Genomic DNA, 480,231 nt, shown 5'->3' with positions numbered 1-480,231 from the left:
GATCTACACAAACATCCAGATCTCAAACATCCAAATCGCCACTTGTTGGCAAGGAAGAGTTAGTATTTTCTGAAGTTGTTGGCATTTTTGCAGCCCAAGTTAGCACCTGCAGCAGCCTAAGAAAGGCTGTATAAACTACATCTGCAATTTTTATGTCCTATGCAGCTGCCAGATAAGCTTCCTCTTTTGCCCTTATGACATGCATGGCTGTCTATTACAAAATGATTTTTGTACAATGGAAAATTTTACCCGAAAAAAATTAATGCAGAGAAGCCTGGTGTTAGGAAACTTGTGATCATGTCTGGAATTTTGAAAATATATTATGAATATTCATTCATTCTGCTGTGACATGGGGAAAAGGCAAGAGGATTCAAATAGCTAATACAAGAGGCACAGCTGGGGTCATTGCCCCTTAACAAGCTGAGAGCCCCTTTCCCCAGTCCCTGGATAATGGCCCCCTCCTCTTCATATTTTCTAAGAATTTTCTAGGCTATTTAGCGATAGCATTTAGACTTATATATCACTTTACAGTCCTCTCTAAGCAGTTTACAGAATCAGCTTATTGCCCCAACAATCTGGGTCTTTATTTTACCCATCTCAGAAGACTGGAAGGCTGGGTCAACCTTGAGCCTGGTGGGATTTGAACTGTTAAATTGCAGGCAGCCAGCAGTCAACAGAAGTAGCCAGCAGTACTGTACTTTAACCACTGCACCACCGAGGCTCTATGTTCTATAAAAGTAAAATAACTCATTATTCTTTTTAAAGGTAAAGTAAGAAGAGACCTAGAATATGGAAAACTCCAGATCCATGTCTATTCCAAAACATGAGAGTAGGGTTCTCCAAAGTGGTCAATATCAAAAACCCCAAAGTCAATGAGAGTACCTATTAGTAATCTCATTTACTATAATAAACACTTGAGGGTTGCTGAATAAAGGATTTGGGGACCCCTGTTCTAAATGTTCAAGCTTTAGGGAAGCCATGTTCTTAAACTTGTATCTTAGTAAAATAGATCTCTCAAAGGACTAGAAATAAAAATAAATTTTAAGACATCTTTAATAAAGGAACATAATATTCTGTAATCATTAAATCTTCTTAATGAGGTATTTTAAGGACATTAATGAAGAAAAAAGGGAGTTGGGATTTTAATTTGGTGTCAGATCTCCAGAGTTAGTCAAACTCTTTTAAATTAGCAAAATTGCTGCACTAGCACTGAAAGAACATTTATATTCCCATTTAACCACTTCCAGAATACTTCCAGGATTAAACAAAAATATCAAAGGCAAATGGCAATAGAGGATTCTTTGTACAGGGTTGATGACTGGAAAAACATCATCATATTATTTATTTACCAGAACATAAAATACTGAATTTATCTCTTATAAGCTGGTTAGAGAGATAAATGACTACCTGACTAAACAAAAGGAGGACACTGTGAGGTAAAAGTACAACATGTGATGTGGAAAGAGTAAAAATAAAGGTTTTGCAAGAACAAAGATCTGAACAATGTGACAAACATAAAAAAAAAGCAACGTGTTTGTCTTTCTTGACCCCGGTCACTTGACTGAAGAGGCCACAGAGAGACTGTTATCTGTTACACATCTGATAGCTCCTAGAACACATACTACCTAGGGTGAATTAGTAGTCAAAAGTTATTTTTTCTAATGGATATAATTTAGCTTTCATCATCGGTTTTGTAAATGTATTTGTGCAACTAATTATAGAAAGACCTCAACTTACAGCAGTTCATTTAGTGGCCCTTCAAAGTTACAACGGCACCGAAGAAAGTGACTTACGACCTTTTTCACACTTACAGCCGATGCAGCAACCCCATGGTCACATGCTCAAAATTCAGAAGCTTGGCAACTGGTTCATATTTATGACGGTCGCAGTGTTCTGGGGTCTCATGGTCCTCTTTTGCGACCTTCCGACAAGCAAAGTCAACAAGGAAGCCAGATTCGCTTAACAACCATGCTACCAGCTTAACAAATGCAATGATTCACTTAACAACTGCAGCAAGAAAAGTTGTAAAATGGGACAAAACTCACGTAACTAATGTTTTTAATAGATACAGATAGAATTCTTTATTGGCCAAGTGTGATTGAACACACAAGGAATTTGTCTTTGATGCATATATTCTCAGTGTACATAAAAAGAAAAGATACATTTGTCAAGAATCATAAGGTACAACACTTAATGACAGTCATAGGGTACAAATAAGCAATCAAATTGTACTAGGAAATAATCAATATAAATAGTAAGGATACAAGTAACAAAGTTACAGTCATACAGTCATACCTAGGAGGATATGGGTGACAGTAACAATGAGAAGATTAATAGTAATGCAGATTTAATGAATAGTTTGACAGTGTTGAGGGAATTATTTGTTTAGCAGAGTGATGGCATTCGGGGGGAAAGCTTTGATTTACTTAACAAATGAGTCAAGAAAAGTTGTAAAATGGGACAAAACTCACTTAACAAATGTTTCACTTAGTAACATAAATTTTGGGCTCAATTGTGGTCGTAACTTGAGGACTACCTGTACTGTACTTTATGGCTGTCCAGCAATCCAAATTTGGAGGTCACTGATTTGAAGTGGTATGTGCATTCACATGTGCTCCAAATCACTTTTTCTTTTTGAGTCTGGTTTACAAAAGAGGACAAATCCCTTTACTTCTAAGCAGACTCTAAAGAACATCCCTTTACCCACCCATCCCAAAAACCTGGAGCATTCAATTACATCACTCCGTTGTTTTGCTGCTTGTCCAAACATGTGACCGGAATAGTTGGTGATATCCAGTGGTGTATTAACTATTAAGCAGACTAAGCACATGCTTAGGGCACCAGGCCCAAGGGGGCACTACAAAGTTGAGAAAGAAAAAAAACAATGAAGATTTGTACAGGAGGGGAGCATTAAGATTTGTCAGTGCTTATGGCATCAGTGAGCCTTAATCCACCACTGGTCATAGAAAAGAGAAAGCTTTTCAGACATACTGGAATGTCTTTTCTCATATGAAGGACAACTTCTACAAGATAAAGTATTTTTGTTTTAAAAAACAGTTAAATTTCAACATGTGCAGCAATGTTACTTTATCCAATAATTCAATTGTAAAAGCTATGTTCCCATTTGACAAAGTTAGCTGCCTCCTTCTATTCACCATTAACTCTAATCACAAGTGGTGAATTTCTGCAGAAAAGGGCATTTATAATTTGCAGTTTTTAATGCAGGTACCTACTCGTTATGATGAAAAAATAACTTATCGGGTAAAGCAAAATTTAACATAGAGCAGGAGTCCAAATTTCAGCAATTTGGCAGATCTCAAATATCAATCAAGAATTTCACATTTTTAATTATTATCACTATTATTCATTAGAAATACCAAAGTAAAATTGAACTGTTAATATACATTTTTCAAAGCAGACATTTTCAAATGTCAGGAGATGAATATGATAAACTGAAGTCAAATTTCAGAAAAGATAATTAAGGAAGAGAATACATTTTTGTCTAAATCTCTTGGTCTTTTTACCACAGTTAAAATTAAGGCCATTCTTTAATAAACAAAATACAAGCTCAAGTAGACATACAATCTGATATTTCAGAGATAATGCTTAGGATCATTTTAAAGTTTTCCTTTCACGCCAAGCTTAACTTCTTAGCTTGTTCCCTCTGCATTTGTCAAAAATCCATTACTCGTTCTGCTCTATTTACAGTATCACTACCTGTTGTTTTATAAAACAACATAGGTTTGCTTTTTAGGACAAAGACTTCCTAGAAAAATAGTAATAGTCAATCTAACCTTAGATGTTATTGCACACACTGTTCTGTTTCTTCATTGAGGACGGTATCAGTATCACTACCAAGATCTAATTTCTTAGGGATCTCTTAGGAATTCAAGTTGCTGACCAAAGCTTTAGAAAGTCTCTTCAATAGCAAACGTGCAATTATTTTTTTCAGGGTGTCCAACAAATGAAAATAATAAAATAAATGAATGAAAGTTCAATCGACCAGGCCAAAAAAATATTTTTAAAGGTTAAACCATGGCAAATGGTCCAAAGTTTAAAAATAAATGAATTTTTCCTGTCCTACCATCAGCCAGTGGGAGTTAACTTCTTGGCTGCTCTTTGATCTGTTTGATTATATTTTGGAGAGGGGACACTAACTGAGAAATGAAAAATAAAATGAAATGATGAGATCACAGCTGAGAAACAACAAACCACTGTAAGGTTGCCAAAAAAAAAAGCTTCATCGGAAGAAATGTTCATCTGGGTTCAGTTCCAAGTGGAGAGTAAAACACTGGAAATATGGAGACTGCTTGGAAAGATAGGATCACTTAGCTTGGGGTCCTGGGCAAAAAGAGAAGAGATGTTGAGAGTGCCTGGTTTTATGCCCTCTCTGGGCTTTTGAATTTGAGCTTGTATTCTGATTGGTTGTCAGACTCCCATGAGGCCATGTAGGGGTAACTTCGTAGGTTGTGTTTTGAGTCCCAAGCTTGGTTGAGCCTTGCTGGGTAATGTAATCTTCCCAGATGCCATGTGGTTAGTTCTATTGCTAGATGGGTGGAGGGCTAATCCTACCTTTGTTGGATCTTGGGTGAGGGCATTAGCTTATGAATAGATCTAGCTATCTCTTTATCTCTTAAGTGCGGACAACTGCTGTGAGCGATTGAGTAGGATGGGGGCTATTAAGAGTGAGTTTGCTTTCTGCCTAAAAAAACATGTTTCTCCATTTCTCATCCAGGGAAATATAATATTCTGACTTTTTAATATTTCATAGAATATTTCATTCTTCTAGGAGAGGGGTGGGTGCTAACTTCCTACAATGGCTGGCACTGTCAAGCTCAACGTGAACAGGAACCATGTACAGAGGATGGCAGACATAAAGCTATGACAGACATCATAGAAGGAACATCTGTGTGTGTCTTTTTCCTGTAAACCACCCATTCTGCTTTATATTTGTTTTGTGCTAAGATAGAGAATTAAAGATTGTTCAAACTGACGCGTGATTCCCTAGGGACTTCAAAATAAGCATTTAAAGTGCAATCCGATTGACATTTGAAGATAAGCCTCATAGAAATCAGTGGATATCCTCTTGAGTCAATAGAAAAAGGACAGCTCCTCATTAGTGACAGAAAACTCCGTTAGCATGAAAATGACATGTGTTCTGATCCACTGCACATGATTTTGTATGTGATAAGAAAATGATTGGTTCTTCCATTTTTGTTAACTTCCTTGTTGTTCACACCAGGCAATGGGAAAATTTCCCTCACTCAGATCCTGGTGTGCCTATAGCAGTGATGGCGAACCTTTTTGGCACCAAGTGCCCAGACCTGAATGCATGTGCATGTGTGTGCGCCGGAGTGCCAGAAACCTGAAGGCTGTTGCATATTCAATATGCAAATACCAGCTGCGACCTGATTGGTTGGTCGTTTTGACAGTTGGTCTGAGTGCTAGTATAAATACCCTGGCAGTTGCAGGGAACGTTTGAATCGCTTGTCACCTGTGTTATAATAAAGATCTGTCTTGCACATGGCTCCTGCGTGTCAATTCCCTAACAACAACAACCCACACGTTTACAACAAAGGCAAACTAGCCAGTGTGTACATTTGTGTTTTTGGGCCATTTGGAAGGCATTTTAGGCCATTTTCAGGTTGTTTTTCAGGTGTTTTGGGGGCCATTTTCAGGCTGTTTTTTCGGCCAATTTCAAGCTGTTTTTTAGGCCTTTTTCAGGCCTTTTGGGGCTATTTTCAGGCTGTTTTTCAGGACATTTTCAGGCTTTTTCAGGCCTTTTGGGACATTTTCAGGACATTTTTCAGGCTGTTTTTCAGGACATTTTCAGAACATTTTTCAGGCTTTTGGGGCCATTTTCAGGCTGTTTTTCAGGACATTTTTCAGGCCTTTTGGGGCCATTTTCAGGCTGTGTTTCAGGCTGTTTTTCAGTACGTATTTCAGGCCTTTTGGGGCCATTTTCAGGCCATTTTTCAGGCTGTTTTTCAGGACATTTTCCAGGCCTTTTGGAGCCATTTTCAGGCCATTATTCAGGCTGTATTTCAGGACATTTTCAGGCTGGAAAAACAGCCTGAAAATAGTTCAAAAAACAGCCCCCAAAGTCCCCCAAAATGGCCTATTTTTTTAAACCAGAAGAGCAGTTGGTGGCAGCACGCATGCCCACAGAGAGGGCTCTGTATGCCACCTCTAGCATGTGTGCCATAGGTTCGCCATCACGGGTCTATAGGGAATCTCACAACAGATGTAAAAATTGGGCAGAGTTTCAATTTCATGGCTGTGGCTGCCATTTTATTTCCACCACCATCCCCCCCAGATCCCCCAGCCTGCTCAGATCTGTGTTTTCTACCGCAATTTCTTTAATGGATGCCAACAGATATAGTGGGTTCAGTTATACCTGTTCATGGTTGGATCCAAACCACAGGACATTTGAAATTAGATACAGTAAAACATCAACAACCCTTCTGCCTCTTTTATCACAATTGCTTTCCACATATTGATTCTATTTTGAAATAGAAAGCCGCTGCCTATAGAGGATTGCTGGACAGCATTGCACCTTGTATACACATAACAATAATGACCAATGGAACAGACTCAGAATTCTTGTTTTAATGTTATCACATCATTGGTTCATTACTCTCTGTGTTGAGGACTCAGAAAGTCCTCGAATTACAAACTCAGGACCCTTCCTAAGGATATTTTTCCAATCTGGTACTCTTTATTTTTTTACAAGATTAAAATCCCAGAATTCCAAGTCTTGCACTATCCTTCAGGGAATTGTACTCCCAGAATGCTTATAGGGTGACAAAATAACAGAAATGATTTTGTTATGTCACGAAGCTTGAAAAGCAAAGACTCCTTTCAGTAAAAGTCAATTTTTGGTGACTTCACAGACATTCTGGGAATTTAGTCCAAATAGTATTATATTTATAATACGCATCCAACAAGATGCAGTTCATTAGTGTGAATAGTAAATTCTTGTACATAGGAAGGTGGAAAAAACAGATGCACAGATATAGGATAGGCAGCACCTGGCCCAACAAATCTAGGTGTCCTGATGGAGTCAGCCGTGTGTAGCAGCTGCCAAAAAAACCAACACAGTCCTAGCCTGCATCAAAAGAGGGACAGCAACAAGATCCCAGGAAGTGGTAGTATCACTTTGTACTATACTGGTGTGATCCCATTTGGAACATTGAGCCCAGTTCTGATCACAATAGGAAAAAGAGGTTGAGGCCCTGGAAAGTGTACAGAGAAGAGCAACAAGGGATCTGAAAACTAAATCATATGAAGAACAGCCAAAGGAACTAGGTGTGTTTAGCTTAATAAAGTGAAGAATGAGGGAACACATGATAGCAGTTTCAGAATATATGAAGGGCTGCCACAAGGAAGAGGGAGTCGATTTATTCTCCGTAGCACCTGAGGCTAGGAAAAGAAGCAATGGTTAGAAACTCAACAGAAGAAAGTCTAATCTGGAAATAAGGTGGAATGTCCTGATAGTAAGAACAATTGAGCAATGAAACAGCTTGCCTCCCAGAGTTGTGGATGCTCCATTGCTGAAGGTTTAAAAGAAAAAAAAAATGGATGACATTCATCTGAAATGGGTATGAGGATTTCTACCTTAGGCAGGAGATTAGGCTAGAAGACCACCAAGCCTTATGATTCTATTATTTGAACATTATAGGAAGTTAAAACCCACCCCTCTCCTAGAAAAATGAAATAGCCTAGGAAATATTGAAAATGCGGAATATTATATTTCCCTGGATAAGAAATGGAGAAACATGTTTTTAGGCAGGAAACAGACTCACTTTTAATAGCCCTCACCTTTGTCAATGGGCCATTAGAAGTCTAAGTCAGTCTGTTCTACATAACAAAGATCTCCCCCCTTCATCTCCAGGGTGATGGTATTAAGGCATGATAATATTAGCCCTTTACCCAGCTCACTACAGGGCACCTGGGAAGAAGCAACGCTCAACCAAACTTGGACTCAAAACACAGCCCATAGAATTGCCCCTGTATGGCCCATCTTACCAATCAGAATATAAGCTCAGGTTCAAAGCCTAGAGAGGTTATAAAACCAGGAGCTTTCAGCATTTCTGTCTCTTTTCTTCTTCACCCAACATCTTGAAGCATGTGAACCCCCTTTTCTGTTCAGGAGCTCAAGCCATATGATCCTGTCCACCATTAAACCATCTTTCCAAGCAGCCTTCATGTTTCCAGTGCCCTTTTCCCCACTTGGAATTTAACCCAGAAGGACATTTCTTCCAACATCATCTGGCTGGAAAATCTTAAAAAAATAATCTAAGCAGGTTCAGACCTGGTTTTACTTAGAATATCTAAATAAAATCTAAGAATTATAAGAAATAACAATAAAAGAACCCTTGAAAATGGTGAAGATCATCCAGAAGAACATTAGAAAACTAGTTGGTTATGTTCACATCTTCACTAGTTTTTAAGCTCAAGTAATATTTTATCTTTTAATGGCAATTGCTTTTCCTTCGCTTCTAGTTACTCAGCAATTTATTGTCTTATCAGCTGGCTACAGTAAAAATACAAAGTCAGATATAAGCTTGTATGATTAGAGAGTATGTGCCTTTTTCTTCACCGCCTATATTCTGAATTTTGTTTTGTGTTGTACATATCTTGAATGAGGAGAGTCCATATGAAAACAAACACAGGAACAAATGAATCATGAACCAATCTCCTGTGGCATTTTCATTGTTATTGGAAAAGTACCAAGCAGGACATTTTGAATTGTTATTATAATCCTTAGGAATGAGTATGTGTACACTTATGACCAAACCATGGTGCTAATTCCTCCATCCTTTCAGTCTGAAGCTCAGAGGCATCAAATCCCTTTCTGCAATTTTTACAGTCATCTTGACTTTGTTAGAAATTGGCATTATGGTTTCACATTGCTCTGAATAGAAAGATAATTAAAACTATAATGTAACAAATTAAACTAGCCTTGACTACTGTATGTATTCCTGTATAAAGAGAATTGTTTCTACTCACTTTGCATAATGCACTCACTGCAGCTTTTGGACATCTACAAAATGTCAATCAATGCTCCTAATCACCACCAGGTGTCCTTTTGGAATTTCAAAACAATGAGACTGGGAATTGTTTTTTATTATCTTTACATTAAAATGTGGCCAAGTAAAATGGATGAAGCTTGTGACTATCACTTCAGTAATATAATCAATGCAGTGTAAAATGCTTAATGCATCTCATTGCTAGAAGTCCCTGCTGCTTAGAACTACCAGTTAATACTGCAAAGAAATCACTTCAGAATATGCTAGGCACATTTAGTTGAAAGTAATTTCAATTTAATGCCAATGGATCTGTTCACATGCAGCCCAATTCGACGCTGGGTTCTTAGGAAAGAAACTACATTCTGGATAGAAGCAAATCACTATGGGGTTTTGTGTGTTTTTTTTTTTTTTGGTAATTCTACCAAACGATGCAAAAAATAATTTATACAAGGTAAAAACAAGAAACTGACTTCTATTTCTGAATAATATGGAGGGGAGAGGGGAATCCAATTTAAGGATTTTTTTTTAAAAAAACCTGATATATACTAAAACCAACTTTTAAGTAGGAGGGCAGAAAGTCTTAGTCAAAGCATATATTTGCCTATATTAGGTATTATGAGCTGTTTTCTCCATGAAAATAAATATGTCTTTAGCACTCCTATAGAAATACATAGACAAATATCCTTTTCAAAGAATCTTTGATTCTAGGTGCAAATAATATTCAAATTGTTAAAGAGTTGAATAGTATCAGTTCCTAAACTACAGAGCTATCTGTAAAAAAAGATTACCAATTCTTTTAACAATTACCTATTCTTTAACTTAAAAAAAGATTTGTATTTAATCTCTTTAAACTAATTTATACCTGGCAAATTCAATCATCCCTAAAATCAGCTAAAACTCTCACATGATTTCTTGGATTAGGTGATTATGAACAACTCATTGATTTAACACTGACAAATTTAAGAGTACAACTAATTTACCTTATAATCTTTGTTAACCTGAAATTGAAAGCATTACAGAATAAATTATTATTTATTTAATGGACTGCTATTCAATGGATAGAAAAACAGAAATTTGTTTTGCAATTGAACTCATAACGTCTCCATTAAATGAAGCATTTAAACCACCAAATAAAGGATGCAATTATCCAATAGAAATCCCTACATTGATTAGTAGGATAGACAGTTTAAAACATTATACAATCCTCAAATTTTAATCTACCAGGGGCATTTATATTCCATGTGTTTTATAATTTATTGGTTTTATTTATGGCCCATCTTTTCTCCAAAAAGCACAAGATGACCTAAATTATTCTTCCTCTACCATTTTATCCTTACAACAGCCCAGTGAAGTATAGGTAGTCCTCTACCTTCAACCACAATTGAGCCCAAAATTTGTTGCTAAATGAGACATTTGTTAAGTGAATTTTGCTCCATTTTATGACTTTTCTCACCACAGTTGTCAAGTGAATCACTGCAGTTGTTAAGTTAGTAACACGGTTGTTAAGTGAATCTGGCTTCTGTATTGACTTTGCTTAAAGTTCGCAAAAGTAGATCACATGGCCATGGGACACTGCAACCGTCATAAATACAAGTCAGTTATGATCATGTGACCATGGGGATGTTGCAATGGTTGTAAGTGTGAAAAATGGTCATAAGTTACTTTTTTCAGTGCCATCGTAACTTTGAATGGTCACTAACTGAACTGTTGTAAATCAAGGACTATGTGTAGGCTAGACTGAAAAAATGATTGCTTGCTTTTTCACCCAGCAAACTTTACAACTGGCTTGAACCCTAAGCTTCCAGTCATTCTGACCATTACATCAGACAGGCTAATGTGAATGTTGTCAGACTGGTTTTAACATGAAGACTCCAGTTTAAAAACAAGTAATGTGCAGATATTCCATTCCCATTTTCAGTGCCATTTAAAGAACATTGTTTAAAAAAAACACTTAAATTTCAAAGCACTGATATAATGGAAAATGCTTGCTAGTCTTTCATGCTTCTACGCACAGCTGGGCTCTGTGACATGGGGTACTCAAAGCCAAAAAGTAGTAAAGTATTAATACATAAATATATATTCAAAGAATGAAACACAGGTAAAAAAAACAGATTGAAAAATATAACGAGGAAAAGGGAATGTAAAATGGCAAATATAAAGTCAGACCCGGGTTTCCTGGAATACCATCCCGAAAATAGACCAGATGGAAGAGGAAAATAGGCAACCACAACAATAGAAGAAGAGGAGAGGAGAAGAGAGGGGAGGGAAAGAAGAAAGAGGAAAGGAGAGGAAGATTGGTAGGGATAGGATAGGAAGAGGAAGAAAGTGGGTATGAAGGGGAAGAGGTAGAGAGGAGTAGGGAAGAGAAAGGGGAAGAAAGGGAAAGGAGAGGAGGAAAGAAGAAAGTAGAGAAGGGAGGGAGGGAGAAAAGGAAAAGAAAGAAAAGAAGGGTGAAGGTAAAATAAAATAGGTATATGGGATGGTAAGCAAAGCAATCCCAATCATATATTTTAATTTTTATATGGAAAAATGAATGTTTGTAAGTGTGAAAATGTGATAAGAATAATAACTATGAGAATGTATACTTGTAAATGTGTGTATGAGACAAAAAATAAAAACTTTTTTTAAAAAACCAAAAATTTAAATATCAAATTGGACTGCAGAATTACAGCACAATGTCTACTCAGGAGTAGGTTTGATATTGTAATCTTACAGTCATCAATTTGAGAATGGGTGGTTTTACATAGTTTGCATGAAGTACAATTTGAAGGGTTTGCAGAACTCTGGAGCCTCAAACTAAACATCACATCAAAGTTTAGCATAATATGCAAATCCAGGCTTATCTTGGAAAAAAGCATAATCCTGATTTTAATCTCAGGTAGCAAAATGTGTTACTTGCTTTAGAAGATTAACCACATTTTGTTCCTGCATATTTGGTCATTTATAAAATGTATAACCATCTTTCAAATTGCAGTTTTAAAAAAGACAGTAAAAAATGTACCATGGGGGGGGGGGAGCTGCTTTTAAAAAAACCAGAGAACATTACACAAAGGAACTATCATTCCATGTAATCCAAGGTCTAGGAACAGAACCAGGTTTTAATGGCTCATCACAATGGGTCCAGGGTGGGTGATAAGGTGGACCCTTTCTGGGTCCCAAAAGGTAACATTTAAGGGATCCAGAGCCTGCAAACTGTCAGAACATGTGAAGTAGCTTTTGGGGGGGGGGGGACGACACACACAACAACCCAGCACTTTTCTTCTCTCCCTTATGAATGACCCGCATGCATTTACTCCATTTTATTTTTTTAAAAAACCCTCTGCATTATGTAATTTAACACCAGAGGTTGCCACTGGCATCAGAGCCAGCTGGGGAATTCTGGGAGTTGAAGTCCACAAGTCTTAAAGTTCCCAAGTTTGGATACCCCTGAACTAAGAGGAAACAAGCCCGGTTTGTAAAGAGATGATCTGAACATAAAGACGATGTAGAACCTTACGGGCCGGTAAAAATTTCGTTAGGACTCCCAAGCCCCCTCCTCCCCAGCCTAGGAAACCAAGGGGTTGAGAAGGGAGCTCCTCATTTTCTAGCATCTCGGGAAGGAAATGGTCTCAATTTTACAGTGGGGGAGGGTGAGCCACTCAGATGTTTTCCACCAATTGCTCTGCAAGGTCAGCTTGCATCATTTTGTTTCCAAGAGGGAGCGCTGAGATTCAGCTGTTCAGTTGGGGACGCCGCCTCTCCAGCAGATTTTTCCCTCTCCAGAGCTTCCACCTTCCCCCCACCTCACCCCCGTCACGTCCCAGCATCTCCCCCTTCCCCCCCCCCAATCCCCAACAGGTCCGAGTACATCTGGGCATCACGGGATCGGGAGTCACGCTTTTTCGCGGATTAGTCCTGGCTCCGCCCTCGGGCCTTGGTAGCCAATCCGCGGTCCAGAAGGGGGCCGGGCCGCTCCAGGCTGAGGAGACTTAGAGCGAAGACCCCGGCCCGGAGACAGTCAGAGAGGGCGAAGAGGGGATCTTGGTCGCTGTTACAGGTAAGGCCGGTGCCTGTAGGGGTTTCCAACCTTTCTGGGGAAAGGGAAGAGAGCGAGAGAGCTCCGTCTCCAGCAGCGCTTCTGAATTCTTTGGTCCTGACCGCGGAATTGGGGTATGCCAGAGAGCGTCTCGGTCTCCTTTCTTTTACACCGGTTTCATCTCTCGGCCTTTTCTGGCGCCGGGAATCTTTTAAGCATCAAAGCCGGCTGGGTGACTTGGGGTCATTTTTTCTCTCTCTGCCTAACTCACGGAATGGAGATTTAGGGTGGGGGTGGGGGGATCGAAGTGGGATTTATAAATGACTCGCCTCCTTGAATCGTTTATAAAAAGAAGAAAGGGGGGAAAGGACGATCGATCTAAGATCTATCCATCGCTTAGAAGCGGGAAGTTCCGCATCGATTCCAGCGAAGCAAACGTTTGGGGGAGCCTGGTGGGTCTTCGATTAGGTAAAGCGCTCTCTCTGCTTTGGAGACCCCCCCCCCTCCACGATCGCAGAAGAAAAACAAAAAGCTGCCGGTCGGCTGTTCTTGCCATAGGAAGCGGGGAGGACCATCGTACAAAAAAAACCTCCTTTGCTTTGGCTGCCGGGACCGGTTCGAACGCGATTTGTTTTCTCGCCCTTCCGAGCCGAGGGCAACGAGGGCGCGCCTGTTTTTGGGTCGCTGTTTACGAAAGCTAAGAGACTGGCGCGAGTCCCGGGCGTGGAGGAATGTGCCGGTCCTGCGTCGTCCTCGCTCTTTTTTCGCGACTCTCTTCCTCCCTCTCCCCTGTTTGCCTTTTACCCTCGATCAGGACTTGGTTCCCGACTTTCCTCAGGAAAGCTCCCCGTCGGCTTGAAACAGTTGCCCCCACACCTTCCCACTTCCGAAACTCGTGTATCTTGCATACCCCGGGCCTTTCTCTCGCCTTGCCCGGCGGCGCCTGGAGAGGGAGGGCTCGGGTATCTGTTTACTGGAGACAGGTCACGTGCCCGCAAGCGCCCCCTCCTCCCCAGTCCCAGGAGGAGGCCCCGCATCTCCGCCCCCGGCTGGGAATCAGTACAGCGGAAGTGATTCCTGGAATATGGCAAGATGAGTCATTTAATGCCCTTAAGGAGGGCTTCTCACTCTCGCCCTTTACAAAAAGGGTTTGCGCATCGTATCGGCGATGTGGGAAATTTGCTACAAGGTTTCCTCTCTTTCCCGCTGGTAGCAAGAACGGAGGGAGGGATCCATCTGATGAAAAGGGTGGATGGAGCAAAAAGGCTGGACAAATAGTCTAGTTAGTACTGGTATACAGGTTGTCCTGACTTACAACAGTTCATTTAGTGGCCGTTCAAAGGGACCATTTTTCATGGCCACAACCTTTGCAGCATTCTCATAATCATGTGATCAAAATTCAGATGCTTGGCAACTGGGTCACACTTATGACCATTTGCAACATCCCAGGGTCATGGGATCCCTTTTTGTGACCTTCTGACAAGTCAACAGCGAAGCCGTATTTGCTTAACAACCGCCTTACTATCTTATCAGCTGCGGGGATTCACTTAGCAACTGTGGCAAGAAATGTTGTAAAATGGGGCAAAACTCAGTTAACAAATTTTCACTTAGCAACATAAATTTTGGGCTAATTGCAGTCATAAGTCAAGGGTACCTATAATTGGGTAATCGGATTCTGAATTGATTGGTTTTGCTACATCTGTCAAATTGACAGGTATCTATTAAGGATGTCTATTAGCACTAGTTGAATTCTCCAATTGACTGAAGTGGTGAAAGAAAGGGAAATGGGGGATAAATGAAAAGCAGTGATAGCAGTATACGATCTGTGGTCACCTTAGTTCCAAGTCTCAGAATGTTAGAATTAGTTCTCCTTTTCTATCTCCATCTCTTTCCAATGTTAAGGACTGTAGTATTACACCTCTTGCAACTAAGGAGGGAGAGGAAGCAGGTTAATAATATTGTTAGCCCTGTTATTTAAATTTGGGGAGAGTGTAACAAAATATGTTTTCCCTCTGTCCATTTAGCTATATTGCTACACACACTCAACCTAGGTTTCAAAGCCAAGACATAGCTCTAAAGATACACTTTTCTTATTGTACAGAAAGTATAGTAGCCCACTCCATGTTAGTTCAAGGGAAAGGGTATTGTAATCTTTAACTACATTTGGAGTTGTTATTCTGAAAAGAGCAAGATTTTGCTACTAAAATATCCCTGTTCTTCAGTGGATCATTACCTATCTTGAAGAGCTAAGCAGAATTGAATCTGGTTAATACTTGGAGGGGAGACTGTTGACTAGGAAGTAGAAAACAAATAGAACATCCCCCTGAGGTAAACCAGGCTGGAGAGAATCATGCTTGACTTTATGAAAATCCCTCCAGAACTGGTTGTGCAGATCTGAGGACCTCAGGGAAGTGGTGAATGAGTGAGGTGGTTCCATGGTTATTAACATTTCCTCACCCATTGTTTCTTTTTTTTAAGCTTTGTTTTTATAGTTTCAGTACTTTCTAATAATTGTTATTTATATTAATTATTGTTTTTTTTAGCTTTGTTGAACACCACTGAGAGTCATTTGTTTTGTGACATGGGCGGTTATATGAATTTGATAAAAATAAACCATGAGAGATTAGGGGCAAATCACTTCTATTTTGTTGGCAAAACACCTCCATGTGGATATGTCCCTGTAGGCCACAGGAATCAAGTCACACCTGAAAGAGATTTTATCTTTACTTTTTGGCAATGGAATTGCAATTATGAGGAATTTAAGGTGGATCACTTCCCTGATCCACTTTTATTCCACAAATAAACAATTTAACTATGATTTAAAAGTGTCATTTGACGCTTCCTCACTTTGAGCTCCCTGTGAGCCAGTGATCTTCCACAGTAACTTTCTTATAAAGTGGCTGCAAGGATAAAATTTGGACCCCTCCCCTCAGAACCTACCTTTGAGCACTTTGAGAAAAGATAATACAATTACAATAATTATATCATTTCGACTAGATATGCATTAATGGTGCTTCAGCTAAACGTGATTCATTGTTGGGGTTTTTTTTAATGTAGTTTTCTTGTTTGTTTATTATTGCCACTCAACTCATAGCAATGATGATAGGTATTGTACAAGAATTAAAACCAGTCAATAAACAAGTTGCTTTATGTATTGCTGCTCTTAATTATTTGTTGTTGTCATTGTCAAATTGTAAAGTACCTACATAAAATCAAATTAGTGGTATGGGATAGGAGCCAGCAGCATTTCAACTAAATTTTCATAGTCATTGTTTGGTTCCACATTCATGAGTGCAGGCAGTAGCTCCTTTGTGGCTGTGTTCACAAACTATACTAAGCTATTCTGCTTTGGCACAAATTTAATGCCTGCCTGGTTTGTCTCTATCAGGATGATGGAAGAGAGCTTGTATGTTTATTCCCATCTCATGTAATCTGGGGGAGATCTTTGTTTTCTAATTGGACAATTTTTTTCACACTCTTTTTAGACATTTCATAATGAAGATCTATCTGTGCATTTTGGCCCTGTGCAGTTTGGGGGTCTCCTTTGCTGCTCCAGGTTTAGATCCTGCTTTAGACAATCACTGGTTGAACTGGAAAACATGGCACAGCAAGAAGTATCATGAGGTGAGCCTCTCCTAGGACTCAAGAGCATGATTGCTTTGGTAATTGATAAGATATAAAACATGTCTTTCTTGCAAAAAGAGTCAGGCATTAGAAATAGTTAATTAGGCACCGTTACACATACATTTTTAAAAATATGGTGATTTGGTGTCTGGGCTAAATTATCAAAATGTGGTTGAGGTAATTATAGTTTTGGAGCAAAGTTTCTGCAATAATTTAAATTGATAAATGGTAATTGATTGATAAATGATATTCTACTTTTGGAGGTAGAATAGAATATTAGAGATATAAAAGTAAAAAGAACAGCAGCTTGATTTGATGTAATTTCCAAGTTAAATTAATACACTTACTAGAAAATCCTAGCAATAAAATTCTGTGCATTTCCTCATTCCTAGAAGGAAGAAGGCTGGAGGAGGATGATCTGGGAGAAGAATCTGAAAATGATTCAGTTGCACAACCTGGATCACAGTCTTGGCAAACACAGTTACAGACTAGGAATGAATCATTTCGGAGACATGGTATGGATGGTCAAAATTGCAAGGCTGTTTTTCTTTCTTGAATAAATTGTTTGCATGTCACCCTGATGAATCTCCTCTTTCTACAGACTAATGAAGAATTTAGGCAAGTGATGAATGGCTTTAAACAATCTCGATCTCAAAAGAAATATAAAGGATCACAATTTCTTGAGCCAAACTACTTGGAGGTTCCAAAATCGGTTGACTGGAGGGAGAAGGGTTACGTAACACCAGTAAAGGATCAGGTAGGTGCCTTCCTTATTTTAATTGCCTTAATATCATTAGAATAAAATTTATGATAGCCCTTGAAATATTATTCTGAACAGATGTTCTACAACTAGAAGAGTAAGGAGAAAAAAAATAATTCAAATGAGGAACTGGACCAGTTCTACAAGAGACTATATAGCAATAAGTGCATTACATCACAAATGTTTAATTTAAAAAAAATTAAATGCGTGTTCCATTTCACCTCAGGGTCAGTGTGGATCATGCTGGGCATTCAGTACAACTGGTTCTCTTGAAGGACAGCACTTCCGCAAAACTGGCAAGCTGGTTTCTTTGAGTGAACAAAATCTGGTCGACTGTTCTCGGCCAGAAGGAAACCAGGGCTGTAATGGAGGACTCATGGACCAGGCTTTCCAGTACATCAAGGATAACAATGGCATTGACTCCGAGGAATCGTATCCTTACATTGGAAAGGTAAAAAGTCACATTGAATCAAGTCATCTCCCTTTGTTTAGGCCATTGATCAGGAAAACAAAGCTTTCAAAACCAGAATTATGTCTGTTCATCTTGACTTGTGAATTCCACTTGGGTTTTTTTTTTTTAGTCAAATTCACTTGTCAGATTTATTTGACCTGAGAACATAATTCCAAATTAATGACATAAGATCCTTTCATTCAAGGAATGCCATTTTAGAGAACCGTCTTAATTATTGTCCCCCATTTCTGAGGTCAGTACTCTAGCTGTCTAGCAGATAGGAATAGGACTTAGACTTATACCGCCTCATAGTGCTTTACATGCCCCTCTAAGCAGTTTACATAATCAACATATTGCCCCCAATTTCTGGCTCCTCATTTTATCAACCTCAGAAGAATGAAAGGCTGAGTCAACTTTAGATGATCAGAATTGAACTGATGGCAGTGAGCAGAGTTAGCCTACAATGCTGCATTCTACCACTGCACCACCACAGCATTTGAAATAATCCCACCTTTGCCATGATAGCTGGCTGGGTGAATTTAGGGCCGTCATTCATTGTCAGCTCACCTCACAGTGTAGTTGTGGGGGAAATAGAAGAAATTTCCATGTTACATTACTTACAAAGTAATAAACTTGGGATAAAGAAAATCTAAATTACATAAGTAATTTTTTTTACAGAATATTTAAATTATCAAAGGAAGATTTTTTAAAAGATTTGTATAATAATGATTATCATGATTTTAGAGACTGCTAAACTCCCACAATTTCTTAACGGATTTACACATAAGTCAGCAATAGCAGCAATAGCAATAGCAGTAGACTTATATACCGCTTCATAGGGCTTTCAGCCCTCTCTAAGCGGTTTACAGAGAGTCAGCATATTGCCCCCAACAATCTGGGTCCTCATTTTACCCACCTCGGAAGGATGGAAGGCTGAGTCAACCCTGAGCCGGTGAGATTTGAACCGCTGAACTGCTGATCTAGCAGTAGCCTGCAGTGCTGCATTTAACCACTGCGCCACCATCACATAACTGTTGGTAGAACCTGTTGATTATTTTGTAGTCATCCACACAAAGGCAGATTAGAAACAACTATCAAATCAGAATGATTGAAATGGTTGATAAATACAATAATAACTCCTTTAGGTTGGACATAGAACTTGTTTTTCTATTTGGTTTGGAAAATAGAACATTTGGTAAACTGGATTGTTCCAGGAAGTTTATGTTGTGGTACAATCAGTTCATCTTACTCGAGCAAAGAAAATAACTACCGCAAAATCTTTTTGGCTATTTCAAATTCACAATGGAAAATTAAGACAGGGCTATATTTAGAGATGATTGGTTTGGTTTGGTTTTATTTGTATTTGTAGGCCGCCCTTTTCCCTGAGGGGACTCAGGGCGGCTCACAGAAAACCAAGGGAGGGGGGAATACAACATTGAGATTACAACACATAATAAAATAGCAAACAACATGCATACTACATTCGGGCGGGGTAACAGTCCTTATCCCCAGGCCTGACGGGCGATGAGCTAATTTATATGTATATTTCCCGTAGTCTTTTCTTAGTTTTACTGCATTTTGTGTTTATATTGCATGCAGTATGAGAATGACCAGAAAGAAACAAGACTCCCTAGCATCGTTTGATAATAAGATATTAATATCTGCAGATGAAGTAAGATAGTAGTTCTATGGTGTTTTAGGCCGCATTGCCTTTTCTTATGTATGCAGTCCAGAGATCGGTAGCTTCATATGGCTTAATATGAATCATGGTAGCCAAAAGACATAAGGCATGTCCTAAAGCAAGCCATATTCAGCCATAATTGCTAACCGTCTTCCAGCTGCTATCTCCTTTCTGTTCTTTACATGTTTAAAAAAATGGCTGGCCAAATTGGAATCCTTGCATTCAGGGTAAGAAAAGCCAGAATCTTCTTTAGCCCTTTGAAACTTTTGATTCACTCTCTCACAACCATTCATGAGGGGAAGTGGGAGCATCTCATTTTTTACAATTATTTCATGTTGAGCCAAAAGCAAAAATTGATCCTTGGTTAGCTTTCAATCTGGATGCTGTTTCAGGCCTTGCTTGAGTAGATCAGAGCCTGAATTGCGATTAATGTGTAGGCTTTGATTACAGATTAGGCTTCGGCCTAGATTCAGATTGCTACATGACTTTGGATATTCAAATATTTCATATGAGCAGTTCGGAAATTGAATAAATACATACTTTTCTTCTAAATGGGCTGGGTATAAAAACACTTGATTTTAAACCGTTTCAAATTCAAAAGACCTTTTTTACATTTGGGAAAAAAACTTGTTTAAATCATTCTGGTTCAAGTAGTTCCTTTTGAGTGTGAAATAACTGCTTTAAACACAAAATGGGCATTTGTAATACAAATTTTGCATCCATTTGTTATACCCCTAATCTATTGTATTCTTATCTTCTATAAGTGAAATAGCTTGAAAAATTGCAATGTTGCTGCAATTTTTATAACTTTTTTTTCTTCTGGGTGTATGAAATAGACATTTTGTGTGCATCCGTTTTGTTTGTTTTATAGCAGAACTAGTTAACAGCTTGAAAAATGGAGCTTAGCTCTTAACTTCTGCACTGATTTTTTTTCTTTTAAGGATGATGAAGATTGTTTGTATAAGCCTGAATACAACTCTGCTAATGATACTGGCTTTGTGGACATCCCCGAAGGACGGGAAAGAGCTTTGATGAAGGCAGTGGCTGCAGTAGGACCAGTCTCTGTGGCTATTGATGCAAGCCACTCCTCTTTCCAGTTCTATGAATCTGGTAAGGATGTGTGAAAACATAGGATTTGAATGAATTTATTCTACTGTCCCCAAGATGCACTGGTTAAAATTCCCATCCATATCAACTATCATTGTCACTATTACTTGGAGTTGCGGTCCTGCAGTTCAGGAAGGCTCAGGTTTGGGAAACTATGGAATAAAGTATTGGAGGTATGCATGAAATGGGAAATAATTTAGAAGGTTCCAGAGTCTTTTACTAGTCCCAATTCATTTGATATGGGAGCAAAATACACACACACAAACACACGCACACACACACACACGCCATGTATGCCTCAATTCAGGCTTGAATTATCTAAAAGTAGCCATTCTTTGTACAGAATGGTTCATGCACAACTGTACAGAGTATTGTGTGTCCCTTGTAACTACTGTGAAGAATTGCTAATTATGTCAGGAGTAACACCACCGTATCCATAGAGTTCAGAACATTTCCTGTTTGCTTTTTTTCTTAATGAAAAAACATCACCACACCCCATAATTTGCTTGACAGTAACTATTGAGGAATCCATTCAACTTGGTGTAGATTTCTTACTAACTGTTACCCAAAGCTTTACAGTAGACAAGCAATCAGGAAAGGGCCTCTTCTGCCATGCAAAGAATAGGAAGGTGGACCACCACTGTGCTTCTTGATTTTCTCCAAACTCCAGAAAGAGCTAACAGTCCCTTATCCAGAAAGATCTGCATATGTTAGAGGAGCTTTGATTACAGCGGATCCAAAGCTTGCTTAATTTTGTGCTGAACTTTTTTGCAAAATGCATTTTGTGATGGTTCTGCCTTCGATAAATATACCTAAAAATAAAATTCCCTCCTCTAATTTTTTGTGTTAGGTGAAAGGAGATTGTACTTTGAGATGGTATATGGATTTTGAAGTTTTGTTCCTATTTCTTCCTCTGGCACTATTTAGTTTGGGCATTATTATTTTCAGCAAATGTTGGACACCATATAAATTGGAAAAAGCATAGCTCACTAGAAGAAACACTTATCTAAACTCTAAACTTGCTAGCCTTTATTATTGAATATATCATTTGGGGTTGGACTGAAAGATAGCCTACTAGGACATATATCTTATCAACCTTGGTCCAGACACTTCATGGGAGTAGATATGTCAATCTAAGTCAAAGTTGAAGGTCCATAATGGCTTAGTATGAACCCAGTTTCTAGAGACGTTATTGGTTTTTGGAAGCTAACCAACTGTTATAATTCTAGGTGTTTACTATGAACCAGAGTGCAATAGTGAAGAACTGGATCATGGTGTTCTTGTTGTTGGCTATGGTCATGAAGGTACAGATGACGATAACAGGAAGAAGTATTGGATAGTTAAAAACAGGTATGATTAAAATATTTAGGAGGGGGTTTTTCCGCAAATTTTCTCTGCATTCCCTCTTTCAAATGCAGGGTTTCCTAACAGTAAGGTATACGAAATATTAAACATAGGTAGTCCTCAGTTAACTGTATTGGGGAAATCTGTTGCTAAGTGATATGGCCATAAAAGTGACATGACTACATTGATTTAGAATAACAGTTGTGGTCATTGCAGGTAGTTGTTAAGCACAACATCACATGACCATGACTTCCTGCCAGCTTCCCAATTGGCTTTGCTTGTTGGAAGCCAGCAGTGAAGGTTACAATGGGTGATCATGGAACTATGGAATGCTGTGACCATTGTAAGTTATGTGCATTCAGTGTAATTGTAACTTCAAAAGGCTGCTGAACAATTGGTCACCAAACAAGGACTGCCTTTCCCTTCATTCCAACCAATTGTAGAATCCTGAAAAAGTTAAATCTGAAGCTGAATTTCAAGTTGGTGCCCTCCAGCTGTCCCATTATGGGTCTTGCTTGTTAGATCTGATGGAAATTGTAGGTCCATTCATGTATTAATGTAAATAGTTGTAAAATTCTGGTAATTAACAATCTAAACAATAACATTAGCTTTAAAAAAAATCTCAACAGACTAATGACTGCTTTTCAATGATGATGTCACACACTGAAAATATAGTTTATTTGTATTGTTCAGCCAATTAGTTTCATAACCATTTTATGTGTGAACTAAACCAACTGATTTATGGGTGAATGCAGTCGACTGAGCTACAAACTGCATTCAATTTTTATTGTTGATCATCTTTTTAAATAACTAAAATCCATAAAGAGATGTAGTATGGTAGTTATGGTGCTGAGCTGGCACTGGGGAGAGCTGGGCTTTCAATTCATGGGAATGTTATGTATGCTTCCTTGAACTTCTGATGGAGAGGCACGAGATATACACGTTAGCAAAACAATGAAAAGAAAGTGAGTGTATAGATTGGTCAGGAAATATTACTAACCTTTGAAAGGGTGGTATATTGGATGTATAGGTCACAATACTGCGCGATAACTTTTGTGTGTTACATGCACTTACTGCATTACAAAAAAAAATCTTGGCAGAGTGGAAAGAATTCCTAACACCCTCTTACCTTGTTCTTTTCAGCTGGAGTGAAAAATGGGGAAACCAAGGCTATATATACATGGCTAAAGACCGAAACAACCACTGTGGAATAGCTACAGCAGCTAGTTACCCCTTGGTATAATGGTGCAAAAAAGGGGTCACCTGGGACAACCAGAGTCATCTTAGGTTGACAGAAAGATTGAACCACTGGAATAAGGACTCCAGCTTGTTGATCTCTCTTGGCACATTCTGGAGCCACCAAAGTATTTTGGCATCGAAAGGATTTTGAACTGACAATTGCACATGTTTTCTAATATATTAGATTGTATCAATTTCTTCTGAGAACCAAGTTGTGATTTTAATTTTTTTTTTACCTTGAAACTATCTGATGTTTACTTGATGGCAAGAGCCTTCTTTTTTTAAAAAAAAAACTTTCAATGTAAATGTTGCTTATGAGCCCAAGCTTGTAATATTGATAGCTTGCAGCCAGCTATTTTATTTTTTAAAACTGCAACTTGCACAAAGTGTTATAGCACCCGGAAATAAATACGAAACATTTCAATATCTTTGTATGAGCTTTGAGTTTTATTTGTTCATTAAACTTCCTTTTTTCATTTTGGGTCAGTTGAGACAGTCATTTTCTGGAGTGGTTAAATTTGTTTATTATTGGATGTTATTTTCCAAGCAAAGTGGTTTTCTGAAAGGAAGGCAAAAGAGAATGTTCCTCCTTTCTCTCTTATCTCAGTAAATTCTCTCTTTTATTTGGCTCATGTTTTATACAACCACCAATATCCTTTTGGGGAAAACATGAACAAAATACAAATAGTAATATTTAGCTGTATTGGAGTTTCTTTGCTCAAGTGTAGAAAAGCACTTATCAAGAATTGCCTGTTGGTGATATGGGTGATTTCAAAAGTAGATTGGCAGGGACGAAAACAGGCAATATGGGTGTAATTATAATGCCACCCTTTGCCATCCCTAAGAGAGCCAGTTTGGTGTTGTGGTTTAAAACACAGCACCAGGGGCTAGGAGACGCTGAGAACTATTCCTGTTTAGACACAAATACAGCTGGGTGATTTGGGGCCAGTCCCTTTCACTTAAGCCATGGCACAATCTCTTACCAAATGTTGCCAAGAAAACATTACTGGTCTGTGCAGGTAGTCCTCAAGCGTCAAGATTGACGTGAAGGATCAGAACGAACTAATTCCAATGGCAACAGTTTTCAGGACAAATGAAAGTGTGTTCAGGAGTTCAGGGCGTTTCAAGATTTGACAATGCAATCTTATACATGTCTATTTGGAAGAAAATAGCAAGTCAATAAAGGCTTCTCTAAAAGAGATTTAGTTGAATGGGTTGCTGAGAGTAGTGGGAGAACCATATGTTTGTTCTGACCTTTTTAGGCTTCCCCAAAAAGCATGAAGCAGATTCCTGGTTCCGACAATACCCCTTCTATTAAATGAATTTGCATTCCTCATTCACATTCAGCAAAGGCCTGGTAAACAGTCTTTCAAAGGTAAAGTTATGATCACAGACCTTATCTAGCTTGGAAAGCTGCCATATAAATATTTTCCAAATGCAGTCCTGTGCAAAGAAAGACTTGGCACAGAGTCTCTCTGAGATTCATGGACAGATCTTCACACTCTTGAAACAAACAAACAAATTGCTTCCTGCAAAAGGCCACTCCCCTTTCACTCTTTTTATTTCCTATGGGAGGGGCCAATCACCATCCACCTGTGGCTTTACTCCCAAGTTGACCCTGATTTCTTAGCTGTTCTTTTCTTCTGGCAAATCTCTGCATGCGCACACTGGGAACAGGCTCCAGCCGCTCCTCTGCCTCACTGCTGTCTAGCTCCAAAGGCAGCTGAGAACTGCCAGAGAGCCTTGGCCCCCAACTCTGCCTCCAATGCAGAGCCCTTTCCCACCCTCCAGGATTGGCCCATGTTCCTCTCCAACCTCCTCACTGTCCGACTCTGCTGCCAGCTCTGCTGGCCGCTGGCAGGCCACAACAATGTTCAACTTTTTTAAAGGGAATTGGTACATCAGTGTATATTCATTGTCTACTGTATATATAATGGGTACACAAACAATTGGAATTCTGAGAAAGTATGAAGAACTGATCTATGACAATTTAGTAGATATGACTCAAATGGCCCTGCAAACTCTTTTTCTGTAGATTTCTTAGATTAGGTCTGGACTTAATCCTTGTGCCCCTTAAAAGCTTATCTTTGTTTTTGCTAGTGGCTTGGTAAACAAAGTTTTCCACTGTCCTGACTGGTGATAAATAAGTTGATCATTATGTTCTTGTGAAGTAAGCCAACCTGATCCCTAACTTGTTGACTCAGAAATTGGTCACACTTACCTGAGCAGGACTTCCTTTCCAGGCTGGAAAACTGCAGCCTAAATTGTGTACAACGTTGAGTTACTGTAATATTAACCTCGATTTCTTGTATCCTTTTTCAAGCCATTTGTTGAGATCGCCAAAACTGTCTCAAAAACATCCCACATGAATGTCAGTGACAGGAAAGCATATTGTTTTCTGTAAAAAGATTTGAAGCTTCAAAGGTTTGACTGCAACAGGAAATGGAACACTTCTGAAGTCTGGCAACTTTGAAATGGGAGAGGATGAGGTTAAATGTGCTGAGAATGCATTCCAAAATGAAGTATCCTGGCCCTCGCCCCATGTTTTGTTTTCAAACACAATAGCATATGATTGGGAATAGGATATCTTGGCACCTTTCCCTTCTTGCTAGACTTCTGATGGAAGCTAAACAGTAATTGGCAGAGAAGTGGTTCAGGGCGATCTCTTTACAGGTACATCCACTGGGCAAGAAATTTTGCTGCTATAATTGCCTCCCCCTTGGATATTGGCAGGCTGGTTTTAATAATGTATCTTATTCAAATCATATTGCTTGTAACTGGGTGGCTAACAACTTTAAAAACAGCAAATAAAAAACCCTCCCTTTTTAGGTAAGGTAAAGGTTCCCCTCGCACAAATGTGCTAGTCGTTCCCGACTCTAGGGGGCAGTGCTCATCTCCATTTCAAAGCCAAAGAGCCAGTGCTGTCCAAAGAGATCTCCGTGGTCATATGGCCGGCATAACTAAACACCGAAGGCGCCCAGAACGCTGTTACATTCCCACCTATTTTTCTACTTGCTTTTGAAATGCTAGGTTGGCAGAAGCTGGGACAAGTAACAGGAGCTCACTCTGTTACATGGCGCTAGGGATTCAAACCACCGAACTGCAGACCTTTCTCATCGACAAGCTCAGCATATTAGCTACTGAGCCACTGCATCCCTCCTCCCTTTTTATGACCCCATAATCCCTTAATTCTGGGTAAGGGTGACTGGGTAAGAGCTGAATGTTTACAGACTGGATGTTCTTTCTGACACCACATGGAATTCCCAGCAGATATTTTTCCTTCACGCCCTATGAGATAAATATCTGCCACTACCTAGAGTTGAACTCTCCACCTTCCAAGTGGGAGGCAAGTGTCTTCACCATAGGCCAGAATTCCCAACCTTTCTGGCTTTGCAGATTGGTGGGGAGGGGGAGGGGGATGTTTTTGTTTGAGTGACAGGCAAGCTTGCATGCCGCTCCATTTGCGCAAGCAGCAGGCATGTGTGCTACTCACGCAAATGGAACACTTCCATGCCTCAGTTCTCAACGGCTCATGGCCCGGTTAGTGGACCACGATCTGAGGGTAGGGGACAGGGGTGAAATTCAGCAGGTTCTGACAGGTCCTGGGAACTGGTAGCGGAAATTTTGAGTAGTTCAGAGAACCAGCAAATACCACCTCTGGCTAGCCCCAGAATGGGGTGGGAATGGAGATTTTGCAATATTCTTCCAGAGGCGGATTCCTACCGGTTCGGCTGAAGAGGTAGTAACTTAGTGGCCTCAGTCGCTAGAACTGGCAGTGAACCAGGACTGCCATGCCCCCGAACTGGTTGTCTCGGTGGCATCATGGGCACCACCATCTTTGTTTTTGGCTTCTGCGCATGTGCATTTTTTAGTACTGTGCATGCATGCATAGCATACATCAAGCGCACCTAGCATGCATCAAGTGCACACATATGCAAAGCGCACACACATGTGCAGCACATCCCTGAGTGAACCAGCAGTAGCAGCAGCCAGAACCCACCCTGTTTCCTTCCCCCAGGATTGGGGAGGGAATAGGGATTTTGCAGTATGCTTCCCCTGCAATGGGATGGGAATAGAGATTTTATTAGCAATAGCAATAGCAATAGCAGTAGACTTATATACCGCTTCATAGGCCTTTCAGGCCTCTCTAAGCGGTTTACAGAGAGTCAGCATATTGCCCCCAACAATCTGGGTCCTCATTTTACCCACCTCGGAAGGATGGAAGGCTGAGTCAACCCTGAGCCGGTGAGATTTGAACTGCTGACCTGCTGATCTAGCAGTAGCCTGCAGTGCTGCATTTTAACCACTGCGCCACCTTGGCTCTATATTTTGCAGTATCCTTCCTCTGCCACACCCACCAAGCCATGCCCACAGAACCGGTAGTAAAAAAAATTTGAATTTCACCACTGGTAGGGGACCCCTGCCACAGGCCACCGTGCCACCCTTTAAAAAGAGCAAATAAATACATATAAAAAGCTTGGGAAAAACAAAAGAGCACACACATATAGACATGCACAAATATATACCTGCACACATACAGACCAGTAGCCTATGGGTCAAAATTAGCTCTGCAAATATCAATACAGAATGGTTAATATATATATAACCAAGCACAGCTGGTTAAGGGTCTTTTTAAAGGCGAGCAGAGTCAGAGCTATCAACATTGTTCTGCAGGCCAGGCATTGAGTTGCATGAATATAATCCATAAAATATGTATTATGGCAAATTCTGTTGTGCCTCCGTTGTTCGGATTGGATATGTAGGGCATACTGATTTGGAATTCTAGATACTGTAATCTAAACACATCAAGCATTCGGACTGGGGAAATTAGATAATGAGATCTTTTAAAAATTAAGAAATATGGAAGATCAAAATGGAATAGAGTCTCCCTTTGGCCCACAAATGAAATAAATTGCTAAGGCTGTAGTGAAGAAGATTTCTAGTTACAGTACATGCATAATCATATTAGCTGTCCTGAAATTTTTATTTACTTGCCTGGAAGATATTGGGGAGGGGGGAATCAGACTATCTGAAGTAATTAGAGGCTATTTTTCAAACTAAGCAAATCAAGTCAACTGTAATAAAATTGAATGACATCATTGTCAACTTCTCCTAAATCCCTCTTTCTAGATCCTCTGTCTTGTACAAATTGCATTTCTTCTAGCAAAACTTGTTCTGGCAAGACTCAAGCTATCTACAATAGCTTGGCACAGCAGACTCAGGCTTCAGGCAACCTACAGTCAGCTGATTACTAGTCACAGACAATTTTGCTGATATAACGAGAATAGTCAGTGCAAAACAGACTTGTGTATAAGGACTCTGCTGCAATTTTAAGATTCCACAGTTTTGCTCCAGGAGAGTCTTCAAAATAAATGTTCCTCTTTGTTTCTCCGGAAGAAAGGAGGTTTGATTACAGAAGAACTAGACAAAACATAGATTTACTTAGTCCTCTTCCTTTAAAAAAAAACATGTACCAAGGGCAGTAAACCTTGAACATTGAGTTCCTCACAGAAAACAAATATTTTGATCTCAATTAGCCCCTCATGTTCACATAAAGACTGAATACAGTAATAAATAGGAATCAAAACAAATATGCTCTTAATTAGAAACCTGTTATTAAGCTGTTAAATACACAGAATTGGGAGAATAATCTGCTATCTTTTTTTTTAGTACTGCACTACTGAGAAAACAAGGATATTATGGAACAGAGGCATGGGACTAGATGCTAGTTTCTCTTTGTGCTGCTTTTCTAGCTATTACTCATTCAGTATTTTTGAAACTGTCACACACAAATCCTGGGATTCATCTAAGACAAGGTCATTACTATTTATTATTTCTTCTGTATGCTTTGTTTCAGGAAGATCAGTGGGAATTTTCTGTTGTTATGCTTGCTACTGCTTGTACTAGGCTGTTGATTTCAATTATTTCAATAAACTCGTAATTTAAATCTTGTAAACAATTGTGTATATGTGGTTGGAAAAATTGTGAAAAATGATCAGATTAAAATGAAAAGGAACCTAGCAGTGATTGAAAAATTGAACATATCTTACAGAAGTTATCATTTTAAGCACAATAATAATCACCAATCAAGAATTTTAACAAAATTTGAAGAACAGTATTTAATATCATTTGAAATTAGAGGGATATCTTCAGAGAGAATCAGGTAGCAATATGGCTTTCAACTAGGATAAGTATGGATTTCTACTTTCAGCAGGTTGGTAGAATGGTCTAGTCCAGGAGTGTCAAACTCATGTTGTCATGGCGGCATCACATGATGTATCAGGACTTTCTCCCCCTTCGCTAAACTGGGCATGGGTGTGGCTAGTGTGTGATGCATCCGGCCTGTGGGCTGGGAGTTTGACAGCCCTGGTCTAGGCAAAGAATATCCACCTTGGCCACTTTAAGATTTGTGGAGTTCAACTCCCTGAATTCCTCAGCTAATAATTATGGGAAGTCTACAAGTCTTAAAGTTGCCAAGGTTGTCCACCCCTAGTCGAGTCATTCTGTCATTCAGTTCAGGAGCATTGGAATGAAAAATACAGTACACAGAAAACAGTGCCAAGGAAGCCAACTTTTGCTCATGAAGCAAAAGCAGGATAACACACCCGTCCACACAAATAGCTTTTATATAAAATACAAGCTGTTCTCTACACTTTAAAAGAACATTAAGAAGAGGATTTGGGATTTCAACTTGATGAGACAGCTTGAAATTCTTTATCCAACAGTGATATCACAGGTGTGGTAAGTAGGGATCCGCAAAGATTAATTACTAAGAAGTCAGGCCAATTTTGTGAGATGCAGAAAGTGTTGGTCTCAGTTGTCAAAAATACTGAGAATAGCACTTTTCTAATTGTAAAAAAATATAGGCACTGATGCTCTTTTATTCTATATCGCTATTTTTTGGGGGGGGGAGCCTACTGTTGCACGTGTATATACTGTAGATGTACATAAAATAAGAACAACATGAATCATTTGGAAACCTTCCATGGAATAAGATAGTTGTTCTAGATATGGTTACATGATTCTCCAGCAATAGGGTCATATCCAAGGATCAAAACAAAGCTATTCACTTTCTATTCCAAGCTGAATAGAAACAGTAAACTTTAATTAAGTACTGGACTCTTGCTCTGGAACTCTCTAAAATTTTGCACGGTACCAGAATCATGTCGCCATATAGGCACAACAATCAATTCTTTATATGGGGGGGGGGGACAAATCTGGGGAGCTTTAAAGGTATATAAGTTATTTGTGTTAGTTGGCTGAAGGCAAAATCAACTTTTAAAAGTTAGGTATGCAAGATATATGTAAAAAACAAAAGAAGAAACAAATCATGAAAAACCATTTTAATCTATACAGATTAAAGGCCAGTCTGGCAATATAAAATTGCCAACAGTGTGGACGTAACATTTTGGGGGAAAAGAACATTTTTAGTGTTTATGATCAAGTCTAAATGGAAAGATTAAAGCCATTGCCTCACTGGTCACAAGACTGGACAACGTGTGATTTTATTATTTAGCTGACTTTATGCTAGACATGAGGAGTGAATTTCCCATGCAAAACTTGTCTGAGAAAATGAGGTATTCAAAAAGATCCTTGTTGTTTCTTTTTAAAAAATGATCAACTTGATATTTTTATTTAAATGAAGATTTTCTTTTTTTTTAAAAGGGAGGAGAGAACAATGCCTTTCTTATTATGATAATCAGATTGGACATTTCTTTGACTTTGTGGCTTCATATTTTTCCAGAGCATAGAGCAAAAGCAAATAGATGCGGCACTTTAGAGGGCCATTAGCTGCTTTTCTGGTGTTTCTGTACAAATGCAAGATATTCTTGAACATCTTCAGGAGAACCAACAACAAAAGGGACTCTCTGATGAATAGACTCTGGCTTTATATCCAGCACTGCCTCTTTGCCTGTGGTAGCTATTCCTCCAGCCTGTTCAATGATAAAAGCCATGGGGTTGCATTCGTACAAGAGCCGCAGCTAGAATATAAGAGGGAAAACCCATTATTCTCACTTTAATCTCTTTTGTTGAAACTATTTAAGAAGCAATTGAAGAATTTATATGTAATCACAACATTTTGCCAATTATAAACACTCGTACATATACAGTATCATCTGACAGCTTTGAAATCCCTGCATTGCTATTTAAAAAAAAAACAAACCACAACACTAATAAATGCAGGGTGTCCAATAGGAACACAAATTGCATTTTCCCCGACAAAGAGCAAGCATGATCAGGAAGAACAATATTTTTGCAACAGTTCTACATGCAGACAGTAGAACCTTACTTTCCCCAGTAATAAATTCTACCTAAGGTTTTGAAGAGTCCTGCTACCCTCCAGGCAGGAAAATGCTGAGGTAGATGAACATAGAGTTTTAAGCCACACTTCATTTGAAGCTACAATGTGGTCTTGTGTTTTTGCTTTAGCATGACATGTCAATCATGCATTACTGCTTGGCATTACAGGGGAACATGGCCACATCTGGACTAGTTGAACTGTAATCTTTTCATCTATCCATTTCCAATCAATATAGAGAGCATTTTGGAAACTGAATTTCAAACAATCATAAGCCAAAATGTGATGTTTTTATAAGCATATATGACTCCAACTATGTCTTGGTTTATTGAAAAGTAATTTATGATTTACAACAACAAGATTCCAGTCAATGTGCTTTGACAACAAACTATATTTAATAAATCATGACTTAGCATATTATAATAAGTCAATTTAAAGTAAACACATACCTTTCCTTTGGGACTTTTCTGATTAGCTGGATATAAAAATATCCCGCCATACACCAAGGTACGATGAACATCAGCCACCATGGAGCCTACGTATCTGGCTCCATAAGGAGATGTACCTTCCTGTAAAACAGAAACACAGATTATATCAGAATGGAATTGTTTGTACTCATAACCTAGTGCAAACCTGAACCTAATCTGAGGCATAATTCAGAAGGAAGAAAAATAATAAAATACCTAGTCTACAATTTCCAACAATTACCGTATGTTTCCATGGAATTCTGGCCAAGAAGCTCCATGTCAATCAATTTTTTGGTTGGCAGAAATCCAAATGTGCCAGAATATCACATCCTAATCTCTCTGCTCCAGTGCAATATTATATCCCTGGCAAAACAAACTATAATATTAAATGTGTTCAAGCCTTGAAAAAGCATTAAATTATTGCATATATGGAGCTTGCAGATTTATTTAAAATAAAGTTTTAAAGTTTCCTGAAAATAAGACCTCCCTGGGTAGCCCAATTGGACTTTTGAGCGCATGTGCTAAAATAAGCCCTCCCCCAAGAATAAGGCCTCCCCAAAAATATTGCAACACAGCAGCAGCCATAAGGTGATCATGCTCACCACCTCTTGCACCTCAAAAATAATAAGACCTCCCCGAAAGTAAGGCCAAGTGCTTATTTTGGAGGTCAAAAGAAAATAAGACCCTGTCTTATTTTCAGGGAAACACTGTAGAATGTGACAGAGCATAAGATAACAAATGGAGAAGTACCGGCCTATTGCCTTTCTGAATTTCCACTGCAACCCCCTGTTCTAATTTTGTTATATCCAAAGACACTTTCACTGTTCCAAGTGAACAACTCATAGATTTTCCTTTCAGATGACAAAAGAAACTGACTGATGATTTGGAATGATTCATTTTTCCTTTCTGGAAATAGCTAATGGTACGCCACTTGGACACTTGGGAAGATAGAATTCTGCCATTTGATTGTCCAAGTGCTCTCAAACAAAAGTCACAGCTGATGGAGTTCTGAGTAAGCCTATTGGTTTCATTCCACTCTGCTCATTTTTAAAGGGTAACTTCTCATCATGCAGACATTTCAGAGTGTTTATATTAATTGTCAGGCTTGGAAGTCATCTTTGTATAGGGCCTCACGCCTGCCACATATTCAGATATATTCTACTGTGGGAAACTGGGAGGGGGGATTTTATGGAGCATGGAAGATATGTAGCCAAAATAACATTCCTTCTCAGAAAGTCACAGCCGCCTGGTCTCTGCACCTGGACGGATATGGATGGGAGGAATCTTCCTTCGTGGCAATGACTGATTGGGCCATGTGATAGACTTGTGGATGTTGGGGCAAGGTTTTGAACTTTCAGCTGGGTGGGAAAACCTGGACGCTTTCAGATTCAGGTTTTCCCAAGTGTGCCAAGATGACATCTCTAATAAAATGGAACTTTGAGGAAACTCAAGCCTCAGAGTCTTCTTTCGTTAGGGGTGTTACTTGGAACCCTGACATTAATGTTCATTTATGTCTTGCGGTCGTGAAACTGTATTCAAGGAAGTTCCCACCACATCACTCAAAAAGATGATTCTACAATGAGCAGATAAACAGAGATATATTTCATTTCCTTTTCCATCTTCACATACATATCCAAACAAATTTTAAAGCTCATTCTATGCCCAAAGAAGCAACATAACAACAATCAATCTCATATAACATAATACAGGGAGTCCTCAACTTACAACAATTTATTGACCATTCAAAGTTACAATGGCACTGGAAAAAAAAGTGACGTATGACCATTTTTCACACAAACGTTTCAACATCCCTGTGGTCACATGATCAAAATTCAGCTGTTTAGCAACTGACTCATATTTATGACGATTGCAGTGTCCTGAGATCATATGATTACCTTTTGCAACTTTCTGACAAGCAAAGTCAATGAGGAAGCCAGATTCGCTTAACAACTGTGTCATTAAGTTAATAACTGGAGGGATTCACTTAACAACTGTGGCAAGAAAGGTCATAAAATGGGGGAAAACTCATTTAACAAATGTTTCATTTTGCAGCAGAAATTTTGGGCTCAATTGTGGTCATACGTCAAGGACTACATGTATTAGCAACACTCAATCTCATATAACACAATATCATTCAAGGCACCTGTTGAAAATGGCCCTAGTTTTTGGGATGAGAACTAGGATCTATTGGGAAAAAAACTCAATTCCTTCTATAATATCAACAAAAATTCATTTTTATGGCTCGCAGTTTCTTTCAGCAACTGGAATAAAAGGGATATCTATTTTTTTCCCCAAAGGTATGCTTTGAAAATCAATTTGTCAGCTTTCAAGTTATTTCTTGATTCAACTATATTTCTTTGAAACAACTTGATGGCTTTGATTTCAGAGCAGTGGCTTTAAGCTTAAGTGTCTTTTTCCTTGAAACAATTTCACACAGGAAGGATGCAGTAAGCAACCCCTGGGGCAATTTACATGGGGTGGAACTTTCAAAAATTCCAACCATCTAATATCTAGAGCTGGCTCAGGAATTCTGGGATTTGAATTCCACAGGTTGTAAAGTTGTCATAATTGCCTGAGTCTGATCTAGGAGAAGATTTCAGTTCACCCGTCCTAAGAACTTAATAGCAATGTGTATCTGGTCATTTCCGTTGTCAGTGATGTAATAAGTACAGTTAAGTCAAAAATTATAGAGTAAATAAGATTATAATCTCATTTCCTACAATCTTTTACAATAGTATTTACAACAGAGCAATGAGAAGATCTACCTACATGCTTTTTATCCAATGCACAGTGAGTTTTCTGGAGAGATAACACTGTAATTCTTAATTCCCTACAGAGCAAGTGCTGTGGTTATAGTGGTTTTTAACATATATAGAAGATTTCAAGCCTTAGAAACTCCTACTATGCCCATTGTTTTCTATCCTAGTTAGCTAATTGCATGATCAGAGAAGAAAAATACAGCATATTCTTACACAAAATCAGCCTTGTCTGATCTGATTCTCTCTGCATTCCACACCTCAAAAATTCTTATCAATGCCCATGATGACTGAAATTTTAGGTGTAACAATGGGTGCAAAAGCTGAGAAAGAATGAACTAAGGAAGTCTGATGCCAGCCATAGCAGATCATGTAAGTACCTATTCAATAAATCCAGTGAAACAAACCACAACTAACTGCAATACGCTGTTTAATCATCAATATAATTAGGATCACAGCCACCTTTGCTGTGGCTATCTAGATTTACAGATTTACCTCTTCAAATTTTGTTTAAAAAAAATTAAAATAATTGTAGAGTTGTGTAAAAGAAAGTAAGTAAACCAGATGACTCAGTCTAAATTGGATTCGCTGAGCAAAAGGCACAATAAGGTTAAATCCCTTTCTGTTTCTATTTCCCCATTTTCCTGGCTTCAGCCGAACATATGTGTTTGTGGAAATGCGAAATAATGCCATCTTAAACTACAGTAAGTTGGTAAAGTCACATCTGCTGATTTCATGGAATTCCTGCAATGAACGGCACTAAATGGTGATTATGAAACAGGTATAAACAAAGGTAAAGTCACCCAAATCCAGATTCTATATAATATAGTGAAGTCATTTCCTGGTTTTTGTTTCTGATTCTTTTGTGATAACTTTGACAAACAGTATCATTGCAAAATTCGAGTTCATAGGTCAAGTTCTGGATCAGACATATATTCCTCAGCAACTAAAGCAACAGAAGGCTTTTTGTTTGGCTGAAAATTTAATCATGAGGTGAGTTGCTGGATTTTGAATAGGAAATATCAAAAGACAGGTTCATATGTAAATAAATCATTTTACATAACACCACATTTGTGTTCTTCCTGCAACGCAGGTTAGAAGGACCTCATGCCCCAGGGCACATGCATTCCTTAAACTCTTTTTTTGTGTTTGTTGCCTTAGTATGCATTTCTAATTACCTAGCAGAACTATTTTCTGATATTTTGAAATGGGAAATAGGTACCTATTGTGTAAGTCATAAAAATGAGACTAAATTAATTTATGAAACATTTGGTCTATTAGGGGGAAAGGGCAGACATCTATGATTCCTGGTTGATAGATCCAGTTTGGATCTATTATAACTCTTCTCCCCAAATAGTAATTGTAGCCCCAACTGAGTTTTAGAGCTTGTGAGGTGTAAGAAGTTAGCATCACCCCTCCTAGAAAAATGAAATATTATAGGAATTATTAAAAAGGCAGAATATTATATTTCCCTGGATGAGTAATGGAGAAACATTTTTTTACACAGGAAACAGACACATTCTTAATAGCACCCACCCTCCTCAATAGCCCACAGCAATTGTCCACACTTAAGAGATAAAGAGATAGCTAGGTCTATTCATAGGCAAATGCTCTCACCCAAGATCCAACAAAGGTAGGATTAGTCCTCTACTAATCTCACCACATGGCACCTGGAAACATTACACCACCCAGCAAGGCTCAACCAAACCTAGGACTCAGGACAACCTACAGAGTTGCCCCTGCATGGCCCCATGGGAGTCTGACAACCAATCAGAATACAAACTCAAATTCAAAAGCTCAGAGGGTATAAAACTCAGGCACTCTCAGCATCTCTGCCCATTTTTTTCTTCTTCACCCACATCTTTAAGGCATGTGATCCTGTCCACCATTAAAACCATCTTTCCAAACAGCCTCCATGTTTCTAATGTCTTTATCCCCACTTGGAACTGAACCCAGATGGACATTTCTTCTAACAGAGCGAAAGAGAGCAAGATTGCCTCTCTCCTCTCAGTTTTAAATTAATCCAAGTTATTGATTGCACCTGCTTTTGCTACAGTTTTCTGGATTCGATACAGCAGGGAGCTCTGCTCATTTATCTTAAAAGCAGAAACTTCTGATATCTTCCTCTGTCACATGAAAAAGGAGGAGGCTTGCAAGCCCAAGTTGTTTAATGTGTGTGAGAAGATTGCACCTGCCTGACAATTAGAAGCAACTGTGAGTGCAAAAATTATGGGCGGTATACTGAGTGCCTGAAACGGTGCTTGGAAAATTTTGCTTGAAAGGTTACAAGAGGTGAGCAGGAGCAATCTGAAGGTGGAGTATGGCTTTTGGCCAAGTAGGGGATGTTAAAAAGCAGATTTCTGTTTTTAGCCTATGATTAAGAAATGCTGGTCCTTGAGAAAGGGCATTAATATAAGATTATTTAGAGAGACTGTATTCCTGCATTATGGAATGTTTGTGCAAGTATTGAATTGAAGGTAAAGTATACTAAAGAACAGGTAGTCCTCAGTTTATGACTACAACTCAGCCCGGCATTTCTGTTCCTAAGTGAGACATTTGTTGTCAATTTTGCCCCATTTTAGGCCTTTCTTACAGCAGTTGTTAAGTTAGGAACATGGTTGTTAAGTGAAACTGGCTTCCCCATTGAGACTGTTTGTCAGAAGACAGGAAAATGTGACCCCGGGACACTGCAACCCTCATAAATATGAGCCACTTACTAACATCTGAATTTGATCACGTGACCATGAGGATGCATGCATGATATGGTCAAAAGTCACTTTTTTCAGTATCGTGGTAACTTTGAAAGGTCACTAAACGAATTGTTGTAAGTCTACGTCTGCCTGTATAAGTACACCATAAAAGTATGAAGGCAAAGAAATAGATTGCTTAGTAAAAACGAGCAGAGAGCAAGACACGGTGTATGATGTCCCGTTGATTGTTTAATACTGTATACTTTTGAGGAAATGTTTAAGGAATGTTTGTGGAGTTGTTGGAAATGAATTGGGTAAGGAAATGGATGGGTGCTGCATGTTCTTTGACCTGCAGATGGTCTTTGTGGTTAGCTGAGAATCCAAATAATTTTCAAGGAACATTAGATAGACATTTGGTATAGCAAGGAGGTATCTGGAAATAAATGTAGCAAAGGCCAAAATGGAATTGACATGGGAAAAGCACAACTTTAACAACTACAATTATAAATAGTGGAAACTTAGATCCAGTGAATTTGTACTCCTTCATAAAATATTCATGAAAAAAAATGGGAAAATCAAAGAAATGCAAAGGTTGGCAGTAATGTTTGTTAAAAAATAAAAAAAGTAAAAATGCCCTATATACTGACGTGTTTCTACCATTTTGTTATACAGAACTAAGAAAATTAGGGATAGTAGAACAAATAAGCTCCTGAAAAAAAGAGAAGCAAGTTTAAAAGAACAAAATGAAATGAAGCAATAAATGGCAATGATAGAAGCAAAAATGGATTACTGGCATAGAAATGTATAAAGATGCATGGTGAATAATGTTAGTGTAAATTAGTTTTAAGAGAATCAGTCTGGTATAGTAGTTAGAGCACTGGGCTGAGATTGGGACAGAGGTGGGTTCTTATCATTTCAGACCAGTTCAACCGAATAGGTAGTAAATTGGCCGGTCATGTGCCTGAACCAGTTCTATCGCAGCGCCATGGGCACCACCATCTTGTTTTTTGCTTCTGCACATGTGCAGAAGCAAGTTTGTTACTTCTGTGCATGCACGCATAGCGCGCATCAAACGTGCACACACACAAAGCATGCACACACCCGAAGCGCATCTCTGAGCGAACCAGCAGTAATGGAAGCCAGAACCACCCCTGGATTGGGAGATTATAACTACTCTCCTGCCGTAAGCACAAACCTTGGAACAGTCACTTTCTATCAGCCCTAGGAAAGAGGCAATGGCCAATCATTTCTTAAATTTTGCCAAGAAAGTTCCAGCAACTTGTCCTTGTAATTGCCAGGCATGAGGAAAAAAAAACAGTTTTATCAAAGCATTATTTTCTTCAAAATTCTCATCTGCTTAATTCCTTTGGTTCACTATTCCTTATTCCTAGCTCATTTTCTGTGCTTTATACTGTACAAAGTTTCTTACCCCCCAAAAGAATAGCAGATGGATATGAATCTATTTAGTATGTTATAGGTGTTCTTACAAAATGGCTGCCATGAAAACGCTCCATCATAGTTGAAACAATGAGCATAGCCAATCACCCATAACCCAGACCAGAGGTATCAAACACAAGGCCTGTGGGCCGAATACAGCCTGTGGGGTGCTTAGATCTGACCCGCATGGCTACCCTGGAAAAAGGGAAGGACCAGCATGTGGTGCCTCTGCCAGCGAAGATGGAATTCCATTTTCACTGGCAAAGTCCTGCAGGAGGCCATCACACCTGAAAATGGAGCTCATGCACCTGGCAGAGCACCCAGGTCATCACGGGCGCTCCTGACACAAGTGATGTCAAGCTGTCCATGCCCCCTCCAAGGTCAAACACAACCCTGATCCAGGCCTCAATCAAATCGAGTTTGAGCTAGAGGGAGCATTCTAGTAAATTTATCCTTGTCAGCCCTAAGCTTCCAAGATATTTCAACCACTTCAACCATAACCTCATTTCATTTTGAAGAATGTTTGTGATATTATGTAAATTCAGAAGCCAACCTGGAAATAAACATTAAGATGACACTTTCTTTGATTTTAGGCTGGATTCCTTTTAAAAATGTTAACATACTTTGTAAAAAAAAATATAAATGGGTATGAGCTCAGTCTTTAGATGGTCTCAAAGAAATAAGTCCCATTGTCCTGAAAAAATGTATCCGTGTAAGACTGCAACTACACTATCAACAAACAGTTCAATGTATTGTGGCAATTTGAACCATGGAATTTACCCAGTGCCCCAATATTTTTCATTATTTTTTGCTATATATTTCACAAATTCTATACTGGATATACTTGGAAGGCTACCTTCTTATATTTTGTTCTTGAGCTAAAGCAATGTAAACGCCTACATTTTTGCTAAATAGTATGAGTTGCTGGGGACTTACTTAAGATTTAGATTTTCCAGTACTTTTGGACAACAAATTTTCTCCTTCAATGCATTAATTCAACTGTAATCAAAATTCTCTGTGGGAGCTATGGAACTAAACTATATTAAATACTACTAGTAATTAATGGCAGCCAAATGGTAAATTACCTCAGGAAATTTCTTCTTCTGTAAATATTCAGTCACAGCAGGATCAAAATACTTTGCATAACCTTCATTAAGACTATAGATTTTTCCTTTCTTCTTAATCTTCACATCTTTTTCCACCAAAATGAATTCACCAAGACCCTACAAACAGAAAAAATAAATAAAGGAGCTTAGTCATATACTATTAATTCGCATGCCATCTTAATGGTTTATTACTGTAAATATTTCCCATTCCTTCAAGGAATCAGGTAAAACTCAATTTAATCCACTTTTAAAGGAATAAAAAGAATTGAAGTTACTGATAACCAATTGTAAAAAAAAACACTGCAGTTTTAAGTGTCTTTGTAAAGAGTCATAAGCATCTTAGATATTTTGTGAAAATATTTCAGGTCTGCACCATCTACTTTGTTCTGTAGTAGAAGAGCCTATAGTCCATCAGCTGGAACCCAGGATTCAATATTAGATGGACATTAAACTAAGAATTATGGAAAAGGATATCCATAGGCACATTCATTTAAAAACCTAATGCTGGAGTTCTTCTCCTCCAAGCATTATTTTTCAATTAGATAATAATTAGAAGGCTTTTGAAATATTGATAGTTCTGGGATTTAGAAACCTTTACAAATCTTCTGCAGGCCTTGCAGAAGCTGACCAATAGATCTCCACCTATGTATGTTTGTTTGTTTGTTTGTTTGATTTAGTTTGTCAAACATGTACAAGATAACATGTTGCCGGTAACATGTTGTCGTGGCTACCGATAACGGTAGGCACGCTAGTGCGTTTATACACGCCCACTTTACGGACCTCTTAGGAATGGAATGAGGTCCACGGTAGACAGTTGAAGGTTGAAGCTGTGGGGGTTTGAGGATGTAACAACAGAGTCAGGTAGAGCATTCCAGGCGTTGACCACTCTGTTGCTGATGTCATATTTTCTGCAATTGAGTTTGGAGCAGTTTACCTTGAGTCTGTATCTATTGCTTGCCTGTGTATTATTGAAGTTGACATCTCCTGAGAACATTCAAATAATGATGTCCACATAGAGAGATCACCATTAGAAATGAAAGTGACTAAAGCAATACAGACTCAAGCTAAAGTACAGGTAGTCCTCAACGTACAACCACAATTGTAAGCCTAAAGTTTACGTTGGTAAATAAGAAATTTGTTAAGTGAGTTTTGCTCTATTTTACAACTTTTCTTGCCACTGTTGTTAAGTGAATCTGGTTTTCCCATTGACTTTGTTTGTCAAAAGGTTGTAAAAAGTGATCACATGAGCCCCTCCCCCGACACCACAACCATCATAAATGTGAGCCAGTTGTCAAGCATCTGAATGTAAATCACGTGACCATGGGAATGCTGCAATGGTCATAAGTGTAAAAATGCTCATAAGTCACTTTTTTCAATTCTGTTTGACTTTGAACGGTCATTAAGTGAACTGTTGTAAGTCAAGGACTACCTATAGTCAATAAAGCTTTTTAAAGTTAAGTTAAACTAATGTGCTTCCAGTTTAGCATCAGCAGGAAGCACTATAGTAGCGAGAAGTCTGGGGTTTTTTCCTAGCAAAATTGTGAGCAATATAGAGACACAATCTGGTTAACAGTTAAAATCTGGCCATGTTTTTAATGCATGGATAAAACAGGTTTCACATCCTAAATCTCCAGTTCTGTTTTCCCTTGCTTGTTGAAATATCGGCTTTATCGGCTGCTATTTTGACCCAATGTTTTCCAAACTCTTTTAATGTCAGCTACAAAATAGTATTGTTCATTTGTTTGATGAAACTTCTCTTGGTTTCACTGCTTTAAACACTAAAGTAGCTTGCAGTCACTCTACTGTTCTGACTTTGGAGGGGTTTGGAAAAGCCACATTAGCTATTATGTAGTTTTGAGGACCAGATCTAGAAAAGCATTTCATGCCTCAACCAAATTATTTGTACAAGCCAATTCATAAGCAATCATTTTGCCACCATAGCATTACAATGGTGTTACATAGCCAAATACCAGCCCAGGAAGCATTGCTCTCATTTTGACTGCCCTCTATATCTCCCCAGCACCACCACAGTTCCTGGAAAGGGAGATGGTTTTCAGATAGAATATGAAACAGCCACCAAAACAGAACTACGCTTAGTATTGGACTCATACAGGATCCAACATAAAGCAGTCCACTCCTTGGCCCGTTGAAAGGGCGACCAGCGTTGCGCTGCCATACAGAGCGTAGCCTGCAGCCACAATGTTGCGTCCAGGTTGTAAGGCGTCCTTTTCAGAAGGCTCATCTTCAGTGGTCTAAAAGAAAACATTATTGCATTATAAGCAAATATGATGTGATATGATATGATATGATATTACAACATAACACAACATAAAACACACACACATTTATATATGTGTGTGTGTTTTATGTTATGTTGTGTTGTGTATACACACACACACAGACATTCTCTTAATCATGGAACTACAGTGTGTCTGATATACTGAGAGGCTTTTCTATAAAAGAATATTAAATATAACTGAACTGCAGATACTGCCAAATTACAAATAAGAACTTTAACAGTAAAAATGTACCAGCTGCAGGTCAAGTCATAAACTGAAATAACTTGTCTGTGTTAATAATCAATCTTCAACAGCAAGATTCATCAATTGAAACACTGAGTACTTCAACATTGTCCCTTTACTTGTTTCAAATGTCACTGTGAGACTCAACTCCTGTGTTAAGTCTATTTGCAAATGGCTAATAATTACTATTAGTTCATCATTCTTAGGTAGTAATAGCTAGCCATCAAGAAAATGGCATGTGAAACTAATCTCCAAAGGTGCACAGCCTGGGAATTAGAGTGTTATGCAGCCTACCAAAATGGGGATACACTAGAGTTATCCCTAGCATTTTAAGATTGGTATCATAATAAAGTGTAGATAATCATATGCACAGATAATTCATATTCCACATTCATTCTGGAACAATTTCAGGCATTCAAAACAACCTGAAGAATACAACTGCAAAAGATTAAAGAATAAGTGATCCTGGATGGTTATTTAATTATTATTCCAGAGAAATAGTTCAAAAGGCTTAACAAATCAGGACTCCATCCTAAAATGATCAGATAACATTTAGGTGTGATCCAGTGGTGGGTTTCCATTTTTTTTTTTATTACCAGTTCGTTCGCATGCATGTGCAACGCTTCAGATCGAACTAGCAGAAATCCACCTCTGGGTGACCTGATCATTTATTAGAAATGTTGGGCTACATCTTTCCTCCAAAAGATTAGTATGTATTTCTGGGATTTAAGATTAAACCATATAATATGTAAAATATTACTGTATATAATATGGATGGATAAAGAAAGAGTAATCTGGATTTAATATAAACAGTTGGAGCACCCCCAAGTTTTCCATTCCAGAATCTGTTTCCCAAATTAACATTGCTTATTTCAATACCAATCAATCATCTATAGCCGGGATGGCAAACCTATGGCATGCGTGCCACAGGTGGCACGTGGAGCCATGTCAGGGCATGTGAGGTGTTTCCCTGTCAGCTGGCCAGCGCGCATGGGCGCGCTGGCCAGCTAAGTTCAGCCTTTTTTAAAGCCACAGGCTCCTTAAAGCCCCAGAGGCTTTACAGGAGCCTGGGGAGGGCGAAAAGATCCTCCCCATCTCTCCACCCCCCCAGAGGCCGTCCGGAGGTTTCAGGAGCTTCAGGAACTGACTTCTGGTTTGTTCGTAGGCTTTGGGAACGGACTTCTGGTTTGCTTGTAGGGTTGGTTTAAGTCCTCCAGAGGCTTCAGGGACCTTCAGGAGGCTTCCTTGAAGCCTCCAGAGGACTAAAAATAACCCTATGAGCTCGTGAAGCCTCCGGGAGGGGGGAGGTTGTTTTTGCTGTCCCCAGGCTCCTATAAAGTGTCTGAAGCCTGGGGAGGGTGAAAAAAGCATGCAAAAAAGGGGGAGCGCCTCTCATGCGTGCATGCACACTGGAGGGGTGTCGCACATTGCATTATGGGCATGGCACGCCCACGCACGACCCCCCTGCACTCCCCCGCCTTATGGCACGCGAGCCAAAAAGGGTTTGCTATTGCTGATCTATAGCCAGGCAATATGTGTAGGAAATTAGCGCCAACCGCTCCTCTAGGAAAATGAAATATTCTAGGAAATATTAAAATGGCAGAATATTAAATTTTCTCTAAAGGAGAAAGTCCTTTATAGATTACTGCCTTGTTGTGGCGAAGGGGTTTGCATAGCTCAATGAAGCTATGAGCTATGCCGTGCAGGGCCACCCAAGACAGATAGGTCATAGCAGAGGGTTCTGACAAAACGTGATCCACTGGAGAAGGAGATGGCAACCCACTCCAGTATCTTTGCCATGCCAATGTTGTCCATGGGATCGTGATGGGTTGGACATGACTTCATAACTAATAACAACAACAAAGGAGAAACATGTTTCTAAAAGACATAAACTCAGAGCCTCAGCTCCCTGTTTCCCCAGCAGATATTTTGATGCCAACCTATCTACAAGACAAAGGCTGGACCAACATATCTACAAAACAAAAGACATGGCCCTCAGGACATGATAGGATTAGCCTTCACTCAAGATCCAAACTAGGAAAAAGCCATTAAGCCATAATAGGAATTGCCCAAAGCCCCTTCATTACATCATCACCCAGCAAGATCCAGCCAGGCCTGGGACTCAAGACAACCTACAAAGTTACCCCTGCATGGCCCCATGGGAGTCTGACAACCAATCAGAGTACATTTCTTTCACAGGAACAGGAAACTCCAAGGCAGGGCCCAAGAGAGGGTATAAATCTCTCTCTCACTCTCATGTGCTCTTTTTTTGCCCAGGACCTCAAACCATGTGGTCCTGTCCATTATTAAACCATCATTCCAAGCAGTCTCCATGTTTCCAGTGTCTTTATTCCCACTTGGAACTGAACCCAGATGGACATTTCTTCCAACATACACTATACTGTTATTTCATTTATTCTGACCACTCAGCTCAATTGACTGATTGAATATCTGATGGCAGTAAGCAGACTGACCATCTTTCCAAAAACTTCCACATACAAATCAAGTTCCAGGAAGGATTACAACAAAAATCACCACTGTTTGTCATTTAAAGTTCAACACACTCAAATCAATTATTAATAAACAGCAGCCCATACTGGTCACATCAGGATACACAATAAAGACAAAACAATATCAGAGCAAATTGGCTCTAGTGGTTAACACATCAGACTAGTAGAGACCAGGAGTTCTAGCCAGCTAGATGACTGAGCCAATCATTGAGCCAATGAGTCACTGAACTCAAACATTGAGTTCATTGATCCAATCATTGTCAGCCTTAGGAAACAGGCAATAACAAACTACTTCTTAAATCTTGCCAAGAAAACTCTGGGGACATGTCCAGGCAATAATGACAAACCAATACTAACTCGGAGGTGTGCCCATACACACATATACGCACACAATCAGAACAATTCAACATCCTAAGACATTCCATTAAATATCTCAAACAGATATTTGGAAAGGGAAACTTGACTAGTACAATTAAGTAGGAGGCTCCTAAAGTTATGTACATCAAAATATTTGAGGCGATTTCAGAATGTCCCAAGCAAAAATGGATTTTTACTTGCACTACTTTTAATTGATGAGGTACGTATAATCTCTTTCACATGTAACTTGCATCTATATGACTACCCTAAAAAAGTGACTCCTTTTGCAGATACTATTAAAAGCATGAAAGCATGGAAGACCCTGACTGTCATTTCCAGTGTGCTATTATAGCTGATTCAAGGTCATAGTATATTTAAGGTCAACTGAGTACAATGTAACTCAATGATGAGAATATAGGACATCTACTATGTAGAAGGTAAGAAGATCAACCAGAGCCAAGGTGGCGCAGTGGTTAAATGCAGCACTGCAGGCTACTGCTAGATCAGCAGGTCAGCGGTTCAAATCTCACCGGCTCAGGGTTGACTCAGCCTTCCATCCTTCCGAGGTGGGTAAAATGAGGACCCAGATTGTTGGGGGCAATATGCTGACTCTCTGTAAACCGCTTAGAGAGGCCTGAAAGGCCTATGAAGCGGTATATAAGTCTACTGCTATTGCTATTGCTATCAACCATCATACTTCCAGTTCACCTCTCTAAGAATGTGAAAATCTAATGCCTGGTACATTAGATTTTATAGAGTTGATTGAACATATATTTAGATCTGACCCAGAGTTATTCCCTAGGCCTGTTGCTTCACTAAATATTTCTTCAACCTGGTATTGACACCAAAATTCAATAACTTTGATAACTATCAACCTGAGGAGAAATTCCATAAAGTGAATGCTATTTTTGGAAATCTATAAATGACATTGATAAAATGAGATGTTGCAAGGTATTTGTTCTGCATTTTTGGATAGTACTATTAACTATTCCACTTTTCTTTTCAACGGCTTACCTTCTTGTAAATTGCAAATATTGTTCCTATTGAGGCTAAACAATCTATGTTGGAAGAGCCATCTAGTGGATCAAAGCACACCACATATTTACCCTGAAAAAAAGAAACAAAAGCAGCCTTAAAATGGATATTAGCAGGTACAATATTCATTCACGGTTTAGCAAAAACTAATTTAGAAAGTTAGCTGTCATAAAGATACATTTTTATATTAGAGGGATGATGAAAAGTAGACTATTATATGGTACAATACCAACTGCCTAAAACTGGGTATTGTACTATATAATACTCTACATTTATATACTACAACTTTTACTGTATTTCCTCCCAAACACATGAAAATGTTATGATATGGAAGTTCTTGTCTGGCTCAGCAGTGGGATTCACTTACCTTCCCTACCGGTTCGCAAATGTGAGTGCACGTGTTGCTTCTGCGCATGCGCACCGCCTTCTGCCAATGGTGGGTTGCCAATTTTGTTACTACTGGGTGTGCTCCCACAACACTTCTGTGCAGAAGCATCCAGGCAGGTGGGCGGAGCCTCCCGCCACCGCTACTACTGGTTTGGCCGATCCAGGCCAAACCGGCAGCAACCCACCTCTGCCTTCGGCGCATGCGTACCGCCTTCTGCGCATGCACAGTGCTCGCACATTACCTCGGGGTGGGTGGGCAGAAACTCCCGCGGCCGCTGCTACCGGTTCACCAGAACCGGAGAGGATGGGCTGAATACCACCTCTGGTCTGGCTGCTTTTGGTAAATTGCAAGTCTGCTAAAGCTATCTTTTTTCCCTGCAGTTCTTTAACTGTTATCAAATATTATTTCAAGAAGCTTGGCAGCTTCCTGATCCCTTTTTTTCAGACAAACTGGGAACAGTAATGGGGTATCAATGAAATCAGGTACCTGGCTTTCCTCAGTGAGATTATGTAAGTACTGGTAATGCCAAGCCACCCTTGAATACAAGGTAATGAATTTACTTCTCTCCATGATTCATTTTGGAAATTAAGTCAGGTCTCTTTTAAGGCTGAACTAATGTCTCTGGGAAAAGATTCTATATTTTCATTTATATTTATTGAGAACTTTCATATAAGATAAGTGAAAATACAAACAAAAAGAAACAACCTCTCCAAAACCAGAAAAGTACAAGAAAAGGAAACTAAAATTAAGAAACACAAATTACCTCTGACCTAATTTTGAACACAATTATATTCTTATTCACCTCCACATTTAATCCACACCTTTTTAAATCCTTAACTCGTAAATCAATTCATTTTTCTCCTTTCAACAAAAAGTCTGAGATTTCATATTTTCAAATCTCCTGCTCCTCCTCCAAGCAAATTGTGCACAAAATATGTGCAAAAGTAAATGTAACTGTCAGATGGTTAGCCTATCCTGCAAGAGAGGTGGTTTCAACCAGTCCTCATTCAATTGATCAAACCTTATTTTATTTCTCAACATCTTTCCAAGTAAAATAATAGTTCACTGCATACTCGTTGGTAAAATATGGTGTTCATTTAATTGTAGGGTGGCCCAGTGCAAATATCCTGCCTATCATAGTACAGTAAGTCCCAGAATAAGGCTCAGGCATTTCCTGACAGGAACCTAAATCCAGCAATCTTTGTTATTCTGTCCTCACAATGCCATTTTCCCTAGTTAACAATAGAGGCAGCCTCCAGTTATTCTTAGCTGGTCTGTTTTTAAAAGGAGTGTTTTTCCTCTTTGGTGCTGTCACCAAGAAGAATATTCTCCAAGCACCTGAGGACAAGACAAGAAGAAACTGTGTGGAAGATCATTAAAGAGAGAGAACAATCAGTGGAACGCCTTGCCTCCGGAAGTTGTGGGTGCTTTAGCACTGGAGGTTTTCCAGAAGAGATTGGACAGCCATGTGCCTGAAATAGTATAGGATCTCCTGCTTGACCAGGTGGCTGGGCTAGAAGACCTCCAAGGTTCCTTCCAACCCTATTATGTTCTATGTTCTTACTTGACATGGTTTTTGTCACAGATTCAATCTGGAGTGCTTCTCTGACCATCCAGTTGCTGACATGGTCAGGTGACTCCAAGAGGTTGGGATCAGCTCACTTTAGCTTTGTGTTAGCATCCCTGCTCCCCCTGATGTTTGGAAGCTGTCCTCCATTCTGGTTTCTCTTCAGATCATATAAATCTTTCGCCTTTTACTAAAGATTTCTGTGGAGAGGAACATTTATACCCTTACCACCCTCCCGGCCTTCCGTAAAGCGACCAAGACCTGGCTGTTCCAGCAGGCCTAGGGCTGTTGATTAAAATCCAGCCCCACGTGATTGAATGGATGATATTTTATTTTAAATAATTGTATTTTTGATATTTTTATGTTTTTACTTTTGTTGTGAGCCGCCCAGAGTCCCTAGGGAGTGGGCGGCATACAAATCTTATTAAAGTTGCAAAGTTGCATTCTATTTCAATGAGAAAGTTTTTCTTGCTGACTAAGTTCTCCCTCAGATTAAGCAGTTCAGTCTTAATTCAATGTTGGAACCTTGGGGGCAGTATGATTTGTTGCATGTGGAAGCAACATTCAGTTCTGGAATGGTGGGTTGTCTCTGCCCTCAGGTATTTCAACTATAGAGTTTGCAGTTTCCTTTGGAACCCCTTGGAAAAATCTTTCTTCTCCTTCTGCAACTCAATTGCGCCCTCTGCTGCTAAATAACGGACCACTCTCTTCCCACTTAATTAGACCGCATACTGACCCTCTTTTCTTTTGGAGTGATTATTGCTTCTTTATTCTCTTCAGAGACCAGGACGCAAGTGCTGTAGGAGGATTGGAGCATGTTGATAACCAGAGAATTGGATAACACATCCAGTTTTTTCTGCTCATCCCCAGTCACATTCACGCTTCCTGCAATTCCATACCTATGGAGGGAGAAAAGCCCACGAGGTTATTATTAACATGAAAAAAAGAGTTAAGTCAGGGAAAAGCAAATAGATGCACTTCATATTTTTGGACTGAACCTCTCACAGTCTTTTGCCATTGACCATGTTGAAGGACTGTTTGGAAGGCCTTTTGGAAACACTGAGGGCCTGGGTGTGCTCCCGGGCATCTCCAGAGGTTAATTGGAGACCATATTCAGTTTATTGAATCTTTTTACCCCAGCAATCATGAAATAATGAATATAAGAGGAATGTGCTTTAAAGTGTTGTAAACTGCTTCGTTAATAAATGAGTCTGCCTTTGTATCCTCCATAGTTTTTTTAACATAATCTTATTGACATCTTCAGTGTCCATCATTGTAATGCTGTGATAGGGTCTGTTTCCCGGCCCTATGGAACGATCTACCCCCTGAGATCCGGACCCTCCCTACTCTCTCGGCCTTCCAAAAGTCTGTTAAGACCTGGCTGTTCCGGCAGGCCTGGGGCTGCTGATCTCTGATTGAGCTCCAGCCCCAGTAACATCGAGTGTATGTTGTGTCCTTTTTTAATCCGCTGTTTTGTATTTTAACTTTTTTAGCATTTGTTTTTAAACTGTTTTTATGTAAGCCACCTGGAGTCCTTCGGGATTGGGCAGCATACAAATCTATTAAAGCTTCAAACTTCCATGGTCATCTCTGCTAGAAGTCAGCTATTCAAGGCACTAAATGGACCCAAGATGAAATGGGCGAGAATTTTGATCAGCTCTGGAAGGTCCTTTATATTTCAGCCAACCTTCTTCTCTACCACATCATTCTGCCAGCTGGTTTATTTTTTTCCACACAAGTTTATCAATCTTCTGGAAGACTGACAGACCTGAATTCGGAAATAGCGTAGTGGGAAGGATGGAGCCTCTGTGCACTGACAACTTGTCACCTGGGTAACTTGAAATGTGATTAAGGTGTCTAATCTAAGCACCATTTATTCTTGTCAGGTCTCTCACCCCACCATACGTTAAAGAGGGGAAATGAAGCCAGGGCGCTCCATCAATTGCTGCCCTTAAATTGTCACAGGAAATTGTAGTGACACTACAAGGCTCAGTAATAAGACAGAATAAAGTTTCACAGTCCTAATAGCAGAATTTAGTGAGTTATTTAACCAATGCTTAGACTGCTCCAATCATACATCTCCAGATGATTCACAATAATCTCAAGATGCAATATCAGTAGAATACTAAATATAATAAAAGAACAATTAATGTCATATTTCTAGTGACTCAATGCACAGTAATGAGGTTATGAGGAGGAGCGTTCTCTCTCTTTCGCTCTTTCATTCTCTCCACTTAATTCCATCCCTTTGCGAGCAATGAAAGGATAAATGGCTGTTCCTTTCAAACAGGAAATGACAGAGGGATGGAAAGGCTTAAGATCTTCAGAACCAAATACAGCCCTTCCCCATGACCAATCCTACTCCTTTTCTATTTTTTGCACAGCATTTCTGCCATTTGAAATCATCCTTCAAGGCGAAAGCCGCCTTTGTAATCTTGAAATAAAAAATTCAAGAAAATATTAATACATTAATTAATTCTACAAATGGCAAGAGGTATAAGACTGCACTATTACTGGAAAGATACAGGTTGATGCAATGAAAATGTATAAGCTAAATTTAGTTCACTAGTAGTATGTAGAAAATGAAGTGACAATAGCTATAGTTAAATAATGATTAATAATGCTAACAATACATATAGATATATTAGTTTGATAATATGAAATTTTATATAAACAACACATGGAGAATATGAAAAGAGGTTTAAAAGCCTTATCTAGAATATGTTATAAAGATGTATTGCGATTGGATGATTTTAGGATGTTTTAATAGAATGTTATCATATAACCCTATTCTAGATTTTGAATATTATATATAAAAGGATGTAAAACAATTATAGTCAAATTAAGGTTGAGATATAATAATTGTGACATACATGAATATAGGTGAATTTAAAATATGTGATTTGATATGAAAAGCAGGTGATGACTATGGAAGAGATGCATGGAATACTGTAACCAACTGACACACTTTCTACAATTTGTAATGGAAGATGTTTTTTTTAATGTTTGTCTTTGTTCAAAAATAAATAAAAATTGTATTATTAAAAATAAAATAAAGAAAATCTGTTGCCCTGAGACATTGTGCTAGAAAATAGAAGATTACACCTTGGCAATTTAGTCCCTGATTAACTCATTCATGTCCATATGAAATTATAAAAATAGGCCATTGGGTTTTGGGAAGACAATCAAGACTTGGCCCTGACATCAAACCTGTTAATGAAGACAAGGCAATTTGCCACTTGCACAATTCTGAATGCAACCCCTATTACATTAGAAACAAGTTAGCTGGCCTGATCTTTATGCTGATATGCTTATGGATCACTCAGTCACAGAAATAGCATAGAGGTAAATCAGATTATTCTTGGGTTAATAGTACTGCTTTGTTTTAAATGCATGCATATTACATGCTTGTATACTATCTGTCTACAATTGAAATCCTGTTGTTAAATTTTGCTATATTCTGAAAACTTTTGTTCTCTCCTTGAAATTATTATGTTAATGGAGTATAGATATCAGATTTGGTTGGTACCTTCTTTCTGATCAAATTCTGTTTATATCAAACCAAAATCAATAATGATTTTAGAGAGGTTTCTATAACTCAGCATACACGTTAGCTATTATAGGTGCTTTTCTTTCATTGCAGCCACGTGGAACTCTTATCTCAATAATTTTGTTCAATGTATTATAAGAAATAGGCCTCCTTCCCCAGATCTCATACAAGACATTCTAATATAGATCCACTTCTCCCTTTTTCTATGCTACTTACATATGAGCAAGACCTGCCTTGCGGACTGCTGATGAGATGGCCTTGATGGCAGTGAGTGTTGAGTTCAAAAGCTGGGTCAGTTCTCCCGTTGCCCCTTTCACCCGCCGTCCTTTCTCCATGACATATCGGTTCAGGGTTATCATATCTGTTTCAAAGGGGCTTTGATCCGACATGTTGGCTGGAAAGCAGGACCAGTTTTCTTAGGTAAAATGTAGTAGTTCTTCTCTTCTCTTCACCTCCTGATCCCTGCTGTTTGCCAGTAGTTTTATTTTAAGGAGAAGCAGCTGGTGGCACACCAAGAATGGATTAGTAAAGATTCCTGATCCCATGTGACTTGAATGCTCTAAATAGACCTGCAGCACAATTCCTCTGGATCTTCAAAGTAGCAAGAGTGCAACTTCTACTCGGCTGAACAAATTACCCTTTTGGAGTAAACGCACAATTAACTACAGGTATCTACTGTGATTGAATCACTGCTGAATATGACATGAAGAAAGAATTAATGAATGGCTCTGAATCCCGTCAATTGTAGATCAAATAATCTCATAGAAGTCAATGATGTGAGCAAAGCAGTCAATGCAGCAAACTCTCAAGGCATTTACTGCTAAACTTGGCAATTGCATCCATCTTTGATGGAATGTGGGTTTGATTCAGGGAAGTAGAGGAAGGCAATGTTGAGCCTCTACAGAAAAGATGTCTGAGTCCTGAGAAAGAAGAAAGCATGAGGAAGAAACTCAAAACAAGTCCATCTTGACTGGATTAGATATAAATTGAAGTAGGGAGAGGCTTTAATGGACTTTGAAGAGTTTGTTACCATGCCCTGAGCCTAAGCGCCTTCAAGAACATTCCAGGGCTTCTGGTGACTCCTACTTTGTGACCTTGCATACCTTGAAGGGATGACTGTCCCTGACCTATATTATCTGCTTTACTAGAGGTTGGCAACTTCTTTGGTCCGAGCGCCACACTTTTAAATATAGAAGAAAGAAAGGGATACTGTAGTTATCCTGCCCAATTCCAGGCAGAAGCTTGAGTATGGCCAGGATGACATTTTGAGCAGCTGCCCCTTGTTCATCAAATATCAAATGGGGAACTTTCTCAGAGTTTGGCTCAAAGGAGCTTCAGATTTAGCTCCAAGAAACACTGTGAAGATATGGTCCTGCCAAAAACAGCTAAAGAGCTTTATCAAGCCATGGTGTTACATAGAGAACATGTCGTCCTCCAGATGTTGTACCACTTTCACTGTAGACACCATTTTAGACAGTTTCGCTAATGCTGAAGGATGATGATGGGGGTTGTAGTCCAGGGAGTTAAGCCAAATATTCAAAGCCCAATTTAGCATGGTCTCAAATAGCATTGTAATTATGAAGGGGAATCCAATTCCTGGGATGGTTCCAATTTGGGGTTATTTTGGAATGCCTAACTTCTACTCTAACACAGGACTTCCTCTTTTCTAAATCTACCCAATTTTTGTTTATCAACATACCTATAACAGGGCTGGCCTTGCTTAGTCAGACAAGAGGTGTTAGATTCCACAAAAGCACCGCAAATTGTTATTTAGTTTCTTACTATTGTATTTCTAATGGCAGGTATAGAGCACCATTTTGATTCTACCACCTCTTGTTCTCAAATCACTTGGTTTACTTTGAGAAACACCTGATCTGAGGGGGGTGGGCAGGGGCAGATCATCTGCTGTTCTGTCCCAGATCAAAATGTCACAGGCCAGTTTTGGCCTGGAAATCTTCAAATCTTGCATATTGTATGATGAATCTGAATTTTAAAACAGGATTGTTTAGCAGGTCAAATGGCAGATAAAGATGTTTACTTTCTTCCTATTTTGCTGCATAGAATTTTGCACTTTATTTTCTTTTTATATATATATAAGGGTGTTTGCAAAGATGTCAAGAAATCCAATATGCTGAAGCCGAGGTGGCGCAGTGGTTAGAGTGCAGTACTGCAGGCCACTTCAGCTGACTGCTATCTGCAGTTCGGCGGTTCAAATCTCACCGGCTCAAGGTTGACTCAGCCTTCCATCCTTCCGAGGTGGGTGAAATGAGGACCCAGAATGTGGGGGCAATATGCTAACTCTGTAAACCGCTTATAGGGGGCTGAAAGCCCTATGAAGCGGTATATAAGTCTAACTGCTATTGCTACTGCTATTGGTCAGGGCTATATTGTCAAAATCTCATCCTGCATCAAACATACACCTATTGTAAATAAAAAAAGTGGATGGGCTTCACCGTCATAACTACCATCTTTATTTTTTCTATCCTATCCCTGTGGTCCCCTAAAGATATAGCTGTGACTCCTACTTACTCTTCTTCATGGTTATGATTTGAGGTTTACAAATTAATGTGGATCCAAGCTTTCTATCTTCAAAAAATTCATTACACAACAACCTTCTAGGATGTAATATAGCTACGGGACAAATATAGCTTATTTTGCTCCACCAAGAATGATGGAGATGCATTAATAAATTTTTGGGTTTCTCAAATTGAAGTAGATAAGACATAACATTTACTCTGCCTAAAGAGAACTGCCTGGCTAGAGACCTGAAGCACAAGGAGAGGCTGCAAGATTTGGGCCACAAATATCCAGATGGCAACAATGGGATCTCAGCTGTAGCCACTGCTTCCTTATAGTCAGGGGTAAGATGGACTCATAGGTTTCTTTAAATTTTTATTGTGAGCAAGGTTGAATTTGATGCTGCTTGAATGTTTCTCACAGTAGTATGTCATTGAGGTTTTATCAATGTGAAAAAGCCCTGGAGCCATGGTACAAAAAAAATGCATGGTTTCATCTAGAGCAGGGATGTCCAAACTTGGGAACTTTAAGATTTGTGGACTTCAATTCCCAGAATTCCCCAGCCAGCCATGCTGACTGGGGAATTCTAGGAATTGAAGTCCACAAGTCTTAAAGTTCCCAAGTTTGGACACCCCTATCTAGAGCAACCAGATCTTGGCAGCAAAAATTGATGACTACTAGATGGAAGTACCAAGTGTCTCTCTGCTCAATGCTTAGCCATAAGACATAGGCTAGGCCAGATGCATCATTGGTCCACTGTCCAGAATAGTATGTTTACCATCCATCTATGATATATCAAGATTTCATCCAAATGCAAGAATTATAGATTTCCCCTCCAGTTATTGTTACCATGTATGTTGAAATTTGTTCATGCTTAACCCTTCTGGTTTACGCCACTCAAAAATGCTGCTGCATGAAATGCTGCTAGCAAGAAGAGGAGGAGATTGCAATGAATGTATTTGCACTAATCAGTATTCATGGTTAAACTTGAAATCTGAGTCCAGCGAATGACTGGACTCACATATCATAGAAGAGCCGTGGTAGCATAGTGATTAGAATGCAGCATTGCAGGCTGACTCTGCTCACTGCCAGAAGTTCAATCCTGACAAGCTGAAGTTTGACTAGCCTTTTATCCTTCCAAGGATCCAGACTGTTGGGGGAATATGCTGTATACTAATGTAAGTGCTGTAGCAATAGCAATAGCACTTAGACTTATATACTGCTTCACAATGCTTTACAGCCCTCTCTAAGCGATTTACAGAGTCAGCATATTGCCCACAACAATCTGGGTCCTCATTTTACTGACCTTGGAAGGATAGAAGGCCGAGTCAACCTTGAGCCAGTGAGATTCGAACTGCCGAACTGCTGGCAATTGGCAGTCAGCATAATTAGCCTGCAATACTGCATTCTAACCACTGCGCCACCACAATTCTATAAAGCACTATGAAGTGCTTAGATAAATCTAAGTGCTAAGTAGTATATCTTTCTATTTGGTGAATAGATTTAATTGAATAAATCACAATTAGCATATTTTAGTATATTTACATAAGAGACCAATCCACAATTGAATTTGGTCTCAGATTTGCTGAAAAATTGTCCTTCATAATGTAACATATATTTGATAACTCTCTGTTAGAAGTCGCCCCTCTGTGTGCAATCATCTGGATTTCAGTCAGGCTGATGGTATTAAAGAAGAAAGTAATTCTCTGAGCATCATAATTAATGTTTTACAATGACAGGAGTATGAAATATGAGTGAGCTATTTCCATTACCCAATGTCCAAAGCAGTCTATATAAAACGATGCTTTTTTCCAACTGCATTTAAATGTTAGTAGTTTAAGTTACCAAACCATCTGTAACTTAAGCCGTTGTCCTTTCACCAAATGCCAAAGTTATTTAGCTGCTTGCTGGAACTCTTACCACATGGTAAATACTGTACTGTTCTAAAGAGGTATTTGTCAAACTTATCAAGTTTAAGATGTCTGGACTTTAACTTCCCAAATTCAACATAATGTTGTATATATAATGAACCAGGAGGTATAGAAAATTTACTGGATATCATAATCATATGTTCTCAAAATGATTTACAGTACAGATTTCTGACTGACCCTGTTGATATTTCATTAATTGGGGATGCATGATTCAAGATTGTAGTTATACAAGGGGATTGAGCAAATAAAATTTTTAATATCATTTGAAAAAATCACATTGTATTAATTTTGGGGGCATTCCAAAGCTGCAGCACACCACACAAGGGCTTGGTCCAGTGGCAAGATGTTTCTCTTGGGATCTTGGCAGTCTCCTGTTCCTTATTTAGCTGAATGTTTCTTGACCAAGGCTAAGTATTCCTCCACATCCTCTGAAGAGCCCAGCACAATTGGCACACGCTCGTGAATGTTTTCAGGCATAATGTCCAAGATCGCCTCCTTGCCTGTGGTTGCCATCCCTCCAGCTTTTTCGATGATGAAAGCCATGGGGTTGCACTCATACAGCAATCTCAGCTGCAGTTGAAGATATGAAAAATAAGGGCAGAGGTCCATTGTCAGCATTCCGTTTACACAGCAAACAAGCATTTTACAGTTCTATGGGGATATCCTGCTGTTTGTGTACTTATTACAGGACTCACCTATCTGTATTTACCAAGAATCAAACTCCACTCTAAATAGTGTATTTTGGACTACAAATTAAAAGTTTGGACTAGATTTTCATATTTGTGCATGTGTATGAGTATACACACATTCTCACACTGTAATTTTTTTAAAGCCAAGTTCAGTGATTAATTTAAGTTCAGGGTAGAAATCCAGCAGTTTGGTTAGTCTAATCTACGCTGTCTTCTCTTTTTATGTGATTGGATATCATTCCAATCAGCATGATTAAAATCCTTTCACTGTTTGATGATTGCTGACTGAGTTCACACATGGCAGGAATCCCAAACGCTGATCAAATTATGGCTTCGTATAATGTGGGATGCTATGTCAACTAACCCATCTGGAAGGCAGCGGGAAAAACTGGTCTACTACATCCAGTAATGAAAGAACTATGTCATTTTAATATGAATATCTCCAACATGTTAATAGTTCAGAAAAAGCTGGTTCAATCCCATTGTGTGCCAGCTTCCTAACTGCAGTTTTTGTGTTTATAGTGTTTCTCAACTTTGGCAACTTTAAGACATGCGGATTTCAACTCCTAGTAAAACAGCATTGGATGACTCTTTGATAGAGTCATTGTCTCACAGCCCACCTCTGCTCATGGTGAGAAGGGAGAGATAGTTTCACAAATGAAGGTGAATATACGAGTCTCAGGATAATGTTGTAGGATCCAATCTGGGTCAGTAGGATCCAATCTAGGTCAGTCACTAGGACCAGGAGTTTTGCCTTCCAAGCTTTCAGACTTGAGGTGGAGGTGAAGATGAGCTGGAGCCCATCTTCAGGGAACTTCACTCTAACTTCTCTAATGCCACAGAGATGTTCCCTAAGATGGGTTCCAACATGAGTCTGAAAGCTCAGAATGCAACACCTCTGATCCCAGATTGACCAACCCAGATTGGATCCTGCAGATATATTTTCCATGTATCTACTTGAATTGCTTATTTAAAAAGACATAACTAAAAGTGTGTACAAAAGGGGGAACCCCGTGATTAATGGGCATGAATGTTTTGTTGACACAGGGTGCATGAATGAATAACCATCTCTTATCTATAAGCCAAAGCAAACAAAATTTTAGAATTCTCAGAGATTAAAGTTCTCTGTTGAGTAAATATGGACTCTTCCCCAGTTCAACTAGAGTTGGGAAAGAACTGGCTAAGAGATTCTTGATTACTTCTCAATTTCCAAAGACTGATATTATGCTCAAATGGCATTTGAAAGTCTCAATAAGAAGAAATGGGTTCTGTTTTTTTTAACAAAATAAAAAAATGTAGCAACTGTTTAGCAAAGAGGAACATATTTTACTTCCTTAAAAGAATTCCAGCTAACAAAGCAGGGATGCCACAAACACAGTTTAATTATTTTTTATCTTAGTCATGTCTGACTTAAGTGACCTTTCCCTGATACTTTCGAAATCTGTGCCATTTTTTTAATATGACCATGTCCAGCATCTTAACAGTTCAGGAAAAGTTTGATCCATCCCATTCTGTGCCAGCTTTCTAACTGCATGGTTTGTTTTTATAGAGCAGTGTTTCTTAACCTTAAGAGACCACTTTAAGATGTGTGGACTTCAATTCCCAGAATTCAATTCCCAGCAAAGTTCGCTAGGGAATTCTGGAAATTGGGAGTCCACACATCTTAAAGTCACCAAGGTTGAGAAACACTGGTGTAGAAGAATTTTTTAAAATGTCAGTCTCCCCAGGAGTCCAAATCATTTCCATCTATTCAAGAGTTTTAGAACGACAGCTGCCATATGTGCTGCATGTCCAAATGAGCATGTGACATGAAAAGAGAAATCAGAATGTGGCAGCGTCACATCTACTACTACTCTCTCTCCTCATATTTTGATACCCTTTCCTGGCATATTCAAGCACCTCCCTTCACTCTTCAGCTGTCCCCAGTCATCTCCCACCTGTATTTTCTGACCAGGTGAACATGGCAGATGCAAATTCTAGTGTAGGCATGTATGATAACGTCCCACAGCTATCAGTATGAAGCCTTGAACAGAGGTCAGCATACTCAGGACTCCCTGTGTATTTTCCAAGGAAATAAAGGGATTGGGGGGAAAAACCAATGATCCTTGTGTAGTCAGTTATGCTACTGCTGCCTTTTTAAATTATTATTTCAATACTGCAAAATATTACCAAGATTGCAAGTTTGCAAGTTTAATAACATTTATATGCCGCCAAATCCCATAGGTCTCCGGGCGGCTTACAGTACAGAAATAAATCAAAAAAATAAAATACAGGGAAAGAAAAGATAGATTTAAAAACAGCACACCATGCACTCCATTCTAAATGGGGCTGGACCATATTTTGGGGTCAACAGCCCCAGGCCTGCTGGAACAGCCAGGTTTTAATGGCTTTCCAGAAGGCCGAGAGAGTGGGAAGGGTCCGGATCTTTACGGGTAGATCATTCCACAGGGCCGGGGCAGCTACAGAGAAAGCTCTCCCCCGAGTAGTCGCTAACCGGCATTGCCCGGTCAATGGTACCTGAAGGAGGCCCAGCCTGTGAGATATTATGGGTCGTTGGGAGGTATGTGCAGGAGGCGGTCCCGCAGATATCCAGGTCCCAAGCCATGTAGGGCTTTAAAGGTAACGACCAGCATCTTGAAGCGCGTTCAGAGACTGATGGGAAGCCAGTGCAGCTCGTGGAGGATAGGTGTAACATGGGTGTACCTAGGTACACCTGATATCACTCGCAGATCATTCCCAGTATGTTACAGAGGGTCTTGTACATGCCACATTCAATCTTTTTTTTTTTACAATGTGATATATCTGCAGCCTAGTATACATCTGCACTCAACTCAGATACTTAAAAAGTCTATTTGTTCTTATATGTGATCTATATATATATTTGGAATGAAAGGCCAAATTAGAAGTATCCTCTCTGATGTCTTGTTAATGAATTTAAAAAGTCATAGGGTAATGGGAGATAGGAATAAGATCATCTTGAATTATTTAGAAAAAATAATATACGTAAGGATACTAAAATCTAAAGGAAAAAAATCACAGGACATCTTATTCATTACATCAAATATTAACATTAAATTCCTAGAACAGGTAGTTCTCAATCTATCTCAACAGAGCCCAAAATTTCCATTGTTAAGCAAAACAATGAAGTGAATTTTGCCCCATTTCATGCCAAGCATCTGAATTTTGATCGCATGACCATGAGGATGCTGCAATGGTGTGAAAAATGGTCATAAATAATTTTTCAGTCCTGTTGTAACTTGAAACGGTCACTAAATGAACTGTTGTAAATGAGGACTACCTATACTAAAAAATTCCTCAGTGGACTACAGCCTTGATTTCTCAAAAATCATATCTAAAAGTATTAAACATTCTGAGCAAGGGAAAGTAAAATTTACCTGGTGATAGAGGAATTAACTGCATACTATACTCCATACAATTCACAGAAAGGGGTTAAATACAGTTTAACACCTTATTTTGCAACCGTAAGTATAAGCATCCTGCGTATGGGCTACCTGCTTAATCATACTTTTATTTTGTCATAGCTCACTTTCTAGGAAGCCCTGCATTTTGGTAAAGAATAAAGTCCATCACCAAAGATGGTGCCAGAGAGCTCCATTTTGCACTCTGAAAAAGCCAAGTTTCAAAATGTACCAGGCAAAGCTTAGTGAAAGTGAGAAAAGAGATCACTCATATTGGTTCTGGTTCTATAATTATAGAACCAGAACCAGGGGTGGGTTCTGGCAGCCGCTACTGCCGGTTCGCTCAGGGACGCATCAGCGCATGTGCGCACACAACAAAAATTGCTCTGTGCATGCGCAGAAGCAAAAAACAAGATGGCGGTGCCTAAAGCACTGCCGGGAGAACAAGTTCGGGGAGTGGCAGGCTTGGGTCGCTGCCGGTTCCAACAACCCAAGTTGCCAAAATACTACCGGTTTGTCCAAACCGGTCCAAACCGGTAGGAACCCACCACTGACCAGAACCAATATACACTATATTGCCAAAAGTATTCGCTCACCCATCTACATAATCAGACTCAGTTGTGAACGAATACTTTTGGCAATATAGAGTAGTTTCTTCTATGATTTGTCAATGTTCTTGCACAAGGAGGGGCACCTGGGTTTATTTCTTAAAATGGGTTCTGCTCTAAACTATCAGGAAAATACAATGTATTATAATATACAAATAGGTACATATACAAATGTACTAAAATGTAATATTACCTTTCCCTTAGGGCTCTTTGAATTGGCTGGGTATAAAAAGATTCCTCCATACACCAAAGTGCGATGCACATCAGCCACCATAGAACCTATATACCTGCTGCCATAGGGAGAGCTCCCATCCTAGAAAGTAAAATGAAATGGTAGATTAGAATAAGCTTTGGTTTGCAGATAACCCCATTCAATGTGTCTACCATGCATCCAAACACAGCTTCCTTATGCCTCTGCTCCTCTGGATCTAATGCATAGGTTCCGTATTGCAGGAGGATCCTTAAATCTAATACCTAATTACAAAAAACATGGGTGGTGTGAACTGCTGAATTCATTCAATTTGAGTTTTTCAATAGCATCATAAAGATGAATCAATCCGATTTTGAAAATCAATCCAGGTCTGAAAAACAGACTGTTCTTCTGCATCCTGTGAACGCACAATCTGTAGAGTGATTAAGAAGGAATCATTTTATTTGACAGTTCAAATCGTATCTGGAAAAGAAGTTTATTTGATTTGGAGATTAGATCAAAGTGCCTTTGAAATGATTATTTGAATTGCAGAACCCAAATATATTCACTTAAAAGATTGCCTGTATAAGTTTGACTCTTACAAATATGAAAACCTACTTGGGGAAATTTCTTCTTCTCAAGATATTCCTTGACTGCAGGATCAAAGTATGCTGCATATCCCTCATTTAGACTGTAGATATTTCCCTTTTTCTTTATTTTTACATCCTTATTGACCAAAATGAATTCACCAATTGCCTAGCAAATAAAACAGAAAGCATGTAATATTTCATCTTGAATTGAATATATAATTTTTAAAAATTATTTTGTAAAGTATTACAAGGTAAAGTATTGCTGGATAACTTATTTCAAGCGCCTATGTATTAGAACCAGTCAAAAGCTATATCATTATCTTTCCAATTTTTTTCAGAAATTTACTTTAATAAAACTATATATATATATCTAAAAACAAACTACTAATTTTGCACACGCACATGCACACACACATGCGCACGCACACGCGCGCACACACACACGTAACTATTGGTAAATAGAATAATTCTACAAAATACTTTTCTGCATCATACAATAATAAATCATAAAAAGTTTGAAAATTGTTCATTCCCAAGTGATGGCTATAATTTCATGATTATTTATGAAAAAACACAAATATATACATTAGAAGTCAAAAGAAATAAAATGAAAATGCAGGTTAGGTTCAGCTACTAGAATGATCCACAATGGATTATGAAAAATTCTAGAAATGTAAAGTATCTAACTCCAGTGTCTTAGATATGAACCAGTGAGATCAAATTCAACACGGCCATCCATTTTTACATTCTTTTACATTCTAGAAAACAATTCTAATGTAAATTGCATGACATGAACTAGGCAGGGACATGCAAAAAAGATCCTTTATGAAAATCCTCTAGGATGTACACGGTGCCTCACAAACACACACACACTAGCATGCCACTTACTCTTTAAGACATCAAGGTGTATCTGAAAGCGTACAAGAATATGTGTTAACATACTTTTGAGATAATAAAAGGCAGTCCTATTTGGAAGGAGCTTCACCCTATATATGAATGGTTGAAATGCTAGGATTGTTTTTTAAAAAAACCCATGCATTCTGCTCATGGACACAGAGGGAATATATACCTATCTTTTAGAAGGTTAGTGAATTTCTGTAACTCTTGTAACCATTTTTAAAAAAAACTACACTATCATTTCATTGTTAACAGCATTTACTTTACTTTCTTTCATGTACTTTGCCTTCTAACTCTAAATCAGTTCCAATGCTGTGTTAAGGCACTGTCTGGCCAGTTCAACTTCCCTGCCACTCTTACTTCTGCCCTGGTTTTCATTCACAATTGTCACTTTTGTTTGATAAACAGCCTACCATATGTTTCTGTTGATCTTCATCATTTAATTTTAAAATGCTGCCTGTGCACATTTCAAAGCTCCCACTGCTTTCCTGCTTCCTTTCCTAAATGTTAAATTCTACATTACATTTAACAAGACATGTGCAATTTCATTTGCTCTTTTCTTATTTCAAAGCAGCAATGAAGATCTGGTCCAAATTGGGATGCTAGTATTGATTAGGATGATAGCAGCATGGATATAATCCTCGCTATGATCCAAACCTAGATGAAGGTTTCCCCCATGCCAAATGCAGACATAAAGCCCCTTGAAATAGTAAAAAGGAACTGGGATCCCTGCATGCCAGATATGAAAAATATCATCTGAAGAACCAAAAAGAACCCTCAAAAACTATTTTGTTGGAAATAGTTTTCCAGTAAAAAGCAATGGCTACATGTTTCAGGCATAATATGCAAACTCCAGTGTAGTATTTATCTTATTGATGGTTGTTTCATTTCTCAAATTAAAAACTGAGGCTGAAAAGGCAGAATTGCAAGACTGCAAGCAAACAATAATCGATCTTAGGATTCCCAGGGTGCCCCTTACCGGATCAAGCATAAAGCAATTGACACCAGATTCCAGGGCCAAGACAAGCATGGTAGCACTTCCATAGAGGGCATAACCAGCTGCTACTAGATTACGACCGGGCTGCAGAGCATCCTTTTCACAAGGAGCACCAGGAGAAACCTTGAATAACAAGTAAAAGAAGTTTAGTACCTGGAAATTTCAATAATTTTATGCAACTGATCAGAAGTGTTTCATTGCTAAACGGTGATTCTTTCAGTTCACTGGTAGCAGGACAGCAAATAATCTGAAATATGATGTGATATTAATAAAAACTACCACTTTGCCAACAAATATCTTGATCACTGATAAATATGATTCCTTCAGTTTTAGCACCATTATCAGATGGTTCCCAATATTAAAAAAAAATAGCTTCAAACGCTGACTTAATCCTTATGCTGTTGATACTTCCTTCTGGCCATAATACTACAGTATGTAAAAAGGTAGAGTCCTTGCAGATTTGACTCCAGTAGTCATTGCCAATTATAGGGGGCAGTGCTCATCTCTGTTTCAAGTCCATTGAACCAGCACTGTCTGAAGACATTTCCATAGTCATATGGCTAGCATCAAATCACAAAGTACTGTTACCTTCCCACTGAAGTGGTACCTATTTATCTACTCACATTTGCATGTTTTCGAACAGCTAGGTTGGCAGGACGGGAGCTTATCCGTTGCATGATTCTCAGATCTTGAGTCTGGGCTACCAGCTTCCCATCCAACAAGCCCAGAGTCTTACATCATTGAGCCACTGTACCACCCCTCATAATACTATGGTTTCTTCCTTATAACTTCCAGATGTTACTGAATCACATCTTCCAGCATTTTAATGGCCACATTGTTGGAGCTGCTAGAAATTACAGTTTAAGGATATCTGACAATTATTATTCCTAAATAAAAATAATAGTTTTGAGATCCAAGGATATCAAATAATTACTTTCTTCTTTACACCCAAAGCTGGATGGAATCAATTTTTCCAATAACATCATACTCCGCTCACTCACTATAGAGTGTGTACAATTCTTCAGTGTGAGAATTAGTGTTCCTCCCTATCTTAATTCCACCCCACCCCACAATCTCTTAATTCCTGTATTTGGACAAAGAAATTTTGCTATTTATTTTAAATACAAGGTAAAAGAGAATATAAAAGAAGAAGAAAATAAACATTCCATCCCCTTATGGGAAAATCCCCAATAAGTCTTCCCACCTTGCACTCCACAAGTAGATAGAAGGAAAAAAGTAGCTAGCTATTAGCTGTGTTTTCAACCCAAAGTTCTTATTATGAACCTGTTTTTTCTACTTTCAATATTTTTAATCCTTGTGTATAATCTGCAAGTTAATGAATAATTAAAACAAATAGCAGAGTGTTGCATCTAAAGACTATCAATGTACACTATATATTTAAATACATGCTCATCTAGAATTTCAAGTTCCTTCAATCAGGCCACTTGCCTATCAAATGGTATGCACTCTTAACATACTTATTGTTTCACTATGCAAATCAGATGCCTACAGGAATTAACCAAACCTACTGGTCTAGCTACTTGGAAGTTTACACTGTGACTTTGCTCCCAACGTGCAAGATCACTTCCCCCATCTGAAAAGGCTGCCTATACCATTATATCCTACAGGCCTGACTCATGAAAACAAATAGCTGCAAATCACAATGACTAAAGAAAAACTGTATCCGCTCAAACACAGGTGGAGTTTATTTACTACACAGCAGCATAATTGACATAGTTCGATTTTCAATTAACATATTTTGTAACACAGGCACTGTGGTTTACACACCATGGCAAAACAACCCAGCTATGGTCTTCCTATCAGATACGGATTTTTTTAAATATAGTAGCAATGGCGAAACCTGTTTTCACTTGAAATGGTGAAGTGCTAGAATCAGTAAACACAGGCTCTTCACTTTGGATTGGAGGTGAAAAGTTATTACACATTCTTCTGGAATATCCAGCTACACAGGACTCCCCCTCACTGTTTCTAAACATCTCTGGATTCATGTTGTTGCTGTTTCCCAGGGTTGGCCCTAATTCATGTTCATTGCATTGATGACGCTATCTAACCTTCTCATCCTCTACTGTCCCCTTCTTCTTTTGCCTTCAATCTTTCCTAACATAAGGGTCTTTTCCAATGAATCCTCTCTCCTTATTAGATGGCCAAAGTCTTTGAGCTTTAGCTCTCTGGATTTCTGAGTCTCTTTGAGAGTGGGCGGCATACAAATTAAACAAACAAACAAACAAATAAATAAATATTGAGCTAAGTGATAATATGGTTTGTTTGGTTTCGACTAAATACAATGGGTGAATCCAATCAACTGTTGTTTAATTAATAAAACGTGGTTAAACAAAGTGTAAACTCTGTCATAATATTTATGGCCCCAGTTAAAACTTACCATTGTTACTTGTGGATTTGAGAAGCTTTAACAGGAACATAATCAGAAATGTGGTCACAAAATAGACTAATATAAATGTGTCTTCATTCTCTTTGATATTTAGCAACTATTCAATATATCCTACCTTTTTATAGATAGCAAAAATAGTTCCAATAGAAACAAGGCAATCAATATTAGAAGAGCCATCAAGTGGATCAATGCAGACGACATATTTACCCTGTAAGAAAAGAATATTCATATAACTTTTCAAAGAACAAAAATGCATTCTTAGTTTATTGTTAAATATTTTGATAAAATAGTACCTTTGGGAAGAAAGTAGGCAACTTTTCCCATTTTCCTATCTAAAATGAAAGGTTTGAACTATTAATTGATCTCAGGTTGATGGACTCCAAACTATAAACGAGGAAGAAACATCATAATCCTGAAATGATCAGGCCATACATTTCTTAAAAGAGAAATTGTTGTTTGATTTGGGTTTGTGTTTAATTAAATGTATTGGATTTGCTATAGCAAGCCACCTCAGAAGATTCTGAATAAGCTTAACAAGATCTTCAAAAAGAAGCTTATTTCAGCCACAAAATTTGAAGAATGTTCTGTAAGATGTTATATCACAATCTACATCTCAGGTCTTGCATTACCTCCAATGCTGCAGACAAAACTAGCTGATGAATGTTTTAGACATGCAGGATAAGGAAGAACAATTAAAAAGTCCTGATCATAATACAGCTCTCCAATCAAGTAGAAGTCACAATCCAGAAAAAACTACTAGACCAACATTTAGAAAAAGATCAGACTGAGAAAACCTTGTATAAAACTGTCTTTAAAAGGGTTCAAAAAAGGCAGGATGGAGATTGTATGGAGGGACTCTTTTCCCAATGCATCATTGTGGCAAGATCATGAGGTGTTTTTTTTTTTTAAATTTCTCAGTGAACATCCCTCTCTCGGTTAAATTCAGATGACTGTCATTTGCTTGCCACCTGAAACAGTTGAATGGCAAAGCAGCATAGGGAAAAATATCTAACTTAGTTTAACTGAGCTCTGTTGCTCTAAATCTGTGAAGGTACTGAATGTACAGCAGTGCATGCACAGCAGTGCATAAGCACTAGGAGTTGAAAGGGATTTTTAATATAACCCCCATAATACATCAATTCTTCCAAACAAATCTTTTGTAAAATTCACTTCCAGACTTGATACAATTAAAAGGTTCAAGTAAAGGTCCACCTGTGATTTTAGGGGCTTTCAGTGTCTCAAAACTCATGCGCTCAACCCTGCAGAAAAGTAGCAAATTTCAATGAAATTTTTTTTTCTAATCCTGAAACACACACACACCAAAAAAACAACAATCCCAAATTGATAAAAATGTTGATTGCCATAATGAGACCCGTAATGGCTGAAAATAATAACAGGAAAAAAAGTGCAACTACGGCTTCCCATGTCTGGATTAAAATAAAACCTTGAGACATTTTCAAGTGATTGATCATACAGCATTCTGCTCTTTGATCAATTATTTTTACTCTTGGATTAGCATTATGAAGGAACCATAAGGCTGCCCTGTAAAATTTAACCTAGTGTCCTCCAGATACTGACCATTAGGTTTGAGTATTAGACTATTTGTAGTCAATATGTGACTTAAGCTTAGTGAAGGGCTGGTTTAGGCAATGGCCTATTGACTCTAATTTTTTTTTGTCTTCAGAGGGTACTGTTCTTTGGCCTTTGAAGTCAGCAGGTTGGGTTAAACTTTATCCATTTAAAAAACTAGTTGTTGCTCAATGCTGCCTTGAAAGCAAGCACTGGGGAATTTATGAGCGATACTGACCTGTCTGTCTTCTTCCACTATAACTGCTTCTTTGTTTTCTTCTGACACAATGACACAAGCGGAGAACGATGATTTGAGCATGTTGATCACCATGTCATTGGAAAGAACGTCTAACTTCTTTACTTGGTCCCCTGTCACATTGGTAGAACCAGCAATTCCATAACTGAAAGACAGAAAAAAAGATCATCAGAAAATGTGTGTGTGTGTGTGTGTGTGTGTGTGTGTGTGTGTGTGTGTGTGTGTGTGTGTGTGTGTGTGAGAAATGAAACCCTCAGGCAGTTTAGAATTAATTATGATTCTAATATCTTACATAGATCTTCACAAACTTTAGTCCCTCTTCCCCTGAATTAGGGTTATGTTCGACATGGGCAGGTAATACATATATACATATGACATTGATTCTAGTTTATCTTGAACAGAAATTGCATAATAAATGCCTTCTAGATATATCAAGGCAACTGATAGCTTATGATACCCCCAAAAAATAATAATGCCCAGCATTGCACAGGTGAGCATTCTAAAAGTTGTGATCATCTGGTGCCACATTATCTACAACTTTCCCTAACCACCAATATTGCTCATTTACATCTTTTATATCAGAAACTGGTGAAAATTGCAAGAGCCATAAGCCACATGTTTCACTATAATTAGCTGGGAATAGCTATAAAATGTAAAATAGATTCCTTTTTTGCCCATAAAAGAATCCCATGGTGTAACTGAGAATTCAGGCAATTAATTGTATGCCCCAAAATGTGGAGGGCACAAGGGCAGTAAAGGCTAAGATGGACATATATTTGGTGGTCTCCAGCCCAACATCGTTGAACAAGTAGTTTTGGCTGTCATTCACCTTTTTTTTTAAAATGTACCCAAGTTTTGCTTTCTGATGAAAATCAATGGGACAGAGTAATTATTATTAGCTGCCAAATAATTGAAGTCTTTCAAACATTGGCTGAATCTGTTGGTTGGTTGTTTGGTTCTTTCAGAACATCATAGTACTACATTTAATGGGAAACCTAGCTGTATGGCTGCAGCAAGCACAATGATGCTGTATGATACAGGTAGTCCTCGATTTATGACCACAATTGAGCCCAAATTTTCAACTGATAAACTGTTGAATGAACTTTGCTCCATTTTACAATATTTCTTGCCAGAGTAAAGTGAATCGTTGAAGTTGTTAAGGTAGTATGCGGTTGCTAAGTGAATCTGGCTTCCTCATTGATTTTATTTGTCAGAAGGTCGCAAAAGGTGATCACAAGACCCTGGGACATTGCAATTGTCATAAACATATGCCAGTTGCCAAGTGTCTGAATTTTGATTACCTAACCATGAGGATGTTGCAATGGCTGTGTGAAAAACAGTCATAAACAGGGGTAGGTACTTGCCAGTTCTAACCTCTTCTATAGAAGAGGTTCCACAAATCTACAGTGCCATTTAGAACCGGTTCCAGCTCCCTCCTTCCGCCTGTCCGCACATCATCAAGATGAAGAGCAAGAAGAGGAATTCTGGGAGTTGAAGTCCACAAGTCTTAAAGCTGTCAAGTTTGAACACCCCTGGGTTTTTTTCCCTAAAGGGTTAGGGGTGCAAGGGTTTTGTAACTTGACAGCTTTAAGACTTGCTTGCTTCAAATGCCAGAGTTTCTGAGCCAACATTTTGGTTGCTAAGCAAGAGCGTTGTTAAGTGAGTTTCACCACAATTTACAAGTTGGCCACGCCTACCTGGTCACATGACTACCAAGCCACTCCCACTTTGTCACATGGCCAGCAAGCCACTCCCACCTGGTTACATGCCCGGCCAGCCACTCCCACAAAGCAGGCCACACCTACAGAAGAGGTTCTAAAAATATATAAAAACCCACCACTGGTCATATATCACTTTTTTCAGTGCCATTACAACAATGAACATTCACTAAATGAATGGTTGTAAGTTGAGAACTACTTATATACCTGCAACTCTTGCTCCAAAGCAGCATTGCTGTATAAATGAGCTAACAAGTCCTTGTTAGTTTTTCTTTTATAGAAAATTCTGCCTTGCTTGATATGTGAATTCAGCTGCTTTTTATAAACACTTGAGTTATCGAACCTAAGATTTAGAATATTTAAAATTCACACAGGAATTCATAACCAAATAAGATCATGCTGTCCACTGTCCAGATACACATGCAGATATGGGAGTGTTCTCCAAGAGTTCAGAGTAACAAAATCTAACAAGATGTTATCTGAATCAGATATTAACTTTACCCAAATTCAAGAGGCTCTCCCAATAGCCAATTATTCTCTGATGGCTCAACTTTGCTTATTTGCCAATTGCACTAAAAGAAGAGCAAACATAAGCAAAGTCCATTAAGAAATACAAGGTATGTCGACATAGATGCGTACACCAAGCAGGCAACATCTGTCTTTTCAGTTTGCCACTTCCTGTGGGAAGAGGCCTTAAATGGCTGCACTTTCATCATAACTTGCTCCCAAGGCAATGAATACAATTGCAGGGCATTTACACACACTTCAAAGTTACTGTTCTTGAGCTACCTTTTGTCCCCAAAGAAAGTTGGGTGGTTGGGATTCTACCTTCCACCTTCTACTGATCAAAATCTTCCGAGTGCTTTTTTTTCTAATGTTCTGGTGTAATATTACACAATTTCTATCAAACTGAACTTATTTTTGTAATTACCAAATGATGTTAGACTAAAAGGAGGGAAGAACAAGACCAAAACTGCAATTGTACATCTATTTACCTGGTAAGCAACCCTAATTTAAATGAATAGGACTTACTGCGGTGAAGTACCTGAATAAATGATACCAGTTAAATATATAAGAAACTGATTTTCTAATGTCATATATATCTAACATTGAATACAGATTCATTCACAGGAAGTCACTTTTAACAGTTTGATTTTTGTACCCAAAAGGCTTAGGCACAGTTATAAAATAAGTAGGGAATCCTTTTTTCTTCCAGTCTCTTCAATGAAAATGCAGACTGAGTAGTTAGGTGAGAAAGGGCTGCCTGTAGTTGGCTGAGATCTTGTACTACAATGCTTGTCATTCCCAGCACATCTTCAAATTATAGGACGGGCAAAATAGATTAGCTGATATTCCAGGAAACTTAATAAGTATAAAAATTAGATTGATGAATTACAGAGTTTTGGCAAAATAAAAGAAGAAAGGTTGGAGTCCAATGCTAAAAAGTAAACTACAGCAAATCAGAGGACAACATAGACATTAGAAAGGCCCAGCTGAAGAATGGGTTCCAAACTCTGAAGAGTCATTCGGAAAAGTTGCACTAGTTTCCATTTTGATGGATCCTGGTTAGCTACAGAATACAGGAGTGGAACTTCAAGAAGGGAAGTTCCGACATTGGACTCTAGAATAGATTCTAGAGCCATGATGGTGAACCTATGGCACATGTGCCAGACATGGCACGCAGAGCCCTCTCTGTGGGTACACGTGCCATCGCCAGCTGCTCTTCTGGTTTCCAGTCTGAAAATGCCCCCAAACCGGCCTGAAAATGGCTTGAAAAACAGCCTGAAAATGGCTCAAAAATGCCCAAAAAACAGGCATGTGTGCACCGGTCAGCTGATCTTCAGGTTTTTAATGCTCCGGCACACGCGACATGCGCACATGTGCATGATGGCAACCCAAACACCAGCTGGCGGGCAGGCACAGGTATGCGCACCAGCCAGCTGGTCTTTGGGTTTTGGATGCTCCAGCATGCGTGCACACACACACCCATGCATGGCATGCACACATGTTCCAGTTTGAGCACTTGGTGCCAAAAAGGTTTCCCATCACTATTCTAGAGTCATATTTTGGGGTACCATACCTATATTCTCCATCCCTTGGTCAGCCAAAACTTGATGGCAAATGAGAGGGGACAAGTAATAATGGATCACATGCAGACACTCCTCCCTGAAAAGCATGCAGGAAGACAGGGGCATCCTAGGAAGGAAAACAAGCTGAACACTTGTTCTCTCTTGGCAGTGGATATGGAGGACAAGATTAGGAGGATATAGCTGAATGTTGTGGCCATGAAATCCATCAAGTTTAATCCAGAGACAGAAGCAGGTTGAGCAATTAAAGACAAGATTCACTCTGAAACCGTGAAAGAAGATAGCTGCTCCCTGAAAAATGCATATATCGTACTAACTAAGGCATAGTTATTTAATAATTTGTTGAATAAATCATGACTGCCTACTTACATATGTAACAGCAAGCTCCAATTTACAAATCATAGCTGCTGAATTCGCACATCAAGCTGAGGCAGAATCTAATCATCCACAGTATTGCATGCCACAAAGTGTGTAGGAAGGACCAGGCCAATGATGTGCTTGCATATTCCATTTCTCAAAAGCTGTTTCCTTTTGGGCCCTCTGCAAGAGAACTTTCTAGTTTAGTTACTTTTCCCTTTCAGGGTGGCTTCCTATGGAAGAGTAATGGGGCTTGATGGGGCTAATTCTTGGTTGTCCAAGAGAAGAATGTAGGTGGACCTTGGAAGGGACCACCAACACAACTTTCCCACTACTAACCAGAGCATACAAAACATTTGCTAGACCAATTCTCGAATGCAGCTCATCTGTCTGGAACCCACACTGCATATCGGACATTAATACGATTGAGTGAGTCCATAGATATTTCACAAGCAGAGTCCTCCATTCCACTACTTGCAACAGAATACCTTATGCCACCTGACTTGAAATTTTGGGCTTAGACAACTTAGAACTATGCCACCTTCGGTCTGACCTAAACATAGTACATAAAATTATCTACTGCAATGTTCTACCTGTCAATGACTACTTCAGTTTCAACCACAACAACACATGAGCACACAATAGATGCAAACTTAAGGTAAAGTATCACTCCAGACTTGATTGCAGAAAATACGACTTCAGCAACAATAGCAGTAGACTTATATACCGCTTCATAGGCCTTTCAGGCCTCTCTAAGCGGTTTACAAAGAGTCAGCATATTGCCCCCAACAATCTGGGTCCTCATTTTACCCACCTCGGAAGGATGGAAGGCTGAGTCAACCCTGAGCCGGTGAGATTTGAACCGCTGACCTGCTGATCTAGCAGTAGCCTGCAGTGCTGCATTTAACCACTGCGCCACCTCAGAGTGGTGAATGCCTGGAATGTGTTACCTGACTCTGTGGCTTCTTCCCCAAACCCCCAGAACTTTAACCTTAGACTGTCTATTGTTGATCTCACCCCATTCATAAGAAATCTGTAAGGGGCGTACATAAGCACACCAACGTGCCTACCGTCCCTGTCCTAACAACCCCATTTATTCATATCCATTTCATGTATTCTTGTATGTAACTATATTATCTTATACATGCTTGACAAAACAAATAAATAAAATAAAAATAAGAAGAGAAAGACCAGGAAGGATGGGACACACAGAGCAAAGGAAAGTGAACATGAGGCAATTCCAGCAGCTCTTTTGGGGGCTCCACGCACTCCATCTCAAGAGTGTGCAGAATGAAATTGAGCAACAGAGAAAGAAAAGGGAACAGCTCGGGTGCCCTGTCATTTTTCCAGGCAGAGAAATAAAGTAGATCATCTTCCTTCTGAGTAATCTAGCAGACTCCAGGCTCCTTCTGACACCTGGCAGAGTCAGCTAGTCAAAACACCTGTCCTGTCCTGAATGGGGAGAAGACGATCCCTGCTGCATTTCATGAGACACCTACAACCACCACGGGACCTTTTCGAAGCTCCCCATTTTCGAGTCTCTCCAGCAATGCTGAAGGACCACCCTGTCACCCTCATTTAAGCAGCACCCTAGTCTCAAGAGAAACCCCGGAGAAAATGCGGGGGTGGAGGGTTTCCATCGCTGTTGGGTTTGCCAGCCAGAGACCTCGGGCAAACTTACAGGTTGGCAATGCCCGCCTTGCGCACGGCGGTGGAGATGGCTTTGACGGCCGTGCAGAGCGAGTTGAGCAGTTGGGTGAGCTCTCCGGTGCCCCGCGCTTTCCTGCCTCCCTCCATCACGAACCGGGTCACAGTGGTCACATTGGTGTCGAAGGTGGACCGGTCTGTCATGATGGCAAACGGCTGTGGTGTTGAAGCTTGGACGGGGAGGAGGAGGAGGAAGAAGAAGAGGAGGAAGCGGTGGCCGAGCCGAATCCTTTTGAGAGGGGACGGGCGCGATTGGCAACGGCGGAGGCCGTGCCGTCGCTTCCCAGGTCCACCTCCTTTACTACGCCCGCCCAACTCCGCAAAGGGGGAGAAGGAGAGGAGGGCCGTCTCCTCCCCCCAGCCGCCCAATCCTGAGGAAGGGGTGGGGAAGCCCCATTCCGAGTTGGGAGGGCAACGGGGTTTCGTGGCTTTCGCGGAATAATGCCTGGGTTGCTTTTGATCTTCGGGACTAGGACTAGGAAAGACGTGGGGAAACCGGCCGAGCGAAACAGGACCGATAAGAAAGTGAGGGAAGGGAAGGAGCCAGGGGGCGCGCCACCGATTACGAAGTTTGAATTTAAGACACGGCTGTTGCTCTAAAGCCAACCACACACATCGCTTTATGGCGTAATATCGCGTGCGAATCAGCCCCTCGCCTCCTTTCTGCCCTTTAGAGAAGAGGTGTCCAACCTTGGCAACTTTAAGACTGTGGACTTCATCTCCCAGAATTCCCCAACCAGCCATGTTGATTCATTTGCTGGCTGGGGAAATTCTAGGAGTTGAAGTCCACAAAAGTCTTTAAAAGTTACTAAGGTTGGACAGCCCTGCCTTGCAGGTTTCCGAATACAATAGCAACTTAGATCTAACTTGATCGGGGACTCGTTGCTTTAAAAAAAATCTTAAGAAAAGATATTAACCAATGAGAAATAGGCAATGTGCAGAAACTCCGCCTTGAATATATTCTTCAGACATAAATATCCGTTCCCCTTTCTGTTTGTATAGTAGTGTGCATCTTTGTATCTACTACCCCAAGTGGGGAAAACTGCATACAACATACTTGCTTCTTCAATGAACCTATTTTTCTGAGTTCACAAACTACATTAAATTCAAAAAGAGCCGCGAACAGTAACCAAGATTAGTATTACAAAGTTTGACATGTTGTGCAGCCTCCTGGATCAGATTAAAGCCAATCACCTCCTCTGTGTAGCTACTGTATCAGACCTGAGCTACAAAAGTCAGACAAGAACAAGAAAAAGATACAGAATATTGATAGCTGCTACCTAGTGCCCTTTTTTGTTTTAGTTTTACAGTTGTGATCTTATGGTTTTATTTTTATGGCAGTACTTTACTGTATTACTTAACTGGGATACCTGCATCAATCAAAATTTGGCAGTAAATATGAAAAAAACAGTTCATTTAAAAAACCTAATATCTATGTAGAGATCATAATAATGTATAGCATTTTTTTAAAGGATGCTCGATAGGCCAAGGAAATGGAACTCAGTAAGCCTATTCTTTTAAAAGATTGGACCAGCAGTGTGAAGGAGATGAAGCAGTGGGCTCTGAGTAGCAATGACACCAAGTAATACGTAATGGGCATTATCAGGCCCTTGTGTATCTGGAGAACATGGCCATTGCAGGATTGTCCCATAAGTGGCCACATGAAAGGCCCTATTTGATGTTGCTCTGGAAGGGAAAACTTTGGGTGATGCTCAATGTATTATCCTCCCAGTTACATGGCTGCATTTCTCACTGAGCTGCTTGGTCTCATTGCAGAAGTGGTTATAGACAGGGTGAAATCAACTTACCTTTGCTATCGGTTTGTAAATGTGAGCATGCACGTATGTGCAGAGCATCAAAAATGGTGCCTCCCACTACCACCACTACCCAAACTGGGTAGAACCGGCTGAATTGCACCACTGGTTATAGATTATCCCAGGGTCTTCCAGTACTTGGAAATGTTAACTTATTCTCTCTTAGCAGCATCAAGTTTCTGAGTGTGCAGCTAATGAGTAGACTAGATTGGTTACTTAACAGCGAGACACTGGTGAAATGGGCACAGCAGTGCTTCTATTTTCTGTGTTGCATGAGAAAATAACATCTTCCTCCCCCTTTCCTTATCACTTTCTATAGATGGACGATCAAGAGCATCCTGTCATATTGCATGACAGCCTGGTTTGGAAGAATTACTGCTTCAGACAGGAACATGGTGCAGAGAGTGGTGAGGATGGCAGAAAAGATCATTGCGAGTTCTCTTCCTTCTATACAGGACATAGCATATAAGCGATGCTTGAACACGGTTCGCAGGATTGTCTGGGATGCTACACATCCTCTTCATGACCCGTTTTCCTTGTTACCTTCTGGGAGGAGGCTTCGTGGTACCTGAAGCAAAACATCCAGATTCAGCTACAGTTTTGTTCCATGCAGTATCAACCTTGTGAACTCTCAAGTTTCCTCTTTCTGCTATGTATTCAAAATGGGCAGTGATTAATATTTATATGTATGGGTGTGTGTATGTATGTATAGTATGGGTGTGTGTGTGGGGGGGGCATGTCAATAGGTGTGGTGGTGTGTATGTATATGGGTAGTATATACTTTCTTTGAGAGCAGACAACAGAATTTCATTTTTGACCATAATGGTTTATCTTTAGCTCAGAGCAGATGAAACATGATCTGACATTTCTATCAGTCCTTTATCATGAAAAGATCAATTCCTCATGAAGATTGTTTCCCAACATCAAGGTCTTTTCCAATGAGTCCTCTCTTCTCATTAGGTGGTCAATATATTTGAGCTTCAGTAATCTGTCCTTCCAAAGAACAGTCAGGGCCGATTTCCTTTTTAGTCATTTACAAAATGCTTTCAACAGTATTGAAAGCATTATAGAAAATGGCAACCATATTTATGTTCATGTAAGCTTGGCTTTTTTCTTGAAATAAATCTTGGTCAATAATTCAAAATGTGTTAATTCATTACATACATTTGTACTGAACTAGTAGTTTTGTGCTGGTCAAAAATGAGTGATTTGAAATGAGGTTTCTGGAATAAATCCAGCTGAGATAATAGTTTAATATATTCAAGATCTTAAAACTAAAGCAGAGTGGAATAAAGACATTAGAAATAATTGTAAAACATCCTGGACCCTTAGCATTTTCACCTCAGACTAAAACTGAATTGCTTCCTCCCTCCCTTCCGTCCTTCCTATAATTTAGGAATGCTTGATCTCTCCAATTTGTTTACAAATGTCATGAAATATCTCTCTCTGTAGTTCAGCCACATGATCGTCTCTTTAACTCTAAACAGCAGTCTTAAATACAATTTCAGTACTGAAATGTCAGAGTGAATTAGAACTTTTCGATAGGTGTGATACTTCTTCAATGTATCCCAGTTCTATGGGTTATACGCAATCTAAGGAAATTAACTGATTTCTCAACAAATGAGGGGGTATACACTTAATACTTGTTTTCTTGAACTTTGTTGTTATCACTTTGGTATAAATTATAAATTCCAAATAAAGATTAGCAATGCAATATTTTGCAATTCACAGATGGGCAGGAAAGGAATGGGAAAAAGCAAATAATGTTGTAGCCATTGCTCCCTTTAATTTATCATTTATTTACTAATAAAATAAGCAAAGTTTCCATCATTGCAACATGCTATGCTGTAAATATATGTGCAAGGAAAATCTTTGCACATTTTAAAAACAGTAATATGCTGTAACTCAGCATTTCATGGGAGCAAAATACTATTACCATGAGAGTCTTACTCAAGGCCTACAATATATTTTGTGCAACAAGCCCAAGCACACGCAACAAACACAAAGGCAATTATATAATGACATAATAGGTTTTTCATATATATGGTGGAATGAACAACCTGTGCAATCAGTATTATCTTTATTAGGAATCATCAAACATAGATGCCAGATGTTACACTATTATTAAATAGATGCACAGGATGAGCATTAGCAATGTGGGAGAAATTATGCTATCCCTACAGCAGAGGGCAGTATCTAGCAACATTAGCTCATCAAAAAAGCTAAGAAGTTTTAATCTGGGAGATCATCAGAAAATCCCAGCACTTTCAGTTCCAATGGGAAGTTGAAAAATCATCACAGAAGGTAATAGCTAACCACTTCCATACTTTTGCCATACACATGTGCATACACACACACATAAATGAATGAATGGATGGCATAAAATATATGGTAGAATGAATGACCTATGCAATCAGTATTATCCTTATTAGGAATCATCAGACAAAGATAGCCAGATATTACATTGCGGGCTACAAACTCTCTCCTGAGACTTGAACTCATGGACTTTGTACTTTTGATAACAAAATACATTGCATTTATTTTTGGAGCTATCCAGGTTCTGGCATTCAAGAGCTGTGGGAAGAGATTTATAGAATTTATCAGAACGATATATACAGCCCACTTTCCTAGATATTATCAGAGCAGATACATTGAATTCATGTTGTATTCCTATGTGCGGACATAAGTGATGTCATTCTCCCTTAAAGTTCTGGCAACTTCAATCCCCACTATCACTTCTTCTCTGTTAATACTATAAGAATTAGCTGCAGTATAGCTGTCCCTCTAGTTCCTTCCTCTACCTTTGGGATGACAAAGTTGTCAGCTAGGTTGGTCTGGAATCTATTTGATCTCCCATGTTGCAGAGTTTGTCTCTGTTTTAGGGCCTTCCATTTTGTTATTCTGTTATTCTATAATTTTTTAACTAATAATTTAATAATCTATAGCCTTAGATACTTTGCTTCCTCCTCCATTTATGGATCAAATTAATTTGGAATCTGATCAAAAATTCCACATGTACTTTTCGTCCTTCTCTGAAATAAAAACGCAGCAATAATTAAATAATTAAAAATAGGCTAGCATTTTATGATATTCCCAATCAGTTGTTTCACTTTGACTAATGATAAGACCAGCTCTTGTGTTTAAGGATTATAGATAAAGGTTCCTTTCGCACATATGTGCTAGTCATTCCTGACTCTAGGTGGCGGTGCTCATCTCTGTTTCAAAGCTGAAGAGTCAGGGCTGTCCAAAGATATCTCTGTGGTCATGTGATCAGCATGACTAAATGCTGAAGGCGCGTGGAACACTGTTATCTTCCCACCAAGGTGGTCCCTATTTTTCTATTTGCATTTTTTACATGCTTTAGAACTGCTAGGTTGGCAGAAGCTAGGACAAGTAATGGGAGCTCACTCCGTTACGCAGCACTAGGAATTTGAACCACTGAACTGCCAACCTTTCTGATTGACAAGCTCAACATCTTAACCACTGAGCCACCATGTTCCTATTTAGGCATTATAACAATGCTATAATGATTTGCTAGGCTATTAGGCCATAGGTAACATGGCAGGGTATTTTGGGAGGGCAGGTTGTGCTATAATAATGTTATTTTGGTGTCTTTTGAAATATATGTTAACTTTTTAAATCAGAAATAGCATATAAGCTTCTTCAGAGCTTGTCACATTATTAAATAGGCCATATATTTATGTTCAGGAACAATTAAAAAAAAGTTACTGTGAACACTGCTTACTTTATTGTAAACTTCAAGGAGAAAGAAAATAAAACTTTTCCAATCAAGTCTTAAAATACAAAATGTATTGAACATATATGATATAAATCTGACTATTATAAGGATATAACAACTCTGGCATATACCTCAGTCTCTGATATGATGTTTCCTTTAACAAACCCTTTCAAGTTCCTTAAGGCCTAAATGTCTACTTGGTATGCACCTGGAAGCTATCTAAACAATCTGGGAATCAAAATATTTACATCAAATACTAAGCAACCAGTTACTCATTCATTTCCCCTTCTCATAACTTGAAAAGAAATCTTGGTTTGTGTTCATATGATTGATGGGAACATGTAAATGTTCAGTTTATATACTCATAACACTAGAGATTTCTGTGTGGTACTAATTTATAGATCCTTGTGTTTAGGTTAACACAGAAAGTGGAAGTATTTTATTCTTCCTTATTTATGGAGAGGGTTATGAATGTACGTATTGTTTGAGGGAAAGCAAAGGCAGTGACTGATGTGTGAATCAAGTCTTAAAATTTGCTAGAAAAGTTGTAGCAGAATAGGATTAATAGGAGAGATTACCAAGTGATTTTTTTAAAATTACAAATATAAGATTGAGCAAATATTATGACATTCAGCTGTAATTGTGAAATTGTAGGAATTGTGCAAAACTTGTATTTGTCAATTCTTTTAAAAATATTATAATAGTTACATTCCAGTCTCACATAATCAGTGAAGGATTGTGCTTGTATCTAACTAACAATACCCAAATATTTAAAGATGCTGTAGAAATTGAGTGGACGTTAAAAATCAGGTGAATGAGGTTGAAAAATGAAGGAATAAGATCTCTGTTTGAAGGTATGAAATGCAAGGTTAACAATGAATAGAAGTATACTTTCTGGGGGAAAATAATGCTAATGTTAACTGAATATATATTGTAGAATGAAAATGAGGCCTTTAGTTATATTAGATGAAATATCTGAGACGGTAAATATTATTTGAGGATGCAGATGTTAAAACAACTGTAACCAAACGACATGCTGCATGTGATGATGGTTTCCCCCCCCCTTCTTTTTTGGACTTTTTTGTCTTTTTTGTCCTTTTTGGCTTCCCCCTCCTCCCCCCCCTTTTTTTAAAAAAACCCTAGCTTATTGTGGTGTTTATTAAATATACAATAGAGAGATATGGGATGTATAAACTTAGTAGGGATGCACCTGTGATCAAATGACATATTGTATGTGATGATGGGGTTTCCCCCACCCCTTTTTTTCTTCTTCTCCTTTTCCCATTGTTGTCTATGTAATAAAAAAAAATCAGGTGAATGAGTGATAAGCCAAGAGATATGCTGCTTGAACAGCAAGATCTAAAGTCTAAGGTCATAGGAAATGTCTGGCTGGAAAATTCTGGGAGGTGAAATTCACATGTCTTAAAGTTGCCAGGGTTGGACATCCCTGGTTTAAATAATGTGTTTGGTTGTCGATAAAGAAACTCTTTGGATCCTGGAAGATTTAAAATACCTTTTAGAGCCCATGTTCTATATATCAAATAAATTTATTCAATGCTCTGTGGCTTTGTAGAAAGGCGATCATCGTAGAATAATACTTGAAGACCGTTACGTATTGCTCCTTGGTTTTCTTTTCCTAAGTGGCAGCCAGTTATTAATATCAGCCAATAAAATAAAGTAGTGTTGAAAACCTTTGACACAAGGCAGAGAATAGGGGGGTAGGGAAAAACAGAAATTCGTATAGTATATTCCATGACAGACAGACTCTAATATGCCTGGTTGATCACATTCATATTTAATTTTTCAGCAGAAGTTGAAAAATAAAATGTAAGAGAAAACATAATTAGGTAAAACCTGTTGTCTCTGATGCTGATTCAGTTTTTCTACCATTATGTTAGCAAAAGGTCAGGATATGAAATGCCAAGAACATCCCTAGCTGATCTGTGTTAATCCTGGGAATGCATCAACAGTCATAAAATTTTAAACAGTTACGGTAAATCTCTTTGCAAATATTGCCTTCATTTTTACAGTAAAGCCTCTGATGAAATAGAGAAGGCTTGTTTGTTATTTGGGGGCAGTTAACCCTTAATATAGGACGTTATATTTTATCTTCCTGAGCTGGTTTGCGGTTTTATGACAGCTTGTTCGTAAGAGAAAGCAGCATGGGAAGAGTTAAGATGAGATCACAAGCCATTAGCCAAATTTAGTTCCCATCACTGTAGGATGAGTAATTGAATTGTTGTCTGGTCAAAACATTTATCTGCAGCTCTTTGCTTGCAGCTGTCTAAAATGCCAGTTTGACATTGTTCAGAGTGGTCTTTTTAAGAGTCTAGCTCCATTCAGGCCGGGGTTGATCAAAAATTATAACCGTATAGCAAGCAGGAAACATAGTTTTCCTAAGTAATGAACCCAAATAAATGGAAGTTGAAAGATACTGATTCATCATCGCTGTGTCTTTGTTTCCCTTACAAATAGCAGGCAGAGACTGTTCCTTTAGGCTATGTCTCTCATTCTCATCTATGGGAAAAGACTATCAAGAAGGGGGCAAGGCCCTTCAGATGTCATGTTTTGCTTAGACAGGACCCAAGGCAACTCAGAAATAGAGTAATGGCCAAAATGATCTTGAATAACAATAAAAGAAGCAATAATTTTTATGCATAGTCATTTTTAGCCAGTTCGAAGGGAGTTGGCTAAGATTTTAAAACATTGGAGAAAGGTCCAATGATGAAACACAAGTGAATCTCAGAGTTTTTAATATTTACCTTAAAAAACACCCAGACTCTAGGATTGCCTGGAAATGATACTGTCCTTATATAGTGGGCTATATAGTGGGCATGGCATGCTAAAGTTTTGATAGATTCACTTGACTTTGGTTCCTTTCCCTCCCATCAAAGATCATAAACTGGTAGGAATCATCTGTCAGACATTCTTAATGAAGGATGGCAAAGTGGAAAGTTTTGACAAAAGCCATCTGGCAAAACTCTTCTATCTTTCTGCAAATATTTTGTGGGACCCTCCTATACAGATGATTAGTGGAGAGGGTACTGTGTCATGCTCCATAGCATTTTATTTTTTCCTTTCTTTAAACTACGGTTTTATTTTGTTGAGATCTTCACCAAACTCTGCAATGTCTGCAGTTATATTCAGTGTACCCCAACAGTTCTAGTTGTATTCCTGTCTTAATTAGCTACCGGTAGTAAACTCTCTTCAAGCCCACTCTGTCTTTGGGTTTTCTTTAGTGGCCTCTATCTAACCCTGGAACAAGCCATTACAGAAACGTCATAGCTGTTTAACTTGGCTAGTTTAAAATCAGAATCCGTCCTTTTTAAAATTTGAGAATGGAATTAAATTGTATTATCATTTCTTGTAGATGATTGGTCTACATATGGAAAAGGAGTTGTAAATTCTGATGTACTGCAGCTGTACAAGCAAGAATGGAAGTTTTTAATGGGGGACTGAAGTTTTTTTTTCAGTCTAGTTGAGTGCTAGATTGTATAATAAAGGGCAAACTTATCCTAGAATTTAATTATTTGTATATATTATTTTAAAATAGATTTGGTTTCTAATTAATTTCAGGTCTCAATCTGTACACAGACTAGGAAACTTAAATACGATTGTCTTCCTTCTTTGTTCCCAGTGTGAATGGGATTGGAAGTTTTTAAATAGAAGTATGGTCTAATTTATACTGAACACTGAAACAAGCCTTTTAATCCTGATTTGTTAAGCAGCCAATAGTGCCCAAGTTCACACATAATATAAACTATAATTGGTGGGTAAATCTAGACAAGCCTTTAAAAAACCCTTTATGGCTTGTAGGTATAGGTTAATTAGACAGAAAATATTACATTTAAATTCAGCAAACTGTTGTTTACTTAAATAATTATTTCATGATGACCAGAGTACTGGACAACAAAGTACTTTGTCAAGTACTTTGCTCCATTCTTACTATTCTATTTTCACTCCTTTTATAGAGATGCAATAATTATTTTTTCATTGAGCATTTATTTGTATCCCATTTTTATTTTTACAAATAACTGAAGATGGCAAATATATCCAATGCATCTTTCTCTTCCTCGTGACATCTTACCACCCTCCCAAGAGGTTGTAAGAGAGTGCCAAAGTCTGTCTGTCAAAGCTAGGTCTCCCTTCTATCTGCTGCTACTTCTGCTATGGACATTGAATTGTATGGACTATAGAAGGACTGGTAGCCAAAAACTGAATTTGCATTAGTAAAACAAAAACCACGACACTGATATGTCACGTCTGAAAATTCATACATTGTTAAAGACACAAAGTACTGCATGTAGATTTTTTTTTAAAGATTATGATCCACAAAATTTATGCGGTTGTGTTTCTCCTGAACGTAGAATTCCCATCTTCTCGGGTTTAATAGCCAGCTGCGAGTAGAATTTCCCGAACAAAAAGCAGTTTCTAACACAGCACAACAATCTGGGTCTTTGCTTCGTTAACTTTCAGTTGTCGAAATTGAAGAAATTACAACCGCGCTGGGAAAAACAAGCAAAGCAAAGCCGCCCCATTGAGTTACAACCGGGAGGGCGGGGCTTGGTCCTTGACGTCATCAAGCGCAGCCTTCGCCTCTGACACCCGAGGCGAGCGGGGTGAAAAACACAACCAAAAGTCGCTGGTGGTGCGCCAGGTAAAGAGCGGCACGCGCTGAGGATGGTTGTAGCGCGGGGTGCGGGGTCTTGTTGTGACAGGGCGGCCTCCGGCCGGTTCCATCACTATAAAGGAGAGGGGGGAGCGGCGGGAAGAGTCGGGAAATATTGCTGGACACAGACCCCCTTTATTCCAATCTGGCCATAATTTCCTTTCCCCATTTCACTGTGAAGAACCCCTTGTCGCCTTCTCCCTCGCCCAACCTTCCTGAACTGGCCTGTCCGGAGTGGAGCCCCCATTTCTCTCCCTCTCTCCCAACTCAAATCCTTTGAGCTTGTCGATTTAAAAGACGGACTGGGTGGGACGTGCGCAGAACCTTCTGAGCCGGGCGCCGGACAGGGGCATCGGTGGAAAGAGTGTGTTCGTTTCCCGACCCGGTTCTGTCACGCCAAGAGCTCCCACTTAACTGTCTGCCTGAATTCGCGGTGGGGATTTTGGTTGAACCAGCCGGAGAGGGGCCGGGAAGGAAGGAGCAGCAGCAGCTCCTGACAGATGCTTTCCTACAGACACAGGATCCTTACCTTTTGTGCATCTCCTCCTGTGATTCTCTGGGCAATGAATTGGATGGACGGGGGCTAACGGGGGCTCTGCAGAGGGAGCAGAGCAGGGGGTGAAGAACTGGTGATATGCTCTCCACCTGCCCATTCATTCTTGTTTTCTTTCCCCTCTCTTCCCCTCTTTCTCCCTCCCTCTTTCTCTTGCTTTCCCTCTCCCCCTCCTGCTCCTTTCCCCCCTCTCCCCTCTATCTTTTGGTTATGTTTTCCCCACTCATGAACCCACAAAGCAATCAGTTTCTTATTTAGCTCATGTGTTATGTAAAGCCTAGCATGTGTTGTTCCTTTAGGTGTCGCTTTGGACAATCAGTTCCTTGAGTCAGCAGTGGTTGTTCATTATGTGGGGTGAGCTCAACTTTCCAGTGATGTGTAGAAGAAAGGGAGAGTAAAATGTTCTGGTGCTTACTCTTTAGGGGAGCATTTGCCATCTTTGTGTGATCACTTGAGTAGAATGGTGTCACATTAAATCCCCTCCATGGCAGATCTTGCAAAAAGGACAGGAATAAGGGGATGAAATTGCATTGCCCAGGAAGAAATGTGGGCAAGCAACAAGAAGGAAGTAGAAGCAGACCCTTCATATATTTCATATATAACTGGGAAGTGAAAAGGACTCTGGAAGAGTCCGAAGACTTCTGGGCTGGTACTTCATCCTGTTCTTTCCCAACTGTTAAGAAGAGAAAAAGTGTTTACTATCAGTGATTAGAGGGCAGCAAAGAGCTAGTGTTTTCTGCAAATCTCTTCTGTCACCTAGGGGTTGTCTAGATTTTTACATCCTGATATCATGGTCCTAAGACTTAATGTATTGATTGTAATAAAAAGTATAGACATTTTTGGTGAAACTGATGCTTTCTCAGGCTTCTCCATGAAGTTTCTGCTTGCACTTGAGTGTCATTCCAGTCGTTTCAACCACTTTCACATGGAGTACTTTTTAATTTCCCAATCACTTTTTGGAAGGAATTCACTTTCCCTTCAATGCAATTTTTTAATGTCTCTCTAATTAAGTATCACAAAGGCATTGCAGAATAGCTTACCTACAAATATTAAAAAGGAAACTGCTTTTACCCACAAACTTATGATCTAAATATCAAGATAGTTCAGCCTCCAATATCTATAAAACTAACATCAGGGTTGGTAGATAATAATGTCAGTAGTAAAAGTAGAATAAATACCTAATTCAGATTGCCATTCCAGGAAGTAGTTTGATCCTTTTTTAAAAAAAAATAGTATACCTCTATATTTATCTCTGCCTGCCTGCCTGCCTTTCTGTCTGTCTATATGCTTTCAAACTGCAATTTGAAAGCATGCAAATGCGAGTAGATAAATAGGTACCACTTTGCTGGAAAGGTAACAGAATTCTGTGTGTCATGCTGGCCACATGACAATGGAAATGTCTTTGAACAGCACTGGATCAATGGCCTTGAAATGAAGATGGATACCACCCCCTATAGTCAGCAACACAGGGACTCTTTTACATTTACATGTACAAATATGTGTGTGTGTATAGAGCTGCATATGTGTAACACACACACACACACACACACACACGGTATATCCCCGATTTTAAGGTGTAATATATTATTTATTGACCACGAACAATTCGGGTGCCAACCCAAAAATCCGCTAAATGTTTCACTCACATCACGAACACATTCTTGGGTGCCGAATAAACCCAGCTGCAGCAATTTTTCCTGCTGCAGTGATTTCCCCTTCCACGCCTTTTTTGTGTGCCCGCACATGTGCAGTCAGTCTTGTTTTTGGTCACAACCAAATCGTGTGACAACCAAAGTCCTGGAAAGGATTGTGGTCGGCACCTGAAGTCCCACTGTAAATAAAAACTCCAAAAACCAATAAAATATAGAAAACCATTTGGTTAATAAAACCAAATCATATCCTAGCTAAGATGGAATCAAGGGCCAGATGCATTCGGGAATGTTTTGAGCAGCTTTTAAAAGGCAATCAAAATGGAAGCTCTCCTGATACCTGGCTGGGTATCTGTTGGGTATCTGTTCCATAGGACCACTGCAGCCATAAAAACCAGTCCCACTATGCCTCATCCTCCCTCACTTCCATAAAATGGGCATCACTTGCTTTTCTCCCTTGTAGATGGAACACATTGAGTTGATGCCAATGAGGGAATATTCTGTAGCTAACTAGGTACCAACCCATGTTTTTCTACAACAAAGTAGTGTCAATTTTAAAATAAATGACATGATTCATATGGTGCAACAAGTAATGGTTTGCTTAATAATTACAATTGTTGGACATTTGTTTTATTTGTTATAACTTGCTTGAATCCTAATGGACTTTGGGTTTAGTACAACAAAATCAAATGGAAAACAAAAAATTTCAGCAATAGTTAAAGCAATAGTTATTAAAAGTCATCAATACACATCATAGGGACCTTTAAAACTTCACTAATCTAAGTGTCAAATGAATGTTGAAACAAAGCTATTTTAGCTTCCTTATGGAAAAGGGATATTTACCTAAGTTTACCCAAGGTGCTAAATCATAAACTGCAGCTTACAAAATTATAAAAAAATATCATTTAAAAATCTAAGCCAAAACATACCCTTTGGGCATCAATCTTCTACATTGATATTCTCGAGGAAGTGCAGCAAAAATAGGTTAAGGTTTACCATAGCTATGCCAAGGGAATAGGAGGTAATGAATTAGCTGATCACACATCCTGTGCTTCCTATTAACTTAGATTCTCATATTGTATTGTGTTCTCATAAGCACTGAGCTAAACATGCTATCCCCATTTTAACCTAGCCCATGTGTGAATCTAGCCCTTGTATAGTTCAAAGTGTACAAACTCAAAAAGATGAATTAAATGAACACACACTGGTAAATGTATGAATGCAGCCGTTGTTTGAATGATAATTTAATTATCTTTGACTAAGCATATTGTCTGAATGCAGCTGATGTGGTTTGTAAATAAGAGTTTGTAATTCCAACCTGTGTGAAATCTTACAGGAGTTTATTCCATAATAAAGTACAGCTAAGCAAAGCATGTTGTCTGAACCTAATTTTACAGTACTAAATTAAACAGCTAAAGGGAAAAAAGGTCAAATGGAATTTGGCTTTCAGCAGAATGGCTCTGATTCCTAATTCTTTCTCTTTCTATGCTGCAGCTTGATGGAATATGTCTTTTTGACAGTCTTTGTCCATATAATTATATAACATAAACTCTCAAAGCTTTAATCTCAAACTGTCTGCCGTCTGACCTCACCCCATTCTTAAGAGGTCCATAAAGGGGGCGTGCATAAGAACACCAGCGTGACTACTGTCCCTGTCTTACTGTCCTCGGTTATCTGTATTTACTTTCTTTGTTCATGTTTATGTTCAAACTTATACTTGTTATCTTGTACATATTTGACAAATAAATAGGCAAGCCTTGGCCTTCTATCTTCAAACCCCGTTCAGTCTTTTCTCCTCAATTTCTGTTTCCAATCTCTTGCCCTTAGCTTGTGTCAAGCTAAGCCCAAGAACAATATGGAATATATTCAGCCAAGGCTCACTTCTTTATTTGTTTACAGTTACACACAACAGATAGAATCATGCCAGACTAAACCTTACTACCATCAGCCTAATGAATATACCCTGGGAGACTCCAAGGTTTAGCTATTTAAACTCTTTTCTCCTATCTATCTCTGAGTTGTGCTGTGCTGCCTCTTGTCTCCCTCTCCTCATTTCTAGAATGTGCTCCTTCCTTCCTAGGAAATTGCAGCTCAGTATAGCCCTTCACACCAGCTCCCCCCACTTCTGCTTCCTGAATATGGTTAATATCTGCTATAATGACAATACATATGAATATATTCCCTAACATTGGTAGCTGTGAATGAAGTAGTAAGTGAGGATGGTATAGAATTACTGTGGTTTATTTCTTGCTTTTAGATCAATTTAACAAGACCTAGTTGTCTTAAAATTAAATGCCAGTAAATTTTGTTGTCATCAAATGAATAATATAAAACTGCTTAGAGAAGGCTGTAAAAGCACCATGAAGCAGTATATAAGTCCAAGTGCTATTGCTGTAATGCAATTCTAACTACAGAGAGTATGGTTTTGCAGCATTCTTTCACAGTAGACAATATTATTAGAAAACTAAACTAATTGCACTAAAACTATCCAGGCACATAGATCATAGCTTTGGAAAACAGACACTAAAGTTCTCCAAGTCTGAGGATTTTTGTAATATATATTTCTGTATGTTTATGTATGTATATTTCAAAATATTTTTAGGTCATATCCACATGGCTTTAATTTAAAGGATTGGCTAGAGTGTTTCAGTTCTTGAATGAGCACAGATGTTTTTAGTGTATTTTAGCCCACTCTGGTTTCCATGGCCAGTAAAACTAGTGTGGTCACCGTGGCCCGCATGCTTGGCTCCTTGTTTGGAACACAGGGGATCAACGGCTGCTGGCATTCTTTATATATTTTCCAGGCTTGTTAAAGTATAAAAAAACTGGAAGGAAAGTTTACATGTCATATCTTTATATGATCACTAAATATTACCATATATGCATTTCTGTGGTTTTGGATTAGTGTGTGAACTCAGCCATTGCCATTTATAAATAGCAGTATATGGCTTGTATTAACTGTGTATCCAGCCTTTTATCCTTTACTCAGAGAACTGTGGCTAAGAACACAAAGGTTTATTTCTGATTTAAAGTAGTGAGGCTTTGCAGGAAAAAGTCTTTAGGCAACTAACTTAGAGAGATCTCACCCTTCCTGAACAAAACAATGATAGACAGAAATATATACTTTTGTGTGATGTGCAAATTCTTTAGCAAAAGTCTTTTTATTCAGTAGGAATGCATATGAAGTGTAGTATATTTTCCAAATTGTGAAAACAGGTTTGTGCTGCTACTATGAAAGCTACCCTCAATGGTTTGCTTTCAAAACCATTTTATTTTGTAATGTTCTGAAGCACCTCTTTCTGAAGGATTTCCATCGTTTTTGGTAACTAATCAACTCTCTGCTGGGTAGATCTGCAATGGAGTCCCTTTTGTATCTGATGCTGTTGATGGGGATGGGGGGTTTCCTATAAGTAATTGCTGCTTCTGTGAGCAGCGTGAAATCTCTCATGTATATAATACATAGTGTTATAATTGCAGCATAGAAATGTGAAGTATCACGTGCTTCTTAGATACACATTGAAAATTACATTTAAAAATGGCCGAAAGAAATGAAAGAGGAGAAATGAACCAAGAATCTTCTTTTCACAAATGAATTTCAGTTACTCAACTTGTCTGTACTTCACTCCCACACATTTAATTTATAAAACGGAACACATGCAATTTAGTAGTGATTTGAAAATAAAGTCACCAACCATTACAAAAGAAATCATATGGTTTGCTTTTTGTTCAATTTAACCACATGTAAGTTGGAACATAATGTGTTAGTAATGCATGACCTGGATGATTGAGATATAGACTTACAATATACTGGTTTCTAAAAGTACATTTTTGCCTGCTTAAGTACTAAACGAGTCCTGATATCAACTCAGTGACAGAAAATTATATATATTGTTTGGATTTGAGAAAAGGAAATTAAAAACCGAATTCCAGATCTTTATTTGGAATGGCAAAACATAGGAATATTCAAAACCTAAGTCATGCCAGGACAGTGTTTCTTAACCTAGTGTTCTGCAGATGTGTTGGACTTAAATATTTATAACTCCAGAAAGCATAACCAGAACTAATTAAGGATTATAGGGGATTCAGTTCCAGATAATTTAAAGAATATAAATTCTCATGTAGCATTAATTTTGCTAGATTCTGCCATCCCTCCCCTTCTCTTTTGAAAAAAAGGACAAAAAAAATCATTAAAAGTAGTTTTCAACTTACCATCATTCCTTAGCAACTGTTCAAAATTACAATGGCATCGAAAAAAGTACAAACAGCTGTCACAGATACGATTGTCTCATCATCCTCACTGTCACACAATCAAAATTTGGATTCTTGTCAGCCAGATGTATTTGTGAGGGTTGCAGCATCCAGGGTATATGTGTCACATGATTGTCATTTGTAGCCTTCCCAACCAGATTCTAACAAGCAAAGTCAATGGGCAAAGCTGGATTCACTTAGCAACCGCATGAGTCACTTAAAAACTGCAGTGATTTGCTTAACCATGTCAAAAACCAATCCATAAAATCATTGTGAGTCACTTAACAGCTACTTTGCTTAGCCGCAGAAATTCTGGTCCTCGTCATAAGCTGAGAAGTACCTGCACCAATTAACAACTAATGGATGACAATTTCATCAACAGTTCTTCTCCTTTTAGATAGGTAAATATTGACATTGAATGAAAAGGCCTTTCTTTTTTTTTTCTTGTGAAATATTTCTAATCTGGATGAAAATGGGATAGTCACAGTGGTGGGTTTCAAATTTTTTTAGAACCTCTTCTGTAGGTATAGCCTGTTTTGTGGGAGTGGCTTGCTGACCATGTGACCAGGTGGGAGTAGCTTGCCAGCCATGTGACCGGGTGGGAGTGGCGTGCCAGCCATGCGACTGGGTAGCCATGGCTAACTTGTAAAATGTGGTGAAACTCACTTAACAACGCTCTTGCTTAGCAACCAAAATGTTGGCTCAGAAACTCTGGCATTTGAAGCACGCAAGTCTTAAAGCTGTCAAGTTACAAGACTCTTGCACCCCTAACCCTTTAGTAAAGAAAATCCAGGGTGTTCAAACTTGACAGATTTAAGACTTGTGGACTTCAACTCACAGAATTCCTCCTCTTGCTCTTCATCTTGATGATGTGCAGACGGGTGGGGGGAGGGAGCTGGAACCGGATCTAAACGGCACTGTAGATTTGTGGAACCTCTTCTATAGAAGTGGTTAGAACTGGCAGGAAACCACCCCTGGATTGTCACTATAGGTAGTCCTCGATTTGCGACCACAATTGAGCCCAAAATTTCTGCTCTGAAGTGAGACATTTGTTAAATGAGTTTTTCCCCATTTTCTGACCTTTGCTGCCACAGTTGTTAAGTGAACCATGGCAGTCGATAAGTTAGTAACATGGTTATTAAGTGAATCTGGATCCTCTATTGATTTTGGTTATCAGAAGTCGCAAAAGGTGATCCATGACCTTGGGTCACAGCAACGGTCATAAGTATCAACCAGTTGCCAAGCATCTGAATTTTGATCACATGATCATGGGGATGCTACAAAGGTCATAAGTGTGAAAAATGGTCACTTTAGTGTTGTAACTTTGAATGATCACTAAATGAGCTGTTGTAAGTTGAGGACTATCTATATTATAAGGAATGGGACAGTTAGCTATAAATTTCAGAAGTCTTCAAGTACAATCTCAAAAAAGTGTTTATAGTTTCTTAGTCTTCCAAGTCTCTTTTTCTTGCAATTTAATAATAGGGAAATAATATGGGAACATAACCATAATGTAAAACTACATTACAGTAATCATTCAAGATATGTAATGTATAGTCAGTGATTGTTCTAGTATAGGAAATAGTAAAGGCCATTTAGCTTTCAGTCATGCTTGTTATTTACATTCAAAGAACAAAAGTAAAAAGGCAGTAACAAACCACATCTGAAACTGTTGTCAAGAAACTGCATAAACCTGTTTATGTAGTTGCAGAGTCAAATCTTACTGAAAAGCATACACCACACACACACACACACACACACACACACACACACACACACACACAGCAGGTTCTGACCAGTTCTGGAGAACCGGTAGTGGACATTTGAGTAATTAGAGAACTGGTAATATTACCTCTGACTATCCCCATCCCCATCTATTCTCTGCCTCCTGAGTCCCAGCTGATCAGGAGGAAATGGGGATTTTGCAGGATCCTTCCCCTGCCATGCCCACCAGGCCACATCACACCCACCAAGCCACGCCCACAGAACTGGTAGTAAAAAAAATTGAACACACACACATACACACAAAAAATCACACTTTTAAAAATGACAGATAAGATAACCTCTTGAAAATTATAAAATTAGAAAAGCGATCATATCAACTGAATTGCAATAAATTCATGTGGGTTCTTCTATATTTCAGAAGATATTTTTAATTGATAACATTATACAGAAGGGCAGTACTGATTCATTGATTTTGTTTTCTGGTGGTTATGTAAATGACATTTGTATTGTTTGCAAAGTTAATTTCTCTGCACTTACCTTGCTGTTATGAATAACAAAAAAATTAATATTGATATTGTTTTTCTCATATTAAAAAGATTTATTTATCATTAAAGTACATTCCAGTGTACATTGCTCCCTTTCGTAGCCCTAATTTAAATCAACACTTCACTTTTTCTTGTCATGCGGGCCATATGTATTATTGTACATAACAGGTTTTTATAAAAGTGAAAAGCATGGCATAGTGACTATTTTTTTCTGCTGCAGAGCCTGAATAGGAAACAGCAAGATTGAGTCAGATTCCTTTGCATGGAAGACATAGACAAATGGAGCTAGATATCACCACAGATGATCTGCCATTGATGGCCAACACTAACCACATGTTGGTAAAACATTATGTTTTAGACCTGGATGTGGATTTTAGAAACCACATTGTAGAAGGCACCATAGTTATTTTCCTTGAGCCTGTCAGAACACATGGAAAAGGAGAGAGTGAGCAGATGGAAGGAGCCAGTCCTTCTTGGTCTGAGGAAGCTTGCCGCGTGTCGACATCCGAAGCCTGCTCGGTCGGCGTGCCAGATGCAAGTGCTCGCACAACTAAAAGTGGATGTAATGATTTTGCTGTCTGTGGTAAAGGTGAAAACGATACTTCTGATAAAAACGGTAGTCATGGCAACAGGGAACAGGCTTCTGGGATTTCTAGTTCAAAGAACTGCTGTGACATTGAGATTCATGGGAGTGAAGATTTCTTGCTGGTCCTGGACTGCTGTGATTTATGTGTGTTAAAGGTCGAGGAGGTGGATGTTGCTGTTGTTCCAGGCATCAAGACATGTACAAGCTCTGCCAAGTTAATGGATGCTGCTAAGGACCCTAGAAATCTTCGGAATCAAATTGTGCACGAACTTGTGACATTACCAACAAATAATTGGAGAGAGCAGCTTCAGCGATACAATCATTGCAGCCAGGCACCTGCTTGTGGTGAGCTTCTGTTTACGACAGACACTTGGAGCTTGGAAATCAGGAAAGCAGGGATCAAACTGCCAAAGGACTTCCCTCGTGCTATAAGATTATGGTATAAAACAAAGCCAGAAGGACAATCACTTAGCTGGACTACAGATCAAAGTGACAGGTAAGCAGCAGTCCTGAGTGCATCTGGTACCTTTTGGTGTTACGTTCCAGATGGGACACAGTTGAATTATGAATGATGATCTCATTCATAATGAATTTAAATGCATGAATAGCACAGCCGATAAACTTCAGAGCTTGTGATAGCTTTGAGGATTTTATCATTGTGAGTCCCAACCAATATATTGCATAAGCCAAAATATTCAAGATAATAATTGTTGGTATAGTTTAGATAAAGGACACAAACATTTCCTAAAGCAGTTTCCCTTTGCTTTTAAACAGTCAAAATGTTTAGGAATATTAGAACTTGCATTAAAAATGCTGTAAATGCAAAATGTATGGAACGTTTGAAGGATCAGGATGTAATTGTATTGTTTAATGAGATAGCAATTTTATATGTTTTAATTTTTTTAATGACACCTTGTTTTTCAATGCCTAATATAATTTTGTAGCATATTAGCCTGTCTGAATAGTAACCTTAGTTGGGTTGGAGTTCCATCACCTCTAGGCTCTGAGTCAACAAAGGCCAGTATATCTTATGAACTGTATAGGTGCCACACATCTTACTTACAAGACTTCATTAATGTCAACTTGCTTCTTTTAATTGCACACAGGCTATTTATTTATCAGCTCTTGACTTGATTTCTATTCTTGCTGTGTAATACAGATTATAAAATATTTTGTCAGGAATAAATTCATGTTGCAGTCTTTTAATTGCTTAATACCTGTACTTTTAGATATTTGAATAGCTTCCTTTTTAATAAATGCAACTATACAAGATTGTAGGGATACCTGACCTCATGCTCATAAAGGGTCAAAGCTATGCTCAGGAATAATGCATAGATCAGGGGTAGTCAACCTTTTTATAACTACCACCCACTTTTGTATCTCTGTTAGTAGTAAAATTTTCTAACCGTCCACAGGTTCCACAGTTATGGTGATTTATAAAGTAGGGAAGTCACTTTACTTTATTAAATGTATAAAGCAGAGTTACAGGGAACCCCTACCGCCCACCATGAAAGCTGGAACGCCCACTAGTGGGCGGTAGGGACCAGATTGACTACCACTGGCCTGGATGATCCCTCTGCACACGTTTGTTCTATAACAATGTAAATCTATATGGGATTCCCTCCTATTTGCTTTATGGGCAAATAACAACTCCAAGATGAGATAAGTAAATTCAGAGTGAGAAAATAGTATCAAAAGAGGAACATTTAACAACCTGTAGATGTCTTAGGAGGAGGAAAGGGATGAAGCATGCATTGTAACATCGTGACGCAAACCCTACGCCTTGTGTACTTGTGTCGCATATTGATATGCCTGTAAGGGTGGGCTTTGCATCATGAAGTCATTGTGTGTGTTCCAGCATTTTTCTCTCATTGTGGCTAGCTGGGATGCCTGTTCCCCAGTTCTGAAATAATTTTTTCTTCAATGATGTTTACCCTTTTGAAAAAAAAAATCAAAATAGGATTATAAATACGCTATTATAGTTTCTCATTTGGCCTTAAGTATATATAATAATTGTATTGAATTATAATTGGCATATTTTAATCGTTACTTAAGTTTCTGAGGGAGAAGACTTTTTTTTTTCATTCTTCAAATTAACATTTATCCCCCTCCTCCACCATATTTAGCTCAAGTTAGGATTATCTTGGCCTTCCAAATGCTTGTAAGTCTCTGCTTTGACATGCTAATTTGTTCTAGATTGCCTTTATGCTCAGATTGGCCAGTGTATTTTCAAAATGGCTAGATGAAAATCCCTATGCTTGTACTAGTTAATTGTATTTAGCAAGTGATGTCCTGTATATTGGCCTTTTAATTTTTTTCATCAACGTCTGAACCTCAATGTAATTTTATTTGCGGAAGTTAAACTTTTATACACTTCATGTGTGGGCTGATACAATCTTCCCATTGCCTTCTTTTTGGCTTCTTCTATGTTAGTGGAGATTTAAAAACTCAGCCCTTGTCACAAATGCTAAGTGGCCCAAGCTACTGTGGAAGACAAAAGTATAAGTTTGGTCCATTGACACTCTTACTTTGAGGAACCTTGGTAAGATATATGGAGCTGATGCCTTCAGTGTCAGCATTGCATTTTGACTTAGAACTTAGACTTTAGAATAACTTCATTATCAGTTGAAATGTACACTAATTGGCATACATTAAATGCATACAGCTCTCAAAGGGTCATCATTGCCAATATACACCACATAAACATGATAAACAAAAATATATGCATATATTATTATAAGACCCAGAGAAACAACAAAGTCTAGTTCGGATGTATACATGTACATGGCAACAAAAATGAATCTCGCGAGTGTACCAGACGGATGGCATAAGGAATAAAACTGTTAACAGAATCTGGAAGTCCTGCTAGAAATACTATGAAACCTCCCAGAGGGGAGCAAGAGAAACAGATCATTTCTAATTTGCCTGCTGTTTTCCCATATATAAGTTGTGCGCTCTAAGTAGTTGCTATAATTGTTGGAAAGTGTAAGAAAGTGAAACTCTATATTCCTATTGTAGGGATATGAAATCATAGAGGACTGTTCAGTACTTTTGTGTTCTATTCTAGTACATTGATATGCTGTTAAATGAAAGTATAAATGTCTATACCAGTGGTTCTCAACCTTCCCAATGCCGTACCCTTCATGTTGTGGTGACCCCCACCCATAAAATTGGTGTCTCGGTTCCTAAGACCATTGAAAATATGTGTTTTCCGATGGTCTTAGGCGACCCTTGTGAAAGGGTCATTTGATCCCGAGAGGAGTCCCGACCCACATGTTGAGAACCACTGGTCTATACTAATGTTCTTGTATGCTGTATTATTATATTTTGCACTGAAGTTCTTGTTTTGAAATACAAGTAATGTAATATGGCTCCCATTGCTTTAGATTGCTTTGGGCACTTAAAGTGGCAAATAAATAAAAGGCATGCCTAAAACCAAAAGTGAATTAGTTTTTTACTTAGAACAGAACAGCCTGCCTGAATCATTGCTTTGGAACTTTTTAAGTTAGGTATGTTCCAACGAAACAAAGGGCTCTAGGTTTCGCTCAAATAAAAGTCAAAGCAATTATTATTATTATTACCACTATTTATTAAATTTATGTGTTGTTGTTTCCCACAAGACTCGTGGTAGTTTCAACAAATGGTAGCTTCAACAAATTATGTATTGTAATGAACCATCCACAACAGAGGTGTCAAACTCAATTTTATTGAGGGCCGCATCAGGGTTGTATTTGAGCTCGGGGGAGGGGGAGAGGGCGTGTGGCCAGGGTGGGTGTGGCCAGCTTGACATAATTCATGCTGGGGGGGGGAGCCTATGGTGGCCCGAACCCTCTGCCAGTGAAAACAACCTCCCAAGCTATGTTTTCAGCCAGGACAGTCTTCTGCAGCCCTTTGCCAGTGGAAATGGAGTTCGGGGGGGGGGGGGCTGCGTGTGGCCCTCCCAAGCTCCATTTTCTCTGGCAGAGGCACTGTGAGCAAGTCCTTTGCTGTTTCCAGGGTGGCCCTGTGGGCCAGATCTAACCACCTTGTGGACTGGGTGCAGCCCGCAGACCTTGAGTTTGACACCCCTGATTCACAGCATAAAAATCCCTTATACACAGAAATTAGCAATAATGTATCAATATCAATGCTTATAACTAAATAAATATAACATACAAAACCAAGAGCAATGTCAGTTTCAAACAATCATTGCCCAAAGATTCTCTGAAAAATTCAGTTTTCCCCACTGTCCAAAAGATCATTACTGAGTCTACAGGAGGAGACTGTTCCAGATCATAGGTGCCTGGGAGCAGAGTCAAGAGAGGAATTAGCCTGGAATCATTACATTCCCACAAGTTCAACCCATCTTGAGTTCTATTAACTGTTAACTAGTGCCAACTTAGTGTTGACCGTTATCTGACTAGATTCTTGTATATAGGCAATAATTTTGTGTATGAGCAATAAATCTTAACTGGAAATTAATGTGGGGTCCTGATTCTTCATGCCTTACACATGATAGAGAATCTGTGTGTTATGGCCATAAGAAACATTGAGCAAGTCTTTTTCTCCCTTATTTTTCACCCAGGATCCTCAAATATGGGTAGAGTGGTAGTGTATATTAGCTGTTAACAGCCACCCAACTTGTGTAATAATGTATCAGATGATTTCTTTCCTCCAAAACAAACGAACAGTAATTGAAACTGACACCTGTTTCATAGGAGAAATATCTATTTGCCATCAGCATTATGCATTTAGTAGTTAAACAGCACCTGCATTTTCTCCTTCATATTCTTAGCTTGATAGGTAATACACCAGACATTAATTGTAGTTCTATTGTTATGCTACCGTGAGGTTTATTTAAACATTTCCAAACATTGAAGAGGAATAACTGTGCTGACTGAAAATACTTCATAAATATTTACGAAAGCAAAAACAAAGCAATCAACACCATCCTCCCCCACTACCATTATTTTGTCAGGTTTGAGTGACATTTAAAATGCATCAGCAAAACACAGTGCTTTATGTAGAACAAGCAACCAACTCATACATTATTTTTGAGTTCTTATATAAATAGACTAGTATATTCCATATGTTTTATCCTAAAATTTGTGAGAGGAGCTTGGAAAAAGGAGCCTGTCAATTGCTTCCATGATCTTAAATATTCTCTGGCATTCTGGTGATTATTTTTAGTTCTACTGTCAAACTCTCTGTGTGGGAGTGGATAATGGCATGTGTCAGGTAACAGGTGGGCTGCCTCTGCTTCCTCTTCTTCAGTAAACATCATAATAAAAAGAAGAGATACCCTGCTGGGGTATCGCAATAAAAATCTTTAGAAGATAGAAAGGAAAGGTCATCAAGCTGTGCATCTTTGTAAATATTTGATGTCATATTTTGTTTTAATGGTTGAAAGCACTGATTGAGGATTTAAAGAGTCTCCGTAGAGAGGGATACTACCAAAAGTCAATTAAATCAAGGAGCTTTGGCTGACTTATGTACAGGAACCAGTTGTTGGTCTCGGCCTCTTGTAGTCATTTTTGGGGATAGCCATCCTGAACTGGGTGCCTTCCAAATGTGTTGATACTACATTCTCAGAAGAACTCAATTGGGTTCTGCCACAATTAAGGACACAGTAGAAAGGACGGGATGGAAGAAAAATCTATCTGCTACACTAACCTTGCGAAGGGAAGAGGGAGCTCTAGCCAAATTCTAGTTTAGTTCTTGAATACAACCCTTTTTTTGGTTAACCATAGAAGTAAATAGCATCCATTTGCTACTGTGCTAAGCGTAGAAGATTTGCGATTTAACTTACCCTTATCTCTAAAAACACACCCCGTGTACACATAGGATTGGTTTGTACACAGTTGTTAACCTTATATTTAAAGAAGGAAGCCTTGGTTTATCCACAACCCCCTTTTCCTTTCTGTGCTATTCAGTGTTGCTGGTTTTAATCTTTCTAAACTAAAGTCTAACCAACCATAGTTAGGATTTATCATTATTTAAATATAAAAGTATATGTTCTCCTTCAATGGAAATGGAAGCTTCTGGTTTCCCCATTGCTGTGCCAGAAGAGACAAATAGAGGTCACAAATAGGCCTGAGGATTGCTAAAGTCTAATGGATTACCATTAATGCTTATCCAGACATGCATCCATTTGTAAATCCGCATATTCATATACCACTTGGTAGGTTATTCTTGGTAATGGTAAATTTGTGGTCAATTCAGAAATATTTTTTTCCAAAACTAGTCTATTGCAATATTTGGAGCAGAATAACCTCATATAAGTTCAAAAGCAATATATTACTATCTTCTCTGGTCTCCAGAGATGTCAAGGAGCAAGTCAGAATGTATACAAATTTCACTTAAGGTTGAAGAAATTATTATCTTCTGGTATGATTATCCTTTCTTTTCAGACCTGGTGTATTTAGTGGTATTAATAGTTTGAATTTCTGTTCCTGTTAGCAACTTTGTTTTTCTTATAATGAGTTGTATAGTACACACTACTTCCTTATCTTTTTCTGTTCCCTACAGACCATGTGTTTATACAGTGGGATCTCCAATAAACAACAGGGCCCTTTTTCCATGCCAAGAACCGCCTGTTGCCATGTCAACATGGCAAGCTACAGTCCGAGCAGATGCATGCTTTGTTGTTCTAATGAGTGGTGAGAATGTAGCGGAACCAGCAAAATCTGAAAAAGGTACAAAATGTATTGCTATATTAATATTTCATATTCATTTGGAAAATGCTTTAGTATCAGTGCAGTATTTTTTCTATATAGTCCAATGAGATTCAAGCTCCATCTCTATCTGGAACCATTACCTTCCTATTCCTTCTTTTAATTTTTTTCTTCCTTACTTTCTTATCAATTTTTTTTTCTCACCAGTCCTTGATTTTCAGGAACTAGTAATATGCATTTTGTAGATGGATTAATTCTAAAACAAAGTTATCATAGAAATCTGTTTCTGTGATACCATAACAATTTATAATAACCTGAAAACTTTCTTTAATTTTTTTTGCAAAAATGTGATTGTTGGTTGCGGTAAATTACATTTTTGCAGTAAGAGTGGATCAGGTTAGAATTTTGCTTAGTATGTTGAGTTAGGATTAAGTGGTTGAGATATCCTTCAGTGGCCTAAAATATTTTTTTTTCTTTGATAGAAGAAACCTGAGAAATCAAGTTGAATGTCATGGTATGCATGCTTACTAAAAATAAAAGTAACAACAATAATAATAACAATAACAATTTTGATTTAGAATATACCTTCTTTTTGGTGAGTTTGGTGAGTTTGGATTAGCTTTGATACTGAGGACCATTTCAAGTTGACAATTTGAACTTTCGTACAGCTATTTGTTGTTGATTATGTTACTTAACCTTATTTCTGTTGGTTGAATTATCATATTAAAATCTGCTTCACAATAGAAATGTACTTTTGTTTAAAGTTAAAAATACACACAACAAAATGCCAACACATAGCGATTGACATAATTACTGAAGAATAGAGGCATTTCAAAAACTTTTTTAAAATAGTCTTTAATGTAGCTCTTCGTATCATTAGCGCTTCTTGGTTTTCTCAATTAATTCTGCTGTATTTCCACTGATTTATTCTCATAAGTACGTCTTTCAGAAGTAAATCTTACTGATTTTTTGACATTGCCAATATCATAAGAATATAATCGTAAAATTTCTTACAATTTTTTTTTTATAATTTCATTACACTATTAAAAGCAAATGCAAACTAAACTTATAGAAAGAAAGAGAAATAGAAAGAATAAAAAGTGCAAAGAAAAAGAAAAGAAATAGAATATATGAAGTAGTGACTTCCAATCTTCACCCCAAGTATAGGCAAATTTGATAATTCTTCACTCCCTACAAGGTTACAAACACATCTCTCTTCTTCCTATAACCTGTCCCTTATTTATATGTAAATCTATAAATCATTAATATTTCAGTCCTGATGTCGGCAAAAAGTCCATAAAGGGATACCAGAACTTTATAAAACCTATTTTAATCTTGGTCAAACAAACCAATTTTATATTCGGTTTTTTTAACTTGTAACAATATCATTCATTCAGATGTTATAGAATTTGGTCTTTCTTCAGTTTCTCTTTTTCCTATCCCCAAAGCTTCTTTGAGGCTTTAGAAAACCTTTCTAAATCGAACAAAAAGTAGTTATCATTCTCTTGATTTAGCATTTGTAAATTCACTTTGATTTTCAGAGTTTTAATCTTCTTTTGTAACCAGTAAAAAGTCTTTATTAGGATCATTCCCTTGACTTGCAATTTGTTTTTCTACTTTAGCTGACTTCTCTATCTTCTAATTAAGTTTGATTGATGTCCAATATTTCTGATTTTACTATTTTTGTATCGGATAAAAATTGTTTCACATCTGTCATTCCTTCATTAGCACATTTTATGCATAGTTTGTTAATGAAAACAGACATCATAGTTGACATTGCTAATATTATAGTAACTAATTTCTGAGCCCATTTTTTGAAAATTTCCTGGGGATTTCAAATGTTTTATATCATTTTGTAAATTCCAGTAGTAATCAAAAACCAAAGACACGTTTACACTTTTCCCCCTTTTTTCTGCCTGTAATCTTTCATCCCCTCTAGTGTCCAATTTCTAAAACCATAAAGTCTTGGATTTCTATTATGGCTTAAGGTAGACAAAACAATTTGGTTTCTATGAAACACTATTTTATTTGTTTCCAAAGTCTTAAAGTAAAAGTTTCAATATTCCAAATGTGTTTGTATTCTTAATGATTTATATCTTTCTTAGATCAGTATTGCATTTATTTCTAATTCTTAAAATTCTTATGGTTAATTTTTATTTTGCTCAAAAAAGATGATAAACTTACCAGGAAGCTTTTCAAACCTGTTGTAATGACCTTAAGCTAATTAAAAAAAGCAATTTTCTGAAAATAATTAGAAAGAAAGGTAGCAAACTCAGTGTCCTTTAAAAGTCTCTGCTGCACTTATGAGCATGGCACCCCCCCCCACTTGGTCTCTCGTTGCTGAAATCTACAGGTGACTACTGCCCTGCAATCTCCCTGTAAGGAGCATTTACCGTACCTAGACTATATGTGAGTAATCTCCTGTCTTCTCCTTATCCAGAGAGATTCTGAAGAACCAGTCTCTTCATTGTTTTTTGGTCTTTGTCAGAGTCATCATCTCAGTTCTTTTAAAGACATGTTTAGTTTATACCATGCTTCCTCAGAAGTTTCTTACAAAATTTTTAATAAAGCAATGAGATAATGTTTGGGAAGTTTCCCATAGCAAATTATTTAAATTAAATGCTATTATGTTGTGTAGTTTAGTAAACTGTGATAGATTTTTGCTGAGGATTCAGTTATGTGAATGAATTTATATACAAAGTGTAGATTTCTTGGTGCCATATAATAATTTTTTTTAGAAAGTGGGAAAGGAACTAAATTTGCTCTAAATTTAGGAAGCTTAATTATTAAGTGTGAAAGCCTAGAGCTCTTAATTATTAGATAACAAATGATATCACTCTGTCATTGTTTTAAAATATTAATTATAGTCAGGTTTAGTAATCCAGACTATACTTTTGGGTATTGCAAATAACACAAAAAACATTACTATAATTTTATTTAGGATTTACAAAAAATTACTTTTCTTTATTATAACTGTCATCCACTTTAAGCATCTACCCCCTCCCTCCATCCCTCAAATCCCCATTAGTTGCATCAGTTTTGCATTGTGTTTTTCTGTTTGACGTCTACTGTTAGATAACTACATCTCACCCTGTAATGAGATGAACAGCCAATAAATTTAATAATAAATAAAATAACATTAAAATTGTTTATTGCTTCATAGAGTAATTTTTAAAGTAATAATTGAAAGTAATTGTTTCTCTTTGCTGCAGATTCTTAACTTTATACAGAATGGGTGCTTTCATTTTAAGCAAATCAGATCAGCAAATTAGGCAGCATTCAAATATGTCTCTGAACCAGTGGTCCAAACTCAAATGCTCATGAGAGCCCTCGAGGACTAGTTTCTTAGCACAAGAGCCAGAAATGTTTGAATATTATGAAAAGTACCATGGGTACTTTTAAACATTAAACATTTATTTATTTATTACAAGATTCTGCAAATCAGGTTGTTTTTTTTTACCATTATAGTTTGACCACCTATATAGCAGCATTTTTTCTAAAGCAGAACATCAATATTTGTTTTGGTTGTTGCTGAATAAATACAAAATCCTTAAATCTAATAATCTGAAGCTTGGCAGGATTTGTCTGCTCAGAAGAGGCAACTGTGACTGAACAGTATTTTCAGTTCTGCCAAGTAATAAAAATTATTTTGGCAGTTTTCTTGTTTAAAAAAAACATGTTTTGTCTTCTATTTTTTGAAAATTTAGCTCAAATTCAGATTATATTTAATAAAAGCCGAGCTAAAAACCATGTATTATTTGACACAGAAAAAAGCAATTGGCATTTTATACTTAATGGGGAAATATTGACTCTGGCTTAAGATTTGAGCATAAGCCTCATCTAATTGATCATGGATCCATTGATTGGTGGGAAGTGGCCAGAAACTGGCCAGAAATTGAGATCCTTCTATCTGAGATACACAGCAGGTAGATCACTTACTAGGAAGAACAGTTGGCCAAAGCTGTGCTCAGACTACTCTACCCCCAAAACTGATACAGCTTCTCACCAATGAGCATGGAAAAGCTTAGAAGAGAGTACACAGTTTCTTCCCCAGGACCACAGTCAGTAGAGCTTGGCTGGTGGAGGGCATATCGGGAGCACATCCTCATTTGGGTAGGGACAGTGTTCCTCTCTTCTTTTCAATGAGGCACACACTCCCCTCCAGTGACGTGCAATGAGATTTATGGCTGGTGAGGCACTGACACAATTTTTTTTGACTTGTGGACTTCAACTCCCAGAATTCCACAGCCAGGCATGCTCAGTTTCGATTTAAAGCGACAGCATTTGTTTTTCTTCTTTGCGAAATAAGTTTCCTTCTTTCTTTTTCTTCTCCCTTCCCCTCCTTCCTCCCCCCCCAATACACATACACACACAAGTTGGACCACACCAGGAGGATGAAGTTTGAATTCCTACCCCTCCCTCCAACCCACAAGTACATTTTCTAGCTGTTTTAGAGAGGATTTCAACTCTGCTCTTGCCTGTCATCATGAAAAGTTAAAAAAAAATGTAAAAGGAAAAAGGCGAGAGCTGAGGTCAGGCTGAGCTAGTTGCTGCCTCACCGTGCATGACTCTGCTTAACTGTTTAGAAAAGCCTCTAAAAAGCGCCCTCTACAGGAGGAGGCAGGAGAACAATGTGCCTCACCTACGTCAGGAATTTTTAGGTTTTTAACTCTTGCTTAACTCTGCTCGAGTAATCATAAAACACCTAAAGTCAGACTAGATGAGGCACGTTGTACTCCTGCCTCCTCCTGTAGAGGGCACTTTTTAAGAGGCTTTTTTAAACAGTTAAACACTAAGCAGAGTCATCCATGGTGACTCTGGCAGCAACTAGCTCAGCCTGCCTCAGCGCTCGCATTTTTCTTTTTACATTTTCTTTTCCTTTCATGATGACAGTGGTGAGGCTCTGCCTCCCCTGCCTCCCCTGATTGCATGTCATTGCTCCCCTCCTAGCCAAGATCATTGGAGTTTCCTGAGTTACACCACTATCTGTCTCTCCTCCTTCTTTCCTCAGAGAACACGTAGGTACTGTGCAATGCTGGCCTCACCTTTCTTGCCTTTTGCTCCCCCCAACTCTTTGTTCAGATAGATTGAGGGAAGTTGCCAAATGGGAGTTTAAAGGAAAATTGAAAGTGGGGATATCTGTTCCTCCTGTTACTGCCATGCTACAGACCCTTATTAGCCACAGGAAGTTGACTGGCCCCTATCCAAGAAGTGACAACAGTTCAGGACAGGATTAAACGCCCACCACCCTCCTTTAACTGGCTGGAGTGACAAATATTTTCTTCCTAGAGAAGATATATAACTCCTACCTTACTTCTCTGTGTCAGTGAAGCTCAGGCTATACCTACTTCAAAAACTCCTGCTCTCAACAGTAATTTAGTGTTGTGAGAATGGATATTTGTGAGTCTAAGGTTTGGATAGTTTTCCCTGCCTGCTTTTTCTAGAAGATTTAGCTTCTGTTTCTGTTAACTGCAACTGTGCATGACATCTGAAACCCACGGAAGTCATTTTTCATAAAGTTATGCCTTCTTCTGTGTGACAGTTTCTTATTCCTTCCACATTTTGTATAACATTGCTTATCCTGCAAGGCAATAATGTGATGGGTATGAATTGTGTTTTTAAGATTTGGGAAAGATTACATTTCTATAAGCATAAAATACGTGAAGTGGAAGAAATCCCAGAGATAATTTTAATATAATCCCTTGCTCCATGCAGAAATCCATTAATTCATGCCTCGCAGGTAGCCTTCCAGACTCCATTTGTAAACCTGTAGAGCTTGGGAATCGATAAATACTGTTCAAATGTTGAACTGCTCTTACCATCAAGAACTTTCATAGTTTAGCGGAGATGGCTAAATTGACTGTTTTGATAAAAGAAAAAAAAACTACTTTTGTTTCTACTTGGAAACCACTTCTGGACTTTATGCTTCAGGTGGGGAAAAAGTGAAATTTTGAGTTTGAATTTTACCGATCAAATTATTGATATAGAAATGGCTAGTTTATTTTATAATGTAAAAGTAAAAAGTCAAGGTTTGATGTTCATATTTATGACCGTGGCAGTGTCCCAGGGTCATGTGATCCCCTTTTGCAATGTTTTGATAAGCAGAGTCAATGGGGAAGTCAGATTCACTTAACAACCGGTTAGTAACTTATCAACTGCAATAATTCACTTAACAACTGTGGCAAGAAAGGTCATTTTCCCTACTTTTCTACACTCTTCCTTTCCCTCTTCTCTCCCCTATTTTTCCTATTGTTGGTTTTTGCATTTTTGTATTTTATACTACAAACTAATAAAAAAGTTTCATAGTTAAAAAAAGTTAATAAAAAAGAACTAACAGTTTTAATTTTAATTTAACTTCTGTGTACCTCATTCCATATTTAAGAGATCCCTAAGGGCGCATGTGTAAGTACATTGGCGTGCCTATTATCCCAGTCACAATTTGATTTTCTAATTTTCTTTGTTTGAATTTGTATTTTTTGTTTGGCAAAATGAAAAAAAGAAAGAAATTCCTCTTAACATTCAATATGAATTTCCTTTAGTTTCTATCAGTGGTGGGTTGCTAACGGGTTTACCACCAGTTTGTGTTTGTGCACGCGACGCGCTTGTGCAGAAGCTTCCTCCCGCCTCTGCCACTACCGGTTCAGCCAAACCAGGCCAAACCAGGAGCAACCCACCCTTTGTTTCCATCCTTTGTTGTGTCCTCACTTCAGAGGTGGTATTCAGCAGGTTCTGACCAGTTCTGGAGAACTGGTAGTGGAAATTTTGAATAGTTTGGAGAACCGGTAAATACCATCTCTGACTGGCCCCGCCTCCATCTATTCTCTGCCTCCCAGCTGATAGGGAGGGAATTGGGATTTTGCAGTAACCTTTTCCTGGAGTGGGGAGGGAATAGAGATTTTACAGTATCCTTCCCCTGCCACACCACCAAGCCATGTCCACTAAGCCTAACCATGCTCACCAAGCCACGTCCACATAAATGGTAGTAAAAAAAATTGAATCCTACTGGCTGGGAATTTCAGGGGTGAATTGGAAGTTCCAGAAACAAATGTTAATTTTGGAGGAGTTTTCACTAAAGTGTTTTCCACTGATGTTATCAGTTCATTTTCAACTCTATCCAGCTTTTTACGCAGCCATAAACTTTCAGTCCAGTAATATTTTTTCCAGAAACAAGTTATTGTCACAATTTCAAAAATCTCTTCCTCCTTCAGATATGGGGAAGAGTGTGCTGCATTTGCAGTTTTTAGAGCATCTGTTGTTTTTCTCCAGTTTCATATTAATCGACATTAAAAAAAATTATATCGAAATATCTGTTGGAAAACTGCTGAATAGTTCTAGGCAAATCATCAAGAGATATTTGCTCCTTCAAAATGTAAAAATATTTCACTTCAAATTATGTTGCTGGGTTCAAGAAAAAGCCTCTTAACAGATTTAATAAATAGGAGTTAAAATAACTATCGCTTCTTTTTCAGTCTTTAGGCTTTTTAGATATTTGGGTTTTAATCTTGACTAAATTAATTGCAATGCAGTAGAAATGATAAAAAGCTGGATTTCTCTTATATTACATATGACAATATATTATTAAAATATATTAAATGTCTTTTAAAAGTCACTTTATGCCCTTCTCAGTGTATCCATTCACAAGGCAGATAATAAGAAGTAAATTGAAATATAATTGAGATACTTAAAAAAATATTCTAGTAAGAGGGGTAAAAGGGAAAAAAAATAAATGGAGCACCCCAATAATACTATCAAAAACTGGGTGAATTTTCAATGAGAGAACTTGAAATACAAATGATTCCTGCATTATTAATTCGGTTAACATTTTAAATTTATAGATACAGTATTGAAAATTATCTGACATAATTTGTGTAGTTTGTAAATAAATGGGATTTTTTCCCGTTATTTATATGTAAATTTTCATATAGAAATGATGTTGAGAACTGATTGCTACAAAAATTATTAATACAGCATATTCATGGGAAGCAATTCACTTCTAATTTTTAACAAATATGTTGCACATCGATATTTTATGGATTTCTGTGTTTCTGTTGTATTACATGAAATTCTTTTTCTTTCTTTCATAAATATGTATGTGTATGTGTATGTGTATGTGTATGTGTATATGTATATGTATATGTATATGTATATGTATATGTATATGTATATGTATATGTATATGTATATGTATATGTATATGTATATGTATATGTATATGTATATGTATATGTATATGTATATGTATATGTATATGTATATGTATATGTTCTACCCTAGGTGGTGCTATATCCAAGGGAGCCTCACAGGGTCCCAATAGATATATGTAGTAAAATAGTGGATTAACACTCTGGACAGAAAGGTAAAGAGGAAGAAAAGAGGAAAACATAAAGTTAAAGAAAATAATTTTAGTTTAGTTTGTTTCTTGCACTTTTTTTTGGAAACAGTGTAGTTAGAGATAAAGAGAAATGAAGAGAAGAATTATCAAATACTTCTGTTTTATATAATTTTGGGGGAAAGTTGCACACGATTTAAAATGCTACATGGGAAAGTAGGCTGAAACTTTCTATTACCGATGAGCATCATAGTTACAGTACAGTAGCTAAACAACGGTTAAGTAGAAATGAATCTAAAGTAATCATTAACATTTAGATAGTCCTTTAGCTTTGTAAAGGTCTGAAACTTTTCAGTCCCAAAGATACACTTGACAGATTTTCCTTTTTAATCACCTAACTTGCATTTGACCACAAAATTGCTGATGTGGGGCTCCTGTAGCTTTTTCTTTCCTCTCTGTGTTTTTATTGCCAGAATAAGAGACCACAGGAATGGGTCTGAAATGTCCTGAACAGCGTATCTGGCCATTAATTTAGATTTTTTTGGAGCGGAGAAGCCAACCAATTGCCAATAATTAAAGTACCCTATTTTTAGTAAAAGAGAAGTCCTTTCCTTCCCCAGTAAAATATCTTTCCTTCCTCCCTCCCTTCTCCTCTCTCCCATATTCTTTTATATGTATTCACAGACAGTGGCATTTAGACTGCTACTCTCAGATTACAGTACTAGTTTTAGAGTGTTCAGAACTGTTCATACACAATACATAGACAGAGTTCCTTCTAATAACACTATAAGATAGGTGATTATGAATTATGATGACATAGTGGGTCCACTGCAAAAGTGCATTAATCTGGGTAGTGCATTTTATAAATCCTGGAATTTCAAATACATGGTGAATTTCTTTTACATCACTGCAAAATACATTTATTGGGGAAAATGGAGCCTAATTTGCAACTTTTGTAGAAAACAAACATATAATGGTATAGAAGAACGCTCTTGAATAATTACATTAGATGAAATTGATGCATGTTAAGCAAAATGAAGGAATGTTACAGAACATTTGTTTATTGCAGTATTTTTATTTACTTAATTTATTATATCATGTTTTCCCAAAAATATGACATGTCCTGAAAATAAGGCCATGGGCAAAAATATAAGCCCCCCCCAAAATAAGCCCCTTGGACAACAGCATATGCATTTATCCTCTCCCACTACATTCAACATTCCCCCCTCCCCCAACTTAGGAATTAGGAATTCCAAAAACTGTATGGAGCAAGGAAAAATCAATTTCATCCATTCCTGAAACATTGCATTGCACTCAGTAGTTTCACTAACATCTTACACATCAGATAAATTAGGCAAGAAATCTCACCATTTAAAAAGTCTGTGAAATTTCATATCACAACATAGAAATCCACTACTAAATCCACTATAAGACTTTCTCGTGATCTTCTACCATGTTATCACCCTTTATGCATCTAAATTCTGATCTAGATCCCAGGGTACTCTAGAGCAGATCTTCAGCATCTGCATAGCAATTGGAAATTTCAGGGGGGTCCCGCACTGCATTCCATTTTAGGTAATATTTTCTCTTTGTAAAACTTAATTGTATAGTGCCACTATTCAATTAAAACATTAAAATAAAACATTAAAACCAAAACACATCTATATTTCAGGCTTTACTTGAACCATGTTAGATGTTTTTAGATTTAACGAACGGTGAGCAAACGTGACGGATAACATAATCTACATGTTTTTTTCCTTAGGTGTGTTAAGCTGGTTTTATTATGTGACAATGCCAATGCCAGCATCCACCTTTGCTATTGCTGTTGGATGTTGGGCAGAAGTTAAAAGAAAAAGTTATGAAACTGATGTTCTGAAGAATGATGGGCTGTCTTCAAAAGGGGATGTCAGGTTGGTGATTACAGCTGAAAAATATGTACTTTACAGAGCATTCAGTTTTTTTTCTATTATAAAAGAAATGAGTCATCCTAGTCAAGGAACAATAGTGGAACATGTTTAATCAAAGCAGAAGAAATTGTAGAGGAGAAACAATCCCCCGAAAGAGGATGGGCAAGGGTGTGTTGCTTTTACAGAAAGGAAGGGTTCTTTGAAAAAGAGCATGGCTATTTATGTGGTTTACTTCAGCTCCATAGTGCGCAAGTTGAACACTTAAACTTTATAGCTCTTATACGTTTTTTCAGTTACAATGTGGTTACTTTTAAATAATTCAAACCATGTTAGTTTCTAACACTGAGGTTAACAAGTACATGATTGCAGTTGTCACTACAAAGGCTTTAAAAGCAAAGACAAATGGATTGCTTAATAGGTGAATTTTCATTGAGGCCTACTAAAACAAGGTTTTTAAGCATCCATTTTTATTTCTTCTTTTAAATTTCAGATTGCTTATTATTTTGCACGGTAAAAAATGTCGTCTATTTTATAGCCTTGCTTGATGAAGCTTATTGTTATTCCTATATCATATTTTTGTCATCCCTTCTTCATATTTTAGCAGGCTATCTCTTAAAATCCCATTCATGTTTCCATCTTTTCACTCTTGGTTTGAAAAATTACATTTCTAATCTTTCTAATCTAATCTTTCTAATCGTTCATATATTTGTAGAATGATAGTACCCCCTAAAAGCATGTTGCAGAATGCAGATCTGATATAACCACTGCTTCTGGATTATTAGTTTCATATCAAAAGTTTATTCAAAGAAATTTGATACAAAAATGTTAATATGTTGTGACTGTACACCCTTCTGGCTTGGAAACATAAATTACGCTATCTGCATATCAATAATTTATTGACCTATATGCAGATGATAAACAAAAGTGTACCTGTAAAAGAAACCATAACTGCAGTTTTTATAGCCATTTTTTAAAATCAGGAAATGTGTTAAGGGGTTAAAATAGTTAATTAACTATACCAAATCAAAGACATTGTGGTACTAATCCATTTTTCTCCTCCAAATACCCCCCCCCTTTTTTTTAATGACAAAACACGATAGGGTTATAAATGGAAGAAAGAATTTACTTCCTGTAAAATTCTATGAATAGGACAGGATGACTGCATGATAGAATCTCATTGTTAGGTTTTTTCCAGAAGCAGGAAAAATTACTTAGTCAAGCTTACAAGAACTTCACCAAAGTAATATTTATTTCAAAAATGTTAGAGGCCGTAAGCAAAAAAATTAAGCAACTACTATGATTCAACAAGTCATGTATATAGAAACAGTTCAACCCTTCTTATGTTTTATACCTTTCTTTTCTGTGCCCTGGCTTGCTTCAATCTGTCCTTTGTTTTTATAATTATCAGATTTGTTATCATGGTGGTTTTCATTGACTGTAGAAGAACTAACTTTCATATTCTTCTGGAAAAACTTTATAAAGATGAAAATTTCTTTCAACAGATAACTCTAAGAGCATCCTAACTTGAGGTGTTCATGATTATTTAGGTAGTTTAGGGCATTAAGATTATTTCACTGCCTAAATTTGCAGAGGTGAAGGGCAAGTGATGGCGAGACAAAAGATAACAATATTTGAAATCCCTGCAGAGCTACTAGCAATAATTTTGAGCAACTTACTCAACCACATTTTTCATGCCTTGATGAGATTCTGAATTGGATGTATAGCAGATGAATAAAAAGATTATCAAATGAAAGAGATTGTTCTCTGATCCAAATGTTTCCCTTTAACGTTGAATGAACAAATAACACAAAATTCTTGGCTACTTTTTGCTGAACTTTCTTCAAATGCTCATAACATTTTTTTTTTCAAAAAAATCAACATTCAGTGACTTCTTTGTCTCTGCCAGGTTATTAGAAAAGGCTTGTGGTCATACACCATATCCTTGTCGCTTCCAAGATCCGATCACCTCTGCTCAGGTTATTATTCCTCATCGCATCTTTGCTCCTTTGTGCCTTAAGGACTCCTGCAAAAAAAAATTACTCCACCTGCTTCCTCAGTGTCTCTCTGCGGCGTATGATCTGCTGGGTACACATCCCTTCTCCCGGCTTGATGTTTTGATAGTTCCATTGAACTTTTCCAGTCTTGGAATGGCAAGGTATGGATATTTTTCTCATTTTCTGTGTGGTTTAATTTGCCTACCAGTGGTTTATTGAATCTGGTATCATCCTTTGTTGTTGTCTGGACACTATAAAGGATGACACTAGAATGACCCTGGTGGATCTGAAGAAGGTTGTGTGAGACAGAGGGGCATGGAAAGTGTTGATCGATAGAGTGACCAACTGAATACCTGACAATTATGGTTTATTGAATAAATTGCAATCAAATGCAGAATATGCTGTGTTGTAAAAAATGATAACAAACCACAGTGACTTGATTCATACCAGAGGTGGTATTCAGCCAGTTCTGACAAGTTCTGAAAAACCGGTAGTGGTTGAATAGTTTGGAGAACCAGCAGATAGGCTGGCCCTGCCCCCGCTGCCTCCCAGCTTTCCAGCTGATCTTCTTTTGTTGCCTGAACAGGAGAACGGAACTGGAAAGCAGGTTAGTGGAGTGGGGAGGGAATGGGGATTTTGCAGTATCCTTCCCCTGCCACGCCCACCAAGCCATGCCATGCCCACAGAACTGGTAGTGAAAAATTTTGAATCCCACCAACTGATTTGGGGTCATGGCAGGCCTGGGTCGCTGCCGGTTCCAGGGACACAGGCCTCCAATACCAGTACTGGTTTAGCCAAACCGGTCCAAACTTGTAGGAACGCACCTCTAATACAAACTGTACATGAGGTGATAATCTCACACTGAGGAAAGAACTTTGGGACATAGAAATAGATGTTTTCTCAAATACATACAGTCTCTGACGGATGTGGGGCGTCGAAATGGGCTAAGGAGCTGGTAGAGTGTTAACCTGGCTGGAACTGGTTGAGAGGAGAAAGACAAAAATGGCTGAGCAAAGATGAAATTAGGCAGTGTTGGATTGCTAAAGGGAAGCATGTTCCAGATCAAGAGGAGAATGACACAGTGAAAGATCTGATGAATTAAAGATACAGGAAAGATTAGGTTTGAACTAGATGTACAAGTTGCCAACTAAGTTTTAATTAAACACTTGATTACTTTTTTTTCGGAATTTAATCATAGTCACACATATAAATAACATCTTAGGATAACCTAACCTGTTATATTAGCAGCAGCAAACATCTGAAAGTTGAGAGACACTTAATATCTGAATGGTAGAACAATTAGGGTTTAAAGCAATTTATTACATTGCTTTGAATGCAGAAGCCCAAAAAAGTGGGGAATGATCAAATCTAAAGAAAAGCAGTATATACATGAATGCTGTTTTAAAACACCTAAATTGGAATTTAAATTCTTCATTTCTTATTTAAAAGGGGTAAATGAATAAAAAAGCATAGTACCATAAGGATATAATTAGGTACATGTACATTTTGACGTAATGTTAAAAAGTATAATAATTACAGTGATGTAGGGACCTTTCTGTTAGATCCTATACATTATTTTCTCTTTACTGTAACTGGATGTTTTCCAGAGCTTCTTATTACTTTATGTATTATCTTGATACAGGAAGAGTACTGTGCTGCGTGTGCATTTAATCAACTACTTGATCCGCAGTTGTATAAATATAACATAATACAGTAGGCAAGAACAAAAGAGCTGCTGTTCTGAAAATCTTCTTTGCATTTGTCTGCTACTAAAGGAAATAACTATACGTTTTCGGTCATTACGTTTAAATTTGCAATTTCTCTCTTTCCATTTCTCTTATTTTTTACATATAACATAGGTCCATGTACTTGGCTAAGTCTGTCCTCATTAGTGTGGAAGCTACATTTTTAATGTACAATACCAAAGGACTTTTTTTTAAGGTTACCCCATATTTCAAAGTAGGAAGAAACGGGGGGTTCTTGTGCAGAAAAGCTTAATTAGAGGTTTGAGATCTGTGTTTTCCAGCAACTGCCAATGCAGATTCAGCATTATTTTATTTTAAGACTTGCCAATGCTTTTTTGATGGAAAAAAAAATCTTCTGTGAAATAATTGTCATATGCTTTGTGTAGGTTGTCACTTGATGTATTTAATCTGCTGTAGATTATATATAGAAAAGTAATTTTAATGGAAGTTGCTTCTGGATATTCAACAGAATCTGAAGGAGGTGTTTGATTCAGGTAATGCTTAGAGCAGTGATGGCGAACCTATGACACGCGTGTCAGTGCTGACACGCATAGCCATTTCGGGTGACACGCACATGCTCCCCAAACTTGTTTCAGCGGCAGCTCTCAGCCTGGGCGGCAGCGTCACGCAGGCTGTGGAAGGAGGAGGAGGAGGAGGAGGAGGAGGGAACCAACCAAAGAGAGGCTTTTACCGGGTCTGCGCCCCACAGCCAGGATCGTCCTTGCGCCTCAAGCCGCGTTTCTTCCTGCAAAGCCCTTCGGGCAACCCGAGAGTTCCGCTTGACGCCAGAAGGGCTTTGCAGGAAGAAACGCGGCTTGAGGCGCCAGGACGGTCCTGGCTGTGGGGCGCAGACTCGGTAAAAGCTCTCTTTGGTTCCCTCCTCCTCCCCCTCCTTCCACAGCCTGCGTGACGCTGCCGCCCAGGCTGAGAGCTGCCGCTGCCGCTGCTGCACAACTGAGGGAGGGAGAGGGAAAGCAGAGGTAGCCTCAAATTCCACCGTTGGGACAGGGGAAAGGGCTTGTCCCTCAAGAGTGGGGGGGGATAGAGGTGGGAAGAAGGGGCCCGGCCTGTCCCCAGTGCCCCCCACAGACGGATTACGGATCGAACACTTCTCTCTCTGCAGCCTTTTTCTGCAAGTCCCAGCTACTCAGCGGGGCGTCATCATTTCCGGGGGGTTGCAGTTTTCCAGCTCAGATATCAGGATCCACCGGGATTAAGTGGGAGAAAACGCCGCTGGCCGAGCGGAACAAACACATCCAAAGGTTAATCTTATTTTACGAAAACACAACTTCCAAAAGTCGATCGTGGCCTCCGTCAAGAAGCTCTTCCCCCACCCCCCACCCATTCTGGGGTCTTGGTGTCCCTCGGCTAAGATCCACCCCGGAAAGCAGAACGGGGGCAGCCCTCCTGTAATTCTGGCTGGGTTAAAGAGCAGGGATGGAGGAGCCATATCACACCTTCATTCAAAGGGTGGGGAGGGGGAGGCCCGATAAAGTCCCTCCCTTGGGGTGTCTGAAGTCCCAGCTGAAGCAGCCGAAGGAAAAAGGATAAGCATCCGTCGCTGCCCAATGGCGCTTGGGGTAACCCCGCTGGGCAGAGCCAGTCGAGGCTCATCCTGCAAATGAGGGTTTCCTTTGGGGAGGGCCATGTGGTTTCAAGCACCCCAAACAGCCAATCTCTCTCTCTCCGTCCCCCTTCCTTTGCTCCTGGGGCTGCAGAACTTTCCATGGGCTCAACAGTAATTGAGTAAAATTCTAAGCCACTGCAGTAGCTGCTTTTTGGTTTTATTTTTTTTAATATTTATCAGTCTCTCTTTTAGTTGAAGAGTTGAAGTCCACAAGGCTTAAAGCTGTCAGGTTTGAAGACCCCTGGGGTTTTTTTCCTAAAGGGTTAGGGGTGCAAGGTTCTTGTAACTTGACAGCTTTAAGACTTGCACGCTTCAATGCCAGAGTTTCTGAGCCAACATTTTGGTTGCTAAGCAGGACCGTTGGTAAGTGATACTGATAATAATATCAAGGGCAACATACGAAATCGACTGATGAACAAAGAAGTTACTAAGCAGCTATGTTAAATAATTTGTTTTTGGTTTATTAAATACAATTATATTGCAATTATATATTTTTGTAGTTTAAACTATAAATTGCGCAAAATTATGTTTTTGTCGAAGTGACACACAATGCGAGTTATGCTCGATTTTTTGCCGATTTTTGACACACCACGCCAAAAAGGTTGCCCATCACTGGCTTAGAGTAATGCAGCCACTTTTGTAGTGATTTGTACAGTCCTTACAACAACACTGAAAAATGTGACTTGGGACCATTTTTCACTCAAATGTTGCAGCGTCCCCATGTCACATGGACACAATTCAGACCCTTGGCAACTGACTCACATTTATGACAGTTGCAGGGTCCTGGGATCATGTGATCATCTTTTGCGACCTTCTGACAAGCAAAGTCAGTGGGTAAACAAGATTCACTTAACAAACATATAACTAACTTAACAACTATTGTGATTCACTTAACAACTATGGCAAGAAAGGTTGTGAAATGGGGCAAAACTCTTAACAAATGTCTCTCTTCACAACATAAATTTTGGGCTCAACTATGGTCATAAGTTGAGAACTATTTGTAATTGTTTTCTACTAAATGTTGTAGTTTAGCTTAGTGTTGTGCTTCCTTTTTTTGGTGTTATTCAACATTTGGAAGCTTTGGAAACTTCTCATGTGTCATCCTTATCAATAAATTATTATAGTCTTCTGAATATAATTGGACCTTGTCCCTAAATGGAGTAGACAAAACAAATAACTCCACAGACAAAAATGGCAGTTGGATAGGAATGTGGAGATGTACTGTAAATAGAGAAACAAAAGGGAATGAATATAAAGCAAGAAGAAAACAGGGGGAGTGGAAAGGAACACAGAGAAACAGAGAAAAACTTAAATCTTCAGGATAAGCTTAGAAAGTACCCATGTTTTTTAACAAGGAAGTCTATAATATTGACCCTTCTGTTGTTTTCACAGTATTTATGGTATATCTATCTTAAATAGGTTTAACTCTGCATATTATACACTCTGTGTACAGATCAATTTAAAATTGGCATTTTATCAACCATTAAGCACTATCTATTGTAAACTTGATAGGCTCATTTCTTCCAAAGGCAGGCTATTTAGTCTAAAATTGGCCTAACTTATTTTGCCTTCAGGAAAAACAGCTTATGGCTTGTATTTATAGAGTTGAGTCCGATGTCGAATTAGCTGAATTTAATTCATGCTGTTCTATTTTCCCCTTTCATCCTTCTTCTTATAGCGGAAGAGTTAATTGCATATTCATATGTTCCTCATACTCCCGTTGTATACATATAAAAATAAACTCTACTGAATTTAACTGAGAAGTGAGATTTATTCCCAGCAGGTTTGCATAGGATTGCAACTTTCAACTATAAAAAATAATACTGTTTCAGGTTTTTTATTTGTTTATATGACTAGCAATGAATTGTTCTAGAACTTGAACAAATGTTGGATACTTTTTGATGAGATTACTATGTCTTATGTACCTTTCTCTAAAAATATTTCTAAATATGTCATTTGTGAGTAAAAAAAAGGATCAAGGCTTTTCTGTACATGTGAGTCACAAAGAAAACAATATTTATTGCTCTATTTCATTTATTCCATCAACTTATTCTACTTCTCTACTTTTAAATATGTTTTGAATAAGAAAGACATATGGCAATTTCCTTTCTAGACTCTTTATAGTTAGGACCCCTTTTTAAAATTTTCTGCTTTGCAAATAAATATTGTGAGTCCCACACATTTTGAATGATATAAATTTATAGTACCCAAGTAAATTCTTGGCTAACGTTTACTTGTCAGATGCTATTATTTTATCACAATCATTATAATCTGCCATTATCATTTTACTCAGGCTATGGCCCAGTATTGGGCCGCGTATGCAGCAAGCAAGCATGTGCGTGTATGCAGTTCCACTTGTACAAATGGTCTCTGCCCATTGCTCCCACAGAACTCTCCCCCCTCCCAGTTCGCAAATCCGGAAAGGTTGGGAAAGTCTGTTTTAAAAGATTGTATGCACATTGCATTTGCCTCAAGGAGGTTATGGTCAGGCAGGAACATTGATTTAGCAATGGTTGGAGATATGGTGGTTGGGCTACTCTTTAGAAATACAGACCCAATACTTGTGCTAATGCTATTTTGCAGCATTGTTGCACCCAGCCTCAATGGCTACTTCTACTGAATGCAGAGGTCAGTTTATAATGAGGGCTTCCTCACACGTGATTCATTAATGATTGAGAAGGCTGATCTGTTGTTCTTTACGGAAACCTGGCTGAAGGGGGTGCTCTCATAAATGTGAGGAGCCCATGCTGGGTGCCTTCCATTAAGAAATTTCAATTGAGAATACCCTAGAAGACCTTTCTTCTTTTGGGGGTGTTTATATATTGTGTACAAACACATTAATTATTCATGATTCTTCTTCATAATAAAACTGTTTCTACTTCATAGTAAATCTGCATTATTTTGATAATGGTTCTCAACTCAGTTCTCAACAGAGGATTAAAACAGTACTTGGAACACATCAAGCAGATGAGATTTCCTTACACGTTAAACCACTTAGTTCATAAACACGTAACAGATGTGTATTGAGCAGAGCTCTGTTATAGCATTTTTCAGTAAAACTGAGACTCATAGGAATGAACTCAATCTTTGCAGTGGTTCTCTAAATGAATTTAAAGTGGTTGTCCAAATATTTCTAGGATGTCATCTTTAAAAAAAACATTTCAACTGAGATAAAGTATATATATTGAAATTTTAGTAGGAGATAATGGACAAAACATATTATGCTTTTCTATGTACATCAGAGCTTCCCATAATTTTCTCGTGCCCTAACCCACTTTGAATGGAGAGCATCCATCTAGTGACAGATGCCAAATCAGAAATTACAAGTCCTATGGAATCAACTTTATGCTTTATTAAATCTCTGAAATCCATCAACTATGGTGAAGTGGAGAATATACTAACATGCATATAAAATGTTGAGTAGGTTACTTAAAAACATTTGCAATTTGTGCCAAGATTAAACTCGTAAGTGATTTTCCTCCAAGTATTATATTTCAACATATTTTTGGGAATAGGGTAAAGCAGTGATAGCTAATCTTTTCATCACTGAGTGCCAAAACTGGACTGCATGTGCGCATGCACATGCATGCTAGAACCCAGAAGGGAACAGCTGGCCGGTACACATGCATGCAGTGGTCAGCTGCTATTCCGGGTTCCACTGCCTGCATGCACAGGCTGATCCAGCGTGCATGAGTACTAGCTAGCTGCTCTCTTTTGGGTTCCGGTGCATGCCAGAACCCCGAAGAGCAGATGGCAATGATGTGCATGCCCACAGAGAGGGCTCTGAGCAGGAGTGAAATTCAACAGGTTCTGACAGGTTCTGGAGAACCAGTAGCGGAAATTTTGAGTAGTTTGGAGAACCGGCAAATACCACCTCTGGCTGGCCCCAGAGGGGGGTGGGAATGGAGATTTTGCAATATTCCTCCCCCAGGAGTGCGGTGGGAATGGAGATTTTGCAGTATCCTTCCCCTGTTGTGCTCACCAAGCCACGCCCACAGAACTGGTAGTAAAAAGAATTGCATTTCACCATTGGTTGTGAGTGCCACCTCTGGCACCCGTGCCATAGGTTTGCCATCACAGGAGTAGGGTAAGTTTTATTGTTATGCTACTGTTAAATAACTCTAAATTAGTAACCTTACGGATTTATTTAAAAAGACTATCCAATTACCAACTGATAATCATAATTTACTTTCTGCCCATCAATGAAATATTTGAATATGAGAATAAAATAAAAAGTTTGGTATTTGCTGACACACACAGACACACACACCAAACAAAGACACCAAGACCTTCTTATTGAAATTAAGTTGTCTTTGATTCCTATCATAATTACCAAGTTATACCATACAGTATACAAAATATACCGTACTTTGTACAAAATATCTAAATCCGCCAGCTTTCTTATCTTCTTTCTTTGTAGCAATATAATAAAATTATGCTTGGAGCTGATAGAGAAAGAAGTATTAATTACATCTGTCTCCTGGGATTCTGACTATGGAACTGATGACCATATGATTTGATTGATAAATACTTGAATAGCTAAAATGGGTAAATATAGGTCTTCTTTCTTTTAGGACTAAGCTAGAATGTAGCTAACTGGTAGCATCTGGACCAGATCTTATCTTATTTAAGCAAGGTTGGCCCTGTTTGTATTTCTTGGATGAAAGACATCTAGGCTTTTCCAAGATTGGAGAAAGAAGGAAAGGAAGGCAGAAAGGAAGGAAAGAAGGAAGTAGGAAGGAATGTAGGAAGGATAATGTGTTTATGTGTGCTTGTGTGTCCAGGTAATCATCAGGGAGTGATTTCAATTCTAGAGACACTTTACTCTATATAATCTTTAATCTAGAAAAACTACTTCAGGCACAAGGGAAAATGTAACATTTATTTCTTGGAACAATTTAAAAATATCAGGCAAAACCTGGTTTTGGAGACTGGCTAAAAATAGCAAGGACTGCAAAGACTTTTAATGTTCTTTTATGTTGCGGATTTTTGTTCTTTTTTATTCTTTTTAAAACTCTTTTTTTAAAATTGGGCTTCTAGTTGCATATGGAATTTATACCCTTCAAACTGTTTTATTCATATTTGTATACCCTGTCAAAGGTTTTTTTTATGGGGTCAGAATAACCCTGGAGTTAAATGTATTAACACTTGAATATGAATGAATACATCAGCCTGAAATGATATTTTTAAGTCTTCCTGCAGCTCTTTGTTTAGTAGACTTCAAAGCTTTTATGAACCAGTATTTTATCATTTAATTTTTGAAGCAGATTCTCAGTTATTAGTATCACTGGATAATGGGGAGCTCTCCAGATGTTTTTGATCTGTAATTTTCAGCATCTTTCACCATTGTTTATACTAGTTAGGACCTCTAGGATGAAGTTCAACAAGATCTGGATTGTTGAACAAACAACCCCATTCCAGAAGACAATAAAAATGAACAGAAATTATAATTGTAAGCAGATCCATTTTTGTTTTCATGAGTCAAAATAATTGTAATTTTCTACAGATGATCACTTCTGTTGCAACTATATAACTTCTGTTGTAACTGTGTCTTTTCTTTTATGTATACTGAGAGCATATGCATCAAGACAAATTCCTTGTATGTCCAATCACACTTGGCTATTCTGTTCTATTCATAAGGTGAATATTGTATCTTTACAGGGTCCAGATCAGTCCTGTGATAATCTGAATGTCTTGCCTCAAGAAGCATATCTAAGGGCAATCATATAAGAATGTCCTCACTGACATCTATGCAAACAACTACATGAGAGCAGGCATACCCTTCCTGGTGTGTAATCAGAGGTTAGGTTCTAGGTTCTCTAGCCTATTATTACATCCTGCTCTCCATGGGGAATATTGCAGTTCCTGGTTGTACTATAATCAGCTAGGTGTTTCAGAAACATTGGAACCCTGCTGCTCCTTTAGATGTGACACAACGTAAACACAAGAATGTTGAGTATCTACTCAGCTGGAAAACATGATAGGACAACAGGCTGAAATTATTTGAGGAAAGGCCTTGTATTTTTCCTTAAGTCTCTTGTATAGATTTTTGCAGGATATCTTTACTATTATTTGAACATTTGATACATACTGCTTATGATTGTAGTATTTGTTTAATATTAATTCTTTCAATATAGCAATTATTACAAAATGTTAAGTACCATATCCTTTATTTCAGTTGTATATGGTACCTTTCAGTCTCTTTTGGAAAACTGTAACAGGTTGACACACTGAATACAAAATACAATATGTTGTTATTACAGAGATTTGAACTCTTGCACTTGTTTTTCGTCTTCTGTGAATTGTGCTACTTTTCAGCTTATTTCACTTGACACTTCTCATTGTGGCAGGGTAAAAGCTGTCCAAGCACAGGTAGAACAGTTGGAAATGTTTTGGAGATTATAAAGAAGAAAATCAGGAGATTGGCAATTTTTTTAAAAAAAACCCTACATCTCAACCCTATAAGATGTATTGGACTATAGCTCCCAGAAACCCAGTTAGCATAACAGTGGTTATGTTGTTAAGGGTTGATGAGTGTTGTAGTTTACCGTGACAGAATGCTTCTGTGAGTAATAATACTTCACAGAATGTTCTCAGTATTATCTTACAGTAGCAAATAATTACTTTGAATTAACATTGATCTTACTGTAATGCTTTTAAAACTGCATTATTAGAGCAAATAATTTCCCCCCTCAACTCTGCAAGTTAATTGTAAATATTTGATGGGATATCTTGTAAAATTAGTATAAGGAAGTACATTATAGAAGTTTAAAATTGGTTAAATGCTTGTTTTGATACTCAGATGTGAAGTTGCTGATACTCAGATGTGAAATTGCTAGCCTATCCACTGACTGGTTTGCAATTATGTGGTGACGTTCTTCAATAGCAGAAATTAACAGCTAAACAACTTGATTGTATAACAATGTTGCTGTTTTAGTATTTGGCATGCACAAGGGGTTTTGTTTGGGATGCTGCTGTTACCTCTATTAAGGTAAACTTCTTCACAGTGACTTGTTTAAAATATTTTGGGAACAAAACTCTTTATTGCTAGCCTGCATGGTTAGTAGATGGAAAATCTTTTTGTCATAGTTTCAACCTAAAATATCTTGTGGAAGGTTGGAATAATCCAGTAAAAATGAGATCCTTTGCTGAAATAGCTATAATTTGCTATTTCATGTTTAATGTACACTAGATTTTTGTATCACATGTGTGATCTTCCAGATGTGTTAAAATAGGATTCCTCTCTTCTTAGCAGCATGACTACGCTAAATAATCAGAGTTGAAACAACATCTGAAGGGTCATACAATTTTCATCTCAATGTAGACAGTTTAAATTTCTCAATGGCCTACTGCAGGACTACCCAACTTTGGCAATTTTAATACCTGTGGACTTCAACTCCCAGAATTCCCTAGCCACCATGGCTGGCTAGGGAATTCTGGGAATTGAAGTTCACATGTCTTAAAATTGCCACTCTGGTTGGACACTCCTGGCCTACTATATGATATTTCAGTGACCTTGTTTTACTTTAGATTTACGATTGTGTAGCACAACATCTTATGTTAGGACCCAGTAATCTAACTCTTTAAGGAGAATACAAATGCCGCCTCCTTCTGTCTTTTTACTGCTGCCTGGAATACTTTCCTTATTAAATGTAGTGGATTTTTTACATTTGTTTAGAATCTAGGTTTAGATTATGTAAATTGACTTGTGACAAAACAGGAAAAACATAATTACAAATAGTTAAAATTCTACTTGTGTTCATATTTACTCCTATCTCCGAAATCCACAGTATGGGCACACATATACACTGAACTGAGTTAAATTAAAGTAAAGCAAATGTTGGACTTAGGTCAGTGGCATCCCTTGATTTATATCTGTAGGAAATGGAAAGGGAATGTTGCCAAAAGAATTCTTAACTAGGAAGTTAACATATAGGATTTGTTTAGATTGGATGATTTTAAGTTTTAAAAATGTTTATATAGCAGTGTATGTTTACATTCATTAAAGCAATTTCATTCAATCATGGATCTCAGCACACACAAACTTAATGCATATTTTCAGGAACAAGTAAACATTTGATACCCATTAAAATGATGGCTAGGTTTGTAATAGCATATCTTTATTGAGAAACAATTTACATAGGAAACCCTGATGTGTTAATTTTGTGAATTAGATAAGAATGGGGATAATTTATATAAGTACATTCTGTTTTCTTAAAGCAACCCTTTATAAATGTATTTTTGTTTCTTTATGTAATTGCTGTTTCAATTTTAGAATGTTTGACTTCTGTTTCTTTCATGGCTACTTCTTTCTAATGCTGCTCTTGGCATACTGGATTGTATTTATTCTGGAAATAAATGGCCTATCCTGGCCTAATAATCCCAGATAGTTTAGAATCACTAAGTAACAGCCCAGCACCAATGATTACTCAACTACTAATCCCTAATCTGCAGGGTTCTTAGTCCCCTTCCTCCTTTATGCCTGCTGTTTGCAAAAAATGGAAAAATATCTACATATGAGGGAGTATGGCAGTTTTTTCATCTTTTGTTTTTCCAGCCTAGCATTCCCCAACTATTTTTTTTACAAATATGCATAGAATTAAGGCTACAAATAGACCTGGATTTAATTGAGCTTGGAATTATAGTCATAAATTGTTGCTGTCATTAGGCAGGTTACCACCTAATTGGACTTTATGACAGCCGTGGTAATGCAACGGTTAGAATGCAGTACTGCAGGCTACTTCTGCTAACTGCTTATTGCCACCAGTTCAGCAGTTCAAATCTCACCAGGCTGAAGGTTGACTTAGCCTTCCATCCTTCTGAGGTTGGTAAAATGAAGACACAGATAGTTGGGAGCAATATGTTAACAATGTAAACCGCTTAGAGAGGGCTGCAAAGCACTGTGAAGTGGTGTATAAGTCTAAGTGATATTGCTATTTGTTGCATGAAGCAAATAACTTTCACGCTAAGCAAATTCATTATGCCAAATGGGTGGAGGTGTTTTTGCTGATAAACGGAAGTAACCTAGCTCCTGGACTCTGCAAATGGCTGTAAAAGTATGCCTGTTGTCCAACTTCCAAAGTTAAATCGTGTGATGGGGATGCAGTAGTCATACCTTTTGGGTCAAAAGTGTCAACTTACAAAGTTTCCTGATCTGCCCCCTAGTTTCCATAGTGGGATGGGAAATCGCACCTTGCAGCTGCACTGAGGAGTTCACACCTTAGTCAAAACAAAACACATCCTAGCCATCCGTAGTCAAGCCCATCTCCATGGAGACCCACAATGGCCGGAGGGAATGGCTACTACCATCCACTAAATTGCTTCGTTGGGGAATGTGATTGGTGACACACCTTGGGGGGAGTGGGCAACAGGTTCAGTGGCAAAGGGTGAACTGGGTGAAATTGGCTTCACTTAGTTCATGCCAACATGCTGCTCCTATTAAACAATTGGATTTTTCTTGTTAAATGGCTTGGGGCTCCTGTTTTTATTAGGGCATTGGTCAGAACCCTGACAATAAGTACCTTTGAGGAGGAGTCTATCAAAACTTTGAATGGTTCCTACACTACTGTCCATAAGTCGACTACTCAAAATCAACTAAATACTAATCAGGACTATATAGCTTTAGGTCAAATAGAATGATTATATATTATCTGGTATATTTGTTTGTAATTGTGTAAACTTATTTTAAAAGTGTTGTATATCTTTAAATTCTAATGAAATGGATAGCTTGAGCTAAGCCTTCCAGGTAATTAGATACAGGTTTTCTGCAGAAATAATAATTAATAATCTGGCCTGTGTAGTTTTAGGTCTAGATGTCCAACTTTGGCAATTATAAGATGTGTGGCCTTCACCTCCCAGAACTCCCCAACTCCCACTTCCCAGTTCTGGGAATTGAAGTCCACAAGTCTTAAAATTGCCAAGATTGGACATCCCTGGTCTAGATAGAACAGTAGTCAAGGACAATTCTGGTGGCTCTTCTTTTATCCGTTTCCCTAATATCTTGTGTAGCTCCCACAGAAACCAAGATAAATTTAGCAAAGAATTATATTGTGTTCCAAAACATGGTAGCATGTGAGATATTACAGTAGAGTTGACATTTTCTGAGTTAGCAAGAATTCTAGTTCACAATGTCTCCTTAGTCAAATCTTACGCTCTTTTGCAATGCTGCCCACTTAAAAGAGAATACTTGTGTTTCTTCTTATCTCTAACTCTTAAAATGTCTGTTGATGACAGATGATTGTTGACATTCACAGCATTCCTACCTTCCCATTAAGATAAGTTCACCAACCTGGGCTAGAATTTCTAACCACTAACCGATCTAGGTTTTTGCAGGAAATTATAATCATTATCATTGTGTAGAGTTATAATAAAACATGGGTTTTCAGTGGTTGAAATTACAGACAAAGACAGGTGGATGGGTGACATTTCAGTAGGATAAATCAATACATGAAATAATTACAAAACATTATTTACATATGGTAGATATGTTAAATGAGCTATTTCTGAAATCTTTTAGTTAGTCAAAGTGACCTACACAGTACAGATAATCTTTGATTTATGATTGTAATTTGAACTGGAACTTCTGTTGCCAACCACATAGACATTGAGTGTGTTGCACCTGATTTTACAGTGTTTTTACTATGGCAGTTAAATCCTGTTTACCCAATTGAATTTGCTCATTGGAAGCTCTCTAGGAAAGTTGCAAAAACTATCACCTGACCCTAGGATACTACAGCCATTGTAAAATACATGCAGGTTGCAGTGGTGAAATTCAATTTTTTTACCACCGGTTCTGTGGGTAGTGGCTTAGTGGGCGTGGCAGGGGAAGGATACTGCAAAATCTCCATTTTCACCCCACTCTGGAGCCAGCCAGGGATGGTATTTGCTAGTTCTTCGAACTACTCAAAATTTCTGCTACCGGTTATCCAGAACCTGTTGAATTTCACCCCTGGCTGGTTGTCACATGCACAAATTTTGTTCATGTCATTGTGGTGATGCTGCAATGATTTTCAGTTTCCTGTGATATATGACTTTTTTCAGCAATATTGTAATTTCAAATAGGGATTAAATGAATGATTGTAAGTTGAGGACGACCTGTTCGGGTCGGGTCATTCAGGATGAATGAAAAAAAGATCCATTCCCCTTGGAAAAGTTGCTACTGCTGCTATCTCTTATTTAGTTATTTCATGTACGTCCCAGTTTTTCTTTGGGGGGCTCCAGGTGCTATGCATGGGGCTACTTCTCATTTTATCTACAATACAGGTGAGAGTAGGTTGGGCTCAAAGATTGGTCCCAAGTCACCCTGTAATCTCTGTGACCAAATGGGGATTTCAACTTGGATGTCTCTTATCCAAATCCATCATTATATCTTGTAATAGTTCAATGTGAACTCAGCTACAATTATGCTACCCAAGCAGAGTGTGGTGATTGCGTGCTGGGATAAAATTAATCCCTTCCTCCCTTCCTCCCTCTCTCCCTCCCTCAAACAATTATTTCATTTATTTAATCTAAAAGTGGTATACCTAGTGGGAAAGGAGGCAGGATGCTCTTGACATAATTTACAGATAAAGTTTAAATTTTTTTAGGCATTATATATTAACTTGGGATCCAGAAAGACATAATATATAGCAGGGGGCCCCAGCTCCAGGGCTGTGACCCAGTACTAGACCATGACCCATGTGGAAGTGGGCCGCGGAAGCAATAGGCAAGCGCTCATCCACACAGCTCTACTTCCACAAGCAATTAGTGCACAGACTCTCTTGCCACTTGTGTGGAACCATTCCCTCTCCCCCCCCTGTCAGTCCACAAAGCCACAAAGGCTAGGGAACATTGATACGTAGTATATAACATAATATTAGTAGTTTCATCCTATTTTCTATTTAAAATGCATTCCAATTTGCTGAATGAATGAACTTTAGTTTACCTTGATTAAATTCTAAACAAGAAGATCGGTAATAAATATTCTACAGAGTTCAGCTGTGTACCATAAAACCTCATAAATTAATGTAAAAGGGTTATGTTGTCTTACAGGTTTATAATCCGTAAGTCTCTTATGACCACAAAATCTCTGAATGCTACTTCTACAATAATGGAAGTGTTCAGTGTGCCTCAAACACTTCATTTACATGATTGCAAGCCACAGGTGGTCTAGAATAATTGTAGATCACAGTACTTATTTTCAGTTGTATAAACGTTTCTGAATATGTCCTTGTTCTACACTTAGAAAAAGCTTGTACAGCCCCAGTAAAGTGTACCTTGTAGGATAATTTATTGAAAGGAGAAATTATTTGCTTTTCTCTGAAACGTATCCATTACTATCATTTTGAAAATGTGATTTCTTGACATGGTGACATTTATTTCTCTTTCAAAATTTCTTTGTAATGTGAGACTGTTCTATAGTTTAATAGTGAACCCATTTCCAGAATACCAAGCTTTGTGTCGCCGAAATAGCTCAAAATTTGAATGGTTTCAAATAACTTGTTGGGGGGAGCTTTAGGAAGAGACTTAAAAAAACCTTTTTCCAGTGTTATGGAAAAATATGAAAGCTGTTCAAATGAGATGGAATGGAGAGTGGAAGAAAACAGGAAAAAAGAATATGATGTTTTCTTATAGACATTGGAATAAGATGTAAACAAGAACCTCCATTTGGTAATTCCAAGGAATGAAGGCCAAACTGTGGAGATATATATATATGAAAGACCCAACTTATGGCAATGGCATAAGTTGTGATTCCCATTAAATAAGTTTTAGCACCTAATTGATTTGATCAATCTAAGAGAAGTGAGCAGGATCAGACTTGTTTAGTACTTGTATGAATGCTAAAGGTTAGAAATATAAGGTAATTTATAGACTTATCTTAGATATATATAGATTTACCACCCAGAATCACTGGCTGTGATATATTATTATTATTATTATTATTATTATTATTATTATTATTATTATTATTATTATTATTATTATTCGCAACAACAGAATTGTATCACAGCGGCCAGTTGTTTCGCCGGATTTGGCATTGATTACTAGTCGGGCCCCACCCAGGGGCCTAGGACGTCGTAATGTATTTTCGTAATATGTGTGCAGATCCAAGCAGTGAGGCTTTTTGCATTTGACTGATGGTGATTTTGTCAATTTTTAACTGTTTTAAATGTAATTCCAGTGCTTTTGGAATAGCACCCAATTACAACAGCTGGTTTGTGCCATAATCGTTGAATTTCGATTTTTAAATCCTGGTATTTCACGATTTTTTCATATTCCTTCTCGTCGACCCTGCTATCACCTGGTATTGCAATGTCTATGATTGTAACCTTATCTTTCTCAACCAGTGTGATGTCTGGTGCATTATGCGCCAGTATTTTGTCCGTTTGTATGCGAAAATCCCACAAGATCTTGATCATCTGATTTTCGGTGACTTTTTCAGGCTTATGTTCCCACCAGTTTGTTGCTTTTTTAATATTATAATTTTTGCACAAATTCCACTGAATTGTGTTGCAATTTATAATCAGTCTGCGTGATTTTTTTACAGCAGCTGAGTATGTGATCAACAGTTTCATCAGCTTCTTTGCAAAGTCTGCATTTGGCATCATCAGAAGATTTTTCGATTTTGGCCTTAATGGCATTTGTGTGGATAGCTTGTTCTTGCGCAGCCAGGATGAGTGACTCTGTTTCTTTCTTTAATGTACCTGTTGTTAACCATAACCAAGTTTGTTCACTGTCCACTTTATCTTTTATTTTTTCCAGCAATTGGCCATGCAGTGCTTTGTTCTGCCAACTCTCCATTCTTGATTTTATCACATCTTTTCTGTATTCTTGTTTCGTCTGTTAGGCCTTCAGTAGTTTTTTGAACTGGTTAAGATCAGGAACTCTGAAAAAAGAAACAGAAGGCTTTATTTTGGCAGCTCAAGAACAAGCGTTAGCCACAAACTGCATGAAGGCAAAAATTCAACATGTTACCACCAACAGCAAATGTCGCCTCTGTAATGAGAAAGACGAGACAGTCGACCACTTGATCAGTGGGTGCAGCAAAATTTCACAAACCGACTACCTACAACGCCATGACCGCGTTGCTAAGATCATTCACTGGAAATTGTGCCAAAAGTTTGGATTTGAGTACAGGAAAAACCACTGGGAACATCAGGTTCAGAAGGTTTTAGGGAATGAGAAAGTCAAGATCTTGTGGGAATTCAGAATCAGACTGACAGGCACTTGGCCCACAACACACCTGTCATAACAATAGTTGAAAAGAAAAAAGTATGGTTCATTGATATTGCAATACCTGGAGATGCACGAATTGAAGATAAACAGCAAGAAAAAAATCACAAAGTACCGGGAATTGCAAATTGAAGTTGAGCGACTATGGAAAAAGAAATCGCCTGTTGTCCCGATTGTAATTGGAGCCCTTAGAGCAATGCCTAAAGGGATACCTTGCTATTTGGAAATTTTAAATTTATCAGACTTGAACATTCTGATTCTACAAAAAAACACCCTATTTGGAACAGCTTATATCCTCACCTAAGATTAAAATAATAATAACAACAACAACAACAATAATCATCATCATCATCATCAGTGCCAAATCCGGCGAAACAACTGACCGCTGTGATACAATTCTGTTGTTGCGATATTACTACTACTACTACTACTACTACTACTACTACTAATAATAATAATAATAATAATAATAATAATAATAATAATAATAATAATCTACTCAAGGTCCAACAGATGAAACAAGAATACAGAAAAGATGTGGTAAAATCAAGAATGGAGAGTTGGCAGAACAAATCATTGCATGGCCAATTTCTGAGAAAAATAAAAGATAAAGTGGACAGTGAAAAAACTTGGTTATGGTTAACAGCAGGTACATTAAAGAAAGAAACAGAGTCACTCATCCTGGCTGCGCAAGAAGAAGCTATCCGCACAAATGCCATTAAGGCCAAAATCAAAAAATCCTCTGATGATGCCAAATGCAGACTTTGCAAAGAAGTTGATGAAACTGTTGATCACATACTCAGCTGCTGTAAAAAAATCGCGCAGACTGATTATAAATTGCGGCACAATTCAGTAGCACAAATGATCCATTGGAATTTGTGCAAAAATTATAATATTAAAACAGCAACAAGCTGGTGGGAACATCAGCCTGAAAAAGTCACCGAAAATGAGATGGTCAAGATCTTGTGGGATTTCCATTTACAAACGGACAAAATACTGGCGCATAATACACCAGACATTACACTGGTTGAGAAAAATAAGGTCCCAATCATAGACATCGCAATACCAGGTGATAGCAGGGTCGCTGAGAAGGAACATGAAAAAATCGCAAAATACCAGGACTTAAAAATCGAAATTCAACGACTATGGCACAAACCAGCAGTGATAATTCCAATGTTAATTGGCACACTGGGTGCTATTCCAAAAACACTGGAATTACATTTAAAACAGTTAGAAATTGACAAAATCACCATCAGTCAAATGCAAAAAGCCGCACTGCTTGGATCTGCACGCATATTACGAAAATACGTTACGACGTCCTAGGCCCCTGGGTGGGGCCCGACTAGTAATCAATGCCAAATCCAGCGAAACAACTGGCTGCTGTGCTACAATTCTGTTGTTGCGAATAATAATAATAATAATAATAATAATAATAATAATAATAAATTCAGTAGCACAAATGATCCATTGGAATTTGTGCAAAAATTATAATATTAAAACAGCAACAAACTGGTGGGAACATCAGCCTGAAAAAGTCACAGAAAATCAGATGGTCAAGATCTTGTGGGATTTCCGTATACAAACCGACAAAATACTGGCGCATAATACACCAGACATCACACTGGTTGAGAAAAATAAGGTCACAATCATAGACATCGCAATACCAGGTGATAGCAGGGTCGCCGAGAAGGAACATGAAAAAATCGCAAGATACCAGGACTTAAAAATCGAAATTCAACGACTATGGCACAAACCAGCAGTGGTAATTCCAGTGGTAATTGGCACACTGGGTGCTATTCCAAAAGCACTGGAATTACATTTAAAACAGTTAAAAATTGACAAAATCACCATCAGTCAAATGCAAAAAGCCGCACTGCTTGGATCTGCACGCATATTACGAAAATACGTCACGACGTCCTAGGCCCCTGGGTGGGGCCCGACTAGTAACCAATGCCAAATCCGGCGAAACAACTGGCCGCTGTGATACAATTGTACAATAATAATAATAATAATAATAATAATAATAATAATAATAATAATAATAATTTGGAAAGTGAAAAAAGAACCTTGAAAAAGAGAGGGGCACACTATCACACCTATTACTGTCAAATTGGGTTCATATACTAGGCATTGTAGTCACTCAAGCTTTACCTTAACTGTTAACAAGTAATACTATCCGGAGAAGATATACAGGTAGTCCTCAATTTACAACTACAATCAAGCCCCAAAGTTTTGCAGGTAAGCAAAACATTTATGAAATTAGTTTACGATTTTTCTTGACAAAGCTGTTAAGTGAATTGCAGCAATTGTTAAGTTAGTACGGTTGTTAAGTGAATCTGGCTTCTCCATTGACTGAGCTTGTCAGAAGATCACAAAAGGATCACATGATCCTGGGACATTGCAACCATCATAAATATGAGTCAATTGCCAAGTGTCTAAATTTTGGTCCTGTAACCATGGGGATGCAGCGGTCGTAATATGGTCATAAGTCACTTTTTAAAATGACATTGTAACTTTGAATGGTCACTAAATGAACTGTTGTAAGTGCTAAAACTACTTTCCCAGACAACCTTTCCCTCAAGACTTTGCAGTATATAGATTTTATTTATTTATCAAGTTTACATACTGTATATACTCGAGTATAAGCCTAGTTTTTCAGCCCACTTTTTGGGCTGAAAAAAGCCGCCTCGGCTTATACTCGAGTCAGTGAAAAATTTGCCCGAAATGGAGGAGAAAAAGGGGCGGGGCCATGCCGCTGGGTGACACTCGTGAATGGCCCAGTGCCCCTGTGAGTTTCCCCTCCCTCTGTGTCAGTTTGCCGCGCAGCGCGCACCGCACCATCCCCCCTCCTCACGTTCTAATGTAATGCAGGGCTGTCTTACGATTCCCCTTCCTCCCCCTCCTGCCGCTCTGCAACGATGTCCCACCTCCTCCTTGTTATGGCAAGCAGCCACATAGCGATGTCCCACCTCCTCTGGTACAGTGATCCAATGATAGGAATCACTGTGCTGTGTGTCATAGGAGGCGGGACATCGCTCCCGCGGCTGCACGGGACATCATTATCACAGCGGGACATCAGCATCATGAAGTGAGTGAAGTATTTCATTGAATACACCGCTAGTTTACTGTTTTTCTTTGAAATAAATATTCAAAAACATTATTGGTATCTATTTTTATTTTTGAAATTTACCGGTAGCTGCTGCATTTCCCACCCTAGGCTTATACTCGAGTCAATAACTTTTCCAGTTTTTTGTGGTAAAATTAGGTGCCTCGGCTTATATTCGGGTCGGCCTATACTCGAGTATATACGGTAGGTTACCCTGTGATGACTCTGGGCGGCACACAGTACATTTTCTTTTTGCTCTGTGAGTAAAAATTACAGAAATTTGTATGGAATATTTATCTATAAATGTACTGATGGTAAACAATTTGCCTGTCTTTAAGTGGGGGTTAAATAATTGCCTAATAAGAAGAAAAACAAGATAACAGAAAGGACAAAATAAATAACACGATGAATCAACAAATTACAATTGCCATTCATTTTGTGCCTAAGGACTAAACAAACATACATACATATTGTAGCAGATTCCCTTACCTTTTTAAAAACATTTCTCCACCCTAAACCCAGACATTAAGGTAATTAAGTCTTAATAGCTTTCAGGAATGTTAACACAGAAGAATGTAGTCTAATTAATGGAGAATAAGATTATCAGTAACTTATTATTTATCATCAGTGGAATGGAATGCATGCAGTAGATTCTTAATATCAGTTGAGAGGGAAATGCTGTTGAAGTTATGTCCTGTTTGTGGGTGTAATGTTAACATTTTGTTAACCCCTGAAAAAACAAATGATACAGTAATAATATCTTCCTACCTGATTCTACATGTTAGAATTTACATACAAATATTCATTCATACTGAATTAGACAGGTGAACTGTGATATCTTATTTTCTTAGCCATTATGAAAATGATAAACCTTTGGTCATCAGTCTTCTAAAACTCAGATTGAATTCTATAGTTATTAATTTTGTCAAGGAAAAATCACAAGTTGAATTGGTATTGCATAAATGATGCTTGCTGTTACTCACGTACAATGGTAAAAAGATATTAATTATTCCTAACTCTCATAATTTTTTTGCTATTTCTGTCGCAATTTATAAGCATGACTGAGGACTTTAGGTTTCATAAGAAAAATGTGGCAACCGGCATGTTCTTCTGTATACAGGAAATATGTATTTGAGTGTACTGCGAATGTACAGTATTTCAAAGTTAAGATTTTTCAAACAATATTTTTTGACCTCTCCAGTTAATTACTATTTTAAAATCTCAGCTTTTAAAGTTCACATTTTGTTCAGAACCCAAATTGTTTTCTGACCTTACTTGCTTCACTGTTCCATCTAGAATTGCATAATATGTGGGTTGCTGTGAAGTTGTTACAAATTGGAGGGCTGATATAATATGAAATGAGGCACCTCGCCTGAATGTTGCTTTTGTTCCCTCTTTAACAAATTAGCATGTTGACATTTGTCACTGATGGATTTTATTATTTGCTGAAAGGGGTTTGGGAGGGTTTGACAGCATGAATGGTTTGTCGTACAGACTTTAAGAATCGATAAAGGCATCTTTGTTCTTTGTGCAAAACACACAACAGATATCTTATTGACTGATACACATAAAAAGGAAGGCTTGTATAGTTGTCTCACAAAATAAGCTAAGAAAATGATTTTGAAGCCATTGCTTATTCTGTGTTCCCCTTCCCCATGTGTCTTTCTTTTTGTTAACATGTATCTCCCAAATAAGGAGAACTAGTAAATGTTCATTCAGTAAATATAAAGCATTCTATTTTGCACCCTGTGCAGTTTTCATATGGTTTGCAGAAGCAGATAAATCGAAAGATGAGTAAAACATAATAGTAAAATTGGTTTATTATAAAAAAAAATCAGAGGCTGTCTAAGGTAGATGTTTTAAAAGTCTGATACATTATAATGAGGGTATAAGAAACTGATTGTGTTCTTAGAAAATATTTGCATATCGAGATGCATTGAGATACACTGTTGTAGTGCTTGTTTTATACAGAAAAAAGACATCTGATTATTAGATTTTGATTTTTCTCCCGCATAAGCCTGAAAGTCTGAAGACAATTCAATCAGCTATGCATAATGCACATAATGATGCAGGTGGAGGATTCAGTACTCCAATCTACTTACCGAAATGTATACTAGCATAAAAATAAAGGTTAACTAGATATGAACTAACTTAATAAGTAATAAGAAACCTCTGCTTTTCTTGAAAACCAGACATTATTGCCTGGTTTTCAAGGTGAAGTAAATAAGATAAATTTACTTTGACAGTGATAATACTTTTTTAACGCTTCCTTAAGGTTGAAACGAACTTTGTGCAGCTGAGATACTGACTACTCCTACTCACTTTTTTTGCTTTTAAAAGCTTTTTCCAGGGTTACAAATAATTTATAGCAGTATTTCTGATTAGCTTTTATTCTACATCAGTTCTAGGTAGAGAACAAAGACTGGAAATTGCTAAAGTCATACGAGGGGTTGAAACAGTAATTGAAACAGATGTATTGGAATTGGAATTGCGAATACTTTGGGGCAGGGGTGAAATCAACTTATGTTCACCACTGGTTTGCAAATGTAAGTGCATGCACAGGACCTTCCGCACATGTGCGGAATGGGACATGATTTTAGGAATTACAGTCATAACACAGCTCGAGAATGCTAGGTTGATAAAAGTTAAACTAGAGACAATTCTGTATCGGTAAAAAGCTCATATTCCTGACTATTAAGTTTCTAAGAGTTTATACACCTTACGAGTGTTAGTAGACTTGTAGAATTAATGCTATAAAACAAAGACTGCAAATAGGAAACATTTCTTAATTGTGATCTATTGCTGGTTTTTTGTAGTTTTCTCCTTGGAGAAAGGCTACTAGCTATAACTGTAGAGGCAATAGAGGACATTACTCACTGTGTCCTCCAGTGACCCATTTACAGGGAGAGCAGGATCAAAATATTGATGATAGAGAAACTTGGAAGGTTCAGATCTTGAAAGATTGAGTTATCTTCTCGTAGATGTGTTTCCGGCTGTTAGTAGTCAGGCTGCTACATTTATTTAGCTGTAATTTAAACTTACAAAGCATTGTTTAAATTCTTAGCAGGGACCCAGGTTTTAGCTTGAATTGATCTTATATCTAGCATTCTTTTTAGTATATTATTTTCTTTTATTGTTTACAGCAATAAACTCTGCAATTCTATTATTACAGAGGTTACCCCCAAATATAGAAAAGAGTCTAGTAGAAAGCTACGAAGGAAAGCTATCTGGAAATAAATAATAGCATTCACCATTGTCCACAATGGTGAATGTCAGACTTGAATTAAAAACTATGTTCGGGCCTATTTATGTTTATCAATAACTTGGAAACATAAATGATGAGGCATACTTCCGTAATGGAATAGACAATTTTTTGTGTTGTTGGTGACTTATACCATATATGTAGCTTTCTCAGAATCTTATATCATACAGAAAAACAATAACATGTTTTTAATCAAAATAGAGCTTTCTTTTTAAATAAAATAAAAAAGTAAGTACTCTCTGTAGTTAGAGGTAGCCCTTGACTTTTAACCACAATTGGAATGAGAATTTCCATTGCTATGCAAGACAATTGCTAAGTCTTCGTGGATTGCTGCCTTGTCATGCATATAAAAGTGTGTATATTCAAGGCTATGGTTTTCCCAGTTGCAATGTACGGCTGCGAAAGTTGGATCATAAGAAAGACTGAGCGCCAAAGAATTGAGGCCTTTGAACTATGGTGCTGGAGAAGCCTCTTGTGAGTCCCCTGGACCAGTCAGTCGTAGAGGAGATCAACCCTGACTGCTTTTTAGAAGGCCAGATCCTGAAGATGAAACTCAAATACTTTGGCCACCAAATGAGAAGGAAAGACTCACTGGAGAAGAGCCTAATGCTGGAAAAGATTGAGGGCAAAAAAAGAAAGGGACAAGAGAGAATGAGGTAGCTGGATGGATTCACTGAAGCCATAGGCATGAGCTTAAATGGACTCCAGAGGATGGTAGAGGACAGGAAGGCTTAGAGGAACGTTGTCCACAGGGTTGTGATGGGTCAGACACGACTTTGCAACTAGCAACAACAAAAATCTATTGATCTGGATCTGTTGTAATAAAAAATTCCCAGGTGCTTTAAGTTCAGTATCATCATCTTCTTTTAACGACCCCATAATCCCTTGTGGATTGGAATCTGGGCAGTTGAATGGAGCTAGCAGAGTATTTACTAGCTGGATGCCCTTCCTGTTGCCAGTGCGGAGTTTTGTTCAGGATCAAACTCACAGCCTTCTGATTGTAAGGTACAAGTTCCACCTCTAGGCCACCTCACCACTCTCTTTAAGTGCAGTATCTCCAGAGTTAATTTATTAGAAGCCCTAATCAGGCGCTACATAAATCTCTGTAGACAAGTATAATTTGGTAGGTTAATTGTCTTATCTGGCATAGGGTATGAAAAAGGACATGCAGTTGCAATGTATCGTGGTGATAATTTGGCTTGTTGTTTTGCTAATTGCCAAATGAATCATAGAAATACAGGGTAATTGTAATGTGTTTTTCTTCCTAACTAATGCCAAAATTTTGGATTGTCTTTGGACTCTCTTTAAATATTGCCTTAGATTTAAGGGAACCATTAATCTATGATTAGTTTTTGCACAGCATTGCTAAAAGGAAAAGGATTCTGTCCATTATGTTTGTTGGGTCACATGGAATATTCACCTAATAAATAAGGAGCTATTTCTGGATCAGAAATAAGTTGAAAAGATATTTTAAAAACAAACTGTTTTTCCATTTTTGTCTTCTGAAGGGACCTAGATGCTTAGGAAACTGTTCATGTAAATTAATGTATGAGTTGATTTACATATAAGATAAGATGCATATTTAATAAACTGGGTGTTTTTACAACATAGTGTGGATTGCCAATATAGTATAGCACACAACCATAGACCATTTTGGGAAAAGGGTAAATACTGTCCGCTTGAAGTAGGTCCATGCCAACTCAGATTAGGATAGTTTTGCAAACTGGTTTCCATCAATCTTTCAGATTATGATAAACTATGGCAATCTACACAATCATTGCTTGTTTAGATTGAGAATATCAGGTGTTTTGAAGCAAAGAAAGATAAACTACTACTCACCTTCGAAGTGATAAGAAGAGAAATGTTACCTGAGAGTTCCCAAGGGAAGGAATAGTGATGTGCAATATCCAAAGATACTAATTTAGAAACCAAAATACTCTTGCTGATTAGAATAGAAGGCACAGTTTTAAAGCTTAGAGTTAACATTTCAAAACAAGCTTTACAGAAATGACTTCCTTAACTGCGAAGTGAATCATATGCCTGAAATAAGGAATGTTGCAAATTTGCTTCTTTATATTGTAATTTTTTTTCTAGAAAACATCTTTTTGGCTACATCTAGTGTTTAGATCAGTGGTTCCCAACCTTTTTTTTTGGCCGTACCCCACTTAAGCATCTTTAAAAATCCCCCCCCCCCCCCATATCACATATAATTCTTACTTTACTCAAAAAGTGAACTTTACTCATGCGGAGAAAGCCTAAAAGACCATTAATTTGGTTTAAACAAGATTCAAATTGCTCCCATTAAAAATCAAATTGTCCCCCTGGGGGGGGCATGGGCCCCATGTTCGGAACCACTGATTTAGATTCAAAGAAAGTTGATTACAGTCAGGATAACACTTTGTTTTCATTTGATGTTGTTCCTCTCTGTAGAAAATGGGTTCTTCCCATTCAAGGTGAAGTAGATTCACGTTCTCACTAAAGCTGTGAATATAGATAAAGGTGCATGATATTAACCTCAAATTCTAACGCTATTGCTTTTCCTGTGCTGTAGTTGCTTAATTTCCACATGTTGTTCAGATGGGCAATTTCAAACAGTCACTAAATGGACTGTTATAAGTTGAGGACGTGTATTTTTCCAACAGATAACTGTCTACCTGACACCCTGCTTAATGTCCTTCTAATACTTCATTTCAATATCTTGCAATTCCCCAGCAAATAAAAATCTCATAAAGAAGCCAGAATTTAAAAAGGAAAAAAAAAGTTTGCAAAATATAACATAGTGTAGTTAGTATGTTTTTTTCCCCTTGCATGATTAGTTTTCAAACTTATGTCAGCTGTTAATCATGTTACTCTTGAAGCATGACTTAAAGAAAGCTAACTTTCATTAAGTTAAACTGTTGTAGTCTCTGTATATGAATTAAATTTAAACTATATGAATACTAAATGAATTATAATCACAGACCAAAATGTAACGAAGTAAAGAAATATCACATATAATTTTCAATATACTATGACCAGGTAACTAACATTTTTGAGGGATAAACATTCTGCTTTTTGTAAAATAACTACTATTTTTAGGTTGTGATGTTTGTGTCTTGGACATCTAGAACATATCTAACATTAAATTCAGCAGGGAATAGTTTTAATTAGAGGCAAAATTGTTGCATTTATCTGTATAAAAGTAAAATGTAATGTGCGGCAGTGTTTTAATCTCATCATAATTTTAAGAACAAATTCCTTAATTGTGGAGGATGTTCTTGAATCTGCCTTTTAGAACTGCTTCAGGAAAAATGTTGATTTGAGTGATCACAAACATTCTGTAATATTTGGGAAAAATGAAATACCTAAGACACACAAAAAATTGAAGAAATTACTATAACATATCTTCAGTAAACATTTCAGTCCTGTTGGAAGTCTTATATGTTCTCTGAATTAATTTGATTTTACAGTTAAACATTAATGTATGTTTAAGGTAAAGGTGCTAATCGTTTTCGACTATAGGGGGCGGTGCTCTCTCCATTTCTAAATCAAAGATCCAGCGCTCTCTGAAGATGTCTCCGTGGTCATGTGGCTGGCATGACTAAAAGCTGAAGGTGCACAGAACACTGTTACCTTCCCATCAAGGTGGTCCCTATTTTTCTACTTGCATTTTTACGTGCTTTCAAACTGCTAGGTTGGCAGAAGCTGGGGCAAGTAACTGGAGCTCACTCCATTATACAATGTTAGGGATTCGAACAAGGGGTGGGTTGCTGCCGGTTTTACTACTGTTTTCCAATGCTTGCGCACATGGGCACAGCATGTGTGTGCACTGTTCAATGTAAATTGTTTGCGCATGCACAGAACAATTTACAGTGAACTGCTCACATGCAGTCACTAGAAACAAAATGGTGGCGGCCGAGCAGCAGTGAGGGAACTGGTTCGGGTGCATGGCAGGCCTGGGTTGCTGCTGGGTTGCGACCCAGGCCTGAATTCCACTATCGGTTTGGCCGAACCAGGTCCAGCTGGAAGCAACCCACCTCTGATTCAAACCGCTGAACTGCCAACCTTTCTAATTGACAAGCTCAGCCACTGAGCCACCGCATCCCCAATGTATGTTTAGAGGACTATTGAGTTTTCTATCTATTAAATCAAAAAAATGAATCTGAGAATTAGTTGTCAGTTTTTTATAGTCTGTTCTAATTAGGGTTTTAAGTCTATTATTTGAAGCAAAGAACAGTGAGAATAGATGAGATATGAATGTCATAATTTCATTTGGAGAAAAGAAATCCCAAAGATACTAATTTAGATTCTAATTTGCTATTGAAGGAGTTGGAATGTGAAGCCTTACTATTTTTGTGAGAAATTGCATAGATAGATAGATGTTGTTGTTAGTTTGCAAAGTTGTGTCCGACCCATTGCGACCCCATGGACAATGTTCCTCCAGGCCTTCCTATCCTCTTCCATCCTCTGGAGTCCATTTAAGCTCATCTCTACTGCTTTGGTGACTTTATCCAGCCACCTCATTCCGTGTTGTCCCCTTCTTCTTTTGTCCTCAATCTTTCCCAGCATTACGTTCTTCTCCAGTGAGGGGGGGGTATTATATACCTCTATTATGCATATGTAAATATGAATGCACATATAGATATATTTAAAAACAAGGTGCGGTTCTCAGTTCTTTTTATTCTACCCATGAACAGGTTCTGGCCTGTTTTTTGAAGTTTTGCAATTTGGGTTCATGCTGTGTTATAAACTGTGAAAACATAGCACCCTGAGGCTCTCCCAAGTTTCAGAATAGTTGGTCAAATCATAATCATACTTGTTTTGACTTTAACCAAAGAAACAAGTTAATGACACTCATTATATTCTCTTCAGTATTAAAAGGAAGTTTTAATTTGATCCATAAAAGAATGTTGGGAGAGGCCAACATTCCATCTAGAAAACATGGTAGTCAAGTCATATTTGGCTACATAAGCTTCCATGAACCTAAGGAAAATCTCATATTTTTTTCTTCTTCACTCCAGGGCAGCTAGGAGAACAACTCAGCTGTCAATAGTTTCATTGGGCCTGTTCTTGATTGTGATTGCGTATGAACCAGAAACTGTATTTTGCAAAAAGCTCTAGTCAACTCTTAAGCAATACTCATGCCACTAACTCTATCAGTAATGATTATGGGAAACCATGATTCTTTATACATAAAGGAAACAGTATAATCGAATACTATAGATTATTTTTGCTGGCTTTGTTGAGGCAGGAAGTAGGAATATAAATTCAAGTTTCCCTTAGCCCTATTTTCACATTATAGTGACAACCAAGGGGAAGGAGGGGAAAGCAAGTACTTGAAAGATGAAGGGTGAATGGCAACAGCAGTTGAAGATGACAAAAGGCAACAATCATACTGCTTTTCCCTAACTCATCCCATAACTTTAGTATGAGATTGCTCCAGAATTTGTTTTATATCAGACCAGAACGATCAAATATTTCTTAGAACAATCTGAGAAGGACTCAGTAATACTTCCAAGACCTTTTTAATTCACTGTCAGCAAATTTATTCACTTATAATTAACTAAGTCACCAACAACAGAAGGACAAGGTGTCCTGATGAACAACTCTATAGCGTTTAGAAGAGTGGAAAGAAGAATTTTAAAAATAAACAAGTCAGAGAATTCCCAATGCTGTTCAAGGACAAATGTCACTTTGAAAAAAAAACTCATGATAGTGGTGGTAGGGAGATGGAATATTTCAATTAAAATCAAAAATGAAAGTGACTTTTAAAAACTACAGTAGATGGAAGTGGATTGACTAAAGGGGGTTTATTTTTGTTGTTAGGGTACCAAGGCCAGATATGTATGGTTGACACAGGCCTTAGCAATGGTTCAATCAACCTGTTGCTGTGGATATATGAAGGTTACAAAGTCCTGAGGGAGATTTTGAGTCTCTTTGTTTTTTTTTTTAGGGCAGTAAATTAAAGCAAAGAGTTTGGGACAGCTGTATCAGAGGTGATATTCAGCCAGTTCTGACAGGTTCTGGAGAACCGGTAGCAGAAATTTTGAGTAGTTTGGAAAACCGGTAAATATCTCCTCTGGCTTGTCCCGCCCCAAATCTATTTGCTGTCTTTGGAGTCCCAGCTGATCTGCTGGGTCTTCTTTTGTTGCCCTGCACAGAAGAACAGAGCTGGAAAGCAGGTTGGTGGGGTGGGGAGGGAATTGGGATTTTGCAGTATCGTTCCCTGGAGTGGGGTAGAAATGGAGATTTTACAGTATCCTTCCCCTGGAGTGGGGAGGGAATGGAGATTTTACAGTATCCTTCCCCTAGAGTGGGGAGGGAATGGAGATTTTACAGTATCCGTCCTCTGGAGTGGGGTGGAAATGGAGATTTTACAGTATCCTTCCCCTGGAGTGGGGAGGGAATGGAGATTTTACAGTATCCTTCCCCTAGAGTGGGGAGGGAATGGAGATTTTACAGTATCCGTCCTCTGGAGTGGGGTGGAAATGTAGATTTTACAGTATCCCTCCCCTAGAGTGGGGAGGGAATGGGGATTTTGCAGTATCCTTTCCCTGCCACACCCACCATGTCACATCATGCTACGCCCATAGAACCGGTAGTAAAAAAATTTGAATCCCACCACTGAGCTGTATGAGTTAGTAGAGAGGGATCCTTGGGTGGGGGGGGGGGGAGAATGGTTTTGTGGGGCCAGAGTGGGAGACCAGTAGTAGATTTGGGCCCAAATCAGACCATGTGGCTGCATGGACTGCAGGATGAAGCGGATGCCTTAAAATTAAATTTTCTTCTGATGATCAGACTTTTGGGCAGTTCATATATGCTACATCCCTATAATTTTGCTTCTTTTGTCTCAGTATAACAGACAGCGTGTTACTTTTTTTTTTGCTTAAATCCAAGAACTGCGAATCAAGAAACTGAAAATATAAGCATAGCTTAACTTTTCCCCCCTTGCCATACAAGATACACTTAAAAGTGCAAACTCCTTATGTGTGTCTGTTTCTTAGTCCCTAAGTTCCTCTGTTCAGTTTCAGCCAAATGGCCCAAAGGCTGCCAGCAGTATGTCTGGAATGTTATTTACTTGATCCATTCTGGGCCATTTCTTTGTAGTGCTGTGTAGACCACAGTTAGGGGTCATTTACTTAAAAGTATCCAAAGCAGTACCCCAAGTTGTATAGTTAGTCCTCTCAGTGGGGAGTTTTGTACTAAAAGGGAGTGTCATTATGTGTTTTAGCTTCTGTGCTTTTCCCCCCTCGGTACTTTCTTTTTATTCTTCATAATTTGACTTACGGTAGTTTGGGTAGAGTCTAGGGGAGGTGCTGTTTATTCTTGCTGCTTGTTCTCTGTGATTCTATTCCTTTGTTAATGTTTCAGTCTCATGTAGTGTCTTTTGCGATAGTTCTTTTAACAGAATCTGACCTTCTTTTCTGATATTTTTTTTTGAGTGGGAGGTAGATTATGGACTCATGTGTTTTTTGGTTACTGGGTGTGTGTATTTTCAGCAAGTTGAAACCATAGTTTTTCAAACATGGCTGTGCAAGCAAATGCCGAGAGAGAAACTTGTTTAAGGAGAAGTGTGGGTGTTCATACATTTTTGAGGAAAGGGTTGGGTTGGATAATAAGATGTTTTTAGAAGATGGATTATTGCATCTTGGAAATATCTTAAGGACCTATTTTATGGAATATGTTGAAAGGATGGAAAGATGACATCTATACAGATTTGTAGCTTGCACTTGTGTGATCCATATATTACACTGCATTGAACTATGTAGTTCTTTTTCTATGGTTTGTGATAGCAATTTTGAGGAAATGCAGGGCAGTCCTATGGAACTTCACTATATAAAGAAAAGGCAATGTAGTCCTTTCCCTCAACATTTCTAGCTTCAGAGAGGATTAATGTCAAACTAGATTTTTTTAAAGGAGCAGGGATGGCATTGCAATGAAGATTGATGGTCAGATACTGAATTCTGGCAGATGAAATCTCTCCAGAAAAGGTGAGAAGTTGCTCTCGTATCCTCCAGGAAGCTGCTCTTCATGAGTAGATTCTAGAAAATGTGATTTTTGTGATCAGCTCAATGAGTTGAGCAGTTGGGAGTTAAAGGACTCCAACCAAGTGAGTGGATTGGGTGAACATTGAGTGAACATCAATTTTGCATAGTTACTAGGAGTGCAGATGGATTTGAAATAAGACTCTGAAATTAGTTATAAAAATGCTTTCCAGTGGAAGATGTTGCTTTTTTGAATTATTTTTTACAAAGGAATAGTATGTTGGAATGTGCACCTGCAGGAACAGTAAGGGAGATTTTTGGTAACACAGAGTTTTCCCAGAGATAAAAGTTGTGACCCAGGATTGCGGGATCCCTGTTTTAACAGAGGGCGAGAAGTTACTAAAATTGTCTATATTTGTTACATATTTGTTTTACATATATCTTTTTTTTACTTTACTATATTCTTATTTTTTCTCTTTTCTATTCCTTTTCCAATGTTTTTTCCTTTAATGCACTTTCTATTTTTTCTTTATATTCTTTTATATCAAATTCTTTGATATCATTTTTAATTTGTATTAGTTCTTATATTTTTAATTGCAGTGTTTAATAAAAATATTATTTACAAATTGTTTTTATATACCTGCATGATGACATTTTCTAAGAAATGTAATGCTGTCCTATAGGAGTTCCTTTGTTTTAAAAGTCATAAAATCTAAGACGTAGATGTCTTAGATGTACTTAGTTATAGTAGGAAGCTGCCTATTATGGCATGTGACTGATCCGCTGTATGAGACTTGCACAGACTAGAAGCTGAGAAGAATTTTGGGTGGAAATTAATTGAGAGAAGCTTAGTATGAAATGTGGGTGGACAATCATGACTTACATTTCCTGCTGGGATTGTTTTACACTCAAATCTAGGCTTCCTGAAACAAATTAAACACATTTGGTTTCAGATTTCTCTTTCACCTGTTTTCCACATATAAAACTATTTCCAGAGAATTTTGCTTTCCCATTTTCTGGAAAACTTGTCAAAAATTCATTTTTAGCGGGATTTGTAAATATCCTTACTCTCTAAAGCTTAACAAAAATGTGCTTCTTTGTAGCTTACTGTCCTTTTTAGCAGATATAACCGAGTGAGTCCAAAGGTATTTCATAAGAAGAGTACTCCTCTCCTCTGGTCACAATAGAATACCCTAGGCTTGAAATTTTGTGCCTGGACAAGCTAGAACTACGCTGACTAAAGTCTGACCTAAGCGTAGTACACAAAATTGTCTGCTACAACATCCTACTGGTCAATGACTACTTCAGCTTCAACCACAATAATACACGGGCAAACAATAGATACAAACTCAAGGTAAACCGCTCCAAACTCGATCACAGAAAATGTGACTTCAGCAACTGAGTGGTCAGTGCCTGGAATGCACTACCCGACTCTGTTGTTACATCCTCAAACCCCGATAACTTTAACCTTAAACTGTTTAGCGGGGACTTCACCCCTTTCCTAAGAGATCTGTAAGGGGGCATGCATAAGCGCACCAGTGTACCTACCATCCCTGTCCTATTGTCCCCATTTATTTGTACCCATTTCCTGTGTCCATGTTTATACTTATACTGTACATGTTTAATGAACTAAATAAATATAAATAAATAAATAAAGATGCAATAAGTTACGGGAGCTAGAATTGATTAGAATGAATTTACATAAACAAACTAAGTATTAGTTATGCTTTGAACCATTTTGCTATATACCAGGAATTGTCTGGAACCCTGAAACCTCCTTAGAGAAGAGCCTATCAGTCTTAAGCCTACCCTTTGCTGAAAGGGTATGAACTAAATAAGGGCAAGCCTCACCTTAAGAAATAATTTGGCTCAACTTTCCCAACTGGCTACATTCCAGATGTTGAAATTCAACAACTGAATACACCCCCCCCCTCCACACACACCCTACTGTTATGCTGCAGGCTTGGTTGATTTCTTTGATTAAAGAATTAGCACTTCACTAAACCTAGCATTGTACAGAAAGTTTTGTGCTCTGGTTGCACGGACAAGCATTATTTCTAGAGGTGCCATAAAACCTATCAGGACTGCAAGTGATTACAATGTCAGATTAGTAAAGTAATCAGATAGACTAGAATCTGACATTATTAAGGCATGTGGTATGCTGTCATTTTGGAAGCTATGGGAGAAGGAACTACAAATTGACAAATTGAAAAAGTTGGAAGGAAGCAGAAGCAGTGCTGAGGAATGGGCAAGCTTTTCGGTCTGAGGGAGTCCTGCTGGGAGATAACCAGAGTTGGTGTAAACCTTACCGTAAGTAGAGATAGAAACTTTAAGCAATCAGCATAATCTGACCAGAATAAATCCCATCAGGTAGTACTAGAAGCTAGAAGTAATTTAAGACTGAAAGCAATTGCTATTTGTATCTGGCTGGGCGGTAAAGGCTAGGAAAATTGGATCTATGATATTGATTTAGCTGAGGAAGAATTTCCAGGAAACCAGAACTATGTTTAAGCATGGATTTATACGAACTAGATGAATAAAATTTAAATATGAAGTATATGAGTTCAATTACTTACATGAGGAAAATGAAACTGTTGCTTATCATATGGAATGTTGAGGATGCTAAATTCAGTTCTTAAATTGAAATTTATTTCTTAAACAATGTGGCAGAGAATGTTATGGTCCTCGTTCTGTGTGACGGGTCATTATAGCATGAGTTTTAAAACACTGTTTCAACAGTATTTGGAAATACTAGATAAGGATACTGTTTTAAAAATACTCTACATATTTTTGGGCAAGATTTGTCTTTGCCGCAATTCTGTCATTTTGTGATTCTATAACTTTTATAGTTTTATAGTTTTATAACATACATGCATTAAATATATGTGTAGTACAGATATGTATTTGATGCAGTACTACATCAAGGAAAGGAAAGTAAGTATATTTATCATTAAATTTATATGCTGCTTAAGCCCAATCTTCATTCTGACTTTAATTCAATAAGTTTATTTTGTATTAGATGTGAGAAAATGGCAAATAAATGATTTTAAAGAAAATTTTGTGTTCATCCAGACCTTGGGGGGATTTATGGAACTGATGTTTTGTTTTGTTTTTCATTTTAACTTGATTATTATGTTCTTCCAACCTGTTGTGTGTGTGTCTGTGTGTGTGTGTGTGTGTGTGTGTTGCAAGGGAAAACTGAAATGTTCTTTCCTGTGAAGTTTTTGTTCATTTTATTGACTACCCATAGTATTCTGTTGTAATGAGTTTGGCCTTCTTACATTTAATTTAAGTTCTATTTTTACTATGTTCCTCCACTTTCATTACTAGATCTTGCAGATTATTTGCATTTTAAACTATTCAAGAGTGTCATCATCATAGTGTAGGTTATTGATGTTTTAAAACTCACCCTCTTGCACTTAATTCTCTTTATGTAAATATTCTACATAGTTTGAATAAATAAGTGGAATGCATACGGCTTAATCTCTTTTACTGACCTGGTGCCAATCTGTTTGACAATTTTCCATCCAGACTATGGCTTCCTATCCTTAGGATAATTCCCATATCCACCTCTAGTACTAGTAAATGTCATAGAGATTTGTGTTATAAACTTTCCACCAAAGTTTCCACACTAGCAGCTATTCTTATAGTTTTCTTCAGATATGGATACCTGATATCTTTTCCCAAAAACATATCAAAGACTGTCCAATCCAAAGCAACCTTTGCATTGTTTACAGATATAATTTTATGGAATTAATACCAAGGATAAAATACAGGTAGCTTATTGCTGGAATGACAATTTCTTCTTCTTTGACAATACAAGCAGTCATCTTAAAAGCATATTTCTGTAAAGAATAATATGGACTATAAAGTATGGTCTACTGAAGGCTTAGTTTATTCTTATTTGTTGTTCTGGTGTTTAGTTTTCAGCATTTTTTACTAGGTCCACTTTTCTGTTTTTTCCCCTTTCCATAGTTGTTTTGATCTTTAGTTAAGAATATCTGTGGACTACATTTACACCTAGCCTTTGTTTAAGTATAAATGCTTCCATTGAAAGAAATCGGCCTTGTAATTTGAAAAATACAAAACTTTGGTTTGGGTTAGTTATTACAGGTAATAGACATTTGGTGAAGCAAACACTTGGCAGAATATTTTCTTGGACTCTCAGGCAGAAAACAATAAAGTGCAACCTAATTCCTTAAAAAGTCTGAGCTAGCTGTCATGGCATAGCATGCTTATAGTAATAACAGGCTGACAAAACTGATAAAGTGTACGTATTGCTGTAAACACAGCTCTGTAATGTACTTTCTCCTTCATTCATATTTTGCAGCCCACATATCATCTTCCTGTCACAGAGCACATTATCTGGAGAAAGCAACCTCTGCGGAACACGACTGTGCCATGAAATTGCTCATGCCTGGTTTGGTTTGGCCATAGGGGCACGTGACTGGACAGAAGAATGGCTTAGTGAAGGATTTGCTACTCACTTAGAAGATGCAATTTGGTCAGCAGCACAAAAGGTACAGTTAGAATAATCCGTAATAAAAAAACAAGGGCAACCATTAGTTTATGCGGAGAGTGAGCAACTATGCTCCCTTTATAACTTGTTATAACCATGTGAGCTCAGGAATTCTGTGAGTCAAATTGTAAAAGGGCCATAGTTGTTACTATTGGTTTACACAATAATAATAATATACTCTAGAGTCCTAAAGTATTTATTTTATTGGATTAGGCTACAAAAAATACCTTACATTAATTGCAGCTCATACATCTAGACAGGTGTTCCCAATCTTTGCAAGATGTGAGTTTGAGTTTATTGGTTTTGTATGCCGCCCACTCCCGAAGGACTCCGGGCGGCTTACAATAAAAGGGGAAGGGGAATAAATAAGAAAGTACAAAATTTAAAATACAACAACATTCACAATTAAAGTGGGGCTGAATACTTCAACGGCCCCAGGCCTGCTGGAACAGCCAGAACTTAGTAGCTTTACGGAAGGCCGGGAGGGTAGTAAGGGTCCGGATCTCAACAGAGAGGTCGTTCCAGAGGGCTGGAGCTGCAACAGAGAAGGCCCTCCCCCGCGGGGTCGCCAGCCAGCATTGGCTGGCAGATGGAATCTGGAGGAGGCCAAGTCTGTGCGATCGAATCGATCTTTGGGAGGTAATTGGCAGGGTAATTGTGGGACTTCAACTCCCACAATTTTCCAGCAAGCATTTAAAGTTGCCCAAGTTATAAATACAAACTTTGTGACTAGAATTGCACATAGCATTCTTTTGCCAAAATGGGCTAAGAAGACTCGTTAGAAGTTGATTAGGAATGTCTTCATAAACTTTACAGTGAAGCACAGCATCATCCTGTGATTCAATTCTCTTCTCTTTACAAGAATAAACCTTTCAGAATAGGGCATTTTTGCAGTATTTACCCAACAACGCTACTGAATGTAAGATAGTAAACCACAATAGCATGAAGTCTTCTAAAATGTATTCTTTGTATGTTGATTTAAAATAAAATTTAATTTGACCCAATCGAGCTCTGACATATATCATACACTACTTTCTGTTTTTAATTTTTTATTGAGAATTCCGGCTTTGAGAACTAAGATTGTATGATTTTGTCCCAGGGCTGTCAGCATCTCGCTTGAAAATTCCAAGTTTTGTAGTTAGTCTTTTGCTTGTCTTTTTAAGTATTTGACTATCAGGGTAAGATGCATTGAACCTTGAGGTTAAAAATGAGCATTGTAACCAATATCTGAACACACACATAAAATTTTTATAAGCTCTTTCTCTCAAAATAGAGCAAAGATGACCAACAATAACTTCCTCTCTAGGTTCTCATAGTTAATGTCTGGATTTAACTGAGCTTCATATTTCTTTTATTTATTTGTTTCCAGTTTTTATTATTTTTACAAATAATTATTTTATTAGTTTTACAAACAACTCAAGGATGTGAACATACACTTTCTTCCTTCTATTTTACCCACAACTATAACCCTGTGAAGTAGGGTGGGCTAACCAAGAGTGACTGGTCCATTCATGGTTCAAGCATCCTGTTCTCAAAACATTTCAAAGTCGCTAGATGTCTGGAAAAAAAAAGATTGCTGCTTAGCCCCTCTGAGCATTCAAAGCAACCTGGGTTATATGAGTATCTTCTCTCTGAGTAATGTCGCATGACAGCCATGTTTCTAAAATGAGGAACTTGCTCTATTTGATGTCCTCCGAGGATCCTACATAATTTTTTGAAGACCCTGGCAAAATGAATTACCTTTATCTTTTTATACTTTACTCACAAAATATTCATTTATCCAAAGATAAATCCATGGGGATAATCTTTTCCAGCAGTATTGAAATTATTATTTTTTTCCTGGGAAAATGGGCACAGTTGCACAAAAAAATAAAAATTCTCTGACACATTAAATTGAAACTTTCATTATAGTCTAAGAAAACTTTATATGTATGTATGTATGTATATGTGTGTGTGTGTGTGTGTGTGTATGTCTGTCTGTGTGTGTGTATGTATATATACACACATATATTCATATATTCGTAGATTTTCACGAGTGAGGGTATGCTGGTCTTGTTGTGTTTGGGTCTTTTCCTGTGTAAGTTTGAGATTGTCTTGGCAACGTTTCAGCGAGGTCTCACTCGCCATCTCACCCTAACCCCAACAACATGAATAAACGTGACGATACCTCCCACCTACCAGACATCTGGAAACCAGCTCTAGTCAACAAACGAGCCCCACCCAGGCCGTTACAACACAAAACAACAACAGAACACAGCCAGCACTAATCAGCACCAATCTACCAATCATGATACAACCACACAACCAATCATTCCACTTACTGAAACAAGGCCATCACTCCACATTCCCTCCCCACAAGATTTATAGAAAGACGGCAGCTCCGACCACACTTTAAGCCGAAAACACCAACCTGAATATCCCTCTCCCCCCCTCTCTCTGTCTCTCTGTCTCTGTCTCTGTCTCTGTCTCTCTCTCTCTCTCTCCATACATACATACATCCTAAAGATTTCCTTCTTCTTTGTCTCCTTTTCCTTCTTCTTCTTCTCCTCCTCCTCCCCCCCCACTTTCTCCATTTTCTATAAGCCCATCTCTAAATTTCATCCCTCCATATTAATCAGCAAAAGCCCCGTAAGAGTTGTCAGGTATAACAATTTAAACTGTTTGTATCTCAATTTGTATGTAAACAATTTCCCCCTTTGAGTCCATAAAAGGCTACATTAATGGCTGTGAGTACAAGAAATCTTATGACTCCCAGATGATTGCAAAACATCAGTTTCTGCTATGTACTCAGAAACACATAAAAAAGATGTACAAAATACATAAAGTTACTCAAAAACTCTTCTTGATTGGGAGAAAATTTTTGGCTTCTTTTTCAGCCATAATGTCTCTCGCAATTTGCAGAATGTCACTTTGCCATTCCTCACCAGAAGTGACTCCTTCTCCTCCCCTCCCCTGCCCCCTCCCCTCCTGTCTCTCCAAAATTCTCTTCTTGCTCCCATTTTAATTTGAGGATTCTACGTAGTATCTTAACTTTTTCTAATGTTGCACTTTTCTGGACAGAAAACTCTGACTTTGTTCCTAGGATCTGTTGGAGCCACTTTCCCTGCTTATGATTCACATGCCCAAGTGTGCCTATATGACTACGTACCTTGGCTTGTACTTTCCACATCTTTTCTCATTCTTTCTTCAGGTACTTCCAAGGTATTTCTCCAACCTCTCTACTCTTCCTGGTGTTGTCATTTGACATCACTATCATCACCACTCCTATCTTCTGGTCCTTGTCTATTATCACAATGTCAAGAGAGATGTGCAATATTAGTATCCTTTATCATCATGTGTTGACCTCACCATTTAAACTATGATTTGTAGCATAATCAACCGGAATGTTCACTCCCATTTCTCTTTGTATTAGTGGGTCAATAGATTAAAAAGAAAATGATGTATGAAGCCTGTACCCAAAATTATAGTTCATTACACTCAAACCAAAATCATTGGGCATCTTTGACCAGGGTTAATTATTGTACAATAAACATTGACTCCTAATTGCAATGTTTCATGAAACTTCTTTTCCTGTTCGATTTTCCGCTTGATGAAGAAGCAAATGTTCACCTGGAATGTTCAGATCACTTATTGCTCACCAACATTCTAGTTAACTCGAACAAAATAAATGACTTAAGCCATTCCTGTCATCATGTAAGATTCCTGATTCTAACTGTTGGGAAGAGGTGGGGAATGGTATCTATTTGGAAATATCCTAGTTGATAGCTGTCCTAAATTCCATGTAATTATATGTTTGTAACTATTTTAAGGTCAGGTTTGTTTAATTTCCATCAGTGGGAAATGTTTTATTTGATTCTTTAATGGGACCAAAAATGTGAGATTTTCAAGAGCACTGTATTTATTCTTTCTTTTATATCTAACGTTGATAATTTAGTTCTTACGAACTAATTTAATCATATACATATATCTTTGTGGATGGAGAATAAATAAGGCATGAAAATTCTTTACCGCAAGTGGAAAATCATTTGTTCACTTATAAGCTGACTAATTGGCCTACGACTAATTGTTAGATAATACAATAAATATTCTTGTGGGTTGTGGGACAAAAAATTAAAGCTTTTGAATGAATCATCCACATCTTCTGGTTTTCAAGGCTACAATGAATAATAAAAACAATTATACTGAAATGCTGTGCTAGGTCTTGAATACATAATTAACTTTTTTTTAGTCCTCAAAGAAAAGCTATCCCCCTTTAGAAATATTTTTACCAGGCTATTAATTTTAACATTTACATTGCAGCTCTTAATTATTGGTTGTATAAGAATTAAAACTCCCCAAAATATTTTGGATTTTTCCAAATATTGTGATAAAACTATACAGTCATGACATTGCAAGGAACCATCAAGTGCAATCCTCTATCCAATGGAGAAAACTATATTAAAGCATCTGCTTGCATCCAGCTAAGGAATTGCCTGCCTGAGTAATTAGTTTCACTGTCAAATTGCTCTTACTGTTAGGATCCTTCATAATCTTCTTTCCTTAAACACATTACTCTGTGTGCTGCACTCTGCAAGGATAGAGAACAAATCTTTTTCTGTATGATCTTTTTCTGTATGAAAGACAGCTGTCATATCCTTCTGGGTCTTAATATTCTCTGATTGCTCTATTGCTCTTTGTAGGATTTAGTTTTTAATGCCCTGATCCTCATTGCTGTCCTCTGAACTGTTCCAGTTGTCCGAATCCTTCTCTAGTATTAAATCCAATCTTTGAGCTGGGTTGTGATCAGAGGTGGGTTTCACATTCTTATACCACTAGTTCGCTGCGCACTGAAACTGTGAGTTTGTGTGCATGCATATGCTTGCTTCATGAACATGCGCACCTTCCGTACCTTTGCTTTGCTCATGCACGCAGCTTGAACCCATGCATGCGGCTTGAAACGTGGCTAAGTAGGACGGCGTAGAGTGGGGGCAGGTGGACGGGCCCACGTGCAGGTTGCCAGTACCGGTTCGCCTAAACCGGTCCAAACCGGCTGAATACCACCACTGGGTGTGATCATTGTGAAATGATTAATCCCTGTGATTCAGAAATGATATTTTTATTGATGCAGTCTAAATTTTGTGCGCTGTTCTTGCAAGAATGTTATACGGTTGGCTATATTCAATCTGCAATTGACAGGAAAGTTGGAGTTGCCAGAAATTGAATCCTAAGACACAATCTTTTGGCTTGTCAAATACTAAGAGGAAAGCACTGTTGCCAAATCCTATTATTTTAGGAGCCTACAATTTTTATTTTTTGTTACCTAGAGTTTCAGGAAACATAAGAAAGGCGGAATATTATTACCAAGGAAGTCAGACATTTTTGTCCTTTTCCCTTCCCTTCATGACTTTTGGATTTGGGGGTTAGTTCTGAATTTCAACAAAGCAGTTACATTTTGATAAGCTTAACTTAATCTCATTTATTTCTACATTTTCTATTTTTTAAAAAGTTGAATAACACAGAAGGATAATTTGAGATTTGCAACCAATTGGCTGAGGACTGCAAGAGAGGCTGTGGATTGTTCTTTCTATTCCATTTCTAGGAAGTTGTAGAGTTGGCTACATTTGACCGCCTTTACACATCAGTTCTATTAATTCACTTGTACAGTAATTCATTTCTACATAATCATCTGGGATTAACAATTGGGATTAAATATCATTGTGGATTCCTCATCATTTGTAATTTCATAAATAGTGGAGTAATTTCCCACTGTTCTTCTGATCCATTTTTGCAAGTACCATATTTTTCGGAGTATAAGATGCACCTTTTTCCCCTCAAAAAAGAGGCTGAAAATCTGGGTGCATCTTATACACTGAATACAGCATTTTTTGCCTCCTGAAACCCATCCCCTTCACCAAAATGGCAGTGCGTAGCCTTTAGGAGGCTTTCAGAGAGCTCCTGGAGCCTGGGGAGGGCAGAAATGAGCGAAAAGCGGGTCATTTTTTGCTCAATTTTGCCCCCTCCCCAATTCCCAGAGCATTCTATAAGCCTTCTAAAGGCTATGCATGCCCTTTTTTTGACAAAAAACAGGCCCATTTCATGAAATACGGGCCATCTTTTGCTCATTTTGTGGGGGGCACCCCCTAGGAGCACTCTACAAGCCTCCTAAAGGTTATTCATGCCCTTTAAAAAAATGGGCCCATTTTTGTGAAAAACGGACTGTTTTGGGGAGGTCTGCAGAATGCAAAACCTTTTTTTTTAAATGTGTCTCTTCAAAATCTTGGTGCGTCTTATACGCCGAAAAATACAGTAATCAGACTTCTAAACATTCAGCAAGGATGTTACTCCTACCTACTTCTACCTTATGTTCATGAGGATGCTTGTACATCCCAATTATGCTATGAGCTATACTTCTTAGAAGGGTCACCAGTGAAAGACAATCATGATAAATGAGGAATCAGGCTAAACACTGTTAATTAGAGAAGGGAATATCATTGTATCATTCTACCAAGAAGGCAAAGCAGACATTTACAACCAAGGCAATATCAAAGTGATAACTGACATCTGAGAATCAGTGAACTGAAATGCACTAGGAAGAGGCACCTTATATCACAGGAGTGTCAGATATTTTACAGTGGATGAGAAGTTAAGAGACTAAATGAAATAGACATTACTGTTAACAAAAGAGTGTCTATATTGGTGGTTGGATATAAGCCCATAACCAACACACTGCTCTCCATTTGAATCCAAGGCAAGCCAATCAGTATCAGGGTGATCCAAGTCTATATTGATGGAATCAGGATCAGACTCTTATTATTTCTGGATTTCTGAGGTAACATTTGTCTGGAGTGGGCATGCCAGAGTCTTCTGACTTTGTGGAAACAATAACAGTCAGGATGAATGCACCACTCATCTTAGTCTTGCCATTGGTTAACTACGTTAAGTGTGATTAAAGCTATCTCAGTGCTATATTTTGGTCTGAAACCCAATTGAAAAAGGGCCAGATAATTCATTCCTGGAGCTGCAAGTTAACAACCTTCTCTAGAGAGCTAGGTTTTCACATAATGTATTTAAAAAAATCATAAATTTAAGGCATTTATGCCTCGAGTGAAAACTTTAGATTGATTTCTTCTACTGTATGATCCTTTTGTTTGGTGCTTTGCTATCTATCCATGATATTCTCAAGGGTCTTCTCCAGCACCAGTGTTCAAAAGTATCAATATTTCTTTGATCCTTTCTCAAACTCCAACTTTCCCTTCCATAGACTGCCACAGGAAAAACCATTCTCTGCATGATTCAAATCTTTGTAGATATAGATACATCCTGATACCTGAATATTTTCCCCAAAGCTTTCATTGCTATCCAGCCAACTGCTAGTCTGCAGCCTATTTCTTGATTGTGCCTTTACTATTCATAGGTAAAGGTTCCCCTCGCACATATGTGCTAGTCATTCCTGACTCTAGGGGGCTCATCTGTGTTTCAAAGCTGAAGAGCCAGTGCTGTCTGAAGACATCTTTGTGGTCATGTGTCCGGCATAATAGAGATTTGAACCACTGAACTGCCGATCTTTCTCATCGACAAGCTCAGCATTTTAGCCACTAAGCCACCTTGTCCCATCTTACTATTTATAGATGATCCTAAAAGATAAAAACTGTCCACCTTCAGCATCTTCATTGCCAGGTTCCTGTACATGTTGTCATTAGTATTGTGTTTTGTTATATTTTAAAGCTTAGTCTCATCTTTTCATTGACTTTCATTGTTAGAGCTTGCAGATTATTTGCACTTTCAGCTACCAGAGTAGTGTGTCAGTATAGCACAGGTTATTGATGTTTGTTTCAATAGGTTCAAAATCTTCTTCCAATCCACAAGTTTCCTTCATTAAGGGAATATGCAGAATATATATTGAAGGAAACTCGTGGATTGGTAAAAGATTTTGAACCTATTGAAACAAACATCAATAACCTGTGCTATACTGACACACTACTCTGGTAGCTGAAAGTGAAAATAATCTGCAAGCTCTAACAATGAAAGTATGCAGCTTTGTTTCACTCCTTTGCCAATCTTTGATCTTATTAATTAAGCAAATATCATCTTGTGGCATCTGGAAGACATGCCAGGTCTGGCATGGAATTCCTGCCCTCTGGAATTATCTTCATCCAGAGAGTCTACCAAACTCCCAACCCGTATAGTGTTCATGAAAGATTTGAAGATTTGGTTATTTACCCAGCCTTGGACATAGGATGATTCTAGAGTTCCTTTTTTTGCCTTTTGCTTTTGTGTTGATCTTACCTTGATTCATTGTCTCTACTAATTTATTATATATTTTATGTGTATATCACAGGTGGGTTTCTGCCAGTTTTCCCTGGATTGGGCAAACCTGTAGTGGCGGCAGCAGGAGGCTCTGCCCACCCATCTGGACGCTTCTGCGCATGCGCAAAAGTGTCATGCAAGCGTGCAAACATGCAAGTGAACCAGTAGTAAAATAAATTGAAAAACACCACAGGTGTATATGTTTCTCTGTGTGTGCCTCTGTGTATATTTTCTATGTTTTTCCTAATTGTAAGCTGCCCAAAGCGATTTGGGAGTTGGATAACCAAACAATCAATAAACTTAGAGTCACTTCTGTTTAGCCATGTTCTATTCATGCTTTACTTTTCTGATTAGTGTAGAGGTTTTGCCTTAAGTATTAGAAGAAGTAAAATAGTATTGATCACTGGAAACACAAATAATTCAGCTAAAGCTTAAACATTTTGGACACATAGTACAAATACAAGAATAATTGGGGGGGGGGAATCACGATGTTTGGAAAATGTCAGAGGCAATTGAAATCAAGGCTCAGCTAGCAAAAATTCATCTGACAGATAATGTCTGACATGTCTCAAAAATTTAGGAGCACCTAGATTAGGAAAGTTAGGACAAACATACAAATAATTTTTTTTCATGTCCTACTTATAAGCTTCCCAAAGATGTTTAGATGAAACAAAATATCTAATGGAGACAAGTGACATCCTCAGAGCCAATTACTGAATAAAAGGCAAAAGCATGCAGAATTCCTAACTACCAAGCCTTTCCGTTGCTCCTATAGAGCATTACATAAGATTAGATTGAGTTTGAGAGAGAGAGAAATGGGTTGCCCAAATTCCCAAACATCAGGATTCTTATGTTCGTTTTATGTGTCTAAAATCCACCATCACATTTCCTAACTTCAATATTTTTTTATATAAAGTTTTTTATTTTTTCATTTTCATAACATATAACCACATGTATACTATTACATAGCCAATATTGTATTATATTATTAAATGTTTACATCAATTTGTCTTACCATCAACTCCCAAAAACAATTAAACAATTATTGGCTCTTCTGCTCTTCATACACCCTTTTTGTACCATCCATCATTTTCTTCTCCTTCTCTCCTCCTCCCTACCTCCTTTCTTCCCTCTGTTGTCCTTCTTTACTTCCCCTTCCTCCATCCTCTCTCCTTCTCCTCTCTCCCCTTTCCACTCCTTCTTTCGCTCCTCCTCTTCCCCACCCCCGCCCTCTCTCCTATCTCTCTTTTCTTCCCTTACCTCTCCTCTACTTCACATTCTTCATCTCATTTACTTGGTGTATTTCAGCTCCTGAGCAAGCTCCATTTTATGTTAATGGTATTTATAATACTTTTCAATATACATATTTAATTTTAACATATATCTTCCTCCTCCTTTTTTTAAAAGAGAAAAAATGTATACATATATAGTAACTGTGTTTTTTACCCGCCCTCCCTCTTTAGCCTATTTTTGGCTGAGATGTAGACCTGGTTTCAATTCCTAGCTATTCTCATCATTATATTTATATAATTATGCATTCTTACATCCCCAAATTTGTGCTTCTGTCTTTAAATATCAGTAATTTCCCATTTTAAGTATATTTCATGTTCCCTCTCCATTTTTCCATATCTTGGCTTAGGTTACCCTTAACTGACTTTAAATAATCTTACTATTCAGTGTTCATTACAGTTCACTTAATATACTATCTAGAATAACAAGCGGTACACATCTCACTTTGTTCATCATCTTAGAAGTTCTATATATGTCCATGTTTTGTATATTTTAACCTATGCTTAATTATCCTTCCATTGTCATATTCAATCAATTAGCAACTCAGTTTAATTATCATGTATAAAAGTGCATCACAAATCTCTGCTTTACCATCTCCCCATAACAGTTTCATATTTGTCCATATTCCATATATTTTAACCTTTATTTAATTATCTTTCCATTGTCATATTCAAACCGTTAGCAACTCAATTTTATTGTCATGTTTAGGAGTAAACCTCTTTACCTTAGCTTTATATTTTCCTATATAACAATTTCTAGTTGTCTGATTTTTTCCTAGTACCGTAAGTCTTTTGTTCCACTTCTCTATTCCTGTCTTCTCCATTTTCTTTATTTCACACATCCACCCTCTTCAATTTTCCCCAAGCCACTGTCAAACCCAAATAAATCTTTTATATTTTCCTTTGTTGGGGCGTAACTCCCTTCTTCAGTTTTCGCTATGCCACTGTCACCCTCCATAAGTCTTTTGTCTGCTTTTTATTTCCTTTTGTTGGGACACATCCCCCCTTTACCCAATGTCGAACCCAATGAAGTTTTTTGTCTGCTTTTTATTTCCCACCATTTCTATCCCTTCATTCTTCCTCCCCCCTTCTTCCTTCACTTCTTCCTTCAGTTCCTGCTTCTCTGAGTTCAGAATTCTATTTAGACTTGATTTTAATGATTTATGCATATTTTTTATAATTTCATGTAGTTCGTCAAATTCCATCTTTCCATAATATCCAGTTTCAAAGTTACAGTTAATTATACAGTCAATTATCTTATTTCAAAGTTCTGGCCCACCTTAAATTTAGCTAATTCAGCTAATGTGAAGCGGAAGAGAAGCAGGACCCATCTTGATCTTTGCAAAGAAAATTTTTTCGTATTTTCCCAGTTCTTGATTTTATTATTATTTTCCCCCCTTGCTACCTTCCACTTCTCGTTGGTTATAGTTGCTCAGAATATATTAATTGGAACAAACTTGTATACAGCTCAACTCGGGTATGTTTCTCTTTGCTTCCTTCTTTCCCAAGTTCTGATTTATGACAGTTGGTTAATTAAATCTTCCTGCACAGGAAAGATTAGGTTATCAGTTATCAGTGAGAAAATAGTGCTTTTTTCTTGATTTTTCCCCTTGTTACATTCCACCTCTCATTAAGTGGAGTTGCTTAAGATATATTAGTTAGAAGAAATTCGGATGAAGCAAATCTCTTTGATATGTTTGGTTTCTATTTCAAATCCAAAACCAAATTTAGACTTTGTATTTAAGTGGGTTTGTTACTTCTCTACTTTCTCCTTTTCTGTCCAAATTATTTCAAGCAAATGGCTTTTTGGGGGCTTGTGATTCAACCTTCCCTTTTCCCCTTTCTTTCTTTATTTTATCCAAAATCCAAAATCTGGATTTTGTTTATTAATATTATTCATACTTTCAGGATTTTTTGCCTTTTCCAAGTTTTGATTTATGACTGTGGGTTAATTAGATCTTCTTACCAGTTATCATCTTGTCCCTGTACGCTCCTGCTCAATTGCTTTGGCTGGAAGCTAGCTTCTTATGCAGCCATGTTGCCATGCTGCCGCCCCTATTCCAATTTTTGCCCTCCCCAAAGAGCAAATCTTTGACCTGCGAGGGACCTGTTGCCTCCCTCTGGGTCTGATGAAACACTGCCATTCTTCGCCCCCCTCCTGGGGGGGGGTTGATCCAAAAAGGATCTCGGAATTGGTTTGTCAGACAGGGTTCATGTGAGGATCTTCAGAGCTCACCCCCTCCTCATATCTGTTCAGCTGGAGAACTTCTAGTCAACCTTCCTGACTTCAATATTGTTTAATTAATTTGGCTTCAAACATTCAAGACTTAATATCTATGGTAACACAAATTTATCTAGAACAAATAAATTTACTACTTTCACAAATTTCAGATTAATGTATTTCACTTGAGTGACTTTTATCATGTCATTCAAATTAACCCTGCCTTCGCTCGGTGAACACTCTGACGGAGCGCAGGAGTTCATGGCTTCCATGACAGCCATGGGCCTGACCCAGGTAATTCGAGGCCCTACCCACTTAGCGGGGCACACACTTGACCTCGTATTCCTCTCGGAGCAGTGGAGTTATGATCTTGGTCTGAGGGGAAATGAGATCATTCCCCTGTCGTGGTCAGACCACTACCTACTGAGGCTAGACTTCCGGAGGCCAAACCCCCACCGTGGGGAGGAGGAACCGACCAGGTGGTTCTGCCCCAGGCGACTGATGGACCCTGTTAGGTTCCAGACGGAGCTTGGGGTCATTCCAGATGCTCTCGCCCACAGTTCGGCGGAGACTATTGCTGCGGCCTGGCACTCGGCGGCATCAGAGTCTCTGGACCGAATTGCGCCACTACGGCCCCTCCGGGTCAGCGGCTCGCGGAGGCCCCCTTGGTTCACCGAGGAGCTCCGCGAGATAAAGCACCGGAGGAGACGCCTAGAGCACCTGTGGAGGTCCGATAGGTCCGTATCGAACCGAGCACTGTTGACAGCTTGCACCAAGGAGTATATTTGGGCTTTGAAAACCGCCAAAAGATCACACATTGCCTCCTTGGTAGCGTCCGCCGAGTCCCGCCCAGCCGCCCTGTTCAGGATAACCCGCTCCCTCCTAAATAGGAGGGAGACGGGGAACCCCCTGCAGGGTAAGGCTGAGGAGTATGGTCAGTTCTTGGCGGACAAAGTTGCTCGGTTTCGATCGGAACTGGACTCCACTCCCGCAGATCCAGCCGAGACACAAGGGAATAACTTGGTAGACCATCTCTGGATTGAGTTTCAGGATGTTGACTCCGGGGATGTGGACAAGGCTATGCGAGCTGTGAGTTCCTCCACCTGCATACTGGACCCGTGTCCCTCTTGGCTGACTGCCAACAGCAGAGAGGTGACACGAGGCTGGATCCAGGCGGTTGTTACCGCCTCTCTTCGGGAGGGACACCTCCCCACCGTGCTTAAGGCGGCGGTGGTGAGGCCCCTCCTGAAGAAACCGTCCTTGGATCCAGCAGTTCTTAATAACTATCGTCCAGTCCCCAACCTCCCCTTTGTGGGGAAGGTTGTTGAGAAGGTGGTGGCCTTACAGCTTCAGCGTACCTTGGAGGAAGCTAACTATCTTGACCCCTTCCAGTCTGGCTTCAGGCCCGGTTACAGCACTGAAACCGCTTTGGTCGCATTGACCGATGATCTCTGGAGAGCCAGAGATGGAGGCTATGCGTCCATCCTGGTTCTCCTTGACCTCTCAGTGGCTTTCGATACCATCGACCATGGTATCCTTCTGCGACGACTGCGGGAGGTGGGGGTGGGCGGAACTGTTTTACAGTGGTTCTCCTCCTACCTCTCGGACAGGTCGCAGTCGGTGTTGGTGGGGAGGGAGAGATTGTCCCCGAGGCCCCTAACCTGTGGGGTGCCGCAGGGCTCGGTTCTGTCCCCCCTGCTATTTAACATATACATGAAACTGCTGGGCGAGATCATTCGGAGGCACGGGATTAAGTACCACCAATATGCGGACGATACGCAGTTGTATCTGTCCGCCCCGTGCCAACTCAATGAAGCGGTGGACGTGATGAACCGGGGCCTTGAGGCTGTTAAAGACTGGATGAGAGCTAACAAACTGGTGCTCAACCCGGAAAAGACCGAGTGGCTGTTGTGTTTTCCTCCCAAAAATTTGGCTAACGTTCCATCAATCAGGCTGGGGGGGCAAAATTTATACCCCTCAGACAGGGTCCGCAACTTGGGAGTCCTCCTGGATCCACAGCTGAGTTTTGACCACCATTTGTCGGCTGTGACCAGGGGGGCATTTGCCCAGGTTCGCCTGGTGCGCCAGTTGCGGCCCTACCTGAACCGGGAGGCTCTCACAACAGTCACTCGAGCCCTTGTGATCTCTAGGCTGGAATACTGCAATGTGCTCTACATGGGGCTGCCCTTGAAGAGCATCCGGCGACTTCAGCTAGTTCAGAACGCGGCCGCGCGAGTGATCATGGGCGCACCACGGTTCGCCCATATAACACCGATCCTCCGTGAGCTGCGCTGGCTACCTGTTGATCGTCGGGTGCACTTCAAGGTCTTACTTACCACCTATAAAGCGCTCCATGGTAGTGGATCTGGCTATCTGAGAGACCGCCTCCTGCCAATTACCTCCCTGCGTCCCATCAGATCGCACAGAGTAGGCCTCCTCCGAATTCCATCCGCCAGTCAGTGCCGACTGGCGACTACGCGGAGGAGAGCCTTCTCAGTTGCAGCTCCGACACTATGGAACAACCTCCCCGTGGAGATCCGTACCCTCACCACAGTCCAGGCCTTCCGCACAGCCCTCAAGATCTGGCTATCCCGTCAGGCCTGGGGATAGGATTATTCTCACCCCGCCCGAATGTTGAGTGAATGTTGTGTTTTTATGGTTAATTTCTTTTATTCACGTTTCTTTTTCTTTTAAGTCTTGTCTTGCACTCCCTTCCCCCCATTGTTGTAAGCCGCCCTGAGTCCCCTCAGGGAAAAGGGCGGCATATAAATGTTCAATTAAATCTAAATCTAAATCTAAACCCCATCAAATTAACTTTCAAAGCTGTCTCTCATCTTGCTAAATTAATTTATTTTTTAGTTATTATATTCTCTTTCTGATTTTTTTTCAACTATCTCCAATTTGATTTTGAAGACTGAGTTTTTCTAGTCTTTTATGGAGTTGTTCTCAGCATTTTCTCCTATTTATTTATTTATTTGTTATGATTTTTTTTATGCCGCCCATCTCCCCTGTAAGATGACTCTGGGTGGCCTACAAAATAAAGTTCTGAAAAGAAGATATGAAAGATCCAATCTGGGTCAGTCATCAGGACCAGAGGTTTTGTCTTCCGAATTTTCAGACTCATGCTGGAGCTCATCTTCAGGGAACTTCTCCCTAATAGAGTATATGCTGTTCTGTGTGTGGTATTTATTTGGTGCCTGTTGTATGTGACTTTTTAGATGCTGATTGAGGTGTGTTGATGGCTGGCTTTTAAGTCAGCAGTCATTTGCTTGTGTTGCTCAGCTCCTGTCTTCTAAGTACTTGATAAGCTGGTGGTAAATCAGCACTCCTGTTGACAGATGAGGGGCTTGGTTTCCCAGACTTTAATCATTTCCTTAGCTGTTTTTGTGCCTGCTCATGCAACAATCTGCATGGTGGTTAATGTGATCATGTGGTCATGTGATCTAAATTCAGAGGCTTGGCAGCTGACTCATATTGATGATGGTTGCAGTGTCTTGGATCACCTGATCACCTTTTGCGACCATTTGACAAGCAAAGTCAATGGGGAAGCCAGATTTACTTAATAACTGTGTTACTAACTTAACAACTGCAGTGATTCATTCAACAATTGTGACAAGAAATGTCGTAAAATGGGGCAACCATCACTTAACAAATGTCTCACTGAACAACATAAATTTTGGATTCAATTGTGATCATAAGTCAAAGAATATCTGTACATCCATCTGATAGAATCACTACATATCTTTCTTTTTTTGGAGAGCCTGTAATTAATTGACCAATAACATGAAATTAGCTTACTAAAATTTCCTTGATCAGATGGTAGTCCTGCTAAAATCTCTACTTATATTCTGTACAAGTGCTGACTTCCATTTTCTTTTGAAGTCTATCTTGAAGTTTAAAAAAATGATCAGTATCACTTTGCTAAGCCATTCGCGACAGGATGTAAATCTGAAACTCGGGTGGCCTTCATGCTTTCAGAACTGAAAAAGTAGCCATTATTTCTTCGGTCTAGTATACCATGAATAATTATACCATGAATAATAATTTGATGCCTGTAACACCTAGTAGTGATTAATAACTCTCAGTCTGAAATCTCCATCTTGAGATTGACTCTGCAAATTGAATCTGCAAACTGTCATGACTGGAACACCTGCCTCAATTGCTGAAATTTTGGTGTGCTTCTCCATTCATTTTTTTTTTCTTTTGGGGGCCATTTTGCCTGCAAAATCAGAGAACTCTAAACTTAAGAGGTGGGGGTCCTTTGAGGCAGTGTTAGCAACTGTCTCAACAGATGCCTGCAGAAGGTAAGTGGTTTGCCCTTACCTTCTTCCTAGGGATGAGATAGAGTCAAAGGCCTAAGGTCATCCAGCTGGTTTCATATTTAAGGCAGAACTAGAATTCCTGGTCTCCCGGTTTTAGCCTGTTGCCTCAGCCACTACATCATGTTTATTCACACACATACAAATATATGTGTATGTATGTATGTATGTATATATGTATGTACATATATATACAGAAGATACACATTCATATAATACAGGGGTGTCAAACTCAATTTCATTAAGGGACGCATCATGGCTGTTTTTGAACTCAAGAGGCCGAATTTATCTAAAAAGAGAAATCTTCCAGGCAGCCTGAAGACATAAAGGACCCAGGGAGCAATATTACTTATGCTTAGATAAACTGTTATTAGAACTAAATATCTCCCATATTAATATTTGGAACAGTTATTTTCATTTCTGCAAAGTCTCTGTTATTACTCTGTCTTACTGTGATGTATGGTGCATACATACATAATGCATTTGTGTATACCTGTGTATGCCCAGATACAGATGCAGATTTATACCTAAATTATATTAACAGTACAACATAACCTTTGTTACGCTTTCCATTCAGAAATTATTGGGGGGCGGAATCAGGAGAAAATTTAACACTGAACAGTTTGTTTGTTGTCCCAAGCAGCTGTCAGTCACTGAAGCAAAAGAGCAACAGGAGCTGAAAACTTTGTTGCGCTGGCACCGTCTTATGGATGAAGTGCAGAATTCAGAAGGGGATCTGCAGGTTTTAAGGTACAGTTCAGACTGCTTGCTTTGACTGTGTCTTCCCCTTCCAGGTGTTTTTCCTCTGAAAACTAAGCATGTCCAAATGATCAGATTAAGTCATTGCATTCCCCCACCCCACCCAAAGAGGATATTGGAAAATTTGAATGAGCCAAAGTGATGGAAGGATATTGAAGACAAATTAAACAAAACAAATCTGGAATTCAGTCCTGTGCAACTCAGCAGGATTTATTTCTGACTATATAAGTTTGGGCTGAAATTTGCTACTGGAATCATAAAAGGAAACTTAACCGTCTTAAATGTTGATTCCAGAAAAGAATAAAAGATTTCCCTTCTCACATAATTTATTTATTTTTTTGAACGACAAATTCCGTTGGACAGAGTTTTCTGCAAAACCATCACAGACAATACCAACTGAGACTATTAACATGTGGAAGACTTATTTAAAGAATGCGTGTGTTTCTGTGTGCATCACTGTCTGTGTGTAATTCACTGATTGGTTCTAAAATATACTGGCTCTATTATGTACTGTTGAATGCAGATCTGAAGCTGGATTTGGCACTACAGTTTACCTGTGCTTATGCTCCAAGTCTTTAAAGTATAAACCCCATTCTATGAAATTGTTCAGAGAAATAGTTAATTCATGGTTGGCTTTGCTTGTGTTTTATTATTCCATGGAACGACTCCAGCCTTCCAATAGCATGCATAGTTATGCATGGAATTCAGATTGGAGTATACTGCTATTCATGTATTTATGTGTAATGCTTCACAGAAGGTTGCAGCCCAAATCTCTAGTCTAGACAATTGTGTATAGGAAGTCTCTGTGCAGAGCAGGACTTTATTCTGAAACAGTATATCCACTGAAATTCATTCCACATTGGTTTTCGACCTACCCCTGTTTGAAAATTAAACTTTTCATACAAGGACTGTATGCAGAGAATTCATTATCAACTTCTCCCTATGTTGACACTTAAGTGATAGGTCTCTTCTGCCCTTCAGATTCAAAGGTGAAAATCTGTTTTTTCTAGCATTGGGCTACAGTTAGAAAGGGCAGTATGACCATTATGGCCATTTTTCACATGAGCGTCCCCAAGGTGTTTTTTCAAGAGGCAACTGGACTTTTTTTGTTTTTCTTTGAAGATATTCTGCTTCTCATCCAAAGAGTTTATTCAGCTCTGAAGAAGCTTCTTGGATGAGAAGCAAAATGTCTTCAAAGAAAAAAAACAACAGAAAGTCCAGTTGCCTTTGAAAAAGCACCTTTGGGACAACCAAGACGTGGATGACTGAGAATCTTCATAGACATTTTTCACATGAGCTTTGGTCATGTGCTTAAAATTTGGACACTTGGCAACTGACACATATTTATGACAGTTACATGTCCTGGGGTTACATGATCAGCTCCCAACAATAAAAGTCAAAGAAGAGAACCAGACTCGCTTAACGACAGCATAATTCATTAACAGCAGGGATTCATTTAATAATTGTGACAAAAAAGGTTGTAAAATGGGGCATTTAAAAACTGCTTTGAATAGCAATGTAAATTTTGGGGCTCAGTTTTGGTCAGAAGTTGAGGACTATCTGTACAGCTGAGAAGAGCAATATGAGTGTCCCTCATCTTTGAAGCTCCATTTTTCCCTCAGCTCTAAAGGCTACACAACCCTAATGAAATCACCTCCAAAGATGAAGTGCTACGGAGCTTCTCAAAACCCATTTTATAGAGTTTGAAATGTTAAAAGAGATCTATATTAATCCTGAGGTTCCATTAGCTGATATAACTTCCAAACTTAGAGCCAAGAACTGATACAGATTTTTTAAGAACATTTAAAGGATTAGTTTCACCTTTTAAAAATCTTCCTCAGTTAAATTAGGCTCAAAGGGAGTGGTTAGATCAAAATAATGTCATAGTTGTGGATTTCTACTTTTAACATTTCTCTGCTACAATAGTTGTCCTGAGACTCTCACTGTGTCCAGCTCCTGTTTGACCTTTATAGTAGCTGTTCAAGTATTATGGGTGTTCCTGAAAGCATAAATCTAAGTCCAGCAAGAATTAGTGAAGCTGGTTTTATAATTATAATAGAAAGGAGATTGATGTACAGGACATGCATTACATTTTTAGGCCAAACCTACCACCTAGCTAGCTATATCCTGTGAGGAGGAGAGTCTAAGACCTTATGCTCTGTGTGAGTGTGAAGGCTGAAGGAAGTCACCCATGCTGGCTGGAGAATTCATTGAAGTCATTAAAGTCATTAAAGTTGTTGATGTTGAGAAGCATTGTTTTAAACAAACATCAGGCAGAGTGTTAGTGAATAAGGGGCACAGATAAATCCTTAACCTTCTATCTACCCTGTACACCACAGTGTTGTCAATAGATCATAAGGAGCTGAAGAGCCTGTGCGATTGGATTCACACCTCCAACATGCCTAGTTTCCCTTCCCATTTAAATAATCACATTCAATTCTCATATTTCCAAAAGTGCCATTTGATAATAGATGTATATTGAAGAGGCTGCCTTATCATTATCTTCCATGCAGCTTCTGATTGACAGGGTGACTGATGATGGTTGCTTTTCTTACAGTGTATACAGGATTGTGTGTTTGTGTGTGTGTGTGTGTGTGTGTGTGTGTGTATTGTTGTGATAGAGCCCTAACTGTGGAAGATGGAGAGAGCCAGATGCTTCAGTTCGGATATCTGAACAGAATTGGACTTTGTAGCTTTCTGTACCCTTTCAATTCAATTACATTTTAATTTTTAAAACTGCTTTTTAGCTACTTTGAGAAATCTGATGAAGCACATATATACATATGAGATTCTCTTATAGAGTGTAATCTGACATTGATGGCAGCTTTTTAAATAAGTTCAATTTTAATAGCATTTTTCAACTATTAAAACTTGTGATATATTGCCATATAAATGTCAAAATTATAACATAAAGCCAGCATTTAGCCGCTATTTATGCTGGACACACAAAGAAGAAAGAAGAAAGAAGAAATAAAGTAGATAAAGGGATTGGAGCAACTCCCAGTATCAAAAGACAATGAGATAAGCTAAAATAATTTGGTGTAATTTATTGGCTAATAAATATAACAAAAAAATTTAATGGACTGCTGCTGGTTTTTAGTTTGCAAAACAGCAAGTGGTGTATTTGTCATGGGATCAAGGTGATCCCATGAACTCAGGACACTACAACTGTCATAAATACACACCAGTTGTCAAGTGTCTGAATTTTGATCACCTGACCATGTGGGTGTCTAACGGTCATTTGAAAAATAGTCATAAGTTATTTTCTCAGTGCCATTGTAACTTTGAACAGTCACTAAACAAATGGTTATAAGTTGAGGACTACTTGTGTAGAAACCAGCTTTCATCAGAACTTATATAAATGCTTCACTATAACACGTTGTCATTTGAACTGAAGCAGAACAAGTTCTCTGTGTTTAAATCTATAGTATGCTGTAAACAGAATAATTTAATGATACGGCTAGTATAAAAATTCTGTAAATAAATGCATTTCTGGCAGAGTGACCATTCATTGATGAAGAATCTTATCAATCAGAACTGGTAGAGGATATTGCAGACCTCCTAAATGAAAATTTGGAGACCAAAACATAGTATGTCATTGTTTTTTAAAGGAAGAAAGTATAAAATAGAATAAAAATGAGGGAAAACCTGGCACACTTTAAACATGGTAGACATAGATGAAATAAAATGTTTTTACTTGATAGGTATGGCCTTGTGAGCTGCTAAAATGAAGTCTGGATAAAAGCAATCAAAATGTGTAGCTGGATTTTTTCCTCTCTCATCTAGAATGTTTCCATCTCTTCTCATTTTCCTTTGCTATGATGTGATGATCCTGTCTGTATAACATATCTTAGCAGAATGCCACATGATGTGATATAATGTCTGGGAGAAGAGTTAAGTAGCTTCACACCAGCTTAACTTGGGCTATCGGTTCAGTGTCAGCTGTTTATTTACCATGCACACAATATTATAGCAAAAAATTGTATCGTTGCACTACTTTTCCACAAAGAGAGTTTCATTGAACAGAAGTTTCAGAACCTAATCCGTGAATCAGATATTATGTTGTTCCTGTTTTTAATCAGGTGTTTTGATAATTAAATTTTATGAAATAATAAATATGTTTCTGTCACTTTGTCTAGAATGATGTTATTGTTTTGTACCCTTTTAGGCCAAACAAAGAGAAAACGGGCAAAGTGACTGAATCTGGTTCTTCTGTAGTCAAACATGGCCTCAATGCCGAAAAAATCTTCATGCAGGTTCACTACCTAAAGGTCAGAATGCTTAATGCTCTTATTGGAAACCAAATGTTTTATGCACAGAAATTTAATGTTCTGATATTACATTTTCAAAAGCCCAGAATATCTTATTTGAACCTGTTCAAATTTTGTGATTTGGTATAGTGCATTCAGAAATGCAAGTGTATGTATCTGCACCAGATACCATATTTTTTGGACTATAAGACACACCAGAGTTTAAGATACACCATGATTTTCCCCCCCAGAAAATGTTTTATTTTTTATTCTCTTACAGAACATTTTAAGTATACATTCACATAGTTGTTATTTTTCTATACATTTATCATTCTTATGTACATTTATTATTTCATTTAATAGATTATAATATACAATTTGGGTTGCTTTATTTACCATCTCTTCTTCCTGTTCCTGTTGTAACACCACCTCATTTTCCCTTTCTTTTCTACCTCCCTCCCTTCTTTCTTTCTTCTTCCTCTCCTTCCTCTTCCTTCTTCCCTTGCCTTTCTCCCATTCCTTCTCTTCCTCTTCCTTCCATCCTCCTCTCATTGCCTCTTTCTTCTTTTCCCAATCTTCCTTTAATGTTCTCCTGTCTCTCTTTCTTTTCTATTATTGTAGGTGTCTCTTTCCGGTCTCAGTTTATATTTCCTTGGGATGGTATTTCTGCAGACCCAAATATAATTTTATATTATTTCTTATTCCCTTATCTTTGCTAATCTATCTTAGCTATATTTTCCTCCCCTTTATATCTCATTTTTGGCAGTATAATTATATATTTAATATTTTCTTTTCTGTTTTACCCTTCTTCCCCACCTCCCTTCCATTTAACAGTGCCTCGTCTGGGTTCTATATCTGCCCCCTATTTTCTTTTCTAGTTTCCTTTGTCTAGCCCATCATACATTCTTCCCCATGTCTTGAAGTACTCTGATTCCTCTTTATCCTTTATTTTCATTGTCCACCTATTCATCTCTGCACAATCTAATATCTTTTTTATTATCTCTTCATCTGTTGGTAGCTTATTTGATTTCCAATTTTGGGCAAATACAATTCTTGCTGCTGTAGTTACATGTATAATCAAATAGGTATCCACTTTCTTGAATTTCTCTGGGATAATACCTAGTAAGAATATCTCTGGTCTAAATTCTATTTCTTGTTGTAACATTTTCTTTAATCATACTCTTATCTTAGTCCAATATTCCCTTGCTTCTGCACATGTCCACCACATATGATAGTAGGAGCCTATTGCTTGTTGACATTTCCAACAATTCGGTGATTTGTCTTTAGACATCTTTGCTAATTTTATGGGTATCATGTGCTATCTATAAAACATTTTGTATAAGTTTTCTTTATAGGCCGTTGACGGGTAATTTATAGTTCCTTTCCCATAGTTGTTGCCACTTTTCTAGCTCAATCATGTGGCCAAAATTCTTTGCCCAAGTTAAACATTGTATCTTCAACCACTTCTTCTAAGCTAGTTCTTAATAGGTAGCTATATAGTTTATTAATTTTTTTCTTCTGTTCCCATATACATCTTTTCCAGCTCCGAAGTTCCTAAGATGAAACCATATTCCCTTTTATCTTTTTCATATCTTGCTTCTATTTGCCATTGTGGAAACCATCCTATATCAATCCCTTGTTTTTCTAATACTTCTTTTTGTTTTAATTCCCCCCTTTCTGTTAAAATATCTTTATATCTAGTGATATTTTTCATACTACTAATATTTGGATGTGTCAATGCTTCCATTGTTGAAAGCCACATTGGTATTTTAAATAGTATTTCCCTTTCACTCTTTCCCATATTGTTAACAATCCATTCCTTACATAATGTCTTTGAAAATAGCCATGTACCTTACTTTTACCATACCACAAAAAGGCAGGCCAACCTAGTTGCAAATCATGACCTTCCAATGTCAATAATCTTGTATTACTCAGTAGAATCCATTCTTTAATCCAAGCTAATCCTGCTGCTTGATAATACAATTCCCAATTTGGTAATCCAAATCCACTTGAATTCTTGCATCTTGCAACATTTTTATGTTAATTCTTGCTTTTTTCCCCTGCCATATATATTTCCCCACTATTTTGTTCAAAGAATTTTTTCTCCAATTTTATTGGTATTGTTTGGAATAGGTATAGCAATCTTGGTAGAATATTCATCTTTACTACTGCTATTCTTCCCACCAATTATAATTGTAGGTTTTTCCATCTTTCAAAATCTATTTCTATTTGTTTTCTCACCTTATAATAGTTATCCTCCTTTAGTGTTATACACCTTGATGTCAATTGAATATCCAAATATTTTACTTTTTTCACCACCTGTATATCCAGTTTCCCTATCAACTCTCTTTTCTGTTTTTCTGTCAAATTTTTGTTTTATCCTTATTGATCTTCAAGCCCACTATCTCCATATCTTCTATTATTTCAACTAGTTTTGGCCCTGTTTCTATTGGATCTTCCATAATAAACACCAAATCATCTGCAAATGCTTGTAGTTTATATTCTTCTTTCTTAACTCTCATCCCTTTTACCTCTTTATTTTGTCGTATTTCTCTGTTCAAAAGCTCTAGTGTCAGTATAAATAATAATGGCAATAGTGGACAACCTTGTCTAGATCCCTTTGTGATCTCTATCTTTCCTGTCATCTTACCATTTATATGACTTTCCAAGTCATTATTATTGGATTATGATCAGCCCATGTGCTTATGTCTATGTCTATTTTGAATGTTTTGAGTATTAACTCTGTTGATATCCACATCATATCTATTCTTGACCAAGATAAGTGTCTGTTTGAGTAGAAGTTATATTGTCTTTCTTTTGGGTGTCTTATTTTCCAAATGTCTTGCAAATTTAATTCTTCCGTCATTGTGAAAAATGTTTTGGGTAGGGTTTTTCTTAGCTTCTTGTTCATCTGTGTAGATATATAGTCTATTACATTATTTACAATTGCATTAAAGTCTCCTAGTATACATATATCTTCGTATTCATATTCTATTATCTTTTTATGTAGTTTCCCAACAAATTCTTCTTGTTTATCATTTGGGGCATATATTGCCACTAATAATATCTTTCCCAGATTCATTGTTATCTCCACCATCAATATTCTCCCCTCCTCATCTTCAAAAATTATATTTGATTGGATTATCTTTCTAATATATAATGCTATTCCCTTTTTACTTTGGTCAGCCAGAGTTGTGTATAAATTACCTAGTTTTACCTGTTCCAAAAGTTTTCTGTGTTTCTTTCTAATATGTACTTCCTGTAAGCATCTAATGTCCAATTTCAGTTTCTCTAGTTTATTGAATGTTCTTCTTCTTTTTATTGCCGTGTTTAGTGCATTTATATTAATTGAGATTACATTTATTTCTTCCTCCATATCATTGGTTTATAGGTTTAGTTGATCTAATCGCTCTCAACTCCCTCTGTTCCTTTGTCTCTTTGGCCTTTGCTCTTCTCTTAGCGCTTTCTCTTCCTGTTCTTTCTTCGTCCTCCCTTGTTCTTTCCCCATAATTTCCTGGAAATTAGTTCCTCCCTCTTCTCTTACCAACATTCCTTCCTGTGCTACTATATGTTGTTCATAAAATAATTCTGCCCTCCTCTAGTGTATCTAATCTGTGCCTTTGTTCTTGCCAATTTACCAAAATTCCTTCTGGAATCAGCCATCTAAAAGTCACCCCTTTCTTAATCAGACTCTTGGTCAGGAAGTGGCATTCTTTTCTTATTTCTCTAACCTTCCTGGGAATTTGCTTCAATACCACTATCTCTCTAGACTTGTATTTGATTCTAGTACTTCTTGTTGCTTGCAGTATTTCATTTTTTAGAGTTTTTAAAAAATAAATCTTACACGTATCTCTCTGGGCAAGTTATTTCTTGTTGCATATCTTGTATGTACTCTAAATGTCTCGTCCATTCCACCTAAAATAAATTTAAAGTAAAACTATACAATGGCATTCCATTTTCATATAAAAGGATGTAAAAACAATTATAGTCAAATGAAGGTTGAGGTACAATAATAGTAATGTATATAAATACACTTTATTTAAAAATAAGGTGATTTGATGTGTGTTTGTGTGTGTGTATGTGTGTGTATATGTGCGTGGGGAACCTTTACCTTTTTTCTTTTACCTGCATAATTATCTAACTGCTCTTGCTAAGAATAATTTAGAAATATTTCACTGATTATTTTTGTTAACCAGTTAGCAATAAGCAGCCCAAAACACAAAACAATAAAAAAATAAAGAAATCAGAAATGATAGGGTGTAAGTTTCCATTGCCATAATTTATTGGCCAGATAAGATCCAGGTAAATATCATGTAAGATAATGACTGTATGCTGACATTTTGTTAGTAATTTGCTAACTTCAAAGCAGATCTGAAACTGAGAACTGTCCTGTCTTGGTTTGTTCTAGGGTTATTTCTTGCTTCAGACTTTCACTGAAAAAATTGGAGAAGCTGCATATTTTGCTTTTTTAAGAAAATATGTGCAAACATTCCATGGACAACTAATACTCTCTCAGGTATTTCTGCACTTTTTCTTGCTGAAGGCATATCAGAAAAATTAAATAGCATGTATGCGATCTTCAGAGATAGCATTATTCAAAGAGAGCAGGGTGAGCAGCATGAGACTTCAGTTTATAAAATGTTAAAATTATATGCCAAAATTTGGAAAGGTCTTTTTATAATAGCTAACTAATCTCTTATGCCATTCATGGAAATAGACTAAGGTATAAATTTTGGAATTTCAATTTGTATCTCCCGTATTCTTGCTGTTATATACAGTATATATAACTGTATATTGGCGCAAGGTGGCGCAGTGGTTAAATGCAGCACTGCAGGCTACTGCTAGATCAGCAGGTCAGCGGTTCAAATCTCACCGGCTCAGGGTTGACTCAGCCTTCCATCCTTCCGAGGTGGGTAAAATGAGGACCCAGATTGTTGGGGGCAATATTCTGACTCTCTGTAAACCGCTTAGAGAGGCCTGAAAGGCCTATGAAGCGGTATATAAGTCTACTGCTATATTATGATACTGAAATAGAATGGTTATGGAGATGCTAAAGCATGGGTCCAAAATGGGCAACAATAAATGGGAAATTGTGAAAATGAACACATTTTTTTAAAAGACACAGTGATTGAAATTAGAATTCAACAATCAGAAATATAAGGTATTTTCAAAAAGGTATTTTCTTTAATTTGATGTTTGGGAATAGGACATAATAGGATGACCCTTTGATGTGTGTTTGAACCTTTCTTATATAATAAATAATATAGCTTAAAATTATGGCTAGTCAAACGAATAACTATTTTGGTAGTGTTGTGTACATGTAGAAATGTAGCTACCAAATTAAAGGATTGTAACTACTTGTCAAAAGCAGTATGTGGACCAAGCCAAATCCAAAAATACTAACGAATACTAGAAAGAAATGCTGGCATTTGGACAAATCAGCCAATAGACACATAACAAGCAGTCCTCACTTACTGGCACCCAATTGGGATCACCAATTCCAGTGCTAAGCACCACAATCATTAAGAGAAAAGTCATGTAATCATTCTGGAATTGCAATGTCACTTCCACATTTTCGTTAAATGGATCACCGAGATCATTAAATGACATATCACGTGACTGCAAATTGCATTTTCACTTCCACTTTCTTAATTAATTCTGCTGGTTGGAAGCCACTGAAGCTCAGAAATTACGATTACCTTACCATGAAATGCTCCAACGGCTGTAAATGTAAGGACTGATTGCAGGGGCTGTTTTCTTTGACATGATCGTGATTTCTAGCAGTTGCTAAACAAGGCAGTGAATAACTGAGGCTACCTGTAAACCACATTTAAGCACCATTTGAAAAAGACAACAAAAATTTAGGAAAGAAAACAAGATTAAAACACATAGCTCTGGCATCCTACATTTAGATAAGCAGGGATCAGTGCCAGACAGACAATCAGATGGAAAACAATACCCTAATCAAGGAACCACCAAGGAGGAATCTACACCCCCACCAAAGCTGGTAGGACAAGCAACTGCGTACAGGTAGTCCTTGACTTATGACCACAATTGAGCCCCAATTTTTTGTAGCTAATCAAGGCACTTATTAAGTGAGCTATACCCCACTTTACAACCTTTCTTGCCATTTGTTTTTAAATGAATCACTGCAATTGTTAAGTTAATAACACATTGTTAAGTGAACCCATTGACTTCGTACCATTGTATCTTCAAACAGTCACTAAATGAATTAAGTCACTAAATTAAGTCCTTGACTTAAATAAAGTAAGTCAAGGACTATCCCTATAAACAGGTAGCAAAACCCATGCTTATTAGCATTGATGGTATTATCTAGTTGGATAATGAAATGTCTACCAGCAAACAACCAAGCTCATAGAACACCAAGACTTCCACAATATGCAGTTATTTTATCCTTCTACTTGTTACTAGATTTTTTCTTTCTCTAGAGAAAAGAATTGGAGACCTACAAATCAAAGTACACATTATCACTCGAAACTTACAATCATTGCATAATAAAAGCCTTCTCTGGAATTACCCAACAATGTTTCTGAATATGGCTTGTTCAACATTATAGTGACAATAATGCTTAGTTTATTTTATGCCTCAGCCATAAATATATTTTCTTAACAGTACATCTTGGAAAGTTAAATGTGCTTATACGTTGCCAAATAATATTCAATTGCAAATGAGAAAAGCGTAGTACTGCTATATACCAGCTAACACCATGCATTATTTCTGTTATGTGAACAGTATTGAAGAGGTAAGATATTTCAATTAGTTTCACTTAGCTCTGCTAGCCTGATATTAAATCAATTTGGTTAGCAAATTACATAAATATTGCAAAACATTGGAGGATCTCAGCTCATAAGGCTATTAGTCATTGTAGTAAGATCATGTTACAATGGAGATGCTAATCCGCTGGTCATTTTCTTTTTGCCTAGCAGCCTGCTGTGAAATCTGGTTTATAAATTCCCCAGCTGCTCTCTCACCATATGAAACATTTCATTCTTGCTCTTATCCTAGAGGAAAATGTTTACAAATTAGATTTTTAAGCTAATATCAAATAATTTACTTTATAGTTATTTAGATGTGGTAAGAATATTTTCTTACTCAAGATTCTGCAATTCGGCATTCTCCCTAATAAGGAAATTGGACTTGTCGCATACGGTTTGAAGTCCCAGATCCCACATGTTCATGTGACACCAAACAATGGAACAAAATCTCCTAAGAGTGAGGAAAACAATATTTTCCTAGCTTTCATCCTAACACTCATCTAATTGTACTCCAAAAGGTTGCAGGTTAAGTACGTTGATTCAATGTGTTTTCAGACGCTATGTTTAACACAGACTTACGATTTTTGTGCGCATGCAATGGATCTGTCTCTGTGCACTGGAGACAGTGCAAGTTTTTCATTCACCCTGAGAAATGTTCACTTCTGTTGCAAGATGAGATCAGGGGCAGGTAACCATTTTATGGACCCCGGCAGCACTTTTAATAATGCTATTTTTGGCAGCTAGGCACTGCAAAGGATGGGGCAGTTACATCATAAAAACGGACAAGTTTGTTTTCGTTTTATTTTTCTGTTAAAGTGCACTATGTCTATACAAATAAGTCGGCAGGAATCTGTGTCAGGATTTTCAGTGACTGGCACTTAAATTTGAATACATTTAGATAGTTAGATAGTTGGGTATTCAAAAATTACCACTCAGGGAGCCAGGAAACCAAGATGGGGAGGGGGTCAGTTTAATTTTCTCTCTACACTTCTTTGCACTACAAAGCAGGAAGAATTATCTGAAATCTTCTGCAAGTCACAGGGTTCATATCTAAATAGGAGTACGATTTTAAAGCAAATATGAATAAATAAAAGTATTGCAATGTTTTAGTGTTTAAAAACGTCGGGTTGAATTCCTACCAGTTAAGAGCATGAAGACGACAGTATAATAACTAAAGAATAAAGAATTGTCACATTCTGAATACTAGTCTTGTTTCTAGCAGCATTTGTAGTATTTTTCCTAGATTTGAGCCACAGGTGCAAGGAAATGACTTCACATGTGAAGCATTAATCAGTTTGCTTTTCTCCCTTCATTTTGACTGCAAGCTCAGTTATATTTTTAATAGTAGTTTTGTTTATTTTAGTTGAGTAGAAAGTAAGTCTGGAACTTTAGGAAGGGTTTTTTTTTAAAATGAGTTCATTCTGGTTTCCACTAGAAGATCCACTGAATAATATTTTTTGATGAAATTTGTGTTATAGATGGAGTGCTGGTAACTATAAATAAATAGAAATGAATTTGAAGTGCTAATTCCACTTGTGTAATTAAGGCTGACGTTTAGTTTGGTGATGAAAAATGAATACCTTTGCTGAGTTTAATATGTTCATTATAACATCTGGTCAAATAAAGAAATAAATGTAACATTGAGCCACTAAATGTGTATATTAGCTAATTCATACCTAGAGTGTTTAAAATACATGTTTTATCATGTTTTAATACTTTAAAAACCCAGTTTGTGTGCTCATAAAAGTACTTTTCTAGCAGCACGGATTTTTATAATGGTGTTTCAGAAGACATATTTATAAGCCCAAAACATATTAGGATTCTGAAACTAGCCACATAATATATATATGGAAGAAACAGCCGAGATCTCACATTGCTCCTGGAAGCACCAAGCCTGAAGATGACGAATGAGACTTCGTCGAAACGTCGCCAAGACATCTCCACTTTTACGTGGGAGAAAACCCGAATAACTAGAGACCTACATATATATATACACATATGCATATATCCATATCCATATCCCTTGGATTTTTAAAAAGATGTTTTTCAATAATTAAAAATTGCACCAGGAAAAATACTCTATGATATAATTGCATTCATATTTCATTTTAAATTATGTGATTAGTTTGGAGAGCTTCTGATTGTATTCTAGTTTTTGGTTTCTCCAACAGTCTATCAAAAAAAAAATCCTGAATATACTAGTGTATCTTCGGCATAAAAATGTGAATTGAGTATTCATGTAACAATCTTGTGCATTTGTGTAGACTGATTTTACAGACATAAAACATTTACATTATTTATATCTTTAACAGTCAGCAATATCTGTTTGATGTACTTCAAAATGGATCAACACATTTAAAACTAATGATAATACATTTGAATAATAATCCATCTTGGAAAATGTTGTACTACACTCTAAAGTAATGTGACATCTTTACATAACCAAAGACACATTTAGGCTACAGATACAAAGAACTGCGCAGACAGAAGCGTGCTTTTCTTAATAATAAAAATAATCAGGGAAGCTGTACCCCAGTATAATGGAATCCTCAACTGCATTTCTGTATTTTGTATTATAAAAGCGAAAAGTATGCCATTTGTACCCAGGTTACACAATTTAAATATCTCAATAGCCAGCTTATTTTCTCTTGTTAAAATATTAACTCTTCAACTTCTGAAATATAACTTACATAAGACAATGGAATCTTCCATTGTCTTGTGTTATCCTGTGGAATGTAGTTCTGCAAGGTTGTTTTTTTTAAAAAAAATTCTGTAGGGTATTCTACTCTTTCCACCCTTTTTCTCATTTCTTCCCTTTTTCAATCGCCATTGCCTTGATCTAAGCATGTGTACACTTTGTAATGGGATATTTTTTTTCACAATTGTTGGATTTATTGCCCACTTGTCTTTGGATGGTATTGAAATTACCAGATAAGTGCTATGCAAGTTTATATCTAAAGATCACAAGCAGGAAATTAAATGTCACATATAAAAATATAACTAACTTTAATTTATATATAAACAGAGAAACATATTAAATTGTAGCCAAACATATATTCTTATTTCCCCAAAATAAGACCCAACCAGAAGATAAGCCCTAGCATGATTTTTCAGGATGCTCATAATATAAGCCCTACCCCAAAATAAGCCCCAGTTAAGTTTGTCAGCCAAATAAAAACATTTAGTACCATTTCCCCTGAAAATATGCCCTAACTGGAAAATAAGCCCTAATGTGTCTTTTGGAGCAAAAAGATCCAGTCTTATTTTCAGGGAAATACGAGTAGCTTTATTTACATTTAATCTTCTCTTTTATTGCCATTCAGTGTACTGTAGTATTTGGTGATTACATTAAATTGATTATGAAAATGATGAAAATATAATGTACTGCCCTTGTATTTTAGGAAGATAATGTTAAAACTTGACATTTCTTTATATCCTTTTATTATATGTGGCTTAGAATTTCATAAGCACATTTACCTTTTATGAATACTCAATGTCAAATGAATAGTTATAAAATGTTGCTATGAGTGCTTGTTTTTAACAATAACAGTATTTTATTATTTTTATCCAGGAATTTCTTCATTTATTATTAGAAGAGTTCCCCCAGTTAAAAGGGTAAGTCTAAACATCCTGATTCAGATATTTTATTTATGAAAACCTTGTGTGTAAATTTTCCAGGAATGTATTAAAGTTGCATCTCTGCAGCAAATATCTTAAGATAATCTTATATGCCTAAAACACTAAAAAGTTAGTACCATAGTTATGAATGGTGTTGAATTTGAGTGTTTCATAGCTATCTGTTAAATTATAAGGTGCTATATCTTTTATTATAAGAGAAGAAAAATACATGGAATGGAAAACCATAGAAAGGAGCTTCGGGTCCCACCATGGGATCAGAGTTTATGTTTTTGAATTCAAAAACAGTTCTAAATTCAGCTGAAATAAATGATCTCACTGGCATACACAAGTAGATTGTTTTGTGATCAGCTCTATCTTTTCATTTCCAAAAACTTAAAAAGAGAAGAGTGTCCTAAGTTCCAGTACGAAAAAACCCCTGTGAAAGCACCATGCATTACAAAAAGAATTCCTTTGTCAAGACTGCTCTGCTTACCTGGTAAAATATTTTGGTTGAAGGTCATTAATATTCTTGACAAAAGAATTTCCTGGAACCTATTGGGCTTCCACATATATATTTTTTCCTAACTAGCACTTGGGATAGTTCCCAATTTTTTTTGGCCTTGCTTTGTTTTCAATGTCTGCCCTCTGATTTTTCTTTCTTTAGTTGCAAAGCTTTGCCATTTACTTTGTATAAAAGAAAATTTTTATGGCTTGGTTTTTGTATAGTAAATTGCAGTGTGTAAACACATTGTGCTCAATTATGGTATCTGTTTTCTTGGTGAAAATAATTTGTTTCAGTCAGTTGTACTTAGAATCTCTGTATAAACTTAACACTCTTTCTCTTTTCTAAATTTTATCAATTAAAATTTTACTAAAACTAGGAGGTTTATGGCTGCTTCAGAATACGCCAAGAATATTTTAATTTCCAGTAAAAGTAGTGGATTTCTTTTTCCTTCAGAAAGAAAGGCAAGATTTCAGTTCTATTTATTTTATGGCCAGACATATAGTATGCTGCCAGAATTATGAATAATGAGAAGATAAAATGTGGTGCCAAAAATAATAGATCATATTTATATAAAGTATGTTCTCATCTATACTTAATGTCTGGCAATTATGTTTTTTCCACTAATTACAGTATAAGTTTTAATTCTTAACACAAAGTTAAGAAAAGAATTGAGCTTTGTATTTGTAAAATGAAATGTGTTAATATTTCTTTGACCTGAAAGAAGTTTAGACGTTGTTCTATTACTTCTCCTCATCATAAAAATACTTGTTTTATCACACAAGAGTTTTCTTTTGATATCAAATGATACCTTAGAAGCATTTTAAGTTATGATGGAGGTGTCTCTTGATTAAATGAAACACAAAATGCTCCTTATGCAAGCATAAGCAACATTTTTGGGATTCGACCAACATATCTATTCACTTGCTCTAACATTATAGCTTTGAAATGTGTTTTTTTATGCCAGCCATTCCCAATTCTTATTTTAAGCAGTCATTTGTGAGCATTTTGAAACATTTCACAGTAGAAATATGAACTTTTGCCAAACTTTTTTTCCAAAATACGTAGTTTAACATTGTGTTTCCCAGCAATAGTTTTCTATTTTGTACTAGTGTAACGTCTAGTCCACAATAATACTTTTATATTGTGAGAACCTTTAATGTGGAAACACATAAATTGTATGTCTTTATTTGACATGAATATTCTAATATTGATTTATATATCTAGAGTTTGAAAATATTGTGTAACAAATATTTTTCTATTATTCCTAAAAAGATCAAATTGGTTTTTTTCAAATAAAAAAATTAAAGGAAGAAATAAATTAAACTGTTGTCCCTAACCCTACAGATTCTTGGAACTGATAAAGGCATTGGCTTATATTTGTTATGCAGGTAAATATAAACCTTCAGGACATAATAATGTAGGGTTAAAAGGTTTTAAAAGTAATCACATGAAAACTATCCAGTCTAAATCTGAAACAATGGAGATCTGAGACGATGGGGTCTGGTTAATTTTTAAATGGCCATTTGTCCGATCTTTCTGAGAGTTAATATGCCTTAAGTAAGTGGTCAAATGCTGCACAGCTGAACACAAGGAGGCTGTAAAAGTTACAATCTGGGAAACAGAGAAAGGGGAATTGGTAATGTTTAGAGAATGTCAGCCCTTATTTAAATTACTGAGAAAATTTGTATTCTTCGTCCAGTCCAAATGAAATGTTACTTTAAGGAAGTTGTACAATACCAGAAAGGACCATTTCATCTGAATGGAAAATTCCAAGGCTGCGGTCTCAGAAGGCAGACTAATTCTCCAATTTAATCAGGGCAGACTTGGAAAAGTGAATGTAACTGAAGATCACCCAAATGGATGAGACAATGAGAAATGGCAACCAAAATGAATAGAACGGCCTGAAACATGATGAAAAAGAAATCAAATAGACAACAGATAATATTAGTTCCTCAGCTTAGGGTTGGGGGTTGCTGTGAACCTTTTAAGCAGCACAATTTTAATGGCATGAGATAGCATTTAATTCATAATCACATCTGCTTTCCATAATAAACATATCGGACTTGAGCCTAAATTTCTAAGTGCCATTGTTTTGATCCTGATTTTAAAAGACAGTTTTCAAGTTATATGCCTGTTGTGTACAATAGCCTTAAAAATCGATATGCTGTGAAACTAGCTCAGAGGGAGCTAGTCCAAAATTTGCTATGAATAGCAGTAACATAACACTCATTCCATAACAAAGTAATGAAGCGATCCTACTTTATAAATTATGTAGTTGTTATCCTACTAATTTTATTGAAATACCTTAATTCCTGGATCTCAGCATAAATTTGGGCAATGCTCTGTATTAATGGTGCAGGATATTGCTCCTAGGAGCAGCATTTGGCTTTCAGTAATGGCTGCTACATTCTGATAAAGAGGATAGGCCCAGAGAAAGAATGAGCAAGACCAGGACTAAAACAAAATGCAATGTATTTGAATGAAAAATATAAATTAAATTAAAGGTAGTTACTTACATCTGATCAGTAGGATTATTCTCCATGAATTACATTTTCTTGTTGTTACATTAAAAAAATGCATCTTTTGGAAATGGTTAGGTCAGTGGTTCAGATTACAGATAATTCTTGATTTACAATCATTCATTTAGTGACTGTTCAAAGCTAGAAAGGCAAAAAAGTGACTTGTTTTTCACACTTACGACCACTGCAGCATCCCCATGATCAAAATTCAGACACTTGGTAACTGGCTTATATTTATGACTGTTGCAGTGTCCCATGATCGTGTGTTCACCTTTTGCAACCTTCTAACAAGCAGAGTCAATGGGGAAGCCAGATTCACTTAACAACTATGGCAAGAAAGATAATAAAATGGAGCAAAATTCATTTAACAATAGTTTTACTGAGGATCAGAAATTTGGGGTCCACTATGGTCAGAGGTTGAGGACTATCTGTATACACCTCTGTTGTCATGTACTTTCATTTATATAATAATTATATAATAATTCTTATATACCGGTAATAATTCATCACTAAATGAACAAATGTTGAATTCTGTTTACAGTGGAAATACTGTACTTATTATCTTTCAAGATGGAAATAGAAGCCTGTATTATCTATGTAGTGTATGCAGTTCTGTTTTGGGCTTTAAAGTATATTAGGCAGCCCATGACCCATTGGGTCATCATCTCAGAGTTATTTCTTTGTCTAAACAAAGAAACAAAATGACCTAAGTGGGCAAAAAAGCAGTGGGAACAGGAGTAAATACCTGCCAGCTTCCCCATTGATTTCTCTTATAGGAAGTTGGCAGAGAGTTCTGAAAATGGTGACCATTGACTGCGGCTGGCTGTAGTAGTACTGTGGCATAACTTTGACAAATTTCAATCCCACAGGATTTATGGGTCCTGGATTTTGAATGCATTCTGTAGCCCATTTCAAGTTTATTGGCTAAAAAAATTATATTGTCCTAAATGCTCTGTTTTACCCAATTGAAGGGTACGAACAAACAAACATAATACAGTAGTTTTATTAGCATATAGATTAGGGTGAGTGCAATGATATATCATCCTATCACATTACTAAATGATTAAATATTGCTTAAATCTATTTTGATAATTTTCAACCAATTACAATGACATATCCTATCTAAGTATGCAGAGTCAGGTTAGTAGATTAGATTATTTCGTAAAGAATGATGCTTTGCTGGCAAAATTTTACGAAAGTTTAACTATTTCTCCAAAGTATTGTCCTCTTGTTGCATCAGACTAATGGAAAAAATAAGTGTGTGGGAAAATGCTGAATTTGTAAACAAATTTTAGAGCCCACCTGCTTTGTCTTAAAAATAAAAGGGAGGGGATTTGGATCAACTCATCGCAGTCATGGGAATCAATGGCTATTAGTTTTGATGGTGGTGTATTTGCTAGTTAACAAGTGGATTCCTTGTGCAGTTGGTTGTTGAGAACAGACTGCTGGACTGAAAGAGGCAGGGATCAGATCCCACTGAGTACTGCTTTTATTGTTAAGTTTGACATTCACCAAATGCCTTTTGATTTTAGCTTGCCATTATCTAAACTAAAATTTATGGGGAGTTTAAGGTGCTTGGTCTGCTGAACCATATTTTAAAAAGATACACGGTTGAGTTGCTTTATATTTTTATTTTTGTAGGTTCACTGCTTTGTCTTGGTCCCTGTAATTATGTAAAGTTTTGTCTTGTTTCATTTTATTTCATTTTATTTGTATACTGCCCAGTCCTAAAAGTTCTGAGTGGCTGACAAAAACCAAATATCATTAAAAAAAAAAGAATCCTTCAAAAACAATCAATAAAGCTATTTTTAATAAAGCAAATATATCAGTGGTGGGTTTCAAATTTTTTTAGAACCTCTTCTGTAGTTGTGGACTGCTTTGTGGGAGTGGCTTGCTGGCCATGTGCCCGGATGGGAGTGGCTTGCCAGCCATGTGACTGGGTGGGAGTGGCTTATCAGCCATGTGATTGGGTGGGCATGGCCAACTTGTAAAATGTGGTGAAACTCACTTAACAACACTCTTGCTTAGCAACCAAAATATTGACTCAGAAACTCTGGCATTTGAAGCACCAAGTCTTAAAGCCGTCAAGTTACAAGACCCTTGCACCCCTAACCCTTTAAGAAAAAAACCCAGGGGTGTTCAAACTTGACAGCTTTAAGACTTGTGGACTTCAACTCCCAGAATTCCTCCTCTCGCTCTTCATCTGATGATGTGCGGATGGGCGGGGGGAGGGAGCTTGAACCGGTTCTAAACAGCACTGTAGATTTGTGGTACCTCTTCTATAGAAGTGGTTAGAACTGGCAGAAACCCACCCCGAAATACATATTAAAATTATAGAGAAAATGTAGGAAATCATGCTCGGTTCACCTCTTCAATTACAGCTTGTTCTCCTCCAGTGTTAGAAGAACAGCTATGCCTTTGGTGCTCTCTTTGAACTCAGAAAGAAAGAATGCCAATTTATATATAGTAATGTATTTATAGATGAACATATATGAATGTATGTAGGAGCAGCATATGAAAATTCGTATTAGGGAATTTTAAATAACTGGAATTTTCCATTCAATATCTGCTTCAGTAGGAAAGTATGAAGAAATTACAAACATGTAAAAATTAATAAGCTCTTAAGAGTAAATGCAACTAATCTGTTTTTTATCGTGTGTGTCTGTGTGTAAGGGAAGATAGATGTGTGTCTCACACACAGAGACACACTCCCAAGCACTTCTTAGGTTATGATGGCAACTGGGGCTGGATTTACTATCGCTAAGCAACAGAGCATGACATGGTCATACTAAGTGACATCAAGTGACCAATTTGCTAAGCAACAAAAATTCTGACATCTGTTGTTAAGCAAGGACCACATAGGTTGTTAAAAGAGGACCTCACATAACTTTTAACTTTCTCCTGGCTTTTCCATTGACTTGTTTTGTGGGATTCTGGCTGGATTGTCAGAAATCACAATGATTTGTCTGTGGAGTATTGCAACAGACCAAATTACAAGGACCCATTGTAAGTACCTTTCATTTAGTGCTGTCATAATTTTGAATAGCTGCTGGACAAATGGTCATAATCCAAGGATTGCACACACACACACACACACACACACACACACAGAGAGAGAGAGAGAGAGAGAGAGAGAGAGAGAGAGAGAGAGAGAGAGAGAGAGAGAATCTTTATGATTATTATTTTTATTTCTTTGGAAGGTATGGTCTGACGATTGAAAACATTTTCCAGAAGTGGCTTGACTGCTCAGGAATACCTAAGGTAAATGGAAATGTATTTTTTAATAGAATCCTGTGAATGAATCTGCTGAACATGTTGTTCAAATTATTTTTCCTTCTATAATAGATACTGTACGGCATGAATAAAATCTAAGTTTTAATGATATCCAGTTTATGTTTTTATAAAATACACATATGAGAATCAACTTTTATCAATTGCAGGTTCCATTTCCTATTTCCCTCAAAGAGATGTTACCAAAGGGGAAAAAAATCTCTTAAACCTTACTTTATTACAAAGGATACTGTTCATTGGAAATTGTATTATTAAGGAATTTTACTGACACTTCACATTTTTTAAATGGAAGTTTGTTTCTTGCATTATTGTGGATGAAGAAAAACACTGCCTTAAATTACTTTTATTTATCAACCTTTTAATGTTGAGTTGGACTGATTTAAAATGTTTCACACCTGTTGCAGTTATGCTAGGAACAGAATGTTTTCTGAAAAAGAAAAGAGGGAAAATTAAATATTTATTTAATTTCTAAAGGAGTGATATCCTTCACAGAGGAATACAAAATGATATCAATCCAGGATAAACAGTGGCAGTAAAGAAACCATCCTCCCAGTAACATATATAGCAATTGCACATTCTGTCTATGATTCAAATATTTAATTGCTGTGTCCAGTTGTCTGGAAATGCTAGAGACAACAAGTACATTTAAAAACACATCATTATCCTTCAGATATCCTTCTGCAGATTGCATACATATTCTCCAGACATCCAAAATTTGATCTCCCTGGAATGTTGACCTTCAATCTCTGTAATGGCCAGTCTATTTGGCTAGCCCAGGCAAAATTGGCAGAAACCAAGTATAGATTAATCCAGCAGTGAGTCATAGAACCAGTTTTCCATTCCCTATCTTATAAATCTGAAGGAGCAAATGTTTTTATCTATCCATTTCAGTTATTTTCCTGTCATGCCCACTCAGAGCAGTTCAGATAAATGGAATACAACACTGTTGTGCTCAAAACTGTCAGGATAGGAGAGGCCATGAAATATTCTTCAAATTCCTTGTGAAGGGTTTTTCAGGAAATTGGGCTTTATAAAAGAATGTGCCCTCCCCATAGCTACAACCCCATAGCTTTTGACTGGAACGTAGTTAAATGTTTCCAGTGTGTTTCATTATATATGTATTCTGAAAAAAGGACATTTGTGTAGAGACAAAAGATTGTAGGAGAGCATTTTCTTGAAACTTGTTGAGTCTGGGTTAAATGAGGTCAATTGCCCCGTGCTGTTGATTTTGCTGTTTATCAGTTCAGGATGTACAGCAGCTTAAGAAGTGACTCACCACAGGACTGGAGAGTTTTTCACCTTCTACTAAGTTAATAATGATTTAACGTCAGCAACTCCAGGCTGAGTTTAAATGACACTACGACTTTAGAAACAGCTGATTTTAGACAACGAAAGAACCTATTAAGAAATTACTAAGTAATAATGTGCCGATGTCTATCTTTGTGTAAAAATAGGCATCCAAATTTTCGCTATTGTTCCTGTCTATTTTTAAACATTTCAAGACCAATGACATCTATGATTTGTTTGAACTATAATTCTCTATTGTTGAACAAAGCTTTCCATGGTCAAGATACATTTTTCTTTAGTCATCTGTTTAGTATAACCCCACCCAAGATAATGAATAAGGTAAAACTATGCACAAACTCTGGGCTTACTTAACACATCGAACACATAACACAGTTATTTAAACAAGTAATAATCAATCATATTCTATAATAATTTGTACACTTCACTAAATCAAATATTTTGGTTGGTCTATTCTTTTGCCTGCATTTGCTGTAGTTTTATAACGTACCAGTACAGAGTGTTTTTGCTTGTTCCTTTCCTATAAGCATATGTTGAGCTCCATTGTTTCCTACCTTCCCTTGTTATTATACCCATGATCCAAAATGCCACCTTCTCCTTCTTCTCCTTCTCCTCCTCCTCCTCCTCTTCTTCCTCTTCTTTCTCCTCCTCCTCCTCCTCCTCCTCTTCCTCTTCCTCCTCCTCCTCCTCCTCCTCCTCCTCTTCTTCTTCTTCTTCATCATCATCATCTTCTTCTTCTTCTTCTTCATAACTTTAGCCTCTTCCAATTTTTTTTCTGAATCTATCTATAACCTCCAGTGCAATAATGCCAGAGTTACCTGAGGTAAGATGGGTTGCAATTCTAAATTTTACAAATAAATAAATATTTTTGTAATGAAATATACAGAAAAGCAGCAGCGAAGACCCTTGTAGTTTAAATATGTCACTTCTTCGCAACATTAATCCCCTTCACATTACTTGCTATTGATCCAAGTTGAAAAATTTAAATCTGATTAGCTTCAGATTTACTTTCTTAATTAGCCATCTTAAAATGCTCTAACATCAGCTTTTGTTGCCTGCCCCCCCCCCCTCTCTCATAGCAGAATAGTTGTAGTGTATTAATACAACTCTGAAGAAAAATTGCAGCAAACAGGCAGAAGGAGATCTTAGAGAAGAGTGGGAAGCAGTGGTGGGATTCATTTTTTTTTACTACAGGTTCTCTGGGTGTGGCTTAGTGGGTGTGGTAGGGGAAGGATACTGTAAAATCTCTATTACCTCCCCACTCCAGGGGAAGGTTATTGCAAAATCCCCATTCCCTCCAGCTCAGCTGGGACTTGGAGGCAGAAAATAGATGGGGGCAGGGCCAGTCGGAAGTGGTATTTAGCGGTTCTCCGAACTACTCAAAATTTCCACTACCGGTTCTCCAGAACTGGTCAGAACCTGCTGAATACCACCTCTGGTGGGAAGGGAAGCAAAATAGAGAAGTGAGATGTGTCATATAATAAAGAAATTGAAATTGCAACTTACTCTCAAGTCCTTTTGTAAGAATACAACAATAGTAATTTAAATAATGAAAGGGAGGTAATCTAAGACTTTCATTCTGTCGTATTTGAAGGTTAGAGATCACTTGGAGAATGTCCTGGAATATAACCTTGAATAAATATAGTAAAGAGAGATATTTGTTCAGTTAATCCAATCCATTTAGGGCCAATCATAAAACATTTTCTTTTCCTTCTTGAACTATAGTAATAGAGCTCCAAAAAATAAAGCGCTTTGGGGTATCCAGATATTTGTGAATATCTCTTAGGAAAATCGAAGCAGTCAGGAACATGCCCCTTTCCCAGAACAAGTTAAATATTGTTTGTGAATTTTCACTTTGCAGAAACATTTTCAGATGATCCAGATGCTTGGCAGGACTTGATTTAAATCTTCTTAAATTTCAATCTTCTATTTTTTTGACTTTTTATTGATTCTTATCTTTGATAAATAAAGTTTCCTATTTAGAATATTTTTGGTCATCATGCCAAAGTGTCAGTAGTTACTTTCAAAGTGATTAGCACTATTATTATAAAATATAACAAAATCAGGTTAAGTAAACTTCACATTTAAACATTTTTTTTATCATAGCTACAGTGTTTAAATGAAAATGCATTTCCAGATTATTCACTCTCAGTGAACTCTGCTAGTTAGACTGAGATTTTTCAGCTCCATGTTCAATTACATTTGAAATAAATGAAAAACAAGCAAATGGCATCCATCCAGATATAATAACAAAATGTTTTTCCTAAGAGATATTCACAAAAGGTTTTGTGCTTTCATTATCTATACAGTAAGCTGTAGTAACTGATTACCAATCTTCACAGCAAATGTCTAATTTGGTTTAGGCTGGCTTTGGAACGTTTCAGTATGATTGGGAAAATTGACTTCAGCCGTAATTGGAGACAATAGGCTACATATTATTATTTTCTAATTACGCTATTATAAACCAACCTTACAGATTTTAGAGAATGTATTCATAAATAAAAAAATCTATTTATTTATTTATAAGTTTACTGATGAATGCTTGATATTTATAGGGGGGCATTTTTAGTATTTGGATTTGTTCCCAGCATTTATTTTCTTTACTTCATCCTCTAGCATAAACAAATTCAGACTTTATTTCTGAAAGTGATTGTCAGCTGTAGAGTAGTACCGATCTTTCTAGATTATTTATATTTCTTCTGTTTCTTTTGCTCCTATTTTAATATCATTTATCTTGATGAAGAATATACCTTAATGAGGAAAGTGAAAGTAATGCAAGTTTAAGGAGATGCCTCTATTTCTGCAGGTCAGGTACAGTGTTTAAAAATTGGTGGTACAGCTCTTTCACCTAGCAAGAATATGTTACAACCCCTCATTTGGAAACTACTTCCAATTTTTTTCTGCTCCATTGAAGCTTTACAGTTTGCCTATTCAACTCCTATCAGGTCTGGTGTTGATAGCTGCTCTCAAGAGAAAGTTACCGTAATTCTGAAGCTTGATGTATCACTGACCTGTAACTAATGTTGGCATTTCCAGACATACTGTAGGTTAATGAATGAGCGTTTAATGTGAATTTATACAGAGAGTTTTAAAACTAGCACCATATAGCCAAAAATCTAGTTTTAAAAAGTTGGGGGTTCCTTAGAAACTCAGGAATAGTTACACAATATTGATAGTGGAAGCAGCTTTATACAGTATACAAGGACCTGAAATATGAAAATAGGAAAGAATCCATGAAAATAGCTCATAAGAAATTGTTTGCAGAGCTATAACAAAGCTGAAATATTCTTTGTGTCTTGTCTTTTCCCCGTTAATCACACTGCTGAGCATAAAAGCTAAGTTATGCACAGAATGGTTGGATTTGCCCCTAGTAGAAAGGAAGTATGTTTGGTATCTCCAGAACAATAAGAGTTTGCTGCCTGGCTGGTCAATGCTGGATCAAATTCACATTCCCAAGTTCCTACTCTTCCACCTACATATTCAAAGGTCTGGAAGCCCAGAAGAGGGAGGAAAGGTCTTTCTTAAATAGGGATGTGATCTTTTCTAATAAAGCTAACCCTGCATAGTACAAGCCTATTTTAATTTGTGCCTTGCAAAAAAATCCTAAGAAAAGCAAAAAAGATTAGCTACGAATTAAATCTTGTCTTGATGACAACACCCTCCCCACCCCACACACACACTTTTGGCCATCCAAAACAACATGAGAAGGAAAGAAAGAAATATGTAGTCCTATAATACTTTCCCTTTTGAAATTTGTTACCTGAGGTCCAAATTTGATTGGAATATCTTCCCTGGTCTCTGTATGCAGTAATAAACAAGCAAAATGCTGTAGACGCAACTTCCAACCATTCAGCTGTTTACTTGGTGGCTGATATAGTGTGTAGATGTAGAAGCAGGGGTGGGTTGCTGGGGGTTCGCAGGGGTTTGGGAGAACCTCTAGCTAAGATCCTGTGCAGTTTAGAGAACCCCCAAATTCCACTCTTGGCTGATCCCGCCCACCCCACCCTGCCCCTCCCAGAAGTCCCCACAGGGCCTGTTTTGGATGCAGGTAAGTGAAGGGCGCACATGGAGGCTTAGGGAAGGCAAAAAACGTGCCTACCAGAAGTCCAGGAAGGCTGGAAATGGGCCCATTTCTGGCCTCCCCAGGCTCTGGAAGCCAGAAATGGCCCCGTTTCCAGCCTTCAGAGCCTAGGGAGGCTGTTTTTGCCCTCCTGGAGGCTCAAGGAAAGTCTCCAGAGCCCAAGGAAAGCAGAAATGCCCCCCCCCCCCCACTGTGGTGCAGGAAGCCGAGTAGGCCATGCCCACCGAGCAACTGGGAAGAGAACCCCTTGCTAAAATTTTTGAAGCCCACCTACCCATGTGTAGAAGTAACTCTGAAGAAAAATTGTAATCAGCTTTGGCTTCCAGTACCTATTCTCAGTACCCTGAGAGGGAAGAAGAGACATCCCGTAATTCAAGCAGCACATCTTTGCATGGTAATGGATTGCCTGTCTATCTCAGAGAAACTTTTGCTATATCAATTTACTAAAAGTCTTTGTACTCCACGCCTTTCTAGCTCTTTGCCTTGGTTTTCATTTTCCCAAGCCTACTGGCATGCCAATAAAGGAGGGCAGCTGAGTTCACTTCAAGCGGTGCAATTTCCCAGAGGCTGAGTGCTGACTGTTTTTCAGCATTGGAAGACCTCCTTGTGGGACTGAAGCGGAGACAGTTTTGGTACAATAGATATATAAAGATGCCAACCAATGGCAGGCTTTTATTGATTCTGGAAATACTGTAAGCACATACGACTTAACTATTTCAGGAGGAAAACCCTCACTTTTTAAAAAGCTTACTGGCTTCTACGGTTCTGACTTGGATCAGTTGTAAAACATAAAAACACATTTAGGTTTTTATGCTAGAAATATTTAACAGTTGTAAGAGAAGATGGTTATATTGCATCCATTTAGACTTTGATTAAAATCTTGCTTTAATTAGAAGGATTTTACAATTTCCACAGTAATTGCTAAACATAGTTCCAATTTGGAATTTTCTCTTTCTCTCTCTTTCTCTCCCTCCCTCCCTCTCCCTCTCCCTCCCTTCCTTTCCCTCCCCCCTCCCTCCCATGTTATTTTATCCTATCTACCTGGAAATGTGCGGAAGTCTTGAGCTGTGAGGAAGTGTTAGAATGGTTTATGACCATATTTAAATCATATTCACATTACTTTCTAACCAAAAGGCATGCACAAAGAATATAAGACAATAAAAACCCTCAGCATCTCTGCTCTAAAGTTCAATGACTCTTTTTGCTTATGCAAGATTGCAACTTAGAAATGCATTAATAAGTGATTGCACTTTTTCAAATTGCTGGTTCGTATAACCCTATATGAGCTAATGCCTTTTTTTCTAAATCTCAGGGAAGCATTCAGTTTACTCCATTATAAATGAAGAACGGGAAGAAAAGGGGCAATACAATTCATTGGGAACTGGCAGATCCTAATGCATTCAATTTCTTCCCTCATTGGAAAGAAATTGAAGTGCACTCAGAACTATTAGATTGACAGGTTGGCCACTAAATTTTGGGGGTAGGGTGAGAGGTCCATAGTAACTATAGCACAAGCCTTGGCGGTGGTGGGTTCATGATCAGTGCCTAGTGCCATGGGTTACAAACATCATACCTGCATACCAACAGTTGGCAGATGCTACTAAAGACCCCACTTGAGATCATGGGAAAACCATTGCCAGTTAAAATAAGCACATTTTTGGCTAGATAAATGAGTAGCTTGCTCATTACAAGATGGATTCATATACTGTACAGATAGTCATTGACGTACAGCAGTTCCATCAAAGTTACAAAAGCACTGAAAAAAGTGACATAGGACCGGTTTTCACACTTATGACTGCTGCAGCATCCCATGGTCCTGTGATCAAAATTCAGCCGCTTGGCAACTGACTCATACTTATGACCATTGCAGTATCCCAGGTCATATGATCCCATTTTGAGACCTCCTGACAATAGGGAGCAATAGGAAAGCAAGATTCACTTACCAGCTTAGCAACTACAGTGATCCACTTAACAAATGTGGCAAAAAAGTTCTAAAATGGGACAAAATTCACTTAGTGAATTTGTCACGTAGCAACATAAATTTTGGGCTCAATTGTATTATCCTTTTCCAAAACTAGGCCTACAGCTGGCCTACATATTTCTTCATGAAAAACTAGAGCAGTCCAGTACATTTTTATATTTATGAGTGTATATCAACATACGTAAGTGCTCTCTCATCTATCAACTGACCATAGTGAAGCTATTTAGCTTTAACATGATTATTGCATGATGCACTTTCAGATAACATTCTAAATTGCAATTATCACGAAAGGAAGATCTATGAGTAAGAATAGCAGGAATTTTGCTCATTGGGGCTTTCTCGGTAAAATAGTTTTGAATGCAGTTCCTACAATTAGGTTAATCACAATTAGGTAGATCACAGAAGGAAGTAGTAATTAAAACATGCAAACGTAGCAAATAAATACACAAAGAATTAATAATGTTCAAAACTTGCTTTGGGAAGCAAGGGGGCTTATGAATCAAACATCTGTCAGAATAAAAATGGATTCAGAGAGAAAAATAATAGAACTAACCTTTCTTTATAGAAAGTGGAAGAACTTGTGGGCAACCAGTGAGAAGCCTCCTAGATTCCAACAGAAGACATAAAAGAGCTTCTCTGAGGGATCTTAAATTTGAGTATATGGATGAGAATGGTTTCCAAATATCCTGGTCTCTTATCAAAATAGATTTATGTAAGTCGTAGGGATAACTATTAATTCTTAGCCAATGGAACAGTTGATAGAAGGGGATCATATGTTTCTTTTAAACCAGGGCCCATATGCAGGCACTGGTAGTCCTTGACTTACGACCAAAAATTTGAGGCAAAAATTTCCATTGCTAAGCAAGACCGTTGTTGAGATGTGGCCCATTTTGCGACCTTTTGTGCCACACTTGTTAAGTGAGTCACTGCAGTTGTTAATGACATGGTTGTTCAGTGAATCTGGATTCTCCATTGGCTTTGCTTGACAGCAGGTTGCAAAAGGTGATCATTATAACCCTGGGACACTGAAACTGTCATAAATACATGATGCCAGTTGCCAAGCATCTGAATTTTGATTGCGTAATGCTGCAACAGTCATATAGTATGAAAATGGTCATGAGTCACTTTTTTCAGTGCTGTTGTAATTTTGAACAGTCACTAAAGGAATTGGTTGTAAGTCAAGGACTGCCTATAATGTACAGATATGTTTGGTCAAAGCAACTAGGTGTATTGCCATTGGTGGGAAATGGCCTAGGACCATGATAGCGAACCTATGGAATGGTTGCCATAGGTGGCATGCAGAGCCCTCCCTGCGGGCACGTGAGCTGTTGCGCCTCCCGCTGGCCAGCTAGTTTTTGGGTCTCTGCCACACATGCACAGACGGTGGGAAGAGTGCAAGGCATTGCATGTGCATTTGTGGGGGCAGGGGGAGTGCGGGGGTGGGGTCACACATGCACGTGCTGTGGTGGAGAGCACATAGGGGGAGTCACACGCACATATGCAGGGGCGCACGGTGCATATATTGCATTATGGGTAGGCACCAGTGGTGGGTTTCTAACGGTTCAGACTAGTTCAGTTGAACTGATAGTGGTCTTTTTTTTCAGTTCTGCGCATGTACAGAAGAATTTTAATTGCACTGCACATTCTCATGCAGCATGCATCAAGCACATGCACATATCGTGCACACAAGTGAACTGGCAGTAGTGCCTGTCAGAACCCACCCCTGGTGAGCAGGTGCGCTTTCAGCACACAAGGACAAAAAAGTTAGCCATCACTGGCCTAGGATCTTAGTGTACTTTCAAAGATGGAGGAATTGCTTCTCCCCTTGTCCCTTGCAATTGCTCCTTCTATCTCAGCTCTCTTCTGAAACAATAAACATTAATGTCTTTAAACATGCAGACTGCTGATTTGAATACCACCATTCTTTCGCATTCCCTATAGCTTGTAGCATTCTCTTGAAATATACTAGAGAAAATAAAAGATTGCATACATATTTGTCTAAGCTTATTTTAACCTGATAAAAATATCAGTAGAATCAGTTTGTTGAAAAGGTTAAGGCGTCAGGCTAGAAACCAGAAGATTGAATACTACAGGTGGTCCTTGACTTACAACAGTTCATTTAATGACCGTTCAAAGTTACAATGGCACTGAAAAAGTGACTTATGATCAATTTTCACACTTACGACCTTTGTAGCATCCCCATGCTCATGTGATCAAAATTCAGATGCTTGGCAACTGGTTCATACTTATGACCGTTGCAGTGTCTTGGGGGTCATGTGACCAGGTTTTGTGACTTTCTGACCTGCAAAGTCAATGGGGAAGCCATATTCATTTAATAATAGTGATGCTAACTTAACAAATGCAATGATTCACTTAACAACTGTGGCAAGAAAAAAAAATAGTAAAATGGGACAAATTCACTTAACAGATGTTTCACTTAGCAACATAAATTTTGGGCTTAATTGTGCATGTGCGACAGAGACCCATAAACTAGCTGGCCAGCTAGTGGGGTGACCTTGGGCAAGGTCACTATCTTTTAGCCCTAGGATGGAGGAAACGGCAAACTACGTCCAAAAATGTTGCCAAGAAAACCAGAGGGACTTGTCTAGGCAGTTACCAAAAATCAACATTGACCTGAAGGCACCAGGACAAAACAAATAAAACTTCCCTCAGCTTTTATCTTTGATAGCTTTTGATAGGAATGCTCATATTTAAAGCATTACCAATAATTAATGTCATGGTGGGGGGGTTTTTAAGATAAATTTTTGAAAAGGAAAGAGAAAAGTCAGCCATTTCTTTACTGGGTGTGGTTGTCCGATTTTGAACAGGTAAACAAGCGACAGTAGTCCTGCATTTTATTAAAAGGGAAGAATGTATACATATGACATGTAGTTCTGCTCTGAATCAGACTCTACCCAGCTATTGAATAAAGCTGAGAATTTTTCAGGCATGTAGTATGAAAAGCTCGAATTTCATTTAAATAGGGTTAGACATTTTGTTTGGCTTGGTGGTGGATAAAACTTTTTAATGTTTTGGTATGCTCCAGCTACTCAGAGGCCCAGCTGTTTGGATCTTTACTAGAACTGCTCTATTGAATATGCTTAAAACTGTTTTTGGGTGGTCATTGAGACATGCTAAAAAGAATTGTGTGTGAGCTATATAAGAATTCCAAAAATAACTGATTATGTTTAAAGATTCATGCGTGCCGTGTGAAAGTATTTTACATTATGCTACAGTCTTAGAATTCAGAGCATAAGAAAATAGAAGCAAAATCCCAACATTTTTACATTATACCCTAGTGCGTTTCATGATAAAAACTAATTAGAACATGAAGAGACTTGTAAGTTCTGAATCATATTTTTGTCTTGTATGTGCTATTAATCACATTTCCATTGGATTCTAAACCTTAAGTCTGAATATCTTTCTAGGATGCCAAGATATTTTGTGTGAGGACATATTCACTACTAGCACCCTTTTTTTATGTTCAATCGTGCCTGTTTCTTTGAAGCTGCCTGGACAAGTCCCTGCAGTTTTCTTGGCAAGGTTTTTCAAAAGGGGTTTGCCATGGCCTCCTTTCTAAGGCTGTAAAAAACTGACTAGCTCAAAGTTACCCAACTGCTATGTACCAAAGGGCCAGAATTAGAACTCATGGTCTCCAGTTTCCAGTCTGAAGCCTTAACCTCTGTACCAAACTGGCTTTTTAGTTGTAAACTAAAGCAATCTCTCTCCCACTCCTTCCCTCTCTCTCTCTGGCTTTTAAGAGAAGCTGAATGGGTTGGAAATGACAATCATATTCCATGTAAACTCTCACACTCAGAATGCTCATCAATGATTCCTCATCCATTTGTAGACCGTTATACTATAGCTGCCATGTGCAATGTAATATATTGATCTTATATATATATCAATACAGTATTGTCATTAATGACTTGGTTGAAGAAGCGGGGGGTATACTTTTCTTATTTGCAGATGACACAAAATTGAATGACATATCAGTATCTAGAAGGAAGAAATACGATTCTGAATGTCCTTGATAGATTAAAGAAATGAGCTGAATGTAAACATATGAAATCTAACACTGATAAGTTCAGAGTTTTTATTTTGGAAACAAAAATCAAAGGCAGAGAGATAAAAGATAGTGGATACCTGGCTTGGGAATGCTGTTTGTAAAAAAAATTTTTGCAATAGTAATTAATGACAAGCTGAATATGCATCGAAAGTGACAAATGCAGTTTTCTTCTGTGTAAACAAACATAATTTTTAAATCTCAAGTATCACATTTTAAGAAAGCTTCAGAAAATTGCAACAGGTCTAGGGAAGACACGAAGATTGATTAGAAAACTAAAATCTAAAAAGATAAAAGGAGACAAGTATATTTAATCTTGATCAAAGCCTTGAGGGAGGAAGTGATAGTATTCTTGATCTCACTTACCAAAGGTAATTGGCCCACGAATTCTGTTGCATGATGTCATTAGATGGGACCACATTGACTTTCAGTGGCAATTCTGGCAGCCCAGTCAATAGCATCCAACAAGCAGTCAGTGGGGAAGCTGGCAGAAGGCTGCAAATGGTGATCACGTGACCGGGAATGCTGCATTTATGTGGGGTTTACCTACAATGCAGCATTCCTGGTCACGTGATCACCATTTACAACCTTCTGCCAGCCTCCTCAGAGACTTCGCTTGTCGGAGGCTAGCAGTGAAGGTCATGAATGGCAATACTGTGAATTGCAAGGCTGCAATTTCAAGCCAGAGTGCCCAAATCATGATCATGTGACCATTACAGGGATCCTGTAAATCTGCAGCTACGAAGACCCGTCCTAAGTACCCCTCATTCAGTGCTGTCGTAACTTTGCATGGTTGCTGAGCTAGTTGACATTAAGCAAGGACTATTTGCATCTGCAATGATGTCACAAAGAAGACTAACATCTGATCTCTTTCATTCCAGAGTGCAGGATACAGAGAAATAATTTCTCTGTATCCTGATACAGGAAAGAAGATTCTGATTGAACGTAACATAATTTCAAAAGGGAAACAAGTTGCCCAGAGAGACATTAGCATAGAAGAGCAGCTATCACACAGCTCTCTCTCTCTCTTTATATCTATCTATCTATCTATCTATCTATCTTTCTTTCTTTCTTTCTTTCTTTCTACGTATCTCTCTCTCACATAAGACGTTGCACTTGCTTCATTCTGTGAGGTTAAATTGATTTGGTGAAGGAATATTAATCTGTATGTTCAGCATTTAACATTAGCATACTGTGGTTGAAAACTGCTTGCACTTCATATATATTCTAAATATTTACACATTTTAATGAGCATATTGTATCTGTAGCACACCCTTAACATGCTATATAAACATTTATACATAGATCTGTTTTCTTAGTTAGGTGTCATTTTCAAATCAGCATTTGAACCTAACAGCCAATTGATAGTCATTGAGACACCATGAATTCTTGTTTAATTTCTCTGTTGACTTTCGTTATCTGGTAGCCATAAATTTTACCACCATCTGGTGATATTTTTGAAAAGCTTTGCATCATAACAGTAATATAAAAGTTCTTTCTATTACACTTTATTTGTGGGTATACATTTATACATGAAATGAGAATATATTAGCCTGTAAGAACTTGTTTAATACAGCGGCAAATTGGGCCTTGCACAGTCTATTTTCTCTTTCTAGATTAAAATTCTTTTGAATCATGAAGGTTATAGAGTAACTCTGGGCTAGTAATTACTATTCAACTTAATCTACCTCAAAGAACATCATATGGAGACCACACAGAAGTTCATTCAATCACTACTAATTGTGATAGCTGCAGATGATGCAAGAAAATGTTCTATTAGTGAAGTTGTAAGGCTCTATTGTGAAGTTTTCAGGCATCTTTTATCACAGGTGTTGTATTGATCCATCACAGGTGTTGTATTGATCCATCAAGTCTCTATATATTCTTATATCCTAAATTAGTGGTGGAAGACTGATATGAAATACAACAATTGCTTTTCTTATTCTTATTTGTTAGATTTTTACCCTCCTTCCCTTTAAGAGCTCGAAGTACTATAGATTTCATGTCCAAACATAACTTGGCAAAAGTTCTATAAAATAGATTGGGCTGAAAGTAAAAAAAAAAAAAAACAGTTCAAAGTTACACAGCAAATATTATTAGCGGGCATTTAAACCTAGATCTCCTGTTCCCAAGTTCTAAAGTTTACTGCATCATAGTAATTTATATAAAAATAATCAAGTCTAGGTCATATGAATGGATAGCACTATTTCATGAACTTTATAGATAATGTAATACAATATTATTCATTGTATTTTTATATTTCTGACCCCAGCAATTACTGTCAGCACTTTACATCATAAAAATATAAAACATGACTTTCAAAAAACACTAAATGAAGATAGAGACAAATCTACCATAATATAATAGATACAATCTCTGTGGAGATTCTCAGTCTTCCAGGCTCTTCTTACTCAAGGAAAGAACTTTGTCAAGTTGCTTTTTGAAAAAGCACTTTTGAGACAATTGTGAAGATTCAGTTCCTAAGACTTTCTGGAAGAGGTTTGCTTTTAGTAACTTTTGATGTGCAAACATTGAAGGTGCTAGTCTAATTTCCATAAGATGGAAACTACAATTGATCAGCACTGCTTGGGACCCCCTATCCCATCATCTCATATATTTGGAGGAACCATTAAAAGAGGCTGGTGACATATAATCATTTTATACACATGAATGCATGTATATTATTTTATATTATGCAAAAGAGTGCATCAATTGCAGAAAGTTGTCTCTTGGAGTAAATGTACATATAGTCTAAACAGATGCCTCCTTTGTGTTAACAAATATTTTCCTAAATAATGTTTGCCAATGGAAGTGCTGAATAATTCAAAGTAGCAGTTTTCATAGACGTTTACAGATGGATTAGCCCAAATGTAAAAAAATCTAGAAGTTTTTTTGCCCGTCATAATATCTCTTTTAAAATATTTTGCTTTGAATAATATATTTCATGGCAATATTGCTTCTATTTAAAGCAAAGAGTTTGAGCTTGGCTTTGATCTAAAGCTTTTGATCTTGAAAGAAGGTTATTGTGGTAGTAAAAATAGGGGCAGGCCAATGTCTTTTTTAAAAACCAAAAGCAATAAAGCTAAAGTGATGGTCAAGATTTAGTGAGCTCACTCGGCACACATTTATGTTTTGACATCTGTTCGTAAATGGCATCTAATTTCATGTAGGAGAAAATCTGCTCTGATCTAAATCTAAAAACTTAGAAACTTTTTTCCCCAGAATGTATAGGTACATCAGTCAAATTTTTGTGAGAGCATGAGTTTATGCATATACTTATGTCAGAAAACATTATGCTAAATATAATTATCTTGGAGGATTGATTGATTCTTTCTTTGCTTCCTTTTTTTACAATTATAGAATCAAGCTGCTTCAGTAATATAGTAGCACTTTTTCTGAATAATGCTGAAAGTTCACAACATAAGTCTTTTTATATAACTTAGTAGTCAGAAAAGGTGCTGCCATATTTGTCCCAAAGGTTTTCCCAAAAGACAAGTGGGCTTTCTTGGTTGTGGCTGGTTTTTTTTTGGGGGGGGGGGGAGTTCTGAAGAAGCTTCAGATATTTCCATCTGTAAATATCTACGAAAACTGCTACTTTCATCCAAGAAGCTTCTTCAGTTTTGTGATTTAGTATGTGCTACCAGATTTGTGATTTTTTTTTTTTGGCCTCCATAGATTAACATGGCTCCTTTCCCACAAAAGTGTTAATTGTTTTAACGTGTTCTAAAAGTCAATTTTAATCTCCTAGTGCCTGTACATTTTCATATCAGTAGACAAATTTTTGGGAATGATATTTCAATAAGTTGGGTGGGATTTACTCTCAAGTAAACAAATGGGGGGGGGATAGAGTAGCGTCTTTAAAGCAAAGCTTAGGCTTTGCCAAGCTGCAACTTAATGGAGGAATCAACTGTGGAATGGCCATGACTAATAGAAATGGCAAGAGTCCAGTAGCAAAAAGCAAAACTTAATGCTTGCTTTTAAGATGCACTTCAGAGTCTCCACGGAATTCATCTGATATGGTTTTGAATTCCACAGAGGTCAAGGAACTATTGGGAAAAGAAAGTTTTAAATTCTTCCTTGCCTTTTAATATGCTCAGCTAGAATGCTTGCTTATTGAATGCTCCAGCTTGGAATAAAAGGGAGGGCAGGCGGATGCTGGAGAAAGGACATTTCTGGTGTAAAATTGAATTTTGTCCCGACTCCGGCTACTACCTCGTTTTACTTTTTTGCCCCTTTAAAAATCCGTTCATGATTTGATTCATCTGCAACTTGAGGAGAAAAAAAAGCCTATTACCATTATTTTAGTGTCAATTCAGCTCATACGTTTCCATTGGCAATATTGACTCTAGCGCTGTATTAAATTGCAGAATTTTAGGGCAGAAATCCGGGGGGAAAAACCCTTTTTTTAGCTAAATGCAAACGACCTTTATCTCCGCTGCCCTCTCTTAAGCCCCTTCCAGTTTCCCCTAATTCTTAAGGAATGCCCGTGTGTGACTGTGGAAAGGGTACCCTCGCTCCTTGTTAGTAAGAGCCCCCCTAACCAAGCAACATAGTCTAAAAAAACCACCCTCATTTTCATTGCCTTCATTCAAGTCCGGAGAAACCCGCTCTCCAAATTAAAAGATAAGGCAAGTGAAGGAAATCTCAGCCGCGGAATTCAAGCCGTGGACGAGCCGGGATCAGCGATCTAGGGATTCCCCACAGTCGGCCTAGGCGATGTTGACCACTCGATCCCCCTTCCATCCAGCTGCCTTGCGTCCAAGCGAGAACTGACAGCCCTGGACGCCGCCGTTCGCGCGGAAACGTCAGCCGGGGGTGGAGGGGCAGGCAAGGTTTTTTTGGGGAAGGGTGGGGGGAAGCGGCGGTTGCCTGTTGCTCGGAGCGCTCGACTTCAAACGGAGCCTTTTACGCAAGGCAAGTTGAACGGGGCGTAGCAGGAGACAGGCAGACGCTCCGCGATTGAAACGGTGACGTTCGCCGCCGAGAGCCGCTCCCCACCCCTCCGAGGTTACCTTTCGGGGATGGGGGAGGCGGTGGCGCGAACAAAGCCGACCGGGCTGGAGTATCCCCTTAAGGCAGGCTCCTCCTCCTCCTCTGCCCCCCTCTCCCTTTGATTTCGGAGGCTGGACCACGAGGGCGGGGGGGGGAGAGGAAGGGGTCCCCCCTGTTCCCTTAGGTGTTTTTGCTGCCTTAGGAGATCCCCGCGTCTTCCGCGGCAGAGCGAAGAAAAGCCCGAGGAAGCCGCGATCTTGCAGCCTGTTGCGCGGTGCGGGTGCTGGTGCTGGTGCAGGGAACCGTCTCTTGCGACCGGACCCCTTCGCTGGTGCCGCTGCCGGGGCCGCCCTATCCAGGGTAAACACAAACAGCCCGACCCTCGTGTGCTGCGGGAGCAGCCGGCGGCCGTTGTAAGGCAGTGGCGGCGGGCAGGCTTTTTTTTTTTTTTTTTTTGAACGGGTGTGTGTGTGTCGGAGCGCCGCCGGGGCAGAGCGATTCCCTCGCCCAGGCGCCCGAGCTCGGGCTGAGCGGTGGGGAAAGTTTTGTTCAGGTCGCAGCCGATCTTGGACCTTTGGGAGGTGCTGGATCTTGGGGGGTCTCGGAGGCCGGGGGGCCACGATCGGGGCTCTCTCTCTTTCTCTCTCTCTCTTTCTGCGGTCCAGATCGCCTCGAATAAACTTGCGCTTTTATTTTGTCTTCCCCCATGTAGCCTTTGCTGGAAGAGAGCCGCGTTTGGCAAGAAGGTCGACTAGCCCAGCAAGCGAAAGAAGAGGTAAAAGAGGCGTTTTTCTTTGGGAGTTGGTAGTTTTATATCGTGGATTATTATTATTACTATTATTATTATTATTATTATTACTACTACTGCTGCTGCTGCTGCTGCTGCTGCTACTACTACTACTACTACTACTACTACTACTACTACTACTATGTGGTTAATCTTTGGTGAGATTTACAGCCTTTGGGGCTGGTTGGTAGCTCAACAGCTCAAGTCCTAACCAAGGACCTAGGAACTGTTGGATGATGATGATGATGATGATGATGATGATGATGATGATGATGATTTCCTCCGATTCTGGCTTGCACCTCTGTCCGCCTCCTCCCTCCGCCCTCCAATCCTGAGATATTGCTATATCTGCGAGGAATGACATGAATAAGCTGCCTTTTCATGTTATTTTGACCCCTTAATCCCACCCTATTTAGAGGGGCGAAGAAGGAGCCGCCGATATTTATTCTTTTTAAAATGCTTCTCTCCTTGAAGATGTTATTTGAAGAAATCGCATCTTTCCCTCTCCACCTCCACCATCATCACTTTTCGCCCGTTCCTGTTCTGTAACAATTCCACAAATGTTTTTGGTACAGCTGAGGGTTCTTTTATCCTACAGAGATGTCTGCTGGGCTACTCTAGATTATAACAGCAGGCAGAAATTACTGTATTTGGCGAAGGTGGTGGAGGGAATAGAGAGAAGAAAGCTTTTCTGACCAGGAAGAAATAGCTAAATGGATTAAACTGAGAACATGATACTGAGGACTGGAACAGTATTTCTCTTCCCCATTTCTCTCTCCTATTCTCCCCCCCAGTTCCCCTCCCCTTCCAGTGAAGCAATGGAAAATTGTATCTTGAGTCTGTTTATAGTTTCTTACTCATGCTGAGTAGTTGCACTCAAGTTGCGTCTTCTTAAAAAAGCTGTATGGTTTTGACATGTAGGTCGTAAAATGGATTCAGATAAATCAGAGGTTGAGAAAAGGCACTCGGAGGAAAAGGCGAAGATCAGAAGAAGTCACTTTCCAAAAGGTACCGGCTCCTAATGATCTAATAGGTCATAATGTGTTGTGTCATTTGTGTTTTTATGGTACATTATGCTTTTTTTTTAAAAAAATTTTTTTTGAGTGAAATGGAAATGCATTGATTACGTGCCATCAAGTAACTCATGTAATACTATTCCTGGAAGCATTCTTGTGCAAAGGACCATTTGTGAACAGAGCTGCAAAATATAGGTTAGGTGCTCTATTTATAGTGAAGGAGAATTAGAAAGGAGTTTATGGAAAATAACATGCGTTTTTGTTTCCTCCTCGTGCAACCTTTAAACGCTTCTGATTCAAATAACTAACATGCTTTGAAATAAGCAGTGTAGCAAATTTCAAATTGATGTATGACTTTCAGGTTAAAAGAATTTCCCAGATAGGATTAATCAGTATTAATTATGTATAAGGCTCCTAAGATTTCATTTTTAAAAAAAATATGGATATTGGGTTTAAATAATGTTTGATGGACTACTTGGTAAAGTTGAATGTACATATGGGTTGTTCTGGCAGCGTCTTGTAATTTTTTTGTTTGCTTAAATTACATTTCCTGTTCTCAAGAATAATATTGCTGGACATATGTTGTCTTTTATACCTGTCTTACTATGAAATATAGGAATCCTAATGTATAACTAAATAAATGGAAAGGTTTTGGCAAGGTGGTTTACTGAGGATTTTCTGCATGTTTATTGAGGCCTACTCATCAAGTGTGGCTTATACTCCTTGATAATGATACTGAGGGCCAAATCCATTTAGATAAAGTTCTATCCTTGAACTGTTTTCAACAAAGTCAAATTTTAGTGATTTCCGTGAAACTTCCTTCCAAGTAATTTTACACCTCTGCCTTGTGTTGTGAATTGTGTTGTTGTTCAAAGCTGATTGGTAAGTAACAATGTTGAGCTGTTTGTAGAATTGTTAACACCAGAATTGCTTCTTTATTAAGTTGAACTACTGAAAAGCTATATATCTTTCTTCAGTACGATTTAAACGCAGTATGTTATTTTGTAGCTTGACAGTACAGCTAGAAAGTCTGATGAATCATCACTGTTTCTGTAGCCAAGTTCTTGCTGTTAATATGAGTGCCAGCTCCAGGGTTATGTTGCCTTAGTATGGACATTGCTCTGTTTGACAGATATCTCTGGATAGTACAGCTGAGCATGGCATGGGGAGAGATGGGCAATTGAAGAATAAACTTATGAAGTCATAATATTCTGAATTTCAATTAGTTGACTACTGTTGTAGCACAGGCTGTCATAATATAATATATTCAGCTGGAATTTTTACTGGACGTGCATAGTAAATCAATTTGTATTTAAGATGCTACTTCACTTTTTGTTCAGATTTGCTTAAAAGTCTTGATCAAAAATTAGTGTTTCAACAAAATGAAATGTAAAATAACCAATAGTTTCATCAAGTAGATGAACAGTGTTACTTGTTTATTCTTATATAGAAATAACCATCTGTTGTTTTAACATAAATATGTGTATAAGAGTTATGGATCTCACAGTGATGAAATCTGAAAAAATAAGGTTATCAGAATAGTATCTCATGTGATTTATTGACCAGAAAGCAGTTAGAATTTCAGAGTTTTAAATAGGTACAGTTTAAAATCTGGAACAATCTGTTTTGTAGAATGAACAGTGATCCCTGAAATTTTTCCAGTATTGATGGCCAGAAGTGTGAATTTTACTTATTTATATTCTGTTTGTGACCTGAAAATGGGATGACCATATTAGCCTTTGTTTAAAATTTATAAATAATAAGTAATAATAATAGGCAGATATTAAAAAATAACACTAGAATATTGTTATAATGGAACATTAAGCTGAAGTTTTAAAAGCCTGCATTAAATCAAAACAAAATAAAACAAAACATTGATTTAAAAAATATTTAGATAATAACAAAATACTAGTAAATAGGAAATAATAGAATTCCCAGATAAGGTTCCCTTCTGATTGAAAGGTCTTATTTCATAAATGTTTCAGACAATTATCATAAAGCAATTATTGTAGAAAAAAGATAAACATTTGCTTTATCGGTAGGCGAATAAAGAAGATTAAAAAATAGTGAGGACTTTCAAAAGTTATGCCATCACAACACCATTAAAATTACTGAACATAATTTATCTCTGTTTCTATCTTATGCTTTATAGCTTTAGTGTTGTTTTTCATGACTTTTAAAAGGAAGATCTTCAACATGGTTACTATGTTTTGAAAAATTATTTCCCTGGAGCAGAAGCTTAGGAAAACTTTCCCAAGAACTGGGAACTATGAGGGTATGTTTCAGTAGATGATAATTTTATAGCTATCCCATATTAGAAGTTGTAGGACAGAAGCCTCGAAGGTATCACATAATTAGGTCTAATCCTGGAAAAGTAGGGCCTATCATCTATGAATACCAGTGAGTGTAATTCTAACTTGCTGAAGCTAAGGGGCTTTGCTTGTACAGGTATTTAAATGGTAATTTCCATCTTAACCTGCCTCTTTGTTATTTTTCAGTTTACTCCTTTATCTCTTCTGTTGTCACATTGCTTGCTGTGCTCAATTATCTAGTTTAGGGCCTACTGTACTTCCTGTTTTGTATATGATACTCTTTTTTCACTTTATTTCTTTCTCTGATTTGACTTTTCTTTTCCCATTATTTTTCAAGGTCTTAATACTTGACTGCTTATTTTCTCTCCCGCCCCCCACTTTCTTGAGTTCTATCACTTCCATATTTCCCCCTTTTTTATTCCTATTGATTCTTTTTTGTACAGATCAGTTGAATACACAGTCTAGTGTTTTGACCTTTTAATTAGCTTGGGCTTTGCTTTTCTATTACAAGGAGGAACATTTCAAAATAAAGGATGAGCAAAAATTGTTGTAAAGTCAGGCCGAGGAGAAAAACCTGAAATCTTTGAAGAAAGAGATATCTAATTTAAATCTATACTTTTCAATGATAACACGTTATAAAACGTGTTATAAAATAGGAAGAAAAGTTTAGGCAAGATTACGAACTTCTTAACATAATTACTGTATATTATTCTTTGCTTCATGATGAGACCAGCCATAATGCTAATGAGTTCCTAAAATAAATTGGGAGATTATTGAAGGATAGCCTATAACTGCAAGTCACTAAATTGATATAGTGGGGATATAGCAGTAGGAAATTTAATTGCAAACATCTGTTGGGCATCCAATTTGGAAAGCTGGCATACTTAAATGCCATATTAATTTAGGACGAAGACAAAAGAATTGTAATTTAAATATTTGGCTATCAAATATGTACAGCGATTACTGTATTATTTGAAAGTAATAGGTAATCATTGATTAAACATATTGGCATTCAATTTAAAAACATATTATTAAAAACTAAGAAAAGACTTGCTCAGTTTTAGTCAGGGAACACCATAACAGATAGCTGGAATATACGTTAATGGTATCCTGTTAGACTTCGTACTTTCAGAATGTGTTTCACAATCTAAAGAAATACTCAATTCTAAATTATTTTGTTTTTAAATGCCTCTTTCATAACAGGTGAGAAGAATGAAGACATATACTTTTGGTTATTGCATTTACATAGACAGTATAATTATTATTTTCACGTTTGCATCTATAAATTAGTGTGTACATTTCCTGGTTGTATTAACATCCATCTTAACAGTTTAGCTTGGTACCACGCATATTTATTTTGCATTGTTTTAATGGTTTTTATGTTTTATGATATACACTGCCCAGAATAACTTGTTGAGATGAGCATCTATAAAAATCAAATAAAATCAATAAAATATTGAAATATGAGCTCTTTTTTATTTTTATTTTTGCTTATTTGTTTCTTTTTTTTGTGATCTTTAAGTGACTACTTTATGTCTTAAGGGGAATTGCTTATAGTATGTATATATTTTCAACATACGTTGTTTCTTTGAGCATTGTAAATCCTTTGTTCTTGTTATTTTGCAGCCTTTTTAAGGTGGGCCAATAGATGCTTTGCATTTGTTGTATTTTAGGGTTATATGGTAATTTCCAGATATTATTTGATTTTGTATAACACTGGTATATTCGAAAAAGAGAAAGTATTTACTTACCTTCATATTTTTGAAGCCAGAAATTTAAAACATGGTTATTTGTTGTTTCATACTATATTTTAATTGATGAAAGGTTGTCTTAAGTCACTTTCCTTTTGTTGAAATTAATTGCATGTCAATAATTTAAAAATTATTCAATTCAGGGATGTGAATGAAGAAAAGATTGACCATAATATTTGGAAATGAGACCTGCTTTTTTCCTCGATTTGAATTTGCTGTTTTCTTTTATCTTTTCAGAATAGTTCTGCTTTCAACCACTTAAATTTTGTCATTTTTAAAAAGAAGGCGTTTTCATTTATATGTTGCACAGAGCGATGTCATCAGTAAAATAATTTTGGGGGAGTCTAAAGACCTTCGGGAATATTGCTAAAACACAATCTCAATTTCTTCTCCAATCTGATATGACCCTTTTAAAATAAAAAGCACACAACTAGCACAGCCACGTGTTGGGAGTAACTTGAAGTATACGTAGAATTACATCACTTAATCAACGTGGTTCATTGCCAGCAGCCATTTTCCTGCTGCTCCATGAAAGATTAAGACCACCTTAATGTGAAACACAAGTTTTACTGAAGAAAGACAGACAACAGAAGTGTCGGGTCTTTTATTTGAAGGGAAAATTAGCCACATTGCTGCAGCAGAGCTTTTTAGTTGCTTGTGCCTCTTCTTCAAAGCATTTTAATGAATTACAGTTAACACGAAACCATGTCAAGTTAGGAGCCACCCAGAGTTCCTTGGCTGAGTTGGGCGTCTACAGAAATTGAATAAATAAATAAAATTTCTGCAGATGGTGATGCCCTGGTAGGAAGGTATTTGGTGGTGCTGTCATTCGTGCAAATAGCTGTTCCAATACATCTATTCTTGGTATGCTGCCTTTAAGTCTAGAGTCTAGAAGTACATTTTGTTTTCTTTCCTTCGTTAATGGAACTTTGGAGATGTCTATTGAAGCTGGGCGGAGAGTTTCAAAGAGGTAGAGAGGGGGAAAAAAAACAAGTTGTCCAAAAGAGGAAAGAGACACACATTATCTCAGAGAAAGCTTTTCAGTTGCTCCTAGGAGCTGCAGAGGATGGAACTGGTTTGCTTGTAGTAGGAAAGTGTAAATATACATCACTGCCAGCCATGGGTAGATCGTTGCAAGCCCATGCTAATTGTCATGGAACTACTGTTGAAGTATTTACAAAGTTGTCAGTCTGACTGCCTCTTCCTATTAGGTTTAGCTATGCTGCGTTGTGGGCCCCTTGGTGTTCTCTGAACTTGGTTGCTTTCTTGAAGATGTTCATTAGTGAACTTGGGAACATCACCAATGGCACCAAGGACCCCACAGTTTAACTCTGAACTACAAATATTATCTTCTATTGATGCTGTATTGCTTTAGAGAGTGAGCTTGTAATACAGACTGGTGGGTGCAACTCCTTTCCAATAAAACTGCTATGGTAATTTGCAGTGTATACTGTAGGTATGTGTGTTTATTGCTGCTTTAGTGTTAAGTGAACAAATTGCTCCCCTTTTCCTAATCAATTTGCATTAGTGCTGGCCTTCCAGCATCTGAAAAGCAACGTATAGGAGGTTTGCTCTATTCAGACTTACTAAGTTTTAAATAAATAAATGCAACCTTTTAAAGTCTTTTGTAGGTTGTGTTACTTAATCCAAATGATGAGCCATGGTGGTGCAGTGTTAGAGTGCAGTACTGCAGACTACTTCTGCTGACTGCTGGCTGCCTACAATTTGGCAGTTCAAATCTCACCAGGCTGAAGGTTGACTCAGCCTTCCATTCTTCTGAGATTGGTAAAATGAGGACCCAAATTGTTGGAGGTGTTAAGGTAATGATGATTTAATAGCTGACCAACTGCTGCAAGGCTATAAACTGAGATGATGCAATGAGAATGAGTCAGCAGAGTTATCACTTTAAGAGACTGTCTGTATAAGAGAGGCCCTGTGAAGGTAGTTTCTCTCTTCGTGTGTGCTTCCGTGTTATAGTTGAAGATTGATTGATTGCCTGGTTTTGCCTAGTATGTGTGTGTATACATAAATGCCTTGTAGATAAACCACTGTTTGAAAGACAAAAAACTCTGTGTACTATATTTTGCTCCTGGGTTGTCTCAAAATAATAATCATACTGTGCACACTCTGACAGGGGGCAATATGCTGATTCTGTAAACTGCTTAAAGAGAGCTGTAAAGCATTGTAAAGCGGTATATAAATCTAAGTGCTATTGCTATATCCCAAAAGGCATAACTTGGAACTGAGTTCATATTTAGAGTTCATCTGACTTCAGACACATGTACCAAATGTAGTCTTCAGACGCTTAAAAGTTCTCCAGTTTGACTCTGGGCCAGAAGAAGTCTGCATCAGTTGATCTAAAGCAGTGGTTCTCAACCTTCTCATTGCCGCAACTCTTTAATACAGTTCCTCATGTTGTGGTGACCCCCAACCATAAAATTATTTTCGTTGCTACTTCATAACTGTAATTTTGCTACTGTTATGAATGGTTAAGCCTGATTCACTTAGCAATAGCGTTACTAACTTAACTTGCAGTGATTCACTTGACAGATGTGGCAAGGAAAATGGTAAAACAGGGCAAAACCCACAACAAACTTCTTGCTTAGAAACATAAATGTTGGGCTCAAGTGTGGGCTGGTAAGTCGAGGACCACCTGTATTTTAGGCTTGAACAAAAACATGCCAAGAGGTGAAGGGTCTCCATTTGTCCCTATTCCAGCAGGGCAACGTTTGCTTCTTAAGGAAGGCAGAGAGATCCGTGCTGGATCTCTCACCAGCGGGGCAGCTTAATCGGGTCTACTGACTGTCGCTCTTTCAAGGGTGCCAGAGGGCAGTGCCTAACCTCAGACTTCCTTCGCTGCTCCCAGGAAGTTGCGGGCTGGGCCATAAGGGCAAGGCGCCTGCAGGGTCTTCGGAGAGTGAAGCAGGCTGTCACTCAATGCGCTGCCCAGCTCATTCACCCGCCTGGCTTTCCCACCTCCTTACCAGGCCCAGAAAAGTGGTGCAATGAGCAGCCAAAATGCACCACTTCAGTGCCCGCTGGGAAGCCGCCACTGCCGCCGCCAGCTTTCCCGCGCCAAGGCCGCCACCTGCCCGGCTTCTTTGTCCGCTGCCATTGGACACCTTTACGACTGGCTAAAGGGCAAGTGGCTCTGAACTTCCAGGCGGCGACTCTCCGGTGACCGCATCCTCCCTAGCGGTAACCCAAGGGGTCTCGCTTCTTCTCACACTCCCTATTCTTCTTCCACCGGGCAAAGTGGACCTGCTTCTTCACGCCCCCCACTGCCATATGTCTACTACATCCAAGGACTGCCGTTGCAGAGCCGGGCAGGCGACACGTGACCTACTAATCCCAGAGCTGGTGGCATCTTGGCAGGTGAAAGGAGTGCCTTAAGACCACACTTTCCAGAAAGCACCGGAAATCAGCTATTTACGGTGTGGAGGCTGTCGCTGCAAAATGTCTCCCTTTCCACACTGAGGTTGGAGAATGCTCCCGTTGGCTAACATCAGGCAAATTAATTCCCCTCTCCGGTTATTGACTCTAGGCCCTACAGGTCTTAGGCGACCCCTGTGAAGGGGTTGTTCAACCCCCAAAGGGTCGCGACCCACAGGCTGAGAACTGCTGATCTAAAGAATAATAGTGATGCTATCGCTATCAGTTGATCTCAAAGGATAGGTAAAGTCTATGAGTTAAAGAAAAGAGCAGCCAATTCGGACAAGTTCTGAGAGAAGGAAATTGTTTGAAAATATAACTGTCAGCCCTGAAGATCCAAAGAAAAAGATGGCTTCCAGGGCTGACAGGCCAGCCCCCTTCAACCGATGGTCGTGTCCTGCAATGAGAGGAACATAGGGGGGTTAATGCAATATTCCCTAATCTGTCAGCCCTGGAAGACATATTTTTATTTGGATCTTCAGGGCTGCCACATTTAGTGCTGTGGGAAACTGAGAGGGGTTGGAGTTGGGGAGTTGGGGAGGTATCTAGCCATGGAGTTGGGGAGATATCTAGCCATAATAACATTCTTTTCTCTGGAAGTCAAGGATATCCTGCCCTGCACCTGGAGTGGCATGACTGGGAGACATCTCCTGTTGGGACGGTGCATTGATTGGACTATTTGATGAACATTCCGGCCTTCCGCAAAGCGGTTAAGACCTGGCTGTTTCGGCAGGCCTGGGGCTGTTGAACTATCCAGCCCCATTCGAGGTTATGGCTGTTGCAGAGTTTTAAATTGTTGTTTTTATTTTATTTTTTGTATTCCCTCCCTTTTTATTGTGAGCCGCCCTGAGTCTCTCGGGAATAGGGCGGCATACAAACTCAATGTAACTATAAACTATAAAAACTATAAACATCTGTGTGCAGAGGAATGGACTTGGACTTTATTTTGGGTGGGGAAAACCTGGAAGCTTCAGATTTGGGTTTTCCCAGATGTCCCTATGTGATATCTCTAATAAAATAGAACTTTGAGGAACTTCTAGCCTCAGAGTCTTCTTTCGTCGGGGGGTGTTACTTGGATACCTGACATAACTTGGCTTGGCAATTAGATTCTAGAAATACATTTTGTTCCCTTTCATTTTTAGATCACCATCTTGCTTCTGTTGTCCTTATTTCCCAGTATGAATACTGTGTTTTATATATGATGATTGTTATCAATTTGGGAAGGTGTTCATATAAGATTTCTGTGACATTCATTCTGGAGTTAGTTTTTCTTCTTCTTCTTCACATTGTCTTGCTTTCTCCTCACCTTGGGCCCTATTTAGTTACACAAATGGAGGTCTACCTATTGATAGCACTATTTTGCCTTTCCCATTGTTCTCCTGTTTCAGATTTTATTGAACATTATCGCTATCTGTTTTCTTATGCCAATTTCATACATTGGAACAATTTCTAGTTATAAACCCAGTGGGAGACTTGCTGTGTCTCCACTTTTGTGACTTGTAGAGCTTGACTAGTTGGTGTATAAGATCTTTTAATTTTAAATAAAACATGTTATTCCATAACGTTTTAAAATATTACATGTTTTCTTAATGACCTTCTGCCAGTTTTCCAAAGCAGAAGGAAAAGAGAAGCAATAAACACTTTTCTGGAATCCCAAGCCTTTATTTTCCAACATATTATCGCCTCCAAACATCCTGGATAGGAATCTGTTTGAAGTGGTCCTTTAAAATGAAAGGGTTTGCAATTCCGGTGACCTAAATGCAATGTAGACAGATTTTTCATGCTTTTTCTCTTTCCTGCTGCATTGTTTTAGGAATCATTGTTATATAGCATGTGTATGTGTGCATCAATTTTGATTTCCTCCTGGAACAATACATTGGAAAAAAAAATAGTTGGCTCTTTTTTAATGGCTAGTGGAAGAAATATATATAAAATGTTATTTAAGGTAATAGGCTGTTTTATTGCAAGCCTTCCGTGCTAGAATCAGGAAAGGAGGAAATGGTTCCTTCCTTATTTTTTTAATATCCGATTACTTCTTTCCTGGATTTGTGCCCACATATGAATACCAGCTTAATCTGATGTAATAGATTATGTTTAAGATTTTTTGAATGAGCACCCTCTGTCTTCACTAAGTACATTATTGTGGAGTAAATGCTGCCTTGAAATTAAAGCAAAGAGCAAGGAGTCACCACTCCATTGTAGATTTAAGTATTCTGTAAGCTTTTAATGGGTTTATGCTAAAGGAGTTAAAAGTCTTTCTCTCAGTTTATAGAGCTGCAAATAAAATGCTCTTGAGGTAGAAATGTACAGATGCACCCCCCTCTGCAGAAAACAGAAATAATTCATTCAATAATTTAATATTTAATGGAGACTCACATCTGCTGCATGAGGCAGCTAGAACTATTAGCTCTTTAGGAATGGTGATGGTATCCCTGGCTGATGCTAGCTGGTCTCCATAAAACTAGCAATGTTGGGATGGAAGCTCCCGTAGTAATCTTTGGGCAGTAAGGTAGAGTAGAAATTTTAAAAATGCTAAAGAAAGCAATAGTGAAACACTTTTTAAAAAATATTGTCTCATCGTGTCCAAGAATTCAGTTTGAAGGGTAGGTTTAGGCAATGGCATTTGGAGATGAGTTTCCACCTTTTTCTTACATGTCATTTCTAAGCAGGCTGGATGACTTTGAAATTTCCTAATCGCTGGAATATGGGAAAAAGCAAAAATAAATAATTATGATGGGTTCCAATGAGCAGGTTTATGTTTCGCGGTCAGATGTCAGCCTTGTCTGCAACGAAGTCCCTTTTAGCCTTATCCATGTTTCTTCTGGTGAATTAGTTCTTTAGGATTGGCCTTGTGCATCATTGCAGCCATTTATAAAAATAGCCACAGTGCTCTAACTGATTCTAAATGTATTTTTGCTTTAAAAGCCTAAAGTTAGGAATTCAAAGAGTATAACCTTTTATTTGCTGCCAGTGTTCTCCATTTTCCACTTATTTTATCTCTGGATTTTTTCTTCTTCTTATAAATGTTGATTATGTTTTTCATATACAATATAAAACAATAGCAGAGTTGGAAGGGACCTTGGAGGTCTTCTAGTCCAACCCCCTGCCTAGGCAGGAAACCCTATACCGTTTCAGACAAATGGCTATCCAACATCTTCTTAAAGACTTCCAGTGTTGGAATGGAGATGAGCACCGCCCCCTAGAGTTGGGAACAACTAGCACATATGTGTGAGGATATGTGTGAGGGGAACGTTTACCTTTACCTAGATGTGAGCATATGAATGTGGTTATAGTTAGTCCTTGATTTACAACAGTTTATTTAGTGACTCCTCAATGGCACTGAAAAAAGTGACTTATGACCATTTTTTCACACTTACAATCATTTTAGCATCAGCATGGTCACATGATCAACATTTAGATGCTTGACAAATGACTCATATTGCAGTGTCCTGGGCTCAGGTGATTCTTTTGAGACCTTCTAACAGGCAAAGTCAATGGGGGAAGCCAGAGTCACTTAACAACTGTGTGACTAAATTAGCAACTGGAGTGACTCACTTAACAACTATTGCAAGAAAAGTCATAAAATGAGGCAAAACTCAATTAACAAATATCTAACAGCGACAGAAATTTTGGGCTCCAAAATTGTGGTCATAAGTTAAGGACTATCTGTATTTTTCTTATGATCATTGCTGCTAGAAGCATAAGAAAATGGCAATGTGGAGATAATTAGAAAAAAACTGAATCAAATGTGAAGACATAGAATTTGGGATTTTCCTTTACAAATTACTACATATACATATATCAGTCAGAATACCTCTTCTAGTCTTGGATTCTTAAGGAAAATGAAAGCATTTGACTATAAAAGTACTTAAAGTACTCAAAAGTACTTGATAAAAGCAGTTTGGCAGTTTGATCTGCTTCTTAATTCTGGGAGATTTGAGGGAGAAAAAAAGGCAACAGAACAAGAGCAAATGTGTGTGTATTGTTTATACGTGTGAAATGCTAAATATGTCCTTACAAGGTTATCTCTGATAGCGTGGATAGAAATGAGTAGCAAGCGTGGCCTTCTTCCAGCTTGTTGAATTTTACAATTATAATTTTGGCTTAGTGGAAATGGACTGTGGTGGATTTTTTTCCACGCAGCTTTTTCCCTTAGGAACACATCGGCAAAGATGCTACAGGAATCCAGCAGGGTTTGACCAGAATTTCTGACTTTCATATTTAATTAAGCATGGATGTGGGGAGAGAATTATTTGAAGCTTTTGTTTGTTCAGAGCGTGACTGATGGAACAAAGAACTGGATGCCAAATGTTCTGATGTCTTCTTTTGGGGGCTGATGGAGTTCAGATTAAAAAAAAACACGTTTCCTTCTGGAAAATGTCAAAGGAATTTTATCAAAAGGTAAGAGATTCTAATACCAATTTCACACAGGTCTCTTCCAGATGCTGGTCCTTTTACTTACTTGTCAGTATCTCTTGATAAAACCCTTTACACAGGGATGGTCTTTACTTACCTTCCCTACCAGGAAATGTGAGCGTGTGCGCGCTCCGCCTTCCACACATGTGCTTTGCCCTAAAAAAAGGTTGTAAATGGGATGTTGTAGAGAAGGGGCAGTTGGGCAGGGCCTCAGGCGAACTGATCAGAACTGGCAGGATACCACCTCTGCCTCTATACCAGGGATGTCCAATCCTCGTGACTTTAAGACCTGTGGACTTCAACTCCCAGAATTCCCCAGCCAGCATCACAATCAGTTTAATATGCAGCTTTGCCTCTTTTCTTCTTTTGGATACTTTATTGGTGGTCTATAATACCCTTTCACCAGACTTGGCCATGGTATTTGTTATCATCATCAAAATAAATGATAGATAGCCTGATTAGTAATGTTGCAAATTACTAATTTTTCATAGAATTATATTTCTGTGCTTTGTTATCCTTTCCTTCTGCCTTCATTTATAATTGCTGAGATTTCCTGATCCTTTTCAATTCTTTATGCCAAAAATGACCCTAACTCTGATTTCTTGGAATTGCATCCAATTTAATTTTTAAAGGTGCTGGGCATTTTGAGGGCATTGATAAAATAACATTCAAATATCAATGTTAGGTGGGGAGAGTGTAGCAGGAAAACAAAATTATTGACTTAAAGGGAATAATTAAGAAAATTTGAAGTAATCCAAAGTATAATTTTTGAGAAGGTACATTTCTGAGAATAGATCGTTACTTTTTTTTAAAATAAAGAAGTGGTCTGCTGTCAGCTTGTATATTGTTCTTGAAGAGTTCATGGTCTAATGTGACCAAGATTTGATCACATGGAATCTGTTCACATGGCAATGGTTTGAGTCCATTTCACTTAGGCTGTCAAATGGACAAAGTGGCTATCATGTGAATAACATAACACTTAGCGTGTCTTTAAGGTTCAAAATAGATTTATTGTGTTCTAAATAATTCAGTTGCTCATGATTAATGCTCATGGGGAATTTCTGAAGTAAGAAGTCTTTGTGTTGTTAGCTGTAGCATTTTAATGCCATTTTAAAGAATTTATCATGGGATGGTAGAATCATTTCAGAGTTTAACTACATTAGAGACCCTCAGTTTGGATGACACCGAAACTAAACTAAATTAAGGTTAGTGCAAATTAAGTTTGCATCAGTATTTCATAATAAAAAAAAACCATGTCTAGGTTAGTTCTATTTTCATGTAACAAATACAAATGTTTAAGAATATATTTCTCTCTAGTTTCCAGCAAAATAGAAATGCTTGAAGTCCTATGGCTTTGCTAGATTCATGACATTTCAGTGTACAGAACCATCTGTGTTCACAATCTCTGCCTATTATGATTTCAGCTGAGACAGACTGACTGACTCCAGGAAGCTTGGCGGTACTAAAGTGTGTCCTGCATCATTCAGTGCCATGCACAATTCAATTCTTGGGAAAATTGTGCTTGGGAAATTTGACTTGTTACTAGTACATAATTGTCACTGAAATCAGTGGTGGGTTTTTGTTCCACTTCCATCTTTAAAGAATGAGCTCCGTGTCCCTCTCTTTAGCTTGGTGTCACTTTTTTAAGGCAGCAATATTTTCTTCAGATAATAATAATATTTGTTGTAAAAGATTGGAAGGATACCTTGTTCACTGAATATATCCTGGAACAGTAAGATTGAATAAAGGTTGTATGTTCCAAAATGAGCACTCTGTGATCAGTTTTCTTGCCTGTTTAACAGCAAATACAGTGTCCTTCAGTTTTTGTCAACTTTTAAAGCAAAAAAAAATGGTCCTATACTATTCAGGTGAATTTATATATAGTGGACCAGTTCATTTACAACTATATGTGTTTTATATATTATTTCTCCAGTATGTGTACTATACATTATTTCTCCAGCATGTGTACTTTGCACATGTAAAAAAAAAACCAGTTTCAAAGATGCAAATACATCAATGAAAAAAACAAGCAATGTAGTTGCTTTGAATTATAAGAACGGTTGCAGTATTTGGGATTGGCTAGTGTAGAGAAAAGAAGGCCCAGGGATGATATGATAGCAATAGCACTTAGACTTATATAATGCTTCACAGTGCTTTACAGTCCTCTCTAAGCGGTTTACAGAGTCAGCATGTTGCCCCCAATAATCTAGGTTCTCATTTTACCCACCTCAGAAGGATGGAAGGATGAGTCAACCTTGAGCTGGTGAGATTCGATCTGTCATACTGCTGGCAGCTGGTGATCAGCAGTAGTCTGCAGTACTGCACTCTAACAATTGCACCACTGCAGCTCATGATAGCAGTATTCCAGTATTCAAGAGGTTGCCACAAAGAGGATGGGTCAATTTATTTTCCAAAGCACTGAGGGCAGGACAAGAAAGGGTGGGAGGGAAGCTAATCAAGGAAAGAAGCAACCTGGAACGAAGGAAAAACTTGCTAACAGTGAAGATAATAACCAGTGGAACAGCTTGCCGTCAGAAGTTGTAGGTGTTTCATCACTGGAGGTTTTTAAGAAGAGATTAGACAGTCACTTGTGTGAAATGGTACAGGGGCTCCTGCTTGAGCAGGGGGTTGGACTAGAAGACCTTCAAGGTCCCTTCCAGCTCTACTCTGATTAATTCAGAGTTTGCTTTTTTATTTAATACCAACTTTGCTATTTTATTTAATACCATTTTGTCACTAGATAATTTTTTTTAGTTATCTTGTGGAATGCAGTGTCTAGTGCTTGAGCTCCCAACGCAAGAACAAAGCTTATCCTTGAAACAATGTTTGCATTTTTGCCTATCTTAGAATAGCCCCTAAACTTGTTTTGTCTAAACCTGTAAATATGAAAACAAATTGAAAACACACTGAAGTGAGTTCACTGATTAGATTCCAAAAAGCTGGCCTCCCTCCTAAACCACGGACAACATGAATGTATAAGAAGAATAGATAGCAGTTACAGGCTGTAAAAGTACAAGAATGTCAGTCTTGCCTTAAAATTAGATGAAGAATTGATAGTTTTATGACTTGCTTAAAATTTCTGTGCTAAGGAAAAGTCTTTAGGAAGGAAAAGTCAAACTGCCAACTATTGAACTGAAGAATCCATCCTTTTTGTCTGCTTTGACATTCTAACAGGGTGCAGCAAATAACTGAGGATGAGACAGCTGATGCTGAAAAAAGAAACGAGTATAACAATAATGTACGCAAAAGGCTATAATGTGACTGAGGGAAAACTACTGAAAAGCACAGGCACTGACATGTCTATTACACGGTTTGGCATGCGGAGGAGAAAGCACAGTTCAGAAGTAATTGGCAGAGCTCTATTGAGATATTGTAAATAGAAGAACAAATTGTCACAGAACTAGACATTCTGAAAGAAGAGAATTGCAGGCCCAGGAAAGAGGATTCTGATTTCATTGTAGTTGTGCTGGCCACCCAATTAGCAAAAAGCTGCTTGGTTTCAGAGAAATTAAGCCATTTAACTTTACTCCGAAATAATGTACATTGTTGTTATCAGTTCTTGCCTTTGCTTGTTGGAAATTAATTAATACATTAAGATTGTAATTGTAAACCCCAACAAGTGACTTTCTTTCCAGGTAACATAGGTGAGATTGCAATTTTCACCCAGCAGTTTGAAAATCAATATTTATCAATTAGAGCTTGCACTTTTGTCTCATGAGCAATGCCCTTTTAAACTAATTGAATTTCATTGACAAGCTTGATCCTTCCTTCTTTCCTTCCTTCCTTCCTTCCTTCCTTCCTTCCTTCCTTCCTTCCTTCTTCCCTCCCTTATTATAATTTTGATCACAATGATTTTTAAATGACTTACCCATTTTAATTCAATACAATTACAGTTTATCTGTTTGTTATATTTTGATATATTTAATGTCCACAGTCAAGTTAAATGTTAGTAAAAGCAGACAAAAAACAATAGCACTCTGGATTTTAATCCAGCGATGCATGTTCAAATTCAGCATCTAAACTTCCAGTTGGTATTTTAAGAAAGTCAAAAGCCAGTTTGGTCTAGTGCTTAATTAGGCTAAGAACCAGGAGATTGTGAATTCTAGTCCCATATTAGCCATTAACCAACTCATCTCGCAGGGTGATGGTTTTAGGGGAAATAAAAGAGAAAGGAGTATTAGGTATGTTCCCACCTTGCATTATTTATAAAAATAAGAAAAGTAATTTAAAAATCACAAACTTTCTGCTGGAAGGAGTGGGTATATGCTTGCTTGGAGACAGATGGGCTCTTTCTAGCACTGAATAAAGAAATAGGTGAGATTTGTGATCAAAGTTTTCAGGCTATACCCTGTTTGGGGACCTGTGATTTTATTTATCCAGCCATTGAAACTAATTCAACAGACCAATATAAAAATATACCGCTCTTAATGTAGGGCTGAAAACTCCCCACCAATGGCTAGATTCAGCTGCCTAACACTCTTTTTGGTTCCCCCAAATAATAGGGTTTCTTTTATTAGTTTTTTGGGGGTTTGGGGATGATTTTAATGGACAAAACTCTGCTGTGACTGTGTCTTCTAGGTCCTGTAGTCCTCAAAAATGTTGTGGAAAACCAAACATATTTTGCAGTTGATAGAAACTGGCTAGTTTTGGCTTACAAAACTTCCCTGTGATTTTGTGTAAGCATTTTTTGATACACTCCAAATTTACTTCAGTAGATTTTAAATAACATACTGTATCTAATGGATTGTGTCTGTATGGTTCTAAGAGAAAAAATGTGTAAATAATGGATTTCTCTAAAGATTTTGCCTGGGACTTTGAACTTGGATAAACTTTGTCAAATTCTGGAATGTGATATTTGTTTTGTCTAAGATCTGGCCAGAAGATTTTATTTAATGCACAATTCCACCCACTTTTTGTAAGAAGAAGCATTCCAAGCTGCAGAGTTAGCTTTCAGTAACGATAGCTTGGAAAAGATGCAAGAAGCCAGTCTTAAGACATAATATTTATAAATCCCTTTTCCTTGAATAATGCAAATAAAAGACTTTTATTTAGGCTGTACTTATAGTTAATCTTACTTTTAGCATAATCATTTCAAAAGTAAAACAGTGAGGTACTTTCCAACTCTCATGGAAGGGATATAAGATACACACTTTCAAAAGACGAAAATATAATGCTCATTGTCTCAGGTATTGAACCAAAAATAAGTTAACAATTCAGCTGCACTTATTCAGAGTGCTTGCAGTTATGTGACTTTTTAATCTATAAATAGAACTCAAACTCTATTATCAGCATAGCTGATTCTTTGGACAAGAACAAAAATAATATTTTTTTAAAAATCAAACAAAGCACATTCTGAAATGTAGCAAACTGTAAATTTCATGCGGTAGCTTTCCTGTTCCCATGAATACAGTTACCTTCTGTATAGTCATCCTTACCTTAAGTAAGCTGAAAGTGAAAATTACAGTCCACAGGAGGCGGGAGAAGCTTTGTGTCCAGTACCACCTACCATAGTATACCTATGGACCAAAGAACAGTATCAGTTTTGGTGTCTCTAGAATAGCTGCTAATACCATATTATTCTACTCATTCAGTGGCATAGCCTATACATGTTGTGGCCCACCAGCGGCCAGCAGAGTTGGAAGCAGATTTGGACAGTGAGGAGATTCAGGAGGAACATGGGCCAGTCCTGGAGTTTGGGGAAAGCTCTGATGAGGGGTCTGTGTCGGAGGCAGAGAGGGGGCCAGAACTGTTTGCCAGTTATCAGCTGCCTTCAGAGTCAGACATCAGTGAGGCAGATGAATAGCTGGAGCCTGTTCCCAATGTGCACATGTGCAGAGTTGCCAGACGAAGGGAACAGCTAAAGAACAGGGGTTGACTTGGGAGTAACTCCACAGGTAGACAATGAATGGCCCCTCCCAGAGAAAATAAAAGAGGAGTGAAAGGGGAGTGGAGTTTGCAGGAGACAAATAGTTCGCTTAATTGGTTTGTGACTCTCCGAGACTCTGTCATGTTTTGCAGATATCAGCCTGTCAGCTCTCCAAGCCAGATAAGGTCTGTGACTGTAAATCCTCCCTTGAAATACTTTGCTGGATATGAATGAGTAGAACTCACAATAAATTAATAAAGGGGTTTTTGTTGGGACAAGGAGTTTGCTTCATGCTCTTGGGAAGCCTAGGTCAGAACAATATCATAGAGATATTTTAGTAATTTGATTAAGATATCCAGATCTCAGGCAGATTCAGTGGATCAGATCAGACATCAATATTATGGCCATGTGTTTTCATTATTCCCTTGATTCTGGACTAAGCTAAAAACAATTGTTCAAGTGCAGCTTACAAGCAGGTTAGTTGAGCAGGTGGTGGCACCAACCTGACATTGGCTGATCGTGCTAAAGGGAGCTCTGTGAATTCCAGAGCTGTTGGTTAGATGACAAAATAGCTGAGAAGAGGGTAGTGCAAGCTATTTCTTTAATGCTGCAAATAAAACAACTGTGGTGTATTCGCTAAGAGTTATGAGTCACTCAGGAGTTGTGATTAACTAGAGAGAAATTCTTTTCTTTTCAATCCAGGTTAAACAATTTACACTGGATCTGATGAATCTGTCTATAAACTATGCATAAAAATAGTTTATCAGGTCAAGTCTGAAATCATCAACTTGCACATATTAAAGAAGAATGGGACTAAATCTGATCTTATCCTGTCTGGCACAGGAAGTGAATAATTTGGGCATACTAGCAATATGCTGCATACCAGATACAAATCTAGGAGTACAGCCCACCCATTAATTGTATATTGTCCACTTCATATAAATTCTATGTAAACAGACTTCAATTACATTCTATAATGCAATGCTTTAAATGTTGGCAAATCACAGCTTGAATTTTTGCAGTCATACGCATTTGTAAGAAACAGTGTTAAAACTACGGTCATATCTTTCTACTTTAAACAATCAGGATATCAGAATGCAGCGTGATCTTGCCTTAACTTTTGAAAATCAAGTCTATTGATCCAGCATTTTGGTTGGTGTGAATAGTGGCTGGACACAATAGATGGTAGGACTGTTTTGATGGCTACTAAATGGAAGCTTATGCCTGTTTTGTGAATTTCATTAATGTGATATTGGTGGCCATTTAAGGAACAGAGTGCAACTGATCCTTAAAAGATAACAAGGTCTGGAAAATCAAAGACGGCATGGGCCGAGAAAAACGCAATGTTTTCTTCAGAGTGTAGGACATTTTGATGAACACATGCTCAGTTTTAAGAAATGTCAAAGCAAGATTTTCTGCCTCCCTTGTGTCTCTGGTTGGTAGAGCACAGTCTAAAGCTAAAAAGCTGTGACAAATTCATGATCAGGACATCTGTGTGCCAGATTAAATGTGAACAATTGCTTGACTATTTAAAATGTTATGTACTTTCTTTCATGCAGATCCAGAAGGTAATCACCTGGAGAAAATAATACAGCATATCAATTGAGGAAAATATTTTCTTAAAGCAGTATTCTTTCCTTAAGTTACTTCCAGGCTTAGTCATGCTTAGAGTGCATTTACTGTATTGAAATCAATAGGTCTTACATTAATTATGATTCACTTGCCTGCTTGGTTTAAAAGGACCTATTCTAAGCTTGACTAATTCTGGTTTATTTCTCTAGATGAATTTAATGGAGGTGGTAATTTACCATATGAGTGGTATGAATGTCATTCTTAGTACAATGTGATACAATATAAGTTATCTCTTTAGAAGTCAAAGAATTTCAAAGCTGGAATCATTTTGGTGACCCAAATTCTTTGGCAAGTTTTGCTTGAATGCAAGCAATGACATGGCTTTTGGGGTATTGGAAACTGCTATTCATCAAATGCAGGGGTGTCCAACCTTGGCAAGTTTAAGACTTGTGGACTTCAACTCCCAAAGTTGAACTTCCAGAATTCCCCAGCTAACATGAGTATTAAAGTTGCCAAGTTTGGATCTAGTGTATCTTTCCACCCGTAGTTCAGATGCCATTTACAGAATGCATCTTTTTGCTGGATTGAAATTCTGGGTAGTATGATCCCAGCACATCTATGAGAGACCAGACTGGTAAAATGCTGATTCAATTCAATACTAATCCTTTATTTCCCACATTGATAGAAAGGGTTGAAGTGGAAGGAAGAAATTTCCTTACAGTTAATCAGTGGAACAATTCCCCCCCCCCCCGAAGTTGTAAACAGCAATAGCACTTAGATTTATATACCGCTTCACAGTGCTTTTTAGCCCTCTCTAAACAGTTTACAGAGTATCAATATATTGCCTCCAACAATTTGGGTCCTCATTTTACCCACCTCCAAAGAATGGAAGGCTGATGATGAAGAATCTTGAGCCTGATGAGATTTGAACTGCCAAATTGCAGTCAGCCAGCAGTCAGCAGAAGTAGCCTGCAGTACTACATTCTAACCACTGCGCCACCAAATGCTCTAACACGGAAGTTTTTAAAGAAGAAATTGGACAATGATTTGTTTATAATGGTGTAGGGATTTAATGTCTAAGCAGGGGATTGGACTTAAAGTCCTCTAATGTACTTTCCAACGCTGGTATTCTATTCCAGGGGTGTCAAACCCGTAGCTTGCAGGCCGGATGTGTTACATTCTTGCCCCAGCCCCGCCCAGTTTAGCAAAGGGGGGAAAAATCCCAATATGTCACATGATGATGCCATGACAACACAAATTTGACACTCCTGTTCTATTCTATTCACACCCAATGGTCTTCCATTGAAGACCATTGGAGCCGAGGTGGCGCAGTGGTTAAATGCAGCACTGCAGGCTACTTCAGCTGACTGCAGTTCTGCAGTTCGGCTGTTCAAATCTCACCGGCTCAAGGTTGATTCAGCCTTCCATCCTTTCGAGGTGGGTAAAATGAGGACCCGGATTGTTGGGGGCAATACACTGACTCTGTAAACCGTTTAGAGAGGGCTGAAAGCCCTATGAAGCGGTATATAAGTCTAACTGCTATTGCTACTGCTATTGCTATTCCTACCAGATATTACTTTTAGTAGGCTGAAATCTTCTGGAAATAAAGTTTATGGCTTCTCTTTTACTCTAGTCGTCTTTGCTCCTTGGACTGATAGGTAATCCCTTCTCTGAAGGACACAGTTGTCACTCTATGTCAGGGTTTATTACATGAGATTGCAAATGCATTGCATTTGGTTGCCTCCTGCTCTGTATATTCTTTACCTGCAAAAATAAAATAATTTTAAGGATGAAGGCTTTAAATTTCTCCCTAACGTGATCATTTTCAGGAGGGAAATTGAAGTACTCATTCATATAATTCTCATTTGTTGATTGAAGTAAATGCCCTATAGAAAGGATTATTATCTCATTAAGATCTAGGCAATTTGTTAAACTGTAGCAGCTAATTTCATAGCCTTGAAAGAATTTTTTTTTTAAATGCTTGTTAGATTTGTCTGCACTGCATAGGACCAAGCCATAGCTTTTCATTTTTGTACTTTCTGGCTTGCGTCAAGTATTCATATCACTAATAGAAGATGACAGATCAATAAATTATGCCAATAATAATTTGAGCCACCCTGCACAGAAATAGTTTTAAGACTACCGGTTTCTGCTTTTCTCTCCCCCCCCCCCCTTTTCTTGGTTGAACAGCAGAACTCTATATAATATTATAAAACTGCTTTGAAGCTCTTTGGAGTTGCAGAGAGAAATAAGATTTCTGTGGGAATGTAGAAAAGCTGCCATTAAATGGAATTCCAAGCCTCATTAACTTGGAGTGAGGTCTTTTTCAAACTGCGGAGTAGCAGCATAGTTTTTTTAAGAGGGCAGACCCCATAGGCTCCTTTCCATATGGGCAACAGTTTCTGCAGAGGAGGTTCAATTTGATCCAAAGCCATTTTACCCATGGTTTTTACAGCATAGATAACATGTTGTAGGTTACATTTTACAGATCTTCTGCACTCCTTGGGGGGCCGCTAGGCTTCCTATAATATTTAGTTTTTATCCATTTTTGGCAAGTATCTCAATACTTCCTTCTGTTGTTCTTTGATTCCAAGAAGAGTGATAGCCTGGTAGAATCATCATGACTATTCACATAGAAGTCATAGCATTACTTGTTTGATTTTGGCTTAGTTTGAATAAACCAAGGCAAATAAGATTGATTCAGTAATTAAGCATTAAACAAATCATAACTTACGATGATGTGCAAACCAAACCTTTGTCAAGAGAGGACCATTGTGTATTGTTGACTGCCAACCTATCCATTCCACAAGGGGAGAATGAATTGTATTCCAACTTAGGTGTAAGTATATTTGATTTTTTGAAATCAGTGAGGCTAAACTGATAATTAGCTTGTCAGCATCAATACAAAATGCCTTGTCTTGTGCATTCAAGAGCAGCAGATCCAAACAGTATTTTGAACCTGTAGGACAAGAAGAAAAATAGATGAACTTTGGATCATTACTAATTGTTGTATGCAGCTGCTATCCTGTTGATACCTAAAGAATACAAGTTTATCATTGATGAAATTGTATTTTTTAAAATAGTGTTTTGACTTGTGACTAAATTACATTCTAAATTCTTACATTACAAACTTCTGTATTCTAATTGCGTACAGAATACACACTATTATTAATTTTCTTGGAAATAGTGTTGAAACAATTCTAAATGTTAATCTTGCCTCACTTAAAAGTGAACAATTTAAACTTGGATTATTGGCAATTACCTTTACAATATAAACTAGGTATCTGCAGTTAATACAGGAATTAAACATTGGGATTTGAGTAGTTACCGGTGATTTAATTGCTCAACATCTCATCTGCTCAATTTAGCTAAGACATTGGAAGTGGGAATCAGGGCATCATCAACCATCATTAGTTCTCCAATGAGTTTTTAAAAAAGGAAATTGTTCTTTATTTCATGTGGCTGTTTCTCCTTTTATCTAAATCCTTGGTAGCCTTACCAAATAAACTGATTCTTTTATAGTTTTTTTGGTTGGATGCTTGTAGGATGATCATTAAAAAAAAATCAGGATGTGCTGCTCTCTGCAGCTATCAACTGATTTGAAATTTTACCAAACACTCTCCTTATTTAGTTTCGGTTTATATGTAAATAAAATCAGATTTCCAGTAGAAATTTAAGTAGGTATAATCTCTACAAAATATTGCACAAGCTTTTAAATGTAGTCCTATATTTATGCTTACTGGTATCTTTTAATCCATAAACATTTTTTGTGTAAGGCTAACACTTATTTTTTCCCCACAGGATCAGAAAGGCTCCATTTTAAGGGAGCATCACTCTGTGTATCAATATCTCACAGCAATATAAATCTGCCTGGTTCTTTTTAAAATTTTGTTTTTTTTTCTAAATAAAAATGTGTGGTATCAAAATACATTCAGTTGTTTAAGCAGTACTCCTCATGTTGCTTTTAAAATGCAATATGTAATGGATTTTGATGCAGAGGGAGGAATAAATCATATCTGGTACATTTTAGATATGGCATCATGAAACTCACTAGCTTTATTGCTTTTTTGGAATTATTTTTAATATTAGATTTCTTAGCAGAACACCCTATTAACAAATGAATACATTCTAAACCCAGACATTACAAAGAATGTTACAGAGTAACATATATTAGAGCAAGAGTGTCCAATTGGTGGCCCACGGGCTGGATATGTCACGCACAGGTCATGCCCACCCCAGCTCTGTGAATGGGAAAAATGTTGCAAAATGTCACGTGATGGTAATGTGATGCAGCGAGTTTGACATCTGAGGATCATGCTTTCTCTTTTTTCTTTTTTCTCTTTTTTCCCCTCCATCTTGATTATTAATTTATTTCTGTGCCAACAAGTTGTTTAGGTCTCCAAGGGACCAGGTAGAGATATTTTCTCAATGTTGATCTATCCTGAACCTGGTCTTTCAGGTGTTCCAACACTATATTCATCCACTATGCTGCTGTTCATATTTTTCTTCTCTGTCTCTCCTTGGCCAGCGTTACAGCCTTCTTGAGAGAGCTAGGTCTTTTGTCGCAAGTAAATAAAATATATAATTTTATTAAAATTATCAAAATACAAAGTACAAGTTTGAGCTTGGACATTTATTCTTTGAGTGAGAACTCTTGGTTGATTTGTTCAAAGAACCATTTGTTTATTTTCTTGGTCGCCATAGTATTTTCGGATATTCTCCTCCCACACCAAAGAGTCAATACCCCTTTTCTTCTGTATCTTCAAAGGTCAACTTTCATTTTCATAGAGTGTTATAGAAAACATCATGGCTTTTATGAGTCTGATATCTGTATATTTAAAAACATGGAAAAATCTGAATATCCTTTCCAAGACCTTCATGAGTTCTCTACCAAGTGCTGTTCTGCAACACTATATTTCTTGACTGTTTGTTCCTTTACAGTTGATGGTTGCATTCTTCCACCATGCCATGTCTGGAGATGCCTTTGGGACATCCTGATTTAAAAAGATAGGTTTTGCTACTGAGGTTTGTGAACTGCTCTGTTAGATTAGATGAGACAGATAGGCCAGTCTCAATTTAAAAATACAATTCACACTCATTAAACCAAAAAAAATCAAACAAACAAACAACTGTATGTTTCAAAGGAAAATAGATTTTGCATTTCATGGCATAAGCTGGTTTGCTATAAATTTCTCAACATAAATCTATAAATAAAAGATACTTCCAATTTGGCATCTACGGAGAAATTACTAATTCCCTTTATGAACAGCCATCTTTTGTCAATGTGATTTCTTATTTATTGTCCTGAATACCTGTAGTGTAGTGCACTCGAGAGTGGAAAATACATTCTGGCTTAGGAGGGGCATACCTCATTCCTAAAACCAGAGGCCGGGTGAAGCAAATGTCAAGTTATTTCTGAAAATTATAGGAATCTAAAGATGGGTCTTCTGATCAGAATTATTTTTCAACCCAAAGATCCTTTATCTGACCTTAGTACTTCTTTCCTGAAGAGGGAAGATGTCAAATGGACCAGTGTAGAGTAAATAACATTATAAGACCTTTTAGTGTGTAATACCACATTCAGTCTGTTATTACCACATTAAAACCTCATTTTGTTTAACCAATCATTTTTATACTTTATGGTTCCAAAGCTTCTCCCCTTCTCCTTGTCTTTAAATATTAATCCTCAGTTTATTTCTTGGAATTGAGTTATATTACACACACACACACACGCTCAAAAGTGTGACTTTTTCCCATGAGCTTTTTGGATTCTTTGAAGTGCAGCTGTTGCTCTGTATATTCTTGCCACCCTCAAAGTTTGGCATTGAGCTGACCTCTTTCTGCCTGACCTCTTTTCCATGTCAGATAAGGCTGTATTAGTCTCCCCTTATTTATTCAATGTATATACTGATTATATATTATTGGATGCTGGATTGGAAGAAGTTGAGCATGATTTTAAAACTGGCGGAAGAAACATCAATTGCTCTAGGATGATGACATCTGCAAATTCTCTTAATAAGGATTTAAGCAGCAAGGGGGGAAATGGACTAAAATTAAATATAAAGAAGACCAAACTAATGGCAGCAAGTAGAACAACCTGCCTTAGATAACAAAGTAGTGGATACCTTCTACCTTGTAGAATCAATCATCAACAGAAATGGAGTAAGCATTCAAGAAATACACTACAGGTTAACACTTGGTAGAGAAACCATGAGAATCATGCAAGCCATACTATTCACTGTGTCACTATGGAAGTAAATGTTGGGTAGAGATGTTGCATCTTTGAAGTTTGATGTTAGAGAAGACTTCTGAGAGTAGCATGGACAACCAAGAAAACAAGCAAACATATCAACATAGAATTCTCACTTGAGGCAAAAATGACAAAGCACAAATTAATTATTTTGGACACAATACCTATCTCTCTAGAGAAGGCTGTAATTCTGGAAAATGTGGAAATTAAAGAGAAGAAGAGGGCAGTCAGCAGCAAGATGGATGGAGTAAGTTACACTGGTGATAAGTGCACCTTTGGAAAACTTGATAGGCCAGACTAGAGTTCATCATGGAAAAAAATCTATGTGGTCACTAAGAGTTGAAAATGACTTGGTGGCACATAATCAATAACATCATTGATGTGGTGAACATTATTTGAAATATAACTGGGTGAGTTCAGATGCATCCCTTTAACCAAGAATATTCCTGACTGAGCAAAAAACTGTGCATCCCGTGGCAGTAAGTGACGGGGTTTAAAACAGAACAATATTCTAATAGCTTTGTTGGAGGAAATCGTAGCAAATCATATTATTATGAAAATCAAAGTTTACTATAATTGAAATACTTTCAGATGTAAGGTTATTCGTGTTATTAAATTCATTAATAAATGAATCGCATACATTGTGTCCAAAATATGGTAAGTTGTGTATAACTTACCATATTTTGAGAAACAGATAACTTTTTCCCCAGGCATACACAATCATCATATCCATCACTTAGTTGCTCAGTTACAGACGGAGAACACTCTTCTTTGGCGAAATAGACTTTCTACTTTTTTGAGGCATTTTCTTTTCTAAATACATTTGTTGTCAGAATTCCAAATATCATGCAGAATTAAATCAGAGTTCAAGGTAGAGCTACCCTTAAAGTTCCAATTTAATAAGACAGACATGTTGGCACATCTGTGAGATCCCAAATTTGAAAGCTTCCTCAGATTCCCACCCAGTTGAACGTTCATGATCTTGTTCCCACACCCATAAATCCATCATATGGTCCAATCTTCCTCTGCCATGCTGGCATTTCCACCCATCAAGTTCTGGTCAGATGCAGAGATGCAGAGACAAAGAATGACCTTGATTTATAGAAAGGAATGACAACAACACATTCCACAATTCTACTCCTTAATATTTCCCCCCTCCCAATTGCCCACTAATGAAACAGCATAGTAAAGAAAGAGAGAAGAAAGTGTAGCAGGCCAAAGATTCTAAAAGGAATATAATTGCAGGCCTGACATTTGTATTTATGAGCGATTGGGAGTTTTAGATGAGCACATTTCTTCCTCCAGTGAGTTGCATTAATCTTTGGAACTACAAAGATACTTCTTATTTTGTTTGTCATGGTAGTTTTCTTTTTGTGTCAGTGACCAAATGTCAGGTAAAACTATAGTGGAGGAAGTCAGTATGGGTAAGTCAGTATAAAAGTACAGATGACATGACCTTGCTTCTATCTTTAGCCAGGAACAAACTTAAGGGTTGGACTGATTCTTGAGAATCTGGAGGTCTCCTATCCACCTGACTGTACTTTTAGTAATCAAACTGTAGTTTTGGAATGTACTATAGTGGCATTGGCTGGTTCTTTTCTTTATGGATTCATGCAAGTGCATGTAGAAGCAAGAAGAGAAGTAGGAATATTCCTGGGGCCACCCACAAGCCTTGGAATCATCCCAATTCCCAGAACATGGACAACATCAAAGACAGAGCAAGAAAGAAATCAATGAACATAAGGAAGACTAAGTAGTCTTTAGGAGAAAGGAAAATTACATGACATGATGAGGTGTTTGCTTAATTAACAACTACAAAGAAATATTGCTTGCTGTTGTAATATATAGGTAGATTGGTTGAATTATTGTAATATATTTTGTACTCTCATTTGAGTTGCTGATAATCTTGAGAGAACCTATGCTTATTTCAGGGATATGAATTCAATGTTATGAATACCACACTGTTGCAATAAAGAAGATTTTCAAAAAGCAAAATGATTTAGAGCAGGGGGTCTCCAATATATGGTAACTTTAAGACTTTTGGACTTCCAATTGGATGGGGAATTCTGGGAGTTGAAGTCCACAAGTCTTAAAGTTGTCAAGTTTGGGCTCCAAAGGCCCTTAGAATAGTGAGCACATTTGGAATCTTGAGAAAACAGGATGATGCTCTTTCTAAATGGTTGCTGCAGTATTTGCCTATTCATAAGGCTCAGTGGCTAAGACACTGAACTTTTCGATCAGAAAGGTCGGCAGTTCAGCGGTTCGAATCCCTAGCACCGCATAATGGAGTGAGCTCCTGTTACTTGTCCCAGCTTCTGCCAACCCAGCAGTTCGAAAGCATGTAAAAAATGAAAGTAGAAAAATAGGAACCACCTTTGGTGGGAAGGTAATAGTGTTCCATGTGCCTTCGATGTTTAGTCATGCCGACCACGTGAACACGGAGACGTCTTCTGACAGTGCTGGCTCTTAGGCTTTGAAACAGAGATGAGTATGACCCCTTAGAGTCGGGAACGACTAGCACATATGTGCGAGGGAACCTTTACCTTTACCTTAAAATGACTGGCACAAATGACATCAAATATCACAAAATACCATTTATTGGTATTGTACCTGCTGGCTCACTCAGTTTTTCTTTCTCAAGGGAAGAACTATTGCCTCTTCTTGGTCAGGGAAACTAAAAAATTATGCATGTTTTTCTGAAGAAAGTTTTGTGGGGACCATTTGAGGTTCAGAAGCATTTTGAACATAAGTATAATGTTAGAGAATGATATTTTGCTTTGTATTACTATTTTTAATTAAAATAACTTCTTGAAATGTATAAAGTGGGATGCGATAGGGAGCTGCTTGCAAATTCTTTGCCTGGACATCACATTGCGGATCACTGATGTAGGCTTGTAAATCAGCCAAAACCAAAAATAACCTGACTACATATAGACCAGCTACAGTCAAACATAACACCCCCCGCCCCAGGTAACAATAACAACATGTAAGGAGCTTAACAGTTACTAACCACAGCAACATAATTACAGTTTTGATAAATATTTTCTAAGTAGTCAGATGCATAATATTTAATGCAATTTAAATATTAATAAATAGATATTATCAAACTAACAAATAAATATTAATAAACAACCTTATTTTTCAGAGTATAAGATGCTCTGGAGTATAAGACATACATTAGTTTTTGGGGAGGAAATTAAAAAAAATTATGACTCTGCCTACCAGCATCCATCAGTATTCATCTGGCTAGCATCCTTAGTAAACAGCCTGGTCAGCTTCAGCACATTAGCCTGATTCAGCATGAGCACCTGATTGGCAGGTGGGCCTCCCGGAATACCCCCAATCAGCTGTTTCCAGAGGTGAACATTAATAACAGGTTTGCTGGTTGTGAGCTTTGGGGTTGAAACACAGCTTCAAACATGCAGGTGATCTTCTAAGGGCGCTCTGGTGAGTACAGCAGGCGCAGCATGGAACTGGTCCGACCAGGCAGCAACTGTTCCGGGCTACCATTTTGGCCTCTGTGCCTCGCATTTTCAGCCTCCAAAGACTCTGTTTCAGACCAATTCAAGGCTACAGGGATTGCCAGAGCACATCGCTGTTGCCTGCCACCTGAAAATGCAATGTGCAGAGGACAGAAATGGGGTGTGCAGAGGTCAAAAATACAATGCACGGAGATAGTAGTTGACGGCGATGTGCTCTGGCGATCCCCCCAGCCTTGAACGGGTCTGAAAAATAGCATTCGGAGGCTGAAAACACAAGGCGCAGAGGCCAAAAACATGAGGCATGGAGGCAGCAATGGTCTGTAACAATTCCTGCAGCCTGGAACAGGTCTAAATCACACCGAGGTCAAGGGGGGTCACGGCAGGTGGCCAGGGATACATTTGGTGTATAAGACACACCCAAATTTTCACCCTCTTTTAGGGGGAAAAGCGCCTCTTATATTCTGAAAAATATGGTATGTGGTTTTTTTTAATATAGATTAACTCGATGATAATGATAATGAATCTGAAATATTATCTTTAGTCTGTCTGATCCACTAGCTGTTGCCAGCTTTTTTGTTTTACTGGGGCACCTGTCAGAAGATTTGGAGCCTTTGTTGAAACGTGCAAGCATAGTTGGTTGAAGTGTTTTGTTATGAAACATCCAAGAAGAATGTTTTCTAAGGCTTTCGTCTGATGCACCTCACTAATGCATTGTGCAAGCTCAAACATAAAAAAGCTTGTATCATTTCTCAATCAGGTTGTCTTTGAGGTTTGAATAGGCTCTTAAACTTCCTTTATTGTGGATTGTGTAGATGTTGCATTTCAAGAAAGAAGGGTATGTTGTGTTATGGTCCCATCTTGTATGAAAGCACTTGGCAAGCAACATTTAACATGCAAGACATTTTATGAATAAACTTCTCTGTTGGAGCCATGGAGATTTCTTTCATAGTTTTGCTTGGATAGGGAAATAAATATGAAAATGTCTTTAGACTGAGGCTGTCCAACCTTGACAACTTTAAGACTTATAGACTTCAACTCTCAGAATTCCCCAGGGAATTCTAGGACTTGAAGTCCATTGTTCTTAAAGTTGCCAAGGTTGGATACCCCTTCCCTAAGATCTTCACAGGGCTGCCCTATTAATATATTGGGAGTACTCTATACATAGCTATGTGATTGCAGCTAAGATCTTATGCAAAGCTGGTTGTAAAGAAAAGGTCACTGAAGGCAGTGAGATTTATCTTTGAGTAAGCATAAGTAAGGTAGCAATATGGGAATTTTGCCAGTCATTTTAAGAAGTCCATTATGGTTTGTCACATAGTCATCCAGATTGGATTTGGCATTTTTGTTCACCTATCAAATCCTTCCCAAGAACCTGGGATAGGCAAATGTGTATGTTTGATGGTGTTAGAGATATTGCCGCAAGATGTAAGCTCTTTCAAATAAAGCTGCCTTTTTCAATTGACTGGTGGTGAATTTGTCAGTGCCGATGGTGTTCAAGTGATGTTCCAGTTGTTTTGAGATTGCACCCAAGGCATCTATGACTATTGCTACTACCCTTGCTTTCTTTTGCCATGGTTCTATTTCTATTTGCAGATATTTGTATTATGTTGTTGTTGTTGTTATTTGCATTTTGTGAAGTTGTTGTTTTAGACCAGAGGTATTTTCCTAGATACAGATAAATGGAGAACAATTCAGAATGCCTTGGGTAACCTGGAAACCTAGTAACCCAGGTGTAGAATTCCCCCTTGCAGTGATGCTTTGGGCACTTGCAGACCCGGCACCAAAGCCCTGTCCTGCTACATCAGTGCTAAACCTTTATAATCACACTGTTGTCTTAGGACAATTGACCAAGAGTCGCTGGTTTTAGGGGCCCTCAGTGGCATAGGGCTTCGGCTCCAGCCCTGAGGGACTTCTGTTAATTCTATCAAGCAATTAGAATTGCCCTAACCCTAACACTAAATAATCTTGTTTTTCTGTTTTGAGAAAAAATGTCAAGCTCAACAAAAGGATAGCAATCTTTACTTACTGTCTTTCTTGTAGGTAAACCTGACTAGGACCAGCATTCAATAGTGTAACTGTGATAAGTCAAGTCTGTCTTTTCCAGATCCCTTCACTAATGATGTCACATAAGAAGTTCTTAAAAGAATTATAATCGTTCAGTGATAGAAGGCAATCTTCGGAGCCTAGTAACTTTCAGATTACTTAGGTTTGTATAAAGGAATAAAGAAAAGTAGCCAGAATTATGATTGGACAATGGAATAGTTAGCAATAGCAATAGCAGTTAGACTTATATACCGCTTCATAGGGTTTTCAGCCCTCTCTAAGCGGTTTACAGAATCAGCATATTGCCCCCAACAATCCGGGTCCTCATTTTACCCACCTCGGGAGGATGGAAGGCTGAGTCAACCTTGAGCCGGTGAGATTTGAACAGCCGAACTGCAGAACTGCAGTCAGCTGAAGTAGCCTGCAGTGCTGCATTTAACCACTGCGCCACCTCGGTTCTTCAGCTCAATAAGATAGTCCAATTACATCTTGGGGAAAAAACCAGGACCTTTGTAACAACCATGACCTGGATGACTGAGAATCTTCATAGACTTTTGGAATAGCTAACATTGCTTTTTTGGACATTACATTATATTACTGGTTCGGTTTAAACGTAATAGCTGGACAGTGTGGCAGGAGAAGGCATGGTAGTGACTTATTTTGAAAGTACCAATGTAACTAGATTATTACTTGTCCTGCGATGGTTTTTCCTTGATTTGTCTTTTTTTGTCAGATAGCATCACTCTTTGAGCATATTTTTAACATGACTTCATACCTCTTAATTTTAAGTTTGTCCTGATCACTTATTATAAGGTAGCTTCGGTGCCTGAACTTGGGTTTATCTTCATTTCCGAAAGCTTCCTGTTTAAAATGTGATTTTGCAGTTCAGCTGTTCTCGTTTAACAAGTTGCCTTTTTCTAAAATACCAGTGTACGGTATAGGATAACATCATTTATTTTCTATCGCTTATTTCTCAGTAGGGCCATCTGACTTATTTCACTCAACACCCCCCACCCCCACCCCCCAAAAAATTATTCACAAGAGCCATGTGCCTGTTCTACTGTCTTTTTGTTCTGACAATCAAAACCATTGTATATTCATGTGCTTTTTAATACTAATTCCTTACTAATCCTTCCACCCCCCACCCCCCATGTTATTTCATGAATAGCAAAGATCTACCGCCTAGGACACACCTTGAGTCCAGATGGATTGCGGGGTGTAAAGAATTTAATATCTTCCAGTTGCATAAAGACTCTGAAATGCTAGAATAACCTTCCCCCATGTGGCTTGTATGTTTATCACAGTAGACATGACTGGAGATTGTATTGTCAAGGAATTGTGACTATAAAGCACCATTTCTCAGTCTTGGCAGCCTTAAGATGTGTGGACCTCAGGGTTGAAAAATAGTGCCACAGAGCGTAATGCGCAGCCATAACCTGTTTACTAATGGCAAGAAGTGAGGCTCAGTGTTGGAAGGATATGAAGCTCTGTAAGTATTGAAAGTATTTTAGACCCAAACAATCCTTTAATACAGAGAAAAATGTTTCTTTGTCCAGAACAAACAGAAACTTTTAGCTCATTCTTGTCTAAAATGGGCTGTTTTATGTTTCTGCTTAAGAGCCGAGGTGGCGCAGTGGTTAGAGTGCTGTACTGCAGCCACTTCAGCTGACTGTTATCTGCAGTTCGCTGTTCAAATCTCACCGGCTCAGGGTTGACTCAGCCTTCCATCCTTCCGAGGTGGGTGAAATGAGGACCCAGACTGTGGGGGCGATATGCTGACTCTGTAAACGGCTTAGAGAGGGCTGAAAGCCCTATGAAGCGGTATATAAGTCTAACTGCTATTGCTATTGCTTTGTTCTGTTTTCTATGTATTGGGAACAGAGATGATATTCAGCCGGTTCAGACCAGTTCATCCAAACCAGTAGTGGAAATTACAGGTGGCCCCATATGCCACAGCTCTATGCCATCCTATTTAGGCACGTTTTTAAGGCTGGGCCCACGTGCTGAAGGCGTGTGCGAACAAAGCACATGCGTGGAAGACTGGGCACATGCACAAAGTGGGCGGGCGCATGGGGGGGAGGCCTACAAAATGTGAAACCCACTGCTGATTGGGAACCAGGTTGTAGTTACTAGAATAACCAGATGAAGTTTTCATGAGCAAGAATGAGACAGAGAGGTTTGCATTCACTGAGGATAATAGAGGATAGTCAGACTGAAATCATTACAGCAAAGAAAAAACTATACAGAGATACTGAAGCAGCATACAGTACAGTATGTATAGTATGGTGTCACACAATATAGCAAGCTTTTGTTTGTTTAAATCGTGGTTTGTTAAACAAAGCACAGTGTTTGATACATACAGTGCTCAGCATAAACCATAGTTTACTAGCCACCACATAAGCAAAAACATAACTTACAGTGACATATTTAAGAGTCTGAACAAATCCATTATAATTTCTATTCATATAAATCTGTACTGTTAACCTTAGCTCTGAAATTCTGAAAAGTATGTGGTCACATCCTTTAAATTCCTTAACATTCATTTTAGCATCTCTGGTCAGTATTGTGTCAACAAGAGAGATAAATCTGGCAGAAATACAGGGCAGGTTTTTTCTGTTGATTTCCTGTAGTGGCATTTGTTTAAAAGGAGACTTTCAAGTAATATTGAATATAATTTAACATTGAACTGAAAAGTAATTTTTGAAGAAGATTATGGCTTCCACTGCTGAATTTTGTTTTGACACTGCAAATACTTCAGAATGTTCAGTTACTTTGATGGTCATATTGGGCCCAAAGGAAGCTTATAATAAATAATTGTTTTCAGGGATAAGTGAATAGAAGCCATTCAGAAAAAGAAGCATACTAATTTCATGGGTACAGATTTAATAAATGATTGAAACTTTAATTGTACCTTTCATTGCCTTAAAAGCAAGTTGAGTGATAGCTATTATCGTTTATAACATTGACCTAAAATTACCTTTTCTTCTTTCCTCTCTTAATGCCATTTTTCAACTGATGCATTTAGATTTTCCATATTCCCAAATGTTCTTCAAAGTGCTTAAAAATGAGTATTGTCTTGACATGTGTCTGGCAACCTCTGTCTCATTAGAAGCAGATTTCTAGTATTGCTAAATATTTAAAATGCTTGGTAAAGTTTCCTGTCTGGTCCTAGGGATTTCCTTCCTTTTATCTTCTTAAGCTTGCTCTACCTTGTTGTCAGTCATAGTCTTTGTTAAGAAACCGGCTACATTTACTAAGATATTCTGATTTCCTACATTAAAGATGGAATTTTCAAATGCTTTCATTATTGCTTCATCAATTGTCATATCATGTTTGTCCATAATACCCTACTGGTCCATCAGGAGTAATGTGGGCTTCAAAAGCACCCTGCTCAGATGCTTAAAAATGTAATACTATCTTCAAATACCATAATCACTACAAATCAAGCTACTGCAAATCAAGTCTAACAAAAACAATTCTTTGAATGCTGGTTGCATTCATTTTATAAGCAAAAGCTGAGAAGGATGGCATTACAGAAGACTGCTGGTTCCATTTTTATGACAGCCTAAATGCCTTTGAAGTGGACAATGTATTGATTTACAGGTAGTCCTTGATTTATTAATCCCAATTAAGCTAGGACAATTAAGCCCAAAATTTCCATTGCTAAGTTATGCGAGTTTTGCTCCATTTTATGATCTTTCTTGCCACTGTTGTTAAGTGAATCACTGGAATTGTTGTTAAGTGAACCTGACTTCGCCATTCACTCTGCTTGTCAGAAGATCACAAAAGGTGATCACATGATCCTGGGACATTTCAATCGTCATAAATACATGCCAGTTGATCATGTGACTATAGAGATGCTGCAACACGTACAAAATTATCATGTCACTTTTTTGTGCCATTGTAACTTCCAACAGCCACTAAACAAATGGTTCTAAGTCAAGGACTGCCTGTATATATGCAATGCTTGACCTCAAATGAGGTGTGTTCATTTGTTTTAATTGAAAAGCAGGATTTAAATTAACAAAGCCATTTAAAGAGATTTTAAACTAGCTTATTTTTGTTACACCTTGTAAAAATTTAGAGGAACACTGCCTGAATTTTTCCATAAGCTATTTCTGCCATATAGCTTGTAAATTTCCTCAAACTGCCAACATGCTTCTAATAACTCTTTTAAACTATGACATATTTTAGATATGGTGGACAGTAATTTGTAGAAGGAGAAAGCTAACATTGATGTATTTTGTTCATTGGAGGCAAGCAGTTGTCAAGAAAGCAGTCCTGTCATACATTTCATAGTAGTTCCTTTGATCTTGTTTGTCTGTTTTTGGACACCAACAGTAATCGCCATCTGAGTTATGACAAAGATGTGATCGTTAGGAGAATAAATAGAACATGTGGCTGGTAACCTAATAGTTCTTGATGTAAGAAGCAAGGGATCAAAATGCAGCGAAAGTAAGTGCGAAAGTGGTAGAGTAAGACTGAAGAGACAGAAATCGAGTGTAGAGGTCAGAATCTGAATTGTAATCCTGTTTTAGTTTCCCATTTTCACAGCTAATAAGGTTGGGAGTTAAAAATTACCCTGTTTTCCCCAAAATAAGACTTCCTCGGATAATAAGCGAAATCAGGCTTTTGAACGCATGCACTAAAATAAGCCCTCCCTCAAAAATAAGCCCTCCCCCAAAATATTGCAACACAGCAGCAGCCATGTGGTGAGCACATTCACTGCCAACTGTACCTCAAAAATAATAAGACTTCCCCAAAAATAAGGCCCAGTACTTATTTTGGGGTTCAAAAGAAAATAAGACCCTGTCTTATTTTTGGGGGAACACAGTATAAACCTACATAAAGTTTAGGTACATTTTCTAGTGTGCACAATTTTATGAATTCTGGGGGAAGGGGTTTGACTTACAAACATTTAGCTACTTGATATTGTGTCTGTTTTCACTCCTGTTATGTTAAATTTCAGAGTTTGCAGAATCTTGACTTGCCCAGTTTTGCATCTACCCATAAGTCAAACTGCCTTAGCTCATCTAATACTTTATTTTCTGAGTCCTCATCAACATTTAGTATCCTCTTGTTTTCCATATTTTTCCCTATCCCATCCCATATTTATTTATATGCCGAACTGAGTAGTTCCGTTTTTCTTTTGACATCCTGTACTGTTTAACCTTATCTAAGCTTCTTGGTTGGCCAGTGATCATGCCCAGTGTGCCTCATTAAGCCATAGAAAGCAAGCATTTTTGTTAATTAAGCTATTAATTAAGTGAATTGATTAGTCAGAGTCTTTGGGGTTCTGATTCACTGGGCTTGAGCAAATATGCTAATATGTATGGTCCAACAAAGATGATGAAATAATTTATTTGGTCCGGATTTCTGTATGAACCCACCTGACTCTTCTCTCCCAACTAGGAATGTATTTTTGTACTGAAATCCATACCTTTGGTAAATTTTTGATTTACTTTAAAATGTATTGAATTTTGATTAACTTTAAAATTTATTGCATATCATTAAGGACAAAAATATACAAATGTTGCATGTGTTTTGAAGAAAATCACAGGGGCTCAGGAATTTTTTTTTGTTGTTGTTGTTTGGGAATCTTAGCTATAACAGAGGTAGACACAGTGCCATGAATTGGAAAATGTCCAGATTAAAAATAGTTGGAAGTCATAAGAAAGAAAAAGAAATGAGGGAAGAACAAAATTAATCCAACCTTATTAGCAATTTGAAGTAAACATACTTCCTCTGTTATTCAGAATAGTTCTTTACAGTATTTCAGAAAGCTGTCCTCTAGAGTTATTTAATATAATTATTTATTTTCTTGGTTTTGCCCTTGAATTTTCCTTTGTAAAGCAATTCTAAACATTTGTTATCCTTATGAACCTACTTCAGATTTGTTCTCTTAACATTAAAATAACAAATTATTCTACAGGTTGTAACACATTTTCTAAATAAGAGACATAGCTTCTACCTCTGTTTATTTTCTATTCGTGAAACTACCGACTTGAAAATTGGTTGCTAACCTTATTTTCCAAAAACGGGGAAAATGTCTATATTTACTATAACACTTACACACACGCACACTCAGACACAATGAAATTTGGAACTGATTAGCTTTAATACTATTTCCCATGAATGAATTTGCTCTGTGAATTGTCAGACATTAAGTATTTCAACCTTTTCCTGTAATTTTTAAAGGTGTGATTTATGTACACATTTTCATTTTTTTTTTACTGCTGTTTTCTTCAGTAGGATTGCAGCCAATTTTCTTTCGGAACAGTTACTTACTTCCCTTTTCTTTCTTGCTTTAATAGAAAAGCTGGAAAACATCTCTACTTTTCATCATGCATTTACATTAGATTTGTTTAAATGCTTTTTATATTATCAATGTGTGAAAAAAGCATTGAAGCAGGTGGTTAAGTTAACATGAAAATCTTGATCCTCCTTATGGACTTCAGAACTTGGCACATTGAGAATGAGCAACTATATTAATATACAGTATTTCATCCAAATTGGGATGTGGTGGCTCAGTGGCTAAGATGCTGAGTTTGTCGATCAGAAGGTCAGCAGTTCAGCGATTCGAATCCCTAGTGCTGTGTAACAGACTGAGCTCCTGTTACTTGTCCCAGCTTCTGCCAACCTAGCAGTTTGAAAGCATGTAAAAATGCAGGAAGAAAAATAGAGATCATATTTGGTGGGAGTTAACAGCATTCCATGCGCCTTGGGCGTTTAGTCATGCTGGTCACATGACCACGGAGATGTCCTCAGACAGCACTGGTTCTTCGGCTTTGAAACAGAGATGAACACCGCCCCCTAGAGTCGGGAACAACTAGCACATATGTGAGAGGGGACCCTTTACCTTATGTTATCTAATTGCTCTTGCCTGTTCTTCTCCTAAGAATCAGGAAGCACATCAGAAAAACAAAATCTGGCAAATAGTCTTTGTTAGAAAAGAAACCGTTCCTAAATCTGGTTTTATTATAACAATCAAACCAGGACAATTATTTCAGATACGAACTTTTTAATACAAAGTAAAATGTCACTCAGTCACATAGCCCAAATATCTTTCTTGAAAATAGATGTTTTCTTATACAACCACTATATTTATCCAGGCCCTGTTCCTACTGGGAATATGTATTCTCCCCTCTTCCTGGCTTCAAGTGCATTCACTGTTCTTGCAACAGTTACTCAGAATTGCGTGAACATCAAGAATTCCTCATTGGTTTAAGTTATTTGGGGCTTATAGCAGTGCATCTAGCTCCTGCCTTTCATTGTTATGATTCTCTCCTCTTTATTGAAAGTGTCTCATTGTGTGTTTTTTTAAAAATGGCTTGTGATGCAGCTAATTCTTGCTACATGCTTTTGATATTTCATCAACTCTTCTTATATGGGTAAATTGATGCTCTCTCTCTCTTTTTCCTTTTGAGAATAACTGTAAATTTGCTTATTAAATAATTGACAAGGTGTGTTATCAATTGTTGTTTTTAGGTTATGGTTATGGGATTGTTTTTTCCCCGCTGTATTTGTTGCATGATATAACACTGTAATCTATAAAGGGCTGCCTTCTGTTACTGAATGCAAAGTATCTACAATAAAAACATTTTTGCAATAGCACTAATGTTTTAGATGCAGATTTGTAATTTTATTTAGATCCTTTTTTAAAATAATAACTATATTAATGTTTTACAACTACAGATTAAAAGAAAAAGAAAAATCCTGGTAATATAGTTTAAACAAAATAAAATATAAAATTCTAAATAAAATTAACTTTTATTTCTTTATTTAATATATTTATACAGTCCCCTATCTCACTAGATGTGATTCTGGGTAGCATACAACCAATAGTTAAAACAATATCACAACTATTAAAACCACATTTAAAAATAAATGAAAACAAGATAAACAAGATTATAAAAAAGATTTTTTTATGAGAAATAATAAAACAGAACCTCATGAAAGGCTAATCTCACTTCAGAAGTAGGAGATGGCATTTCAGAGGATGATTATCATCTGTTCCCATCAAAAACAGGTGGGACCCGCAACACACCATTCTGCTCTATCTGATGGAATGGGTAGATGTGAAATATCTAATAACCAGGGCCCATGCCATGTAGGGCTTTAAAGGTCAAATCCTGCACTTTCAATTGTTCTCAGAAGCAAATTGGCAGACAATGCAACTTACAGAACAGAGGTGTAACATATGTCATCATAGAGACACAATAATTGTCTGTGCAGCCATATTCTGTACCAATTGAAGTTTCTGGGTGTTCTTCAAGAACAGCCTGATTTAGAGAGCATTACAATAATCCATTCTGGAGGTGGCCAGGGCATGAGTGACTGTAAGTAGAGACCCATTCTATAGCAATAGCAATAGCAATAGCAATAACAATAGCAGTTAGACTTATATACCACTTCATAGGGCTTTCAGCCCTCCCTAAGCGGTTTCCAGAGTCAGCATATTGCCTCCAAAAACAATCCGGGTCCTCATTTTACCCACCTCGGAAGGATGGAAGGCTGAGTCAACCCTGAGCCGGTGAGATTTGAACAGCCGAACTGCAGAACTGCAGTCAGCTGAAGTACCCTGCAGTGCTGCATTAAACCACTGCGCCACCTCGGCTCATTCTAGCCATGACTGCCACCTATTCTTTCAGTAGGAAACATAAGTCTAGAAGGATTCTCATATTGTGCACCATGTCTGTATTGTGTATGGCGTTATACCACCCTTTTTAGGAGTAAAGATGGTAGGTCCCCAGAAGACCCCAAAAAACAAAGGTACACAGTTTTGCAAGGTTCAGTTGTGAAGTCTCTTGTTTCCCATCTAGATCAGTGGTGGGTTTCATAATTTTTTGGAGCCTCTTCTGTAGGTGTGGCCTGCTTTCCGGGTCCACTGGTGGAACCTCTTCTAACCAGTTCGGTAGATTTGACGAACCGGTTCTACTGAATAGGTGCGAACGGGTAGGAACCCACCTCTGATCTAGACCCCATAGCTTCCAAGCTCTGGGACAAAATATCAACAACAGTGCTTATTTTATCACTTGTGAACATCTCATGCCATGATGAAAGATGATCTCAATTCATTGGAAGACATATTGTACGTGCTAAATGAATGGTGATTATGCCCAACCCTCAGTGTCCAGGCTGTCCACAGTTCGTAAAGTTGCCTATCTCTGCAGTAGAGGCATTTTGAATTCTCCTGATAGACCTGCAGAGGTGCTATTCAGCAGGTTCTGACCAGTTCTGGAAAACTGGTAGCGGAAATTTTGAGTACTTCAGAGAACTGGTAAATATCACCTCTGACTGCCCTGCACCCATCTATTTCTGCCTCCGGATCGGGAGGGAATGGGGATTTTGCAGTAACCTTTCCCTGGAGTGGGGTGGGAATGGAGATTTTACAGTATCCTTCCCCTGCCACGCCCACCAAGCCACGCTTACCAAGCCATGCCACGCCCACCAAGCCATGCCCACAAAACCGGCAGTAAATTTTTTTTGAATCCGACCACTGTACACCTGCACCTGGATTAGAGAACAAACAAAAATATATGATATCATCAGGAGACTAAAAGAATTGAAATGGAAATGGGTTGGTTACATAGCAAGAGCTGATAGTAGGTGTACCAAGGCAGTCATAGAGTGAATCCCACTTGATAAAAACTGTCCATGAAAGAGACCTAAAACAAGATAGATTGACAACCTCAGCAAGTATTGTAGGTCCAATTGGCAAAGGAAAGTTCAGGATCGGATAGGTTAGAAACATGCGGAAGAGACTTTCATCCTGCAGTGAATAGGCAATGGCTAAAACGATGATAATGCTTATACTTTGCCTCTTCTTCCTTTTATTTTCACTTATGAAAATTGAAGGTAAAAATTCCTAATAATAAGCATGACACAAAAATAGTTTCATCTGTTTTTGTATCTGTCAAGTCTGTACTCTATTTCGTACAATTCTTTCCAAAGCAATTATTTTTATTTGTTTTGTGGTGTTTTTTTTCATTCTGCTGCCTTCATAATTACACTGAAAGGTGTTTCTAACTAATTTTTGCAAATTGGGCCCTAGATTTAGTAGCACAAATTAATCTATTGCTTGCTTGCTGGATTTTAGTTTTGTTTCTCCAGTTGTGATAGCCATGTTGTTAATAAATACCCGCCCATTTGCACTCTAAGAAAAGTATGGAGAGAGAAGTAAGAGATTTGCGCTTTCCTGAGAAGATTGCAACAGTGATCGTGTGACCTTGCGTGAAATTGCAACTGTCGTAAATACAAGTAGTCCTCAACTTAAAACAGTTAATTTAGTGACTGTTCAAAATTACAACATCACTGAAAAAAGTAACTTATGACCATTTTTCTCAGTTATGACATTGCATTGCATTGCATTGCAGTATCCCCATGGTCAAAAGATCAAAAATCAGACACTTGGCAACTGACTCGTATTTATAACCTTTGCAGAGTCTGGGATCATCTGATCGCCTTTTACGACCTTCTGACAAAAAAAGTCAATGGGGAAGTCAGATTCATATAACAACCGTGCTACATAACTTAACAACTGCAGTGATTCACTTAACAACTGTGGCAAGAAAGCTCATAAAATGGGGCAAAAACTTGCTTAACAAATGTCTCACTTGGCAACATAATTTTTGGGCTAAATTATAGTTGTAAGTTGGGGACTACCTGTACATGCAATTGCTAAGTGCCCAAATTTTGATCACGTGACAGTGAGGATGCCCCAACTATTGTAAATGTGAGAAGCACTCATAAGTCCCTTTTTTCACTGCTGTCGTAACTTCAAACAGTTGTTAAATTGTCAAGTACTATCTGTATACATTGCAAAGAGAAAATACTTGTGTAAGTACAGATAACTTTATAAGTATAGTTTCAAAACATAAAGTATATAGAGTATGACTACATCAAAAAGAAAAAAGATGATCTCTGAAAATCAAATAAGTATAAGTAAAATGTTTCCTTTTCTCTGTAAAATAAATACTGGGACTTGGGAGCAATATACGTATATTTTTATGTTCTTGGCTAGTAATCTAATATGAATACAGATTTAAATTACATTCAGTTATAATGATTCTAAATTTCTAATCCATGGGTAATAGCATCATATATCAGTTCCTTATATAATAGCACATAAAGCACAAAATTGTTCAGTATAACCTGGTTTTGTAACGAACAAGACAATTGAAGCTGAAATAATGAGAAGCTACATGTTTATGTTTTAGTTTGTCATTCAGGAACAGTTAAACTAATTTTAGCTTCCTGACTGGAAACAAAATCATGCCTAAATCTGATTACGAGAAGCCTGCAGTGAAATGTCTTTTGCACATGTTGTAGACATCTTTACTTGAAATGAATATTTCAAAAGGACTTGCTTAACTTGTATGGTGGAGTATGCTGATTTGGTTGTCATTTTTGTGTGCCATAGCTAGATTAGGGGCAACAGTCCAGCATCAGTCCTTGACTCTTGCCTATCTAAAACCAATTATCAGGAAATAGGATATAAATAATTCCGTTTTCATGCATAATCAGCCCACAGACCTCTCTAGTATGATTGCTCTACTGTTTCATATTCATTACTTTTTTAGTGCAAAGCTACTTTTGCATAGTAAAATTTAAAGGTTACATTTTTCCCTTTCAGTGTATCATGTATTAGAGATTATGCCTATTTGTGAATATGAAGCAGAAATTTCTTCTCATCCAATCCTCCAGATTTTTAATTTTTTAGTGGACGCTCAGCAAGTCTCTTAGTATAAAATGCTTCATGACTTAAACTTGAAATTCATGCAGAAATCATTTTGCTTTTCTGAGCTGTTTGGAGTTTGATCATCTCCAAGATTGTAAACTTGTATTTGTTTATGAATTCAAAAGGTTATGTCCCCAAATTTTCAAAGTTACTTAATAAGATGCTGACTTTTTAAAAACCACTTATTGTTTCTAATTGTACAGGGGTGGGTTGCTGCCAGTTTTACTACTGCTTCGCAACCTGCGCGCAACCTGAACGCAACCCGCACTCGCAACCAACTTTTTTCTAAACCATATATACAGCCTGCATTTTAAGATGCATATTTAAATTGTTGTTAGGGAATCTACAGTCACAAACACTTCCACACACACAAAAGAAACCCCTGAGTAGTTAAGTGCTCTCAACTGATTACTCTAGATATTTCAACTGCCTCTGATGATAAAAATAAACAATAAAGTTATCATGCATACAGTACATTTTCTGATTTCCTTTTTTTAACCAAAACATTACATTAATTCTTCTGTGACACTGATGCCTTCCTATTCTTCCTCCAGTGACATACTAGCTGTTAGAACAAACTGAAATATTTGCAGGATACATCTGTAAAAAGAATTGCTTGTCATATAAGGGACATTGCAACTCCTTTTAATCACATTCACAAAGGAAAAAAAAACTACAGTACTATCAGGATAATAAAAATACATTTTAAAATCGAAGCAGTCACATTGATACTAAAACCAAATTGGAGAAGTGTCAATGTCAAGGAAAACCAGTAAACAGTTTGACTTAGTCCTATTTTTTTAATGAAATCTATTTTTAAAAAATCTACGTAATTGATTTCCATTATGCAGTAAATTATTTTCTAGTAATACTGTTAAATGTTAAACAAAACCTCAGCTTTCTATATGAATCATGTTTATTGTCATAATGATCTAGAAATTACATTTTATTCTTTTTTCTTTATTGAAATGATATCCCAGAATATTAGCAGAATATGACATGTAGCGTGACATATGCTATTATGTAATCAAAATATATTGATTTCTTTGTGTAAAGTAGTTAAAGATGAGTTTCATCTTCTTGTAATAGAAGAGAAACTAACATATCTTATCAGATAAAATATACATTTTTTAACCATGTTTGTTGACCTTTCAAGTTCCTTGCTTACCATTTTATACACAGAACAAATACAAAGAGAATGCATCAAACATTCTTAGTATGACTAACAAATAAGTAAACCCGTTCCTTGTCTGTAGAAATTGATGGAATCTCATGATTTGAATCCCTTCTGTAAATAAATATTAATTTAATTTTATGAAAATCATATAAAACTTGAAATGTTATTTCTTCATTCTTTCCTTTCCACATACTACTAGGTTTTTTTTCAGAATGAAACTTGTATTGATATATTGAAAAAGCCTTCATTCAATAAATGAACTTACCTCAAAATACCCTCTTTCTTACTAGATCTAAGAAAATTATATTTTTCTTATACTTTCTATAAGAAATAATTGTCAGATATATAGAGACTTATTCACAGTCTTCCTGAGGGTTTAGTTAATGGAATTATTCATTTTCCCACAATAACTTTAATGTTTCATTTCACATTTGTCACATCCTAACACTCAGTGGTGGATTAAGGCTCACAGGTGCCCTAAGCACTGACAGATCTTGGTGCCTCTCTCCTTTGTACATATTGTACAAACAAAGCCAAGTTTCATTGGGTTTTTTTTCTTTCTGTCTCAACTTTGTGGTGCCCTTTGGGCCTGGTGTCCTAAGCAGGTGCTTAGTCTGCTTAATGGTTAATGCACCACTTCTAACACTGCCTCTTTAAGGTCTCATGTGTTTTTCCTGGAACAGTCAGCCCATGACTACAGGAGATTCTTAGACCACACATGAATGTGGGCAGGGTCTCTGTCAAGGAGAAATCATATCTGATAAACCAGCTCTCTCTGTGGCTCTTTGGACCTCACTGGCAATGACTCACCAATACTGGAGGCATTCTGGAAGTATGACTTCACCCAGAAAGTGTTAAATGCTATAGACCACCAAAAAACTTTTGTCCTATCTGGCTGAAACTATAATTATTGGTTCTTATTTCAGTCCTCTTCCAGATAGGAATTCAGTTCACTTTCATTCCTTTATTTGATTGAAGAAAAGAAACAGCATAAAGTTCATAATAAATCTCTGGATACACCTTTTTCATTTGCTTCTTATGGGTTTGAATAAATGTAGGTCTGCACGGTTCGTTGTATTATTGCTTTTTTCCTCATTTGATTCCTTTTTTTTGAACTCTCGTATTTTGTAGCTGCATGTTTGGATTGTATGATGGACAATGACATGCCCGTGCTATATTTTATTTAGAGAGTCTTTTGAAAGTCATTTACATATTTTGGGAACGTCAGGACTTCCTCAAGTTTTCTGAAGTAATTTATGAAGAAATCAAGTGGGGAAGAAATGGATTCTTAACTCTATTTTGGGAAACATATATAACTGTTTAGATTAAGCCAAATTCTAAATAATTTAATATTTTTGTTACAAAGTTTAATGTGCAACTGGAAGTAGAAGATATTTTTTATCCATATGGATTGTGTTCATGACATAGGGAAAATTTAATTTAAAGCTCCATGCTGTCTGAAAAAAAGCTCATCCTTATTCAAGTAAACATTTCACCTTGGTTTATTTAATTAGTAAGTAGCATCTATATACTGCAAGTTCTAATATTAGAATAACTTTGGTGTGTTCCAGTGTTTTCTGTAGATTATAAGGACAATGCCTTCATTTGCTACACTTATTTTATATTATGTTTGTCCACCCACACCCAAGATTTGGTCATTCTGTATGCTAAACCACATGATACTTCTGTAATTTAAGTTTTAAAAAGTAAGAGGGATATGGATAAAAACCTAAATGATTTAACAAACAACTATGAATAAATATTCATATGTGGCCATTTTTTCTGGGAACTGGATGGGAAAAAAACCTCCCACTTTAAAAAAAAATTCTTGAGATTAGAATATCAATCTTTGGCAAGTGTAATCCAATCGGATTAGTTTTATTTGTTCAGAGGCTACAATTAAGTTCTCTAATTTAACATAATTACTGAATGGTGTCTAAATGAAGCTTTAGTAAGAGAAAAGGTGAACAGAGAATTTAATTGCTGATCTAAATGCCGTAATTTCAAGGGTGGAGCAACAGTTGGGTTGGCTTTGTAGTAAAGGGGAGAACGCCACCTTCCCACCAGGTGAAAATCATTATGTGGCAAGATGTCCTGGCATAAGTGGTCTTTGGTTACTTCGTAGGTGTCTGGAAGAAAAGTTATTTGTAAGTAATATATTTTTAAAACTTGTCCCTATAGAACAATTGGTATTCTAATATTGGTATGTGATTTGCCTTTTAAGTTTCACTTTTGGATTCTTCTTTGTCTTGGGTCTATTTTGAAAGGAAGATAAAGAGCTGTTTTTATATGCACATTTCTTTTTTTTTTATTGTAATTTTAAAATTCATTAGTTCCTTAATTATTCTCAGTGCAAAATCAAAGCACAGTAAATAAACCTGGTTCTGTAATATGAATGGAAGTTCTAATAATGACAAAATTACAAATGCAGTGCGTTTTCAGTAACAAATTTCTAGCAAATTTTAACAGAACTGTGAAAAATAGGAAGGTGGACAGTTTTGTTAATTTTAGTCTAGCTCTTACTTCCCTATACTTAGATTTTGAAAGTTAAAATGGGTATTGGCTTGGCTAGTTGTAAACAATTTTTATTATTTATGAAATGCCTAGAATATTTTGTCGAAATTGTTTTGGCATAAACAGGGCTTGATGTGTTCTTTCCTAGTTTTTACATGTCAACTGAGATTGGTAAAAAATGAGGTCATCCTCTTTTATTTTTTGATGGTGTTTTCAAATAACGAGTTTGTCACAGAATGTTTAATTGTAATCCAAGCCAGATTATGAAAGAGTAAAAGCAAGCATGATGTATGTTTAATTCAATAAACAGAAGTTTATATGGATACTCAGATTGCTGAATATCATTATGTAACTTGAGAGCTTGCAAACTTCAGTTGAAAGGTTTGTAGTCTGGTAGTAAATGTTTTTAACTGAGATTTTTATCCCCTGAAATCTTTATTTTACAAAGAATCAATATTTAATTGCAGTTGCCTGAGTTTTCAAAAGGTGTTCCTTTGGAGCTTGTCTGGATTTAATTTGATTTTATATGACACAGTATAGTTTTAGACTGTTACACAATATTAGAAAAGAATATACAAAATTATAGAAACTATTTTAATAGCAATGAAAAATAATTTAACATTTCTGAAATCCTCTGATAATATTCATATATATATATTCATATATATATATATTCATATATATATATATTCATATATATATATATATATATATATATATATATATATATATATATATATATATATATATATATATATATATATATATGTAGGTCTCTAGTTGTTCGGGTTTTCTCCCGCGTAGAATTGGATATGTCTTTGCGACGTTTCGACGAAGTCACATTCGTCATCTTCAGGCTGCTGCTGACTACTTCAGGTTTGGTGTTTCCAGGAGTAGTGTGGGATCTTTGGGTGTTTGTCCCTTATAACTGCTGGTAGGGGATTAAATTTTAACTGCCAGTAGGGGATTAAGTTTTAACTGCCAGTAGGGGATTAAAACTGATTGAATGGGGGCTTGGGTGTGTCTTGATTAGGTGGAAGTGTGTCAATATTTGGTGGAAGGGTGTTCTGTTCTGATTGTTTGGGAGGTTGTGTTTCCTGTGAGGGTAGGAGAGGTTTTGAAGAGGCTGATTGTGCTTTGGCAGTTTGGCTTCTGGTTCTGGGTCGTGCCTCCTCATCAGTTTGTGTTTTTGGTTGTTTTCTTTGTGGATGTTTTTTGGTAGTATTCTGTGTGGCTATTGTGAGTGTGGGCCTGGTCTCATTCTTCATGTTTGGGATTCGTTTGTTAATGAGGGCGGGTTTCCAAAGGGCTGGCAGGCGGGAGGTGTCGTCACGCCTGTTCATGCTATGTGGGTGTTTTTCTATTTCGATTGCTTCCCTGATTATACGGTTGTTGAAGTGTTCGGCCTTGGCGATGGTTCTTGTCTTATTGAAGTCAATTTTATGTCCTGTGGCTTTGAGGTGTTGGACCAGGGAAGAAGTTGGTTCTTCTTTTTTGATTGCATTTTTGTGTTCTTCAATGCGTGCACTTATTCTTCTGTTGGTCTGTCCGATGTATGTGGCGGGGCAAGTAGTGCATGGGATTTCATATACTCCTTGATTTTCTAATTCAATTTTGTCTTTGGGGTTTCTTAGGATGGTGGATATTTTCCAGGACATAAAATTGACTTCAATAAGACAAGAACCATCGCCAAGGCCGAACACTTCAACAACCGTATAATCAGGGAAGCAATCGAAATAGAAAAACACCCACATAGCATGAACAGGCGTGACGACACCTCCCGCCTGCCAGCCCTTTGGAAACCCGCCCTCATTAACAAACGAATCCCAAACATGAAGAATGAGACCAGGCCCACACTCACAATAGCCACACAGAATACTACCAAAAAACATCCACAAAGAAAACAACCAAAAACACAAACTGATGAGGAGGCACGACCCAGAACCAGAAGCCAAACTGCCAAAGCACAATCAGCCTCTTCAAAACCTCTCCTACCCTCACAGGAAACACAACCTCCCAAACAATCAGAACAGAACACCCTTCCACCAAATATTGACACACTTCCACCTAATCAAGACACACCCAAGCCCCCATTCAATCAGTTTTAATCCCCTACTGGCAGTTAAAACTTAATCCCCTACTGGCAGTTAAAATTTAATCCCCTACCAGCAGTTATAAGGGACAAACACCCAAAGATCCCACACTACTCCTGGAAACACCAAACCTGAAGTAGTCAGCAGCAGCCTGAAGATGACGAATGTGACTTCGTCGAAACGTCGCAAAGACATATCCAATTCTACGCGGGAGAAAACCCGAACAACTAGAGACCTACATAGTAACACCCGCGAAAACCTCAGAAAACATATATATATGTTTATATATATATAAACAAACTAAACAATTTTGATTGTTATTACTGGAATTAATTAACTATACATCCTGCATTTAAAATGTTTGGATGATTGGACTTGTATTAAAATAAATAAACATTTAGGAAATGAATCAACATGCTTCAAAGAAATAGATTCAAAATTCAAAAATAATGCTAAACTAAATATGCAATTAAGTGGAGATGTTATACATCTGCATTATTTTCTTTGACAACCAAATTCAGATTCAATATCCATGCTACAAAATCTATTTAAAAAGTTAATTTGGGCACAGAAAAACAGAATAACAGAGTTGGAAGGGACCTTGGAGGTCTTCTAGTCCAATCCCCTGCTTATGCAAGAAACCCTACATCACTTCAGAAAAAATGGTTATTCAATGTCACCTTTTTTTAAACTTCCAGGAGCATTCATAACTTCTGGAGACAAGTTATTCCACTGATCAATTGTTCTGTCAGGAAATTAGTTAGTTCTAGGTTGCTTCTCTCCTTGATTAGTTTCCACCCATTGCTTCTTGTTCTACCCTCAGGTGCCTTGGAAAATAGTTTGACTCCCTCTTTTTTGTGACATCCCCTTAGGGACACTACTACCATGTCACCCCGAGTCCTTCTTTTCATTAAACTAGACATACCCAGTTCCTGCAACCGTTCTTCATATGTTTTAGCCTCCAGTCCCCTAATCATCTTGATTTCTCTTCTCTACACTCTTTCTAGAGTCTCCACATCTTTTTTTACATCCTGGTGACCAAAACTTGATGCAACATTGCAAGTGTGGCCTTGCCAAGGCATTAGAAAGTGGTATTAACACTTTAACAAAATAAGCACATTTTTTTGTACAACCATGTCCGGAGCTGGATTGACATGAAATATATAATCAAAGAAAAGACACTATATTAATTTGAATATTTTTTAAAAAAACATGATTATATATTCTGAGATATCATTTCATAAAAGATAACACCTTAAGGAATAATGATCCATTCATGTAGTCCTGCTCGTCAAATAATGTTTATTTTTTAACAACACAAGTAATGTTTAAGTTTTAAAATGCAATATTATTGACTATTAGTGCATTATTGTCCAATCTAACAATAACTATGATGTTTCATGTATATTTCATGGAGTATATCCAGTTAAGTTTTATGTTGTGTTGCATTGTCTTATGTTTACCCTATAATGATAAATTCCACAGTAATATTATTACAAAAAGGCTAAGGAATTATTGGAACAATTGGTCAGATGTTATGATCTGAGAAGTTATTAGAGTGAGAGTGTATGTTTTGGCCCATGTGAGAAATGTCCACTGAGACAAATTCCATTGAAAATAGAGTTTATACCAATTTATTCATCCTCCCACAACTCCTATCATCATCAACAACAACATTCTCACTCCTACTATTCTACAGTAGACTGAACTTCTAGTAAAGTATGAGGTGGGAGAAATCAACAAAATTGCTATCCTCTATTTCTAATGCATTGCTGAATCATAAGGTCTTTAATGTACATCAGTTGGATCCAGTCCATTGTCTGCTGTGCTTCTTGTTTCATATTCCACTTTGGAATAAAGTATGTTGAAGGAAATAAAAAAGGATGATTTCCAATCAACTTGTAACTGTATTTGAGGTACATTACTTCACAGTAATTTAGTATCAGCTTTGTACAACCAATAAATGGCTGAAATAGAAAATAAATGGCATGATCAATTATTAATACTTGTACTTTTCTATACAATTCACCTGTTTCTTCTACAAAAAGAATCCACATGAAGTTTAAAGCATTGTTTTTAAGCTGTTCATACATCAATAATGATACATTAAAACTGTTATTTAATGGAATATTGATGTTAAAGGTATTGGTTAAAACCAAATATCAATTCAGACTGGGGTGCAGAAAGAAGGAAAAGTGTAAAAAGAGAGAGGGAGAGAGAAATAAAATTGTGTTCTTTTGGTCTCTTCTTCTTCCTCTCCTCCTCCTCCTTCTCTTCCTCCAAAACAGTGTGTCAAGGATCACAAAATAGGACCATAGGGCTCCCAGAGTGACACGCCAGGAACAAAAAGTTATGTTTAGAATATTGCATACAGGAGGCAGAGTCAACACCCAAGGAGACTCAAAGGGGCAGTTCAACGGCAGGTCCCTTTTCTGTCCCCTCTGCATTCAAATGCAGGAAGGTGATCAGTGATACAGGATTCTGGCATGTTTCCCTAAACATCAGGGGCAGATTCAGAAGTGAACTGATGAAAATACAACACATGAGCAGAAATGAATGCTCTCCAGATAACTTCGGGAAGAATGGATCTTTTGCCCAAGATCATTAATAGCATTCATTACTTTCAAGTGATGACCGAATGAAAATTGTAGCTCTGGCATCTAAACTGAGGTTAATTAAATGTGGAATTTAGTGTGTATTGCTGTACAGTTTGTATGTGTCTATATGTTGAGCATTTGCCTTCTTCCTCTTTTAAACTAACATTAACCTCATAGTTGTATTGAGATTACATTAGCATTTGCACAATGAATTGGGTAACAATGATGGGATGATGAAAGAGGATAACAGGGTTAAATCTTAAGATATCTTGAAAAAAATTACATAATTTCTTACAAGGAATCCTTAGCAGTTAATTGGTCCGATTGTCTAGCTTTTAATTTGAGTTTGGAACTTGGTCCCTGATGCTTCAGCCTCTTTCATGTTGAATTTTCTGATTTAATTGAAGGTTACGAAATTCCAAAAGTATCCTGAAAGGGAATGGAATACAGACTTTTGGACAATTTTATGTATTAGATTGTTTTCTGAAAATTGAAAATAACAGGGAAGATACAGTCATGATTTTTAAGTGAAATACCACAGTGTTTGGTGAGGGAGAGTTAAACATAGTTTTGTGGTATTTTAATACCACATGTTTGCTTTGATTTTAGTTCCAAGCAATCCTGTGATCTGGTTTCATAATAGAACCATGACTAAACTGATCTGAGAATTAAATGAGAGATTGATATCCGATTTTTCTGCTTCTCTAAAACCAGAAATAAAATTTAATTTGAGCTGTAGAATTTTAAAATCCAAATAGCATAAATTGTTTGGAGAGCAGTTAATAATGAAAAGCATCATGGTGGTGTATAAGAAAAATTCAGTCCGTTCTTTGTAATTTCTTGGTTTGGATACAATATTACCTCCAAAGCTAGAATTTTATTCAGAAATGCTGCAAGATGGAAAATACAAATTTTCTCTGTTTGTTGCCACCTCCCCGATTGTTTCCATCCACAGTTCATCGTACTTGTGCTTTAAATATATATATCTGTCCATTAAATATAAGAATACATTTAAAATTGCATTCACTATGACCATGAGATAGATCAAAGTTGACAAGGATGAAATAGAAGAACCTTTAGATATATTTAGAGAGTAAATAAACTTGCACAAGATTGCTGTGAAAAATAATGGAGCCAGTTTCAACTTTAAATCCCACAGAAGGCATTAAAACTGGATTGATTAAAGAAAATGCATTGAAATTCTTCCAGTTAGACCAGCTTTCAAATGAAAGGCACATCAGTTATCACCCAACTTATGAAAAAAATGTATACCTTTATAATTCTATTTTGTTTATTCAATTTGTGCTAAAAGTATTCTTGGATATTTATTTTTTAAAACAAAACTTTAAAAGGTTCATTAAAAAGGGCAAATATTGTTATAACAGTATTTTATAAAATTTTATTTTTGGGATATGTGCTATCCAGTTGCTGCCATTAAATAGGCTTTGCTTTTAAGTGTTTGAAATATTTTTTTAAAAAAGATGTACGGGAACATAATTGTTTATATTAAAAAATCCTTTGCATTATAATTCTGAAAAATAAAATTCTGAAAATAAAAACATATTACCGCTTAGCCATGGTTCATTATGAATCAATTATTAAAGCCTGAAAAACAGAAAAAGAAGTTTGTTCCAAATCTGAGGGTATCTATGGCAACATAATTTGTCCAGTCAGTCTTAATAAACTGTAATATTGTTATACAGATTCACTTACATGTCATTAGTTTGCCTAAAAAGGAAAATGAAGACCTATCCTTTTCCACAGACTTCGGGAAAGCTCCTCCACCTTTTCTTCCCTCAATCTCTTTTTAAATACAGGTTTACGCCAATATAGACAGCTTGTGATATACAGGGCAATCACCATAAAATCTATGTACATAGTGCAGACATTAAAGGTTTAGGATTATCCATTTTCTTGAAAATGGAATTATTATGCTCAAGGGTGAAGTTCTGATGAAATGTTTCTTTGTGAATGCTTAGGCTGGTGGGGGGGTGGGGGAGCCCTATAACCTGACCAAACCTGCTTAGAAGCCACCTGGTTTCCATTTTGCTAGCTCAACACTTTGTTAGATCTTGTATGTTTAATCATTTATGACATTTCAAAGCACTTAGAATGCATTGCGGATTTGAGATTTGTCCTTAAGTGGATCTTCTTTCCATTAGAAGCATTATTGGAAATATATTTTGCATACAACTGGAACTTTTTGTGTTGAAGACTCTGTGGGCGGTACAGCCTATAAGAGATAAAGCAACATCTTTAAAATGTTTATTGAGTATACTCTACCTGACTTCATTCTGCTAATCTTAACTTTGAAGAGACAATTTTCTGGGAAAATATACTCTAGTGCACATCCAATCTGTTACCATTCAAAACTGTAGGACCTCAAAGCTCAGAAATCACAGTCTGATGCTTCTGGAGAGAGTAAGATCTTACTTGATACTATAGCTGTCATAGCTTCTTTGTGGATACACATTTTTGTGTACAAAAGAAGTAAGTGACCAGTCCCCTCTAAATATTTTGGATCATTATCCCCAACAAACATGACCATTGCTACAGGCTTGTGCAAATTCTGATATAAACACTTCAAAACTGTCTGCAAACATTCCGACAGATTTGTGATATATTCAACGTTCAACAGAATTCTGATATATTTCCTAAACCCTTCAGTGGAATTATAATTTACAGGTTGTTTGAATAAAGAGAGAGTTTCTTCTTTAATGGGGAAAGTAATTTATGTCACAGCTGCAGATTCATATGAGAGCTTTCCTTCTTTTCCCAAGACTATTAAATTTGCTTAGGAGGCTTTGTGTAGGTCTTTGAACAAAACCTTTGAAAGTCCAGAAGGGAAAAAAACCCAGTATCACCAGCCTGAATTACTCTTCCACATGAGTGTCGACACTTTTAAAGAACCATTAAAAGATGAATGAGATGCTTACTCTTCACAGACATTAATTGAGTCTTCTCCCGTAAGAGTAGTACTTCTCTATGCTTTATACTCTATTTTTAATCATGCCTTTTTCAATTTTATACGATATAGATAGTAAACTAACAGTCTTGTACTTTTCTGAATTCCACCATCCCCTTTTAAACATAAACATGCAGGCATTTTCCACCCCTTTGGTAGAAAGGGTAGTTTTCCAAGGCATATTATTTTATTTGTCGATCACAAAATCAGAAATATCCAGTCTTATCATCATATTTACCTCAGAGATGATCTGTGTGAAATTACTCAAAGAACTATATTAACTCCTTTAATATAAATCTTAACAATTTCATAAAAGGGATATGCAACACAAATTAAACATAGCTGTGTTTTAGCGAGAAAGTTTGAGCAGTTATTAAAAGGAAAAAAAAAACATCATGTCTTGGCAATTTATATATGGCCTTGATATAAAAGTAAGTTTTGGTTGTATTAATCATACGAGCTATATATAGCTAGAAGAATTTGATATGAAATGGTTATTGGGAAATAAGAGAACCTAAAAGGAAGGTTAGCTAATATAGATCAGGAAGGTATTGAAGGATATGATGTGTTGTCAGATTAAAGAAGAAACACAGCAGACACAACTCTCTATTTTTCAGCATCTTCTGTATGGTTGCGCCATATTATTAACGGATACTGTAATTATAGTTCTCTAAAGGAATCAGTTTTGAAATTCTGCTCTTTTCTAGGATGTCAAAGAAGATATAGGATATCATTTACTAAACAATAGACCAAATAGGCTCAATGAAAGATAACTGTAATATTAACTAGGAAAGAGATTGCTCCAGAAAGAGAAAATAGCCCTCCTTTCTGAATTTATTGGCTATTCTTTAAGACACTGCATCTTTTCTAGGTTTCTAGTTAAAACTATGTAGTTCAGGAGAATATGAGTTCAAATTCTAGCAGCCCATAAACAAATACGTTCTTGAATCTATTGGCTATTGGAAAAGACACAGCAACAGGTACAGAGGTACCTATACCAGCTCTGAATCACTCTTGCCTATTTCGGATCTAAATAATGTATTCCTCCAATTAGAAGCAAATGTTTGGATTAATCTATATCAATGAATATAATGGGTAGTATTAATATATGGGTATTAAATCACACATTGGACATTATTTTGAAATAAAATACTATTGTTTGGCAATGCTGTTCCTTTAAAAACAGGTATAAAATGAATTTCTCAATTACTTTTTTGTTAAAAATAATTACATTAAACTAAATAAAAATATACGTCACTTATTGACAACATTATAAAGCACTGTTGTTATAGGGGGAGTAAAGGTCTGAAAAAGGTTTTCATATTATTAGTATTGTTTTTATCCACAAACTTTGATGGCAATCCCAAATTCTGATAATGCAGAAAAATGTATACATTCTTGATATGTATTGATCAGCCTAAAGTCATGTTAATAGTTCTACGAATTTGGGCCCAAATTGTAGCAATGTTTGTTTAAACTCAGATTGTGCATGGTGATATTTTCAATGAAATTCAATTATAGCAAATTGTTTTTTCACTTTTTACATTTCATTTTTCTACTTATTAAGTTTTGCATATACTAATGTCTCATATTTAAAAAAAAATCTGATGACTGAATGGATTAATAAATAAACTGAAAGGAATTCTGTTTCTGACAATAATTATTTGTATAAAAGTTCTTTAAAATAAGAGGATAATTAACTGAGCTTCGCTATGTACTTCTTGACTTTGCTTGCAATCCCTAGTCTTCTAGATGCAAATCAAATGCATTCTAGCTAATTTCTTGCTCCTGAACTATTCATATTGTCTTACGGGGCTAAGAATGCTGAAACTAAGAGGAGATAGCAGAATATTAGTAGTTCCTGTGTCAGTCTTTTCAGCAAGAATAGCAAGAATCTGGTAACATTTTAAAGCTAAAGTTGTTATGGTGTAAATCAGCCTAATTGTATATCTGAAGTGTCTGTCTTCTTGGTTTACATATACATGGTTGGAAAGAAGAATGATGAATTATAAATCAAGAAACATCATACTACAGGCAATGATAATTATACTGTTTCTGACAGTATTTGCTGTTGATGTCAATAGAATCAGCCTGTAGCTGATTGATACCATTCCTACTAATATCACTTAGCATCAGTGATACCGCTGTGCCTCTGTTTTTATGAAAAATAACTTGTGTCATGTTAAGATTTCTCTTTTTTGAGTTACAGAAGGCCCATTCATGAATATGAAGTAAATTCTTCGGTTGATTCAGAAATCATAGATACTTTTTTTAGTGGGTGTTGTGATTGTGATTAAAATACAGCAGCCAGAATTTCAAATCACAATATAATTTCATATACCAGAGTGTTTTTATTGTATTTTGCACACCAAGATGAGACTTCAGCTTGAATCGATAATGCGGTATGTATTGCTGATATAAATTATTACGAAAACATTGAACAGAAGGCACATACACATTTAGTCTCTGTTGCATCTTTTTCCATCTGCATGGTAGCTATTTAAGCTATGAGAAAGGCTAAACATTTTAACAACATTTATGGTTTCTATGGACAAATGTTTTGGAGGTTCTTAAAGTTATTTCTTATTTGGTACTGCTGAAAAACAGTGTGATGGTTGTATGTTGAGAAGTGGATTGAATAGACAGTCTTGAAAGCCTGACAACTCAAGGCTTCTCCCCACATGAAAAGCATCATAAACAAGATTTAGAAGTCAGATACAACATTCAGAAGAATATTGACAACTGAAAACAACTTCAGCATAAGATTGTAGCAGTGGTTAAAAGTATCAACCATTATCAGTGGAAAGCACATAACACAATGGGATATTAGAACCTCTTTAAGCCAGATTTAAAAAGCCGTAGAATAAAAACTATTTGAAAATTACAAATATTTTAACTGAATAACAAAGTCACAAATGAGAGGATTTAGCCTTGAGTAGGTTCTCCACATTCATAGACCTCAGAGATGAAGAGTAAATAAGCCTATGGAAAGAGAAAATGAAGGTTAATATAAATGAAGGGTGAAAGATATGTAGTTGCTGCTGATTTTTTTAATGTGGCAACCAAAATAGAAAAGAAAAAAAGAAGAAAAAAAATCCATGATCAGAAATCATTTTTTTCGTTCAATTCAGTATCAATTGATTCAATTCAGTATCAATCCTCTCTTTTTGGTCCTAACCCTCTCACTTTTTTTTTTTTTTAAGTTTGATTTTGAGAAAGAGTGAGCTTAGCGGGTACTTTGTCCCTGGTATGAAAAAGACTGCATGCCCTTAGAATACAGGAATGGATAGATCAGGCATGTTGGCCTTAAAACAGCATTGTCTTTTCATTTGGACTTCATTGTCTTTTCATTTGCAGGGATACACTCAGCTATATCAGCTGCAGACTTCTTTCCATAAATGGTTCTGCATCTTAACTCGATCCTGGTTCATTTTTCCATAGTTGAAACTTTTCACTGCAGAATATCAGTCTGTTTTTTTCACAGCTGGTTTTGTGGCTGTTTTTATTAAATTCACATGTTGGTTAAAATAAACGTATGCTTGTCCCTGAAGGAGAAATGCTTGCATCCATTTGAAAAGAAAGAAAGACTCTCTCTCTCTCTCTCTCTCTCTCTCTCTCTCTCTCTCTCTCTCTCTCTCTCTCTCTCTCTCTCTGTGTCTCTCTCTGTGTGTGTGTGTGTGTGTGTGTAGATTTCAGAGGAAAACAACAGCACTGAGGAATATCATTTGAGTTTATACCCTGACAAGGTCTTTCTAAATGTGTTTACTGTTAAATGAGAAACACCGCTTTGATTTTTTTTTTTTGTAATATTTAATTTTTCTTGATTTCTGTCCTTGGCAGATGAAACAATTGTTCTAAGAATGTCTTAGTTTAATTGCAGCCAGTAGAAAACAACCCTGAAGGCAAATTGACCAAGCAAAGGGTTTATGACCAGAAAGTCTTGACAATTCCCTTTCGTGGCCATTTTTCCTTTTTGGCTTGTCTCAAAGTGCAGGCTGTGAGGGATACTCTGACCCTATAAAGCCAGTTTCTTGAACTAATTTGATGGCTTTCTTATCTGTGTTTAATGAGGAAGCTTTGCCTAAAGGCAGCTATTCACTACCAAAGCTATGGATTGCCTTCTCTCCCTTCCTTTCTTTTTTTTTTTGAGGGTGGCGTAGGAAGGCATTCTGTTTTACTCAGAGAAATCTCGTAAAAACTTTTACAGAGAGAGTAAAACATTGTGCTCTTTTAAGGGGAAGGGGTGGGCTTGAATCCGTTGTACGTCTGAAAAGAAAAGGCATCTCTTTGTAATATTCAAAGGTCAAGTTTTCTAATTCTGTTTTGGGACTTGTTTGTGTTGAGTTTTAGCCAGCATTCTCCAGCACACAGTAGTGGATCTAAAAAACAACCCTTCTCACCCCACACCCAACTGCTGTTTTCCATCAGCATAAACAGTCCCTTTCCGTAATAACAGAGACGGATATAGCGGAGAACCCATTTCTGGGAGAATCAACTCCCTATGCATTTCTTAACCATTTTTGGGAAGAATTGATCTATTTGTATGTACAGGAGGAGGAGGAGGAGGAGGCAGTAGCTCTAAATGAAATGACATCATACATATTACTCCCATTGATCCAATTTTAGGCTACAGCCAGGATAAAAGGATATGGCATCAGGGAGGAAGTATGCACATTTAGGCACAGGTCCCAGTGTGATAATGGAGTAATAATAGAAATCACGCCAGTGTCACTTGGTTGCTGCCTGGATCCAGGCACATTTTCCCTTTGAGGAGGCTTTCAATGAATTCATTCAAGTGCAGACTGTAGCAAATGGGATATTCAGAATACCAGCTGTACTCCTTAATGATTTGTGTCCTGGCGTAGGGGTGCGGCACAAGTCGTCATGCTTTTGGATGCTCAAGTGCATATATCTCTGTCACATTTTGATAGCGGTGGAAGGTCAGTAGTTAAACATTTCAATGACATTTTTTTTCCAGAATTAGTTGGGGATCTGGTATTTATTTCATTTATGCTAATGCAGGGTTGACAAATAGTCTCTTTTAAGGTGGGTGGTCTTCTGGGAGGAGAGGCCAGTGACCTTGTAGAAAAGAGTGAGAGAGCTTTGGATGCAGTAAGAGAGGGCTTTCCTTGTGCCGGTTTTATTTGGCATTGGGATATAAGAAGCTGGCTTTTGTTGCTGCTTAAATCCTGTACTTGCTTTGTCAAAACTTTTTTTCAAAGAGTTGGCAGTTGGAGACTTCAGTTCATCCTAAAAAAAAAAATGACTCTGCTAAGTCTAAGTCTTTCTAAGTAGACCTATAAATCTAGTTCCTGCTTAGATCCCGTGGAAGCTAGAACTGTCCACAAGTTGCTTAGTCAGAATGCGTTGTTATACTAATGGTTCTTTCTAATTTGGTTGCATTGTTAGGAATGTGTTTTTCTTTTTTTTTCAAACTTGGCTTTGCTGCATTTTTTCCCCCAACCGGATTTGAAAGTTACAGTGTCAGGAATGCAAACTTCAAAAACGTGTGCATGTGTCAACCCGCAGAAGAGCACAGTAAGGTTCAGCGTGTGTTATCTGTAACCCAGCAAAAATGATTTAAAACCTCAGTTGTTACACTTAAAAGAATTATTAAACTTTAAAGGCCAGAGACGGTTGTGAGAATTTACCATTTCAAGGAATATGATTTTCTGGTTGGCATATGTTCTTTGAAAATTACAGACTATTTCAGCCTGCTCAGCACAACATAATAATTTATGTCTTCTCTCTAGTACTCTCTCTTAAAACACATTTGGCACAAACAATCATGGGAAAAATGATTATTATTATTTTCTTGCAAGGATCCAATTCAGTCTGGCAGGCCTATGTTTTTCCTAACCTTTTCATACAGATGGTCCTCGACTTATAACCACGATTGTGCCCAAAATTTCTGATCCTAAGTGAGACGGTTGTTAAGTGAGTTTTTACCATCTTTCTTGCAACAGTTGTTAAGCGAATCACTGCAGTTGTTAAGTTAATAACATGGTTTTTAAGTGAATCTAGCTTCCCCATTGACTTTGCTTGTCAGAAGGTTGCAAAAGGTGATCACATGACCTTGGACCACTGTCATAAATATGAATCAGTTGCCACGACTCTGAATCTGTAATATTTCTGCTGCCCTCTAGTGTTTTCATAGTTTTTGCAACTCTGATATTGTAACCTAAATTGCTATGCCCTTTAGTTTTGGGAGATTACTCCACTGCTTTCAGTTGCTTTGAAATTCAACCAGATCCCATTAGAAATTAAATGATCCCACTTAGAGTTGCAGCAGTAATTTTACCTCTTATGGGAGTATCCTACAGTGCATTATTTCAAAATGGGGATATTCTGCACAAATATCAATCTTAACTGTTTATTATTATAAGCTATAAGGAAGAATCATATAAGCTGGTTATAATAATTGTAGCATGGATTTAGAAGAAAAGATTTGGCATGGATTTACTAATCATGAACTAGAAAAGATCACACCAAGACTTCAAATAATTGTTTGAAACTCTTGCAAATTAATCAACAAATGATCATGGAGAGAATTGTGTAATCACATAGATCAGGGGTCCCCAACCCCCAGTACACAGCCCGATATTGGGCCCTGGCCCTTTGGGAACTGGGCCATGCAAGCTGCAGGAACAATGTGAAGCCCCCCCCCCCTCATTGCTACTGCCAGTCTGCAGAGCTTTGGAGACCGCTGACACAGATACTTGTCAGTGAAAGGACAATGGAGTTGAAAAAAGAGCTAATTACCAATCAAAACTTATTTTAAGTGTGTACATATTATTTATATATAAAAATCAGAGACATCACCCTGCCAACAAAAGTGTGTATAGTCAAGGCTATGGTTTTCCCAGTTGCAATGTATGGCTGTGAAAGTTGGAACATAAGAAAGGCTGACCGCCAAAGAATTGAGGCCTTTGAACTATGGTGCTGGAGAAGACTCCTGCGAGTCCCTTGGACTGCAAGGCAATCAAACCAGTCAGTACTAGAAGAGATCAACCCTGACTGCTCTTTAGAAGGCCAGATCCTGAAGATGAAACTCAAATACTTTGGCCACCTAATGAGAAGGAGAAGGACTCACTGGAGAAGAGGCTAATGCTGGGAAAGATTGAGGGCAAAAGAAGAAGGGGATGACAGAGAATGAGGTGGCTGGATGGAGTCACCGAAGCAGTAGGCGTGAGCTTAAATAGACTCTGGGGGATGGTAGAGAACAGGAAGGCCTGGAGGAATATTGTCCATGGGGTCGCGATGGGTTGGACACGACTTTGCAACTAACTAACAACAACAACATATTGGTTTGAACTAAATCAGACAAAAGAATGTAATTAGACAACATTAGAATTTACCGTATACATTTTATCTGAAGGACATAATATTCACTCATGGCATAGATGGTATGAGAGAATATCTTGAGGTGGTCATAAATACATCTTATTAGTCGTATATGGAGCAAATCCATGTTTGTCCTCTATTGAATGCTACTGCCCTGCTTACTTCTTGATTTGATTAAAAGTTTTGAAAATAACATTTAAAAACCAAATAGAAAAGGTGTAGTTTGTATATACATTTCGCATATGTGCATAAATTTAGTTCATATGTGAGAAATGAACATTTTATATGTTCATATTTTGTAATTTCACTCTCCCTTGTAGTGTTTGCTTTTAATATAAAATTCAGGATCGGAGATGAATGGCATAAATAAATGGAAGATTCTTACTTTGTTACTCTTCTTAGTCTTGGTTGCTTTTCAGTAATTTTTCAAAACCTCAAAATTTCAGCTGCATAATGCATAACGATACACGTTTCACAGAGGTAAACTGAGGTCACGTGGTTACCTTGTTTCTACATTTCTTTGCTTAACTTGGCCAAACTCAGAACCTTGATGAAATTTTAAACAATAGTTCCTTGTACAGTTAATGTATAAAGTCAATGCCAAAGGTGCATTTCAAAGGAAACCACAAGTCGATTTTTAAGTCTTTGGTGCTGTTTCTGATAAATGGCAGCAGTTTCTATGGAGAAAGAAGAAATATTTATAAAATAACATTACGCAACACTTGAACTTAGATTTATTTTCAGAAGTAGACAATTATTTTCCAGAAACAACCCTCTATTTCACTTTAAAGTTCCCCTGAAACAATTATACTATATATGAAATTGAGCTGAAAGTTAGACACAGTTGTTTAAAAATGTATTCCTCAATCCGAATATGATTCAAACTTGTAAATTCTAATCTTATATTTCCCTTGCTATTATAAACATTCTGCAGTTGGAATCTAGAGTATAAGTTCAAGATCGCTAATGGGTTTGTTTTCTTATTGATACATTTAGATTTTACATTCAAAGTACCCATTTTTCTAAAAAAGTTAACCGTTTCTGTTACAAGCTCATTGATAAGTTTCACTAATCTTCGCTGGAGCTTGGGTAAATGTGCTTAAGTTGAAACTTTAAGTACAGGCAAGCTGGATGCTGTCTGTAAAATATATGCTAAGTATATATCAGAGGTGGTATTCACTTACTTTCCCTGCCAGTTGGCAAATGTGAGCATGCACGATGCCACATGCACATGTCCATCTGTGCATGCGCTTTGCTCATGCACATGGCTTGCACGAATGCGCATGGTTTGAAAACATGCCTAAATAGGATGGCATAGAGCCTGGATGGGCAGGCCCACCTGCGATTTCCACTACCAGTTTAGGTGAACCTGTCTGAACCGGCTGAATATATGCAAGTAGAATCTGATATATATGCAAATAGAAATATATTAGATACGTGATCACACAAATGCTAGAATTCAGGCTCACTTTTGTGATATATGATGGCTTGTAGTTGGATCAAGTGCATTGAATTGCACTGCCCATTCCAAACCAGGGTCAGTGGCCCCGGCAAGTCAGTGGAAGTAGCACACAAGGGCATGAAGCTTAGTTTAGACTGAAATAGCTGGTTCTGCTTGGGCTAGATTTGTCAGACGGCTACCCTATGCTGAAATAGTGGTTTATATTTTTGTTTACAGAGTCCATACAAAACTTCAATCTCACCATTAATGCATTATTTTGTACCCACTTATGGTACTTTTTAAAACTCTGGGTTTTGTGAGAACTATTTTGAGACTCACTTCATGGTGAAATGGGCAGCAAACAAATTTAATAATAAATAAACTATCTGAATGTAAATTACTCAGCACATGATTGTAAGGTTTAGAACTTCTGTTTTATAGTTTGGGCAGCCCCTCACTTCATTAAGTTTTTATAATTTGTAATGCCTTATGAAATGGTAATGTCACAGGTTGCATTAAGAGGGATAATCTTGAATCGTCCTGAAGTACTGAAAAAATAAATTTTCATATTGATTTCTCACTTTAATAGCATGAACCTCGTAAGTGGAAACAAATCAGAAGGAAATGCAGGATATCCTAGAACAGGGGCATCCAACATTGGCATCTTTCAGATCTGTAGATATCACTTCCAGAATTGCCAAGGTTTGATACCCCATCCTAGAGTAATAGAGAAGCAAACTATCCTTTCTCCTAGTTTTAATATAGAATTCCTTTTAAAATGACTTTATTTTGATGGAATGGAATGGAATAGGAATAGGAATAGGAAAGAGAATAGAGTAGAGTAGAGTAGAGTAGAGTAGAGTAGAGTAGAGTAGAGTGGAACAGAATAGAACAGAATTACAATATCTTTATTGGTCATGTGATTGGTCACCAAGAAATTTGTCTCAGATACATAAGCTCTCATTGTACATACAAGCAACAAAGATAAATCATAAATCATAAGATACAATCATAATTCATAAAATACAGCCAACAAAGTAATATATAAATAGCAGTAGGTAATAGGAAAGATGAGAAGGATAATAGTAATGCAAACCTACCACATGGTTAGCTATCCTTAGAGATTATAGAAGCCAGTAATCCTTACTTTTGGAGATGTTACAAGCTACCATAAACATCCAGTATATCTTCTCCAACTGTCCTTTCTTTTGGAACAGTTCTCCCATTCTTGAAGTTGAGACTGCAAGCTAAAAATTCTGGGGAAATGGCAGTCCCAGCACATCTGGAGGGCATTGGATTGCTCGCGCTCTACATGGGGCTGCCCCTGAAAAGCGTTCGGAGACTACAGTTGGTCCAGAATGCAGCCATGCGAGCAATACTGGGTGTACCGAGGTACACCCATGTGACACTTATCCTCCGTGAGCTGCACTGGCTCCTTATTGGTCTACGAACGCGCTTCAAGGTGCTGGTTATTACCTTTTAAGCCCTACATGGCCTAGGACCTGGATACCTCCGTGACCACCTCCTGCCACATACCTCCCAGCGTCCGATAAGATCTCACAGGTGGGCCTTCTCTGGGTGCCGTCGACTACACAATGTCGACTGGCGGCCCCTCGGGGGAGAGCTTTCTCTGTAGCTGCCCCGGCCCTATGGAAAGATCTACCCCCTGAGATCCGGACCCTCCCCACTCTCTCGGCCTTCCGAAAGTCTACTAAGACCTGGCTGTTCCGGCAGGCCTGGGGCTGTTGATCCTTGATTGAGTTCCAGCCCCACTAAGAACTGAGTGCATGTTGTGTTCTTTTAACTGCTTTGTCTTTGTATTTTAAATTTTCTAGTATTTTTAAATTGTTTTTATGTGAGCCGCCCAGAGTCCTTCAGGATTGGTCGGCATACAAATCCATTAAAATTCAAATTCAAAATTCAAAATTCAATGATGGTTATTCCAGTGCTGAATAATATAGACATGACTTTAGAGTGAGATTCTATTCTTAGATGAAATCTGATACTGTTGATGACATTAATATGTAGTGTCTTTTTATGAAGTTGAAATGAGGTAAATTAATCTGCAAAATCCAGAAACTAGATTCCCAAGTCATTTTTCTTTCTTTCCTTACAATGGTAAATGGGGCACAAGAAGCAAAGTCCTTTCACCCAAAGATCAGAGATTGATTTTCATTTGTGATTAAGTAGAGTTTCACATATCATGATTTCATTTTTTACGTACAGAATTATCTTTTTCTCTTTTTGTGGAATGGAAACATTGGCTATATAAGAAACCACCTACTGCTTTTTAGAACACCAAATTTCCCATCCTTTGACATGCACCTTATTTTCAATGATTTTTCCATATAATAAAACCAGAATAAATGTAGCACTTAAGGACTTGTTGCAATAGTGGCTTTTCCCTATTCATTTTCCCTGCAATTGAATCCCTCATTTTCTTCTATTCGTTAAGTTATCTAGAATTATTTACCCTTCTTAATTGAAAATTGAACCCACTGATCATAGGGAATTTACCTCTGAATAAATATGCTTAGAATTACACTAAAAAGGGATGGATGGATATGTGGAGATAGGGATGTACGCGTGCATGCAAATGATATTGTTGCTATTTCAATTTTGAAAGAGAAATTTGGATAAAATTGTATTTCTGTTTTGCTGCAGTCCTTCAGCCCTATGTGTATTAAAATCTCCAGGAAATGATGCAGTATAATTTGTTCTTTCAATAATTTCCTATGACAATTAAATAAGGTGGTATATTTTGCAAAGCACATTAGCTGATAATAAGTTTATCACTTAGCTGAGAGTAGTATAGGTTTAATCTTACTTAAAAAGGGATGCGGTGGGTCAGTGGCTAAGACGCTGAGCTTGTCAATCAGAAAGGTCAGCAGTTTGGCAGTTTGAATCCCTAGCGCTGCGTAGCAAAGTGAGCTCCCATTACTTGTCCCAGCTTCTGCCAACCTAGCGGTTTGAAAGCACATGAAAATGCAAGTAGAAAAATAGAACCATATTTGGTGGGAAGGTAACAGCATTCTGTGCGCCTTTGGTGTTTAGTCATGCTGGCCACATGACCATGGAGATGTCTTCGGACAGTGCTGGCTCTTCGGCCTTGAAATGAAGATGAGCAACACTCCCTAGAGTCGGGAGCACATATGTGTGAGGGGAACCTTTACCTTTAATCTTACTTAAATATAGAATAGAAAATCTTGGCAAATGAACAACCTCTCACTTCATTTTGATAAAGGAGTTTCTTAGAATAATGACATGAAAGTGTTCATAGTGAACTCAAACACTGTTTCTATATGTTACGAGCACATGGTATAATTTCATAGGTTTGTCTGAGACTAGTCACTGGCTGGCCTCTTTTATTTGAATTACAAAAAGGTTATAATTTTATCTCACAAGCTATTTATTTTCTTTTAGCTTTCCCCGGACCAGCTGGTCTTACTTCTGGAGTGTCTCCTGCAGAAGGGGACATTCCGTTCAAAAATGTTGGAATGCTTACAGAAAACTTACCACCTCCGTGAGCAGGATGCAGAGGTAATCCATTTACAGACGCAGGGAGATTGCGAATGGAGCCAATAGCACGGAACAATTGTAATCTGTTGGATGCAGGATTATTCTAATTCTTTTTTTTTTTAATCAATTTTAAAAATTTAAATTTGTCCCGAAGGCAATACAGATAGAGCATGGGTTGCATTGACTGCTTTCAGTTTTATAGGCTATGTTTTTAATAAATGTTTGTTTTTGACAAAGCATGTGTGTACATGTATGATTGCACAGTTTGGTTAGTACAGCCAAGTCACATCTCTCCATTGTGTCTTTTGAGTTTGAAAAATAGACACATCTGGAGAGAATTAAATGATATGTGCCTTATTGTGGATTCATTTTCTTTTTATTAACTGTGTACCTGTTTATATTTGGGAGTAAAACTGTTTGTTGTTGTTGTTTATATTCAACTACATATGATAATTTGTACTCATAAATATTAGATTGGGTGTTTATGAAAAAGTAAAATACTTGTTTTCATTCTGAGTTCCATTCAAAAACAGATCTTAAGCAAAGGGTGGTCAGCAGTGGGATTCACTTACTTTCTATACCGGTGGCAAATGTGAATGTGCGCCTTATACGCATGTGCCTTCTGCACATGGTCCTTCTGTGCATGCACAGTATTCACACATTATGTCAGGGTGGGTGGGTGGAGTCTCTCGCAGCCTTTGCTATCAGTTCATCTGAACCGGAGAGAACCGTCTGAATACCACCTCTGCTGGTAATCATATAATGTACAAAGGCAGTCAGTCATTTGGACTATTATTTATTAATTGATACTTGCCCATTCAACCCATGCAGCTTCTGTGTAGTGTATAATTAAGAAAAGAAAGAAAAAGAAAAAGCAAAGAAAATAGATTACAATTAGGAAAATCAATCCCTGTGGCCACTATAATAACTCTCAGTGCTTTTACTGGCTAACAAAAAAGAAAGAATCAGAACTGAAGGCAGTATAGATAGCAACTAAACACATTTTCAAAGCACTCTAAAAAACCTTGCAAGTGTTTATGGGAACTAAATCATTTACAGGGCCTTTTGTCTTTGAAATGATCCAAAAGCTTAACTTAGTTCAAAATAGAGCATTTTAAAAAAAGCTGTAGAAATGTGATTATTCTGAACTTTTATTTTTTTTCATGTTTTTAATATATATCAGACTTAGAGACCACCCATCTCACTCACAGAGCGACTCTTGCCTGTGTGCAATTAAAAACATAAAGACCAGATAAATGCTGTATTCCGATAGGAAACAGTTTAAACAGAATAAAATTAAAAAGAATAAAGTTAAAATATCCTTTTGGGTGCTTAGGGATTTTCCAGACAAATTCCGTATCGGAAAGGGCTTTGTCCTTTGCCAGGTACTTGGTAAACTGTACAAGTAATACATTGGTGGGTTTGTACCAGTTTTACTACTGGTTTGCTTGTGCACGCTCTCACGCGCATGATGCTTCTGTTCATGCGCAGAAATGTCCGTGCAGGTGGGCGGAAACTCCTGCTGCCACCACTATTAGTTTGAATGACCTGGGCCGAACTGGGAGCAACCCACCTCTGAAGTAGTAGCTTTTCTTCATTGACTGACTTATTTAAAGATTAGGCTCTTAGGGCCTCGGATGCTGATCCTTGTGTGAGTAACATTGTCAAGTGAAATATGAAGCGGGGCTGTAGATCAAATCAAAGGCTTTCAAGCTGGTAGTCTTCAAATACTAAAGATTCCAGAATCTCCCAACCATCTATATTAATATCCAGGGCAACATATTTGCTCCTCTGAGTTTATGAATAGATTTGAAAGCTTTCTGCCTTGTTAATTGGTTTTAAATGATAAGCATGCATTTGTTTTATTTTAATGCTTAAACTGTTATATAAAGTGCTTATAGAACACCTTACGAAAACATTATTTAGAAAATAGCACTACAAGCCTCACATCCCTCTTCCCCTTTATGCAACTGTGATGGAATGAAAGCTTCTGTTTTGAGTAAATTGCAATTAATGTCTCATCTGAATCCTACACTGGATTTAGCCTTCAATATAACTACTGAAAAACAAGCATGGTTCCTTTTCTACCAATCACAAATGAAATGAACAATAGTTTGTCTGGATTCAGATAATAAAGAAACTATAGGTAATCCAAATGAAGCAGAACAGTTCAGAACTCCTTCTTGTGGCTGGCTGAGGGGATTCTGAGTTATCATGGTTGTCCCAAAGGTGCTTTTTCAAAGACAAGTGGACTTTGTTTTTCCTTGAGGACGTTTTGCTTCTCAACCAAGAAGCTTCTTCAGAACTGCTCCTTGGATGAGAAGATAAGCATCTTCAAGAAAAAAACGAAGTCCAGCTGCCTTGGGAAAAGCACCCTTGGGAACTTCCTTGTGGCCATTTGAAGGATGAATAGAAGGCTGAAAGGAGACCCTCTTAACACAAAACTACATAACAGAATAACAGAGTTGGAAGGAACCTTGGAGGTCTTCTAATCAAAGCCTCTGCTCAAGCAGTAAACTCTATACCTTTTTGGCACCGAGTGCCGAAATGGGAGCACATGCATACAGGGGGGAATGGCAGAACCCAGAAGAATAGCTCCCTGGTGCCGGAACCCGGAGGAGCACTGGGTGACGGCTGATGTGGCCGGAGAGATGGTTCTGCGTGCCACTTCCATCATGCATGCCATAGGTTCGGCATCACGACTCTATACCATATGAAACAAATGGTTGTCCAACCTATTCTTAAAAACCTCTTAATGTTTTAGCATTACTTGTATCTGTGCAAATAGTAGCTATTCTTCATTTACGACAAGTCTCCTTTCAGAATGTGATTTTTGTTTTGTATAATAACAAAAGGAAGCATCTGCACTAGATTTGTTCCATAAATAGAATTATATATGAAACAAAATTAAGATAAAGGCAAGTTTTAGATTGCTGCAGTTGTCGTAATATCTTTCAGTGGTTACTGGAATGTTGATTGAAGCTTTTGTATAGGTCAGTACATAAAATTAAAAGCTCCACAATTGAAAAATATCTTCATCCAAGGAAATATTTAAGTTAATAGGTAAACTTTATTTCAGCTTTAACATATTTGCTGTTTATACATGTTCTAAAGGCCAGATTTATTTTTAATTGGCCTTGAAACACACTTTGCTATTTATAGAAATTAAGTTATATTTAGGGTATATTTTAATCACATGCAAATACCAAAGAAATGTCAGGACTTCTATATCTGGAAGAGAAATAACTGAGAAGGTAGCATCACAGCTGCATCCCCTATGTGGTGATTATGTGCCAGGACACCAAGACCTATGTGAATTTTTTACACTAGACTGATTTTCATTCTCTCCTGCCATAAATTGTGCCAAATGTACTTGGGTATGTGTCTGTCTGTGTGTGTGTTGAAGGAAAGCCACAACCTCTGCGGGAGATATATTACCTCAGCTTCATCTTGCAAGGTGAAATCAAGGGCTTTACTCTAGCCTTTAAGAAAGGAAACTGAGATAACATTACCATTACGGTTTCTACAGTTACTGGATAACAAGAACCGACAGTCCTCAAAAGGAAATGTTGTGGTACATACTCTTGTCTGCCTAAACAAGGAAGTTTCTGTGGCTCAAAACACATTAAATGCCACAAGGAGGGGATTTATCACCACCACCACCACCCCCGTCCTTGAAACAAAGGAACAAGTTAAATTTTTTGATAAATGGCTTTGGATAACATTCAGATATGTATAATTAAATGCAATATATGTATATATGAGAAAGATCTTAAGAGGCAGGAAAAAATGTGAAATTTTCAGAGTACACAGAATGATTATCAATTCTTTTTGAATTCTTAACTGTTGATCAGATTAATTGTTCAGTTACTCTATTATTATGATTAAATTACGATCTCCCTAGTGCAAGTGTTAAGGTAAACATTCTAGCTGATAGTATGATATCTCAATGTACAAACATATGCAATTTCTTAGAGTATTTTTAACAGGTTTTAGTGAAACCTGTTTGCCTTTACAAACTGATGTCAATGAAAACATTTACAAAAAGTTATCTATACATATAGTTATTTCAGGGTTCACATGGTGGTAAATCATGCAACACACCTTAGCTTTTAGGAAGAAATTGTGAAGATGTGTCTAGATAAATCAAAAGAACCAGACAATTGATAGAAACTGATTGGTGTGAAGGGAATATATACTGACAGCATGTGAACTGACAAAACCTGATAAGCCATAAAAACAGGAGATCAAAGACGAAAACATGTAGAATATGAAGTTTCAGGTAATAAGATACTATTCCCACCTAATTTGTCTCCTGGAAGGTCAATGACATGCCTGGCCCCAGGATGTAGATATTGGACACACTGCCTGTATAATGATACTGTGATTAGCAAACCACCAAAGAGCCTCCATGGCTTAAATTCCATGATTATATTTTTAAACCCACATGGTAAGACCACACAATTCTTAAAATATTGACATATGTGAATCAATGTGCTAAGTCGGGTCGGCAAACTTAAGCACTCAAAGAACCATTTGGACCCGATTCCCACAGAAAACAAACAAACACAGGGAGCCACAAAAGTCGTAACCGGAAGCCCCCAGTTCAATTCTAGAGGTGACCGGAAGTTCAATTCCCCATCATAGAGTCTCCTTCTGGAGCGGCATATTTTTTCCTCTTCGGTTACCTGTCATAACCGAAAGCCCTATCAATTGTGGATACAACTGGAAAACCCTCCCCTTGCCATAGAGTCTTCTCCTGGCGCACTGTACTTCTCTCCCCGCCCCTCCCCACCGGAAGCTCCTCTCAAAATTGTGGCGTTGACCAGTGACGGAGCCACAGCAGAGGGAGGAAAGAGCCACATGCAGCTCCAGAACCACAGTTTGCTGACCTCTGTGCTAAGTAATGACCATCTCAAAATAACAGGGTTGGTTTTTTATTTCAATTGCTCTCACTGTTTCTCCTTAGTTCTACGTTGCTTCTCCTCCTTGATGAATTTCCATCCATTGTTTCTTGTCTTGCCTTCTGGGTAGATCCTCTTTTCTTTGTGGCAGCCCATCAGATATTGGAACACTGCTATGATATCTCCCCTAGTCCTTCTTTTCACTAGACCAGGCATATCCAAGTCTGCAACTGTCCTTCATATGCTTTAGCCTCCAGTCCCCTAATCATTTTTGGTTTGCTATTTTCTGCACTCTTTCCAGAGTCTCAACATCCTTTTATATTTTGGTAATCAAAACTGGATGCAGTATTCCAAGACTGTCTTACTAAGGCATTATAAAAATGATACTAACACTTCACGTGATCTTGATTCTATCTCTATGTTGGCTTTTTTGGCAGTTGCTAGCTCATATTTAAGTGATTGTCCACTAGCACGCCTAAGATCCCTCGTGCAGTTAAGGCTATTGAGCAAAGTTTCACCTGTACGTTTGGTTTTCCTTGCCTAGGTTTTTTGGTAGAGCTAAAAAGGATTGCCTTTGAATGTGTCTTTCATAGTGCAAAAAGGCTTATGTAATGCACTGGTTTTCAGCATGATTTTTTTTTTTTGCATGGGATGTCTTATGTTATGTTAATAGGAGAAAGGATTCAAGTGGTTGCCATGTATCTCAATTTTTTTGTCAGTCTCAATGAAAGAATTAAAACAGTTTTGGAATTCTATATTTTGTAGAATATACACAATCAGTTTTGGAAATAAGTTCTTCTACTGTATTAAACATGAAATGAAATATCATTTTATATAAGTTTCACAATTTTCTCTAAGGAACAAACTTGGATTTACCTGACTATTTTGCTCCACATTTTCTGAGATTCATTTTAAGTGGAAGAGCAATATTAAGACTAAACTCTATTGTTTCCAGAAAAATTACTCCCAGAACAATGTTTTTACCAGCAGACCTTGATGATGTTATATTTATCTAGCTATTGGGAGTCAGAAAAATTTAATAACTGTTTTTCAGAAGCTCCTTGACCAACAGGGTGAGCTAGAGATTGAAATAAAATTGAGATATGCTATTTAGCTGTTTTTAAAAACAATTCTAATGTACTTATAAGTCTACACAGTATACGCTTATAGATTAGAGTAATTAGAATGAATTCTATTATAATCTTGCCTTATTGTGGGCAATAAAATAGAAGCAAAGAGTGTAATAATTTAATTCTGTATATATTTAGACTGACTCGTATTTATGAGAATCACTTCTGGGTAATTGTAAACAGGATTTTTCTATCCACTTTTTTAAAAAGCTACTTAAAAGCACAATGAAAAAGAAAAAGAATAAAAGAGGAAAAATGTATAAGCTATATAAAACTGAGTGAAACCTTTGAAGAAACATTAGGGAAGTGCTCGTTATTATAAAAAAAAAACCTTCTGTGTTTTGTGTTTGATTTGGCAAGATTAGAGATTGAGAAATGGTGTGTGTGTGTGTGTGTGTGTGTGTGTAAGTGTGTAAGTGTGTAATCTTGTCCATGCTTCTTTACTATCCCGGCGGTCTTAATAAACGTGTTTACAATTGGAAAACTGACAGGTATTAAAAGCTTCTAATAACTTCAGTACAATATATTCAGTATGTTGCAGAACAGAATGAAGATCTTGAGACTCCAACATCAATTCTGTAGAATAGAATAGAATAGAATTCTTTATTGGCCAAGTGTGATAGGACACACAAGGAATTTGTCTTTGGTGCATATGCTCTCAGTGTACATAAAAATACAAGATACATTTGTCAAGAATCATAAGGAAGAGCACTTAATGGTAGTCATAGGGTACAAATAAGCAATCAGGAAACAATCAATGTCAATATAAATCATAAAGTTACAAGCAACAAAGTTACAGTCCTGCAGTCATAAGTGGGAGGGGATGGGTGATAGGAAAGATGGGAAGACTAGTAGTAATAGTAATGCAGCCTTAGTGAATGGTTTGACAGTGGTGAAGGAATTATTTGTTTAGCAGAGTGATGGCGTTTGGGAAAATACCGAACACTGAGTCGAGGTGGCGCAGTGGTTAGGGTGCAGTACTGCAGGCCACTTCAGCTGACTGCTATCTGCAGTTCAGCGGTTCAAATCTCACCGGCTCAAGGTTGACTCAGCCTTCCATCCTTCCGAGGTGGGTGAAATGAGGACCCAGACTTTGGGGGCGATATGCTGACTCTGTAAACCGCTTAGAGAGGGCTGAAAGCCCTGTGAAGCGGTATATAAGTCTAACTGCTATTGCTATTGCTAATACCGTTTTTGTGTCTAGTCTTGATGTGCAGTGCTCTGTATCAAAAGGCAGCTCTTGATATGTAGCTGCAGAAGAACAAATGGCCCCAGGACAGTTTTCACAAGAGGATGTGATTTGGGGCCACTGACCAAAATCATGAGAGGCTAGGGATAAGTTGTAGCATAGTGAAAAGAGTCCTTGTTTGGCCTATATAAGATCCCACTTCACACAAGGAAATATACCTGTTTGAAGACTGGTTGAATATACTTGTTTGAAGCTCTTAGGCTTAGCTGCAAGAACTTACGTACTTCTGTACTTCTGATTTCAGTTTAACACCCCAACCCACACCCATTAGGATTTTTACTGCCAGGAGTAAGTGAAATCAAGCTTCAGCTCTTATTCTTAAGAGCCATTAAAATATGTCACAGTCCCTCTTGTTCCCCCTTCCAAAAGATTGATTGCTGGTTAATTTTCCTCTTTTTGTTGCCAGTTATAGATCTCTTGTTAATTTCTTGACACTTCAGGTCCAGCAGTCATAGAAGGAAATATGCGCATTATTTACAAATACTTACTATCCTGTTATATATTGCTGCTTTTTTACTCTGTTCAGCAGAGTAAAGCATATAGAAGAGTCAAACTCATAAGATACAGATTATAGGCAACTGGAGGGCAAAAAAAAAAAAAAATGAACGAGTCAAAACTCTCTTTGTATTTTAGTGTTGGGATTAAAAGAATAAAAAATACAATCTGCTATACAAGCACAGTAGGAATGTTAAGTATTTATTTATTTTATTCATTTATACAAGCATGTATTAGACAACATATACCGGTATATGTATAAACATGATTTTGGATACATGAAATGGATACGAATAAATGGGGTTGTTAGGACAGGGACGGTAGCAGGGGTGGGTTTCAACCGGTTCGCGGCGGTCCCTGCGATCCGGTTGGTCGCCGAACCCGGAAGTAAGTAACTTCCGGGAACGGCGAAGGCCCCCCCTGCGCCCGCGCGCGCCCGCGCGCCCGCACCCGCTCCTTACCCGGTTTTGATGAATTCTGTGCTTCCACGCATGCGCAGGACGCATACAGCGCCTGCACGATCCTCCAGGAGCAGCTGGAGCATCGCACAGACGCTAGTACGCATGCGTGCGCCTCGTGCGTGCACGCGCACGCCGCACACGTGCGTGAGGACGCCGCACACATGCGTGAGGACGCCGCCAGCCTCGTTCCAACCGAACCGGTTGGAACGGGGCGAGAAACCCACCCCTGGACGGTAGGCACGTTGGTGCGCTTATGTACGCCCCTTAGAGACCTCTTAGGAATGGGGTGAAGGCAACAGTAGACAATCTAAGGTTAAAGTTTTGGGGGTTTGGGGAAGAAACCACAAGACAAGACAACATGAGAGCAGAGTGCAACACCACTTTATTGGGGAGATGGACAGCATATAAATTCAACAAATTATATAAAAATTGTTTGGACAAATACTTATCAAATTCATGTTGTTCTTGGTTATGTCATTATAGTAGCCTATATGGGCAAGTCAGCATCGAATGGATGACAGAGCCAAATTACAAACTAGGAAATCCCTTGTTCAAATCTTTTTTCACTTATTCCTAGTTAAGCCAGTTTGTATTATTTGATAATTAATAAGTAATTTTGGCCTGGGTTCAAATTCTTTTCAAGGCTAGTTAATGCTTCTTTTTCAAGGGAATGAGTGAACTCAGTGGAAGAAGATGGTTTTGCTTGCCAAATGTATCTACTTCCGACATTGATAATTTCAGTAGTAATGATATGAAAGATCTCGGCCTGATCTCCTGGGGAGGAACGGGGATGCTTAAAGATTTCACATAGATTATGTCAAACTAAGTTAGATGTTACAAGAGAATTTTGGCTCCTGCTGAAAACAGCAGCGTTATTTCTCTCAGTTTCTCCATCTGGCCTATCTAATCTAGTTATAAAAAGGAGAGATTGGCAAAAATCATTAACCATGTTTCTATCAGCAAAAATGTCCTGAGGAGATCTCTGCTGGGGGCCTGTTCCTGCTGACAGAAAAGGATATAACTCTGACATACAATGGTTGATAGCATCACAGTTTTTAGACAGAATTGCAAGTTCAAATGGGTAAATAAAACATGTTTCCTTCAGTTTTATGGATACAGAAATATAATTTGCTATTATTGTTTTTATTCAACATACAGTCCTACGAAAGTTCCTGAAATTGGGAATTTCTCAAATTCCAAATTAGGATGCCCATCTGAAAGATCTCAAACTGGGGGAGAATGGTTTCTATCACTCCATCTCAACCAAATTCTCAACTGATGCCCAATGTCTGTGAAGAATTGATAAAGGCAAAGAAAGTTAACTTAATCCAGAAGGATTCACCAGGTTCTCGCAAGAGAGTCAAAAGGCAGATCAGGAAGTAAAAAGACTGTTTAAGTGAAGGGCTGGATTTGCAATGGCCAGCAGTGTATTTGAAGTTTAAACTGGTTTTGGTGTTGTCATTTAACTTTATTTCAGGGATTCACATCTTTTCTACCAATAGATGCCAAATACAAGCAGTCCTCGACTTACAAAGTACACTTAGTGACCGTTCAAAGTTACAACAGCACTGAAAAAATGACTTATGACCTATTTTCAAATTTATGACCAATGCAGCATCTCACAGTCATGTGATTTACATTGGGATGCTTGACAGCCGAGTCACATTTATGACGGTTTCAGTGTCCCAGAGTCGTGTGATCCCCTTTTGTGTTCTTCTGACAAGCAAAGTCAACGGGGAAACCCGATCCACTTAACAACCGTGTAACTAATTTAAGAACTGTAGTGATTCACTTAACAAAGGTGGCGAAGAAAGTTGTAAAATGGGCCAAACTCACTTAATAATTTTTTCACTTAACAACATAAATTTTGGGCTCAATTGTGGTCGTAAGTTGCAGTAACTACCTTTATTGCTTTTATCATAAGGTAACATGTCTTTTTCTGTCCAAAAAAGTCCACAAACTAGTATGTAGATAAACAAGTGCACGTAGATGCAGAATTAGGCCTTTAAAACAACAAATCTAGACAATACTAGCAAAATTAAAAATACAAAGTGTGCACCAAACACCATAAGCCATAAACTGAGAACAGCAGCTAAAACTGCTAAAAAGCTAAAAAAATAAATAAATACGACTAACAAAATGTGCTTTTACTTTACTCAGAAGAGTTGAGAATTGAAAACCACACTGAAAAGGGGCTGCCTCATTTATTCACCAGCCAGGCTTCCTGCAGCAGTTGCTTGTGGTATGAGCTTACCCCAGACTGTTTTGGGATAAAGAATTACTGTCTTATTTTCACAACTATTTGGAAAGCTAAGATATGGTCATTTCCAATTAAAAATGAGAAGCTGAGGTTGGAATTGATCTGCTGAAATATTTGCAAACATTTACATTTCTATTATTCATATGATAGGGCTGGTCACTCTTCTCCCTGTAATTCTTCAGTCAGTAGTATCTATAAAAAAAAAATCAGCTCTCCCATTATCTGTTGTGTCCTTCCTGTATATTGTGTTCATGAATGGCTCCATTTAAAGCAGTCCTCGGAGATGACAGAACTTTTATTTCATGACATTTTTCTACTTCCAGCAGCTTTAAGACACACTGTGGAGGAAGCCTTTTAGAGTGAATATTTCGGAGAGCAGAATGAAAGCAGACTGCTTTTGCAGAAAATACGAGCAATGCAAGCTAAGGCATAATATCCAGTGATTCCTAATAACACTTATACAACTGTTCTGTTGTAGTACAGAAGCATGTGAAACTGTGAAATCTTATTTCACAAGCCAGAGTTACGTTGCTATAAACTATAGAGAACTCTTGAGTTTTTCAAATGAATTATGCATAGAAGAAGATAACTTCTATCCATCGTCCAAACCATGAAAAATCTGGCAGGCATCAGAGAACATGTTTACCACAAAGCGGTATTTCTGTTTACTAGCTTTTGAATTGGGCAGTGTCTCATCTGTTCTGCTTAATCCTTTGGCAAGTTTGCTACCACACAGCATTTGTTTAGGGGGGAAAAATCCCCCACACCTTTTGGGGACAAAGTCATGGCTAAATTATTTTCTTTTTCTCCCAAGTTATGTCTGTCTTAAAGATTCCACCTCAGAGAAGCTATAGACCAGTCATTCTGTTTCTCTCTTTCTATAACCTACTTCACTCGATTATTTTGAGTGTTAAAAAAGGAGAAAAGAATGTGCAGTATGCAGCAACTGTGAAAGCAAAAAACAAATGAACAAATAAATAAATGTTTGCTTATCCACATGTTTGTGAATAAGCAAACATAGATCTATGTTTCTATATAGATAGTCATTTCCACATCTTATGTAGTTAAGTACCCTAATAACTGTTGCATATAATAAATATGGAATTCAAATGGTAAATGATGTTATTCCAAATTTTGGGGTGCTTTATCTTGAAACATCCAAAAATATTATTGGAAGGACTACAAATAATAATTTTGAGACTAAACTGCTTGTATATTTCTAATGCAGCTTCCTTCTTTTTCTTCCTTACATTAAAACTCGAACATAAGGTGTGGGAGGTGGGGTGAATGCATCAAGTGCATAATGTCTTTTAGCTGCTAGAACTAAGGTGGTGTTCATCTGAAATCATCCTTCAAAACCCAAAATTGAATATTTCAGAAAGAGTGTAATTTGTCTGCTTGGCTGTTCATGACATTCTGAGGAATCTTCTCCACACCAATGTCCAGAGTTAATATTTCTGTTTCTTCCAAGATCCAAATTTTGCATCCATAGATTCCATCAGAATGGCTTGCACGATTCTGATCTTTGTCAGTATAGCTACTTCATGGCATTTCAATAAGTTTTCCAAGGCTAACAGGGCTATGTATTTCTTAACTGCGGGTTCCTTGAAGGTAGATCCTAAAAGGCAGGTGCTATCTATCACCTCAATATCTTTATTGTGACTTTTAAGGCTGAATGATGTGGTTATCGTTATCTTATTTAATTGAGTCCTATTTTTTTCTCTGTGCTCCTTGGCTTTTATTACAAGAGTTTACCAATCCTTTGCATTTTTGGCTATCGGAGTAGTGTTGTAGCACAAGTTATTGATGTATCTTCCCCCAGTTTTAAAACCATGGTCATCTCCCTCCAATCTACCTTCCTTTAACATATATTTGGCATATAAGTTGAATAAATAAGGGGAGAGTATGCAACAGTGATGGTTAACCTTTTCAGCACTGAGTGCTGAAACTGGAGCTTGCGCGCTAGAGCACCAGAACCCGGAAGAGAGCAGCTGGCCAGTGCGCATGCACATGGCTGGCAGCCAGCTGCTCTTCCGGGTTCTGTCACACATGCCTGCTAGCTGGTCTCTTCCGGGTTCTGGTTCTCTGGCTAGCTGCTCTCTTCCGGGTTCTGTCATGTGCATGTGTGCCGGTCAATTGGTCTTTGCACGAAGACCAGCTGGCCGGCACGCATTTGTGCGACGGAACCCGGAAGAGCAGCTGATAATGGTCCGTGTGCCCACAGAGAGGGCTGTGCGTGCCACTTCTTATACACATACCATAGGTTTGGCATCACAGGTATACAACCTCCAATGTAGAGTTCAGCTATTCTGTAAATGAAACTTAGCTGTTGAGGCAAGATACTACGGTAGCATACATCTCCCTATGAGTTGTTCCTTTGATGCAAGTAGAAGGTTAGCCTGGGGTGAGATTTCAAACACTGTAACATAATCTAATGTCAATATGATACTCATCTTGCAGTTGGGAAACTGTACTGTGAAGCACTAATTTATTTTTGTTTGCACTATAATTCATTTTTAGTACTCGCACTTCCCCACCACAATAAGCTGTGTGGTGCTTCATTTTAGGTGTGCCTAAATAAGCAGCCAGAGTTATGATTTAGAATAATTTGTCTGCTCTGGCTTTGAACCGGCTAAAGACCTCCACAGCAGGCATTTTTCTAAAGCATTCACTTTGCGTCACAACGCAGTTAAGAAGCAGACCTTAGTAATAAGCGGATACATATACACAGCAGTCTGGAAGACTGGCATAATTTTGTCCTCCCTAACTGCCTTATTTTCTTTCTATTCTAATGGTAGAGGTGATACCTGCTCCCAGAAATAGTTTGTGAAAAGAAGGGGCTTATAAATATACTGAGGTCGTAGTGGTGAATGGTGTATATGCAAAGAATTATAAAAGCAGGAGTTCCTTCCAAAAGTCAACACTGAAAATTGAAGAAAACCATGATGTGTCTAGACCTTCAAAGATCAGAATCATGCAAGTATTATCTGTGACATTATGTTGGGCTTTGAAGAAGCAGAATAGGAAGAGTATTGACACTTTGGAACTTTGGTATTGGGGAATTGCTGTTGAACAGCCAAGAAAATAAAACAAATGGATCTTTGGACAAATCAACCCAGAGTTCCTCAAACCAGAAATGAACAAACTCAAATTATCTATCATTGGTCACATTATGTGAAGAACTGATTCTCTGGATAAGGCTCTAATGCTGAGAAAGGAGAAAGGGAAGGGAAGACGGCAACCCGCAGCAAAGTCTGTAGACTCACAGTGGTGATGAGAACATATGACCGTGATGGTGAACTTATGGCATGCATGCCAGAAGTGACATGCAGAACTCTTTGACCCGTCGCCCCAGGTCAGATCTCTGTGGTGTTTCTTTTGTGAGTTTCTGTTTTCCTGCAAACAACAAAACAGAAGCTCACAAAATAAAAAGATCTTACCTCTTCCTGCGCTGCCGGTTTTGGGATGCCCCACCTCTTGCCAGCCAGCTGGTCTTCAGTCTCTGCTGTGCATGCGTGCATGTCTGTGTATGCACATGTGCAAGTAAGTTTGGGCATACACACGCATGCAGTTTGGGCATTCGGTGTCTAAAAGGTTCGCCATCACTGACATATGAACTGTGGTGATGCAGTGGTTAGAATGCAGTACTGCAGGTTTCTTCTGCTGATTGCCTGTTGCCAGCAGTTCAAATCCCACCAGGCTCAAGGTTGACTTAGCCTTCCTTCTGGAGTCAATAAAATGAGGACCCAGATTGTTGGGAGCAATATGCTGACCCTGTAAACTGCTTAGAGAGAAGGCTGTAAAGCACTGTGAAGTGGTATATAAGTCTAAGTGCTATTGCTATTGTTAGTGATAACTTGTCATTGAGAAAAATCTATTTAACTGGAGCTGAAACCTGCTATAGAGCACAGAATTGATCAATCAACCAATCAGGAGGAAGTTTAGGAAGAAGATACACACAGAGAGATAGCAAAAAAAGAGAAAGAAACAAAGAAAGAAAGAAAGATATTTTCTTTTCACATAGTCTTTTGAAAAACAGGGTGGATTTTTTCCCTTCTATTCCTTGTATTCTCAGTTTTACCCTTTGGGATAAGTTATTAAGCATTTGATTAATTAGTAATAATCAAAATTGATTATTGGATAAGAGTGCTTTTGGAGTTAAGGTTCTTGGCGATGTATGAAGTTGTGTTGATGTTCCAACAATTCTGGAATTCCATTTTCATGGTTATGATGAATGAGCAGCCAGCTGCTGTATGCTTCTCAGATGGAACATACTGGGTTGTTGAACAGGGGACGCCTTTCTGAGTTTCTTTTGTGTTTCTTTTTCAAGGCTGAATAAAAAACAGATCACACTGAGTCTTTTATCTCTGGTTTATTCCAAAGCAAACAATCCAGAATCACTGATATGCGCTGCTTCTCTTGAAGAAGGAGGCCAGTGGTCATAATTGCAGCATGATACAATAGAAAATCTGGTAGCAGCTGAGCCATAAGGTGCCTTATTGTACTGAGCAAATTGGAAAGGATAAAAGTATAAGTTGCTCCAGTGAAGTTGTACATAGGGGGCTCTTGCATCGAAGGGAGGAGGCTTTGCCTGTGTTTTTCCAACTAGATGGAATCACAAAGGCTATGTCCCAATGCCACTGCGCAATTTACTATATTGCTGACAGACATTTCCATCAAATGGTGAGAATAAGGTTTGATAATTGACTGATGAACACTCGTATTCATACCAAAAGACCTGAAGGAAGTAAAAAACACAGTATTGTCCTTTAGTATTTGAATAGTAATATTAGTTACAGTAATAGAGAGAAATACAGATATGAATATAAATCTGCAGTGTGACACGTATGTGTGTGTGTGTATGTGTGTTGTATGTGTGTGTGTAATTTCCTCTGCTCTCAATGCCATTTCGCTAAGAACTCTGTACAAATAAAGAACAAGAGATATACCTATCATAAAAATTGATGGTATGCCCCTACCATAGTGTTTTTGAATCCTCGGTATATATTTTAAATGATTAAAATGCCTATTATTATTAATTTTATATAGCACACAATCAGTTGTCTTGAAAATGGGATTTTGAGAGTAATGTTTTTTTTAAAGATTTCTGAGCCGATAATAAGTGCAAATTTTAATTGTCTTTAAAAATCTTTCCTAGGGTAGTTTGAATTGTAAGCCAAAAATCAGTTGAAAGAGAACCACAGTCAGCAATAAGTAAATCCTGGAGTTACAAAAGCACACATTAAAAGTTATAATTTTAATGGAACATATTGAAAGAAGGTTGGTTGGTTGGTTGTATGTATCCAATTATTCTACAGTCATTGTAAGAACAAGAATATAACTGATTATACAGAATTGAAATGGTTGTATTTGCGTCATTTGAAGTGAGGAAATTGTCTCAGTTCAAAGTGGGGAAAGGGTATTTGGTGGATATGCTAATTTCCTAATTAATTACACTCTTCTGTTTGAAATTTGCTCATGTATTAAAATCTCCTCCCCCCCCCCCAATATAGATGAAGTAGAGCAAAGAAATCCAAGTCAATGATAGCTCACTCAGAGGAAACTGGCTATAGCTGATTAGTTGGAGATGGGTGAGCAGTATCTTCTGAAGTAGGGGTGTCAAACTCACGTTGTCATGGTGGTGTCACGTGATGTATCGGAACTTTTCCCCCTTCACTAAACCGGGTGTGGGCGTGGCCAGTGCGTGACACTTCCGACCCGTGGGCCGGGTGTTTAACAGTATTGTCCTAAAGAGAATTCCTACCTATATTTATCCACAATTGTATAACTACAAGTATCTTGACCAATCATATCCAATGGACGTGAGCAGAATAGATCAATGGCATTCCTCTTCCTTTCCAAACTAACTTCAAAGTAGGTTTTGTTTGCCTTTATAAATATTACCCACACTGTTAAGTCTGACTACATAATGCTCTTTCGGGAATTCATAATTTATATTATTTATTTATTTACTTGGTAAATGTATATGCTGCTCATCTTGCTACCCAGAGCAACCTTTTACAGTGTGACCACTAATTGTGGAGAATACATATTTCTCTTTCTCTGTTTCTTTCTGTGGACCATGTGCATAGCATATAAGCACTCTTAAACTACTGCTAAGCCAGACAACACCGGTTTTTAAAAGTGATAAAGATACATTTGCTCTTAAAAGTTGCAGCAAATTCATGGACATGGACCAGTTTTGTTTCAAAGAAAACAACAGTACTGTATTTCCAATGTAAGGATTGCCAAGGAAGGATGTATAGGCCTCTCCTTTTTAACCAAAGATGCTTTTCCTCAGGATCATATTGCAGTTACAGATGGCAGCTCTGTGATTCTTGGATAAGAAAACAATTGCTTTAAGGAATTGATCCCAGGCGCTACTTGAGGAGACGCTACTTAAGCCATCATTTCCCTTTGAATCCAGAATGCTGCACTCCTAGTTACTTCTATATCCAATAAATTAGCTGCTTTTGATACGTTACAGAACTTCATTGACTCAGAGTGGTCCGAAGTTTGGGGGTTCGAGACATTATTCTACTCTCAGAAATGAATCCTTTTAGCTGGAAAGCTTGGGGATGAACAGGGGATCTTATCTATAAGCCCGATCAACCATTTTTTCAGGGGTTAACATGCTTACGTGAGGGGACAATATGTGTTACGTTGAGCAGAGTGCAAGATGGGAAGCAGATGAGGCCAACTCTGCAACATGTGCTCTGTAGCATGTGAGCATCTACTATAACGCAGCTGGTTATGGGAGTTGAATTCAGGGTTATTTTAGCAGTTGTGGTATTATTGTGCATCTGATAGTCTGGAAACTATTATTATGTGAATTCCTAATTACAGGATAGCCTAATCTTTGATCTAAATGTTAATGTCTCTAATCATTTCTTTAGCTCTTTCATTTTAAGCAGAAGTAATAATGTTCACTTTGCAAGATGCTTGATGTTTATTAAGTAAACTGTCCTTCATCCTTGCAGATATCAAGAGGGGTTATAACTTCCTTAAGTACCACCCTAATAACATCAAGGTTTATCTTGTGTATCATGAGAAGTAATATATGTGATTGTGAGGTTTTTGTTTTTGTTTTGATACTGCAGGAATAGAACTATCAGTACATGTTTTTTTTCCTTATGTACAATTTCCTTACCTAGAAATATCAGGAAGTATATGCTGTTTGAATATATGAATGAGTCTGTCCTTGGCAGCTGATTTTTATTCTGGTTTCAATAAATTTATGAAGCTATAAGGATCTGAAAGCCTCTGAAGTTATAGTAATATATTGTATAGGATCTTTTGTTTCTTTTGTATTATAACATGAAATAATTTACAATTCAAAATTGTTTTCCCCCCGACATCTTTAAAATTAAAACCAGCCATTAACTCCCTGAAGTTGGTGGACTTTTTCTAAAGACTAAAGTAATGTTTTTTTGTTTGTTTTTTACAAAGCATATGTTCTGAATTATTTGTCTTTTAGATTGTATTTGCAAATCAGTGACTAAACCATTTTCTTGTTTGTTATATTTGTTATATTGTTGTTATATTTTCTTGTTTGTGCATGAGCTGATTCTCAAACCTATAAGTGAATGTGTCTTTTGGAATAATTATTTTAATGAGAAATTATCAAAGTAGTCAAAATGCTGATTTTGTTGATTTGTTACAATATGTTTACAACACATTTTTTCCAAGTGGGAGATTAATTCAATGCTCTGATTTTCATCCCTAAATAGGGATAAATTTCCTCCCTAAATGTTAAATTACACATGAACGTAGAACTTATAAAGGCTATTGAGTTCAGTGATTTACTTTTAAATAAAAAGACTGTTTTCTGAAGTAGATTTTTTTTTCATCCTCCAGGCCAGGAAAATATTCTTATGGATTTGTTGATTCTTTCCATGTTTCTCTAAATGATTAATAGTCTAGTTTGAGTATCTATGATACACAATATATCTAAACTATTGGCCAACCCAGTTTATAAAGCTAGGTTTCAGTTTGTTTGATTGTAACCCATAGTGCTCTGGTGGCTTATTTTCAAATAAATGTGCTTGAAGTTAGAGCTTCCTTAAATACATAAAGACCCTACAAACAAATAAATGGGAATTGTTCTGACTATTTCACCACATCCTACTAAATTGTTAGTATTTGATCTTTTGTACCTATTGATTAAATTGTTATTGAGGCATGAGATGTTATCAGTTGTTCAGTGTGATGGCCCTTTATGTTTCTACTCCTTCTGTTGCCATAGAATAGGGTCGTGATGACGAACTTATGGCATGTCTACAGGCACATGAGCCATCACCCCAGCTCAGTTCCACTGCGCATGCATGCGCACCTCCCACCGGCCAGCTGAGTTTTAATTCTCTGCCGTGCACGTGGGAGATGCACACACATGCGTGGGGAGTGGGGGTTGTGCCCGCATGCCTCTGGGGCAGGGGGAGCATGGGAGAGTGTGGCGACCCCCCCCCATACCCCATTTAATACCAAAATTCTTGTAACAGAATTTTTCACTATGGTTTCCATTTATGGGTTTTATTTCCCATGGAGGCCCAAAAACTTGTTAGACCTTTGAAAGAGACAAAGAGAACAATACCTCCTGCTTGAGAAAGAATTTCTGGGCAACCCTAACCAACCACAACACCTTCTTGCCTTCATTCTTCAGACTGCCTCAACTTCTGTTGGGGAAGATGACCCTAGCTTAAAAAAAGGGGGAAGCCATTGTCTCTTTGTAGTGCAGGACTATTGAACTGTGTGAATGTGGGTGAATGTAAGTGCTACAATTAGTTGAAAGTAATCTCTGGGACAGAGGGGGACAATTTCTTTATGGAGAGATTCACATGATAGACTCCACTAATTCAAGTTCAAACATCCTCAGTTCCCAAGCTGGATGCGTGTGAAAACGGTTCTGTGGCATAACTTCCCAGCAATTTGGGGGATTATAAAAATTCCTTCTATCCTCTTAAGCCAAGAATCCCAATTTACATGTAATGCTAAACAAAGCCTTGATAGAGATCCCTTGATTTTTGTCATTCTCAGTGGTACAAAGGACTACCAGCATTATTCCGCCCAATTTCTAATGAATTCTGGTTTAAATCTGATCACTATAAAATGGCAGTTGCCATTTTTAACATGTCCTTGGGTGTAACTTCACATATTTTTCGTTACTCTGAGAATCAGTTTGGAATAAATAAATAAATTTAGGTTCTTTAAAATTTAAACATTTTCAAGCTGAATTTTTTTTATCATGCTATTAAAAACTGGACTTCTTTGAACTGGACCTGATTTTTACCTTTAATTATTTGATATTGTAACACTGATTGTTTTAGATTTACACTTTTTAAAATTACAATGGAGCCATGTTGGATTGTTAGCATGCCTGGTTAATATTAACAATCTAGGGGTAGAATGGAAGGGGGGGGTTGAGGGGGAAAAACTCTTTAAAAAGTGTTAATAATTTAAATGTCACAGCCACATTTTAATAAGCGCTTAAATAATTTTCTTATTTTTTTATGTCTTACAAAAGGTTCGACATCGATGGTGTGAGATGATTATTAAACACAAGTATGTGGCAGGATATGCTGATGTTGAGAAATTTCTCAAGGAGGACCAGGTGAGTGTTCCTTAAGTACCCTTATTGCAGTGTTTCTCAACCTTGGCAACTTGAAGATGTCTGGACTTCCAACCCTCAGAATTTCCCAGCCAGCGAATGCTGGCTGGGGAATTCTGGGAGTTGAAGTCCAGACATCTTCAAGTTGTCAAGGTTGAGAAACACTGCCTTATTGTATTGCCAAACGCTACATAAATTGCACAATACAGATATGTTGGAAACGATCCTTCAAAGATGGAACCAATATAAATCCTGCTTTTTTGTTCAAATTTATGCTAAAATTTGACTAAGAGTTCTTTACTGTGGCCTTGACATTGCTTTACTGTGGCCTTGACATAGGAGCGTCATTGAGATCGGATCTCTGGCTCAGGAGATGTCCAATCTCAGAGTGGAAATTCAGCTTCTGAAATCTCCTTTTTGCCCCTGTTGAATTTTATTCAGCTTTCATTCTGTTGCTGGTACTCATTGGCAGAGGGAATATTAATTTATACAGGAAAATACAAATTAAAACGAAGAGTGGCCTCAGCACTTCTGATATTACATACTGTTCCCATAATTACACCACGCACAGCAAGGGTCCCCAACCCCTGATCTGTGGACTGGCAGAAACCAGGCCGCGCAAACAAGCAAAGCCCCATCCAGAGGATGCGGGCAGTACGTGAAACCAAGCCCCCTTCAGTCTGTGGGAAAAAACTCCACAGAACCGGTCCCTGGTGCCCAAACGGTTGGGGGCCACTGACTTACAGAATTGTCAGAGGCATTCAGCACTTATTATAAGCTGCTATACAGTATCTTTGAGTATTCATCACATGTATTAAGGTGCAAAATAAACATTTATGCATTTTTTTTAAGTGTGTGTCAAAATTATTGTTTTTTCTCCAGCTTTTTTGCTGAAAAAAGTCTATCCATTGCTGTTTTTTTTCAATGAATCTTCTGGGGGAGGGGCAGGAAAGTATGCAAACTCTGGAATGGTACCATTTGAAATCAAACCAGTGTCTTTTTGTTCCTGTCTTGAAAGATTAAAAGTCTGAACCAAATGCCACTATGACCAGTTAATATTTTAAGATAATAGAATTTCAGTGTAGATTAAACTTGGATCTTTGAACTATAGAAAATGATGGTGAAATAATCAAATCAGATTTGGAATTTTTAGTGATGGATTTCACATTTCATTTTGAAAGTGACAGATTCTTAGAAGCCCAGCATAGAGGTGATAATATCCATTCAATTTAAATCATGTATGCTGGTTTATTTCTACTTTAATGCAGAATTCTCCTCCATGAGAGAGGTTTGCATGGTTTGGTAATAAATACTTGTCAGAAATGAGAGAAATTTTAGATTGACCCATTTTTCTTTCTTCTTCTTTCTTCCTATTTGTAAGAAATATCAACATAATAAACAGAGCAAAATAATAGATTTTGCTAATATATATCTTCAGTTTCAGAAACCATGTGTACCTGATGTGAGGTGAAGCTGCGTGTCTATGGTGCTGAAAATAATATAAGCAAAGGTCTTCTCCTTATTGTGCAAAGGGAAGCATATTATTTCAAGCACAAAGACAACAAAAAGATTTTTCAAAAATGGTATTGGTTGTCTAAGTGTACAAAGTCGTCATGCAATCCCAGGTTTTTAAAAGTCTTATCGCTATGGAAGACGAAAGGCAAATTACATTGGAAAGAATATTTCCCACCTAAGCTATCTCTCCTGAAAAAGTTTTCTCCCTGATAACCATCCCCTCTCATTTGGAGAAGATTCTCAAGAGTTATGAGATATTAGAATTCAAATTGGTAGAAAGTATTTTCATATTCTGGTTTCATGTGTAGTTCTGAAGGTTATAATTAGTAGACTTTTATCCATTAATGTCTGTCATAATTGTTAAGTGCTGTGATGGTGAGTTTTGTAACTATTGTTTTTTGTCCCCAAAATTGTTTTAGTCAACGTTTTGATATTTTACTCTTTCTTTTCTCCAATTCCTCATTTTCTTAGGATCCAGTTCAAAATAATGTAGAAGTGGTGGTTCTTGTGTAGTTTTTAAAATCAGTTAATGGGGAGGGAGGAAAAAAGTGAATGTATATACCAAAGGTGCTGTTCAGTAGGTTCTGACCAGTTCTGGAGAAATGGTAGTGGAAATTTTGAGTAGTTTGGAGAACCGATAAATACCACCTCTGACTGGCCCCGCCCCTATCTATTCTCTGCCTCCCGAGTCCCAGCTGATCGGGAGGGAATGGGGATTTTGCAGTAACCTTCCCCCTGCTACACCCGCCAACCCACGCCCACAGAACTGGTAGTAAAAAAATTTGAATCCCACCACTGGTATATACACTGTGTGGAGAGGATTAGGATATCGCCATTGGCACTGAGGAAAATATGTAAACGCCTCTCCCCACTCAAGTACTGCTTTGACTATTAATGGTAACAACACCAATGAAAAAAGAGTGGACAAAATTTGTGTCTTCCTTCTATCGTCTAATCTGAGGTTTTTCAACTTTGGAAGTTGCATTTCTTTAAAATGTCTTCTCAATGGTTCATATATCAGAATTGTCTATATTCAGTATGGATGAAAAAAAGTCCACCCAATATTCTGTGGAGCCCTAAGTTAGTTGAATACTATCACAATTAAATCTTACCAAAACCTGTAAAATTATAACTGACTTCAATTCCCGTTGCTTTCACCAGGACCAAATGGCCTCTTGCATTGAGGTCAATTAATTTTTGTTTCATGTCTGTTTGATGCATTGCATTTGCTCCTTTCAATATCAAGGTTGAAAGGTATAGTACCGCTATACCTTTTAATAAACATTGTGTCTCCAAACAATTTTCAAGGAATTATTCTATCAATTAAGGTTTCATCCATAAATGATATATTGGGATTTCCATGAAATATTATTGAACAGCCTGTTGTCTTATCACTTGCAGTTATACATCTGAAATTCCGCAATATTTTGGAATAATTTGGAACTTTCAAAACTTGCAAAATAAATTGGTTGTTCATAGAACATCTAGGTCATATTCAAAGTGGAAGTAAATTTCCATTGTTCAAGCAGAAACTCACTTGTTCACTCAGGTTATCCTTAGAGATAATTACATTTCAGTTTTGCTTGGGTTTTGAAAACATCATGAAATTATATAAGCTATAGGATGACTTTCTTCCTCTTACAGGCAATGGGTGTCTACCTCTATGGAGAATTAATGTTGAATGAGGATGCAAAACAACAAGAAATTGCCTATAAAACTTTTGCAACAATCCGTGACATGGATGCATCCTCAGCTAAAGTAGTGGCAGAAATGTTATCTGACAAGGTGATTCCTCCCCCCACCCCCACCCCCTGGATAATTGAGCACTTTCAAAGGCACAGCAGCTGTACCACAAGAAAGCTTATAAATGAATGAACAGAATAATGTTATCAAATCTATTGTATCAAGTCATCTAAAATAGTAATATAACCTTGAATGGGTAAAAAGATTTTTGATGTAATTCTTATAGTATTGAAGAAGAAGAAAATCCTTAAATTATCCTTATTTTATCAGTGAAGAAATGTTTTTTTTTCCTGAATTGACCAATCTCTTTTAAAAAAAGGTAAACCCAGCTATGTATCTGTTAAGTATTTATATGAGTTTGCAGAAACAGTTCATATAGAACTTATATAAGATTATATGAAAAGCTTCTGTATGCACTGGGATGATTTAAAGTCCATTTAGTTTTTTCCTTATACTTGCTAGAATCTTTGCTAGAAAGATCAGTCAACTACAGAATCTTCTGAAATACATACATAGTCTTTTTTTTTTAATTTTACAATATGCCAACTTTTTACTCCATACTTTTTAACTTCATAAAACATGAAGTATAATGGTTCCAGTGCCAACTTTAAGGGGGTATGAACGTCTTAGAAAAAAAAATCTAAGAACGACTTAGCTTTGATTTACTATCATGCTTTGAACATCAAAAATCAGTTCCAAATGCTTAACAGATATATATAATGAATTAACTTCGGTAGTCATAAGGCAAATTTAATTATAAAACACTTCCCTCATCTGTTTAGGGCTTCTGTTATTTTATAATGCATGTATGGAGTAATTAATTGGAGTACTTGAAGCATCTCTTCCAGGCCTGCATTCTGTAGGTGCAAATTGGGGGATCTCTCAGGTATGAAAGTTCAATATATGTAAAATGAAACTTCCAGGATTACGAAATTGCTTCCATAAATCTTCTTCAGGAGACGAGTATCATCAATTCTGTGACCTGATTTGTAATCCTGCAACTCTTGAGCATTTTATTCCACATACTATAGAATGAAAGGAACTGACATAAAGTCTTGCAGTTTGTAGGTTTTTTTGGCTGTCTTTCTTTAAAATGATAGTATGTTGTAAATCAGGGGTCCCCAACTCCCAGGCCTTAGCCTACTACTGGGCCGTGGCCTATGCACAACTGAGCTATGCAAGCAGCAGCTTGTGCGCATGCATGTGAAGCTTAACTTGTGCAAACGGGGGGGCAGTGTGCATGCATGTATGTGTAGCTCAACTTGTGCAGATCAAGCTATGCGTGCGTGCACGCTGGCCCATTGCTCCCACAAGTTGAGCTGTGCACGCACACCTACCCTGAAACCCAGTTCCCCACCCACCCACCCAACCGGCTCCAAGCCACAAAGGTTGGGGACCATTGTTTTAAATGGTTCATCATGTACCTTATATTACTTTAGAATAATTTCATTATCTTCATTAAAGATGCTTAATTTACTTGAACACCATTTTAATTGTTTCTAGAGCTGATCTGTAGGCCTAATGTATTCTAACATGTGCATGAAATAAATGTGAAAGTTGTTTGTTTTTCTAAGTCTCCAGTTCTCAGATAAAATTCTTATTACAGCTGACAGTTTGTACAGATTCCATTCCTGTTTTGGTTGTTTGGGTTCCTGGCATGCTGATTTGTGATTTAAGATTAAAATCACATTGCCAGGGATTACCACATAACCATGGCATTACTTTCTGTGGCTTATTTCATGATGGTCTCATACAGCTTCTTGGAACCTGCTATGCTTAAGATACACAGAGAAGCTATTGAAGGATTTCAACTGCTTTTAAACTATGTTCAGATGGAGACCTCTCTAGTGAGGTGCAGAGCTTAGCTGATTGGTGAACAGTGATTGATTTCCTCTTTGTTCACAGTGGCTAAGTTCTGCACCTGAAGAGAAGGTGAGATGCAAGCCCTTCCTAAAATTTCAGACCCTGATTCCTCCTGCAAGCGATGGTATCATAACAAGTATTTTCAGACTGAAGATGATCAACAATGAAGAGCCCACCTTGTATGCTTCAGTCTACCAAGAATGAAAAGAAACTTTATGGGGGGGGGGTGGAATCCAGGTTCAGTTACAGCAGAAAAGTAATCAGGTGCTTTAAAAGAAGTTTGTTATACTTGCTTTTCTTAGCACTTAGATACTAATGTAGTGTATCAGCCCAAGAATGCCTTTCTGCCTCTTGAGCCTTTTATGTATTTGCCTTTAAAACGAACTTCGCATTTAAGCATCCAAGTTGCAAGTTGTAATAAGCCGGACAATTTACTATTGTTTCTAATAAATGCTCTTTTCTTTTTTTGGAATGGGAGCTGCCCCTCGCAGCAGTTGCTGTTCCCGCCTGTTGATGGACCCGTCCTCCGGTGCCTACTGAGCTGATATCAGTTCTGATTTTATATACTGGCTCAGTTCAGCAGGAACAGGAGTCGAGCCCGAAAGCAAAAACCAAAACTAAACAGAAAATCTTTTCTCAGTACACAGATGTCAGTGAAAACTAATGTTTATTTCAAAGCTAGAACAGACTGATATTTTGATGGGAAGCAAAAATCCTTATGTGGGTTACCCAGCCACTGTCCTGCAGAAAACACAATGATTAAGTATGTGTAGGTTGCGTCAAGGAATTCTTAACTCAAGCAACAAATGTAATGAGTAATCTCTTGAATGCTTTATTCGTCCAATGTTTTCAGAATGGATAGTTGTGAACTTTCATGTTGTTTTCTTCACATATATATCCTAGACACAACAACTCTGATAATTGCATAGTTAGAAATTCCTTACAGCATTCTGGTGTGATTTTTCCCTTCTGCTATGGAACGCCACAGCCTCCTGCCTTCTCAAATTGCACAGAAGCTGACAGGAAACCTGATAGTTACAGAACATCAAGTTACCAGTGCTGCAATTCTTTCCCACTGTCTGCATTCAAAGAAAAATTAGAGTGGCAGAGACGCCATCTTAAGAAGTGGGGTTGTAAAGAATAGACATCCCGTTTATTACTAACCCTTTGCATGCATTCTTTTTTTAAAGTATTGCTTCACTGTGACAGAATAATAAGTTTTACCACTGTTTCCCTTACAGGAAAGGCAGAGACTTTAACTATATTTGTTACCAAATATAGTATTAGAATTTCTTTGATTCTGGACATCAAAGGGAGAATTATGTTGCTGCTAAAACAATCAGCTGAAAAACGTTTTATGCAGAGTACGTCTCTTTCTGGAAGGTGACAGAAACCAGGAAGAATAAGTCCTTCATCTCCCTCCTAGTAAAATACAATTATGACTGTGAATCCAAGGCCAAAAAAACAAAAGAAATATACAAAGAGCTAAAAACTCTTGAGTCAAGGGAATATTATGTGCCAGTTTAAATTGAAGCTAATATGTTTGCTTAATTAAAGTGAGGATTACTGATTTTGTTATTGTATAAGGCCCTCGGTCACACTATAATATAGGCATAGTGTTAAGCAATATTCATGAAATATTGCTCTCCTGTGCCCAATGCTGACTGACTACCAGTTTCACTCAAAGCAACCTGATGCAACCTCAATAATCTGTGAATTTGTATCAGTCTCTTCTTTGTAAAACACATTGTGTAAATAAACTGATTATCTAAACATTGTGACTTGACAGTTTTTATTGCTTGCGACATATCTGTTAATTCTGTGTGTATATATACATGCGCTCAAGTTTTCATTTGTCAGTGGGTGTACTGAGTTAAAAATCTGCAGCCATGCTCTAGTTAGCTAAGAGGGGAGACACTCTATTACTCATGCATGTATCCAGTCAGTGTAACTCTTATTTACCCCTTTTTCTCTTTGAAACCAAAGTAATGTTTCTAAATTTTAATCAGCTGAATTAAACTGCTAGCAGTCCTGGATTCAGCTCTGCAGACATCTGGAGCCTACAGGGCCTCTTACTGAGCTACAGCAATAGCTCTTACTGTAGACCTTTTTGATGTATTCAAGGAAGGATCCAAACAATTCTTGAAAGAAGTTGTGCTCTATTTCACAGCCTTTTGCAAAGGATAATGAAGGAAAAGCAGTTCATCATTTTGTTATGCCTTTGTGAAAGATAACGGGCCAAGTAACGGGAATTCAGAAAGTAAAACACTACAAAGGAAACAATTGTCTCACGATTTAAACTAAAGGTGATTGTTTTATCAAATGTAGAACACTATACACCGCCATAAAAACTCTGGATAGCACACTTATTAACAACAAAACCATGAAGAACAAATACAATCCACATCCAGAAGAAATATTTCGCTTTTGTCAATTCAATTCTACATTCAAGCATTCCTCTTAAATGTGCATCTACTTCCATCACAGCTCTCCCATTTAAAAAATAACTAGACCTCTGTTGACATGTTTGGATATTACTAATTAATCCCCTTTAATGCCAAAGACATCAGACATGCATTCAGTAGTGTTGAGTACAAAGTAACAATTCTTTAATCCTCACAAGATCAATGTAAGTTTAGAAAAGAAAACTGAATGCCAGTGACATCTCCTTCCTTTTGTTTGGTATTTTAATTCCGTTGGGTGTATGTTTTGGATTCTGAATAAGAACTCAAGTTGGCTTTTGTTTTATATAAGAATAAGACTATATAACCTGCCTTCATAAAACATGTGAAGAATATATGAAGTATTAAGCGACAGATAGTCTTTAGTGCTTTTGTATATGGACCTGTGCTTCTGACTTAATGCATGGAAGATGAGTGACAATGCACACATTCTTAATACAAATCCAGGAACATATAAGAATAAAGACATTAGATTTTCTTCCGTTTCTTCTCATGCTGTGCTAATGATTTTATTTCCGCAGTGTTCTTCATCCCAAAAAGAGCCCAAGACAGCCTGATAGGTTGATTATGGAATTGGTATCAACTCTTAGAACCACATACCAGTATGTAGGTTTTTCCCAACGAAAATCTGTCCCTAATCTGGTGCTTCAGGTTTTCCAACAGATATACTCATTGCCACTGTAACTCAGTCCATCCACTTTGCTGCTGGTTATTTTTTTTATTTCCCCTTTCCATCTTTAATTAGTATTAGAGCCTTCTTCAGAGAGCTAGATCTTCATCCAATGTATCCAAAGTAAGCTAACATGAGTCTGGTCATTATTTTTCATTAGCCAATTAAAGAGAACTATGATTAATAATAAGAAAGGATTGATGTGGAAAAGCAAAACCTTCGGCTGTTTCTAAAACAGTTCCTCCTCTCTATACTTTATTATTGCTTAAAACAAAATGACAGTCTAGGGAGAAATCAACTACTGAAGGATTGCTGCTTGCCAATTGAAAGTTGGTTAGATTGCTTGTGGGTTGGCAGGATGGCAACGGAGATGCAAGACTTCAGTCAGAGTTATGGGGTCTGTAGAATGCAATCCATTAAAAGGGCCTAGTCAGTTTGAGTATACTTAAGCCCTTCAGAAAGCAGCTCAAGGGCTTTTAACACCTTTTATAGACTCAGACAGTTGGTTGAAGGAATACAGCCAGAAAAAGCAAGGGAAACTGTTCTGGCATTTGGTATTAAATGGACCACCCCTGTGCAAATTCCCAGAATCAATGTTAAGATAGCATTTAAATTGCAACTATGAACATGCTTTAAAACGGAGGGGGGGTGTCAAATTTTCAAGCATTAGCAGCTTGATAGTAAACAGCACATATGTGGTTTTGAATTAGGAGCACCTGAGGTACCTCCTAACAGGCCGTTTTTCTAACTTTCCTTAAACTGGCAATCCAAAAACGCACCCTGAGTCCATTAGTGATCTAAGAAAGCGCCACAAGTATTGTTGCAAGAAATTGTATTTTCTAAAATGGAAGGAAAAAAAGACTGTTATATTCAGTACTTTGAAATGAATGATCTCCAGAGGTGGGTTTCTGCTGGTTCGGGCGAACTGGTAGTAACGGCGGCAGGAGGCTCTGCCCACCCGGCTGGATGCTTCTGCACACGCACATGAGCACTCCCGAATCTGTAGTAAAAAAATTGGCAACTCACCACTGATGTACACTATAAGTAGTCTTTGACTTATGACCACATTTGGGATGGGAACCTTGGCTGTTACGCATTGGGGTTGTTAAGTAAATCGCATCAGATTATACAAACTTTTTGCCACGGTTGTAAAGTGAATCACATGGTTGTTAAGCAAATCTGGTTTCCCCTATTGACTGTTTTTCTGAAGCCAGCTGGGAAAGTTGCAAATGACAATCATGTGACCCTGTTGTAAATATATGCTGGTTGCCAAGGGCTTGCATGAACATGAGATGCTGCAACTATCATAAGGGCAAGGACCATTCCTAAGCCTCTTTCTCCAATGCCATCATAATTGTGAATGGTTGCAAGTTGAGGATTAACTGATTAACTTTATTTATGAGGTTGAGATGAGATTCTTAAATTGCAAATGGGGAGACATGACTTTTTATCCTTGTATGTACAAACTTAATAGCAGCTTGTTATAGTTCTGCTATAAAAGGAGGATTTAAAAAAAACACCAAATTTTAAATTGCACAAATCTTTCCTTGGCAGTGTTCAAAGCTTGTCTCTCAGGAAAGGTCTGTGGTCCATGTAGCCCCAGGAAAGGAAAACACATTTGCTGACTAATGCCACTTTAACAAAATATGATATTTGCTTCCCGTTGAAGAAAAACAAGTTAGAAGAAACACAAGTAGGTGTTTGGTCACTGATCTAATGGAAACATTTAGTTCTAAAGGACTCTAATAATCATGTGTTTGTAATGACGCTGAGATGCCACAAAGTGGTATAGCAGAAATAAGCTGTTTAATCAGATTGTAAATGATGGCATCAATAAAGCCATTTTTAAAACATTTTCTCAGAAAGACAAAATAGCTTTACAATGCACTTTTAAATAACTTTGAAGATACTTCTACAAATGCAGAAAAATCACATGAATGTCATAATATACAGAATTACAAATAACAGACTTGCCTCCCAGAGTCTTTTCAGAAAATGCCCATTGGAAAACAGTTACTTTTTCTCTTTTTATTCCATAATTCTGAATAAGTACTAAGCACCACATCGGAATTCCTGGAGCAGATCATTTGCCAGCTTTCCAGAGCATTGATATTTCACTCCAAGTTGGCTAGCTGTATTTGCGATATGGTTAAGAAGTCCAGTTACTCGTGGGATTTCATCACTTTCAGCTAGAATCTGAAAGAAGTTGGGGGGTAAAAATTGAAATTAAATTTAAAAAAAACCTAAAATTAAAAATTAAAATACTACTTCCTAGCCCAGGCAAACATTTTCCTGCTCTCTAGCATGCTAGACAGTTCACAGATATTCACAGACCAAAAGAGAAAGCAATTTTTTTAAAAAAGCTCATTCATTCAAAAAAGGACTCAAAACAGGCAAAGGGTATTAATGATTTCTCGAGCAGAAGTTTTCGTCCCTAACTAGTTTCTGCTCTGGCCAGTGAGGACGGAACCAGAATTACTCCATAAAGAGGAACTTCTGCTAAACATTTTCCAGAACTGAGCAGGAGTAAAAGGTGCCTAAGCACAGGATTTTATTAAATTAAATCCAATGAAGGTTAGGAGAAAAAACATGAGACTTGTCTCTTTAGTCCAGCGGTTCTCAATCTGTGAGTCGCGACCCCTTTTGGGGTCGAACAACCTTTTCACAGGGGTCGCTGAGGCGCCTCCCGCAAAGAGGTTGGCGAGAAGCTGACCCGAAGGAAAGGAATGGCTCAGGTTCCCCGCGCAGCGGAAGGAGAGGTGAGTGGGGGTGGAGACTCCTCAGCGCCAAACTCATGTTGGCTCAGGAAGGAGGAGAATGGGGAGCAGCAGCAGCAGCTGGTTGGGTGCAGGGAGGGAAGAGCTCCAGTTCTTCTGCGCTGCACAGAGTTCTCCTTGCGCAGGGCTCTGGAACTCTTTCCTCTCTGCATCCAGAGATGGCTGCTCCGGCTCTTTCCTGAGTCAACACGAAAGGGACCGACCTGAGTCTGGAGCTGAGGAGTCTACACGTAGCTAGCTACTCACTTCTCAGTGGCGGCAGCGGAAGGAGTCGCTGTCCTCACTGCCGTGATCCTGGCCCAGGAGGGTATTTTGCTTGAACGTGCAAGAAAGAGATGAAAGAGAAAAGGGGAGAAAGAGAGAGAGAGAGAGAAATGAAAGAGCTGGAAGGAGAGAATGGGAGGGAGGGAAAATAGAGGGAAACAAAGAGGGAGAAGGTGGAGAGGGAGAAAGAAATGAAAGAGTTGAAGGAGAGAATGAGAGAGGGAAAAGGGAGGGAAACAAATCAGGGGGAAAGAAAGGAAGAGAAAAGAAAGAAAGAAAAACTAACTTTCTCAGACCTATGATGAAAGCAATGGCAAGCTAGATCTCTTGCCAAGAAAACTGCAGTTTGCCAGAAGGCACAAATTGGAAGCAAGTCTGATTTTTAAAAAAGAAAATAACAAGATGGCAAAAAAATGCATCTGAAAATAAGATGATTTATAATTTTGGATAAAGTATTATATTGTCAAACTCAAAAGAAATCAAAATATATATCCTATTGCTGTTAGTACAATCTTGCCAGCTTCTATCAACTAAGAGTTCACTATGAAAAGATTACAGAGAAGCAATTTCCTACAATTAATAACTTTATTTTGGATTTGCTATCGTATTCAATGACAAAGAAAGAAAAAGAAAGGGGGAAAGGGAAGAAAGAAAGGAAGGAAGGAAGAAGAGAAGGGGAGAGGAAAAATAGAGAAAAACAGAAATGAGATGGAGGGGGAGAGAAGAGACCCTATTCTCACCGAAAACACTGAGCCATGAAACCTTGGTAGGCATGTCTAGGGGGGAGGTCATGTGACTGGGTGGGAGTGATGTTGAGTTGGCCACACCCACCCAGTTTTTGTGGCTCCCGGTGTTACTTAGTAGCAACAAAAATAATTTTAGGGTTGGGGGTCACCACAACTTGAGGAACTGTATTAAAGGGTCACGGCATTAGGAAGGTTGAGAACCACTGAGATATATAAATAACTTAATTTTTTTCAGTATGGGAATTGTAATATTTTGCTATTAGGAAGAAAAAAACTTACGTATGCAATCAATTCTCTGGCTATGGTGTGTCCATTAGGAGTAAACAGCACAAAGGTGATAATCAGATGTATAACAATATGTTTAGTTGCAGAATGATGTACAGTGGTTTTGCTGCTGAATAAAGTTTGTAGGTCTGCAACAGAAATGGTTGGCATCCTTGAGAGGCTTGTCAGATGGTCACATACAGATCTAACTTCTACCTGTTGACAATAATTGGAAGAAATAAAGTCATATTCATTTCATGAAATTTGCAGAACAGTACAGACTGGATTCCTAGTAATGGAGTGGAGAAGGAAAGGAGAGCATGGGCCAGAAGAGGAAAGACAGAAAACATTTTTTTAAAAAATTCTCTCTTTAGCCGTGAAAAACTAAAGCACTGCAGGCCGTGATCCAGAATTTGACCTTTGGGGGTTGGGGGTGGGTGGTAATAAAAGGAAGTGGCAAAATTCACAGAGCAGAATGAAGATAGATTGTTATATTGTGGGAAAAAGAACAGAAGGTTCTTTTGAGGGCTCACCACAATACCATAACTACAAATCAATTAAACTCCATGGAATCTGACCTCTTCTGATAAAAAAAATTCTGATAGGAATTCAAGCGTTTGGCTTCCCCTTAGTATTGTGGTCAAAAAGTTTCCCTCCCCACCTTTTTACCTCTTCAAGCAGCAAGAACAAACAGTTTCAAGAGCCAAAATGGAAACAACATTTGATGGTCTGTGCATTAAAGGAAATTATTGGCCAGATATAACTTAAAATATTTACTACATAAAAGCCATGACTGGGACAGAAAAGAAATAAAAAGCAATATGTAAATCTCTTGCTTGCCAGCCTTAACCATTATTTTAAGCAAGTTATTTCCTTATTCACAGTGTTTACATATTATATATATATATATATTTTATCCTGTTTAATTGTCTTTATCTCAAAGTTATTTTTAAACACACAATTCACTTCTTTTTTATTGTCAATCACTACGTAGTACTGCATGAAATGTGCCCAAAGTCAAATATTTACATATATAACCTATTTATCTTTGCCATCATCTAATACAGATTCTTGGTGACTCATAACATGAAAACATAATAATAACATTTGTTAAATAAAAACGACAATCAAAATAGGCAACCCCAAAGACCAAAAGGCTGCTGGTATCAGCCCTTAAATGATCTATGAGACCCAGCTTGGTATAGTGGTTAAGGAACCAGGCTAGAAAACAGGCGGCTATGTATTCTAGTCCTTAGGCATGCAAGCCAGCTCAGCAACCTAGAGATTATAGTGGCTGAAATCTACACTGCAGCCGTCTGCTTGTTTATGACCTACTTTTCTCAAGAAATAAAATTATTCAAAGGTAGCCAGAACAAGGAAGTAATCAGCATTGGTTTCTTGAACTTCTGAAGGATGTAACAGAAACCACCTACATTCATGGCTAGATCCACTTTGGAATTTGCCTTAGTGGGCAAAATACATTTAGATCTGGCAGCAAGATCAAGGCTATGGATCAGCTTCTTGAATATCTGCTTCTTTCCAATCAACTAGCCTTCTTAAAGAATACAGCCATGTTGCTCAGAAATAATCATGATTAACTCAATTGTCATACCAATTATTCATAACACCAATGTTTCTAGAAACCTAGAAGAGAAAGGCTTAAATACAGACATAAGTTTCAGTTCCCAGATAATGCTGGCCCACATTCGCCAAATGGTGTAAGAGAGACCAGTATAAATAGACAGGATAAAAATTAACAATGGTATTAAGATGGAATATATATTTTAATTATATCTATAAAATGGTATGTAGGAAACACCAAGAAACAACTATAATAAGTAAGCAGGCAGATCATAAAAACCAGTGACAATTTATCTTGTTTCTGAGTAAATTTACTGAAACTTACTTTTGTTTGACATTTAAATAGAATTATTGTAGTTTAACAAATCGAAGTAGCCTTGCTATAAACCACATTATCTGAAATGCTTGATATAAAGTACTCAGATAATGTAAGTATATAGAATTAACTTTTAGCTCAGGATAATTTCCATATCCAGTAATTTACACAGAAATTCATTTCTAAATTTACTCTTCTATAAAGTTTCTTATACGTTTCATGACAGTTTCATTCTGTTAGTCTGCTCAAGGATTAAATATATTCCTTTTCTTTGTGGAAATAGCTGCAGACATTGTCTTTTTTTTTTATAAACCCTTTCATCCTTAATTTCTTAGGCATTTGTGTTGCAACTACTGAAAAATAAATGTGGGATGGAAACCATTTACTGTAAAATGTTAAGATAGGATATGAGCAGTTACAGAAATTAAAGGTGCAAACGGAACCCCGAGAATAATTTAATGAAAGGGGACTTGGGAAGTAAAGGAAGTGCCAAGTAACATTAAAAGAAGTCACAAATATTTTGTGGTGCTAGCTGTTGTGCTATTTTCCACCAGTGAAAAACCACCTTAGAGTCTGTTATTACTAGTACCTCTTTCGCAATTTTATATTTAATTAATTCTATATTTCAGTAGGCTGTTCCCATCCAAGGAGAGTTTTCTATGCACATTCTAATGTGCATATTAAGCATAGATGGCATAGAAGGGCAATCAAAACATAAATATTAATAACTGTTGTGTAAGCTGTCCTTGAAGGAAGCACTGGAATGTTCAATTGTCATCACTATATAGATCACCTGAAAATTGCTTATAGCAACTTGACTGACTTAACTGTTCTCTGGCCTTGAGCCAATGGACCACCCAACTGTCAGCTCTCTGAGAAATGTGAAAGAAGTAAAACTAATGAATTTAGGAGAGAAAAAGAAAGAGAAATACTCTGCTTTAGACCAGTGTTTCACTTGTATAGTAGAATGTAGGACAAGTAGTCCTTAAGTTACATCCAGTTGTTCAATGACTGGTCAACGTTACGATGGTGCTGAAAAACATGGATTTACAACTGTTCCTCAAAATTCTGGCCATTGCAGCCTGCTGTGATCATATAATCAAAATGTTAGCCACTTGACATTTACAGTGCCCATTTTCCCATTGCCATCCCCAGCAGATCTTTATTATCTTCTTCGTCTTCTCTCCTCTGCTAGGTTTACCAATTCTGGCTCAAGAATTAGGATGCAAGGCCTCTGTCAATTATGCTGTGCACTGTACCCCCACGTCCTCCTCCTCCAGATAATTTGCTTGGCAGGATAACTTGCTTAACTGAGTAACCACCAGGAATCGCTACCAGGTTTTTATTAGGCCATCTCATTCTCATTTATCCAATCCTTTAAGCCACTCTTATTTGTCATTCCTGAAGACTGTGCCAGCCTTTAAAAGAAAGCTAATGAAGGATGGTTTAGCAATGATTTCTGAGCAGTGTTGCAAGCATTGTTGCATAAATATCTGCTTTGCTTTTCAAAACATTACCATAGCTAGAACTTCTTACCATTATTTGAGTTCCCTGCTGATTCATGTTGTTTGGACTATAGTAAAATACCAAAAGCCACAACAAGTTAGAAGACTCTGCTTGTGACAGCAGCAACTGCTTAGCTGCAAGATCAGCCCATTCGCCAAAGTGAATCAACAAAAACCAGTGGTTGAAGAGTTCGTCCAAAGACCTGAAATAACGTCAAAATGTACATTAGCTTCTCTATTTACAGTACAGTGGTACCTTAGTACTCATTGTTGATTGGTTCCAGGGGCTGCAGTGAATACTAAAAACAATGAGTACCGAACAATTTTTTCCCTTAAGGAATAATGTAGTGCAGGAGTCTCCAACCTTGGCAACATTACGATTTGTGGACTTCAACTCCCAGAATTCCTCAGCCAGCGCATCAGCTGACACTGAATAAGTTCTAGCTTGTGTGTTGTGTTCTGAACAAACGATGAGTACTGTGACAAAATCTTCATATCAAAATAGGCTGATTATCAAATTTGATGAGTTTCAATGCAATTGAATACCAAGGTACCACTGTATTATAATGTGACTTAAGTTCTCAGAAGGCTCTGAACTGAAAATATTAAGACTGGCAAAGTTTTTTATTTGAAGATCAATGGGAATAGCAATAGAGCTAATTTTACACTAATGACAATAATGTATTGAAAATAATAGTTCGCTTCCCATACATGGTAGCAAATTACAAAAAAGATTGTTCACAAGATAAGACAATCTCTTAAAAAGAAGAAAGGAAACCCTTTTGCTTACTCAGAGTCTTTGACCTCTACTGTCGTTTTGAGCATTCCAGCAAGGTGGTCTAAATGCTGATATAGACTATTACCAGGCAAATCTAAAAAGACACATGAACACCAGTATTAGGCATATTTTGATGCAAATATGGAATACAAATATAAGCACGACAAAATATTGTTTCTTTACTGACATGCTATGTATTAATGAAAAAATGGAATTGAGCTTACCTGAAGGAAGTTTAAAGAGAGCCAGCACAAGTGAGTGTGGATTATGAGGAAAATAGGCCTTCAGTGGAAATTTATGCTGAAATGAAAAATTTTGTTAAAAAACAATTCTAATTATCTTATGGACCTAAACCAATTTATGACAAATTTTTAAAATTTGCTATAAGAGAAGATATGCATCTAAAGCACAAAAACTGTTTTCTGTACTTAAGGAAAACAACATTCCTGGTTTAGATTATTGCAATATCATATATACCACAACTCCTCAATGAACTTTTAATTACATTTTGAAATTCTGACCACTGCTACAGTACTATATCAGTGATGGTGTTTGGGGTTTTGCATGTCAAAAATTCGGAAAATTAGCTGGTGTGTCATACACACACACACTTCCCCGAACAAAAGAGAAATAATCCCTTTCCCCTTCCTTTCCCCTCAAACTAGCTGAACAACAGCACTTGACAGCAGCACCAAAGCTGGGCCTGAAATGGAGCTCAGGCTTTGACTTCAGCCTTAGGCACTACCGCTGGCACTCAAAAAAAAGCTATTTTACACCAATCTCCAAGGTTGGGGAAAAGTGCAGTTGTCTCTGGCCCAGCATTCTCCAGGATGTGCTGGGCACTGCTTATCTTCAGGTGGGGTCCTCTTTTTGTTGAAGGCCCCTACCTGAGGCCTTCATTTCTTAAAGCAGCTTCAGGGAATGCTCTTCCATGGCCTCTGTAGCCTCAGAAAGCGTGCAAAAGCAGACGTCATTTTCTTATGATTTTTGAGGCTCTGTACACTTCACAATATCATACCCCATTTTCACACGGCCTCTGTAGCCTCCAAAAATCACATGAGATCAGGCATGCTTTTGAGACTAGTTGTTATCAGGTGTTTGTGAGCATGAATATGTCACCCAAAATGTTCATGACATGTCACCTTTGATACAGATCATAGTTTTGCCATCACTGGGTCAGTCTGTACATGGGTCACTCTGTTCATGACTAAAGCATAAATAAATAAAAATCCAGAAAGCATTCCTGTCTGCCTGCATACCATACCAATCCCAAATTTTTCCCTTGAATTGTTACAGTAAAAGTAAAAAAATGTGTAACTAAAATGCCAAAACATATTAAATTATTAATATTTAATTATCAAAAAGCTTAACAATGAAGCACATAAATAACAAAGTGATTAACACAGTTGGCTTCTGGCTATCTAAAGGGTGTGGAATTAAGTTTTAAATTCTCCACCCAGCCACCCCGTTCATGCCAAGGCAGCAAAGTTTGCTGCTGCCATATAAGCGAACAATGGGTGTGGCACCTATACATATTAACTTAGACAGCTGCAATTTTACTCCTAATTCATATCCTTTAAAACTCAGAAAAATATTTAATTACAATGCTAATTATAATTAATTACGGCATCATTTGCAAGATGAATAACCACTGATCAATAGACCTCCCTCACAACATGGAAAAAACCACTCGAGCATCTACTAAAAGACATTTTTGAGCAGAGGAAATCTTGAAGTATTTGTGTGGGGCCCAAACTTAAATTTTCACAGCTACTTTAACTGACTAAATCAAAAAAGAAGCATTGCAAAATTAACTTAGATAATAATACAAATTAAAGGACAGTTTTATGCCAAATGAGGTTAGCTATAAATCAATGAGGTGATTTAATTGTTCATTATATAAATCCAAGGAACAAAAAAGGTCATCTGAATGCAAAAATAATAATAATAATAATGTCTTACTTCATATTTAAAAAGATACCTGTGTTTTATCCTAGATGATGGACCAGTAAGGTTCTCTATAAGTTATAAAGATGCATGTAAAGTTTCAGGTCATGTTCAATTATATCTGCATTGAAATATGTAGTGAATGTTGATGTTAGCCAAGTAACAAGTAGATTGAGAGGTATTTATTGGCTTTGTGTCTAATTTAAACTTGATATAATTTAAAATTTTGAAATGGATGTTACCAAACATTTACTGCAGTCTAAAGGTATTATTTGGGTTGTTATATTTGTCCACAAATCTGAACTTCAAAATGATCATTTTGCCCTAAATTTTGAAGCATTTCATTTTTAAAAATGAAATGAAAAAGCAACTTGACTAACCTGTTTATTATTCTCATGGTAAGCTTGAACAAAGCACTGTGTAAACACCTGCATTACAGTCATTATTTCTTCAGCTCCATCAGTTTCCAGCAGTGCATTCCTGAGCAGTGAAAAGTTTAATTACGACAAGTCAGATTATGAGTGTGCCAATCACATAGTTTTTAATTGAGAGAAGGAGGTGAAAAAATACCCAAACAAGAACATTCTTCCCATGCCTCAACCTTTGGGCTTAATTCATCTAGCTTTTGGACTGCTTGGGAAGGGAAGAAAACCCCAACTTTGCTTTGCTTGCCCTTGAATATGACTATACTAAAAACCTATCTATTGTTGCCGGTAGAAGAAATCCTTCTGACAATGTTGGAACATTGTTTTTCAACTGCAAACTATGTGATCTACTATATCTACTATGATTGAAGTACACAGTTAAGTTTCTTAGTTACAAAATCTCACACTAGAATATGTTGGTAAAATTAAACAAATAGTAGAAATGACAATAGAAAATGTTCCTGTGCATTCTATTACAATATTCTTTCATTTCCCTTAATCCCCGATATTTTAGATATACTGCTGGCTTTGGAAGCTGGAAGTGTAATTAATTTAATGAGTCAATAAGTATGTTTTTGATGTGCAGCTCCACAAATCCCCATCAGCAATTTCATATAGAAATGATGAAAGTCTTGGATAAACTCTGTTTTACCAGTCTCACTAATTTACCAGCCTTTCCAATTCTGTAACTATGAATGCTTGGGAAAGGTAAAGAACTGGTTCTAGTGGAAGTAACCATTAAGTGAATATAACTGAGAGAGGGAGGAAGAATAGAATTTTTCATGTTTTCTAAACCAGAATTTGCATTTCTAATGCTCAATTCTCAAAAATTGCTGCTATCAACATTCTGTATGGTATACCTTTACACAGGTGATCTGCTTCTAATCCACTCATTCAGGTTTTAAGAGTCAGAATCTAATGATCAATAAAAGGTGTCTTAACCATTTAAAATACGTTAATTGCAACAGAAGAGCATTCCATCACAATAATCTAGGGAATGGGATTATGCAAGTCTCTGCTAATAAATCAGCTCTGTTCAGCTGTATACCTTATCTGATTTCCATAGAGAAATACATAACTAAAAGCAATTTTTCTTTGCACTACAGAATTAGCCATTTGTTTCAGATTCTTATTATTTTAATTATAAGTAATATAAATTCACCTTTGCATATAATTTGATTTCCACTAAGATCAGAAAGACATAAATGCATTTTTTCTGAAATATTGTCTGTCATCCCCTTTTGGGGGGATTATGTTTAAAATAATCCAGTCTAATCTTCAACTCTTAGTTTTCCATCTAAGTCCTATTAGGTCAGATCCTGTTTGGTTTCTGAATGAAATAAGGCTACCCTGGTGCAATTAAAGTCAATTGGTTACATTGTATTTTTATGAAAGTAATAGCAGAATATAAAATAGAGGCAATCCCAAAAACTATGTTATAAAATAATCGGAAGCAGTTTTGTGAAAAAGAACCATTGCAAAAATTCATCAAAAAAGTTCTGAGGCCATCATGTAGAAAGTGACGGCTTCAGATTAAGATATATTAAAGATATCCATATCCATATGCCATGTATATACAAATCTTGATATGTAATAATTCATTGTATTAAATATGTATCTATCACATTCAAACAACTATATGATCTAATCATTTTAAATAGTTCTTCATCCCACTTAAATTAGATGTAAACTTACTTGAAAATTTCATCAATAGTTCTAAAGACAGCTGGATAACATGCAGCTCGGTGCTGCAAAAAAAATTGAGGAATTTAGAACCTTGTAGGGGAAAAAAGTCATGTTTTCAACAATAAGAAGAAAAATGAATTGTCATCAGATTAGTTTAGCCTTATCACCAAAAAGTATTTTTCTCCCAAATAGTGACTTTAAATGGCAAATGAAGCTGGCAGTAATAATAATCAAATGTAACAGTTTATTAAGTACATAGATTAAAAATTAAAAATGTGTTTATCATAAAAACAACCCCCATTCAAAATGTTTATTTTATTACAAACTATGCTCCAATTGAATAAGACATTCAGGGATGTCAATGATTTGTGTTCCACTAGAGCAGAACTCGATGCCAAGTTCATAGAAAAAAGTGAGAAACTAAAGAGAAACTGGAACAAACAATTTCCTCCTTTTTTTTTTTTAACGTTAGGGCTATAAACCTAAATGGGACAGTAATCCATGCAGAGACCTGCCATCCAAGCTACAGAAACAAATATTGAGAGGGTGTGGAGGGTGCCTGTCTATCACTTGCCATAATAAAACAATTATTTATGACAGGGGAACTATGATTTTTTTTTAAAGAAAAGTTATCTACAGGTAATTCTTGGCTTACAAAGGAAATTGAGAAAAAATTGCTAAGTGGTGTGGTTGTAAAGCACATGTGACTCTGTTGTTTAGTGATAACAGTTCAGGCAGTCCCAGGTACCATTGTTAAGCAAGAGTATAATGTTAATGGATATACAAAGAAAGTAGTTTTGCTCAGGTGTTTTTCTAAAAAAGTAGACAAACTGAAAGTTAATCACAATGAAGTGTTAAAATCCCTAATCATCATGTTCAGCAACAATGACCAAAGAAAGTTTCTAAGTGCATTCAACTACATTTATGGAAAAGTACCTTTTGAACTTCCTTGTTTAAACGATTTAAAATGTTGAGAGGATATATACCTACTCTGTTAAGCTAGAGACTAAACAAGACTTTGCAAAATTGAACTTAAGATAACCCATATAGTAGTTTCCCTCTTCTAGCCTTGTAAGGAAAGCTAAACAAAAGGTCTAAGATCACCTTTTGAAGAGTAAGCTTTATTAGAATGTTTGGAATGTTTGGAATGTTTATTATAATTTATAGGCCGCCCTTTTCCCTGAGGGGACTCAGGGCGGCTTACAAAACACGGGGAAGGGGGTACAAAGACAAAAAAAAACATAAGACAATACATAATATTAAAAATAGAACACAACATTCATTCATCATTCGGGAGGGGACGAACTAAGATTTTTTATCCCCAGGCCTGACGGGATAGCCAGATCTTAAGGGCCGTGCGGAAGGCCTGGGCGGTGGTGAGGGTGCGGATCTCCACGGGGAGATTGTTCCATAGCGTCGGAGCTGCAACTGAGAAGGCTCTCCTCCGCGTAGTCGCCAGTCGGCACTGACTGGCGGATGGAATTCGGAGGAGGCCTACCCTGTGCGATCTGATGGGACGCAGGGAGGTAATTGGCAGAAGGCGGTCTCTCAAATAGCCAGATCCACTACCATGGAGCGCTTTGTGAGTGGTAAGTAGGACCTTGAAGTGCACCCGGAGATCAACAGGTAGCCAGCGCAGCTCACGGAGGATCGGTGTTATGTGGGCGAACCGTGGTGCGCCCACGATCACTCGCGCGGCCGCATTCTGGACTAGCTGAAGTCGCCGGATGCTCTTCAAGGGCAGCCCCATGTAGAGCCCGTTGCAGTATTCCAGCCTGGAGATCACAAGGGCTCGAGTGACTGTTGTGAGTGCCTCCCGGTTCAGGTAGGGCCGCAACTGGCGCATCAGGCGAACCTGAGCAAATGCCCCCCTGGTCACAGCTGACAAATGATGGTCAAAACTCAGCTGTGGGTCCAGGAGGACTCCCAAGTTGCGGACCCTGTCTGAGGGGTATAAATTTTGTCCCCCCAGCCTGATTGATGGAACATTAGCCAAATTATTGGGAGGAAAACACAACAGCCACTCGGTCTTTTCCGGGTTGAGCACCAGTTTGTTAGCTCTCATCCAGTCTTTGACAGCCTCAAGGCCCCGGTTCATCACTTCCACCGCTTCATTGAGTTGGCACGGGGCGGACAGATACAACTGTGTATCGTCCGCATACTGATGGTATTTTATCCCGTGCCTCCGAATGATCTCGCCCAGCGGTTTCATGTATATGTTAAATAGTAGGGGGGATAAGACCGAGCCCTGCGGCACCCCACAAGTAAGGGGCCTCGGGGACGATCTCTGCCCCCCCACCAACACCGACTGCGACCTGTCCGAGAGGTAGGAGGAGAACCACTGCAAAACAGTGCCGCCCACCCCCACCTCCCGCAGTCGTCGCAGAAGGATACCATGGTCGATGGTATCGAAAGCCGCTGAGAGGTCAAGGAGAACCAGGATGGACGCATGGCCTCCATCTCTGGCTCTCCAGAGATCATCGGTCAATGCGACCAAAGCGGTTTCTGTGCTGTAACCGGGCCTGAAGCCAGACTGGAAGGGGTCAAGATAGTTAGCTTCCTCCAAGGTACGCTGAAGCTGGAAGGCCACCACCTTCTCAACAACCTTCCCCACAAAGGTGAGGTTGGAGACTGGACGGTAGTTGTTAAGAACTGCTGGATCCAAGGACGGTTTCTTCAGGAGGGGTCTCACCACCGCCGCCTTCAGCGCGGTGGGGAGATGCCCCTCCCGAAGAGAGGTGGTAACAACCGCCTGGATCCAGCCTCGTGTCACCTCACTGCTGTTGGCAACCAGCCAGGAGGGACACGGGTCCAGTATACAGGTGGAGGCACTCACAGCTCGCATAGCCTTGTCCACATCCCCGGAGGCAACATCCTGAAACTCAACCCAGAGATGGTCTGCCAGATCATTCCCTTGTGTCTCGGCTGGATCTGCAGGAGTGGAGTCCAGGTCCGATCGAAACCGAGCAACTTTGTCCGCCAAGAACTGTACATACTCCTCAGCCTTACCCTGTAAGGGGTTCTCCGTCTCCCTCCTATTTAGGAGGGAGTGGGTTATCCTAAACAGGGCGGCTGGGCGGGACTCGGCGGACGCTACCAAGGAGGCAATGTGTGATCTTTTGGCTGTTCTTAGAGCCCGAATATACTCCTTGGTGCAAGATGTCAACAGTGCCCGGCTCGACTCGGACCTATCGGACCTCCACAGGTGCTCTAGGCACCTAGATGTGTGCAATTTCCAATTTCTATTTTTTTTAGGAGAGACTACTTTTAAATGGAGCTATTATTATGAAACCAATATTACTGTTTTCTAAGCCATTATTATCCTCCTATTTCATGAGTACCTGATCCTAGGTTTTCTTAGCTTAATTACAGCATCTAGCTATAAAAAATTGGAAAACTTTTAATGTTTCTCTAAAAAATACTACAACATGAGTAATAGATAAAGCTATACATTTCCTGGATATATTTATAATATTGTAATGTATGTTAGAAGAACATCCTTATTCTAAAAAATTGGTTCATTTATCCTTAAATGTCACTATCATACTGGAAGGATTAGATGGCACCTTTTTCTGTGTCTTTAATTTTCTCCCATACTATTTTATTTCTCATATTAAACTTGTGCCACCTAGTGTTCATAGGAATTCACAGCTATTTTTCTCATATTTGTATGTACAACTTTTCTCATATTTGTATATACATTTCAATTTTTTATCATTTCAAAGAAGATAGATGGATATACTTAGTCAAAAAAGTATTTATTCTACAAATTGCTCTGTTATACATACATACACACACACACACACACACACACACACACACACACACACACACACACACACACACATAGGAGAATGGGCAGGTGATTTGATTTTCAGGTCATTAAGGATAAGTATTTTTAAAATAGAGTATACAATTTTATTTACCACAGTCTTCAAGACTGCTGACGGTGCTAGTTGTCTTCCTTTTTAATGCTTTTTTGCAAGAGTAGCATTTCTTAAAAAAATAAAAGAATGCTAGAATTCAACACAATGAATTAAAAAAAACCCAAGTAATTGCAGCACAAAAAGAAATGGCAATTCAAATCCTGTTTAGATACGAAGGTCAATGGACATTTTAAAATAAATTACTGTTTCTGGAAACAAGCTACTTAATTGTTCCTGTGTAACTAAAACATTGTTCTGAGTGTCTGAGCAAAACCAAACTTAGTGATATGAAAGCTGTCTCTGAATAATTTTACATGCTCTGAAAATATGAAATGCTTAGAACTTGAATCTAGCAATTCTATGTGATTAACTGAATTTTTCTCATGCAGTTTTGGCATTTTATAACATTCCTTCAAAAGAACTTAAGCCTTGCTGCCATTTAGGCTCTAACAAAAAAAGACTAAAGACTTTGGCTAAGAATATCCTGAATGTTTATAGGCTAAACTGAAAGCAGAAAATTGCTTTCGCAATATAGAATGAATTAGTGTACTAGAGTTCAAAAGCAGCCAAAATCTGACTGCATTTAAAGTGACTTAAGCCCATCAAAATCTGGGAGGTTTTGTTTTATTTATTTTTGTCAGTTTCCAATCTTATTTGCACTCTACCAACTTTGGCTAATCTCTGAAGTTGAAGAGGGCTGGCCTTCCTTTTATTTAGATACAGGACCACCTGGGAAAATCTGAGTTGCTAGCTAGAATGGGAAGTAAAAAATATATAATGGGAAAATGGCAACTTTTTAATAATATCAAGACAATTGCAATGATGTAGTCACCAGGAGGCAACTAAAGAGCACCTTTACTTCTTATGTACTGTAGGCACAAGCAAATAGCCAGGAGAAATGCCCATGATCATCTGGGATATAATTAGCTAGCAAATATAGGATTTTGTTCCTATCTCCAAATACCTTTTGTGAAGACCTAATGGCATTATGCCCAATCAATTCTTTTCCAGAAACAGGAATTAGGAGGGAAAGAATGGCCAAATGTATTGATGAGCCAAAAGTGGCAAGTGTTTCAGTAAATAACTCTGAACTTTGAATAGCATAACTATTGCTACTGAAGTAATTTTATTACAGGTAATACTTGATTTACAACAGTTTGTTTAGTGAACATTCAAAGATGTTCAGCACTGAAAAAAGTGACTTATGATTGGATTTTAAACTTACATCCGCTGGAGCATCCCCATGGTCATCTGATCAGAATTTGGATGCTTGGCAACCAACACATATTTACGACGTCCCAGGGTCTTGTGATCACCTTTTGCAAATTTTTGACACGCAAAGGCAATGGGAAAACCAGATTCACTTAACAACCGTGTCACTAACAACTGCAGTGATTCATTTAACAACCATGGCAAGAAAACTCATAAAATGGGGCAAAATTCACTTAACAACTGTCTCACTTAGAACATAAATTTTGGGCTGAATTTTGATTGCAAGTCGAGGACTGCCTGTATCTACAATAAATATGCCTTTAAAATCCCAGGACCTTTTGGAAATGTGGTAGCTCAAAAGGTTTTCTTCACCACTATTAAGGTGGAGAGTGGTAACTGGTAGAGAGATCTTGAAAGTCCTAATTGGCAATCTTTAAATATAAGCCAGCAGTGTGCTGCAGCTACCAAAAAAAGCCAACACGTTCATAGGCTGCATTAACAGAGAGATATAATCAAGATCATGTGAAGTGTTAATACCACTTTATAATGCCTTGGAAAGGCTACACTTGGAATACTGCATTCAGTTTTAGCCACCACGATATAAAAAAGATGTTGAAACTCTAGAAAGAGTGCAAAAACCAACAAAGATGATTAAGGACTGGAAGTTAAAATTAAATATCTGAAGAATGGTTGCAGGAATTGGGTATGTCTGGTTTAATGAAAAGAAGGACTAGGTGTAACATGATAGCAGTGTTCCAATATCTCAGTGGCTTCCACAAAGAAGAGGGGGGTCAACCTATTCTGCAAAGCACTTGAAGACAGGACAAGAAGCAAGGGATGGAAACCAATCAAGGAAAGAACCAAACTAGAACCAAGGAGAAATTTCCTGATAGTTTGAACAATGAATCAATGGAACAATTTGCCTCCAGAAGTTGCAGGTTTTTAAGAAGAGATTGGACAACCATTTGTCCGAAATGGTATAGGGTTTCTGCTTGAGCAGAAAGTTGGACTAGAAGACCCCCAAGGTCCCTTACAACTTTGTTGTTCTATTTTGTTATTCTTCCTAATCCTTTATTACAGCTACTGCTTCATCTCTAATTGACTAATCATTCACTAATTGATTCCCAATAATAATATCAGTAAATAATTCCAAAGATGGTGCAATTCATATTTGTCACAGATTTTCTCTCAAGTTTCAATTTCTAAATCTAATTTTTCTCACAGTCTTAGAGAACAGGAGCTAAAGGTGTTTGGTGAACCCAAACTTAGCCCTTTTGTACTTAAAAGAAATTAACTGGGAAATCAAGCTAAAAGCTAACTCAGTAGTTATTATCAGCAAGTGTGGGACTGAGAGTCAAGTTTTTTCAATCATACACAGAAGAACTATGGGTTCAGAAGAACACTTTTTTAAAAATCTCAATTCAGTTACAGATGTGATGCTTATGAACAGGCATCTTGTGTGAATGGCTCTAACACACCAAATTAACTGTTCACAGCATCACACACAAAATCGCATCTTTTCCCTGGTTGTTGGCAAGATATTCACACAATGCAAAGTGAATAAATCACTGTTTTAGGTGTCCACTGTCAATCAATTAAAAGATATTGGGTGACCAACTCCTCACAGGAAAATTAATATTTATAGGTTAGATGTTCCATGTGCAATGCATGTGACACTTACCATTAGTTTTTGCAGTTTTTGGTAACTAGAGAATTTTCATTATCAGTTTCACTCTTTCCAAAAGGATGGAAAGATAAGAGCAGCACACAGTATAAACCAGAAGTTACTAGACCATCACACTTTAATTACATTTAGAACTCTAACTTTAAAGTGTTGCGTATTATATTTCTTCAATAATAAAACTTAGCAATGTTTCACTACCAAGTACAGATTTGAAAAGTTGTTGCTTTGAAATAGTTTAGTGTGGCATCTTGCGAAACACTAAGGAATAACCTTTGCTATATCACTTAGGCAACTTAAAATACATTCTAAAACATTTACATAGTATCAATTATTGGCTTAGTCATGTTTTCATATTAAATCATTTTAATTTCAATTATAAGCTTTGTTCTTTCTGTTTTTTTGTTTTATAATTGTTAAAATGATGGAATACAAAAGGAAGGAAAGCACATTAAATAACGCTCAAACAGTGAAAAGCAAATCTTAAATATGTTTCAGTAATTAAAAAAATTAAAAAGTAATAACCTTCCAATTAATTAACAAGAAAAGATTTATTACATGTAAAAATATCTATATAAAATTAATTCAATTGTTATTTATCATAAATCTCAACCATACAGCAACATATAATGTCATATAATCATTTTAGAATACAGAAACTTTTCAGAATCGTTACTTACTATTCTGTCTTTCTGGATATGTTTAACAATATATCACATTCATACTGCTTTAATTATACAATTTTATTTTATTTGAAAAGGTATCCTTCTCTCCTGACTGTTCCCCCACCAGATATGAGACAAATCCTGATATTTAATATTTAGACATTTTTATAAGCATCGTTCTTCAAATATGTATTTAGGGACTAAGTATAAGTATAATCTTTATTGTCATTGTACTTAAATACAACGAAATTGACTAAGGCAAAATGGGAGATCTGTTTAAGTTTAGAATAATCTAGTTGCTTTGATGTTATAAGGCTCGTTGTTTATAATGCTGTTTGCACTGAAAAGCACAAAGAATTGTGGTTTTTCTCCCAAGGACGTTTTATGATTGGCTTAGAACATATGGTACATTTGACCACTCAGGTAGAAGAATGTTTGGCAACAATAATTTATTAAACTATTAGCAAGAATAGTATGAGAAAACAATGAAGGGAAAGAAGGGGAGATTAATTTCCTGAGAAAGTATAAGAGATTCCTTACTTCCAATCTACTCCCCTTTCCATGTTTTCCCTTTAATTAGATGAACTAGATTTTGGTGTCTGCCTCTCAAAATCGACTAAATTCTAGGATTAGCCAGTTAGGGTTTGAGTTTTCCTTTCTCTGTTAAAGTTTATTGTAAGATTTACTTACAATGACATTGGGTTCTTAAGAATTGAAATAAGATGCAATTGAGAATTCTATCCTGACATCTTTACCAATAACAACTGCAACTCCAGATTAAAACTGCCACAATGTTCAATAGCATAGCTCACCGGAATTTATATAAATTGGTCAACAAAACTATAGAGAGGAGATGCAAATTTATAGATAGCTTGTGCCTAAAGATAAGAGAATCTGTGAATTTGTGAAACACTTCAGTGTCTTTTGAACACAAAGAAGTTGAAGTTATAATAATGGGGGAATGCAACGTTGACTGGAGAGGTGGTAAGTGCTCTCGATCCTACTTGTTGAGTTTCCAATACTTGTCGCAGACTATACTCACCAATAACGAATCTTTTATCACACATGCCATCTCTTGCATTGATCTTGTTTGACTGGATATTAATTGTTCAATATTTTGTAGTATTGCCTTCTCCAGACTAGGAAGGTGACGAAGCCATAATTGCAGGACAGCAGTTTCAGATAATGAGATATTTTTCCTATATTAAAAACAGGAGTTGAGATTTCTGTATATATTTCACTAACGTGTTGTGCAATTCTTGTCTTTCTTCCTATTTTTATCTCTGTGTCCAAAGAAAAATGTTCTTTTAGTATTCTTTGCTACAAGTGATATTTTTGAACTACTATTTTTGAACTACTACATTCCCCATTAACCAAAGAGATAAGCTGTGAAAGAAAAACAGGAGGAGGAACTAATCATTTTAGAGCAATAGTAAATAATCATGGAGTCCTCCAAATATATTTGATAATTGCTTCTACCATACCCAGGGAGTGGAGCCACTGATCATGCTGGCTGGTGATAATGCTACGTTTAGTTTAACACCCTGGAAGATCCTACATTGAAGAACCTTAAAAATAGGTGTGCAAAACAATAATTCTATTTAACTGTGAACAAAATCTAAAATAAAATGTGAATTTGGTATTTATCGTATGTGATATAGAGATTTCTACTTTTTCCTGGGAAAAGAAAATACATGCAGCATGTTACTGTAAGTGGTCAAAAGCCACTTATCTCTGCTGAATATATGGATAATACTAATATTTTATGTAAGGCTGACATTTTTCAAAGGTAACATCTGGATTATCATTACAAAAAACATCATAGCAGTGGCAAACAAGTTATTTTACAAATAAAACACATTCTTTTTCAATTTACAAAATGAAATCCATCTGTAGAACAGATTTCCAACATTTGCATCAATTACAGAATGCACAAAAGCTCATCAAATGAGGGAATAATCAAGATAATTTATGAAAAAATAAGCAAAACCCATGTCTGAAAACGTGTTCATAAACTATTAATAGATTGCAATAAATTCTTAGTTCAGCACAGATATATCAAATTAATTTTCAACATACAGAGTTATTGAATTAGCATTCTTGTTACTAGACAAGAAAATTCTCTTATTTTGGAGTCTACTTACTGTAGTATAGCCTCATTCACTGCTTCTAAAAACTGAGAGTGAAGCACTTCTTGTGGTCCCTGATCATGATAGTTAAGGAGAGCTTCAAGAAGTGGTTTTATATCAGGCAGAGTTATAAGAGGTATGCAGAGAAGAGACATGGAGGTTACTCGACAAGAGATGCTGCAGGAACAAAATTATATCTGTTACATAGATGAAGAAACATTTTAACTGCCCAGTCACTGGGAGTTTGGGCAGGATATAAACATATATTTTTTTAAATACTTTAATTGTTCATAAAATACAGATTGCCAAGAAGTTCCATTTACAAAATGACAAACGAATGGCATATAACAAGTCCTTATGTACTAAGCTCTTCACAAGGATTCCCGGTTTTGTGTGGCAGTGTGCAAAACCAGGCAAACTAAGAGCAAATGAACCTGCCTCAATATAGAGAGACAGAATTGTTTCAGGCTTGGCATTAACCATTGGTTACTTTTTAACTTCTTTTTTTATACTTCGGTGTATATATGCCATGTCAGCTCTTGTACTATATTCTCAGGTTTGACAAGGGTCTGTAAATTAAATTTATAATCCTGAAATCCCTTTTGGATAATTTTATTGTTTTATCTATCAGCATTTTTTGTATTTGAACTTAATGTTGCTACCGGTATTTTAAAGTTTATAGGATTGCTCATTTTTAATCTCTTTTCTGCTTTGTCTTACATGTGTAGCCTGAGCAAGCACCCTAACATTTTTACAATTTAATACTGTCTTTTAGACAAAATGCTTTGTTTGTATATACCTTTCCTATTTAGCTTGATAGTGTTAATTTAGTTTTCAGTATTTGAATACCAATTCACTTAGGCTGGTTCATGACTGCAATAAACTTATTTAGTGAGCTCTAAACTTCAATCTTTTCCTGCTAGTAAAAGGCCGACCTAACTAGAAACATTCAAAATAGGGAAAAATAAGAATTTTAGTCCAATATAGCTGTCAAAAAACTATTGAAACTCTCAAAAAATTGTTGGCCATATGTTCTATAATGCCACCAACTCTGAAAACATTTAAGTATGGGTCCGGACATGCCACATAGGCACTACTACATATTAAAAAAAACCCAAAAAACATCTGGACAGACAACCCATCTGAAACCGGGAGATAAAGGTCCAAATGACAAAGCTATATTTACCTTTCCAATGATAAAATTGGTAAAAAAAAACCAAACAAACCTAGGACCACAAAGTAGTTTGAGGACTTTCTTTTAGCTCTGTTTTTACATTATTTGTAACATAGATCATTTCTATAAATAATGTGTTTCTCAATAAAACCATGCTTATGCATAGTTTGGAATATGTCCACATAATGTTAGTAAGTATCTTTCCATAGATTTTTTTCCACACTAGTTACGTAGTTATGCTAATATTAATACCTACTTTTCTTGACTGTTAAATCCATTAACCTGGGTTCTGCCGAGTTCCATCACTAATGATGAGACTATCTGTTAAATAAATGTAATTATCAACTTAAAGTAATATAGGAAATCATCCAGTAATGATTACATCAGTGATATTTTCTCCCTGTTGAATTTGCACTTCGAGGTGAATGAACAATCAATTTGTTGAGGCCTATGGACTGAAAGATGTGAAAATAATTTCTCCAAATTTATTTTATGTCAATGAAACAATTCAAAATATACAAGCTTCCGTAAATTTAATCCAATTAAAATAAACCAATGTTCAGGAACAAAGTTTGATTGAAAAGGCAGACTGAAATATTCCAAGTATTTAAACATACTTTATTTACTGTTACGGTAACTAGAGAAAAATATCTTTTTCTTTTAAGAATGAAAGCTACCTTTTGTTTTCTCTTTAAATTCTAGTTCTAACAGTGTCCTATGAAGATATCCATTCCAAGTTTTTGTTATTAAGTCCTGGATGCAATATTTACATCTAATTTCATTATTACTATTATGACTATTAATCATGTAATAATACGGTATATTTGTTTTGATGGGCTATATCAATCTTCAGTATTTACATATTTAAGTGGTTCACCAGAAAACAAGAATAAAAAGCTAACTATATATAGAAAATAGAGAAACTGTGCATGGTTTAAAACCACGTTAAATCCAATTTGGTTTTCATTCTGGTTCCATTCATTGCTTTGTCTTGGCCTTTCTCATTTTGGCTACAGAAATTACCCTCTAGGCAAGAAAAACTGGAGTGGAAATAAAGAACTTGCTCTACAATCATTCCCATTATATTCTTTACAAAGAGACAGCTATTATCAGACATATTTAGCAAACCAGCTCTTTGCTAGATAGGAACTGCTGGCTGATCTTTTATGTGGTAAGTCAAAGCAGCCACATTCCTCCATTTCATAAACTTGTAGGAATTTGTACTTCATGTTGTTCATGAGAATTAATGACAACTGCCAATACTATAGATGCCTGACAACTTGGAGGAAGATGGTAGCTCCTTTCTACAAGTGTCAAAATCAGAGGTAAATGAACTTTCACGTTACCAAATTGCCAACTTATACAAAATACTCACATTTTCAATGAGTTTAGAGTAGTAATCTACTGATGTGAAGCCAAGAGTTGAAATAAACTTATTAACATCAGCATCATGATTTCCCAGTCCACAAAATGTCAGCAGATGGCACAATGACTTCTAGAAGGAACATGTCAATAGAAGAAATAATTAAAATAGATATATTCCACCAAAATATATCTTATGTGAAAATGGGGAAAGGATAACAAGTAACAATAATTACAATAATGTGACCTCTTTATCTAACATATAAAAAGACACGTTTGACTTAATAGAAAACAGGAATCAACTGAAAGAAACCAGCCCAAATATCCATACATTCAGTAATAAGTTACCTGCTTTGAACTGATTCGGTGATTCAGACTAATATACACTTTTGCCATAAAGAATAAAAGTAGAGAAAATGCTTTTAAAAGATACTGTACAAAAGAAAATCATTAATAAAAATGGAAAATAGCAACATCCAACTCTTGTTTATTCTGATATATTTTTTGGTGGAATATTAGTTTGGCAGGTTAAATATGGTACTTAATAGATGTACTTGACAATTATAAAGTATCTATCTTCTATAGAATAGTTGTTTTACTGCCACCTAGCGGCATACCTGTAAAAACTACAATAATTTTTAAATGTTTGAATTTTTAACATCATAGTGACAAAAAGTTAAATGGCAATGTACAAATCTGATAAATAGATAAAGTCAATTAAGTAATTTGTTAATTCTATAGCAAAATCCATTATTCAGTATGGAAAAATTGTGTTTATTTAAATGTGAAATATAAATTACCCACACATGGAACAGTTACTTTCCTACCAAAGTGGTACCTATTTATCTACTTGAATTTGCATGCTAGGTTGGCAGGAGCTGGGGCAAGAGCTCACCCTGTCACGTGGTATAAGTGGAATGCTGGAGGTAATATCACTCCTTTCCTTAATTTCACATACATGAGCAACTACAACCAGGATTGCCATCTCTAAGCAGCCCGGTTATAAAGGTGACATAATGTGACTGTACTGCTTAGTGATGGCAATCCCAGCTATCTTAGTTGCCAGACTATTAAGCAGAAAAATGTGGGAGTCTCAGGTAGGGAATGCAGGAATTATGTGTGAGTCTGCTGCAGGAGAAGCATTAGGAAGAATAGCTGGCGCTGGGGACCTGCCTATGGTTGGCACGGGTCATGGTTGCAGGTGAGTGTGCATTATGGAGTATAGCTGGTCATGGGGCGTTTGCTAAGGAATACAAGATCCCTAGGATTTTATACTAGCGTAGTGTATGTAGTGGGGCTGCTTGGGAGAAAAAGTGGCAGAAACAAGCTGTCTGGAAAGATCCCCCTCATTCAGTGTCATCATAATTTAGAATGATTGATGAATGAATGGTCATGAATTAAGGACTACCTACAAATATTTTGACTGAACATGCTGTTTTTGTTTGCGACTTCGGTGAATGTATACATAATTTTGGCTTCTGCTGAGATTCTGTGTGTGTGTGTGTGCATATGCATTCTGTTCACTGTATAGCTTGTGTCTTTGAAGATGATGTCTTCATCTTCAAAGACACCAGCTACACAATCAACAGAATAAAAGAGAACTCAGAGTGCACATGGACACAAATTCAGTACGACATCATCAAAGTAATTCAATTATTATTATTACCCTTTCCACATAAACATCTGGGTTGATGGCTTGCTCTGATCTGGTTGGTTCTCCTGTGATTTTTTTTACTTTTGAGTGCATTTCAGAAACAAGGAGTAACTCTGGTTAATTGACTCTTAAGAGTTTTTTATGTTGCTGTATCATTTATTCATAACTATATTGCCCTGCACTCTCGTGCCTTCTTGCTTATGGAGATTTCATAGGTCATTAAAAATTCACACACACACACAATGCTTTATATTGTTAAATATGTGTGCACGTGCATACCCTTTACGCTCTTATGAACTGTTGATACAGTCCATGGGTGCATTTAGCTTCAAAGGCATGTTTGAAGTTGTTGGTTTGACTTGTTTCCTAGGATTCTTTTATCCCTGTAGCATTTCAAGCATAAAAAGAAGTTGTTTTACTGAGTAAGGGAGTGTCTGTGATCCATAAATACTCTTGTTTTGTGTGCTGTTCAGAACTACTAAAGAAGTAAATCAGAGATTTCTTGTATTTCCCAGGGTGGGGTCTCTATAATCAGTAGTAGTAGTAGTAGTAGTAGTAGTAGTAGTAGTAGTAGTAGTAGTACTTCTCCTCCTCCTCTTTCAGGTTAAAAGTTTTTTTTTGTTCTTGACAGCAAGTCAGAAATGGAAACAATCTGCAGATAATCCTTTGAATTGCTTGAAATTCATTTAACATTTTTGAGCAGAATGTATCAGGTATGAGCTGCTCAGCGGCTGTTGAGGCAGGTTGAGAGGCATTCTGGGGACAAAATTGATTGCATTTACATGAAAGGCAAGAAGTCATGAAAGATAATATGCATGGATGCTGCATGACTTCATGGATATTCCATCTATTGTTCTGGCACTGTCCTTCACCCAATGCAGCATCTACACAATAAAAAGGCTCCTGCTAAAGCAGCAAATAGGGGGCATGAGGAGGAGAGCTTTCAGCCAATGAAACAATTGCATCCTTTCCTGGATCAAAAGGTGTGGAAGTAAGTGACTCACTTCCTTGTCATCTTTTGATTAGCCTATAGGCAGTCCTTGCTTAACAACTGCTCTGTTTTGTGACCAGAGCTACACTGGAGCTAACAAAGTAATCTTACTATTTTTTGTATTGGTTTTCTTCTATGGTTAAATTTTTAATGAAGGGTTTGTTCTGAATTTTATTTCTGATCCCACAATCCAAATATCTGAAACAATTTAACAATTTAAGATTTCCTGCCAAAACAATAAATTATTTTCAATTTTTGTTTCTATTGCACTATAATTGGCCTGAAAAAGGTAAAAAAAACAACTTTTTTAATGAAATATCTGTGAAAGTAGTGCTGTGTTTGATGCTGAACTGATTAATGGATTGTGGATAACCAACTGATTAATGGATTGTGTCATTCATTTGCTTTCTCTTTTCTTCATTCTCTTATTTTTTCTTAGTATTCTTCTTTCTCCCTATTTTAAGAGGCAAAACCATGATGTAGTTTTTTTTTTAAATTTAAACAGTGATTTGTGGAGAGGACAGACCCCATGGCTTCCTGCAATGACAATTTCATACTCAGGTTTGTAGTCTGGATGTTATTTAAAAGTTTTTGAAGCCAGACATTCAGCTGGAGTGACCTCATGAGCAATTATTTAGATTCTTGAGAGATAAGACTTCCATTTGATCAGATTTTATTCCATTCCAGACCCCCTTAATTTCAGGATTTTTGTTTTTTTGTTTTGTTTTGTACAACATGGACAAGAAATATTCAAGGATTTGTGAACAAAAACATGCAAACCTATCAACACAAATACTCTCAGCTGCTGCTCTGCACTAGACACCAGATGTTATCTATTTATTCATTCTATTTTATAGATTTATAGCCCATATTTCTTCAGGGAGCTCAGGGTAGCATATATAGTAGTGTCTCCTCACAAAATTTATCTCTCAACAAGCCTGTAAGGTAAACTGAGTAGAAATATTATGACTGGACCAAACACCTTCAGAGAATTTTCATAACTGACAGAAAATGTGAATCTCTGTTCCCCAATCCAATTCTAAAATGTTTGCTATTACATTATCACACCATTCTGACTTGCAGTTTCATTATTCTGAAGTCAAATCAGTGTGATTATACACACACTACATTCTTTCTCGTTCTCTCTCTCTCTCTCTCTCTCTCTCTCACACACACACACACACACAGTAAAACTATGCAGTTTTAGCCCTTCCAGGAGTGTTAGAATGCATGTTTTCTAGACTAATTAAATGAAGCTTCAGAGTAAAACCGAAACAAGTTCCTTAATATTTAAATCAGAGACTGTTTTTCTTGTTCGATTCATTTGCACTGTAAAATGTAAAGTAATAACAAGACTTTAAACATTCAGGCAAAATATGAATCGTTCTATAGCATTTACTAAAAAATAAACTGCTAATGTTGCAAGGGCAAAAGTAGTTACTTATTTTAAAAAATTATGAGGAAAGAGTTACCTGAGGAAAACGTAAACTGACAGTAGATGGTTTATTTCAAAAAGGTTCATTTCTTTCCCCAAGTCTATCTTGTACAAAAGCTACTGGAAAAATTGAGGAGCTGAAACAAGTTAGAGGGAAACACCCTTTGGAAAAAAAAATGTTAAGAGATCTTGGGAACTTTGTCTAGTTCTATACTGCTGCAATCTGTAGTCAAAAAAGCACTGACAATTCTTTGCATACTATGACCACCCACATTATGGGAAGCACTATGATTAAAGTGAACCTGGCATTCCAATATTGAATAGTGTAGTCTGCTCCATGTTGTCATTATTATATTTGCAGTCCTCTTTTAATCACTTTCATGTGTTGCAGCTATCCAATCTACATGGTCCGGCCTGGGAAGAACTGAACATTCTTATTTTGAGTGTGTGATCTGTATGTAAGCATCCACATTTTGCTACAGAACTAGAAACTCTGCATTTAATTTCTTACAAAAAAAATTCCAAACTTTATGCCAAACGGTATTTATTAAAAATGTATTTAAAAACAATAAAACAGAGGCTTCAAACCAATTTAGAAATATACTAAAGGAATATGAGATGAGAAGGAAACGCAGTAGAGGAAAATACCAGGGAGAACATTCCAGAGCTTAAACTTTTATAGTTACATAAACATTTTTTGACTAACTGGATTGACTACTAAGAGACAGTTTTAAAAAGGCAAAACCAAATGATAGGTACTTCCAGATGTGTGTGAGAATGACTGCTAACAAATAATAAAAAATGGCTTTTATTTCAAGACAGATATTGGTAACATTTTACCGATGAAACTTGGTCTCCTGGCTAGCTAAAAGAGATGGGAAGGGGCAGAGCCAAAGTTTCCATCCATTAACAGATCTGAAAGATTATACAATGTAATACAATACAATAGCAGAGTTGGAAGGGACCTTGGAGGGCTTCTAGTCCAACCCCCTGTCTAGGCAGGAAACCCTATACCGTTTCAGACAAATGGCTATCCAACATCTTCTTAAAGACTTCCAGTGTTGGGGCATTCACAACTTCTGGAGGCAAACTGTTCCACTGATTAATTGTTCTGTCAGGAAATTTCTCCTCAGTTCTAAGTTGCTTCTTTCCTTGATTAGTTTCCACCCATTGCTTCTTGTTCTACCCTCAGATGCCTTGGAGAATAGTTTGACCTCCTCTTCTTTGTGGCAACCCCTGAGATATTGGAAGACTGCTATCATGTCTCCCCTAGTCCTTCTTTCTATTAAACTAGACATACCCAGTTCCTGCAACCGTTCTTCATATGTTTCTCCAGTCCCCTAATCATCTTTGTTAAGATTAGGGCAGAGGTGTCAAACTCAAGGCCTGTGGGCCAAATCCGGCCTGCGGGATGCTTAGATCTGGCCTGTGGGGCCGCCCCGGAACAGCGTACTGGCCTGCGGTGGCTCCGTGTGCAGCCCTGCCAAGCTCTGTTTTTGCTAGCAGAGGGTTGCATCAGGCTGTCACAGTCGAAAACAGAGCTCAGAAACCTGTTTTTGCTGGCAGAACGCTCGGGCCACCACAGACAACCGACATGAGTGACATTGAGCTGCCCATGCCTAGCCCGCCGAGGTCAAACACAACCCTGATGCAACCCTCAATGAAATAGAGTTTGACACCTCTGGATTAGGGAATTATTCAATTCTGATAATTCCTGCCCTTTCCTCACACCAACATCTATCAAAACCTGGTATTATTTTCCGCTGGCTTGCTGATGCTCCTAGCTTCAACCATTAGTTTTGCCCATGGAAGCTTATTGTATCCATTTTCGTTTTCATGTATTTGAGTCAACAATGATGCAGTCAAACATCAACTGTAAGAGTTATGGTGGTGCAATGGTTAGAATGCAGTACTGCAGGCTACCTCTGCTGACTGCCACCTGCTTGCAATTTAGCAGTTTGAATCTTACCAGGCTCAAGGGTGACTCATCCTTCCATTCTTCCGAAGTCAGTAAAATGAGGACTCAGATTGTTGGGGAAAATATGCTGATTCTGTAAACCACTTAGAGAGGGTTGTAAAACACTGTGAAGTGGCATATAAGTCTAAGTACTATTGCAATTGCAATTTTGATACTTAATTTTTGTCACATGGGGTACCTCTAACATGAGGCTGTTAGAGACTGGATGGGGGTTAACAAGCTTGTGCTCAATCCAGAAAAGACCGAGTGGCTGTTGTGCTTCCCTCCCACGAATTGGCCAAGTGTTCCATCTCTCAGGCTGGGGGGTCAAATTGTACGCCCCTCAGATAGGGTTCGCAACTTGGGAGTCCTCCTGGACCCTCAGCTGACTTTTGAACACCATTTGTCAGCTGTAACCAGGGGGGCATTTGCCCAGGTTCGCCTGGTGCACCAGTTGCGTCCCTACCTGAACCGGGAGGCCCTCACAACAGTCATTCGTGCCCTTGTGACCTCTAGGCTGGAGTACTGCAATGTGCTCTACATGGGGCTGCCCTTGAAGAGTATTCGGCGACTTCAGCTGGTCCAGAATGCAGCCGCGCGAGCGATCGTGGGTGCACCTCGATTCACCCACGTAACACCTATCCTCCGCGGGCTGCACTGGCTGCCTGTTGATCTCCGGGTGCGCTTCAAGGTGCTACTTGTCACCTACAAAGCCCTTCATGGTATTGGATCTGGGTACTTGAGAGACCGCCTACTGCCAATCACCTCCACTAGACCGATAAGATCGCATAGATTACGCCTCATCCGAATTCCATCAGCCAGCCAGTGTAGACTGGCAACTACTCGGAGGAGAGCCTTCTCGGTGGCTGCTCCGACCCTCTGGAACGAACTCCCCATGGAGATCCGGACCCTCACCACCCTCCAGACCTTCCGCGCCGCACTTAAAATCTGGCTATCCTGGCTGGCCTGGGGTTAAAGATTCTAACCCCTACTCGAATTGTATGACTGTTGAGTTCTTAAATGATGTAATGCTTTTATGTTGTAAATTGTTTGTCCTTCCCCCACCCCTTTTGAACTGTGAGCCGCCCTGAGTGTCCCCAGGGAAAAAGGTGGCATACAAATAAAGTGAACCGAACTGAACTGAACTAAGCACCCACACAAATGGTCCTGGGGAGGAGACAGTTGTACTTCACTCTCTTGCTTTAAAGTTGGTATTAATGAATGAGTCCAAACAAGTTGGAAAATGGGGCTGAAGAATAAGATGTTTTTAACAGGGAGAAAAGTAAGATATTATATTTAGGGAGAAATAACTATGTAATTACCCACTACACATTGTTTTAAAGATGTAAAATCCCTAGCTGTTTTTCAATAAGCTGTTCCTTGTACGGTGCTTGGCAATTTTGCAGTTTTTGCACACTATTCCTGAGACATCACTTAAAAAAGGATAAAGGTTTCCCCTGCCAGTCATGTCCAACTCTAGGGGGCAATGCTCATCTCCGATTCACTGCCAAAAAGCCAACATTGTCCAAAGACATTTGCTTGAGCATATGGCCAGCATGACTATGTACCACAGAGGCAAGGAATGCTGAACATAAACTATTCATAAATGCTGTGAAGTGTAGGTATAATTCAACATCATTTAGCATTTTGCTTTACTTTTAGTAATTTTCATTGCTAGTACTAGCTTTATAGGACATAGATGATACTGAATTTTGAAAACTGATCATATGAAGAATTTTCTTTTCTTACATAAAATTATTTATGCTATCCATTCCCACTTGATGTGCATCAGTTTATTAACTTGTATTTTTTTTATTATAGGGTTGAGTTTGCTGTACAACTTTGGTTTCACAATGTAAGCAACTGTCTAGGTGCCTGTTTCTTTTTATCCTAACATAAACAGAGCAAAGAGTCGCTTCAAAATTAATTTATTAGTAAAATACATCAAATAACTTATTAAGAGTTCTTCTCCAATAACAATAGTAATCGAGACCACCGCTCAAATCACAACTATCCTGTCAGTAATGGAAATAGATGTAATTGAGACAGAAGTTAGAGTTCCATGGACATAATTATTCTAAAAAAAATTGGCTGCACTCAAATTTAATAGGCCTTGCCTGAGGTAAGTCCGCTACTGTGAGACACCTTATCTTTAAAATTGTATCACTTTTGTTGTTTCATAAGATCGTAAAAATCATTTTATTGAGGCAGATATTCAAAGCTGACCTAGGATTCACCAAATCATGAAACAGACTCCGTCTCACTCACACACACACACACACACACACACACACACACACACACACACCCTTTTTATTTGGCTAATGTGAATTCCTAGCATTCACATCCTGCAAAGTCCCGGCAAAGAGTCTTTCAAGAGTGAATTACAAACACAGACCTTATCAGTCCTTGGATAATTGCCAGGCCAATAACTTCCAGACGCAACGCTGTACAAGGAAATACTTGGCAAGGAGTCTTTCAGATAAGCGAATCTTCACACTAACGAACTAATTGTCTCCTACAAACACCACTCCCCTTTTGCTCCTATTTATTTCCTATAGGAAGGGAGAGTCAGCGTCCCCTTGTGCCTTTACTCCCGAGTTGATCTCTGTTCCTTAATTGTTCCCTTCTCCTGATAGCTCTGCGCATGCACACATCGGGAAAATGCTCCAGTTGTTCTTCAGCCCCACGTATCTCCAACTCCGAAGGTAGCTGATGTCGGACGGCCCTGGCCCCATCTCTGCTTCCGATGCAGAGCACTCATCAGAGCCTTCCCTAGACTCCAGGACGGGCCCTTGTTCCTCCCCAACTTCCTCATTGTCAGAGTCTGCCATCAGTTCCACTGGTGGGCCACAACAGATGTTTTCTCTACTTTGATATTTTTAATACCAGGTATAGGTTTAATGACGTTTTGTTCCATGAACTGCCTTTATGTTTTTTTTAAATATGACTTTATCCATGAATTTACACTTTCTAAATAACCTTGATTCAATGTTAACAAAATAAAAATTGATATTTCTAAATAAATTCTAGCCACTAGAAATATAAATGAAAAGTACTGAAAAGAATTATAGTGGATTACCGGTACGGCGGATTTTCTTTCCCTTGAAAACCACAAGATAAATTAGTTTTTAAAAGTTTCAGTTCTCTGAAAAACAGCACAACTCATATTGCATGATGCCAAGTATTCATTCAAGGTAGGCCAGATGGTGATTAATGTGGAAATTATATCATTTTCATTAACAGAGTGGTTTTACCAGGTCATGGTTGATTTCATGGATTAGTAACCTTCAAATACTTTATCTTTCTTCACTACATCTGGCAAGTAGATGAACAAATGAACGTGAACTCAGTTTTGTAGCTCTTCCAAGACTACTTAGGAAATAGGGTTTTGAAAGTATGCATCATAGATTTTAGTTAGTTAGTTTTCAAAATTCAAGGTAAAATAGAATTATAACATTTCAGTTCAAGATTTAATTTTACTGCATGCAGGCAGGTACAAACTTCACTTCGGTAAAAGAATTATGCCATGTTTTTCTAAAATCAAACCCCTCTATATGCCTTGAAAGTTTGCTTGTAAGCTGAGCAGCCCTCTAGATAGAATGAAATAATATGAGAGTGCCACAGGAGTAGGTGGTAACTTGCACAATTTGGAGGGAGAAAATTATGGAAGCAGAATTGCCTTCCAATTTGCACAATATGCCTCACTTAACTCATTAATAAGGGCACATGACAAAAGTCATTTCTCTTGGGTCTGTTTCCAGAAATACTGTGGGTCGCAGTAGGCTAGTGACAGAAAGCAATTTCAATGTATATAATCAAGGCTACCCAATCAGGAATAGCTTAGGTTTTCATGTCTGCCATCCCAACCATATACAGTACATGTGGAATCTGTATTCTATTCTTCAAGTGATGGTGACCTAAGAGTGGAAGGGCAACTCCACAGTCATGGACAAATAATTCCCTGGTCAGTTTTAGACTGCCAGTGGCCACAAACCCTGCCCGGATGAAAGACTACCTAACATTGTACAAATTAGGATAAGGTAATTTTCTAAAGGTACTAGGGGAATCAAGTAATCATCACACAGATTATTAACGAATCCAAAAACTTGCAAATAATGGAAAAGTGGCTGTGGGATGCTGCAACAGATTGTAAATCTGAGCCAGTTGCCAAGAACCGGAAATATGGTTATGCAACTGTGGGGGGAATATTTTATGGAAGTGTTTTAGAGGCTGTAAATAATTCTTTTTGAGGTTATAATAAATTTGAGCAGTCATTAAACAACAAGATTTTTTAGATTTTAGATTTATTTAATTTGTATGCCTCCCACTCTGAGACTCAGGGCGGCTTACAATAAAAAAGGGGGAGGGAGGAACATACAAAAACAAGACGACATTAAAAAAGACACAACATTCACAACTAAGGGTGGGGCTGGACGATTCAACAGCCCCAGGCCTGCCGGAACAACCAGGTCTTGGTCTCTTTGCGGAAGGCCAGAAGGGTAGTGAGGGTCCGGATCTCAACGGGGAGATCGTTCCAGAGGGCCAGAGCAGCCACAGAGAAGGCCCTCCCTGGGGACTCGCCAGCCGACATTGACCGGCAGATGGAATCCGGAGGAGGCCTAATCTGTGTGATCTTATAGGCATTAGGGAGGTAATTACAAGTGGTAAGTCATAGGCTATCTGTAGTGTCAAAGGTCTGAATGATCTGTAGAGAACACAAATGGTCCTGGCAGTTGATATGCTAAGTCCTAAGAGGTTCTAGCAGAATTTTGTAAGTTACTTTGCTTAGCAAATGGCTGAGAATAATGATGGACAGATGGAAACTTTTACAAATCATTGTGGATGGGGCTTTTCTTCAGATCCATTTGAGATCTTCCTTTACAGCAGTGGATAGAGGTTTCACTTCTCTGATTCTGTTTGTTTGCACAAAACAAACTGGTGATGCTGTGCAATATTCACCTCACTCATCATGATACTGGGCAAGAGAAACTGGAATTAACAATACCCCTGTGTGATTTGATTCAGCACAATTTCCTTTGATTTGGATTCCAACATTAGATTATTTTATAGCATTGGGAAATAACTTGCTTGCCAGGTTTATATGGATATGTTTCATCTTATAGATTTTAAGATTGTGGATGAGTATGTGTGCAAAAATGAAGGTCACTACTGGCTTAATTGATCCTGATCTTGGCTAATTAAACAAAAAGGGTCAGATTGGCCCCAAGGTTAAGGGAGGTGTTTTATGTGGTTGAGCATGTCTTCAGGAAACAATTATAAATGCTTTCAAAATCTTCCCCCAACCCAAAATATCTTTCTAAAGTTAGGCCACTCTGAAATATTTCATTCTTGAGCAAGATGACTTAGAAAGTTGTGGCCTCAGAATTCCAGGATGGAATTAATTTCAATTGCTATTCATTCAGAATATGGAATGAATTGGCTTGTCACCTTGATGGAAACAGGTTTCTCAGTAGATTTAGGTAACATTGATTCAATGAATATTAATGGCTTGCCTTGAAAAGTAGGGCTTGGGGGCACTATTTTGCTATGGTGCAGGTCCTCCCTGTCAGGTTGTGTCCAGAAGAGGGTGCTAATGAACTATTGTTAGACAACTAGATCAGGTTATATCTTGTCTCCTATATTTTTTAACCTGTATGCAACCATTGGGAATCGTCATGCAGAGCTTCTCTGCTGATTACAACCTTTTCTTTTGCTCCTTGCCTTATCAAGCTAATGAAGCAATAGTACTCTTGATATACTGTTTAAACTTAATTTTGGGCTGAATGACAGATAATATATTGAAATTAAATCCAGACATAACGGAAATTTGTAGGAAAAAAGAAAACTAAATTCTGGATTAAGCTGAAACTTGCTCAGAATGGGGCTGTACTCCACCCAAAGCAACAGATTTGTACTTTAGAAGTGGTCTTGGAGCCCCATTTGTCACGGGGTTGAAAAGGCACGTTTTCACAACTATAGCTAATGTGCTAGCTGCTTTTTCTCCTGAGTTAGCTGGATTTAGCAAAAAATATCCATACTTACGTTACAACCCACTTTGATTACTGCTGTGTTGTATCAAAATTGCAAATTGTGCAGGATGCAATGGTTAGCTACTGACTGGTGCAAGATACAATGATCAGGACCCAGATTGTTAGGGGCAATATGCTGACTCTGTAAACCGCTTAGAGAAGGCTCTAAAGCACTGTGAAGTGATATATAAATCGAAGTGCTATTGCTATTATATGATCCCAAACTGAAATAAGTGCATTGCTTCCAAGTCAAGATATTGATCCCAGCATTGATCTAAAAAACTGTAAATGCCTATTTTCTCAGGGAGGAGATACTTTGGCTACTTAGATGAACAGGAAATACCCTTCTGAAGATATTCTTGCTACCAGGCTTTTTAACAACTTCAGACAATCCTCAACATATATGACCATAATGGAATCTGCCTATTATGGTTTTATTTCATGATGGTCATAAAAATGGGTCAATTATGTGACCAATCCACTTTGATGACATTTTTTGAGGTCACCATTAAGCAAACGCAGCAGTCATTAAGTGAACCAAAGGTTCACTATGGATGTGACTTTGCCTGAAACGGAAAACCAATGCAAAATGCAGTCACATGACCATGAGACGCTGCAAACGGCAGTAAATGCTGCTTACTGCCAAGTTCCCAAAGTTCTGTCATGTGATTGTGGAGGGGGCCAGACTGTCAGAATGTATTATATTCTCACACTAATCGCAACTTCCCTTTACACTTTTTATAAAACTCTTACCAAACAACAGCTTTAAAACGTTCTCTGCCATTTAAGCCATCCCAGGTATCTATAGTACAATGATATATTTTGATCTTCCCTTTTACCATTTTTGAAGACAGAGACAAGTTTTGTCCTTTTCATTGTTTGCCTCTCCAAGATTTCTCAAAGAGAATATAGAAAGTTGGCCAGATCATTAGCAACTATCTTCAGAACAAGAGATTTAAATTTCAGCCAAGTATAAAACAGTTCTTTTCGCTCTTTGCCAATCTCAGTTTAATCTGAGTGTTAACCTTTCTTGAATCATTTCCAGACTACATCTATATACTCCTTGGTAAAATGTTCATTTTTCAAAAAAACGACCGTTGACTTACCTGAACGGTCCTTCTATGTGCGCTACGAGGGGAATCCAAGCATGGGTTAACTTTGTCCATTAGCCTAGACAAAGTTACATAATTGTTGACCACGCCTTCTCTGACTGGGGTAGTTCAGTTTTGTACGAAGACTCAGCCGATCCAAGAGATGGAAAAATTGTCATGGAATGCAAATAGTCAATGAGGCAAGTAAACTATACGAGTGAAAGTGAAATGCCCGGACCAGCCAAAGCCAAGGGAGAGTTTGGATTCCCCTCACAGCGCACATAGAAGGACCATTCAGGTAAGTAAACGGTCATTCTCCTGTGCTCTGCTTGGGGAATCCAAGCATGGGACATGCCAAAGCAATGAGAGTCAAGGGCAGGAGCTAGGCTGGTCAGGGGTTCTAGGTGGTGAGAGAGAGAACTCTCTGCAAGACTCACCACTCAAAGGAAGCCTCTGCCGAGGCATACATGTCCACTTTATAATGTCTGATAAAGGGCGATGGTGATGACCAAGTCGCTGCCCTGCAGATGTCCTCTACTGAGGCCAGCGTCACCCAGGCCGCTGTTGTAGCAGCACTTCTGGTGGAATGGGGAGTGATGCATCTGGGAACCGGTCGAGATGGACTGTCATAGGCAACCAGCGTCCGATAGTATGTGAGGACACCTTCTGCCCCATGGATGATGGCTGAAAAGACACGAACAGTGCCTCCGATCTTCTGAATGATGCAGTGCATTTCACATAGCAACAGAGCGCCCTGCGAACGTCAAGGTGATGCCACCGTCACTCCTGTGGATGTGAAGCCTGTGGACAGAAGTCTGGAAGAATGAATTCTTGCACCCTGTGGAACCAAGAGTTAATTTTCGGAAGGAATGCCGGGTCCAACCGCAGAACGACTCTGTTCAGATGGAAGATAGAGATCCTTGCAGACCAACAGCACCGCCAGCTCCAACACCCTCCTGGCCGATGTAATTGCTACCAAGAAGACAGTTATAAGGGTCAACAATCTGAGACTGATCGTGTGAATGGGTTCGAATGGTGCAGCCATGAGGGCCTTAAGTACCAAGAACAAGTCCCAGGTAGAGTAGCAATATACTACCGGCGGCCTGAGGTTTGATGCGCCCTTCGGGAATGATCATACCCCTGGGTGTTGTGCCAGGGAACAGCCCTGCCCGCTGCCAACCACAGTTGTTAGAGCCGCGATTTGGCGGCGGAGGGTGTTGGGCATTAGTCCCTTGTCCATGCCCATTTGCAAGAAGTCCAATACCTGTGGTGGGGATGTCTTGATCGGGTCAGCGCCGGCTGTCCGACACCATCTGCAGAAGGCCTGCCAAATGGCCTCGTAGATGCGAATTGTGGACGGGCGTCTCGCTGCCTGGATTGTGTTGATGACTTTGTCAGAAAAGTGTTATTGAGTCAAGATAGCCCGTTCATGTGCCACTCGGCTAACCGTAACAGTTGGGGGTTCAGCTGAATGAGAGCCCCCTGGGGGAGGTGTATCTGATCGTCCAGGATTCTCCAGAGGTGTGAGATGGACAGATGGACAAGGTCAGCATACCAAGGGCGACGTGAACACATTGGTGCGATCAGGAGAACGATGCTGGGGAGGCCAGTGCCGCCACTGGGGGATCTACTGTAGGGAATTGGAGAATTCCGTCCAGTTCCGGTGTAGAAGACTAGAGCTTCCTGTTACCATTACTGGGTGGAGGGACAGCTGTTGGTTGCATCCATTGTTTTTGGACAACGTCCATAAACAGTTTAGGACAGGGTATAGTATCCCGTTCCTGTACCTGTTCTGCAAATAGGCATTCTGTGGAATCTAGGCCCACTGCAGTGCTAGCTGGGTAGTGGCGCTTCCCATGTTGTTCATAGCCTTGGCCTTAAATAAAAGTGATTTAAATAAGGTAGGCCGAAATAATCCCGAAAAGGCAAGCCTGTCCTGTGCAAGGCCCTCGTCGTCTGAGAGCTCCTGGTCTACCACCTCATCCTCCTCACCCAGCACTGAACATTCGCTAAATACTGAGGGTAGTGGTGATGGGGGTTCAGCTATGGAAGCAGGTATATCCCTAGACAAGGCTGAACCCCGAGGGCACTGGGTTATGCGTTGCAGTTCAGCATCCACACCTTGTAAGATGGCTGCAGATATCATATCAGAAAGTTCAGGAGGAAGGCTGAAAGCCTCAGGTCTGCAGCCGTGGGAGTAAGCGTAGCCGAGGGGCTTGGATGTGTGAGCACTGGTGCTGGGCTAGTCTCAGAAGGACTAGAGGGGGGTTGTGATCCCAATCCTTCCTCTGCAGTAGGCACCCCTTGGGAAATAGGGAGGTCAGGAGACTAGTCCTGGATTCCCGCCAGGGGAAAAGAAGGGCCTGGGGAAGGGCCTTCAGGAAGCAAGGTTGGTGGTGGCCTACTGATGGGCCCAGGTGCCTTGGATGATGACTTGCCTTTGTCCTTGCATTTTGTGGCCCTATTAGGAGCCGCGAAGGATGTGCGAGACCTGTGGCTGGTGGCCCTAGTGGTGGCCCTGCCCACCCTAGCGCTGGCCTCAGCGGTATCAGAATGCAGCGGGGAAGAATTAGAATTCCCAGCGCTGGGACCGGAGATAGAATGATTCACCATTATGCAAGTATAAGGGAGAAATGAAAAGCTCAAGCTCACAACTTGATATCAGTACTAAGTGCTGATCAAATAGATGCGAAGGCTGATCCGATCACTGTGAGGCAGAGACAACCACGTGCACTACCGGATTGGTGGCGAACAGACCTCTGATGGCCAGATAACGGTCGCTATGACGTCAACAGTTTAGGCGCGGAGTACAAACCGCGCTCCTTTCGTTCACTTTTGGTGCGAAAAACGGCACCTAAAATGCCCACCGCCGATAGCAATTTCAGTGCGAGATTAAAATATGCAGCAAAATAGCCAGCCCCTTGTTGGAGCGCCTCTGCGACTCCTGACAGTATGGCGGCGAAGACAAGCCACAGTGGAAACGGCGTAATAGCGGCGGAATGACTGTCTTATTTGTCTGCGCAGACAGCACAGACAAATAAGCACACGGCTGCATTCTCTTTTGCCAAAAAAACCTCCCGACCACGAAAGTCACAAGGCTATCTTGCTGAAGCCGCGAGAGCCTTGCTAAGCCTCAAAAGGGACTTGCCGAGGCTGTAGATCAAGGAGCCGTCATTCAGCGCAGCTGCTGCCCGGCCATACAATGCCCCGTGCTCTCAGCTGCCTCCGCAAATATTCAAGCAAAAGGTGAGGAATCCAAACTAATAATAAGAAGTTATCTTTGTCTATTATCCTAGAGATAAAATCTCTTTAGGCTGGACTGAGTTAAAAAACTGAACTACACCAGTCAGAGGAGGCGTGGTCAACAATTACGTAACTCAGTCTCTAGGCTAATGGATTCCCCAAGCAGCGTACAGGAGGAAAAAATGCTTCCCATTAAAAGAATTTTCTTGAAATAGCTTGCACTTAAAATAATATACTGTAAAACATATCTGTACAACTTTATTATCTTTATTTTCGTATCTTAGCTAATATTTTTGTGGCTATATTGCTGACTGCTATTCCCTCCTCCCTTCAGAATTCAGTATCTTTTACTTTAAGAACTCCCACCCATCTTGAGTGTCTTCCCAATGACTTTTTCCTGGCATAGAATACTTTTTATCATTGTTTTAAGTTTATTAAAACGGGCCTTCTTGAAATTCCATGTATACAGTATATTTGACTACAGCCAGCCTCAGCTCTGATTACAATCAAGAATCCCAATATTACATGGACTCTCTCCCTTACATCCACATTACTTTTACTTTAACCAGTAAGTCTACCATATTGGTTAAGGTCAATTCCAGGCTAGCTGGTTCACTTTTTCTCCCCTTAAAAATGATGCAATTGCATGGGGGGAAAACACATACTAATACTTTATTTCCCAACTGATGTCAGGATAATTAAGATCTCCCAACTGTTTCATCACTATTTGAAAAATTTGCAATTTGCAAATAATCCACATCTTTGTCTTTGTTGGGTCATACATCAATGTAAAATGAAAGTGAACATTTTCAAATCCCTCTCATAATGACATTTTTTAAAGAGAAAGACATTTCTTAAAGAGAAAACGGTTCCACCACAAAAGCGCGTAGGACAAAATCGCGCTCGACAAAAGCGCGCTGTGACGTCATCACAGCGCGACGAAAAAGATCGAAAAAATGTAAAAATAAAGCTAAAACCTTCCCCTAACCCCCCCAAACCTAACCCTAAACCTAACCCTAACCCTAACTCTTAACCTAACCCTAAACCTAACCCTAAACCTAACCGTTAAAGTAACGAAAAACGTAACGCTAACCCTTATCCTAACCCTAACGCTAACGCTAACGCTCTAAAGCTAACCCTAACCCTTACCCTTACCCTAACCCTAACCCTAACCCTAACCCTTACCTTTATGTGAATCGGCTTGCTTTAATTTAATTTTTATTAATTTTTATTTGAATTTTTCGATCTTTTTCGTCGCGCTGTGATGACGTCAAAGGCGCGATTTTGTCGATCGCGCTTTTGTCGTCCGCGCTTTTGACGGGTCACGGAGAAAACATGTAAAAGCCCAAAGCTTACTGTCATACTTACAGACTAATTGCTATTACTTTAGTACAGTGGTGTCCAACTCAAGACCCGTGGGTTGGATCTGCTTAGACCGCAGGGTGCTTAGATCTGGTTCATGGGGAAACAACAAAGGACCAGCCCGTGGTGCCTCTGCCAGCAAATACAGATCTCGGGAGGGCTTTGCGCAGCCGTCCCAGGCTTCATTTTCAGCCGCTACAGCTTCCTGCAGTCCTCTGCCAGTGAAAACGAAGCTCGGGGGCCCAGCATGTGCTTCCCACAAACTGTTTTCACTGGCAGAGGGCTGTCATGACTGAACAGGGCCCAGGAGCCCATTTTCACTGGCAGAGCTGTCGTGCTACACAGGCGCTGACACGAATGATGTCATGCTGGACATACCCACCCTTACCATACCCACCTCCCCGCCAGGTCAATCATAAGCCTAATGTAGACCTCAATGAAATCAAGTTTGACACCCCTGCTTTAGTATGTTAATTTAATTAGCATATAGAAAAAGACTTGGCTTACACACAAAGATTTAATGCATGTTTCTGAATGCTACATTATTTGAAAATTTTTGACAATAATAATTGCTTTTGAATAGAATGGCTGTGTTTGCAAATTGTGCTAAATGAAAAAGTCCAGCTGGAACTGAATAGGAAAATTAATGAAGGAATAACTCTCATAAAGATGACAATTCTAATTTTTTTAGAATTTTCTTTTTGTGGAAAAAAAGTATATTCAACAAGGATTTTTAGATTTCATGACTATTATAAGCTTCAAAGATGTTTCCTTTAAATGGCTTTAAAACAACTTTACATGGTGTATTCTAATGTTTGATTTTATCTCTTTTGCTTTTTTAAAATAGTAGTTCTTTTAAATTATCAAGTGATTAATACTAAGACCCACAATTAAAGCAAGGAATTGAAATTGTTGCTAGGCAGAATACAGGGAAATGGCTGATCCCTACACAATTGAAAATTAAACAGATATTCCTTAGGAAATTACATTTTTAGGGACTAAAAATGTAATGCTGTCTCTGTTTCTTGAAGGACTAATTGGAAGCCACCTTCCCCAGAAACAACCCTCCCCAACCCTTTCATACAGGTTCAGAGAAAAGTGAAATCTTGGTTAGAAACCGTTCAGGTGGTTCTCAAGTTAAGAAAGCAATTATGACTGGGATTAAGCAATGTTGTGGTAAAGTATGTCATGTAACTGCATTGTTTAGAGACAATAAGCTAGGCAGTCTTAGGTCCACACAAGGTCAGGAAAGCCTAGGATCAGTCCAAGTGCCTCCAAGTGCAGGGAGGCCGTGGGTTAATGCAAGCAAAGAAAGAATGAGGGGGGGGGGGCGTGGTACAGTGTGCAGGGAGGGGGGTGGGATTTACCACAGCCACTTGCAACCTTCCCTGCTGGCTTTCCCAATGATTTTGCTTGTGGAAAGCTGGTAAGGAAGATCACAAATGGCAACAACATGATTGCAGGATACTACAACAACTGTAACTTTAAGGATCAGTTGCAACTTTGAACAGCTGTTGCACATGTGTTTACTAAACAAGGATTACCTGTATTCACTAAGCAAAGAACACTTCAAATTATGTTATTATGTGAAACTAAACCATGATTGGGTTAATGAGATGGAGTCACATGTTACTCTACACACAAATGAAAGAAAGTGACATGCAAACTATGGTTAATAGAAACTTGTTTAGCTGCAGAGCTCATGAGAAGGAATGAAGTTGCAACAGCCTACTATGAATTATTACACCAGGTTTTCTTAATTCAAAGCAGATCCCAATTTTGATAAGTAGCTCAACAGAACCTGCATTAACAGGTTCAACTTCACTTATTTCTATTATTATTCCTCAAAATAAACTTCTACTCCATCACAATCCCCAGAGTATATAATTACAAAGCATGCACCCAGTTGTCTAAATAGAAAATGTTTTCTGTTTTGCTTAACGATAGAATAAATTGATCAGGCAAGTTTTCATTTTAAAATGGGGGTTATTTAGGAAAAAATGCCATCAGATTTTACATGAAAGACTGTGCAATGTAAAATTAAAGCAATTGCAGATTAATTTAATTCAGAACTAACTAAAAAGATTATGTTGCACACAAGTGTTTTCTTTAGATGTCTGTGAATAAAATTTGGATACAATTAGTTTATCCCAAGGCTAGAAAGATTAAACAAAAATAAAAGCAAAATTATAGAGCATATATAAATTGTTTTCAAAACAAACAAGGGCTTCTATCCAGATTGCCTTATTTTTCCCCTAATTGAAAGTTTGCTTTTATAGCACTCTCTTGCTTGCTGATTTGTGGACTTTGTTCTTTACTTAAAGTTGCCAGAATCTAGGCTCCATTCAATTAGGGGGCATTACAATTACTTTGGTTTTAAACACCACATCTTTTTTAATGTTCAAAATGAGAGACAGCAGAGTTTGTACTTTAATTAAAGGAGAATACATTTCAATACAATGTGAATCTAGTATGTCTCTAGAGTGGTTTCCAAAAATGACACAGTGTCTATATGCTGTAGATGCTGCACCTTTAAATAATTAAGTTAATGTAAAGCAGCTGAGGGGAGAATTCATTTGCTTACTTGTATCCAGCTGTTGGCCTTCAATTCCAGAGGGCTCTGTGGTTCACCACTGTACAGACAACATAAGCAGCACATCAGAATCTTCTGGCATTCATCTGTGGATACCAATCCAAATAAGGATATTTTTTTATAAAAAAAATCAAAGCAGGACAAGAAGAATCTTTTGCTCATGTTAATAAACAAAAACAAAAAACCAAGGACATAGTAAATCTTTAGTTATTTTTCTTCTATTCCATTCTTTCTAAGTCATTCCATTCATCACATATAGACTGTTTCATTCTTCCTTCTCTTAATATAAAACATATTTTAATGTATTTGGAGATGGGCTTAATTGATTGTCTTGCTGATTCAATATGAACCTAGTTAATTGTGACAAACTTAAATCTTATCAGTTTCAATCTAAATAACTTGTTCTGAATCAAGCCAACTTGTTTTTTTGCAACTTATTTTATTGATAAAACTATAAACATGTATTTATATACATAGAACAATAGTTTTATGACATTCAATTCAATTTTTTGCATTGTTTTATTTTTCTAACATAAAAACTAACCCTGAATATCTTTTCCTCATAATTGCTTCCTCTCACCACTACTGACTGTTTTATCACTCCCCCAATAGAGTGAAATTAAGAGCAGCCATTTACTCATCCATTTTCCCTGCTACTGATAGCAATGAAAGAAAAGCCAATATGACAAAAGTACTCAAAGGTTGGTGTACTGAAACCTTTAATTACAACTGTTCTGTTAATAAGGAATTCCTATCAAGTAGTCCAAATTTAAGCATTCAAAACTTGCCACACTATAAATGAACTATAAAACTGAATGTTAAAAATCTATTAAGTTTTAATAACCATTTAAACCAGAGGTGGGTTTCTCGCCCCGTTCCAACCGGTTCGGTTGGAACGGGGCCGGCGGCGTCCTCGTGCACGCGCGCAGCGCACGCATGCGTACTAGCATCTGTGCGATGCTCCAGCTGCTCCTGGAGGATCGCACAGGCGCTATATGCGTCCTGCGCATGCGTGGAAGCGCAGAACTTGTCAAAACCGGGTAAGGAACGCGGGCGGGCGGGTGGGCCCTTCGCCGTTCCCAGAAGTTACTTACTTCCGGGTTCGCCGACCAACCGGTTCGCGGGGACCGCCGCGAACCGGTTGAAACCCACCCCTGATTTAAACCCTAAGACAATTTTGCAGTATTAGGTACTACTTGCTTATAAATGGTATTATATGTGAAAGGATTTTGATATAGCCAGTGTAAACAGTTAGCAATCCTGCTTGTTTATGTGTTTACTTCATTATTATATTACCAACTACAGAAGGTGACCTACAAATTACAAGAAGTCCTCAAGTTATGATCATTTGTTCAGTGATTGTTTAAAATTATAATGGTCCTGAAAGAATGATACTTACTCCCGGTCCCTGAAATTATAGCCAATGCAGCCCTCTTGTAATCACATGATCAAAATATGGGTGCTTGGCAGCTTACCCACAGGACTGCAGGGGTGCTTCACCTCCCCTACCTGCCTATTTCCTCTTCATCTTTGCCCTTATAGCTTCCCGCACCCCATAGTTTCTGCTGCCCTGCGTTTGTGTGCCCGACTGACTTTTACCATCTTCTTGCTCACACTGCAGACCAAGCATGCCCAGCCTTGTTCTCCGCCAAGGCCGCTTTGCACAGCCTCGCAAAGGACCTAGTCAGGCACACATTGTTTAGCTATGCAAATTCCAATCCCAATTGCCATTATAACTCAAGGAGCACCTGTATATAAATCCATAAAATATAGTGTTACTGCTCTTATAAAACTTTGGATTCTATAAACATTCCTTAACATCCATTTTAAAACTCTGTGAAAGGATTTTGTCTTCATGGCCCTTTGACAAATTGTCTGGAGTAGTGAATGATGCCATTTGAATCTGTGGGAATGAGAGTATTTCCATAATATAGCATTCCATAACGTAGTGCAATACAGCATTTCATGAGAAGCAGCATGTTCTGGCTCTTCTGTTCTCATTTGGAAGTGATGCTCTAAACTAATATGGCTGAATATACCAGGTAAATCACTTCTACCTAAAAATGCTCCTCCTACAAAGACACTGAATCCTGCAATTCCAGAGATGTGTCCCAGCCTATTCAGACAGTAAGAATTACTGCATGGGGGAACCCACTAAAATGGTAAAATCCAAGAGACCTGAAGATTCTGAAATGAACTCTCAAAATCTTATTTTGAGGATTAAATTTTGTCTTGAAGATTTTCTGCCATTTTTATTTTGGAATTCTGGAGATGAATCTACAGATGCTTGCTGGAAACTTTGGCTCTATAATGCTAATCTCCATCTTTAATATTATTGAATTCTCAGGTTGAACAAATTTTACAGATTTTAGTAATGTCCAACTGTGTGTTTTCTCTCTTTTAATTTTATTACAAAGTATTAATTGATGTGATTTTTAAAATTATTTTGGGCAACTGTTGCTTTCATTACAAAACCTTTGTCTGTAATGTTGATGCTAGCCAATATGTATAGTTATGCTAGATGGGCCACTGTCTGATGCTTACATTGAAAGTATAATTGTAATCAACACTGCCTTAATTATCAATTAACTTAACAAAACAAATTATGAACACTCACCATAACCAATGACAAAAGGATTCCAACAAAGTCTTCCTAATAACTGACCAATTAATGGAAATTTTTGGACTGCAGTTGTCGAGTTCTGAAATTAAAGAGAATGCTTAGTCTTGAAATTAATGGGTGCCAAAATGTTGGTTATCCACAATGTTAGGGAATGGGAAAATGGAAATTAAGACCAGAGCATCTTCCGAACAAGAGCTGCCTAAATGTACAGATAGTCCTCGAGATACAACAGTAATGAAGTCTGCTCATTAGTCACATGTCACAATGGCTGTTAAGTGAAGCATCTCATTTAGCAATCCCCCCATCCCTGCTCTCCCGAATAAATTGCTAAACAAACAGGCAGATCATTAGGTGGAACATGGGGGGGAGGGGTAGGCCTTGGAGGCCTAGCCTGCCCTAGTCCTCCCCCACGCACTCTGCTTCCTGCCCCCTTGGGTCTCCACAGGCCTTTTCCCACTCCCACTGGGTAACCCCAAGTCTTAGGCCTGATTCCCAAACCACCATACCAAATACCCTCTTGCTCACTTACACCTCACACTTAGAGCTGTGTACAAGCAATCACAAATGTTCACACTACTGCCTTACATACTATTGTCACTATATCACTAGTTTCAATTGTTCTTAGAGAGATACAACTGAAAAATAGAAATCAAGGCAGCAAAAAGAAAATATTGAAATTGTAAATTGAGGTTTAAACTATTTTCCACTCAATCCAACATTTTGTGGATCAACTCAAGTCTTTTATAGAAGTTCTAATTAATTATTAATTATTTACTTATTTTATATATTATATCTCCTTCAGAGAGGAAAAAAATGGAAAAAAAACCCCACAAAAATATACTAAGAAAACTATTTTTGTTGGTTTCTCTTAACTTACAAGATGAAAGGGAATAATAGATAAAAACAAATTACTGAAAATGTCTTATTGCTTAAATCAGTCTATATCAGTGGTGGGTTCCGGACAGTACAGCCCAGTATGGGTGTGCCGGTGGTAGCTGGGAGCAGCGGCCACCGTACCAGAATGGTGGCTGGTTTGGCCCACCCGCCCGTCCACGTTCCTTACCGCTTTTTGATGAAAATGGGCCAATAGTGCACGCGCGCAGAGTGTGTGGTTCCTGCGCTACCTCAGCTGAGCAGCTGAGTGTTGCTGGGTGGTGGCGTGCAGCGCACGTGCCTGACTAGGGTGCCTGCCCCCGTCGCAGTGTACCGGTTGCAACGGGAACCGGAACCCACTACTGTTCTATACATTATATGAAGGACTGAGTCCCAACCACAGTACAAAGAAATCTTAATATTTCAATTACTACTTGCTACATTTAATATGAGTTGCAACCTGAAATTTAACAGACACTATACCTACAAAATCTAAAGAAAAATTAACCAAATGGAAAGAAGCTTTGCTATAAAAGTAAAACATGATGCAGTTAATAAACATTTTTATACAATCAGGCATTTTCATTTTTTTCTTTTTTGTAGCTTTAATGACTAATATTAAAATAGATTTTAAAATGATAGTAAACCAATATGCAAGTAACAGTAAAGATAATCACTTCTCTCGACAATAAATTCTTCAAATTTGATCCACATTTGGAACAACCGCTAGACATTGTGGAGTCATATATAAAGAAGGTCCACTTGAAGTCAAGTTTCATAAGTAATTCACTACAATTAAAAAATTTAAAGGGAAAAAATTATGTCCTCAGAAACATAGGCAACTGCTAACAAAAGAAACTTTTCAGTAGCTAATCTGCCATTTATTATTTTATCAAAAATACTTTCCTGACTAATTATACTAATTTTATAGGCTACTTGCCATTATCAACAAAATATATTTTAGTGCACACAAAATATAACAATACACTAATTATTTGCAATTTATCTTCCACAAATTATTATGACCTAATAATAGAGGAGCAAAATAGCAGAAGCAAACTAGGTATTTGCCTGGGATCACACAACAGAGATCTGAAAACATTTTGCAAGCAATAACAATAAAATTAATAGGGCAGCAGACTCTATGGTTTAAGAGATCATTTATAATTTTAAGATTATAAATTAAAGATCTGTACCTAATGAAATATATGGCATGAGAATGAGAACTAAATACTTGTTTACTTTAAAGTATTTGAAAAAGCTTGCTGTATTGAATAGGAAATCTCATGTGAGAATATAACCAATAAAAAAGAAAAGGTTCATTTCATAATAAATCAGGAGCACAGGAAACACATTCCTGTTTGCATTACCTATGGCTGTTTCCCCAATTTGCTTCTATGATCCAGCAATACATTAGGTCAGTACTACAAGGCTCTCTGCTACTGTTAGCTTTTTATCTTGTCAAAATGTGGGGTGCAGAATGTTTCTGTAACAGTCTTCAAAACAGTTCATTCTTTCAGTTAATTCACTTACCATATGTTTCAAAGCTCCATAAATCTGCAGGAGAAATTCCTGTAATTCAGGCAAGTGAAGGCAGACATCTTGCTGAGATTCTAAAGTGGTGATCTGATCCCACTCAAGAGTCTTGTTCAGCCAAAACTCAATGCTTGAGTTAGAGACTCCACTATCTTCAACCATCCTGTCACCTTAATGGGGGGGGGGGAGGGAGGAACAAATGAAAAAAGCCTTTCTCTTAGCAACTATTAATCACTCTTATTACATTATGTGATGCTGAATTAAAATTTTGTGCAGTTTTTATGAGATGCATTACAATAAAATGGAATGGCTTTGTCTATCAAAAGTAAGAAGTGGGGAATAAAAGGCAATCCATATATCAAACTGCACCACTTTACTGGCACTTGTCCTTTTGTTTTTGTTTACAAAATAATATTTTGTGACAAGGATAGAAAATCAGAATAGATATCAATGATTACAGAAACATGCACTAGCATGCAAAACCCATAACCAGCAAAAAACAAATACAGTCAGAATTCAACTTTTAAACTAAGGACATCCTTGAGCTGCAATATTTCATCCAGAAACCACATGTTTGGAACAAGAGAAATACAGTTAATTCTCAGCATTTACAAATCCAGACGCTTTTAAATTTAAAAAAATCATAAATGTCCATGTAATATGCATATTCAAATATTCTGTATAACTATGTCAGCATCAGAATTTAATCATAAACCAAGTACAATTCTTGCAGAGAAGGAGTAACTCCTTCCTTCCCTACGTCCCTCCCTTCCCACTCCCTCCAATGAAATATAGTCCAAGATCCCACGCTACTCTTTAACCAATTCAACTGGACATTTTACACAAAGGTTGTGTAATAATTCCAAGAATTACCATTTGGTGCATTTCATACTCAATGTTTTTAAAGATTGGCAAAACAAGACTTTTCATAAACACCTTTTATAGCTTCTTCCACCCTTAAGTCTTTTTTTTTCCCACTTCACTTGTGCCTCCCAATCTACTTCATGGTAGTTTCTCAGTTTACAAAGTAATAAAATTGTACAATAAAATTGTAAAAAGGCTTTTACAATTAATGAAATCTTGGTACTACAGACACATGAAAATTTATTAGCAAATCCCTTTTTCCATTTCATTTGAATTATCTAATATACTTCCCAACAGGCCAAGAAAAACAGTAATTTCACCCATACTACCTCAAACATCAGTCTATCCCTTCCCAAGATGCTAGCAAAGATTTTCTGTACTATCAAAACTAAGTGAAACCAAGGAAGGAAATGAGAACATTTTGGGTAGGGTATGTTTAGGCAGAACAGTTTAAAACTGAAATGGCATCAATATGCATTTAACTTTGGTGGCATTTAAGAATGGAAGGCATCTGGGCTACTAAGGAACTTTAAGACCAGTTCCTTAATACAGACTTCAATGCACAAAAATAACTCACATGCTTTGAGTAACTGAGAAAAGGAAACATTTTAGAAGGTCATTTGTTATTTTAAAGAATGGGAATTAAGAAGTAAAAATTCCAAGCTGTATAGAGTCTGCTGTCATACCATGTAGCACCTTGGGACCCAACTTTTACTAAAATTTTGCATATTTTACACAAAGCCAATCTGGACAATCTATTCCCTTAATGAAAGCATTTTGAGGAAGTAAGAAGACTAAACTGATATCTCAAAAAGGATTCTTTTAAAAGGAAATACAATACAATACAATAACAGAGTTGGAAGGGACCTTGGAGGTCTTCTAGTCCAACCTCCTGCCTAGGCAGGAAACCCTATACCGTTTCAGACAAATGACTATCCAACATCTTCTTAAAGACTTCCAGTGTTAGGACATTCACAACTTCTGGAGGCAAGCTGTTCCACTGATTAATTGTTCTGTCAGGAAATTTCTCCTCAGTTCTAAGTTGCTTCTCTCCTTGATTAGTTTCCACCCATTGCTTCTTGTTCTACCCTCAGGTGCCTTGGAGAATAGTTTGACTCCCTCTTCTTTGTGGCAACCCCTGAGATATTGGAAGGCTATCATGTCTCCCCTAGTCCTTCTTTCTATTAAACTAGACATACCCAGTTCCTGCAACTGCTCTTCATGTTTTAGTCTCCAGTCCCCTAATCATGTTTGTTGCTCTTCTCTGCACTCTTTCTAGAGTCTCCACATATTTTCTACATCATGGTGACCAAAACTGAATGCAGTATTCCAAGTGTGGCCTTACCAAGGCATTATAAAGTGGTATTAACACTTCACGTGATCTTGATTCTATCCCTCTGTTTATGCAGCCTAGAACTATGTTGGATTTTTTGGCAGCTGCTGCACACTGCTGGCTCATATTTAAATGGTTGTCCACTAGGAGTCCAAGATCCCTTTCAGTTACTACTGTTGAGCAAGGACCTGTGCATTTCGTTTTTCTTGCCTAAATGTAGAACCTTACTCTTTTCACCATTGAATTTCATTTTATTAGATAGTTCAAGTTTGTCAAGATCCTTCTGTATCTTTGACCTATCTTCTGGAGTGTTGGCTATTCCTGCCAGCTTGGTGTCATCTGAAAATTTGATGAGTTCCCCATTTATTCCCTCATCCAAATCATTGAAGATGTTGAAAAGTACTGGGCCTAAAACAGAGTCTTGGGGTACTCCACTGCATACTTTCCTTCATGAAGATGCAGCTCCATTGAGGACTACATGTTGAGTGTGGTTGGTCAGCCAGTTACAAATCCATCTGGTGGTGATGCTGTCTAACCCACATTCTTCTAATTTATCTAGTAGTAGGTTATGGTCTACCTTATCAAATGCCTTACTGAAGTCCAAGTAAACTATATCAATGGCATTCCTCTGGTCCATTAATTTTGTCACATTATCAAAGAATGCAATAAGATTAGTCTGGCATGATCTGTTTTTGAAAAACCCATGTTGGCTTTTGGCTATTACTTTGTTTGCTTCTAGGTGTTTGCTAATTTGTTGCTTGATTATCTTTTCCAGAATCTTTCCTGGTATTGAGGTCAGGCTGATACGTCTGTAGTTTCCTGGATCTGTTTTTTCCCCTTTTTTGAAGATGAACATCAGCTCTTTTCCAGTCCTCTGGTAGTTCCCCGGTGCTCCAGGGCCTTTGAAAGATATAGTTCAGTGGTTCTGAGATCTCGTTTGCCAATTCCTTCAGAACCCTGGGGTGTAATCCATCCGGTCCTGGTGATTTGAACTCGTCTAGGGTAGACAGGTGCTCACTTACCATTTTCTTTCCTATTTCAACTTGTGTTCCTAATCTGATTTTTGTGGTGCTGTTTTTGATAGGTTGGACTGTTTTATCCCTTTATGTAAAGACAGATGCAAAACATGAGTTAAATAATTCTGCTTTCTCCCTGTTGCTTGTCACTTTCTTGCCATTTTCTCCCAGCAATGGACCAATTGTTTCTTTATCTTCTTCTTGTTTTTAACATGTTGGAAGAAGCTTTTTTTGTTATTTTTTTACTTTTGTGGCAAGCCTTTCTTCATTGTGAGCCTTAACTTTCCTCACTTCATCTTTACATGCTCGGGCTATTTGCTGATATTCTGCCTTAGTTATGGCCTCCTTCCACTTATACTTATCTTTTTTTTTGTCTTTCAATTTGTCAGAGAGTTGGCAAAGATTCTTCTGACTTAGAACTCAAGAGATGTTCAAGGTTAAACAACAGGATTCTGTTCATGCTATAAAAGCAGCTGAAAATGACCCATGCTATAAAGCTGCTTGGCACATTAGTTCTTAAGAGAGTTATTAGCATAAATTATGGATGTGAATGGCCATGTAACCTATGTCTTTGAAGAGAAAAATTACTCCTTCTAGTTTATTTTGTTTTCTCAATTAATATTTATGCTGCTGTAAATATGAATATCCTCCTCCCTCCAATTTTATAGAGCCCACTATTGACTAAGGTGTTCTTGATAATTGTCATTCTGCTCAAGTTACTTTAGCCTTTCTGGGAGAGAACAAAGTAGAGAGAGCCTTGCTCCTCCCACCTCAGAACCTCCCAGGCAAACTCTTGTTGTTCTCTAGTTTTAGAAGCAGGAAACCCTGCAGAGCTTAGGCATGGGGTATTTGTTACATCCTTCAGACTTAGTAAGCAGCATTTCTAACATGGAACGGATTAACTTTATTGAACGAACTCCTCTGGATTAGTGTCTGAATTGTAACACTTTAGTCAGTAACTTATGTTAATAGTTTTAAAGGCAATACACCAGTAAGCATCAATTATGGTCCGTATATTTAGAAATATCAGATCTGGGCTGAGAAAATATAGAGAACTAATAGATATCAAAGAGCTAGGTTTTCTCCATCTGGATTTTTGTAGCCCAAATGTATGAAACATTATAAAACAAAGTGATAGCAGAAGCATTTAACTAATACATTAAACTGATACATTTTAGAATGTATTCACTGGGTAAATTATCTTTAGTCAAACTCAACACCTGGACTATTTGGACATATCCATATAGTTTTCTTGGCAACAGTACAGAAATTGTTTGCCACTAAGCTGGTTTTGGACTTCACATTCCAGTCTAGACCCCTGGGAATTCACTGAGCTTTTTTTCCCCCTAAGTGGACAATTAGTCATAGGGGAGGAAATGGCATCACACAGTAAGAACAGATTACATATTTTCTTCCAAATAATATTAAAATTTTTATAGCATACAAAACAGAACAATCCCAATAATTATATTAATATGGTTGTTTCTTTATTTAAAAATAATAATAAATCAAGAATGTATCTAACAAAGATATTGCACTATTGCAAAATAAAGCCCCCAATTTAAAAACTCTATTTTTTCCCCACTGTAATTCCTTGTTCCAATCCTTCCAGACAGACTTGTCTTGAGAGCTGAGAAATCTTCTGGAATACTATTAAATATGGCATAAATAATTATAGTACAACTCAATACTGAGTATTTTATCTTGCACAAATGGAAATACTTTCTGCTAATGTTAAGATAGATATAATTCAATGAAACAAAATTAGGAAAGCCAAATTGCTTTTAATTTAGATATGAAAACATATAATTTATTATGTAACAAATGGAGGCTTGGATGAAATAAAAAAATCACATGGTAAAATTGATATTTATTTTATGAAATATACAGTGCTTTCATTTATTGATCAAATAAATGTTTAAAATTAATAGAAATACTAATTTTGAATTTAAAGTTGAAAATTTGAAAGATATCGTGCAACTAAAAAATAAATAAATCCAAAAATTGAATACTGTATGCTGTGTAGTCCTTCTTTAGATACTCTTATTATCAAAGGCAGTTGAATCTTCTTGGCATCTCCCCCCTTCCCAAAAAAGTCAAAATGCAAATTTTAAAAGTAAAATGTAACTACCATGTGCCCTAAGAGTAGACAGCCTATCTTCTTATGCATAACCCCTGCATATTTCAATTACAGGTGAGATTTTAAAATATATATATATAATTATTTTGTACTACTCAGTACAAAAAGATCACAACGATCCATTTTGGATGAAAGCAATAAGGAAACAAAAAACATTTATATTTCCCTATGCAATAGTCCTTTAAAAATTCTATTAGTTTTTTTCAAGAAATAAAAAAAAACTAGAAAGTCAAATGGTAAAAAATCAAAGTTACTAGCAGAAACATTTTAAAATAAATATAATCTATCTGAGTGGAATGGGATGGAATTCCCCCATTCCATGATGAAGGTTCACAATTAGACACCAACTCAAGAATTATTTCATGGGCCTATGTTTTAGTTCCTAAATATCCCAAGATGAAGAAAAAATAATTATAGTTCAAAATACTCCTCAGTGATCAGAAGAATCGGTGTGTATAGTGATTACACAAAAGTGTCTCTCACATAATATGCTCAGATTATTGCTGATAAAGAGACTTCCAGAACAAGAAATGGTAATGTGAAGACAGTTCTGTAAAAAGCAAAGCCAATTAACTGCAGCAAAGAATCAAGGTCTGATAAGTAGACTGGCTCTTTAACCTCTCTGGAGAAGGAGGGAATGATATCGCCCTCAAGTGCTCCAAACAATCACTCCTCACAAGGAGATCGCAAGACTAGTCTCCAGTGGGTTTTAAGAACTAGGAGACAAGAGAACAGCCATCTTGCTCAAACTGTGGTAGGCACAGTTAAAAGGATACTAAGTTTACCTACTTCTCTTTCTAATCACATTTGGAAATTCTTGTTAACTCCTTCTCACCTATTAGATATCTTTGGTTGGATCAATAAATCTGAAAAAAAAAACAAGTTGAGTCTGGCTTCAGTTCTTAAATAAAGTTTAACTACAAGCTTTAGAACTTTTAAAAAATTGAAATAAAGTTAAACAATAAAAAGTTAAGATTTTTTTACTTGGGAAAGTTATAAGCAGATTAAGGGTCCAGAAAAATTTGAAATGAGCTTTTGAAATTAATTACAAGTAATCCTTCACATGTTCAAGTTTTTAATTTTTCTAGAGATAAGCACTTTTAACAATTGGACACTAGACAGAATTAAATATTTCAAGAATACATAAATTTGATTAGCAAACTCTAGAATGACACAAAATATTTTAACATTGGAAAGGGTACTTGTGAGAAATAGATCAGAAGTTAATATCACCTACATCAACAGCAGTGTTTGTTTCTATGGATAGATTATGTCCAAAAGATCTGGAAAGAAACAGCAGAAGAGGAACAAATTTCATCCAATAAGACAGAGACAGTTGACACTGAAAGTAGATCCCAGTAATAGACAACTAGATGATATGAAAAAAGATTATCTTATTGGACAGATAAAAGAAATTGGTTGATGTTTTAAAAATTCAAAGAGAATTACAAATAATAAATCAAGAAAGTGACCTCGATTTACAAAGGAGTTTTGTTAAAGCTTGGATGAATCTTGTGTTAACACTAAGCAAATATAAATTGGCCTTTTCCAGAGCCTGATTTGATGCCCTCCCACCAGCTCTACTGGTGACAAAAATTTCATGAGATTACCTATTCATAGAGATTTTGCCCTTGTGGATCAAAGGTGGTAGAAACTCTCACCTATGTTTTCATAAAGTCTCCTTTCTATGATACCTCAAGATGTGATATGACTGCCCCAATCATTTCCAAACAGGAGGGCCATACAGATACATTTTATGTTTATTATCTTTGAAGGGATGCCAACTCTACACACACATATCAGTAGCCAAATATTTTCACCAAGATATACAACTGCACAATTTTCTTAATTAGATATATTTTTATTGTCCTATTATTTTTCCCTTCCCCAATAATAATTGCTGTGTTAAATTATTTCTCTTTTTACTATACTTTTCTATTGTAAAGGCTGGTCAAAGGCTGGTAATAAAGATCTGAATTTGAAATTTCTAGCAATCCTTAATGCATTTTTGCCAACACCAGGACTGAAATGATGATGTTTTATGGATTTGTTTATAGATATGAGATGGAATGAAGATATAATTGGTTGTAAATTAAAAGGTGAAAAGTTATTAAATTGTTTATACTTGTATTGAAGTTTGAAAGTCACTTCTTTATATTATATTTATATTTTCTCTTTATTGCAGTCTTTTTCTTTTCTTTCATCTATTTTTTTCCTTTTCCTTCAAACTTTTAAACTTCTACTTTGTATTAGTTTTTACTATTGCAATTATAATCTTTAATAAATATTTTTAAATGCTCATAGAAGTTACATTCCATGTTATTTAATGCATTTTTTCTAAAATTATTACTCTTTTGGAGAAAGGGTCTCTCCATATAATCTGGTCTGGGAGGAATATACTATCACTAGTGCCATTAAAAGGCAATCAACATCTGGTCTGACTTGATCTTTTATCTTGGATTATTTGCCTGATAAATTCACACAGTACTAAGAGATCACATTATTTAAAAAATAAGTAGTTACATTTATACCAGGAAATTTAGATTGCTATATGAAAAATATTACAATTACAATAGCAAAATATGGAGAAGCAGTGAAGTCTAAAGTTAGGCCACATATAATATGAAAACTGATTTAATTTTCATATTGTAATTGTTCATTGAACATCTTAGTGGATACCACAAAAAAATCATATTAGATTTTCAAGGTTTTGAATAAATACTAGTCCACAAGAGGGCAAAAATGAAACTATTTGTTTAGCAAATCTATTTTTATCCAAGAGATGGCAGTGGCAGATCAATCATCTGTATATAACAAAAACCAGAGGAAGAAATGTAAACTTAGGGCAACCCCTCCACAAAATACATTGCTAGTAAGATGTTAATATTGGTCCAAAGAGTAGTTGTGTTATGATCACTCTTATTTTTAGATTCTCAAATTCCAGTTTAAAAGTCTAACACATAAAAGGTCTTTATTCTAAAGCTGTTAATGAAAAATTAGAAAATATTTATTAAAGAGCTAAGCCAATAGAGAGAAACATGGCAAATGGATACCTGCTAGATGACTTTAGACCAGTGTTTTTCAACCTTTTCTGTGCAAAGGCACACTTTTTTTCATGAAAAACATCACGAGGCACACCACCATTAGAAAATGTTTAAAAAAATTAACTCTGTGCCTATATTGACTATATAGTGGGTGTTTTTCCCACGGCACACCTTATACTATGTCACGGCACACTAGTGTGCCGCGGCACAGTGGTTGAAAAACACTGCTTTAGACCACTCACTGTCTCAACTGAAAAGAATTGTCATGAGAATCTTGGAGGGACTAGTAAGTATACTGCTTTGAGTTCATGGGCAAAGGCAAAATATAAATCTAGCAGTTGAATTCACCTTTCATTAACTTACCTACATATATTTGTAGCAGACTTTTAGGAAAAAGACTCCTCACCTAAAACCTGACAATATACCCTGAATTTGGGTATTGCTTACTTTGCTCTGAATTGAGCATTACATGCTTTATCTCATATAAAAAAATAGCTGTCATTTAAATACCATGCATGAACATTCCCAATTTCCACATTTTGGATTTCCTTCCATAGCAAAGCATCTGCCAGGCTTTAAAAGGGACAATCATTCCTGCAGGTAGGACAGGTTCAAAATTTAGCAATAAACTGCACTGTAAAATGAAGATTTGAACCTAGACCTTTAGAGCTCTAATCCAGCAACTTAATCTAGATATTCTTATCATGAGATCAAAGCCTCACTCTTATTCCTGATAATAGATGGCTTGATTTTCATTTACAAAGATGATGAAAAAAAATGCCCCATTTATTCAGGCCTTTTTTCTCTTTGCAACAAACCAAGTCAACTTGGTTCAGAGTCTTGTACTGTACAGTGTATAGGGAAGCTACAATCATAAATAGTTATTAATCATGAGGATTATATACAGTATTAGCACAAACATAAAATAGCAGCTGCTGAACAATGGAAGCAAGTGGATGTTATTACACATATATCTGATTTGCAACCTACTTAGAAGCTTCAGCTTGCACAATTAGGTAAGAGAATGCTAAGAAATATAATATTTAATAGTAAGCAATCTGATTTAATATGATGTGTGCTTGTATCAAAGGCGGGATGAGCGGGGAAACGTCATTGTCTCCTCCCCATACAGTAGTTCTTTTACAGTGGTTCCAAAGCTGAGCAATTTGCTGCTATATATTATTGTGAATAAAGTTACTACAATATGGGATGTGCTGTTCTTCCGCCAGAAAAATCCCATTCATTTATTCAATTAGTCTTACAATTGTGTATGCCACACAATTACAAGTGGCTTATAATGCTAAGATTACAATTATATACAGCCACTTCTAGCCAAAATGCAACAGCATGTATAAACAATTTCTGTCCATCCAAAAAAGTTTAACCAAGTCAATAAAAATCATCCATCAAACTGACTAAGGACAGACTTTGGGGTCAGTTTCCTGATTTAATGCAGGAATGGGAAGGTATTAATAAAGAATATGATACATAAAGGTTTTTAAAATCTTTATAAAATTCTCTTGTATCTCTTATTCTATTATATTCAAGGCACAGTTAAAATTTAAGATATTAAATCATATTTGCTGATGCTAAACAGCATATGGTCAGTATCTAGATGTGGGGTCTCACAATGATACTAAACAATTCTTCCATGTGATATTTGCCAGGAGTGGTACATTGGTGGTTCAGCAACAATTTTCACAACAAAAATGTAAGGTTTCTGCTTCCTCCTACATCCTCCTCCTCTCTCATATTTATTTGGCACAAAGAGCTAGCAATAGAAGAGCTGGAGGATGGGGGCTTGAGGGAAAGGACATTTTTAATTACCCATAATATCCCCTAATACTACCCCAGTGAGGCAATCCAAAAGGCAGCAAAACTGAACCATTCAATTCAACTCAAAAGATCCAGGCAAAGAGAAATCAATGGAGAACCTAGTGTATGTGTTGGAATTACGACACAAAATTGCTCACAAGCGGGGTGCCAGAAGTATTAAGATTGCCACTGCGATTGTAAGATATAAAAAAGAAACAAAACTGTGATCATAAATTGCATCTGCCTTTGAGTTTTTTGACACGCACACCCATCAAGATTTCAGGAAGGGGAACACTAGCATTTCCCTCTGGTCTTAGATACAGGTAGTCCTCAACCTACGGCCACAATTGAGCGCAAAATTTATGTTGTTAAGGGAGAAATTTGTTGAGTTTTGCCCCATTTTACAACTTTTCTAGCCACCTTTAAGTGAATCACTGTACTTAAATTGTAACATGGTTGTTAATTGAATTAGGTTTCTCCATCGACCTTGCTTGTCAGGTCTCAACATCCCAATGTAAATCACAGGACCAGGGGCATGCTCTAACGGTCATAAGGGTGAAAAAATGGCCATTAAATCACCCTTTTCAGTGTCATCGTAACTTCAAATGGTTACTAAGCGAACTATTATAAGTCAAAACTGCCTGTATTCAGCTTTATATTAACAGAGTTGGAACGGATCTTGCAGGTCATCTAATCCAACCCCCTGCCCAAGCAGGAGACCCTACATCTGCCTCTACCTAGGATTGAACTGACAACCTCATGATTGTGAGGCAAGAGCTCCACCTCTAGGCCACAGCATGAAGACATACAAAACAGAATAGAGTTGGAAGGGACCTCGGAGATCTTCTAGTCCAACCCCCTGCTTAAGCAGGAAACCCTACACCACTTCAGACAAATGGTTATCCAACATCTTCCTAAAAATGAAGCATTTCTTTTAGCAGAGGACGCCGAGTTCCACCTCAGCCGGCCTTTCCAACCATCGCGGTACCAAAAATGAACAGCCGGGCAGGGAGCATGAGCAGGATGACGCTGTAAAGACGCTACGAGGCCTTTGTACGAGGCTCTTTTCTGGAAGCGAAGCGCGCTTCATTCCGCCCAGTGGCGGGAAAGCACCATCCGCAGCATTTCTTTCCCGCGCGCTACCATTCCGATAGCGCCTGCGCGAGAGGCGCAAAACTCCTTTCTAAGTCCTGCACTGGAGGAAGTCGCGGGCACGCGGACTTGAGGGGCCGGGGAGGGTGATGGAAGTCTAAGCAGCCCGGCAAATTATGACCTTTCCTACATCCTTCATCTTAGCCATTAATGTGCCACTATCTTTTTTCTCAAAAGAGTTTTCCCGCCATTCCTCTTAAGGGAAGCGCGCTATCACAACTACCCTCCTCTCCATCCCTTCTTATGCAAGCCCAGTTCCCATCCTCCCAGGTGGGGAAAAAACACAAGGCTGGAAGTCCTTTCACGGGCTCCTTATTTTTCGGAGGCTCGCTGACGCTCGGGTCTAGCGCCTGGAGAATGCAGGGACAGGCCGGCGTGGAAATCTTTGCATCATGAGTCTGCGTGGAATAAGTTACCCCGCCCCCCGGTAGGAGAGGAGAAACGCAACGGGAAGGGAAATCTAGAGGAGGAAAAATGCGAATTCTAGAGGGGGAGGAAGAGGGAAGTCTTCTGAATGAATTGCTACCAGGATTCCGCGGTAGGGGGGCAATCGGGGTTACTAATGGGAATTCCGCTCAGGAGGGCGTTGAGCACATGTTCCCGGGGGCGGGGGGATCCACGCAGTCGCTGGAAGCCGAAAGCTATTCAATCAATTGAGCTCACGCCAATCACATTGCGGGCGATCAATATTTACTCGAACCAGTCAGAAAACGCATGGATGTCACAATCCAAGGACCGTTTGCCGAAACGCAAGGACATGCAAAGCGCAGCTCCACGCGCGCGTTTCGTCCCCGTTAAACAAAGTGGGGTTCCCCCCCCCCCTTCTGAATCGCCCGTGGCAGACTTCACCGCTGCTGCCTTTTTGTCGTCCTTTCGTTATTTCCATGAAGGCTTTTGCCTCAACCGAGATCTTAACCCAAGCGCTCCGCAGTCACTTTATTGCTGCCCCTGCCAAGTCGCTCCCGCTCGCCCGCAACTCACCGAGGGTTGCCACCCGCCCAACTTTCAAACCTTCCTTGAGGGGGGAGATTCGGAGAGGCCGCGAACGGCAGCCTGTGCGGCCAATGGCCGCTGGGTGAGGATGTTGCTCCTCCCGGTGGCTTCCTGGAGCCAATCTAAGGCGCAGAAGGTGGGATTTCCTCGCCGTGCGCGGCCTTTTAACCCCTTGAGCCCTTCCGAGACTAGGTGGGAGGGGAGGCTGACTAAAGGATGGGAAAGTCATCGTTTGGAGGTAGAATGTCAGCCTGAAATTCTAGGCTAACGATTGCTGAAAATAGACTCTTAATACAATCATGAGTAGCGAAGCTCGTGGCTGCAATACAGAACGTTCTCCTTTTAACTCTTTTGCTTACTTTTCCATTCTCCCCACCCTGCTGGTTTTAAAAAAAAATATTTTCGTCAAGCATGAATTAGACAACAGATATAAGTATAAACACGATTAGGAATACATGAAACGAATATGAATACAAGGGAATATTACAGTGGTGGGTTCCGGATCCCATTCCAACCGTACTGGTTGGAAAAGGCCCGGCGGTGTCCACATGGATGCACGCAGCACACGCACATGTGCACAGTGCGTGCATGCGTCTTAGCACCTCCGCAAGCCTCTGTGATGCTCCAGCTGCTCTGCCGAGTGTCACGCAGGTGCTTTATGCGCGTGCGCGGAAGCCTTAAAAGGCAAGTAAGGAACTCGGGTGGGCTCCGGAGCACAATAACGGAACGGTATCCGGTGCTCTGGGCAGGCTCCGGTACACCTGTACCGGGGCGTATCACTTGCAACCCACCACAGGACAGGGACGATAGGCATATTGGTGCGCTTATGTATGCCCCTTAAAAACCTCTTAGGAATGGAGTGAGATCGACAGTAGATTGTCTAAGGTTAAAGTTTTGGGGGTTTGGGGAAGAAACCACAGTGTCAAGTAGGATATTCCAGGCATTGACCACTCTGTTACTGAAATCGTATATTCTGCAATCAAGTTTGGAGCAGTTTACCTTAAGTTTGTATCTATTGTGTGATGGTGTGTTGTTGTGATTAAAGCTGAAGTATTTATTGACAGGGAGGACATTGTAGCATATAATTTTATGTACTACGTTTAGGTCAGATTGAAGATGGTGAAGTTCTAAGTTGTCTAAGCCCAAAATTTCAAGTATGGTGGCATAAGGTATTCAGTTGCGAGCAGAGGCGTGGAGGACTCTTCTCGTGAAATATCTCTGGAGTCATTCGATTGTATTAATGTCTGATATGCAAAGAAAATGTCTGTTGCAATGCCATGGCTCATGAACAGATTAGATTTTAAATTAGGTCCTTTTTATCAGACAGACAAACAAATTTGAAAGCATTTGTTTGTTTATCAAATTTAGACAGCGGGCTTTCTCTATCCAAGTGACCCTGGGTGACTGTCAATGAATAGATCATGTCTGTTGACAAGTATGAATCTGACTGACAATCTAACCATAAAACTAATCATACACATCCAAGATGACAATCCGCAAGCAGTTTGGCCAAAGACACAAAGCAACAAGGATGCTATAATGTTAGCACCTTAAGTGCAAGGAGACAGACACATTACATTATATTATATTGTTTACATTACAATATAATGTAAACCCAAAGGAAGCATGGAGAGATGTTGCAAAAAACTGCCCGCTTTATAAAGGTAAAGGTTCACCTCGCACATATGTACTAGTCGTTCCCAACTCTAGGGGGCGGTGCTCATCTCCTTTTCAGGCCGAAGAGCCAGCGCTGTCCGAAGAAGTCTCCATGGTCACGTGGCCGGCATGACTAAACGCCGAAGGCGCACAGAACGCTGTTACCTTCCCACTAAAGGTGGTCTCTATTTTTCTACTTACATTTTTTACATGCTTTCAAGCTGCTAGGTTAGCAGAAGCTGGGAAAAGTAACGGGAGCTCACTTATTACGCTGTGCTAGGGATTCGAACAGCCAAACTGCTGACTTTTCTGATCGACAAACTCAGCATCTTAGCCACTGAGCCACCACATTCTACAAGAGACCATATGTAGCAGGGCCACTAGAAATATTTAGACCAGATGGGCAAGTGTGCTTTTGTAAAAGTTATGTCTGGTGTATCCCAGAGCTTCAATTTATAGTGTTTTGTAAGCGATAATCAACACTTTGAATTGGGTCTTGAAGTCTACTGTTAACCAATGCAGGGTTGTTGTTTTTTTGTCTTTTAATAAACTTCTAGAATAGGCAACTGAATGGAGCTGAGTATGTACTGGCCAGATGCCCTTTCTGTCCCCAGTGCAGAGCTCGCAGCAGATAATAACTCATTGTGCCCAGAGAGAGAAATATCTGCCGCTACTTAGGATTGAACTCACAGCCTCCTGATTGTGAGGCGAGAGTTCATTCTCTATGTCACTGCACCAGTCATTGTTAACCAATGCAATGCTGTAAAAAAAATGCTGCTTTTTTCCTGCAGTAGTGAGGTGGGGTTTCCTAGACATAGTTTAGCTCGCTTTATTTCAAACTTGGCAACTTTAAAATAGGTGGACTTCAACTCCCAATGTGCTGCTGGGAAATTCTAGGAATTGAAGTGCATCATAAAGTGCTTCTGTGAGGCCACCAGAACCTCCAAAAATCACATGAGAATGGAGCGTGTTTCATGTGGTTTGCAGAGGCTGCACAAGACCATTCTCTGAAATTGCTTCAGGAAATAAGGTCTTTGTGTGTCTTGAAACAGCCTCCATTAAGCTGCGAGAGCCTGTTAACAGAAGAAGGTGCTGAAGGTGACTAGCGCTCAGTAGATTCTAGGGAATACTGGACCATAGAGGCAAATGTAGCATTCTCAAGGCTCGCATACCTTGGTGAACAGTGCAAGGCAGCCTTGTTGAGTGGAAGCAGTGGAAATAGGGTGGAACTCAGGCCCGGCCTCAATGTTACTGCTGAATACCACTGGTCAGAGTGACCTAGATGAGGCACAAAATTGTTTCTTTTGCTTGGGTATATGTTTGTGCATGTGACACACCAATAAAGAGGCCACTGTTCTGGACTGACAATGTCAATACGTTAATATCCTGTGTGGCAATTTCTCCAACTTCAAGATATCCTCTATGGATGTTCAATGCTCAGAGAAGCCTTAATACTTGGAGATAATCATCACAAATTATTAATTTGGCAGTCAAGTATTGGTTGTGGTTCCATCAGAATTATAAAAAAATATTTTTAAATAATTCATTGCATAACTCAGGTTGTAAAATGTAAAATTGATGTTACTGTTGTGGGGAATGAATGATTCATCATAGATCAAGTGAGAAAATAAGATATTAATTCCAGTGCAGCAGTGTGTACAACTTTTTAATTCCATTTTTCTATTATTTTTCTGATGTAGCAGTTTGCAAGGAAGATTAATTTTTTTCCTCCTGTCAAATTAGACTTAAATGTTCTCCACTTAATGAAGCAGTGAGACGTCTATCAGCTGCACTGCAGGTTTTAATTTCCTTTGTGACAAAACAATAGAGATTCATGTTGCCTTTCAATATCTATTTAATATTGTAAGTGGAATGGACCAGAAACTAGTAGACATTTTTACAGCAGGTAACAAATTTGGCTTTTGGGGAAAGTTATTTTCGTTTAGTTCATTTTTGCCTTGACAAAACACCTAGTTTAAAACTCTGGCTGGCTCTAAATGGCTTGTTCCCATTTTTTCAAATTCCATTGCTATAATATTACAAACATAGGATAAAAATTCCCTTTTGACAGTAAAAGGAATACTGTTGATAAATCAATGAATCTAGCACTTAAAAAAGGATATTGTGCTTTCCTCAATCTTCATATTAAGAAGCTATCTAAATTCTTGGTCATTTCAGATTGATTGTAACTTTGGCCAAACTCAGGGGTGGGGTCCTGCCAGTTCTAACCTCTTCTATAGAAGAGGTTCCACAAATCTACTGTGCCATTTAGAACCAGTTCCAGCTCCCTCCCCTGGCCCGTCTGCACCATGTTTGCCTCGCCTGCCGCTCACTGATTGGCTGGCTCACCAATCGCCCCGCCCGCCTCTAAGAGTCCTATCTAAACCTTAAAGTCTTAAAACTGTCAAGTTTGAACATCCCTGGGTTTTTTTTCTAAAGGGTTAGGGGGTGCAAGGGTCTTGTACCTTGACAGCTTTAAGACTTGCACACTTCAATGCCAGAGTTCCTGAGCCAACATGACTGGAGGAGGAATTCTGGGAGTTGAAGTCCACAAGTCTTAAAGCTGTCAAGTTTGAACATCCCTGGGGTTTTTTTTCTAAAGGGTTACAGGTGCAAGGATCTTGTAACTCGATAGCTTTAAGACTTGCACACTTCAAATGCCAGACTTTCTGAGCCAACATTTTGGTTGCTAAGCAAGAATGTTGTTAAGTGAATTTCACCACATTTTATAAGCTGGCCACGCCCAATCAGTCACATGACTCCCAAGCCACTCCCACTCAGTCACATAGCCACTCCCACAAAACACCTACAGAAGAGGTTCTAAAAAATTTTGAAACCCACCACTGGCCAAACTATACAGTAGGAGAGATGATTTAAATTAGAAAAAGATTCAGAATGTAAGTAAAAAATGAAAATAAAACAAGTAAAAGCTTAAAATACAACTTCTTAATTACCGCGACACTCACCAACAAACATATTTATTTGCTTCCTGATGTCTCCTAAGACAAATGGTTCAGTTCTTAATTTTAGTTTGTGATATCAATTTTGGCAACTTTCTTGCAGAGCAAATGTGCCCTTAAATATATAATTTTCTTAATTTAGAAAAAATAGGCCCCCAAAAGCAGACCAAAAGAGAGAAAAAATTAGTTAATTACAGCGTAATCTCCTTTTGATACACCAGTTGAGGGTTTATTCTTTATGTCACGTTAAATACAGGAATTTATAATTATGGCAGTTTATATCATTTGTGGGATAATGTCATACAAATGATGCAATGGCACCATTTGTGTCATTGGTATAATTATATATCGTTACAGATTGATATGAAATACCTCAGACCAGGGGTGTCAAACTCATGTCATCATGGCAGCATCATGTGAAGTATTGGGGCTTCCCTCCCACCCTTCACTGAACCATGTGTGGGTGTAGCCAGCATGTGACGCATCCAGCCTATGGGCTGGGAGTTTGACAGCCCTGCCTCAGACTGTGAAATTGCTGCTCAGAAGGTCCACTATATTGAAGTCTATAAAATTAAGATTTCCTTGCAATAATTTTCCTTTTTTTCTTGCTATTGCTGTAAACATGAACATTTCCCCCCCCCCCCCAATATTTAATCAGTGTTAACAATGCTGTTAACCTTTCAACTTTTATAAACAGAGTATACATGGACCTCCCCAGAGCTTTTGTGGACTGGACTCAACTGTGAAAATTTAGAATGGGGAAAGTATTACAAAGCCACTTGTGCTACAGTTCTTGGCACACACACTGTTCTACTAACTCTATTTAGACCAGGACTTTACTCTTTATATTATAGGCCTTTTATTGTTATTACTTATGCTAGTTATTAAAAGCAATTAAAGTATGGCATGAATGTGATAATTCAATTATAATCAGCCTCTATTTCAGATTCTCCTCTAAAGTATTATTTACTTGTATTGCAGCTGAGTGCACATCTCGTTGTACAATTAGGGCACCTTAGACTCTCAATGAGGACCACTCTGAAGCGGCCACTTATGTCAAAGGATTTAGCTACATGTTTAGTTTAGTCTTAAAGAAATGTCGTTCCCTAGGTAGGTTTAACAGAGACCAAAGAGTAATACTGAATAGTGTAAAAGATATGAAATATAAATGGGAAAAGTGGTTTCCAAATTAATGCTGAGTGAACTTTGAGCAATCCAATCTACGGAAGCTGCATCCATGACGGGGAAAATGTGTTACAGATAACCATAAATCTAGTGTTCCTGTCTTTGCTTCTACCAGATCATTCCCATGATTTTCTTCATACTACTTGTAAACTTGTTGATAACCTAATTTGTTGTGTCCCTTCTCATTTTGTATTTTTGTGGAGGGGTGTGTGTGTGTGTGTGTGTGTGTGTGTGTGTTTCAATATGTCAATTTGTAGAATGCTTATTGAAGTTGTCCAAACCCCAAAGGTGATGTGCAGGGAGCCAAGAAGACACAGAGAGATTCCCATGGGCATTCTGTTGAGGATTCATCCCTGTCTTATATTGAAGGCATAAATGTTTACACCTAATACACACTTTCATGCACTGTGCTTTGACAGATGTGGGATAAAATCAACTTGAACAAATGAAATTGCCAGTGATGGATTATCATTGGACATATCTGTTTTAATGTAGGGGTGGGCAAGTTGAAATCCCTTTTGCAGACATTGATGGACTGAAAATTGACAGGATAATTGCTTCCCATTTTGAAATGTGGAACAGATGAAAAAAACTGTAAGCTGTTATGTATGTATTTCATAGTTAAAAAGCAAACAAAACCTTCAAAGTTACCCCAAATCCTGTTCTACTCACACATCAGATGTTGTCCTTAGCCTCTTCAAAATCTTAGGTTCAGTTCTTGGTCCTGAAAGTTTGCCCACCCTGCTTCAAGATACCACAAGACTATTGCTTGCTATAACCGATTAACACTGCTAATCCATTAGATCTGGTTCTTGAGAATTCAATGAAGAACTCCCTTTATTGTCTAGGCAGCAAAACAATCTCAGTCCAGACTCTGTCAGAATTATAGATCTGTGGCTGCACACCAAAGATTTGTTGCAACTTTGAGATGGCCTCTATGCAGGTCTTTAAAATCCCACCATAAACATTTCATGTTAAACAATGAAGGTCATTACTGTGTTTAAAAAGGTTGTCCAGAATATTGTTTCAGTTAGCCTGTATGAATCAAACAAGATGCAAGCCATTATTTTTAATAAATGTTCCACAAACAAAATACGTAAACAATAAGTTATAATATTTTTATTCATGTTAGAATTTCTATCAGTGTTTGAACATTAATGTTTAGAGAGTTTGTACAAATTTTCATTTATGATTTAAAATTGAGAACCACACTAGATCACAAAATGGTAACCCTAAAACAGTTCAGAATGACAGGCAATATTCCACACTCTCCTTAATACTGTTGACCTTGATTTTGTTTGCAAATGGGATATCTTGAAAAATGTGCATTGTATTTTATGTCTCAGTATTGTTCCAAAACATAATGGTATTGTCACATATAAACTCTTTTAAAAATATAATTCTGTCAAAAGAATTGAGGACTACTATGTACACTACAAAAATAAATTTTCATATAAATAAATTATATGGCATACTTTTATCTTTGTAACTGAAATACAAACCCATTCCTGCTAAAAACAGGCAATGAGAACCAGTCTGAATATTTTTTCCTTTCGACTTCTCACTCTAAAAAAACCCCTACTGAATGAGTTCTTAATGTAAATGTTATATACTCTCTTCCTATTTAACATTAGTAAGCATTCTATACAAATAAAGATTTCAATTAAAAAGTAAAAACATAGCTGTAATAGTGTTTTCAATAGAAATAAAATCCCTGCATTTTGTTTGTTATAAACTGGCATGACAAATACTGTAAGAAAACATTCTTATGATACAAAAATATAAATATCAACAATTTATCATTTAAAAACATAGAAGAGCTGATCACTGAAATCTTTTGCCAATGTGACAAGAGAAAATGGTTATACTATGCCCTAAGGAGTAGGCAATCTCACAAAATAAAAAGGCAAAAATATCTCTCTGACACACAAACACACACACCGAGGAAAGTTAAGGTGAGGACTACTGAAAACTACATTCTTGTACTTGCTCACTTTCTCCCTCTTTCTTAAAAAATAACACAAAGCAAATAAGCAACTGTCATAACTTCTGAGTCACCAGTACCTGACAGAGAATATAAGCTTACAATTGGTATCAACTTTGCAAGATTGTTTCTCTTTATAATTATCTAACTTTACCATAATTTAGATGCTTCTGTTGCCAAATAGCCATACAGAGTGAGATTTCCTGCCTTTCGCACCACTGAAACAATGAGCTACCCAGTTGCTCTTCAGAAAATTCAGATTAGACAGATAACCACAACCATTTTGCCTCAATGTATTTCTAATGTTGGAGCTGAAAGGGCCATGCTGGTTAATGTATTATAATGACAGATATATAACAGGGATAAATGAAAAACTGAGCAAAAGACAGGTATTGCTCTATTTAAACAGTGACTAAATAGGGAGATTAATTACGGAAATAATCATATCAGGTCCACGCAATACAGTTACCAAGGTTTGTCTGTATGACACTGCTTCTTACTAAAGTTAAGTCAAACTGAATTTAGATATTGGTTGATGCAAAATCGCTTAAATATATGAGGTTTTTTTTAGACATAGCTGCTCTTAGCTAATTTGGTAAAATCAATTGCACCAGAACTTATCAAATATCTGATGAGTGCTGATGGATAAGCACAAGTCTCAAATTTAATATGCATTGTATAAAAGCATTAGCTTTCACTCACTGAGGTTTGTTCAGAAGCGTATTTGCTGAGCTATGCACCAGCAAGAAACTGTTTCAAATGCTATCAGAGTGTATTTTATCACTGTGCATATAATCCTGCTTTAACTCAAATTATATGTAGATCTGTTTGCATGTTGTCTCTCATGCTCCTCAAAGTTTTGTTGAAAAGGAGAATTCTCTTAATGGTGGATGATGATGTTGTAAGGGCAGCTCATGCAACGTGTGGAAGAAACACAGGAATTCCTCTTTTCATGAGATCAGGACACAGCAGAGAAAATTAACCTCATCCCCCCCCCCCCTTCACTCTGAGACATGAAAGCCATAAAATACTTTCTTGCTGAGATGTGTATAATATGGCAACTTTTCATTATTACAAATTTGAAAAATACTGTTCTTTATTTAAACATCTAAATGATCAATACTTAAGATGTATTTCTCAGCCTGGTATCTTTCTGATTAAAAGGCCTATAACACCAGGGTTGCCAGCCTGGAGAAGACACTATTAAAAGGGACACGTTTTCAGATCTGATAACCTGAATGGAAATGTTCTTTTGACTAACTTGAGGGTTTCATAAAATGTTGGAACAAAAAAGATTAAATTCATCAGTTGTGTTGCATATTGCAGCCATGACCATCTATGAACATGATGATGAAGTGCAGTTCTAAAACACACCAAACTTTTTACCATTTAGCTTTCAGCATCTCATCTCATCTCAGGACAAGAGGCTATTTTATTCTCACTGGAGATATAGCCACAGTGCAGTCAGCAGAGGCAGTTTCTGCAGTTTGCTCATGGCCAAGTACAACACATCAGAAGCCTAGAACCTACAAATGCTACCTCCCAATCATTCCACTCCTATTTTTTGTGTGTGATGGTATTAATAATTGTTAAACTCCATATTATTACTGGTGGTTTGTCACAGAGCCAGTTGTTTAGACTGAATGTGGAATTTTGTTAATTAATTATTATTGACTAATTGCAATCTTACAAACATTTGCTCACCCATGAAACCTTGCATTAATGCTGGTTGAACTGAAAAGTACAAATTCGTAGTGTTAGCCAGCACTGGTAGGTTATTAAAGGCAAAAGGGATTATACAACATATAATTTTCTGGCCAAAGCTCTTACATGTGAGCCATTCATTAGATATGTGAATTATAGGTAAGTCACATACTTTCAGTGCTACATTCATTTCAGCAGGGCATATGTTAGATGTTCACAATAATCTGTTCTCCACAAAACAGTTATAGTACACAAACCACACAGCTATGCCTACTTCAGTCATCAGCGTTAAACACACTGCTCTTCATATCTGCTCATTAAGGAAAAAAACAGAAAAGAAAAATTATCACGCATAGCGTGTTTGAAAGTTAACAGAAGTATTTCATACTACCACAGGGCTGTGATATGAAAATTTTTAAAATAGTTTACCACACATTCTCTCTCTCATACACACACACAAATATATATATATATATATATTTATGAACCTTTACACAAAAATATCCTAATACATTAGCAATATTTGCATAGAATTATACATGTAAATCATACAATATTTAAGCAGCAGCAACAGATGCTGAAATTTATGACTAGTTTAAGCTTAATTGTGGCATAGAAATCAACGTACAGTAAGTACAGAGCACAAACAACAGTCCCCACTCTGTTAAACAGGAGCTTAACACAACTCCAGATTATACTACTTTACACAGTTCCTCTCGTATATTACAGATGTGTACATCTTTTAAATATTTATAGAAATAATTCACAAAATTTTACAATAGTTTACAGTAAAGGGGAATATTTGTCCTGGTGCAGCATTGCCCCTTCCCCCAAATAACTTGAAGTAGTTTCTCTTCAAGCATTTCTGGAAAGACGAGGTCTCCCATCTTTGGCCTCTTCTTTGCTTCAGTTATTTCCCTGTACAAATAAAGACAAAAACGGAGCCCCCCTGTTCACTTAAAGTTCAGCAAAGATAAATAAATCATCTCAGCTAAAGCCATTCAGCAAGGCTGCAATTAAAAGTCACAAGACTCTATGTGTGTGTGTGTGTAAAACACACAAGTTATAAATATGATCTGGACTTTTCTGAGTGCTTTAATGTGGACATAGTAATTTCTAAGAAAAGCAATTTAACCACCTCTGTTGTTTAGTTGTTCCCTTATTAAAATAGGATATTATAATCCCCTCCCCCCCAATATCGTACTGTCATCTTATATTCCATAACTTCCTTCAGTGGCTCCAGGGAAATAGAAAATATTGGTTTGTTTCTCTTCTTTTCAACTAATTTATCAGCGTGTTCAAATGGGGTTAGCTAAATTAATCATCAGTAAAGCCAAAAAGCTTTTTCTTTCTTAATTGACAATCATCCTGACTGCTATCAAGTGAACCCAGAAAACTGAGATATTGTCCCTTAAATTTGAGTCTAGACTCAAGCTCCTTTTCATTTATTGAATTAATTTAATTGCCCATCTCATTTGCATGTCCCCCTATGTTTTAGAAATTCCTTAATACAATAAGAAATTGCTTAAAGCTACAGCAGGCTACAGCAATAGCACTTAGATTTACATACCGCTTCATGCTTTACAGCGCTCTCTAAGCGGTTTACAGAGTCAGCATATTTCCCTCAATAATCTGGATCCTCATTTTACCAACCTTGGGAGGATGGAAGGCTGAGTCAACCTTGAGTCGGTGAGGATCGAACTCCTGGACGTGAGCTGAATTAACCTGCAATACTGCATTCTAACCATTGCGTCACCATGGCTCAATGCTGAGATGGGTAAGAAGTGCACTGAAAGCAATTATGCATGCTTGATGGTGTGAGTAATGCGACCCACTGGAGATGGAAAGCTTTACCTTAATCTGAGCCCTTGCCATGAGTCCTTTCTTCACATTCAACATCTTGCAGTTCTATGATTTCTATTTTAGAGTTCCTCTTCTCACACCGGACATTAAATGGCACATGAGGATCCTCAAATTGTCCATGCTCGGCTTCATGGTGTCTCTCACAGGCTGGACAGCTTCCTCCGTGAGGATTGTGGCTATGCCCAGCAGGATGTACAGCTACAGTAACTGAAGCTGAAGCAGTCACAGTAGTGATAGGCTGGCAGCATGGCGGCACAGAAGAGCCTGTGGCAGTAAAGGCTGGATTTCTGATGTTCTGAGAACGAGTTCTCTGACCAGAGCAATCCCTGTTACTAGAACAGGAATGCCCCTTAGTAAAAGTTTCAAAGGCATCTCTACGTGGCCGGTAAGGGGGTGGTTGAAGTCCTTCCCTTGGTTCTCTTTTCAATTTCTTGCTTTTATGCCAAGTTTGTTGGGTCCCACGGTCTTGATTAGATTGTAGCTTTGGGCTTGATGGATAATAGCTTGCTTCTGGTTGGATCACCTGGGGAAAAAAGGCAGAGAAACTTTTAAGCAATAATGTGGAACCGAACTTTTTTTAACTGGTTCATAAAACAGTTTTTTTTGCATTAATTAAATGTACTTTGCCACAGCTAAGTTACTTAGAAGCCTACATTTATTGTTGCTCTATAGCTCTTTTACTTCATAACAAGCAACAAAGAGCATCATTGCAGCAAAACAAAAGATCAGTGCCTGCATCTACAAAATCACTTTCCACAATCTTATTCAAGTGTATTCTCGTTAATCCATTTAAGTAGTTTCTCCTTTTGCAAAAAAGTGGAATGGAAATTTTCTCGTGTGATTCCATAAGCAAACACTTTTGGTTTTTGGCAAGAGATAGAGTTCAAGTAGAAAATATTACTGGGATGGCACATTTAACTGATAAAACCTCAAAACATTGAGAGTACAGCATCTTTTTAAATCAAACACTTTTGATCCAGAAGTGTACCTCTGCTCAGGGGCATCCACAGGTGGGGTCAGCAATATCAAAATGACTGGCACAGTCAGACAATCAAACTTTTTAATGTATGTCTTTCTCATGTAAACAGGACGGGCCTTCAATTGCCCAGTCATGCCTGCCATTTTGATCCTGTTGATTTCCCCCTCACCACCATGGATGCCCCTGACTCTACTTGTTTTTTATAGCTCTAATTACCCTATTTTTCAGAGTATGACACACCTTTTTCCCTCAAAAAAGAGGCTGAAAATCTGAGTGCGTCTTATACACTGAGGCATTTTTTGCCTCCCGAAACCCCGCCCCTTCACCAAAATGGCCATGCATAACCTTTAGGAGGCTTCCAGAGTACTCCTGGGGACTGGGGAGGGCAGAAATTAGTGAAAAATTGGTCATTTTTTGCTCAATTCCCCCCCCCCCGCGCGCAGCATTCTATAAGCCTCCTAAAAGCTATGCATGCCCTTTTTTTGACAAAAAACGGGCCCATTTTTGGGAGGTTTTTTTATTTGCCTCTTCAAAATCTTGGTGTGTCTTATACTCCAAAAAATACGGTACCTATTCTTCATCTTGGAAGCAGCACTGGAAGCGAAGCAGAAGAAAAGAATCTCCTTTTACCTCCTACTTTAGCTTGTTCAAAGATAAATATGAATTGGACATGGTTTGGAAAAAATACTTTGATAAATATTCATCACTTTTGTCAACTTATATCCAGCTAGAATGTTTTTCTTTTTGTTCCTGCCCGCTTACATTCAAAGGCTGCTTAATGCTGATGAAAGAGAACCTGGCAAAACTCAACTGCTTACTTGGAAATTCTCTCAACCAAACTATACCAATTCACTTCTCTATTCAAATCTCTGTGTCAGAAAAAAAATATACAGATTAAACCCACCTATATTTATTTAGCAGTGGACAGATTCTAGCATCTTTTTTTCATAACTTCAGTTGAATTTTGTAATAAGTAGAGTTTTAAAAATACAATTAAAGGACCGATGAAAATAGATTTATTACCCCTTTTTTGTGTTCTGAAGATGAGATTATGAACACATGCCTTACTCATTAATCATCTCCTTCACTTACAAACAATTACTCTTTTCTGTACACTTATAGTCACATGGAATTTCTAAACAGGTATTATCTAACAATATCCCTTGTTCAAAGAATTATAATTTAGTATTTTTAACTGGTCATTTTCTATTTTAATTTATTATAAATCTTCTTTCCTGAAATGAACTGATTCAGGATTATTTTTAACAATAAGAATGTGGGAATGTACTATAAATTAAATATCAAATGGGATTTCTGTTACTTACTGTGGATTTGGCAAACACTGGATTTTCAGTTGCTTCAACAATGATTTGATGGGCTGGGGCCCCAGTTCTCTGGGGGCCCTCATACTGATGTAGTTCCTCACTGATTCCTGATACTGTTGTCTGAGAACTATATTCTGAATCGGATGTATCTGAGCCATTTTGACCATGAGTTGGTGGAACAGCAAACCTCACAATGTTTGGGGGAGGTTCAGAAGAAGGGGTAGGTAGTCTGCTCCTTCCATCAGCTGGAGAAACCTGAGGATAACATTTTTAAAGCTTCAATGAAAGCCTTAGGCATTTTCTCAAGATTGGAGAAATACCCACCATTAGTCTTTAAAGAACTACAGACAAATTGTGTTCATTTTCCACTAACAATCCTTGATGAACAGTGCAGGAACGTAAATATATTAAGATTTAATATACTGTTATTTAAACTTACTGCACATGATACATGGGTTGCTGCTGTTATGAACTAAAAGGGCTCCAATTATTTCATATCTCCAAATATTGTTACCCCACACACTTTTGTGACAATCTGTAGCATAATTCTTTTCATTGAAGCATCTTCCACATTACTTATCTTTACATTCCCCCCCCCCTTGTTCATTTTACTGAAAGATCAACTGATCAATCTTCTAATATTGTTTTCATACAGGACTTATTCTCTCCTTATATTTTTCCACATTCACTCTTGTTTCCTTCCCTTCTTTCCTTTTCTCCCGTCATTCACTAATTTTTCCATAATCCCTCAGTATACTGTATGAACCTGCTACTTGGTAGGATACAAAAAATACGCAGATTTGGAAGGTAAGCAGAAGTTTAGGTTCCTAAGCTAATACAATAGTATAAGTATGTTTGGGGTAAAACTGGCCATTGATTGCACTTGTGGCATTGTGATCAAAATATATCAGAATTGACCTAAACTGTCTTTGCCATTAGTAGGGGTGAATAACTATGTAAAAGCCTCAATTGACTAAAGCTATAAAAGGAAGTGAAAGTCAGTATTTATGGATCCATATGGCATGTGAAAGATTGTGTTGGAGGGAGGGAGGGAGGGAGGGAGGGAGGGAGGGAGGGAAAATATATGAAACAAAGAAAAGAAATAATTTGAATAAGAGTGGTCTTATCTTTTAGACTTGAGCTGATGAATACATGTATGACAATGAAGGTGTGGGTTCGGTTATGAAAAAAGGACTAAAATAAGTGTCAAAAAGTATGAATTGCTACCACATAATGATTCTGGGGAAGTATGAAAAAAGGAATTCAGAGATTGGGGATCTTCATTGTAACATTCTAATGAACAATAACAATAAAACAACAGAAGATGAATTGTGAAGAAATTCTGAAAGAATGGGATTTGAGGGGGAAGTTTGTTCTGTGGATGTCATTAATTGATGGAAGGGAATGAGACAAGATATATTTTTTTTAAATGGTTATTAAAGCATTAAAAGACCTAAGAATGATGATTCTTCCATGAGTACATACATTTTTTTTAAAAAAAATCTGCTATTTAGTTTAATTTGTGTTTAGAGGAATCTCCTCTATGAATACTGCATGCAGTACATTATTTTTCAAGCAGGCATACTATTATCCCAGCAGCTGTCTTCTGGGTCTGCAACTGATCAAACCTGATGTCATCATCTGGGTTTCTCTTGCCCCCCCCCCCCAAAAAAAAATTTCAGGAGAAAGGGGAAAAAGTGAAGATGGCAGTAACAGACCTGCCTAAGAGGTAGCTGCAAGTATTGGAATGAAGTCAACCCTGATTAACAGCAATCAATTGGGGCCACTAGCTATGATGTATAGAGGGCTTTAATATATTTTAATATATTTTTATGTTTTGCAAAATTTTGTATTATATGCCTTTTCTCCTTCTTTCCAGTGTTCTGTTTTGGAAAAAGAGGCACACAATTGGAAGATAACAATAGTTAGGCCATAAAATAACACTTCTGATATCCAATCACAAATTGTTGATAAAAATTCAACTTCAGAATCTACTTTTCTACATCAGAAAAGTTAGATCTGTAAAACAAATTAAGTTTTGGATTTTGAATTATGTTATCAAAGTACCAAATATTATAAAGCAATATACTTTAAAATGGTAAAAGCACAAAATATGTATAATTATAACGGAACTTCGGGGGGGAGGAGGGAGATGGACAATTTCTATAATGCGCATAATACTGACCTCAGGATATGGTCCAAATAGAGAAAGAAGAACAGGAAGCAACACCAATCCATTCAAAGCGCCTAAGATAGTTAAAATTGCCAAAACAGCAAAGAAGTACCTGAAACATTTTAAGATATAAACGGTTACAATCAGAAAGCATGTTCAGTACTAAACACAGAAAACAAAACAGATAATATACTTTCATTAAATATTCAAGCAAACATGCTAATATAGTGTTCATTTTTTTTCTATTTAATGAATAAACTCAGCATGCAATATTGTTTTCTTTTTTTACCTTTTGGATTAGAGAGCTCTACATTCCACAACCAAAGTGTTAGTTCAAAAAAGGAAAGAAAAAAAAGTTTGTTAATTTGCCAGAATCTTGCAGCATGTAATGTTATTTATGAACGTGTTACACAAACACAAAAATATGGAATGCAAACTGAATGACTGAAAGGATTGAAAGCACAAATACAATGAAAGAGGCCCTCCATTAGTGAAAATCCAGCAGAAGCAAACAAATGAAGTGAAGGGTGTAGAATTTAAACAATTTAGCCTAGAAGGAGAAAGAAGTCCACTTCTCCCAGCAACTAATCCAGTGTGAAATGCTCCTGCATCTAACAGCAGAATCTCTAATTAAATCTCTAGTGTATCAGGTAAGGCTTTCCCTTGCCATTCATTAATCATAACTTTCCGCCTTGAATTCTGTGAGCTCCACTTTTACCAAATAGCTCAAATTGCAACCTTTTTTAAACACAGGAACCCGCTTTTGCAAAGAAAATGCAAGCCATTCTGTGGTAAGCCAGAGCATTGTATTGCATAAGAGCCCTCTACAATAGCCAAGCTACATTGCAGGCTAATCTTTTGTTGAACAATTTAGCATCTCTGAACGCTCTTGTTTTGTGTCACCCAATTCAAACATAAAGGCTGAAGGACTATGGAAGAAGAGGAGAGTGCACAAGTGCTTGTCCTTTCCCACCATTGAGGGCTAAGGTCTGGCATCCTTCATGAATAACATGGCAAACCTGCCAGCCAAGAGGAAAGCTGGGCTAGAAAATATCCAGCATGGGGAAAAGTGGGGATGGGATAGGGAGCAGGAAAAAGAGAGAGAGGGAGAGAGGAACCAGGGAGAAATAGGCTAAACCCAAAGATGCATTTTATGGTGCAGATTTTAGACAACTGTTTGAAGGTGAAAGGAACAGAAGGGGGAGATGAGTCAACTCTTTTGCTCACTATAGTTTTGCTCACTATGTGGCCTAAACGGGGGGGGGGGGGACTACAGCTATCCTCCTGTTATGGAAGTATTACATTTGGAAGTTTCTGGTCTGCATTAGTGGAGGGGAAAAATAAGCAACCAATTTCCTGCACTATAAATGAACACAACTTTATACTAGAATTTATACACAACTTCATATAAGACTTGCCGGAGTCAATTGCATCTCATCAATCTTGCTCTAGAATAAACAGGCTGATTACAGATCTGACCACTGAGTGTATAAAACCTCTACCCAGATGTGCTGTTGAGTTTAAAATCTATTCCTTGAGGGAATATTGCAGCCTTTCTTGGGTCTTGAAACAATGCCCAAGCTTTGCTTATTTACTTTCCATCCATCTTCAAAAGAGACACAAAGAGAGAGAGAGAGAGAGAAAATAAACTAAATCCAGGTTGTGCTAGAAAATAATAAAAGCCAAGCTCAATTTTAAGACACTAAAAATAATTATTTGAAAAAAGTACTTTGAAAAGAGTGGTGAAAAAGTATTCTTGAAAAGAGTGGTGTTCTGTTCTCACAGCAAAATATGAACAGAAACCCCACTGGTATAAATGACTAGTAATCTCTTGCCTGAAGTAAAGAATAATATGGCAATGCCCTTCCTTCCATAGGTAGAAGCTATTAGCAGGCGATTAATATTTACTCCAACAGGTAAGATAGAAAAGCATCTCTTAGCACAATCCACAGAAGCTGATTAGCAATTGGAGGTAAGCAGGGGAATGTAAACCATGTGGTGCAGAAACTGCTTTTCAACGTCTTTCTACCACTTACTATTCTGCTCTGCTATTTTCTTCTACCCAGAATAAACACAGTAAGGCTCAGAGTTTTCCAATTGCTGAGGCTGAGCACTCAAAAGCCTAATTACTTCATGATGAAATCACATCTGGAATACCTTATGTAAACACTGAGGAGAGAAATGATGCAGGAATGTAATGAAGAACTGAACAGGGGAGAGAAGTAAGAGGAAGCTTATGGGAAGTTAGGTGTAAACTAGCTTCAAATTTGGAGATATTCAATGTTTAGAGAAATTACATTTCTGTGGTCTTCTTTTGACTTTTACTATGTTTAGCAATGTAATAGTAACAATAGGTTGTTCTCATAATATCTATTCACCTTATTCTATATTTTGTCTGCAATGGTGTTGCTCTTCTGCTCAAAAACTCTACCTAAGAAGCAAATAGGATCTGTTTCCAGCATCCCTCCTGAGAGTTCTCCTAAAGCAAGAATTAGTTTGATTCTTTTGATCTGAGAAATTAATATCCTTAATAAAATCCACCAGCTTCCTTTAGGCTCCAACAGAAAGCCCAATAGGCAGTTTTATGGATTTTACAAGGCATCCCGTAGTCCTGCTGACTTAACATTCATTTCCAATTTTCTTTTTTAGTTTTGGTCAGGAAAAGCTTTTTATAACCTTTAGTTTGGAAAAAGAAGGGAGAGAGAGAAAGGTCCAGGGTGCTTATAGTTTTATAGGTTTCCCAACTCAAAAATATTCTCTATTTAAATTGTTCTAAACAATGTTTTGGTGAAAGGCCATCTCTGGTTAACCACTGGCAGTACATAGTCTTTGAGATTAACTTAATGTTTTATTAAGTAAGAGCCTTGGCTGCCAAAGAGCCTTTCTGAGTTTTTCTCAGCACCTGTAGTGCAAGCAGAGTTTAAAGTAAGTATTAACATAGTACTGTAAAAGTGAAGCCACAAGACTGCAGGCATGTTATGTTATTGCAACAGCAGGTAAATAGAAATGTCCAAGTTCCCAAAACAGAAATAGGCAAAAGAAATTAGGAATTGTGATAAACCACACCCATTAGGGTGGTTGCATCTCTTCCTTTCTCTCTGTGTATATCCTTAACCCAGTTCAATATTGAAATCCCCGAACCCATATTGAGACAGCTCAAAGGTTGCTGGGGAAAAAGGAAGCAAATAATCAGATAGCCCTGTTCAGAAATAAAGGAACAGGAGAAATCTGTTTCCACCCTTTAACAAGATAGGAGACAAAAGAGAGGAAAAAAGTTACAAAGCAAGTTCTACTAACAATATCGCCTACAATTCCTAACTGGATTACAACAAATGGTAATTGTGTTTATTACAACAAAACAACATTTAATAAAAAGCAGGGGCAGGGGTAGTCCTGAACACTTTAATAAACAAGAGGTTATAAAATAAAGTATAGGGAAGGAAAAAAAGTGTATTGTAAATCCTACAATGAAATATTGGGAGTTTTGCTTCTTATGTCCTCTTTGCTTTTTGCCTGAAGAAGAGTTCTGGAGCATTTGAAAGTTTGCACAATTTTTTTGTGTCCAGCCATGTAGTTGGGATTTTATTTCATTGACAAAGTTGGATAAAATTGCCTTTCATTGGTGGAACACTGACATACAATCCAACAGAATGTTGCTTCTCTTATCCACATATCGTATTATTCTATTGCAAGGACATTTGAGTAATCAGATAAGTGATGAGGTTCATTTTGTTCCCATAAAACAAAGGGAAAAGACAAAAATAAGCAAACTCTACCTGACAATAAAGTCAAATTCAGATCCTGCAAGCATTAATACGCCAAGTAGTGTAGACACAGCGCCATCCAACACAGGTGCAAACATGTGTTCTAATGCAAGGATAGTCCTTCGATTTTTGTCTCCTATCGCTGTTAGAAATGCCTGGAAAAAATATATTAATTAGTATGCACAGTTTAAGGATATTTGACTTTCCTCACAGAAATCAATGATGTACAAAATGTAGTAGTTAATTATTTAAGGAATATAAAAGTTCTTCAACCTGCCGTAATTGTACTTTTTGACCATGCCATCTGGGGTTGAAAAACGTGTTACATCACAAATTGTTATACAGCAATATAATGCAGCAAAACATCCTCCAGATAAGACAATCTACTTCTGATGTTATACTCTAGTACTCTAGTATTCATTTGTGAACATTCCTTTTAAGTACTACATATTGCAATTTATTGATAAACAAACACTGACTATTTCATATTCTGTACAACTTTATTTTTTTAATGTTCAGCCAGCTATCCTCACTATTTCGTAGTTTCCCTGCTAAATTTCTGGCGACGTTTTTCGTTCCCAGTTGTGAGTCAGGAAGAATGCTTTTAAAATATGTTTTCCATTTTAAGTAAAGCTCCACCATGATATTAGAAAGCTGACATCCCAATGCTAGATCAGCAGGCATTTTTAATTTTAAAAAGTGGGTAGAAGGCAGGTGGCAAAAAACATTAACCTAAGGCTACCAAACAGGGCTACAAAAAACCCCAAATAAACAATGGTAGGAGAGTTAGAACTTTCTGTATGTTTTTGTTTTGTTTTTTTTTCAATCAATGGGCCATCCTCAGTTCTGCCATCCAATTTTTTAAAAATTAAAGACACAAACGGGAAGAAAAACACTCTAAAAGAAATCTGGTAGCTTTACTCTAATTCCTACATGACAGCTGCCTGAAGTATTTTGGTAGCAAATGACTACAGGCATGGAGATAAAAGGCAAAAGAAGATGAGATGTAAACTAATCACCTTGAGGTATGTCAGCATTTTAAAAAACAACACCTGGTGTTACTTTTAGGGTGGGTGTGTATGACAGAAAAACAGAGAGAGGGAATCACAGAGATAAATGTGCAATGCATGTGAGAGGATATTTAATCTGTTACACCTTCAACTATAATTCCAATAACAACAAAAATCTGCAATTAGTGTTATTTAAAACACCCACCTGTAGGTGCCAAGGAGAAAATAAAATTTACATAACAGCTTAAATTTTCATCACTCAAATGGAACAGATGGGAAAACTAGCACCTAGAAAATTATGTTTCCATATACACTAATATGACTACATAGAACCATTTGTTTCGGGCAACAGGCATCACAAATTATGCTATGAAATTACTCCTCATTTAAAGCCTTGGTATTTGCTTTGTACCGGTGTAAATATAAATACGCGAAAATTTGTGTAAACATGTAAAAGCACACACTCCCCACAGTAGAAGTTCCTCATCCCATTAAATAAGATTAAAAAAAAATCTTCAACATTATGGGGAAATAGACCAACCAATTTGATTACAATATCATATATTGCAGTAATTCAAATACCTGAGATAAAGATATAATTAATCTAGAAAAATAATTGAGTATATACTGTATATTGCCTCTTGATAACTTCTCAAAAAACCCAAGGAAATGGGTTTTAAACATGCATGTAACATACTGTTATACTTCTAGTTTATATGAATTAACTAAGAAATATGTAAACATTTTAACATTTTGTTATTGCATGCAGAGTATTTGCAATTTATTTATATGGTTCATATCGTGGTATACAAATTTGTACTTGATTTTAGAAAAACTGCACAAAACAATCCCCCCCCCCTCACATGGCATGTCAGAAATTAGAAGAAGTGTTGCCACCTACCAAAGCAATATGAACTGTGAATTCCACTCCAATTCCAACAGATGCAATCAGGATGACAACAGGAACTGCGCTTAGTTTTATTCCAATTAGACCCATCATGCCAAAGAGTTCCACTGTCATAAGAGCCAGCACAACCACCTAAAAAAATTCAGATGGTGATTAATGATTTATCATGTTGCAGAAACAAAAGCATAGACTGAAAGTGCAACTAGCTTTTTAAAAAAAGTTATTGTGTTAAGTGTCTGTATCCTTGGAAATGTCATATAGTAATTTCTGCTGAAGATAAGTTTATAATTTGGCACTGCAGTCTAAAATTTTGTAAGTCTTCTGCTTTTTTGCAATGTTTCACCCTCTCCTTAATTCAGTCCTAGTACAGAGATAGATATATGAAAAAATACAGGATTTCGACTAAGTAGATAACTGGAGGAGGAGGAGAAAGAGGTCTAAAAATTCTGTTCCAAAGGTAGAATTCCTTTCTGTAACCCAAACCCACTTCTGTAGGAATCACAATAAATTATTTTATAAGCTAATCTCATGACTGATAAACTACACAGCCAAGTCTTTAGACAGCTCTTCTAGACTAAACATTTACTTTTTTGCATACCTGTTATACAAATCTATAGGTCGAAACCCAGTAATCATTTTTACCTCTACCATTTTATAAGTTTCAAAGAAGTTCATAAAGTTTAGGCAGAATAACATCAAACATTCTGCTTGAAAAGAATACCACTGAAAGACGTCTGGTGCTTTGCAGGACATATAAAAAAGTAGTCTGTCTATACTGTTTATATTCACCATTTTATTTATTTATTTATTACTCTCTGCAGCACTATGCCTCATTCTTCTCTCCCGTTGGAGCTGAACATTGTTATCGACAACCAGACTCCTCAAGAGTGAAAGACTCACACAACAGCCACCATAGTCTAGGAGTATAGCTACCTTGAGTTAAAATGAGCGGCATATAAATTTTATAAATAATGAGTTATGCTAACACTATGGGTGCTCAAATGCTCACTCTGTGCAGTTTAAAGAGAGCCATGCTTTGGGGATTATTTTGCCTGCCTCATCTGGGATCGCTGAAAACTTGAGAACAAACAGTAAAATCTGTATAGGTTTAAATGAAGATATTTCAAACAAGAAAATGATTCCCTAAGCCAAAAACGCCCATAACAAATGCGTACCGCACTGTACACACTTATAAAAAAGCATGTTAAAATTTTGACTTTTTTCTTGGGAATTTAGATGAAGCCAAATGTTTTAACTATCTTTATTTTTTAAACTTCCATTTAATACTAGGTCAAAATATTACGGTTATTACAGCATATACCCTTAGCAAGAAAACCACCCCCCTCAAGAAGTAGAATAAATATATCATGAATGATGCAATATATACACTGCACTAGTAGCTCAGACATAAACAAAACCTTCCTGAGTGTAGCAAGAGCTATGCTAAAAGGAATTTGACTTCAACAAAGACTTACAATGATCCCAGCTGTCCAGGGGTTCAGAAGAATGAGGGCACACACCAGAAATGTGCAGGCCAGAACCACGCTGATGGATAAGAGGAGCCAATGACGAAGACTTATATATTGTTCCCAAAAGAGAAATGGATACCCGTTTGGATAACTGGGAATCCCAAGGCTAGTGTAATTATTGCAGATTGCTCTCACTTTCTCTATAGCTTCCACAAAATCAGAGGTATCACGCAGTCCATTGAGGTAGAAAGGAAATTGAGCATATTCAATAGGCTCAGCTTCTGGGACTAAGGAAAGGGAGAAAAATACAATATAAATATAAATATTTTATACATACACACAGAGAGAATCATGAATGAAGAAGGAAAAAGATGAGTGTGATTGTTTAGATGCCCCGTGTTAGCACTGTGTACTAATTTACATTTAAATAAGACTTTGGATACACCATGAAATGCCACACATACAGTTCTCTGAATAATAAAAAGGTACAGAGTATGTCAGATTTCATTCATGCATGCCTCCATTGGAGTCTGTGCAGTGTACATTTGAACACTACAAAGAAATCCCAAAAAGAACACTCTAAAGAGAAAATAGCAGCAGTATTCTAAAACCACTAATCTTTTGTGGCTGGAATATTTTTTGTCGCAAAACAGAAACAAAATCCTTCAAAGTTGACTTTAAAAAAAAATCACACGGTAGGTTTTTGTAACATTACTGCACGTTGTGGGGAATTTCAGAGAAGTTGCTATGTTTGTCCACCGTAAAAGCAAAGATAAACTCACATATTTTCTGTGGGTTAATTTTATGTCAACTGGACCATGAAAGTTGATGCCCTAATGCATTTTGGCCTTTATGAGTCTACAAGATTCCCTGTCATTATGTTAAACTAATTAACTCTCCATCTATATTCTAAACATCTCCAATTACCTGGAACAAGTTATCATATTATAAAAGTACCTACATTGTTTACAAACTGTCAAGGCATCAAATACTTCCATTTAAAGTATTTTAGCTAGGAAGCCAAACCAGAAGGATGGAAAGGATTTTAAAATATCCATTCAACTTAATGTGTTATGTTTCACAATTTGCTATCAGCAAATATTAAGTCCTGAGTGACAACCACAGAAATATTTGGAGATTAAATTATGTTTAATATTTGGACTGGGGGATTACAAAATCTCAAGTACCTTTATACTACTCTGATATAAGAGTATAACTTCTGAAATCCTTGTGTTGCTGACAGCACTATAATCCCAACAATTTACAATGAAGCAGTGAATAGGGCCAGGATTTGTAATCAGTTAAATATTTTGAATGCTAAAGTTAGCCAGTACATTTGTTACATTTTCTCTGGCTATTGAATATAAGCTTGAGAGCAGGTTCCAGTCAGTCAAAGAAAGATTAAATACTTCAAGTGGTTAATTCAGGAAATACATAATTTTTATCCTTTAATGACATGGCATATCTACATTTATCATACTCTTTTTGAAAGCAATGCTAAGTCCACCATACAACCCATTCTTTCCCCCACTAAAGGAAGCTTTTTATAACTAGCTTTGGAGCACACTAGCTGTGTGTTCCTGACTCTGCAGGGTCATTCCCTTGACTTGCTAAACATGATTTGCCCTATTATAATCTCAACTATAAATTTTCATTAAGACAAGATTTGGCTGGGTGCCCAAGAGCTTTAGGATTGAGATAGAAGGAAGGACAATTTCCTTGTTATCCAGTTGTATTGCCATAAATACCACTCCACTTCTTCCTTCACGCCTGCCACCCAATAACTAGCCAACAGACCAACCAATAAATCAAGTGTCAAAGCAACATTAAATTGGTATTGCTATTTAGAATGCAACAGAGAGAGTTGAGGAAAAATGCAAGGAAAATGGATATCGTTCTTTTAGATGTCTTGTCATTCCCACCCTTACAGTTCAGACACAAGGCAGGTGCTAGAGAATGACCTAGTTTTCCACAAATTCTTTGCTTCTTGACAGATTCCAAACAAACACACAATAATTCCCAATGACAAAAAACTCTGCATGGAACTAAAAGGTTTATCTTACTCATAAAATGAGCTTGCCGCACTGAATTGAAATGCTGAAGGCATGGTTTAAATTTTGATATAAACTATTAAAGAATTCTTCCCCCTCCAAAAAAAATGCTACCAAAGTACAACATTCTTCTCCTACATTACACAATCACATCTATCTCCTGAGTTTTTACAGAATAAAGCAATATATATTATTTTGTATATAGTGCTGGAAAGTGTCAGTCGACTTAAAAGCTGCTAAGCCTGGAAGGAAAAGCAGAGGCATTTGAATAAATTTCAAGATATTATAATAAAAGGTTCCTTACTGGTTACTGGCATATAGTCTGCTTTATCATGGACCCATTCCGGACGGTGGGGCCGGATGTTGGCTTGAGAAGCAGCGTAGGCCACAGGATCGTTGCTAACCCAGGCCGTTAGGTACATGTAGAATGCCTTTGGGTTAATGATTCCATCTGCGTCCACCAAGCGCTGTTTAGCCAACTGAAAAATGCAAAGTCTTTTAGAACCACTCTTGCTCAAATTTTTAACACAAAAAGGCTGAGGGAAACGGCAGATGAGAGCACACAGAACATATGTTTGTGAGAAACATATTTTTATAGAGAGACCACAAGCATATTATTCCCAGCATGGGAGATATTTTTGTATCCAGATTTTTCAAACGGCTTGGAATGGTGTAAAACGCTTTGCGTGCAATTCGTCAGAAACATTAAATCAAAAGAAGGTTCCAGATGAATACTGAGCCAATTAAGCCTAAATTCTCATACACAGTCTGCAACCAAGAGGGGCAAATGACCAAACTGCCGAGAAACATATTTAAAGGTGGTTTTGAGAAAAGGAAGAAAAAAAGAATCTGGCAAGAGTCCTGTAGACGTCTGTGTGCAGTTAACCTCTGTTGTTAACACTGAAGGAAATGCCACCCAGTAAATGGAGGAGAGCTATAAAAATAAAACAACATCTGTATAAATTTTGCTAACGGTTGTCTCCTATGACCTACATATTTAGAGAATACCCAGCATCAAAAACCAGATGAATATATCCTAAGTATTCTCTTCATGGGGGACAATAGGCAAATGAATTGGATGGCTTTGAATAAGTCTTAAAAGTCTAGACCAAAATCTACTTTGTTAAACTACAGAAATGGTGATACTCAGAAGGTTCTGGAAAGGAAAAACAGCAGGTTTTTTTTTGTTTGCTCTTCATTCTGCCACAACTTTCATTTTTAAGGCTTTCTAATTATTTGAAAGGACAGTGGCAACAATCTTTTAAAAAAAGAAGCTGGAATCCAGAATCAATTAATCCACAAGACATGCAACAACTGTATGTCTTCAAATTGTTTCTAGACTTGCAGAATAAAATGCATGGGTCCTGGGGTTCCCATAGCACAATTTTATTTCTCTCAGGCAGAGGAAATTATACCGTGAGCCAGAGGCTTACCATATTTGTTACACAATACAGTTGGTATTTTAAGTTTTAAGAGTTATTTGGAATTCTTTAATTTCATTTTATCTCCCCTTTCTGTCTCCTCCTTCTGTTGACACACTAATAACATAAATATACAAACTGCCCTTTTTTAAAAACATAAAATGCCAATCATCATCATCATTTCAGTTGTGGAAGGAAAGATTGAACTTTATCCTATGCAGTAAAATATAATGTCTTATACCAGGGGTCAGCAAACTGTGGCTCTAAAGCCGCATGTGGCTCTTTCCTCCCTCTACTGCAGCTTGGCGCCACAATTTTGAGAGGAGCTTACGGTGGGGGGGGGGAGAAGCACAGTGCACCAGGAGAAGACTCTATGGCAAGGGGAGAGTTTTCCAGTTGTCTCCACAATTGATAGGGTTTTTGGTTATGACAGGTAGAGGAAAAAGTATGCCGCGCTAGGAGGAGACTCTATGGTGGGGGAAATAAACTTCTAGTCAGCTCCAGAATTGAACAGGAGGCTTCCGATTAGGACCTTTGTGGCTCCCGGTGTTTTCTTTTTTGCGGGAAATGGGTCCAAATGGCTCTTTGAGTGTTTACGTTTGCCGACCCCTGTCCTATACTGACAGAATTCTGCTTTCCACTGTCTGCTGGGAACTCAAAGGAGAAAGGGACAATGAGAAATAACCTATTATGGTATGTGAGAAGATTGCCAAGACAAAGTTATATCTTAGATAATCTGAGCCCAGCCTTTCAAGGTTGAAAATTACAACAAAATTACAAAGAAACACAAGAAAGTCCAGTTGCCTCTTGAAAAAACACCTTTGGATCCTACCCAAAAAAGCAAACAGAGAGAAAACTATTTGGGTTTGATGTAAAATGTATCCATGGAATAATTCCAATAATTGGGCAGCTACATTCTGAACGAATTGGAATTTCTGAACAGTTTTGCAAAGGAAAACAAATATAAAATGCATCCCAGTAATCTACCTTAGAAGTTACTCCTCTTAAGAAATGCTCCAGCCAGTAAGCTGGCAATTATAAGCAGTTCTGGCTATGGCAACTATCCTGAGCCCCATGATAAATCTTCCTACAGCAGCTGTGCTCTGCTTCTTGGAGAATGTGACTCATCATCAACAATAGCAATAGCAGTAGACTTATATACCGCTTCATAGGGCTTTCAGCCCTCTCTAAGCGGTTTACAGAGAGTCAGCATATTGCCCCCAACAATCTGGGTCCTCATTTTACCCACCTCAGAAGGATGGAAGGCTGAGTCAACCCTGAGCCGGTGAGATTTGAACCGCTGAACTGCTGATCTAGCAGTAGCCTGCAGTGCTGCATTTAACCACTGCGCCACCTCGGCTCATCAACAAAAGAAGTACACCTTTTGGTTGGGTTCCTGTCTTTAAAACAGGTTTATCCACCCTTGGCAACTTTTAGTCTTGTGGACTTCAACTCCCAGAAGTCTGCAGCCAGCCATAAGGCCACCCACTGTTTCCAAACATCTATTCAGAACTTTCATAGCTTTACATGATTCTGCCGTAAAGAAGAAAGAGATCTGTATCCTCAGTGTACTAATCGGAGAATATAATTAGACAATAATACCCAGTGTCTTCATGAATATTATTAAAAGCACATGAGTCTAAATCACACTGTGCAAAACTCTAGAATCAAGACCTTTAAGACAAGGAAACTTTCTTTGGATTTTTCCCACCAGTTAGGAGCAAAGGCACCATAACACAGTAGCTGTGGCTCTTGGCCTAGTGAAGTACCCAAGACGTCTAAAAATATAGAAAAATATTAGATTATATTCTGATTCCTGCTGAATGATGAGCAGGATAGAAGCCATACTGATGCTGATAATCAAGAGTCTCTGGAGCTCCACAGCTATAATTTATTTTCTAGAAAAATATATCCAGAACCTGTGTAGTCATTATTCAGGGTGGGAGGATTCCTGTGGGCTTTTGCCCCCCAGAAATTTCAAATTTGCTTTCCTTCAGGAAGGCAATAACAAATAGCACAAATGCTATTAACTCATCATCAAACCAGTCGATTTAAGGTAGTCACATACCACTTAGGCAAAGGATAGAATCGGAATTTATATGGTGAAAGGAAGAAAACGAGGGAGAAGGCAATATGGTTCATTGCCAATATAACATAACATCCATGAGGGACAATAGTATTTATTGCTCCACTGTGGTTCCTGGGAGGCCGCCCAGAGCCTGCAGCTGAATGCAACCAATCCCAAAGGTCAAGAAGCAAGCATACCAGTCATCAGCCGGATGTTTTCAACAATTCTGAGCACATTTTCAGCTCAGTATAGTCAACTGAAATCAATTGGAACTCATTCTAGCAACTGCTAGCTGTGAGCAGATGCCTATCAACATTGGTTAAAACAACCAACTTATCTTGAGCTTATTTCTACCATTGTTCAACTCATTATTTCTTTTGCTTTCCGCGTGTTAAAATTACCGAGCAAATACAGGGATTTTATCATAAAAAAGGGGGCAGCTCAGAGCTATTGTCTTTTCCAAGTCCAATTAAAGTTTTAACAGTAAGTGAGTTAATGAATAAAGAAACATTTGCATTGTCCCATTTTAAACCACAGACATATTGAACTGTATTTTTGAACATACCTGGCTCACGTTAAGAGGTTTATCTCGCATGTTTGAAATAGTCTGAAATAGAAGTTTGTAAGCCAAAACAGCATCTTCAGATCCATTTTTGTAACTGTGAAGGGTGATCTTCCCAGATTTCCAGTCTTTGTCAAAAGCTTCCTGAAGACCTGTTGGAAGGCAACATTCCCACCAGTTAATAAATCCTCACCTACCCAGCTTATAATGGGAGAGAGACAGGAGACAAGACAAGGCTTTCTTTTCAACTAATTAAGAAGGGGTTTCAGGACTCCAAGGTTTTCAGCTCTTGAGTAAGTGCTGACAAGGCTTGTGAGAGGTTGCCATTACTTTCCTAGTGTTCTTTTTTACTCTTGGTTCTGTCTTTTCCAGTCTCTCCCCATAGCCCTGAAACAAGAAGAGTCTGGTTGGAGAACTGTCACCTGCCTCCCAAGCAGATGTTTGGGAGGGAGTCCTAAACTTGAGACACTGGCCTCCCAGAAGTGCAGGCCTTGCATAGCTTGCTTTCCCCATCTTCCAACTTGTCTGTGGAAGGCTGCCAGGCCAGAGTTCCAGACAGACCTCCTGCTGTCTCAAAACTAGCCCAATTCTCCCACACCCACTTAGCTAAACGTCTCCACACGTGAAAACATTGACATCATAACACTACTGTGCGTGCGCGGCTGAACACATGGCTTGTATATAACAAAACAAGCTTTGCAGGCACTTCATGCGTGCAAGATTTACTCTGGCACTCAAGCTTACTTCAGCTATGCAGCGTTTCAAATTTGATCTCTAAAAGGCACTTCAGAGCATATGGGAATGCAAAAATGCAGCAGCCCCTAAAACAGCCAGATGCTTTAATGTGTTGCAATAGGTGTTATGTTCATGTACATACCTATCTGCTCCAAAACATTTATTGGAGATCAGATATGAAGGACTTCCCAGTCTTAATGCTAATGCATAGAGGAAGAGAATGTATGCGGGAACCAATATGGGTTTGGTAAAATATTTTTTAAAAACTTTTTAAAAAGTCTCCATGTTCTGTGACAGAACTCAGATGAGCAGGGTTACTATGTGTATGGTGTGCTAATAAGAAATGAGAACAAACACACACAGAACCTGACTTGAAATCTACAATGGAAGACCTAAGCAGCAAGTAATTTGCAAACAAACGCTTGTAGGAAAAATTAATTGCTTCGTTCAAATACAATCCAGGGGACTGAGCCAAAAAACTGTAATAACAAAGTCAGAAATGGGGCCATTATCTGAAAAAAGTTTTATCCCCTCACAACCCTAAAAGGAATTACACAACGGGGAGGAGACACATAGGACTTTAGTTGTTTCGGCTACCACTAGGTGCTGAAGCCATAGGTTATACAACAACATGACCAGAAATTCCACCGCGAAGCTGGAGGAAAAAGAAACTCACACCGCACCATTCAAACTTCAAACAGCAACCCAGCTCCTGCTTGAGCACAGCATGAGTGAACATGATTTTGTCAATTTGTTCCATCTGTTCAACTTGTGGAGCTAATACAAGTTGTGGGATCTGCTGCCAGCACGTGTAAAGATCACAGCCAACACCTATTCACTCTCAACTGTTCTTTTCCTCTTTGCCACCCCTTCCAAGGGGGAAGAGGCTGGGGGGGAAAAATACCTCACAGAGCAAATTTGGATCAGATTTAGAATAGGAAGCCACAGCCCAGCGCAAGGAGACTATGTGGGAACAGATGAACCAACCGCATGTCTAAAGCAGAGTAGGGAAGGGTGGGAGGGATCCACCAACCCACCTCACAGCTGCACTGGGAGAATGTAATCAAAACCATCCTTACAGAGCTGACAGGTTAGCCATGGCTATAAAGAGGGAAGAACCTTGGAAAGAAGGACAGGACCTGAATGACACAACCATGGGTACTCATTCTCTTTTGCAAACCCTTTATCTGTTTCCTATATAGCAACGGTGTCCAACTTTGGCAACTTTAAGACTTGTAGACTTCAACTCCCAGAAGTCCACAACTCGCAGAGGTCCCCAGAAGTCAATCTGTCTGGGGAATTTTGAGAGTTGACAAATCTTAAAGTTTCTGAGGATGGACACTCCTGCTTTAGAGTTTTTCACAGGCCTAAATTTATAATAAAACTTCCTCTTTGACATTCAGAATAAACACACTGAGAGGGTGCACACCAGAGATGGTATTCAGCCAGTTCTGACAGGTTCTGGAGAACCAGTAGCAGAAGTTTTGAGTAGTTCGGAGAACCGGCAAATAGGCTGGCCCTGCCCCCACTGCCTCCCAGCTGATCTTCTTTTGTTGCCCTGAACAGGAGAACGCTGGTTAGTAGGGTGGGGAGGGAATGGGGATTTTGCAGTATCCTTCCCGTCACACCTACAGAACCGGTAGGAAAAAAAATTGAATCCCACCACTAGTGCACACCTACCAGACCAAAAACACACTACTTGGCTAGAGAAAGAGAGAACAACAGCTATTGACCCTATTGGCAACAGCTATTTGAAATTAATTTACAAAGCTGCAAAGAATGATTGGAATAAGCTAAAATGAGAAAAGCAATACATATATCAATCACTGGTACAATGCATTCAAAGGCAAGAAGTACATTTGCAAGAAAATATGTATTTATTGCTGTTTGGTTTTACCTTGCAGCCAGTCTCTAAAATAATGCAACCACATTTTAGGAAGTTGCTTGTTTTCCTCCAATAAGACATAGTTCACATTGCTGAAGCTTCTGTGAAGTTCATAAAGTAAATGTTGGATGTTGGGATAATCCGCTTTCTGGGTAACAATATACATATGGTAGAATGAGAAGTATTTGAACTGGGTTGCAATAAACTCATATTCTCGAGTCTCCCGTGGCACAATGTCTGTGAGATCCAATCCATCTCTCACACGAGTTGTCCCATAAAGACTGAGGCCAAGTAAGCCCAGAAAAAGACAAATGACCATAACCTGGGGGGAAAAAACACACAAAAAGCATGCTTAAGTAAATGGGATTTTAACATTAAGAAAATCATGGGCTACAAAAGCTACAAAAGGATACATATGGAACCATTTAACTTTATAACCTATGACTTCTATAAGGACTATGTGGTTTCTCAGGTTCCATCAACTATTTTCAGCAGAGCCAATATATTCATTGCCTGGGCTGACAAAATTGTACCAAGCATACTGTAGTTTGCTGAGTTTTGGCTTAGCATGTTATATGCAGCTAGCTGTGGTAGATTATAAATCATGCATCAGAACAATATGTGAGCCTAGCAACAATGGATTATTTAACAAACTATAGTTAGAACAATGGTTCAATGTGATGTATCGATTCCACCAATGTTTAGTATAGCCCTCCCAACCTGGTGCCACCCACATGTGTTGACTTAATAGTCTGTGTACTTTTGATAACCTGATGGTGGCCATGTTATTTGCAAAACTATTCCAACCGAGCTAAGGTTGAGCAAAATCTGGGACAACTGCTTCATTGTAGAATTTAAATGCCCAAATCCGTATCAATACAGTACCAGAAACATCAGAAGGACAGTCACAATCAAAATCCTGCCTTCTTTACAGGCATTGCATATACAACATATATAAAAAGGGGACATAAGATTATCATGGTCTCCATTTTGACATTGATTCCTTGCCTTCAGAATGCTCATGCTCCCTATAGTTGCTCATTTTCAACCTAGAGCCAGGAATCTTAATAGTTTGGCCGAATGGTTGGAGAGGAGAAGTTGACAACAATAGTGCAAAAGCTTGAGAAACAACTTCCTAGGAAGGAAAAGCATCCTAAAGATCTAGAACCACATATGGTCAAGCCAGGTGTCTGACCTCCACATGTACAGATAGTCCTTGACATATAACAGTTCTTTAAGTGACCATTTGATGTTACAACGGCACTGAAAACAATGACTTATGGTTCTTTTTCACACTTATGACTGTTGCAGCATGCCTATGGTCACGTGATCAAAATTTTGCCACTTGGCAACTGACTCAGTTTTTATGGTTGGTGTCCCGGGTTATGTGATCACTTTTTGTGACCTTCTCACAAGCAAAATCAATGGGGAAGCCAGATTCACTTAACAATCATGTTACTAACTTGACAACTGCGGTGATTCACTTAACAGATTATCTGAGGGACCATCTCTTGCCGGTCACATCTACCCAACCCACTAGAGTGGGGAGGCAAGAAATGTTGCGGGTTATACATCTGGCGGGACCCAGGACCTTCTCTGTGGTGGCTCCCTCTTGCATCATCCCAGAGGTTAGACTGGCCCCCACTCTAACACTCTTTCGGAAGGCCCTAAAGACATGGTTCTCTCAAAGGGCCTAGTGAACCCAGAATGGGATGGAGCCCACTAAATGGCTAGTATGAATGTGTGTTCTTGCCAGGGTGGTGGGTTATCATTTTATTATTTTTATTTTTATTATTTTTATTTCTTTCATACAAAGTTTTTACACCCTCGTAAGCTGCCTTGAGTTGAGTTAAATTTTCTAAATAAATAAACTGTGGCAAGAATAGTCATAAAATGGGGCAAAACTCACTTAACTACCTTGTTTAGCAACAGGAAACTTCAGCTCAATTGTGGTCATTAGTCAAGGACTACCTGTATCTGAAGGAGGAGGTGGTAAACTTATGAGAGCTATTTCCAGAGATAATCCAGTGCCATTTTTTTAAACTGAAGGATCTGTATATGGAGGCAGAATCCAGCATGAACTTTATATACTTAAGAGTTATCTCTAGATTTTCAAGGACAGCCAATATATTTTAACTATGACAGCAAAAAAACAAGAGTAACCAACATTACCTTTGCTTTTGGTTTTAACAGGAGTGGCGCATACTGTTTTTCAGCAAAAGAAGAGAGTGTCCATTTAGTACAGGGAGGCTCAAGACAATGCAGTGTAGTTTCAGAGAACTGAGAAAGAAGATCCCGGGTTGAACTGGTGCTTTCCGGGCTCTGGCAACTGAGGTTATCTTGTGGCATGGTGACGGGTTGTACCGATATTTCCGACCGAGGTTCTGCTGTGGTGTAATAAATCTGAGTGTGTGGGTCGTATTCAGTGCGCAGCTGGACTGTAGACTGCATTGTGATTTGAGTTTCATGGGCAAAAGTGGGGCTACTGTAGGGCGGCGGAGGGCTGTAGCGTAAGTTATCACCGGCCTCTGCATAAGCTTGAGGTTCAATTTGAATGACTCTGGTGACGCAGGGGCTAAAAGAAAAATAGAGAAAGTAGATACATGCACTGTGATTGTGATCAGAATTGTTCTATGATGTATTATTGGTTAACATTTAATAAAGTGTTTGTCTACAAAGTACACCTACATATATGGAATTTTGCAATGTGCAAGAAACACAATCCACTGCTTAAGTTCCTTAACACTCTCTGTGTCAGTGTTTCAAATAGCATCCAAAAGTACATCAGTTTGTGAAAATATTACCGAAAATATTACCGAAAATATTACCGAAAATATTACTGAATTAGCAAAACCACCACTATTCCCTTTTGAAGTCACACAAAATGATTAGAGAGGAGAGTTACTGGTATATTGGTTAGTATTCAATTATACCAGCTCACCAGCAGAATAAAGAAAACATACTTAAACCCTCTCAAAGCCAAAACACATTATAGTTGAGTGATGTGTGAAGTGTATTTTGTGGTTGCTATTAGAACCTCCCTAATGACATTGATGTAATCATAAGAAACTGGTCAACCAATCTCTTCCAACCATAGAGCAGTTCGTGGCAACCAGGGGTGTAATAATGCTCAGTTTGCTGCTCCAGACATTATAGCTCTGAGTTTCCATTCATTTGGAATATAAGAGGTTTGAAAGTGACCTCAAATTCTACCATACAACCGTAGGAATAAGTACCTCTGGCTAAAGTAGTCAGTGGTGAAACGTCCATTTAAAATGATGTAATCTTTGTAATATTCCTTCCCTCTTACCTTGTAAAACAGCAGAATATATCCAGCCTCCGATCTTCCCGGCGGTATAGGTCCATACTCAAAATAGCAGGAAAAATTAACAGAACCATGGCAAAGTTAAATACTACAACCACAGCAGCCTGTATAATCAAAGAGAGAAAGAAGAACATCAGCAATACTAAGGCTATGGGAGGGGAGGGGGGGTATTTTTTATTTTTTAAAGTTGTAACTATTGTTATTTCAACACTGAAAGTCAGGTTATAATTAGGTTTCCATATTGCAAACTTAAATATAGTAATGAACTATTAAGAATTAGATATTGTCCTAATAAACATCCTTGTCTGCGTTACCAGATCTCAAATCCATTTCTCATAGGAGAAACTAAAACAAATTAAAAAAAAAACAATTTACCCCTCAAAATGTGAAAAGCTCTGATGTGCACATTAATTTAATTTTAGTATATTTTTTGTGTCAAAAAAGAGTGGAGGGAGAGAAACTAGGCTCCAAGTCAAGACCTACAACTCCACAATGTAACCATAAAAGTGTTCTTCAGTGGAAGCTGCTTATGAGACCAATTAGCCACTATTTAGTGTTTCAGAGCAGTGATCCATTCATTTAAACAGCCTGTGATTTATATCACCACACAAGGTACATGAGTCAGGACTTCGGCATCCTCTTTTGTACCTTAGTAGGAAGAACTGTCAGAGAAACAAATGGCTATTTAGACAAGATTGATATTGACAGTGGCCTGTTTTTTTTTTGAATTTAAAATATAGAAAGAAAGGCTTTGCAAAGGTTAATGAGGTCCTTCACCACATTAGTGTTTTTTTGTATTTCACCACACTCTTTCCCTGAAGTTTTTAAACACTTTTATATAGATACTTTGCACTATAATTTTCATCTCTCCAGACTGATTCTAAATTACCAAGGAAAGCATTACCTCAGAGCACATTTTTGTTCAGCCTTCAAACAATTTTTTAACAACGAAGATCCACTAGTTATGAATATCAATTCAACTACAGACCAAAATATATTGTAATATATATATATAGCTCCTTGGACATTCTGAAAGTGAACTCATAACTCAATCACGATCCAATATGTACTTTTTCCCCTACAGAATTCCTTCCCTAACTGGAATTTGCTCAGAAAAATAAAGAAAAGACAGACTTGCTTAGGATGATAAGCATAGTAGGTAGAAAAAATATGGTTCTTTTCATTTATTTGTTACATGTATATGTATATAGAGTTTCTAGGAAATCTCCGGTCCCAGCATTGACCAGACTAAATATGTTTGATTTTAGGAAAGGCATTGCATTGTTTATCTTCATCTTGGTGTCTAATAACAAGATGTTGGCTAAGACTATATTTCAGAAACCCACACTATCCCTAATTTATGCTGCCTCCACCAATCTCATTAAATCATCATTTGCTTAAAAAACAGCTTATTATATAAACCACATTTGGTTACTTTTACAAATCACTTAGCTAAAAATCATGACTTGCGAAGATTTAGAATGCAGTTATGTAGCCAGTTTCAATCAACGCTGAAAGCCACAAAGACAACACATTCCTGTAAGAATGAGGTCCTTATCAGCGATGCTGTGAGATAAAATAAAAAGGGAGTTTATATCAGACTGAAGCACTCCCAGAACTGATTCTCATAAAAGGGGATTCCCTAAGCCTCAAAAGAAATTGTTCCATTATCTCATTATATGCTCAAATTACACACACACACACTTACTAGCAGTTTGTGAACCAATTTTTTTACAGAGTTGGCCGAAAACGACTTCACTCTTGTGTAACAGGAATAGCAAAGTTTCTTCGAGTCACCCATCAGTAAGAAGGTAAATCTGAAAGTCTCTATGGAGTTCCACAAACCTAGTGGGCAGTTATATTTCTTAATCCTAAAGTGTACAAAACTTCTGGCTCCGCTGCTCACAAAGAAAGGAAGGCTCAGTCGCACTCGACAGCTTTAATATGCATAGAATATTCATCCCTTTTTGGCTTCAGGAAAGCTGTGAAGACCCATCTGTTCCATCTTGCGGTTAGGTTATGATTGAAGATTTGGGGGAGGGGGGGTGTTTTTCCACAGTGACTTGACTTTTCTATTTCCTAGTTTTCTATTTTCTTGATTTTTTATTTTTGGACACAGTGGGTCTTTGGGAATGTTTTTACTGATGGTTTGATCATATTTATAGGCTGCTCTTCTCATGCAGCATGAGTCTAGGTGCTGTACAAACAACTATAAAAACAATTTCGAAAACATTCTAAGCGTACAAAAATTTAATATTATTATAAAAAGCTAAGAGAGGGCATCAGATTATAAACAATGGAGCCTCTAATCCAATTACCATTCCCGGGTTGTTTTTGTTCCTGTTTTTGAGATTAATTGTCCAGAATCTCCAGGAACCAGGCAACATGCAAGTATACTAAATATGTAAGAAATATTTAGAATATTTATGTATAGGTTCCACACTGACGCACCGCCTATGAATCATCCCCCCCCCCCAATAATGTTCTGCTTTAAAACATGGTGACTGTTGAACCCATGAATTCGCTGAAATAAAATAGGATCTGAGCTGGAGTTCTTGAGGGAGAAAGTAAAGTGAAATCCTGACTATGTACTGCAATATACTTATCCCTTACAGAGTAAGTGGATTTATTGTTTGATAAGAAATACTACAAATGAAGAGATCCGCTTTGCACCTTATTGCTAATCATATGCCTTTCCTTCCTAATGAAATTCACAATGTTATATTTTCTTCCTCGGTCTTCCTGACCAGCATTTGCAACCAAAATTAAAGATATCTGTGACTGGGACAAAAGAACTTAAGGAACTAGATGTAGCTATTCCATCCTAAGTTGGGAGTAAAATGATAAATGAATCAGTGCAGCTGGCACTGTTACTCCCACTATGTACATGTACTTAACAGGGCACTGTGCATCATTAAGCAAGTGAAAAGGATAACTTTTTGCTTCTCACAAAGGCTCCCACTACAGGAAAAAGACTGCCACTTGGTTTTTTGTGAGTAGTGAAGCTTATGGCCGAAGAAACTGGATGGTGTAAATCAAGGGTTCTTAATTGGTGGTATCTATATCACAGTTGGAACTTAAGAGTAATTGAGGTGGAACACAGGGTAGGTCACTGAAACTTTAAGTCTTTAAGACTTGCCATAAGTGATGAGTATGGTAATAAAATACCCATGAAAATAAAAATGTTGAGCAGGATTTGACAGTCTCAGATCCAAGAGACTTATGCAATGTAAGGCAAACCTTCTTTTATGACTTCCAGAGCTACTTCCAATTCATTAGTGTTAGAAATTGATGGTGTGGTTTCTTACGATTTGGGAGCAAAAGCACCCAGAAGCTATCCCTGTAAACCTTCATTCTCCCCACCCTCCCACCCCCTTTTTGTTCAATCGTGTCTGATTCTGTGAGACTGCCTGGATAAGTCCCTGCAGGGGGTTTTTCTGCCTCTTTCCCAAGGCTTAGAGAAAGTGACTGTCCCAAGATCATCTAGCTGGCTTTGTGTCTGTGGAGGAGGGCTAGAATTCACATTCTCCCAGTTTCAAGCCTGATGTTTTAACCATTACACTAAACTAATCCCCTGCATAAAAAATAAATAGATACCCAGATCCAAGCCATCTCCCATCATCCCACTAGGCTGCTTCAAAAGCAAACAAGTAAACCCTTTGCTCATGTTTTCATTACTATGTTATGGTCAATTGATCTTCATGATCAGGAGTTCCCCTATTCATATGCAGATCAATGAGATACGGGTAGTCCTTGACTATAATTGAGAGCAAAATTTCCATGGCTAAGAAAGACAATTGTTAAGTGAATTTTGCCCCATTTTATGACCTTTTTTGCCACAGTTACAGAGCGAATCACTGCAGTTGTTAAGTTAGTAACATGTTGTTAAGTGAACCTGGATTCCCCATTGACTTTGTCAGAAGGTTGCAAAAGGTGATCACATGACCCCAGGTCCTCTGTCAAAAATTTGAATCAGTTGCCAAATGTCTGAAGTTTGATCACATGGCCAGGAAATGTTGCAATGGTCTTAGGTGTGTAAAAATAGTCCTGTCACTTTTTTCACTGCCATTATAACTGGTCACTAGAGGAATGACTGTAAGCCGAGGACTACCTGGAGCCCTATAGCTCCCGGTATAGGGAGACATATTCTTGAAGTTGTTTGTGTTGAGGTGCTACAATGGGATGGAATGGGGGCCAATTGTATAGTATTAGCCCTAAGTAGCAATACTATGAGCTCAGGAATTCTGGGAATTGAAGTACACAGGTCATAAAGTTGCCATAGTTGCCCACCCCTGATTTAAGGGACATAATATGATATAGCTCCAAAGTTATTCAATCTGTCAAAGATATTCAATTAACACTGGAAAGATTAAAAAAAATAAGATTGTGGTTGCAATTGTGTTGGAAGCCCTGCCTCTTTTAATGTGTGTTGCCTCACACTACACAAACACACATACACACACACACACACACAGAGACACCTCTATGGGTTACAAACAATTATGTACAAAATAAAGATAAAACTACAAAAAGAATTAATCTGAGAGTCTGAGGTCTGACTTACTTATGTTCTTACTCTACCAAGAAGTCATGTATTACTTTCTCAGCAATTGGATTATTTTACCAATACTGAGCCTCAAAAACCAAGAAGATTTTGATTGTTATCTTTTAGTGTCTCAGGAGAAGCAAAAAAAGATAGAAGAAGGTTAAAGCAACTTTCTGTTTAAGCCCATCTGATATAGAACTTCTATATAAAGAAACAGCTATAAACATTACTGAAAAGAAAAGCAACAGTGTCGTTACATTGCTATGCTTTCTTAACTTGGCTGTGGAGGATTTCCTGGACAGACAGGATTTTTTTCATGAAATAATTTTTTGTCTTTAAATGACCAAAGGCAGGGTGGAGAGCTGTAAGAGCAGAAAATTCCACATTTTCAAACAGACCACCCAAAGTAACTTGCGTCGCCCTTTCTGAATGCCACAGTATGCACCATCTGAATTTCACCACAGCTGGTAAAGTATGAAGTAAAATAAATACCAAACGTGTACAAGAAAATAAATAGCAACTGCTAACAAGAAAAAATAGCTTTCCTTTCCTTTCTTTGTGCATTGCAAAATACATATTTAGTGGTCAGCACTGAAACTGGTTTCTCTTTAGATCATATGAAACTGCATTATTGGTAGATAAAACATTAAGATTTGAGTGAATAAATATGGCTCAGAAGAGTTCATAAGAAAATAAATTGCTGTATTCAAATCCCCCCCACCTGAAAACACCACAATCATCTCAATAAGCATATTTTTAATGACTGATGAACCAAGCAAGAGAAAAGTGACACCTGAGAAAATGCAAGTGCCAGATCTTTGCTAAGGTTGGAATCGGCTACCAACTGACTTTCTGCTGGAGCATTTTCTTTGGGGTGGAAATGACACTTTTAACTATAAAATAGAAAAACTAATGTATGTGCAAATACATACACACGTAGAAAGAGCAAGGAAAAATGAGAGCAGGATGCATGCGATAGCATTTTGCCAAGATATTGGTTATGATCCAGAATGTCAAAGCCACATAAGCTGGGCTCTATATTATCAGTTCATATAAGAAAAACAATTTTGTTAACGCATGGATATCTGTCTATATAAGTCACAGAAAACAGATATGGGTTAAGGAAACTAAATGCATTTTTAATCAAGAATTACAAGGTTATCCACAGCACCATGGAATTAATCTAATCCTAGAAAGGAGAAAGCCCCAATGGAAGGCCTCTCTCCCCTGGTTTTATGTCATAAATGCCAAATCAGAGCCTGTTCATCTGATTATAATTAAGTCTGGTATCAGTTGTCACGTATATGCAGAGATATAGAAGAAAAGTATGCATAGAAAGTTATGAGAGCACACATTTGTTTTCCCAGCCTATCCTACTTTATACAAATATGAGGACAACCAGAAGAGAAGAGTGAGTGGGCAATATTCCTCTGACAAGAGCAGAGTAAAATATGAGCTACCATTTATAGTAAATAACTAGACAACCTGGGACCCCCTTGGGTCATCGTTTGAGAGATGTTTTATTTATTTATTCTTATATTTATCTCTTTTAATTTATATAGCTGTCCATCTGATAGAACAAGCAACTCTTGGCTGCTTACAGGTTAAAACCAATTAATAACCCAAGATCATTATAATTAGTAATTAAAACATAAAAAACTATATAAAAAAACTGAACAAATGTAAAAAGGAGACGAAGGGATGTTAACAACAGAGGAGCCATCTCACTAGCTCTTCTGTCCCCTAGAGTCCCCAGGCCTGCTGACACAACCAAGTCTTGAAGGACCTTCAAAAACTCAAAAGAGATAAGGATGACTTGGCCTTGGGGACAGAAGATTTCATAATATGGGTGCCACCACAGAGAAGGCCAATTATCAAGGACATACGAAAGGTAGCTTCCTAGATGACAGAATCTATAACATCTGCCGGATCGAATAGGATGAGCAATGAAATCAGGGAGAGGTGATCCCAAAAATAACCTAGTCCCATGCCGTAAACGTAAATTTGGATTTGCAACTACTGATTTGTATCCTACTCACTAGATCTAAGGGAAGAAATGGTCTTTATTACATATAAGCTCCATTGTTTTCTACACTTTCAAATATTTGAAGGGGAACTTTGATACAAATAAAATTATTGAAAAATATGTATACGTATTCTTTATGTCTTTAATATGTAAGTAATGTTATTTGATTTGTTTTTAAATTGTAAAATATCACTAAGGCCTTCAGAGAGGAAGGCTAGAGGCCTTGACACTCTCTTCCTAGAAATCCTCAGGGTCTTTACAACACCATTCCCAGTCCTGAGTTGGGGTATTTGCTTAGTATTTGCTTTTGCCACCACTTATCTTTGCAGGTGGCCTCATCTGATCCTCTCACACCTGGGCTGCTCTTCCCATGACTAAAATTTCAAAATACAAAAATAACTCTGCCCTCTTCTGGCCATGTAGTGTAGTGGCATGGTGATTAGGGGATCTGGCCCTACTTTCCATCCTATGGAAGATGCAGCAATCTCACAGGGTAAACAAAATAAAATTTTACTTAAAAAAAAAGAAAATGCTAAATGCTAAAAAAACCTCTTATTTTTTTATTTTTAGAAGGCAAACTTTCAACATGAAGAGAACTGGTCACACATTGGTTTATAAATCAGTAAAAGCAGAAGAAAAAGGAGGTAGATTTAGAAGAAAATATAATGCTTTTTATAGACCACTGATGGCAATCTGCCATAAATGCAACATTCACTACCAAAATCTCTGAGAAGATAGCAGAGAGTTTTCAAGTTATTATTAGAGACCATAAGAAATTCTAAATATAATGTCTATCTTTATGAACACAGCTTGAGATTTGATTGAGAACTCCGATTAAACATTCCATTTTGCAGTTGGTACAGAGACATAGAAAACCTGAGATTTAACACAACTCAGCATACAGATATAAACAATCTTGTACAAATTTCTGGCTGGATGCCAAGAATCATTAATTGAGATGAGTGGCTATAGAAATTGAATAGAATAAACAAATAAATGTTGTAGTTAATTCTACAAAATCCAAAGACTCCTGAAAGAATTATTCCTCTGCTTTGATTAAGTACATTTCTCAAGCTTTTGGAAATTCCAATTAATTAATTAATCCGAAGATGTTGGGGAGAAACCCCCACTTTCTATTACTGCCACAGAGTTCTTTATTTTAATAAAACCAAGACCCTTTAATAAAGAGGAAAAAAGAATCAGACTAACTTCAATATAAAATATATATGATGCTCAAAAACCTTTCACTTACAGAGATGTGAATTATGCATCTGAATTTATCATGCAGGCTACATATACAACAGTAACATATTTAGAGAATTTAGCAAAATGTAGTGTCTTTTTGCCCTACTTTGCCTGTCATTTGCGTTATAACAATAATTCTACAAGTCCCAGTTTCATTCCATCAAATAAACACTATTTTTCTTCTTTAGTCCAGCACAGAAGTCCAAATATTGTGGCTAGGAATTTGCAGACACAAGACTACCACACAGCAAAAACTTGCTAACATGCCCATGTTCAATTCAGTTTCTATTCTGTATATCAGGTTTTTTTTGAGAATTAGTAAATCTTTCACATTTTAAAACATAGATTCAAAAAATCAAAAAGATAACTTCAGTTTCAAGTCAACCATACTCATGAAAAGAAGCACATCTAAAATTAAGCATGTTCTGTAATAGCTTTCCCCAAACTGATGCCCTCCGAAAATTGAAATAGAGCAGTGATGGCGAACCTTTTAGACTCGAGTGCCCAAACTGCGCAGGCGCACATGCCCAAACTGAAAAGTGCACATGCACATGCGTCGACATGAGCGAACATGCACAAACATGTGCATGCACAAACATGTATGTGTGTGCAGACATGCATGTGTGTGTGCGTAGGCATGCGCAGCAGAGACCCGAAGACCAGCTGGTCGGCGGGAGCCAGGGCATTCCAACACCGGCAGCGCAGCAAGCGGTAAGATCTTTTTCCTTCATAAGCTTCTGTTTTGTCGTTTGCAGGGAAACAGAAGCCCACGAAAGAAACTCTACGGAGATCTGACCTGGGCCAACGGTGCGTGTGCCAGCAGAAAGGGCTCTGCGTGCCACCTCTGGCACATGTGCCATAGGTTCACCATCACGGGACTAGAGTCAGTGCAGACCCTGTTGTCAACAAATCACTTTGTTCCCTGCAGAATCAGTCTCTAATTGGGAATTTGTGCATCTCACCCAATTCAAATGCTATGCCCTTGGGCCAGCTTTTTCCACCAACCCTCCCTAGTTGTGTTGAATGTGAAGAGCTTCATCTCCGGACTGTATTGAAAAATAATAAATTAAATGCCATTTAATTTCACTAGAACTTACTTGGAGTGAAAATGCCCGTAGAGCTGGAATGGGAATTAAAGCAGCCATGAAGAATGCAGTAACATTGCTAATAGATGTAAGGGCCACACTTGCACCCGTGCGTTTCAGACATTCCCCTGTTCTATCCTGAAACATATAGACATAAATGAAATTAATTTGCAATTACATAGTACATAATCTATAAAATTACAGTACAATAGATAAATAGATATTGAACAGAATTTACAGACTGCTCTGTAGATGCTGTGTGGTTCAAAGCTAATAAAAGCAAACATAGCAAAAATAATCATAAGAACATCACAATTTAAGGCCAACATTAGCTATTTAGCAGCAACCTTGTATACTCTTTATCCCACAAGTCTGATAGAAGAGAACTAGCCATTTTTAATGGGTTTTTTGTGGGGGGGGGTGGATTTTGGATGGGTGGCAGTCATACACCGTATTTTTCAGAGTATAAGATGCACCTTTTTTCCTCAAAAAAGAGGCTGAAAATCTGGGTGCGTCATACATCGAATACAGCATTTTATGCCTCCCGAAGCCCTGCCTCCTTCACCAAAATGGACGTGCATACCCTTATGGAGGCTTTCAGAGAGTTCCTGGGGGCTGGGGAGGGCAGAAATGAGCAAAATATGGGCCATTTTTTGCCCCCCCCCAGCCCATCAGCACTCTATAAGCCTCCATAAGGCTATGCATGCAATTTATTTGACAAAAAACGGACCGGTTTTTGCTCATTTTGGGGGGGCCTCACCCCCCAGGAGCACTCTGCAAGCCCCCCCCAAGGCTATTCATGCCTTTTTTAAAAGAAAAAAGAAAAACAGGCCCGTTTTCACAAAAAAGGGCCATTTTTGGGAGGTTTGCAGAGTGCAACAACTTTTTTTCCCCTTTTGAAAAGCTCTTTAACTGATTGATGAGAATTACATTGATCAAGTGCTGTGCCAACAGAAACAAAGTCTTAGGTGCTGCAGATTGTCAGCGATTTCCTTCTCCATCTACCTACATACCTACTCTCTCTCTCTCCCTACCTACCTACAGTATTTCTCTCTCTCTATCCCTCTACCTCCTCTCTCTCTCTTCCTAACTACTACTGTATTTCTCTCTCCCCCTCTATCTACTTACATACCTATGTACCTACTTTCTCTCTCTCCCTACCTATCTACTGTATCTCTCTCTCTCTCTTTCTCTCTCTCCCCTCTACCTACCAACCTACTTACTCTCTCTCTCTCTTTCTATCTACTGTATTTCTCTCTCCCTCTTTATCTCTCTATCTACCTTTTTTTTTTAATTGCCTCTTCAAAACCTTGGTGCATTTTATACGCCGGTGCTTCTTATACTCCAAAAATATGGTAATTTTAATATCATAAACTTTTATAAAATTTGTCAAATTTCGATTTGTGGGTCTCAGATTTTGGACACATTCTGTAAGTCAGTCCATTGGAAGTATCTTGGTTTAAAATTTTATTTTTTATTAGATTTTTATTCCCACTTTTATTACTTTACAAGTAACTCTACATAATAAGTAATTATAAGTAACAAAATACATAATGCTCCATCCTCTTCCTATTTTCCTCACAACTACAATCATGTGAGTGGATTGAGCTGAGAAAGAGTGGCTGGCCCAAGTCAAAGGTTATGGAAATGAGAGTTTTAATAGTATGTAGATACTTTCGCATCTGATTCCACTATACAATAGAAATGAAAAACTAAATGGAAAGTTACTACAAACAATTTTCTTCTTAATTTCCAAAATAGACTATAGAAGAAACAGCCTGATTTCAGAATGCAAAATAGAATATCAGTTCTCAAAAAACCCAAATAATTTCTTTGAATAATAACATCTACTTTGGCAAATAATCACAACTGACAACAAATCTAATCTAATCTAATCGTAATAGTTCCAGATTCTTCTGCCGGGGGAGTGTGGGCGCTAATCAAATATATCTGCTGATAATACCAATTAAGTTACTGGTTTTTGTCAAAAAGTTTGGGAAAATTGAGAAAACCATTTGACAATCTCTGGTCATTTATACTGCTATTAGTTTACTCGGCATAGTTCTAAAATAAATAAACTGGATCAACATGGGAAATTATTTATATTGTCAGCTGCTAATTGAAAAACTAAAGTATAGATTTAGTGAGCTTGCTGAATGCTTAATGCAAGATAAGGTAAGAAATATCTGAATTTACCTCAAATGGAATTCTCTTATTCTGCCCAGTTTCACTAAATGCATGTGCCAAAAGAAAGACATCATCTACCCCAACTCCAAGAGCAAGAAAGGGTAAAACCTGCATAAAAGGAGAAAGTCAGCAACAATTATTTTATAACCAAAGAACAAGTTAATGAAATAGGACAAGGAAACACAATCTTACACTTCACTTAAGGCATAAGCAGAAATCTTGAGGCATGGCAATTAGGAGATCACAATTCTTTATGCACACAATTATTTACACCATTGAGTGTTTCTCTTCAGATACTGATCTCCATCATATTGTTAGGCCCAGTAGAAAGTAACAGGTCTTTATGTGGATTCATGAGGACCAACAGCTATTTTTACAATCCAGTTAAATGAGCTACTTTCTTTGAGCAACTAATATTGGAGGATGTGTATTGCAGTATCTCTTCCCCCCCCCCCACTCATTTTAGTTTGCTGTTGCCAGAAACCAAAGGCTTTATTTTAGCAGCTCTGAACAAGCTTTGTTTGCTATCTAATTGCATAAAGGCAAAAATTCAATATGTACCAAATAACAGCAAATGTCTCTTTGTAGTTAAAAGGATGAAACAACTGACCATTTGATCAACGGCTGCAGCAAAATTTCACAAACTGGCCACAAGCAGTGTTACGACTGAGCTGCTAGAATTACTCCAGGAAACTTTACCAGAGGTTTGGATTTGAATGTAGTAAAAAATACTTAAACCTTCATATTGAGAAGTTTTTGGGAAATGAGCGGGGTTAAGATATTATTGAAGTTTAAGATCCAAACAGACAGGTACATCTTGTTCATAACATGCCTGATATATAGGAGTTACTGAAAAGAAGGAAGTCAGGTTCATTGCTGTTGCTATTCCGGATAATGCTAGGATTGAGGAAAAACAATTGGGAAAAAAATTCAAAATACCAGGATTTGCAAATTGCAGTTGAATCTTATGTGGGGGGGGGAGATCTGCTGTTATTCCAATTGTGATTGGAGCCCTCACAGCGCTACCTAAATCGCTTGCTCAGTATCTGGCAATATTCAATTTATCGGTCCTGAACACACTATTTTTACAACAACAACAAACGAATCCTCTACCCACTCGGCTTAACGCTACCTACATTCTTAGACATTATCTTAATAATTTGTAGGTCCTTGGTTAGGACTTTAATTATTAAGCCTAGTATTAATCTAAGTCTCAGACTATGAATCTGTCAATTGTCCATACATTATAATAATTTCCTGGAAAGAAGATTTTAGCCAATTGTGTCACGGTATGCATTTTCACAGCACATATGTTTGCACACCACCCTGCCTTTGGAAACAGGGCTTATTCAAGGACAATTTGAATTTCCTGGGTCACTGAAAATTTCAGCACAGGCCTCGGATATTCAACCTTTTCCTCTTTACTCTGCAGTTAACAACGAGTTCCTTTCAAAAATTTCACTGCAAATTATAAAGCCCTGTTTGTCCCCTGGTTTCCCCTGACATGCCATGCCAAAACCTGCAATTTTGTTATGTGTGAGTGTAAATATACATCCCATAGAACCATATGCCATATTCAGAAGTCTTCTGAATAACTGCAGCTACGACTGGTTTCAGGTAAACATATTAATTCAAACTTCTGAAGGTTGTTCTTTTAAATTCCATCCTCCTTCCCCATGAATACACCCTCCTCTCAATAGGAGACACCACAGTGCATCATCTTGCAATCAGTTTGTTTTAATACCTGAGTTGTGGCAGCGTTAAAGGAAATCCCAATCAAGGAACACAGTCCCAATCCGGCAGCTACCGAGAGAGCAACCAACAAGACTCCTGCCAGACCCACAGCACCCTGGGATTTAGCACAGTCCCATCTCAGCATGGTTAAGCAGGCGTAGGCAAGCTGTAAGCAGAACAAAAGAACATATTTTTTTTCCTCCCCGAATGAGGCCTGACATCAGAGAAAGCCAGTTTTATGTTTCCTTTTCCTGACCAAAATTTTCAACAACAAAATATAATTTTAATGGAACACAGATATTGGAAGGCACTGCTCAGCAGTGAGGTAGAGCAATGGCTTTGCTTGTCTGATCCTGTCATTAGGTCTGAATCCCACCTCCACACATCTCAAACAGACATCTCTTTGGCTCTGTAACCATTTAAGAGGAAACCACAAAGAACAACCCCATGGCCCCATCCCAAGCCAACTTTGTGCTCACGCTAATGAGCCACAGATCTTCCATGGATCGGAGACATAAGTGAGCAAGTGGCATAAAAATGCAGATTTTAAGGCTGTTAAAAACATTGTAAGGATGATTTGTATGATGGCTTAGCATAAAAGACTCATGTAGTGGTATATCATGAATTACAGATTTCTCCAGACTGGTCTCCTTTCCAGATCTGGATGGCATGAGCTTGAAGAAAACTGGGGAGGAATAAAATGAATATTAAACCTAATTTACCATTAATAGATAGCCGCTAGCAACTCGGATGACGCTGACGTCAGAAAATGACTTTAGGATGTCCTCCAGAGTCGTTGTCGTAAAAGAAAGCACCTTCTGAGTAGAGTTTTGTGCAAGACTTTGATGAGCAACCTATGAAGACAAGACGGGAGTTGCAATTACAGAAAGGAAATCACCACGATATACAGGTAGTCCTCGACTTACAACAGTTCATTTAGTGACCGTTCAAAGTTACAACAGCACTGAAAAAACTGATTTATGACCATTTTTCACACTTACGACCGTTGCAGCATCCCCACGGTCCCATGATCAAAGTTCAGATGCTTGGCAATTGACTCATAGTTATGATGGTCCCAATGTCCCAGGGTCACATGATCCCATTTTGCGACCTTTAGGCAAGCAAAATCAATGGGGAATCCAGATTCACTTAACAACCATATTACTAACTCAACAAATGCCATGATTCCCTTCACAACTGTGGCAAGGAAAGTCGTAAAATGGGGCAAACCCACTTAACAAATGTTTGACTTAGCAACATAAATTTTGGGCTCAATTGTGGTTAGTAACTCAAGGACTACCTGTATTTCTGGAGCGGATTTCTACTGAGCACTAACTTTTTAGTTGTTGCCCTCACTTTATTATCTGTTGCTCTCCCTTCTCATTCACACACAGACGTTCTCATCTACAAACACCACAGTTGTATCCTTGACCCTTTGTTAATATAATTGCCATACTCAACGCAGAGCCGCAGCAGGCTGCTACAGATCAAATAAGAAGGTACACCTTGAAAGAGAGGAAAATGGCCATTTATTTAAAATAGTGAAACTGAAGACGGCTCACAGCTCCCTCGGCCCCTCCTGCACCCTTTTCTACATTCCATCCAGAAGCCTACAACTGATTTGTTGTTATACCCAATCTAAAAACAACAAATTCTTAAGAGCAACCCTCTCTTTTTTCATTGGCTGGACACTTCAAAGAGGTCACAAGCAGCTCAGCAAAGGTCAATGCCTGGGAAACAAAGGCCAGATAATGTCACATGACCTCACCAAGGGGACTGCAGCTGTGAACAGATTTTGTGGCGGGCTAATGTTTTCCAGACACCTTTGCTGAAGGAAAAGAAAAGAAAAAAACAAAGAATCATCCTAACCAAATGCTCACTTTTTCTCCTTAAGCTTTGGCAGCCCAGAGTCAGATCGGCAGCTCAAGACAATGAATTTTAAAAGCCACGCATTCTAACAAAAACACATTTCTCTTTCATTTTACCAACAGAAGAACCTGCAATGTTTCCCCTTCAAATCTTGCTGTGGGTGGCAGATTTTTTAAATGTATTTTTTCTTCTTTAAAAAAAAAATCTTAATCATTCAGTCCTAAGCACAATCTCCCAGAAATTTTCACTTGCCTCTTTTCTATCCAGCATACTGGCTGGGAATGACAGGAGTTAAGTTCCAACATATAGTAGTATCTCCATTCTCTAGCTTGGAGAGAAGACTGACTATAATGGAAGAGCATACCAATCCTAACAAGATTCACTACCTCAAGGGCTACCTTTATTTCTGTAAGCCGCCCAGTTATTTCTGTAAGCTGCCCGGAGTCCTCCGGGATTGGGCAGCCTATAAATTCAATAAATGGAAATGGAAGGGACCTCCCTGAGGGACTGCAACAACAACAATGAAAGAAAGAAACCGTTCTCCAATTAAACGTCCATTTTACCTCAACATACATCCTCTGCCATGCTTCCAGGATCGCAGCTGCCTTGTCCTCATTCCAGTTGATGTGTGAAACGTAGTCGTAACCCTTGAAGTGCTCATACATTTGCTTTGGAGTCATTAGCTGAAACATGGTCTGTAAAGCTTGAGCACTGCAAGACAGAATTGGGGACTTAGAAAGGAGAAAGGGACAAGCAAAAACAATTGTTCCCCTCAGTAATGATCATATCATTACTGAATCATGGAATCATATCAAAAACAATTTTAGAACTGTCCCTCTCTTACCTTGGCTAGCGGTTTGAAACCCGGAGCACGCTCATGCGCGCACTTCACTTCGCTCGCTGCGCTTCTGTGCATGTGCAGAGCGTCCGTGATGATGTCTGGGTGGGTGGGCGGAGCCTCCTGCCGCCACCACTACCAGTTTGCCCAAACCGGGGTGAAACAACAGAATACCACCTCTGGCCCCCCTCCAAAAAAAAATCTTTTTCACTGCATGGTGTCATCAAATGTATAATCTTTGCTTATGGAATGGGAATGATCTTTGCTGGATTTTTATGAAGGGCTGTTCTTATGGGCAGCAGAAGGCCAGAGTGATTAATGGTTAAACTGAGCAGAAAGCCTTCAATTTTTTTTCATAATTGCTCTGCAGATTCTATCTGACTAAGAACCATTTATGGTGTTGTTTTAAAATGGAGGGGAAAATCTAAGTTATAAACCAGGAGTTTCCAAGCTTGGCAATTTTAAGACTTGTGGACTTCAACTCCTAGAATTCTCCAGTCTAGAGATCTTAAAGTTGTCAAGGTCAGAGATTCCTGTTATAAAACCTCTTATCATCTTATATCTGAATAAAGCTGATCCTACCAGAGGGAAATATAAGACTGATGTAGAGACATTGAAATATAGAAAGTCTATCAGCTATCACCCAGTTTCTCTATTAAAGGGCTGATCTGATTCAGTATTCTTATGTCCAATCTCTCTGTATAAATTAAATAAGGCGCCATTTAGATGGCAGATCCTATAGAGCAAGGGTCACCAAACTTGGCAAATTTAAGACTTGTGGACTTCAACTCCAAGAAACTGGAGAATTCTGGGAGCTGAAGTCCACAAGTCTTAAAGTTGCCAAGTTTGAAGACCTCTGCTATAGAGGAGTCACATCTATCAAGGAGATGGTTTGGTTGGCAAACAATCTGAAGAAAATGGATATCTTAAAGTGAACTTTTTTTCCTATGAAGCATAGAAAGTACACAGTAAATGTGATCATTTCGTATGCAATGGGATCCAACAAAGTTTCTATCACTGAATAGATTCTCATCTTTGGTCCAGAAGTGGCGGATGGGTGATCCTTTGTAATTGCATGTGATGGGACATGGGGGAGAGATAACAAAGTCATCTCCATCCTATTCCAGAGACCAAAATCTCCAATGAATCAAATAATCACTAGTCACCAAAAGATAACTAGCTACATAGGTATCCTAGCCTCTTAATGTACAAGTGGAAAAAGAATAAAACTACTAGAGCTCAAATGGGAAATACATTTTGCTTAAAACTGTTGCTCTCTGATTTAAATCATATGCTGGCATGTTTTTTTTCTTTGCATTTTATGTAAGGAGATCTTATTTTTTAATATTTTTACTGAATATTATTGCCACTATGTCATAAACAAAAATTCATTTTATAGGTATAATAAATAATATTCTCATTGAGAATCAAGTTTGTGTATTATTATTGTTAACCTTCAGATGGTGACATTGTTTGATGGGTGGCATTTTTCTTTCTTTCGAGAGCATGCATTGGAATTTCATTTTAATGTGTGCCATTGTGTATGCTGAAAAATGACAATAAAGGTTGTCTTATCTAACTAAGGCGTCAGGCAAAAAACTAGGAGACTTGAGTTCTAATCCTGCCTTAGGCACAAAGCCAGCTGGATGACCTTTGGCCAGTCAGTTTCTCTCATAGGACAGAGGCCATGGCAAACTACGTCTGAAAAACCTTGCCATGAAAACTGCAGGGACTTGTCCAAGGCAGTCTCCAAGAACTGGAATGAAAGGGAAGGGGGGGGGGGAACCCTCAAATTACCAACAGTAAAGTTGTCAGTGAAAAGAAAACAATAGCTGGATTTACATTTCACATTAAGCCATGGTTTGTTTAAAGCAAGAGCTGTTGACCAAGAACAGTTGACTAGGTTCAAATATAGCACTAAGTTATAAGTCATGACATAGGGAGACAAATGTCTGGGTTGACACAAGAGTCTAAGCCAAGACCATCCAAACCATAGTGCAGCCTACAGAATGTGCAGACCCAAGCCGGGATGCCTCAGGCATGGATTACTGGATTATGAGTGCTTACCTGACAAGTTTCCCAGTATCATTTTTAACAGTGCCACCAATAATCAGTTCTTCTTGCCAATGCATGTATTTTTTTGACAGCCCATAGCATCCACCGCTTAAAGCAAGGGCGACATCAAGAGGCTGAAAATATTTAAACAAATAAAAGACGGTGTTACAGAATCAAAGACAGGAAAGTTCACATTTTTGGAGGATCACTGATACCACTTTGGATACCCCTGAAGGTAAGTGTTCTAATATGCATAAATCCTGCAAATCCTGCTCTGGTTGCAAATTTTGAATGGGGTGGGGAGAGAGCAAGAATGTTCTTTATGGAAGTATTTTCATGCTACCAGGATTGATTCTGGCAGGTGTAGCTTTGGCTTTCCTCTCAAATTGGTAGCTGTACATTTTTATCTTTTTCCGGGTGGTTTCACCTCTAAGAAGAGAGAAGTAGCTGCCTTTTGGTTGTCAAGAAAAACTAGCAAAGGCTGATTTAGTCTGTTCTTGTACTTTTATTGCTAAGGATGCAGCATTTGAGGGATTTTCTGATTCATGTGGCAAAACAACATGATTATTTGGGATAACTGCAGTCTGTAGGAAAGGAAGCCATTTATTTTTCTAGCTTTTTCTAGCTTCAATTTGAGTGTCTAATTTCTCATAATATAAATCTATATGGTAGAATAAATATTTGTTTTATTAAGAAAACATAGGTACTCATCTTATATACCATAATTCTAGGTGGCTTACAACAACAACAACAATAGAATAATATCAAAAAGAACTTTAGAAAATGAATTTTAAGAAACCAGCACTTGGTATCCTAAAGCAACACCCCTCAATACTTCAGCCTCCCTCAATATCAATGTTTGGGGGAATTTGAAAGCTAGAATAAAGTTCTTTAAATGACCTGGAATAAAATGCAAATGTACCAATTTCAGATATTAGTATTTATATCCTGAAATAAAAAAGATGCTCTTTTTGAAAATTATAAAATTAACTATAAAAGTTTTCATCCTTTGATACTACAGCATGAGGACCCAGATTGTTGGGGGCAATATCCTGATTCTGTAAACCGCTGTGAAGCGATATATAAGTCTAGGTGCTATTGTTATTGCTATTTGTATAAAGAACCTGATTGGTAGCAATTTGTTCAGTCACATCTTTCATTTAACAATGATGAGTGTTTAGCGGTTTTGCAAATCTAACTGCATTAATATTCCAATATCCCTTTCACTGCAGTACAAAACTTAGAATATAAAACTATACTGAAGTTCATTTCAAAACTATTCTTTGTTCTTAAGTCCTTGAAACTTGTTTGTTACATTAGGAATAAGTAGCTATCTGGAGCTTCTGCTAAGTAAACCATACAAATGGCCATGCTTTCTTTCTTACTGCCTTATTTTCTTTTGTTAGCAGAACAATTCAAGTCGGTGTGACCAACCATCGTTTTACGAATTCTGAACTTAAGGCTCTATCTTGCATCTTGCTCAAATACTGATATCCTGAAACTGCATCATATTGTTGACAATGATTTTAGGATACGGAATTACACTATGCTTTTTAATGATTTTTTTTCTCATTTGGCTGAAAAAAAGAGGATTAACTTACTTTGGTTGAATTTTTGTTGGGGGCAGTTATAGGACAGTCGGGATCGTCAGGGTTTAGGCAAGGTCGATCCATATATCCATGGCCAACTTCTGCTTTATTCAGCATCTCCTCCCAGGTATCTACTTGGGAGTTTATCTTCTTCAGCTCTTCTAAGAATTCCAAGGGGTCAAAGTTGGTCCACTGCAAATGGGGCTTTCCTCTGTCCCAGGAAGAGAAAAACGAAAAGGTTATCAAAATTTGCCAGGCTTTTGTAAATATTTATTTACCACTTCCCCACTCCTACTCACATTCATATGTTTTTGAAATGAAGTTTACTGAAATGTGTACAAGGGCATTTAAAACATTGCCACAAGATTTGTCTTTTGGAAAAAGTTGATGAAAATTCTTATCTTAAAGCTATTTTTCATCCACAAAATGTCTTCTTCATATTAACATCCCAACCCTGCCTATGTAAATGCTAGTAAACACAGCTTCTTGAATCTAATGGTTTGAGGGGATTTTAGACGTTGTAGTTAAGTCTTTATTCTTAACTCAGCTATTACATTGTGCCCCTAGTTATTCATTTATTGAACTGATAATCAAATGGAGCAAGAAAATTAGTATCTGAACTAGCATTTTAAGTATAGTGAAATTTTAGACGAATAATTTATTAACTAAATGACTCAGAAAAAAATAAGGAATTTAGCAGTCACAAATAAAGGAAATGTTGAAGCATCAGAGAGAAGTTCATATGATATTAAGAATTGTCTTTCTTTAAAATATCTGCCATACATTAATCAAAAACACAAATCCACCGTGCTTTTTCAGACATGGTAACCTTTTTAAAACCGCCTGAGCCTCTGCTGCTATTTTTTTTTTCATTTCCACTTTTGATTTTGTAATGTTGCCAGACCATAAAGGCTTTTGCCTGACTTTTTTCTGGTTCAGACTACTGTATCTGCTTAACCAGGCTTAAGATATTATTCAGACTCTCCCAACCAGAAAACGCAAGCTCCTTCTTTGTCCCGTTTTAGAAAGTCCATGCTGAAAGTCAAGCAATAGCCATTGCATGTTGCCTTTACAAAGAGAGACAAACAAGGGCAAAGCCTACACCATATAAATAAGCTATGCAATTAACGTAAATGAATTTAAACATTTTAAAATATAGAACATATTGAAAGTAACAATATCCAAAATAGAGATGTCATGCTACTAAAAGGCCTGATAAAGGAAACATAGTTTCTACCTGCTGCCATCATATTTTTCACTGTACATTTTATTTCCTCAAATACAATCACAAATAACCATTATATAACAGTAAGAATTTTGCCTTTGGGAAAGGAAAAAAAAAACTATGAAGTTAATTGGGACCCTTGCCCTTTCTCTCATAAACATACCGTATTTTTGGGAATATAAGACGAACCAAAGTATAATATGCACCAAGATTTTGAAGAGGCAAATTAAAAAATAAGTTTTTACACTCTGCAGACCTCCCAAAAACGGCCCATTTTTTGCAAAAATGGGACCGTTTTTCATTAAAAAAAGGAGCCATGCATAGCCTTTAGGAGGCTTACAGAATGCTTCGGGGGGGGGGCAAAAATGAGCAAAAGCAACCTGTTTTTTGCTCATTTTTGCTCTCCCCAGCCTCCAGGAGCACTCTAGAAGCCTCCTAAAGGCTATGCACAGCCATTTTTGCAAAGAAGGCAGGGTTTTGGGAGGCAAAAAATGCTGTATTCAGTGTATAAGACGCACCCAGATTTTCACCCTCTTTTGGGGGGGGAAAGGTGTGTCTTATACTCTGAAAAATACGGTATGTTGACAATATAGCGCAAACATTAAAAAAAATTAAATATTCAAATTACTGACTCTTTTTGTGGTCCCAAGATTCTGCCCCAAATTTGGTGACAAACCAATGACTAACTAGTAGGATTTCTGCTCTAGTTTTAAGTGATAAAATAAGAATGTTATGAGAGGCTTGATATTCCAGTTCCTCTTAAATAAAAGTATTTAAGACAGAAAATTGAAAAAAAAAGTCAATAAATCAACCCAATCCCTTGAAAAGGTCATAGCAATTATCACCAGATTTCCCCACACCTTAAAGCAGGGGTTTCCAACTTTGACAACTTTGAGACCTGTAGACTTCAACTCCCAGAATTCTTCCAATTCTTGGAATTCAGCCATACTTGTACCACTACTATGTCACAATACATTTCTGATACATTTTGATTTATTTATGGCTTCTGCAGGATCTTTGCATTATGCAATGAGGATTTGCTTTTTTGTGGACAGCTGTAACCAAGTTCAGTCAAATGCTTTCCCTATAGATCTTTTCCATCACAGAGAGAAATCAGAGGGATCAAATTATCATAAATGTCCCTTTAGAAGCATTCTAAAATATGATAGAAGTTGCCAGAAAACGCAGTGATTGATTTGGGGGTTCTCTTGTAATATTCTCTTTTGTCTTTATTTAGTTAATGTTCTTTTGCATGAAACAAACATGAAACAAAAGAAACTGTTGTATAAATAGATGTGGAAAATCTATGCAGGTCATATACCAAATTTGGACATCCCTGTAATATGCACTTCAACTCATGCAAAACGCAGGATCTGTTATTGTAATCTCTCAGATGTACATACTCCCATGACTGAATTCACTGAAGGTCCTCAAAACTTTTTAAAACACATTGTTTAAATTGTTTGTTTTACTCTCAATGAAAGTTGATACTGAGATGATCATGTCAGTTATCAATTTTAATTACAATCTAGTTCATATACAAGACTGAAGCCAAGGATATCCAAGGACCAGAGACTGGGTAGGGGAAAGTCAACAAATCAAGATGGCAGTTGTAGCAGTGTGATCAATGTCCTGTCCTTTGCATGTATTGTGAAATGCATGTATTGTGAAATGCATATATTGTGAAATGCATGTATTGTGAAATGCATGATACAATTTCAAACATATGATTGTGGCTGCCATCTTGATTTTTTTGTTTTGTTTTACAACTTCCAACTTCAATGCATGCCCCTACCTCAATCCAAATTAAATCAATGATAGTGATAGAATTCACTGAGAATGAAACTGAAATAACTTAAGTTTGGCTCACATCTGTTGTTCATGTTGATTCCGATGAAATAGTCAGGTCATCCCTAAAGCTAAAATCATATATGGGCATCTGCGAAGAAGCAACATCTGTGTGGTGATTTGAAGGAAAGCTACAAATAATAAGCTGCTACATGAAATTGCTGCACCTATATTTGCAAATGTGCTGATTCAGATGTTAATTCTCCTATGTATTTTGCATTCAAAACATAACATAATTGGATAGGATGTTAATTTTATAATGAAACATCTCTTTTAAAAAGAAAATCATGTGAAATAGATATCTGTTTGCATATTTGTCTGGAAGGCCTCATATTTTGTATTCAGTTCAACATCAGAATAAACTGAAGCTAAGTGAAGCCCCATTAAACTGGTGGAACAAATTAGAAACCAACACACGTTACTCACGGTAGATATGCAGTCCCAGATTGTAATTTTGCACCCTCCCAAAAGCAGTCCAGTGGTGTGATAATTAAACAAGGGTAAAGGTGTTCTATAATCTGTAAAAGAGACAGAAAAAACCCTCTAAAATATTGTTATATGTCTACAGAAATATACATAAAAATGCATGAGGGCCAATTTTGTCTAGTGCTTAAGGCACCAGGCTAGAAAGCAGGAGACCCTGAGTTCAAATCCTGTCTTAGTCATGAAAGCCAGCTTGGGTGACTTGGTCATTCTCTCTCAGCCCAACTCACCTCACTGGATTATTGTGGAGAAAATATGAGGAGGAAGATGTGTTGGATATGTTCACTATCTTATTTGTAAAAATAATAAAGGCAGGTTTATATAAATAAAAATACAATAAATACATTGTCTTTACCTTGTCCATGTAACCTGTTTCTGTGATGGGTTCCCCTGATTTGTGACACAAGTGTTCCAATTTCCATTGTCTGTGGAAATGAAGAGTAAAATTACATTAAAAATGGTTATAAATTGAGGATTACCTGTATTTTCAAAGTTGCTTATTTGCCACTCTTAGGACATGCTGTCATTTGAATTAAATTAGTTCACCTGTGTGGGTATAATCTCCTTATGACAGCAATAATAGTTAGGTTTTGATGGCTTTTAGCCTCTAGTATTAAGGATACTTCATGATTCTAACCATGCAATTCATATTTCTCAGAAACCACCAGGCAAGATTAATGGAAATTAAATTTGCAATATTGTAGGTCAGCCTTTCCCAAACTGGTACGCTCCAGATGTGAGCAACATCTCATGTCTGCTAAACAGTGTAGAACTCAGGCACATCTGGAGAATATTAGGCTGCAGAAGGATGCTGTAGAGAAAATGCCCATTCTCTTTACCGCTTGGTGAATGCAAAGGAGTCCCTGCTGCGTTGAATCCTTCCAGTATGTCAGAGAAAATTTATGCTGAGGGTTTATCTACATTGGATCAAAAACAGCTCTGAACTTTGCAAAACAAACTCACTGTAAGATCCCTTCAAGATAAGTTGAAATTTGTGCTTTAATACTAGCTTAAACCATTGTTTAATATTACTGACTCCCACAACAGGGGCCTGTTTATACTAGATGTGTCAGCAACCCAATACAGTCCAAAGTTATACTTTGAATATGTTTTATGATAAAAAAGAAAATATTACTTTTTTAGCTTAACAGCTGAAGCACAATGGTTTCAGACATTGTAAACTATGATGAACATCTAGAGATGTGGCTAAATCAAGATTTTCCCCAGCTCCCAGTTGCCAAAAGAAACAGGGTCAAAAGCAGTAGGGCTCAACAAAATCATGAAGGCAGCTGAAACCGTATGAAAGCTCCCATGTTGACATTTTTTAACTGTCCCGGAACTGAAAAATTAAGGCTGAAACAGGCAAACAGTACAGGTAGTAGTCACAAACTTACAACAGTTTATTTAGTGACTGCTCAAAGTTACAACGGCACTGGGAAAAAAGTAACTTATGACTATTTTTCATACTTCCAATTGTTGCAGCATCCCCATGGTCACACGACCAAAATTCAGATACTTGGCAATTGACTCATATTTATGACAGTTGCAGTGTCCCAGGGTCATGTGATCACCTTTTGTGACCCTTTGACAAGCAAAGTCAGTGGGGAAGCCAGATCCATTTAACCACCGTATTGCTAACTTAACAACTGCAGTAATTCACTTAACAACTGTGGCAAGAAAGTCGTAAAATGGGGCAAATGTCACTTAGCAAATGTATCACTCATCTGGCTTCGTCCCAAGTAGCTCTCCAGGAAAACTGGTAACTTTGCAAATGTTGAAAAGCAAATGTTCAAGGAAGCTCTGTTCCTACAATAAAAGAAACTTCTAGGGAGCTTCTGAATGAGTTCTGATTCCTATGTTACTGCAGAAAATTTCTTTTTTCTTTCCATCTTACCTGTTGTACATATATACATGTATCTTGCTGGCTTGTAGTGCAGAATCAAGGTGCTGTCTGAGTGCTTCTGTTGTTAGTACATTAGCAGTCTCTTCTTGTGGTGTCTGAATCATCAGTTGAGGATTAAACATGGCCTCTTCTCCAATCTTCTGCCGTGTGTAACTTAACTCCCGACTCACTCGTCCACCAACTGACAGACAAGAATTTACAACCTGGGATTAGCCAGCAAGAATTGACTTTTTATATGCATTCTAAAAGCTCACAGGCTCCTCAATAAATTTTCCCACATCCATGGAATATTCTATAGTTTATTAAGAGCTGAAGCAACTTTAATAGAGCTGATTTTGTGTACAATGCAAAAAAAAAAAAAGCCACATACATTTTCCTTACTTTAAAAAAAGTTTCCACACTGCAAAGGCAAGTCACAAGTCCATTTGTGCTAAACACGTGCATTTTCAGTATCATATCAAGAATTCCACATGTACAAAGTTTGTTTTTTAAAAAAATCCTTTTTCCTTTCAGACCAGACCAAATATTTCTATGTTACAATTTCTTACACTTGTATAAACAGTCTGCTGCAATGGCACATTTCAAGATAAATGGCTTCAGTTTACACTCTTCTCCTAAATAATTTGGCAAAAGGAGAAAGGAAATAAAAGCAGCTAGGAGGAAAAGAGTAAACGAACATTAGTATATCTTGCTGCTGTTATTTAAAAGCAGTATAAAAATACTGTTAAGTGAAGGTCACTTAACAGTGAAGGTCACTTAACAGTGCAGATTCAGAGGACAGCCAACTTACATTTAGTAAACTACTGGGGGAATCTAGAGTTTCCGTAATGAATTTTAGTGTATGGACATCATGACAAATTAAATGGCAATAAGTTTTGGGAAGGCAGCTTCCCAACCTAGGTGCCCTCCAAATGTGCAGACTTCAATACCTAGAATTCTCAACAATGGCCATACTAAGTGCGCTTTGATGCCTTGAGGCTTCACAATTGTTGTCATGATCATTGTCAAAGTAACATTTCAGTACGTGAAGACATATAAATATTAGGTCCTATCTTTCATATTTTTCTAAGCATGTAGGGACTTACAGGTTGTTCTTATGATTGCTCATTTAATGATGGTTTAAAGTTACGGCAGCCTGGGAAAAAGTGGCTTATGACTGTTGTACCAACCCTGTGGCCATGTCTTTAAAAAGATCGAGTTGCAGCGTCTTGCAGTCACAAGATTGTAATTTGCAATCTTTCTAGTCGGTTTACGACAAACAAAGTCAATTGGAGAAACTAGATTCATTTAACAACAACAGTAAAAATGGTAGTAAAATCAGGTCTGGTCACGTAATGACTCAATGACCACATCACTTAGTGATCAAAATTCCAGTCTCAATTATGGTGGTAAGTCAATGACTACCTGCACTTCATCTATTGCAGTCTTCATTAAACCTGTATTTTTCACAGATGTATACAAATTGACATAAAACTAATTATTTCAAGAGCATTTTAACCATGAATGTTTATCCTTTAAACACTGCTGTATAATGTTTTAAGTAGGAGCTAGAATGTATTTTGTTTCATATAATTTATTTGTTGATTAAATGTGGGAGTGATGAGCCCTGGAGGTGCAGTGGTTAGAATGCAGTATTGCAGGCAAACTCTGCCCACGGCTAGAAATTTGATTCTGTTCGGCTGAAGGTTGACTCAACCTTCCATCCTTCGGAGGTCCCAGATTGCTGAAGACAAAATGCTGACATTTTAAACTGCCCAGAGGGGTGCTGTAAAGCACTATGGGGTGATATATAAGTCTAAGTGTGATTGCTATTGCTAATATTATATTGTTTGATAGGATTCTCAGCACTATAACCTCACAACACATTAAGAGCACATTTGTGTAACGTGTAGTATGCACAGTCTCCTAGAGAAACATGGAATCACCCTTGGGCTCATGAGGAATCAACTTACACATGTGTTATCTTTTCAGTTTGTTTCCTGATAAACTAACAAGGCCCTCAGCTCAACCAATCGTCTTGCTGTTATCTTTCTCAGAATTTCATTTTCCCCTTTACTCTGGTTGACCAGAGTTTTGGTACACTATGTAGAATTCTAACTAGTTTCAGAGTCTACACACAAGACTAGGTAGAGGGACACAGCAGCACATCTGCCTTAGAATAGGTTTGGTGATCTGCACCTCCTTTTGACATATATAATAGGGGAACAGAAAGGCGAAGAAAAAATGATTGTGAGCAGCATGATCATGGCCAAAAAAAAGGTAATGTGTGAAAGAAGTAGCTTTTAAGGCTATTTCCAAGGAACAAGATAAAAATGTAGAGTTGACATTTGGTGAACAATTGCAGAACCATAGTAATTTCCATTAAAAAAGAGAATAAAATCAATGGCAATAATAAAAATTAGGAACTGCAGTTCAATGAATTGTAAAAGTATTTTTTCTAACAACTGCAACTTCTACCTCTAAATACCTTGGGCTCATGTTTTAGACAGAGCAAATAAAAATATGAATTACTCATTCTTCTCATTTGGGAAATTGCAACTAATTATTTTGATATTTGGAAATATTTAGTGAAATTATTGTTAAACTATAATCCTGTAAAAGCTCTAATTGAATTTCAACCGTATATACAAGTTCATGATTACTTTGAAAGAAAACAATTTTCCAAATTACAAATAAACTGTATATGTATAGCTGTAGTCATAGCTAAATGAAAGATGTAAATGATAATTTCATTTATTAAGGCAAAATGCAAAATTTATCTGTATGCAAATCTATCAAAATATTGCAGAAGCGTCAAGTTTGATTTTCAACCCCATTTCAAAAAATTGGACTTCCCAACAATTCCTTTCTGCTTTCAGCAAATCATGTCCAATTTTATTTTACAGTGTGTAGAATAAACAATCTGTATATTCAAATAACACTTCTATATTATATGTAAAATACATGCTCTGCCATCCACACTCAATTTCATATACTGATTTATTTCTGGCCTCATCAGAATTTCTAACTTATTTCAACTAAGAGGACTAAGCTATTCATGCCAAAGGACAGCATTGTAAGTGGCCAACTGTTTAATATCAATGGACATGATTGCCCCTGACTCAAGATGCTGTCAAACTCTATTAATCTCACTTAACAAGGCAAATTCAACCAATCAGCATTATAACATAACAGCAAGAAAAGTGGACTTTTCCAAGCTTGCATAAAGCCAAAGCAAAAGTAATAATAAATCAACAGATGGTTTTAGAAATCTAAGGAAATTATGTTGACAGCAGATCTTTTAGTACTGGTCGGTTAGGAATAAAAGTAATTGTGGCAACTTATTTTGAGATATATTAACAACTTTTAATGCATTTTAAAAATAGTATATTCAGATAGCAATTACAAAGTAGCATTTCATATACCGATAACAGTAAGAAGTGGAGAAAAGAAGCACATGAGAAATTTCAAATTATTCAACAAATCTTTTTCACTGAAGATAACAAAAATTCATTCTATAGGTATCATCTCCAAAATTCAAGCATGTCCCAAACCTTATCATTAAGAAGGAAAAATGTCATAATCTTAATACTACTTTTGCAAATGTCTTATTCAAGTACCAAGCTAACACTATATCTTTGTCCAGGACACCACAATTTGTAGAGAAGAAAGGGTCAGGTTAATACTTTAAAATACTTCACAAAGCATAGCTGATGTGCCAATCGGTTGTTGGTGACTAGCAGAGCGGTGGCAGCAACAGAGTTGGCAGTGTTAGTGAGGCTTGGAGGTGCCCTTCAGTGTGTCTTCTGGGTGGAATTGACGTAAAAATCAAGGTGGCAATGGCAGATCTTTCCTAGTGATGGCATTGTTTGGTGGCAGTGAAGTGATTATTTTTCAAAACACTGGTGTCCTGTGTGCTATATGTTGTGCAGACCTGCCTCAGTACTAAGGGAATGTCAAACTGGTTTCTGAAAATGAAAGGAACTAATCTATAGATAACTATATAATTCTACTCAAATTTTTATTTATTTATGATATTTAGAAACTGCCAATCTCTGATGCAGAAAAACCCACATATAGCTTACTGCTATAGATTTATTACTGTCTAACAACACATAACAATGTGTTTTCCCTTTTCAAATTCCCATGGCAAATGAATTCTTTGAAGCAAAAATTGCAGCTATGCTCCATGTTATATCAAATACAAAATAATGCCATAGAATGACATGAAAATCTATGCCCAGGATGGCGAACCTATGGCACACATGCCACAGGTGGCATGCGGAGTCATTTGTCAGGGCACGCGAGGCATGCGCGCACTGGCCAGCTGAGTTCAGCCTTTTTTAAAGCCATTTTTTGTCCTCCCAAGGCTCTAGAGGCTTTATAGGAGCCTGGGGAGGGTGAAAACAGCGTCCCTTGCACCCCCACCCTGGAGGCCCTCCAGAGGCTTCAGGAGCTTCCACGAAGAAGAAAAAAAAAACCCAGCCCTATGGGCAAACCAGAAGTTTGGGAACCATGGTTCTAGACCCATGATCGCAAACCTATGGCACATGTGCAATGGGTGGCACCCGGAGCCATTTCTGAGGGCATGCAAGGCATTGTCCTGTCAGCCCCAGCACAGTGCGCCAGCAAACTGATTTTCGGCTGTTTTTCACCAAACTTACGGTTTGCGCATTGGGTTCTTTTTCGTCCTCCGGAGGGAAGCCTCCTGAAGGAGAAAACCGGCCCAAGGGGCAACCCAGAAGTCCATTCCCGAACTTCCAGTTTGCGTGTTGTGCCATTTTATGCCCTCCCCTGGCTTCAGGAGGCTTTCCTGAAGCCTGGGTAGGGCAAAAAACAGCCAAATGGAAGTTTAGGAACGCACTTCCAGATTGCCTGTTGGGCCGTTTTTCTCCCACTGGACGCCTCAGGAAGCTTTCCTGAAGCCTGCGGAAGGCAAAAAACGGCCAGACGCACCTCCCGGAAGTCTGGAGGCTTCAGTGAGGCATGCATGCATGCGCAAAGGGTTGTGTGCACGTGCGCAGGGGAGGGCATTACATTATGGGTGCGGGCATGCACACGTATGACCCCCTCTGCTCCCTTCGCTTTTGGCATGCCTCGACAAAAAGGTTAGCCATCACTGTTCTAGACCATTCAAAGCTGAACTAATGTAGGAAAGAACACACTAGATCTGATGTTTGTCTTGAGGCAGACTTTGATACCATTAATCATGGTCTCTTCTGACAGCTTCCAAGGGAGCGGGATCTCTGTTTTGTGGTACTTCTCATTTACCTAAAGCAGCAGTGACTGAAGTGACTTATAATAGATCAAATAAATACATAAATAATAATGTTTCTCTAGTTATAGCATCTGGTCCTGCAACGTCACCATTTTTGAACATTCTTAATGAATTTATTATGTTCTTCCCTAACTAGCATTTGTTTCCAATTCAGACTTTGACACATCTTTAGCATTCCCTTGCAAATCTCTAATAACAATCCCAAAATTCCTTCCCTTCAGTCTCATTCCAAAGCATTTCATCACTGCTATTTGTAATTCCATTCACTCTGCTGGAGGCAACTTGTTTAGCTGTCATCCCGTTTCAAAACAATTTTTAATTTCTATCAAAATTGCTCTGTGTGTTCTCTGCTTCCTTTAGTCTTAACTGTTTCCTTGCTCTCTTTGATTACATTTTTGTAATTATCTTTTCTCTCCATCAATTGCATTAATCTTTCTCTCATTATTTGAAATAGTGATTCTCATTTTTTCAACCACAGCCTTTTCGTTCATCACACCACCAAGTATCCCTTTTCAAACTTAGTGTTATTCCCAATACTTCCTTCACTCTGTAACATAAATTTTCACTGTATTCCAAGCACCTTCCACATCCTCTTTTCTTCTTCATACTATTTCATACATTTTAAACTTTCTCTTTCTGCAGTCCATCTACATTCTACTTTCTTTCACTTTTCCCCAAGATCTATTGTTAACATTATTAAACTATGCTTTAACACATATTCAAAATGTCATTATCTTTGTCTACTTCATTCATTACTGTATTTCAGCCTTTTATATTAACCAAATCAGATATGCTTAAACTACATATATGTGTAGTTCAATTATTTTCTCCAAACCAATGGTTTGGAGTTTTTAATTTTTAATGCAGATGTTCACCAATAGCATTGTTTCTTAATCTTTAAATGATTCATTCATCTTTTCTGTATTCTCGCATTTGTTCTTACACAACTATTCATGTCATCCAATCATCACTAGATGAGCCCACTGATACTGGCTTCTATTGCTAATTATAGTGTTGACTTATTAAGGCTTTCCCAAAACACTTTCCAGTAAGATACAAAAGGTACAGACTAAGTTACTAATCTTAATCATTCCTGTGCCACACGCAACATTGCCTGCTATCAATAAGTATAGTACCTGTCTGTTTTGACAAATGTTGGGCAATGTGCCAGCAGCACAACCCAAGCTTAATTTATCCGTAGCATTCCTTAGTTATTCTATAGAAGCTAGCATCTCTAATCTAGAGACAAACATATGAGCCTACATACTATGGCCTGCATCCTACCAAGTGAAAGGTACATTGACATGCTGAGGATACAATTTCTGGATCTTTAAGGACTTCTAGATCTATTAGGATACCAGAAAGTTATAGAAAGAGGCATATATATTTATTTTCAAGTTTATAGCATTCAAAGTGAATCAACAGTAAAACCAGAACTTTCCACCAATTGTGTATGTGTGTGGCTGTGTATGCGCAACCAGTTAGCTTTTACTACTCTACTTGGTTAGTAGTTGGTTTGTGCTAACCTCCCCTCCAATCAATCAATTAAAAAACAAAAGTAAATGCCATTTTCATGGGGGCCAACTGCCAAACTCCTTACTCTTGTGTGTTTTGGTCTTTTCATTAGTGTTTATGTCCAGCCTAACATCAAGAGAACAGGAGCTTGGAGAAGGACTGAACCAGGCGCTACACTGACCACACACATCATTCCAAGCAACACAATCCAACAAAGGATATTCTCTTTTGCAGCTATAATTTCTGCTTTGACAAAAGGATTTCTTAAAAACAAAAGAACAAACAAAACCCTCATGACAGACACTAGGAACATCCAGCAAGAACCTAACAACAATGTTAGAGTAAGAGTACAAGAGGGAATATTGCTGGCATATTGGCCAAAATGTGTCAAAAGGGACAGATACCATGTTTTCCCCAAAATAAGACAGGGTCTTATTTTCTTTGACCCACAAAATAAGTGCTTGGCCTTATTTTTGGGGAGGTCTTATTATTTTTGAGGTGCAGGAGGCGGTGAGTGTGGTCACCTCATGGCTGCTGCTGTGTTGCAATATTTTCGAGGAGGGGTTATTTTCAGGGAGGGCTTATTTTACAGCATGTAATCAAAAGCCCGATTGGGCTTGTTATCCGGGGAGGTCTTATTTTCAGGCAAACAGGGTACTGTGGGACAGGAATTTAATCTGCAAACAACTCTATATTCACACCTGGGAGTGCCCAAATATCAGGGTACATCATAAGCCATAAAATGCATCATGTAACCCTATACAAAAAGCATTGGAAATGGGAAAAAGCATTCCTTATATAACATTAGATCCTAATCCTGAAGGAGTAACAACAATGTACAGTACCACTAAATGATTTGTTCACTTTATTTTCACAGGAGAGTAGATAATCAAATGGATGTTTATGAAGGTACCTAAAACAAACATAAAACAGGTAACTAGGTCAGATTTCTAACAGGATGAAAAGCTAATCATCTGACATTCCAAGACAAGTTTCAAAGGCTTATATTCCTCATATTTCAACTGTCTAACCTAAATGCAGATAAATTGAATTTTCCAAAGGTTAGTGCCATGATCTAAATATTAATCCAAAAGGTCAAGTACAATATTACACTGGAGTTCAGTGTATTCCACATTATGGTATAGTTCTTACAAAATGAAGATCCAGAATTAGGACACTTTGTGCAGATGAAGCTCAGATGGCCAGACTGAAAACAGATCTACGCTTTAATTTTAGCAGCTGATGGATCTGGGAGAAAATTCCAATCATCCAGAAGATTAAATGAATGAATGAAAGGTACAGACAGAAAGCTTTCTACTACCCAACGTATCTTCCCAAGTGATCATCTCATCCCAGGTGAAAGCCACACACCAACTTTTCAGATCCTCAGAAGGTAGCTCTTTTTTTTTTTTTTTTCCCTAATATCGCTGGAGACACATTTGGCAGAAAACACTTTGGTAGCCATTCTTTGGCTACCAAACTCCCTGACAAAGACATCTGTTGTCCTTCCGCGTGAAAGCAAAAGCATTTTTGTTCAGAGTGGCTTTTGATATTTAAATTGTCTTGTTGTTGAACTAAGTTTTGAACTGTTAGATACTGTTGCTAATGGATTTTTATTGGTGATTTTTTAGTTGATGAGTTTTAATACTTTGACTATAACTTAATTAGTTGTCTTGCATGTTATTGTAAGCTGCCTTGAATAGGAAAATCAGGAACTTCACTCCATTAGCAAAGCACATACTCAGGCATCATTATCACTAAATACCGGAGCTTTAGGCTAAGACTGGAAAATTGGAGACCTTGACCAGAAGAAATCAATGGCAAATCACTTCTATATTTTTTCCAAAAAAACACCTTCATGGGCACCTCCATGAAGTCATTAGGAATGACGCACCACTCATGGCAGGCCTTCATTTTTCCATTGCATATGTTGGAAGGATTTTTTTTGTAAAGCAGAACAAATTGGCTGTCTTGATATTCTGAGAGTTGCAGTCTGAACACATCTGGATGGTATATGCTGTTCTAAATTATTGAACCAATGGGAGTTTAAAAAAACTAATTATATTGCATTAAATGCAGCCATTAACACATGAAAACTTTACCTTTCCTTAGGTTTTTTTTTCACTATTGCAAAAGAAGACTTCTTACTACTATATACATACATACATACATACATACACACACACACACACACATATATATATATATATATATATATATATATATATATACACACACACATACATATATGCATACACACACACACACACACACACATACACACACACACACACACACACACACACACCATATTTTTCAGGGTATAAGATGCACCTTTTTCCCCTCATAAAAGTGGGTGAAAATCTGGGTGCGTCTCATACACTGAATACAGCATTTTTTGCCCTCTGAAACCCTGCCCCCTTCACCAAAATCGTTGTGTATAGCTTGTAGGAGGCTTTCAGAAAGCTCCTTTGGGCTGGGGAGGGCAGAAATGAGCAAAAAATGGCCTGGTTTTTTTGCTCAATTTTGTCCCCCCCAGCCCCCAGGAGCATTCTATAAGCTTCCTAATGCCCTTTTTTTTAAACAAAATATAAAGCCATTTTCATCATAAATGGGCTGTTTTTTGCTCATTTTTGCCCCTCCCCCCAGGAACATTGTACAAACCTCCAAAGGGCTATTCATGCCCTTTTGGGGGGGGGGGAAACGGACCCCTTTTTGGATGGTTTGCAGAGTGCAATTTTTAAAAAAATTGCCTCTTCAAAACCTTGGTGCGTCTTATTCTCCGAAAAATGTGGTGTGTCTGTGTGTTTATATATTTACCAACTTATATAACCCCCTAAAGAATAACAGGATAAAAATGTAGCTTTGTCCCTTGGCAATTAAATTCTGTCTAGTGAACCTCAACATGGCCTTTTTATGCATATGTAGTTGCTTTCTTCATTGGTTAAATCAGTACTTTAAGCTGCCCTTACTGGGACATACACAGCAGAGATGATGACATTCTGAAAAACGTATGTGTCCATATTGGAAAATGATTTTATTCATTGGAGGGTTAATTATTTTTAAGCATTTATAAACCTAGGGAAACTAAACTAGTGAGAATATTTGCATTCTACAAGGTACACTTTCTTTCAAGTATTTGCTATACCAGCTGCTTGCTGTACCATCTGTTGTTGCCTGCTCCTTTTTGAATAGCTTTGAAGCAGAACTGCTCTCACTGTGGGACACAATCGGGTCAGGTCAGCTATCCCTCCCCATCCTCCACCCCCAAACCTGCAGTTTGTCACAGCTTCCTCCATCTTGCTATTTCTGTTTTTGGCATGAGCTCGCAGGTGGAGCTGCTTCCATCAAAGGACTCGTTTTTCATAATTTTCACTAACCAACTGCGCTTCCGAACACTGAAAGGGGGTGATATTTTGGAAGCTCTTCTCCAAAGTATTGTCAGCAAATTTCAAACACACTTTGGCTTCATTTGCCTTCAAGGATAGATTTGTTCCGATCACAAAATTTTAATTGGGAGCGGGGGGGAGAGAAAGTTCCTTTTTCTCCATGAAAATAAAGCATGCAACCTCGTATGGGACTCTGTTCAGGGGACTTGCACGAAGCCAGATTTCTTACTTGCAATCTCTAGGACTGCATGCAAGCCGAGTGCTCACACAGCCTTTGCCAAGACTCTTAAGCTTGTTGCATAACATTAACCTCAGCTCCCTTCTCTCAGCAACTTGGAGCTGACATCACCTCTTAGCTCTAAGCCCTCTTCCCTCTATTATACAGCCAAGTTCCCTTTTCATTGGCTTTCCACTTGAGGCCACATGGGGCAGAACACAATAGAGGCCTCCAGCTTCACACCCAGGCTCCCCCGGCCTGTGAAGATCACCACACCAGACCGATCTCTTTTCAGCACGGTTCCCTTCTCTTTGCATCTGTGCAGGGAAACACACATCACTGGGAGCCACTTCCATGATTTTGTTGCCATCAGGATTAGCTGGATTAGGGGCCGAGTCATAAGGACCCCCTGTGGCTGTGAGGAAGTTTCATCACAAGGTCAGTGTGGTGTGAACTATATTCTGTCAACACCACCACTCCTTATAGCCAACCACGCATGCAAGCAGATACTTACACACACTCACACACACACACCACAGGAGAAGAAAGTTGCAGATGTAAAAAAAAAGAAAGGAAAAGGTGAATGGAATAGTTGGCCGCCAGATTTCCCCATTAACCTCAGCCATTTTTTTAAATATTTGTGTACAATTTAAACAAACACACACCATTGGGAACCTGCAAGAGACATTTTTAAGTTAGGGAAAAAAATGATGATTTCGTTGCTAGGGGATAAACCATAGAGGAACCTTTTTGGCACCTCTTCTAAAAACTACTGTAGTCATGGAGTTTGAAGGCTGAGATTTTATTGCATACAATGGTGTCACCTTCCAGGCCATTTACTACTAAGCCCCTTAGATGCAGTATCATAGGATTCTTCTTTTTTTTAAGTGAGGAAAGAAAGCGGAGGCCAGAGGAGGAAGATAAACATGAAGCTCTGGTCTAGATTTACAATTATGAAATTTTCATTCATCTTCCCCCTCCTCTCGAAGATCAAATCAAGTCAGGAGAAGCTCTATGCAGGAAAGAGAGAATTGCTGCCAGAAACAGAAAAAATGAAATAAGACAAGAGTGTAGACGTATATTTTAAAGAGCACTCTCTACTTGCACTGAACTAGGTTGTTCAATCAAAGCCTTATCTGTTATATTCCTGCCTGTCTTTCTCCTCTGTTTAGCACATTCACCCACAAGAGAAAAGGAGCTGTGCAATGGAGCTTTGACCTGCAGCTGTAACACAATACTTTCGCACAGCCCTGTCGACCCCTGACATAAATTTTACACCGCAGCTGGCATTTACACACTTAGCATTACCATATGTATAGCCTACTCTGTGCTAATTATGCTAATCACCTGTCTAACTCTCTGCTGCGAAAAAATGGTTGTATTTAGCAGTCCACTGCCTACAAATGCAGCTTACTGTGTGGCTGAAATGTACATTCAGACAGCTCTGAACGGCAAGATTTTTCCACGTTACTGGCTTCATTCAGGGCACAGAAAAAATTATTCAAGTCAACTGGTTTCGGTCTGCAACAAAAAAGTTAGGGGAAAAAAGTGAGTGTGTTCCTGCCCTAACATTCTAAGTCTGCTTGCAAGCAAAATGATAAATCAATTGGTGTGGGAAACAAAACGGGAGAGATTTCTTTTGCAAGCCATGTGAAACTGTAGCCTATTTAGAGAGAGAGAGAGAGAGAAAGAGAAAGAGAGAAAGAGAGAGAGGGAGAGGAAGGTCACTCTAGTTTCTCAAATCTCTAGGAGAAAAAAAAAACAGAATAGATAGTTAAGCCAGATCAAAATTCTCCTAAATTTAATTCTGCCTTTAGCTACAGATATTAAAACTGAGAGCATTCTGGTGTTATTTTCAAAGATTACACAAACTTCAAAACTGGCATCATGTTAGAATTTCCCATGGATTTATTATTTCCTTGAAGCAAGCCAACATGAAACCATAAAAATCCACAAATACAATTACCAGAAGATAAACGATTAGAGTTGGTGTGAAATATATATATAGCACAGAATTAAATATGAAAAATAAAAATGGAATATTAAATTTATTAATTTTATTACACGAGCTTCTTAAAAATCAACAGTGGTGATTTTACTTCTCCTTCAGAAAGGCAGTTTTATTACTAAGTCTCATAACATAAACCAGGGAAAATGTTGGGTAAAATTTACTTAATTTAAATTTTATTGTTTTTTCCTTTTAAAACTGAGGCAGCTGATATGGGGGGGGCACTTTCCTCCAGGTATTTAGTGCAATTAATCACATACAATTGTGTTTTATATCATTTACATTTTCATCAAAAGGAATCTTTCATAACACTAGGGATCTCCCATTAGATAACCCACCACTGAGAATGATTAGTTGGGTAATTTTCCCAAGACACATATACTGGGCATTCATTTGCTATCACCAGCCATCTCATAAGATACATGTCCAAATGCATACCATCTATATAGGTAGTCCTCGGCTTACGACCACAATTGAGCCCAAAATTTTTGCTGAGTGAAACATTTGTTAAGTGAATTTTGCCCCATTTTATGACTGTTCATGCCATAATTGTTAAGTGTATCACTGCAGTTGTTAAGTTAGTAACAAGGTTGTTAAATGAATCTGGCTTCCCATGGACTTTCTTTATAAAAAGGTCACAAAAGGTGATCATATGACCCTGAGACACTGCAACATAAATATTAGTCAGTTGCCAAGGATCTGAATTTTGATCACGTGACTATGAGGATACTGCAATAGGTCATAAATGTGAAAAATGGTCATGTCATTTTTTCAGTGCTGTTGTAACTTTGAACGGTCACTTAATGAACGGTTGTAAATCGAGGATTATCTGTACTTTGGAAAAGTGTTCTTAAACGCCAAATAGTTCATAACCAGCCATAAGACCGTTAACTAGAGTGAGGAATATAGCACATATTTGTCTAGAATTGTACTATCATCATCTCTTAACAATTAAAAATTGCTTCTTAGTTCTTTAAAGCTTCACCTTGGATACTTCTGTAGCACTTCCTTTTATCAATAAAGGAGAATATTTGTAGCTGAGGGTTGAAATGAGGCATCCTTGGTGTTCTCTGAGCTTGGTTGTTCCATACCCCAAACTAGGTAGCATCATCAGTGCTAATGATATTACCTAGTTTGGGTAATGAAATGCCTGCAACAAAACAACCAAACTCAAAGAGCACCAAAGACTCCCCTCCTCCCCGGCCCGCTTTTATACAAGCTCACTGACCATGTTTAGACCAGGAGCGGGCAACAATGGAAACTTTATGACCTGTGGACTTCAAATCCCAGAATTCCTAGCCAGCATTTCTAGCTCAGGAATTCTGGGAGTTGAAGTCCAGTCTTTAAAATCTCATAATTGCCCATCCCTGGTTTAGATGTAAAGTGGACAACTTGTAGACTGGAAGACATTTTCCCATTTTGCAGTTATCAATTTGCACTGCAAAATGTTGATGACCAAACAGTTGATTTTTGTAAATTTAATTTTTTTCTCCCTCACTGTCAAACTCCTGGCCCACAGGCCAGATGAGTCATGTGCTGGCCACACCCACACCCGGTTTAGCAAAAGGGAAAAAAAGCCCCGATATGTCACGTGACGCCGCCTTGAGGACATTAGTTTGAAACCCCTGCTGAAGATTAACAGATTGATTTCACACATTTAGACCCCTATAATTCCTTCTCTAAAACAAAAGAAAACAAAAGTCATTAAGGGTTTGGCCTCACTCTTAAGTAGTCATTTGAACTCATAATATTATCAGAGGCAAAGCTTTGGGTAAAATCAATTCATCAGTCAATGTGGCCTCTGGAGTAAAAAACATGTTGCTTTCTCTTATTTTGATCAGTATCAAGAGCATGTTTTCAATGGGATGGCCTGCACTGGTGATTCCAAAGCCTTGGGCAGAGCCCTTGAGCTACTGGTCCATCTCTGCTTTCAGAGAGCACTTAAATCATGGGTCTTTTGTAAAGCATTTCAAAGAATTAATTGTGTCTGTGAATTTATTCTTTTTTATTTCATTTGCTCTATTATAATTTCTTGTACGTTGCAGCTTCTTCATCCCCACCCCCATCCTCAATTTTATCATTTTCAGAAAAGCAGAGCTGTTGTATTTGCTTACTGATCAAGAGGTTGGGGAAATAAATCTATTTCTTCTTTGTAGAGGACAGCAACCCAATTCCTCTTAAGAGGTTATTTCTTTTTTGAAACCTCCAATGTGAGAATTCATACAATTGCTTTTTATCACAGTCTTGGGTTCTTGGATTTGTGCGTGCTGAATATTGTTTTAAACAATCAATGTACATAGCAGAAGACTTCAGACACAAGCACACATATTAATGGTATGTAAGAGAGTGATCCTTTAAGATTTCAATTCCCAATTTCCCACATTTGGTTATTGTAGAAGACTCTAAAAGAATCTAATTGACTAAAACACAAAAGGAATATTCTTGAAATTATACCTTACATTTATTTTTTTTAAAGAGCTTCACAATAAAATTCTCAGGAAAATGTTTCAATTTCCACAAGATGCCTACAAATGGAAATGGCTTTACTGAAGGCTGGACACATTCATAATGTAGGTTGATAAATTGATACTGATTCACTAATTATGTATTATCTTAATAATCAAAGGCAGCGTGTTAGTTGCTACTAGTTGCAGTGAAGAGGAACAAGAATGGGTCATTGCCTTTATATCCTACTTTAGTGCTGCCTAAATACACAGTAGACCAACCACAGAGGGAAAAACAGCACAGTACCAGACAATACAAACCTTTGGGTCCAATCCAGCAGAATACTTCTGTTTAACTGACCTAAGCAAAACCTATACTTCTCAATATTTGGAAATGGGATAATCTTTCTCCCATACACAAGAAGCTCATTCATACCTATATGTTTTCTCCTAAAATGATCAGTACTGTTCTTGTCTTTTTATTAATTATATACAATTAAAGGGTTACTCACATTTATTTTACCCTGTCCTACGGCTATAAGTGAAAATAGTTCATTTACCAGTAATTATTATATTTTAAAAAATAATATCCTTGTTTTAATTAGCTGAACCCAATCAATGCCACGTTTTGCTTTCTAGCATCTCAGTTTCAATTGACATTCCTTGCTAGTCCAAAGTATTAACTTATCTGGGCTTTGGCAGCTACAGAAATGTAACTGTGCAGCCAAGAACTCAAACAACACTACAACTACTGTGCTCTTTTCAGAGTAGAGAGATTCCCCTGCCCTCTATAAAAGAGAGAGAGAGGGAGGGAGGGAGGGAGATAGAGAGAGAGAGGGAGAGAGAGAGAGAGGAGATGGACCACCCTGTTCTCATGGCACAGAGCACTGTTTACATTGCAAGACTGACTGTGTAATACATCTGGCATTTTTGGGCAGGATTCCTGAGCTAGAGGCCAGAAGCCCTTAAGCAATGATTTCGGAGGGAGGGGGGAGGGCAAATGCATACTCAACAAATTGACCCGAACAGAGCTAGTTTGTGATGTGCAGCACTTCACTTTTAATTATTGGCAAAACAGGTTCAAATAAGCTGATCCACTAAATGGAAAGAGGAACCAACAAATCCATTTCTTTCAGATTTCTTTTTCTGTGAACGAGGAATCAAGTTTTGGGCACAAGCTACTGAATATGCAACTTAAAAACATAAATCTTCACTTGTGGACACCTGTTTCTGAAGCATAAGTGTCAGACATTATGACATTTTTCCCAAGGCTATAATAGTACTCAGAATCCATATGCCTGGAGCATTCTAGTTCTCAATTTTTTTTCTCATTGGGGCTGTGAATGAAGGTGAGCATTGGAATTTAAGTACTGTATTGTTGTTAACTATTTGGAAATTACAAAACGAAGGAATTTTTAAAACAAGTATTTTCCCCCAACTAAATAGATTTTTAATTAATTTGCTAACCCATGCTGTATTTTCTCCTACACCACTCTTACTTTCTCTTATTTGCAAAAGCTAGATCACTTTCTTCCTGTAAAAATGCATAAAGAGAAAAAGATACTGAAAATATTAGTTTAATTTTTTTAAAAAGAGAAAAATTATGCATGGCATGATAGCTTTTTTTTTTTACAAATGCTAAACCTTATTCGACTGAGACATACAATACTTAAAGCATGAGCTTTAGTCACCCACTGAAATCAGTATGACTTCAACACAAGCAGTTTTGTCTGAATCAAGTCCATCATTTAAACAAGAAACTTTCTATCGATACAGAAATCCTAAACATTAAAGAAATGTACTTAATTTTCCTGATAAAGCAATTTGTGCCACACATACGAAATAGAAAAACGGATATGATATTATTATTTCATGACAAGGGAACCAATCCAAAGAAGCAGAACGTAAAATCAAAACAGTATTAATATGTAGCTCTCCATTATACCTCCTAATTATCTAAATTCACTCAAATTTTGGAGGTTACTACTACTACCTGATATGTGGCTGAATAGAGACAAGTATTAAAAATCAAGTAACTTCTAATGTCTTGATAATTTTATAATAAATGCAACTTTATATTACATCAAGACTTATCAGCAATTTGGTGTAAACTTTCAAGGAAGAAAGAAGGCGACTAGCCATGTTTGCACATCATATTAAGCCAACATTTTCAGGACTTTGGCCTTACTCTGAATAGTCAGTATGTTATCTTCCTCTGACCACAATCCTTACAGTTAGGCACTACTGAACAAAAAAATGGAAATTTTCTTGTTGTTATTGTAGGAACACTTACTTGCTTCTTCCCTCTTTTACTCTTGGCTTACTATTCTAGTTTGTTAGCAGGGAAAAAGCCAATCTTTTGGTTTACCATGGAAGGAGTTGACTTGATTTGGTTAGACATCCCTGCCAGCAGAAAAAAGTGAGACTTGCAGCTGGCCAGTCTGCACCAGCCCACTGCTTTTTCCAAATAAACCCAACATTCATCAGAGTTTTCAATAAACATGTTGCAGAAACACAGCCATTGCTGACAGTCACCAATCTCAGATTGGATGGACAAGACTTTAGAAAGATGACTCACATGAAAGGACTGACATATTCTGGATGATGCATTCACAGTTTACCCAAGGATATGAGAAAGAATGCTATTGTGGGCAAGTGAAACCTGGCATCCTAGTGGACATGGTTTTAGCAGGTCACAGCAAGGTCAACTTTGAATGAGAAATCCATATGAAATATAAACATGGCATTGTGAAAACCAGACAAATCTCCCATAGCTTCATCCAGCCAGCACTAATCTAAGCATCAGTTTTGGAGTATAATCTAAACAAAAGGATCAGTCAGTTCAGACATCTGGAAGTTGTCATATTTTGGAGTCTCCTAACAGTGGAGCACGTAACCAAAGGATCCAATTGCACTTTCAAACCTAGTGGTCAAAGAACCAGCAGGAACAGAGAACTACCAAAACCACTGATGTCATCAAAAGCAAAGTTAAATAACAGAAGGGAGAAAAGGATGAGGATGAACTGGCTAGAGTTGAGTACCAAGCTTTTCACAGCGTCCTCATGAAAGAACTAATGGGAGGGCATTGCTATAGGAATTGGGACCACCAAAGAAATATGATTTGGCTATTAAACATCAGATCCCCAAAATTAGCAGCTCCTACTGTAATCTGAAAGTTGGAAACAAACTGCAGATTTTTTAACACATCAGATTCCACCCCCCTGCCACTTTCTCAGATTTTTCCAGTGATTGTTATATCATAGTTTCCAATATACAAGCTGTAATTAGTTTGAACTAGGTTTGCAAAACCCTGCTCTGAAAGTAGGCTGCTAACTTTACCATAGTAAACTGCTAAGAGAAAACAAGAATGGGGACAAAGGACCTTATAAACTCAAAGCAGATAGTGAAGCCAACTCATTTCTCAAAAACAGAAAGCACACTTTCAACATTTTATTGGACTTTATGTGATACCCTTTCTGTAGCAAACATCCAATGAAAAGAATCCTCTCAAACTTTATTCTTACATATTAAACCTACTGTTGAGTACAAAAATCAACATTTAAAAGCATGGAGAAAGGAGCTGAAAAATAATGCATCAACGAGAAAGTCATTTTGGTGTGCAACAGAAAACTAACACTAAAACTACCATATCTAGAAAATACCTTGAAATGATAGACACAAAAATATAATCAATTCAAATTTTTATTTTTAATGACATAACTATAGTATCTCATGATTTCAGTTCCCATTGTTAAGAAATTTCCTGAAACAGATGCTTAAAGTGCAAGCAAATAATTCATCCAAGGCAAGGGAAACTCTTCCAACATCTGAAAATGTTGAAGTTGGATAAATGCATATCACTTACCAATGGCTGGTGTGCAGCAAAACACAATGCATCTACACAATGTACTTACACAATTTCAAACTATATTCTACCTACAGTATTTGGAAGGACATCAACTTTTTCAAGAAATTGAACCAATGCTTTCTCCAACAAAGCTTCACAAAGCCAAGCCCTTTTGCCCAAGAATGTTTAAATAAAGGGGTCAGGAATTGATTTTCTGTACAAAAATTATATTCTCTACAGTACTTACTTTCATCCCCATAGTTAAAGTAGAGATTTAAAAAATCCATGGTCCTTATGCTGTTTTAAATTCCCTTCCTCACCCTTTCTCTTTTTTGTAGCCTTTGATTATTTTTTAGAGTGTACTGGAATTGTCCTCCAACTTTGTGGAAACTTAACAAAAATATGTTTTTCATGCAATATACTATGACAGAAATGCCTAAACAGTGATTTGTTGAACACATCATACTGGCCTGATTTACATATAATACTAGATTAGGCCATGATGGTTCACACAACTGGTGAAACGTACATATTTTAGAAAATGCTACAACAAAACAAGATGAAAACAATACTCTGGTGAAATCTGGTGAAATCCTTATATCACTATCTGTCCAGATGAGATGCTCTGCTTCTGAAAAAGTTGTCCAAACTGGGTTAAAAGACTGGCCATAAAATTATGTTCTCTTTCCCTTTTCTCCAGAGTTTAACTCTCAGTATTAAACTTGTTGTGCCTGAACCAATAATAATCATAATTAATAGTGGCATGATTCAACATCTGAATGTTTAACCACTTCAGATTTTGTATAAAGTGATGCATATTCATGCAGCAGGGCCTACTTGGCCTCCTACACCACAGTGGGAGGGGGATGTTTTTGCCCACCCTCCGCTCTGGAGGCTCCCCCAGCCAGAAACAGGCCTGTTTTTGGACTTCCAGTAGGCCCGTTTTCACCCTCCCCAGGCTCCAGAGGCTTCCTTGAGCCTCCAGAAGGGCAAAAACTGCCTCCCCCCCCCCGGGCTCCAAAGGCCCTCCCGAAGTTGGAAACAGGTCCATTTTCAGACTTCCAGTAGGCCCGTTTTTCACCTTCCCAGAGCCTCCGCACAGCCCTGCACGTACCTGGCATGATGAATGGGCGGCTTGGAGACTCCTGGGAGTCCCCAAGTCCTGGGAGGGGAGGGGCTGAGCCAGACAGTCCTTGCAACTACCAGTTTGGTGAACTGGATGTAAAATTAACATCCGGTTCACCCGAACTGGTGCGAACTGGCTGAATCCCACCCCCTGATTAAGACCATGTCTTTGAAATCATGCCTTCTTCCTTCAATGACTGCATGCAGATGCTCCCATTTTGGGGTTCCCTTGGAGAAAACCACATTCTTGGTGATGTCAGGTGGAGGTATGATATTAAGGAAGGAATAAATATATGACCTCACTTCTGCTTCAGTACAGAAATGATTTCATAGAAATAATAGCTATAGATGAAATCATAGCAACTAAACTTAAGGCTATACTGTAAAGGGGAAGAAGGCATCTAAGTTGCATTCAAAAAGGAAAGGAATGTTGGTTATTTTAAGATTCTGAGAAGAGACATCTGTATAGTAAGATGCAAATTAACAACTCAGAGGAGATAACAGCTCATCTTGGGCCAAATTCCAGCTTTTATATACTGTTGCATCTATTGTGGTCTTAAATGGTAACTTACCAACTTACACATATACACACACATGCCCCGCTGTTGCTCCAGAACAAATAGGCCACAGATTTCTGCCTGGGAATGAATGTGCAATATAGTTGTTCTCAATTTAGCACACTTTTCTAATGTCCAGCTGGTTTTCTAATCCTTTCATTCCTAGGTAGCATGATCACAGCCTGATAATCTAGATGATGGAAGGTGAAACCCATCACAACCAAAAAGCAAATACAAAATGCAGACCTGGCGTACATAAGATATTGATCACTTGTTGGGTTCATCCATCACACTCAGCTATTGTATTGTGAGATTTAATTTCTTCACAAGTCATATTGCCCAGTGACAGAAATCTTGGTCAGCCCCTATTGCCACTGCTGAGCAAGAATCACAGATCATTAAGTGACGATCTCCTCACAAATTCCTGCCAGCTTCCAAAAAATAAAAGTCAATGGAGAAGCTGGCAGGAAGTTGCAAGTGTCAGGCAACTTGCAAGTAGGCTCCCTGGCAGCAAGCAAGAATGCACGATTTCAGGCTTAGGGGTGGCTGCTGCCAGATGAGGGAAGATGTGCAGGCAGTTACAGTGGCATGCACAAACAGTCATTACCCCAGTGACTTGCAACCTTCCCTGCCAGTTGTCCCATTGACTTTGCTTGTGGAAAGCCAGTAGGGAAGATTGAAGATGGTGATCACATGGCCATGAGGCGCTACAAACCACTGTAAGTGCAAGTTGATTGCCAAGTAACCAGACAGCAATCACATGTTCACAGGGTGATATGATGGCCAAAACTTCAAGCCTCATCATAAGTACCACTTGTAAACCACCATCACAAGTTTGAATGGTGGCTGAATAAGTGGTGAGTAGGCAAGGACTACAGTACCTGTAGCTGATTTTTGGATGCCAATTAAGCCATTGAGTAATAAACAGAACATTCAAGAAGCCAGTAAAGAAAATTATACATGATATCCAGCATCCACTTTTTGTGCTATGACAGTATTTCCCTGGTTGTACCAATTGCGCACTTCAGGTTTATATGGTATAGACAATGACAGAGCCTATGCTTTATGAAAATACCAGCAAAAGTATTTAATGAAAACTGCATCAATAAACCAAGATCTGTATCAATCATTAGTTCAACAAATTCCAATTAGAGTGTATAATTAAACTAGGATTTAGAGCAGGAGTTTGGACTAGGGGGGCAGATGCAAAGGTGGGTGGCAAAAAGGGAGGAGAACCTATTGATGCACCTTTGCATATTTATCAAACCACACAAAGAATTTATCCTCTTTAGAAACCAGCGTATTTGAATGTATAATGATGGAAAGTTAAAACTTCCCCTTACTACTTACTTATCAATGCTGCAGTCAAGCAACTAAAGTATGGAATCTATGAAACTGCATACAGGTAGTCCATGACCACAACTGAGCCCCAAATTTATGTTGCTAAGTGAAACACTTGTTAAGTGAGTTTTGCTCCATTTTACGACTTTTCTTGCCACTGTTGTAAAGTGAATCTGGCTTCCTCATTGACTTTGCTTGTCAGAAAGTCGCACATGACCCCGGGACATTGTAACCATCATATCATAAACATGAACCAGTTGACAAGCCTCCAAATGTTGATCATGTGACCTTGGGCATGTTGCAACGTAAGTGTGAAAAACCGTCATAAATTACTTTTTTCAATACCGTTGAAACTTTGAACGGTCACTAAGTGAACTGTTGTAAGTCAAGGACTACCTGTACTTTGGTTTCCGCAATGAAAGGAGTCTATGGTCATTGGCTCTGATGGGGGAGACCGGATGGTAGCCAATGGCCTTACAAAGACTCTATTAGTTACATAAGTGGAAGGACCTGCCATCTCATCATCTAGATTTTGAGATATGACACTTTTTAAAAATTAAATCCTCAATCATTGTCTTTTACTATTGCGAACTAATGATCTAAGTACTGCAGCAATCACTTAAAAACCACCGCAAAAAAAATGATTGACCTGCTTTATGATGAGATATGATCATGATGGCAGGCTTCATCACAGTGATGGGAGGCTTCATCACAACTTGAAGGCAATAGTCAAGTCTGTGATACTTTTGCTGTGGAAGTGACACTTGGAAACATTAAAAAGGGCAATAGTGGGGGGTGGACTAGATGACCAACAAGATCCCTTCCAACTTTGTTAATCTGAAGCTTTCAAAATGAACATGTACATTAATATTTTAAATATTTTTATTATATATTAAGTTTTCTCATGATCTCCAAACAAAATATAATACAGGTAGTCCTCAACTTACGACCACAATTGAGACCAAACTTTCTGTTAAGTTAGACATTTGTTAAGTGAGAGTTGCCCCATTTTATGATCTTTCTTGCCACAATTGTTAAGTGTATCACTGCAATTGTTAAATTAGCAACATGGCTGTTAAATGAATCTGGCTTCCTCATTGACTTTGCTCGTCAAAATGTTGCAAAAGGGGATCACATGACTTTGGGGCATAGCAATGATCATAAGTATGAACCAGTTGCGAAGCATCTGAATTGTGATGACGTGATCATGGGGATGCTACAAACGATGTAACTGGGGAAATGGTCATGTCACTTTTTTCAGTGATGTTGTAACTCTGAATGGCCACTAAATGAACTGTTGTAAGTGGAGGACTATCTGTAATGATATGAGAGGAGATTGAAAAATAAAATGATTCTCTACTATGAGGGATCTGTGAAATGCTGCATTCAGGCCTCCATGCAACAGGGGACAACAAACAATACATATTTTCCTCTAACTTTGGTCATACTGTATCTAATGAAATTGGTTTTGTCCTAAACTAGCATGTTAAGGACTGCATCGTAGGTTAAATGCAAACTCAGGGCCTTAAAAAAAGAAAAAAGAAACATGCCATGAAGTTTTAAGATTTAAAGAATTCTTAAAATTGGTATATAAAGGAAAGATAATCTAAGACACTGATAAAAAAGTGATTCAAGAGTAAGCAACTCATTATGTTTACAAAAGGTTATGAGCATTGGCACAAATTATTAAGTTGGAAAGGAGAATGGTTTTAAAATACAGTATTGTTTCTTTAGAGCTCTGATTTCTCATCTCCTCTTGCCTTTTTCCCCCTGATATTCTGCCCACCAGGTGGGTTTTTACAATCTTTATATAAATATTTCAAGCTCTAACAGTTTTAAACATACACTACTAATCATTCATCTTGGAGTCTGGATGATCTTAAAACTCATTCAAACTTTCTTCTCAGGATAAAGTTTGAGCTGGGATTTTGTAAGCTGATCATTCACTTGCTTGAGTCTTTAAGAGCACGATATCTTCTGACACCCAGTTCTCTCCCACTCCAGATGACATTACACGAAGCAGACTGGTCTCTAATATAAATACTGACAATTTCTTGAAAGGCAATAATTTTCCAAAAGTTTTAACAACAAAAAATAAAGTGCCTTTATTGCAACAGCCACGGAGATCTATTTTAAGACATTTGGAGCATTCACCTTATTTGGCCAATTCTGTTCGGTATATTCAAACTTTCAAACATTGGAGGAGGTGGAGGGGAGAGATGGGCTGCTATGCACAATATTCCAAAGGCCTGGCTGGTCAGAATTGCTCCTTCCAAGCCAAGAGAGAAGCCATCAACTGCCAGTCTCAGGGGATAAAGCTGGCAATTTGAAGAGCACAACACACACCCCAGTGACTAACCAAGAGATGAAAAATGATATCTATGAGGAAGGAATATTACTATTTCATAAAATCTTTGATAGCATTTTTTAAGATCCTAAAACAAATGGCAATTTGCTTCTTAGCTATAAATATACCAACATTTACTTTTACAATGTTGCTATATCTATTATTCATCAGCATAGTACACTTGTAATCTGCTCTGGTTTGGCTCCCTCCCTCCCTCCCATTAATACAACACTCAGTTGTATGAATGAATGCTTGCCACCATGTCTTGTCATCCCCCATTCATTATTGGTCTTTCTAGGTAATGGTAATGGGAGTTATAGTGCAGTATACCTGGAAAACTTCATTATTGGAGAAGACTAGCTGAGAATAAATGATCACAAAGCAAGTTACAAGGAGCACTGTATGTTACATTTGGAGAAGAAAAAAATGCCTCTCTTAATATACTTGCTGAAAAGCATTTGTTGATAAATGGGAAAGAGGAACTTTGGGGTCTTCTCTGTTACTTTACATTATCTTCTCTAAGACCACCCCAGCTAGAAATTACAAGAGTCCAACGTGACTCAAGAATGGCAGATAAAATCAGACTGTGTCTGCAGAATAATTACAGGGTTAAACAATTCATAATATACATTTGTGAATGCTCTTTTTGATTTAGTCCTATTACAATGAATGGGATTTTTCTCTAATGATTAGCTTAACACAATTCTTCTAAGATATATGAGACCACTTCATTGTTTTCGCTTGTACTAATGGGCTTTTGAGGGCATCCCTTCTCTTTCTATACCAGAGCTTATTTGATATGCTCTAGTACAGTGGTCACCAACTGGTGGTCCATGAGAACATTTTGGTGGTCTGCAGAAAAATTATTTGCATTTTTTATATTGCACTAAATCAGGGATCCTCAAACTACTGCCCCTGGGCTGGTTATCTGCAATGAACATTTGTGTTGCTGCAGAGATTCTCCTCCTTCTGGGTCTTTTTATGCAGGTTGGAGGGGGGCAGAAATTCCAACTTGGGGTCTGCTTCAGCCTCCTGGTGCGGGACTTTGGGTGAAGTGCCGCTGGTTGAGAAGAGCCAAAGGGCCTTGTTCCAGTTGAGACAGCATGGGAGTGGCGAGTAGAGACCGGCAAGGCGCTCCTCGATGTGAGTGATATCGAGTTGGCCATGCCTACCCAGTCACATGACCACCTTGCCATGCCCACCCAGCCAGTCATTGGCAGATCATATTAGTGGTCCACGGGATTTAAAATTATGAATTTAGTGGTCCTTGAGGTCCGAAAGATTGGTGACTCCTGCTCTAGTATACCCCATTAATGCAAAAAACCCAAATCCTTTAGTTCAATTCTCAGATAATCATGAATATTAGTGTCACTAGTTTACTCAACAAACTCTTTTAGCTATCCTATGAATACTATACAACACTAAACACTAAAAAATCTCAGAACCTTGCACATGATACAGATGAAAAAGTGAGGAAGCAAAATTAAAATAAATTTCCTCTTTGTCAGATTTTGGTTAAAAGAAGTTTAGAGAAATGACTTGCTTATTTTCTCTTGGTGGGATGACCTGTTTCCAGAGTAATGTATATGGGACAGCCAGTATCTATTTTTTTTATCACATGTGCAAAAATTTCAATTAAAAGAACATTGATCGGTCTTTGGAAATACAGGGCATCTGTTTTTCCTTCCTATTGCATAGTCATTTACTAGATAAGAAGTCGATATTTTGTGAAGATCTCTAATTGTAGCACTGCCAGGATGTGTGTGTGTGTGTGTGTGTGTGTGTGTGTGTGTAAGGGAATCCAGTCTCCTAAGCACAACCTTCATTCAAACCATTTCAGTGGATTAAATCATCTGAGTTCATGCAGAGACAAAAAAAACCATTATTTTTCTCGTTTTCAAAGAATATTGGTAGAGAAACTTCTCCTGCTTAGTCCTTTACTCTGTGCTCTTTTCTGTTTATACTTTTACTCATGGAAAAATGCAACTGTTCCTCATCTGTTCATGGCCATAATATTTACATAGGAGTCTCTACTAAAGACAAACATACATGATTGCCAATGGCATTTTCCCCCTGCTGCTGCATTGAAAGAGTAATCAAAAGGGGACCAATCAAAATGAATTCCCTGTGTATTTTAATTAACTCTAATAGAAGCGCAGTGACTTTTCAACGGAGTTACAATTTTTATGTTCTACATCTTAGTGTAGCATAATGTATCATATATAAACCAAATGTATTTGAAAAGACAAAAAATGCTGAAGTCAGTAATGGATTTTGATGGTAGCGGAAAAAACAATGCATAAAAACCGAAGAGGACAGAATAGTGGCAAGCCAAGCAATTTGTTAAAGAGAGAAACTGGCAGGATTCACTGCTTTTGTCAAAATGATGGAAACGCAATTGCAATGCAAGCGCTTCTCCTTCATACGTCCCTGTGATGTAACAAGCACATATAAAGGAGGGAGGCGCTTGGATCATATCAGGAAGAGGAACTTTTTATCATTTGCCTCCTCGGGGTGTTTGTTGATCAGTATTTTTCTCTTTCCTATTATACTATAAAAGGATAAATTATCCATTCTGTCAAAAAGAAATGGACACTGAACTTTCAGGAAAAACTGGCAGCACAAGACGGAACCATCAGTCTTGGATGAAGATTAATCAGCCAAGTTGGGATTTCAGACCTAAATCCATCCTGCCTGCCTGTCTTTCAAATGTATTTGTTGCCCATCTCAGGGTGATTCTGGGCAGCTTATAACGTTCAAAGCTTTAAAAGTATAAGACATAAATATTTCTAAAAACAATAAAAATAGAATTACAACCAAAAGTAAGATTATAGTTAAAATATGGGGAGGGAGGGAAGGAGCAGAATGCACAGGGAGAAGAGTGGGGATTTTTCTCTTAATCTATCAATTATCTCCAGCATCATAATCATGGCCCCAAGCCAGCTGACAGAGCCAGATTTTCAGGATTTGTCAGAAGGGTAGGAGCAGATCCAGTGCCATTTGTGTAAGCTGGGTACCATCAGCTAGTTATATGAACATGCAGATGAGTTCAGAACCACAATTCAAATTGCTAGAAACAGAATTTTAACGCTTGATCAATAGCTATTAACCTACAGTAAATTAAGAACTCAATGAATTGGCTATACAAAGTCCACTGGAGAATTTCAAATAAGAAACATCAATGCTGACTGTACCCAATCTTATCAGTCAGAAGAACTTGTGAACAAATGGGTTATATCACGCCAATGCTCTATCTAAATCAGCATTCAGTTGTCGTCTCCCAGCCTTTTTCAAAAAGTGATATTTTACATGAGTTGTATTCAAACACACACACTACCATTAAACCTCAAAAAAGGACACCAGTAGCCCTCTCTTAACAACAAGAAGTAGAATATAAATTTCTGTCACTAAGAGATGCAGCCATTAAACTGATGTCACATGACTGCCCAGCTTAGCAATGGCAATTCTGGCAAACCCTAGTTATCATCATTAAGTGAATCACTGCCACCTGTTAAACCAGGACCACATCTGACTGTAACTTTCGAATTCCTGCCAGCTTCCCCATTCACTTTGCTTGTGGGAAGCCAACAGGAAAAGTTGCAAATTAAAATCAAATGACCCTGGGATGCTGTTGGAAATTCAAGCTAAAACCAAATACCTGAATGGCAATCATAGGACCGTAGGATTATTCTGATGGCTAGAACTTTGATGACCACTCATGTTATTCATTCAGAACTATCAAAGGTTCAAACAGTTGTTGAAAGAGTGGTCATTAAGTGAGGACCACCTTGCTTAATTTGTTTATCCTCAATGATTTGTGTAACAGCTTAAGAAAATTAAATGTCTCCCATCATTTTATCTTGTGACAAGAAATTTCATACTGGTTTCAAATGTTAGAGAGATGCTCCTGTTCCTGGATCATTTTTGGTTGCCTTTTTGGGAATCAATGCATTTTTTGAACTGTGACAACCAGAATATTGTAACAAGTTAAACCATATCACAGATATATATAATGAGATTCTGATGCTGACAGTTTTATTTTTGATTCTTTCCTAATGACCATGAATTTACTTTTTATAGTCCTGCAAATTAACATACATTGAAATAACAATTGTTAATTTAGACCAGGAGTATCTATCTTGGCAATTTTAAAATGCATGAACTTCAATTTCCAGTATTCCTCAGATAGCATGACTTCTGCATTGTTACCCTGCATAATTCCATGCTAGGTCAAATGTGGCTGCTTCATTACACATTTATAAACCCAATAATTACAAATTATTAAATATAAATAGCACAATTGGGGTGTCAAATGGGGGCATAATTGCCTTGTAAGTATAATATGCCTGTATCCATCCTGTAACATAATATGGCACAAATCAATTTGTAGCAGTGCCATCAATTTGTAGCAGTTGTGGCCTCCAAATGCGTCAAAAGAAGATTCAAGGTCAAATACTTCTAAGGTTTAAGTCTACATGAGGTTTACCAGAGTGGTTATGGATACTGTCTATGCAAAGATCTGTCTAGGATGACTCTGTTGATCAACTACCAATCAAGCTTATGGTCATATTTCAATCAAGAGAAGACCTCCATCAAACGGAGCAAGAAAGGCATATTCTGAGTCATTTCCATTAAAGAATATCACTTTGTTGGACCCAGGAATCATACCTTCACTGTTACAGTAAGAACCCTGAGAAACATCATCCCTCTGGAGATGCAGAGGATCCCAACCTTGTTAGCCTTTCAAAAGACATTAAATAATTCTCCCACAGGCATTTGGCCAAGGATGTTAATCTGGCATATTGTTTAACTTTGAACTAATCTTCATGAACTAATTAACTAATTTGGACATTATTAGGATTGTTTGCAAATAGTTTGCATAAGTAAGGAAATAAATAAATTGTAGCTAGAAAGGGTAGTCTCCATACATCTGCCAGACTACAATAGTATTTTACAGTACCCAGTCAACTATATATCTAACACTTCTTAATTCCTCTTTCTAAAAAAAGGAAGATGTATTTGTCAGTCATTGGACTTCAGAACATACTAATATAATAATTTCATTATTATTTCCCAAATTCATACATGGCTGTGCCCAACATGGTGAGCTAGTAACAATACTTTGTCCATCCAGCTGGCCAAACATCCTTATTCTTTTTTCTTTAACCATTATTATGAAAACCATGCTCATTTGGAGACTGAATTGTTTCATCATTTTAATAAAAGCTAGTTAACATCAATGCACCATATTCATTTTTTTTAATGGCCAGATGGTCAAAGACCAACTAAGACAATATTGTGGTGTTACAATGGGTTGGGGGGGGGGTGTTGAGACAATAAAGGGAAATGTAAAGGTGCTTTTTTTCAAGAGGCAACTGAACTTTCTGGTTTTTCTTGAAGACAATTCGCTTCTCATCCAAGAAGCTTCTTCAGTGGGGCTACCCTTGAAGAGCATCCGGCGACTTCAGCTAGTCCAGAATGCGGCCGCGCGAGTGATTGTGGGCGCACCTCGGTTCGCCCACATAACACCTATCCTCCGCGAGCTGCACTGGCTGCCTGTTGATCTCCGGGTGCGCTTCAAGGTGCTACTTACCACCTTTAAAGCCCTCCATGGTAGTGGATCTGGGTACTTGAGAGACCGCCTCCTGCCAATTACCTCCCTGCGACCTATCAGATCGCATAGATTAGGCCTCCTCCGAATTCCATCCGCCAGTCAGTGTCGACTGGCAACTACACGGAGGAGAGCCTTTTCAGTAGCAGCTCCGACCCTTTGGAACGATCTCCCCATGGAGATTCGTACCCTCACCACCGTCCAGACCTTCCGCACAGCCCTTAAGACCTGGCTATCCCGTCAGGCCTGGGGATGAAGATCGTAATCTGTCCCCACCCGAATGATGAATGAATGGTGTGTACTATTTTATACTCATGTAATGTTTATGTTCATCGTTTTTGTGTCTCCCTCCCTATACTTTGTAAGCCGCCCTGAGTCCCCTCAGGGAAAAGGGCGGCCTATAAATATTAATAAAATTCTAAAATTCTAAATTCTTCTTCAAAGAAAAACCGAAAGTCCAGTTGCTTCTTGAAAAATCACTTTTGGGACAACCATGATCTGGATGGCTGAGGCCATAGACAATGGATTCAGTTAGTAAGAAGTTAGTTGTTATTGCTCTCAGCTTGACCTAATTCTGTACCAACTCTGGGGGCAATGAAATGAAGAGACATATGGTTAATAAATCCTTACCTTCCCAGTTTCTCCACTGGCACATCTTGGCTTATAGAGCAAGTCAGGATGGCAGTTCTCTGGAGCCAAATCTTTGGCAGCAGAAAATGTCCATCAACATCATTACCATATTAAAGTGTTATCTACTAAGTTGCCATACAACAAGCCTGATACGTAAACTTTACCGTTATTTAACTTGCCTCAGTTTTCTGAGTCACTGCGGAATATTATTCTCCTGACTTGTGAGCGTATTAGACACAAACAACCAAATCCACATGTGTAGGATTCAAAGTAGCTACTTTATTGTATTCTGCCTATAATACAGGAATTTCCCCAGACTGTTTGTCTTAGCTTGGGAACAGATGGATAAGGTTCCATGAAGCTTATTGAGTGGGGATAGAGAGGTATTCCTGGATCTCTTACAGCAGCCCAATGATTCAAGGCTAATTCCCCACTTGAGTCCCCCCACCTCCTGCTTGACTAGGCAATTCCCAACACACTGTGCCAGTTATTAGAGGCAGACTGATTGGTTTTCGTTTTGGCTATGCTGCTATGCCCTTTTAACACTTCAAAAGCAGAGGAAATGACTACCAATCAGGGCCCTGCAGTAGAAACAGGGTGGACTTAGCCTGGTCTTATTCAGACTAGTTTGCTTGCCTTTCTTTCCCCCCATTCCATTTGGATATCTCTCACGTTTTAAATCATACAAAGAAAAGCAAAGTATGAGAAAATGGGCACAAGTAGCCACAACCAGCATGAAGGCCAAGTGATGTAAAAAGGGATCCTTGAAAATAACTACTTGCTAAGCCACCACTTCTCTCATAGCAGAACGGTGGTGAAGTGATTAAACCAAGGAAATATAAAGGGCTGATTAAAGGGGATGAAGGAGGAAAACTGGTTCAACATCTCTGACTGATTTCTGGATACCATACTAAGGAAAAACAGGTCTGTTGCATTAAAAGTAAACATCCCCACAGCTGCTATTCAAAATGAAAGCGATGTCCCTTTTCTCATTTAAAACTGTGGGCCCTACGGTCATTCCATGTGACTCTTAAAGTGGACTGGCACAAATGCCTTTCTCTTCTTCCCAATATAAAATATTGGGGATCTGCTCTTTTCTCTGGTATTCTGGAGAGAAATAGGGACAAGGTGGTAAACTCACAGGTGGAAACTGCTAACCCACAATACAAATACTGGGAGAGAAAATGACTTTACTGACCAGCAAAGTGGACATGCCCACTGAGCCCCTCAATACACCCCAGCTAAAAAAATAATAATCACCTGACTGCCTCCAAGGTGATAGGCAAGAAAGCATTGCAGAATTTACACACTTTGAAGCTGTAATGAGATCATGTCAGCTTAAGAAGGAAAACTACACTTAAGCTGTTTCACTCATGACAACTTACAGCAAAGGGAAAATACTGATATTGTCAGGACATGAATGGGCTGAGATAATGTACAAGTGGAGAAGACTTTGGACCATTATAACTGTCTCTAACCAGTGCCTGTATTATATGAAAAATGCACTGCAACTTTAAACCATTTTACTGCTATCCATTTTCTTTGGATTAAGTCCCATTTAGCCCTCTTGGATCTACTTCTAAATAAATATATTACAGCACTGTAAGTCTCTGTAGTCCCTTTTTGTGAAGTAGAACCCCTCCTCCCCAAATGACTATTTTGTGCAATGCACTGTGACTTTAGAGTTGTGAGGCCCCTTTAATGAATGTTACTAGCAAAACCTTCAGGGGATAAACCCAACCTAGTTAGGCACTCAACCTAAAGAGTCTAGATAGTTGTTTTTTTTTAATGTCTATTAACAGATTGGTCAATACTTCTCCCACAGAATTAAAAAAAGAATCTGCATAATTTACCATCTTAAAAACCAGATAAACAATGAGGTTTTTTTTTTAATACTTAAGAATCATTATTTTACCCCTGGAAAATATAAAAAAGCAGCCATCCCTGCTTCCAGTTAAACCAGCCTCCCTCTTGAACTGAGGGAGACCAGGAATCTGCTTTGCAAACATTCCAACATGTGTCCAGTCTGTGCTTCACTTTTCCATTTTTTTAACCTCGAAACAAATGTTTTTCCCCTTCAAAGCTGAAAGCTGTCCAAAAAAACAGGACCACACACAAGCACAGCCCTACTGAGAGCTGTGCAGATCACGTTCAGCCTGTTCCTGCAGCGGCGGCTGCTGCTAACAGGACACACGCACGCACATACACCCCTACACACTCACTCACTCACTCCCACACACACACACAAAATGGCGGAGGAGGTGAGCCGCTTTCAACACAGACTTTCCTTTCATGCCCTGGTAGGGAAGAGAGGCACCAGCTCCTTGGACACCCAAGGAGAATCGGGGAGAGGGGCCAGGAGAAAGGAGGGGGGGGGGAATTCTGCAAGGTCCAAAGGATCCCCCTTTTTCTTCTTTCTCACCACCCAAGCAGCCGCCCTCCCTTCCATCCCCAGACTATCTCACAAGGTATCACTTCCAGAAACGGATTACAAGACTTTATAGCGTCCATCTGGCCTTCAGCCAACACCAATAAACCACCAGGCTCTGCCCCTGAGAGAAAGGAAGGTTCCCGCTGTCATTTGGGAGAGGGTAGAGGAGGAGGAGGAGGAGGAGATGAAGTCGGGGCGAGGGATCAATCCTTACCTTCTACCCAGAGTTCCTCCACATTGGTCTCCAGATTGGCCGCTCTTAATCCCACCGCGAAAGCCCCGAAGATCAGAAGGCCAACCACTAAAAATTTCCCGCAGTTTTTTTGAATGTAACAGCCCAGTTTAAATAGCAGTCTCTGAAATTTCGCTCTCAGCCACAGCGGCGCTTTTCTTCCAGTAGCTCTCCCCTAGAAAAGCAAGGAAAAGGGGGATAAATTAAGACCCAGGAAAGAACCGCACGCCTAGGCCCCGGCGAACCGCCCTCCTCCCCCAAAGAAAAGCACAATGTGCCAGCAAGAAAGCGGTTCGAGAAGGGTCCCGGCCGGGCAGTTCGTGGCAGGACTGGGACACACCGGGGCAGCCGAGCAGGCCGGCCAACCTGCAAAGCGTGGCAGATGCCCCACCGCCTTCCACATCCGCCTCCCCCCCGGCTTGCAAGGAGGGAATCCTCCGACCGCCCGATCCGTTCCTTCTCAACACACCACCGCTTCTGGGACCCTTCAATTCAAGCCGGGATAGCGCTACAGCCCGGAACGATCGCCCCAGCCCCGGAATATAAATCGACCTGTCAAACAATCCTGGGATGGACTGGGGAAGAGGAGGAATGAGTCTCTCCCTTTCCTGCCCTCCACCTACCCCCTTCTGGAAGATCTGAACGCCGCTTTCCCTGCAAATCTTGCCATCCCCTTCCCCGCCTTGTTTCCTTAGGCTCCAGCATCGCAGCAACTGCCTGGCCCCACGTGGTTACCGACCGGGCTGGCAACCTAGTAAATTTATGAATTACAATCTACAATTGCTTTTTGGGCGTCTCTGGATGATCTCGACTTTGGAAACCGAGTAGCCGTCGACAAATCGCCACAATAGCGGGGAATGGAAGGGACCAGCCACATGGATGCTTTCTTTATATTTCAATCAACCAACCAACAAACTCATCTTTTAATTCACATACTACTGCTGCCGCCTTTGCTTTTTGTTGCTGTTGTTCTTCCCGTCCTGCGAAGTGAAGTGAAAGCGCTGCCAAACCTATTATCTCCTTCGAGTAATGAAGGGAGGGGGGAGGGAGTTATCTCCACCAGGACGGGAAAGGTGGAAGTTAGTAATTTGCTTAACAATTTTCACCCTCTGCCCTACCCCTAAAAAAGAAACGCGACATTCACTGGAAAAAAAGAGACCCTTCTTGGAGGGAAATCACACTTCTACACTTAAACCGGATAACAGGAGCAGAAGGAGGGGCAGAGGGGGGAGCAGTGCTGGTTTGGAAAGCGTTGGAATTCATTTTCTTGGGCAAAACTTTTTTTCCAGGGGTTAGATAGAAAATCAAAGCCCTTGAAAGTTTTCTAGGGGTAGACAGAAGAGAGCCTCGTTCGTGAAGAACAGAGAGGAAAGTCCCATTCATACATCCACGCACACTTCCCGGGGAAACGCGATTAGATGATTTGCAAACCCACCAACACGCTGGAAAAACGAACAGAGACAAGGTAGGAGGGACGAAGGGCTGCCTTTCTACCTTTCGGGAGTCAAGAACACCCCCACCTTTTCAGCATTTTATTGGCGATTCTTCCCGCCGCTTATGAGAAAGTGAGATTTGAAAGAGGAAAAAAGAGAGAAATCTCGACAAAGCACCTTTGCTATCTGCTCCAAGGCGAACCCTGCATCGCAGTAGCTCGGCCGCTGCAGATATTCCAGATCGGGCGGCGCGGCGCGTCTGTTCTCCACTATCCTTCTCCGCCTTCTGCTGCCGCTTCTCCCCAGTCGATCTGGCACTCTGCAGCAGCCGCCGCCTCCTCCTCCTCCACCACCGCCGCCGCCGCCACCACCACCACAGTCGCCGCTGCTCTCCGGCTCCGAGGCATTAACAGCTGAGGCCATGTTGCCGCCACAGAGCCGCCGCCGCTGCTGTTGTTTTGGCGACCCAAAGGCTGGGTCTTCTGAGGTTCCCCCCAGCGCGCTGCTGCTGCTGCGGGACGATCCGGAGGGACCGGGGACTGGCTGGGTTGGCGGAGATTCGCTGCTGACAGACCGCTTCATACGGCGTTGGCTGCCGCTGCTGCAGCCGCTGCTGCCGCTGTAGCTGCTCCCGGCGAGTCAGACCCCGAGCCTTCCATTGCAACATTTCGCGAGGATCCGGAGGTCTTCGCCGCTGCTGCTTCCCACATCCAGGGTGCGCGGGTGAGCGTAGCCAGGGAATCTCAGCGCGCTCGCCTTCCTTCCCCGGACCACTTCGCCTGCGGCTCGAGTTGCTCTCCAGGCTCCTCGCCGCACGGGTGCTGGAAGGCAAGCCGGACTCTGCCCGAGCTCTCTTTCTCGCCACCCCAGCGAAGCCTGGCGGAAGCCTTGACCTCACAAGAGCCGCCGCCGCCGTTGCTTCTGTTGCTGCTGCTCTGTCTCGGTGCCCTGTACCATTCTGTCTGGGCGCAGAGCTGTCTCTAGGAGCTCTCCCGGCTGCTTTCCCCCCGCTCTTTCTCTCCTCGATGCGTGCGTCGCGCTCCCTTTCTTCCTCTGTGTGCAGCGGCGGCGGCGGCGGCGGCAGCGGCAGCAGCAGCAAGCAGCAGCTCCCTTGCTTCAATAGATGAGATGAAGAAGGGGGAGAAAAAAGGAACTCTCTCCATTTGGATAAAGAGGAGGAGGAGGGGTGAAAGGGAGAGGGGAGAGAAAGGGAAAAAGAGCTGAAATCCCGCCCCTGGGGCTGTCAGATGGCTTCGGTTTCTGGGCTGCGATTGGCTCAAAGAGGGCAGAAATTACTCAGCAAACATGACTATTATTAGCTGCTTAGCAACAGCTCACCAAAGTAGAGAGACCACCCAGGCAGGCTACCCTTGTGTGTGTGCATCTCCAACTTCAGGGGAGCCTTAAAGAGATCCAGCCCTCTTTCCATGCAATACTTCCATTAAGGAATGCTTCTCTTTTCTCCCTACCCCCTCGGTTTCTTTTCAAGAAAGGTTTGCTTTGGGTTTTAAGAAGGAAAGGACGTTGCTGCTGTTATTTTTAAAAGGGAGACGTTTTTACAAAGAGCACATAAGGATTATTTCACGGAGCGACCTGTTAAAATACTTTTTTTTTCTTTCTTTCATGAATTGGTTTGGGGGAGGCGCACGAAAGAAGAGACTAAATGGTATCCGGAGCCCTTCAAGGAAGTCCTTTTGGAGGCTCCTTAGCCTCAAGCAGCCACGATTCCTGGGAGGTCCAAGATGAATTCCCAGGGCTGCACAAATAATGACAGGGTGGTGGATCCTGCGGTCTCCCCCTTTCTCCCCCTTTTTTTTTAATCAAAGAAAAGTCTGCGTTCCTACAAGAACAACCAGCCGTGTTAAGAAAAAGACCACAAACAAATCCTTAATACTTGAAACAGTGAATTTAAAAACTGGAACAGCGGAATTACTCGTTTACACGCAACACTACTGAGCTTTAAAGAAAATGCTCCGCCAGCCCTGTTTTTTTGTGTTCAAAACGTTGGACTTAAAAAAAACACGTTACGAGGTTTCTCATAGATCCTTGTGTTGCGCTTACTTAACATTTCGTGTTCTAACCATTTAATTTTGGTAATTCGTCACAAGTGACGTCAAGGGGGTCGATTCCCTATTTTTCTGTTCTCCCCCATTGCCTATTACGTTGACGAACTTTCTTACGCACGTGCCCATCTTGGTTATTTGATCCGCCATGAAGAATTTAAAACCGGGGATCACTCTTGTCCGAGAAACGTACAAGCTTTTTATTTGTTTCAACAGTTCTCGACGACTTGGGTGCGCCTAGCCAAGTTTTGCGCATCCAATCTTAACCAGAGGATAGCGCTCTGCCAAAGCGTGAAACGGGAGGGGAGTGTTGCTTTAAGGAACAAACTTGCGCGTGTTCATTGAAGGGAAAAAAAGTGGAGGGGAGCTAGAAAAGACCGCACATTCAGAGAAGGGAGGGGGAAGGCCGCGGAGGCGGCCTACAGGTTTCACGTGACTGGCTGGCTCTGGATTATGCACACAAGGCTGGGCTTCCCTCCGTCGCAGATCTGGCGGGGTGGGCTGCGGTGGTCTCTTGGCTTGGCACGCAGGGCCTTAGCCCATCAAGTTTAAAACGCTGTGGATCTCCCCATCCACACGGGTGCGGCCTTTAGCCTCGCAGAGCAAGAGAGAGCAGCTCTTCTCCCTCCCTCCCCAGGAGAGAAAAATACCAGACAAGCCATAGTACATTCCTAAAGGAGGTCTCTCCCCTTTACGCTGCCCAATAGCAGTCTACGTCGATGTCTGTAGGCCAATGGCAGAAGAGCAAAGGACGTTTCCATTCAGCTCTGTGCTACACGGAGGGAGGTGGGGGGTGTTGCCACGGCAGCCGTGTTAGGAAGGCTTAGAGAAGCCGATTCTTCGCTCGCAACCGCCTGCTGCGCCCTGAACGCCAATAGTTTACTCCTGCGGATCTTTTAACATTGCACAGGGCTGGCCGCTGAGATTTTACCCGAGAGCGTCCCTGGTGCAGACTCTAATCCCTCGGCCACTTTAGCAGCCCCGGCAAAGACATCAAAGTGCGCTCTGATCCAAAGACGTTTCAGTTCCTCCCAAAGGCACGTGTGGAGCTCTGATCCCCTCTCCTCCCCCATCTGCAATGCGACAGACGTGTTAACAATCAGCAACCCCGAGAAGCCAAAATAGGGAAACTCGGCTGGCTAATGATTTCTCACGATCTTTTTGGATGGCCTGATGTGGGATACTTGCACTCCGCTGTTTAGAAAACCCCGGAGGCAAAGTTAAAACATCTCTCGGCTTTTGGCCACTTCATGTGTTCCCCTAACATACGGCATCCTCCGGATGACCTTGGATTCCTAATTAACCAAGATTCCCAATCTGCGGAAGATACGTAATTGGGAATGGCGACATCGACTTGATGGCACCTCATCAATTATTGTCACACTACATGGGGAATGCTGAACCGAATCTACAACGAAATGCAAATATACAGAACTGCACTATTAGCTATGCTTCTGAATACGTGGATTTAGTTGTATATTTGAACCCCAAGCATCTCCCTCATTTTAGTATATAACGCAATAATAAAATACATATGTTGCTATAAAAAGTCTCTCGTCATACTCAGTTCTTCCGTCCTTATTGCGTAGAGAAGCCTCAACCTCTTCTGCGCGGTGTCCTTGGCCACGCTTCCTGGGGAAAAAGCTGCAGGGTGACCACGTTAGGTGGGCGCCAGTTTGGGAAAAGCTAGAGTGCTCTCAGTCATCGGTGCACAATAAGCCGTGAACTTACTGGCCAGTCTTGTTTTAGCCAAGCACGCTGTGCGATCCCACCCGCTATGATTAGATTAATATTCAGCGTAAACTGCTGCGAATCCGAATATTGACTTAATTGAGTCGATATAATTATTTAATTTAATTGAATAAAATCCAATTAAACTAACCGTGACAATGCACGTTGCCTTAGGAAATGGATAAGCCTTAAAAATGATCTGCATACGTCCAATGTTGTTTGTCATTTTAAACAATCTACTTAAATCTGCATTCTATGTCCTGAAAAGCACTCCAAACTATGTTACTCTTCTCAATCTTAGAATAAATTTACACATTTAGCCCCACGTGATAACCTCCAGATGTATTGCAACGAAATTCCTTTCATGACAGGACTCTTTCAGTCCAGACTCCAGTCTGGGGAAAACCTGTTGTTTGTAAATATAAGGGGTGGTATGGCTGATGAGGGAGAGAAACAGAAGTTGCCTCATGGAACTGGATTCACCACCTTCGCCCACGATTTATTGGTCCCCCGCCTCATTTCTCAGTAAGCTTTTCTTGTACGGTAAAGGTAAGATTTTCAAATGGGCTTACTTTGGAGTAAAAAGAGTAAAAAGGTGGTTAAAAAGTCCTCAAAACCTTAAATGGCTCACACTTTCCTTGATTTCATTTCCCAAATCCACACTGCAGAATACTTTCTCTTCCTTTTTGCAACCCTCTGGCTGCATCGTTATTTCCAAAACTTAATCTGAAGGCTCAACTTTAACAAGCCCTATCTTAATATCCTTCCTCCCTGCCGCCGTCTCTCTCTCTCTCTCTCTCTCTCTCTCTCTCTCTCTCTCTCTCTCTCTCTCTCTCTCTCTCTCTCTCTCTCTCTCTCTCTCTCTCCCTCCCTCCCTCCCTCCCTCCCTCCCTCCCTCCCTCCCTCCCTCTCCCTCTCCCCCCCTCTCCCTCCCTCCCCCCTGGTTCATTTCACACACGAGATGAATTACATGTCTAATTGGCTTTGTTTCATGTGTGTGCGTGTGTGAGCGTGCGCGTGAAGGGTGAAGCGTAAGTGTAAACGTCTTGTCTCGACTTGGGTGGCCAAAACCAAGGATATCCCCAGTTTGCCTCATTGCCAATGCACGTGAAAGTGGTCTACTTGCTTCAAAGCTACAAGAGGGCTCCTGATCTACCCAGCCTTCGCATTCACACTTGACGGCATAGCGGCCTATAGCGCGCATGCCCCATGTTGGTAGCCTATCTGGGTCACACGGTTCGAAGCAATGAGAGACGGCAGCCCTATGAAATACACTTGGCTGGGCGAAAGGCCCGTACGGCTGAGCATTTACACCTTGGCTTTTTCTCTCCACGTAGTTCAGAGAGAGAGAGAGAGAAGAAGAAGAAGAAGCCCTGCCTGCTTTATAGATCACCTAACCACTAGTGTAGTGATGGGGAAGCAAAGCTATATAGAATACCATACTGAGACACAGTGATGACCAAATGACACTGTAAAACATTGCCAATTGAAAAAATATCCAATGCCCCTGCTGCAAACAGGCCAATTCCACTGCCACAGCTGCTCCCCCCCCCCATTTTCTCGTCTACACTTAGATCTTTGCATCATCTACACCTGTCTCTGGCACCACAACTACCCATGAAGTATTTCCACAATTCACTATAGCAATACACCTATCCCTACCTTAGATCTAACCTAGGCAACAACAAAACATATGCAAAATTTAGATGATATTGAGCTGTCCTCAGTCTGGTTTCCTCCAGAAATGTTGGGAGCTTTATTGCCAGCTGAATGTCCCAGAGCATTTATGGTTGTACAAAACTGCTTTGGAATATAGAGACCAAAGAAGGATGTCATCCCTTAATTCACAAATTGAAGAAACATTGTTGCAATAAACTGTCTACTTCAAATTGCCCCACTCAAGTGGCAAATCAGACAACATTAGATGGGAATGTGAGACACAGAAACATTGACTGTTTGCTGCCCTCTGGTAATCATCAGGTTTTGTAGCCCAAATGGAAGGGAGTAAAGCATGAAGGCTCAGAGTTTGAAACAATATTAGAGGGTTTCAATACTTTATTTTCTGTGCTTGCACATACTGTTCCTACTATGGGTGCACTGTACAGCCTAACCCAAGTGCATATGTGTAGTAGCTTGGACCTGTTGTATTTTGTGAGTCTCCAAGTCCTTCCATACAGGCTTCCTATTGAAACCAATCAGTAACTTTCCAGTATCAACAATAGTAAGAAAAAGATAGAGGGGGGGAAATAAGGCTGCAAATCAATTACAAAGTTATCTAGCTTCCTTGCCACTAGGGAGGGACATAGCAGTGTGTAAATTATACAAAAAGGTTGCATCTGGCAGCAATTTTCTTCCAGGGTGGATGAAGTTCTTGATTACATTTCCATGCCCACAGCAAGTGGCAGTGCCTAACTGATGGGCTGGTTTGGAAGCAGCTGGGTTGAACCTGTTAATCTGTTTATGGCTTAACACCAGGAGATCCCAAGACTGTAGGATAGAGCAGGATATTAAAAATACAATTCTGAATGTGACTGTGTGATTACCAGGAGTTGACCTCAACTCTACGAAATCTATATCCTATTATATGGGTTTTCAACTCTCATAAGTTTTATTGTCTGGGAAGAGCTGTATTCCCAATGCCACCTGGTGGACAATAGGTTGAGAACTGTGGTTGATGTTGTGTAGGTAGCTGATTAGTTGCTAAGTGGGTGTTTAGGCCTTTGATGTTTTTACAGTAACAAAAGTAGTACTACTCCATTGGAACTGCGTATAGTCAGAAATGTCCTTGTGGTCACAGCAGTAATGAAAGAAAAACAGTGTTCAGGAATGTTCACCATGATATGGTTTAAAAAAGGCAAATGGCAGCCACAAATAGGTTATCAAAGCCCCCATATATTTTATGTTGTACAGAAAAAGATGTGGGACCTTGATCACATGATCATAGCCAGCATCTTGGCTTTTTTTATCCCCACCCCGCAAACACAACTGTTTTTCTTCTGTCTTGATAAGGAAACAGCTAAGAAACACAATCATTACAAGATTTTGAATACAGATAGTCGTGGACTTACAACAGTTTATTTAGTGACCGTTCAAAGATACAACAGGCTGAACGACTATTGCAACATCCCCATTGCCACATGATCAAAATTCAGATGCTTGGCACCTGGAGGTCAGGTGATCCCCTTTTGTAATCTTCTGACAAGCAAAGTCAGTGGGGAAGCTAGAATCATTTAACAACCATGTTGCTAATTTAACAAATGCCATGATTCACTTAACTGTGTCAAGAAAAGTTGTAAAATGGGGCAAAACTCACTTAATAAACGTTTCACTTAGCAACATAATTTTGGGTTTCAATTGTGTTTGTAATAAAAGGACTACCTGTATGTTCTTAAGAGAGATGGAGGTAAACCAATCTTAGATAATCAAATATGACTCTATGGATAGTATTAGTCTGCTATTTTATTTCTCTTTAAAGGATATTTCTGTCATGGCTAGTCTAAGTTCAATTTGGAGCTAGCTCAAATCTATGACAGCAGTAAGTAGAATGGACAAGCTAGGTTCTCTGAATCTATGCAAGGTATTTTTTTTTCTTAATATTTGTTAATGGCTCTATATTCCTTTAACTTGATGGGATACATGGTTTTTCATCCCACAGTACCTGGATTCACACATTATTTTATTTATTTATTTATGTATTTATTTATTTTAAGCCACTGTTTTCTTTGTCATGCCGCATTGATGAAACAAACCACAACTGGCTGTATTCACACAACATAATAAGCTCAAACAAACCATAGTATGGCTTACATCATATGTGCATCTGACCAACAGCTCAGTTTTTCACTCGCTAAAACCAGAGGCAGGGCATGGTTATTTGTGGGACCATAGTTACATGTCTGGTCGACTTAATTTGCAGGGTTGACACCCTCCAGGTCCCAGGGCTCCATCCAGAGGTGATATTCAGCAGGTTCTGACCAGTTCTGGAGAACCAGTAGCAGAGATTTTGAGTAGTTCGGAGAACTGGTAAATACCACCTCTGACTGGCCCCGCCCCCATCTATTCTCTGCCTCCTGAGTCCCAACTGATCGGGAGGAAATGGGGATTTTGCAGTATCCTTCCCCTACCACACCCACCAAGCCATGCCCTCCAAACCACACCCACTGAGCCATGCCCACAGAACCAGTAGTAAAGATTTTTTAATCCCACCACTGATTCCATCCCTTACTCAATGCCAGCTATCAGGACTCTGAAAGCTCATCTTCTCTCTAGCAGTGTCTGCCCTCTGGAATGAAGTTCCCCCAAGATTCAAACAGCCCCTGACTCACTGGAATTTCAAAGGGCTCTGAAGAGTGGCTCTTCGCCCAGGCCACTGGGGAGCATGATTGATGCTCCTTTTCTTTTTTTCCCTTATCCCCATTATGTTTGTTCTCTCTGCCATCTCTGCTCTTTTGATTTGTCTTGTTTTTGTAATGTTCCTTTGTTTTTCAACGTTTTTAATAATTTGTAAAGTACCCAGAGTTGCTAGGAGTTTCGTGGCATATTAATTTAATATATTCTTATTGTGGTTTGTTACGCAGTCAGCCAGATGTTTAGACTGGATTTGACATTTTTATCCATCCATCAAGGACCTGGGATAGGCAGATGTTATTATTTGATGGCATAAATGATTATATATTAATACATTATCATCACCTTACCTTTCAGCAAAGATGCTTGCTGAATCTTGTTCTTTCAGATTATAATCTGAGACAAGTGTAGGTAAGTATAGCTGGGCTGAAAGGAGAGGTTTTCAAGAAGTAGGTGAGTTTTCTAAAACATAAAACATTTTCTATGGCCAACCTCAGTAATTTAATCAATAATGCATTTCAGACAGGACACAACAGTTTCTGTAGTTTAACCATCATTTGGCTAAAATATCGCATAATACAGGAAGTCCTTGATTTATAATCATTCATTTAATGACCATTCAAAATGGAACTGAAAAAAGTGATTTATGACCAAGTCTCACACTTTTGACCATTGCAGCATCCCCAGTCCCACAATCAAACTGTGGGTGCACTGCTTGGCAACCGGCAACGGTCCTGGGGTCCTGAGATTGTTATTTGCAATCTTTCTAGGGAGCTTCGGACAAGCAAAATCAAGGAAGAAAAACCAGATTCACTTAAAGACCATATGATTCACTTAACATCTGTATCAAATATCAGAAAATGGGGGTATGGCTCACTTAACATCTGCATTGCTTAGCAATGGAAATTTTGGGCTGAACTGTGATCATATGTCACGAACTATCTGTATATAAAACAACATTGTATTATTTGTAAATAGGCTATAGCTGTGATGGTGACCCTATGATGCGCCTGCCCAAAGTGGCATGCAATGCCATGTTGCCTGGTGCGCATACGCATGTGATGATTAATTGGCCTTTGTGTGTGCAGCAGTGCCAGAAACTGGAAGAGCTGGTCTTCCATTTCTTGGTATGAGCATGTGCACCAGCCTGCTGATCATTGCATGGGTGACAGTAACCAGTAGACTTGCTAGCCGGTGCATATGTGTGCATCGGAAACCGGAAGTTCATTTTTTAGCATGTGCATGCCCCCTGGGCAGCTCCTCTTCCAGATTGCATCCCAGATGAGCGTGCATGTTCACTTTTCGGCACTCGGTGCCCCATGCATGTGTGCGCACTCCCTTTTTGGCACTCAGTGCCGAAAAGGTTCACCATCACTGGGCTATAGCATGATATGATTCTTCAAAAAAAAAAAAGTAGATGACAATTATCTAGTATTCTAGTTATATTATACACACATGCACACACCATAAGTTGTAGCTTTATTTATGTGACTTTTGCAGCTCATTTCTGTGCATATTTATGTGGGAATGAACCCCACATTTCTCAATGGAGTTACTGTTAAGTGTAATTTTAGAAACTCAGCTTGTGACCCTATAGTGCTTGGAAAACAGGGGTTTCGTTTTTGAGGAGGAACATATAAAGAGCAAAAGAGATGACCTTGGCAGAAATATTCAAGAACCATTACATAAGCAAAGAGGGTTGAAACATTCTCAAAGTCTTGGCAAGCAAAATAATATTCAGAAGCAATAAAACAACCTCTCCCCTGCTGGGAATATGAGAAGGTGAAGATGTATGTAAAACAGAGTCAGGCTTGCAAGATTCTGCTTTTGTAATCTAACTCAATAAAGTACAGTTCTAGTTTTCCCATGGAGTCCATTGTCTGGTTTACCTAGTAGGGCTGACAGAAGAGTGGTAGGTGGAACTTAAATCAGACCGGAAGAGAGTAGATCTGTTCCCACAACAGATTATTGATATGATTAAGCTTCATGGCAATCAATAGGATTTCTTTTAGTCCATTTGATTATTTTTTATGCTCTGTAGGCTGATATTTCTCTCCAAATAAGCATATATCAAGGGGAGACGATATCAAAATATGAATGTAAGAAAGTATTAGATTTAGACTGTATGTATTCATGTATATCTCATTCTATACATTCATGTCTGTACATCGATTCATCTTTCCAACCCAATGGTTGATTCTGCACATTGAGTAAAGCGAATCGGTAACACATTCTAAAACATTTGCAGTGCTTGTTGCTTGTGGTTGGCCTCTTCATACCTCTGTCTGGTTGGCAAAGAATGCTTCTGCATGCTGCCATTGCATAAGTAAATGAAGTTTCAAGAGAGGCATTTTGCAAGCTGCAAGCAGGGTTTGGGAAAGGGCCCCCAACTACATGAATCAAATCTCATTCCCCTCACTCGCCTCTTGCCTTTCTTCATGGTCCCTTCCTCGGGAGCCTAAGAAAAGGAACTGCTCCAGCCAACTTGTCAAAATAATGCAGCTAATTACTGCTGATCTCCTTTAATGGAAAGCTGCTTCTCATACTACAAAGGAAGACGTGAGAACTCTGCAACACACAGCCCACAGGGAAGAAGGTCCTGAAGAGATCTTTGGGACTGCCCAACCCAAGTCCTAAAAATCTTAAGTTCACCAAAAGGACAGCCCCCTTGCTAAAGAAAACATGGGGATCCTGTTATGAATAGCTTTGGGTCGTCGCTGGTGTACAGTGGGAGAGTAGCACTTTTCCCTAAAAACCTCAACAAAAACATATTTTAAGGTAGGCTTCCGGGAACATATCTCATTAGCTTTTGTCATTTGTTTTAATGTGTTTATATTAATGCAATCCGGGTGAGTCTTCTTTTTAAAAAGAAGACTGAACTTCTAGTGTCCAGTCTTCAAGGATGTTCAAGGATATTTAAAATAAGAACAGAAAGAATACCAGTAAAGAAAGGAAAACAGGCTCTCTTGTATTAAATTATGTGGATTCACCCCTCCCAATCTAGCAGCTCTTCTATCATACACAATACATTGTACAGAATAATGTACAATGTATGATTTATAATGCTTTCTATGGAAAAATTGTCTTCTTTTGTATGTGGTAACAAGAAAAGAATCATTAGGAAAAATTAAAGCAAATGGATGAATAAATGCTGCTGCTCTGGGAAGGAAGTTGTCCAATTTGTTCACCACATGTATTCAATTATGAATCCATTCACCCAAAGCAGCATGATCATTCAGGCTGGGGATGATGGGAGTTGTCACCCAATCTACCTGAAAGTTAGAAAAGGCTATATTGAATTAGAAGTTTGGAAAATTGCTGTATATTGAATCAGATTATTGGCTCATCCTGCTGGCCCAGTTAGCCAAGAATGCAGGTAACATGTCAGGGTTTGAGACAGGAATTTATCTGTTCTCCTAAAGAATGCTAGCAAGATTCTGCCTAGATATAGAGAATGTTCACAGCCATTCCACCTTGCTCTAAATGGTTTTGTCATAATGACAAGTGTTTGGAAAAAACACATCTGATAATTTTTAGGGCTAAATTAAGAGACTTAGCAGTAAGCAATAGAAAAGTATTTGGTTTTTTTTCTTGTTTTGTTTTCTTTCTTCTTTTAAACCCCAGGCATTTTTCTTAGGAACATCTTTTTCTTATACCTTAGGCAGGAAGAGCTTTCTGGTTGCTTGGTTTTGTTTACTGGGAATTTTGCATTTCCAGAGATGCAGATTTTTTTTAAAAAAAGACTTTCCTATGATCTTCATAAGAATATTCTAGAATAGCTCATAGAAATTTTATTTATTTAAAACATTTCTATAGCTACCCATCTTATAACAAACTCTGGGTGGCTCCCAATCAAAAGTTAGAACAGCATAAAATTTATACTAAAATTATAAACTAAAAACAAAAAACCTGGCACCAAGTCAAACTTCTGATGTGCAATTACCTAATGTTATACCAGAACTTGAGGAAAAATGAGATCTTCAAAGTTTGTGGAAGGCTAGGAGGGTAGCAGCCTTGCTTAACTGCAGGGTGCAGAGTATTCCATATAGCCATGGCTGCCACAAAAAAGGCATGCTTCCTAGCTCCCATCAGATGGCAATATTTAGGGAAGACATTAGGAATGTGCCTATGCCCATTTTACTTGGTAGAATGGGTAGATGCCCTTAGAGAAAGGCAGTCCTGCAAATAATCTGGCTCTCTGCCATACAGGGCTTTAAAGGTGATGGACAGCATCTTGAATTGAACTTGGAAAGAAACCAGAAGCTAGTGCAACTCGTATAACTAAGGTGTTACATGAGCAACTCCAGGGCCCCCCATTACCATGTATGTTGCTACCTCCTGGACCAGTTGAAGTTCCCAGGTAATCTTCAATGGTAGCCTCATGTTATACATTGAGGCAATCCAAAAGCATAAGTGACTGTGATTAATGTATTGATCTTTAGGATAGACACATGGTTTGTCCTTTTGGTCAACTAAGTCTGAAATAAGTATTTTGAACTTTATTGCTGCATGTTTGACATGTTAAAAAAGCTTCAGGTGTTCTCCTTTTTCTTCCATCTAGTCTAAATTTTGCAACTACAGTAGCAGTCTATTTAAATAACAAATACCAAAGCGTTAATATGCAACTTAAAAACTTACAGCATAGCTCAGTGTCCCTATAACTGTTGCCCTCCAGACAGAGGTGCCCAGAGGGGAAAAGGAGGGGGAAAAGAAAAAAAAATGTTGGCTATAACCATGCCAAGCTCCATCCCTTTTAATGTGCACCATCCAATGACACACATCAAAAAGTGGATGGGACATCAATTGGACTGTGACTACTGTCTTGATCTTTTTATCATCCTGCCAACATTCTGGCTCCAGACAGCCGGTTCTCTTTGCTGACATCTCACTGCCATTTACCTCCTGGCTTTGCCGGAATGAAAGCAGAGATAAGTGGACAGGAATGAGTTCCCAGGGAAGCAATGTGGCTCTGAAAACTATAGTCTGGTGTTTGCCACCCACAGAGCTAATAGAATAAGAAGTACTTAAATGGAAAATAGAATTAAGTATCATTTGGGCTGGGAAACAACATTTCCAATGCTTTTCATGGAAAAAAGAGTTTGTAGATAAAGAGATTAAATCTTTTGACATGCTTTTATGTCAGTTTTCTACACTTTTTTTTGAATGTAGAAAAAGTGTTTCTCCCCCTTTTTTTCTTCAACTGGGGTAGAAGAGCCTTCAGATCTAGGAAAATATTTCATGTAAACTAACCTGGCTTTCATTGATTGGTACAGACTGATCCTATGACAGGTTGACCTACCTTTCCAGTCCCAATCAATTCCAAGTGTTGAACTGTGTGTGACCCACAATGAAAAGGCAATGGGCATTCTGCCTCAGAGCAAAGGGAGAAAGAACGGTACATTAAATGTTTTTTTTAACTCCCTCAGAACAACAACAACAAAAAATAATGATTTCAGATCCCCTTTGAAGTATATCAAATACATGAAAAAGCAAGGCTGCAGAGGGCTTGGGACTACATCTTTTGGGAGGAAAATTGGGGGAGTTCAAAGGCCACAGAGGAGAGGGCAATGAAGCTCACCACTGAAGTGGTTGGGGCTGTGTTTTTCAAGTTGATTCAATATTTTAAACCTATGATAAGAGGCTCAGTTACTTTACTCTCTTTCCTGTCAAGCAGCAGCAGAAAAATACCCTCCCAATTACTAGTGGGAACTGGCAAATGTTGTGACCTGCCAGCAGAGGGCTCCTGGCAGATGCCAAGGGTTTCCCATTCTGGCATCCTGGAATTCAACCTAAACTTCAATCTGAAACAATTCAGTCTAGAATTCTAGCCCTGTGTTCTTCTAGGTGATACATAGCAGATGAAGTCTACATTTAATTTTGTGCTTGCATTAAGAGGAAAATAGGAGGATTGTCATCCAATGGATGATTTCTTACCCAAAGACAAGTTATTGGGCTTGTTCATTCACACTGCTGCTTATTTGGTGGAAACCAGCCTGTTGTTTATGTAGTTTGACTGAATCTTTGCGGAAGAAAGAGTCCAATTTGTATGCCGCCCAGAGTCCCGATGGGAGTGGGTGGCATACAAATTTTAATAAACCTTAAACCTTTTAATAAACCTTAAGAAGGGGACAACTACAGCAACAGACTTTTTCAGATCTACTGCTGTATCAACACACTTAGTAGATATACAGACATGAGAAATAATCATTCAGACTCATGTCTTTTTTTTAAAAAAAATGTGGCTAATCTGCTTTAAATGCATTGTGCGTCACTCTCTCAAAATTTTGTACAACTAGTACAAGGAGAGGAAGTAAAAGGCAGGTCCTTAACTTGTGATTAGGATAAAATCAGAGAAGACTGATATTTTAATTCAAATGGAATTGTTCCATCAGTTTTCTATGTAGTGTGTCTGAAAGCAATTAGGAGAATTGTAAAAAAAAAAAAATAGAGCGAGGGGTGAGTGCTTTCTCTTCCTTCTCAGCATTGTGCTCCAGGGAAATTAATCTTACCATATGCAGTAAAATTATCATGATCCTATGCCACAAATAAATGAACACATACATTGGATGGAATGAACCGAAGGGGAAATATTTATTTAAACATGTCTACTTAGGCACGGCCTACTGCCCATTAACTGAAGGTGAAGAGGATGTTCCAACAACCTGGTTTTTTTTTAAACTACTTTGAGTCTTTAATGTCTAAAATATGTTTTTAAAAATATGTTTTTAAAAACTCAGAAAGACCAGCTTTTCCTATGGGAAGTTCTGTAGACAAAATGTCTATTGATTTTTGAAGGATCAAGAATCCAGGTAAATCCACAGAACACATCATGTCCTGTACATTGTGAACACCCCATTTGCATGAGGAAAACAGAAATGAAGATGTTGAAATTTTGATGAATTGGGCTGAAGAACGGTGTTGAAAAGTCCCTTGTTCTAACAGTGATGCCAGGAGCCAAGAGGGAAAACAAATTGCACTGAAGCCAAAGTCTGGTTATGAGGCTCCAGTGTTTAGTATGCTTTGAAGGTTGCTTAACCACACTTATTTACAGTGGTAAATCCAGAAGATTGGACAGGAGAAGGATGTCTCAGTTCCACAGCTTTAGGACACACACATTATGCCCTGGGTGAGCCAGAAAAAGACACCATGTATAACCATCTGTTAAGCTGTTGCCTTCCAGGTGTGTTTGGGTTTATAATAATTATTATGGAATTTAATATTTGGGAAAGTTAGTCTATGAACTTCTACCCTAACGATATTTATTTGAAAAGAAACAAGTTTGTTTCAAACAGCGTTTAACTGCTTAGTAGTATGGTTAGATGGTCAAGCCTAAACTCCATGTTCCATTTATCAAATGGGAGCAATCTGTAAGAATTTAGGGAATCAATATTCTGTTGTATTTGTAAAACACTTTCCACAATCAAAGGAATTAAAATTAACACTCTATGATTTTGATGTGGAAGTAGGTCCTATTGAACAAAGTAAAACTCATGGATCAATCTTTACAAAAAAGTACGGTATGTATAAAATTAATGTCTCTCTAATCTAGGCAATAACAGAAACAGTGCTTAGAGTATTAGCTGCTGCTGCTACTGTTTTCTTTCTATTACAAGGAACTCCTTTTCTTCACTACTTCAAAACTTATTTTTCATACATCAGATGCTTCATGTATCCTGCAGACCCACGAATGAACTCACAATTGGCTGTGTTTACATATCACAGAGACCTGAAAACCATAACTTTCAAATCCCAAAAGGACAGGTTCACCAAATTTATTAAAGCCACCCAAATCAACCACCCCAAGACTTAATACAATATGAAGATAAAGCTACTACATGATAGAAGCATATATAATAGCATCATCAGTGATCAAACTAAGGTAATCCTTGACTTACAACAGTTTATTTAGTGACAGTTGGAAGTTACAATGGCACTGAAAAAAATGACATCATTACTTTTCACAGTTACAACCTTTGTAGCATCTCTATGATCATGTGATCAAAATTCAGATGCTTGACAACTGGTTCATACTTATGACCCCTGCTATTTCCCAAGGTCTTGTGGTCACCTTTTGCAATCTTTTGACAAGCCAAGGGAATGGTGAATCCAGATTCCCTTAACAACTGAATTATGAACTTAAGAATGGCAATGATCCACTTAACAACTGTAGCTAGAAAGGTCATAAAATGCAAAACTCACTTAACAAATGTCTCACTTAATAAAAGAAACCATGGGCTCCATTGTGGTCCTAAGTCAAGGATACCTGTAATAATAATAAAAAGGAAATTGCTGGTTTTCTATTACCTTCCAAAGTCTGGCTTGATGTTACCTAATGATGTGGTCTGCTCTGACTAACTACTAAGCTGTAACCTAAAGATGAGATTCAAAAGATTACTGCCAGTATGAAAGGATGACTCTGGATCAGCCTCAGCTGGGTTGGCTGTGTTCCCCACCACAGAAGACCCCTCCAGGATGGGTTCACCTCCACCCCTTGCTAGTCAGCTGCACCACTCTGGTCCCCCCACAGGTGTATCACCTGCACTTCCATTCTGAAAGGGATTCAGACCTTTCGCTTCTCATTCAAGAACCTTCTCATACAGTTGTCTCTTGAAAAATCACCTTGGGTACAGCCATGAGCCGGATTACTGGGAATCTCCATGGCCATCTCAAGGAGATTGCATATCTCAACGAAGAAGTCAGGCCAAGGTCAGTATCCTTGGCCTGTGAGAGTCATTTACTCTTGAAGGACCTGTTCTTAGAGTTAGTGACACAAGTCTTCCTGAAGGTGGAGAAGATACAGCTTGTCATCTTTCTGCCCTCAAAACAGACCTTGGACTCTTTCCCTGTGCTTCAGCCCTTTCCTTTTAAATGCAGTTTGCAGTGAGGTGTTATCTGTCTTCCGGGGTGGGGCAGAAAGTGAAGGCAACCCGAGGAGACCTTCCAATGCCTCTTCCAATGTCCTCGTCCTCCTCCTCCTCCTCCTCCTCCTCCTCCTCCTCCCCTTCCTTCCTTCCTTCCTTCCTTCCTTCCTTCCTTCCTTCCTTCCTTCCTTCCTTCCTTCCTTCCTTCCTTCCTCAAAACAAGATCCTGTGCGTTCTGCAAACATTTGCTCTCTCCGGAAGTACAGTTTTTCCTCTCTCCCACCCCCCCTCTCCCACCCTCCCACACCCTACACTCTTCCTTGGCAGGGCTGCTTAGCCCCCAGGAAGGCTAGCACAGTGGTTGCCAAGGTGGGGCGCACGCCCCACAGGGGGACAATTTGATTTTTAATTGGGGCAACTTGAACCTTGTTTAAACCAGGTTAATAGCCTTTTGGGCTTCCTCCACGTGAGTAGAGTTCACTATTTGAGTAAAATAAGAATTATACTCCCGGGGGGGGGGATTAGGATTTCAGAGATGCTTAGGTGGGGCATGACCCCCCAAAAAAGGTTGGGAACCACTGGGCTAGCAGAAAGGAGGGCGGCGACCCTTCAAAGTGTGAAAATGGGAACGTTCCCCTTTCAGGCAAATCGAATGGTTTCCCGTCGGGTCCAACCCCTTTACTTTCAGAGGCGGTGGTGGCAGCAGCAGCCCTCCCACCACCGGAAAAGGGACACCTTGGCCGGGGCAGGCGGGAGCGCACGCACCAGTGTCAAACGCGAGGCGAGGCAGCCTCTTTCTTGCTCTCCCTCCCTCCTGCCAAGAACCCGTCCTTCGCTTCCTCTCCCCGCAGCCTCCACCCGTCCCACCGCGACCGGGACGCCACCTCTTTTGAAGGCTCTGCCCGTCCGGCCGGGAGCTCCGTCTCCACCTCGCAGCCCCTTCCCTCCCCTCCAGCGCCAGCCCATGTGCCGGCTTCGCTGCCGCATCTTTTACTTACCATTTCCTCCACTACCCCCAAGTTCCCTCGAGGCAAGTAGATTGAGCTTCCCGGAGGGCCGTGTCGACTTCACGTTGCGCTGCCGCCGCAGAGGCAGGGGACTCGGCAGGAGCGCATCAGTTGGCCTCCGCTCTCCTCCTGCCTGGGCTGGCTCCCTTCGTTGCGATCCCGTCCTCCTCAGCCAACCTCGGGCCTGCCGCCCCGTTCCGTATCCGAAAAGACTCGAAATGGCAAAATAAAATCAACCCGGCCAGAAAAAAAAACAAAACCCCACCAACCCAAACGCGCGCACCACCCAACCCGAAACCCAGGATAATCCTCCTAGGTTGCAGGCAATCGGCGGAGTGCGGAGAAGGCGCACAATTGCCTGCCTGTTTCTATTAAGCGCTCCATCGTCCTCTCCATGTGGGTGGTCTGGCTTTCTCAATAGGCAGGACCTGTCGGGGTCACGTGACGGATCCGAAAAACTTCACCCCCCCTTTTTTACAATAAACTCAAGGAACGCAAAGTAAACCAAAGGGACGCGCCGCCGTCAGCGCAGCCCCCTTGAGTAAACAAGGGCAGGCAGGCAACTTGGGTCCAAGGGGGCTCCCGGCTCAGGCGATGCCCGACCTGAAACCTGAAATTGACAAGGTGGCTGGAAGGCAGGGCTCGCTGCCTCCTGGCTGCCTTCATCCCTGCTTCCTCCGTTTCTTCAGGCTCGCGTTTTGGTGGCGTTTGCAAATCTTAACAGAGCGCACCAACTTCCCCTCGTATGTTGCACAATCATTTTAACCTGGTTCTTTTATCTTTTTTGGCCCAGGAGAAAAAAACCCAAGTGTGTTTGTGGTGTTATCCTCTCTCTCTCTCTCCCCCCTCCCTCCCTGTGTGTGTGTGTGTGTGTGTGTTTTGCAAGATGTGAGGGGGAACAGATGCTGGAATGCAGTCCTCCTGTTAAAATAAATACAGGGTTGAGTGTAAAATGAAGTGAAAGCGGGACTAGAGTTTTCCTTGTGCTGAAATGTTTATCCATTCCACCCAGTGCTTGGTTTACAAATGTTTGGCCCTGCAGGATTTATGTTAATCCTGGCCATTAAAAAAAAAAAAAGGTTCATTAGTAAGGTATTTGCCTTCAAGGTGGCAAACACACAAGGCACAATCAAATGACTAGTCCAGATGGTAGAAAATATCTGATCAGGACTTCTATACGGGTAATCCTCGATTTACAACTGTTCAATTAGTGACCATTCAAAATTACAGTGATACTGAAAAAATGACTGTTTTCACACATCATTGCAGCATCACCATGGTCCTATGATTAAAATTTGGACGGTTGGCAGCTGGCATGTATTTATGATGGTTGCAGTGTCCCAGGGTCTTGTGATCCCCTTTTGCAACCTTCTGACAAGCAAAGGAAGCTAGATTCACTTAACAACTGTGGCTTTAATTCATGTGAAGATGGGAATCGGAACTATCTTCTTGTAGAACTACACTAAGTATATATCATTCTGAAACCTGGAAGTTACTATTAGAAAACAGAAGTCCTATTTCAGCAGTAACAGCGACAAAGATTTCCTGTTAGTATACTTAAACAGAAGTTCTTTAGGCATTCTTATTGTAACAAACTCTCATTGAAAGCAAGAACAGTTTGTTCCCGACTTTTACAATTATTGCAGACTTTTTACTAGGATGGAGTCTGCAATTTTTCCTGGCACTAGATAGCAAAAGCATTTATGGAGATTATCAGTTATCCAGGTCATGGTTGTCCCAAAAATGCTTTTTCAAAAGGCAACTGGACTTACTTTGTTTTTTCTTGAAGACGTTTCACTTCTCATCCAAGAGCTAAAGAAGCTTCTTGGATGAGAAACAAAATGTGTTCAAGGAAAAAACAAACTCCAGTTGACTTTTGAAAAAGCACTTTTAGGCAGCAAAATGTAAATCTCATGATTTTATGGTATTTCAGTGCTTTTGTGTAAAAGTTGAAAGTTTGGCATTTTATGTGAAGTTTCATAAAGATGCAGTCATTTTTTTAAAAGAATGTCTTAAGAGATTGTTGTAGTATTAGCAGTGTTGCAAGATTTTCTATTATTTGGGAGGGGCTTCCCTGGCCCCACTAGGCATATTGCTGACCCTTATTAACAGGATCAAGGACTCAAGCACAAATGAGTTGGCTGACTCCTATAATTTAATTTGGATATGTGTTCGTAGGAGAAAGAATTGAGTGGCTTTAATCCAATTATTAAAAAAGAAAAGAAATTAAGACAGGAATTTCCCATTCTTTAGCTGAAAGTGAACAGATCAACAAATTTTCCAAAACAGCTTCAACTTATCAAAGATTTGTAAGAAAATAGATCTTATCCTCTGCTTTAAAATCAAAAAGAGATAACATGAAATAAGAAGTTATTAGTAAGTAGGAATAAAATAGCATACACTACTACTACTTTTTGCAAAATTACAAAATGACATGGTCAGGAAATAAGGACTTTTGTCTCTGTTGAAAAACAAACTTCAGAAGAATGGTGAGCAATAAGACTGCATGTGGCAGGATTCCAATATCTTAAGAGGGCTGCCACAACTACGTGAATAAAGCTATAGCCTTTTTAAAAAACTGTATCATAGGTGCAACATATGTAAAAAAAGGGGAATGGAGCTTCAATCACATTGCAATCCCAAGGTTGCAATTATTATTTTATGGTGGCGCAGTGTTGCAGTACTACAGGCCACTTCTGCTGACTGCCAATTGCCTGCAATTTGGCAGTTCAAATCTCACCAGGCTCAAGCTTTCCATCCTTCTGAAGTGTGTAAAATGAAGATCCCAATTTTGGGGGGCAACATGCTGACTCTATAAACCACTTAGAGAGCTGTAAAGCACTGAAAAGCGGTATATAAGTCTAAGTGCTATTGCTATTCCTATTATCTTGAGCCCCATCATTCCTTGCTGCAAATATCCTTGGGACTCTTGAGCATACTAACCTTTTTTTGTGGTGACTCCACATGTTTTGGAGGGGCTTTCTCTGTGGAGGAAATGAGTGCATCCTTTTTGCTTTCAAGAGGAAAGTTACTTGTTTGTTCCAGAATGTATTTTAAATGCTGATATTTTACTTGTTATTTTTATAATTAACACATTCAATGTTATTTTAATTCACTTTGTGGAAATGAACCATCCATATATGTCCAATGATTCTGATTCACATATATGTCCCATTCCATTACCATTTAGGAAAGAGTTGCTATATGAGTGTAACATTTTATGAATGCTTCAGCCACATGCCTAGGCATTCTTGGCTGGATTGAACAGTTGAGTGTCCAAATATATCAGCAGAATAGAAGTGAGGCATGTTAAGACATCAGGAAATAGGATTGCTGCTTACTTAAAGAAGATGGATGTTAGATCCCACCCCCAAATCGCTCCCCAGCTAAACATTTTAGCATGGTTAGGCAATCAACATACTCAATAACCTTTTAGCAGATCCTGTCACAGTGTCATAAGTCTGTGAAGATTTAAAATCAGGGCCTTTTTGGTGATGGTTTCCAGTAGTTCATTCTGGGATTTCTTTGGGAGAATCCACAGCCAATGATTCTTCTGGTTCTTATTTGTAGGCCACAGTCATCTCTATTTCTTAAACAAATTTCTCTTCGTTTAATATACAGGTACAGTTTAATATTTCATGAAACACATAATGATGTTGTTGATGATTGTTTGATATATTCCTTTAAGTAACTTAAGATAACATTCCTCAGGGATATTAAACAATGGACATTAATCCCCCTCCCAAAGTAGCAAGAGAAAAATGGGGGATCTTGACAGTGACCTTGTTCTGTGTTCTCTTTTTCATCACTTGTGGATCCAAGTGCAAATACTTCTTTTTGATTGGCATATGGTGAGGCTCGGGGAATTTCTTGTTTTTTTCCAGGATATCGATTTGACCTTACTATATATCTAATGAGCATGGAGAATTATCAGAAAGTTGTAATTTAGGGGCATTGGGCCTTGAGCCTTTATTTTTGAATATGTTGTCCCAAAGATTGATAGTCTCAGATTTCATATTTGATAATATGACAACATCTTAGCTCTCCCTTCTATATGATGCAGTAACTACAGGAGCCCAGTGGTTAAAGTTCTTACTTTGTATGCAGAAAATCCCACATTATACTCTATACATTATCCATGTTCTTTTCCTATTTAAAATGATCTCTAGCTGGAAAAAAATATTGCGTAAAAATCATTATTAGAAAAGAAAATGCCAGTGGTCTAACTTAGCAAAAGGCATTAGTTTCATATAGTAATCATGCAGCTGATCCTGTCACTAATGAAATTGTGTGCCATAAGTTTAATGAGTAGCTATCAGTTTTCAACTAGGCATTCTTATGTAGAATTCCAGTAAACCTCCAGGCCAAATGCATTTAATCCAGGGATGAAACCTTAGGTCAATATAGATTGAATTGTGCTTATATACACATTCATATTTTTTCATGTGATGTTAAAGTCATGTACAGACAGGTGCAATGGAAGCTGGAAACTATTCTTTTGTGCCACTTGAAATAACTGGAGCAGGCAAGTTGGTACCTACCGATCTTTTGAACTGCAACTCCCACAATCCTTTGCCTCCACAGGTCATGCCAACTGAGATTGGAATTCTAAAATCTAGAGCACCTCCAATTATATAGGACCCTGTAACTTTTCCTGGATTTTGAATAAACTGCCTATGAAAGCAGAAATGTAGTAGACTTGGAACATATTCACGTGCAATGTTTGTGCTCCTCCTGGATCAATTCCACATTGTGAGATGCCACAACACAGTTGCGTTTTGGCAGCTGAACCGATTTATTTCCAGCCCAGCTGTGGTTTATCAGGAAACACACTGACTCCTGTTACGGTACTGCAGCTCTCCCGAGCTCAAAGGCTAGTCCATTTCCCATCTGTGGGAAATGTTGACTCACCCTGTGTCCTACCTCCTGCATTTCTGACACTTAGGTAGAAAGTAGCTTGGCACTAGCATTTCTCTGCTGTTTTAAGGTGAGTAGAGGGATGATATCAAACAGCTTTCAAGTCCCTGTCCCTTGACTGAAACTAATATTTGTTTAAACAAAACAATTATTGGGAGAGGAGAGCGTCAAACAGATTGTTTGTCCAATCTTCTATTGCAGGGGGCTTCAAACCAGAGGTGGGCTGCTGCCACTTTGGACCGTTTCGGGCGAACTGGTAGTTCTGATCACTGGCTGGCTTGCCCACCCACCCCGGAGCTAGCCTTTCCAATTTATCTGATGCTCTGGCTTTGTTCCCTGCTCACAAAGCCCAGCTGATTGCCGTGCCTCACCTGCTCTACTCACTGTAGCTGCATGAGAAGATTTGAGTGTGTTTGAAGCCATGCGAACGCAAGGAAGGCCCACACTCACATTTCCGGCGAACCAGTTGTTAACAGCCTACCTCTGTTTATGTAACTTCTTAAAATTAATCTAAAAATCTTCCAACCCCCCAATGAAAAGGCAAATTTCTCATGATAGAAGACTGGCTCTGTTTGAGTCAACCTTTGGATTTATTGCCCTTCGTTCCTTATAAATTCCTGTCAAATTCTGATGGAATTCCATGCAAAAGTGTACTGAACATTTCGTGTGGTGTTCTCTGCTTTTTGATATCAGCAACTGCAAAGAATAATTATGGTTGGGCTTAAAACTCAAAAAATGTGGGGTGACATGTGATATGCTTCAGTTTCATTTTGGTAAGATGCTTCCTGCTAAGAAGCTGGGTATTCTATGCCAATCTGAGTTGCCAGCAGATCTCATCAATTCAGTTGAAATTTTCATTCATTCATTGAGAATTGTCAAAAAAAAATCAGAACATAAAATTCAAGCTAGATGGACATGATCTTGTAGATGACCCACACTCTGTCAAGGACCTTGGAGTACTCATTTCTAAAGATCTAAGTGCCAGAGCCCACTGTAACAACATTGCCAAAAAGGCATTAAGAGTTGTTAACCTAATCTTGCATAGCTTCTTCTCTGGTAATATTGTACTACTAACTAGAGCATACAAAACATTTGCTAGACCACTTCTCGAATGCAGCTCATCTCTCTGGAACCCACCCTGCATATCAGACATTAATACAATCGAGTGTCCAGAGATATTTCACGAGAAGAGTCCTCCAATCCTCTACCCGCAATAAAATACCTTATGCCACCAGACTTGAAATTTTGAGTTTAGACAACTTAGAACTATGCCGTCTTCAGTCTGACCTAAGTGTAGTACATAAAATTATCCACTACAATGGCCTAACTGTCAATAAATACTTCAGCTTTAACCACAACAACACACCAGCACACAATAGATACAAACTTTTGGTAAACCGCTCCAAACTTGATTGCAAAAAA

At 38.2% G+C, this 480,231-nt stretch overlaps 6 protein-coding genes and 1 pseudogene across 12 annotated transcripts; 3 read left to right on the top strand and 4 right to left on the bottom strand.

The window, feature by feature from the left end:
* The first annotated feature begins 12,933 nt into the window (after positions 1-12,933).
* On the top strand, positions 12,934-23,679 carry CTSL (cathepsin L). Of its 2 annotated transcripts, none has more exons than XM_014068957.2 (8): positions 12,934-13,068; positions 16,533-16,671; positions 17,064-17,186; positions 17,273-17,428; positions 17,658-17,882; positions 20,505-20,673; positions 21,900-22,020; positions 23,158-23,679. In XM_014068957.2, the coding sequence occupies exons 2-8, from the start codon at positions 16,543-16,545 to the stop codon at positions 23,255-23,257; spliced, it is 1,023 nt and encodes a 340-aa protein (XP_013924432.1). In that variant the 5' UTR covers positions 12,934-13,068; positions 16,533-16,542; the 3' UTR covers positions 23,258-23,679. The 2 variants fall into 2 exon arrangements, with proteins under 2 accessions (XP_013924432.1, XP_013924434.1); XM_014068959.2 differs by having other exon boundaries at positions 13,067-13,181.
* Positions 23,680-30,581: 6,902 nt separating this feature from the next.
* LOC106550965 (fructose-1,6-bisphosphatase isozyme 2) lies at positions 30,582-52,414 on the bottom strand. The gene is made up of 7 exons (XM_087715921.1): positions 52,154-52,414; positions 49,124-49,286; positions 46,412-46,504; positions 42,120-42,260; positions 39,988-40,125; positions 32,002-32,121; positions 30,582-31,235 (listed from the first exon to the last, which is right to left on the bottom strand). Exons 1-7 carry the CDS (start codon positions 52,324-52,326, stop codon positions 31,041-31,043), a joined length of 1,023 nt encoding a protein of 340 aa, XP_087572047.1. The 5' UTR covers positions 52,327-52,414; the 3' UTR covers positions 30,582-31,040.
* On the top strand, positions 48,540-48,607 carry LOC148045404 (U5 spliceosomal RNA; annotated as a pseudogene).
* A 4,207-nt stretch (positions 52,415-56,621) lies between the features above and the next one.
* Positions 56,622-74,147, bottom strand: LOC106550964 (fructose-1,6-bisphosphatase 1). The gene is made up of 7 exons (XM_087715920.1): positions 73,854-74,147; positions 67,993-68,155; positions 66,301-66,393; positions 63,758-63,898; positions 61,910-62,047; positions 61,295-61,414; positions 56,622-56,955 (listed from the first exon to the last, which is right to left on the bottom strand). Exons 1-7 carry the CDS (start codon positions 74,021-74,023, stop codon positions 56,764-56,766), a joined length of 1,017 nt encoding a protein of 338 aa, XP_087572046.1. The 5' UTR covers positions 74,024-74,147; the 3' UTR covers positions 56,622-56,763.
* A 9,881-nt stretch (positions 74,148-84,028) lies between these two features.
* On the top strand, positions 84,029-297,919 carry AOPEP (aminopeptidase O (putative)). 4 transcript variants are annotated; one of them, XM_087715917.1, is made up of 17 exons: positions 84,029-84,089; positions 93,042-93,903; positions 99,915-100,081; positions 110,152-110,299; positions 112,203-112,451; positions 148,536-148,725; positions 165,483-165,589; positions 169,767-169,869; positions 174,257-174,364; positions 180,196-180,239; positions 186,467-186,527; positions 203,695-203,757; positions 204,691-204,777; positions 271,204-271,320; positions 291,319-291,405; positions 294,562-294,702; positions 296,566-297,401. In XM_087715917.1, exons 2-17 carry the CDS (start codon positions 93,101-93,103, stop codon positions 296,725-296,727), a joined length of 2,637 nt encoding a protein of 878 aa, XP_087572043.1. In that variant the 5' UTR covers positions 84,029-84,089; positions 93,042-93,100; the 3' UTR covers positions 296,728-297,401. The 4 variants fall into 4 exon arrangements, 3 of the variants coding, with proteins under 3 accessions (XP_087572043.1, XP_087572044.1, XP_087572045.1); XM_087715919.1 differs by lacking the exon at positions 296,566-297,401 and adding an exon at positions 297,765-297,919 and having other exon boundaries at positions 84,036-84,089; XM_087715918.1 differs by lacking the exon at positions 271,204-271,320.
* A 3,410-nt stretch (positions 297,920-301,329) lies between these two features.
* On the bottom strand, positions 301,330-361,896 carry FANCC (FA complementation group C). Its single transcript, XM_087715112.1, has 15 exons — positions 361,829-361,896; positions 349,481-349,653; positions 347,069-347,153; positions 344,443-344,537; positions 324,107-324,226; positions 322,988-323,052; positions 321,573-321,734; positions 320,471-320,627; positions 311,954-312,006; positions 310,214-310,313; positions 308,111-308,186; positions 307,899-307,980; positions 307,140-307,311; positions 303,722-303,922; positions 301,330-301,851 (listed from the first exon to the last, which is right to left on the bottom strand). The coding sequence occupies exons 2-15, from the start codon at positions 349,643-349,645 to the stop codon at positions 301,708-301,710; spliced, it is 1,677 nt and encodes a 558-aa protein (XP_087571238.1). The 5' UTR covers positions 349,646-349,653; positions 361,829-361,896; the 3' UTR covers positions 301,330-301,707.
* Positions 361,897-368,745: 6,849 nt separating this feature from the next.
* On the bottom strand, positions 368,746-473,990 carry PTCH1 (patched 1). Of its 3 annotated transcripts, none has more exons than XM_014051655.2 (24): positions 473,884-473,990; positions 454,433-454,625; positions 421,491-421,680; positions 419,952-420,021; positions 419,540-419,631; positions 416,053-416,251; positions 414,464-414,585; positions 412,122-412,269; positions 410,412-410,543; positions 409,700-409,855; positions 407,965-408,063; positions 405,781-405,906; positions 396,852-396,970; positions 395,714-396,116; positions 393,554-393,863; positions 390,925-391,073; positions 387,175-387,349; positions 384,826-385,106; positions 383,345-383,482; positions 381,446-381,588; positions 377,682-377,781; positions 375,497-375,751; positions 373,184-373,715; positions 368,746-372,247 (listed from the first exon to the last, which is right to left on the bottom strand). In XM_014051655.2, the coding sequence occupies exons 1-23, from the start codon at positions 473,884-473,886 to the stop codon at positions 373,185-373,187; spliced, it is 4,134 nt and encodes a 1,377-aa protein (XP_013907130.2). In that variant the 5' UTR covers positions 473,887-473,990; the 3' UTR covers positions 368,746-372,247; position 373,184. The 3 variants fall into 3 exon arrangements, 2 of the variants coding, with proteins under 2 accessions (XP_013907130.2, XP_013907129.2); XM_014051654.2 differs by lacking the exon at positions 473,884-473,990 and adding an exon at positions 456,061-456,880; XR_015696707.1 differs by lacking the exons at positions 368,746-372,247; positions 373,184-373,715; positions 473,884-473,990 and adding exons at positions 377,959-377,976; positions 456,061-456,879 and having other exon boundaries at positions 375,732-375,751.
* Positions 473,991-480,231: the final 6,241 nt, after the last annotated feature.

Source organism: Thamnophis sirtalis, unplaced genomic scaffold (assembly GCF_051295495.1).
Source record: "Thamnophis sirtalis isolate CommonGarterSnake01/CBP01778 unplaced genomic scaffold, rThaSir2_p1.2 scaffold_5, whole genome shotgun sequence".
Taxonomy (NCBI): domain Eukaryota; kingdom Metazoa; phylum Chordata; class Lepidosauria; order Squamata; family Natricidae; genus Thamnophis; species Thamnophis sirtalis.
Note: the sequence above shows the minus strand (reverse complement) of the source record. Positions and strands in the feature narration are given on the sequence as shown.

Excerpts from the sequence above, each read along its gene's own strand:
- CTSL (XM_014068957.2), top strand. The coding sequence starts at position 16,543 with ATGAAGATCTATCTGTGCATTTTGGCCCTGTGCAGTTTGGGGGTCTCC. Across the intron at positions 16,672-17,063 it reads ACAGCAAGAAGTATCATGAG|AAGGAAGAAGGCTGGAGGAG; the intron begins GTGAGCCTCTCC and ends CCTCATTCCTAG. Across the intron at positions 20,674-21,899 it reads TTTCCAGTTCTATGAATCTG|GTGTTTACTATGAACCAGAG; the intron begins GTAAGGATGTGT and ends TTATAATTCTAG.
- LOC106550965 (XM_087715921.1), bottom strand. The coding sequence starts at position 52,326 with ATGTCGGATCAAAGCCCCTTTGAAACAGATATGATAACCCTGAACCGA. Across the intron at positions 42,261-46,411 it reads TATTTGCAATTTACAAGAAG|ACCACTGAAGATGAGCCTTC; the intron begins GTAAGCCGTTGA and ends GTTTTCTTTTAG. Across the intron at positions 40,126-42,119 it reads ACTGCTTTATGTTGGATCCT|GGTCTTGGTGAATTCATTTT; the intron begins GTATGAGTCCAA and ends TTCTGTTTGTAG.
- LOC106550964 (XM_087715920.1), bottom strand. The coding sequence starts at position 74,023 with ATGACAGACCGGTCCACCTTCGACACCAATGTGACCACTGTGACCCGG. Across the intron at positions 61,415-61,909 it reads AGAAGAAGAAATTTCCCCAA|GATGGGAGCTCTCCCTATGG; the intron begins GTAGGTTTTCAT and ends TTTACTTTCTAG. Across the intron at positions 56,956-61,294 it reads CAAAGAGCCCTAAGGGAAAG|CTGAGATTGCTGTATGAGTG; the intron begins GTAATATTACAT and ends CTTCAACTGCAG.
- AOPEP (XM_087715917.1), top strand. The coding sequence starts at position 93,101 with ATGGAGCTAGATATCACCACAGATGATCTGCCATTGATGGCCAACACT. Across the intron at positions 93,904-99,914 it reads ACTACAGATCAAAGTGACAG|ACCATGTGTTTATACAGTGG; the intron begins GTAAGCAGCAGT and ends TGTTCCCTACAG. Across the intron at positions 186,528-203,694 it reads ACTGCTCAGGAATACCTAAG|CCTTTGCTGGAAGAGAGCCG; the intron begins GTAAATGGAAAT and ends TCCCCCATGTAG.
- FANCC (XM_087715112.1), bottom strand. The coding sequence starts at position 349,645 with ATGGTTGAAGATAGTGGAGTCTCTAACTCAAGCATTGAGTTTTGGCTG. Across the intron at positions 320,628-321,572 it reads GTGAATGAGGCTATACTACA|GAAAAATATCTCATTATCTG; the intron begins GTAAGTAGACTC and ends TTTTTAATATAG. Across the intron at positions 312,007-320,470 it reads TGATAAAAGATTCGTTATTG|CACCGAGCTGCATGTTATCC; the intron begins GTGAGTATAGTC and ends TTTTTTTTGCAG.
- PTCH1 (XM_014051654.2), bottom strand. The coding sequence starts at position 456,465 with ATGAAGCGGTCTGTCAGCAGCGAATCTCCGCCAACCCAGCCAGTCCCC. Across the intron at positions 421,681-454,432 it reads GGAGGAACTCTGGGTAGAAG|TTGGTGGACGAGTGAGTCGG; the intron begins GTAAGGATTGAT and ends CTTGTCTGTCAG. Across the intron at positions 396,117-396,851 it reads ATATTCTGCTGTTTTACAAG|CCCCTGCGTCACCAGAGTCA; the intron begins GTAAGAGGGAAG and ends TTTTTCTTTTAG.